Source organism: Chaetodon trifascialis, chromosome 12 (assembly GCF_039877785.1).
Source record: "Chaetodon trifascialis isolate fChaTrf1 chromosome 12, fChaTrf1.hap1, whole genome shotgun sequence".
NCBI classification, from domain to species: domain Eukaryota; kingdom Metazoa; phylum Chordata; class Actinopteri; order Chaetodontiformes; family Chaetodontidae; genus Chaetodon; species Chaetodon trifascialis.
Window position 1 is genome coordinate 20,358,223 of NC_092067.1, and position 576,716 is coordinate 20,934,938.

Below are 576,716 nucleotides of genomic sequence, written 5' to 3' on the forward strand. Positions count from 1 at the left end.
TAGAAAATCAACATGCAGTCAATCACTTTATCAATTCAGAATAAATTTAACTATGCCTCAGTTTCACAAACTTTTACACATGGGCCCCAAAGCTATGCTTTCTCCAAGCAACCTTCCTAATTGGTTTGATGTTGGCTGAAAGTAGGTAGCTGTAGGCTGTAAAACACTCGGGGATTTCATGTTGAGTGGAAAACACAGCGGCGTCACTATTTCTTCAACATTTGAAATACTGCAATATTCAGATGGCTTCAGTGGAATGACTGCAACTGCAAGTCAAAGGCATACACTACATGTCAAATCTTAAAGATATAGCATAAAATTGGATTAGGAAACAAATTGGTTTAACCAAAGAGAGCAAAGTAAATACTTTTTCTCATCACATACTTTCTACAGTTTATAAGATAAGATTTCATTGATCTCACACTGGGGAAATTACATCGTTACAGCCAAGTATTAAAAAAGCAAAAACAGTGGCACAGAAGGGTCAAGATAAATAGTATAAAGGATACAGAATAAAAAATCAACTATGTATATGAACATTATGTACAGATTACAAAAATACTAATTTTCATAAAAAAGTACTACTCTATATCTATAAAAATACCATAGCCATTATTCTCATGAGAAAAACTACCAGTGCCATATGTTGAAATTGTGCTTGAGAAATACTGTTGCATAGAAAGTGTAAGTATATGTAAAAAATACTGTTGCCAATATGGGTAATAAATACAGTGCTATTGCACAGTTGAAAAAAATAAAAATAAAAATTGCACAAGATGTAATGGCATTGCATCAGATTTAATGGATAATGTGAGCATGTATTAGCATAGATAACAGTATTCATTCACACACACACACACACACACACACACACACACACACACACACACACACACACACACACACACACACACACACACACACACACACACACACACACACACACACTCTGCCATCCAGCCTTGGTTATTGTGCTCACTGAAGTTCATTTCCAAAAGAATGAAATGCTGTTTCAGAAATATTGTCCCAGTCTCTCAAGAGATAATCTCAGGTGGAAATCTACCCTCCTGGGCTTTCAGAAGCTTGGTGCTGTGCTCACTCACAACTTCTTCAAAATTCTCCATCTGGTTCTTCTTTGTAATTCCATAAAACACAGGTCTGTTTAAATTGCAGGGCAGCAAATATTAATCTTGTATTATTATCTTGCGGAATATTCATTCATCAGCCTTAGTGCTATAAAGATCTTTGGGAAAGTATCTACATGGACCCCTGCTGCCCTACAGCCAAAGAGGACTCTTATCCAAGGCACTACAATCTGACTGCTTCCTTACTATTCAAGGAACCTCCTGCAATTATATTCTTTGTTCATAATCTATGTTTGTATTCATTTATATTTTAAGTCTTTTGTGCCTTTGGTCGTCAAGTCATTTAGAAATGAGCAGAGACTGTGGCAGCAGCATTTTGAATGTAATGTAGTTATTAGATGTTCTTTATGGAAGTTTAAATCTTGTATGGACATTTTTGCAATTTGTTTTTGTTGTTTTTTTTAGCCCATGATTGTTGCAGCACTGGAAAGTGCTGCTGAGTTTTATTTTGTTTCTGTCAAGTGTTTTTTAACTTCACAGTTAAACTCATCTTCGATTGGCAAAAGAAACTTTAATTCAGAAGGTGAAGTATTTCATTTTGCAAGTGTTTTAAGAACTGAAAAAAGGAATTATAGTACTTTAAATAACACTCATCCATTAATTTGCCTCTTATGTATTCTGGCACATCCACAATACTGAGGCCTTTTTACAAGCTATGGCCAACTGTTTCAGCAAAGCAACAGCAGCTAGTAACATCTGTAAGGTTTTTATAATGGATTTCTAACCCTCCAGTGACTAAATTGAGGTTACATTGACCCAAAGCCAAATCTTTTGGAAGGGCACCTTGAGAAATTGACTCAGAACAAGAAATTGTTACCATTTCCTCAAGAGCAGCCAAAATTTGAAAATATGCTATCCCCCGTAGAAACCTGCTCTACAAAATCCATTTTACTTTGAAAGCATGAGCAAAGTCACAAAACTCATTTCCATTGCAGTCCAAATTTGAAATGAATGGCAGTGGTAAGGAACAGTAAAACTGGTTATTATATGATATATTAAAAGATTTCCTGCCACAGAAAATGAAATACAGAAAGTTAGTTACTAAAATTAAAATATACATGTATAGAAGCAAGAAAGAAAGAAAGAAAGAAAGAAAGAAAGAAAGAAAGAAAGAAAGAAAGAAAGAAAGAAAGAAAGGATACTGGAAACTATTTCCACCTTATGTTATTCATATTTCAAAAGATTCTTGTTAATAGGAAAAAGCTCCAGTAGCCCCCTTTCACATGAGGGCTTTATCTATGAACGAGTTTGGAAGCTTTGTTATTTATACAGTGTGAGCTACTTTCCTCTACTGACGTGTAAATTGACATAATTTTTCTTTTTCTGCTGCCTAAATATTAACATGGTGGTCTACTGATTCAGAGGGTGATGGGGGGTTGAGATTGATCTATTTTATGAAGAGCTTAATTTTCAAAGTTATTGGCACATAACATTATGTTCCAGCTGGTTCACTCTACACCACTGCACTTCTGGTATAATCATCTCCTTCCTGCAAATTATTGCCATCCAAGCATACTGTACTTTTTCAGTGCTCTGCCCTTTGAGGTATTGAATGACCTTGACAATAGTTTTCTTTTCAGACAGAACTTAATACCAAAGGGCTATTAAGATGTAGTTTTATGACAAGGCTAGTAGATTCAGGAGTGGGCTGATGTGTGAAGACGAAATTAAGTATTCATACTCAAAGGAGAATATTCCCTTAATTTCTAAAGTAGCTCACTGTAACTGTTCCAAACAACATCTTCCAGTGTTAAAAGCACTGCGGAACTGTCAGAAATGTCAAATCCGCAGCTTCTCTAATGGCCACTATAAAGTGCATTTATATCCTTCTCTTTCTATGCACATTTTCAATTTGCATGTAGAAAAAAAAGAAAAAAAGAAAAAAAAAAAAAAAGGCGGGAAAGTGCAATAGAAACAGGCAGAGTGAATAAATCATGATGTACATGATGCATGTGACCGAACCCTCAGCTCCACTGGAGAATAAAAAAAGTGTGGCTGATGAAAACATCAGATCTGTGTGGAGTGATGAGATGACATTAAGCAAACATCTATGCTACGTTCCATTAGGTTTTCCACGTCATATTCATTTGCTTGAGGTCTGACTGGCGCTCTAATCACGTCATTTTGTTGCATCATCTTCTTCTGCAATGTTTCAAGGAACCCAACTGGAGAATTAGTGCCACCAACTGTTTATCTCCATGTGCCAACTCCTAATATTCACCATCAACGGTGCACTCATTCTCATTTCACTTAATATGTCTGAGGCTCAGTTCAGACCACATGATTTTTTTGTCTTGAACGATTGTCACAGTGTCACATTTCACGATCACAGTGCCAGAAACTCCGGCCGGACTACACATGTGACCCCAATCGATCACAGCACGCCTTATCTCACAACAGCACACGAGTTCAGATATCATCAGAGAAGCCCATGAAGCTGCTGTCCATCAAACTGACAGAAGCATTGTGTGTGATGCTGCTGTACCAAAAAAAAAAAAAAGAAAAGAAAAAGAACAGGGCTGTGGATGTACCATACTATTAAAAGCAAACACAAGAGGTGGTGTAAACTTCAGCCCATTCAGTCATTATTTAAACATCTATTGGGCAGCATCTGGATAACAATTACGACAGATACCACTACTACAAGCTCAGTCTATCTAAGCTTTACCCCTCTGCTCACATTTGGATTTTCTGGCTTGATTTCAGCTTTCTGAAAGGCCCTCCAGAATCCTACAGGTGTCAACAGATGCTGTGTCCACATCAATGAGAGCTTCATGATGCTCTTATACTATTAATGCTGCCATTGTTGGGTAGCACGGTGGAACAGGGGTAACACTGTCCCCTCACAGCTAGAAGGTCACGGGTTCGATTCCCACCTGGGGTGCTGTGGGCGTCCTCCACCATGCCTTCGGTGCCTGCTGCTCAAGAAAAAGGGCCTTTCTGTGTGGAGTTTGCATGTTCTCTCCATGTTCACCTGGGTTATCCTCCATAAAAAAAAAAAAACACTAAAAACAACGATAAAGGAACTGTTTGTGACTAATAAAGGATGTCTTTTTCCCTCTGTGACCAGCCAGGCCATCTTTTCCCCCTCTGCTGATGCTAAAGCGGAGTAGCCTAAACTGGATGTACCAGACTAACCGCAAACATAATGACCGCCAGAGACAAACTGACAGACAAAGTGCCAAACAAAATGTAGCAATGGATGTGGTATATGAACTGGTCCTGGTGTTTCCCAGAAGAAGAAAAGATGAATGTGCCATTTTTGATGCAGCAACCTTTTAAAGCACAAAGGTGCTAAAACTATTTAGCAAGAAATCATTTAAAACATGAATACATGACAGCAGTGATTGCAGGCCTAATGACACCTCAGGTGAAGTTATTCATTTGAATCAGCCGATTTTTATCCACTGAGCAAAAGAGGACAACTTTTCCTTTCTGTACTTTTCAATGTATGGTAAAAGACAACTTCTCCAAAGATTGAAGGTTGCATATTTCAATGCTATTCTACTGCTTTGAAATATTCACGTGATCCTTAGCTTGTATCCCAGATTCATGAATCACAAAAAAATGTCCTCATGTCAGTTAATTTGTTCTTTTCACTTGTGCTTTGTTCTTTTTTGATTCATTATAAATCTGCAAAGAGGAGATGGCACATTATTTCTTCTCTCCTTATTCAGGAGAGCTTTTGTTACATTAAGCTAGGATGAATGATCTGGCTTGCCCAATCGTTCCATTTCCTCCTCGCTTCTCTTGGTTTTACTTTTGTATATTCTGACATCCTCAGCCTTTCTTCCTAAGGGTAAGGCTTGAACAGTTTCATAAAAAGAAATAATGGCTAAGGCCACTGAGAGCAGAAACTGTGATTTCCCCTATGATGCTGCCAATTTGAGATGCTTTTAACAAAACAATCTAACAATTATCAGTGTAGACAGACTATTAACTCTTGGTACAATGGTTTAAACAGTCTTATATGGCTATTCCCCATAGAGTTGGCACTCACAAGACAATACTATTTTCACTTCACTGGTATGCACTGCCTGTGTAGTGACTATTTATGTGCCTCCTTGTTGTAATACTAAGATGCTAGTATTTAGGAGGTATAGCTTTGTTATGTTATTGGAGTGCCTCATAGAGATGAAGGGAAAACCTTCGGTAGAACTGCAGATCTGATAGCACGTGGCTGTGTGATTTTGCCTTCAAATGTGAACTAATTGAAGAAAAAAATTAAAGCTGGAAAGGGGGTAAAACTGTGCATTCTCCTACTCTGCATGAACAAAAGCCTGCTAAGACATCTGATTATGCTGCTGAGTGTGGAAGGTGGAATCAGCTGTTGACAACCTACAACACGAAATCAGTGAGCTGCAAAGCAATGATGAGTTCAAAGCAAGTTACAACAACCTCCCTCTGCTCGAGTTCTGTGAACTGTAAGTACTTCCTGAGGATGTTCCCACCATGAGGAGACATGCACTGACATTTGCATCCCTGTTTTGGACAACCTACTACTGTGAGCAGTTCTGTTCAAAACAGACTGCGAAGACTCAGCTCAAGACTGAATGAACTAACCAGGAAAACCAGCTGCAGGTAGCACCATCATCATCATCACCACACCTCACCAAAGACACCTCACCAAAGAGAAGCAGTCACTGCATTAGAGGTTAGTGTGATGTGTCTTCAATAATTCAGCATGGCCCTCAAAGGATGTTATAAAAAGTGAAATGACCCTTGATGGGAAAAAGGTTCCCCACCCCTGATCCACAGTGTGTCCTTCCAGTCTCGAGGTTGCATCTAACAAACAGAAGGCTACATTATTTATTTGCCCATCCAATGCAGTTTCACACACACACTTTGGATCAGATTTAAACAAACATAACAGTTCCCACTTTAATATATAGTTTGGGTATGGAGCCAAAGCAAAACCTTCCTTATGAATTCTCTGTATATTAGTTTTTGGCCCAGAGGAGGACCACCACGCTCTTTGGGAATGATTTGTTTGGTCTTGTGTTCATTCTCAAATAAAAAGCAAGAATGAGAGGTCTTGTGTCCAGGCCAGGATTTATAGAAAGCCAGTCATGCATTCATTTCCAGCAAGGTGGATTATTGTAACGGACTGTTGTCTGGTCTTCCCAAAAAAAACAGTTCATTGGCAACATTATTGCCAGAGGTCTAACAAGAACCAAAAGAACTAAGCACACTTCTCTTATTCTTAAATCTTTAAACTGGCTTCATTTATTTATAGAATAGATTTTAAAGTGCTGCAGCTAGTTTATAAGTCACTCAGCAAGCTCGTGTGGAAACACATTTCTGATCTACTTGAGGAATATAAACCCAGTAGGGCCCTTAGATCTTTAGGAAGCAGTCGGATGATACAGCCTAGAAAGTCAGAACCAAACGTTGATGCTGCTTTTTGCTACCAGGCTGCACAGAAACTTCCTCAGATGAGCCCCAGGTCTAGTCTCTTTCAAATCTAAATTAAAAGCTCTGCTGTTCTGCTGTCTTTGACTGACTGGTTTCTCCAGCACTTTATGCATTTTATTACATCTGATCTATATTTTTAATCTTGTTTTGTTCCACCTTTATTTTGGATAGGTTACTTGCCTTTTGTCTCTCGCTTCACTTTTACTCAACACAAAGTGAGTGTGTTATTGAGTTGGACCGCTCGTGATCACCATTTCAGGTTGCAGTGTTTCTATCAAAATTCTGTCATTCTGCGTCACAAAATATTCAACAAAAAGGCATACTGTGCTGTACACCCCAATACAGATACTGTGCACAATCCATAAAGTAGCTACAGTTTCTGTGTACAAATATATTTATGGTATTCGGTGATTAAAATCAAGCCCAATGCAGCAGAGCATTTTCCCGAGCTACAAATAGCCATTTACTCTTCACGTTGACTGAGGAAATGACCAGTGACAGCAACTTTTTTTTTAATTATTCAGGTCCCTTGCAGCTTTTCTTTATAATCATTCATATTTCAGTTCATATTCCAGCCCACTGGTTCAGATTCAACTCCAGATTCTTGATCCCACTGACTTGCGTTAGATGCAAGTAAAATTTAGTGCCAAGTCAAATAACTACACAGCTTAGAAACCTGACAGACCATCCATGTTTTTCTCTTCTGTTCCTTAAACATTTGAATAAGGAGGAGCCCATATGGTGCCTGCAGTGAGATAAAATATGCTATTTATCCAGATGATTGCCTGATGTCTCTTTGCTACCATATGCATCGGTCGTCATGGTTATTGAATTAATTGAATTGAATGCTTTCCCTCTGTGTGGCAGGGTGATGGTGGATGGTATTAGGTTTTAACATGGATAAATGTTTAGCTCTGAAAAATTAGTTTACTTATTTACCATGATAAATCAGGGTGTTAAAGGTTAAACTGTAATATAATCAAAGGTTAAAGTCTAATAGAAAAGAAGTTCCTTTGACCTTCTACAAATGTTTGTTTACTGGTTAAAAGACCCTCACTTAAATGACTATTCAATGATTTCCCACCAATCAAATTACCTTGTTTCTGCCATCACAGTAATTGATTAATCATGCAGAAAATTTCATCCATGAATTTACTGTAGACCATGTATGTGTCTTTAGTTTACCCTCAGTGCAGTTGTTCCCTAAACACACTCATAGACTTTGAATTGCCACACATGACTTGACATCAGCCACAAAGCACTGCAGATGGCCCAGCACATCATTGAGGATGAGGATGAGGGTTACAACATTCACATTACAACATTTATAGCAAGCAATGCCCAACGAAGACCCAAAGGATCAAATATTTCAGTCAATTGCATCTTTTCAAGATTGTGTGGCTGATAGAGGCTGTGGATGTGTCGTGTGACAGGTCATGAACAGCTGAATGCTGTATCACTTTGTTGCTGCCACAAGGAATTGTGGGACAGCATTATCCCGTTTCCTTTCACAAAGGATGGTCCAGTGTGTTCCATGCTAAAGTAGAAAATAACAGAAGCAGTGAAGCTCCTTTTCTTAGCATTTAGAGAATTCAAGAGGCTGCCACGTGGATACTTCTGGGTCATTTCACTCAGTTAGGAACCTTCTAAAGCAAAAAGACTATTCAACCACTGCCCAGTCACCCGGCTTCACACTCTTCCTTCAGGTTTCAGGTCACTCTCAGAGAGCTGGAGCTCCTCCTGAGGACACTTCCCATTATCTCCCTTAATGCAGTTTAGTGCTCATATTCACAACAGCAGCACAATTATCTCCTGCATGTGATTCACTTCTGATCTTTCATATTCCATTCTCTCACAGCTTTAGTTTATATCAGCATGGACTGGGATTTGCATCTTATTTAAAAGGCACAGTGGGAATATGTGCATATTTGTCCAGTATGTTTTCATCATTTGACATCTACTGTACACAGTCCACTGTCCAGTATCTTCTAATTGTACATGAATAGATTTCCTATTACTTATTTATCTCCATGGAACAGCAGGCACTTCTAAAGTATATGCAATCTATGTAGTGAAAAGTGTCTGATTCAATGCACCTGGTTATTTTCTTCTAAAGTGGACAGATGTCACCAGCTCAGTAGTACAAAACGAGCTCCTTGGTGCATCCATAGCTGTTTGAAACACCACAATATTTCACACATTACTGCTCCATTTGCTTTTCAACTGACACACTAGCCAGCAGGGAACAAACCTCAAAAGCTCTTGTTGTTGTGAACCGATGTTAGGAAATTTATGATGAAACTAAATGCTGGTAAATATAATCAAATTAAATGCAGCCAGTGCAGCTGTGCAGCAATTACACAGAATTTTTTTTTTTTTAGCTCTGCTTTGATGCAATGCAGATAACATACAGTGCATACACATAATACATATAAAAGCCATTTGATCTGACTTCTACATTAAACTGCTACTCAAATTGTTTCATTACCAACCTGCACACAGTCCTGGTACACAAAACATCACTGAACACATACCAACACATTTGTAATCATGTTAACAGTAATTAACATTATCAGAGCAGGAATTAAACCATGGACAAACAGACTGCGGATGCCCATGGGTGTGGCCCTAATGGCCCTCTACCACACAGCCAGTTTGGCCAACCCTGCTTTGAACTGACAATTGTGCCCTTAGAAGAAAGTTGGGGATTTCCTAATTTAAGTCTGCATGTGACACAGCAAATTAAAAAAACTGCTGGAAGACCATGCAAAATACCACCCGTCAACATCCAGATGAAGACTGCATATGTCTATTTAGTTATAGCCAAACTGCTTGTATGAATGCTCAATATACAACTCAGTGATTCTCCTCAAGACTAAGAGTCCTTATCCATCTTTTCAGTCAGGCCCGTGGTGCAATTTCGTCGACTCTTTGATTGTCAGTGCCACATTTAAAATATCAAACCATGCACACAAAGCCAAGATAACACGCTTCCAAGAACCCAGACAAAACAATATTGTCCCTGAGTAGTTCTTCAGTGAGGACGTCATCAGTGCACTAGGCAGGTAGACAAAAATAAAGCCATTATTCCTGAAAGTGCAGTTTGATCTTCATTCTGTCCAAACACAATGTGAACACTGCGAATTGTTTGTTGTTTGCTCTGTTTGTTTCCAGGGATACAAAATGTGTACACTTTTTTTTTTTTTGCTTTGGCAAACAAGGCAAACATGCACACATTCAAACACTGCAAATGAAAGACTAAGTAGACGACAACAAGTCTGGTGTGCGGCACACCACAGCAGCAAATCGAAATTCAAAAAATGTGCCACTGAAACGGTGCTATAACAATCAGGGAGCATGTAATTATCTTGAGCCAATTTAAAAGCACCACTGATATTACAAGGCCAAAAGGTTTTTGAGAAATGCACCAAATCTAAAGTATGTTTCTTTCTCTGGCATCTAAAAAATGTATTTGTCCAAGTCCGATTATTGCTACTATATTCAACTTACATGCAAAGACAGTTGCTATACACATATTGCTGCAAAATGTACTTTTCACAGAATTAATCAGACTTTCCATTTATTAACCAGTGGATGAAAACACTGCACAGATATCCTACACCAAGGCCATATTGTACAATGTTGTAGCTGTTATTTCATCATAAGTAAAAGATTGTGTTCGTTAAAAACAAAGTAAAAGTGTGAAGGTAGATCTGTTCCTCCCCTGCTCAGTCGCTATTTTTCTCAAATGCTTACTAAGGAAAAGTAAGCATCCTGGCAACAGTATGGTAGAGAAATAGTATGGGTTGAAAAGACCTCTTCCATAGTTATGCTGGGTAAGGTCAGAGATTTAATACTGTGAATACACAGTGCTTTGTGTGCATGATCAATATTTATGCGTATTGTGAAAATATCTATTCTCTTGTTTGCCTCTATTTGTATTATAACATTGTGCAGTGATTATTCATGTAAAATATTTACCAATGATATTACCAGTGCTTCAATACATTCATACTGCTATGATTAGGAAAGCATTATATGTAATTTGCAGGCTGATTTAAATGTTTGTTTTTTTTTTAACGTCTGATACAGCTTGTGCAGCGAGCAGAGCATAATTCCTTTATAATAATGCATCATGTTTCAGTGTCACGGAAGTAAAAACTTAGAGCACAGAGGGTTTCAATTATTCTCAGAAAGAAGCACGCAAATTTTTAAAGCACTAGCAACGGCACGGTACACAGTCAAGTACAAAATGTGTACATTTCTAACTTGAATTAAAGCAACACGCAGGTATAAAAATCTCCACCAGAGCCAGAAGCTACAAAGCTAATAATGAATGCTTTATTTACTTGAAATGGGAAATATTTCCTCCTTTGATTGAAGGTGCTCAGAGTTTCTCTCTCAAAACACACTGGTCTATCTGCAGGGTCGAAATATATATAATATATGATCACTACGGTACACACCACCCAGTCAAACACCTACACCTATCAGGAGCTTCCTGCACACAGCAGGCTGGGGTGACTCAAAGCCTGCGAATAGGCTTGGTTTCAAAACAGCTTCTCTGCTGCTGTTTGGCACAGCAAAAATAAAAAGCCACACCACAACCTGATGACCAAATGATCATATTACAAAAAAAAAAAAAAAAGAGGTTGGCCCTCTTTAGCATTTTAGGCTGTTTGGAACAATTACCAGACTCGAACACAGTTGCAGGCAGGTGACAGGAATTATGTTTCTTGGCTGAGGTATCTCAGCAATCACTCCAGGTTTTTTTTCCCCTCACCACACACAAAAACTCAAATCAAACCAGGTCTTAGCAGACAAAAGCTGGCATCAGCTGCTGTCTCTCAGGTAGGTTACAGTGCAGGAACAAAGGCCCGGGTCAGCTCCCGGTCCCTTTTTATTGTCTCTGCTCGTTCTCTGGGTCCTAGTGCTCGACCCATAATCTCTCCTCCCATTCACGTCCCTTTCTTTCTACCAAAAGTTATTAGATTGAGGGAGAATCTTTTCTAAGCTTATTGCCATGACAATAAAGGCAGCATACAGGAAACTACACAGTGTACAACCCAGAACAAGACAGACATCTAAACTCAGCGGGCTTTAAAATGAAAATGTTCACATTCGCATTGACAGATCCCAAAAGATCAGAAGAAAAATACTGAGTTTTATCTGTTCATTTAAGACCGCAGCTCCAGAGACAGATACGTGCATTGAGTTCTATGAATTTGAGGAGTCATGGGCAAGAATCTCAATTACCCAGCATCCATGATGCCAGGCCACAAAACTGTACTGAACTTCCTGTGACCATCACCCTTCATTCCTCTCACAGTGGAAAGGGTCAGGAGCTCTGGCACTTCCTACCATGCTGTGGGGCTCAAATAGCAGAGACTCCATAAAAAAAGAAAAAAAAATCATTTCCTCAACATCTGCTACCACAGCAGGTTTTTGCCTCCTGTAAGCTGGCAGGGCCTTGTGCGACTGACATGAAGTGGATTTAAACCAATAGTGCGATTATTGCTGCAGCCAGACAGACTTGCCAATTGTGATGTGGCACGGAGATGCGGGCTGCTCTTCCTGACCAGCCAGATGCTTTGAATTTGTTCTCCTGCTTTAGTCCACCTTACAAGGATTCAGGTGAGGCCACAGACAGGAATTACTAATTTGGCACTGAGGAATAGAGAAATAAAAGCAAGGCCTGAGCTGCTTTTGTACTGCTAACTTTTTTTTATTCCTGCTTGGATGACTATGTGTGCAGAGAGGAGTACATCACCCTATTCGCTTGGCACACTTATAGTCTGCCAGTACAGTATATATCCATCATGCGTAATGGTCCATGAAGGTGGTCAGTCTGTGGCTAACAGGTCAGGTATGTCTACCCTGTGTGCAATCACTCCAGCCATGCATATCTGGCTGCATCAGAATCCAGTCCACCTCTTTAATTTCCCACTCACAGACTATTGCTGAGGTAAGGAAGAACTGTGCTACATGCAGCCGTCTTGTTTCCACAACCTCTCTCTAATTTAGCACATCTGGGAGGCAATCTACAGGGAGGAAGAGAATAAATAGAGAGGCCGAGATTGTGGCTATTTTCAAATTCACACCGTGGCTAATAGCTGCGGTCAATGTCTTATTGGGGTTAAATTGGAAACACGAACCTTCCGTAAACTAATTATATGTACAACCCTCGCTCCAAAAAAGTTAGGATGCTGTGTGAAACATAAATAAAGCAGAATGAGATATGCTTCATACACTATATTCAATGTTTTACCTCGTCAATTTCAGGCGTAACATTTTCTATTTTGAGACAAATTCTCTATCAGTCAATAAATTGATACCAACGTGGAATGTAAAGTGTAGCCTGGGATCATTTACAGTGATCCTGTCCCCGGGTGAATGTGGTTTAATGTGGTTTATTTCCCTGTCATTGGCGTCGTCATGGTGATGTTAACTGCTGCAGCGAGTGCTGTGTGTTGCTGCCGCTGAGTTCACACATTAATGTTGCACCAGAAAACCTGCTATCATCTGCTAAATCACAGATCCAGAACGCATCTCGTTTTTTGTAGGACACCTATAACTAGTGCAAATGCAGATGTGAGAATCGGTCTGAGTCACAAATGAATGCAGACTATGGTCTGTGCCTCCTTCTTGTGCCCATCCAATCACAAGAGGTATGACTTTATTTCATTGCTTAAATGTTATTTTGTTATTTCCAGATGCTTCAAACCTCTGGCCTTGAATAACAATCAGATCCAGATATTACTACATGGGCTCAGGACACCGTATCCTCACCAGCGAAAAAGGCCGAACAGGTTGGCTGCAAGTTGGTTATTACAACCCAAATTCAAGTTTACTGTTTAGCAGTGACCTCTAGTGGCCATATTAATTATGGCGTGAGCAGGGGAGGAAGTCAGGTGACGTAGTATAAAGAGCAAGAATGTCCATATGAGGAAGAAGATGGGGTGGGTGGATTTAAACAAACACAGGACTTTCACCCAGGAGGCAAACAAAGTCAGCTTTGAGCCATTTTAAGTTACATACTCATAAATAACTGTATCTTTCTTAGTTTAATGCACGATCGTTTCTTTCAACCTTTCCATTATTCTTCATGCTTTTAGAACTTCTCAGATGAGAACTCAAGGTCCACCGACTCGATTTTTCTAAAGACCCCGTGTTTTAGTGCAGTAAAAAGCTCCAGCAAGATCAAGGATGAACTGTCAAGCTCGACCTGTGACATAAGACCTCTTGTGGTTGCGCGAATAATGACTTTATCAATGATCAAGATTTTAAAACAACACCTTTAGCATGTGTAATCCAAAACCTTTTCCTAGTCTTTTTATTCAGGCTCTTATCCAAAATAAATAAATAAATTGAATGGACCATTTATGCACAGGTACTTTTATTTGCAAGATTATTATTAATATGATAGTTTGCAGAGAGAGACTCTAATAATAGTTATCACCAATTTTACATGAAAAGTTCACTAATTCAAAGATTCAATCTAATCCCGGTGACTCTTACGCAGCTAATCAGAAACCAGCTGCCACCTAAATGCATTCAGTTTGAGAATCCATAGAGGAAGGGAATTAATTTGGGGCCAACATTTGTTATGAGATGCCTCCCCATCATATTGGCTTAGTAAACACTGTACATTAAGACACTTGACCATGCACACAATGCTAAAACACAGAATCCATCCAAGTGATGCTCAAAGTGTTAGAATTAAAATTACAAGTATGGTTTTATCCCAGAGTAAATAATGTAGGATGGGGATACAATAAGTTTAATAAGTTCTAGCAGCTTTACTGGCTCACTGTACAATAACAGGCGTTATTTGTTTTATCTTACATCTGTGTGTCTGTGCATGACTTTATGTGAGATTGTGGTATGCTTTGTATATCATAATTTTTCCATGTATGAATAACTTGGCGGGGGGGGGGGGTATGGCAATAGTTTGATAATCCTCATATTATGATTAATCTGTTTGTTTTTCTGTTTATTTTTTACAGTCACAGGGCTATAGGGCACAGAGATCGGCGGGTACTGACACTGGGTTTGTATTTGTGTTGAAATTGTATTTCAATTTTATGTTATTATGCTATTATTATTCACCTTACCAAGGACAGAAATATATGTACATGTTCATACTGTATGTATATGCATGTTTCTATCTATCAAGGTGTGTGTTATGCATTGTGCATTTCCTATATGAATCTTTTCGAATCACCTTTTGTTGTCACTTCACCCTCAAATGAAATACATTATGTCAAACATGTTTTGCCATTAATGCTTGTTGTGTACCTTGGAAAAATTCCTGTTTTATATTCCAGGTATGAGGACTTATGACGGTCATGGTTTACATATCTGAGGACTGAAAAGGCAATATTAAGTACTGGGCTTTTTCTTTCTTTTTTTTTTTGTGCATAACAATCCAAATAATAATGAGCCCATAGTATCAGCGAGTATCAGTCCATCCATAGTATCAGTCCATAGTATGTGAGCCTGGGATACAAGACATCGAAGACAGTCCACAGAATCAACTGTAACTACTTTTGTGCAAATAATATTTCATTGGTGCACTAACATTTATGTTTTGAACCAGGTTACTGGAGAAGATTTTTCTTGAATGTTGATGAATTGGTGAGTAAAAGTGGGTTAGGTTAGCATCTTGTTTAGCCTGTATAATCTTGCCTTGTTTTTTTCTACTTTGTCTTTTGTTCATTTTCTCTCGCTCTCTAAAAAGCACTTTGTAATCTCTTTTTTGAAGAGTGCACAGAAGTCAATACAGGTGTCACAGTGTCAGAATTAAGGGGATAAAATGTGCAGTACCCAATCAGCACGTGGTCTTTAGCCCTGCACACCGCTGTGATCAAGGACCAGGAGCAGAACTGTTGCAGAAAAACAAAAGCTGCCAAAGAAAAAGCGGACCCTCCCACAGATTTATTGGCCAAGCTTACTGAAAGTGCAGCTTTCACCGTGGGGGATTACAATTCAGCCCCATTTCCCCCTTAATCCAGTCATTAGTCAGGAGCGAGGACACAGAACATCCTCCACTTCAGGCCGTCTCTGCTGCATGTAAATACAACGACTTGTTGACTAACATTTTTAGAACAAAGTACCCTTTCTGCAGGAAAAAGCCTTTAGAAATGAGATAAATGGAAGTGGGTAGCAAAGCTTCAGTGTGCATTTTACAGGTCTATGTAGGACAGCGCACACCAGGTATTAAAACTGATTGATGAACCGTGTCTGTGTTGCCTGGGATTTCAAAATTATTTCTACAAGGTCAGCAGGTCTACCTCCCAGCCCCGACCTGCTGATATATGAGCTTAAATAAAACAATTGATTCTTACTGTTTGCACTGTTTGTTAATGTGAACAATTATGAAAAATGTAATGGCAACATTCATGAAGCTATAAACACTTTAGCTAAGTAGTAATGTTAGCATCCATGAATTGCTATTTAAGTAATACAACAATTAAAGTTAAAGGGCTGTTACTTAACATTACAGACATCTGCAATAAAGTCAAAAGAAACACTGAACATTTTCCTGTTTGTGATATTTTGTTCATGACTATTTTCAATTAATATTGATAGCTTCATTTTAGCCTAGCTTACACTAGCTAGTCAAATCTCTGTCTGGCTAGCACACTAAAGCTAAATGTGCCATGGTGCTAATTGAGTTTATTTGTTGTGTTCATTTAAATTCAGCATGAAAACCAGTTATGGTTAAATGAGATAACATTACTCCTTTGAGGCACAGCAGGCTAAAACATAATGTTTTTGCTTTATTGGGACTGTAGGGGTTCACCCGCGGGTCCTCGGAGAGTTAAGGCTAACGCCACTGACACAACGCGACGTTTAAGTTTGTCCTCATACCACACATGGATGGGAAGCTGCCAGTCTTGTAATTCCACTGATATGAATCATGATGAATCAAGAGGCAAACACGACAGCCAGCACAATCAACGCCAACAACAAGCAAACAAGCGGTTATGGAAATGAGGCAACTCACCTGTGAAGTCACTGATTGATATCACTCCCACGAACACGAGCTGGTCACACTGGCAACGGTCCAGACAATCCAAACCAGGAACATATTTAGTCCAAAACACCACAATAACCCACACAAAGTCATCCTAACATGCTTATCTTTTCGAGCAACCATGCACACGAAGGAGACACCTTGGTCTCAAAATGGCCTCCGCCCCGTGACCTTTGCACTCTTCTTCTTCTTCTTCTTCTTCTTCTTCTTCTTCTTCTTCTTCTTCTTCTTCTGTTGAGCTCTACAGCGACTGGCATCCATATCAGTTGCATTACCGCCACCTACTGGATTGTAGCAGCTTCACTATTTACAGTGCCAGTTTCGTCCTTCTGTGGTTCATTTTGCATTGGTGTGTGGTAGCAGATGACCAGCGAATGACAAACCCATTTCTGCTCTGATCTCATCCACTTTAACTTCCTTACTTCTTTCTGAACACTCCCTGTGCAATAATGCGTTCTTGTCCTTGTCCACATCTCCCACATCCTCAGACTGCTCTACAAACTGCTGCAACGTGTCCATATTCCTGACAAGAGAAACATCTGAGAGGAGCTCTCTGATAAGGCCTCACCATGCAGCACACACATACCTGTCCACACTGATATTTGGAGATGAGGGACATTTTCCTGACTCAGATGTGATGTATATCAGCAAATGCTAAACACAGATAGCACAGGAGTGCAAACAGTAGGTTTGTGGTTGTAGGTTTTTATTTCATCACAATATAACAGAAGTTGTGTGAGTGCAGCCTTTTAAAATGTGTGTTACAATACTTCTTCATCCAAAACACAGAGTCTGACTCATTTGGTGAGTTACACTAATGCACACAGTCCAGGTGTTCATGACAGGTGCTTAACATTGTGTACCAAGCAAATGATTCAAATTAAATCAACAAAATATTTATTCAATATTACATAGTTGGGTGAAAAGAGTGTATTTTCATTCATATTCATGAAACAGTTCCAGACCAATAACGCAAAAATTAGCAGGTTTAGTGACTGCGTGTTGCAACTGCAGATAATGATAATAAAAATCATTAATAATAACCCCACTCACTGCACTGGTAAGTGAGCATAAGTGCTCTTATCTTCTTCATCATAAATGTACGCTGGAACACAATGTAAGATAGCTGAGCTATTTGCAAGCTAACATCCCTCTACAGGTAACTGTGCTGCAGCCATGAAGTAGTAAATTATGCATACTGTGGCTTGCAGAAACATATTAAATCAGTGAATTTAGAATATAAACGTTGGCTGCATATAAAGAAATAAGGATGCATTTGCAAATTGACTTGTCAGCTGAATTAAATTGAATTTGGCCCACACTAAAGAAATAAACTGTGGGGTTCCACATGAACAGCAGCACTTAAACAACCTTCTATATATCAGTTACAACAACACATTTGCTGTTACCTGTTCTAAGAAACGTATATTAGTGAGCCAATCAGGACTTACTTGAGTTTATAGGCGGTGGTGGCGGCGGCAGCAGGAAGTTAAAAGACAAAATTGGAAATGGAACAAACTGCAGAGACTCTTTATCTATTATTCAGTCTTCGGTTCTTTTAGCAGATTATGTTGCTCTGTGGTGCATCAGTAACATGAGACACATTATTGGCCATGAGTCACTTAAATTCCCTTATAAATCATAAGAAAAAGAGTTAGCATCACCTGCTGATCCCTGTCCAACAGGGAAAAGCTAAAATGCCCATCGTGAGTGTTGAGATGTTGTCAGATAACTTAACTGGAGGTAAGTTTGTTCCCATCATCCCCTTCTTCTCTCTCAGTCTCTGCTCCTGTCTCAGTCTGTCTCATAGTCTTGCTGCACACGGAGCGATAAGCAGCTTTGCTTGGTGCAGGCTGCAGCATGAGTATGCAGGAGCTGATGTTTATAATGTGAATACGACTCCTGCCGTTATTGATTCTGTCCGAGAGATGAGCCCTCTGGGTTTTTCTGATGTTTATGCAGGAGAATGGTGATGCTTGCTAAGTGGAAAAGAGACAATAAATCAATAGGCAAGGTGAGGGGAGGGGCGCGCCAAGCGTCTCTTAGTTCAAGACCAGTTTTCAAATTTCAGTTTTTCTCTTCTTTTGAAGCACTTTGGGGGCCGACTGAGTGGTCCCGCGGTCCTTTCCTCACTTTTCCCAGTGCAGCTGAGTTCTTTCACTGCAAAGCTGGAGGTCTTCATTAGCTGAAGTGTTGTATGGAGAGAGCTCGGAGTGAATTTCAATGTACTGTGCACGTATGAGAGACAACAGTCTCTACATCGCACAACACTTCGCCTCATTTAATCTGCATGTTTAAAAAGTGTTTTTTTTTTTTTATTGATTTATCCATAAACACTTTAGACTACCAGCTTCTACAGTCAAAATAGAAAACAATGATAAAAGAAGAATCATCTGGAAATTTATTGATCCAAATTTAATGATCCCACTTTTTTTTAGTTTTTTTATTTTTTATTTTTTATTTTTTATCAACGCATGGCTGGTGGTTGACTTCAGTGACCTTTGTGACAAAGTCATCCCCACTCAAAACCCACCGACTGGCTTTTTCTGATTTTTTTTAGCATCATCCTGTGGCACTCTTCTGCAAACAGTCCCAATCTGGATAAACTGAGGAAGTGAAGTTGAGATTATTCAACCAAATCACTGGAATAAATGTTGGCATTGTATGTTTCCGCAAACCAAAAATATGTTGAAACTTTACAACTCTTCACGCCTCAATTTCCAGTTTTGTGTTGTGGCAACACAGTGGTTAAGGTTTGGTTTGGCTTAGGCACAAAAATCACTTGGTTAGGGTTTGAAAATGATCGTGTTTTAGCTTAAAATTCCTGTGTTTGCCACCATAAGCACATCTGGAGCAGTCGTCCACTGCTGCCACATCCATCTCCTCCTCCTCCTCCTCCTGATGAGAAACTCAGTTCATATACAAGCACAGGAAATCTGAACTATGGCACTTTGATACCTGCTGTAGAAATGTTGATTTGATACATATGAAATGTACAAATTCAACATTTCGTTGTTTTGCAGAAAAGTACAATACCAACGTTTTAATCTGGTGAATTTTGCAATGATGTGAAATGACCCTGCAAAAGTCATTTTGTGCTCAGGGAATTGAAAAGTTTTTTTGCACCTTACTGATCTGATTCAATATCAAAGTTACTTTTTTGGTTAATAGATAATAACAATTAACAGAAGTGAAGGTCCAGAAGGGTTTGAAAGGCTTTCAGGTTGGGATGTTTGGTATGTTTAAAGAACCACTGAGGAAACACTGACATCAAACTTCAGAGTTTGACGCTGAACATCCAGATTTCTTGTAACATTACAACCATATTTGAAGAGAATCCAAGTCTGTTTTCTTCCACATTTGATTCTAAATACTGTTTTGTCAATGTAATGCTTTCAAGCAGCTGGTACTCAAATCTTGGCTGTCAGGGCTCCACACGGGCACATAAAAGATCCTTTCAAATGAATGGCTTTGCCATGAATTTGTTAAAAACAAGTTCAGAAATAGAAAAAACGTACACATTGCAGGTGTGGTACGTTGAGTGTGTGGAGTAGGTTCAGAGATGTTACACATGAGCACTGAAACACTGGGACTCGAGGTCATAGGTTTACAAAAGTATCCTCACTTATTTACTTCTTACTGTCCTACTAAGCTGCTGAGCAACTAGAGACTCACTGAAGACATGTTCGAGCCCACTGATATTTTTATCACTGATGTAAAGTTACGATATCCTGAATAGGCACAGAAACACAGTATTCTATACGTTGATCTAATGTCAATCAGTTACAACTATTTCAACATTGTTTTTGAGAGCCCCTGCTTTGACTTCACCTGTTTGGTATGGCAGATGGCTCTAAATGCTATGCTATCAGCGGCTTGGAGAAGTTATAGAGTAAAAGACAGATGGACGTGTGAATCAGCGCTGCTTGAAACACAAGTTGCTAAATTCTTCTAAAACCGACCCAAAGTTGAGAAGTGAATGGAGTTAACCTGCATGATGTTTAGCGTCTGCTCACTGCAGTAACTCACACAGCAGAATCTTTCGCTCGCTGAACGGATGTCTCTCACAGAAAGGCTCTTGGGGAGTTTAAATTGATTTTTCTCCTTATGTTTTTCTGAACACAGGCTTGTACGTTTGGCTTTTTCTCAAAGAACCAGACGTTTTCCAAGAGAGCGTTTCATCTTTTGTGCCGAGTTTCATGTCTATCCAAGCTATGGAAATGCTCCAAATGCCAGTGGCCTAACATTGGCTGCACTATTAATTAATGACTTCCAGAACCCTGAACTCCATCTTCACAACTATATTGAGAAAACAGGACGTGGAGTAGCAGAGTCTGCTGGTTGTCCCTTTGTCCCTTGTGACAAACCACAGCAAGAAAAAAGACTCCCCTCTTGCCTCCGTGGACCACCATTAGAAAAGTTCTCTATCCTCATAGACAGTCAGAGCAGACAAATCCGACATTTAATACAACTGAAGCAGCTCACTGCATTTAATTTTTTGGGCTTAAAATAGAGCTTTACACAGCAGTGCAGCACTTCCTCTTCCTCTCAGCACACTCAGCTTGTCTCTATCCAAGAGAAACATGTCCCATTGCATCCACATTGAGTCCTCAGCACTTTCACTGATTCTACAAGGCAAACAGGAGATTTAAAAACCGGCCATCCACTTTACGTTTGCGCACTTTCTTTCAGTTTCCACAGTTGATGTTGAAGTTAACGACTACGTGGACTAAAGGAATATCTGTTCATCAATCAATCAAAAATTGATTATGTAATGTTATGAAGATGGTTGGAGTTTGGGATTGGTAGAAAACAGACTAATCCATAAAAACATATGTTATGGTGTCTGCATTGCTGCGAAGGTTTACTGTGGAGGACAATTAAGGAAGCTGAGGCATCTATCTTCAGCATCGTCAAAGCGCAGTGGGTTGGGCGTTCTGGCAGATCCAGCCGATAGCAGAGACAGAAGGAGAGAGGGCAGGAGTGCCGCTGCCTCCTCTGGTTGCCATGGTGAGGCAGGAGGTGAAGTGCATGGAGACAGCCATTGTAAGTAAAGCAAAAGGAGACTGAATTATCATTCAGCGGGTGGCACTGACGCTGTGTCCCGGCCTGCAGGTAATGAATGGTGTTGGCCTTCGTGCACACACAGGGAGAGCGATGATCCCCCATCAGCCGCCTCCCTTAGCGCAGCAGGTAAAAGGCGCTCACTGTTGATTGACTTGTCAGGTCAGTGGCCATGTGAACCAAAGAAATATAACATCGCCAGTTTGATCAGTGGTTGAATAGGCTGACAGGACTGCAGATATGCTATTCTTTTTATATATACAGTACTATTATACAGCTATACTAGAACTAGACTGCTGTGGCCCAAGAAAGGGACACAAAGTGGAAATAAGCCCCCTTTATTCAATATCGATTTACATTTTATATAAAAATTACTTACATTTAATACATTTCTTCAAAATACAAGCAGCCAAACAACATACAAATCAAATACAAAATTATAAAATTCTTATATTTATCATCTTCCTCTTCTGAAGTAACAGATGTGTTTTATAATAACTCTTCATACCCTTTTTGTAGGTGTGGTAAATCTCTTCCTTGTCTCCATTTTTAATCCATCTGTTGAGATATGAGACCTAGAAAAATATGGTATTCAGTATCTGTCTTGTCAGTGTACAGTACAGGATCTGGAAATCTGATCGTGGAACATTCAAGGTGGGCTTCAATCTCTTTCTCCAGAAGATAAGTTCATGTGTTATATTACTGTCGAAACAGGGTGGATGGACGTTGATATCCGTGGAAATGGAAAAGACAGAAGACCGATGGAGTTACACACAGCGTGAGAAAAAGATCACGTTCATATTATGGCCTTCACTGGGAATCCAGTCCGTAGATCCGTCAGGTACCGAGGAGGAAAAAAAAAAAAGACAAAACCTCAAAAATATTAAGCTTCACTGCTCAGTTGCGAAGCCATGTGGTCCGTACATCATATGACATGTTAAAAAAAAAAAAGAAAGAAAAAAAGCTTAGAAACAACCCACTTAACTCTCTACGATACACTTAAATTTGTTCAGAAAAATTGAGCCGACCTGCCTTCATCCCTTCACAAAGCAACACGGTGTCCATATTCCACTGTAACTAGAAACAGGTATGGGTACAAATTTCAGCACTGCATTTTAAGGTTTAAACTGTGCACAAGTGTGGCTTATGGTGTTAATAAAGTTTTTGCAAATCAGCAGCTTTACTTCAGTGTCATACAGTATACAGTGCAGCGCTGTATAACTTATGTTTGACAAACATTAGAAAGCAAACGGTAAATGGAAAATCAAACTCTTCAGCAACACCAACAAGGACGTTATGCTGATGCTAAACCGGTAAAACCTAAGAGCCTCGTTGGAAATAGAAAACTTCTTGTTTCCTCCTTCATATTATACATTGTACACTGTGGTAAAAAAAAGAAGTACAAAGTGTAAAGTTAGGCTATGCGGCGGTTTCATGAATTGTCCCCTCTAGTTTCTTTGGGAGTAGCTCTCTCCTCTCGTCAATACTGATGACCGGCTTCCGGCAGTTCTGCCCGTCGATATATATCTTTGCATACACTGGGTTGGAGTAGTTCATGGGCTGTGTAAGAAAGAAGGTGGGAGGAAAGACAATTATTCATAGAAATTAATTCAGAACAGTGGGATTCTTAAAGCTGCAATCACAGATTTTTGGCCACTTGGGGGCAGTAGAGCAAACCGAGAACACAACATCTGACAGATTGTATTACAAAGTTAGCAAACAGCACATCTGATGAGTCTAAGTCCAGTATTCGCTCTTCTTCCAGCTGTTTTGAGCTGCTATATGCTTCACCATGCTTACGTTGTCTGTCTGGGCAGGGCAGGGCAGAGCTTGTCTGATGGAGACAGCCACCTGCTGTTTCTGGAGACAAGGTCAGTAAGAGCTAAACTAAAGCACTCTGCAGCGCTGAAGGGAACTGCAGAGTTGGGGGATAATTCTCTGTGGGTTCATCACCACGAGCGACCTCCTGTGTCACACTGCAGAGAATCAACTGAGCTCATGTTAATAAGAAAATGCTGATTAGTGCAGCTTTAAGGAAAGTCCACTGTGATAATCAAGCTTTGACGAAGTGGGTAAAACATCTGAGTTTATCTGAAGCAGCACAAAGACAAGCACTAGACTCATGCACACTGTGTTTGCAACAGTAGAGTAACAGACAACAACATGCAGGTAAAAGCCAGTTTAAACATGAAGCCATGCAAGCACAGATTTCTGTCTACATCCTCAAGTATAGTCGTAGCGTTAGTGGCTTTTTTTCACATTAGGAGAATATTTCAGCACTCACAAAATGATGAAGGAAACAGCTACAGATGACTCGATGTTACTTTGACTTACTCTGATATACATTTAGCAGGCTACAAGAAATCACACCAGCTTGTTTAAAACACTTGCACAGAGCACACAGTGAAATGGGTGATTTTTTTCCCCTTTAGGGCAAACATGAAGTGAAGTTTAGAAAAAGTCACCTGTCCAGGGATTACCTCCTTGGGCACAGAATTGATGCCCAAGGTGCGAGGGTCACTGGACTGTACACACCAGCCCTGCAACAGAACAAGCAGCACCTCTGTTCACAGTGCAACACAGCTAACACCAAACAGTCTGACGCATGATGCACGGCCACCGACTGGTTATTCATGTACAAACTTAAGAATCTGTCCAGCTTTGGACTACATGACTGCTGCTTAACTTGAAGTAAAACTGCACTGGGTGAAGGAGGGAGGGGTTCAAGAGGGCGTAGTGGAACGCAGAAGCTGGTTTAGATTCAAGCCAGCGTGCCTCTGCTGAAAATCCAGTACAGCCACGTTGGACTGACAAAAGCACATGTCAAAGCTGGCAGGGCAAGAAGCGACAGCAGTAGGTTTGAAGCTTCAGCAGGTGAGCTAGATAACGACATCAGTGAAGGTGTTATGATTCATTTGATATGCTGAATGTTAGTGTGGGGCTGAAGGCAGAATAAATCAACAGAGGATGAAGAGTCCTCTTGGTTCACTCCTGCACACAACCGGCTTTCAGAACATCTCTGCTAAAGCTAATGTAGCTCGAAGCTAGAGATCACATTATCACAGTTACTGGAACAGAGACAAGAACACAACACAAAATTACTTTCATAAAGCTGGAAAATAGTTTGGAACTGCTGGTTGATGAAGTTACTAAAGGTCTCTAAAGTTTACTGTAGACACACTCTTTGCATCCTTGGGTGCAAATTTAATGAGTTGAAGCACAGGTGATTGTGCAGGTTCAGTTGGGTGTAATCAACAGGGTGTCACTCTCATGACGAGAGATGGTGGTGTGGCAGTGATGCTCCTGCACCGTGTTTCATAATTAGCAGGAGTAAATAAGGATTAGCATCAATGAAGGACAATCAAATTAGCTCTTCTCTCTCTTTTCAAGCGCTGCACTGTTTATCAAGGTCGTATTAGAGGACATGAAATATGCAGCTCAAATATGAGTTAGAAAGTTTCTCATACATCATTTAAATGCATGTGCTGCTAAATTAAGATCTAATAGAAATAGTGGAAATTTAATCACAATGATTTCCAAGCATGATGACAGATTCACACAATCACTACATTTAGATCAAATTCATGTTTCTCATTATCATAATATATCATTTTATTTCATTATATCATTAAATGTTCCTGTGTAGTGCTGAAGTGGTAAATAGATGCAGTCAATGCCTTGAGAGACACTGTAGCCTATAGCAATCATAATGTGATCGATCATCATATCACAAGATAAATTATCAATGATTAATGGACTCCAAAAACTGCACTTCCTCAAATGGCCACTTGAGGCAGACTGCAAAAGTGAGTCACTCTACATAGACCCCCCACATTAAAAACATTTTCACCCACCCACTGGACAGCAGCAATAATGAAAGCAACATGAAAAACATGTTGTTATAGCATGTTGAAAAGGAAGGATCGTGTTAAAACAAGAAACTTTTCTAGTGAAGATGAGAAACTGATTTTATTTGTCATGGTGGCAGCACTGTGCTGCTGTAACGTTGCACTGCATAAAACCACCAAAGACAAAAGCATTCAGTTTAATTTCACACAGCTGTGAATTTCAGTATGCTGTTAGCATTGTTAATTTAACATAATAATAATAAGCCAACCTTGTGAGGGTCCAGCGTGAAGTTGGGTCGCAGCAGGCTGCCTGCATCAGCATGGTTGTCATGGTCCACTTCATACATGTTGTACGACGGGTTCCCAATCTCCACGTTTATCCCTCCGTTTGTCATGGGCTGCCTCTGGACACGTTTCCCCCTGAGGCGTGCCGAGCCGGCCGTCATTAACATGATACGCGACATGACCGCACAGCTTCGCACGATTCCACACAACAGATCACATAACACCACTTGGCTTGCTTGGAGTACATAACTTTGCTGGGCAGACAAAAAGCTGAATTCTAATGAGGCTGAGTGCAGAGGTTAGAGGTGTCCTGCTGAACACGGTGAAACAAACAAACTTTTCATTTCTAAAGCAAAGACGTCCACTCATCTTCAAAACCGTGTGGCGTTGGATCTCTCATCATCTGTTGCTGCTTAGAGGCTCTTTCTTATGTCTATTTTATTATTTATTTGCTTACCTTTGCCTCCGTCGGCAGATGTAAACACCTGCTACCACCATCACAATCAAGATTACCAGCAGGACCAGAGGCACGATGATAGCTATGCTCCCTGAGAGGCAGACAGAGGAGAGGTGGTGTGGAGAGATGAGATGGGTTCAGACGGTGACACGCCGTATGTCGCCATGCCTGACTGTGGCTTCACAAAGGCAACTTTCAAAAACATTTTTCAAACACATTTTCCTTCCTTGGCTTCACAGAACAGCTGTCCAGTACATATGGGCTGTAATATTATTGAAAATGCATAGATTCATTATGAACATCTGCAAAAGTCTCAAAGGTAAGTTGCACACAGAGCTCAGAATCAGAATTAGAGCTTTTTTCTACACGAGATTTCAGCATATTACTTCAAATTAATGTGATGACAGAACAGTCAAGTTACTGAACTCCGAACGGTCGGCAACGGCAGCTCCTCTAATTCAAACGAGGTAAACCTGCTGAGTGTAGACTTTTCTGTTCAAATACTGCAAACTGGCTCGGTTGGATGGAGTTCAGTAATTCTTTAGCCAGGTGCCAATCAGGACCGAGTCCAGCTGTGCGGCATGAGGTGGAGTGAGGGTCAGCTTGCCTGTAGAAATGTGTGGATAAAGTAGTCATGATATATACATTTAATAGGCTGGTTTGATAACGAGGCACTCACCTCCACTAGTGTTGTCTGATCTGCTGCTTTTAGGGGCGGGTCTCTCGCACTGCGTTCCTGCCCAATTGGCTGAACATCTGACAGAGGTCAAAAGAGAGTAAAAATATACTACCGTCAGAAGACTTTCTCCAGCAAAAAGACTGCTGAGAAAACACCTTTACGAAATGAGCTACGTTATGATGTGACCGTGGCTTACATATACAACACATTATGATTCAGTCTTGCTATGAAGTGCTTTGATCCAAGACAAACAAAACACCACCTGCAGAGAGAGCACTATGTATACACATGTCGTGTCCATAAACAGCGTGTGTGAATTTACATGTTGAATATTCAGTGTAGGAAAAAAAGAAAATAAAAAAAAAAGGATGAAAGCGGCACAACAAGTCGTCATCTCATTTGTGTTCCAATGGTATCCGATGGGCATGATGTATGACCCTTGTTAGAGGAGGTGATATCTAATTTCACACGACTGACGCAGATGGCTCTGTAAAGCATGACTGATCTGGTGGGTGCGACTGGATGATGACAGAATGAAATTACTCTAAATTACATGCACTCTAAGAATCAGAACACCAGGTTATCAAAAAATAAGAATGCAGCCCCATACATACTGGAAATGAATCACGCCCTCGTAGAACGAAATGTCACAGCGACATGAATTTTAATGGGAAATTGGGGGCAACGGGGAGTTTGATCTCCTTTGGGAAGCATAAACCATGAAAAGCCTAATTCCTAAAGGAGTGAAGAAATTCTCTTAACCTCTGAAGGCATTAAAGATTTACAACAATACCAGATGAGATATTCAGCCCAGTAAATTATACCCAGACGTGATGACTGGTCATTAACGAACATATTCAACTTGCCATCATGCACAGGTTGCAAATGCACACACTGATGCCCACATCACATAGACAGTGTCAGTTTTAGCCCCCCCACCCCCCGACTCCTGTATGGTGGGTGATGACCGCATGACATTGGTGGATGGCTGGCAGTGAGGGGCAGCAACGGTACAGTCATGCAGCAACTGATAATGTAGTAAGTGCTGTGTCAGCTGATACCTGTTCAATATAGAATTTTAAAAAGTTGAACTCGAAGTGAAGGATGTTTAATGAGAATAAAAAATAAAAAGTCTTCATCTACTGAGCCTCTACCTGCTGCTGCTCCCACGATGCTAAAAATGTTAATAATAATTAAACTGATATAAAAGGTTGATAGTTTGATTTTTTTTTTTTAGGAATATTTGCTTTCATGCCAACAATTAGTGAAGAGGATTGATACCACTCTAATGTCTGTACTGTAAGTACGTAGCTGCAGTCAGGAACCAGTTAGCTTAGCTTAGCACAAAGACTGAAAACAGGGGTGAACAGCTAGCTTGTTGCTGCCCAAAGGGAACAAAATATGTGTTCCAGCACCTCTAAAGCTCGCTTATTAACATGTTTCTTTAATCCGTACAAAATGTCAATGTTATTACAACAGATAAAATGAGCGAGTGAGAAAACATTTTCTTACTAAACTTCCTAATTACAGTTAGTTAGCTAACCTGTCGTCCTTTGAGCACACACCAGTCACAACCAAATGGCTGAAAACAATTTAAATAAAGACACAGAGCTGTCCACAAAGAATGAAATGTGATCATAATCTAGGGGAAATAATAATCCCTGTTATCTGTCAGTTATTACTATTAAATAAGTCTTTATCCAGCACTTATTACATGATCAGTTGCTACAAGGTGGCACTGTGACGAACAGCCCATATACTGGACTGAGGCTGAAATGGAGCCAGATGGAGTTTGGGTGAGGGTGTAGACAAAAGGGGGTGAGTGGGCTCTGAATACAGCTGGAGAGGTGAGAAGGACCTACTTGCAGCGTGGTTTGTTAAGAGCTGTTAATGTGCACATCCCCTCATTCTGACAGAAGTAATCGCAGGGGTTGGCCAGCTCATCACAACGTTGGTTCTTGAACCCTGACGTGCAGCTGCAAAACATTGTGTTGGGAGTGATAAAAGGGCCCAGAGAATGTATATTGTTGAACTGTTGGCTGCTTGATGAATGGAGACTGACACACTCATCCCTTTCAGCAGCTTCAGTCATAAGATGGAGTAAGTCAATGTTGTGTCTGCATCGAGCAAATTAGCAGAATAAATAATATGAACACAAATCAATTTCACTGCTCACCAAGTGAGGGGAATATCTGCAAGAGAAGAGCCTCTTACAGCGGTCTCACCTCTGAGAGGAGTATTTTCTTGACAAATAAAGTTGTGATCATAATAAGGAGACTCAGAACAAAGGTTTGCCATCAACTGAATGAAACAACTCAGAAACAAAACATTATCTTCATTCTAAATAGCTGGAGATGGCAAAAATGTTCAATCAAAATGTATATGATGCTACAGTCTTCCATGCACATTGTAGAAGATATTATACTGTTAATATCACATCCTACCACAGAAGACAGAAAAACACAGAACACAATCATACAGTAATGTCAGCAGTCAGTCAACAGTCTTTGAATCGAGTAGCAGAAGCGAGTGGGACAGAAGATATCTCAAACACGATGTCATGACTATCATTTTGCAGTTTGACAAATAATATTGAAAAATTGTTGCATTTTGTTGAACTGGGTCAACCCTGTGGCATCAGTGCAGGACAAGTTTACAGTATTTGGAAGCGGGGGATTGTCGATAAATGCAGAAGAATTTTTGAAACTAAAACTTAGAGCTGTGTGTAACTGTGCAGAAAAGTAACCCACACAGTCAGGAAAATAGCAAAATCCTTTGCGGCTGGATAAGGCTAAATAAAGCAAAGTCCAGCCAAACTTTAAATATAAAACCATATCATTTCATTTAACTAGAGAGGAATACGAGCCTGTTCAAACCAGTGTGTACTGTTTGCAAAGATCATCCTTTAAGAGTATTATCACAGTTGGTCTGGAAAGAATCATATTCAAGAGCAGAAGAAGTCAAAGTGACACATAAACACTGTGCCACAGCAAGAACAACAAAATACAGAAAAAATACTGTTTTGTTTGACTACTGCGCTGATCTACCTGGCTGACACAGTAACAGCTTTTCTGCGCTGTGAAGAGCTACCGTGTAGTTTCAAAAAGAAAATTTCAATAATTCCCTGTGAATGATAGTGAGCTTGGAGTTGACCATATCTGTCTTTACTGCCGAGCCGATGCATTTTGAAAAACCTCTTTAACCTCTTTTAGTGTTTAATGCAAGAGTTCTCATTATGAATGAAGCAGCTCTGCCCTGCAAGGTTTTTGCTTTGCGAAGGCTTGATGAAATATACATTTAGTCAGAGTATTAAGGTCAAACATTATGATTTCTTGACACAGTCATATCCATCATCTCGCATAATCTCCGTTCTTTGCAGCAAATAATAAACCACGTTATCAGGATCTGTTAACCTCGTCGAGTAAGATGGGATCATTTGCATAGAAATTGATTCTATCCCCTGGAATTTGTGAGTGATGACCACAAATTTCAATTTAACTGTAGTGGACAATGGGCTGTTAAAAAAATTGAGAGTTGGCTTTTGAAATGGATTTCCAATTTCCTCCTTGGAGATAACACAGCCCTGCATGTGATTACAGCAGAGGTGGTATTAATCTGTGGGCAGTGCTTTGGGTAGTCTTTCACAATGATTTCCTCTTGTCTGCCAGTCAAGCTTTTGTCTGTTTCAAGTTTTTGCCGTCGAATTTCACTGTATGTTCCGCCATTGACATACCTCAGCTTCTTTTTTTCGAGAGCAAACTTCTAAAACCTACTACTGAAGAGTGTCAGAGAGTCCTGACATCAGCTCTTAACCGCAAGGAGGAACAGTGTGATATGTTCAGAATAGCAAGCTTTGAAGGGCCTTCGAAACCATTCTTTATCTGCCTAAAAACCTTAAGCCACAGTGAGGTGTCACACAGCATAAGATGGTGTACTGGAACTCAGCCTCCTGCTGTGCCATGGCCTCCACAGAGTGACATCAAAAATTCCTTCAACTTAAGGATTTTTTTTTCCAGAGGAAGACATCTATCTTGTACTGTTATCCAAGCAGGGAAATGGTATCCCTTGGTGATCTGAAGCCAGGCTTTCTGGGGCACAGAGCCAGGATTTGAATGCAAACAGCAGGAGTGTGAATAATAGTGGAGAACATTCAATTTTTTCTCCACTTTCCTTCACCCATTAAGTAGTGACTTACTGACAGAAAGGCAGGTTGGTGTCGGGGTCCAGGTGACAGGTGCCTCCATTGTAGCAATATCCGTCACACAGCTGACAGCTCGGTGCTATTCTGCCATTTGTGCAACTGGAGGGTGAAGAAATAATGGATACTAGCGGCAAGCAGAGAAGCATACTTGTACAAGAAGCAAAAATGACTCAGTGATGGTTTTGTCAAACATATGCATAATTCAAACGCAGAAGGCGAGTTCACCTGGCTTCTCATTCACTGACATTATCACAACCTAAATTGCTGTAGGGTGTGTGTGGCCCAATAAATTTTTCAGATTTAATCAAATCAATTCATTCAGCCAGCAGCCTGCGGATACAGCAACAGAGACCAGAGAATACACCGTAGAACTGAGGCTTTTCCATAAATAAAGAGCACTATGAAGCCATAACATTACAGCAAAAGGGCTGGGAGACGAGAACAGCGGGCAGATACCGAGCACTCACTTGCAAACCACATCTCCTGTCTCCTCGTTAATGAGGCACGGAGCTCCGTGGCATCGAAGACACTTGTCCACCTCGCACTTGTTTCCCTCAAACCTGGCAGGGCACACACATTCCACGTATCCACTACTGGATAGCGTGCAGGCCTTGGAGTTCACACAGTAGTGATGACAGATGTCTGTTCCACATTCAGAAAGATAAAGAGAGAGAGGGTAGTGCGTAATGAGAAACCGGGGACATAGCTTAAGCTGGTTTGATTGGAACTGTACAGGGCTTTAATGGGAGTTAATTATCCACATCAAATGACATCTTAGCCACAGACGAAAACATATCACCCCTTGGGCAAGCAGCGGCAGGAATGTACTAATGATGTGCAGTTGAAATTGTTTTCCCACAAACAATTATGACAAAGCAACGCAAAAGAAAATACATTATCACTTCAGCACAGATACACCCACAGGTTATTTGATTGTAGTAGTTTGATTTTGTTTATCTGCAAATAGAGGCAAATGTGGTGTTTGTAGAAAGAAAATACTTTAGGGGGTTGTTTTTGTTCCACACTCTCTGTATGAACTTTGAAATGCTTAGTTCTGTAGATTTTATGCAGCATAACTGAATTTAAATCAGTGCTTTGTTGCGATTGTTCTTGCGGCTAGACTTGAAAGGCGAATGTCAATCATGCGAGGGCCAAGCGCATGATAATAATCATTTGTTGTGTTTGCCGCCACAAAGTAGTGGGTGCATGACTCACGGTAAAGACAACGGTCCCCAGTATACTCTGCCATACAGCGGCACACTGGCTGGTTCCCCTGAGTGACATCACACGTTCCCCCATTTAAGCAGTAGTTGTCACAAATCCTCCTCTCGCAGAAAGGCCCTGAGAAACCAACAGGACAGCGGCATGTGGGCTTACCTGGACAAAGGAAGAAAAACATTGATTAAGAGAGCATGAAAAGACCAAAACCAACAATGCACTGATCCTACGCGCAAGTACTGTCAGCGCAGCGAAATCCTGACATAAGTTCCTCTGTGCCATAGACAACCATTTTCACTGTTCTCCAAAAACCTTTAACTCACCATTGTTCCCTGTACGCTACGGTTGGTTGGCCTGCCTTATCCATCTGTAGACTTAATCACGGACATCCTTATTTATGAGGCAAATCTTAACCTGCTTCCTTCATCCCAATGCACATACCGTAGGTAGAACCACCACTCCCTCATTCTGAAGCAACTTGAGGTCATTTAAACGCGTAACGTCATTAAGATGCTTCCTGAATGCCTCCCTGTTGGAGATAATCCAGACATGTCTGACAAGGACGAGGATTGTGGTCAAAGTCAGAACACACTGTTGAAATTATACGCTTATTGTGTCTGGCCTGGAAATTATTTTTGATCCCCCAGATGACCCCGGAGGACATAACAATGAAAAAAGACACTTAAGCTGCTCTCTTATTAAATACCACACTTAAGAGCAAACACCACTCTTTTACAAAGTACACACCCACAAATACACCACTGCTGCTTGTGGATCAGGTCCATACGGACCAGTAAAACCCCTCATGTGACTTTCAATATGTAAATGTTTGATGATACCCACAGGCCAGAAGGCGTTTTACAATTCAGATTTTAGTAGTGAATCCAGACACCCTGCAAAAACAACGTCCAAGGCCCGTTCCCCAGAGGGGTCTATCACCATTTTGCTGAACACAGCTGCAGCTGAAATTGAGGTTGATGAGAGCGGTGAGAGTGAACCAAAACAGTCAAAACCAAACTTTGAGCTGAAAGATGCTGAAGGTCTCCGAAGAGCTGAGGTGACCTTCAAAATCAGATGATCATTCTCTGTGTGTTCATCACTATGACCGACACTTGCACAAAGCCATTTGGTCCACTGTTGATATAAAAATATTGAGTGTAGCAGCTTTAATATCGCAGAGCTCAAGCCTGTAGGTGAGAGTTGGAGCATATAGAATAAAGTAGATCAGTACGTGCTGTGAATGAAGTTCAGCTTCAGGCTCATCTCCATATTCCCCACAATGCTGAAATTTTTATCTCCATTTCACGGGATAAACCACAGGCATATAAGTGTGTCCCACTTCTTTTTGGAGTTTTGGTGACAGTTATCACCAGCACTACAAAAAAATCTACTTCCACACAAGCTTTGAGCTGCACCCCAGTGCACCGTTGGAGTGAAATGAGTGTAATTTATTGATAGTAAAAGTAACACATTATCAGCAGCTGGAAACAATTTGGTTAAGAAGTGTTCGGAGAAGGCAACAATTGTCACTGGCCAGGCACGACGGCTTGCATAGTAGACGACAAACTTGCCATGGATACAGGTCTCGCTATGTAGGTCACACTACACTACTTGGTAATTTCACACTCCACAACTCTGTGGCTAGGATAATCTGGGTTTGCAATGTCCAAGAGACAATCATGCTGCCTCCAGTCACTTCTCTGTCAAATCAATAGCTGCAGGGGCTGTAAGCTCTCTAAACAGGCAGGCCGCCCAGCTCTGTGTTTTTACTGTAAAAGCTTTAAACTCCCAGGCAAGCTGAACTACCCGTTGTGTGCTTAGCACTTGCTCTCATTTCTGTAAAACTCAAGTGAACACCAGTGCACATCTTGAATTTGAAAGTTGGAGTAAGCTTCAGGTTGAGAAAAGAATCAATACTGATGTAAATTTTGATTGCTGGACAGGTAAGCAACCTATAGTGTATTTAGCATCACATAAGCTACTGTATACCAGCTGATGTTGCTGTGTTCAGTAACATTTCCTTAAAAAAAGCACAATTACATGCATTGTGTCTTGCCTTGCTTGTTGTTTGCCAGTTCGCAAAGGAAAGAATTACATAGGCAAACCCCTGAATATGAGGCATGCCAAGTTTAGCCTTTAGCTCAGCTGTTAGCATTTTTCTGTGGAGGTAGGGATTCAGCGGTGTCAGTTTAGTAACATTGTGGAAAAACTGTGATGAAATGCAGGCTCAAGCTTTCTTTTTAGCGTCCTCTGGGTCCCTGACAAGCAGTAGATTTCAAAAGATTCGTTTTATCTTTGTTGTAATTTGTGGATGGTTACACTAAAAAGAAAAAAAGACACAATAAAAAAACAGTTCAGGAAAGGATGGGGTATTTGACCCATACAGCACAACGCAGTGAGTCATAGCTTGGAGACTTACAGATCTGAATTGTAAAACATATCTCATAAAACCACAGCAAAATGAGAACAGTTGGAGTGTCACTGGTTTAAATATGTGTTTTGTTGCCAAAAGTTCCATTACAGTGTGGGTAAACCACTCATAGGGACAGAGCAGCAGGAATTCAATGACACCTTGTGTTTTTATAGATAAAACTGGAAATTATCCAGCCTCTAATTGATTGTGAGGTTGCCTTCACTCCCTTTTTATCACCAAAGCCGGGACTGGAGGAAATCCATTTGACTATGTTTGCTCCCTTGCTCATCTTTGGTCACTCGCTTAGACGGATATTCAATATCAACCACAACAATTGCCAAGCATGAATGAAACAAAAGGCACTGCGTCTGCAGCAGCATAACAAACATCGCAACACTTTCATTTTCCTCTCAGCTGTCTACCATAAACACGAATACAATTCATCACCCAGTGCAGCATGTTGGTGAATGAAGAAGAAAATAAAACTGATTGTCATGAGTAGGAGCCCTGCCTTCTCTTATTCAGTCCTGACGCCTTACTGCAGAGAGCCCACAGCACGCAACGTGATGCTTCTTATCTTGATAGATATTTTGTTTAATGAGCAGAAGTGATTATCCCAGCTTCTTTTTATGTCACATTGTGCAGATCTATAAATTTAACCAGAATTAAAGTATTTAATTTTCTGTTGAGCAGATATTTTCCTAAAAGCCCAAAGACAAAACAAACAGCATTTATTCTATTTTTTTTAAGAGTAGACTGAAAGGTTTGAAGGAAAAAACATCTAATCAAAACAATCACAAATCAAAAGCCACATTTTTAGCCCTCCAACTGTTCGTCGCAACTGCTATGACTCACTCAACCAAAATGCACTGGTTAGCTTCTAATTTTATTTACTGGATGTCACTCAATGAATACATCTTTAATCAATCCCAAGCACTTGAATAGGGCTCTGCAATTACAAAACATTTATGTGGGAACATAAGCCACACTTTTGTATCAGGGAAATTGCTGTGGTGGATTTTGTTTTCTACGGAATGGAAATGGAGATGTTGTGGATAATTGCTAAAATGGTAAGATGATGTAAAGACTTGCAAATTGGTGACAGCACTTTTAAAGCGGCTGTATATTCAAATCCACCACTGACATCTCAGCATATTCATAGTAGTCTTTAAATTGTGGGGTAGAGCTGGTTGTTCCAGAAACCACTAAAGAAGTTTGATATTTGAGGCTTGTTCGGCAGGAGCATCAATGACAAAACTGCTCAACTGGCACATGTTACAAATGATGTTGCACATTTAAACTGGAGTGAGAAAGGCGTGGAGGTTTAAAGGAAGACAAATGTGGCTGAACGCTGTCATGCACTGGGTCAGTATGCAGAACAAAATGGTCCAACAACTCTGTGGCAATTTTCCCAGCAAGTTTGGTCTTCCCGGAGCGTAATATAAAGGACTCCAACACACGCACCATCTATTAATACATGTTTAAGATCTGAAGCAGACTTACCCAGGGGCGAGCCCATGCAGGTGCCTCCATTTAGGCAGTAGTCTGTACAATGGTTGACCTCACAGCGCTCCCCTGAAAAGTCAGGCCAGCAGTAGCACCTCCAGTCTCCTTTCTCATTGGCTAAGCAGCGGCCTCCGTTCTCGCAGGGGGGGCGGCACAGCTCACCTTCACAACGGCAAAGTCCATATCACTTATTGCTGCAAGTGTATAGCAGTCCATCACGGTGCTACGCCACGACCGTCGGATCGTAACAAAGGTGGAGGAGTTTAGAGTAGATGAGCATGTACAAAAGCTGCACGCAGCTCAGACACCTGAGCACACACCACATGTTCAAATGTTTCCAAAGCTAACAGCAGTCTCTCTATGAGTCGCACTGCATCCACCATTATCGCTGCTGCTACATCATGCAACAACTTCCCATCTTAACTGTGGCATGAAGATGCATGAGTAGGCCTACCTGAGATGATGGCATCACTACAGGTGCCATTGACCAGCACTTTCCCCTCTGGACAGGTACATCTGGCACCCGTTGGGTTGAGCAGACACATGAAATCACAAGACATTCTCAGGCATGGATTTGATGCTGCGAAGAAAGTAAAACGAGCCAAGAAGATAATCTGTCAGTCTGGCCTGAGATGAGAAAGACCCATTTGTTTGTAAAAAGTGTGTTTGTTCTTTCTCAGAGTAAGCCATTTATTTCAAGTGTTTTAATTTCTGTTTTGAAGGGTGTTATTTTCTTGAAGCCCACAGAGGCACAAGGCTAAAGCATATGAATAACTTGACATCATTCAGACTGAATAATCAACGATTGTGGGACGTGCTAAGAATTCCCTGTTGTCTAATTGATTAGTGGCAGTTTGAAGTGCTCTTCTGGCTGCCGCCTACCGTGGGTAAACAAAATGATGTGAACATGTCATGAAGAAGTGCCCCAAATTAATCAAAATTACAAACACTTGCACAAAGGTGGGTTGTAATAGGCCTGATACTGAAAATCAGCATGTGTACGTTATGAAAGAGGTCTGGCAATCACTGCTTTAAAATGACTGTTTGAATTTAAAGACAAGAGGCAAAATCAACTGCGGCCAAACTGCAGGTGCATTACACAAAAACCTGCATTTAAAACTGGCACAATAAAACTGATTTGTAATTATATCATACAAATGTGATTTAGACAGATGTCTTGTTATGATTCTGGTACATACAGTATATATTAAAAATGGTCAGTGCTCAGATTTCTTACACAACACAGTTGGAAGGAAGCTCAGAACAAATCTAAATGGTTGTTCGGGTTTTGCTGAAGATATCAGGCCTTTGTGTCATAGCTTTTTGCAGGCTGTGCACAACTCCTGCCCACAGACTACACACTACAGGGCTGGTCTAATGAGTCTCTGGGGAAAGGAACAGCTGCCCTTTAAGTGAAAAACTGACCAAGACTGAGCTGTCTGAAGCTCTATAACCATTAACACCAGAGATGTAACAAATAGCTGAAGTTGGTCTACTGCACAAGGAAAGTGAGAAGCAGGAGTTGTATTGATTGACTGTCTGAGTGTTTGTTCTGGCCCAACTTGTCCCCCCTCACATTACGTCCTACCTGAAATCTTCAAACACACATCTGACCTCCTGTGACACATGTTGAAGGACCAGTGGGAAGCACTGCTGAATATTTTACCTTTTGTAGTACAGCCTATACTATATTTTCATTCTGTGATGCTTATAAATAACTTAAGGTCAAAAATCCTTTACAAAATGTATCTCATGTCTGTGCCAGCACCTGTGATCACTTTTTATCCAGAACATACTATGGCTTTATTTGGCTGATACTTAAAAAAGAGATCAGCTGTCACAGCAACTTACCATCTTGCTGTTTGTAACGGTGGGAGATCAAAACGTTGGTGGGCTTCTCCATCCCCAAATTGAGAAATTCTGCTGACTGTTTGCCATACTTATGAATCTTGAAGACTTCGTGTTTTAGTCCAGTTCCATAGATGTAGTCTTCAAATATATCAATTCTGTATGGTTGGGAAATTCCTGTAAAGCCAGCAAATACAAAAAAAAAAGCAGATAACATTAAATAACCCCATCAGAAGGCTTGCAGCCCTGGGATAATGGAAGTTCATATCCGGTGGTGGATCGAGCAGGAAGGTGCAGTGTGAGCAGATTGATCTAAACACAGATTGTTTAGCAACTTATCCCTCTGAGACACACAGGCAGTGATGCTGCTCCACAATAAAAAAGTTGAGGAAACCAAAGTGAAGCTTGAGTACTATGTGTTTAAAAGAAGAAGCTGTGCTTTTGGCTTTACCGTGTCTGTCACTGATTGTCACTAGGGGGTCCGAGCCATCCAATCTCATGCTCCCTATCTGTGAGAGCTCAGGATCTGCCCAGTATAATCGCTGGTTGAAGTAATCAATGGCCAGCCCTGCGGGAGGATGAGGAAAAAGATTTATTTACCTGACAAATTACACAGGGATCATCATGGAATCCATTAATGCAGGAGACCTTGAGGTTAGAATATTTATACGTATGTAGCAGATCAACAGGATGCAGAGACAGATTTCCTTTGTTCTTATCTCCCTCTGGCTGTTTACATTCAACATTCGTTTTGCTCATGTCAAAATAACGCAGTGGATCTGCCATCTTGTTGTTCTCTGCAGCTCTGATGGCAGAGTGTAGGCGTGCTTACATTACACTTTTAGACCTGACTCGCTTTTACTTTCTCCCAAAAGTCTGACTGGATAATTGAGCACCTTGCTAGGGCATTTAAATAGGTTTGCGTTTTTTCCGCAGATGATGAATTCCTCTTTCTGGTACCAAGACAGAGCGTGGGTCCCTCAAATTAAAGCAGGCCAAAGCAGCTCTTCAAAACTAGATCACCACTAAGTGTATCCCTAAAGACAAGCCAACAGATTCTGAGAGGCTGTAAGGTATTCCTTACTGAAAAACATCTTGCTGTTATCTTTACCCAGATTAGCATAGCATAGATTGATGCTTTGACTTTAAAGCTACATATATTAGCAGTGAACTGTGCTGCACTGGCTGTTCAATACATAATCTACAGCATTAATGTAGTACATACAAGCATATGTATATTCACCATGGTGCAGCAGTTCATAATGCAGTAATACATTAGTGTATGGGTCATACATACTCCATAACTCCAAAGCAGGCCACATCTTACATAATACAGTGCTTTGTATAGTCAGTGGCTTGAATGTATCATATACACTACAGAGACTCGCATGCAGTGCATCAGATGTGTCATGGAGGCTACTGTGGTTTTATTCTGTGAACTTCCTCTTTTGTGCTTGTGATGGGGTAACGTCCTTGTTGTGAATAGCAATGTAAGCTCTATCTTATTTCTATGGTATTGACAGAGAACGAGACACACACACACACACACACACACACACACACACACACACACACACACACACACACACACACACACACACACACACACACACACACACACACACACACACACACACACACACACACACACACACACACACACAGATGTGGTACTGTATATACTGCACATGCCATACAGAAGTTTCATCTTTTACACTGTGGCAGTGATACTGTAACCTGTAGATAGCCTGTGATGACACAGTGGAGTCGTACCATCACCCTGACTGACACTTGGCGGCAGTAACACGCAAAGAAACAATGCATTTACGAGCAATGGCAGAGAAGAAGGCTGCTGGTGAAAACACAAATGTAAACAAGGAACATCTTAAAATATCCCAACAACCGACTTCACAAATGAGAAAGGAAATACTTTCAACATGATTATCCGTCCTTAAGAACACACACAATGAGTGATGAAGTAAGAAATACGTACCGGTGGGTCTCCTAAGATTTTTCTCCAAGAGCACTCTGCGTAAGGAGCCATCCATGGCTGATTCCTCTATATGGGAGTGATCACCTATTACACTCCAGTACATCATCCTGCAACAGAAAAATATGTTACCTCCCGGGCAACATCTTCTTTTGAATTCTAGACAGTATGCATAGAAATAAACCTGTACCTTTACAGTCAAATAAATGAATGCATTTAACAAGCATGTAGCCTGATAATGTCCAGCTGCATCACAGTTAATGCAACTTATCTGATTACAGATTCTTAGACACTATTGTAATTTATAGATGTAATATCTAAAGGCCTCATATGAGTGCAATTCCAAAATTAATGCACACTGAGTACAAGTAATGCTCTTACATCTTTACTCGCCCACTAATGAAGGTGATGCAGCTGATGAGAACATTTGAAAAACCTCAACATACATTGTGAGAGAGATGTATTATAACCACATGAGGGTGTGGCGTCTTTGTTCTTGTTGGACGGCACCTTTGACAGAGCCGCTCTGACTAATGTTCAACAATGTAACAGGTAATGTTACTGATTAGGCTGCTTCCACTGCAGCTCAGGAATTAATAATGCTCGTACATGTTCAATGCTCATTAAGCAGTGGGTAACGGATTACATTTTCCAAGTAACACTGCTTTCCTAAAATACTGAAAACTGATCTGTTGACAAAAAGTGCAAAGAAAAAGGTCCATGTCTTAATGTTTTTGTCAGTTTTTGATTTAGCATCTCATAGCTGTCTTCATGGCCAAGGGTGCAGCCACTTTACATTCCAGTGCTTAGCCAGTAAAAGGCTTTTATTGTGCAGCAGCAGCAAGGCGTGTTACCCTCACTGTTGATAGGAGCTGGTGGTAGAGGAATTTCAGTGTTCTGGTGAAAAAACTGAATGTGCTATCAGAATATTTGCAGTATAGCACATCTGTCTATTTGTGTCTTCAGACATTATAGTACAAAAAGAGAATAACAGGGCACAACTTACCCCTTGGCTGGGTTGACAGCGATAGCATATGGCTCTCCCGCTATATCAGTAATCAAGCGGGTGCAATTTGGTCCCTTAAGTTGCCCCACATTTATGGAATATCGTAATTTAGTCCAGTGGGCTGTGTAATAGCTGAACCAGTGCATCCGAGAGTGATCAGTCCAATAAATGCTGCCTGTGATCCAGTCAGCAGAAATATCTCTGGGTCGACGGAAGTCTGAACACTGCAACCAATAATAGCCACAAAGTCAGGTTCTCTATTCAAGCTCTGCGCAAACATTCATGCAGGCTTGTGCCTCATAAAAGACACTGCGAGGAGACATTTAGTACAGTGCAGTCTCTTATTATCTATGAAACAACTTAACATGCAGGTTAATCAATTTTTTATCACCTTTCATTTTTTACCTGAATGCTTATAATATCTGTGATAAAATGTCAAAATTAAACATATTAGGCATTATATTAGGCATTATTTGATGCCTACAAATAGATGTTATAAACAAAACAATTCTTTCAAACCCTATTTTCTAAACCACTGAGATGAGAAAAATATGCAACATTCACTCATAATTTGCTATGATGTTTAAAAAAAAGAAGGTTGGATATACTTACAATGTTTCTGACATTTGTTTTAGTTTGACTTCTGTCTAGAGTGTCTTTGTAAAAAATTCCACCAGGGTTAAACTGGGTTGCCCAGATAAACTTTTGTTGGTGAAACAGAGCATCCATCCCAATAATGCGGGCATTGTCCTCAATGTGAGTGAGAAGTTTGTGTCCATAGCTCTGGTTAAATGGATACACAAAACTTCGGATTTCAGTATCATTAGCTATGTAGAGCACTCGATCTTCTGGTCCTGCCCGGTGAGTTATTAATATGCCAAAAAAGAAAACATAGAAAAGAAATTGGCTAAATTCCATTCTGGGTATTAGACAACAATTAAAGAACAGTACATACAAATACAGTTAAGCATTTTACTCATTTTATAATGAGGTCAACTTAGCATGTATGCACAGTACACCAAAAGAGGTTGGATAATAAACTTCAGGATCGTACCTTTTGCTATGCAGTTGCCATTGATCTCCTTGTAATTTCGGTCACATGTGCACTTAAAAGACCCTTTCGTGTTTGTGCAGTAATGAGGACATGTGTCAAACTGCAGACATTCGTTCATTTCTGAATAAAGAGAAAGAAAGATTCGCTTTGGAATGGGTTGCTTTAGAACAGTTGGAAAAACATGCATTTATATCTTTCATCATTGATGAAACACTTCATGATGCATGATGGTGGCTAATAAACGACAAATACATTCAAACACAGAACAGTGAGGTCAAGGCGAAGGCCAAAAGTAGCTACTGTGAGGACGTAATATGCATAAGCAATAATACAATATGAACCTTATTTCAGTTTTCTCCATGATAAGTGCTGCCCTAGAAACATTCGTAAAGAAGAAATTATATGCATGAGGTAAACGGTGCTTTCTCTTTGTATAGAGGCAGCAACTACCAGACAAAAAGCCAATCAACTGGGAAACAAGAACCAGGTCGAGGGGTTGAAGGAATAATCAAAACTCTCATCTCTTAAGGCTAAAATGCCTTCATCTGAAATTTATAAGTTCAGTGGAAGTCGACATAGCAAGAAAAATGCTTTAAGGAGAGGGCGTGGGTGGGAGAGGGGATCAAAACTGGAGCATTTGGAAAGCAAATATCTCTCTATATTCCAAAAGTATCTACTGGTGTTTCTCAGTTGCCAGTGCTTTATTTCATATGTCCAACCGTACCTTTACCTGCAACACAACTGCTCTGTTAGCTTATTAACAGTGGATGATATTTTCTGATATCGGCATAATACTATGGGGACTGTCAGTCTGTGAGTCCACTGATACAAACAAACTTGTCGGCTCTCAGCAGATGTATTGTACATCTTAATATCGGTTCTTGAAATCACAATGAGTTTTAACTTATAATAAAGCCTCAGCGAATATCTTCTCATACGTGACCCTGACAGTATTTGCAACAACAATCTAATTCATGCGATATCTTAACCTGGCAGATCTAAGGAAAAGAAATTATTAACCCCTGTAACAAAACAAAAACAAAAACAAAAACAAAAACAAAAACAAAAACAAACTATAGTAGTGATTGAACTAGCAATTGCTGTACTGTTCAAAACAAGAAAGAAATGATTGTGTGTTACCTTCACACTGGCCCGTCTTTTGGTTCCTCTTAAAGCCAGCTTTGCACTGGCATATAGCATTAACATTTGTCTGGTTGCAAATCGCATCTTCTCCACATGGATTTGTTTTCTTTCCACATACATCTCCACTGGAAACTACAAATAAAGACAGGACTTTGATTACGTTTCAGTCCACTGCATCTCACACACCTGCTGTGTTTTTCTTTTGATGTGCAAAAGCCAAGAGGGTGTTATTGTCTTTCACCGAGCACACAACACCACTCAAACATGGGCATACATATATTACCATACATAAGAAAACATCACATTTAAAATGAGGAGCTCTTGAGCATCCTGATAACATCATTGTGACATTTGCTACTTTTCATCTCCTCAGAATGATTCTTTGATGTGTTTGCTCAAGTCAACCGGCGCTGCACTTACAGGCCTTGCAGTCTTGCTCATCCGAGCCGCCATCGCCGCAGTCACTGAAAAGGTCACACTGCAGCTGGATTGGGATGCAGCGCTGGTTACTGCAGGTGAACTCTGTCTTCCCACAAGGCCGAGGTCTTCCAGCCACCATCTCTGCTTCAGTACACACAGTGTCAGTTGAAAAGACAAGAACTTGTAACTGAACTCATGCAAGTCCAAATATTAAAGTGCGAATATGTTGCTTTCAGTTTCAAAAGATATTAGAGAAGAAGACGGAAATATTGAAATGTGCAATAATGAGAAGTGAACTTACTGACAGTATTTATCTGTCTTATTACATTCACTTTTACTTCACTGCATTTTGAAAATGAAAAGGTCCAATGTCTCAGGTTACCTTGGTTAATGCTGCAAAATGGGTCATTTTGTAAACACCTTTTCTTTCTGAATGATTCAACTCTAACAATGGATATATAAAAGTCAGACAATTGTAGTCATTTTCAAAATAAAGGACGCAAACAGAGACAGCTGTTCCAAAAATATTAAATACAAGAAATAAATAAATAAAAATACAAAGTGCAGAGTTACTTTGCATATTTTTGTTTTGGGTCATCAATTTACTTGAATTAATTGGACAATTTTTATCTTTAAATAGAAAATAAACAGAAAAAGACTGGGCCTGTCCACCATAAGCACGACAGAGAGATGGAAGGGAAGGGACAATACTGAGAGAGAGAGGTGGATGGAGGGAAAGGTGGAATTAAGGTGAGACTGAAAGGATGGATGGAGGGACGAAGCATACAATGGTGAGGTAATGGAGTGCGGTAAGAGATGGATGGATGTATCAATGGAATCAGAGAGGAAGATGAATGGAGGACAGAGGGAATGAAAAGAGTGAAAGATGAGAAGAAGTGATTTGTCCCTTCCTTCCCTGGCTGCTCTGTGTGATCGTTCAAGAGGGCTGGCAGCAGTCATGCCTTAGGGCATATCAGATATAATAAAGGGCAATTTTCAACATAAAAATCACTAAAAAATAAAAAAATAATATAAATAAAATGTTTTAAGAGAAATCTGTATGTCTCATTTAAATCCAGTTTCCTACTTCACCTTCACTACTTCTTCCATTTGTAAACGTATTCAATGGTGACAATTTGCAGCGCATGTAGAAAAAACATATGATTTTCCATAATTCTCGAACTGCAGGATTGTATGATTGTACAACATACAGTCCATTAAATACAAGGCACAAGTCAGGTTAAGGCCAAGAATCCTTTCATCCATGAGGGTTTCTGCAGCTTTAACCTGGTCAATGTTTCATATTACACACCAAAGGATACCACATGGGCTTGAGAGGCCAAAAACGTATTATGTTATTAACGTCCAGCTAGTTCAGGACCCTGTAAGTGGCTCACACAGTCAATGTGAGTGCTCACAAGATGATGAACAGGTTAGAAAAGAATCATTTGAAAAAGCTTTTCTTTTTTCTGGACAGATTTAATCGTTTTTTCACATAAAAATGTGCTGAGTGCAGATCTAACATCAGATCTGTTTTGATGCGTCCTGTGCTCACCACACTCGTCTTCATCCGAGTTGTCGCCGCAGTCGTCCACTTTGTTGCACACTTGGTCTGTACGCAGGCACACGTGATCGTTTCGGCAACGGAACGGCCTTGTAGGAGGGCAGGGAAGTTTAGCTGGAGATGAGAAGACATGGAAAGCTAATGGATGTCTTTCAAAAAAACAAAACTGAACCAAAAAAAAACCCCAACAAACACTGGTTTATAAAATATGCATTACTTGTCCTCAAAGAAAGAGACTCGTGAGTGACAACTTCAACGCACCACACATGTCTGTGTCTTCGTCAGAGTTGTCTCCACAATCGTCCTTGCCGTCACACACCCACGCGTGGAGTTTGCATAGCGTGTTGTTGCAAATGAATTCATCAGCCCGGCAGAAGAAAGAACCTGCGATTACACATACAAGTTCCCAAGACTTCTGAATTACACGTGAATTAGGTAGAAAAGGCTCAAGGTTGTAGAAGATTTGACTCAAAATGTGCCTATGAAAAAATGTGACAGATCATTTTTCATAATGATACAGACAGCCCCGGATCATTTTCCCCCTCACAAGCAAAGTCTGAATCTATTTCTGTCTTTCATCCCACCTCAAACTTCTCCCTCTCATTGTATTTCTAATGTCTACCTGTCACGTATTATTCTGTTGTTCTGTCTCTCTTTAAATGTAATGCTTTGACATGGTTCACATGATTTATTTGTTTAGTGATAATATCTGCCTAAAGACTTGAGCTAATATATGAGAATGATTTCTGTTCCCTCAGGGATCAAAAACCCACATATCAGTCATCAAAAGCAGCACATTAACATGTGAGGTCACGCGCATGCCTACCCTGGCTGCAGCTCTCCTCATCACTGTGGTCCATACAGTCCAACACGTCATCGCAGCGCCAACGCCGGGGGATGCAGTGAGCACGGTTAAGACAAAGGAACTCATCTTCCCTGCACTCCTTCACACAGCCAATCTGTCAGTACAGAAACAACAAATCTGTCCCTTTTAGTGACGCTGTCAGCTGCAATCAGAGGAAACTAAAACAGTGAGTGACTTGTTTTAACCTGAGTTGATTCATGATTGGACAAGCAGCACAACATTGTACAGTGTGAAGCTGCACGACTTACAAGGAAAAACATTTCCGGATGTCTTTTTGGAATCATGTTGCACTGACCTCATCTGAGCCATCCAGGCAGTTGTCATGTCCATCACACCGCAGGCTGGCTGACACACAGCCTCCGCTGGCGCACACGTACTCGTTGACGGAACAAGAAGGGACTACTGGAGAAGGGCAAAGTATATCAGTCAACAAGCTGCCTTTCCTCAACAAGAAATCACTCGGGTGCGATATTTTCAGCTATGTGTTCTATAAACAATAGGGAAACTGAAGGTAATGCTGACTGAAAATGCAGCTGTTAGAGAGAAATTATTGTCACTGCTAAGGACAGTATGAAATTGTCCTGCAGATCAAAGTGCTCATACTGTGTACTGTCGCTCAACAAAGTGCTTTTCAGTACTTTGCAGTAATGAACAGCAGAACTCCACAAAGCAAAGCCACAGAACTGAGGTCATTTTTACTCCTCCACAAAACTACCTCCTATTTTATTACAGCTCGGCGAACACTGAGATAATTGGGGATGTTTCTGAAAATCACTGTGGCATTTTCATTGTCTTTCTTCATACTTTTCAGATACTGTACAGTGCCTTGTCCTGTCCTATGATATGATTTCTTTAACTAATTCCTACTGGGTTTATGTCAAAAACTTTGGATTTATGGCCGCACTACAGGGCATTATAGAAAGCATAGGGTACTACTTTGTTAAACTTTGATAAGGTTATGTTTTTATACTTCGCTGTCATGAGTGCAGCTTTGACACTTTGCAATGACCTTACACATACATAAGCATAGCAACACTGAGTTTTTCACAGAATCACATTCAGCATCTCACTCAGCTATTGTCAGAGACAAGAAAACCTTTTCTTTGAGCGGAATAATAAAAAATACTGAATTGTACAAACTCTGCGCCTACAAAAAAGAAAATGAAGTATTCCAGGAACTCAAGGCCCAGAAGAAAAAGTCAGTAGTACGTCCTAAAACAACTGTACAAACTAGACGACATTGGCTTCGCACCTGTTCCCTGGCAGTTTCTCTCATCCTCGCCCATCTTGCAGTCCTCTTGGCCATCACAGAGCCACTTCAGCGAGATGCAGAGGTTGTTGTGACACCGGAACTGGTCGTCCGCACAGCGTTCCTCGCAGCCTTTCTGTAAACGATCAGTCAAAATATGATTATCATGCGACACTGATTCCAAAAAGAAGTTGGGAAGCTGTTTAAAACATAAATAAAACAGAATGTGATCACTTGCTACTCCTTTTTGACAAACACTCGATTGAAAACAGCACAAAGAAAATATATTTAATATTTGACCTCATCAGCTTCATTGATTTTATTAAACATCTGCTTATACTGAATTTGATGCAGCAGCACATTTCACATAAGTTAGGACAGGAGCAACTAAAGACTGGGAAAGATGTGGAATGCTCCAAAAACACCTGTTTGGAATAGTCCACAGGTAAACAGGTTGACAGGTGACAGTGTCATGATTGGGTATGAAGAGGGGGGCATCCTGGAAAGGCTAAGTTGTCCACAAGCAAGGATGGATTGAGGTTCACCACTTTGTGAACACATGATTGGATAAAGAGAATGACTACATGGGCTCAGGAACACTTCATTAAACCATTGTTGTTAAACACATTTCATTTGCAAATGACTGCTTTCAGTTTTATTTACATTTTACACATTGCCCCAGCTATTTTGCAATCAGGGGTTGTAGTGCAGTGCATGCTAGCTTGCAGAAGAAAACACTTTAAATCTGTGAAAAATCCTGACTAAACTCTGGAACTCATTGTCTCAAACATTTTGAATTATGGCAATCTACCAAATGGTGGCCACGATGAATAACTAAATTTATTAATCATTGGGTATTCTAATGCTGATTGAAAGACTTTCTTTCCTGAAACTATTTGCCTGCACTGACCCAGAAAGCTGGCACAGGGGAGACACATAATAAAGGGTTAATTAGGGTTGAACTGCTTTGCATGGAGAGAGATTATACATACAATTTGCTGTGCAAATGTTGAACAGAGCAATAAATTAACAAGAATAATGAGTCGGAATAACAAGCCTCTGTCCTTGAATTTAGCATTGCACTGTGTCATTATCACTGATGGGGCATTCTTTGTACCAATCCTGCAAAAATCTCTTTACATGATCCAGTGCTAGATAAAAGCACATTTACATTCATTTCTTCACATATTACAAGAGTGTAAAATTACAATGGCAATTTGAAGATTTAGTAATTAAGATACAGCATTCAAGCATATTTCTAAACAAAACAAGCAGACTTTGGTTTGCTGAAAGGGATGGGGATTTGGATTTTCAGCAGCAAATAAATACAAGGTATTTCATGCACTAACGTACTTGAAGGTACAAAAACTCATCACGGTGATATTTTCTGTCCAGCTTTGCTTTGGAATGTAGCGACCATGACGAGGATATTTGGATCAGCGCCATGACTGCCTAAAATGGGACTGTTTTCTTTGCAAGTGTGCTTGAGCTGCAAACTCAGACACTGACACACATTTCAATTACAGTCTACACTACAGAATCCATATGTATATACAGTCAAGTAGTCTGTGTACACTGCAATTTCCAAGTTAGTCTTTATAATAGTCCATTTTGTGTTAACCTGTAATTTCTGTAACAGCCCGCATTGAAGAGATAATAGATTGGTAAGCATATGGCTGTTGAAGAAGAGTGCTAGAAATGATTTCTACTCACAACGACGAAGGGCAACATGCCAGAAAAGGCAAAATATCTGCGGTGTTGGTGTTTGCTTTGAAAGGCTTCTTCTTTTGGATCTTTTCTGAAGCGCGCACTACTTTATTCTTAATTTAGTGTCTTGCTAATATCTGTGCCTCATTAGCAGCACTCATGTGGGTTTACCTTCCTCTTTGATTTTTAAGAAAGTGGTACACATATCTCAAACACTGGCCTCATCTGAATTATCCAGGCAGTCATAGTCTCCATCACAGCGGAATCTGGAGGAGATGCAGTCCCCGTTAGCGCAGGCGAAGTCCTTGTGATTACAGGTGACTGGCTCTAAATTGAAAAAAATAAAAAAACAAAATCATGACAAACGGCATACACAGCAAACATACATCCCCTGATGCTGTTATCGGCCAAATGCTCTGTAATGCTTTGGCAAAACCATCGTTTCAGCTAATTAAGTCATTCTGTATTTGAAGTGCAGAAACTGGCAAAACTGATCAAGATGTAAATACATTCATTGCTGCTTTCAAAATGGTGGGGGCAACATACTCCCTGAAGTCAAAAATCTTGTAGCTGCCATTTAGTGCAAGTTTGTCCCTGAGGACAATATTAGGGCGCAGCTAACAGCTGCATCAGATCCAGTGTCTGGGCCCTCCCCTTGTTATCATGGACTGTTAGCTAGCGCAGGGTGTGTGTTATGAGTTGTGCTGCAACAGAGACTCCCAGCAGGCATTGCAGCAAAATCTGATTTGCAGCCTCTTTGCTGTCTGCTGGTCCACCTGCTTAATTCTCTGCCATCCAACACTTGACTGGTTTTTATTTGCATTTTAAGTGACATTAATAGGTATGGGGAATAAGCACCTGATAAATCACACAAATGATGCATACACAGCAAAAACACACAGAAGGCATGCACATACTCATATGATGTACTCAACAATTCCTCTCTCTCTCTCTCTCTCTCTCTCTCTCTCTCTCTCACACACACACACACACACACACACACACACACACACACACACACACATACACACACACGCACGCACAAAAGTTACAAGACCTAATGAGGTGGGTTATCAGTGTCATTTCATGAGTAAATAAAAGGGTTGTTGCTTATTAGCGTGCATATTAGTAGCATATTTGCTCTGTTATTCATTATAACGCACCTATTAATGCCTTATTCTGGGATTTAGGATTAGGGTTAACTTATCAGTATCATAATTCATGTACAACAAGGTCCTAACTTACTGTCAGTGAGCACTAATTAGGAGGTGAATGAGGGAAAACTCTGTTAAAGTCTTAGACTTTGAAGAATACAGTCACGCAGAACAAGGCATTAAAAAATGCTTCATAATGACCAATAAAGAGTTAATATGCTACTAATGGTGAATACCTTAATATAAAGTGTTACCAAATAAAAGTGATGATGAATATCTAAAAAAGGGGAACATGTGCCTGGTAAAATACAGAGATGATATCAAGAGTTCAGGAGTCTCACAAAAATTGCATAGATAATAAGAGTATGCTTTTAAAGAGAGAGTTGAGCCTGGCAGACTCGATAGTGGGAAACATTTCCCAGCGTGTACTGATAAAAAGTGTATGTGCAAGTGACTGAGAGAGAAAGACAAAATGAGGTGTTAGGGGGGTTGCGGTGGTAGGAGGGGCACTCAGGTGTCCAATTCTTCACTGCTTAAGTGTGTGTAGAACGTCAACAGTGTATATGAAGGAACAAACTGAGCTGACAGAAAGTGAAGTGAGTCAGATACTCACTGCAATTCTCCTCGTCTGAGTTGTCTCCACAGTCATTCTGGCTGTCACACCTCCAGTGGTCTGGGATGCAGTTGTTATTCTCGCAGTGGAATTCATGAGGTCCGCAGGTCTTTTCATCTTTTTCATCAGGAGCAAACAAACATGAAGATGAAAATGGCTTCAAAGAGCATGAATATTAATAGTGTGCGAGCTATCATATTTTCTACGTGTAATCATCATTTCCTCAGGGTTTCCCTTAGCAACTCTGACACTGAGTTCAAAACACAGTATGCACTCCGGAGGCAAACACACCGTAAGATGAAATACCTGACTGTGCTACCAATAATCCTCAGCAGAATTTGTGACAGGAAGTTGGCAAGATTGAACTTTCTTCAAAAAAGCATCCAAGAGAATTTCTGAACACAACAAATGCTGAAGAATTAGATAATGGCTTTGTTATAAACAGAACCCAAACTGTGTCTCTGCGTCCTGACAGTGATGTATTGATATTTTAAATGTCATCTCTTTCAGAAAGTGACAGCGCCTTCGTTGCTGTCCTGATATCAGCTCACCATTTCTTTGTCTTTAATATTATTCATTTGAATATAGCAACTATTATTTAAAATGCCAAACTTGATATTTAGGTGTCAGATGTCTCTCTGTTGTAAAAAGAAAGATCATTTTACAACAGAGAGACATCTGTTACTGAATATCATCATTCGCATTTTAAATAGAAAGAGCTTTTCTTAAAAAAAAGACCAGATGATTATTTTATAGCCATGTTTCTAGCTTTAAGAGGACACTGATCTCTACAGTTTAAAATGAAATATGTAGAGAAAAGTAACAATAATGAGCACTAATCATCTTGTGCACAAGGTGTGAAAACACTGCATACCTTTAACACATAAGCCAAAAGTAAATATGATGGCAAGACTTGGATCAAAACCAAGGTAATGCTTGCTACTCAAAATGTCAAGCCTGATAATCAGAGAGAAAAATTCAGAAAAACAGGTGATTGAGATTCACAGGTCTGGATCCGAGCTACAAAATGTCACCACAAAATGCAAAAAATGGCATTTGAGAGTCTTATTTTTTGTCTATTTTTTTGGTGTGTTTGCTCTCTGAACTGAATCTGCTTGCCTGCTTGTGTCAACAGTGGATTGCAGTTGTTGAAGGAGGACCTGAAGCATTTCAGTCTTAAAACCAAATTGGGCATGCTGGTGTTGAACATTAACGGCCACATTTGGTATTATCCACAATATCTGCATTTGTTTCAAAGGGAACAGATGCCTTGATATTTCCTCCAACACCTCTTCAGAATGGGTTTTCAAAGTCAAACTGAGAGCCTCCTTTTAAAAAGTCATTTCAGTGCAGACATCATCAGGGATAATGGCCAACGTAACGCTGTTATCAGTTAGAGAAGAGATGCGTCAAAAGAGGAGGGTGGCAGATTCTGCCTGATCTCTTTCCAACATGACAGCAGGAGGAGAGAATCAGGAGGGAAAGTGAAGTGCAGCCGCAGAACACACGAGGCAGCAATTCATTAGCAAGCAGCTCAGTCACTTACAGCATATAAAAGATGTGACACAGGAAAAAAAGCAATATTTCCCTGCCAAGTCAGAGCTCATTACGGTGCTAACGAGCAAAACTTCCTTTAACAGTCTGAGGTAATTCAAAGTGAAAATAAAATATCTGTAAGGCAGCGTTAGCGCTTTCGTGTGCACCAGAGTGGTGAGAAGTTTTTCGGCGATGAAGATGCTGACGAACACTGCAGATAATGCAGTTTGAGGGGCCAAAGCCAAACATCAGTAAACTACAAAGTGGGACAAACATTTACCCTATATTACATCAGGGTCTTCTCAAGTTAATTGACATTAAAGCAGCAGCAAATCATCCACATGAAGCCAATCTAAAATTACAGAGGAACCTACAGAGAGAAGGTGTGAAGCATCAAACGTTAAAGCTTGAATACTCTTTTAATAACAGTCAAATCGAGCATTGTGCAACTCGCATGTACTGCTGACAGCCAAACGTCTTATTCTAATGTAACACCTATCATATGAAGCAGCAACACCTGGCACAAACACACACACACACACACATACTCACGCTTGTGTAGGCACGCATATGTTTGTTTGGTAGGTGACACATATCACCTCCTATAGCCTCCTCCAAAAAAAAAAACACACGTACAAACATGCTGACACGTTTACAAAAGCATCCTATTGTGCGACTATTCTCACATTCAGCTCGTTTATGAAAAAAATATCAATCCAATGCTGGTACAAACTAAAAGCCTCTTCATGTATTTTAGGGCATTCAGTACACTATATGCTGTGGGCATGTGCTTCAGTGAATTACATTGTGACTACCAAGTTGAGGCTGGTGACAACAGAGCAGGGAGTTACAGGAGCAACAGTAGTGGAGCTGTGATCCCACACATGCAATAGAAAAGCAGCCTGGCTATGACTGATTTATGGATGGTCTCTGTTTTCACACCAGACATCATTTAAAGACAGACAGCTCATCAGGATGAATGACAAGTACTGGAGAGTTTGACCAACTTGAACCATGAGAGAGGAGGATGGGGCTGAAAGCAGATATACACTAGAAAAGCAGTGAAAGCTGACATGTTTGTACAGGATAAGCATTCAATTCAAGCATGCAGTAATACACTGGTGTCACATTATCACACAGACTTAGGGGCCAAAGTAGGCATATTTTTTGTACATTGTAACATTTATTATTACACATTACTGCCTGCAAATGACCAACAATGTGCCACTGATTTGTGTCCTTGGGTATGTGTGACTGCTTTTGCCTCTTATGTTCATCTATCTGTAGCATTCCACTTCCATACTCCTGCATGACTCAGATGGAGTCCATAAACAGCTGCTCTTTTTTGCTGGTGAAGAGCTGTATAGGTGCAAACAGACATTTGTTCTCAGTATTATTCATTTCAAGTCTCCAATACTGTCACATCAACAATAATTCCAAAAGTTTGGGGACGTTTTGGTATTAGTAGAAACCTCAACAGCAAATTAAAAGAATGATGAAAAGGGTAGATTCTTAAAAAATAATGGTAATCAGTCCTCCTGGGATGAGTGGTGGACTGGTGCTTTGGTTTAAGATATCTCAGAATTAGCATTTTTATTAAGTCTGAGCAAAGTATTTAGAGACAACAGGGGGTGTGATGCATAAATAAGATATCTTGTCCATATATGAACAATATAGGGAACAAACTAAGCTGACAGCTTGCATCATCTTCCACAACTCAAGATGTCTTTGATCTTTGAAAATTTCAGAAGGAATGGTGGTTTCATCTGTCTTATTGCTATTGGAACAGGACAGTGGAACAGGTCCAATGTCTTATCTCTATGTGATAAAATTTTATAGAGCTTTGCATTATTGTGGAGTTGTCTTGATCGAAGAATCCTGGCTCCTTACGGAGGCACATCAAGCAAATATAACCCTTTTTCTACTGCGGAAGAAAAAGTTTTCCAAGGTTGTGCCCAAGTAACAACAGTTTTGTGGCATTGAGAACAAACTCATTTTGATTAATTGTGTGTGTTTGTGTGTGTGAAGTCCGTATTCAAACATGACAGCTGCTAAGAATGCCTGGCAAACTGCGATCATAATGCTGAGCTCTTATTGACGAAAGGGACAGCTGTCCTTCATGGCATTCTCCCTCAGCACAATGAGACAGGCGGTGAGAACAAGCAGAAAGACTGAGTCAGACCAGAGTGAAGCCAAGCGTAAAATTAATTCAGATTAAATCAGATTCTTCCCACTTTAACTGAAAAATAAGTGAGGTGTGATTTATGGTTAAGTGGGTTTCCACAACTCACCGCAATTAGCCTCATCTGACCCGTCTGCGCAGTCAGGGTCCTCATCACAAACCCACAGTTTGGAGATGCAGTGCATGGAGGCCTTGCATTGGAACTGGTCTGGGGAGCAGGTGCTTTCAGCTGTAGGCAGAGAGACAGGTAGAGTCTATGTGTGTGAAAGAGGAAAGTAATCCATATCATTACCGTGGCAGAAATCTGGATTTGTAGAAATAATCTGTATAATCTGATCAATCATTTCCACTACATTGCTATAAGAACTGGTGAGGAAGGCATTCATTTCTCCAAAACACTTGGTGTATATATCTACCTCACGTACCTTTTCAGTGTTTGGGTATAACAAGGTTGCAGTTGTTGCTTGTTATAAAACCTGACATTGTTTCAGACAGCATTTTAATTCCAGTGGTGCAGTGCTCATTACAAAAGTGCATTCAAAACCACATCCAATCATTCTGGAAGTCTAAGAAGGGGTGAAGTAATTAATGTCACTTTAATTAAAACGTTTTTTTTAAATCTCTTTCTCCTCCTGAAGTTGTTGCCCCCCCCCCCCAATAGACACACACACACTCTCAGCCCTCTTGCAATCACATGCAAGACAAATGTAGCAGCCTGAAAGAGTTGAATGGGGTTTGATATTCTGATGAGTTGCATCATGGCAGAGAAAATCTGCTCTTATCCTTTGTGTGATTCAACATCTAATCCCTTTTCACGGGAACTGGCCATAACACAGGTTGCCTTTGGAATACGTAATGAAGACTATGGTCTCATATAGTCTGTCCGAATACACAAATAAACTAACCATGTCCAAAACTACTACTAAGGTGAATTAGCTTATCCACTAGATTATGTCTTTAAAATGAAAATATCAAAAACCTGACATAAGTGACTTTTATCTCAGTTTTTGCTGCAGTGTTGGGGCAGACTAATCAAACTGGAAGATACTCATAAACTACTCCATCTAAAAGCTCAGTGAAGTCATTTCTAAGACAATGAGTCTGAAAGTAGTAATGCAGGACAGCCTTACGGCAGTCCGTCTCGTCCTCTCCGTCACCACAGTCGTCCTGACCGTTGCAGCGCAGGTTGAGAGGGATGCATTTCTGTTTCCTGGTGCACTTGAACTGGCCTGACAGACAGATGTATGTCTCTGAAAGAGAAAACAGGTAGGAGCAGAGGGAGGTTACATCAATAAGAAGTGCTGGGAGTCCAAACAAAGCAAAGCATCAATAACACTGGCACTAATGCTTCCACCTACAATATAGCCAGTTTCTGAAAAGGTTTCCTGATAAAGGTTTCCTGATAATGAAGCATTTTACATGTGTGTTTTATTGCAAATGGCTGCAGGTAATTATTAGTCTGATTATTGGATACTCAGCTATTTTTTCAGTGAATTGATGGTTTAGACTATGCATTTTTAACATACACGGAAAATGTGTTTCTTTTTTTGCCTGACAAATAACCCACAGTCCAAAAATGTTCAATTCAAATCACAAATACTCATATTTGAGAAGCTGGAAGCAACAAATATTTGGCATTTTTACATGATGAATTATTCAAAGAATGAATTATCAAAACTGGTTCTGATTAACTTTCTGTTGATCAACCACTTAATTTATCCACAAAGTGTTTTACAGCTAAATAGTACCAACAAGAAAAAATCTAAAAAGATATGACAGCCCTGGACACACTGATTCTGTAAGTGAGACAGGTCTCTGGGAAAAAGAGGTAACGGTGCACAAAATTAAAAAAGAGCCTCTAAGATTTCCAACTTAAACAGTAATAGCTGTTCCATCTTTACCACAATTGGCTTCGTCTGAGTTGTCACCACAGTCATTTTCTCCATCACAGATGAACGGAGGAAGAGCACAAAGGCCAGTGCCACACTGAAAACGCCCAGGCTGACATTTGAATTCCGCTGTTGGAAAGGAAATCACAAGTATATCTCAGGGTGCACAATTTAACAGTTCACTCAGAGTACAGGAATAGCTGCAGAACATTGTGTACCAAGGCAGGAACAGGTGGTGAAATGCTAACCATGTCAACAACAACAACAACAAAAAAAGCAATTACACTGAAATTAAATAATCAGTGAAGACGGAAACTTAAGCCCCTTCAGTTCCAATTCAATTTCAATATCCCTCAAAGCTCACCGAGATAACATATGACTTCCTTTGGTGTAGCATTATTTTAAAGCCAACCTTGGAATAACATGACACTCACGGCAGTCAGCAGGTTCGTCTGATCCATCCCCACAGTCATCTACTGTGTCACACTTCCACCAGAAAGGGATGCACTCATCTGTCCCGCAGCGAAACTATTAGCGCCGAAAGAAAATGCAGAATTTGAAGTCAACATGAATACTTGACTCTCCCTTTTAGCTTCAACATTCTTCAAAGCCAAAGTCAAAATCAATACACAACCATTTCCTAGGACCTACAGTACATGTCAGAAGAGGAAAGCATACGAGAGTAAAGCAATTTGCCTTTAGGGGGAAAGTACTGATCAAGAAAGAAAAGCAACAACATGGTCAAACTAAACATAGAATTGGGAGGGAAGAGAAGAGTAGCTGACCTGACTGGAGGTGCAGTTGGAGAGGCAGGTTTTATTGTCAGCAGCCAAGTAAAAATTAATGGGACAAGCACATTTGTGCTCCCCACCAGGGGATAGAAGACACAGGTGGCTGCATCCTCCGTTTGCAATCTGACACTGGTGTTTGGGTACTGTACAGAAGGACAGAAGTACGTATCTGAGTTCATGCTGTATTACACAAACCATTTCCTTCTTAACACCATAAAGCAGGCCAATAACAACTGCTCGGCATGGGAGGATAGAATGGACACGAGTGCCAGATGGACTTCATACCTTCAGGCTGGCGCAGGGAGTGGTAGACCTTGATGGATTTGATGGCTTGCCAGGAGTTGAGGAGCTCCATCCCTTGAGCGCCGGTTGTCTTGTGAGCACGTCGTAATGATTTGGACTTCCCATCCGTCCAATAGACAAAGTCCTCAAACAAAGTCAGGGCCATTACCCCTTGGATGTGATCATAGGATACTGGAGAGGGACAAAAGGCCATGGCAAGCCCCAATTAAATTCTCTTTTATTCAGTTTAGCAAACTGGGTAATGCTAATTGTGTGGCACTTGTAGTACAAATTCCCTTAATAATTTACAGAAACAAGGGTTGAAACATCCATTCAGTCACATTCAGAACAGATGATTGCAAATATTTCCCCTTGAATTTCTATTACCCTGTGCATCATCTTTAAATATCCAGTAGACATTCATTCATCCTTACAGCCTAAGAGAAAGTAAGATTTGGAGCAGGGAGAGCTGTTTCTAGTCTTTTTGCTAAGCTACTTTAAGCTAAGCAGCTGCCGTCTGCAGCCTTATATTGAACAGACAGACACAGAATGGGATCAATCTTTTCAGCTAACTTTTAGTCTCACCTTTGCGTCTCTGGGTGCCATCCATGTTAGCAAGCAGGATGTGGTTGTCATCTGCCCAGTAGAGCCTCTTATTGGTATAATCAATAGTGAGAGCAGTGGGACTATAGATCTCTGTGTCAATGATAACCGTTTGCCCTCGGCCATCCATGCCAATACGTCCAATGTGAGGAGGTTCACAGCAGTCTACCCAGAACACGTACCTAGTCAGAAATACAGCAGTTTAAAGAGCGATGTTCAGCAGCCAAACATGGATAAAAAAAATAAAAAATCATTCCTCAAACAAGACAGTCAAACAGTTTCAAGGTTAAGCACTGGAAAAGAGCAACTCTATCCCTATTCTCCCTAAAGCTGTGAAATCGATGCTTATTAAGAAAACCACCATAACATACTTACCCTGCCTGAGGGTCCAGTGCTAGATCAGAGGGGTTCTTGAGGCCAGAACTGATCAGAATGGTCGGGTAGAGGCCATTGGCTTTTGACACCTCCAGTGTTTTCCTTTCTGCATCACACCAGTACAGATTTTTTCCTATCCAGTCCACTGCTAAGGCGCTGGGCACTGCTGTTCTGTGGACTATCTAGTGACGCACAGACAGAAAGATCAGTTTCAGTATGGAGGTTTGTCTATTGCACCTTAGAATTGATTTAAATTCTTCCATGGATGATGTAAAGAACTACTAAAAACAAATTTCACAGATGTAAAGCGTGTAAAGAACAAACCTTTTGTCACATTGGTTGAAATTGTCTTTACATCCCAAAAGCAATCAAATAAAATGCTCTGTTAAAAAAAAGCCCAGTGTCTGTGGCTGTCACAGACCTATAATGACTCAATCCAATCATTTTGTTTGGCCAGAATGAAATTATTAAATGGCTCAACTGCCTTTCCACCCACACGCTCTCTGCCGGCAGACTCATTGCACATGACAGGACTCTTCCACAAGGCTCAGCAATATATCTGCCGAAGCTTTAGTGAGCTAGTCACGCAAGAATGGCAGAGAAACGCGGCCAAAATTTCAAGTTCCACTTCTACCTGCAACAGCTTGCACAGTCAAACAAAGCAAGAAAGACAGAAGAAGAAAGGCTACAACCAAAAAGAGGTCAAACCAGAGTCAACATCAGTGTGGCTTTTCAAGGAGGGGTTGAAGGACCTGAAGAGACACCACGGTTGCTATATTTCTCTCAGACAGGCGATTATCTGGTTTGATTTTGTTTTTGGGGTGTCATGCCATGTTTGTTGCTTATGTTCATTATGATAATGTTAGGTGAATGATACATGGGACAGTTGGATAAACAGTGATACACCATGCTCTTCTCCCTGACACTCTCTCGTGGACCTATCCTCCAGCATTCAGGCAGCGTGCATTCATGTGTTTTGGGGGAGCGGTTGTGGCATGAAGGGAGGGGACACTTTCAAAGCTACAGCTAAAATGAACATTCTTTTGATGAGTGATGCAGATTTGTTTGAGATCTGGTCTACATGAGTTGCCAAAGCTGCAAAAGGGCACTACAGGATGATCACTGATGACCATAACTGCAGAGCAGAAGCTTTTTTTTTTTTTTTTCCAAATAAATGCGTCACATAAGGAACACTGTGTCAGATGAGATTAAAATGCTGCAGCCAAAACTGGCTTGGAAAGACAGATGATGTTTGTTTAAGTTGAGTACATTTCAAATGTCACTTATTATTGAGGTCTGCTGTGTGTGTTTCTTTTACTTAGTTTTCATGTTTAGTCATGTTTATGTGTGCACAGTATTGCCTATGGCTTTAGCAGTCTATTTGTTTTCCTTTCATATTTCATGATTTGATGGAGCTCAGGATTCTGGTGACACCTGCCTTAATGCAAATGATTTCACTCAGACTCTATGCGAAAGAGTTTACTGGTCTGGTGTGAAGAAAAGCACAGTAGTTTGTGCACTTATTGTGTCAGACCGAGGAGCTGTGTCTAAAGACTTTACTAATTAATTAAGGTACTAGTGTAGTTTGACCCATGCATAATTATGCATAGCACATTTCTCAAATTAGAGAGTGCAGATGGAGTGCACAAATCATTCCTGCTGCTATATGACTGCTACAGTTGCGGCTGGCATGAGTAAGAATATAATTAATCTAACTCAGTACTTGTAGTGACTCCTATTCACATTCAAATTGTATTTTTGAACATTTACAACTGAGCTCGCTGCTGGTTTGGATCACAGTGAAAAAGCCAATGTCCACAAGACACAAAAGCTACAGTCAATGTGCATGAAACATTTCTTTTCTGGCATTTTGAAGAGAGTGCCTCCACCAGCTAAAGCTCTGAATTCTGCTCTTTGCACTTGTGTGTGCAATATGAGGTGGTCTGACCCAGTGAAAACGCAGATGCAATTTCATGCAAATGTAATGAAAAAATAAAACTGCACTGTGCCTGATCTGTGCGAACACACACTAAGCTGCACCACTTCACCCACCTCAATTCAATAACCAAACAGTGCAGAATTCTGTATATTTCTTCAGAAAACATTAGCTAAAATACCCTTTTTATGAGTATTCATTACTTGTGGAAATGTAAATACTGTAATTAAAGCAGGATGGGTAGGGCGGAGGGCGGCAGAGAGACACTCCTTAATGATCTTGTTCTCATCTCATTCTGCTCATCTCAGTGAGACATTTGGTTAAAATATATGTGAAGTCATTTAACTGAAGTAAACAAAGTCTAGGAACTATCTAGGAACTCCATCAATATCCCCAAGATAGTCTTGCCTTTTTAGTTTGCAAAAGCAGTTGTTCAGAATAAACAACGATTGAGCCAGCTGGCAGATAAAGCCAATGCCTTTAATATACCCCTTTAACAAAAAGAAAAAAAAATCCCAGCACCCATGCAATCTGTGATCAAGGAACATGATGTGCTTTGAAGCCTTTTCTGTCATCATTTGTAAGAAAATATATCGTCTGGGCAAAAGACTAGGCTGTCCCCTCCATAGTAATTTGGGCCAAACTGAGCTTAAAACAGTCACTTAAATGTCACTTATTATGCAGAATTTTCCACCAAAACTGTCTCTTCAGGCAAAAAGGAGCTGATACTTCATATAAAGTCCCCCTGCTTCACTTTACCCATAGCACCTCACTGTATTGATTAAAAACCATAGTTTCATGTGGAACTGAAGGTTAACTTGGGAGGAATGTCAGTGTTTGAATATGGCTCATCAAAACATAAAGACCAGATGAATCCAGAGTATGTTTGATATATGCAGTCACCTTGGGCTGACACAAACTGTTATGCCTTCAGCCAATTGAATAAAAACATGTTTATACAAAACTGAAATTTTCTTCAGAAGGCTCATCAAAGGTATTGATGTTTTGTTTTCAAATTTATAAATGGCCATTTTTTTGCCACTATAGCAAAATGTAACAATGACTCTTTCAACAATGATGGCGTAGCACCGAGTGTGGACACAGATACATTTACTTTTGGATGTTGAAGGTCCAACTAAATCCACCTGCGGCTACACTTCACTGGGGTGAAACCAATCATTAATGCCATGGTGGCTGTTTTCTATCAGCTGTCAAACGCAAAATCAGTGACATCTGTGACACCAGTGTTTGCATTGCCAGAAGTGTTAACTGCAAAATGCATCAAATGTCAACCCAAAGAGTGCAGTGCAACAGCAGTTCACTCATAAAATCAGATGAAATAATGAAAATAAAAGACCACAATCTGAAACTAAACTACACTGTTTTAATTAAACATGATTCAATTAATCTCTGTCTTGGTGAGATAAAAATCCTATCAGGAAAATCCACAGAAATACTTTCTACTCCCAGTCTTTCCTTGCTCATATGGCGAGCCTTTACCAGTAGCACTGGATATCAGTTGCTCTTTTAATTAACCAAATGTGAGAAGCTCCCTGCTCTGTGTCTCAGACAGTTTGTCCTCTTGCTAAGCTGTGGCAGTGGCTCAAACAGAGACTGTGGAAGTAATTGAGCTGAATGAGCCTAATGCCCCCCACACACCAATGCTAATGAGATGTGGGATGGGGGCCCAGCAGGTGTTCTGCTGACGTCCCAGTGTCCCCCATGTCTGGGCTCCGATCCCATGACCCAGACAAACCTTGGTGATTACACCAGAGAGACCCATTGTATCATTAGGCTTGTTCCATTTATCTGAAAGCCACTGGTGATATTCCAATTATCACTAAAACGCATTCATTGTTGTAAAGCTAGCAGGCCCTTGGCTGCAGACAGAAAAAATCCATTACGTTGACTATATAAAAGGATAAAGGGCGCCCATCATCAGCCGTGCAGTGATAATGAGGCACTTAAGCAACATACTTGGCTTTCCAAACTTGAAGAGATGACTTCTCTTTACACTGGAAAAAAGTTGTTGATAATTCAAATGAATTACACAGAAAATAATACAGCTGTATAAAAAAGATGGTTGAACTGGGAGCACGCTGCGTAAAGGCAATGAATCTTGGATGAAGAGGCACAAGGCACCATATGGCATGCAGTTATAGCAACTAAATCCTGTGCTACCTTCAGGTCACTCCCATTGAGGCGCATTCTGTTGATCCTTCGACCGGTTGGCGTGGTTGAGTCCACCCAATAGATAAATTCCTTCTTGTAGTCAAAGTCTATGTGGATGATGTTGTTGAGGCCCTGAGAAGACAGAGGAGAGAGAGCACAACTATATAAAAATGTCACTTTTAGTTTCAATGAAAATGAAACCATAAGGGATCTTGAGTTCTCTGTGAGGGTGAGAAAATTATCAGAAGATACTTCCACTGGCAACAAACGTTAATTATCAAATTCCACATAATGTAATCAGTAAAGTTATGCTGATATACAGGTCTGTAAAATAAGGGGTTTGCAAATCCCTTGTTAATTCCTTCCCCACAGCATATCCAAACAGTGTAATGGCTCAAGGAGATTTTAATAGATTTAATGAGCAATTGTTGTTTATTGTGACATGCAGAACCCAAACACCATTAACAGATAGACTGACATTAACCCTAACAGCTCGTCTACACAGGAGGCATTTCAGATGCTTTTTTCAGTCATTCCATTTACACGTCTGACAGATATGCTCCTAGATTAATCAATACAGCTGTCTAAACAGGCAGTGTAACGGCTCAGCGCATAAAACATATTTCTGCGCTTCAAGTCTGTCTTCAAGTTTTCTTCCATTTTACGCACATAACTGCAGTGATTGTGAGCTCTGAGAGCTGCCAAAACACAGGTGACCTACACAAAATACTGTGCCCGAACGCATCCTGTGTAGACACTGACAGAGGACTGTTCTGACGTGTCACACTGAAAAAGATCAAACCAATCCAGTGAGGTTAAGTTTAATTTACGTCTACAGGAGGAAATACCAGCAGGATGGGAAATACATAAAAACAAGCTAAACTTCTACATTTTCTGTTGTGATATTTATTGCGGCGCCAATATTGATGTAAGTGGTTTTCCCATAGGTTCCAGTTCTTTCAGCGATACAGAGCACTTGAAGGACTGAAGTCTGAAATGCTCTGTGAAGTCGAAGTCCTATCAAAGCAGAAGACTGAGGTACTTCCCTTCTCTGTCACGCTCACAGGACCCCACTGTCAGTCAGACAGAGCCGCTCACCAAACAAGTGCCCCCACCCTGCTGTCTCGCACTGAAGGTGCCGAGAAAAGGTGTCAGATAATCTGACAGGCGAAATGAGACATCTTCATCAGATCATCAACACCCTCACAGACAGACGCCAATGTGTCCTGAGGGACCCCTTCTCCACTCCAAACATCAGCTATAGAGACGACACCAGTGTGCCCCTTTTATTAGTGCCTCTATCCAGATATGTTCCCCATTCATTTTCCCTGCAGACAGTACTGAAACCAACCAACTACAAGATGAATCACAAGCTTTTAATATTAGATTCTGAAAACGGATATGAAAATGTTAAAAAATAGCATACATAGCATTCATAAAAGTGCATGCATACGCAAGAACTCATACTGACAACACTATCAATGTACTATCGATTTCCTGTTCCACATTTTCAACCACTTTTCTTTCTAGAACAAGAAATTTTTGACAGTAAAACCTTGGGGTGCTGGATGCAGTCATCAAAGTTTGTTTGCCAACGGACTTAACTTCACTTTGGCTAGCAACGCAAGCTTTAAACAGAAATGATTCCCACTTTGCAGCTTTAAACTGAGGATCATTTCTATCTATCTTGGTGGCAACATGCTAAAAATTGATATTGCGCTTCATGTAGAACACTGCTATGGCATAAAGCAATTTCTCCACACTACACTTGTTATTTTATCTATGAATATTTTGTAACTTGAATTCAATGACAGCCTTCCGTGACAGCTCATGGAAAGCCTAGGAAAAGTGTTCCCTACTGGATAAGAGCCAGAACCTTATTTTCAGGTATAATAACCACAGAGAAATTTTTAAACTGGGAGGGAGAACATAAACAGAATGAATTTTAATAGTGTGTTGGAGGGACGAAGCGATATTGTCAGTCATTTTGTGGACAAATGTATGCTAACAGCTTAAGTAATACCGAAGGCAAATGACTAGATCGTTTGCAATTCACGTAATATCACGAGCATATAATCTGAACACGGTATGTAATGGTGTGGTAAAGTGATATGAGGTCAGTGAGGTATCCACCACCACTTAGCAAAGGCATATGCACATTTCCCTTCTCTGCCTCCATTAACACTAACATGCAGTGATTAAAGTGAGTTGTGGCAGAAGAGAACTCTACTCGATACAGATAGCAGAGTATGTGGAGTCAAGAGGTTAATCTGACTGTGAGGGGGGACTGCAGGATACCCATTGGTTCATTGGTTGATTTTCAGTAAACCACAGCCTACCATTTGTGATAATCAACAGGAGCAGCTGTGTTGACCTGGGCATAATTTAAATAGCTCAATTGTGTGATTTTGCTCTCTGCCACTCAGAATGACCAGTTTCCTCTGCCCATATCACAACCAGAATCGGCTTCATTGGACAAGTATGTGTGCACAGACAAGGCATTTGACTCACACACACTTAATGTATTTGCATTTGTATTTTTTTTAACAAGTAATGCTTACCTGAATAACCAAATAACCAAATAAACAAATAATCTCTGATTTACTTGTCCATTACAAAGCCTCAAGACCCCTCAGGTCATCTCGGACAGGTTCACTCAGTGTTGAATAAGCCTTCTGAACACCTGAGGTCTGCTAAAACTTTAAGCTCAATCACATCAAGGCTGAAAACACTGTTTGCTGCAGCTTTCAAATAAATTAAGATACATCACTTCTTTTTAATCTGGAACTATTTACTGGCTTGCTGTTGTTTTTATTGTCTTTTGAATGCAATTTAATTTCTTGCATCTTTATTTGCTTGGTTTCACTTTTTGTTTTTATTGTCTTTTACATGCAATTTTAATGTTTTCTTGATATTTTTTGTGTTTTTCTATGCCCCTGTAAAAGCACTTTGAATTGCCTTTTGACTGAATAGTGTTATATAAATAAACCTGCCTTGTCTTCAAGCAGACTTTTCAACACTAGTGTGTTTTTATGAAAGTTATCTTTATCCTCGGACATTATACACTAAAAATGACAAATTTTTTCTCCATATATAGCTCAATATATATAGCTTCTAGACTCTGATGCAGGTGGGATTCAAAATTAAATGCAAAAAAAACAAAAAAACATCCACCCTGTGAAAATGTCAATACAGGCACAAAGGTGGTGATGCAGATATCACTCACCTGTTTCAAGATGGTGTAATTTGAGCCATCCACACTCAGCTTCCGGATCTCATGGTGGTCCGCCATAATGAGAAAAGGCTCTTCAGCTGAAATGAGGAACATGCAGCATCAGAGGACTCGTAGGGCTCAAAGTTATGCACTGAAATTCTGCGGGTGGATCAAAAATCAGGCTGACTTGACAGAGCTTTGCAGGTGTCGGGGTTGCGCTCCAAGGCTTCGTAGCCATCCACACACAAGCACTTGTAGGAGCCATACGTGTTAATGCAGCGCTGGCTACAAGGAAGGGTAGTGGAGCATTCGTCAACATCCACACAAGTCTTCCCATCATCCTTCAGGTGGAAACCAGGCCAGCATTTACACTGATGTCATAAAAAACAATGAAAAAAACAAAAAGTGTTGGTGATTTGATCACATATGCAGGAAATGTGAGACAAGAGCCTCAATGCAACTACGTTGTAAAATCAGTGCATTTAAACAAGGTGTGCCCTAGTAATTCAGATCAATCTGGAATAACAGACAATATATTCTTCAATGCCTTTTTCACCAAGTCATGCAGTCAGCAATGAAGCATCCAGCGCATATGATAACATCAAAGCCATGATACAGACATACTGTGCCATTACTCAAAAATTCCATCACACTTCAGTGACCAAGGCCCCCCAAAATAACTCAGAGTGCTTGTATCAGCTGCTCTGAACCCACTGCAAATCCCTTTCTTATCCAAAGTTATAACCTTGAGGGCCTTTCTGCTGATCTCCCTGTACAGGCCACAAATGGATGAGCTAAGGGTCTGCATTGATGTGCTCTCTGTCCAGCACTGCCCCTGCCATGACAGTGAAGAGAGGTTTTCTGTGCTTTCAGCCACTTTTCTGATGTAGTGAGCACCATCTTACAGACAAGCAGGAGAGGAAAATCCAGGGACGAAGGCATAAACCACCGGCCTCTGACAACAGTGATGGCTGCCGGAACACTCCAGCAGACGTGGCCTTGACCTGGATCCAACCCTACCAATGCCAGGCACAGCACAACCGGCCAGCACAGTGAGGGAGCACTGACAGTAGTTGGCATATCATTAAACTCTCCTTACAATGTTCAAGGTTATTCGAAAAGTGAGAGACTAAATGTATGTATGTATGCTCCCACCCATCTTTATCTGTTTAATGATGTGCAAAGTTAGGCTTGATTCATTATCGGTCATTCATCATTCATGTCCACACTATCATTAATATAAGCTCCACAATGTACCTGCTTCTAATGATACTAGTGCTTAGAGCTGTAGATCAGAAAAAATGGAGTAAAATACCTGAACTTGAACAGTATGATGCAAGTCACACTGCCAGAAGTAGGACACACTATAGCTATATAATAATATATATCTTTTGCACCAAACTGCAGTGACTAGCTTACAGGTTATTTGAAGTATTTTTCCAATTGTTACATATCCTTCTGCAATTTTACTGCAGCCTGGTTTAAGCTGAATTAGGCTTCACGGACAGTAGCCAACAAATGATCCTGCGGTAGAATGTCCCTCCGAGGTACTGAACTGTGACTGTTCAATAGTCACTTACCTTGTATCCCACAGGAAGATCTTGGCAGTCCTGTGTGCACCCACTGACTCGGCGGTTTAAGCATTCGTTAACATTGCAGTTCCTCTCATCTGACCGGTCTCCACACTCATCTCTCCCATCGCAGAGATTCCTCTCAGAGATGCAGCGTCCGTTGGAGCACATGAAGAAGGAGCCATTGCACAAGCTTCCTGAAAAGAGCAAGACATGACTGTCACTGGCTAAACGCCCTGTAATTTCTCAGCAAAGTTGGGGAATGTTTTTAACCTGACAATGGATCTTGACAGATTAATTCCTATCAAGGAAGCTCTCTGCGAGCCTTTTGCTGCCGCCATATGTCCCTGCCAGTTTCCCAGGCGAGTGCTGCTGCTGGTGACACTGATGAAGAGATTCCAGCTGAGAGCCAAACAGCAGTCTTACCTGCGGCCAGACATTTGAGGTTCAGAGGCAGTTCGTCAGAGTGGTCTGGACAGTCTGCATAGCCGTCACACTCCCACTGAGAGCTGAGAAGACAGCGGCCATCCCTGCAGCGAAATTCCTCTGATCCACAGGAGCGATAGACTTAAGAGAGAGAGAAACATGCTTTTTCATCAAGTTACTCTTGGGCTTGGCAGTGTCACAGCTTCAGTTTTAGGGTGTAACTTTGGCGGAATTAAGTTAAAATAGCGAAAAATAAGGCAAGATTTCTATGGCGATGGTTCATATTGCAATGAAGCTTACAGAGTATGGAGAATCATTGCTAATAAACCAATTAATCAAGCCATCTGGAGGTATAATGGTGTTCACAGCTAAAGGGTTACCCATATTTCAAGTTTAGATAGACATTTTATAGAATTATCATAGAAAATGAAGGCTGTGAATTCCCTCTAGTTGAGATACAAAAAACTGTACACGCCCATGTGTCAGTATGCTTACGGGTACCATATTACCAAGTTAAACAGTTAAACATTTCACAGGTAAACTGGTACAGCGGTAACAGGTGATAGCATCATGATTGGGTATGAAAGGGGCATCCTGGAAAGGCTCAGTCGTTCACAAGCGAGGATGGAGCGAGGTTCACCACTTTATGAAACAAGTGTGGTCCCCTCTTGAGTTTGTTAAACCCTCGCACAATGCGTCCAAATTGTTTAATTATGGTCCTCCATGTAGGGTCTCTCCCAGATTGTGGACCCATGCATAAATTGGACTTTAATTCTGGGCTCCACTAGCACAGCAAATTTTACTTTTATGCACTCCAACTTTTCATTCCTTTGAATACCTCTCCACTATCACCGGGAATCCCTTTCCTCAAAGGTGAATTTTCAAATGTGCAGAATTCAAATGGTTTAAGTAAGAAAAGAGAACAAGTCCACCACTGCCATGTTAGGAAACTGCTTTTTCAAGTCGACGAGTGCAGCTTTCAGTGAGGTCACAGCCATGCACTGCTGGTGAATATCAAGAGCGAGACAGCGAGATAAATCTACTTGCCACATTCCACTGACTCATCAGACCCGTCTCCACAGTCATCATCGTGGTCACACACGAACCGCTGAGGGATGCATGCTTTATTGCTGCAGCGAAACGAGCTGTCATCACACGTGTTGTTGGGTGCTAATGCGTGAAAAGAAGTAGGTTCAAGGACTAATTAATTTCTAGACATTTTTTCTGAACAAGGCATGCAACATGTGTAAAATGTCAACATTAGTGCACCTTTTGCTACTGCACAAGTCTCTGTGGTTCAGTAACAATTTATGGAAGGCAATCCAGATTAATGAATGAATTAATGAAATAATTTTTGGGGATTACATTAAATTTCTTCCATAATTGTCAGGAGCTATTCGGTGTGTTGAACTAGAGTTTACCACAGCCAGCTGCAGAAAGTTCATCACTCCCATCAGGGCAGTCTCTTTCGCCATCACAGAGCCAGCGTTTGGGAACACAGGCATATGATCCAGGGCAGCTGAACAGTCCTGGAGCACACGTCACCAAACCTGGGAGGAAAACAGGACCACACGTTTGAGTTTCAAAAGCCAGAGAACGCAGTGGATCCAATGTACCACAGAGAAGACCAAGTACAAACGATACTGAACTGTATTTTGTTTTGCTAGGGTGCTACCTTCTGTTATGAGTGAACTTTCACCAGTAATTCCAAGAAATCACACTTTCTGCCCTCATAGAAGACACCAGATGGTTCTGGTTTTGAACTGACACCTATTTATGACCTAAGCAAATTTTCATTGGGCAAAAGTTCCCCCTACGCAAGCTAACAAAAAAGTGTGGTAAAAACTGTGCTACTGTGAGAAACAATTATTTACTTGAATTCTTTAAGTCAGCAATACTCTCCTTTATCTTGGGACTGCCCTTTAAGGCAAAAGAAAACAGAAGGAAAAAATGGCTGCGCTGAGAAGCAAAGGTAAATACAGTAGCTCAATTAGGCATGTAAAGCTAAAATGCATATCTTGCTTTTGACAAAAAGTGTGCCTGGGAAACCTTCGGGCCATTTTATTAATATTTCCTTGACACCCCATTACAATCCAATTATACAACCAATGTTCACAGCAATTCTTGTCTCTGTATTGTGGTTGGATTCTTTTTATTTTAGTGTAGAATTCATTACACACACACATCTCATTTGCCCATTGAAATAAGTGTGCCTCTTGGGCCTCAGTGATTAAAAAAATCTATTTGCCTCAGTGCCCACACGAATCATCAGAAATGCCTGCATTCCTGTTGTAGCCTCAGTGAGATTGTTTTGTTCCTGTTCATTCATTTCCAGCTCTTCAGGTTAACACATGGAGCTGTCATACGTAATATAGTGGATGTGACCTTTTACACCAACAGCAGATTCCCTGTGACATCTGAAAGGGCACTAACCACAGATCTGCACGCTCTCGTCAAGGCCGTCCTCACAGTCGTTCTCCCCATCACACAGCCATTGTTTGGCGATGCACTTGTTCTTTGAGCAGGCGAACTGGTTCCATAAGCATGACGAGTCTGCAGAAGGTAGTTTGAAAGGAATTTCACCGTCATAAATCAAACAAAGTGAGGAGGAAATAACAACAAAAGCAGCATACCCTATTGAATGGGCAGAGTGTTTTTAATCAAAACACAACAAGTGGGCTGGATTCTACCTGCCCCTTGGCTTTCTTGTTTTCTGTAGTTTTTCTCTTTAGCTGCACGCATGAGTGTCGCTGCCACACAAAGGACTGTAAGTATATATATATTTTTCTCTCACAAGAGAAGACATTTTGATGAATGCTCATGGTTGCTGTGCAGGAAAATAAAAGCATCAACTTAACACAAAACCAGCGTCTAGATGAAATATTTTATAAATATCAAAGCACTTAAGTATTAATTATCAAGATTTATTGTCTCTTTGATTTGAAAAGAAACTAAACTGCTAGGGGTGACAAGAAACACTTGGATGTCAAAGAAGAGAGCACTCTGCTGATCACTGTGTAAAAGCTATTATGTCAAATGAGGATATATTCATAATCTGTGCTGAGTTTGTGTCACTGAGCCACCCACTCTCCCTGGGGAGTCATTCTGCGGTCTCTTTCTCTCAGATGTCAGACCTGGCAAAGTCTGCCAGAGCTTTGATGAGATGTTAAGAGAAGGAAGGGGGGGAAGTGTGCTCTAGGTCAGACCACAGAACAAGGAATTATGGATCCTATTGAGGATGGGGGGTAGGGACAAGGGGGTCTCTCACACTTTGCTTCCTTTCTGTCAGACTTTGAACATCACATCAGCTTTATGTACCCTGATAGGATAATGTAAGATAAGGATGAGATGAACATTAAACGGCTGAATCTTGAAACCAGGATTGTCAAGACTTTCTGTACATGATACTAAATTTGCACTTCAATTGCAAACAGCTGCTTCAAGTGTTTAACAAAATAGCAGGTCTACAGCACATTAAAAGTATCAAAGAGTCTTTCATGTCTCATTTTCAATAGTGTTTCACGCTGTCTAAAAGTGCATTATGCACTGTGAAGTGACAAGTGACTATTTCATCTAAGCAGATGTGGAATTTGAAATTTCTGAAATCTAATGACATTTTCCATGAAACCACTGTGCCTTTACAGTCGGATTATCAGTGGCTAGAGCTTTTTTATATGGTAATTAAGTCAGAGGAATGAGAATATTGTCTATTTGTCCTGAAAAAGCTATTCAGAACTTCTCATAGAATTCTGGCATAATTCATATCAGTTCTGATATAAGCTCATTTGAAGAGTGGGATGTTATCATTTCACACAGGCACAAATTACATTTTTAGATAAAGGAATGGAAATAGTGTTCATGTGTTATGCATCTCTCTAACAACATTCATGGCCAATTTACAAAAATAAATCAGATAACTCGAAGAGCATTAACTATGAAACTGAATTGCGCTGAACTGCCTTCCTCTATCTGTTGCAACTGAAATATGAACAAAGGTGCTAGTTAATTATACAGGAAGCGCAAACCAGACAAGTGAGAGATCTGCAATATCTTACTCAAACACTCTCAAAGGCAAAGAGATCTCAGTTCTATAGTCACATTTTACTTGTGTTATTCTTCTTGAAATTTATCCCTGATGTCATCAGTGCCACACTACCAATGTCTAGCTGGTTTGAAGGCAAAATGAATCATACATAAACAAGACTAGAGTCTGCAGCCGCACTACTGGCTTTGTGAAATTGTACTGAGGCACAGTGGTGCTTTGAGCTAAATGCTAATGTCAGCATGCTAACATGCTCATAATGATATCATGCCTATCTTTAGCAAGTATAGTACAAATGCAGGCAGCAAGTCTTTCAACAGCGTGTGTGTGGATTTATCCATCACATCTAATTACCTTGTGCATGTGTGTGATGGCGATGAAGCTCAACAGCTATTCTGATCACCTACGCTGAAGACCCCAGTCAATTTTGCTCTGACGCCAAAAGCAATGCCATGTGAATGGGTATGTGTGCAAGCTGTTGGTTTTGAGGGGAAATTATATTAATCCATACCATGACTTAATTATGGTCTTCCTGTTTAATTGGAGAGATCTTGACTTTGTCACAGTAAGTGCTGCATACATTAGCATGGATCAAAGCATAAGTAAGAATGCTTGTGCTGCCTCTGGTAAGGGAAGCAGAGGAGTGGCATTGTAATGTGTAATCCTTTCATATTGTACCACTTTCGATTGAACCCACATTTCCCGTTTCAATATAAGCGTTTCAGTGACTGATGGCTCATTAATTAATTGTTAAACTGGAAGTGCTGTCTATTATAATTCAAAGAGAGAAGGGAAAAAAATGTGTGTCCTCGAAAGCTTCACTCTTAATTCAGGGCAGGAATAATACTTTCAAACAAGCTGCTACACCCACTTGTGAAATCTCAAACACACAATGGGGGGGAGCAAAACAAAGTGAAGAGACATTGCCTTAAGCTTGATAAACAACCATCTGTTGTCTTTCTGTCTCTTCCTTATATACTGTATGTAATATCTATTAAATCCCCAGATCTATTTAAATGACGAAATATTACAACAAATAGCTTCTTGTTAATGGAAAATAAATATCCTTCTAACTGCCAACAATGCTGTGGACAACAACTGAATACCTCATCTATTTCTACCTTGTAGAGAACAAAACATCATTTCAGTATATTGTGCAGAAGTGCTTTCATGAGAGGTAAGATTTGTTGCTTTACCACACTGGAATTCGTCAGCTCCATCTTCGCAGTCTTTTTGGCCGTCGCACAGCCACACGCTAGAGATGCAGTTCCCACTTGGACAAGCAAAGTGGCCTTCCTCGCACTTCTGCCCATGGGAAACTGGGACGGGCAACAAAACCAAATCAGCCCTCTGGGCATTAGCAATGATTGAGGTCATTATCTTTTCCTAAGCTCTCTATGAATCTCTTATTCCTCTATCATAATCATCTCTGTTAACGACATCTGTCTTAAGTCTCTTCTAATTGAAGCTGGCTTCCTTAATCTGTCTCTGAATGCACATGCAAAATGTGTGTCTTTGTGTGTGTTTGCTTTGGGTTCTCACCCTGGCAGTTGGTCTCGTCTGCATAGTCTCCACAGTCGTTTGCACCATCACAGATCCATGAGGGGTGTATGCACAGTGAGGTGGAGTTGCAGCTGATGAAACCCTTTTCTTTCACCCCCAGCTTGTAAAAGTGAGAGCAGTCGGTGTGGTCTGAATACAAAGCACAGCATCACAATAATTGTCTTGTAATGATGGAAGCAGGGGTGAAGGTAAAGGTGAGAGGGTCAGTATTCAATCTGATCTGAGGCAACAGCACAGATTTAAGTTACTGGATCCATCTGATCTGCTGCAGGTAGAACTGTGTGTTTACATTTTCATTTTGCCCTAACTGCAGTGCAAATGAGAGGCTACACGACTTACTGCAGCTTTTTTCATCTGAGGCATCAGCACAGTCAATGACCTGGTTACACCAGGCTGAGCTGGGTACACAGCTGCCATCCTTGCACGATGATTCTGATGAGCCACACGTGACATCTGGAGGAGATAATAAGCATTACAAAAAGATAACATGAGAGGAAACAGTACTCAGAGGCACTAACAGGTACAGCTCACAACAATACTTAGAACGTCTTTCTGGGGATGGTTAAAATTAGCTCCAGGTTGAAAGCTGCCAGACAGAGAAGGCTTTGTGATGAGCGGCAGTATCTGTGCAGTTGAACTGGCTGTGCTATAAAAATTGCCTGAATGCCATGACCTTCTTAGAGCTGTGAAAGAGCAAATGACACATAATATGCAAGAGAGGCAACTTAGTTTTGTCGCTCGTTTACCAACTACTGCACAATGGCTCTGGTCATTTCACATCTCTGCAGCACACAACTTACATAATACAATAATTAAATGTTCTGATGGTGAAAGAATAGTTACTGTTGATGTCCCATGAAAAAACACAAGGACACGCTATAGTGAGATAAAGTCATATCTGAAATCCCAAAGCGCTGAGTTGGAAGGTCCACATGAATTATGAGAAAACCTCTGTCTCCTTGTGGGGTCCATCAGCTTGGAACAGTATTAAGAGTCTTTAAACCTTGATATTTTCCCACTATAGTCCAATTACAACACAGAAATAAACACAGCTGAACATATTTATTTCACCATCAAGGTCAAGACAAAATCAGTGAGGTTGACAGGACACCAGGTATTGTCCGGCCTCTCACAAGCAGCTATAATAGTGGGGGTTGGGAGCCTCTTTGAATTTGTGCACTCTTTATGATCTTGGGTCTCATTAGACAGTCAAGGCTTAGCACAGCATGTGGCCTAGTATGCTGTATTAATACAAGCATTAGTGTGGCTGTATCCTGGCCTCAGAGGCAGGGCGGCTTGAACAGGAGATCAAATGGCTGTGACTCACTGCTACAGAAAGCTTCATCAGAGTTATCCCCACAGTCATCGATCCCGTCACAGAAACGACTGCTGGCCACACAGCGCTGGTTGTAGCAGGGTCTGAAACCCTTTCGACAGCTCCTGTTAACTGAACACAGTGAAATTCAGATATGTGTTAGAAATGACCAATTACTTTCCACTTTTTAGTGCCAGAAATGTCAATGACAGACAGGTCAACAGGTGCTTTTAGCTATTATTTCTACAAGACTTCTAAATGGAAACAACATATTTTTCTGATACACATTCTTCTTTGATTTTATTGAACATTTTTCCATTTTGAAACATACAACAAAAATAACAAGAACAGCAATAGCTGTAACACACACGATATAACGATATAATAATATTAATCATTATTATTCTCATTATTATAAAGGAAAAGAAAGGGATAAAGAGGGTCCCTCTATCCCCTCAGTAAGGTCTATTTAGGAAACATCGTCAGCCTCAGGGCTGATAGTCAGGTCGCTGATTTAGGCTACTAGGAGATTCCAAGTCTTGTGGAAGGCTTTCAGAGGTCCTGTCAGCAAGAATTTGAATTCCTCCAGGTACATGCTTTGGAAAACTTCATGCAGCCATCTGTCATGTGTTGGGGGAGAAGCATGCTTTCATTTGAGGAGGACAGAGCGCCTGACTAACAAGTTGGTAAAGGCAATGACACGTATTGCAGTGTGCATATTCTGAGTTGGGTTAGGGTTTATATTTGTGCCAGGAGATTGAAATACACAGGACCAAAAGTCATTCAGCCTCAGGTATGTCCAAAACACATGTAGGGAAATGGGGAAGCTACTTGTTAAAAAAAAGTGATTATTGAAAATTGGTGCGAAGATCAAGGCTCTGTGTAGATCATGCTGTTTCCTGAACTGGAGCCAGATCTTAATAGTACCCAGTACCTGGGTTGCCTGAAACTTTGTGGGCCACATCATCACAGAATGTTAAGAACAGAAAGAAGATGGTATCTCAGTGCGGACCAAGGATGGGCTGGAGTCAGGAAGACTGCCACTGACCCAGCACAGGAGGTTATTAATGTTATAAACCCAAAAGCAGTGGCGGATATTTGGAAATGTCAGACTTCCTTTCCACTTGCGAGCTGGAGGATTGATCTCTTTAACAGGCAGGCTTGTTATTCCACCTGAACACAGTTAGCTGCTGATCAAGACTTGTGAAAGAGGATATATTGATGCAAACTTTGGGCCAGATGACCAATTTTATGAGATTGATTAGGCCCACGAAGGATAGGGGAGGGAAAGCCCACCTAGACATCTCTGATTTACATTTATCCAGAGATGGTTAAAACATGGCTGCACGGTGGCGCAGCAGGTAGTGCGCGTGCCTCACAGCAAGAAGGTTGCCGGTTCGATCCCCGGGTCAGGCGGGGCCTTTCTGTGTGAAGTTTGCATGTTCTTCCCGTGCATGCGTGGGTTCTCTCCGGGTACTCCGGCTTCCTCCCACAGACCAAAAACATGCTCATTAGGTTAATTGATGACTCTAAATTGTCCGTAGGTGTGAGTGTGAGTGTGAATGCGTGTTTGTCATTACATGTGGCCCTGCAATTGGCTGGCGACCGGTTCAGGGTGTACCCCGCCTCTCGCCCATTGTAGCTGGGATAGGCTCCAGCCCCCCGCAACCCCGAAAGGGATAGGCGGTATAGATAATGGATGGTTAAAACATTTTGAGGAGCAAATCCTTAAAGGAGTCAGCTACTGCTAGTTGTTTTATGCTAAATAATTCACCTTCTGGAGACAGTATTGGGGAAGAGAAGATATAGGTTTGGAAGTCTATAGAAGAGGGATTGATTTCAGGATTGTTAGACTAGGGACAGCAAATAATGTTGAGTAACCATCTCGTGTTTCAAAAAAAGGTGTCTCCCTAAAATTAAGCCCGTTCGACAAAACTATAGATGGCAGTACATGCAGGAGATGGAGGGACAGGACTTTGCCTAATATCTTATAATCTACATTTAAAGGTGAAACTGTTGCTGCTGTAAGAAGTGGGGACTGGATGCCACAGACAAAGTTGCTGGCAATCTACCTTCATTAAAGGAATCAATATACATCCTAGCTAAAATTGGGACTACTACGGTAGAGTACGCCTTGTAAAATTCCAGATACACTACATTCCATTCTGTACATGCTTCAGACAGAGCTGTGAAGTGTTTCTTACCACAGTACTGCATCTTCTCATCTGACTTATCTTTGCAGTGGGCTATCCCATCGCAGGTTAGCTGGTAGTTTATGCATTCGCCATTCCCACACTCAAATTCAGTGTGGATGTTGCAGGAGGAATTTTCTGCTGCAGAAGAAAACAACAAGGGCGATGAGCTATGACTCAACTGTTTACAGTCAACAATCTTCAATGAACTCAAAGGCACAACTCACAACTGCATTCACCAGCATAATTACCGTTGTACATGAACCTTTGAAGGAAATCTGGCTGTGAAAGGCCTCGCATATGATGATATTCATTTGATCTAGTCCACTGACTTAACAGTAGGTGTCAACATTGTACTTTTTGTGATTTTACAGAGTCCTTTAAGGTGATGTGTTTTTATCTTCCGCACCCAAGCCATTATCTTGTGCAAACAAGCTATTATCTTGTGTGATTAAGTTATTATCGTGTGTGCACAAGATGATGACTTTGTTTCATCTCTCTCCTCACTTCCTGTCCTCTCTTTACATCATGAAAGTATCAAATATCTAAAAATACTCTTAAATACTGGTCATAGTATCTACTATTCTTACTAGAATTTATATATTTATGAGACAACGATATACTATAAAACTTACTGTTACTACAATCATTGGATAAGATATTAATTCATGATTTTGATAAATAAGTGATTATGGGATAACTGTAATAGTCAAATAACAACAAGGTGTTTTTAAAGTATTACATTTTTAGACATCTGATGTTTTCAGAATCTAAAAAGAAGATAGAAGATAGGAACTTTAGGCGCTCCATATGATTGCAGTCAGCTCCACACCTTCACAGACTTTGGCCAATCTCCCTCCCTGCTCTGCCACTTCAAACTTCCCAAGTTAAAAACACAAAACTTCTTCTTGCTTGAGTAATGAGTGGAATTTGGGTGTGGTAGAAAGCCTGTCATCCTCTACCTTGACACCCAGGCGACCATCCAGCTCTTCTGAGTCACTCGCCATTTTTAGTCAAGCCAAAAGTCTCTCGTTTGAACAGCTCCTCCTGGTCTATCCGCACATTGTATTTCAATTTCATCCAGGAAGGTGTCAAATTAGGAAGCAAGACACCATCAAATTGCTTTTTTTCTCGTGACGTTAAGCAGGTAGCTGTGGCACCCTGTGGTTCTAACTCTGCTGTCTACATAAAGTTTAAATGGCATAACGTTATAGCTGTATTTCCACAGCAGCAGCAACTATGATTTCTGGAGTCATTACAAACTCACTGCTTAGTCAGAGAGGAAGAGACAGCAGCTGTCCATGCTTTCCTGGTTATTTAGAAAGGAATCAATTCAAAGATATCAACGCTTTATAATAAGATCTTGGACAGGTTACACTATGCATACAAATGCAGACAATGACTGTTTTTTAAACATCTAATCCACACAGAGTGCAATTACAATCAATATTTAGTTGTGAGTGCTGCAATGGTAAGCATTTGTGGACTTACACACACATCTGTTGTCATCTAACAGGACACGTTCTCCACGGCAAGTGCAATTGACCCTCCCATACGCGGTCAGGAGACAAAGGTCACCGCAGCCTCCGTTCATGTGTCGGCATGGGGACTGCTCACCTTCAATAACAATCAAACAAAACTGATTAGGCGGTCAGAAGAAGTCAAAGGAAAAACCTCCTGGGGGCACGCTCTCTCTTCGAGATGTCACCAGTCTCAGATGTTCAATACGTTCATGGTTCTTCTGAGGAAGCACTGAGGCTTACATTTCTGCTGGGCACACTTAGCCTCAGCCTTCCTCGTCTACTGCATTACTACTAAGTGACAACAAAAATAATTTAGTAATTTGAATAATAAGAATTTGAATTCTCTGCTTATCACAGGAGGGATAGGATTGTTTTCTGAAATGGTGGGTAAATCTAGAAAGGAGCTCTTGGTTTTTTGAATCTGAGGGCCTGAGACCAAAACATCTTTACTTTTAATGAGTGAGATTGCTGATATAGATTTTCCCTGGTAAAATTAAATTACAATTGAGATGGAAAGGTCTTGATGTGACATGCTATGGCATGATATTGTCACTTACTGCAATTACAAACAGGAATATGAGAGACACCACTAAATTAAAAAAAAGGCTAAGTAATTCTTCAATAATAAAAAAATCTTTTGTAGATGTTTTTTATTGGCTGTGAAATGTTGAACTGACATTTTGGGGCAATTTAAAGAATCATAGTGTAGTCAACATGTGAATAAAAGGCCTGTCCTGACACTGACTTCTATCCACTCTGACAGGTAGCAAATGTATTCCAATGCTGCATACATCTCTCTCTGCCTGGGGTGCTTTGTGAAAAAGCTGCATGTGCTTCTGTGGGAATCATGTAACGCACTAAATTGCATGACCACACTGCAGGCTGAACCTGTGAAAGAAAATGCAAGTGCTAGTCTAGTCCTAGTCCTGAGAGAAAATGTAGAAAAGAAGCTTAGCAACAACAGATGTAGTATCAAGTGTAACTGTTCAGAAACATGGGTGTCCATTGGAGACCTTCTGTTATTACCTGCCCTCAAGCCATGTGTATTTTATTCATGAGAGACGAAACTGTTCTTCTGTTCTGCAGCTCAGGTATACCATTTGTATGATTATTTATGGTCAGGATATTCATGACAAGGCAAATGCAATAAGAGGTTAACAATTTAAAGCCCAAAAAGGATAAACTGATTACAATTTCCACCATTGTTGGTCACTGCACATTATGCTGCAGGCTTGCAGCTGTGCCCATGCAGGCCATGGGATGTGATTATTTCCCATGACGAGATAAACTAGGAACAGCAACCAGTGGGACACGCCTAGGCCCACTTCCCTTTGTCCTACTTGGAAATTAAACTTTACACAACACTTTAGAGACTCCCTTTACAACATAGGCTTCTTTTTTTTATTAATTACCTCTGAAACTTAGGTTGCTAGCATTCTAAATAAGACCATGTTCATTTATCATGAAATATTTTACTTTTATTTAAAGGAGCCTGTATGATATTACCATTGGCCTGATATCATCTGCCAACTTTTTTCTTTCTTTATCATTTGCCGACATTTTTCTCAATTCAGGTATAATATATTTTACTGTATGTGTGCATTTATTTTAAGATATTCATTATAATTTCATGAAGCTTCTGTCACACACAATTTAAACTGTTTAAAATGCACTTTTTTTATTTACCAGGACTGATCTTTTACAATAAAGCTATTTGGTCAACTGCATATAAAAAAATGTAAATACCCTGCCTCAAAGCATATCCCTGTCCCGAATGATGAAACACAACCTTTAAGAAAACTTTGGCAAACAAGTTTGTTTATAATCTGTGTCAAAAACAGAATCTCAGCTGATGTGTTAACAGATTTTTTTTTTTTTATTTCAATTTATTTTCATTGTACTGTTTCTTTAAAAGGGACACTGCACAATACATTTATTGCACCAGATAGGCAAAAAGCTAATTTCCATTTGTAATCCCTGAAAGGAGGCCATGCTGGCACAGGTTGATGAAGTGAAACATAAGCGTTGGTTGCTCTGAATCAAAACATTACGCCTTGAAAAATCCGCCTGGCTTTCTTACTTCCACTGTGTGGGAGAGTAAATTGTACGTAGACCTCAAAGAACATGCTAAAGCTGACAAGTGCAGTTTACTCTAATACTGTCATTTTACGACAGAAAAAAGTGCATACACAAACATATTTATTTTGGTCTTTTGTCCAATGAATATGCACATGTTTAAACCCCTGCCTATAAGCACACATGAACACAGAGGCACCCGCAAACACATAATACACAAATATTTGCAGACACAACACTGCGACCAGTAGTCATTAAACTAAGCTCATCCCCAGGTGTTTAAATACTCACAGTTGTTTGTGTCCCTGGCCACAGCTATAATTCCCATTGGCTGATGAGGTATATCTGCTCGAAGAACCTTGGTGTCGCTGCCTGTGAACTTGTTGGATCGCAGCACAGACCTGCGTGCCCAGTCTGACCAGTAGATGAAATCTGCATAGATAGCGAGCCCGTAGAAGTTTCCAGGTCCAGATTTAATTATGACCTGAAAATGTTAAAGCAAAGCACATGTTAGGATTGCTTTCCACTGTGCTTTTCAGATTTAAGGCTTGTGCTTCAAAATGCTACTCTGTTACTAGCACATTTACAGTGTATGTGAATGATTCTATATGCCAGAATAGATGATACACCGATGACAAGGGGAATTCATACATTTCATGCTGTCAATATTTGCACTTTTATCTGCAAACCGTTAACTGTTTTCAAAATTTGGCTGGATAAAGCATTAACTGAATTTTGAGTGCGACCCCCAGGAATAAATGTGGAGAATAATGTTTCGACTCATTAATCAACACATCACTCCCACCGCCCACATGACTGCTTAACCCAGATGTTGGGGGAGTAAATGACAGTGTCACTGGCAGGGAGGCAGGAATCCATCAGATGCCTCCTTGTGGGACTATGCAGCCTTGTGTGGGGGGATCAGGGCCTCCAGCAGCTCTGTAGTCTCAGCCATTAAGTGGGACAGGTTTGGAAGCAGCATCACATTAGCCCTGTGCCACGCTGGGATTAATAGAACAGGTGTTGATTAAAGGAGCCCATCGTGTGGAAGCAACAACTGGCAATCAAGCGAGTGAGGGACATAGACCAACAGAGGAAAAGAGGGAAAGATTGAACGCCAGATGAGGTAAGATGGAACATATTGATAGGAAATTAGATTTGGGACACATTAGGTTTACAGCTTGCCACCCATTACTTTTGTGCCGAACTCATGTTTTGGGTAAATGTGAACATATTTCAGGCATTCTTATCACTCTCTCACTATTCAACAATGTTAAAATAAGGCCATGTCTACAAGCTCCAAACTGATTACCTCGGTTTTACATGACAAACGCAAACATGCCCAGAGAGCAGACGGCTGACACTGAACCCAAACAACACTAACTCTTCCCAGACAGCTCTCATTTTATATTCCCTCTCTTCATGCCATCTTTTCCCCGCTAAACAGGCTCACATCTTACCTCATAAACCTAAACTCCGCTGCTCTTTGTGAGGCACTGCTTTCATTAACAACATGGGCTTCCACTCTCAAAATGACATGGGGGAGTGAGCTATGCCACAGTTCCTGTTCTTCTCTGTTGTCAACCACACTGTCAGCATGTAATGGCACTGCTGCAGTAAAGAGGGGTAGCAAGGCCCTCGAGAACACTCCACTCTCCATTAGTCTACTTTCTTCAGACTCAACAAAAATGGTGGTCTGTAATGTGAGTTACTGCATCTATGGTAGCACCCATTTTTTATTCCAAGATGAAATTTGCAGCCTTTTGCAATTTTAGCACATCAGACAAGTGTCGAAATGAATAAAACAATCAGAACACAATGAAGTGATCAGGAGCCTTCAGCTTCCATCTCCGCAGTAAGCTTCTTGTATATAATGGACGGACTGTCTTACACAACCCCAGTTTGGGTGAGTGCTCGAGTCGACAATTAGCCACCTCTGTTCAATTTACACATTTTAATTGGAATTGAGAATCTGCACCCACAGCGCTCTAACAGCAAAGCCTTCATTAGCAGGATTAGACTGCAGCAAGGGCTGGTGGGGACCCAAAGGTGAAGACTCTCTGAGCCTTGTGACCCAGCTCAGAAAACATATGGGTAACTAATTGAGATGGGCCAAGGTGCTGAGCTGCAGAGGTCATGCCAAGCAAAAACTGAAATCTGTAGCAAAAAGGGGCCACCTTATACTGTAGTCTTTTACACAGTGGATATACAGTATATCCAGTGATGGGATGTTATACATGATGCATGCATCTTGGACAAAATAAGAACTCTCTCCTGTGAGATTCCTTACTTTAACTGGGAATGACTTCTGTAATTAAAGAAACTATCTGTACCCTCAGAGAATGAATGGCAGAAAGAACATCAAGAGGTATTTCAGATCCTATCCGCTGTGTAGATAACCATATTCTGGGAGCTCAATAGGGATGGGAGATGAAATGAAAAATAGAAAAAACTGTTTCATTTCAGGATAAAAAGCTGGATCAATTTGACATCCTGTCCCTGAATATGTGCCATGGTTCTCAGATGTTTTGTAATGAAACATCCCCGTCATTGAGAGACAAATGCGTAAAATAGATTCTAACTAGTGAGTCACTGGGCCTTTTTCATAAAAACACTATTTGATTCATAGGAATTTTAAAGGGTACGATACAAAAATGTGGAACTGTAATCAAAACAGTGTCCTTACAACAGATAATGACAGAAATCAAAGTAGGACTATGAATAATAGAAAGAGAATATTTTTACAGACAGAAATAACCCCCTGCTTGAAACTGGGCGACCACAATTAATAATATTTACTTTCATACTCACATATCTGCTTGAACCATCGTAGTCACACCTCTCAATTCTGCCAAGGCTTCCATCTGAAAAATAGAGCTTCTCTGCTTTGTGGTCAATAGTCAGTCCATTGGGCGTCAGGATGTCAGAACTGATGATAATCTTCATGTTCTTGCCCGCCAAGGTGGATCTCATGATGCTCGGTCTCTGCTCATTCCAGTTGGTCCAAAACATCAGGCTAAAATGTGAGAGGACAACCAAACCAAACATGTAATTACTAGTGAGCAGACCAATCTTTTCTTTCCAAAAGAAGCATTATTCGTCTCAATACTTTTCCGAATTTGCAACACCTCAGCAAGAACTACAGGGCAAATATGTGTCATCTGAAATTAAATGAGGGAGCAGGAATAAGGCTTTTTATAAGAGCTGCTCTATCAACATGTCAACCAGGCAACTTGTACCATGCAGGAAAAACAAACACTAATGAACAGGAACATTTTGCTGCCCTGAATGAAATTGTTGGAAGGTTTATGCAGTCATGTTAGTCAGTTATGACCAAAATTCTATAATTGCCAAGACCTGAGATATAGGTATTAATTCAAATTCCCCTCTGTGAGGACTTCTAAGTACATGAAAAACACAAATAATAGTAAATAAATATAAGATTTACATTATATCTTGGTTTATAAGGGTTTGCAGATAGGATTGTGCACGTTTTAAATGCACAGCTCTGCAGATGCACCATATAAAAAAGAGGTAAATATGCTTCAAATTGTATGAGAAACTTTTTCAGCCCCTGAGGTCTCACTTCATTCAATGATGAAGTCATGGAAGTCCACTCTTGTGCAATAATAAGGATTCTGGTCAGAAGTCACAACCAGGGACTGCAAATTAGCTACTTGAGTCTGAATTCTAATTATCAGACAGTGTTTCAGGAGTGGAATGGACATGGTGCCAAATTACCAACCCAGGATATAGTCTGAGGTCAAGAAATTAATTTAGTTAGTACAACGGGTGAAGGAAGATACTCACTCTTTTCAGACTGCTCACAGTAACATTTTTATATTCATGAATATGCAAGCGTAAAGTCTGAGGTAGAAGTGACAGGAATACTGATGTGTTATTTTTTGAACAACAGAAAACATCTTTTCCCTGAGTTTTTTTTAAACTGGCACATGAATCAAACTGTTACATCGGATATTCAAAACGCCAGGGATGCAGCTCAAAAGTGATCAGACCACTTACACCTGAAGTGTGGAAATGATCACCAAAACATATTTTACACCAGGATATGTTAGCTCCAAACAGCATACTGCAACAACGCCTTGGCACTGAATGGATCCTAGCTAAAAAAAAGTCACCAAGATGATTGCTGAAAAGCACTAATTGTTGTTGTGGTGTGATAAATAAGGTCTTCAAATAGCTGTTAAAATGTTTCACGTATACCTGTACATACATACGAATTAAAGAATGTTGTAATTTGACATGTAGTTTACTGCATTTTCATTAGATCATTTATCAAAATGAGCAAAACATATTCATTAGAAAATGGTTAGTAAATAGCTGCTAGATAAGTATGAGAGAATGGTTAGAGGAGAGGCAAAAAAGCCGTCACAACATGCACTTAAAAGCCTAAATTGATGTTGTTGTCCTCAGATAGAGCGGGAGACATTTCCATTTGTCTGCACTGTCTGTATCTGCATTTGTGTGCAGTGAGCAGTAGACACTCGGTGGATTTGAGAGCTCTAGCTGGGACATATCTTGGCAGCATATCAACAATATAGTCCATGAATAGATTTATTGAGAGAAGTACAAGAATCTCAATTTTTTTCATAAAAATAATAGGAGGCCAGTGCATGCATTTTGAAAGGCACTACATTTTCTTTTTTCTACTTAAAACTCTGGAAGCAACCTTTTGATTTCCTGTAAGTAATTTATTAAAAGGCTGTCTGGGAAAACCTGGGAGCAATGTATTGCAATAGTCAACCCTACTTGTAACATACTCTTATCCTCTTCTAGACCATGAAACAGGAACTGTCTTTTTCCTATTCAGTTTGCTTTGATTCAATTAAACAGGGTTAAGATAAGGAAAATCAATAACAATATAGCGTGTGGCATCGTCAGCATATTCTGTAATACGATAAAACAGAGTGACTGAACATACATCATCAAAAAATTAAAAACGTGAATGACAGCATCAAAGGCTGAACTTAGCTCTGGACATTTCTGGCTTAAGAGACAATATAATAATTTGAAAAGAGAGAGTGAGCAAGAGAGTATTTGGAGACTTTGAAGGCCTACTGACTTTTGACACTCATCCAGGGCCAGGACATGTGGATGGTCTTCCTCTGAGAGAGTGACCACGGCCTGCCGGTCAAAGGCGCCGACTCGTTTCTGATCCAGAGTTTGCCTGGTGATGGTGGAGGTAGTGGAGCTGGTCCAGTACAAGGTGTCCCAGGCCCTGTGGTAGGCCAGGCCCTCCACTGAACCCACATCTAAATGAACAGACATAACACCTCTGCTCAAATCCCAACCAAGGAACCTAATTCAGACAATGCATCAAAGCACAGGTTAATGAAAACACTGGCCTTAATGCGTGAAACACATCTGTCTTATTGATCTACGTCACAAGTAACTGTTGCAACAAAGTGTATTGCATCTTCTGTGTGCAAAGCATACGTGAGAAATACCCTCAGTGCAGAATAACCGAAGGAAGCTTGATGGTAAATACAAAACATGCAACAAAATATTGTCACTCTAGAAATCTAGGTCTGGGGAGCACGTAGTGATATCATGTTGTGTGGCCTTTGGGTGGTGAAATCTACCCAAATTAAAAAAAGAAATTAAACTGCAAAGTTGCCTAGTGCAGATTTAGGTAAAAATATTGACTTTGCTTGAAACAGATAGCAGGCTCCAATTGTGTTAGAACTCTGTGGTGATTGACAGGGAAAGGACTTCCTGCCTCACTGCACTGGACAGACAGCTTTTTGTTGATGCAGCAGTCACTCAGTAACTGAATACTTTATGTTTTCATCATGAACCAATTTCCTAAACACGGAATATGAAAAGGCCTTTGCAGCCTCCCAGGTTGGTACAAGAATGTGACTGACAGAGAATTAACCTCCAGAGAGAAACAGTGACGGCAGAAAGAAAAAAAATGGCCATATTCACGCTTGATTATTTACTTTATTTTTTTGGCCTCATAGATGACCTACTGAATATGACCTCAACTGTTTCAATACTGCACAAGCTCAATCTGAAGAAGGTCGGAATAATAATAACACAGTGTTGTTGAGCTGTCATATACTCATGTACATGAATATGCCTACTGCTCCCCAAGGACCACTGCAGGGTATCTGTGGAAGCCTGTGACTGGGGGATTGTCTCCATTATGTTCTAGAAAAAGGAAAATGAAGAAAGTAGTGAAAAAAAAACAAAAACATACACACACATAGAACAACACATGCACACAAGCAGCAAAAAAATGTTGACACGCAATAGAAAATGACAATCCAGTACAAACCAATGAAAAATAAATTCCAAACATAAACGGTCCCTCTTATTGCAACAGATAACCTTAAAGATTGAATGGAAAAATCAAATGTAGCACATTTATTAAAATTCAATAGAGCTACGCCATACAAAGCTGGACCCGAAACTGTCAGATATCACAGTTTGTCAACCAGATAGGAAATCAGATTTGTTAGGGCTTTGGAAAGATTACCTGCATGAACCAGATTCTGTGTGTGTGTGTGTGAGTGTGCTTGTTCATGTGTTACTCTGTGGAAGTACATTTGTTCACTGTTTGACAAAACAAGAGATTATCTTTCATAAGAGAATCACATTTTGAAAGGACAAAGGAGTGCCGTCTACTCTTTTCTCAACTTAATGACAGCAACATTGATAACTGTATAACATCTGTGTCATTTAGCTAATATATTGGGCCTGACCTCATCTTTTTTTGTATCTCTTGTGTTTTCACACAGAATATCATGTGTCAATGCATCCCCTAATTTGTTTTAATGGCAAACATGTGACCGATGATAGAGAAGTTGGCTGTATCCCCTTATCTACAGAACTATAAACCATGGTCTAGAATACTTAAGACACTACCTGAGTCAGCCAATCACTAATTAATAGTTTGCAATAAAAGCCGTCTGGCAGCTTAGAATTTCTCACAAATTGTTGGCGGGGCGAAGGAGTAATTAATGGGGGACATGGAGTTTAATTAGGGAAATATGGATGATTAACATCTTCACCTTTCCTCAATGACGGGATGCAGGCAGAAACTTTTAGAGGAAAACAGAAGACACTCTTGCTTTGATATACAGTATAGGGTTAGGAGCTGCCTAAAGGAGGTGATTTCATCAAAAGGAGTATAGACCAGGCGGACTTGTTGCTTTCACTCAACATTGAATAAGCTAATTGGAAACAAGGAAGGCAGAGTATTCTACCACAGTTGTGTGCAATGCAGCTGAATACAAAAAATTGTGGCCCATGCCTTAAGAAAACACTACATGGGCATGCATTGTGGATTCAAAAATTCAAATTGCACTCAAATTAATTATTTGCACCGCTTTGATTTTGCATTTTGCAAGTGCCAAGGTGTGAAGGACACTTAGTAATTCTGACAGATGGTTCTTAATAATGCTTGTTCATTTCTAGAAGATAAATAAAAAGGCAGAAAGCTCCCTCAGCAGGGGTGTTGGAGATGGGTCGGGTTGGTTGGGTGGGAGTGGATCAGTAACACTCTGCAAGTCTCCTAGTGTGAGGAGGGGGTGGGAAGGTGCTGAGCTCTCACAGAATGGCAGAGGATGCTAGCCGAGCAGAACAGAGGCTTTTGCTGTTCATCTGACGCCAGTCATGCTTATCAAGACAGGACTGACTGAGATTTAGTGAGGGAATAGAGAGGGATTGGTCCCATCGTTCAATCTGTGACAGTCAGTAAGCAGAAAGCTTTCAAACGTGAGTATTATACCCTACTGACTTAGTATTAAATGGTCTTCTCAGAGGAGCAATGGCAGAAAAAAAGAAGTGGAGGAGGAAATGTTTATGTCGAGGTAAATGCCATTAATACTATTCTACCTACATACATGCTATTAATGCTATGTGGATATTGTGTTCTTAACAAGGTTGTCCCATATGATTAAAACTGAAATAAAAATCACATCTTATCTACACAATTCAGGATAATGAGAGCAGCATGTTACAAGAGCTAAAGCTATAGTCTTCTGTCAGTGTCTATGATCTATGAGCGTCTCTGTGCACCATAGAAGCATATTGGCAGTGCTCACATCCCAATGAAATGTGAGTTGTTATGTGGCTGTTTAGACAGCTGTATTGATTCAAATTGAAGCATACCTTTCCCATGACACATACAAGAGAGGGATGACTGACACGTCTGAAACACGCCAACTAATCCTGTAACACAATTGCTATACTATTCTAAAGCCCAAGCCCAACAGGGATACAATACTTCTGCAGTCAAACCTTGCCACAAGGGCACGCAGCAAATGTGAAGCTCTTGAAATTTGCATATGTGTGTAAATGCAAGTGTATGTGTGCAGTGGCTGGCTTTTTCAACTACACAACAGCATACAAATAATGTAAAAACACTGTGGGAATGTGAAATACACTTACTTTCTGCAATAATAGATCTTCCTGTCCAGTCATCGTTAATCATCTGGATGTTTCCAAAATGGACGTCGCTGAAAAAGACGCGGTTTGTCCCTGCTGCCTTCTGACTGTAGTCAAAGGCCAGGGCTATGACATTCTTGAAAAAAGCAGGGTTTTCAAAAGGCTGGACGGGTGAATTGAGGTCATTCTCATCTGAAAGGTGGATGCTTTTCAGTATGGTCCTCTCAGAGTACAGTAGATAACCTTCATAGCGCTCACAGGCGAAGCCATCCTCTGCCAAGCGGCCATGGGCGCAGGAGCAAGTCCGGCGACCACTCCCCAGGTGGAAGCACAGCTGCTGGCAGCCTCCATTACTCCTGACACAGGGGTTTGTGCCTTCAAAACCCAATACATGTTCAACAATTACTTGTTTGACTCAGTATCCGCCCCCTCGTGATCATGTTTAAACTATATATGATTATACATTACAGATGAAAATCAGTGTGGATTTTATAAAATTTTGTGAAAACTAAGAAAAGGCAAGGCCTTCACTAGTAAAAGTCAATGTGTGAATCAATTAGACTATAAAGACGAAACCTCCACCTTTTTCTCTGCCTCTGTTGAAGACTGTCACATCCTTCAAATTGACCCCCAGACCACTCCTCATGGTCACAGGCTCACTGGTGTCAGTTTTGAGGCCACGTCGGATTGAACCATTAGAGTGAGCCCTGAAGTACACCAGGATACACGGGGGACAAAATGAGTGGTTCATGGCAGATCATTTCATTTGACAATAGTAAAGTAAAATCAAAGACTGGAGTCATGCAGTCCTGACATACAATTCAAGATGTTTAACATTAACACACAATAAAGGTAACAGCTTCTTTGCATAGTTGTTCCCGTTGTTAAGGGGAGAGAATGATGATGACTGATCTTCAAGTCATGCAAGACAGATTAAAAACATGCAAAACTGACAAACACAAGAGACCTGCTTAACTATTTAAAGGTGCAGTGTGTGGGATGTAGAGGGATCTATTGGCAGAAATGGGATCTAATTATCATAATTAAGTTTTCACTATTGTATAATCATCAGAAAATAATAATCATTGTGTTTTAGTTACCTTAGATTGAGCTCTGTATATATTCAGAGGGAGCGGGTACTCTTTCACAGAATGTGCCATGAAATTCTACACACTGGTCCTTTAACAACTATTTCTGGTATATTTCTTATGTACAGTATCTTAATAGCTTAAAACCTGTCTGTCTGTCAAGCAAAACTGCAGGGGTATAAGAATGCATAAAGCTACCAACTTGAAAAGAAATGAGACTTCATTAAATTTAACTGTGTCTGACTTCACTGAAGGGTGAGGAAGGCCTTGCCCTTGCTGATGACACTGTATTCTGCCTAGAGTATTCTCAAAAATAGGCAGTGAGCCTCATTATGAGGAACTGCTGTTCTTCATATTTTCACATAAGACCTTTGAAAGGAAAGGTTATGGCCAGGTTAGTATAGCAGGCTTTGCAGGCCGTTTCATGTGTGTGCATTTAAGAAAATAATAAATTACCTGTCAGACCAGTAGATGTAAGGCCCAAACACAGCGACTGAGAACAGGTCTACGTTGGCCACTGACAGTACAATCTCCCGGCTCTCACCTGTCTCAAGGTTTATCCTCTCAATCTTATCTGTGCGAGCGTCACACCAGTATAATGTATTTTCCTGGAAAGCAATATTAAAATGCATATCACAAACCGAATTCCTATTTGAGCCACAAAGGAGATGAGGTCGGAAGTACAGTATGTGTGAGTGGGGAGGAGAGGTGTTGGTGACGGTGCTTGTGTGTCTGTTTACAACTGTACCTCGTAGTCTATGGAAATTCCATTGGGCCACATGATGCCTGAGTTGACCAAGGTAACCTGGTCTGAACCATCCAGACGGGAGCGGCCGATACAGGGGTTCTGGCCCCATTCAGTCCAGAAAAGATACCTGGCCAGCATGATTGCATCACACAAACACATTGATTTCTGCACTATAGTGTGTACAAGAAAAAACAGTAATACAGTTAAGAAATACCTGATTTAGTTGGCAAATATTGTTGCCAATGATTCCTCTAACCAACATTTATTGCAATATGTGCCCACATTTGATTGTTCAATGGTATGAGAAAAACTTCTACTGGGATTGTTGAACAATAAACTTTCCCATCTAGATAGCACTTCCATCAAGATGTCAGTAACTGCAAATGCTGTATATGATTACAGGAAATTTTGAGAACTGCAAATGTGTAAATTTGCAAATTATAAATAAAGACAATAAATATGAAGACAAATACAACAAAATATATCAGAATTAAGAAAGGTAAGGGCTAAAAATGACACAATAACACAGCCTACCCCTTCTGTGGATGTACAGCGATGGCCCTCGGCTGATCGAGTCCTTCAGATATGACCACCGAGCGGTATGCACCGTTCAGACGGGAGATTTCTATTAGATTGAAACCATGGTCTGTCCAATACAGGTTTCCTGTGTAGAAAAAAGCAATAACAACGTATGAAAATAGATTAGATGTGTAGTGATACTCGTGGGCAAAAGGTCTTGTCATGAATTTACCCGTATGCTGACATTAATCCTGCACACACATTTGCGCTGTGAATGATTTTATGTGGAGGATACTCAGTCGCTAAAGCTTCATGTGTTTTAGCAATTCAAATCAAATCAACCACATCTAAATAATGCCATAAGGGGAAGCAGTGTGCATAAAATAAGAACTGTCACCAATCAATACCAGCTTGACAGTGTACAGTACCAGACTTCGGAGCTCGAGGAGTTGAGAAATAGCCGATGTACTCTGACCTGTTAAACACTGCTCTTGTCAGTTTTAGATTCAACAGGTTTAAGACCTATTCTATGTGTTTGCATGTATGTTCTTAAATATGTTTTAAATATGCATTTATTTATTGTTGAGACATGCCAAAGGAAATTTTCTGTTACTTTATGACAGACACTTATGTTTTTTCTAGACTATTCTGTTCTATTCTGTACTAACCAGCGATCCAGTCAACAGCGATGCCCTCCACCCGACTGATGCCGGTAGTAACAATGTCCTCCCTCCAGGTCTGATCACGTTTGGCCCGGGATATTCTGTTCAGGCCCATGTCTGTCCAGTACACGGTGTCATTTCCTGCACAACAGACAGTTAATGATGAGAGATAATCAAGTGATGAATGCGGCTGCCACAAAAGCAGTTTTGCCCTCAAACAAAGCAGCTCATGAAAGCACGTTTTACTGCAGCACAGTCCATTTCACCAAATGTTGTGTGGGACTATAAAGTATGATGGCAAAAATACCCACACTGTTCATCCACAGCTCTTTGTTGACATACAGTGCCTGAGCAGGAAAGGCAATTGTGGGCCAAATTTTACAGGGCAGTATATTGCTTCATGCAAAACATGGTGTTGGTAAAACTGTTATGGACCCTTTCTGATTTTACTGGCATATTACACAAGCATATAAAATAGTACATAATTTATTTATGGTGCAGTCTTTAAGTGGATCTCTGTGTGTGCCTGGCAGCTTGGCCGTGTACAGGTTGGAAGGAGCATAGATGGCGTGATATGTTTGTAGCACTTCTTGTTCTCGCTGCCTACACTCTGTTAACACATAGGTCATATATTACAGCATACAGCTGCAGTGTTTTCATCTGTTCTGCTCTAGCAGCCTGACTTTTGTAATGACATGTCAATGATGTGCGTGAGCTATCAGCTGGATGGGCTTAGTTATGCATTTGCATGTTCACCTGCACAAAATAGGAGGGCAATTAGCAATCTTGTTCTGTGCTTCGGACATGTCTGATTTTGTCTTGGGCTTATTTCCAAAAAGTGGTGGTCAACCATGAAGATTGCTACTGACCTCTAATGACAGTCAGCTTTAGAATCAGACAGTAGACTGACTGACAATTACTTGTGTAATGAGCGACCCAGCATGTTCGGTAGCATGTGTTCAGTGAAGTGCAGGAACTATATGTGATTATATATGAAATAACAGTGGGCATGAACATTACCAGCACTTCTATAGAAGTAAGAAGTAAGGTCTAAAGAATATTACTGTAATTTTCCACCATTAATTAGCATCAATTATTTAAGAGTGTCCTTCCAGTTGTGTTAATTTGAATACCAGATTCTTGTACACTTACTAATTAGAAATAAAATGTACAGCTGAGTCTTGGCAGCTGTTTTCCATGACAGAAATAAGTAAAAATTTATTGGGCTAATTAACATTTTGACCCGATGATGGCACCATATGAGGGACAGTTAAGAGACAACTTAATTGATTATCTGCTCCTGAGGGAATGAACATGTGTACCAAATGTCATGGCAATCGATCCAATAGCTGCTGAGGCATTTCACTCAAAACCATAAATGTCCCTCAAATGGGGGCACAAAAGGAAAAGTCAGGGGATTGTCAAAGTCATTGTAATTCACCATCTGGAGATCATGAATATCAGCTCCACATTTTGTGACAATCTGTCTTGTAGTTGAGATATTTCTGAGCCAGAGTGGTGGACTCAGAAACTGACCATGGCTAAAAAGAAAACATTTTCCGACTTCTGACCCCCAAAAGCCATGCATAGTTTCGATTTTATGTTCAATGACCTAAGGATTTCAGGTTATTATACTTCTGCTGACACCCCAATAAGTGAATATACATAATAATTATGTATAATAATATGTAACTATGTGGTTTTCATTGCATTGAAAAACAATTCTTAAAAAAATTCCAAAACAATGTTCCGGTAACTCGACAACATTCACAGACACTGTTGTGGACATTATTCTGGCATTGTTTTCACCCTTCATTAGATAATAGTCCCATTTCAAGTGACAGGAGATGTCTGTTGATCTGTGCCTCTACCCCAGTCAGTTGGTTAGTAACATTAAATCAGTTTCAGCGACCTTATACATCATATATTGCATTTCCAACTCTCATTTCTCGCAAACCTACATAGGAAAGTCAAAGAGTACATATGCAATTATCTAAATGTTAATTGTATTATCTGGTGCTGTTTTTCTGAAAAGAAGTGGTGCAAAGCCTCAGTATATCAACCCATGTGTGTATGCAGTTTGTTTGTGTTTTCAGTTGTGTGCCTATGCAATTTCCTTTACACAGCTTTTGTTATCATGCTTTAGCAGCAACCTATTACACATATGGAATGCTACCAGCCTATAGTCTATTCATAGCATTTGTTGGTGTAATAAATGCATCATTCTTATCGTATATATTATGTGGAAAGAAGCAGGGATGTAACAAAAGACAGCAAAAGCTATTGGGTTCATGTTTTGCGACAGATGTTACGGCACCTTCATTTGACACAATATCTTGGGAATTGCTTTGTATTAGGATTGTTTCAGAGGCTTGTGGGGAAATAGTTTTATGTTATTCATGCTGAGGTTCCCCTGTAATGTGAACTTATTACTCTTTCATCTGTGCTGCACTCTACAAGCACACAGACCATTATTCAAAAGGTTAGAGCAGAGTATAACAAAGACCTTTCACTCCCCTTTCGCTGTTTAAGACTGGGAGGAAAAGATTTGTACTGCAGGAAATAAAGGAAGGGAAGAAAAGTATGCTGTGTAATATTATGTAAGAATGTGTGTACTGTTTGTGTGTGGGTATATAAAGTGAAACTAACAGCCACTTAAAAGCCTTCAAAACGACTTCACATTTTCACCTAAGCTAAGCAGGAACAATGTGCAATTTACCATATGTCTGACAAAACAACTCTTCAAGCTTCAGTGGATCTCTGCTGTCTTAAACTCAATATCAAACACTGATTCAACCACTAAAATCCCTTTGTGTGTTGCATGGTATCATACCGGCATGAAAGTCAACTCCCACAGCAAACAGTGTCCCTGTGATGGGCATGAGAGCCTCGCTGTTATCATTTGGATCGAGAGCGATTCCACGGATTCCCTCGTGGATGGAATACATCAGAAAAGAGTCAACACCTGAAGAACGACAAATTACCTCTTAATCCCTACACAAAGGTATTAAATTATTAGAATTTATGAATGCCCTGTGACCTGTACAAAGACTAAACACATGCACTGAACACTGAACACGCAGAAAGATTACAAACATGTAATCATAAGTAATAAAATGCTAATGGGAGCCTTTTAGCTGCTCTAGAGTAAATATTTTGGGAAACATACCTTCACAAGACATGCGGTCGCTGCGCAGGTTGTAGCCAACAGTGCAGGAGCAGCTACGGGTGTTCTCGGAGGTGGGGAAGCAGAGCTGTGAGCATCCTCCATTGTTTATCTGGCACGGGTTTCTTCCTGAATGTTAAGTGCAACCAGCAAAAGGCAAGCAAAAAGGTACAATCAGAGTATGTGGATAGCGCGTGTGTGTTTCTGTGTCTTTATCTGTGAATTGGTGTGACGACATCTGTGAGCCTTACCTTTCTGAGCCTCCCTGTCGTACACCTTCATATGAACCACCCCACTTGTCTTGTTTCTCAGGATCGCAAGGTTCCGTCCGTCTCTCTTGGTAACTGTTCCCAGCTGTGCCGATTCCTCATCTGCCCACCAGAGTTTTCCGCCTGTAACCATCAGCGTAATTTGCTTTAAAAGTATGACCACAGATGCAGCGTCAATACAACTGCAATGCAATGCCACTTCTTGCTTCAGGTAATAACTGCAGAATTTAGTCTTTTTCACTAAGAAAGTCATGCAAATCACTCTGTGATGCAAATAAGTCTTCAAAAATACTACAGCACAATCAAATACCCCCCAACATCACCAATTCCAAGTGCAAAATCAGCTTTCACTCTAATCCACCGAGGCTGGCACTCTTATGCCGTAAAGCCCCTTAATAATTGAAGCATTCTCTGAGCTGATTTGAGATTAAAGTGTGGCATGCCCTGTTTCCTGCTCTGCCCACTTGCTGACGATGATGCATGCATCTTGAAGCCTTGAAACATTGTTACTTTGATGTTTGGGAAAGGTTTTCACACCAAATATGGCTCTTTTATGAACCTTTTTGGGGAGATCCACATATAGTCTGCACATTGCGTGCATGCATCATTTTTAAACATTGTTAATTGACAGATTCACATTCATTGTGCATGGTCAGTGAACAGCACTAATAAATCTAATTAGGTAATTTTGGTTATACAACATAAAAGCATTTAGCAACTCTAAACCTCACCTTTGAATTTGTACTTTATAAGACCATGTTGCATGAGTTAAAATTCTCTTTTTTCAGCCAATCCTTGACTTCAGAAGCAAAACACTTGACGGCTGTATCGGTCATCTGTGCCAGGGGCTTATTAAGACCCATATTTATGTTTACTGTTAGGAGTTGACCTCTAGTGGCCATAGTAATTATGACAAATGAAGAAGTTGGGTGATGTAGTATAAAGAGCGAGAAAGTCTGCGTAGGGAGGGGGATGGGTGGAGGGGTCAAACACTGTTTGTTTCCCATGTGAAAGTCAGCATTGACTTATTTCAACTTCCTGTACGTAAGTTACCTCTCCCAATGTAAATAATTTACATAAATATGATTTTTTGGGAGTCATTCGAAAATGACTTATTCTGTGGTTTAGGCATGAGGACATGTTGGTATTTCACTCCCTGACAGACTGGCTGGGCTGCCTGCCTCAGTGTGACAGTGAACCTCCAGGCCTCAGTAGTGCTGCCATCATAAGCATAAGTAATGAGTGTGTCTTTGTTAAGAGGCATGTGCACAATAGGTACCTGACCCCGCCACCACCAGCCCCCCCCCACCACCACACTATCTTCCAACCCCCATCTCTGCCCTCAGCAGAAATCAGTGATGCACAGTCCAGGACCTTTGCCACAGACTACAAAGTCTACAGACGTGACAGGAACTCTCAATTTTAAAATCCTACTGACGTGCAAAGTGGAAAAGAGTCAAGAGGCTCCTCTTGCCTCAAAATAGACTCTCTTAATGGTGTGGAGATGGAGCTGATTTTAGCCCTATTTGAAAGGGCCAAAATTGTAAAAATGGACCATTATACTGATGAGGCATAATTTAAAATAGGCAACATTCATACCTATAGAGAAACATTAAACAGGCTATTGTAAAGGCCCATCTTCCCCAATGAGTGAAAAAAAGTGCCCTTTTGGTGACACTATTTTGTTATCTCAACCTTTTTGAATTATTTAGAATAAAACACACGCACGCACGCACGCACGCACGCACGCACACACACACACACACACACACACACACACACACACACACAAAAGCAATTTCCCCATGCGTTAATAGCTTCAGGCTCAATGTCTTCCTTACAGGGAAGGTAAAACTGGTTTCTACAAATCAGACAAATTCCCATGAGTGAGAATGACAGTTTACAAGCAGTTTACAAAACATTTGACCCTGGAGGGCATGCTAGCCGAGATAAGCTTTGCACCTTGTGTTAATTTGAAACCGCAGGGACCGCTGGTTAGCTGTGATCGCTCACTTGTGGCACATCATATTCAATTTCCACCTCAACCGCTAGTTTGATTCCAGGCTGATTGATCACCCATAACTTCTAAATAAAAGCCCTCACCTTTCCCTCAAGCCAATCCAATTATTACAGAACCCCAGCACCTGAGTGGATCGACCTTGTGTCACTAATAACGCCTTCATTAAAGCATATCTTTTCACAACCAGCTTGAGAAATTGCTGAGACTAATGCAGCCAAAATGAAAAAGCCACAAGGAAACACATGTAACCACCATAACATGTCTGCTTGAACACATTGCTGCATGCTCATCAAATTAATAGAGAGATAATTTTGCTCTCTGAAGCTGATGGTCACGGTTCATTTGTGTCAGTCAATCGTGAATGTATCATTACAAATGTTGTATAGGTAACAGGTAATATTTTATTTTGCAGGAATCAGAGACAAAATGACTCTATATTCCGATTCCTCTATAAGAACTGCACTCCACAGATACCACTGCCGTAGAATAACAATTACAAAACCTTTAGCTGCCTCCTCCTCCTGCTGTGAGGGAGCTATAGATCCTGATGGAACTCTAGCTTTCCTTGTTTACACATGATGCTGATTTGAAGTAACCTTAACCACTTCAAACACAACAAACTGATCAATCAAGCTATTCCAGACCAGAAAAGAGAGCAATAGTTAGATTAATTCCAATTTAAGAGCCTTTAATTACCCATACTCACTTAACGATACCTAACAAATCATTCCCCTCGCAAATAGACAGCACATGTATTTATCTGCATATTCATATTGTAATTCTAATTCTAGTTATCATTCCATATCATTATTATATAATGACAGTTTGCTGAACTAGTTAGACACAGAACAAGCAGAGAGGAGATCTACAGTTAAATACAGACAGGGTGAATGCTCAGCAAATCCACTTAATTGCATCTTCCCCCACAGAGACAAAACAAACATCTGCAGAAGGGACATTTCTCAGTAATGGGTATCACCAATAGTCCATTCACTTGCCAACAGCAAAAAGAGCTCAGGATTTGAAAATGACATGTCTGGCTGCAGTCTTGCTGTCTTCCCCCGCCCCCCCATTTTCAGCTGACCATATATTAATGCTCAGTGGTATCAACGTATATGCTCAATGGCCTACAGCAAAACAGGAAGGCGTCTGTCACATAACAAACAACCAGCGACCATAACAGCAAATGTAAGATATTACTCTCAGCCTAAGAGGAAATTCAAATGCTATTATATATGCTATTTGCTCGGCAACATTTTTTAAAATTAACATAAATGTTGACATGTATAATTTGATTGAAATACATGTAATCATCTTATGCCTAGATCATATGAAAAGCTGTGATATCTACAGCAATTAGAATAGGTCTTATGACTATTAAATACACTTTCATGCTTGGAAAAATACAACTAAATATGAAGAAATCCACTAGACTGCTATCCTCTATACATAGTAATTCATTACCATGCGACAAATGTCCTGTTGAACCACTGTGAAATTTCTCTATTTACCAAAGAACAATAACAATACAGCTGTTCATTCTACCATCCAAAACAATTTCCTCGACATAGCAAAATGTCATTAATTGTGATTGATGGAGACTTGCAGACATTATTTCACTGTTTTGCTGTACCTGCTAGTGTGCAGGAACCAAGCCATTACTCTATGTCACCTTGAGTTCTATCTCCCATTTGTGAGAGGCAATAATGAAGTCTCCATTGTCCATATATGAAAAAGCCGTCCATAGTCAGTGTCTTTATTGCACGAAACGCTGTTCAAAATGAACTAAAAAGATGTAGCTTGGAGTTTCAGAATGGTAACAGCTCACAAAACAGTGGGATTCCATTCTGCCATTGCTGTGCTATTCTGTAGCAGTGTAATTAATGCTCTCTGCACATACTGACAGATACCACCACATAGAAGACGAAAGCCTGCCATGATTAACAACATGCCTCACGAACAAAGTATCACCCTGACAACACTTTTGATTTTATTTTTTTTCTTAAAAATTACAAATTACACATCAGTCCAAACACAAACACACACATGCACATAACCAACAACTCTCTGTTCAGTATGTTTGCTCCTTTCTCATTACCAGTCTTGGCAAGGAAAATGCATTTGCATGGCACGCTGGGAAGCTTCCCAATATTGTCAAGAATGCAGCAGTGTGGAAGTGAGACAATTTAAAATTCTGATCTGCTGTGTTAAAAAAAAAAAAAGAAAAGAAAGAGAGAGATGAATGAAATTTTGTTTGTGTCTTATTTGAAGTACACGGGCACAGCCCAAATACCTGTTGGATTATTACACAAATAACTGAGGTTGATGATGTAATAGCAGACGTGGTACATGTTTCCATTAACATGTACATATGGTCCTTATTGGAAGCCTCTAGGCATATAAAAAAGAACAAAGGAAAAGATAAGCGCCACATGTTGTGAGCTAAAGGGTGTTGTAACACGAGACAGAGGTAAGAATTTATTCCACAACATGCTGACTTAAAAAATTTCAGGAGATTTCTAAATGAATCTGTGAGTTGATGGATGGCGTGACACATTGCGTTCAGCAGCGATACCACGAATCAACACATAATGAACATCCTCCTACCTTTTCATTACGAAAGGGGTGAGAAAATCAATCATCAATCACTGCTGCACTGTTTTAATTAACTAATGCCCCTGCTACTTCACACAAAGTGAAGCACAACTGTTGCAAATGCTGGCTCTATTCTACAGCCACTTAACTGGTTAAACACATAATCCCTCCATACTCTGGCTAATCCCCAATGGCAATCTGATGCACTCGTGACAAGCTCCACTCACCCATCACGGCCAGAGCTGTGCCTTTGACTAACTCCCTCTTTAAAGTCTCCAGCACTTCCAGCCCACTGCCATCCAGATTGCACCTGTTGATAGTGCCATTGGCCGAGCTTATCCAGTAGAGACTGTTGGCAGTGTAGTCAATTGAGAGACCTGAGAGGAAGACAAGTGAAGAGGAGACGCCAGGTTAGGTTAGCACTCACTGTGCTAGGATTTGTTGGGATACAGAACTTGACTTTAAAATATGGTAGAATTTTTAATAACACTTATCAGACACGTATGAAATAAGAAATAAATGGATAAAAAAATCATAAAATGTGAACAAAACTAGATTCAGATGTAGCATGTCTAATTACAGATTATAGAATTACAGCACACAGGACTGATAAAGAGCTCAGTCACATGGTGCAATGACCTGAAACTCAATATCAGCAAAACCAATGAGCTTGTGGTGGACTACAGTGCTTCAAATATGGATGTTGCTGCAAAGAAGCTACATAAACTTACAGACAGATGGACGGATGGACAACCCAAAAACATAATGCCTCTGGTCATGGCTGTTGCTGGAATGGAGGCATAAAAACAGCTGCCTCCCCATAATTTGTACTGTATTAACTTCCATCAGATGGATGATATTCAGTTGACTACATTGCATATGCAGCATAAGAAACAGAAGTTGCCTATACTTGACTTGACTATACTTTAACAGTACATTTCAGAACTGCATTACCATGGCATTTCCATACTGCAGTTTCAATGCATTGAGTTGAGTGAGGGCTAATAGAATTGTTCATGTGTCTGCTGGCTCTTCATAAGAGCTCCAGCTGCCATGAAAAATGAACAACAGTGAGATTGACTGCTTTTTCCTCCCTGGCTAACATGAACACTTTTCATAGAATACCAATGTATGTACTGAAAGCAGTTCCAATTGTGGACCTCTGAACAAGTCAGTCTCCCACCATGTGTTCAATTTATGTCTGGCAGACTCACAGTCACAATGCGTCATTAATTTATGCTTGTCCCCAGGACTACCCCATAATCATAAATGAAGGCAGTGAAATATGGTGCGCCATGCTATCTGACAAGCTGAGGAGAATGAAGAAATACAATGGAGTTGTTTGTGTGATGTGGAGTGGGGTGGGGGGGGTTTGACCTTGAGCTGTATGACAACAACTACAAGAGATGAAGACCAGCTTATTGCTTTTGCTTAAACAAGCTTCAAGTACTCACTTATGAATGCCTCATGTGGGGATAGTTTATACTAAAACAGTCTAATATAAAGTACAGCCTTAGCAATCTGAAGAAAATCAGGCATTAGTGACTAATCAGTGGTTTTGATGAATTATAGTGAACATGCTCTCTAGGAGCAATCGCTGTGCATGCTATGCAAGACTGCTATGTAGAAATGCACCTCTGATATCCACAAGACGCACCAAGATTCCAAAAAAGCCTCCAAGACTGCCAGTTAGACACCTATATGCTGATCCAACTCAATGTGACAATAACCACAATGGTGGATTTCTATGGGTTCAAACCTCTTCACATTTTTCACTTTACCCTTAACATTTATTACCAATATTCAAAACAAAATGATATAGCAAAAAGATTTGGCCACAAGCTTATCTTAATGATTTAGGCAGAATTACACACAATCTTTATTAGACAAATATCTAATCTAGAAAAACCTGGATTCTGCACAATCGCAGAATCCCTCAGAATCCCTCATCTTAAAGCACTACAGATCATGGGACCCTGGGAATATAGGACCCTGGGAACATCGGTCCTTGGGAACACAGGACCCTTGGAATATAGGACCCCCGGGAATGGGGGAACCTGGAAACATATGTCTTTGGGAACATAAAAAAACATAGGACTCTGGGAACATCGGCTCCTTGGAAAAAAGGACTGCAGGAATATGGGAGCCTGGGAACATATGACCTTAAGAACTACTTAGGTACATAGGACCTTAGAAACAACAACATAATAAAACAGGCTCATCAATCCCTCCTTGCCTTGTTTTTACCAGACACTTTGACACCTTAACCCAAAGAGTCTGATAACTTTCTTTTTTCTTTTCTTGACGTTGACTGTTGAGATGACATTACTGCTGAGGAGGTGGGTGTTCTTTGACTGACAGTGATACTTGTTGACATTGTCGAAATGACAACATGCACTGATACTGAATAAGTCAGACTGCGAAGCTGAGATTATTACAACTTTAACTTACTGGGTCATCTTTGTAAAATGAAGGTTTAAATAGGGGAACTGTTGGAATGAAGTGAACATAGATGCAACATGGTATCTGCAGTGGCACAGCTGTTGATGCTCTAAAATTTAAATTAAAAGAGTTAAATTACATGAATTGAATGCATAAACAAACAACAATGACAAATTCCCTCAATTTTCTATCGTTTTGTGGTACAAAGCTGTTTGCGGAGTGCTGCCACACATTCTTCGAGAAAAGAGGCCCAATAATCAAACAAATCAAGTGTTGGAGAAACTGACTTATGTAAAACCATGTAAATGCTTTAATCTGGTTATTTATATTCAGATCAAATCAGATTACAGCATGTATACATACTGAGTTTATGCAAACTGAATGAAGAGAACTTGAAAATAAATGTCATTTAACACGTATCTACCGCATTCTGAGGTACAGCTGAATAGGAGTTATAACTCTGTATACTGTGCACAGCTCTCATACTGACCGACAGGGTCCCTCTGATTCTGGTGGAGGACCTTGCTGTTACTCCCATCCATGTTGGCCATGTTAATGGTGTTGCCATCTGTCCAATAGATTTTTCTGTGTGAAGAGGTGTGAGGTAAATAGTGGTCCAATTAGGCACAAGGTATAATGAGGTTTACAACATGAATGTTAAGCTGTCATTAAATGAATTGAATGTAAGGCAATAGATTTTGTTCCACCTAACAACCTTGCAAAGATCTGCACAAACAATTCACAATTGTAAAACAACACGGCTGTGATCCCTCTTTAGTACAGGTGGGGTCTGTCATCAGGTTTTCTAATACTATGCATTGAAGGTGAGGCGCTGATGAAGTGCACAGACTGTTCTAATCTACTTACCCTTTGGCTGGGTGCACTACAAGGCACCTTGGCTTATCAATGCCGTGGATGATGGAGGTCTTCAGGGACCCATCAAAGCGAGCCACATTGATTTGTGACTCGTCATTTTCAGAGCTGAGCCAGTATAAGTTCCTGGAAAGCCAGTCTAAAGCCAGGCCGCGGCAGTTCACGATGTCTGTTAGGCAGAGCATTAAAAAACAGTCACGCCCATGTGCTACACAAAGAAAATAACGAAACTAATACTAAATGTAAATATACTTCATCTAACAACAAATGACGACACTTTTAAGGTATACTGTAACTCATATATTTGCTGCACCTTCCAGTCACGTCAAAAGAGAGGAAATAAGAGTAATAAATTAGCAGGATTAATCACATAAATTACTATAATTTAATTAATAATATGTATCACCCCATGACCAAGAGAAACAAAATCTCTGTGGGGAGAATGCCGTTCCATACAGCACTGCTTTCTACTCTTGCAACAAGTGCATGTGTGTTTGCACTAATCAATACTGGTTGGGACACAGTGTAACACACACCACACAGCTTTGACACTGCATTTTGTATGGATGTCTGGAATGCACCCACCTGCAGAAATGATGGTCTCTAGCTGGGTGCCATTGATGAAAGCCCGTTTGATGGTTTGAGTTTTGATGTCTGCCCAGTAGATCCTCTCCTCCTGGGCATCATAGTCCACCACCGTAACATCATCAATGTCTGGCACTGTTAGTGCTGTCATGACGTTCATGTAAGGGTTGTCGATGTCCACACCACGGATTTCAGACCGCCGCACATACAGGAGGAACCTTTTCAACACTGATGAGATAATTAAGAAATCAATCACTCAAGAAAATGCACCATTGTGTACTTTCTTTTGTCAGGTCCAGGTGGAGTGGGATAATAACAGGCAGATGTAAACGATGATGTCAATCAAAAGCGCAGAAAGTCCCATGGAAAGCAAAACATCTCTCCTGTTTTTACATAGTATCCTTTAATTTCACTCCGATAACATAAGGAGAAAGCATGAAAAATGAGGAAGGTGTTCTTACTCACCAAAGCAGGACTGTTTGTTGGGTGAAAGCTTCATCAGGTGTGGACAGGTGCAGGATGCAGTGCGGTTGTAATTGATGAGACACAGATGTGAACAGGGACCACGTCCATCATTCTCTTCACATGGGTTGGAGGCTGATGGGAAGGGAGGAAAGAGAGGCATTTCAGAGCACTCAGCAGAAGAATCTGAGATGACAAGCAAAGCGAAATAAAGGGATAAATACTGGATGTGAACCGGACTAAAAGTCTTTGCAACGTGACATGATAGGAGCTTGTGATTGTGTCTGATTGGAAGAAAATGCACAACTTGAAACTACAGGTGGACAGTAGACCAGTTTCATCACTGCGTAAAACCAGCGCCATGTTTTGCCATGACATGGATTTTGCAATAATGTCATTACTGTAATATTTAAAAAAACAAAAAAACAAAAACCCACCACATCAGGAAATTTAGCAAGAGGAGCAGGAAAACCAAAACAAGGAGCTTTATTTGAGACGTTCAGTTAAAAGATGATTGAAGAGCCGTCGAACTCAACATTTAACATGGGTTTTTTCCGGCTGATCTTTTGTTGAAATGGGTCTAAAGCGATTAAGACTGGTGGAAATAAATTAGAAAAGATATATTGTTTACTCTGTCACTTGTCAGGAATTAAGGGTGACATTATCTCAGTTACCCTGTTACTGTAGGGTAGCAGGATATCCAGTTTAAGACCATAAGCTGCTCACAGTTTCTCCTAGACAAGCACAACAAGCCGAATTTCAACAGCTTTAAAGTAAACAGTGATCTTAAAGGGGCAATGCATTTAAAGGAGTCAGTTTGCACAAATTTCTTACTCTATCCTCAGAATAAATCACCTCAGCAAACCTAAAGAAAGTCAGCCGTATTTCAGTTATTTTCCGTCATGCTAAAGTCGCATTTCATGCATCAAACACATCCATTTCTCCATCTACCCTGGATGATTCATGTCAAACAAGCTCATTCAAAGTTCATTTCCCGGGCTCCTTCTGAGAGCCCCACTGCATCACAAATGTGGCTTATTTAAGACAAAAAAATCCAGCTCTGTCTTTGTGAGCTGGAAACAGCACCCAGCTGACTCAGTATGCTAATAGGGAGACATCTGAACAGCGCTGCATTCACCCGAATCATGCTCTTGAGGGATGACAGGCAGCCACAACAGAACCAAGGTGTTTGTTTGCTCTAAACTGTCAGATGTATTTGCAACAAATAAATTAAAAAATGAGCCCACTGCTACGCCAAGGCAGTAGAAATGGTGGCACTCCCTAAAAATAAAGAAAAATGCTCATTTTCAATGCAAAAGTCATGCAGTGTGTTGACAAAACAATTTAGTATGCATGTGCTTCTTTCCACTGAGGCATGTATTTGCTGTACATATTTATTTCAAAGACTATCATATTTGTCATGATAATTACAGTTTGTCCACTTTGTGATGCTCTGTCTATAACCAACCTATTATCTGTTGAAGCTGCAAATTGTTGGGAATGCCAATATGCCTCTTAATCTGCAAACGCCTGTTACCTTTTCAAACTTTAAAACACAGCCTTGTCTTCCAAGTGGCATGCGATGCATTTACAGGCCATTTATATTCCCTGTGGAGGTCCACTGTGGCACCTGCGGAATAACTTCCAAGACCAGCTGCATAGTGGTTTTCACTTCTCTAGTCTTTATCCACCCTTTCTTTTTCTCTGGTCCAGATGTTCAGGGTCTAGTGAAGCAGCGCTAGGCCTTGGTTCTGGCTAGAGTGGATAATAGCCAGCTCCCCTCTGTTGAGCTTTTTTAAATAGGATTAGGCACGCTTACTGTCTTCTTTGGGAAAGCAGTCCCCTTTGCTCACACTTATCTGTGGTGAACAGTCATGAGAATGCAGAATGCAGAACGGAAACAAGCAAATTAACTTGTGAGACACTGGAGAAGCAGCGGAATCACCAAATACAGCAGATGCAAACCCGATTAAAACCGTAATAACGCCTATTTCAGGATGGTGCCTTACATATGCAGAAAGCTGGGGGTATGAAATCGAAACTTGGCACTGCTGAAAAAGGCAATTGTGACAGACACTGATCCATCAATTAGGTGGTCTTGGCAAACATGATCTAAATGTTCCATAATCAAGTGTTTTCTTGTGGAGGTTCTACTTTACAAATCAATCAAAAATCAATTTCAAACAACCTATTTACTGAGAAAAAAAATAAAGCCAACTGAAAACAGATTTCATGTCATTAATTTTAGCTTGGTAGTGTATCTTACAAGCTGATCTGCATATCAAATAAAGACTGGATTACATATGTAGGCCTTCTGTCAGACAGCAAACCAGCAGTGTATCTTTTGTGGTCACAGTCTTGGCTCACTTAGCGTTTCACAAAATTGATTACCTGTTCCACTGTGACAGATACAGATTGAGAGACATTGACTGAAAATATTAATGAGGTTTCAGAACTATTTCATATATTTCGTGCCACCACAACACATAATTCACATTATTAATTGATTTGATTGTTGGATATGCCACAATTACCCACTGGTTCATGTGGTTTCTCATTCTGCAGCTCCTTTTATTCACATTCAGTCCAAAAAGCTTTAATATAGTGCTATGAGCCAATTAGAATAATTTGGATGGTGAGAAAAACACATTCAGAGGTGCCATTAACTCAAGCTAGCTAATTCTCTGCATGAGTACCTTTGTCATTCAGACACATGCTCACTGATTGACAGGCCAAATGAAGGCAGAAGCAGAAGCTGAAATTAATTACATTATGCTGCTTTTTCCCCCTAACGGAATATGACAATGAATTCTGTTTTAAAAGATAATTTATACTTAGTCCGTATCTTTTGGTTAGCTACAGGGTGTCAGATGATTGGACGTGGTGAGTCTGCCCTTTAATCCCATTTTGTGCACAGGTCTAAATATACATACCAAAAAAGAAATGGTTACTTTTCAGTAATCATACTGGTCACCTTTGAATGGCAATTCTTTGGAGTTTGTGATTTTTAAGGTCAGAATTAGTGAACTAAATTTACAGAGGCACCAACATGGAGTTTTCAATACACCGCTGCTCAGAAATAAGCAAGCATGAGGCATTGTGCTTTTAAAAATGTATAATTACTATGTCAAATTAAATAAAGCACTGTCACTGCTGCAAATACCCCAGGAGACTGACAAAGCTGACAAATTATATATGGACCTGGTTCCAGCTAACAAAGTGAGTGCCAGAAAAATTGTCCCCACCTTGAGGCTGCCTGCTGGGGTGGAAGATCTGCAAGTCAAACGGCTGAGCACTCGTCTTCTGGATGACTGTCACATTTTGCCCGGTCCACTTATTGGCCCTCGCTAAAGTATTCGTCCTCCAGTCCGTCCAGTAGACATTGCCTCCAAAGAGAGACACGGCAAAGGGATGGGACAGGTATTCGTGGCCCCTGAGGATCTCGATGACCCCACTTCCATCATAGAGTGCAGAGAAAATGGCGTCGGAGCTGTTCAGAAGAGACCAACACAAAGGGCCGTATCAAAGTTTAAACTGCTCTTCAAATGCCTTGAAAAGGAACAGTAGAAGTAGGAAGATCAAAGTGTAACCCACCAGTCCACTGATGGAACTATTAAATTGTTCAAGACCCACTTAAACCAAATATGACCATTATACTAAGATCTCTAAATATTACATGTCTTCCATTATTTAATACCCACTGGGAGCATGGGGATTCAAGTTACATTTTTACTCAGGGAATGGTGAATCGCTTGGACTATCTAATGTAGTACATGCATGAAAAGTTTGAAAAGGTGTGAATGCTTCTGCACACAACATGAAAACTCTGGCGGTATACCGTGCATCTGTCCAAACAATCCTCTTCTCCAAATGATCCAGAGTCAGCCCATTAGGCCAGGCGCCAATTTCCATATCTTTGAACACAATGTGTCGGCCTCCTCCACTCATTGATGCAGCCTCAATTCGGGGGAAAGTAGCATCCCAGTCAGTCCAGAAGAGGATCCTTTGAGCACACACCCAAAGGCGACAGTTAGTATTGATGGTTGAGTGTTTGTTTTAATGAGGACAAGCAACCATATACACACAACACAATTTTAATGTTTTCCTAGATGCACTAAAACGGGCTGTTAGAAATCATAAACATCTGAGAGCAATTTCACAGCCATTTGTACTTGTCAGCTCTATTATGCTGCAAAACACAGTAATTACATACATACAATGCTGTATGCATCAACACAAACAGAGGCAGTGATGACTGTCCAAGAGCAGCACCAGCGATCCAGTGCAACCCTCAACATCTGCGACAGGCCTTGGAAATGGGAGGCCATCTGTTTTATTATAACCTTTCACTGCTCAATGAGGCCTAAAAACACCGCCATTGATGTGACCATCGACAGTCCTACTCAACCCCAGCAAACATCGCCTCTGTCCTGCCTTGGCCCACAAAGTTGGCTACAATGAAGGAGAAAATGGTTGCTCGACCTTAAATCACATACTGACGACAACGTAACACTGTTAGGAAGAAATATCCTTGTCCAGATCAATATTCTTATTCACTTGATAAGGCCTCCCTGATCAATGACCCACTCCTTTGAGTGGATTCAAGTAATTAGATTAGAATTATTGCCCTGGAATGGAAATGCGCCTTTAGGCACCAAAAGCACCCATTAATCCTACTCTGTACAGCCATGAAATGTAGTCATCCTCCCAAATGTGAAAGAGTACTATAGGAGAGAGTGCATGAGCAGATTATTCATGTCTTAAGAGTGTTAAATTGATTTTAGGAACGTCTGGGTTTTGCTTTAATCTGAAATACACTGGCCACAGTATACAACCACTGGCTAGTTCTCAGATGCATTTATCCAAAGTAAGTACCAAATGTGAAATACCAGTATCACACCAACAACAGAGAAAATTGATTCATTTTTTTCCCCCTCTATAATTTGTACTACAATATATCATCTAAATAATGCTAGATTCTTGGATAGGAAGAGACAACCATTTCCAGTGCTGCAGTACATAGTCAGAGAAAGTAAACAACTACTTCAAGTTGTACCTTTATATGTACAGAAATGAATCAAACCAGAAAGTACCTGGATGGACCAAAATTTATCCGTGGAGTGTTTCTGTTTTGTTTTTTTTAAAGCAGGCCAAACATGTTGATAATATCAATAAACAGTGTTAAGATAAGTCACACATGGGCTCATGCAACACACCTGGGAGACATTAGGAGAACAGCTGCTGAGATGTTGAGTTGTGCCAAGATGATCCAACCGACAGTCAACTGTTTTGGAGCTTTTTCTTTTTTCTCTTTTTTTAAACCATAAAATAACATTTTAACCGCCTACATTTAAAGAGGATCAGGGCAGCAAGAGGCAGCTACCATCACCACCTGTCTTGCATGAGAATGTCATATGTGTGGTACAGATTCCAAAACAGGAACATCGTGTGGGCATATTGCAGTTCTGCAATAGCCTAATGTCTGGGACATACATAGGAATAAGTCTCAATTATTGTCCTTACAAAGAGCGAAAATCTATCTGAATCTGAAAAGTAACTAGTAACTAAAGCTGTCAGACAAATGTAGTGGAGTAAAAAATACAAAATTTGCTTCCGAGATGCAATGGATTAGAAGTACAAAGCTGCATAAAACGGAAATACTCAAGTAACATACCAGCACCTCAAATTTGTAAGTGAAGTATCTGAAGCCTTTGCAGCTAAAAAAACAAAACAAAAAGCAGATGAAGTGAACGTGAACTAGTTGATTTTTTGGGACTATGAACTGAAAATTCAAACTTGTCAACTGAATGTGAACCAGTTCATTTTAATCTGTGTGAACTGAACTTTGAGCTCACTCTTATGGAGTGTGAGCTTACACAACACTGATTGTACCTCCAGGTGTATAAAGGATCATGCTGTTCCGCCCACTCTTCTCTACCCAGGTGCCTTGACCAACCAGTAGAGTCACAGTACAGTGACATGGACATGATCCTTCACCAGCTCTGTCACCTATTTGCCCTGAAAAACACTGTCAGTTGGAGCTATTGGGGCGTCCGGCCAAAACAGAGGCAGAGCTGCTGGGAGATGAAGCAGGGTCTCTGCAGTGGTGGGTGAGTGCTTTTTCTCTACTACACTCAGGTGCCCCTAAATTTTTAAAATCAGTATCTCTCCCAGCAGAACTCATGTCTCTGACTTACAGTAGCTGCTGCCCTGCAACAATTCTTATCTGCATGATATATTAAAACTATATTCAATAGACAACAAACGGGTTATACTGCTTTTCAGAAAGAATTCCAATATCACTGAACCTTTAAATTTTTCTTTCTTTTTATTATTAAGAAACCCTTTTAGAAAGTATGTGCACATAGTTGTATGTGATAGAACACAAAAAATAAAGTGCAGAGGTACACCTATTCCAAACTATTCAACCCTGGGAAAATGTATTATGATGAAAAAGCAAATGATAATGCAAGTAATGACACTCACTATTTCAATAGTTAACCTTGTATTAAAGAAGCACTGCATAGGATTTATTGGATTGTAGAGGTTGCTGTTGTCAACCTACTGAATACCCCCGTCCTCACCCCTCCCTTTTCAAGCATGCAGGAGAACCTACAGTTGCATGAAACTCCCACAAAATGCAACAGACACACAGACTGTATTACTGTGGCGGTGCCACATGGTGGACTATGTGGAAGAGGACCCACTCCCAGCTCATTCTAAGGTAATGAAAACACTATTATCAGGTGATTATACACTCATGAAAACATATGAATATTATAATCAATTTCCTCCATATTCTGCCCATAGATCCCCCTAAATCTTGCATACTGGTTCTTTAAATGTGGCAATGACTCATGCAAATTATTTTCAACTTGAATTATAATGGTCTCACAGAAACCATTAACACTGTGACAACAGCATGCACACTGGAGAGGACGTTGCCAGTCGTGCAAATTGCATTATTTGCGATCTAACTGCATTTGTATGTGGTAACTAATTGTGTAACAACAGTGGAAGAGTGGAAACAGCAAAAACACATTTGTTGTTCTACAACTGTATTTTTTTTTCAGTTAGACCAATAACAATGCCTATAATAAAGTACTAACCTTATGTTGACTCAGTGAGAACTGTATATGTTTGTCCTCCACCGCCAAATCAATTTAATATAAGTAAGAAATAACACCATGGTCAATTCTCAACGACCAGCTGGAAAGTCATAAAAAGGCTCCATGGATAAAAATCCCAGCCATGCACACTTGAATAAATATTCAGTGGATGGTCCTGCAAACACAAGCAAATATTTTGAACATACTTTTTTTGTTTTTACTTCTAAACTGACACCTGTGTGGGAATAATTACAGTAATTGACAATTGTTTTCTGTTTGCTCCACAAACCAGTATCGGCCAGTGCTTTTGTTGAACATTTGTTTTATCTGTGCTTTGCACGAGTGGATTGATGGCTGCTCTGTGGTCACATGTGGATATAATGATTTAGTTGAGACAAATTTATCTAAACCATGTGTGAGACAGTGCACTGATCCATGCCTGGCGCTGAGTTGTTCAAATAATTTTATTGAAGTAATTTCCATCACCCCCCAGGACCTGCACCCCCACTACGATCTGAACACTGGGTTAAAGGACTTTCAGCTCTGAACTAGGCTGATCGGCAGGTTAGGTTAACTGATGACTCTAAATTGCATGTAGCGTGAACGGTTGTCTGTCTCTATAAGTCAGCTCTGTGATTGACTGGCAACCTGTCCAGGGTCTAATCTGCCCAGCCCCCTGAGACCCTCTAAAGGATAAGCGGGTTAATGGATAATGGATGTTTATCTTCACTTAACTACAATGACAAAATGCTCAACGATTATGATGCATTGTCGAGTGCTTCCCGTGAGTCCCTTTAACACCATTGACTGTTCAGTAAATCTCATTAACAGATTAAAAAGTAAGAATAACCTAAAGACTAAACACACATGTATAGACACATACAGATTACTGAGCACCTCTGAAACACACACACACACACACACACACACACACACACACACACACACACACACACACACACACAAAAGGATTCCACATATACATGCAAACATGTAATGCTTCTAAAATGAAATATATTTCTTATTGTGAGATATCTCATCCAAACTCTTACACAGTCCAGTCCAGTCAAACCTGTTACCTCCAATGACATTGTCCAACAATCTAATTAAACAAATTAAAAATCTTATCATAACACTTGTCATGGGAAGAAAAAAATCGTGAGATCAATGTAACTGTAATAGATGCTGTGTTGTCTCCAAAGTCCTGCTTGTTGACTGGGGGCAGAGGAAAGGCTGCTATTTCAGCACCACAGATCAATCTGCAAACACTCTCTCTCCATGTCTCTCAGTGGGATAAACAACCAAGATTTTCAAAATTGGCCCCAAGGGGAATGAGGCACAAATAAACACAAACCATATTTTGGTTTTTGTTTGAAGGTCTTGCTTAAAATGTTTGAAAGAAAAACATTGCCAGGGACCAAGAGTGGCAGGGTAGTACAGCGTATAAAGCAGAAGCAATGGTCGGGGGGGTGGGGAGTATTAGCTACATCAGTTGTCATTACTGGAATGGAGCGCACAGCACTGTTATTGATGTACTCTATATCTGCTGCCTTAATGGGCCTTAACACAGCAGACATCTTCATACATCATGGCAGATGCGGAAGTGAGAAATACAAGGAGGTTGTAATTTTACTTTATTCCAATAATCGCAATGCCTGATGGATAGCACATGTACCAGCAAGCTCTGTAAAGTAAGTAAGTTAAGTAAAAATGTAGTTATATAGCACATTTTTAACACAGGCTACAAAGTGCTTTCTATCAACATCAGCACAGAAAAAGAAAAAAAAGAAAGAAAACATGCAAAATGCATGTATGTGTATGTGGGAGTAAGAGCATAACGTACCCCTGTCCGGGGTCGAGAGCGATGGCCCGTGGATGCTCCATGCCTCCGGCAATCAGTGTGGTGCGCATGTCTCCGTTAAGCTTGGCCACCTCAATCTGGTCCAGATTGCTGTCAATCCAGTACAATTTCCCTGTGATCCAGTCTACAGCCAGGCCCTCTGGGGTGGCCAGACCGTGCTGCACGACCACCTCAATCCCGGTCACCCCTAAAACAACAGTATCAACAACTAAATAGCATGACGATGCATTGTTAAGTTACACTGTGGTCAAAGGGCAGCATCTGTGCTTGGTGTCTTCTTACCCTGCCCAGGGAGACATTCTCAAAGCAGGAGAGGAAACTCTTGAGGAAGGCTCTTCCATATAAAGAAGATTGCTTTCTACAGGGTTCCATTAAGCACGGTAGAAAGGTTTTCCCACAATATCTACAATCTGGCTGTTTACAATTATTCTCCAATGCGGAGGCTTTTATGTTTGTCTCACAAAAGGGTGGAATAGGTACAGCTAAGAGGTGATTTCTTCAGCTCCACAGAGGGAAATAAAGGCAAGGGAACCCAGTGAGTGTACTGCCACCCACAAAAAAGGAGACGTTCTGATTCATCATTTTATGAGGGGGAGATACTGTACTACAAGACAGCTGGTCCTGCAGCATTTTTCAATTCTGGTCAACCTGAGATAAATTTTCATGGAGAGACAATATCAACTCACTGTGTCAGAGCTGAGTATGTGTCAAGACAGTGGAATAAAACAGAGCATTATCACCGGCTGTATCTCAGACTTCCATTATAGCTGCTCGAACACGGATGAGGAAGACATGGCTCTCTTTAGCCAATACATCAGTGCAGTCTGAAAATTACAGCCATGTCTGTGCACAAAGGTTATGTGTACTTATGTAGTCGCATACCGCCAGACTCGGAGAGTCTTCCCCTGTAGATCTTATCCTCCACCACGTCTGTCCAGTAAAGGAGGCTGCGATTAAAGTGAAAGTCTAGTGCAATGGTGTTCCTCAGCCCGGGCACCAGCAGGCTGTAGTCCCGTTTATGAAGGTCTATTCGTCTTATCTCGTGCCGGATTGAGAAAATGATGAAAGCCTCAAATGGATCTGGCCCAGGAGAGAGACAGAAAACAAGCACAATATTTGTTTTTAGGAGCCATCATGGGCTGAGCGTCATTTTGAGTAAATTGCTCATCGTTACCTGCTAACTTCTGAGGAAATGCTGTAGCTAAAAGCTGCAAAGTAACTCCCCAGACATCATACTTGCATAAGGTAGTCAAGCACAAGCTAATAAGACTGTTCCTCTTGTTTACTAACAGCATGGGTTGCTAGTTTTACAGAAAAAGAAGTGGACACATTTATTGGATTTGTTCACCATGCTTAACAAAGCCAACAGACATGGTGTACCTTATTGCACACCACTGAGACCATCAGGCCTTTGTTATGGAAGAAAGGTGTAAATAATAGATGATGGCTGAATTCCATTTAACTGCTTCTGTTTCAGGGTATGAGCATTGTGCATGCTTGCTTACTGTCACACACCCTGTGCTTTTCCTACCATGAAGTCAGAATTTCTGCTGGGAAAAAGGCATTTAGCGACTTTTGTATGTGACACTGTATTACTGCTGCTAGCTCTGTGCTGCAGCTGGTAGAATTGCAACACAAATGATGTTCCTACATGTATCACCTCAGCAGGGTTATACTGAATGACACCAGCATGCAATGCACAGTATGTGCTGCAAGTTATTATGAAGGAATTACATCAAAACGTGGTATAGTGGTTTGCTTATATACAAACTGCAGGGGGACTGAAACAATTGACCTTGATTTGTTTTCATATGTTCATTTCACTCAGCTCTCTCTCTGCTGATCCACTGTGTAGAGGACATGCTTTCAAATGTATCTCACTGGTTTATACCACCATGTAGTGTAAATTTATATGCATCAGTTGCTGCCAAACCAATTTGTTGTCAAACACTTTGGGAATCAACACATTACATTTTTCCATTTTCTGAAAAAGTAGATACATTTGTTAGTAGTCTCTTCTGCAAAATATATTTTGTAGAGTCTCTAAGAAGTCACTATATCTACTGACAAGTCCTAAAGCTGGCAGCGGTGCATGCTGCATACTGAACTTCCCTAGCCTCCGAAACAGGTTTCACTCAATCAGAAACATTATTTCTGCGTCTGGGAAATGTTTTTTTTTACAAGAAAAACGTGGAATTCGTCCCAGTTGCACACATTCAAGCTAATTCATTAACACACAGAACCCACATATGCACACACAAACTTTGAAAAATGGCCTTTTTACACGTCTTATTTTCACAGCACTCGAAACTAAATCATACTTTAAGGAGCAGAGCTGTTTGCACACATGCAGGTAAGATTGTGCCCTTGCTTCACTGACATATTTCAGTGTTGTAACCAAACTAGCTAAAATGGCACCGGAGAGATTTTATTACTGAGGTGTGTAAAGGAAAAGGAGGAGCGGATGTGTGCTCAGGACTTCACAAAGAATCCAATAACACCTCTCTCCAGATTAAATTGGAATGTTTGTGTTTGTATGCAAAATTTGATTTATGATGAAGCTGTAGAATTCTCATCGGCCTCTCAGAGAGAATTGTGTATTCTTTCCCTGCGTTAATGTAAGATTAGAACTGCAACTGCCATCAATCTTGGGAGTGAAATAGAGAAGCAAGTAATCAAAACGAGGTCCATAAATCTGAATGTGACAAGCCAACAGCATGTGTGTGTAACTACCGTATTTCAAGCAGTTACAGAGCGGCCTCGTCAAATAGATTATTCAATAAGAGAATAGCAGACAGTTTGAATTTATAATGTGATACTACATTGGCAAAACATTTGTGTTTGTATGGGATTATGCCTGAGGTGGACTTCTGCAGTAACAAGGCGCTGCTGGTTTGAAAAGGGAGAACACACTTCCTTCACTCAGCATCAGTACAGATAGAAACAGACAGGACTCATCGTCCAGATGCCTGTTCAGATTTGAAACTGATTGAATTTGACCTGACAGTACCCTAAATCACCATCTATTACTATTCTTCAGACCACCTCTCCACTTTGTCAGACACTACCACAAGAACCTCCCTGTGCTGCAGTTTGACTTTTGTTTTCCTTTCCAGTTCCTATATCTGTCTGTGAATCTTGCATTAACTAGTAATACTTCAAAATAATATTTTTCATTAAAAGGGACCAACACTGTGAATACTGTCTAAGAACAATGATTCTCACTCAGGATCAAAGAATTTAGAGTTACTAGTATGCCCTTGGATAAAATGTAATATTACTGCAGACACACACCCACAGCCACATGCCCTCAGGACAGCCAACAGCATCACTAAAACAAATATTAAAAAAGCTAGACTGTGTTACCTGTGCTGTGACAGCTGTCTCCGTCTGGGTCGAGCATCCATCCTGGATAACAGGAGCACTTCACTGTGGTCTTGTACTGCTCACACACCTGGCTGCACTTCAGGTGATGGCTGCAGTAGTCCACCACCTCACACGTCTTGTTGCTGGAGTCCAGGTGAAGCCCAGGGGGACAAAAACACACAACCCCTTTCCCAGGTGCCACTGTGCACTGGTGGCTGCAGCCCCCTCTGGCTACAAGACACATATCTGGGGTGAAGAAAGGCCAAAAAAAGTCAGAAACTGTACAGACACTGCAGGAGAGACGGAGGTTTAAAAGAGCATTTTAAAAATACAGCATATGCAGTGGCTCGGAAAGATACCAGTATCTTACAGACCCACCAACTGACAATAAGTACAAGAAATCTGGAAGGCTTTATGCTTGAAAATAAGGGAAAAGTATTTTCAGCTCAGAGCTAGAGATCATGCGTCAAGCCTAAAGAATGTGTTCACACTGTAATGAACATAAAGGTGTTGTATAATGAGAAAGCCTTTACACAGCAGACTCTCCCTAGTTTCACCTGGAGGTGACTGGCTGTTATTTCCATCACTGCTTCAAAAAACAAAAGAGAAAACAGAACACTTTGCACAGTTCCATTCAAAAGTGATATAAGGACAGACATGTCTTAACTTCAGGCTCTTTTATTCTGTTAGAAAGTTGTTTTTCTGATCTGGACGTCTGTCTCTTATTAGAAGCTACCAGGTCAAGATGGAAAGGTATAGTGGTGAAAATAAAGCTGGTCTGGGGTCTCTTTTCTTTTCCATCTTTTCAAGGTAGCCATAAAAACATAGCACTCTCTCAGCAGTGGGGAATTGAGAATGTGGTCACATTTGTTAATGGTGGGTGGGAGTCCTGCTGAGCTGGTGCAGATCAGACCCTTAAGGTGCCTCTGAACACATAATTGTCCACAAGCTATGATAACACAGACACTCAAAGGTCCTGAAGCCCCCCCCCCCGAGGCTTGGTTAGTGCTGCTCTAGAAAATGAACCTCCATGTTTACACTGCTCACTTTAAGAGATTAGATAGCTGGTGCTAATCACATGAGATCCTTTTCTTTCCTCTGAAGGCTGCTGGACAAACACTTCCGCTTTTGCCATCATCAGGAAGCCAGAGTATTACCTCATGTTCTGTCCCTTTGGTCTCTGAGACAACACATGCCAGCTCCTTGTCGGGCTCTAAGCTGCTGAATGTGAAGGAGAGGATGTAGCAGGACCCCACCGGGGGATATTCTTCAACAGGAATGAAAAATTAAAGTGGTGAGGTGATTGCAGAGGTGGTGCCATTTCTGTGAGGTGCCTCAACAGGTATCATGTCCTGGACTTCTAAGGTGAAAAGGTATAAGCAGGATGTGACTGTGCTTCAATTTTTCCAATTAATTTCATTGCAACTCTAGGCTGATAAAAAGTAAACTAATAATAATAAAGCACTATATTTAAATGAAGAGGTGCAGAGATGAATGTGCTCCAGCTTTCACTTCTCACTAACTCCAGTGTCTCTATCACTAACTTTATATATATATTCAACTTTATACCAAACTGCAGACCATCCACATACTTTTGTGTACTTTCAGTCAGGGGTTTGGCAGGCTCCACTGCAGAAACTCTAAACACTACAGCATACAGCGATATTTTTACCAATACAGAGTGTCTGAGTTTGTGAAAGGCTAAACAGGCCAAAACAGAGGAACTTCCTGCATGGGCTACCTTGCTTAGCCTGCAGCCACCATGACCCAGAGCTGGATTAGCAGATGAAAATGGATGGTTGATGGAACTCTCAAAGCCAAGTCCAAAAAGCCTTTTTTTTAAGGCTTAGTGGGGAAGAACTCGACTGGGCTGCACAGAGCCATAACCTGAACCCCATCAAACACCTTCAGGATGAACCGGATCCCCGACTGTGAGTCAGGCCAGCGCCTAACCTCCAAAGTCTTGTGGAAAGCCTTCCCAGAAGAGCGGCAAATAATCGAGCAGCATATTAATGTCTCTAGTGGTGAAATGAGATCTTCAGCAATCAGATGCCTGTAATACTCTGGTATTCACAGCCTTTTGGCTCTGTAGTATACTTGGGTAAAGTATCACTTTTAGCATCATGCAGGACGACAAAACAAAATGAACAAAAAAAGAGATGACATGCAACAACAAAACAAACATTACCACAGATGGGTCCTTCATCCGAGCGGTCTGCACAGTCCACTTTGCCGTTGCAGATTTTATCGGGGGTGAGGCAGGCAGAGGTGTCGTTGGCACAAGGGTACTTGGGTGGCTTACAGACAGCAGACTCACAGGATTCTTCATCTGAGCGGTCTTCACAGTCAATATCCCCGTCACACACCCAGCTTTTTGTGATGCACTTGCCTGCAGAGAACGAGATGTGAGGTAGACATGAACTTTTTTAAGTATTAACAGTTCCGACTTCAGACAAAATTCAGACTGTAGTACAGACAATTTAATCTCATTGCAGTTAGCATTCATATGCCTGGAATGATGGGGTTCACAAAAATGTCCCCTGCCTCAGTTGCTCAATCATATGATTTGAATAACCATGAGCTTTTCCAAAGGAGGCGTCGATCAACGACAAACTCTCAGTTCTGTGCTAAATGTGCAAGATGATGAAAACCAAGATCAATATTCCTTTTGCTGATATATACAGTAGAGTGAAATTTGTAATTTCCTCACTGTGTAGATTAGAAAAAGGTAGGTGAACCACTGAGGGGCGGTGAGGAAGAAAAAAATGTAGATATCAGTGTGTATCATTTTTTCCACTCTCCCAGGTTACGCTTTGATCGCAGCATACCAGTATTCCAATTTTTTCTCCACCACAAGATTTCAAAATCCCACTGGTGTAACTTTTAATCTAACCGTTCATTTTCTAAATATCTAGCATGATGCCAGTGCAGTTGTACATATGAAAATACCAACTTGTGCCTATGTGTCTATTGAAGAGCCCAAGCTTTCCCATGCACAAAATATGGATGACACCTGGGGCACAGAAATGCTCCCTTTCAAGAGACCTTGTAGTAATGCATGTGGCCAAGGAGGTTAATCATTTGCAGAAGTGAGTTAACCAGTCTTGATACTGGCAATTCCACCTTGAATGACACAGCAAGAAAACTGGACAATTTAAACCTGATGAGTTTTATGAGTGTATATATCTGCAGAAGGCAAAGAAGGGGACAGGATGTAGATGAAGAGGGACATGAAAACAGGATTTTATTCTGGGAGCGGGAGGCACAAAAGCACTTCTGAGCAGGCTTATTAAACATAACCATCGCTTATTATTTTGAGTAGGAAATACATTTTTCATATTCTTTCCAAATATAGAAAAGCTCCAACCTCTAAAAGTTTCATCTTTAATTCAACAAAAATGCAGCATATTCACAGATGGATTTCCTACAGAGCTGGCAACTTTTTTATTTATGTTGGTCCCTCCTCTACACATGGCTGAAGATCTATTTTTAAATAATGGATGTGTAAATTCATAGTTGTTGTGATTGTTTTGTTTTTTGCTTTGCTCATCATTAAAGTTGGTATTTCAATAAAGATCTTAATATTTATTGGCGTCCTCTACATGTTCTTGTTTTCTAACTCAGAAGATTTTATGCATTAACGCCTAATACAAGAGATGATCTTGTTGAAGCTTCTTCATTTTGAAAAATTTCTGCTGAATTTATTTGAATTTCATATTTAAGTATAATAAGTAATTGCTGCATTTAATGCACCTTTAGATGTTTCTCTAAAGCACCCATAAAATGAGACTCTGGAGCCTGTAACCTGCATGTGACTTTCATATGAATGAATGAAAAATCCAGATTCACTTCACAGTCAAAAGGTTATGCATTGTAACTGTAAGTACAGACAGAGCCTTCAAACAGGCTCCCCACTGCAGAAGAGTGCTCTGAAGTGTGCAGGGATGTGTATTGATAATCAGTACATGCATCCATCTAACAATAAAAGGATGAAGGTAACTACTAGGTCCTCAATATAAAAACACTTAACTCCATGGGAAACCTAATCTGCTACCATTCAGGAGAGATGCTGCCCTAGAATAGCCAGTAACTGCCAACACAATCAGGCACGGTTGACAAAAAGGCAGAGGTGAATTACTTTTGCTACTCGCACTGTTCACAGTAGAGAATTCCTCTCTAAACCATCACAGACATATTCAGAGCGTAATACAGGAATATGGGTAGAGGCAGAAGTGTACCTAGTTGCATGCCCAAGCCAGCCTGCTAGTGCTAGTGATGGGCAGGAGACAGACTAGTACAAAAAGCCCATCCAGTTTGCCTGAGGATGTGAACCTGGACTGAGGCTGTAAACACTGGAAGCTCTGTACCTCTGAGAAGGACATCCCCAGACTGATCAGTAAGCACACAATTCAGGGCCTGAAACAGGAGCTGCTTCTTCATACAACATTACAATCATCATATCAAAATGTTTTCTTTTACATTAGGACATTACCTGATGAAGTGTCATTAGGTAAACAGGTCAAAGCTCAATTATTCAGTTGCAAAATGTCAATTTTGTACTCTTTTTATTCAAAAATCCTTTACATAAAATTTATATTATTCTCAAAAAAATTAGTGGTCTTATGGAAATCTAATTCTTCATTTAACCATCTTGGGGTGCAAGTGCGCAATTTAGAAGCTCAAAATGCCTGCATTTACAGGAGTAACTTATATTTCATCCCTCTCTTATTAAGAGAGTACCTCAGTTCCATTACATTTAAGGGGAGAGATTGGATGGTCCATTTCTGTAACACTCATACTGTGTGCTCAGCTTTTCTTTGTTGGAGTTTTCTTGTTGTTTTCCTAACCCATCATTTTCAAATGGACACGTTAACAAATGAACCTGTGTGTGGGCGGCTAAACCAAGTACGTTTTGTTGCATCGTTGCACTGAGCACAAGCTCCACACTGAAAATTCCTATCTTTGTTTGAGTTTTAGCTTTCACATGTCAAAATGCATCCATCCCCAAAGGCGGAATGGTCAGGGAAAAGCATTCACATTCCCAGCATTCAAGTTGGGCATAGGTCTCACACTTTGTTTTATCTGAAGGAAAGAAATACAGTTCTTTCTCCCTTTATTCCATCAGAAATGCTAAGATGGCCCCTTTCAGAAACCCTTTTGAATATTGTTGGAGAGGGCACTCTGCTCTTCTGGGGAGGACAGAACAAACTGCACCAGTGCACAGAGGTGTGACGCTGCAGTATTAGACTGAATAATAATTGTGTGGTCTAACCAACCCTTCACCACGCAGCATTGCCTCCATTCGTGATAATGCTGTCAAGGGATGAACAGTAAGCTGTAGAGCTAAAGACAGAAAGCAAATGAATCTTTCTCCGACCTTCTGATTTTTGCTGCTGAAAGAGAGTGGATGCTGAGTTTGGGTACATGGGGAGTTTAAACATCCCATTTAAATGGTTTGTCCTAATTGGTCGAACAAGAACGTGCAAACTTCACTGCGCTGCTCCAAAGTGTTGAATGGTTAAGCCTCTAGAGCCTGTCAGAGAGTGAAGACTTTATGAAAGGCAAGAGAGCCATTTGGCAGTTTCATTTATAACTGATACACACACAAAAATGTTCATGAAACGACTCAGCTACTTTCCTCCTCTCTTGCACTGAGCAAAAGCGGAGAGAGAGAATGATCTTTTTTGAGTCTGCCGAGCTGATGTTTGTTACAGCTTTCAATGTGAAGTCAAGTCATGTGAAAGTCAAAGCAGATACAATGCAGTTTTTTGTATAAGGAACAGTTTTTGTTATCTGCTTGTGAAAGGGAAAGCTTTAGGCTATATTCGAAGTCAAGAGAATTTAGAGGTGAAAATCAGGACTGTTTTTGATGAGTGTTAATTTCCCATGATGTAACCCACGCACACAACAAAATGAGGAAATTCTGTTTTTGTTCCATGCATCTTCATATAAATTGTATAATAATAAATTGTATATATATATTAAGTCAGCTCGTATGGCTGCTAGCTGTTAGTTGTTGTGTGTTACTGTCCTTCATGCTCAAATTAGTTTGGTCAGGCTGCCACGGTGCTAAAACTAACATCTGTCTCAGGCAAATGATGCAAGATTTACTTACTGAATTCAAATGCATGCTGAATTTAGTTTTCATGCCTCAGGGCCTGATTTTATACCACAGACCAACCAAAATTGTCAGTGTCAGTTCAGTAATTAAATGTAAAAATCAACTCTATGGTGGAGTTTACCAATGACAGATTTTATCTAAAACTTCTGGAAGATATTTCAGAGTCAAGTAACATCTGTAAGATCAACTATTCATTCACCACTACACAACTAAAGTAAAAAGTACCTGTGTCTTTGCAGGTAAATTTGGCCTTGGGGTCGCACATCCTTTTGGTGCCCTCGCAGTCTTTCTCGTCGCTCCCATCCTCACAGTCCTTGTCTCCGTCACATCTCCAGCGTTCTGGAATGCAGGTCCCATCTGTGACACAGTGGAATTCCTCTCCACTGCACTCAATCACCGTTGGCAGCACTGAAACAAAAAGTCATTCCACAATTACTGATTCACACCTCTGCAGCACATAGACATAGGCAAAGCCACAGCAGCACTGAAGTATAATTTTACAAGACATCTTGTGCTGTGTACAAATATTTATCTGTGCAAGCAGGGCACTTGGCAGTCGTAACAGGTCAGCCAGTTCCAAAGACGGAAGTTATATCACTTCCAGCATTTAAGGTTTATGTTTCTCAGATGTTTCTGTCTTGTTTAATGACTCTGGTCACTATGTCGTTCTCCAGCGGGGGTTCAAAAAGAAGCTAGTGCCACTACATGATTATGTTGCATGTGTTGCACTGCAGGCCTTGGAGCCAATGGACATAAACTCTGATGGTAATGAATGAATAAATACATCACATGTTTCTCGTATTATTTAAGAGGCTTGAAATTGTATATCTTAATCATATAAAGAAGTTCTAAACCAAATGACACCAAGAGAACTAGAACAAGATCAAACAGGCTCCTCATCACTTATATTGTGATATGTTATGCATTCAGCATACAACATCAACGACATGCATTGACTTAATTAATGCTTTTAATTCAGTACAAATAATAGCCTGAATCCAATTAACCCTTTGTGTAAATCTTAAAAGTCAAACCCAAAAAACATTTCTTCAGCAGGTGAGACAAAGCTAAGACAGATTCAGTCCCCTGGGGTAAAAGCAGAAGCAGACACGGGGGAGTAGAGAAGCCTGCAGTTCCCATCAGCAAATGGTTTGATGAATAGTCTACACATTCTAGTGACAAGCAAGTGAGCTGTGAGTTTCTAGGAGCTTGCATGAGGTTTCTGTGGTAATTAGATTAAATGATTCAACTCCTGATGGTAAAATTCACCCAAACAGAGACGAGATAAGATTAGTCACACATGTGAGCGTGAAAACAAAGTTGTTGGACACAAGCTGATTAATCGGCTACAGCACAGAAATTTAAACAATGATTTGAATTGCAAATGAAATATTACAACACTAAAACAGATATAAGGGCATTAACACTCTTATAAAGGTGATACAAGACAACTCTGCTATGAGGCAGATCTTTCAAGTAATTAGAACAGAGTAAACCCCAGTGATGACTTAAGCCCTCTTTGCACAAGAGTAGTATTACCTGGGTACCTCTAGTAATTTGTAATAATTTAGGAAAAAGATCATGTCCGTAATTAGCACAAATTCCAGCGCAAATTACCGACCATATTTACCCAAACACAGAGGTCACGTGATGTTTTCTGTTGTCAGACAAGTATGAAATTTGATCGTGGCTCTATGATGTACAGCAGTCAACATCTGTGCCGTGAGATCGACATTTAGAATGAGTGATGACAGAAAAGGTCTGGTGCAACAAATGGCTGTCACGCAGCAGAAGCACATCTGTTATGTGATCTAAATGAGCTGCAAATGTGTATTTATATATGCTTAAAACACATGCAGAAAGTGGGCAAAACAACTGTAAACTTTATTACTAATGTGGCTGCTGAAGAACAAATGCTCCCCTTTGGAAATGTTAATGTTACACAGAGCCTTTAGATCATATCTGGGGATTATGTCAGTAAATTTGAGTAAAACACTGCGAATTTGCAGCACAAAACACAGATTTGGGGAGATAATTCTTAATCACCCAGTTATACGAGTCCTGTGCAAAAAGGACTTTAATATAGAGTAGGGTAATTATATGTACATTGACTTCATGCTACTAATATTTCAATGTGAAACATGAACAATAAGAGCCAGCTTATGCTGGAGGGGGGATGTCTGCCTACTTCTTATGTGAATTAACACTTGACAGAATTTTAAAAGGTAACACAGGCATTCTTACGTGCTGAACCACCTCTGCAAGTCGCGTTCTCATCACTGTAGTCTCCACAATCGTTGTCACCATCACAGGCCCAGTGGTCTGGGATACAGCGGCCACTGGTGCACTGGAACTGGTTGTTCGAGCAGGACCGGGCGCAGGCTACTTCATCGCTGCCATCTCCGCAGTCATCATCTGCACACATACACAAACACACATGAAAGGTGTGACCTCACAAACGCACAAAAATATCATGGCTGATAAATGTAGCGGTAGAATCAGCAATTCATTCGTGAACTAAATCTGATTTTGGTGATGAGTATCTTCAAAAGGTTCATGGCCTCACCTGAGTCACAATGCCACTGCACACTGATGCATCGACCATTGGAACAGCTGAACTGGGTGAGGGGCTCACAGGTGGGGAAGGCTGAAAAGGTTTGTTCACAGTTACACATCAAACACAGTTCCAGTCCAAGCTAAACACATCCTTGCACTGTGATTCTCAATTCCTACAACCTACACTACTGTGCCCTCCTATTCATTTTCATGTGAGATAGTTAAATACTGTGGAGAAAAGTTTATCTCTGCATTATTCAAGTTTTATCAGTGGCATTATATAACTTTAGTCATACAACTCTAGTATCATTGAAAATGATGGAAAATGTTGAAAATAATTCTGATTGAGAATCTTGAGATTGAAGGTCTCACTGAAAGAGCCATATGTAATTGTGCAGCCGTTTAATGAACAGAATAGAACATATAAAAATATCAAAAAGTTTTTTTAAGTAGGGGATGAAAAAGAGATGAGGCTTTTTTTTTTTTTAACCAGAACCAGGGAACCACAAATGTCTGCACCAAATTTTGTGGAAACTGACATGTTGGTGGCACAAAACAAAAACTAAAAGAAATCTTTTAAGTCATTAGGATTCATCCTCCTGGAACTATGAATATGTGCACCAAATTTCAAGGCAATGCCTTCAATAGTTTTCAAGACATTTTAATCTAAAAACAAAAATGCCAACTTCATGTTGGCACTAGATGAAAAGTAAGGAGTTCACCAACATTATTCAGATTCATCCTCTGGGGAGCATAAATGTCTGTACAAAATGCCATAGCAGTGCATCCAACAGGAACATTTCAGCCTGAACCAAAGTAGTAGACTGACCAACCAACCGACTGACATTGACATCCCTCTAACATATAATGTTGACAATACTGTGAAAGTTCCTATCTCCAGTCTGAAATGTAAAGAGCTAAGTCTTCTGCAATACTTCTCAGAGTTGAAATTAAGGATTGTCCTGGATGGGAGAGGGAAAAAAGAAAAGTCTGAAATTCCTCTTGTGATTAGCGTTTGGTACAAAATGGGGCTTTGCACAGGCATGTTTAGCTCATGCTATTGACTGTTTTCACAGATCTTCTCTTGATTAATGCTTTGAGCAGCAAAACTGTATATGTGAAAACATGTATAGTCCTGGAACAAACAAACAAACAAAAAATCATCCAACTCTGTTGGGTTGCACAAAGTGCTGCAAACTCAATAGTCACACCACAGTTGAGTCAACATGGTCTATGCATGCAGAGGATACACTTTGAAACTACTGTGAGCTGAGTCCACATTGGTTGTTCAAAGCTGGTGAAAGCAAACAAATTACCACCTCTGTAGTCGGTCAATAGCTGATTCAACATCCATCACTGCATCAGGGAGACTTCGTGAACCAAATTGGTCTACAGTACAGCAGCAATATTCTCTACCAGTGCTGTAGTAAATATGGGAATACAGAGTCGACTGCCTTTTGTGGACTGATGACATTGCCAGGATCAGCATTTGTATTCTCATCAGATATCATTCCTGTTTTCAATTTTGAGATAATGTACATACCGTACTTTTCAAATATCCATCCTGGATGCCCGAAGCTTTACTGACTTCAGTTTGAAATGCAAGTCTACATTTGAATTGATTTGTTGGCATATGCTGCTGCTGCTGCCTGGAATACCTTAGGCACTGTCGAGGAGACATACTGTGTCTTTATCAGACAAGTGTCTTCTGTATTTCCCACAAATGTGTTAGGTCTCACTGACAGCACATGACTGTTTGGAATTTAACATTCATTAAAAATGAAGCACAAACATCCATAAATAATGAGGGTTTCAAGTAAACAGTGAGCCTGGCAAAAAAATGGAACACTGGCATCCATAAATAATGACGGCTTCAAGTGAACAGAGAGCCCAATATGAGACACTGTGTGACAACTACTAAACTACTGACAAACAAAATCCAAATTAGCATCAATCTCTAAGGCGGCCACCACTGAGCTTCAGGTGTTCCAAAACCCACAGTAGCTCCACTGAAGCTAAGTGAGCTGCCAGAGCTGCACAGTAGAGTGCCTACAGAGAAGTAATGCCTGAGGAAGCTCAGACAACAGTATGGGAGAGAATATGTTTTGCAGCACAGCTTGATTATGATTGAATGAAGCCGAGCATGAACTTTAATTACTGCTTACACCCTGGTTGTTTGTGACTGAGTATTGAAGCAGCTTAGGACACACAAAGGAAGGCTGAGGCGATACAGCAGAGTGCAGCGTTTGGCAAACATCAATCACTGTAAAAGGCTGATTGAATACAAAGAGTGATTAAAGAGGAATCTTAAAACCTTTACCCCCATCTTTTAAATGTGTGCTGGTAATTCATCCAGTTCAACTTTGCTGCTAAAAACATATTTTACACTCGCTCTTTTCTCTTGCATTAGAAAGGTTAAATACCTCGTCAAAGAACTCCAAAAAGCTCAGGCCATCATAGCGTGGCATACATTTTCTCATCCATGTTTTCAAAGAATAATCCAGAACATAGACTGTTCTGGATTAACTTTTGCTAACTGTAGCTGACAGTTCGCATGTATAATACCACGGAAACACGACTTAAGAAAAGTGAACTGCTGTACAAAAGTTTACTCAGCACCACCCCTCTAAGCTGATGCCATCAGTGAGGACATGTCTAGTTTTCAGTCCAAAGAACACAACATCAATAATTGAACTCCTAAAACTCTCCCAATTGAATAAAGTGATGCATGCAAAAGAGACAAGCAAAATATTCAAGAAGTCACAAAAAAACAGAGTTTTCAGAAGTACTTCAGTGTTTCCTTTCTCAATACCTTGTTTTAACAGAGGAAAATAATTTGATTGGCTGGCAGGTATCTGTCACAATCATTAATCAGGACACATGACTACAACACACTCTGACTACAATGTACATTAAACTGTTGGTAAAAGCCATACTGCAGCTTTATGCTACATGATAGTACACATGTTAATGCAACAAACAGATGATTTGACTTATCACAACTTCCAATCTGTCTTTTCTGTTACTGGCCTTAGTACAAGCTCAATAATATACTCTGAGGAGTCTTGATACACAACAAGACAAAGAGTCAACCGCATGGTGGCACTAGGCAAAAATTAAGAGGATCACCAAAATTAGATTCAACCTGTCCAATAGTCTGGACCATCATCATCCACTGGCAACAACAATATCTGTACCAAATGTCATCGCAATCCATCCTATTCACTTCATTGTATGAAATGTGCGGTACAAATCAATTTGACTTGACTGTTGAGATATTTTGTCAGGACTAAAGCGGTGGTCTGACAGAGAGGCCGAGCAACCGACAGTCATTGCCATCCTTCTTGCTGGCTGAAAACAAAAGTATCTATTTTATATATCGTAACATAGTGTTAACATTTATGTAAAATGTCCACAGGTTGAGCTATTTCCATCTGCTTAGCCTTTCAATTATTTTCTTTTGTGATGTGCTTTTAAGAACATGATGTGGACAGAAAAGACATTTTCTTAGAATGCACTAATCAAATTATTTCAAATTATCCATGGTGAGTGCTGCGCAGCACACATTGTTCTGATCTGTCTATCCATTAGAGGTGAAACCTGAAGTTACCTCTATCAGTGAGAACTGCAAAGATGTTGACACGTTCCTGGCACAGTTATAAAATCACACTTTGACAGTTCAAAGTGCAGAAAGGAAAGTGAGTCCTGACATTTCATTGATGATGTAGCCAGTGAATCGTTAGTGTTAAGGCAGTAAGAAACAAGTAAGAAACATCGTATTTATTGCACCATTAAATTGGCCATAATATTATTAACTGTGAGGAATGAACATCAAGAGATTTCCCTAAATGCCCTGATTAGTATTCGATTCATTCACTGAGCTGGCCTATTTTACATCTTGACCAAACAGAGTAACACAAATAGCGTAGCAGTGAATGAATGAATACGAGGTAAACAGCCATGTGTGACTCACTGCATGACATTTCATCAGACGTATCCCCACAGTCATCCTCCCGGTCGCAGCTCCAAGCTTGAGGTATACATCGTCCGTTCTGGCAGGAGAACTGGTCAGCCTGACAGGGCTGGACTGAGAAAGAAGGGAGAAGCCACTTAATTCAATCACACGTGCATACTTGAGTCAATGCAGGACATGCAAAACAAGTCTAATGATTACTACATCACCAAGGATGTCAATGTCTGGCAAGTGCAAACTTTTTATCACTTGATCACACAGCACAGCACGGAAGGGGTGAAGCACATTAGAAATATGCAGTTGCTTGACTGACCGTCAGTTACATGTTGCAAAGCCGTGGTGAACATGAATGGGCAGCACACAAGTGATGTCTTACTGATGTGGGATATGGATGTCAATCTGACAATGCAGGAACATTCATCAGCTTCTTACTAATGCTCATTAATTGATCCTCTAAGGATAAAAGGCTCCTGAGAGATATCACTGAAGACATGGGAGGCAATGTGATCCAGTATACTTTAAGTGTTCCTGATATAAAGTTTCCTCTGATAGGTGCTACAGCCCTTTGATACTGGGGAGTGCTCTCGCACAATGAGATTGATTGCACTGTACTGAAACTACTCAAGAGCCACAAGGGATAATGGTGATGACTGCCGTGACAAGACTGGACATCCTTTTCATGCTCTGATGAGTGAAGAGCCTCTGAAGTGAGAGGATTTGAACAAAATACATTAGGGAAAAATGATTTATGTCTCACTGTATAGATGAGAGAGCTCGATTTTTAATTCTTACAGTCTTCATAAGCTTGATTGGAATGTGTTACTAATTCAAATACAAAAGGACAGAATCCTCTGAACAGCTGACCCTGAATACACAATGCATTGGTGTGTAAACAGATTGAAAATCAAGCAGTGTGTAAAGACAACCAATCATAACAGACGACAGATGTTGCCAAAATGCTGACACTGAAGAAAATCTTTTATACTCATCTGATAATACAGCAGAATTATCAAACTGCAGCCAATGCTACACTGAATCTAAGACCCCATGTACACCTGGTATCAAAATATGAACTGTATCCAGACATTTTATCCGTATAAGGAAAAAGGCCTGTTAATGCAGGGTTTAAATGTGTCATGATGGGAATGTGATCACATCTGCCTGCCTAAGTCTGGAGGTAGTCTGGTGTTTGGATCTTAGGTTGACAGAAATGCAATCCATACAACGTGCTGGCATCTGTACGCAACACCTAACAGTAACACAGGTATTTGCTTTTAGCTAGCATAAAATATAAATTGTTCAAATTTAGAGAGCAAGTAAGCAACAAGGCTGAAAGAGATAGGCCTCTAAATACAGATTAAACATCTAGTTTGTGTCATGAAATCACCAAAAGATTCAGAACTGCATGAAAAATGAAAGCAATACGGGTGGGAAATTAATGATGTACAACAAGAAATAACTGTGTGCAACAGTGTGGATTGCACTCAACTGTGCAGCTGATCTGTTGTTAACAAGGCATATAATTTATCGTGTCTGCAGTTGTGCACTGGGACAAACTGACATAATATTTTTTATGCAAAGAAATGACTTAAAGTTTTACATTTGCCAAATATACAAGGAAAAAATTAGGAATTTGCCGTAGACAGCGTTTCCCAAAGTTTATGAAGTTTCCCCTAACTCAAGAACTCACAAAACTTTCTCTGCAGGACAGAGATCCGATCTCAATGAGAATAACAAGAACACATTAAAAATACCACGTGTAAAGGCAAAGGCGAGAGATGATGATTTATTATCCTGATAACATATCTGGATACATAGATCCCATTTTAATACTAGGTAAAAACAGAGCGGAAGAAACACATGAATGTGGTACAGTACATACCTGAGCATGTAGTGTTGGCCTCATCCTCGTTGTTACCACAGTCATTTGTTCCATCACACAGCCATCGTTTGGGAATGCAGCGATTGTTGCTGCACTTGAACTGATCAGTGGGACAGGTGTGATTGTCTGCAAACAGTTCAAACAGTGGCAAAAAAAAAAGTCAACCAATGACCTTGCAGCTCGTACCTGAGAGCAATGAGTAGACCTTACCCAGGCCAATAGTCCTCTCTATGATATGCAAATCTGTAATCTGTATCTGTATCTAAATCTGTACATTTGGATGTAGAAGAACTGAATCGGTTCTTCCTTCGCCCACAGAGTTTCATGAAAATAGGACCAATAGTTTTTCCACAATCCTGACAGACAGACAGACAAACGAAGCAACCAACAAACAGACCAAACAGAAAGCATAACCCCTTTGATGGAGGCAATGAGAAAGCTAAAAAAATAAATAGTAATAATTAAAGAATATTTCATAAAGCCTTTACTGAAAGTATAAAAGGTCACAGATCTTTTTAGTTCCTATCCACAGCCACGGTAGTTGAAATGTTCTGCTTTCTTGATATTAAAGACTCCTCCAGCCCATCTGATTTTTGTCAAGTTAAAAAAAAAAAAAATCCATGTTAATATCACGTATATTCGAAGCCTCGCAGCGATTTCACTGAGCCCACAGCTCAACTAATCTAACAAACCATGTTAGGAGCCATAAAAGAGAGCGCTGTTTTAAAGGTGAATCTCACTCATATTTCTCCTTGGTGGTTTGTCCTTTAATAGAGAGTAATGGAGTCTCATAGCATTTTTATAGTGGTCTAAAGTATATTTGTTATGTGGCTTTAGTGCTTTGATTTTTGTTCTATAGAGTATAAGGCCACTTTCACATCCCTGGAACTACCAACCAAGTGCCTCAAAACACAACATTCGCTTGATACAGTGCAACTGGCATCCACATTCAAGTAAAGAATTTGGCCTCAGTAAATTCTCAGTAAGACTATACCGACCAAAACAAACCAAGTTAGTAGATTGTTGAAGCACTTAGATATCATATCTCTGGAGAGCAGATAAGTGATTTAGAAATTTTGATCATTCTGGCAGAGGATTGGATTATTTTGCTTTGCCTTCAAAAAAAGGCATCCAAGCATCCAACAATGTGTTTATCCAGCCGATTTATCAAAGAGCAAAACCACTTCAGCAGGAGCACAAGAGGAAATAGCATTGTGGAGTAGGAACACTTTTCACTGCAACTTACCCTGACCATGACTTTTATGAACACAGGAGATGACAGCGAGAGAGAATCAGCCTGAAAAACGTTGAGCTTTTCTTGCTTGGTGCATGGTCGTGCATGTAACTGTATCAACGTGCACGCTATATGTACGTACATTACAATGTATTTGTGTATTTGCATGCAGCGTGGTGACCAGCAGTGCAGACTTATTTTAAGATCCTCACAGCAGCTGTGGCTCTCCTCATCACTTCCATCAAGGCAGTCATCATCTCCATCACACTTCCACAAGGCCCGAATGCAGCGATGATTATGGCACTGGAACTCATCACTTTTACATCGCTGTGGCTCTAATGGACTGCCAGAGGCTTCTGGGAGAAACAGCAGTGAGACAAAATCAACGAGAGACTTCCCATGAAATATGTGTTTAGGGGAAATTATTGGCATAGCTATAATAGCACAAAAAACATGCTAATAATGTCTCATGACCTGATGTGTAACTACTGGGATTTGTGTTATATTTCTGGAAACCCACTGGGATGATTCCCCACTTGTATTTATTTGTTTCGTAGCTGATTTGCATGTGAATAGATAAGGTTATTATTTGATCTTTGTCCCATAAGATGATGCCAGGATTACAGTACAGTGGGACAGGATGATCTTAGGCCTCTTGGTCTGGCTGATTCATTATGTCCTCCTACCTGCACAGGTGACATTGTTCTTCTCCAGAAGCTGGTTGTCAGCACAGGCACACACTCTGCCTCCTGGGATGGCAAGGCAGAGAGTACCGCAGCCCCCATAATTCACACTGCATGCGTTGTCACCTAGAGAATAGATCCCGAATAAGGTGTCTTGCTCATTTAAAGATACATTTTCCAAAGCCCTCCTGAAGTGACATGTGTTTTCTGTTGTTTTGTCTGTTTTTGCTCTGTGCAGTGGACAGCAGAGGTTCAGGGGTCACTGCTAACCCTGCAAAAATAAATGATCTTATTGGTACAAAACTAATTTTCTGTCCTGGACAGACATGCCAGGTGTAAGTCATGTGATCTATAACCACATGTCAAGCGAATTATTGGGAATACTATGGGTGAAGGACATTTGACATTTTTATCCTTCTTGGGGGAATAATTTGTCTTTCCGGACAAAGTCGACATTATCCAAAGGAAAAAAATACTGTCACACAAAGTTAAGGCATAAGACACCTTTGTCACTTCCATTTAACACACAGCCCAAAGGCGGTGCCTGAACCAATGAGATAAAGCTTTTGGTTTTGTAGGAGCCAATCAGTAATACTCAGGACTGGACAGCCAATTAATCTATTCAGTGACATGAACAATGGAGAAATGTCCAGCAAAACTTCTCTGCATGGTGTGAACTAGGCCATGCCTGCAGTAGTCAGCCATTCATCTGCTTCACAGACGCAGCATGACACTTTTCAATTCAAAATCAATGGTTTTAAAGTTGCTGTATGAAAATAATAGTCTTGAGAATGAAGCAAACTCATGTCATGCGTCTAGATGACATCACTGGACTGTGTACAACTACACAGCTGCACATTTAGAGCAATAGTATCAGGCATCAACCTCCCCTGATTGTGCCGTGGGTGTCTGAGCACTGTTTTTTCATGCCTTTTGTGGGATAACAAAAACAAAATGCCTGCTGCAAGGGTCAGCCACATCCGACTCCTCTCCTATCTGTTCTTCTCAGCTTTCTAACAGCATGAATCCATCATCATTTGTTACAGAATTGAGCAAACCCGACCAAATCCTAGTCACCTTATTTAACTTCACAAAGTGGAGCCTCAAGTGACTTTAAAGTCACTGTCAGTGTTGATCAATGCACTGGTTCACACCATGAAATTTGACACCAATAGGCGTATAGGCAAAATCTCTGGTGTATATATTATATTAAGCTCTCTCCATTAAAGAAATGTGTTTAGGGGATTGAAATGCCTGGACACACAGCACAAAGAGGTTCTATTTTTCAGTCTAAAATAGCCACTTTGTCAGTTAGTGAAGCACATGAGGGAAAAGCAACCAACCTTGCTGACTCTGTGCATCGTAGACACGCAGGCCAAAGAGCGGGGGTCTCTCGCTCCGCAGCAGAGTGACATCACCCGTGGACAAGTCCAGCTGGAAGACCGAAGCGTTCATGTACTCGGTCCAAAAGATGAAATTACGATAATGAGAGATTCCGAACGGATGGTTCAGCTCTTTTCCGTTGTACACCACCTGCAACATGAAGCAAACACACAGTGTAATCAAAAGATTAGGAGAGCTAAGGAGAGACACCATCAGCAACAAAAAAAATCATTTCAAACACGGTTCGAGCTGTTTGAACATGGGCTTAGAAATTATTTGATCACAGTATATGATGAATGTGATTCAGTTTCTTTGCACAAATTTATTCACATGGTGCTGTCTGCGTATAATAATGTTTGCTAGAATCTTGGCATTGACTGAATAGCATTCGCAAATAATTCATTAGTTTAATATGCCAGTGCAACTACAGTCGGCAGGAGCAGTTGGGGATGAAGGACTGTCTTGTTGGCAGTTGTTGTAGGACGGGGAGCAGTTTTCAATCGCTGCATTGCAGATTAACATTGTTTCATTTTTGGATCTTGATATTAACATGTTATATTGATCTGAAACTGAAAAGTCAAACACTGATTTCATATCTAATGAACATGGTAACAATATGAAATAAATATATAGCAGGATTCTGCTGAATCTGATCTGACCTTAAAACATTTGCCATGAATTACTAATGCCTTGATTAACAAAGCCATACAAATTATACGTGCATATTTACTTTAATGATTTGACTAGTCAGCATATTTAAGGTGTAAAAATGATCACAGGTTGTGTTGACAATAGAACAAGACAATTAAAATAACACGTTTATTCAGTATTGATTATTATTGGGGCCTTTAAAATATTACACACACCCTCAAGTCTACTAGAATCACAGTAAAAATGATCCCTGCAGACACGTTTCTCTGCATGATCTGCACATTTAGAAAACTCACCATTCTTCCAGTCCCATTGAGATGAATCCTCTCGATGTGATCGTAGTAGGCGTCACACCAGTACATGGTACTGGTGCTGTGGTCCAGTGTTAGACCATTGGGCCACAGCATGTTGGAGGTGACAAAAATGCGGCGGTTGGATCCATCCATCCAGGCTTTTTCTATCCGCCCTATGCTGTCATTAACTTCGTCCTCTTCCCAGTCTGTCCAGTACATCCAGCTATCATACATACAGATACACACAATTATTGCACACATAATAAGGATTTGCTCGAGTTCAGGCAGCACCTGTAAGTCAAGTCCATAGATCACCACCAGATGCAAACACTGATCACATTCCGCATTCAAACTCAGGTAATTCATTTTGTTTGTCCTCATTCATATGTGCCCTTACTTCTGGACATTGTTGTTAGACAGTTACAATTGTTGGTTCCTTCATCAGTATCCTCACACTTTGACTTCTTACACAATTGACAGCATGTTTGCAGGCTTCTCTCGAAGTGATTTATTCCATGTCACAGGGAAATGTGTCTTGTGGGTTCCGTTCTGTACGTCCATGGGAAAGCATGACTGTGCTCCCCATTGAATATTTCAGATGCTGCTTTGATTCATAAAGCGAACATTATATTGAACACAACCCGTGCTGCCAAATACAACTCTATAACCATTAGTCCAGAAGACTGGGTTTAACATCATGACAAGACTTTCCCCGACTGAAATGGAAACACTCTGGAATCCATATTCCCCATATGTAAAACCAAATAATCAAACATCCATGGCAATCAAAAGAGAGTGCGTCATAGCCTCAGAAATTATTCAGGCTTATCAAGTTTAAGTGCTGCTTGACTGCACATCAAGGCAAAGTTTGAAGTCTCATATTCCCCACTAAAAAAAAAAAAAACTTTTCAGTGTGTCTTGGGTATTCTGAGACTGCAAGTCTCAGTGGGCTGTGGTATTTGAAATGTGATTGGGTCAACGATTTGACGTGATCTGTTCTCTGGTAACCATGCCCAGGGGATTTGCTCTGTTTGAGTGTTGCTGACTGAGCCATGTGGCCCCCTGTCTCTCATCAATGATAGAGGGCTGGCTACGGGAAGATGAAACAGAATGGGATATGGAGGTGAATGAAGACTCCCTCTGTCATATAGTCATCTTTATGAGCTCTTGAAATATTCAGCAATCCTCAGCACATGCATGCAGATGCACACTGACATACACAGTTTGTAGTATGGACTGATGGACACCATCAATTGCACTAGAAATAAATAAGAAAAATGTAAAAATGTCTTTCATTCTATTGTAGAGAACCAGTGTGTGATAATTACTCATCTTCCATATTATTCTTTCAGCTACAATCCTGATACAATCCTCGATTAATTGTTCAAATAATTTTTTCGCAAAATTGGGAAAAATTTTAAAGGTTGCAGCTTCTCAGGTGTGATATTTTCTGTTTTTCTTCCTCTGTTATGGTAATCTGAATATCTTTGGGTTTTGGAGAGTTGGCTGGATGAAAAGATGTTTGAGAGCATCACTTTGGACGCTGGGTACCTACCAAACCATTATCAAAGAATCAGCAAATTAATAGATAACAAAACTCATCTTTAGATCTTTAGATCTTTTCATTTAATGTGATCTGTTATTCTACCTTCAAAGGGTGTACACACTTACTGATTATGAAATGTATTTTATAAATAAACATAAAATTGTCAAATGGGAATGGTAAAGATAATCTCAAAGACAAACAACAAATTGCAAAAGCTGGTTAAAATCCCATGCATTAAAGTTGCTATACAGCTGTCGATGAAAATAAGTGACAACAGTGTTGTGACAATGAGTTGAGTATGTAAACTCTCTCTTACAACTGTATGAGATTCCCAGCAGTTAGGCTAAAATCCATTTGCACCTGGTATTAAAATGGGATCACTATCGTTATCCGGATAATAAACTATTTGATCTCGTCTTTGTATTTACACATAATATTGTTAATGCTTTCTTGTTAACCTCACTGAGATCTGATCTCTGTAATTAAAAGCCTTGAACAAACATGAAAATTTGTCAGTTGCTGAGGGAAAACTCTATAAACTTTGTGAAACACTGTCTACAAAAAATTCATAAATATTTGTCCCCTCTCATATATTCTGCAAATGAAATACATTAAGTTATTCGCTTCTTTGTATAAAACGACGTAAATTAATGTATAAAGACGACATAAATTATGTGCCTTCTTAACGGCACATCAGCAGCACAGGTGAATGCAATGCACACACGGTTATTTCTTATTCAAAATCATTCATTTCCCACCCACATTGCTTTCATTCCTCACACATTTCTGTTCAGTAACGCAACTTTCTACACTTCCATGACACAGAATAGACTTCTAATCAGTTATTAGAGGCGCGTCTCTTTCAGCCCTCTCGCTTGCTCACTCAACAACCTCTTTTTCATGTTGGCTAAAAACAAATATCTGTGTCAGTGTTTGGTTGCGTACGGATGCCAGCATGAACAGATTGCATTTACTCCTACCTAAGACCCGAACACAGTGCGAGCCAGACTACCTCCAAACATGGTCAGGTAAATCTGGTGGCGACACATTTACACCTTGCATTAATGTACTTTTCCTTATGCTCATAACATGTTCGGATTCACAACATATTTTAATACCAGGTGTAAATGGGGTCATAGAGAGGTAGGCTATGACACTGTTAAGTTGACACTAGTGGTCCTTATCATGTCAACACAGACTAGAAGTGGCAAACAGAGCAGAAAATAAGGTAGTGAGAACGCAGTCAAGAAATCAGTTGGAGAGGGGCATCCACTTTACGTGAAGAGACCCTTCCAGCAGAGCAGATAGAGATCAAAGGACTGTCGAGTTCAGGCTCACTGTTCGCTTAGAAGCCCAAAACTAGCTTTTCTAATCATTTGTGCTATCAGTGGGAGGGTTGAAGTGAGCGTTATTAATCCTTATACAAAAACATGACATGATATTCCCCACACCCAACACTGGTGCTACAGTATATCTGTCAGGGCTGAAATTGGAAAAAAGGCCTGCGTGTTATTTCCTCATTTGTCTCAAAAGTTCAAGGCTGCATTCGCACCACAGTCAATTCATTTTCTTTTTTCATTTAGGAGGAATGGGCATAGATTTGATATTTCAGCATGTTTTTAATCAGTGCGATCAGGGTCAATTTCCTCAAATCCAATGCAACATGTACAGCACGTGGCTGTAATTCAGGACCTATACAGTAAAGTATTGATAAATATAAAGACAAGGGGAAAGAAAATAAATGAAAACCAAGTAAGAGTAAGTTTGAAGGTTTGGTTTGGTGGAGCAGCGAAACAGCTGTGTTTGGCAAAATGTTTGGAACGACCCTCTTGAGGCTTGAAAACTAATCTCTGACTGTTACGGATTTGGTGTGTGCTAATACGATTTAAGCCTTAAAGTGTTAATCCTTAAGATCCTTAAGACACTCAATGAATTTGAGTTTTGTGGCATCTCCTCAAAATACCATCTCTGCTGGTGGGGTTCTCCATATATAAATTCATACAGGAATGTAAAGGAGATGCATGAGGACTGCAGAGAAAGGACTGCTAGCTGCAGTTTAGGTTCAAGCAACAAGATGAGGCACCATTTTATTCATCAAAAAAACTCCCACAACCCTGTTCTCATTAAAACAACAGCTGTTATCTCATTTTAAACATGCTGGTTTACTTGGGGGTGGCAGAACATGCCCCCCACATTTACACATTTTCGTCTGAAAGGCGCATGATGCGATCATCAGTCAGAGCAGATGTCTGCTGAAACAGATGATCTTCAGGATTAACATCTGAAGCAAAGTGATATATGATCTCCAAAAAGGAACAGTGGTCTTTGCTAACTAGAACCATATACCCCATACGTACTTTATGTATTTACAACAACAACAAGGCAAGCGGCGTCTGTCAGATGCTTTCAGGAATCTGGATACCATGAATCATCCCATGGCACACCACAGACATATTCTCCCTTCAAATAACTTCTCTCCTACTTCACGGTTCATAGACTACATTGGTTGTGCTTAAAAACTGACTGTCAAAAAACTGATTAAATCCCCGCATTGGTACCTGAGGCAAAAAGAGATGCAAAAACAAACTGCCATGGCATACATTTTACATCTTTTTAAGAATTTATGTTTAATCCTAATTTGTAAGGAAAAAATCTTTTTTAATAATACAGCTTCCAGTTCTATCAAGTCAGTTCTATCAAACCTATGCCAATTACGACACGTTACAAAAAAATCGGACAAACACAGACACATAAATGCATCTGTAGTGCTGCACTGGTCCAGTTCTGCAAAGCCCATACACTCACCACAACAACAGAGTTTAGTAGCAGAGCCCACACTTATCCAAAATGATCACTAAATCACTTTAAGAGAAGTAAATAGATACCCTGATTTAACACTTTAATTTAAGCAGGATTAAACTAGATGCTGGATCTGATGGTAATTGACCTTCTATGCAACAAACTGTGAGCTAAAGCGAGATCATATAAATTTTAGATTTGCTTAAACAGCTAGCGGCTCCTGATGGAGAATTTTAAGTGTCTCTTTCATACAACACAATCACATTATTTTTCTTCCAGACCTGTTAAGAGGGTCAACCACAATGGCCCGGGGGTGTGACATATTCCCTTCCAAAAGAGTCTTCCGGGTCTGGGAGGCGCTCTCCAGTCTGGCAACACTGATTGTCTTCCTGTAGCCATCGTTGGTCCAATATAAATTATTCCCAATCCAGTCCACAGAGATTCCTTCAACGTTGTCCAGTTCTACAACAGAATCAGCAGCACAGGATTCAACAGAATCACCAAATATATTATTAGAAAACATTCTCATTTTAACTTTTCTAAGATCTGTATAAAGTTCTATGAAAAGTACAATGACTTTGATTGGTTGTACAAACATCTGTTTATGTTGCCCATGGAGCCACAAAGGGAAATTACTATAAATGTTATCATCAAGGAATTAATATTAAGAAAAACCACATTCCAAATATTTTTTCCTTTGCTGTTCCTTTGTTTATTTAATCACTCAGGCAATGAAACATTGTTTGGTAAGACCTTTTGTTGTTGTCAGTCAGTGGTAATGAACTATTTTTTAACGATGAAATCTAGGGTTCTTTATTCCTGGTGAAATGTCTCTAATTATAAAGAACTGAGAACTGTCTACAGAGCATTCTTTTGGCAGACTAGAAAAACCTCTTTAAAAGAGATAAAGTGTATGTGAAATGGATTTTACCTTACATTAATGTCAGAAGAGGATTGCAAATATAAAATATTGCCTATAGTCAGCTTAATCTATTCTAGGGCAATGCTTCAGTTAGAAAAGGAAAAAGCATTTAGACCCACCATCTTTGAGTATTGTTTCTCGGCTGCTTCCATCTATTTTCTGCCGCCCAATCAGGAAACTGGTGGTGTCAGCAAAGTAAATGTGTCCCAGTTCTGCGTGGTAGTCGATGGCTCGAGGGTTGACCAGGTCCTCAATTGGTTCCATGTGCTCATCGCTGGACTTGACATTCATATCTAGGCCTCGGATGACACCGGGACGTCCCTTACCGTAGAACAGGAAGAGATCATTTTTGGGCTCTACAAAGCAAGAAAGGACGGACCCTTTTTTACTGTTATTGTCAATTAATTGGTCTAATTCATCAATGCTGATCCCAGCATTAAACCCTCTTACTGGCCACATTGTTCTTATGTGTGAGCCAGAGCCAGGGCCATCCATTCACTTAAATGGAGCCAGTAATCAGTGCCAATGACTATACTCTCCACTTTCAATCATTCTCCTGCTACAAAGCTGCCTTGACATTAGGAAAAGGAAAATGCTTGAGCAAACATACAATGGCAATACTTACCTTGGCTGTGAGCACTGCTTCTGATCTAAAATAACATGATGTCTGGGTAGAAAGACAAACAGTAGGCCTAGAAAGCTGAGGCAACTCCTCGGCGGCCCGCCAGCCGCTCAGGGGGTTGTATGTTCTCGAACCCTTTGGGATCCTCTCGAGATGCAAGCGGAGAAATGAAGGAGGGCTTCCAGTGAGAGAAGTAGACCTCTCCTCGCTCTAAGCCCCTACCCAAGAGACTGGGATGCTGGGGGTGAGGACCACACATGCCTCACTTCAATTTATCATTTTGTGAGGGAGAGACCAACTACCCAGGAGACAATTAAGCATTGCAAGAGACCCAGATATCAACCCCACAGTGACTGCTGTATGAAGAAGCACTACCATTTAGCGCCAAATCTCATTATGCTTAGGGAGAGGAAAGCGCGAGCAAGAGAAAGATAGCTGGTGTCATCAGAACATCTATGAGAGGGGAATAAATCAAATGTGTCACGCCAATCCTCCCAATGCTTCGTTACCCCGATCGAAAAGTGGTGGGCCCTCAGATTGTGTCATCAATTTGATCTTCTGCTTTTATTGTCAACTACACAATGTCCAGCAATTGATCAGACCAGCCAACAAATGCAGACAAACTTAAAACCTCATTATGGCAATAATCCATCAGGCTCGGGATAGGTCGATAGCAGAATGTCACTTTCAAATGGGTCTGTGTCTACCAGTGCTCATCTTTATCACTGTCACTCTATGGCTGAAGCATGTGTGGAACACCCTCGGCCCTAGTGTGACACATGACCTTTACAGGCGCATGTCAATATCAAAAGCAGCACTGATGCAAAACATCCTTTTCAGGTATAAGTCATAAGTCAGGATTCTTGTTCTCAGGAACAGGAAGCATCGCCAGTGACAATCCTTTCAATGAAAAGAACACACAGTAAAACACACACAACGTATTTACAACCAAGATTAAAAAAAAGAGCACTGACTTTTACAGGACTGTCCATCAGAACCCAGGCTGTAGCCCGTACGACAGCGGCAGGTTCTGGACTTGTAGCTGCCACTCAGAAGGCAGATATGGGAACATCCACCTGGCTTTCCATATGAAAGTGTTTCACATGCATGACTCCTGACTGTTGACAAAATCAGAAATGACAGGGAAATCATTAGAAGCCAATGAAGCATCCTCTTTTTGTACAAACACAGACTCCAATTTGTTAGTCACAAGATGGAGGGACATTCTGACACATACTTGCGTGTTAACCTGCATAGAAAATGTCCTTTACCTCTTGGTTGAGTGAGTTTGTGGTAAACACGGAGTCTTCGAGTGTTCCCCAGGCTGGCTAGTGTCCTGCTCTCCGCTGAGATGTTGAACCTGTGGATCTGCAGCAGTTCCACAGAGGAACTCCCTTTGGAAGGGTCAGAGTGGGTAGCATAGAGGTAGTCCTCAAACACAGCTAATGCATAAATGTACGACACCTGAAAAACAAGAGGATCCATGGTGTTATTTTATATCATCCCTGGAGCCAAAAATAAGTAAATCCACAAGAGGGATACAAAGAAAACAAAAACAAAAATAAATTAATGAGAGGATTTTTATCTTTAATCATACAGCAAGGATGAGGAGGGTGGAAGCAGGTGGTAGGCCTGTCTATACATTTGGCAGCCCACATGGGGTCGAAAGCTGGACTCCACAGGGACAGTGCTGGCCCTGACACCACAGCCTCCATGCTACATTTAGCAGGCTGACACACAAAGCGCCATGGCCAGATGAGCTGTGTTCACAGGAAGTACACCTAAGCTCACTGGGTCACACTTTAGCATCAAGGGCACCAAGAAACATGAATCGGAAAAAATAAATAAATTACAACCACTCAACCATCTCTCCCCGTGGAATGTGGCCCTGACAGAACAGAACATTCAAGCAACCTCACATATACTATATTAAGGGTGTGCACAGACTGCACTTGCTACTTCTTAACTTTACCGACAGCATACGTATTACGTGCTATTTGGTGTCGGCTGGATTGAATATGATGACAGGATCAAGCTCATAAGAGGAAAAACAGAAAAGCGGGGTTGTGGTACACAATTAACACATGAGAAGTTTAAATAAGCTGAAATGATTGAATTCTTGTTTTTCCACTACACTGTGTAGCCATAGCAAAGTGAAGGTCATCTTCACATTGCCTCAAATTATTCCTGAGCATCACTCAACAGTCACAAGGACTACAATATTACAGTCACATTACATAGGCTCAATCCAGCTCTCCAGCCAATCAGATTTTTTTTTTATCCTGACCACAATAGCAAATATACACAGAGGATATTTTGAGAGTTGAAATTTCACATTTATTTATTCATTTTCCTTTTTTTTCTTACTGTGAGGACATTGTGAAAAAACTGGGGGAAAAGACTGAAATATACAGATTGCAGATCAAGAAACTGTATTTGGAAAATGACATAGACAAATGAAGTGAAGATCCTGTTTGACTAGGCCAAAGACTAATGAAGGAGGCAATATTATGCAAAGAACACCTGCATACACAATAAGGTGCTTGAAATGTATGTTTTTTTCCCCCTCATAAATCTAGTCTAAGTTTCTTGAAAGGGTGTTTTCATGAATAGTCATAATCTGTGATGAAAGGCCTCAAAAGCGAACTACAGGACAGTGGATATTGATAGGCTCATTTGGAAGACAGCCACACGTGGTTAAATTCTGTCAATTTCATAAACCATCTATTCCCCATTCAAAAGACCTTTTATATGAAAATGAAGAGTGAATTACAACAAACAGTGAATATTCCACCTGTCTTGCAGTGATAAAGCATGGTGCCCTAAATGAGAAAATTAACCAAGAAAGCCCCTCTCATGTAATAAATTGGAGTCTCTCAAATGAAGAGGGAGAAAGTGCTTATGATGTGGAGGCCATGAAAGACAAAAAGCACCGCTTACAGTGAAATATGACACTCACTTGGTTCCCATGGATAATGTTGTGCCTGTTCCTGCCATGGTAATCCACCACATCAATGTAATCCAGGTAGGCGTCTGCCCAGTACACCAGCTTCTTGACCACGTCCAATGCCACAGCAGTAGGCTGCTCAATCTTATAATCCACCAGCCGAGTCCGGTTGGTGCCGTCCATGTTGCAGCGCTCCACCTTGGCCACATTCCCATAGTCAGTGAAGAAGAGCATTCTGCAGAGTGGGAGTGTTTAAATGATTAAATTCTGTAAAGCACAATGTCTGCTTTGTTGAGAGAGCAGTCTCATTCTCTGCTTTGTTCTTCTTAGACATATTTCTAAATTACAAGCACAACATGGACAGACATACTTACTGCCTACACATACTGGCAAACTGGTCAACATGCTGGCAACCAGTCCAGCCCATGTTGGGGTTTTTTTTGCTGGTGAATGCTGGTAGTGGTTTAAACTGCATTTGTGCTGGTCATGCTGGTAACCAGCCTATGTGGGTGGTTTTTGCTGGTGACCTGCTGGTTTAAACTGGTGTCTGTGTTGGTCATGCTAGTAACGAGCCTGTAGTGATATACTGTATATAGTTAGCTGGTGAAAGCTGGCATGTATTCAGTGACAAGGACGGATGGTCATAGTGAATTTCAGCCAGCTACCCACAGCACAAGATGAACAACTAACTATTAAAACAAATTACATGGAAGTGAAGAAAATCTGTTAAAGATGAAGTAATTTGAGTATAACCATCCATATGTTTTATTTAGTTAAACAATAACTACAATTCGCACATTATGTAACAATATAAACTGGAATGACAGTAACAATGAGCCATTTATGACAATAATAACAATTATTATATAATGATCTAAAAACAGAAACCATAGCAGTGCTTGAAGTTTAAAATAAATTCATATTCTTGACAAAACTTAAGACTCCCAACATAAACTCAATGTTTTTAATTTTTTTGACAATATCCTGATTTTTTTCATAATGTATCTGTATCTCAATGTCTCCCCATGACAACATTCTGCCCCTGCAGCCACCAATGGAAACAACCTGAAAGACAACAAAGAAAAATTAAATGTTTGATATTTCCACTTATAATAAGGCCTTACACAAAAGGCTGCTGATTCACAACAGCGCAGTAACACAATTTTGACATTCTGGTTGCTTTGGAGTGTATAACACTACCTGTAGACCACATTGACTTATGACTTAACATAACTTTGGAAGGTGCCCACTTGATTTGTTTAACCCAAACTGCTGAACCTTCATATTAGCTTAGGCTCGACTCTGGGATTTTCCTCAGAACAGTGAATGTGAAAGTCGTCCCTCATCTCTTACACTGAAATCCCTTTAGGAGCAGATTTTTAAATCTAAGGGAGCTGGGCAGTTATCCACAGTCAAGCGATGCTGTCAATTTCAGTTCAGATTTTCATTTACTCACCAAACAGGCACAGCTTCTGGAACTTTGTCAGGCAGAGGAAACAAGATGTTAGTTTTGTCTTATCTCTTTCCCTGTGTGTGTGTGTGTGTGTGTGTGTGTGTGTGTGTGTGTGTGTGTGTGTGTGTGTGTGTGTGTGTGTGTGTTAGACAGCTAGCAAATCTGCTCAATCTTAAACTGTAGCAGGTATCACATTTTTTACCTACAAGTGTCAAAGAATGAACATAAACCCTGTAAATATTTCTATTCTGCACAGTTGAATACACACACACACACACACACACACACACACACACACACACACACACACACACTGGAAGCAAATGTTCACACATAACCAACAATCTTGAAAGCACAGCTAACAAATGTCCACTACAGCCACCTGTGTAAGCTAGCTCATTAATTAAGTTTAGGGCAGAAAGACAGTTACATTAAATGTAACTACACATTTGTTGGCTGTAAAGTAAATTTTACGTTACCTGGCTTAATGCTGGCTAACAGGTAAAACTAGGGGAAAAATTAAGACACACACAAGCAACGGAGTTAGGATTTAGGCCCTAAAAACTTACTCTTACGTGGATATGAGGATTAGCTAGTATCTAGCCGATAGCTAAATGCTCTGCTTTACAGACACGTTTCGTATTTGCCGGAAAAAACTTTAAACTTGATTTTGTTGTCAGTTCAGCTAACATTCTAGGAATAGTAATGCAACATAGAGATTGTACTTTCTTGAATATATAATGCCAATTTTAATGTCAAATTTGACCATGATTAACAAGTGACATATTACCTACCTGAGGGTTCGACAGCAGAGCAACCGTTGGTTGGACAGTGCGCAGTTGAATTCGAGGTGCATTCACTGACACTCGGAAATTCATCGTTCATTATGGAGACTTAAAAAATGAGATTAAACGGGATTTTTTCTGAATATTTCAGGCATAAAGAAGAAGATTCTTTCACAGTCCATAAACCCATATCTTGTGTGAGTGTGTATGTGTGCCAGCTGGGGCACATATGTACCCACACAGGTGCTTCTCCTATTGTGTATTAGTGTTAAGTGTATTATAACAAAAAATTCAAGGTTTAAACAGCCATGATGATTCGTCACTCAAAATTCCTTCTACACGTGAATGTACAGTCACATCATGACCAACTGCTGTTAAATCCTGTTTCAGTTCGTTAAATAGATATTAAGATGAGAGGCACCACTCAAACTCCAGCTCATTACTTAAATTAATTACTTACCTAGTTAAATGTTGAGTAATATCAATTATGCATAAAAATGTGGAAAATTTTCCAGTTTGCTGATTATTGCTTATTTCAGTTTTGTCATTGCTTCATCATAAAGAAGTGAAATATCTGAGCATTTTTTTTGTAAAGTAGATCAAATTGACTGGCCTGTAATAGGGAATACCATATTGATCTCATGTTTTCTTTTTTCTCTCACTGACTGTACATACTTTGTATGTAAATACATACATATGAACTGATGGTTCCCATGTAGTATCTTTAGTCCTCAAAGAAACCACAATGTCCAAATATGGTTTTATTGAGAATCAGCAACATGAAGTACAGTCATATTTGGAAACATGACAGAGACACATTTCCATCAAATTCACCTAATTAGTTTTGCTTGCATGTGAAATCAGTTATCATGGAAAAAAAAAATGTTTTTTTTCTCCCCTAAGTAGGCTAATTGGCGACACATACAACACATACTTATGCCAAGTCTAAATTTGTGTTGTTTAGGATAAAAAAAAGTTCTTGGTTGTGTTAGCAAAACCACACTGTGCAACTTTAAATGTGTGTTGCCACATCACAAGAAAAGCTAAACCAAGGGAATTAACTTTTCTTCTGCATAAACCATGAAACTAAATCTGGGGAAATACCTGTTTATTTTTTATATGTTTCATTATTCTTCATGGGGTGAATTGATCACAGGCTCTGGGACTGTAAATCCTCTAAAAAACATTGGAATAATTCATTTTCTCAACCCGCTTTTTCCTCCTCATGGGAAACAGAGTCTATTACGAGTCTTGCTTGGCTTTTGCTGCAGTCCAGTCTGGACAATCTAACCGAGTGAATTCCAGACATCTTAACCAGCTTGACCATCTTATCAGCCGGGCTTTGCTGGTCAGTCCAGTCAGTCGGCTGTCCAACCATCTTGAGCAGCAGACACCAGCTTAGCATGACTGGGTGGCAGCCATACCATGCTGGCCAACCATACTGACAAACCAGCAAGTCCAGCTCTACCAGCTTACAGAGCATAGTAAACCAGCATAACACCAGCTAAGACCAGCAACCATTTTAGGCTGGTATATGCTGTTTTTGTTCAGCAGGTACACATTTATATTACTCTGCAACAATTCACTGCAACCCCTCCTACGGCCTGCATTACTCACTGGAGGGGTCGTGGTCATCACGACTCAACCCCAGAGAAATTTGTTTAAAACATTCTGCAGCTACATTAACAATTTTAAAGCATCTGTAGATGAAAAGTCAAGTCAATAATCATGATCAATGATGAATAAATATGGTTGATCAACACACTTGCCATCTTTGGACATCACAGCCAAAATCAGGAAACAAAACATAACCAGGGTATCTTTCCCAGAAAATCTTTCACTTCAGAGACCATTTTGCTGCATACTAGTGAATTTATGGCTACATTTTGTTGCTGAAATGTGGAGTCAGGAGGACAGGGGTGAACGGAGCTTTGAAAAATGTGACTCTTGGGAGAATCTGGAGGCAAGCAGTTTCATCTACAAACAGTAAAACTGTATGAAAAGTAAATGGAGCAAAACACAACGTGCAGAGACAGTGGATCCCGCAGAATATCCAAAAAACAAACGAATTAGACTTGATTAAACTGGAAAGCCTGTCCAGATATAGAAGAAAGGGAAACAGCTCTTAGTTGAAGTATTTTGTTTGTATTTATCATATTTCTTCTGACTGATTATGTCAGACATGCTTTCACACATATTTACTGATAAGACTACAAAGGCAATTCGTCTTCTGACACCTCGGCAGTTAAATTAAGCTATTAAGCAATGGTACTGTCTGATAAAGACGAGCTAGAATAAATACCAATGCAGAATGATGCATTCATTACACACTGGCCTGTCAAGCCTGTCTGCTGCCCGTTCAGATGTCAGCAGGGGATGTTCGAGGGTCAGTGGGTCCTAGCAATTAAATCTTTGAATGAGTCTAAGGTCACATGTCAATCAATAAATATTGCATTATAAATGAATGAATAAGCACTTATTATGAGAATTATCCATCAAATTATTATTATTATGATTATTATGATTATTATTATTATTATTATTATTATTATTATTATTATTATTATTTCAAACACATTCTTGCCTCCTTTAACACACACACCCCTTGGGCATTTTCTCAATGTAATACAGCCCACTACAACACAACTTCAGTACAATCCATGCTTTGGCAAAACGCAGATGACATTCAGTGGATGGAGGGGACTGAGAGAACAATTCATCTAACCTAACCTGTTTTAATCGAACATTTCAATTTGTCATAGATGTGAAATTGAAGAGCAAAGTGAGGTGAAACTACCCAGCCTACATGATGTTTTTCGATTTTGGAGCGGTATGTGTGTGCACCTCTGTCTCCTAAAGCCCAATGTTCAGACATTGTCCTGTGTGCAGAGAAAGCAGGAGTCATGAAGGAGCAGCTTTGAGGTCTCCTCTTATTTGGCATGAGATTAGTTCAGGCAGCATGACAGCGTGTTGGCAACCCTAACCGAAGGGAAATTTTCAGCACAAGGCAACCGCTAACTTGTTCCTACATTAAGTGACTATAGTTAAGTGGAATCAGATACCTGGTTGAAAGTGAAATGCTGTGAACATCCCTGAGTTATACAAATAAGTACACAAATGAAAACACAAAAGGGTATAGAAATTCAGCCAGTAGTTTGTTCATCTTGTCTTACGGCCAGGTGCCATTTGAGAGACTCCTTCTCAATTGATGTTACAGCTGACGTTCTACATACTGCCACCTGCTCTACTGGATGGAAATGCAGCAAACACATCAAATATGTCAAGCCTCCTGTCAACATTACAGCTGACCTCTTTAGAAGGGTTAATAATACGGGATTTACTGGATAACATTTAAATCGGAGGACAGCAGCTAAGAAGGGTAAAACTAGGGAGAATCCTGAGAAAAATGGAAGAGTTGACAGGTCTGTCATCTACTTGTTTATGAAATCAAGGACCCATTGTTTCAGAAATGACCAAGAATTGTGAGTGGTAAATGTGCATTGTTAACTGCATATGTTCTGTGTGAAACCAGAGACTGACTGGCATAGCAACAGTAGCTAAGGGAGACAGGGCTTAGAAAATGGTCTTTTTTATCAAAACGTAACTGATTCTGAACCTTTAGCATACATTGCTATGATGTCATCTACATTAAGGGAGCTGTACAATGATGCCATCGACCAGGGTCATGGACACTTTGGTGACCCTTGTTCTAATCAACATACATGAAGTGTTTTGCAACATCAAAAGTTCAGAGCAGCAAACTTTGATTTAAGGAAAGAAATAAAATTCCTGATCAATTATGATCACGTATTGATGTCTGCATTCCCCTCACTTGTTGCTGCACACCTGCTGTGAGCCCGCTACAAATGTCTCAGACAACCAGCAATCTTTTTATTTACAACCAAGGCCAGATGTGTAGAGCAAGTACGTGGTATAATTACATTATCTTTCAAATTACTCCAATGACCTGACATTGAAAAAGCAAAAAGAAAGAAAATTGTTGGAGCTGATATGTTGCTTTCAGCCCATTGAACTGTGTGCCGTACCTGCCAAGCACAAAATTACGGTAAATAAAATCATATAAGAAGTGAACAGTGCAGAAATTTGGGCATGTAGCCATTTAAAGGCCTGGATTTTGTTTTGCTCAGGGCCTGGTTATCCAAACCAGAGCCAAAAGAGAATATTTGTCTAACATTCATACAGTGGCACAAACTCTGTTTCTGCTTGAGGTGGACGGTTAGTGCTTACAGGCACTGACTGTAATGGTGATGGAGGAAGTATGCTTCGCCTAAGCATAAGGTGTGAATTTAAAATACTTATTAGTGGTCCAGGTAGTGCTGCGTCTCATTTGTTCAACATGTTAAAACTCAATCTGAAAAGTGTAGTTACTTGTCTGAGCTGCTATTATTGTTGCTATTATTTTAGTGTTGCTGTGGCAGTGTGAGACAAGACAGCTGTCAAATATTATCCCTGTAACCATGATCTCTTTGTACGACTCACAAGACTGTACATGTTCGACCAGCTTTGCCACAGTGTTAATAAATAATTGTATTTGTAGTTTCTAGTTACTGCTAAAAGCAGTGGAACTTTGTAATGCATTGCCCCCTAGTGATCATAATTTGCTTGATTTCAAGGTTTCACTAGTGTTAATTTCACTGAAGAGCACTAACTGTGATACCAAATACCAAATACCAAAATACAAGGTTCTTGATGAAAAACAGAATATTTTTATATTCGTTGCAAAAAACAGGAGATGAAATATTAAATACTTTTTTTTTTCAATGCAGCAGTTTCATTTCCTGTGCTATCAGGACAACACCTGCACAGCACAGTGAGGATTTGTGTCTGTGTGTGAGAAAGAGAAAGACCGTGCGTGTGTGTAAATGCAGGTGCTGTTATACGCCGGAGAAAGTGTGTGTGTGTGTAAGAGCGTGCCTGTCAAGTCGGTTGATGTCGTAGGTGTGGTTCATATGCTTTGCGAGGAGGTGCTGAGGAGTAGTGTAATGTGGTAAATGGTATGGGAAACACTGATGTTTCAGCTTCATTTAAAGTTCATTTAAAGCAGCAGCAGGAGCTTCAGCCTAGCAAGCGAATGAGCTAAAAGCTATACACCCTACAATCATAAACAGCAGCACCTGAGCAGCTAACTTGCTAACTGATGTATTTTGGCATGTATCTGGTGACATAAAAATGCTCTCTTTATTTGTCCGTCAGTTTACCATCATAGTGAATTTGTTTTGATCTGCCATTAAAATTAATCTGGATGTATTCCTAAAATATGGTATTTAAAAAATGACCAGAAAAGTGTTTTTTGCCGAACATTATGATGTCACAGTGAAGTTGAGCTTTGACCTTTTGGATATAAAATGTCATCACTTCATCATTTTAACCTATGACAGTTTTTGCCATAATTAACAAATAAATTCTTGAGTTAAGGCCAAAATTGTCCTTTGAGTGGCCACAGTGACCTTTGACCACCAAAATCTAATTGGTTCATCCTGTGAACGTTTGTGCCAGATGTAATGAAATTCCCTCCAGGTCTTCTCGAGATATTGCGTTCACAGAAATGGGACGTGTCGTTACAATGATGTTGACCTTTGACCATCCTGACAACCTAATCAGTTCAAATTTGAAGATATTCCTTCAAGCCGTTGCTGAGATATCACCTTCACAATAATGGGATGAACATCGCAGATATACACCTCAGATATTTATGTATTTAAATTAGCGTACATAAGTATGGACAACCCAAAAATACAATGCCATTGGCCACTGCTGTTGGCAGCACAAAGGCATAAAAACAGCTTCAGAATGTTTTTATATGCCTCCAAGTGAGGCTGCCTCTCTGATACATAGAAGCCCCATAACCTTGAGGCAAACACAATAAAAGCAGCATTTCCCATTTCCTTTGTGGTAATTTTGGGGACATTTAGAAGACATGCTGCACAGGACCTCGGGATATGTGAGCAGACATAAAATGATAGACAATGTGTGATGCACAGAGGAGCCAAACCATTTAGTAGCTCAAAAACCATGAGTGAGGCTTGAAAATCAATTCCAAAAGACACAGGAAGCCAGAGGAGTATAAGACTGATACTGAGAAAACAGGTGTTACATGTGGTCTAATTTGGTCCGTACAATAGGGACTGAATAACATCAGACAAATAACTGAAATGTCCTTTAACTGAAAGACCTTATGGACTGCTACTTTAAGTATTCAAAACTGCCCAGGTCTGCACACAGTAATTAACATGGAAGGCTTGCCATGCTGTCTTGCTGTGGCTCTGTGAGAATGGAGCTCCAACAGCGTCCAATGATAACGAGCCAGCCAGAGAGCGACGGGAAGCCGACTTAATCTTAAAAGTCAAGTCAGAGGAGAGATGGGCTGCCCTTTGAACCCGAGACCAGGCTGCGCTGAAAAACTGTCAGCGTCAGCGAGGAACCCAGTTCCCCAAACAGGTGCACCTCCACGTGGCATACAAATGATAGCTTTCTGGGATTAGGATGGTGCTGATGCTGTATTTGTGCACTCTGCAGCTACAACGAGATCCATGTTGGATTCTGGAAATGAGGACCCCTGATAAAACACACTGCATGGGACCAGGGAAACATGGTATGTGCCTTACAGTGAAACAAGACTGAACAGACACTAGAACTGACAATTAATGAAAGGCAAATTCTCCAGTTGTGTTCTTATTTTTCTTTTAGTTGTAACTTTCTGTTCATTTTAAACAGCAGAGGCAGGAAATAGTTAATTTCCTTCAGCTGCTTTTTTCAGATTTGCAGTTTTCAGACTGAGATGCACCTGCTTTACACATGTTTTTCCCAATACAGTACAATTTGACAAACTGTGAATGATTATTTCTTTTAGTGGCATGAAGGCTGTAAGGCGTTTGTAGTTAGATGCAGGAGGAAACATTTCACAGTAAAAATTCAACAAATATCTCTGCATTGTGTATCGTAAATGTTCTGCAACTGACACCACTTCTTGTCCTGACTAAAATATCTCAACAACTCCTGGATGGTTGGCATGAAATTGTGCCCAGCTGATGAATCAATCTGACTTTCCCATGATACCACAAATGAAGAGTATTTAGACTTAATACCAAGGGACAGGGTTGACTCAGAGGCTGATCAACAGTGAATCCAAGTACATCCATTCCTGTCAGCGATAAACACACTAAACTAAAAAAAAAAAACCTTACAAGTAGCTTAAATTTAGAAATGCTGATGAGAATTCTAATTGATGAACAAACCAAACTGTCAATCAAACAAAGCTTTTGAAAGAAAAAAGAAAAGGTTGTCCATCAAAAAGTTTTCCTATAGCGAAAATAAAAAGCCTTATTTGATAGTAAGAAAGGCAGGGAGACAGAGATAGAATCAAATAACAACAAAAATGGACTGCCAAACCAGAGTATTTTCTATAAACGCTGTTCCTCACACTGTGCTGCTATCTAACACCTCCCTGATTTTGTTTGTTTTCACTCCATTGCTCCAGGCTGACAGACCTCTCTCAGGCTCACTTCTTCAGAAAATGCTGTACCCATGTCTCACCAATTAGAAGCAGGGAGAAGCCTTGGAAAACTTCTGTCTTCAACAGTCAATCTAGCCAGCAGCCTGCGTGTCTAGCTCCCCTGTGGGCCAGCAGACTCTCTATCCATACTATCATCCCCCAATGCACACAGCAGAATGGGCACTTATATGTGTGTGAGTCATGTGCAATTACAACAGAATCACAGAAAAATCAGCCTTTGTGAGGTGATTCAGAGGCAGTCAAAAAGGTTTAAGTGCACTGTATAAGTTTACTGTTATTTACCATAAGCTATATTGCTTTCCAATGGCTGACCAGCTTTTAATGAGAACACAGAGATGCTGCAAACCAAATCAAAACTGTCCACGTCATTAAGAAACCAGCAGCTAATTATATTGATTCGACCCCGTGGCTTACAGTGGTAACCCAAGCTGCTGAATAAAGTACAATTTTTAAACTGGAAAGAAGAGACGCAGTTCCACTTTAATGATGAAATTAATTATTGTTAAGATTCAAACTTTACATCGTTTTGGCTGGTGGGGGTGAGTCATGATGCAGTCTAACACAACTGCTACACAGCAGCAGGGTGCTTCCATTGTTCTTGATGTTTGGAGGTCATTACTGCGCTATGAGCTACAGCACTAAAAAGAAAAGGTGTATCATTATTATTAGTGTATCATGGTTTCTAAGTCTCTCTAAGAAAATCTGTATCATTAAACATGTGCTCTGCCTCTAAGCTTGGTGCCTGTCCTCCTCTTGTTTACTGGAAATGAGAGGGCAGAAAAAGCTTTGAGCTACTGATAACTGGTTAACATTCAGGCACCGCTGCTACATGCAATTCATCTTTTTTTCTTTGTTTTTTTTTTAAGGAAACTACTAGAAAAACTACATAGCAAGTTCACCAACATAGAGATCCATGTAACTGTCAACCACATGCTGTAAATGTTTCAGTTTTCACTGTGGGGATATTTTTTACTCCACAGTTGCTCAGCTTTTTTGTGATCTCTACAGAGAAAAAAAATCCTGTAATGGAAAGTCCTGCAGGGGCATTTTCTACTGAGGGATGTGGGGTGAAATCAGTGAATACAAATGAATGTCTCGACAGTAGAAGCTGTCTGAAGCATCACTATCCACCAAATTACACAGCTCAAAGAGAAAAGAGTTGAAGGACGGGGAATCATTTAAATCCCTTCATTGTAACTCGCTCACATTCTACCAGACGAGTCAATTGTTATGCATAGTAATTTTTTTTTCTTTTTTTTAACAAAAGATGCATGATGATAAATGAGCTTTGCAGGGCTTTCAGAGATAGTAGATTATATAGGCTGCAGAACACTCACCCCATGAGAGGATCCAGAGCGATTCCTTTAGGATTCAGCAGGTCTAGCTGTAGGATAGTAACACATGTGTCGCCACTGTGGTCACAGACAAATATCTTGTCTGTGACTCGGTCAACAAAATAGAAGTTGCCTGTCAGCCAGTCAATGGCCAGGTGCTCCACATCTGCAATAACAAACAGGGGTTAGATTCTTATGTAGCAGAGCAGCAGAGGCTGTGAAACTCAATCTGTCAGTCCCTGGTCCAGCTCAATAGATGCTGTTAGATCCTCCCCGCCTGGTACGTGCCCACACCTTTAAAACTCCATGGCCTCAGGTTGTGAAGGTTTCAGTTAAAAATACTCCAAGCACAAGACGAGATGACCTTGATGACATTATCAGGATTTTTTTTTTCTTCTTATTTAAAAGCTCCACCGAGAGGCAGAGCAGAGCATTCAAAAATTCATCATGATGATCCTGAAAGGTAAAATTGGTAGGTGCCAATTTAAATTACATCATGGCCACTGAGGATTCTGATTCTGAGTGGCAGGTTTACATTATGTTTTTGTAAAGGACAGTTCAACCTGACAGCTCTGATGTAGGTGTTGTGTAATGCACCTGTATTGAACTATATCAAACCCTTTATAAATGACAAATTGCCAGTGAAAATCACACACATTTAATGTTAAAAAAATGTTTGATATTTGTGAGAATCTGAATCAGATCAAGTAAAAGGAGGAAAAGAGCACTTTTGAAGTAGCTAAGCTGGTGTTGCCTGCAGATTTGAAGCACGGCTGTAGGGGAAAGGTGAGTGGCCAAAACCGCTGAGTCTAACTTGCTTTCAATTGCACAGATAATGAAGGGACGGACAGAGAGCTCACAGGTTACAGTGTGAGAGAGAAAAAAGGAGAGGCAGAAAGAAGGGCAAGCATGTGTGTGTGAGAGAAGGCTGGGTGATGCGTGTCTCAGCTGAAAAGATCCACCGCCAGCCGTGCAGGTCAGAGTGTTCACCATCTGAGTGCAGATAATCACTCAAATTTATCAGGAACGGTAGGGAAGAGAAGGAAAACTACGAGGAGCTGAACACGTACGCTGCAAACTTTGTTGTGTTCTTATTTCCTGCTCCCGTGTGAATCCTCGCAGATTCCTTGTTTCAGCACAGCGGAGATGCCCAGAGGACTCTGCAGACAGAACCCAGCACACACTTTCCTGGTTGTGCTGGAAATCCAATGCCAGCGTTCCATTTACACTCAGGGACCTCAGGGGCTGGAGGCCTGTTCCATTTAGGTGGGTGATGACAATACGATCTGAACCACCAATGAGAAGCATTGGACGGCTGTCACCAGGATCTTGAGAGGAAGGGAAAATATGGATGCTGTCAGTTTCTTTATTTCAGGGCACAATTTGTTCAGTTGAAACATCAAGAGATCAACTGACCTCAATGAAAGACGAGATTACATTTAAAAGGAATAGAGGCTACATATTTTTCAAATATGGGGTTAAATGATGCCAAAAAAACACAGAAAAATAGAAAAAAACAGAAATGAAGTAAGAGAGCAAGCATGCCTTGGTAAGAAAGAACCTTCAGAGGTAGAAAACACAAATTGCACAAAAACTCATAAAAGAAAGAAAGAAAGAGTACAATCTAACTCCAACATTGGATGAAACAGCACCAAAACAATCAAACAGAAAATCATTTTCAAAGCTGACTGATTTGAACTAACACAACCCATTGAGAAGCACAAAAGTGCCAGACTTTTTCTGAGCCCTTCTCTCCAGCTGAGAGTCAAGGCAGGATAGTCCATGGCAGTAAAACTGAGATAAGCTGCTTTATGGGCTTAATTGACCGTGCAGATTCTCTGACATCAGGTTCACCCCCTAAAAAGGGCCCTTATTTATCCTGATCTCCCACACAAGTTCAAGTCAAGGGCTACTCTCCTAATATAGGTAATAAATCAGAATGTCTGGTCACATAACCGCTTCCTCTTATCCCTCTGAATCAACTTTTAGTAGTCAGACATTTTTCTCCCACTCTAGGGTGTAGATGGGGTTTTGACCAGGCTGCTGTCTGTCCCGACTCTTAATCAAGCATAGAAAATGTTAGCTCATGTAGCAATAATGGCAAAGTTTGCTGGAACAGACCATTAAACAGTACATTTCACAATACCATAAGTGTCTTTGCTTGTTGTTTTCTGCCTCACATGCTTAAAGTCCCACTGAAATTACATTATGTCATCCCTTTTTTGCAGTCACAAATAATGCTACCAACACTCCTTTCCTCTCCCCGGAGAAGCGTCTGCTTTTGACAGCAGCTGACAGGCTGAGCTCTGGCAGGGGAACGAGAGACAAAGTAAACAAACTTGCTCTGTAGCTCAAAAGCCATGAACAGACAATGTCTTTTAAGCAGTGGTATTGAAGAGTAAAGACCACAGCAGTGTCTACAATAAATGGACCGAAGTGATATTTGCAGGTAAGTTTATGCTGTTTAATGTGGCATAGCTGACGGGCTAATTAGCGGTGGTGCACTTCTCTCGGGTGAATGTTTGCGACGTAACTGTGGTATCCTGACAAATTAATACAAAGCTAAGGGGCGTCATCATGAAACCAAAACCAAAAAGGATGTGATTTAGAAAGCAGATACTGTGCGTATTCTGTAGCAGGAAAGGAACATGTCGTACAAATGGAATAAAAAACGCGACACCTCTCATGTTAGTCTGAGGCAAATGAGGAGCGATCAAAACAAGATTAAATCCTCCAAAAGAGCATTTGTGCTGCAAAGTTTCAACTTCAATCTAACACTCAACACCTTAATATGTTTTTCATTCCCTGCTGCTGCTCCTCATCTTCTGGTCTCAGAGAGCTCTATCTGAAATTTATATTCATGAGCTTTTACAACTAATGGTAACCCCATCGTTATCCTCGTACCACTATCGCTCTCTGCTAAATTAATATTAATGCATGTGAGCATTGGGTTCAGTTAAGTTTATGGGTAATCATATTCAGTTTATTCCTGGTAGGACACCAGTCATATTGATTAAAAGCTGCAACAGCGGTGTTCTCCCCAGCTAGGTGTGTTGGGCCTCCAGCTATTTAAAACCCATATATGCCATAGTGACAACGCCCTGAAAAAAATCTGCTTCACTTTATTGTTCAATGCATGACACAAATATATACCACACAAGGTTAAGCTTGTTTACTTGTGGACGGTGGACCACCAAAACACAATACGTTTTTTTTATTTCCAAGTAGGCTGTTTTACTCATCAGGACAGATTTGTTACCGGCATCCGGCATTAGCATAAATCAGGGTGACGCTGGGCATTGTCTCCGCACAAAATACTCCAGACTGCGCCCACTTAAAATCTCATGCTCATTAATTTTATCATTATCCTGGCCTGACCACATCTACCCATTCCCATGTGGGTGATAGATGTGGTCACTGCTAAACCACATTAATCTTGCCCTCCCAAAGCTAGTGAGCACCAAGGCAATGATGAGCTGGAATTCCACTCTGGCTGAACAAAACCGCCCTGTTTATTATTAGAATTGAAACACACATACTATGCAGATTATGTTGTTTCCCAACGCAAGTGTGCCGCTCACCTTGTTTGGCTTTGCAAGATATCCTGTCAGGCTGCAGGATGTATCCTTCTGTGCAGCTGCATCTGTATGACCCGTAGGTGTTCGTGCAGGTTTGGCTGCATGCACCATACATGGCACATTCATCATGATCTTATGGAAAAAGAAGGAGAGTCATTTGTAACAAATTAGGTGTGCTCAAACATGACCCAAATACATAAAGTATACTTAATGTGGCCTCACTCTGGCACCTCAGGCATAATTACTTTTACAACCAATGAGCCTTTTTTGGAGCTGCGGTACCCTACAAACCGCTCTTCCTCATGTCTTCCCCGAACAGGATCAAATTCAGGAAGCAGTACCACTTTGTTAAACCCCTTCCTCCAGCGTAATTATGCAATTTCACATCATGTCTTTGGTTTAAGGTGTGTGCAGAGTCCGACTGCAACGCTAGAGGCACCTTTGACAGGAAAATCCTGTCTTCCTCCTGGCTGTCAGAAACCAGGCCTGTGGCACATATGAAGAGCGGAAAGAGGGGGAGAAAGAGCCAAAGAGAAACTGTGATCTGTATGTACAGTCTGTGTGCATATGCACGTGTGTTGGGGGTGTAATGCACTCTACGTGAGGCCCAGCCTACAGACAGATGGTTCTCATATACCCAGTACCTCCTGCTTATTCATCTGAAGGAAGTCTGGGCGAGGGCAAAGGGAGACTTGGAGTAAGCGGGGGCTCCATGGCAGGAGGCCCCCACCAACGCAGCAGAATCCTACCTCTGCAGCTTGTCCCGTCCTCGCCGACCTCAAAGCCATCAGCGCAGAAACAGAAGGTGCCGTTTCTCGTCATGACGCAGCCGTAGCGGCACCTGAGCTCGTGGCAGGCTGACAGGAGCTCTGCAGGAGGAACGAGAAAGAGAAAAGGTGAGAATAAGAGAAAAAGGTTATGAAAGGGTAGGTGGAATGGGAAATGACTTTTTGATTTGGCAAATTATGCTTTTGATTTTCGTCGTCGTGACACTTTCAGTCAAAACTGCTCCCATGTCATTTGACCGTCACAAGTTTAGACAAGAGTTTCGATGAATCACCACATGGAAATGAAAATGTGCGATTGGAAACTATTAGAAGAAAGAAGTTTTTGTCTAACTGTTAGCTACAGGATCGCTGCAGGAGGGAATGTAAAAATAACTGAAAGAAATGCCACTAAGTCAACTGTTAAATATCACTGGATATAGACAGAATGCAAGTTACATAAATTCCATTTGAATTTGTACGATTAAAGCTTATTACCAGCCTTCCTTTTAAAAGTCATCATTTGACGCATTGATTGTTTGGATGCAGCCCCCAGGAAGTGCCGACACTGTCATTTCCCATGTAATTTCTGAATGTCGTGATTGGTGACGGTGCTCTGTATAGCACTAATCTTTATACAGAAAGGAACAAAGAACAGCTAATTGTGGCATGATGAATGCACCAGCAGAATAAGTGGAACAACTGAAAATATAACCCTCAAAACAAAGCTTTAATTGCGCTGAGATTGATATGCCACTGCTGCACATTAATTAATGTCAACTCACTGCCCAAAAGATAAAGTCCTTTGTGTTTCCTGTGCTAACCATTTCATGACATTATGAAATACTGCCGTTGCAGACCGAATCATTTCTTGACAGGGTGTATTTACATTCAACAGCATAGTGGGAACTGAATGACAATCAAAGCTTCAGTTATCATTACTTCCTGAATGAAAACACAGTCCTCGGTTTTGATTTTTAAGAGCTGGATTATGTGATGTCAGTGGATCAGACGCCTTTAAACACTTACTGATTTGTCAAAAGCCCATTTTTCATTACAGTATCTAACTTTCTCTCTAGCTCGCTGACACATTGAGATGAATGGTGCGGTTGGATTGTTTGGAGAGAGATATATAAATCTCAGTGAGAGCTTGCTGGAGACCAATGTGTCATCTGATAATCATAAAAAATAGTTTTTAAGTGAAGGGAAGAATAAAGCAATGACATGTGGGGAGTAACTGTTGACTAACAAGCCAGAGGCATGAAACACGTTGACTGCACTTCTTCACAGAAGTTAAATTGGATTTATTAAAATCCCAAAGTGCTTTTATTTGTTTTTTGCAATGAAATTACTCAAGGAATAGTCGGAAAATACAACTATGTAAGTCGAAAAGCCCCACTGGAGTGTGTGCAAAATAAAATATGCAGACTGTAAAACAATGGCCCTCTTACCTTTCACAGCTTGAGAGAGGGCTGAGATGGAAGTATAGGGTGAACTGTCTGTGTATTTGGTTTTCATATAGCCCTCAGAGGAGGTTTGACTGACAGGGGGTTGAATGGAAAATGACTGAATTTTCATTTTTGAGGTGATAAAGAACAAGCAAACACTGAAGGATTGAAATGGTAAATGCACCATAGCCTTTGGTCTTCAATGACCAGAGAGAGTCTGCTTTGATATTTATTAATACTCCACGCTGGCTCATAGTGGTGAAATGACTCTGGAAGAGCAAAGAGCTGCAGCTCAATAAACTTTAAAGGAAATGTGGAAACAAACTATTGGAGAGAGGCATGGTGCTGCTTTTCTGTGTTTAAAGGTTATGTTGTTGACATTAATCATTTTGTGGCAATTACATACCCACCCACAACAAGAGTATGACACCAAAAATGTGCAAGCATTCATCCAAAGTTGCCAAGTGAAGTTTAGAAACACTAGGTGACAGACAAAATAAGACTCTTCACCACATGAAAGCATTTGAGTGCTAGAACCAAAAAAAAAGTGTGCTTTCATCATACGGGGATACGTCTCGATTCAGAATATAACATTTTGCAAACACAGATAAAAATTTTGTTCATGCATGAACAAAATTCATGCACACGTTTTTTTCTTTTATTCATTGATCATAACTGAAAAGATAAGCCTGTCTGCTGTTTGTCCATGTATCAAAGGACATCTCATCTCTGAGTCATTTCAGATCCGTAAACACACGTGAGCTACTCCTGCTCGGTGTGAGGAAGAAAAAAAGAGCCAAGTGATGTAGCAGTATGAGGCTAAATTGTTCTCTGACTGCGGAAATCACCCCAGCTTCAAACTGCACAGAAAATGGAAGTTTCAAACCATGCAAGTGGCAGAGATTTTCACAAAACAGCTCATTTTATCCACACAAAGACAGACAGACCTTAAGCTATCTTTTTGGACGTGAGTTGACTTCTTTACAATACAGAGAGAGTTTTCAAACCACCAAACCAGACCAAAAGCCAGAGGTTAAGCAAGGTCCTAACGATTCCACAATGTCTGTATTAAAGCCTGCAAGAAACTGTTAAAGTTTGAAAGTTCCAGGTCCTGTTGGAGAGCTTACTGCACTCACATAACCATGGGAGATTCAACCCTGTCTCCTCAACATGTTCATATACAACTAATTTGCATCAATTAACTAACAGCAAGATTATGTCTTTACTGAGGTAAAGACAAAATGTTTATGTATCGGATGGATGGGAGGGCTTATCTCAGTGCACGACATCTGTTGAGTCTGAAAAGTTCAACACTAATACAAAGGTATTCTGTTAATAGTCTATAACTGAGCACCTGCATCTGTACTGCCTTAAAGCTCTCATTATGTTTGTCTGCACACCAGAAGGATGGAAGCTGAGTCTTTTACGCTGTATTTGAATTTAAGGAGAGTTGTTTTTTAATTTTTAAGAGCTGTGAAAAAGTAATAAAAAACCCCCAATGGTTTCACATATCTATATGACAAAAAATAAATATATTAGATGGTGAGAATAAAGCAGCATGTACAGAAACACACAAGATACTCTCACATCATGGCTGCCACAATTTCAAAGCATTTTCAGCTCCATTTCACAAGAGACCATTAAAGTTTTACCCTTTGAATATGAATGCAACTGTCTGTTGGTTAGCACTGTTAGCGCATTTCTAATGCGGCCAGCACCGATAATGTGGAGCAGATTATGACACAATATAAAACCACTGCATCTATCTTGCTTTGTTCAGCTCTGAATTACTCATGCTTAGTTATTGCCATGTAGGGGTAAATTAAATAAACATGCAGTGACATCAGAACACATGCTGCAGTTCAGCCTGAGCTTGCTCTTTCTATACAGCTGAACAGGATCTGAAATGTTTTTTTTCCCAGCCTTGGTCATGTTGTCCATGTGCCTGTTATCAGGAATCAGGAGGATATTTTTAAAGTTACAGATACAACCTTCAAACCTGAAGGCACTCTTGAGCTATTCTGCAGTGGCAGCTAGCGATGGCAGCTGCCTGCCACTCATGTCATGAAGGCCAAACTGACGACCAGAGCTGAAAAGTGGTCAAAGCACATCCTTTCACATAACTTTTGTTAACAGAGAAACTACATACTATAGGCTATTTCAAGTGTAAGCGAAATGTCACAAGGGTCACTCCATCTGAGGCTGCCATCAAAACACAATTTCTGTGAATATTAGCAACTAGCTGGAAAAGCAAATCATTCGTGTTCAGTGGATGAGGATGTGTTTAGGTTATTTTGATGGTTATATGGAGTGAGATGGTGCAGGACATATTGGGGTGGACTACAGAGCAGCACTCGTGGCAATGCTCTACAATTAAATGACAAAACATTGAATACAATCAGCCATCATGGTGGCAATGGCTTTGGAAAAGACCCAGGTTGAAAATAACCTGAATTAAACCCACCTACAAAGCACCACAGGCTGGTAAATTTGTCTGCATGGATGGACACATTAACACTGGCTGCTAACTTTCTGAGACATTAGCATTTGAATGGCTCAGTGTAAACAGACTTTCTCTGCCCCCCTTTGCACTTTCAATTGGTGTGTGTCAGTCAAATCAAAGAAAAACAATGGGTTTGTATGAAGCACGTTGCTGTGGACGCCACTTATGATGGCTCTGCAGGGCTGTAAAAGAAAGCTGCTTTTTGAAACTGTAGCTTCCCCGCTAATTAGAAAAAAATAAAATAAAAAATCTGCAGGCTATTTGAGTTTGAATTCTCATGCAAGCCAAAAGCTGCAGACAGGAAGTGGGCAAAAATAAACTAGAGGATGTTTAGTGGTTTACAGATTACATTCAGATCCAAGTAACGCATCTTTGTATGGTCACATCCCTTCTCTATATGAACTCCTGCACATATTTATATGAAAAAAGAAAATCATGAAACATGTGTGTTCAAATGCTGAGGTGGCGGATAGCCCTTGACAGGCGGGTCAAGAACTGCTTCCATGCGTCTCTGTTTACCCATTCTCAAGCTTGTGTGTGGACCCCATGTGACCTCAGCATTATTATTCATCGCGTGGTACGGTAACTAGCACGCTTCCCTGTTGTGAAGCAGTATGCAAAATGACTACATGCCGGGCTGACGATATTCAAAGCTAATCCTTTTATCTGCTCAAAGATGCCAGATGATCAGCTTTCCCTCTTGGCAAACACTGAGTGCTGCAGGGATTGTATATCTGCCGCTGAGCCTGCCTGATGCTTTTCACATATCTACAGCTATGCATTGCAACCTGTGAGAGCATGAATCACTAGCAATGTTGTGGCATTGATACTCTGGTCTGCACATACACTGGATGTGGAAGAAAGACACTTTATGTAGTGAGTTACAAAAGATTTTCATATTCTATGATCTATACCTTTTCTAACTTTTTATGAAATACTGGCTTGAAAATATACCTCTTCGATACCGTCTCCTGCAAAGGAGGGATGATACAGCTACGATGAAAGATGCACTGACCAAGAGTACACTCAAATTCTGAACTATAACCATAAAAACGACGTCAGAAACAGCATCCGTAATTTGTTCTATTACATCCTTAAAAGTATGACTGCATCCTAAAAGAAGCGACTGCTGCTGACGCTCCGAGTACATGCAGAAATATGAAACGGTGTGAGCCTAGTCACCTTATGTCCTTTCACCATGTAGAAAAATGTTGGAATGACTGAAATATGCAGTTAAACATTACTCAGTCTGAAACACAGAGGCTAATGCATTCACAACAGCAAGCCCGGTCTAATTTGCAGTCTACTGCAGTCTAATTTGCTCTAATCAGATGTATCAACAGAATGATTCCAGCAATTGCACAAAATTAATTCCATCTGTTTTCACATTTGCCTGGTAAAAAAAAATAAAAAATGTTGGGTTGAGATATGTGAAGGTTTTCAGAAAATTATGATTTGCTTAAACTCTATCAGTGATCTGGAAATTTGCAATGTCAATACATCTCCGGCAGGCTGCACTGATATAAACTGTGAGGTCCAGTCTTCACAATGGGGAGGGGGACCAGTCAGAGCACAGACACTGTTCAAATGCAGCAATGTGATGAATGGTAAATGTATTATTCCCAATAATATATGAAAAAAGGTTGAAAAAAATCAGCTGGGTCTTGTAATCAGATCAGCTTGAGCAGACATGATAATGTTGTGTTATGAGATGATAAAACTCTTAGTGTACATGGCCATTAAAATCAAACTGAAATTAAAATTTATTTTGACCTGTATGAAAATGCTAATTACTAAAAAGAAGAAATGTAAGTTTATTTGGTGAATATTTATTCTGCGGTGGCATTGCCATTAGTGGTGACTTACTGGTTTGATCTGATTTGATTGGTGCAGTATCTTTGCAGGCAGACACCCCCACGCTGCACAGGCAGCTAATCAGATGTGAGGCCGACGTTTTTAGCCATTGTTTAGTTCCATCTTTCATTAAAGCTCTTAGTATGCCTCTCTGTGACAACTGCATCGATGAAAGAGACACCATCAACACTAGCTAACATGACACATAGCTGTGCGGGAGCTTCCAGTGACTTAGCAGGTATTTATATAACATGACCAAAAAGGAGGGTGCATTAAGAACCAAGGTTAATGTGAGCAAGCTAGGCTTCCACTTTCTGAGTGGAAAACCAACTTCGCCCCAAAATGGGTCCTCCTGAAGGTTGAATATTATAACAGGACATAAACAATGCCTGTTGAAAAAAGGGAAAAACATCTAAAATTGTTTTACTCTTCTTAGAAAAATGGCAAAATATGCACAACAGTTGCAGTTTCATTATAGTTTATATTTCCATGCACAGAGCATTCAAATTTCATTTAAACTTTTTTTTTTAATAATTAGAAACCTACTGTAGCACTCAATGTCTACCTATTAGGGACATAATAGCATCAGTCAAACAAAAAGTCACACATTTATCTCACAGACCACTTGAGCTGAAGTTTCTCAGACTGTCCGCATTCAACCTCACAGATGGCAGAGTATGAATGGTGAGTGTGGCACTGTTCCTCTGCCAATACAAACAAGAAGCCACACCACAGGCGAGAAAAGGCTAACCCAAGGCTAACAGTCAGATTGCCCCATCTGGCCTAATTATGGCTTCCCTTTTGGGATGGCCATGGTCTTTGTCCGTGAATCGCTAGTCTTTTTCAAAACTGTTTGCAGTCAAGGCCCGTAATTAATGTGGGACCAAATTAGGATGCAAACCCAACACAGACGGTTCACCCACGCCTGGCTGAAGGACCTTTAATGAGTGGATTTCTCCCCCATAAATTAGAGACTTAACCCATTCTGTAGGTCTGTAGCTGTGGCTGGTTTCCTCTGGGTGGCAGGAATGACAAGATTGATTCCACAGTGATGAAACTGGGTCATGAATTCCCCGGGGTTCAAACATTCAAGAGTTTCCAGAAGTGTGAGCAGGGAAATATTATTTGTATAAGATGTGCAATGATTATAGTGACACCATTTATTGACAAGGCTTTAGAAAGTTATCTGAGAAGCTTAAGTGTGCCAGCTTTGATGTGACATGGAGCTGTCCGGACGGTCTAGAAGGTATAATTTTCCCAGGAAATTGAGAGATACATGCACGTATACATGTAGTTCAAAAAAAAAAAGGAAGAAAAACTGTAATCCTGTAGCTCAAACTAGGGCTCAAATGTGACAGTAAATGCTGTTAATCCCTCAAAGCACAATTCGCTCAGGGATTTGAGAACTGGTACACTGCCAGGCTTCTGACATGCCCTTAAATATTGGAAGAAACATTATGGGCGTGGGTGTCGAAATCTCCCAGCAAACAATGAAATTTTAATTCTAACCACTCCTGAGGAAGAAAATCCTCCATAATAGGATTTGATGACACCAGATTGTTTCCTCATATTAGGGAGAGTAATGATATGAGTGACAATATCTTGCCAGATTGTGCAACAACAAAGTAAGATGCATGAAATATTGATTGCCAGTGTCGTGTCGGCTGTTATTTATATAGTGTGTAGTGGGGCCTGACAGTCAATCCTAACCAGTGTAACCAGGATAACAAGGCATGGAACTTCAACTCATCAAAAAGCAAAGCAAAATCTGACACAGAATTTAAAATTAGATGACTTTAATGTCATGTAATACTTTCTCCTCGGAAATGACTTTTAAATCATCAGATGCATCTGTATCAAAAGCAGAAGCAGGAAAAAAAAAACCCTACTGAAAATTACAGCCTCATCCTCTCCGGTAAAGTGACTGCAGTGAGGTAGAATAACACAATAAAAAAGCACCGCACATTGCAGAGTACCACTGGAGAGAGGAGAGCGATCACTTTGACTACTTACTGTAAATGTTCCATCCATTAGAGGGGCAAAAATTTAATAAATATGCTAATACGTTACAGTCTACAAGGCTGCTTGGCAGCACATTTTCAACCTACTGAGAAACACTAAAAAAAATCATTGAGCTGTATTCATGGCTAGTCATTTTGGAACGAGAGCAACACTTATCACGGGCTCCCTCACCCTGGAGAAAAGTGTTTGTTTGTTTGAGTTGTCGTAATGAAAAGTTAATCAAGTGAGATAATTGAATGTTGTTCAGAGACAGAGGGTGGGAGGGAAGGTGCATGTTTGACACTGTTCATTTTTCAGAAGCTTTATCATAAGAAAACAAAGAAAAATGTATACTAATGCTTTCTATATTATTTTTAGTGTCAGAATGTCAGAGTCAGAGACCATTAGAGAAAAAAACGATTACGGTGTGAAGCAGGGAGACAACGCTTTCTCACCGCCACGACAGTAATGAGATTTTTTTCTGCTAGTTTTCAGCAAGTGCGCTCTGGAAGGCAGCTGTCATTTAAATCCCAAACACGCTGCCTTCGACAAGCTGTGCTATGACATGGAAATCGTCAATGCATAAGAGTCCAGATTACCCTTACGTGGCAGAAATAGATCCACATATTTTGGAATCAAACACACTGGAGAGCCTGTCAGTGCTGTGAGAGGCAGCCGCACTTCATCATGGCGGCATTCAGAGGATTATTTTTGCTGATGATCTTCTGTCGGAGTGAGTGAGACTGACACAGGTTGACAGTCAGAGTCCAATCAGATTTTTAATTGCGACCAACGATGGCTCTAGGAACCATTTGGTGACAGTGTTCACTCATCTGTCTTTCCTTTCTGGGTCATAAACCTTGTTATTAATTTTACAAGTCTTTTATTTTTTTTTGCAGATGAGAGCCAATATCCTGCACATAATACTCAATTCTCAGTGTGTATGAGTAAACACAGACATAATGGCTTAACTTTTAAGAGTTTCAGAGTCAAAATGGATTTTTGTGCCAGTTCATTTTTGCCTCTAGGATACGATCAAATATGGATACACTGAACATTTTCTTTTTCAGAATAAGCAGGGACATTTGAAAATGGAGAAAAGTTTGTACAAGTAATGTACAGCCCAGATTTCTGATAGATTACACAAAATAATCCAATGAATCAGTTAAATCTGAGACGTTCGTAGTGGTTTTGGAGCTGAGGAATGCTTACTGATAGAAACTGTATTTTCTTTGGACTGATATTGCAATTTTAGGATGAATTTATGATGATTATTCTCTATGAATTTAACAACAGGCCTATACTGGGTGTCTACATATTTAAATTAGGAACATCACCACCAACTTATCTTGCTTCGAAGCAAATTCGCCTGGTATTCCAGAAACATTTACCAATCTAACACACATTTATTTAGATATAATTTTTTAATTTTTGACATGACTCAAATTTAATAATGACTAAAAATTTTATTATTTTTATTGTGAACAGGTGCAAAGTTGGCCATCCATAACAAAGTCCTGCCAAATCACATCTGACAATATTTTGATATCAGACTGACAACACCTAATGATAGTGCTGACAGCTCTGCACTGGAGCTGCTTGAGCTAACGTTGATGTTAGCTTCACAGACTGACAGGACAATCTGTTTCACAACTGTGAACCCCTGTAGGTCTCAACTCTTTTAAGGTGATGTGCTTAAAATGACGATAAGATGCACTTCAAAGTTTAACTGGGAGATTTTGTTCACCGGCAGTCACAGTGCAACAAGTAGCAGCATGACTAGTTTAACAATGTTTGTCAGTAGCATGGTGGTCGTGTTGCTATTTTCTGAATGAAAGAGCTTTTCAGCAGCTCAGCTCTTTTATTGATCACATGGCGTGTGCACAAGATGCAATTTCCCAAACATTTCTGAAGCTCAAGCGCCCCAGAGCTTTCTGCTGCTGTCTGAAATGAAATGGATCAGGGTCAGAGAAGCACACCATCGCCATGTGTATGTGCAGCTCACAGGAGCGCTTCCGTATGGCGACATCACGCACCAATCCTTGGGCTCACAGTCTACTTTGTTACTATGTGAAAATGACTTTTGTAATTGTTGTTGTTAAATTGGTTTTGAAGCAGCGAGAGCAGAGAGCACATCTTATTGTGAAATAAACAACCAGACTTAAAGGTCCAGTGTGTAGGATTTAGCAGCATTTAGCGATAAGATCCAACTGAAGGCACCTCGCCTCACCCTCCCTGATGCTAGCTGCTAAATAATGTGAAGGGTGCTCTCCAGGGACAGTGTAGAAACATGGCGGTACAACATGGCAGACTCGTGGAAGAGGACTCGAGCTCTCTGTAGATACAAGAAGCTCTTTCTAAGGCAACTAACAATTCTTACTGTGATGTGATTATATACTAATGAAAACATACTCACAAATATTATATTCGCTTTCTGCCATATTCTGCCAACAGATCTGCCAGCTAAAACTCACACAGTTGACCTTTAGCATTTTGTGCCTGCCCATCTGTTTGAATGACAGTTGTATTGATCTCCACTTGAAGCTAGCAAAAAGTAGCAGAAGTAACTTCTGTAACGTAGCAAACGCTACAGCTAATTGGTAGCTTAGCTCACATCACTTTCCAAGTAGCTTGTCATTCATTCTGCTGTAAAATGCTCTCTGTCAGTGTTTTACTATCATATCTGATGTTTTGGGATTAATATACTGCTGCATTAATGTGTCTGTTGTATTTTACTGCTGTACATGTTTAAGGTTGCACTAATTGTAACTACTTTATATACCGCTGGGTAGTTCAATATACAGTAATGCATCATATTCTATAAGATCATCACATGTCCAGTGAGAACCATGCATCTCTAAAAAGTTAACTTTTCACAAGCTCAGAAAAACAGCCTGTTTCCAGCTTTGTGATATTTTCCAGCTCATCCACAAATGTTAACAAGCACATGGAGAAAATTAGTTCGTTTAACTCATGTGAACCAAATTTAGAGCAGATATTAGATAGTTGATACAAAACATTGATCCATTTACACTTGAAAGCTTAGCACAAAGAGAGAGAGGAGACAGATCAGGGAGCAGCAAGCTTCCCCACTGGGGGGAAAAAGCCTCAGAATCAGAGCCTACACAGGGATGAAATGGAATAGCGGGCGCCAGCAATAACTGTGGCAGCCATGGTTGTATTGTGAGCAGCGAAGCAGCTCTTTCATTGGCAATGAGAGAGCGAGCACATGCGTGACAGCTTAAACAGAGCACTACATTAGAGTGGGGCTGTGGATATGTGTGTACAGTATGTGAGTTGAGTCCCTGTCACACTGTGGTTCTTGCATTGTGACGCCAGCTGTCTGAAATAGCTTCACAGGCCTCACACTTTTAAGGCTGGAAGGTTAACAAAGCACGAATCATATCTATTGTGTGTGTGTATCGTTTTTGATATTCAAGTTGACCTGTTTTCCATAAAGCGGGATTTTTTTCTGCTCCACACTTCAGCATCAACAAATGATGATAACTGATTCTGCAGTAAATGTCAAGTAATCATGAGCTATTACTAAACGAGGTTATTAATGATGAATGTAATGGTTTGGGTCGAGCTTTGTCAGCGATAAAAATACCAGAGTGCTTATTAATGTGTTGCCTAAATGTCAGTAGAATTTAAAGACGTGTGCTGCATGTCGTTCTCATATTAGCAGACAGCTTTTAAACATATAACGGCTCAACCAATTCCGTGCTATGGATGAAAAATTCACTCCGAATTAGTAAGAACTACAGGACGAATGTGAGCGCATTTCTGTTTAGATAAAGAGAAGACACAGAGGACAATCAAGCAGTATTAACTGCCACACAAAACCAATAACTGAAATGCTTGTAGATTCAGGCTTTGTGCTATTTTGACAAAGAAAACTAAGGCAGCTAAATACTTTTTCCCATGATTGTATTTGATCTTTATTCCAGTCTAGCACTGACAAAAATGGGATGAAAAAGAAACAGAAGTGCAAACAAACAGTGTTTACAGAGAACAGTTTTACAAAGTGTTCTGAGTCCATGTAGTAACATCTTTTATCCAATCATGTGTTCACAAAGTGGTGAACCTCGCTCCAGCCTTTCCAGGATGCCCCTTTCATACCCAATGATGATACAGCTGTTACCAATGAACCTGTTTACCTGTGGGGTGTTCCACACAGGTGTTTTTGGAGCAGTCCACAACTTTCCCAGTCTTTAGTTGCTCCTGTCCCAACTGAAACATGTTAAAAACCAATGAAGCTGATGACGTCAAACATTAAATATATTGTCTTTGTATAACATGGACCTAACATAAACCTATAGGATCTGGGAGAATCTCATATTCCTATCTAAAGTAACACTGACAATACTGAAAAAAATGAAATGAGAGTAGCATTACTCAGATGTGCTCCCCACATAAGAGATCAACACTCAAATCTGTTTGATTCGGTTAACACAGGGTGTGAACTTCTTTTGTAAACGGGGTTGCAGCTCACTTCTTCAGAGTAAAAGAATTTTCTCACTGCTTTCTTATGCGTGTTTTTTCAGATTTGCCTCCTGCACAGATAATAGACAGACCCACTCCGGGCTCGCTTCACTGTGTTCTATGCTACTGAACTCATGATAAAGAGTGAAAGTTAAAAATATTATCTTTGTACAGTTTTCAATTGAGTATATGCCAAAAAGGATTAGCAAATTATCACACTGCAGTATGTTTTATTCATTCTAACATGTATTCTTAACGTGCATCTACATGTAATCACTGGTTGGAGAGTGTTTCCCTATAATTTCCATGCAACTCCCACTTCAATGCCTGTTCTCCAACCTTTGCATCATGTGCACTGAAGAGGGCATTAAAACTCTGCATGAATGGGCAAAGAACTGTATTGCAAGGTCAAGAAAACAAACTCACAGCCCTGTTTATGCCAATATTCACACTGCCATGAAAACTGAGCCCAGGCTCTGATGTTTTTTATCACCTGTATCTGACTCATAAAACCTAATGCTGGTGATCTATCTGGGTGCTCGCACGCAAACGGCTGAGTTCACTCCGCACAGAAAAATGACAGTTATGAGCTAGTGTCAGCATTCAAGTAATTAAAGCCAATATGTAGAATCTTTAATGTCAATCTAGCATATTAATGGCACATATACAGCATAGCTATAAAAATCATATATAGCATATTCTAATGGCATAACTGTTTGCAGACAAATTAGGTTGGCTGAGTTTAAAATGTTGCAGTCAATCTACCACAAGCATAATACTACTGGGGGAAGTCAGAAGAAGCAATATTAGGAGGATAAAATTCAGTAAATGGAGCTCAGATGTTTTAAGCAATAACCATAACCTGTTTAAATTTGAAAACAATTATCACACAATAAAAACGACTATGATCACGCTGCTGTGGAAACGAACAGTTTTTGTTATTATGTTATGTAATTTCATGCGCTATACATAGTCAAAGCTGCATCGCTGACATTCACTTTAAGAGAGCAGTGTCACAGCGTTGAGTTGGCATCAGTCTGCGATCTCTGATGACGCTGCTGTGAATGTGCCGTCATGATACAGATTCTTCCTCTGTTTCAAAGAAGCAGAGCGCAAACCCGAGAGCTTAGTGCTGACAAATGTTTCTATTCAATTATTCTGTCATGGTTTGTCCCCACAACAAAAGCTGCTGCGTTGTTGTGTCACTAATTTAATATGTTACACATTTTTGGAGAAAACATGTAGGAAACAAGTTGAACAGACATGGATTAAGCCTGGCATCAAAATTCAGCTTTAATTTTTAAATCGAGGAGACCTAATGCCAAGCCACTGACAAAGTCTTCAAATTCAGCTTCTAAGCTCCAGGCTGTTCTTTTTATTCACCATGTTCATTAGGAGGAAATTTGTTTATGCTCACTTTCTGGGACTTCCCTCAAGATAACATAAGAAGCCTGAAGTTGTTGAATTGTTTATTTAAGCCTTCCTCAATGCAAGCAGGAGAGACTTCAGAGATCCCACGGCACAGCCATGAGCATGAGATTAAGAATGAGCAAGTTTCCTGAAGGTGAACGAACAGAGTTTGGTGGTTTTCCATATGGGCACCTTCATATCAAGGCCTCTCGGGATGTTTGCCATGTATATTCATAAGAGGTGGGCAGGAAAGGGAGGGGAAAAAAAGTTTGTAAGAGACCCAGCTGGTTGCCTAAAACTTCTCTTTGGTGACCTCAATTTCTCCTGCTTCCCAATGAGTTTGGTCTGTCCATGCGGGACTAAACACACTGTACAGTGTCCCTGAGTGAACTTAAGCAGAAGGTCGCTGCCACTGAAGCTCAGCGTTATCTCTCATATGAAATCACAAAATGGGTAGCAAGAAAATAAACTCCCATTTTCTACCAGACTAATTTATTCCCTGCGAAAGAATCAATCTCTCTACTGCTTTAGGCAAGGAAGTCAAAGCAGCTGACTGCAGTGTCGCATTCAGAGGTGGATTGTTAGCATTCAGATCACACATTCGTACGCATCAGAAAGCGCCTTTTAAAGGAATTTAGAACACAGAGGTGCCATGTTCCCCAAACACTGAGGAGGGATGTGTGAAATGGCACATATTTGGCAAGAAGAATGTAAAATCTCTTCAGGGCTGTGCAAGGCCACAGAAAGGTTACGTAACAGGAGACAATAGTGGAAGGTGAAAAATGTTGTTGGAGTTATTGCAGACTTGGAACAATGGAGAGCATAGTTATTAACCCCAGTTTTTGGTCAAGCACAAGCAGAATTGCATTCATGTTCACAGCACTTAATGGAATAAAATATTAAGAATAAAAAACGGATTTTCTTAATTTACAATAAAATGTAGTGAAACAGAAAGTTGTCCTTCCTGTGAGAGAAAGTAAGTGACACAGAATGAAATATGCAGCAGATCCCCTGTTTGGTAGACTTGGGCTTTAAGATGACTGACTTTCTAACCCTGACGCCTTGAACGAAACATTTAAAATGCAAAGCGGCACATCCAAATTAAACTGATGCATAAAGAGAGCGTACGTGCTTCGGGATTTATTGATAATTCAAGTGTGGCTCTTGTTCATTTAACTCATTGCATGTTAATTTAGAAAGAGAGAGACGGGCTGTGAAACTACTTTAAGCTTAAGATTTGACTAATTATGAGCGATATGAATTCTATTTCTAACAGTGATATAATTCTAAGATAATTATCACTTTAAGATGTTGTTTTGAAAAGAGACAAGAGACAGAGCTTTTATTATTTTATCTTACTCATCTGTCTTAGAGATACTCAACTCAAGGTTGGCACGTAAAGTTTATTTAGTCAGATGAAGTTTTTATTTGTTGTTTCTTCCTTAAATTAAAAAGACGTTCGAAAGAACAGAATTCCATTATTTTAATTTGAATTTCTCTGAGAGACCGACTCATTACTACTCCCAGTAAGATACAGCAATGTGAGGCTCACTGCCATCATGTTTTAATTGCATGCCAGCAGTATATTGTATTACTTTCTAATCAGTTTTCTTATGGGGGATCTGTAACAGAGAGAGTCAGTATGACACGTTTCATCCCGATGGTTAGTAGTGCGCTACGTGTGAAGGATTCCTTCCCATCACCATAAAGCTGAATAAGGCAGCTGATATACGTAGCGGCTGATAATTCAGATTTTCATTACCTTGTCTTTCCAGCATCAGTGGATTAACTTCCATTTGTCTGTCTGTGTCGACACACTTTGGCAGTGTGAATGGGAGATATCCCGGCCTGCAAAAACTACCTGCTTGTTCTACCTGTGCTGACTCGAGTGTTTCTCCCAGGCTGTGTTTTGCGTTTTCATTAAACCTACATGACATGAACACAGTAATTGAATCAGCCTTACAGACCTCTTATCATGCGTTGCTGTTTAGTTACAGGAACAATCCTTAAGGTATTAACCCTGAAGATCACTTTGTAGCTCAGGCACAATTAGGAATACTGGAAAGTAGCATAAAATGTAAGCAGCTGCAGTTGCATTATAGGCGTCAATGCTCTAAGAAAGGCTGCACTGTATAAACACATCATTTGCGCTGGGAGCATTTTTAGGTGATCTATAAACTTAAACGGCAATTTTTAAACCAAAACAGACATGTTGCATATTGTCTTCCCACTTCAATCAATATTGATCTAATTATACTTTCTGGTCCCAGGCAATCTAGCAAGCAAATAGCCGACATCAATGCAAGCAAGAGTGTGAAGAGTGAAACACTGGAGCAGGAGTTTTCCGCTCTGTGCCAACAAACCGGCGCTTGGGCTCTTCACAGCTGTGAATCAGAGGCTACCATATCCTCGCACCTCGCATAGACAAAGCCCAGCATGACTTTAACTGTCTTACAGGTCAAAAAAGGTTGTGGCCTCTGCCAGAGAGAGGCTACCGTTGTGCCAAGACTGCAGCAATCACCATGCAAACGCTGACTTATCACAGGAGCCAGGTGTCCATAGCAGCTTGGTATGCTTGCTAAGAATGCGGGCAACAACAAAAACTTGTGTACAACACAACACCTGGTGCTGCCATCCCACTGTGTCTCTCGCCCGCTCTGACAGGAAGGATGATGAGAAGTAACCTTGGCAACCAGTTCAACCACGAAAGTTGGAAAGTGACAGCTCAAGCCAACATTTCATGAATTAGCATTTATATTATCAACCACCAAGCATTAAAGGTTGAATTTAAGCGATATGAAGAATAGATTAAGCGGCTTATCAAAGTGAATGTGAAAATGAGTCTTAAACTCCTGCAATCATCTAAACGCGCACTTTAGTTTAAATTTACTTGACTGAAGTTTGGTGTAATGAATATCTTATGCAAAGCCCATTAACAGGGAATGAAAATAAAGCATTTTCCACAGCTATATATTTTACAAATGTAATACAGATTTAATGTGTAAAACGAATTTCACAGTCTTAACAATCCAAATAAGATGAGCGCCATCCGATTAATTAACGCAATAATGAGAATACCTCTTAATTTATGCATTCTCAACCCAAAGCAAAGAGTCAGGATGTGAAAGCGGCATTAACGCTTACCTCGACAGTGAACCCCTTCATCGTAGCCGTCGTCACAGTCTCTGGCTCCATTGCAGAGTTTGTTGAAATGAATGCATTTTTTTGTCCCGATACACTGTATGTGATTGAGGGGACATCTGATTACCACCTCCTGTGCACCTAAAGAGGAGAACAACAAAGAGTCAAAAAACTGTATTTCCATTGATTTCAACATTCATAATTCATGTACTGTATGAGTTTACTGTAAAACCAAATGAGCTTTAATGTTCTTTTCAGCATATGGAGCGGCACATACAGTGACTGAGGACCATGTGTGAAACTAATTTGCATATCTCATTGTCATTAACATTAGAATTTTTTGCAGGTAAACAATTTCTTCCCACTATTTTTTGAGTAAAGTTGCTGATACCTCAAGACCTCTTTATAGGAGGCAGAACGTATGCATATGCAAATATATTTATACTTCACAGCATTGTTCGTTACGCAGAACAGATGTTCGCCACACTGCTTTGCAGCCACACTGGTGAAGCCCTATAACAAACTGCCCGACTCTCCCTGCCAGCCAGGCAAACGGCAGAGAGCAGCTGTTTAAGGATTCATGAGGCACATAGGTGACCCTCATTCATGTGGCAGCCACGGGAGCACATAAAACACAGCTGACCAGTGCAGCAGCACTGTAAATGTGTCGCATCTCCACCTTTACTACATTGATATCAATTACCAATGTGCCGCTGGAGCCACTTAATGGGAAGATTTATCGCTCAAGTGAGGGGATCTGAAACAAACCCCCAGAGTTCTCCCACCCCGAGGAACTCAAATCTAAGCGCACTTGGGCCATCATGATTGGGCGATTTCTTATTCACAACATCCATTTCTACTGTGTAAGGTAAGAGACACTGCAGTTAATGTGGCCATTACAATGAGAACTGCCATCTCCGGCTGATTTACAGAAGGGATCTGTGGACAAGTAGGTGTGCGTCTGTATTGACACAATAATGACTCATATTAGTTTCTCCTCCCAAGCATTTTTATTGCTTTCAAGGGGTAGCAGGAGATCTCCTGCTCTAATGAATACTTCTTGGCTATCTCTTCAAGCTCCAGTGATTCACACTATTTTTATGCCATATTTAGGTAAGTGACCTTGTCTCTGAGAGTTCATATTTCATACATGAGCAGACTGGCAGCCTCATCTGCTAGCCTCCAAAACGTGTTGAAAGCATCGCTCTTCTCATTTCCCTTCCAGCTCCTTTTGGAACGGACTTTTTCATACTTGTGTTTCTTTCAGCCTTCATGCACAAAAATCCATTTGTTAAATTAATTATACACACAGTAAATATTAAAAAGTACATATTACAATGGCTTAACTAACTTCTCATTACTCGCTACACACCAAGGATTCTAGCTCCAAAATATCGCCAGTGGTCTTGAAAAGTGTAAATGTGCATGCTGTATTTCCACACTTTCCTCTTTTATTTCTTTCGTTTATGAAAACGAAGTGTTAACATTCCTTAAATGTCACACATTTGGACTCAAACTCAAATCAGTGGTGGATCCTAGTGTGAAACCGTTATACACTACGCAGGAAACTTTCACTCGGAGCACAGTGTCACAGAACATTCAACCCAGTGCCGCACCATAGCACATGTCCATTTGGCAAATGTACTATTTAACACACAGCTGTAAGGGTCTCTGACAAAGTAACAGTGTTGTCAGCCTCTCCCCTTGCTTTCTCGCCACATGGGTTCTAATCTAATGTGATAAGGGGAGGGATGGCGCATGAATATTCAGTGGCTCTGATCTGTCATGCAGGGATACACAGATGGTCTCTCAACGGCTGAGGTGCTCAGAATTCCTCTGTCAATTCCCAAACTACTGTACTATGTTGGATGATTGCTCGGAGTCGTACATACAGGATGGTACACTGTGCCGTGTAACACATCCTCTGACAGCCACACTGGAGCCTCTCTCTCCTTAGCTTCCCGTTCCAAGGTGTTGAATGATAGCTGAATGATGCTTAAAGGCAGCAACCTGCATACTGTATGTTCAGTTCGCTTAAGGTCCTCAAAAGCAATCCACAGTGCACCAGTGTTACAGTCTGACCAAAGGTGGAATCTCTTGTACAAGGAATGAGTTCAGTTTTAGCTCTAGGCAAATAAAAAATACACAAGTGGTTACAACTCCCGAGAGACCATTAGTGATAAGCTGAGAGATGAGCATCTTCAGAAGTTAATGCATACAACAGCATGTTGCAAGGTCAGGTATTTCAAAGCTGCATTTCTAGATTTGCAGTGTTTAAACAAATGCAATGACAGCACATGTTAAATATATTTATTTTGCACTTATGGTTAGTTAAAACCACTGATTATCAAATTCTTATTATTTATAGAAGAGAAGAAGAAGAATACAAAGAAGAAGAAACGTACTTTAATAATCACATCACACAGTTACAGTGAATTAGTTGCACACTACACGCCATGCTTCTCGTGAAATTATTTATCCCATCCTCGGTCTGTCGATCCTCCGTGGCAGACCAGCTGCCAGCCGACGCTGACGCTGACGCCAACGCCGGCGCCTGGGGACCAGTATATCTTTGTCACCATTGGTGGTGATCTTCTTGCATGTTTTTTGTGGGGGTTATTAAGGAGGAAACAGGTGAACACCGGGAGAACATGCAAACTCCACACAGAAAGGCCCTTTTTCCTCGAGCAGCAGGCACCGAAGGCACAGCGGGATTTGAACCGGGGACCTTCTAGCTGTAAGGCGACAGTGTTACCACTTGTCTTAGAGAATCTCTGTGAGTGCAGTCTGCATGTTGCCTCTAGTCATCTCAATGGTTGGCTAGAGAGGGAGGAACAGATCAGCCTGCTCTACCTGTCTATCACAATGTCTTTTTTCTTATTACCACTGGGATGGCACTGGTCAGACCTCTTCAGATCCGACCTATAGTGGCTTTAATTACTAACTGTGTCTCTAGATGTACTGCAATCTATTTCAGTACTATAAAATGGGTATTTTTCACAGCAGATAGTTGGACTGGTCATAGCAGAGAAAGCACAGGTGCCACTTACAGCAGCAGTTATTCTCAAGTATCCCGGTAAGCCATGACAGTGTGAAGGTGAGTCCACATGCACAACACCAAGACCCTGAAACTCAAGTAACTAAATCAAATTCAGCCATCATAATTCATTTCCTACTGTGACATATCAAAATGTCCTTTATGAAAAGACGTGCGTAAGTTTCTTGAGTATTTTCTGCTTTAAAAACTTTTTTTTCCCCCTCTCTCTCTCATTCTGGCTGATTGGATTGCTCAGGCTGACATTTGCTTCAGCCATGCTGGAAACTATAAGAGATCACAGCACATCATGACCTATTAAGAATGAATGTCTTACAAGCTAACTCGGCATACAGTTTGTACACGCCCACGCTGTCCAGAGAGGAGGTCAAATTAGCCGGAATAAGTGAAACTATAGATATACAGCTTTTTATTATACTGCGGCAAGCTAAGCGTCATTATTAGAATTTAGAGGGAGCACAAATGCACACAAAGGTAATGGAAACACATGAACAGAAGCAAATAAACGCAGGGTTTAAAAGAACTTGAGGACACATTGGTTTCATACTTCCCCAAATATCCTGAGCTGCAAAGACTGTGCTTGAAATCAGGTCATGTTTTAGAAACTTTTACTCTCACACACGCTGGTGCAAGCTAGAACTGTGCTCGTTAATACAGCAAAGTTGGACATACAAATGGCTCATGACAGACAGATAAATACATAGATAGAAAAAAAGCTGGAAACAGATAAACTGTAGCAGGTCCCTGCTGTATAAGGCAATCCCTGACGTATAAACCTCCAATTATTTTAGATGAAAACTGCACAGTCTCAGTAATGGTTTGATAAATGTATAATGTCCAGAACTGAAATGGGCGAGCACACTTAAATACCGCTTTAATCATAACACCTTGAGTGGAAGGCAGACATTCCCTTGGTGAGCTCAAAAAACATGACACTGTGATATGCTTATTCAGGAAAAGCGTGAAAAATTTAAGTTCAGCATCAATATTTATTAATGTCTTATTTTACCGTAACACAACTATAAATTAGATAAAACATCCCCATCTAGTGTAAATACTGCACATGTATCACCGGCAGTGCTGCGAGCAAACCCATATTTGTGTCTGCATATTTGCACTGCAGATGAGCTTCAGACCTAAAACATAATCTGCAGCAAAGTCTTCTAAGAAATGACACGAGTGGTGCGGCAGGGTCAGCTTCAAGGGTGAACGCAGACTCATATTTCACATTCACACCTATCAACACCTCTGCATTGTGGCTTTAATGAACACTGTCGGGGCTGCTAGCAAGATTTTTAGATTTTAGGACATGTTAATTAAAAATCATGCTGGTATTTGCCTACTTTCAGGAGTGAATGAGGAGGAATCAGCTGGGCCAAACTAATACCTCTATTTAATGTAAAATGAGAGGCTTCTAGGGGAGAATTTCCGCAGCTATGTTCATTATGATAATCATGTTAATCTGAACCACTGCCAGTTTGTGCGGAATAATGAATTCATAAAAGAAACTAACCCAGGACCTATCAGCAGGGGAAACTCCTTGAACTTCTACTTATGGGGATTCATCAGATCGCTGAGAAATAATGATGTAATTTTCTTCATTTATAGCTAAAGTTGATCATCAAAATAGCGTCCCGATGCAATGTGGACTTCCCATAATGGCTTTCTAATGGTAACAGGCTCTTTTCTGGTGAATCCCACAATTACAATGACATTAGTTACTGCATGCGCTCAATTTTTCAACCCTAGCCTCATTATTATTACATAAATCACCGATCTAATCATGAGCATGATGGCAGTGCAAATCATTTATGTGAATCTGAACCTAAGCCAAAATATCAAAAACAGCACAGACAGGAATAGTTTTCACTGGTTGCACTGTGCTTCGGTGCAGCTACTTTGCCTGTAGGCAAGTGATGACTAACCTTTTAACATAATGTCTTACACTCTATCGCAAATTCACCAGGGCGGGAAGCAGGGAATATGTATTTTTTCACCTCTCACAACAGCGTAGAGAGAAATTCCCAATTTCAGATTTTTGTCTGTCAGTTGCACGATGAACACAAGCACTGATTATTACTGTACAGCTTGTGTGGTTAGGAAGGAGTTGCATGTGCGTGAAATGAAAGCTAATCAGCATTTTGAAATGTTCATGCACTTCTTGCTTTTGTTAATGGGTAATCAGCTAACTTTCACGAAATTCAAGGACGAGCAGCTCATGAAAGCAAACCATGACAGAGAAGATATTCCCAGACGTGCTGCAATGTTGTTAACATTAATCTCTGGGCTCATAAACTGTGTCACTGGTGTGGAAGAATAAATATAACGTTTAAAAGGCATGAATGTTGCAGTCATTCTGCTTGTGTGCCTCCTTGTGTATTTGTGTGTATGCTAGCTGCAGCATCAAGAGATCATGGAAAACAATGACCTCTTCACCTTTGCATGTTGTCTGGTGAAGTCATTATTGTTGTCATGCGTACAGCTTGAGGATGTTTGGATTATAAAATGTCTGGGCTCTCTGATGCTGTGGCTTAACTTGAATAACTGATGGAAAGGGATGATATATTTATAACTGTCATATAAGAGTACTGCTGGCGGGATATTTTCTCCATATCTCAGCTTGAATCCAGCTCATGGGCCGTTTGTACCCAAACAATCCTTGGACAAATTCTGGATGTGTGGCGGCACGCTGCTTATCTTGCTGCTTGTCGTGAAATGGTAAATAAATAAATGGCTGCATTTATATCACGCTTTTATCCAAAGCACTTTACAAGGTTTGTGTCAATTCAAGCACACCCCCACACACCGATGGCAGCAAGCTACAACGCAGGATGCTGCCCTGATTGTCGGGAGCAATTTGGGGTTCTGCATGTTGACACTTCAGCGTGTGGACAGGGGGGAGGTGGGGATAGCACCACCTGTAATCAGTGGATGAGCCACTCTACCTTCTGAGCCCCAGCTTCCCCTGAACAATGTGCTTCGCTTGAAATATATGGCTGACTTACAGATGTTCCAGTTCCATGGTAATAAAGTGAATTGCTGGAATGCACACATAATGAAGTGCAATGAGGTAAACAAAAGTGGAGTTTAGCAACAACACGGCTGCATTTGACCAATTGTGAACTACAGCTCATACCAGCATGTTCTGCTTTTGGAAGATGCAGTGGTCTTAACACAAAGGGCTCTTTAAAAAAAATTACTTTCCTGTGTGACCTTTACATCCTTGGCATTTGAAATGATTTACTCAGCCAAAAGGGCTTATTTCGCTGCATTTGTCTGACCCCAGACATATATTTTCCACAAGTCAGAAGCTCCAAGGACTGAGATTCTTCACAGAAATTGAAAGACACAAACTTACTGTGTGGCCATGGGGCTGAATGTTGTGATTTTCAATACGCTTAGAGGAGGATGTAGATGCAGGACAATGAGAAATCATTTGACTCCTAACTAATCACACGGAGCTAGTGAGAAACAGCCAATGGCACAGTATGAACTGGCTACCTGGTGGGAGAACGCGCATCCCTTTGCATGTTTTGTGGATATGCACGGCCCGCATTTAGTGAAGTTCTGCCAGGCCTGTCCTGCAGCCATCGTCAGTTCCTGCTCGTTTCGGCAGCTTTACACCTTCAGTCTGGACTTCAGCACACGAAACACATGCGGACGTGGACTGAGGCCAGACACACTTGGCCAATCAATGAGAGTGGCACGTTTAGCTCTAAAAATATCTTTGGTTGCCTTGTTTGTACATTAAGGCTCATTGTGTTTCTGTATTGTGCTGCATTGGCTACTTGTCTGACGCACTGTTGAGCACTGTTAACATACAGCCAATGAGAACACCAGCAATCAGCCTTAAAGGGTAAAAATTACTTTCATTTCAAATCCAACTTGCTAACAGTGTTGGGCAAGTTATTTGAAACATATATGTAACTGGCCAATTTTACTTATTCAGGCTTTTGGAAAGTCGACTGTATTATTTGACTAGTGATTGAAAGCAGTAGTTACTTTACAATACACAATTTCACATCAAAAAGTTCAAATATAATTCAAGCAGCCATTTTGATGACATTTACTGATCATCAAAAGTTATCTCGCCATGCAATATAGCCGTCTTCCCCATCTCAAGCTCCCAAGCGAACACATGTCAAACCAGTCTCTCCACGCACACAACACACAGACGAGATTCACCCTCTCATCTAACTTCTTGGAACGCAGCGCATAGCATTAATGGGATCAGTAAGTGTGATTAGTGAATTTCACATTTGAATCTTTACAATTAGGTTATTAATGAAGAAACAGCACACTCCACTACACTGTTATAATAAGAAATTCATTCCACATAACACTCCCACTGCAAACTGCATGCCTTACATGCAGATTCTGGTCTACATCTCACATCATGATTACTTGATTACTTGAATGTTTGATTCTTTTTTGATGATCAAACTCTAAACTATATGTTTTCAATAACAGGCAGCAAACAGGAAACAAGTACGGACACGAAACCAAATCCCGCTCACTGGTCCTGATTACTTCAAAGGCAAAGATGTGTCATGTATTATTTTGTGTGGATCCGCTTCAATAGGATAAAGTTCTACTAAAGCTCTCCTCCTAAATATATCAGTATATTATTGCATAGTATGCTCATAGCTGTGTGTGCATTCCATCTAAAAGGCAGCACTCACACATATATGTGCAGATAACTCAGCCGCATAAGCAAGGCAAATCAATATTATTTGCTAAATGTTATATGCACTGTGTGGATTCACTGAGAGCAAAGTCACAAAAGTAATATGCACGGAGCTCCTCCGACACCTCATTTCCTGTGTGCTGTAGCTTATTATTTGCTGTAAATGATGCTGAGTATTCAATCAGATCTATCTGAAAAAGAGGAAAAATGTTGCCACTGTGCTGAGGAATGAAGCTGCATGTTGGTATCTGTGAAATCCAGGCTTTACTGTATAATAAAGAATCAATACATCAGTCCACAGAGACGAATGAGCAGCCTCGGGACCATGTAGTAAAGCCGCACTTCAGAAACACCATCCAAAAAAAAAAAAAAACAGCAAAAAGGCCAATTTATCATTATTTGGAAAACAGCGACATAATTAGTCAATAGAGATATTTTTGTGACCAACCATTATGCAAATGTTCCAATCTAATTGTTCTGGGGCCAGCTTCAAATGAATAATACATTCAGTATATTGTAGTTAGAGAGGCTAAAACCAATATTCACAGAGAAGAATGATCTCATTAGGATATAATATACAGTTTAGTATTTAATGCTTATCAAAGAAATGAATACACAACTGTGATAATGTCATCTAAATTAATGTCACTGATGCAATGAGATTGTGATGTACATGTTGTTTACAGCCTGGTACAAAAAAATGATATTGCTCTAATGTGCTCATTCATGACAACTGCACAGGGGGTGAATTTCTATACAACTCGCTCATTTAAATTACATTAAGACTTAAAGTTATGCATTATTATTGACATGGCTGCTTTGAGTGACAGCTAGCTGCTCGGTTTCAGCAAACAGGCTTCATTTGTTTGTGATATTTGTTTGTGATAATGGATACAATAATATGATAATATGATTTTGAAATTTTAGACATTTAAAAGTAATACTGATGAGTGGTGCTGATGAAGTTACTTTGCCCCGTAAATAATTACTTTTATATGCAGTAGGATAGTTTTTTTTAGCCCAGACCATTTCAACCAAAGATAGCCTTTTACGTACTAGATATGCAGCGGCATGCAAAAGTTTGGGTAACATTTGTCAAACTTTATGAGTTCTTGCATGCACTGCTTTATCTATCCACCGATTTCTGATGATGTTCAGGTCAGGGAACTGTGAGGGCGACGGCAAAACCATCAGCTTGTGCCTCCTGAGGTAGTCAATCGTGGATTTTGAGGTGTGTTTAGAATCATCATGTTGTAGAAGCCATCGTCACCTTTTCTGCAGACGGTGTGATGTTTGCTTCCAGAACTTGCTGGTATTTAATTGAATCCATCCTCCTCTCTACAGTACCAGTGAAATGCTCCCCGTGCCACCGGCTGCAACACAAGCCCAGAGCATGATCGATCCACCCCCATGCTTGACAATTGGAGAGGTGTTCTTTTCATGAAATTCTGCACCCTTCTCCTGCGGACGTACCTTTTCTAATTGCGGCCAAAAAGTTCATTTTTAAATTCATCGGTCCATCAGATTTGTTTCCAAAATGCATCAGGCTTGTTCCTTTGCAAACCTCTGGTGCTGATGAGAACACAGGAAAGTATCCTTCTGATGACTCCTCCCCAAAGGTCATAACTGTGCAGGTGTCAATGCACAGTGGAACAGTGCACCACCACTCCAGAGTCCGCTCATTCTTCCTGAAGGTCTTTTGCAGTCAAACAGGGGCTTTGATTTGCCTTTCTAACAATCCTCTGAGCAGTTCTCTCTGAAAGTTTCCTTGGTGTTCCAGACCTCAACTTGATCACCGCTGTTCCTGTTAACTGCCATTTCTTAATTACACCTACATGAAAATGCTTTGTGGGCATCAATTATTTTAATTTTCAGAGCGCTAGGCAGCTGCTACAGTAGGAGGAGCCCACGGCTGCTGATTGTTGGGACAAGATTTGAGGAGTCACAGTACTTATAAAGCCATGAAATCTGCATCACTTGGCCTTTCCTAATGATCACCGTGAACAAGCCACAGCACTATCAAGCTAATTAAGGTCAGGACTTTGGTGAAAGTTATCTGAGAGCTCAAATCTCTTGGGGTGCCCAAACGTTTGCATGGTTTTATTTATTTAATTCAAAATTGTATATAAATAAATAATGCACTGATCTTGCTGAAAATGCTGAAGAGGATGTTTCATCTACGTATATGACTTTTGGAGATCAGGCCATCTTCATCTTCAAATAGCATTTCTCTTGTAATTTCCATGAAGGTAGAAATCTCCAAGCTCGCTTTGTTGCTTTTGTTGTCAAGACTTGGCCACATCTTTGATCAAGGCAGGAGCAAGCATGGTTTGAATTTTGTAAGTGGGTTATCCTGCAAATTAACCATGTCAAATAAAATGGAAGAGTCCTCACTTCACTTGGCCTTGGTTTCCTCCATTAAATTACAATAGTTCTGGTGAAAATCCTTGACCTTTGCCTTTATTTATATCTCACACTATTTAATTAGTTTCAGCGCCTAAACTGCTATGCATGCCTATAGTGTAAATCAATTGATCATAAGAAAGTAAATCCATCTTTTTTGGCTTGAAGGCATCTTTAACGAGGACCATGTTTATGGTTTAATACACACAGCGAGTGGGAGGACATGTATTTTTCTCTAAATATCCTCTGGCACTAACCCAGCTCCCTTGAAATAATCACTGAGCTATGAACATGTTTATAGGGTGGCTGTAAGAGAAGGCATTGGCTCATTCCTTCACTATCTATTACACGACCCATTATTTATGATTATTAAATAAATAAAGGCCAATGTCACTGAGTCAGGCTCATTAAGAGTCAAAGTCCTGGATGCTGCATAACTGTGAGTTGAACAGCACTTATCATGCCAAAGTTACAGGCTATTATTCTCACTGGGTATCATGGTTAAGTATGTGTCACTGTGTTTGCTCAGACTTAAAGCTCATATTGCTGTGATGCTTTGTTCGCTGCCGCAGCAGGGGGATAATGTAGACTTTAGTACTTAAATGTCACACTGGTTACGTGACATCAAGCATGTCGAGTTGCAAAATAAGACTTTTCTTTGGATCTTCAGGTGACAATCTGTTATGCTGTCCTTTAAAATACTTGTACTATGAGGGAATACGAAAGAAAATGTGTCAGCGTGGTGTAACTGTTGAGACTGGGGCTATGAGAGCAAACACAAAGCTGTAATGTAGTCTTATCAGTCCGTCACTTCTGATGCAGATGAGACATGGAGCAGGTGCAAGACTGCCACCAGGCGAGGAAAGCTATGGTTTTGCCTAAGACAAATGCTAAAACATCTGTTTATTTATGTATTTATATTTATGTTTGTTGTGAGGTGGTTGCAGTGTTTATGACGGGCGCAAAGCAGGAAATCAGCTGACGTAGTACAAAGAAGGACAAAGTCCACGCGCAGAGGTCTTTGACCCAGGAGACTGTTATTGGTGTCCCATACTGTATGAAACCAAAAGTCAACTTATTTTAACTTACATAATGTAAGTACATAACTTAGATCATGTGTGCAAAATAAGTTAACTTAAGTACGTAACAGAGCTTACGTAACAAAAATATTTATTTTAACCTAAACCATGATCTTTTTTACTAAACCTAACCAAGTACTTTTGATGTGTTGCCAAACAGTGACCATTCCACAAGGTTAACCACATCCTCTTCAATGGTTATATGTGATGTTTTGGGAATCTTTTCTGTTGTTTCAGTATGAGGACGTGTTGAAAACATACAGAAACAGGGGCAATGCAGCAAGCAAAGGACTGAATATGAGCTAATGATTTGTTAAGGGCAAAGGTTACTTTTCTTCACATTTTGACAAAAGTGACGGTCTTCATCACAGAGACTTCAGTGTATACACTGCCTTCACAGGAATGAATGTTTCCATGCACGCATGCACACAAAACATTTGTTGTGTCTGTTCCCCGCCCACTGAAACTATGGGTAAAGCAGATGGTACATGCCTGAGGAAGTGTACATAAGTTGCGTTCCAAATGCAAAGGAGGGAGAGGCAAAGAAACACTAAATTAAAAGTCTTGTTTCAAAGCCTTATGCCTCCAGCTCCAAAAGTCAGCTCATTACGATGCCTCCACACAAGATACATGGGTGGCAGGTTAAATATGTTGATAGCAAGGACAATGTGATGCATTTGATCTTAAATCAGATTCAGGCGTCAGACACAGGGCTGAGAAAGCAAACATGATATCCATTTAACTCTCCCTGCACTAACACTCAGTCACTCTATGTTGTGGAGATAGTGTGATGGCAACATAACCTGTGCATTTCTGATAAATTGGGTAGTTCATCTTAACAGAAGACAACAACATGAACGCAGACTGATGCAGATTTAATGGTCTCATAGACAATGAATAATTCTCACGATATGCAGGATACTTGAATTTAAACCTGCCGCATTTGTAACACTGGCATGTTTTAGGGGTTTTTTGATGAGTCAACTGAAGAGTTACATGTTGGTGGCGAGGGAGAGACGGAGAAGAAGAAAAATAAATGTTACATAATGCAAAAGGCCCTGTCCTTCAGCTCAATAACAAGGTGCTACGCTACATTACCCCCTAAACCTCCATCCTGCTGGCGCCAATTCTCATGGGAAGCACACACATTTGTGATACATTTATTTCAATATGGGACTTGCCAGATAAAATACCCTGCAGGATGTTGATAGGCAGCCCAAAATACACTGACTATAGTTACTGCAGCTTCATCCCAGACAGACAGATCAAATATTCTCTGCACTTCTAAGCAGTGTTTTCAGAGGGGCTTTGTCAGCGACTTGCAAATGTTTAAATGGCAATTTGAGTTTCACATGTAAGAAATGTACTTCACAATCAGAATTAAAACAAGTGCACTGGTTGAATATGGTTAGAGGGATGTAACTGTGATTGTCTGTCGCTTACTGTACAAATGGTACTTAAAGGCACAGCCAAAACAGCATACAGACAAACAAAGCTGTTGAAAAGCTGTTAGCCAGAACGTCGATATGGGACAGTTCTGCAAAACAAAAAAATCCAAAATGTGCGTTTTCTGTATTTCTGATCAGCTGACAAAATGACTTCATACAGGTAAATGGGTTCACCTTTTCTACAAACTACACCCATGACAATACTCCAAATATACCATCCCAAAAGGTCGGGATGCTGTGTGAAATAACAGAATGTGAAAATTTGCTAATCTTTTTTGACATATACTCAACTGTAAACAGTACAAAGACAATACATTTAATGTTTTGCCTCATCAATGTTTTTGTAAATATCTGCTGATTCTGAATTTGATGCAGCAACACATTTCAAACACGTTGGGACAGAAGCAACTAAAGACTGGGAAAGTTGATAGTGGTGATAGTGTCATGATTGGGTATGAAAGGAGCATGCTCGATAGGCTCCGACGTTCACAAGCGAGGATGGAGCGAGGTTCACCACTTTGTGAACACATGATCGTATATACAGTATTACAAGGGCTCGGGAACACAGCATGAAACTGTTGTCAGTGAACACAGCTTGTTTGCAAATGACTGCATTCTGTTTTTATGTACATTTCACACATTGTGTCAGCTTTTTGGAATCGGGGCTGATTCTTCAGAACGACATTACTGTTGTTAAATATGTAGCACGGGCTGCACAAGAAATCAGTGACTAAAATAAATTCAGTAGCATAACCATGAGATAAAGATGCTGCATCCCATGTTGGATCTTCACGCTGCTTGTTTTCAAGCTCTCTGTAGGGTGCTGATGAGTGCAGTATAGAGAATCTGAGGACTTTAGAGGATAGCATACGGAGACATGCCCTCCCCTGTCGTGGAAGGGGAATAAATGGAAGAACCCCAGAGAGAGCTGTCTTTGAACAGTTCTCCTCCCCTGTGCCTTGAGGACACTGAGATCAACATCGGTGTTGATTGGGTCGAGCCAAGCTACAGCTATGAAACACAGCTTCTGGGACCATGTTTTTGAAGTCAGCTACTGACCCCTTTTATTGTCTCTTCCTCTGGGAGTGACAATTCAATCAAAGGATTCGCTGGCCTCCACGTCCACCAGATTCACAAAGCTCCTCATGGCAGCACTACTGAGACGAGCCAAAAGTCCATGAAATCCTTTCCTGAAGGATTCATGAAGGATTTAAGTTCTAAGACAGTGTTTGCAAGCGTGTAGCATCAGTGCAGGGAGAGAGCTGCATGTTGACAGCCATTAGCAGCGACAGTTTTTATAAAATTATATTAGAAAAGATATTTACAGAAAGTGAATTATAGCTGTCCCACTTTATCTCAAATGCACAGCAAACAGCTGATCTGTATGTCCCCAGACAGCTCTGACATTTCAACGTCCTTGAAGTATGATGCACAAACTAGGAATGCGATTATCCTAGAGGTTTGACTCTTTATTGCACGGAAAGCGTTTGCTTGAACTGCACACAATTGGAGAATTGCCATTTTGCTAGGTTTTCTTTAGCCATTCCTGAAGGCAGGCTGTTGTCTCGGCTCCCTGAATAACTGTCGTCAGCTGTCCAGTCCCGTGAGGCCCGCGGCTGAGTGGATAAAGCGGTCCCTCCTTCTAGTCTCTAGGTATTGCAATCCAAGGCCACCTTCCCTTCCCTCCTCCCCACAGGCCCTGGAGATGCAGTGATTACATCTCCCTGACCGAGCCAGAGCAGGGAGGAGAGGGGCCATCAGTGGCACCAACATTTTTATATTTCTAGATGAGGAGAGTGTAATGCATTACCGTGCTGTTTTCAGAAGATAATAAATTCCTCTGTATAATGCCCCAAATATTCACAGTGAAATTTAAGCACTGATGGCTTTGCACCATGATTTTTTTGCACTTTTATTTTAATCCTCTATGGCTTCGCTCACTGCATATCAACCTATATAAAGGATCCTTTTTTCAAAGGTTACTGCAGCCCTTGCTATCATTTAAAAAGGCAGGACACCTTCCAATCCCGTCATCTGTTTGCAGGGCAAAGCTGATCTAATTCCCCTCTCTATCAATACATAATCCATGATAATGAGCAGTGCCAAATTCCTTAGATGAATATGCAAGGGCTTCTTTCTGCAGGCACTGTAAATAAAATGGAGCCAACATTAATTGAAGTGATAATTAATTGCCTACGACTTGGCCCACAGCAACCATGCAGAGGTTATATTATATCTATTATATTTAAAACATGCTTCACAAAGGTAGGGTGAAACAGAGGATGAAAGATCAGAGATGACAGAGAATCCAATCAGAGAGAATATCAGAAATCAGCTGCCAATGGGGCTCCAGTGTACCCAGATTTACATACAGTGAATCTATGACATTAATGGGATTTTAACTTTTAACTGAACTTCAATGTTTAGACCAGCCACCAAACCCATGTCACAGCTCTCCTTTGTCCTTCACATTGAAAGACTAATCCACGTTATTTACTGAAAATATGATCCTTTTTGCTAATGTTTTGCTCAGCCTACAGGGTGTTAGAGGAACCCTCCAGTGATTTAATGTTACATTTCCATGAAGTTAAGGGACTTTTGTGGAGACATATTAAAATAGGACGGTCCAAATTTATGCAGCAGAGACCGAGATATCACGAATTTTAGTCCCTAATGTGGGTCAAGCGCCAAAAACACTTGATCTTACATTTCATGTACGAGAACTGGATACTACTTTTCATTAGAAGCACCCTGCCTCCTAAATCCCCACGTCTGTCAAAGCCCATAACTCCAATTTGTAACTCGAGGTTTCTCTTAAAAAATGTAACTCTCAAGGCCAAGAAAAGAGCAACCTGATGACACCATTAGTTTTTTTTTTGACTTTGGAAAATCTTTCTCCAGAAATACAGGCGATATCATTCAACTGTTTTCACAGGCTGAATGGAACTCCCTGTGACCAACAAACCGAAGGCCATCAGTAAAATCTATGGAGTGGTCCTTTAAAAACAAATTATTTGCTCCTCTCAACACTCCTCGACAGTCCTTCAGGGGAAATAAATCTGACGTACATGAGGTGACACATGTGGAATAACTTGAGAAAAAAACTAGCCATTCAATAAAAGAAGCACGACATCTTAAAGGTGGACCGATACGTGCAACCGTGAAAAAAGCAGCTCACTTCATCAACATCAAAGCCTCAAAGGGAAAATATGCAGCAGTACCTGTGTCTGCGTTTGCCTGTCCATCCCTCCATCTCTTTTCTAAACCTCCTGCCTCTTATCTCGAGGCACAGCATTGTGTTATATTATCTCAGCATGCACCAACCTTTGGAGTAATTTTTTAAGGCAGTGGGTTCGCCTTTAGCATCATTTTTCAACATGCAGGGTAGTCCAATAGACTTCTACAGACAGCCCGTACTCACTCCCAATGCGTCAAATGATATTATATAAAGAGCGACAAAAGTCCACGTATAGAGGAGCTTTGGGTGGTTGCATTGGCCACTCACAGCACCTCCACCCAGTTTTATGTCATAAATACCAGAAGTAATACACTTATTTTAAGCCAGACCATGATCTTTACCAAAACCTAACCAAGTAGTTTTTTGGTGCTTAAAACTAACCAAAGTGTGACTGAAACACAATGCGTTTATTATTGGTCACTGCAAGCTTTATTTTGAAAGTCTACCTGGATGTTGCTCACCTGATGTTGCATATTTATTACTGGGAACTTAACTGTAGAGCCCTGCATTTTGAGAAATGATGTTAAAGTGGTACCTGGTGCCTTTAAATGTGACGCAGAGGCGTCCTGACCAAGCGTCCCATTGTGACGAGTTGGAAATGAGAATATGTTAATCAACAACAACGCTCAATAAGCCACCACTCTGTTGCATCCATACATCAGAGAGCATGCAGTCAACTGTGAACATGTCAGCAGCTGGTGACTTTAATTACATAGTTTTGACATAAGAAGTGAGCTTTCTCTGCAACAAACATTGCCACAAGTAGTCTACTGGATACACGACCTCATGCAAACTAGGACATTAATAATTATTGTGCACTGTGGTCAATTTACAGATGCCACTGCCAAAACTATAAAGCCCTAATTATAGCCAATAACTCACAGTGATGGCAAACCTGGAGTGAATGTTAATAATTTGGTTCTGCTGCCTTTTTTCGGCTGTGACTGTGCAGCAGCGGCAGTCTCATCGTGATACACAAAGGCTAATTCAGCTCATGATAATGTGAAATAGCTGCTCTGTTTACCCATTAAAGGAAATCTATGTCCCAGAAGAGTGTAAATAATACCCAGGAGCATGCATGCCACAACCTATTTGGATTTGAAGGACGAATGAAGGTTTACATGACTGCAGTCGGATATGCCAAGCAGATCCTTCACAGCATAATACAGCACTTCCACTTGTTCACCTAATGATACAGCACCCCCAACCAATACCTCATTTTCAACTAGACTAGAAGTCTTCTGTTTTCATTTGAAATGATTTGCTATTTTTTGTGCTGTCCTGTCCTTGGAAGTAAAGAGCACCTTAGCAATGTGTATGGAGGACCAACATTGAAAAAAAAATGGGATTTTGCAAGTAAATATTAGGACAAATCTTTATTGAGGAATAAACTGTGCCAGTTACAAACAATGTCACTTTTAGAATTATTCATTATGAGATGTTTTATAGACCTGGGTGTGATACTGCATGTTAATTGCAGTTTGACTATGTATACACGTGCGCTGCTTCTCGTCTCTCAAATGTCTCAAACAATTGTCTCCTAAGGGAGAAAATAAAGGTTAAACTAACCTAATCTAGAGATGCTGACACTACTTTATCCCAGAATATTAAAAAAACAACTAACTAGATTTCGTATCTGTATTACTGCGTGTACCTGTGGTTGGTAAATATTAAACACAATCAGTAAGAAGTTTGTTTTACTTTTTCCATAATCAGATATCATCTAAAGATTTTAAACAAGCATGTGATTAGAAGCACTTTCATCTATAGGTTGTATGTGACTGGTCTGTCACAGTCCATCTGACTTTGACAAATTTTTAATCACAGTTTGATGTTACATTGTAAATTTGATCGATTCAGTGTACCTCGATGATCAAGCACTCACTCCATCATGTAAAATGGATAAAACAGCCATTAAAATAAGCTGCTAAAATGCAATTCTGCAATTCATGCTGCTAGTCAATATCAGTGACTTGGTTAGCTTTAGGAAAAGATCGTGGTTTGGGTTAAAATGCTTACATTAAGTAATTTCTGTTACAGAAGTTAACTTCTGTATATGATGTACAGTAAGTTAACTTACATATGTAAATTAGAATGCAAAATGCATTTCAGCCCATGTGTCCTGTCTCCTTTGCTCTCCACACACACTGTTTACCTGCATACAGTCAAAGCCTGCTCAAACATGATTGGGCAATATTAGATTAGTACAAAACCAGAACATCTTTTGTCCCATGCCTACACATTCTGCATTTATATGCAGATATTTGTTTACAGAAATGATGCATCACCTGACGTCATGATGACTACGGCCACTAGAGTCGCTGCCTAACAAAATGCGTGAATCTAGGTCGTCATGAGCTGCATGAAAGGCCCTTTTTTGGGGTGGACAATCTGGTCTGATGCTAAAAAGGATATCTGTATGCATGTTAACATGGGTCCTTAATCTATAAAGGTGACCCTGACTGACGGATGATGTGCTGTGGCAGAATTCCATATGAAAGCTTTGCATTCATGAGTAATGGGTGGAATGAGTGACTTACAAATTTTGTCAGTTTCGTCTGAATCATCGGGGCAGTCGGGCTCGCCATCACAGAGCCAGGCCTCGGGGATGCAGGTTTCTTCATCAAGACAGTGAAACTCCCCTACGTCACACAAGATGGCTTCTCAGATGGCATGAAGAAAGGGTGAGAAGGAGACAGAAAAGATGCAGCATGAGGTGATGATAGTGAACAGGTGGATCACGCATTTCAGTGGAGAATGTGTGTTAGATGTACACGAGTGTGAGTAGAGAAGAAGTGGCATTGACATATTGTGAGACTCTCATTATTACATTATCATTGATGGCAGCGTGAAGCTGAATGAATGATTTTAGGCAATCAATAGAGTGCTGTACAGTATTTCTTTTGTCAGAAGCACATCTTTTGTCAACCACAATGCTTTGTCAGGACAGGAGGACATACATTTTCCTTCCATGAGATTAAAATGCTACCAAGAGAGGCAGACGACGCAGATGCTGCCCAGGCATTGTGATTTTGACAGCTCCTCTCCTCTAACAAAGACGTGATGTCCTTCGCGCCTTGGCAAACTATTACAAAGCAGTTTGGTAAGTTTGTTCTTATCTTTTTGCCTTCTTGGTGTTGTGCTTTCATTTGATGGTGGGACTGGGGGAGTTCAGTGAAAGCCCAGTCAACTAAAAAGTCATCATAGCCTTTCAATATAGCAAGCATCTGTCAAAGTGTTGACATATTTCCTGCCGGTAGCTGTCAGAGACTCAGCTCGATCATTCTGCGGAATGACAGAAGCTTTTGCTAAAGATTTGACACCACAATGTGACCTGCTGCTACTTCTCCTGAGTGGTGAGCAAAAACGGTAATTTGTTTCTCAGCTTAACCCACAGACAACCAGACCAGGGCCGCATGATAGCCGCGTAAAACTGACATTGCAATTTTTTCATTGAAAAATACAGGAATTTCTACCAGATGATATGAATGGTTCTGTTTAGAAATATTTGGTCATTCTAGAGCTTTTTGTAGCAGGTTCAACGCTTTAAAATGAAGAGGGGTACCAGTCCGAATCTCATCTGATAAACAGTAATTGTAAAATACAAATGAAATAGCTCCAATAACGAAAGAAACAATAGCAGCAAAAACAGCCCTAAGAAAGAAAAAACAGACCACAGCTTCATTCAGTTTTCAGTAGGTGTATTAAATCAAGCAAGCAAAGCAGTGCTGTGGGTGCGTGAAAGACTCATCCCGCATTCCCAGAGTTCAAAACACTTGGTCAACGGTCCGATTTGTTGTCCCCACAATCCCAGAGCGGTTCAGTTCCAATCCACCTGCAACCACAAAAAGAAAGACAACTCAAAAGTCCTCTCAGGGTTTTACTGCCGATCCCCACAAAACAGTTCCGCCAAGAACCGGCTCACCGAAAAAACTCCGCCTGGGAAATACACACATCCACCGGATTATTCCCCCTCCTAACATAGACTCCAGAGACAACTCATGTTTTATCACAAGTTGGCTACAGTGACGTGGACTTTACAACACGATCTGATGCTGAGGGGAAAGCTGGTGTATCTCTCCTCCATTGACCACGGCTCAGAGACATACTAACAGTTTGCTGCGCATGCCTGCACGTCGCACCTGCAACAAACTCCATGTATCCAAATGAGGCAGACTTCTCATGCGGATATGTGATGGTAGATCAAGTAGCAAAAAAGCTTCAGGATGATGGGTTTGAGGTCATTTGCCTTACTTGAATTCGCGCCTCTGCGATGGGACATGCGTACATCGCAATGCTGCGACAATATATTCTGCATCCCTCAATCAGACAGGCTCCAGCTCCCCCTCCCGCCCTATCTCACTATCTCCATCTTTTTCCCGGTGTGTTCCTAACCCATTAGCGGTGGGAGTGGAGCAAGTGGGAGATCAGGTCTGCAGCGTTTGAACAGTCTGAGTGATAATTCAACGCACCGCTGCTCCCTGTCCCGGCACCCTCCAGCAAATTCACTACCCAGGGACAAATCTGAAAAGGTCAAACATCTCATCCATTCTGCCTCTCCTATTCCCACTGATGCAATATATCTGAAATCTTACAATTTAAATCAAGGTCTCTTTTTAAATATTCAAAGCCTTCTTCTTCTTTTTTTTTTTAAGATTTTAAAGAGGAACATTCTCAAATTGCTCACCAAAGCCATCAAACCTTTCAAGAAAAAAATTTAAATGCATGCAGTCATGTTGATTGGGGAAAGGGGTATCTCAAGGTAGCCTGTTGCATAAGAAATGTGTTCATGTGGATTCAGTGGAACAGCACCAGCATCAAAATATTTCCCAAAGTGCTCTTAACTTCATAATAACACACTGCTTTTCAAATATGCTTCTTTTAACCATCATCAAGCAACACAATATTGTGATCTTCAGCAAAACATGCTGTCAACCTTGAAGCATATTGATTATCCTCAATAAATATTAACACAGAGCTGGCTTTCAATAATATGATGGACTCTGCACGATTTGACAGCTTACTGGTAATATATAATTAGGTTGATCAGTCCAGCCTAAACGCTAGCATGTTTTGAACACAGAACGTTTACAGCACATAACAAATATATTGCATATGACCTGAATATGCTGACTGCATTATTTACATTCCCTTTAAAAAAATAAAAAATGGTGAAACATCAATAAACACGCACTTGGCTTGATATTGGCCGAGGAATGCTCAGTCTGTAAAGAGAAATCTCATGCACCTTTAGAGCTGAATTGATTGGCATTGAAAAGCAGAGGGTTGGTGACAGAGGGGCCGTGTCCTCAGCTGGCGATGGAAGCCATGAAAGAAACTGCCCATGGACCTCGGAGCAGACCGGTTGCCTATTGATGTTTTAGCTCCCTTCACTTCACTTCACCTTGAAAGCTAACGGGTCAAATATAAGGCAACCAAATGACCTCTTATGTCAATCCATCTTCCCCTTCTTTTTCTAAGCAGCCTCTCCTGCTGCAGCTGTGGAACAAACACAAAACTGAGGCAAAGCAACTGCTCTGTTGTTCTTTTGTTCCTCTTCCATACACCGCTGTATCTGTACGAGATACATTAAGGTGCGGTATTACACAGCGTTATGTATTTTGCACGTAATTCTATGCAAACATCAAATGAGTGGCGACGGCAGAAATAGCAAACAGAAAGAAAGGCAGCAGCTGCCTTCAGTGAGTGGGAAAAAAACCCCAAACTCGTCCCATTACCATAACAGTGGGAAACGCATAGTGGCACTCAGCCGGGCACATTATCATGAGCTTCATTCCTGACACCCAACAGCCACCGCTGGCGCGACATTGTGGCTCATTAAAAGCCACTGAGCCTTTGAAATATGCCAGATTTTCAGAGGAACAAAGACTTATTTGGAGGCAGAGAGACAGGGAAGCTGGCCTGCTTAAGGAAGGCCATGCAGCTAGCACTCCATGCAGCATATATTTTTATCAAGTTTTTTTTTTTTTTTTTTTGCATTAGGTGAGGTAGAGTGTTGACCCAATTACCAAACACGTCCGGTATACTGCAACATGAGTGTTTAGACAGCACAACAAATCTCGTCATCCCGCATTTTGAAATATAGATCGACTCTCCTATTAAACTCTGAATTACACGAGAGCTTAGGTCTTCATTTACCTTTCTAAACAATATTATATTCCAATGAGGTAAGCTACAAACCACGAAGGCATTACAATCCCCTGAATTGCATCAGACACACAGTTCACAATGTGGTTCAGTGGATAAATCGTAAGCCACAGGCCTATTCAAACAAAACATGTGTTATCAAAGCAGCAGTGCAGTGCACAGCTCAGAGTGGTGAATTAAACGTCATCTATGTTGTACAGCTGAAAAAAGCAGATCTGAGAATATTCCTCAGTCAGGCCTATCTTACAGCTGCAGGTTGAGAAGGAGCTGCTCCTTGAAGAAGCTGCAGTATTTGCAGCTCATCCAACTCGCTCCGCTCTACATAGAAAGCCGTGTGTGCACTTGTCATGGCAGTGATAGTCCATTAGACCAGTGCTGCATTCAACAAAGGTCAAGGTCACCCAACAGCCAGTGTGGGAGAAAAGAGGAAAAAAGAGACTGAATATATCTGAAAAACAAATGAAAATATACAAACACAAATAAACATATATTCTCTCTCACACACACATACAGATAATTTAAGCCCTAAAAGGGGGGAAATTACCTAAAAACTAAACTGAAAAATTGCAGCTGGTGGTGTTATTTCAGCTGCGTTTGACACTTTTGCCATCATTTTATAGTTGCCAGTGTGGCAACAGACAGGAAATGAATGTCCCCAGTCAGAACTGAACCAAGGACATTACAGTTATGTGGTATGCATTAGGCTATTTCTGTTTGAGACAAAAAAGGAAATGTTTTGAGACAGAATGAATCACCATCATTGCAACCTTTAAATGAATAGTCCTACATTTGCTTCCTCGCTCCATTGGCAAGCGTTACAAGAGAGGACCGGTCGCATTCATGTCCATAACTTAAATATGAAGCTACTGCTAACAGATGGCTAGCTTAGCTTAGCACAAAGATTGGAAGCAAAGGGAAACAGCTAGCCTGGCTCTGTCCTGAAGGTAACGAAATCAAAAGCTCCCTAATTAACATGAATTTAATGATATAAGCAGTGACATTGTCAGGAAAACGCTCAGACAAGACATAAGAAAATGTATCTCAAATTTTAAGCAAATTTTGAGAAAATCTGCAAAAAGAAAATGCCAATGAATTCTTGTTTCCATCCACTCTGTTCAAGGAGTTCATTCATAAAGATAAACAGTAGGGGACAAATAAAACAAGACACCTCATGCTTTCAGTCCTTGTGCTAAGCTAAGCTAACCAGATGCTGGCTGTAGCTTTATATCTACTGCACAAACAAGGAAGTGATAATGAATGCAATACAACAGAACCACAATTTGAGTAAACATCACTTCATTTCCCATTTTTATTACAGCTGTCACTGTTGTTAGTAGCTAATAGCTTTCCACCTGCAGCACATGTAAAACAAAGAGTCACATGTAACAAGTTCACCCTCATACTCTCTGGGAATATTTTGGGAAATGTGTGAAATGACTCTCCGAAGCAAATGTAGACAGGATAGGTGGAGGGAAAGTGGGTGCTCCAAAAAAAGTAAATCAAAACACTTAACAAAATAACTCCTCGAAAGCACCGATGTCAGACTTGTGATTTACAGTCTATTCCAATACGTGGATTGTGTGACACAAATCAAAGGCAGACTACAGGTTAAACTACATCACATGTCGATGTTTCACAAGTTATTGAGGACAAACGTATTGGGGTGGAAAAAGTCTGCAAGTGTGCCCGTGCACACACACACGTGCACACACACACACACACACACACACACACACACACACACACACACACACACACACACACACACACACACACACACACACACACACACACACACACTAGAAAGCCACTTGTGTGCACATGCACACACATAGATTAGTGACTTTAAACTCCCTCACATTGTCAGAGCAGACTTAGCGTCCTGGCCAGCTGCAGGTCATATGCATTATGGATGAGCACAGGGCTATGAGCCAAACTAAGCAGGTTATTAAGTATAACAACAGTATAATGCAGTCTCTCCCTTAATCTTCATATCTTTAATCTGCCAAAAGATGCAACGTGGTGCGATGCATCTCAATGCTGCCTCACACCTGCATAATGAATCTTTATTACGAGCGTATCTCTAGAAGTGACATATGCCATGTGGTATTTAGACTTAAATGCCATCCACGTCAAGTCTGATCAGAATATGAAGACTAGAGAGAGCGTCGTGACTCTGCTCACTGATGAACGATTTCAGAATGTCACAGCACTTCTGGACACGTGCCCCCACTTATTTGTGCATGTCACTTTCGCAGCACTCCAGTATCTCGTCCTCCTTCCTCCCACAGTTGAAGAAATTGTTAGAAATCGCAAAGCCAACTCAGAGTAGCATGCTATATTAGACAAGAGAGAAAGTAATGATGGAAAAGAGAACTAATTGTGTTTACAGAATTTGAGGTATAACTGGATCTGGGAAACCAGCTCGTACCCGAGGCCATCCCCCATGGCAACGCTGAACAACTCTGCATTCCTGCCGTGAAGTGGGTAAAAAAAATCAATGCTATGAGACTTTGGGGCCTTCATTAGATGCTGTCTGACCTTTAGCACAGAGCAAGGTCACTTCTATTTTCTCTACAACAGCAGGGGCATGTCAACAAATTATTAAAAGGGAGCACCATATGAGAAGTTTCAGAAGACGTTAGTTGAACTGCTTCTTGGGATAAATCCCTGCGCCAGTAAACAATGAATGATTAATAGGACTAATCTTAAACTGTATGCTTTTTACTGCCCTTTAAAGCAGCATGCGAGGATTTGAAAAGTATTCTACTGTGCTCTTGAACCAAGCTTGTTCACACGTGATCTGATTAAGGTGTCGGGTTAATCTGTGCTCTTAATTGAATCAGATGTGTAAGAAACATATAGGACAAGTGGGTCCGGAGGACTGTGCTAATGAACAGCAGTATTGAGCAGATTAATTAAATAATAAACAGGTGAATTAGCATGTCCAAAAGACAATGGGCGGGTAATCATTTTAGGATCATTTTAGTTATTTTCACCGTGGCCCTTTTTTTTTTCTTAGCATTTGACTATGACCAAAATTTCAATACTTCCCTTACACACCTGCTCCAGTCTGAGTGCAGCTGCTCAATAAACACATACGGTACACAGGCAATTTCAAATTGAGATCAAATGATCACAGACACATTCACACCGCAGATACACGTTTAAATAGCAAAAATTTCATTTGGACTGTCCTTTTGATACTTCTTTCACATTGCTCAAAGCCACCGCATTTATCCTGCTGTTTGCTACCTGTGAGTGACAGCAGTTCACTTTGCTTGCACAGTACATCGCATAGATCTATACATTTAGAGTCAACCCTACGTCTCACTATTTGTATATATGTCTCACTTTGTATGAGTACAGTTCACCGTGCTGGCAGGAACCTAAAAATAGGACTGAATTTAAGTATCTCTGACTCCCAATATCAGAGAATTTTGTGGTATGTTGACTGCGTGTGTTGACACACTTCTGCAATTTGTGACGCCAGTCAAGATATCACAGACTAAAAATCCACATATGCATCTGTAAACACAACCAGTTGATTGACATGAACATTTATTTTCTAGCAGCTTCTTTATTTAGCACAGCCACCACGTTTGACATTACATCTGCATCAGGCATACTCCACATAGAACCGGGGAAGTTTTTTTTTTGCACAGGTGTGGGGGCTAAATAATTATTATTCAGCTCCGGGTGATCATTCTTATAAACAATGACATGTATTTGTAATTATTGTCAAGTATTTAGATAAGAAAACCGCATATATACATAAATACACACACACACACATATATAATTAAATTCAATTAAATGAAGAACAAATAGACTAAGGTTTAATCTTAACAAACAAATAAAAAACTGAAACCTTACAGAATATGTCTGATGTCAAAATTTTTATTAATCCCATGAATACACAGTAGGACTATATATCCAAAATATCTCCTCAGGGAGCAGCTGGTCCCATGCTGAATATATGTAATGCAGATGTGCTAAACCCTGTGCCAATTTAAAATTCAGGAACTTTAATTCAGTGTGTTGGTTACCAGGAAAATGTAGGACACCTGGTTCTTGTCGTCACAGTGTTCACACGACACCACAACTGAATTTGGGAATATAGGATAAACATATGGATCTCACTCTGTGCAAATAAAATGCATTATATTTGAGGCTGATTACACCACTGAGGTGAACTGACACTCCTGTAAAAAAATCATTCAACACATTTTTAAGGGCTCTGAGGTGGTAACTGGTTTGAATGTAGCCTATGTGTGTGAATTTCATTTGCATGAGAATGTGTCATTATACTGCCAATAATAGAAAAGTACATCCCCCCCAGCCTCCTCTCGCCTGGCCCCCTTTCCATGCTCCATCCAAGGTCACCTAATCACCGTGTCCCTTCAAAGACCTCTATCTTAACCAGCAGCAGTCGGAGGGATTTATGCCCCACTCCATGTCATGATTACCAATCAGGTGGAGTAATAGCTGCTTAAGCAGACAGGGTTTCTGTCATCACTGAGGGGTGAAGTGCCAGTCAAGGTTTCCACTGAGTTTGCCCAATGCGGGCTGATACTCTGTGGGGCATGTCAGTGCCTTGGGTGTAGCCTCCAGATTAAACTACATTATCGGAGTGAACTGAGAGCTGTTATGGTGAGGGATCACATCCTCCCTGGCTCCCACTGTACCACTGCAGACACCAAGCGAGCTGTCCATTATCTAACAGCTCCCCATCCACCTCGAAACCTAACAATAGATACCTCATTAAAACTGTACAAATAAGTTTAAGTGGAAAGTTGCACATATGGCACATTGACTGAAAATTAAAAAATACCAGGGGAATGTATTTCAATACTTTCTTTAATACTACACCACCAAGTCCACCATGTACTGTAAGTATATTAAATAAAAACTCAGATTAAAGCAGCACAATATAAAAGGCATTGTGTTAGGTTTATGTTATCCCTTAATCACCCACTGGAGTTGATTTTAATCAAGTATAAATACTGAATCATGCTGCAGGCCTACTCGTTTACATCTTCATGAAGCTCTTCACAAGGAGCAATCACAGAGCTGAAACAAAAGAGATAAATGGCTAAGTGAGACTGACAGAAGGATTTTCTTTGAGGCTGATTTGCCATCCGGTACATTTTGCTCTTTGTTACTAAGCCCACAGGAAAGAAACCTTTGGCCTTTTTCGTTTCTTATTGCAGAACTAAATATTACATTTTTAAATAAGAAAATGTATTCAGTGGAAATGAACAAGCCAAAATGCAGTGTTTATTAAAGAACTAAAATCAGCAAACAGCACCTAGGTTTAACTGTCTATATGGTGTAATAAACCATTCGCATTGCTAATGTGACATTTCTGTCTCATTGCCTGCCACCAGACCATAGAAGCATGTGATCAAGATGGACTTGCCCTTTATTTAAGTTTTTCCGCTTTACTCCTCAGTGAATTCTGCAAAGTTGCGCAGCTGGGAGTCAGCTTACACAGATCTGATTAGCTTCGTTCCATTAGAAACGGGGAAGCGTGTCTCCTCCAGTGTGTCTCATGACACAACCCAGCCTTATTAGCCATGATGGCGGTGTCTGCTTAAGCTCTGATATAAACAAAGAACTGGAGAAAATGCCAACCAGGGACATCAATTTGCTCTTTTCGTGTGTGAACTGGAATTAGCAAAATGAATATAGTGTATCTTGCTATATATGTGCTGTAACAGGCACTGAAAACTGGATAAAAAAGACTATAATGTGTCAACTAGGCTTGTGTCTCTTACTGTCTTTGCACTATGGGGTAAACACTTGTCAGTTATAGCTTCTGTACTATCTGCCGTCACACCTGGATGACTGTTGGACGTATATTCCACTGTTTTCATCAGAGGTCTTACAATGCAGTGATTACGATCATTGTCCTGCTCAGGAAGCTCTACAGTCGCTAATCCAGATAAAAGCAAGAGCCAGCTTTTACTGCAGGTGCATACATAACACCACTGCTGTACCTCTGCATCATCAGCACAAGGAATTGATTTGAAAAATGTCACCCAGCTCTCCTTTAAGGTTTAACGGGTGACAAAAGAGCTCCAGTGATAAGGCTTCTGAGAAAACGTGTTGTGGATCAGAGTATGTTAATTTAGTCTGACTGCATCACATTTACAGCGCGAGTACAGCACAGTAACGACGCTGCAAATAGGGAACATATTTCAGATTTCATGCACTTATTAAGCATCTTCTTTGAATGGAACAGAAATTCATGTCATGAGAAAAATACTGTCAACAAATCTAATACTGCATTTTATAGCAGTACATGTTTCTCTTGGAGTTGCAAAGTTCAAACTGTAGCGCCAAGAGGTAAAATATTCAAACGAATCCAAGTTGTGGTTTAGCACAGCATCTCATTCTCATGTACATGCAATGCTAAGCATGTGGCAGCAACAGGGCATTTGCAAATATAAAAAGGTTAACTTCCCATGTCACTTCGCTATACGCTGCAGCACTAAAATCAAGCATAAGCCTGATGAATTGAATCAATCTTCAAACATCTTAAAAAGTGTAAAAACTTCTTCCCTACAGTGAAGTCAAGGACCCAGCGGCGCTGGAGGAAATCAGGTCGGCTGAGTCACTGATCTCTTTCAAGTCCCCTCTTAACGATATCTTCATAGGAGAGCCGTTCCTGATTTTGCTTGAGTCTTTTATTTACTTTAAAACATTTTTTTCTTTCCCCATTCTCACATTTCCCTGCACTGAGTTGGTTTTTCATACATCTAAGTGCATTTTTATCTTTTTTCTTTTAAAACCTGATTATTTAATTGCTTGTCTGTTTTATTTTGCTGCCTTTGTGAAGCGTTTCACGATGAAAAGTGTGCTATAAATAAAGATTATTTTTGTCCTATTATTGAATTATTTCCCTTCATGCTGTCATCATCTTCTTCTTATATGTTGCTGACTGACAGATAGCTTGAAGAAAAATATGCAAAAGTGAAATCTTTTAGATTAGCTGCTGAAGCCCCTGCATGTCCCTGGATGTGATTTAATGAATATGGCAATAAGAAGTGGACTTACTTTCCTGTGGTAAAGGTGAAAGTGATTAAGACCAAGCTTGTATTGTCTTTTTAATTATTGGTATTTCAGTAAAGATTTAATTTTTGTTAAGACATGTTAATCCACTGACGGGACTTTTGTAAATGAGACATTCATCTCCAGTAAAGGATAACTACAGTTTAATAACCTTGACTTTTATTCTTATAGCTCTACTGTTGTTCTATTGATTGTGATCATTTTGCACTCAAAGTAATTGCTCTAAAATTTCAGAGATCTAAAAGATCGCTCTTAAATCACAACAAATGAAGCCAAAAGGGCAATAAGCATGCGCCATCAGGTATCTGAGTTGTAAATAAACCACAAAGTTTGAGAAAATGAACACAACTACAACCCAAACTGTCCTTTTAGACATCAATCGCAGCTTTGGTTCCACTTTGACCTCCTGTACTTGGGTGTGCACGCGCGGTTTTCATGCACAACGAGGGATTATAAACACTTTCCATTTAGATTTGAATAAGGTTGTAGCTAATCTACCAAAACTATCTGCGTATTTGCAACCACTATAATCGTCTGACCGCTTCTGTTTGTTGCCCTGCCTGCCCTTTTCTTTAGCAATGTTCAGATTACATCTCAGCAATTACATAGGCGAGTGCAATGTTATCTGAACTGCTGGGAGTGAAAGCAACGACGCAGAGAAAACAAAGCCCAAGTTGTGATAAATTGCAGATTTCCTTTAACAGTGACAAAAAAGATGTGGTCAGAACTATGGTGAGATGATCCATTAATGTGACAAATTAACATCTGAAGAGCCGCACCATGAAACAGATGTCATTACTGTGATGTCCTGCGTGTTAGAAATTGAAATAGTGGTGTTCTTCAGGCATTTCGGAGCCCCCTACATTTCAATTACTGTATGCATTAACATGCCGATGTGTGTCTGTGGGTGCGCTGTGTGCTGTGTGCTGTGTGCTGTGTGTTTAGTATCCGGCACAGGTCCCAAAGCTAATGAAAGCAAGGAAATGATAAGCAACACATATTACTTGTTAAACAAAGGTGAGAACAGAGTGCTTTCCACATCTCAGCCTGAAGCAAAGACTAATCTGGCTCCTAAAAGAAAACATATCTAAATTCCTCTCCAAAGGTGTAGGACAGGAAGAACAGCCATGTTGCCCTGCAGATATATATATAATGTGGTTTGTACTATAGGCTCATATGCAAGCCTGTGTAGAGTCTCCTGAATGAACCCAGAATGGAAAAGCAAATCTAGACGATCTGTACATAGTGGTAAATTTATACAGCTACATTTTAATCTGAATTTATTGCCATTAACTTTCGCAGTGCTCACTGCAGCAGCTGTATCACTACTGCCCGCAATTTTTCCACAATGCTCAGGATTTGCAAACATCTCTGAAAGGACTTGAAATCTTAACCTGCAGCAAAAAGTAAGATGGACAAAGTGGAATGAAATGATGGACCTGAAGGCTTCATCTGCCCTTTAACTTTGCATAAAGGTCATGTTGTAAAATGGAGATGATTTTTCAATCAGGGACTCTGAACATGGCAGCTCTGGGGATTGCGTGCCAGCCTACTGTGTGCCTTCAGAGCGTTTGATTCTAAACTCGGTGCTTTCTGTCAAATAACAGAGATGGAATGTAAGTCGTGCCATTATTTTCACTAATTTCCCCAAAAAACTCCAAGGCTTTCCTTAGGATCCTGTTCACTGTTTCACACTTATCTTTGTTCTGTTACAGGCAGAACTGTTTCTTAAGCACATCAGAAAAAAGAAAGCTATTTACAGTCTGAAAGCTGCAAATGGATAACTGACAGATCCAGTCAAATTCCACTGGAGTATTATATGACATGAAAGTTACACTTGTTCTGTCTGAGGTAATTGAGATTTCGTTTATGATATCACACCTCGCCCTCCTGTCGGAGAGCAGACAGCAGTTCTTATCAGTAACTAACTATTTCAAAATTAGTGCCCCTTAATTTCACTTGTAAAAGTCTCTAAAAATGTCTGTGAACACCAGCGCTTACAGTATTTTTAGTGCTCGCATCCCCTGAGCAGCCACTTATTTACAGGCAGCATCATAAAGAAGTGAAGATGAACAAGCGAATGCAGGCAGGCTGATTATTTCAGTGTCACTTTGCTGCGACTGTATATACATCCGAGCTCCTTTCAGAACGAGCCATCAGAAAAAGCTCACTCTCACATTATCAGACCTGCGCATCTTTTTCCTCTAGAGCTGCTCAGGCAGACGGGAATTAAAGGATCAAAGTATTTAATAAATAAAACTGTTGAAACCTCACCGCAAACACCAATACAGCATCAGTCTTCTCTTAATGCAGCTAAAATGAAAGAGATTGTCCGTATTGAACAGGGCTATAGGCAGTTATGAGCAAAATCCATCAGAAAAGTCGATCAGGTCGGCCTCTCTGGGGCATGAAAGTGAATCAACAGAGGGAGGATCAAATCTACTTTATTGCCTGATTAAAATCAATTTGGTGTGTCCAATGTTGAAGGTGGAGCGACGGAATGAGCAATGGGAGATTGTTAAGCATCTCCTGCTCTCTCGCGTCGCTTCTTTCTGTACTATCGAGTAAATACAGCATGAGGGGTCAAAGCTGGATGATTCATGACATGTGGCGTGGGAGAAAAAATGTAATAACATTTATGAATATAATAGAAAGGTCATTGGATGTGCCGTGTCATGCAAAACAGACAGATATGATTAAAAGATTATGGGATGACTATTTTGACATGGCAGGCTAATGATCGCTCCCATATGAAAACGAACAACCCCTCGTGTTGTGCGCTGCATGCAAGATCAAATTCACTTAATCCAATTACGCGTTTTTGCTCAATTTTCAACAGCACTATAATACTGTTACACGCAACGGGCTTTCCAGGCTGATCACCTTCTTAATGATTAATGATAAAATAATATGTGCTAAATTTGAGCCGAGCAGACACAGAAATATGGCAGCACTAATGAGCAATAAATGCTAAATAACGTCCACTGAAAGCTGTGATTTTTCATACACTATCCAGTCTAATTAAGTGTGAAAATAACAGTCCAGTGTTACCGCTCCAAATTACCAAGAACAATGTCTAGTTGTGGTGGAGCTCCCTTTATTACTCGGTATACGACCTTTATGCAGCTAATTAACAAGGCTGTCAACAACTTGTGGATTTATGTGCAGGATGTGCATAGCTGTATGTGCTCTCTTTAAATAAAGCACGGGGAAATCTGATTAGCAGAAAAGGTGGTAGAACAACTTATGTGACCTTTTAGGAGCCTTGTTAAACATGCAGCACAAACACAACCGTACTGTAGCAAAGCACAGCGCAGTGACGTGAGATGTAAGAATCTCATTGTGTTTTAGGAAACCCGGCAGCACGCGGAGCCGATGCAGCGCGAGCTCTTGCAAACAAAATAAATCCAGCCAATCATATCAGTGTATTGGGTTAATTTAGCAATTACAAGTAAACATCCCCCCAGAAGTAAATTATTTTGCTTTCAACATGTCTTCTCACAGCGCCTCAGGAAGAACTATGGGGTTTTTCACATAGGAGTAATAAGTTGTCATGGCAACATAGAGCACAGATTTGTGGGAGCAGCAGTCTGTAAAATCTGACGTGGTAAGACCAAAGGAGGGGGATAATCTATCAACGGCGGGACTTAAGATATCAGGCAGGGACGTGACCAGACACTCTGAGGGGCAGCGGATCAATTAAAAAAAAAAAACAAAAACGCACACACAGACGCACACATACACACTCGTGTCCTCTAATTATGCAAACTGATCTGAGGATAAGGTGCCAGTTACGGTACAGAACATCAGCACACAGATTAGCGATGACACTTAACGCTGTCACGAAACAACAGCTCCCAATTTACAAAACAGGCTGTAATGCTTTATAGACCATAAAACATGCTCGCTTCCAAATTTTCACAAAAGATTCCTCATCATTCAGCTTTTGGCTGGCTGCTGCTTTCAAACCAGTGCCACGCTCTCCCTCCAGCAGCTCCTTTTGCCTCCGTTGTCTCTCTATCAAGGACACTGTCACTCCTGATATGACGCTCCATTCATAAAGCTACGTTAACTTAAGCGATCCATAGCCGGTTACAGTGTTAACCAATCATGGGCTGCAAGACATCTGATGCAACAATACTTGTGAAAACATCACAAGAGGTCAAGGCTGAAAAGGTGAGGCTGATTAAAGGAAGCAAATAATGAGTTGAGGAGGCTCCCAGCGATTTAAGTGACATTTTCACCAAAACCATATCACAATTTAATATAACTTTATTTTAGAGCACTTAAAAGTTGACTAATGAGATGCATCCGACAGAGTTAACACCTACCCAGAATCTCAATATCTGTATATTTATGTCACATTTAATACTTAGATTTCAATTTCTTGTGCATAATAAACAATAAAAGTGTAAAGTAATTACATTATAATATTGACTTTGAAAATATCCCATAGTGTTTAATGACTTCATCTACTTCAAATACTTCTACCACTAACACTTTAACATATCCTGAGTGCAAGTAAATATCCCTGAATTCATCCAGCTTTTCAGCCTTTTCAGCAGACTTTTTTTGGCCATGACTTAACAATAACTTCATTGTCGTGCATTAGTCAACACAACCTCATCAGGGTTGCAGAATACCACAGCAGCGCTAATGAACAGCGCAAATGGAAGATTCTGTTATTGTTGGACTGAAAACTGCAGCCTTACATTTATAACACACCAAACGTTAAGCAAAAACAAATCTGCATAAAGAATGTCTGAAGCCATGTGCTATAAAAAAGTTTTATCTCAGCTCCTACAGTGTACAAATCAATAAATGCAAAATTAAGTGGCTGAGAGATGTAGATAGAGTAGAGACTTTTCAGCTTTCGTACTCCTCCTTTTCTTAGTGGGAGTACTTGATGTAATAATCATTTTTTGCAGACAAGGTGTTTCCAGAGGTGTTGATTCTCTCTGTGCCTTGTCCTGTTTACCCACTGCATTTTTAATGGAATCCAATTAAGAATGAAACAGTCGCACTGACGGTGTATGAGCTTAGTCTTAGTCCTCATCCTGTTTACACAGTCAAAGTGGGCTTGCCATGTAAGTAAATGTTAAAGCAATTATTACTGCTCATTGTCTGCTTCAAATAATGGCAGCTCCAGTCCATCTACTGTACCATAAGCAGCATCTTTCTTTCCTATAGTCTTCACTGACATTTCTCGCCATGCTGTCAAATACTTTGCAGCTTTGTCTTGATTGTTGCTCAATGAATTATAGCAATTCCTGCTCGGAGAAAGAAGCTGAAAGCTTTAAAGCTTTGCAAGACAAATGATAGCAATTCCTGCTCTTGAAAAGATGAGAAAGGCTTTCAAGCTTTCAAACATGACAGGTAAAAGAGCGGGTTTTGTACTTTGTATGAGTGCACAACTTATTGGATGGCAACCAGATAGATTCTATAATGATACTTTGATGAAAAGGTTGGAGGACAGCGGGATGGAAATGCTCTTTTTGATGGTTTTCTAATAAGTTTAAGCAGAGAGCCATTACAACAAACCTTGAATGGCATGGAAAAAACTTCACAGACTGTGGAAAAAATACAAAAAAACACCTTTTATTAGGGTGAATCTAAAGAATCACTGCAGAAATAATGTAAAACTTTAAAACCTTGCCTTAAATAATGCTTCATAAAATGTGAATGTAAACATAGTGTGTGTTCCCCTCTCGTCCTCTCCCTTCTCCGGATTGTTTAAAGCTTGGCTGCCAGCGATGTCAAAATAGAAGCTACGGCTTGTTTCACGGACGCTTTTCAGAGGTACAAGATAGCTGGTAGCTGTTTTGTGAGGCTTGAATGGGGGTTGGCATTTTGCTCTTCCTCGAAGACACTGTTGCGATGCCAACACGGTGCGAGCACAGTGGGGCGTTGGAAGGAGACATGAAATGGTCATTCAAAATTGAAAACTGAAGTGGTTCAAAGTGAATCAAGAAAGTGATGAAGCAACATGAGGAGTTTCAAAGGAATACAGTTCAACATTAAATGGCTCAGGCACAAAACATATTCTTTACTGAACTCCCAAGGCAACATTATGTCAACACCTGAATTTAAGCTTATACATATTTAATACAAGGCTGTGGGAATGTTGCTTTGATAAAGACCTCATTAGGCACAAGATGTAAAAACCATGTTACAGCTGGTATACGCTGAAGCTTAAATGATTCGGGCACAGAGACCTGTCTCACTTAAATCCTGCGGAAAAAAGCCCTACAGGTGACACACACTCCTGTCCAGTGTGCAGCACAGCCGTGACTCACTCTCACCAAACATCTGCTTTTCTTGTCTGCACAGGAAACAGGTGTGGTGTCACCAGACTCAACATATGACTTCACCGGATAACTTTCTACCACTGGACTTTCCGACCTGTAAGCCAATGTAGCTGTGAAGTGACTGCTTTTACAGCATGCCGCTGGGATCCTGCAGCAACTCTCTACCCACCACCAGACTGCATGTAAACATTAGGAAAGTGGAAATGATTACTGAACCGTTTCTCCTGGATTTGATCATGCAGTAGGCAGCCTTGCTTTAGTTAAGCCTCGATTGGTGTGTTTCTTTCAAAAACCGTCACATAGCATCCCTGACATTTTGAGTTAGCCACATTTGAACGAAGAAATTAAACAGTAATTATCAACAAAAGTGAAAACAAAAATGTGTGTCAGTCCTCCAGACAACCACTGAGGTTTGGCATGAAAACAAAATTTTACTGACTAAAAGAAACGACCCTAAGATGCAGGGCTTTGTGGGTAAAAGAAGATAGATGTTGACAGCCAGAAATTCATCATGCTTAGAAGCCAAAGAGCAAAAACATAAGAGCAACCACAGAGAGCAGCAATACGTCCACCATGCTGGGATCTGATGTGCTTTGACTTAAACTAGAGCCGTTTGAACCTAAATGCAAATCACTCTCCATATGCATTTTAATATGAAAATAGATCAGATATTAGCTGGCAGATTTTAATCAAACTCAGCATCAACATCTAGGGTTTCTCTTTGGTTCATTCGATTATGTGGTCAAAGCTGCAAGTGCAAGCAAATTCCAAGCAGCTACCGATAGTCGTGCTTTGCTTAGAATTTGAGCTTTTTGTGGTTTTGGCTTATTTTCTAAAGTACAGGTGATTAAAGGTTTTTCTCTAAAGCATGGAACTGTTATAAGCACAAGCAGCCTGTGTACCTCAGCACTGAGGGACTAAAGGGGTAGGGGGCCCCTCTGGTGGCCCCATGTTTAAACTGAGTGATCTTTCACAGATGTTACTGGTGTTTTTGGTACCTTTTATTTATTTTTTGGTGCATGTTCCTGACAATTTTGCTTTTGTTTCTATTATGGACTGACTGTTGATGGTTGTTCTATGTAAGATAAGATAAGATAAGATAAGATAAGATAAGATAAGATAAGATAAGATAAGATAAGATAAGATAAGATAAGATATTCCTTTATTAGTCGCACAGTGGGGAAATTTCTGGAATTACAGCAGCAAAGTGAATAAAAACAAGCAATATGACCAATATAAACAAGGAATATGTAAATATGTAGGAATATGTAGAGAGGTATTTCATATGTTTGAGGATCCTAGGAAGACTGGTGACCTCTTTGTGGACGCTACTGGGGAACCAATAAAGAAAAAAAAAAAGTGGCAAAAGTGCCCTGTTCGATGCCTGTGTGGTTTATAAAAAAATGCCAAAGCGCCCTCTATGGTGGCCAAATGTGCAAGAAAACATGATAAAGTGGCCTCTAGGGTGCCATTCCAGAGGATAAAACATGGTGCGGTGCCATATAGGCTGCCCTACATGCTAGGAAATTAGTTGGCTTCAATTTTCTTCAAAATGGTTAAATAATAAAGTTCCCTGTGTGTGTTTTATCTATTTATTACCACAGAGGTTAGACTTTAAATCTGACTCATCTTAAACATTTTAATCTGAACCAGGGTGTGGAACTGTCTCACCATAGATGCATTGTGACTTCCTGCAGGCTGGAGACCCACCCCATGCAGCTGGTGCCCTTTTTATTTTTGCCCCTCAGGCAGTCTGAGTCCACCACTGCACCTGTGACATCGGGTCAGATTGATCTACTGATTCATGCTGATTCATTCTGGCCTCGTCACCAGCATGAACAGAGGCTTTGTTTGACAAATATGATACAGTGAGAAGGGGACTGAACTCCTGTGGATGTGGAGGGGGATATTTAATAAAGTCGATGATGTGATGCATGAATAAACCGGATATGTAATTTTGTACATACAGCTAATGCCAAAGTTGTCATTATGGTTCAATATGATTTCAGATTTGAAATAAACCTCTGGAAGAAAACGCTTGTCAGTGGCTGAGGGATGTGCAAAATTAGCAAAACATTTCCATTCAGTTCAGTTCTGTTGAGATTTTAATTAATTAAAATTGGTTTGCACTTGATACAGTTAAACACAAGCAAATGAAATCAACTGTGCAAACCTTGCATAGAATCTAACAGTGAGTCATGTTAAGTAATTAGATGGATGATGGGTAAAGACTGTGTATTTAATTGACCTTAGGGAGATGGTACTCAACATCAGAGGAGCAAATTCATCATGAAGTGGATAGTCTGTCTTTGGCGGGGCCTGTCTATCACAGAGCTCTGACAGAGATGTCTGCCTTGCCACTATGATCTTCCTGGACTGGTAAATTATGCTGTTTAAGTATTTCTGCATTTAATATTTGCAGCCATCAAACAAATCATGGAAAACCTCACAGTTGAGAGAAAGATACACAATCAAAGTTTGGTCAGTTCTGAGGAAATTGAGCTTTCTTAGGAAATACACTCAGTGTTCCTTCTCTTTCGAGGAGTCAGTGTGTGCTTCAAATGACAATTTGTAGTCAGGGATGAGGCCAGAATATTCATCACCAGTGACAACATTTAGACCATTTATTATGGCTCTTGGCTTGTATCGGGCTTCCTGTGCTAAACTTTAGCACGATAAATAACTGATATGACATGATTGACGGTCGATACCAGCATCGTAAAACCATTTACAAAGTCATACTTTTTCTCATTTGGGAAAAAAAATCACAATTCCAGTTATGCTATATTTCACAAAATGTTCTGCTGCATCCATCTGCTCACAAATATGCAACACAAGGTAAATAACAAGCCTCTGATAAGTTGATGCATTCACAGAGAATTACAGTTTTATGAGGATACACAAACATCTGTTTTGCAAACCTGGTCTTGTCTTGCTATGCACTTATTGTGTGCAACACTTTAAAGTTTATGATGTTGCTCGGATGCACTTGTCACAGCTCCTTGTTAGTTAATAAAATGCCATGCTAATTATGCAGGCGCTCCACCTGACTTCAAGTGTCTACATCTTAAAATATACAGCAGAAAAGTCACGTTAATGCTTTGGAATCTATTCTGACATCACTGGCGACGGAAGAACTGTCACAAGAAATGTATTAATATATATAAATATACACCAAATTCTGACTGGGCTACAAGCTTTATATACTATAATATAAATATGCAATGATAATCAGCACTTTAGCTTGCCGGATAATAGCTGCTGTGGGAATGCTATTGATTTAATGGAGCCTTAGGTAAATAATGCAGTGTCAGTGCCATTAATTACATTTTACTTGGTTGGACTATGTTAGTCAGCTATCAAAATCCTGTCAATATGTGACCCCATTCCAACAGTGGGCCAAAGTTTTTATCATTAAGCTTTTAGTTTTGAAAAGATAGATATTTGAGCTCACAAACACTTTTTGGGTTCCTAACGTGGACATATGTGTAAATACCTTTCTTCATTACATGTATTCATGTTTATAAGTGAAGGACTTTAAGCAGAATTTATGAATTTAAGCTGTTTTACTTTTGAACTGTGGACAATCAGGTCACTGTACATAGTTGCCCTTTCACACATGAAGCACACAACCGGTTCTCATACTAGAAATCAAGTGTGCAGGAGGAATGATGACTGTTTTTGCATTGACACACTAGCATTATACTACTCACTGCGAATAGTTTGTAGCTGGAAACTGTCAGGGCAGCTCTGCAAGTGTGAAAGGGGCATTGAATCCATAATGTGTTCCAGGCCCTGCATGTTCTAATTCCAGTTAGAGTTTCTACAAGTACTGCAAATGTGCAAAGACAAAAAAGGACAAAGGGGAAAAAAAAGAAGACATGTCTAATACCTGATTGGATTTGTCACCCATGCACATGACTACAGGCAGAAACATGCTGTAGTAATTTCACACCAAAGCGTGGCTGATGTTATGGCACTTTGTCATTTTGGTGAAGGAAGGAGAAATTTCCAGTTGAACAAGACCCTGCATACTACGACCGAATCTGCCCTATTTTCTGTTGCCTGCTTGCACTGACCTCACACGATGAATGCTCTCCTCAAGAGAGACAGAAACAGGGCCTGTTGTTATTGATGTTCTCAATTAATAACCCTACGTACCACCAAGGATTCACACAGGCACCATTCAGCTCACTGCAGCATCTAAACAAACAGCTATCAGACATCGTGTGGGATCTTTCGTGAAACACTCATCATGAGGAACAGCGAATAGTTACTGGTCATTATTTATGTTAGCAATCTCAAATCAAGGCAAAAAGCTTTGCAGGCATTGCGGCGTATTTCAGCTGATGATCTGAACCAGGTCTCTTATTAAATGTTCAATTTTAATCCTGAATCTGTTTGTGTCATAATTCAAGACATCATCGGGAAAGAAATACTATTACCACACTGCTAAGGTATCAAAAGTCTCAAACTACTATCTGTAATTAAAAATCAGTTCAGTGAATGTCCTCACTGCAGAGCAGAAATATCCTGATAAGACTTCGGAGTTCATTAAAGACTGATGCCAAAAAAAGACGTCCCCGTTGGCAGCATGTTCGTGCCACCTGCTCTGTGCATGAGGCCGAGCCTGTGGGCACCGGCAGTCAAAGTGTCTCTCCACCAATGGGCAAATGGCCATCTGAAGGTGATAGACTCCAGTGGCCCTGGGCCAGCATGAGTCACTGACTCCATGTCCTCAGCACCAACACAGAGTTACTCTAGAAACTGCACAAGTCCCCCCCCCCCCCCCCTTCCCCCCAGGCAAGGTGACTCTCCTCCTGACTAAAATGTTTTCCCACCTGGCATCTTGAACCCTCACCACCCCCAGGAGCAGATGCCGAAACGCTACTTGTCACAGTTTCGTAGTGCCCACAGCACAGAGCCTGAATAATACCAGTGTTCAACCATTCAAACACACACAGTATTGACAAAAAATGCATTTTTGAGCTTACAGTCAAGCTTCAATTGCAGCAGGGATAAAGACAGTGAAATGCTATTGAATTCTCTGAGAGCAGGTAAGTGTCCCTTAATGCTTAGATTATTTTGATATCTACGCTTGCAATTTGGTTCAGCTGTTCCAAAAAGTATCCATCATGAAAGCAGAACTTAGTTAATATCGGCCTCTCTCCAGCTTTCCAACCATGAAAACTACCGGTTGTATTTAATGGAGCGCCCAGAGGTTTCTAGACAACTTCAGTGCTTTTACCAGCAGTGCTAGTTTTACTTAAACGCTGTCAGCTCCTAATTTCCCCACAAAAAAGCCATCTTCTCTTCTGTTGCTTCTCCGGGAAAATGACTAGAATTTTCATGACCCTCGAAGGAAAAAAGATAATCACAAATAGATCAGTGATGTCTCTGTATGTTTGTTGCTTGGTTAGTTTGTCCATTCACATGCCGTTAAATCACTGTTGCGTGGTGTTAATTGGTGATGGAAAGCAAGGATGTAATTTACGCTGAGGGCAGGGAGGGGCAGGTGCCCCGTGTCTTTCACATTTTAAATTTGATTTGCGCTGGAGAATCTCTCTAAAAAGTCCCCTCTTACTGCCTACTCATCTCCAGATGAGAAAAGCTCTGGGTTGATAAAAACAAAACGGTGCGCTCATCTAGTTTGCCTTCAGTCATTACCACACGCTCACAGCAGTAAGCTTTACAAGCAGCAGCGAGCGCCTTATGGACGTTATTTCCCCTGTGTTTTGGCTCTCAGGCTACAGACTCAAAAATTACTGTGACCTCTGCTGCATGTTTGACTTCCACAGAGTCAAAAGCGAGAACTGTTAATTTGTTTGTATTGTTCAATGCTTTTAATTAATCAATGTGTGCTTCAGTGCTTTTTTTTCCCACTTTACTGTCCTTGATCTGATTCAGCTGCAAATGACTGGAAGATGCACAGCGAACCTATTTCCATGTTTTAATCACATTTCAGTTTATAATTAAGTATGTGTAATTACAGTCCTCCTAAAGCAGTAAAGGACAGAGTTCTTTAAGCAAAGTATTTCAGATGTTTTTATTGTTTAAGAACAGTTCTGTCTCACATCTAAAATGTAAATGTATGGAGAGCAACAAAACGTGCATTTAACTAAAAAATTAGCACTACTTAAATACAACAGCAGCATTAACACAGTGTGCTGTATATGATAGCATATTAGTGGACTCACTGTGGATATCATATCATATGGCCTTTTTTATTAGAGCTAGCATTGTAGCTCAGTTGTTTCCCACAGATTTGGCTTCTCACAAATTTGGTCATAGTTCACAAGACCAACGATGTGTCTCCTCTGACAGGTTTACTTACTTCTGAATAATGCCTCTAACAAGCGAGGAGTGAAAGGTAACCGCCTAATTACTGGATGCACACTTCTCAGAGTAACCTTTGGAGAGACATTTGCTGCAACATTGAAGCATGTTGCTCAACCTGATGGCAGGTGTTAGGCAAACGTTGCAGCCACAGCGTATCCAATTTTCTCTCTATACAAAGCTCCATCGGCCTTTCGCTGCACATGCATCAGACGTACTCGAAAAGTGCAGCACAGGCGAGGCTGAGATGAAAGAAAAGCCCTCCAGTCTTAACAAGGAAAACGTAGCTTCAAGGGTAAATTAGCTACGAGCATCCTCAGAGGGATGGATGGAAATGGAATGATAGAGGTCTGGAATTAATATATTTTGCATGTTTTAGTTAATCTCTCACTGCGCTAGTCCTGCGAGAAAACTCAAAGTGCTGAAACTAAAGTGACAATGTGAGAGTAATTATTTTGGTGCATAACAAGAAATTGGTTTGAATGTTTTTCATGGGCTGAAGGGACTCAAATTCACTCCGAAATGACTTATTTGAACATGTTTGCACAGCATGAGCGATGGGGTTGGTATAGCAGGTCTGTCAAATGTGAAGATGAAATGAAGTGTTGAGACGAAACACATTGCCTGGTGTGGTAATCATTCCCCTCCACTCCACCTAGACTTGATGAATGTTTCTAATCAAGTGATGTCCCCCACTGAAATGGCTCCACACAGACTTCACCTAATAACAGTGACGGCAAACAACACCGAATGGAGAATTAATACGCTCAATGTTCCTCTCCGGTCTCCCTTGTTTACTTGACAGCCATTGGATGAGTGTTACTATTTGCAACTTGCGGTTATAGACCCAGATATGTTCACATATGCAAAAAGAACTGACGAAAATGGACCAGCTTGAATCAATTTATCTATTACCTTGTGACAGGGAACAGCAAACAGCGACAGTACATGGCAGTCTGTCTGATGGAGGAGACCACAGAGAACTTCAATGCCATTTTTATGAGCACGTGACCGTTTTTTTTTTGCCGTAGGAATGCGGATCACCTCCCACACAAGGAACAAGTTGGGCCATCTGTCACAAAACATCTGGAGCATCTCCAGCTCGTTCGCTGCTATTCCCTGACTTACCCAGGGTCCTTGAAGTTAATGGTTTAAAGTGGGAAAAAAGAGTTTCTTCCTCAAACAATAACATTCAAATCTGAACAAAAAGTATTCATAGTATTCAGTGAAGATTCTGCAGCTGTATGTTTCCTCTTCTGCTGAAAGAAGAGCTCCAAACACTGCTTTCATACATACCCCCTGCCCGTTCCCCTCCACTAGCATCCACCATCTGGTCATACCCTTCCAGCTGGACCACTTGCCTACTTGGCAAAAGTTGTCCTGTCCCCTTGTCCAATCCGTTGCTGGAGTTTTACTCTACATTAATGTTGTAATAAACATATTAGGATGAGAAGTATTACCTGCTTTCAGCTGTCGTACCATTGAAATGCTTGTTTCTTTTCAAATTAACTTTGAACTTGAATATTTAGAACTCATCAGACGTGTCAGCACACTCCATGCGGCACATTTATTTTTTACCAAAGAAGCTGCAAGGTTCACTGTCGGTGCTTCCGCTGTGCTCAGTCACAAAAGTTCATGAAAGAGTTTTGCTTTTGCTGTGAAAGTCACAAGGTAATGGCTTTTCAATGCTCTCCCCCACTGCCTGCTTCTATTCAACAACTCTGTATGACTCAAACATCAGAATGTAAGGACAGAGCGTTCAAAAGTGGACGTGCTGGACTCAAGCAGTGTTAGTACAGTACACTGGATGTGAACAATTCACCGACTACCGGCTTGGCCTGTCATAAATACCAGATTAGTGCACAAATGCATGTTAAATGTAGAAAACAAGTTTGTGTGTTTGGGGTAAACCATAAAACTGATGTGGTTAAAATCAACATGAGTAGATAACAAAAACAGGAGTCGCCTGGTTCCAGATGTTTTCATTTGTTTTATGAATTCTTGAATTGCTCTGCCACTCAAATAGGTCTGGTGATGTGCACATTGATGGCCTTTTCCACCAGATGGACAGTGTCGTTTGTGGGGTTAAGAATTAAAAGGCCATCGATGAAAAATGGCCACAAAAACGGTGACTAGTATGGATGACATAAATGCAGCTGTACAATTAATTATAGGTCCACCTACAGAATTGACAACTCTTATTTCAGCACATCAGTTGAGAAAACTACGAACTGCTCATAGCAGCAGCAGCTGCCACAGTGAAAATGACATAAGCAGGATGGACATGTGAAATGCCACTGACTGCGCATGTGTCAGGCTGAATGAACGGAGTGACATGAAATGGCAATTCAGGCAATACAAATGAATGATTATGTACTTTGTACTACAAAGTCTCATCACATAAAACAGACTATCTGCATGGCCCAGTTTGACCATCACTTTCAAGCCAAAGGGCTTCATGGCTTCTTCAAACTGTGACTCTATTTTCTGGGCACATTATTTTGTCTGAAAGATTAATGGAAAGCAACGTCCCTAAAGACAAGTTATAGTTAATTCTCTAAGCTTCCTTTCACATTGTGTGAATTAAGCACGGATATAACGTCATTTCCGGGCACCGTCTTTGTTTGGATTATAGGTAATTGGGGGAAATGGGTAAGAAATATTTTTATCATTCATGCAGCAGACAGAATATTTTAAGTTAGAAGAGCATTTGAGGATTCTGTAAAATTCAGAGCAGTTAAGTTGTTGTTGAGCAACCTTCTTTGATTTTTTAATGCTAAAGCATACTTATTTATTTCAGACAATTGGATGCTTAGCTCCGTGACTGGAATGTATGGTGTAATGATAATACACGAGGCACAAACTGGAGCTGGATGCCACTAAGGGGTAAGCAAGAAAATGTTTCTTCTGCAGTTGATGACACACTGCATAATGCCGTGCATGGGAGGAGGAGATATTTCCAGTTTGATCTGAATTATGATCAGTTTGTCTGAGTTCTGAAGTTTCTTGAAAGCCCTCTGTGGACACAAGCTTGACATACCCGTGTCTGTCTAGAAAATATCACCTTTGATAATTGACAGTGCCAAGAGTGTCCTCTCTAGTGCAACCAATAGTCCATACTTCAAACTCTAATTATTGTTATCTAACTCATTACAACTTTTCAATGTGTGTGATGATTAATGTTTATTTTGCAGTATGGGGAAAAAAACACATTGTTTACTCAGGTAGACCTGTAATTAGCTACAGATGATTAGAATCACCTGAAGGTCAGCAAAGCTTATGAGAACGCTAAAAGGAAATTGGGAATAATGAGGACAGCATTTGTAAACACACTGTTCCTTTTGTTTTCTGTGTACTAGGAAAACTGTGTTTTGTTCTCAAAGATTAGAGTTATATTTGACACGCTGCAGATCGGCTTCATTATAGGAGTTTGTTTTGATAAGTACTACTTCAGCGCTGTGAGGACGGCACCATCCAAGAAAATGCAACGTTATAATGCCTCTCAATGACAGTAAAAGCCTTTGTTGCTATTCAGGTGGTTTTGTTTTGTTCGGGCCATCGGCAGATCCAAGGACAGCCAACTGTGGTGCACGACAGGGCTCATCAAGCCACTGCAAAATAAAATGATGTCAAGCCATATTCGCCAGTTCCCTACCACGGGATCAGCCTACATGAAGGATAAACCCATTAGCTGTGGGAAGAATGCAGGTCAGGTCTCGGTGTGCTAGCTCAAACAGCAGGGCTTTACAACGTCCCCCCCCGGTGTGGGGAGCTAGGCAAGTTATGCTTCCCAGCGCACTGCTGGGCCTCGCCTGTAAAATCGTCCTCCTCAGAAATGTAGTGCACACAGTTTGTAGCAGCCTTTAATGAAACTCAATGTCACCTTTTGTGCTGATGTAATAGTACCTCATTAAAATAAGTTCTTAAAAGCCTTTTGTCACTTTCATTTCACTATGCTAAGATGATAATTGGTCACATGACACTGAAACAGCCTTTATCAGATAAATGAGCCTCTTTTGCCTGCAGTCAAGATTTCAAGTAATTATTTTTCATTTTTAGTTATTATTATGTGGAGTCCTAAATGTGAATCAAGACTTGGACCTGTTTGTCTTCATCTCTCTTTGAAAAATGTGTCTTTCACTACTGTCACACTAAAAACATAAAGCCAAAAAAGGCATTTTAAAAACCACCATTATGTTGTGTGCTGTCTGCATCCATCACGCACCATTTGCCATTTAGGGAGTCAGGCAATGAGCCATACCTAACGTTAAGAACTGCACCCAAAAGGCTAAAAAATGCATCTTTTTTTCTGCTACCACAGTAATGCGCCTGTAATTTAGTTTGTGGTAATTCTGCCTTTGGTCTCAGTTGACACATTAAAAATGCACCCCACGTCAAAAGGCATTTGCACAGCCCAGCGGGGTCCATAGGAATCAGCAGAGCAGCAATCAATCCCTGCCACAGGGTTCTGTTGTGGAGATGACAAAAAGAGTTAGACTGTGATGTTTTGGACCAAGACAATAAATGTGCTTTCAGACGAACAGTTTTACCGGTGAGCTATTTGAGATCCGGGCTCTTCCACACACGACATACAGAAAAATTTCAAAATTATTATGACAAAGGAGGAGGCTCAAGGGGGTTAATCTTTACCCATTTTGACTGCAGTTTTTCACAGTTTTTCTTCCAGAATCCCAAGATATTGAAAATAACCTGCAGTTCATGATCTCAATGGGTTCTGTATCAATATTGTAATGCAAGGGATAAGGTAGTTATGTTATAACACGTTTGCTAATGTGAAGTCTTACTGCACTAGATTTTGGCATATGGTGTGATTAATGTGCCGACAGGGGTAGTCATTGAAAAAGATATTTTTCCATTACTGGATTGGATCATTTCCTTTTATTGAAGACTAACGGTTGGACCCAAAGTCACAATGTAGCAGCATGTAAGAAGAATAAAGTTGTCACACCTCTTAGCGAGTCCCCAGGGTATACTGAAAGGCGTGCTCTGGTGCCTCGCGGGTGTGGCTGCAGGCTAGCTGGGTCTCGGAGGCTGCTTTGGGCATAAACGTTTCATCCTGGCCTCCCTCTGTGCATCAGCATTATGATATCACTTTGTCTCTGGAATTGCTACTGCACAATCTTATTTGCTGCATTAAGAATATTAATCTTTTTGATCTGAGATGATAGCAGCAAAAGAATGTTTCAGTTCAGCCATAGAAATTGCCAAATAACATTATCCTATGATGCATCGTAATACAAAAATATAAAGTATCTGACATAGTCGTTATCTCAATAAAAGGTGTGCAACAACTGAACTCCATCCAAATGTATTTAAAGTGCTTGCAGTTCTATAACAGGCAGCCAGAAGAGCTATTGATGCTATACTGCCATGTTTAGGAGAATGATGGACCAAAAGCATGAGCACTTGATATGACTGTGGAGAGACCAGGTACACTCTTGAAGAGCCACTCGTACTCACAGCATTAAATTGGTATTTCTCCATATAACTGACAAAGCAGAAGATGGTATTATTGCTTAAGGATAGCACTATTAATAGACAGAGTGTCTCAGAAATGTGTAGGATGTGCAAAAAGGAAGAGCATATTGCACTTATTTTGACAGATATTGTGATATGAGTCACAATTTTAGCGGGAATGGGAATTTTTCCATTTCACTTTCGCTGACAAAATAAAAATAAAAATCATTGTGTGATATTTGCTGGGGCTTGTACCAACCAGGCACGTTCCCTTATGTCTGTAGAACAGGATTTTTTTTTTTTTTCAGGAACATCTGCTGAGCCGCACAAAGCTTCATTCATAAGGGCATGTTGTGACAAATTTTGCCTTGATCAAAAATTTGCTGCTCCTGCTTTTTGGAAATTGCGGTTTTTCGGTAACATTTCGATACGTTGTTCAGTCGTAGTGCGCTGTGCCAAGACCATCAGATGGTCTTCCCATCATGCATTGCTTCAAAAGAGAGAGGGGAGCCTATGTCACTGGCAGGTGGGGAGGCAGCAACAGTTGCACCTTGGCACAACATCCTTCATCATGTCCACCGTTTATGCAGCAGTTGGCAAGGTGTGCTGGCCATGTGTTGGCTTTTAAGAGACTCATTAGTAAAGTGAGCATCAATAGAAATAAGGTTCAAAGACATTACTTCAAATCAACAGACAGTCAAACTAGCCTAAATCAGGTGCAGTGAAATGACATGAATGTCAGTTTTAGCTACAGGCTCGGATGAACACATAATCTGATTCAACACATTTTTTAAATATAGTCTTACAATTGTCATTCCAGAGATTGTGACTATGATTTAGTGATATTGATTAAAAAAGGGGCAACAAGATAAAGATAACAACTCATAATTACTCTTTCTGTTAGATGACGACATAAATCATATGTGTAGAATCCTCCTATACCGTACTGTGCAATGCAACCCTGTGTTTCAGCACCACGGACAGAGCTTCTATCAAACCAGCCAACATCAGACAAAAGGTTGATCTCTGTGCCGTCAGTACCTGCTCAGTTCTTTATGTCCAACAGAAGCAACACCTTGTTAACGAGAAAAACTGCATTCACATGCTTCTTGAATCTTCAAACAACATAAAATAACAGAAAAAAGCCACTATAGAAACAAAGCAAGTAGCCAAAAAGGAAACAGTAAATAAAAAATGAACAGACTGGACTTGTGTTAAAGAGTCTTGACTATCCATTTCAGACTTGACATTGGTCCAAATGCACACAGATAATCCAGTCATAATGTGAGTAAGATGAAGTCCATGAAAACGTCAAACTGATTATGTTAATGTAATTATACTCGTAGTTGGATTAAGCTTCAAGATACGTGTACTCCCATTATAGTCACATTACTGAAGGGCATTTTAACCATGCAAATAATTCAAGCATGACTCTTTATCCCAGTTTTCGCTGCATTTAGTGACACACTGCAATCCGGCTGCTTGAGGATGCATGACAAAGCTTTTCTTCAGAGACACTTCACTCTGTTTTGTTCTTTTTGTCCTTTTGAACACTCAGAAAAAAAAAAATTTCAATCAGGGTCCAAACTCTGAAACCACTATGAAAGTGCACACAGTGCTGCCGCAAGTATTACACAATCGACCAAAGGATGTAGCACCTCAGCATCATGACAGAGGGATTGGGTTCGGGGTTAAGTATTGGATGTTGCAATACAATACAGAGGAGGCATCTCTGTCCATTTATCTGACTGTTCTGCAGCAAAGAGACAGGAATATTAATGAACAAAGCTAACCATTATCTTTCTAATGGTTGTCCTGATGCAAATATATGCAGTGAGACTGTTTCACAAAAAAAGTTGGGGACTTGAGGATTAATTATTCCTGTAAAAGCACTTGGCCTTCAACAATATTATAGCATCAAGAGCCCAATTGAGACTATGGATGCTTGAGGCTCTGCTTGCACACACAGATGTTGCAACTTCTGTTCCTTAAGTATCTCAGTTCAAAGGCAGACCACACTTTCCTCTCAAAAATTTTACATGAAAGTTGGGAAAGACAATTTTAACAGATTTTAGCCAATTTTTCTGCCATTTTGCCTCTGTGCTCACATGCACTCATTATTATTGCATATATTGCTCCATGTCTGTGTGCAGCCTGCCTTACAATCAGTTGTGGGATATTCATTCATTAAAAGAAAGGGCCTGCCAGATCAGCGTATTTCAACAACTTTATTCATCCAGACTATTCTGGAGCTCGTTGAAATGACTTCTCAAGCAGTCCAAAAAGGATGGACAAAGAAAGAGGTCATTTTATTCCCATTGCATAAAGTAACCTTACACAAGGCAGGTTAGGTTTGTATTGGCAATTCGTGACAGCACCTTATATGGACCTTTATAAAATTGGTGCACATACAACTCTGTAAATGTTATCAAATTTGCAAACAGTAACTAATTATGTCTAGATCGGAAATTCTTTATTCATGCCTCCTCATCAATAAGTCGTGTTATCAGCCTCAATTACGCTTTCTGCACAACTTTGCTAATTTAGTTGAGCCTTATCTAAAGAAACCTCTCTTGTTTCCTCACAATTCAATTAGCTCTGATTTTGTGCAGCAGAATGGGCTTTAAGGATACACGCCCCACTGTGTTTCTCAAATATTGCCTCTCACTGCAGATGCAACATTTAATAAACATCTTTTCTGAACAGCACAGATTTACTTTGCTAATGAAAATGTAGCTGTCCATTTTCGACCTACTGTATACTCTGGGGTCTCTTTTCTGTTGCCATTTGGATGCATCATGATAGCTATTGCTGGACAACAATCACACTATGCATTAGAAAAGCTAATGGAGTCATTTACAAAGGTCTGTTAATTGCAATTTATTGGAGCTGATATTAGCACTTGTTTTTACACATTGAAGAGCTTTTTGAAATAGTTTGTAATGGCCCATTACAGTTTGACAAAAATATATATATATAAAAAAAAGTTCAGGGCATGTATATCATGTTTGGGGGGAGTTTATAAAGCTAGTCTTACAAAACTGCAGGTCTGCCTTCAGTCTAACAGGATCAGTGGGTGGATCAGAGGTGCACATTTGGGTACGTTTGCCACCTCCACATCTTCCGTGACATGATGGATCCTTGTGTATTTGTTCCGCCTACTTTTGAGCTCTCAAATCTCAACTCCCTCTTGACAGCAAGTCTTGCTGCAGCTCCCTGTTTTATGTGGAAATGCATGAGGAAAACGGGCTTTTAGAGGAAGTGACTGACAAATCCTTTACATTTGGATAAAAACTGCTCAAATCTCAAGTGTAAGGATTCAGTCACAAGTAGCTTGGCCTTTTCCATTAAAGTATTTGCAGGATAACCAATTAAGGTCAAACATACGTCCTTTCTCGAACACCTTCATTGTCAGAAGGACAACTATATTAAGATCTTTTATACGGAAAGAGAATCAGAGCTGCATGGACATGTGGTTAATGCCCCGCTTGTTGGCCTGAGGGTAAACTGGCTGCTGTCAAGAGGCAGTGCAGGTGAGGCGGGGCAGTGGAAGAGGTGTGGAGGGAACAGGCAGCACGGCAGGTATCCAGCTCCCTACTGTTCAGATATGTGACCTCTGGAAACCATCCAGCACTGCCTCTGCAAGACACAACATGACCTCACCTTTCACGTCACACATTCTCTGCAGAAATCCCACAACCACATTCCACCGGCCAATTAAAAAGTTATGCATAATTTAGCATGTCATTTGCTGGCACAATCAAATTGAATATGATTTGCAATTAATTCTTGGGAATTTTCCTTCGGCAAGCCAAGGACAGGGGAGGAAAAAATCTAAAATATGTCTCTAACCTGATTCTATCATTTATCTCTTTAACCCTAAATTGTATGCTCTGTTCGAAATATGGCTGGACTGGACTGCTTTTGCTGATATGATAGATGCAACCCCTCCAGAAATGTGATGGGCAATTTTTAAATACAGGACCGTTAATGACGAAGCTGAAATACCTCGCACACACATTGTGCAAGGCCAGCACAAAAGAAGCAACACGCCTGTGAAATGAAAGTAACCTCAATGGGAGAGCTATCCCTGACTATTAAAATTGTGGCCTGAGGGTGAAATCACATTACAGAAGCGGGGAGAGATTCTTATTCTATTCCGCTCTATTCTTAGCAAGCTGAAGGCAGGTAAAACACATCTCCTTCATCCTTGGTGTAGAATGACTCCTCCGTTCCTTCAATTAAAAGATAGCGGTAAAATACAGCAGACGCGGAGCTGCGATAGCGTAATTGCCCACTACAGTCGGCGGGTGCGAGGAAAGCTTGTCCGTTAAAGCCTGGAGGGGCACAGCAGACAGAGGCAGGGCTGACACTCACAGGGACATTAGCGGACATCTCTCATGATCCAAATCCTCTCTTATGCTTAACAGCTACAATTTAATTGTTACTAGTGCTGCCAATCATTCAGTACACGCACTCTCTTTTCCTTCCTGTCCTTGCTGTCGAGATAAATCTGTGGGACGAAAGCCAGACACTTCCATGCACCTGTGGCTATATGCTACTTATTATATTTCCTGCAGAGGAGCACACATAAACTCAGACAGCAGCGAATGTGTCACACCAATAAAATGTAAAATGATGAACGGCATTCCTGTTCGCCAATCTTCTTATGATTGAGGCTTTTTTTGCAGGCATTCAGACAGCGGATGGCATTAACTAAAAGGAATAGACAAATCTGGGGATAGAGTAGATTGTTAATGGCTAAGCAATACATCCTCCTTTTAATCTCTGCAAGGGCAGTCAGCAAATCATATCAGCTGACACAGCAGCAGCAGTTTCACTCAGTCAAAAGTCAATTTGAGCGAGTCCAGCTTGGTCGGGTAAAAACAGTGTTTTGTGGGTTGTTGAAGCAAATGCCAGGAGCCACCCGCTGCTTAATGATTAGCTAATCTCACAGGAAATCAGTTAGCGGTTGCTTGGCCCCTAAAACAACCTTTAAACTCCACCGCAATCCACAGCGGATGACATTTTGCTGCAGTTTTGTGCTATTTAACAAATGCGTTAAGGTGGATAGCACTAACAGAAGCTGGTGAAACAGGCAGAATATGCTTGATTGCCACTTTTGAAGTATCAAGCACAGTTGGAGTCCAAGCATTCTCACTACTTTATTGAATTATTCCAGCGTTGTAATCACAGCTAACACTCAATGCACTTTGTAGACATGATGCACTTGCTGTACAGTCTCTATCCCCTTGTAACATGTTAGCCAAGTCTCCTAATTTAAAATGCACTAAAGAAAAAGATTAAAGCGCCTCTCTCTCTCTCTCTCTCCAACCAGCCCATATGTTGGGAGCCCATGTAAGCTATGCCACGTTTAAAGCACTTTTCTCTACTTTAATGGAACATTGCCTTCTATTCTTTATGCCCTTGTAGGCATCCTCAGCTGAGCAGTCAGAAACGTTTGCTCCTTTAAAGTACGCACAATCACCACTTTTTTCTGTCTTCATTTTCAATTATAAACCCTGGATGAAAATTACAACTAAAAAGAAATTACATCTAAGTTCTAAATTCAATCGAGCACTTGTTCCATTGTCATACTGTGTCACGCTGCATTCATGCCATAATTGTTCCATGAGTAGGGGAGTAATTTAATTTGATCAGCCATAATTTAGTTCCTCCATGAATGAGTCCCAGCGAGGTCCACTGAGATTGGCAGCAGTCTTGTATCTCATCATATGTCATCTTATCACACTACTATCATTATGATGAAAAAGTAATTGGCATCGATGATGAATGGAATTTATGCTACATTTTCTTTCAGATTTGATGATTAATCCTGCAGTGGGCATTAAAAATACTACTTCAGACTTCATGTTCATTTTCAAAATGTCCACATTGAAATAAGAGCATTTCAGCGGCTTTCATACTGTCAGAGAATCACCTTTTGTATCTTTACTAATTAATTGTGCATGGGAGAGTAATGAGGAAGAGGCAGAGTTTTGTAGGAGGGATAATGAGCATGTGTTTTCCCCCCTTCACGGCTACAGTATATTGGGAGAGAGACCCAGCCAGACATTAATTGAGCAGGCCAATTGACCAGGGTTTTCACAGGCAGCAGACACACACACACACACACACACACTTCATTGCCTCCAGTCAAAGGAAAAAGATAGAGAAAAAGAAAGAAAGAAGGATACCATTAGCATATCCTGACTACAATATATCCTTTAGAAATGCTGTAAGTAGAGAAAGAGAATCAAGAGAGGCACCTTTGTCTAATCAAGGTCCTCAGCACAAAAATACATCACAAAATATGAAAAGAGCACACCATTAACATCGAACGCCAAAAGCAAGGTGAAAAGTTCCACTCCCGCTGGGTCCAACTGTAATAAAAAACATGAAAGTGCTCAGGATCTGCAAGGTGTGTTTGATGAACACATCCGCCTGCCTTCATATGGCATACTGTCAACGCTGTTTTTGAATGGTGGCAAAAAGCGAGTTTCATACAAGAGGCTACAAGGTCCAACAAACAACCGAAAACAGAAGCTGTTTTGAATGATATACAATTCTGAATGTATGAATGAACTTTTCATTTTTGGAATCTCCAAATTAGCAGGTATGAAAAGGTGATCACAAAACAGCCTAAAATGATTAAATTCCTACTTCAATGAAACTGAGAAAGAGCAACTCGCCCACATGTCCTCTGCTGTATGAATTTATGCATTGCTGTACCCAAGCCATTTATATGTCAGACACAAAGCAATCTACTTTCAGGTCCTTATATTGCTGTGTCCCATGATGAAATTCTTCACACACACTATTCCCCAGTGTAAAGGTACAGTCTCAAGCAGTTCTGCGGTTAGGATTATGTTCTGTTTGTGCCAGATATAATACAGACATAGCAGGTCCCCTTTCTTTGAAATACTACTGTACCATTATGGTGCCCTAAAGCGAGACGCTTATTGAATCTGCGACTGCTCCAGTGAAGCTGCTCGGTGCCCAAAAGCACAAGAGTGTGGTTTTATTGGACACTGTGTGAAAATGTCTGATGGGTTAAGTTTAACAGGAGAAGGAAGGGAGCTAAATCACCACGGCATGTCCACGGTTTTAAAGGTGCAGTGAATCATTCTGGAGAAAGATTGCAGATATTTGCCGAATTTGAAATTCAGTGAATATCTCTTCACAGTCTGCTTGCTGTTCATTCTGTGTGCGTGTGCCAAGAAAAGATCCTTTTTTTTGTGTGCAGCCGTTTCGGACCGAGCCACCCTCCTCCAGACAATCAGCAACAGGTGGCGTTCATGCTCGTGCACAGGAAGAGGAGGGGAGAAGGGAGAGCGAGAGGGACGCTAAATCTGGCAAGCGAACGTGTTTTCACAGTGTGAAGAGGGAGAGATGGCAATATCAACAATCTTTCTCCAGAATAACTCACTCCACCTTTAATCCAATCCAAATCTGCCACAACACAGACACATAACATGAGATATATTTGAAGCGGAGACCGTGTGCAGTACATGCTAAAGCCAGCAATACACCATTCTCCATATAAAATCAAAGGGGGATGAATGCACCCAAAAAGGACTGGGCTTCTGTCACGTCACTGTGCAGAGGCCTGCTGGATTGTGATGTGATCAGCTTCACTTTTTACATGGAGCCTTGTTTACCCATTGCGTCACATCTCCTTTTCCTCCTGTCACACTAAAATATATTATATATACACAAGATAACAAAAATCCCTCCAGAACTGCAGAAATTTTCTTTAACACTGTATAGCTTGATGTAATGTTGACAACACATGAAGTTTTAGTGGATTTAAAGCATCCAGTGTTTGAGATGCAGCAGGTTTTGTACATTTTTTAGACACTGAGTTGGTTCTTGATGATGCACCACGATCTATATTGGTCATAGGATACATTAAGTGTCAACCTTCCAGATGGTTTCTGCTGTTTTGGTGCCACTTAGTACATTTATGATGAATCAGTCTGATGCATTTGCAGTGAGGCCTCCTTTGTAAAAATAACTGTAGTTAATATATTGCCCAGATTCATCATGGCTGTACATTGACAGCAACAAGAACAACAACATACACACGTGCATCATACCTGTACTTATTGTGTAATTGTGTAATTAGCAGGTTGGATTGGAGAGAACTTAATTGCAATCAAATTCAAAACACTGGAAATTTGATTTATCATGTGCACTAGGTGTAATCAGAAAAAAATAGATGCAGTTTTGCATAAAGGCTAAATGTCTAGATCTGAAATTTGGATCATTCACCCTCAAAGGCTGCAGAAGTAGCTCCAATAGATATGTGTTGGTGAAAACAGAAATGGGTGCGAGATGCAGCACACACTGGTAAACGGAAAAAGGTTTATCTCTAAACTCCACTGCTCATCTCCTGGTAGAAAAGAACTGACTCTCCATCCAGCCTCCTCGTTTGGTTTCAATGGATGAACATTCATTCTACTCTCCTCTATCATCTTTTGTTGACAGCATAAAAACAATAAACCGGAGCCAGCTTTAGTCATAGTCACAATGTTGTTTGGAGTATACCAAGCTGCAAGTGAACACAGATTATATATTGAAAAAAAGGGGGGGATGTATAATAGCAGCACAAATTGAATATGGCATTTCCACCTGCTGGTTACATAAAAATGTCAGGAAAAACAATTTATAAGGTTAAAGGATGCTTTTGGTCATGCTGGAAACAAAAGGACTGAACTGAACGGAGTCAGGAATTGAACCTCAGTCATCTACAATGGAAGTAAACGTGAGCTCCACATCTTAAGATTTCACCATGTTGGTTCAGTGTCCAGCAACTTGTCTTTCTGGCAAATCACCTTCTTGAATGGAAATGATGATTGATATAAAAGCTGAATGATGAATTGTGTCAGTTTTTCATATATATGGTAGTATTGTTATTGACAGCATTACTGCTATTATTATTATTTCTGTTGTAGGAGTATCGCAGTTGTAATATTAGTAGTAGTATCATACTGTAATCCTTGGTATATTTATTAGTTGCACCACACCAGCATCACTTGATTTGACTCAACTTTTGGAATCATCCTGCATTCATTGTCTCGTGTGGTCCTCTTCTGTCTTTTGTCTTGCAATAAAGACTAAAAAAATGAAATGAAATAAAAAAGCATCAAACAGCAGTGATATATGGGGAGGATTATGCATAGAGGCTTATATTCGGTTCTAGAATATCCTTGTATTTGTCAAAGAGAGAGCCGCTGGTCTAGTGCAGCGAGAAATGCAAAATGCTGAGTGCATGTTTACTGAAACGGTTTCTCAGCGGCATGGATTGGTAACAATGAGACGGATGCAAAATTGGCTATGGGATGTTAATGTCAGGCCTACCTGATTTTCTTTCCAATCAGAGCCACAATCTATCACACCACCAGCCTCGCTAATGATCTCTGACAGATTGACAAGGCCTCTCTTCTGAGAATTCTCATAAAAACAGGCACGTGTATTGATCAGCAGGGCTCCGAATAGCATCCAGCTGATGCATATTTTATTAGTCTGCACAAAACAAAACAGACGCAGAACAATCTCATTTCCGAGTACTTACACACTGAAATTGAAATGCCTCTCAGCACACTGGCTACAAAGGCAATGTGACAGAAAAGTTAGACAGTAGAGAAGTTGTTTCCCTTTAAGCTTTAAAAAGGGGGATAAATGCAAAGAGGTCACTTGCTGTTGGACATGAGTTTAATTGTCCTGGAAAAAGCCCTTCACTCCCTCATTAGGAGCTCAAATCTGAGGTCTGGCACTATAAATTCCCCATCAGTGACAAACACATTTTCACATAGTAATGGGGTACAGAGTCCCAACTGTAGCAGTAAATATGTAGGATTTCCTTTTGTACGTGGTACCTCAATACCTGAGCAAAGTCACTTGAAGGTGGTACCTGGGAGAATAGGATCCTGAGACCTATTGACTTTGTTCATTATTAATTCAGTTTCAAGCTTACAGCAGCAGCAGCATCATTTCAGAAGCAGAGATGAGAAATTGGAACAGCTGGAGGTGTAATACTGTGGCTTTTCTCTCTGGCCCACCTGTCAATACCCACACCAAAAAAAAAAGATGGAGGTTGCAGCCCACATGTAGGGTCAAGACGGAGTGCCGCTGGAATCCAAATTTTTTTTTCCATGTCCATGAAAATAAAGCCACAAAAGTAGTTTTTGAAAGTTGTCCCTCAAGTAAACAGATCTTAGCATCCGACTTCGTGACGAAGTGTGCGTCACCTCTCTGCAAGACATATTATTATTGAACATTTCTCACACAGGGGCTGCACGGTGGCGCAGCAGGTAGTGTGCGTGTCTCACAGCAAGAAGGTCGCCGGTTCGATTCCCGGGTCGGGCCTTTCTGTGTGAAGTTTGCATGTTCTTCCCGTGCATGCGTGGCTTCTCTCCGGGTACTCCGGCTTCCTCCCACAGACCAAAAACATGCTCATTAGGTTAATTGGTGACTGTAAAATTGCCCCTAGGTGTGAGTGTGAGTGTGAACGGTTGTATGTCTCTATATGTTGGCCTGAGATCGGCTGGCGACCGGTCCAGGGTGTACCCCGCCTCTCGCCCGTTGACAGCTGGGATAAGCTCCAGCCCCCCCGCAAGCCCGGAAAGGGATAGTCGGGTACAGACAATGGATGGATGGATTTCTCACACAAGCAAACAATGCAATATGGCTCAAAGAGTCGACGACTGAGGGAGCCATTATCATTGTGCAATTAGACGTCTTCTGTTTTTGAGGGAGGAGGGACTTTTGTCTCCTGCCAGAATGTTTGGTGCCAAAGCTTCTATAAAATACTCCAGCAACAGCTGCCACCGGCAAAATATAAATATTCCATGCAAAGCTGAATTTTAAGTCTTCCACTGGCAGCACTGATTTCACTGATTGTCAAGAAACTGGCTTACAGCAACCTGTGGCCATGATGCCCACTGAGCAGGAAGCAGGCTTTGATGCACTCTCAGGTGATAAGAGGAGCAGTGCGTAACGACTGCCCTGGACAGTCTGCAACAGATCCATAAAATGTTACTACTGCTCAAGATAAAGCAAGGGGACAGATGTGCTGCTGTAAGTACATGTCGTCTTTGTTCCACCCCTGTTTTAGTGACAGGCCTAACCTTTCACTGCCAGTGAAACATGCCTGACAGCCTAAATCTGCCTACTTCGTCTGCTTATCCTGATGGTACTTTTCCCCTGCAAGAGATCGTAAATCACGAACAAACTCAGCCTGCAGGAGATTCTTGAGAAACCACTTCAAAACACTTTAAGTCCTCCTGCTTGGCATTTATGTGCAGTATATACACGTTTAATAAAGGCTTTGAAGATGTTGATTCATTTATTTTCATGACAATCTCTTCCCGTGAGCTTCCATTAAGTGGAGACATAATGAATGAATAAGTGTTTTTCATAAATATTGTGCATTGATAAGCAGTTAAAAGGCGTTTATCTTCCGACATACCTACACTCTAATGTCTAATAATCCATGTATTGAATGTTTATGTGCTGCTTACAGCTTAATAGGACTTTAAGTGTTACCATTAGGACTTCAAATGTGAGTTGCATGTGAATTTCTTAATACAGCTGTTGTGGTCAGTAGTCAGGAAAAGTAGCACAACTGTCAGGATAATTATTCGATGCTCCGTTAAGATGTTCTGCTGCAGAGGCATTCAGAAGTCGTCAGTGATGGGAAGATTACACTCCTTGGACAAGGATGACACTTCTGACAACTCCAAAGTGATGCGTTTGTCAAAACACATCTCATAAATATTCAATAAATAGCTAATCGCTTTTGAGAACGACTCCGCTGCGAGATAACAAGACCAACAAAGACGAAATCTTCCAAACAAATACATATGAAAGAGAGAAGCTGGTGTTTAAAGAGATAGCGTAATGTTTTTGATCATTTACTGGAAATGTAAACTATTTTTCCCAGTAAGCACAGCTTTTAAAAGAGCCAATTAGTAATACAAATCTCCAATAGACAATATGTATCTTGGCTTTCCTGTATCTCTTTCGCTGTTAATTTAGTTTAGAAATGAACTGCTATTGCTTATTGTGTGTGTTTATACTACATTCTGTCTCTTCCACACATAACACTGTGAAAATACTCCAAAACTATTTATTTTGACTAAAGCAAGACTAAAACTAACCATAATCACGTGACTAAAATGTGACAATAAATGAAAATGCAACGCCAAAATTAACAATGGCTCAGTCACCATTCAGTTTATCCCGTTAATATCCTGAAAAATGTCAAAACCTCAGCCGCAGCCTCCTCCTGCAGCTGACTGAATTAAAGCCAAATTTCATCCTACAGTAGCATCACCACCACATGGGTTGCACGACCTCTGTGCCATCTAGAAAATGGTGTGACATGAGCACAATGTAACCCCAGAGAGGTACTCCATCACTATACGTCTGCAGATTAATGGCTGAAAATGTCACAGGGAATAAGGTCACGCGCCAAGAGACATGGCTATGAAGAGACATCTGAGCACTTCCAAGTCTGAGTTGCAGTTCCATGGTCCACTGAGAAGCCAAATGTGCTGCTGTCAAGCCCTGCCTTGCAAACACACATAGGTACGCGCACACACACTTAACACCGGCATAGTGTGGCCTCTGTGATGAGGGAGGACAGACACAGGGTAGACTTTTACATGGAACATTAGACATGATTAGAAACCATTCCCTGAAATGCCTCTGCCACTCTGATGGCACAGCATTACAGCCAAGTCAGAGCGGACGGCCGGTTCATTCTTCGCTGCGACACGTGGCATGACGAGCTAAAAGCTTTGCTGATGATGTCACGAGGCAACAGCCGTGCTTCTTTCAACGGATTATTAGGCACATTTTGAAGTATCGCGTTAGAAAAGCTTGATGGAAAATGCTGAAAAAGTTGTGTAAAAACAAAAGGATGGAGACACATTCTGATGTAGCAACCATTTACCTCACTGATGGCTGAAGTAGAAGCAGATGAGGAAGACGAAGGAGTAACAGGCCCATGTGCGCCAATTCTTTGAGGTTTCTTGATGGTTAGCAAACAACTGCTTTGTTTTTGGTTGACGGCCTCTTCTTCTTCTTCTTCATCTCTATTACAGCCGTGAGTAACGTCGCCTACACCACCAACTTCTGATGAAACTATGCTTTGCCTAGTCTGATTTATTCGCTCCAAACTGCCAAAGTCACACATTCAAAAGTTTGTTTTTGATCTTAACAATTAGGTGAAAAAACAGCTTGTGTCAAAGTCCAGAAAACAAATGCACCTGCATGCAGTGAGGATGCACATGAAAAAGCTGCATCAGCCAAATTATAATATTTCATCCTTTTTTCATTGAAATATGTAAAATTTGTTCCGCTGAGTGCCAGAGCGCGAGTTGATGATCATCAATCAGCCAGAAATTCTAGAAAATATTTGGCTTAAGAGGCTTAACTTGCATTTTGTGACTGATGATCATATTATCGTGTCACATATGTGCCAGCCAGTGTAGTGGGTGAACACTGTCATCTTATCAAGCAAAGAAATAATTATTATTTCCACCTGTGATCAAGCCCCCTCACAACACTCACCATACAAAATGTCAAACACTGAATTCATAAGCTGCACTAAAAACACTCCTGAAGCTCTCTGTCATTGCACTTTCGACATTCTCCCACCGAAGTTGTTGCTGCAGTGCCATGAAGCAGCAGATTGACCAAACAAGTCCCTGCTCTTGTCAGATAATATTACAAATGTGGGTTTTTTTCTACAACGCAACAGCATTTGTGCAGCATAAACACACAGTGTGATACAGATTTGTAACTCTGCTGCAAGTATCATGAATAAGCTCCTTTATTAACAACGCTGTTTAAGGGAAAAAGTGAGGGTTACACCATGTTGCCTCCAACCATCCCCCACTTAAATTAGAGCCATTGCCTTTTTGTGCGTGCGTGTCCATGAGGCTTACAGCAAAGTCAAAGCAACACAAACTGCCAAGCTAATAAGGAAGTGTGTTTGCAGTGGAGCGAGAGCAGCAATATTCTGTTTTATTTGGCAAGAAACAGGGGCCAAGATATCAAGGCGAGGTTTGGGAAAGAAGGGAAGGATTTCAGTGCAGTGTAAAAGCATGAAAGTCGACCTGAAGTGGCCCACACTGAGTAATGCGCGCTGTCCTCTGAAACAGTGTCGAAGACTTCACGCCACCTGCTTCTGCCCTTATGGCACGTCACCTGAGACGTCTCACAACAGGCCTCAATGTCAGCTGCTACCGGTTTCCTTTAGAGACGCACAAGATACTGTAATGATGTACGGAGAGACAGATTATTTAAAGCTGGAGAATATTCAGTCAATATCAGTAGTTATTTGAGCAGCGAGAGGATTTGCCCAGTGTCACAGCCCTTCACTCTCAGCATATCACATTCATAATCAATTTCCTTTATAAATAACCCCCCAAAAAAGAAAACATTTATATTCATGTATCTTACTAATCTAATTATACACTGCAGAAAAGTCCATGGGGAAAAAAAGGGCTATCAAGCAAGGGCTGGGAGGAAAACCTCTTTTCCCATAGAAAAATACATGCTCCAAGGTATTTGATTTGTACTAATTATGCTGTTGTTCTATTTCACCAATATCTATTTGTCGAACATTTTTGAATAGCTGCTGAGGTGCAATTTTCTCAAAGCCAGAGCAATAGCTTTATCAATAGTTCCCCTTTGATTGAATTCCAGCTTCAACAACCTGCAACAAATCAGCATTTGCAGGCACCCACTAAGCAACACCATAATCATGTTTGGACTGAGAAAATCAAATTCTCAGTCAATTATCTTGGCCTCAATGGAACTGATAATGGTTGCTCTTAAGCAGTAAATTGGCACCATTTAAATGTAAACACAATGTTTCACACTGAATGTGTTGGCTCACTGTATCAGGTTTCCATTTTCTGGTCCAGGGCCACTTCTTCACTGGTGGGCACTGGTGGGGGTGGAAGGAAGGACGCTGGTGTACAGAGGGGTTCTTGGACTACATCAACATTATCAGTAAATCCCATCATAGTAACACAGTAGTAAACCCATGCTGTGGGCAAAGCCCCAGCTAGGCTCTCCGCTGGCATTCTGCGGAGCCAAAAATGATGTGATGATATCACAAAGGCTGCGTCACGGCACGACTGAAGACAGTATGTTGTCTTCCAGTCAGTCTGGATGACAATGGCGTATAGTTTGACACCTACACAGACTTAAAATACAGTGCCTCACTGTCAGGCGTAGCAACAAACATCATGCCATGTCAGAGTATTCTGAATGTGAAAAATCTGTGGCATTGTTGCGAATGAGGTAAATGCTGGTAAGTCATTCACGATGGCAGAGTAGTTGAATTAGGAGGCTGAGGCTCTACTTTTACAATACAGCTTCTTTGTTATTTAAGTTTAAATTTTAGTCCTCCATATACAACATACATCTTAATTAAGTCGCTGTATTTCTGCACTTTCAATTGAATGATCCCAAATACAAACCAAACGGGATTAATAGGACGAGTGGGACAACTAGCAGGAAATGTTCCTACCTTTTTATTTATAGGGCAGGTTCAATAAATCAGAATCCAAAACCAATTTTATAATGCAATTTTCAGTGATGCTAAAGTCAGAGATTGATTTGCTATTAAAAAACAAAATTAAAAAATGCAACATTAAGTTTATCATTGGATGCTGCAATTAAAGGTTTGTAAAAGTTCAACCTGCACTTCTTTGTCAAAACGTTCCTTCTCTTTGACCATTTGAGGAAACCTTGCTCTCGCTTTGTTGCAGTGGCATCATTTATAGATGAGACATTTTCTGGAAATAAAAAAACACTTTTGATTTCCCTTTCCAGAACCAGCAAATAGCCCAAAGCAACAAACCACCTCCTTTGACATTCTCACTGTCAGTTTTCCCTAGAAATAATGAGGCTTATGTCAGCCAGGAAGATGACCATTTGACTCATCTGTCAATACTAAAGCCTGAGGATCCCTCAGCTGTTTTTTCTTGCCATGCTGTATACGAAGCTCATTGATTCTCTCAAATGACCCACATCTTCAATGAATGACCTGAGCAAGTTCAATGTAAAAGTGATCTACACATGAAGGCAATAAAACATCCAGCAGTGGAAATGTACACACGAGGTGTTTCATATTTCAGAGACTGGGTTCGTGGTCCTCCTCTCAGCATGGGTCGGTGTTTTTGTGCCTTTGTAGAAATGTAGATAAATATTGCTCGTGTTGAAAGCGCAAAACACTATCTTTATTCAAAGAAATGTGAAAAGTTCAGACTGCCCATGCCAGCAGCAGGGTTTTGCACGATGGTATTTGTTGTTATCACTGCTGCACATATTGCACCCATCTATGACCATGCTGAATGTGGAAGTTGCAGCCTCCTGCTGCTCTTGGCTGATTGAAATGGTTCGCAATGTTTCAGTGTGCTGTCTTTGGAGAGATTTTTCACCCTCTAGTCCTCCATTTTACAGCTTGATTCCAGCTGTTCTAATGCTTCTCGCCTAGTCCTCCGAGTATCTGGTGAGATTAACAGTCGACTGCACATTCTATGGAAATTGTGGCATCGTACAGGGATGGAGACTGAGTTTCTAGTATGCACTCAAGTTTCACAAATAAACTCCACAAAAATACACAGCAACAACACAAAATACACACAAGTAAGCCCATACGCACTGGGCGCCATGTGCTGCAGTACACTTCAGTAAATAAAATCATCATCGTGCTAATGAGCAGCTGGTTACATGTCTAAACTTGACTCATGGTTTCTTTCTGAGCTGCTTTTAAGTTGCAATCCGGTAAACACTGTGCAAAGCACTACCTTCTTCAATTACTTGATATCAGTGTGTTGGTGTTGTTCCTACAACATAATTAATGTTGCTCCACTAAAAAGTGAAAGTAGTGAAAACTAAAACGATATTGTGAGCAGTGACGTGGTTGATATAATGTGCCGTGGTTGCCCTTTGTTGCCTTAAAGACTCACGACCCACAGGTATTTTCACTTCCACTGGAAGTAGATCAGCGCTGAAATATTGGCCCAGTCCCCACATACACAGGTATTTCAAAATCCAGGTTTTTCTATGCAGTTTGGCCTTTCGTCCAAACACAAATGCATTCTTTGGATACTGAAAACTGACCTTTTAGAAACCTCCTGTTCAGAAACTCTGTTTGCAGTGTTGACTTGAACACAGAGGCATCAGAGTTTTTGACAGAGTAACGGCCAAAATAGCGCTGGTGCTAAATTTGCTAACAGAACTTTTTATACATTTAAACAAACATACGGTTGCTTTTCCTCTTATTGAGGAACAGAGGATCACAATGTATTGCTACATAAATCAACACCTCCACAACACAAATCCCTTCCTTCTACTGTGAAGGAGTCATGCTGTCGCCATTGCAGGATTTGTAATTTAGTAATCGGACCTCCAGTTACACGTAACCTAACGGCAACAGCGTTTGTCAGGTTTCTGATTGGCCAACAAGGCTTTAGGGTGAGAGTAATATTGCCACCTGCTGGTTTGGCAATCTCGACAGCACTTCAATTATGCTTTTTGCTTGTACTCATGAACGTGTGGACTTGGCAATAGTTGGGTGCTGCTATGTGGAAATTACATGAGGTCACCGAAGTTAATGCACCAATAAGAATGATAAAGGTCCATGATGAAGGTGCAACAGGAGAGGGCCTGTACACACAAGTCCTGGGAGGATGTCCAAACAGTGAAATATGCGCATACATTGCAATGATAATGCTGACACAAAACATTATTGTTGTATTGTTTAGCTCTCCTAAATGCATGTTGGAAAATGTCTGGAAATTTACAAGCTTCAGGCGTTTTAAGTTAATTGGTTTAGTTGGCCAAAGTAGAACTCTGTTAAATCTTTTACTTGTTATTGTAAACTGCTACTTTGTGGATCTTCCACATATGTAGTAGTAGTAGTAGTAGTAGTAGTAGGAGTAGTAGTAATATGTACTAACAAATATAATTCCTGTTGTGTTTTCTCCGTAGAAAAGATAATAATAACTCAATCTTTACTAAATGTGGCACATATACTCCTTAAGGGCCACAGTTGACTTTTCCATGTACTCATGGGTAAAGAAAAGTGTAGGATGTCATTTTCCAGACTGTAAAACATGCCAAGTATGCTGCAGATATAAAATACACATAGATGGCCTAAAGCACGCTCCAAGACCATGGTGGCTGACATTAAATATTGAAATTGAAAGCTTTAATATTGCTTTATCCACACTGGGGGATTCACACAAAGTCAACGTAATGTAGCCATAACAAAACATTCTCTCAGTCTAACTCCATCTGTGCGCGTATGTGAACTAGCAGTGCGTGCCATTGTTTTGAAATCTGAATTCTTGTTTTCTTGAACTGCCGATGTACTGCATAAAAGACAAGCACAGTGCACAAGCTACACTAGACTGTAAAGAGAATAGAATGACAAAACCATAAGTCCACAAACGCTATCAAAAACTTCCAGAACTGGCTAAATTGTCAAAAGTTACTCTTATATTCTGCATGAATAACCATCCAATACGACCACAATCCACAATCCTTTAGCTCGATATTCTCCGTGCACGAGGGAAGGAGTGGAGTGAGCTGCAGACACCTTCTTTCTCTTCTGTTTTATTTGCATCATTGTTGTTACAGTCGGCCTGTGTATTAGGAAGTACATGCAGTAATGTACTGTGCAAATATCAGGGACAGGCTATTTACAATAGGAGAGACAGAGGTTGGTGCTATTGAGAGTGGGGAATACAAAAGATGTCGACAAGTTGCAAGACAAATATCAATAAGAATAAAATATGTGCAAAGTTATAAGACAGAAAAACATTCAAGTGATACATTAAGATTATTTACTTAATAAGATGTTTAATTTCAACATTCTCAACAAGCTTTGAAAGCCTCTGTGCCGCATCGCTCCTCTCAGCAATAACACTTCTCAGCCACAGTCACGCAGCAGGCTTCTCGTGGGTTATAGTGTTTCCCAATAACAAACAATATTTCAGAAAGAAGAAATACAGTACGAGCTATTGACTCTGATTTCCAATCTGATTTTCCTTTAATCTCGAAAGGTGATTCGAATAAAAATCACTTACATGTTGCTCGTCTGGGTGCGCACGCAAGCCTGTCCGAATGTGGAGAGTGAACTCAAAAACGAAAGAAAAACTGAAAACATCTCATTAAATTGATTGCTTGCTCTAAAATTAGACGTTTTGATTACAAGAAATACACAGAATGACAATTATATAGTGACCATATCCCTGTTTCTGATCACATCATTTCCTCAGATGACCTTGTGCAATCACTGGCCTACATAGCTTATAATGCAAATTTGTGCAGAATTACACCTAAAAATGTAATGCAGATGTGTCTCATCACAGAGTGACTCATTCGCCTGAGGACAGTGGTGGAAAGATGCATCCATGCGACCAACAATTAACTACCTTTATTGTGCAAAGCAACTGAAACTGGTGTGAGTGCTCCAAGTGCGGCATGTGCAAAAGGTGTTGGCTATCGACTCAAGCTCCTGACCACCTGCAGGACAATGAGCCATGAGGTATCCTGCACATATTTCATCAAATAATGTGTTGATTGAGTCTTAATGGCGTTGTTTGTGTATATAACAGCACTGCTAATAGTTGGTTTACTGGCTTTAATTAGCCACCAAGGTTTGTGGTCTTCAGTCTGCTCGCTAACAGCCATAGCAGAAGGCAGTAATCACGTGTCATGATAATGACGTGATTTAAGTTAAAGTAACAGACAGCAGGTAACAATCCAACTGCAGCACTATTTCTCTTTGTGTCCAGATGGGAGAATTGTGCAGAACTTCCCGAGCGTCACACACAGATGAAACAGATTACAGTATCAGACTAGTCGCTAACGTTTTGCAACCTTAGCAGCACGCCGTTATCAGCTGATAGCTACACACTCACTGCCCATAGGCTGCAGCCCAGAATCATCCTGAGCACAGCGAAATAAGAAAATGCAAGGAAAGGGCAGGTCTCTGCAGATAAATAGAGCACATGCTTCCAGTCAGCCATAGGTGATGATTGAGAAGGATTACTTTTTTAGAAGTCTATACAGTGTTCATATGGAAAATCCTGCATAATACACCTTTATAAGAAAATTCCAGTTGAAAGCAGCAAAACGATGCCACAGCAGAAGACAAATATTTTCAAAGACTGAAAAATAAGAATAAAAGATAACAATGTTGGCTCCTTGTTAAAGTCTTTCTGGTGTCTCATTACTTTTACGAGCCCTTGCTGAGAAGACACCCGTGTTGAATACTTTCACAAAGATAGATTGATGTCCTAAAAACACCTTCATAACAATAACAGTGTTCAGTGTGTAACCTGTCAGCTTCCACTTAAAATGAGACTTCCTGGAGAGTTTTGGTAGTCGAGTGGTTCCAGCAGGCATCTTCACTTGTTACTATCAAATAAAAGTAAAAAAGTGCACAAAAAATGTTTAACAGAAAGAAAAAAAAAATACTTCTGTACAACAATTAAATAAAGCAACAAGATGGTAAGAAAGAAACTAAAATTACACGTTGCCTCTTTCATGTAAACTGGTCTAGTTCAACTTTAGTTCGCTACTCTGTGTGTGAGAATACATCAATATTTAATGCCACAAAAGGGCAATTCCAATTTCTCATCCTACCAACTGTTATAAAAACAAGGATGCAGCGCTTTGGCTGCTGTTCCAGAAGAAGATAGAGAAAGAGCAAAACAGGGATGAGCTTTAAGCTGTGGCTCCGCTCTCCAGAAAGTCATTAGGTCATAGAAGTGTGGAGGATGGTCGGCGAGGGGCCTTTAATAATGAAGAGCTTGTGATCCACAGGGAAACACTGCCTGGAGCAGACATTCACACCGAGGCGGCTATGGAAATGAAAGATTTTGAGGTGCAGAAAGGTCCCACCACTCATCTAAAAGAAACAGGCTGGCTAACACTTCTTAAAGTGATAGTTGTTTGATGTGGCTGACGACGTTTTTAATCTCTGACAGCATCACACCCTAAATTGCATTTCCCTTTCCTCACTGAGAATCACGTATAATGGACACAATTGCTGTTTGCACGTGCATGGAGAGTTGTCAAAGTTATCAATAAAACCTGCTAACTATTGGGGAAAAAAAAATTATCTGTAGCAAAATAAGCAAGTTCAACATGCAGGAGAAGATACTTCCGGCCTTTGCAGAAAACAGATTGGGCACATCAAAATACTGGCCAGATACAAATCCCCCTCCTCGACTCTCCCAGGCTTTGAATAAACATCCAAATTTAGACCTTGGTAGCAATTTAGAGGAAAAGACCCGCAGCTCCATTGGCCGTTGCACATTCTATATTCTCAAACAGCTCTGCAGCAGCACTGTATTCATGTCACAGTGTGAGCAACGGGGCTTGACTATCAGATGCCACATTCATAAGCTCCTATCACACTCGAGCTGACCTGTGTAATACGTATGCTTGTCTTTTCTAAGCAATAACAAAGCAACATGACTCTTATTCCTCTGCGTTTCATATCTTTAACAATAAAACCAGTGACTTATAGTATAAAGACCTGCAAAGGGTACTGTTATATTAACATTACCGCTTTTGTCCAATCCCATTTCTTCTCTCCCAGTACGTCCTCTCAGGTTATCTTTATCTATTCCTTAGAAATCCGTATACCTCGCTGTGTGGACCTGATTGGGATCGTTCGCCTGCATGTGAGGTAACGAGAGGCTGTAAGTGCACATCACCTCCGAACGTTGCTACACCAATAAAAAAGTGAAGATACAGCAGCTCCTTTGGGAAATATGCTTATTCCTGCTGACAGTTAGATGAGAAGACTGACACCACTGTCATATCTGTCCACTGAAGCTACAGCCAGGAGCTTATAAAGACTGGCGGCAGCTTGTTTGATTTGTAAAATATGATGAAATATAATCAAAAAACAGCGTTGTTTCACAGGGATCTATACGTGTCAGACTACCTCTAGGTCAGGCGCAATAACTTTTTAGAGTGACGTCAAAACTCCAGGAAGTTACTGCACTGGGACAAGTGTGGCCCCTCGTAAAACCATAATGTGTTGTTTTTAGACTTTTGTAGCTGTACCTGCAAGGGCTCTAGACATATAGTGTTCGTGATGAGATTTAGAGGTGCTGCTAGGTGTGGTTTTCTTTTTTTTGACTCTGAATAGAGCCAAGCAAGCTGTTTACCTTTGCTCTCAGTGCGAAGCTAAGGTAACCATCTCATGGCTGAAGCTTTGTATTTAATGAACAGATACGAGAGTGCTATTGATCATCTCATCTAACTCTTGGCAAGACAGCGAATAAAACCATTTTCCATAATCTGAACCAATTTACTTAATGCGGATCATTCTCATTGATACAGATCGATTTAATGAGGTTAATAATGCTGCCAATATGGCTTCATTGTTTTTGAATGAGCGCATCCCCATTTGTCACCACAAGTAACCATTTCAGATCTCTATATTTAGCCACTGGTAAAATTCAGTTCTGGCAAAGACATCACCCTGAGACCTCCTCAGGGATACTGTACCCACACAGATAAGCGACATGTCCTGTGTGAGTGAGTGTGTCGGGCAGACAGATGCTGGAGCCTGACCTCCGATAACTGTGTCAGGGAGCTTGGCGTCATGGCAGAGAAATCGAAAAGCTGGTGCACTCAGAAAACACACGCTGCCTAGAAATATCTCCGCAGACTTAATTTCTGGATTGAAGCTACTGCATCAAAGGCTTCAGGGAGCTGATACAGTACTCCTTGCCTTGACCGGCTGTTGCGAATGATGAATCAGAGCACTGAGGTAAATTTGAGTCTGACATGAAAATGTTGGTTAGCTGAACAAGACTAAGGTCAAGAAGAGAGTATCTAAAAATGAGAACTGTCATGTCATGCTTGCCACAACTGATGATGACAGCCCTTGAAGACACTCTTCTTGCAAGATTTATTTTTAGAATTTCTTTTTTTTTTTTTTTTTTTGGGTATGTACTGTAGTCGCTTTTAAGGAGCTTCACACAAAAAGACTTGACACACCTGACAAGACGCCGTACTTGTCAACATAGTTAATAGGCTGCTTTGGTGAGCTGCATCTCAGGAGAGGTCGCTCAGTTACAGAAGCCACTTGTCAGGTAATTTCTACCTCTGCATAAGAGATTAGGCTAAGAGTCACACAGCCAATTACTGTCATCACCATGTCTCACCACATTAATGCACAGAAGACAGATCCATCTTGATTGTTGGACAATCTCAGAGGTTAATAACAGGGGGTGAAATGTAATTGCTGTACATCTGATTGAGCCAAACTCATGAGCCACGAGATGAAACGCTTTAAGAACAGTCACCACTAAATCAACACTCTGTCATATTAATCAAATTCACCGTTAGGCACAGCTTTTGGATTTATTGCTCTGAATAATAGGCAAAATGTAAATGTGGAAGGACATTTATTGAGTAGTTGTGATTTATATCTGCTGGTAACCTGACACATTGATCAGAAAGCGCTTTCGTTTATGCAGGCGAACATTGCGTCCCTTAATCAATTAGTCGATCGACAGGAAACTAATCTGCAACTATTTGATAGACAGATGACAGAATTCCAGTTTGCAGATTTGTCGCATTTGTTTTTATATCTTTGGGTTTTTGACTTTTGGTTGGACAAATAAAGCTCTTTGATGAAAGTATTTGGACTACAGGAAATTCTGATGGGCATTTTTCTCCATCTCCTGACATTTTATTACAGACAAAATGAGAAAAACACTGGAAAAATCAATAATCTGCAGTAAATTACACTGATAATAGTATGTACAGTTCTGTTTTAGTTGCACAAAATGTGTTGTAGAGGGTGCTCAGTGCACCATCAATGTGTGGTGCTTGGAAAAACTAAGCTTTGGTTTACATGTTATTTATGCATTTTATTCCTCTTCTGCTTTCATTATTAATTTATGTCTATGTACAGCAGCACATCAAAATGTATGAAGATGGCACCCTTCAACTTGAGCTTGAACTAGCTTGTGTTCAGTGTTGTGCGTGAACGCTCCACAATTCCTGCATTTCATTCATTCCTGCGAGAGTTAACGATGCTCACAGCTCAAAGCATGAGCCGCCTTACTCCACCTATGATTGGCTCACCCTGACATTCTCACCCTAACCCAGTGTTTCTCAATTCCGGTCCTCGGGCCCCACTGCCCTGCATGTTTTAGATGTTTCCCTCCTCCAACACACCTGATTCAAATGATCAAGCTCTGCAGTGGCCTGATAACGAGCCACTCATTTGAATCAGGTGTGTTGGAGCAGGAAACATCTAAAACATGCAGGGCAGGAGGGCCACACTGCCCTAACCCTAACCCATCTCACTCCTCATGCCCAAACCTAATCAAGGCAACCAATTAAGTCAACAAGTACTAGCCAATCAGAGGTAAAGTAGGGCAGGCGATGACTTTGCCATACTGGGGAAAAAAACTGCCATGCTGGCATGGTTAGCAGCCTTTGCAACTCATTAAAAAAAGAAAAGAAATGAACATGAACTACATCATTTTTCATGACTGTAAACTGTGAACTATGAATGAGAACTAGTTCTTTTTAAATTGTGTGAACTGATTTTTAAATTAGCTCTAGTTAAGCGTGACTTGCACAACACTGCTTGAGTTGTGCTGTCAGTGAATGTTTGCACAACCACCCTGCAGATGTTAGTTTTCTGTGGCTCCGACTGAAACACAGCTAGTTCAACCCAAGGTGTTTTTTCATTTTAATCCTCATATGCTCAGGTCTACAGTGAGCCACAGTCGAACATCTTAATTTGGTTATTTGTCATGCTGTTTTAAATAGGTTCCTTCTTTTTTTCTTTTTATCTGTCTCTGTTATTCCACTTTGTTCTGATTAAGTGCATTATACTATAATACATTTTCTTTAATATGACAATAAACAGAAACTACAGCAAACACAACTGGCATTTCCTGGTTAATGAGGATAAAGTGATTCTGTAATGATCAGAACAGATGTGATGTCTGCTGGGACAAACATGACACAGTCCTTGGCTTCAAGGGCTTCAACAATCAGAGTTGACAATGATTCATCAAGCATCAAACTCTGCACTAACTGCTGTTTGTACATCAATTTCAAACCGTTACTTCAAAAGCAAGCAAACAAACACAGAACAACACCGATTACAACAGCGATAACACCTATGTCGCAAAGCAACCCTCGTGCAATCTGTTGCTTCGTACGAGTGCGCATGTTGCACATCAACGTAAATGTCTCCCCAGCATGGAGAAATGGATCATGAAGGCGTAGTGATTAAACATTTCCGAGAGGATGCTGCACTTTTTCACCGCTTTCTTCTATCCTAAAATACCTTCACTTCGCTGTCTGTGCTGCCTTCTGTTCACCTGGCCCCATCAAACTGTAAAATTTTCTTTCCTGGAATTATGCCACTGATTTTTATCCACCAAAGGCTATTAATTCCTTGGACAGGGATGAAAAGAGGAGCAGGACATGAGAGAGCGAGCGTGTGAGAGAGGCAGACAGAGAGCATATTAAAACGATGAGACAATAGTGTCGTAAAATAGAGTATTAACCTCACACGAGCCCCGGCTAAACATAAACCAGCCTGCACTTATTGGATTACATAAAACAAGCCAAAGTTTAAATTATGTTTGGTCACTATATGTACAAATCTTGTCCAATGTTTGAAAATAGCACTCAGCATAATTGCAGACAGGACTGCAGCACACTGTGATTATGTAGTTAACTGCCATGCTAATACAGGCTAGCAAAAGTCAGAAAATGTTGTCAGGCACTGTGTGTTCCACAGTTATACAATCGCACAAATTATTCACTTTCTATGTCTTTGGATGCTAAATTGTGAGTGAAACAAGGCCAGGTGGAGGAAATCATTTCTCCTTAGTAAGTCTTTCTACTCCTTGGCAACTGTTTTCTTTGATAAAACTTCACACAACACACTTATGATGTGTGAGGCCAAATGAAAATACCAAACGACACCACTCAGGTGGGACATTCACGGAACAGGGGTCTCGTGCACCCAGCCAACAGCCTCCTCTCTATAACAAAGCAGGGTTTATCAAATCTTGTCATGACCTCCGGTATTAACTCCACGTTTTCAGCCCTCGTCTCATGATGACTGTGACTGTGAGTTAATGTGTTTCCAATAGCTGAACGCTGTCCTGGTGTGACCTTTACTTGATAATTGTGTACCACTGATTGGCCACCTCCTACTGCATGAAGTGCAATTTACACCTAATTACTATTGCATACCATACCTCCAGCAACAATTTCAAACACATATCTGCACGCACACGCATGCCTGCGTTACACACAAATACACACAGGCGTTTGTAGGCATTTCTGCAGACACATCTGTTTTGTATGTGTTTTGCAAGTCTTTGATTTATACATGCAGATTATTGATACATGCTAAAAAGCTCACTCTATGATATAATCAGTAAGCAACAGAGGCAGTTATGATGTTACTCTGTGGTTATAGAGTCAGTTTCCACTTATCACTTGATCTGAGTGCATACTCAGATCAGGTGATAAGGGCTGTAAAGTAAATATTTTCCATGTCAGCTTTTTGATTTGAGGTGGACATTTTTCAATCAAACTCAATCAAACTTAATTTGTACAGCACCTTTCATACATAAAAATGCAGCACAAGGTGCTTGACAAAAGATAAAAACATAAGATAGTGGTATAATTTTTGGAATGGTTCCCTCAAACCAGTTGATTCTTGATTGCAACTTGCAGCTACGCAAGCACCGAAAACATCTGAAAGCTTTTTTAGCATCTTGAAGCAATGCTAAATCACAAGTTGCTCCTCGTGAACTTAATTTCCCTTCCATAAATAAACACATATGAGGTACGTTCTAATGTTACTGCAGAAAACATACATACACAACATCTATTTGACAGTTTGCCCCCTTTTTCCCGAGAGGAAACTACCTCCTACTTGCAGCTGGCTCCTCATTCTTTGTGCTTTTGCCTGAATTAGGAGCCTGAGGAAAAAAGTTTTACATGGGAATGAAAGAGGTATGGCACGGCTGATCTAAAAGAATGGGCAGTCAACATTTATCAACAGTAAATAGTAAAAAATCCAGTTGTTCTTCTTCTTCAAAAGGTGAAATGTCGGTACTTCTCTTCAACTGTTGACATGTCTAACACCACAAAAGCAATCATCGGAATGTACTCTAAGAGAAACATATTAAATCTCTGTAAGTCCAGAGGGGGTTTTATTTCTCTGGGGTTTTCTTCTTGGTGAGAGCTGTTTCAGAAACAACTTGCCCTTATCAGGCATTGAGCAGTGAGAGATACCTGTGACAGCCGACATGTTTGAGGCCCAAGTGCTTAATCTCTGGTCTCTGGTGCGAAGCGGTGAGGCACATCACTGAAGCAAGAGGGGAGTGCCTGCATGTATTTCAAATCAGCCGACACAAGAAATGGAAAGGGAAAAAACTGCGTAGCATCAGAGTGAGAGCATGGCTTTAATCGTATCAAAGACTTCTGCAAACAAACATGGGCGAGCTGTGATTGATGGGAACACAGTTAATAGGACTCCCAATCCAACACTATGTGAGTAAGGAGGGTGGCGAGGATCAGAGATCAATAGCAGCTCGGAAGCATGTTAGGGACTCGTACTGAATCAGACTGATGACAGCTGGTGGTGATGTATTTGGCAATCTAATTTTAACACAAAGTAACTCAGTGATGGTGCTGCCACAAGCCTGAACTCAGTCCTCGTGGGCCAGCAGCATCACAGCTGTTGAATGAATTGTGTGCTTGCTGCAGGTGTAAGGAGGGGCAACAGTGCGGTTATATCTTTGATTTTCAATTCATGCACTATGCTACGAAAGTGCATTAAATTATTCATCTTTAGTGGCCATCTCACAAATATTTTAGGCCCAAAAACTTCTCTAATGCACTGTCAGGCTTGGACACAGACTTAGACTGACTCCTCCAAATTCATATTGAAACAATCAGTCTGGTGGACATTCTTAGTGCAGCCCAAAAAAATCATAGCAGTTAACAAAAAAAATGACTTTTATGTAGCCTTGCACACAGGCACGAAAACGATGCCAGTAATTTCCCTTTCTATCGTCCGTCGAACTGGACTACACGACAGAGAGCTCTGCCAGGGAAGACAGCCTCAACACAGACAGGGCACAGACATTCAATTTAGAGAAGCTTATTTTGTGATATGTGCATGTGTTTTTTCTGTCTGTTTGCATGTTTGTGTGCCTCTACAATACACACAGTTTGCGTGAGAGAAGGTTTTTACGCATCTCAGGCACCAAGAAAGCCTTAATGCTGCGTGCCTTGCGTAGAAACTGTACACCACACACTGCCCTGCATCTTTACTAAAGATGGTTTCATTCTGTGTGTTCATCTTCTGGTTAATGACTGAAATATACTGCAGCTCTTTAAAACCAATGACTTGTGAGAATGAAAAACAAATCAGGCAAAAAGAAAATATCTTCAGTTCTGTGGTCAGCTGGTCCCGAATGACCATTTTATGTTTAAATTCATGAAGGAAAAATTATGGATTATTGCAGAGTTGTATATTAAAATGAATCACCGCGATGGCTCAATATTTTTTAATTGCTTAAGTGCACTAGTTTCTCTTTAAAAAAAAGGACACAGCGCAGCATCACCAACTGGCCTTGGGTTTGTCTGCTGAATGAAGCTTGTTGGGGAACGGATGAATCCCTCCCCTGTTCTGGTTTTCTGGGCCAAGTCTGCATGATGGGGCCCTGAGCCCTCGGTCTGTGCCAGGTGGCAGCTGGGAGAGAGAGTCCCCAGCCAGGCTTCAGCAGCCCTCACTCTGGTCCTCTGGCCACTACCGTTGTCACTCGGGGCTCGACACCAGCACTTCTGACCTGCACATTGGTCATGGTCCGTCTGCAATAGCCAATTTGTCTTTTGCCCGCAATTTGGTGGGCCAATAATTTCAGGTGTGTCCCACCATTCAGAAAATCATCATTTTAAAACTATGCTAGCCAACATATATATAGATTTTGTCCACTAAAATTCAGAGTTGGCCACTTTAAATCACAAAGTTGTGCTGCAACATGGCAGAGCATCCATAAATTCAAATCACCTAAATTAAATCCTGCTGTGTCTGGTATGGAAACTCGCAGGAAACGTTCTCTGCCCACACAAAGTGATGAATCAAATCTTAAAGTATTAATCAGCAAGACGCTTGTTGTTGAGGCAGGGCTAGGCTCGGCGCGCACAGGCTCATACATTAACCAGGGGATGTCCATATTGCCAGTTTAGTATTTGGACGCGAGTGTGCCAAGAAGTATAACAGCTTCTTCAAACAACTACGAGCAAACTCTCTGTGCAGGGTGAATAGCTCCCTCAAAAGACGCCTGCCCCTCAACTCTTTTTAAATTAACAGCTCGCTTCATCATGTTAACTCTGACAGCTCATAACACTAATATAACGTTTTCGGTGTCATTTTGTCACTCTGCACACTCCAATGGAGTCCAGAACAATAGAAAAACACCTCCACCGAAATGATTTAGGTCAGCCAACTGCATGCCAACCAGTCAGCTAATCAATCAAAGGGGCTCTGTTCTTTTAGCAAGGATAGATTAAAGGGAAAAAAAAACAGACTTGACAATTAAGTGTGAAGTTAGACTATAAAATAGCGAAGTTAATGCTGCAGCTCCGTCTCTGTACTGTATATATTTAAACAGTGCTCTCCACCACCTATTCCCATGGTAACACAACCTCTGCAGAAGAGGTCCCTGCTACCTTAAGCCTGTATTTAGGCGAATGTTTGAGGCGTATGCTGCAGTGCATACATTAGCCAGTGGGTCAAAAGCTAAATAAACAAAAGGGAAGGCCACAGTTGCAGTTCTCTGGGCCAGACTGGACAGAATGCAGGAAGGTGAGAGCAACAGTGGCATCCACTGCTACTGCATTGGACGTCGACACGCTGAGCATGTAGCATTACGCAGGGGGGCATCTCCTCAGGGTGCTGCCTCCATCCGGCTAGCAGTCACTCTTTCAAACCGCAGATACTTTAAGCCTGAGACACTTTCCTCTCTTTGAGACAGAAAAACTCAACTCAGGCCTCATTGTTCACGTGCAGCTGCATACTAACTTTAATCTATGCTATCCAGGCAGGCCAAGATAATGCTCCCAACATCACTGTGCCACAGAAGACATTTAGCACAAGACTGCTTCATAGTTTGTTGAATTTGTGTTTCAGCAGATGGTCCTGCTTGTGCATGTGCATAGGTTTTTCTCTCTGTCTCAAAGCACATTACATCACCCTTACATTTCCTTTTATGATGCCTTCTATCTTATCCATCACCCACTAATGACCTCATACTCAACTCGACTAGCGAGAGAAGCGGTTTATCCCACCACTGCCCTTATGAGGCCCATTTTCATTAGCATATTTGGCAATAAAACAGTTATGCTTTCCTCCATTAATAATTTATCTACACTTCTTTATCAAGCAGCCATTTCAGTATATGTTGGAGCCCAGCTCTAAGATGCCACTGCAAGATGGGGCTTCTCTGAAAAAAAGACTTATCGATTCGTCATTCACATTTTAGACTGTATTAAATTTTGGAAAAGCTAATATGAAACTTCATGCCACCTGCATAATTCATTCTGAGCAGAACATCATGACAAACAAATCATGTGGGTCAAAAATGAAGCTCCTCCTGCCACTGGTAATCAATGCCGCAAGTCAATTTACAGCCAATGGCTTTCACAACCTGAGCCAATCCATTACTGATTCAATTGTCACCCATTAAGACTGTGAGAGGTGATATTAAAAGGTGACACTATCAAAATCCAATGGCTTCATTCAATAACTTTGTTCTGCAGGAGTCAGCCGAGCCCTACCATCATACTGTACTCCGTAATGAGACGCGTGGGGGCTGGTTCATTGCTGCCTTCTGTAGCTTGAGGCAATACTTCACCTCTGCCCTGAGAAAGATGTAAGAGCTCAATGACAGCAACACTTAGCTGACATCACCGGATAGACGTGTCAGCTGTTTTAATGTCTTTTCATACCTTGTAAAGACTGAGTGCAATCCCGCAAAAAGTGCTGTCTAAGCACCGAAAACCAGTAATGAGTGGGATGAAACACTTGAGGGGAAAAACAGTGAGGTTTGATTTAAGTGCTTCATCTGCTCATGTACAAACCGAAGCTGACCTTCTCAACATGTTACCAGCTGACAGGTTGATTCAACGACTCGTCTGGTTGTCCAGCCAAGGTAAACTTGTGAGGTAATAGTCAATAAAAAGCACCTGAAGGACAGAACGATGGACATGGCTGCCAATAACAACACCAGCCGGTGCCCACTCCACAAGTTTCCTTTTGCTGACTTCTACTTGCACAAGAAGAAACACAGTGCTGACTGGTGCATCGCCTCCTATTCAGACCACCCGTCCCTTCATCCCGTCCTCTGCCTTCTCTTTATTTACTGTTCCCACATCTGCTTTAACTGGAAACCACATGCGGTTTCTCCACTCTCTGGGTGAAGACATGGTAGCCGGGTGAGTGCGGGCCACTTTCCGTCCTGAGAATCACCTATTGCTGAGGTGGACACTTTTGCTGCCGTGTCAGAACAGGATGCGGAGAGAAAAACCGAGCTATAAAGGAGGCCTTGCAGCTGGCGGGCTCATTCTGTGTCAGTGCCTTCCAGAAAAAGACGCAAAACAGCTATGAAAACAGAACTCAGCCCAACCTTTGAAGGTCATCTGTTAGTCACTACCCTGCAGTTTTGTAAAAACAACATCCTGATCTTCATATAACACCAACTGAATGTCACAAAAAGGCCTCATGACCACTAAGAACAGTATGAATTCTTGGTTTAGTGTTGCTTAAGGTAAGTGATTTACATAATCTCCATTTGGATGCAATTTTTCATGTCTAACTGTAATTTAGTGACCAATTTCCTGCTTCCAAGGCATCTAACAAATGGGATAGGATACAATGGTGAGAATGAACGTTCATTTAACTGAGCATCACTAAAGAAGCAGAATTATAGATAGTCAGTGAGCACATGTCCGATTATGAATGCCCAAATCCATGAATTGTTGAATGGTACACTGTGCCAACAGCCTGGCTTTCATTAGACAGCGATTCAATGAAATTAGGACAATTTTAACTTCAAAAAGAGCATTAGTCAAACATTTTTGTGCCTAACAAATATTTATCAACCCGATGACGGTACTTACGATTGCTATTATTTGAAGTAGCTGTATTTGTAGTAATTACTTTTATTTCCATGTTGTGCCAAACATTTATTGTAGTCATCCCAGTATATAGGAAATTCATACATTCATAAGGCATCTTCTGGTAGCAAATATACAAACTAGAAAAACAACAGTTCTAACATTTAACACAACAACTATAACACATCTAACACTTGGAATTCTATATACTTCCAAAAAACATATTTATCTGTAAAATTACTCAAAATTGTACACCACTTAGCATAAGAAAATAAATGCTACAGCCTGAAGTTTATCCTGAGGCTTTCTGCCTCCTCTCCCAGGCATTCTTCCAAGTAACTGGCTGAGTTTAAGTGGTACTCCAGTAGTGTTGCACTTCCATAAAGTTAGAGGACTCACAAGAGACAGATTTTAAAAAGAATGGTCAAAATCGAAGCAGCATAGGCTGAAATATCTGAACTTCTACTCCCCAGTATGGCTCAAGTTCCAAAAGCACTGCATCCTACAATTGCCATGATGAAACTTGAGGCTATCAGAAAAAGGCTTCGGCCTGAGCAGAGAAAATAACATCATCAGGCTTTAGAAAGCTCTTCAGGTTGAATTATATTCCTTCTGACGAGCATACTGAACATGGAGTGCCCTGTCCTTTAAATTCAAATATGAAAATCCAGTCATTGTACATCATCCATGTTTAAAAAAAATCAATTTATGTTCGTTTTAATCTTATTAAACAAAAGACTGTGTGGTTTCCAGTAAGACAGAACAATAATGGGACAATAGAAAACAAAATAAAATGCATTTTTTTTTTATCATTAAGGTCACAGGCCAACAATGAACAAATCGATTCAATCAATCAAACAGTAAAGTATTTACTGAGTGGTAAAAATACCAGATTCCAACAGGGAAATTAAACCTGGAGTGGGTAATGTATATTTGAAGCATTTTTGTAATATTTGCTAAAATGTTTTTTCATGTCAACAAATAAAAAGCTATGCCAAAATTAAATAAATAAATAAATTATTCACTATCTGTGCTGTTACAGGCTTGTAATAAGCCCATCCAACCATTTCATTCCACAAGACAACACAGATATACTGCTAAAGCTTTAGCGAGCTAGTCACATAAGAATGGCGGAGAAAGCGCAGCCAAAATTTCTCAATCCTAACATGCTAGCTTAACAGCTGTGAGCGCTAACAATAGCCAGGTCTGTCGTTTATGTTCAGCAGCGCTTCAATATTTGCTCGGCTTTATGCTCAGGTTTGGCGCCACGTAGCACGCACTCCCTCGGCTGACAGACTCTGGTTCAGCAGCACAGAGCACACACCCTGGGCCGGGCAGCTGAGTCAGGCTGAAAGGTACGTTCATGACGGTTATTTCGCTGGTGTTTATATGACTGCCACATTTAACAGAGTTACTTATGCATTAAAGAACCGGTCCTCTCATCACTCCCAAATGCTTTCTCATGGACTCGTCCTTCAGCAGCATTCAGGCGTGTTTCCGGGAGTGGCTTTGGAAGGAGCGGATGGGGTTTTTGGTTGTAGACTTCCACCGTTTAACTTGCTGGTTTCTCTCACATTACCACCCCCATGCTTCTATATACAATTTAATTTTCTGTACTATATTCATATAGCATGTACATATTTAAATTAATTGTCCTGAACAGGTGGTGGCTCTCATTATAAATACAAAGGAAATTTAAGGGGTTTAAAATGAAGAAAACCTACAAACTCCTTTGTATGTGAATCTCTACTGGTCATCAAACTGCACACAGACACTCAATGACTTCATCTGGATTTTGTGGCTGCCCTTTGCACGCACGCACAAACGCACAGGCAATCACACACACTTCTGCGATACTATCTCACTTAATTAGCTCCTAAAGGCAGCCCTCCCTGCATTAGTGCATGGACCTATCTGTGTCTTCCACTATACCATCATCTATTAAACGCGGTATACATTTCAGACAACCTTGAGCTGTTTGTGCTACATGATGCTTATCTGGTGCTGAGGTCACTGACTGAGATCAAGGGTATTTTGATTTTAAAAAAAATTCTAATAAACATACCAGCGTGTCTGAACTTCTCGAGCCTGTGGTTTTGTCACATCAGCAGTGTGCTGCCACGCCGCCTCGGCCAGGTCAGCGTGCTCAATGTTAGACGGAAACAAGTGATAAGGAGTGGAACACAGTGGAGGCACTTCAAAGAGACAATGCGATTCTATGAATGAGCTCTGGAAATGCTTCAAGTTCATGCAGAGGAAGCCACGGGCTCACTGCTTGGCATTCAACGTCACGACGCCATTACCACAAAGTAAATTAATTTCTGACTAATTTGGCTAACAACCAGCTTTGGTGTAGGAAGAAATAAGAAATGCTATTATCATTAGTGGCCATTTAGACACAGCTTTCATTTCCCCTGGCTGTAATGCAGAGGAGCAGGACGGCACTGGTTTGCAGACAAAGATGCAGTTTCCAAGTATGTGTCCGATTACATCTCAGCGCAACTGTTCTCAGTTTAAATATTGTTGTAGCCCAAATGAGGCAATCCAGTCTGCGCAGAATTCTTCACTTTGATTCAAGCTGCACTAATAAAGCCCGGTGCTGCAATGCTGACAAATGCAAACTCCAAAGAGTCTTTTAAAATTTCAGGTGGGTGTGTTCTTTTCTTTCACCCCCTCTCACAGCAGGGGCATCCGCGGGGAGTTCAAGAGCCAAATTCATCTTTTCATCTCATGCACAGAGAGAGGTAAACAGTGTTTTTCTTGCCTACTGCGACTGCCAAGCAAACTAAGTCACTGTTTTCCATGCTGTGCTGGGGGGGCATTTAGTGACATTTGGGGCGGTCTCGCAACAAGCCAGGTCTTGATGATGAATGCTATGCTGAAGGATGAAGAAGCGAGGGAACGGTGACCTCTTGGCCAACAATCGATGGGTATACTAAGTTTTACAAAAGCATTCATTTTTGCTTTTTTTGTTTAAGAAAAATGCTTTGACTGCAATCTTTCTCACACTATACATAGCCTGCCCTGTGCTCATAATTCATTCAGCATGTCTCTAATGAAAAGGGAGCCTTGAAAAATTTAAAGGTTGGACAAAAAGAAGTTGAAGTATAGGCCTGAGCAAAAATATTTCAGCAAAAATTCAGATTTCCATTGGAATCACGTACCCTACTGGTTTTAACTGCTTTGAGGATCCATAAAACTACTTTCAATAAGTAATGCTCAATGACTGTAGCTGTTGAAGATACAGGCAACATAAACTGAACTCCAGTCTGCAAGTAAAACAGCCTCGTAGGTGAAGGAAGTTTGGTTGGCTTTACCCTCAATGATCCTCACATTCAATATGACACCAAAAGGAAAGAGCGCTGAATGTGAGAAGCCCCTGAAACAGCACTCAGCATGAATACAGATATGCTGCAATTTAGTAACAGACCTCAAATCCATCAGCCTGTCAAATCCAGACATGCAACAGTCAACGTGCCTCACAAGAATGAGCGCCACTGTGAGGTACTGCGCTGGAGGTCTGGAGTTGACCGTGCAGAACCGGTCTGGTTAATTGCGTCTCCATCAGATGTTGAGATGATCCTACGGTAGAAATGAAGTCTACAGCTCCGAGAGAGACAAAACACACTTTGGCACGGGTATATTTTCACCTGCTGCACTGTGGGACTGCGCTGCTACGCGCCTGCAAAAGCTCTGCTAAACGGGCAAGTTCGTTACAAAGGTGGCGCCGTTATTTGGCGTTTATCAGCTGGGACGCGTTGTAATGCAACATTTTTAACATCCCGAATGGCAATAACAGAAAAGAGACAGATTTCCAACGTGGCATCCCGCACTGGACGAGAAATAATGACGAGCAATTTTAGGTGATCAACTCTTTATCAGTCATGAATTGTGCCTTTTAAGGCAAACAGAGATCCAGCAACTGCACAACGTTTGGCGCCCGTAACAACACCAGACTGCACTGGCCTGTGGTGCCAAGTTTGATCGGACTGCGCATCCCCGACGGCCCGGGTTCATCCTTACCTTTATGCTCGTCCGACACTGTCGAGGGCTCGGCGCACGGAAATAATCCCGATAACAGGGCTAGAAAGGCGAGTAGAAAAAACTCGGACATGTTTTCGGAGAGCGGGCTATCAAGAGCCACGGTGCTTCTCCTGCTCCTGCTCCTGGTCCGGGTCCACTCTCCCCCTCCACCACCACCCGGCTGTCGAGCGCCGTTATTCAGTGAACCAGTGCGCAGAACAGTGCAGCGCTCCCCCCGCTCCGCGACACATGCACACCGCCGCTCCGTACAGCAAACAGACGCACCGGAGACTGCAGGAGAGATGAGAGTCAGAGGGACGGAGGGAAAGGCGGGGTGGGAGTGTAGGAGGATAAAGAATGAGTACGTTTCCTGGCTTTTCTCAATGATTAAATGCCGTCAAGGTGGCGCAGCTCGCCTGAAATTCATCACATTGGTTGGCTGTGCAGTCAGTGGAGTGCGAGTCAGAGGGGGGTCCTCCAAAAAGAATGAAAAGTAAGAGAATGGAGGATGAGGCATGAGTAAATTCAGCTTCTCCTGCACAGGGTCCAGTAGTGCTCCTACAAAACCCTGCGTCCTACAGAATGAGCCTGCAAAAACCTTAGAAACTAGCAAAGTGAGCATGTGACATTAGACGGTGGAGCTGCAGGACTTGTTAACAGTCAAGCCAAGGGCACCCCCAAACTGTCACCCATTGGCCCACTCAGAGAGCACTGCAGTCTGCTATTATTTAGCATAGATCCCAAAAGGCAGCAACATCTGACTACATGACAATAATTCAAAACAGCACTTCTAAACGCTAGACTGTGTGTCACATTTGATCTGTGTGAGGTGCTGTGGTCATGTTGGTGCTGTTGCTGCATTTTAACAGCTTTTTGGCGACCCAGCGGTCCATGAAGTGACTGCTGGACCATTTCTTCGCCTTGTGTTGCCATGAAAACTCAGCGGAGGTGAGTGTAAGAGCTGAGGTCAAGCTAACATTGTCTGAAGAGTAATTGGTAGGCTACAGGGTTTAATGTCATTCACTTATGTTGCTGCAGTTGCAAGCGTGATTATTTTTAGGGCAAACTGACTGAAGCACAGGAAGTAAAATTAACTGGAGAACTTTGAGTGGATGTGTACAGCTGAGACCTCCCTTGGTCAATCGATGCAGCCCACTTTGGGCCTTCTGCTGCTGTCTTTTGTCCTCTTGTTTTCAGTGAGAAATAAAAAAGAAACGAGCCAGATGAAAATCTTGCGGGAAGCATACACTGAGCAAAATGTTTCTTAACACTTCTGCAGCTCAAGAGGTTCAAAAAGCCATTTTAGTCTCAGGTGCTAAGATGAAAAATGATCATGTTTGAATTTAGACTTCCTGATACTGAAATATTAAGTCATTGAATCTGAAAAATGTATTTTAGGGCCTTGGGGTTAAGGTTAGTATGCTGTTCTCTAACTGTAGCCAGCCCCTGTATCTGTTTATACAATGAGTGGAAACAGTGAGGCGTTAAACCTTTAATCAAGACTGTCACTATAATACAGTACATTCTATCATTGTAATTCATAATTAGGATCTTGCAGACTTTTATAGCAGTCTTGATTATCAACAACAGTAAACAGTAATTATAAATAAGTTATTGCATGAAAACATAAAACTTTCTTTTCTTGAGCATTGTCTATAAGCTATTTTAAAAGACATGTTCATAACTAGAACACGGTTTTCTTGCAACATCTCGTCCCACAAATAGGCTCCCATAGGCAGCAGGTGAGGGTGAGGATGGGGAAGGCTAATATTTGACCAACTATCATATTTGCTTTAATGACTGTGGAAGAAAAGGTTGTATGCTCATAACACCAATTCTATGCACTGACTTAAAACAATAACGCACAGCTAATAATATATCACAGAAAAAGAAGGCTGACACATGCAAAGGCATCAGACAATGGGCTGGCTTTATATGGCTGTGGCGAGTGGGTAGAGTTTTGACAGTCCCACACACGCTTTAATACAAGCCTTGGTCACATTAACCAATAGCAATATGTTCACTGAAATAATGCTTTCAGTCTGGATTTGGATGTGATAGGCTCACTAGGCTTTAAAAACCCACAAATTAAAACCATATACCAAAGTCTTAATCACAAAATGTAACATATATAAGACCTTCTACATGCTTTATATGCTGGTGCTGCATTGCCACCAGGTCATCGTGATCTCATGAGATGGTCTTTTAAGAGCAGCAGAACCACAGATGTTTTGCTAATAATGCTTTTCAAATTGAGTTTCAGTGTTCATTCATGACCTTGGAAACAGCAGGTGACCAAACAAATTTACCTCAAAGTCCTTTTGGCATCAATTGTAGAGGTCAGGATCACATCACAGGACCTTCATCGGCAGATGGAGTTCAGGTTAGGAGCTGAGGAACAGCTAGAAAAGAAAGGTGAGGTTGCTTTATTAATTGTTTGTCAAGAATGAAACTCAACCTTTAAGGTATCATGGAGAAAAAATAACAAAATCTCATCTGCTCATGAAGATTATGTGATAGGGAAATCTCCAGAACAGCTACTACATGGATCTACTGATGTGATTGTTTTGCCACCTACGTTCACGTGTTTTACCCCTTTAACATGTTTGTTATATCTCAAGAACACATATGATGTGTCCTGAGGAGAGACGCTCATCATCCATGAAACCTGTACAATGGACTTTACTTTTCATCAAAAATAAACCTGTACGGTCCATCAGTCAGTGGTGTGTTCAACCTCAGTGCTTACACCAGAAATCAATGTGGCAAAGACAAGAAGAAAAAAAAAAGCTCTCTCCTGGACTGGTCAAGTACCTGAGAAGTCAAAAGGTAGGTAAAAAGGTAAGTGTGCAGGCGAGTGAAGACTACCCACACAGCAGACTGCCCACGGCTGGTCACGAGATGCTACAGTCCAGCTAAAATCCCTCTAAAAGCACTCTCTGAACCTTTGGAATGATTTGTTATCTTCATTAATTTACTACATGTTGCATGGTGCTTTTAGCAATGAGAACAGACCTTTGGCAAGTAATAGATCTAATACTAATAGCTGGAGACTGGTGCTAATGAAGTGACTAAGCATAGTCTCTGTTAATAACTATCCCTTGACCTAACGGCAGGGAGAAATCGAGAGCTACATCACTGTAGACTTAGTTCTATTCACACGGCCTCTTTAAATGTGCCTCCTAAATGCAGATGATTCGGGAACACATATTCATTATCCACCGATGAACCGAGCTGTTAGTGCTACTCAAATATAAGCAGCCATCTCCTGTCACACCGTTAGAAATTCATTAAGAGAAACATTGTTTAAGGTGACAAAGAAATGTATCTTGGATGAGATGGCAACAGGCTGAACTTTCATGCGGAACGATCTGTCATGTTTTATTATTGAGTTGTCACAAAGAATGAGGAAGTCCAAGTCTTTAAGGACGCATCACATTGACTTTCTGCTGTTTCTCGCTGCCAGGATTGCACTGTTTCCTGCTTCTGAAAACAAAACAAAAAAAACCCCAGATGAATAATTCCATGAGGCTTTCTTTTTTCTTTTTTTCCCCCTTGAATGCTGAGAGCAGACTGCATTTTTCCATCGCAATCACAGTGGTTACATTTTGATTGAACCGCCTCAGCTTTTTCTCACCGTTAAAAATCGCTTACCTGAATGATTCATATGCTCTGGAGCTATGTCACTGTTAGTATTGTGTACTTACCTGCCTCCTCTTTTCACCTTTGCTCTCAATTAGCAAAAGTCATCCACCTGTACACAATCGCATCAGCTTAAATTTAACACCTTTTTTAGTAAATCTGAGTGTTGCCCTGCACAAAGGGGGCATGCACCTGTCAATAAGGGGAATGCTCAGTGTGGCCCAGCGGGCTCGGCTTTAGTGCAGACGTGTCAGAGGGAATCAAGAGCCAGTGGCAGTTGTGCTACTGAATGGCGTAGGCTAGGGCAGCCTAATAGCCACTCATGCATTGTGTGTCACTCACTTGTGGCACAGGTTCTGACATATAGAACTGAATGGGGCCTGTCCGCCTGTCATGAATACACACTGACATGCAGCTACACAGTCACACAGCGCACACCCCACATGACCTCAGGGTTGTACATCTGTTTGAGGTGACGCTCTGTGGCTCGTTTTCTAGCATCGTGCCCTTGGAGCTCCTCTCGATGACCATGAGTGATGGCACCACGGCACGGCGTGCCAGCCCTCGTCCTGCGTTCAGCTGCACTTAGCTGCTCTTGCTTCAGATGGTGATGCCGCCCAAAATTAGCAGCAGCTATTGACCCTGCTTGGCCCCCATCATAGTTGTGGGCTCATTATCAGGCTAATAACTCCGACGCTATGATTTTTGCCTCAGTTTACAGCCTCAGCATTCTTCCCAGCTGGGTTGCCAGAAGATTCCCCTCAGAAGTCAAAAGCAATTTAAGAAAATGAGGAATGAGCAAAGATCAGCCTGCAAATCTGGTCTGACATGCGTTTTGTTTATTTTGACAGTTATTCGTCGGAAAAGCAGGAAATGCACTGATTGGGAGTTGGTTCTGTCTTGCTGTGGAGGGCGACCGCTGTCCTCTGCCAGGGCCATAAAGTGATGAGGAACCACGGGTGTTCCCCAGGGTCTCAGTGCTTGTTAATCAAGCAGTGGGATGACAAGCCATTTGCTGCATGAATCACTGCACGCTCATCATGTCTTAAATGATCTGCATTTTTTTGAAAAGGCGAATGTAAACTGCGCCTTTGATGTGCTCTCTCTGGGTAATGTGAGGGTTTCATGTGTGTCTGTATGCCACCAACAAACCGATTTAAGAGTCTTCGCTCTCATCAGTCGGCCATAACTAAAACAATGGCATCAAACATGTTTGGGCTAGATATTACTCGTCTTGAACAATCATGTCAACATAAACGAACATTTGCTATTGTATATGAGTTGACTGCGCCTCCATGCAGTTTCATGCACATCTCAGAGGAGATGGACATCATACATTTAATTCTCACAAAGAGTAACTGTGATGACACTTCCTGTGCTTGTACTAAGCTATTTGGAGAGCAATTTTAACAAGGCAATTTCAAGTCAACTGCCATTGTATGAAAACTGACAAAAAAAGCTCATACAATCCGTCTTTCTTCATGATTGAAGGAGAAACCCTGGTCCTGTAAGTGAGGAAAAGCATGGTATCGAGAGCATTTTGAAAATTCTGCTCCTTTTTTCTTTTATTATCCCTTGTTAAAATGTATTTTGGAAATTGGACCAAAAACACTTCAACCTCATAGGAAAGCAGACTGCAGACACACGCTCTCACACACATTCAAAGACAGACTCTTCTCTGTGGCAGGCAATGTACTGACTTACTACTGCCATCTAGGGATACATAAGAATTCTGGATAAGTGCTGCTTCATGTGTACGTTATAGTCACATCGAGGGCACTGCATACTCTATAATACAATGAAACCAGAAAATTACAGACCAAAATGGACGCACGAGAAGTACGCTCAGCGTGATATTGTGTTCAAACATAAAACTCCAGTGTTCACTATTAGGAGCTGAGAAGTAGAAAATGCTGTATGTCCATGTACGTGTGAGACAGTTAAAGTCTCCGTCCTTTGCAATATTTTGTGCTCATTCCCAATGGACGGCGGGGTTGGAGGAGCCACAACACTGAAAGAGCGGCTCGCCATCTCTCTCCTCTCACAGCTGGAGCACACTCCTACTGAATAATGAACTCAATCTCTGCTCTGCCTCGGGGGGGACCTTGGAGCCGCCCTCAGCTTAGTGTGAGGCTTTGTTGTCCGTATGCGCGTGCTTGGGTGCACAAGCACGCACGCACACATTCAAGCTCGCTGTCATTCTTTCTTGCCACAAGTAGTTCTGTGAGAAATGTGCCGCTGATTGGCAGTCGAGGAAGGAAAAAAAAAAAAAAAAAACAGGAGCAGAGCCGGGAGACATAGAAGGATCGTGATGGTTTCAGCGTGGAGGAGGAAGATATGTAGGCAGCAAGGGAGAGAGGCAGGGAGGTTGGTGTGTGTGTGTGAGCTGGAGGGGTTCAATAGCAGTTTCCCAGTAGTCCGACACCCTGTACCTTGGGGGGTCCGTGAAAAGTGTTTCTACTGAGGAAGGGGGGGGATCAGTGAAAGATGGGGCGCCAGTTGTGTGGCGGTAGGCACGTGAGGCATGAGATGAAAGAGACAGCCACTGGATACCAAGCTAATGAATGGCCACGCTTCCCATCTCTGATTGAGATTTAAGAGGTGTGGGTAGGTAGAGCTGAAGGGGGTAAGCAGCAGTGGTGAGTCAGCTGACCTTTCTGAAAGCCCTTCACCTCAGCAGCCTCCACGCAGAGCCCATTAACTGCAGAAATATGACAGCTTTCCATTAGATCTGCCGTAATTACCTAAGACACTAATGAAATTTGTGGGCTGCTGTGCGCCGAAACTCCAAAAAACAGCAACCACAACATTAATAAAAGAGAGTGTGAGAACATCAGAGTGAGAATCTGAGCATGAATATACTGTACGCAGCCTCTTTCTGTGGCTTTGATAGTTCAGTTTAGGTTCCTGGGCTTATTTTTTTTCTTCTCCTGGTGGGCAGCCATCCTGTGTCTCTTAACTCATAGTGACAGATCCACTTCATGGTGCTTCTTTTCACAAGCTGTGGCAGCAGGCCAACCCACGCGCACGGGATATACACACACACACACTCCTCAGCAACATCTAAATAGGTAATTATCTGACTTGTAAGAGAGGGAAGGTGGCAGCCAGTATGCTCCACGTGATCAGCCTAAGACTAAAGCCTCTACTCAGCAAAGGAATATTAATTGCCTTTCCCAAGTCGACAGGCGGTAAGGGAAAGAGTGAGAGAGTTGCCTATCAACAAGCAGTGGAGACCAACTTCCCAGCAAGGTTACTGAATAGCGTCATTGTTGTTGTCTCCTTGTTGGAGGGAACAGCACGCCAATAATGTTGGTGGTTATGTCTGCTTCAATATTGGTTTTGTGTCTGTCGTACCTGTAAAGACATGGGGGATTTGTTCATCTCTGAATGGCAGAGAGAAAGAGAGCCAAGGAAAGAGAGAGAGAGAGAGAGAGAGAGAGAGAGAGAGAGAGAGAACATCAGGGGGGAAAGAGAGGAGCTGGGGGATTCTGGAGGTGAATTGACAAGGAGAGGAAATAATGCATCATACTGCAGGTTTTTAATCACGCCTTTGTGAAGGGTCAGAAATCGGTTTCCTCTGATCAGTGGGGGAAATCAAATACAACAGTGATCTGTAAATTTCCCTCTACAGAGCTCCCAGGTAGTGACATCAAAATGGCCTTGCAATGGCAAATATTAGCAATGTGCTGCGGGAACAGATTTTTCCTCTTTTCCCCATTTCTTTGGCTGGGCTCATTGATATGCACCGTGGTTCTACGCTGATAATTGCCTGCTGAGCTCCAGATCAGTTCTGTAATTTGCTATCAAAACTCGATGTCATGTGTGTGCAGTCTTATCAGACTCAAATAAAAAGAAGAAAAAAGACAAGCTACAATAGGGAGGGAGAGGGAGAATGTGAAAAGCAAGGACCGGTTTTCATTGAGCATATTAAGTTATTGCCTGCATGTACAGTTTGGGTCACAATGGCTCTAGTGACAGAAATAATGCAGTGAAGTTTTTCCTCCCAAACACAGATTCCAACATAACATCAGGTTGCATTAGGTCATTTATAGTTTCATGCCTGGTTTGGAGTTTGGAGCTTGTTTTTGAATGTAATTAATTTACGCAGAGACAGAGATGGCCTTACATTATTCTGGTAAGCAAATAGTAATTAATGAAATAAGCAAGCAAGAAATTGCTTAAAGGAGACTTCTCAGCATCTTGGACACACAACATGCTCTTGAGCGTCTGCGTGAGATGAACCAAACTCTCATTTAATTCCAGTGTAAACCTATCAATGGCAATATTAGACGCTCAGAGCAAGGTGAGGCAGAGCGGAGCAGTCCATTTAGGGAGGAGATTGGGGTGGATGGATGAGTTAAACACAGGATTTCACTCATCATCATTCATTCATCATGGACTCATTTTGACTTATGTAACGTCCCTTACACACGCAATCATACTTATTTTAACCCAAACCATGATCTTTTAGCAGTAGTTTAGTAGTTTGCTGCGTGAACCTGACCAAACTGCGACTGTTTCACAACATTAACCTCGTGTTAGAAAGCTTTCTGGCAGTGAGGCTTCCAGGCAGGCGTCTCATAAAGACAGATAAAGGGTATCTTGTGTGTCTGTAGGAAATGCTGAAAGGCGTGACAAACGTCGGTATTTGACGAGCTTCTTCACTGGGAACGCTGACGCTTTGTGTGACCCATGAACATACCCGTCCTTACAGCAGCTCTATTTTGACTGAGATTTTAATAGCTTGGGAGTCCACAGAGTATTTATTGATACCTTTTAAACTTGATTGGCAGTACATGGAGTTATTATGGTGGACCAAGACATAAGCCATACACTCTCTATAAATAATGCACAGAATTGTTGATGATATCCAGTACTGGTGAGAGGGCAAAATTACACTGGTATGGTTTGGTGCCAGTCTAATTTCAGGCTTATTAACTACAGATAAACTCATGCTGACGATTTTGCAAGTTTAATGCTCATCATCGATGCCTGAATGGCAAAATGATTCCTTAAACTTTGCTGCTCTAGATTAGATTAGATTAGATTAAACTTTATTGTCGTCGTCAGAGTGCAACACAGAGACAAGAAATGCAGTGCCTATACAGAGCCAGTCCCCCCCATGTTTCAGTCTTAATGGCCTCTGCTTATTTACTTATTCGTTTGTTTGTTATAATTCAATTTGGCATGCCACTGAAGTTTGAAGGTCTTATCAGTTTACCCAGATACAAAAAGGACTATTTTGTTCGTATCCAACAACGAGAGCTCTGATGATTCCCGAAAGTCATGAAAGTTATCAAAACATCATCTGAGCTGTTGAATGCTGACAAAACAAGGTTACAGCCTAGGCAGGAAGAACACAGCAGTGCAGTGTGCAGCCCTCACACAATGCATCAAGATCTTAACTTTACAGTCAGTCAACATAACTAGACGTACAGATTTTGCCTCTCAAGCACGAGGACTTCTGCTGGATGTGAAATTGCCTGCAGCATTTTCAGCAGCACAGACACAACTGAATGATCAGGAATAATACAGGCGGCATCGTGTCTCTATGATCCTCTCCTCTTCCATGACTAGGTGTTTCTACTTGTCACTTTGATCATGAGGGTGACTCTTTTCTGTAGAGTATATAGGCTCCATTATAGTATAGAACTGAGCATTTATAGTATATCATTTAGAGAATATTATAGATCCAAGACAAAAACTGACAGAAGGACGGAACTGAGAGAAAAAGGTATAATTACAAAGCTGTCTGCTACTTCAGCACCACGGACAGCGCCATGGATTTATCAATACACATCACAGTTAGACTGATAATTCAGAGCTGTGGTTGGGGACACAAAGTCCAACTTGCACAAAGCTCAGTCAGATACAGCATCAATGAGTCAGGTAGATTAGACCAGGGTGGCCCAAACTGGGGGCTGTGGGCCAAAGCTGGCCTGCCATATGTTCCAATTTGGTCCACCAGATGTATTTACTGGGGGGGGGGTTAAATTTAATGAACAAAAAATAATTTAAAAAGCTGTTTCTGTGATTTTATTTTTTGTAGGGTAAAAATGCTCCTTCAGTATCATACTATATCCATCCATCCATCCATTGTCTGTACCCGACTATCCCTTTCCGGGGTTGCGGGGGGGCTGGAACTTATCCCAGCTGTCAACGGGCAAGAGGCGGAGTACACCCTGAACCGGTCGCCAGTCAATTGCAGGGCAACATATACAGACAAACCAACCAACCATTCACGCTCACACTCACACCTAAGGACAATTTTAGAGTCACCAATTAACCTAATGAGCATGTTTTTGTTCTGTGGGAGGAAGCCCGAGTGCCCGGAGAGAACGCACGCGTGCACGGGCAGAACATGCAAACACACAGAAAGGCCCTGCCCGACCCGGGGATTGAACCGGCGACCTTCTTGCTGTGAGGCACGCTACCTGCTGCTCCACCGTGCCACCCCTGTCAAACTATAATTTTTCACAATCTGAGCAATGGCAGCAATCTGAACAGTCAGTCAGTCAGTCAGTCAGTCAGTCAGTCAGTCAGTCAGTCAGTTAGGGAACTTGGAATTCATTTTGCATCTTAACAATGCGAGACAATACAGTACAACAGGTGTCTGGTTTTGTCCTATTAAGCTTCAGTATTGGTCATCCAAAGAGGGTATGGAGAGGGGAAATGGCAAGTGAACAAGGGGAGTACATTTTGGTTGTTTTACTACAAAGCAGGATGACATCCCTTCTCATATTGCCTGCTGCCTAAGAGTGAACGCTGTCCTCCTTTCACAGCAGACATTTCGACTTGCCACAAAAGAAAAGAGCACAGGTGTTACTGATAAACAGGTGTTACTTAACACTGGGGCTGTCATGATGATGGCTCTGTTCCATTTTAGTGTCCCTGTAAGCTATGACATGAGAGTCACAGTGAGCCAGCATGCGCAACACAAGGACTCTGAAACTGAAGTGGCTCGATGGAAATCAGCCACCATTCAATTTATCATTCACATCTATGCTTTTGCTGCTGTGACATGTTACAATGTCTTACCCACACATGCGTTATCACTTTCTCTGACTAATTAGACCTCTGCTCAGGTTGAAGAGTGCTGAGTGCTGAGTGGATCTATTCTGTTTGTTTCCAGGTTACCAAATTCCATTCAGCAAAATCTAATTGTGACTGAAACTGGATTGGACTTTTTTTTTTATCTGCATACCAAGAGTAAAATAAGCACTTGAGATAATACAGAAGGAGGCTAATTTTAGAGCTTTCTCTTGCTGCTAGCCATAGGGTGGTAAAATAGTAAGGTTATCCAAATTGCCTTACATTGAGATTTAAAAATCAGTAGTTCTTTGGCTCACTGAGTTTAACTCAAACAATGAGATTGTTTCTACCTTCACAGCAGTTTCTGCCTGCTGGAAATGTTTGTATAACTGAAACTACAATCTGTAGTTAGATTGCATGGTTCTTATCAGCCAGGATGCTTCTACAGACAGACGCCATCTGTTTCATGAAATCCAAGCCAAGTTTGAAAGCCAGTCAAAAAGACCCCTTGAGATAAAGAACATAACGTTCATGCTGCATCAGCAGTAGCATACACAGCTGATCGTTCTTAGACACTTTATCTCTAGATGACCATTTGCACTGTCACGTCCGGCTTGGCTGTCAAGACCCTCTCTTGCTGTCTACGCTGTCGTCTCCCTCTCAGCCCTTTCTGTTATTTATCTTGCATGAGTTGTGTTGATAGCATTTATGGAAGCTGACAGTTTGTTGCTGTGGCTTTCCGCCTTGTCTAATGGCCCACTACTGTACGATTGATGGAGAGTTGGAGAAAAAGTTGACCAAGTCTGTTCCCTCTCGCTGCGCTGTCTCTCTACATATTCACCCTTTATGCAGCATTAACTCTGCTCTGAACAAGGTTGAGAGATCAAAAACACTATTGGATGAATAATTCATTCTCTTTTTACGAACTGTACAGTTGAAAATTTTCAGGCATCAATGTTTCAGGAGGTGTTTTCACAGCACAGTGCGTTGTCATTATGCACAGATCACATGAGCTCTCATTGCGCTTGCTGCAAGTTCGCACTACGACCTGAGGAAGGGAATAGCTGACTTGTCTGACACAGACACCTTTCGCGTGTCTTTTCCTTTTTATTTCCTTTTTCACTCTTAAACTGGGGTCAGACAAATCAGTCTTGACAAGAGCCGTTGAGAATAAACAACTGCTCCTGAGAAAACGCTTTTCATGCTTTGGAGACGCGGCACATACAAGACAGCAAGTGAAAGACTCAGAGGAAGATTCAAGATCACTGAGCACCATTTGTCATTCTATAACAGTCACTCTTCTCTACAGACAGTTCACTACTACCATAACAACACAACCCCTCCCTCAAACAGTAATCTGTTTCAATATCATTGAATCCCAGAACAAATGAGAAGAAGCCACAAAGCTGGTCCTTCATGAAAAAACACACAGTAGCTGCGTAGGTTAACAATCCCTCCTCTGCAGACAGGACTACGTACGAACATCAATATAAACATGAGAGAGATCACCAAGTACACACACACAAGTACACGCACGGAGGCATTTCCATACTTGTGACAGCCCTCACTGACGCAATGCATTCCCCAGCACCTTACCTTAATAGCTAAATGCCTAAACCCAATTGTAACCTAACCCTTAAAACCAAGTCTTAATCTTCAAACAGCACTTTGACATGAGCACCGGCCAAAATGTCCCCACTTCGTTGGTATAACGTCCGGTTCCCGCTATGTAGCAACAAACACACATCTCTAAAATCACACACCTTTCCTGTATGTAGAGTTTAGCCTCTTTGACTTTACAGTTGTGCAGTCTATAATGCATTAGATAGATAAATCTTACCAATTATGTTCACATCATTGAATAATCAGTGCTGATGTTCTGTTGGTGGGATTATGACCTTTGATGTCATGAAATAGCTGCAGCCATCTCACAGCAGCAGGAATGATACCTGCTTGGCCAGCTTACCAACATGGTCATTATTGTAGCAGCAGTAGCAGCTGTGACACACAGCTCATGGAGGCAATTAAGCTTCTTTTCAGTGTCAGAGTTACTTCCAATTTTTGAGTATAATCACCATCTTAGATGTCCATGGCAAAGAGACATCCATGATTCTGCTTACAAAGCATAGCAAAAATAGCAGTTGTTAGTTCAGAGCTTGCCTGAGAATCATCACGTTTCAGTTTTCTCCAGCATTAAAGTCATCCGGTGATACATCCAAGGGCACATCGCAAACAAGAATAGTAAAAAGGTAATTTGGCATACATTGAATGCGACGTCCAGACAGCTTGTTCTAATTTAGATGTAATTATTTCGCAGGAACACATTGGTTGTTGCCAAATGGTAATTGGGAGGTGTAAAGAGAAGTTATCAAACTCCAATAAAGAAATCAGTTTTTGTTTGAAAGGAGTTTAACTTGAACTGTTGGGATTTTTTGTTGTTGTTGTTGTTGTTGTTGTTGTTGTTGTTGTTGTTGTTGTTGTTGCTGTTGTTCAATTTAAATATCATCTGAAAGTTACGTCTTAGCCATTATTGGGGTCAGATGCTTGAAAAACAATAGAATTACCAGTGAGTAGTTAATAAGCCTGAGCAGGTTGTGATAATTTCACTTTCAAAAATGTAACGCACATAACACCCACCATTAACAGACCCAAAGGTCCCCTCATCATCCTAATCTAAACCCAGTCCAGAGCATTTTAGGCTCTGTGTAGTCTTAGGGTGATATGTACTATTTTTCATACAATTTCTTAAAAATTTCATTTTCTAACTTTTAATTGTTCTTTATTTTAGGATATGACAGCATTGTCCTCTAAGCCTTTTTTTTTTTGTTAACCAGAAAAAGATGTAGGATGTTCGCTGACCCAGCTCACAGAAAAAGGCCCCGGCTGTCTCTGTGGCGTCTGAATCACAATAAGTGAGCCAACTGGGTCACCCAGCTACACCCTGTCACTCATGTAGTGTCCTTACAGAAGAGCTCGTTCTGGTGTCTTAACATGTGGATGTTAGGGGGATTAACTCACAGCTGATATGCAACAGTGACTCAAGAAAATATCAACATTTTGTATCATCTCCCCCATTTCCCAAGAAAACATTTTACTCAAGCTGTTCAGTAACTCCAGATGTTTCTATGATGTGTCTGAGAACCTGATCAAGAACTACAGAAGGTGACAGTCTGTCTTCAGTGATTAACTTTGAAAAAAAAAAAAACAAAAACACAAACTCATCATCTGTGGGATTTTTTCTGCTGTATGATATCATTTTCTGGGTGGTTTTACCTCCTGCAGGTCCTGCTGTGCTGCATCCTGAACACCAAGCGCTTCATGTACAAAAGACTGCGCAGCTTTTATACTGAAAGATTTGAAAAGTACATTAGCACAGAAATCCCTGCATGTAAAAAACTGTGCACTCGCCAAGTCCTGCACCTTTCCTTTATACATCCCAATTAACTGAAATTGAGAACATGTGCAAGAGCCATGCACCCCAACTTAACTCCACCCATAGATTTCCACCCAGATGGCTTCAAATCCTGCAGCAAACCACAGGAAAAATGAGATCAAGGTGCTGATTACTGAGGTGGAGACCAGTGAAAAAAAAAAAAGGAAAAAGGTTTGACCTCCGGAATCAGTAACAAACACATACTGACGGAGCGGCTGTGAGTCACAACAGCAGTCAATGCAGCCAGCTCAGAGAGCATGAGCTGACGCCACATGAAGAAAGGGTCGCTGCAATTGTCGGAGAAACCCTCCAATCTGGCACTCTGCCAGCCTGTGAGAGCAATTCAGATATGTGTTGTTACTCCTGGTTAGGACATGAAACACCATGACTCAAACCTTGCAGCTGAATTTACACACCAGCTACAACAAACCATACATCTGTCAGCGTCACAGTCCAGTTTACGCACAGTAAGCAGGCTGCACAGTGTAATGCCATTAATCACAGATTGTAATGTGGAAAATGGAGAGTCAGGCGCCAGGTACACGTCACCACGAGCCAACCCAAGCCAACAAAATCAGGAGGAGGAGAGGGGGGCCGTGAATGTGAGGCCAGTGTCTCCACAGCAACTCCACGCTGTGCCCCATGCCTCCACTGCTGGGAGGTGGCAATCTGGCCACAACCAGCAGCGCTGTGGTGGAGTCAGAGAGCCAAATAATGAATACAATGAAAGATACCTTAAGAAAAACAAAGGATGTTCTCAGTGACATACATGACATTAACAGAGCCGGTTAAAAACACACATCTCAGCTCATGACTTCGTGTTTCTCATTCTGTTAAATATCACATTTCATTACTTATCATGCATGAGTTATTCTGAGTACATTTGCCCAGCTGACACTGCATTTTCTTCCCAGGAGAGATGCATCTAAACGCCTCGCCTCCTGCATGTTACTGCAGCTAAACAGTCTCTGATGTGCATTAACGTCTTCATGCCACATGACATGAGAGAAAATGTCTACTAAAGTTATTGAGGGGTGGGTAAAATAGCATTTGCCTCCAGTGTTTGAGGGGGCCTATGAGTTGGAAATAAAGATGCCAGTTGGGGTTTGACACAATGTTAAACATTATCCACATAAACGAGCAAACGATGATGCATCAGTGGACATAATGATGTTTTCTGATAGATTTTGTATCGCACAGTAACTGGAGTGGAAACATTATTTTGAAACATTAGACGTGCACCAGTTCTTTGTGTTTTGGCATTGCAGCACAGCCCGTGCATCATTTCATTAATCGTTAATTTTTGTACATCCGGCGTGCACATGAAAAGCAGCGGATGCAACCTTTATGTACGTGTGCAGTTCTCATGCATGAAACCCCAGGTGGTCTTCCACAGGACAGCTGCTTCTGCATATGTTGTAGAGAGAGTGCTGTTACTTCGGTTTGGTCTCCAGGACCTGTCTGTGTTTTAGTTTATGAGAGTGTTTATGTGCATTTGGCTGCTGTACCTGAGCAGTTCAGCCTCGGGGCACTGAACTCCACGTCTCCTCCTGGCAGCTCACATCTCTGATGAAGTCCATCAATGTGAGCAGGCTCTGGAGGCTGGAGTTCATATAACAGATCTGGGCAGGTTTTGCAAACCTGACAGACACAACAGGCCACAGCACACATCACCATCAGACACTCAAACGGGAGCTAATTTTCTCTCATTAGTTTACAACAAGTGTCAAAAAACTTAACCCTCAAAGAAGCAAAAGCAACTAATTCTGAAAACTCATTTTTTAAAGATGATGCTACATTATGAAAAAGAACTGTTCTTTTTGCACTACAGAAAGAGAAACAGACACATGGTCAATAAACATGACAAACAGGAAGCTGTGAAAGCTCCCAGTATAGCTGACATTTGTAGAGAAAAGAAGAAATTTTTGCCATAGACCTCCACAGTGTTTGAAAAATAGGTAAGTTCAACTTCTTTGTGTTACTCTTGGCATTTATGGTTCAGTACTTGTATCACAACATGTGCAAGCAGGATAACGGGACAAACCCAGATGAAGACTTCTGAGGAAGAGCTGGTGTTGTTCAATGAATAAATAATAAAAGAAACACAAGGCTTACTGTATAGTGAGGCAGGTAAGGGTCATAACCAGAAGGCAGTGGTCCAACACGGGCCAATAAATCCAAAAGGCACAGACAAGAATCCAAAACAGGTAAAAACTCAGACATGGAGGTCAAGCAGGCAAAAACAGGTTCGGGTAAGAAGATAACACATAAACAGAGGAGAGTAAAGATATAAGGCACATGAATATTGACTTAACAATCTGGCAAAGAAAAAAGGAAGCGGACCGTGCATGTAGCAGGTCCAGACAACTGCTGAGCAGGCGAGGGAAGTGAGGACAGGTGTGCGGTTGGGTGTGGCAGTCAGGTGGTGGGGAAAGGAGGAAAAGTCAGGGGACATCTGGTGGATGAGTGGAGAGGAGCACTGAAGGGCCTGGGAAAACAGGCTCAAGTGTACAGAGGAACACATATCATATCCTTTCACAAAACAATATTTTTGCACAAAACTTTTTCTAAAGAAGCAAAACCTAGTGTAAAACTGAAAAAGACGATGTAAATCAGGACCTGCAATCAAAGAATAAACTAGAAGTGTGCAGATCTCGGCCAGCTGTGCCTCGGGGCAAGGGGGCTGAGAACACAGAGCGCAGGGCAGGCTGTGTGTCCAGAGTGTATGCATGAGAGAAGTGGAACGACGGGGCGAAATGCAAAATGAATTCCAAAGCCAAAGCAAAAAACTTCATCAAAAGAATCAAACAACACTAACATGACCACCAGGTAGGCTGACCGTAGCGTAAACAAGATTCCAAACTGAAGCTGTTGTCGATCACTTGTGGCCCCTAGCAGCCGGTTAAGAGGAGTGAGGGGTCAGCAGTGAACAGCAGTATAAAAGAGAGCAGTCAATAAAATAGGATTTTCAAAAAACTGCACTGCAACTATGAGAGTTGTGGTTTTGAATAAGAGTTTAAATGTGATTGTTTATGTGGACTGACCTGTCGGAGGACGAATCCTGGTTGGCCAGTGTCTGGCACACTGCCCGGATCACTAAGGAAGTAAGAATGGGCAGCTCGTCCGGCCTTTCCTCAGATGTCTTCTTCTCTGCTTCCTCCTCTTCTTGAGTGGGAGCTTTGAACTCCACCTCTTCATCGAACTCATCTGGAGTTCTACCTGAGGACTGAGAGAGAAACAGGCTGTAATTCTTTCGCTGATTGTATTTTTGGTATATTTTTTTTCCTTTTTCAACTGCGATGTAATGTTTGGAATGAATAAGAATTCATTAAAAGGGATTGTTTGAAGGGATTAATCACTCTCTGTAATGAAAACAGCATGTTAGTAGGGTTACATTTGTCGGCTATTTTTTTTCTTTTTCTCAGTCCTGTTTAAAATATCCCTGTTAGTTTTTATCATATTTAGTCAAGTAGGTTTGGTGCCTGAACCTGAGCAAACTACGACTGCTGTCACTACTCTGAACTTGGCAAGGTTTGGACCACGTTGGTTCAGGTTCAGTTGGGAGGGCATCTCACCTCTACAACCCTCGTCTTAGGTTTTAACCAATAATGAAACCAGTTATAGGATGGAGCATGTATGAAATAGAAACAGTAGTTACCTGGATGTAACTCCAGTTCTATGAGTACGTGCATAGCCCTCTAACCACTAGCCACTGTAACTTGACCATCATGGGCATATTTGAGACTCCTTTTGTAGGCTACTTCCTAATACGAGTCAGCTGAAAGCATTGAAAAAGTCAGCTGGGGACAGCGTTTTCATCCAACTTATGTTGCCAATGTTAGCTTAACGAGCTTGCTAGTTAAAGCTAAAGAAATCTGCCAGTGAAAGTTGTCATTTCATCTGATAAAATCCACAATTGGCGGGTGTGAATTACAAGCCTGCCCTCTGATCTTCCACTGTTCTTTTTGGAAACTGCATATGTGCTGTATAGGAATGGAAAGCTTACAAGCATTGCAACAGTTAAGTAAGGGGTGTGCTGCTGAGTGAATGGGCACTTGGTTATAAAGAGGGCTGAGGGCTGACATCTTCAATTTCAGCCTATGAAATATTCTGACTGATTGTCCGACTTTAGTACCCTGCCAGACCAGACACACCCTGAGATTTGAGAACATGCCGCTGGACTTTGAAGTGATGTAAAAATCATCTCATGTGACCTCTCTTTGATCAGTTCTTTTGTCCTGGCTCCCATCTCAGCCTCCTTTTCCCTGCTCCTTGCCCAGTTCTTGCTTTTCAGTCTCTAATATCAGTCAGTTAATTTAGAAAATGTTGACAAAATCCCCACATGCTGCCTGCCTATTAGACTCAAATGATCAACAAATGGTCATCCTGGCTGCTCTCTGCAGCCTGCCTGAAACAGCCCACAGTAGCTGGCTGCTGCTCCCATACAGACCAAGATAACACTTTAGATTACAGCCCACAATGTCCAGCATAATTCCTGCCAATAACAGTACAATTTTCCAGGAATTTAGAAGAAAGAATTCATACTGAAGGTATTTTGTAACTGTCCAGTATCTATTCTGCTACTATGGGGTAGGCCCATAACTGATCATTACTGAACAACAAAGCTAGTTTGGGGAAGGATGGGTCAATGAGCTCTATTATTATAACAAATTACTAATGGGGTACAGACATAACACACTGAGGATAGGCCAACTATATATGCTAGTTAATAAATGACCACAGGGTACATTTCTGTTTTTGCCTCAGAACAAACACAAGTCTTTCTGTCATTTTCCACTCGAGCATGTTTTGTCCACTTGCCATCTCAAGAAGCAGACTTGAAAGAATTTAATCTGTAACCATAGTAATTGGTTAGTCAGGAATCTACTGGAGCTGTAAATAGCTTTTCTCTCTTTTGTACAATTTGAACAGAAAAGCATTTCTCAAGGCAAAAACACCACTGCAAAAAGTGCAGAAAGTTACTGAAAGGATTTAATAGAATGATTTCCAGAGACATTACAGCATGTACTTGTGGGTTCCACAAGGATGTATCCTTAACTAAAACGGTGTAAGAAAGCTCTCAGTGGAGCAGATGTCTGCTGCTATTTAGTTGTTATTTATTGCTGGATTCATTCAGCTATATTAAGATGCTTTATCAGTACTGTTCATCTGATATTCGAGCCACAAAGCAAATGCAACTGAATTAATTCCTCAGGAGAATACATTAAATACTTCAAATCTTTGATACACCCATCTTTTTCCTTCACAGATGTTAAACAACTGCTATTGGATACTGCTAATATCTTGTTGACTATTATATATACTACTACAAAATAGTATTATGCTACCCTTTAAAGGTGTTGTTTCCAGCACTTGCAAGCAGTCTTTAATCATTAAATTGTTTTGCCCCGTAGCTTACATTTAATAGTCAAACCAAGACCACCGTCTCACTTGAGAGGTATTGTTAGTGCCCTAATCCTTTTCCTCAAACTTTGGAACCAAATGATCAAAATTAAGAACTTTATTAAGACACAAACATGTCAGGTTGTCCATTGTATCCATCCTGCATCTACCCTAGTCAAAAATGTAAAAGCTTTACTGTCTCTCATCTGTTTCGTGCTGCACAGCACACATTCCCAGTCCTTTGTGCAGGTGCGTTGTATTCACTATAGAACTGGACAAAAAATGTTGTCATGTGAACTGTCACACAGCAGCATTTGTCACTTAAATTGGCCTTAAGTATTTGTGCGTTTTAGCTATTCAGCTGTGGATACGACAAGTGAACCCTGCATACTTGTTCAATGTGAGGTGAGCGTGCAACAATGAGAGACATGCCAGAGAAGTGGGTCCCTGATGATTAAGAGTTGCCGCTCTCCCAAGGCGGCTTTGTCTCCGGAGACACATCATCTTCCATATAGTTTCTAGGCTGAGCCTCGGCCCAGCGGCAGATGACAGAGAGACGTCCCCTTCCTTTGTATGCCTTTGACAGTTGCATTTGTTTTATTTATGTCACATATAGTATGTGTGACTTCATCTGTGGGTGTCGATATTTGATTTTATACGTTTTCATTATGTCCAAGTTATATTTAAACTCTCTACTGTTGTCACAGAAGCAAATGTGTTTCAACAGCCCTCCAAGAGGGCTAATTAGCTGTACTGATTGCTGGGGAGTCCCAGCATTTACACATTTGCAGGTCATTCATACCATATTGTTAAGCTAAGTGAAACCACTTGAAACATGCAAACCCGGTTGATGTTGTTGATGAAATGTCACAGAGCAGGAGTTCAGTGGGGTTAAACTAAAACATTGTCATATTATTAGTCTTTTTAAAGATACAAGCCTTTAACCTTCCTCATTTATGTCAATTAAGTGGACACAGTTGCTGGCTCTGTTAGCTTTAATTAAAAGAAATATTGCAAAAAATATAGCCTTCCTCTGCCACCTGGGAACAGGGTTTTACATTTGGAAACAAACATTAAATCACTCACTCCCACATATTGCTCAATTGTTTTTTTCTTTTTTCTTTTTTAAATCATAATTACATTACTTTAATTACCCAAAACAAGTAAGTACAGACATTACGTGTTACGTTACCGGAACTGCGGTCAGTTTCATCAAAAGAGCCTTTGAACATCTTCAAAGCTGTCATACCCACACGTCACATTTTCACATGTAGAAATAGAAGAGTAGAAAATGAAACACGACGAATTAACAAGCACCCAGTTTACAGTTTGGAGACATTCACTGACCACCAACACCTGGATTATCCCAGGTGAGGACATGCATCACTGCTCCTCACACTGACGCTCACACACCCTTCAGCTCTCAACAGGACCAGGTGAATCCTGCCGACTTAACTGAAACAAAATGAACAAAATTGATGTCAGCTCCATATAACATCCAGGTCCTGGTGTCAAAGTAACGAAGGTTGCATATGCATTTGGGAAAGAGGAGCTAATGTGGCAATAAACTTCTCCAGAGGGCAAAAAAAACAACTGCAGAAATTATGCATCAAGCGAGTACATGTAGCCACCAATGTCCTACGTGTTAAAGAACAACAACAATTAGTGTAATCAACAGAGAAATTTTGTTAAAGGTGTACAAATTGCACATCACCCCAAAATGAGAGAGGTGAATAATTTTCCCTGATTGCTTTCCTGAGCCAAGGGCTCCACACAGATGGAGAAACTGGAAAGAGTAAGTGGGGACCATTGCGAGATGACCACAGGTGAAGATGAAGTGAGAGTCTTACCCCGCTGGACACGGACATCCTAGCCACAGCATTCAGATTTGCCTTTGTAAGAATTAATCACTGCCAACAGCAATAAACAACACCTCTGCCACCACAGTGAAAGGATTTCAAAAGGCGGTGCTTTCCAGCATAACCCACTCCAACCAGGTGATCAGTCCTTCCAAAGCAGGAGAAGAGGGCCTCAGTAGGACCTGAATATTGTCAGCCTGCCAGTGGACAAGTGGAGGATGAGCAGCAGGGTTGAGGACAGATGCCCACCACAGTATGCTCCCCTCAACTCAGCACTGAAGCAGGATCCACCGAAAGAGCAGAGTTATTTTCAAGTTAGTTAAGGTTAGTTTGAACGTAAACACTAGACACTTTCCTATTAACCCACGCAAATGCACTTCGAGCCATAAGTGCTCTTTTATGTCAGCATCACATGCAGAAAGTACAAATCTTTTTCTTTTCAATTCAAAGTTGTCCCATTAATTATCCCACTCCAGAGTTTAAAGCTCAGGTGTGAAAAATTCTGCAGGTTTAATGGATGCAGAAACCCCAAGTTAAAGTACAGCATTGAATTAATTTTATCTGTGACACTAAACATATCTTGCTGCGGTGTTACGATTGCTCTCCGATGAGTCATCTGTGCATTGTTTCATAATCAATGGAAATTAGTCTGCATTGTGTTTTCAGTTCACTCATAAAATGTTGATGAGCCCCAGAACACCCTTCTTCAGTTGATGTGCACCTGACAGCACTGTCAGCAGAAGAGACCACCGCATCAGTACAGGAAGTACCAGTATTCTCATGTTGTGGCTCCAGATTCACCAAAGTAAGTGCTGCAGTGAGATGCTTCAAGTCCAACACCAGGACTGGAGGGATGTCGAGGGTTACGCTGATTTCTATACATTTTTCATCACTCCTCTTCCTGTTTCATTACAGTTAAGTTGACAGGTTTGCTGTGGGGATAACAAAGCCACTCAAGTGCAAAATAAGTTTTAAATTCCATCGCTTGCGAGATCGGAGAACGCTCCTCTTCAATGGTGTCATGATTTTCCAACTCGCAGCTGCTCTCCCGCGGCGCTGACACCGTGATAAGTAAAAAAGAGCAGGCCTGATCTATCTAGAATGGTCACTTCATGAGTGAGTAGTCTCAATATGGAGTTTTTCCACGTGGCTGACATGGTGGGGAATGCAAGAGGCCACCACCGTAGTGAATATTTAAACCCAACAGTGCTGCCGGTTGAATGTGTGAAAAGAACTTCAAAACCTCCCTTCACACTCCTGGAAAAGAAATCATACAAGCTATGTTCATATTTTTATACTTTCACTGCCATTATCTCCTCAGGTATAGTCCACAAAAGCACCAGAATTCAGTTATAATAAAATATAATTGTCATTTTAGAGTCACAAGCCCTAATTGGTGACTACTTGGAAAGCCATGCTGCTTTAACGTCTGTGCTTCAAATTACTCTCCTTCCAGGAGCTGAGCCCTGGTCTTTTCAATGCCCCATTAAAAGCTTCCTGTACATTATGCATTGAGCTATGTGCACCTCTCTGACACATGATAAAGAGCCTTCCCCTTGCTGCTGTGTACACGTGAAAGGAAGAAGCAAGGTTTAAACATTTCCTGCTCTCAGATGAATCACCTGTGCATTGTTTCATAATTAATTAGCCCATAAAGAGACAGAACAAAAGAAAAGGAATATGCAGCATCTTGTGAATCCACTAAGGTAATTAACATGCCTCCCTCAACCTGTAACATTGCATCTCCCTCCAAATAATTGCCTCTCGCACCCACGGGGGGCCTAGTGGTCCTGTGTTTGCCTGTTTACACACTGAAAGGTAAGACTGTGTGAGTTATATTTAGATGGGGATTTGATTTCAAAGACTCGGCTCTATTCGAGCACTACTGTGAAAAAAATAGTATACGTTGTGTAAATCATCCTCCTGTGCGTCTCTTTCTGTAATATGGACTAAATTATCGTCAAAATGAAAGAACTGGATGTCCTTATCATACATCCACTTTATTGTAAAAAGGAAGTACCATGGATAAAATATCACAGGGGCTTTCTTGTCCAAAATGTTCATGTACGCAACTATCCAGCCTCTGAAACTTGTATTTGTCAGCAGCCCGGGGAGAGTTGTCAGAATGAAATGGTTTAATGCAAAATAGATGCATCCCGCATGGTTTGTTTAAAATAGCAGCAACCATTACCACGTAGGATTCAGCTGTAAAGCCAAGCCAAGCAAAGATCAAGGGAGTTAGCAAGTTATCATCCTTGCACCGCATTCTCCATTTGAATACACACGGGGCACCACCCACTGAAATATGGCATAACAAATTCGATCTAAAAATATGAGCTCCAACGGCAAATTTGATGTGGACACATTAAATATTGATGTGTCATTGAAAAAACTGGGCTTTCATATTTCTAAGTTTAATGTCTCAGGGTGTGATTTCTGTACGAATGATGGGACACAAAAAAGGATTAATAATGTATTTATTTATTTTTTGATGGGGAGCTTCATGAATATGAAGGGATTCAAAAAACCCAAGTGTGATTCAGCTTTGACAGCTTTGGAGGCACTCATATTTAAGAAAAGAGATAACACTTTGCTATCAGACACAGGCAGGCGATTGAACCAGGCCTAAAAGGAATAGTTAGATATTTGGGAAAAATGTTCATTCATTTTACTGGAAAGAGATAGACGTCATGTCTGTAGGTAATTATGAAGCTGCAGCCAGCAGCTGGTTAGCGAAGCTTAGCTTAACGCAAAGACTGGAAACTGGGAAAACACCTAGCCTGACCCTGTCAAATGGTGACAAAAATCTGCCTGGCAGCACCTATAGCACTCACTAATTAACACATTACATCTCAAGTGTTTAATTCTTACAAACCAGAGTGTAAATACAGCATTTTATGGGCTTATGTGTGAGACTTGGCTAAGCTAAGGTGGTACCTTCAGGCTACTGTAAAGACCTGGCAGCAGTATCTTATCTATATCTCAGTAAACAAAACGAAGAAAGCATGATTCCCAAAATGTCGAGCTATTCCTTTAATAGTGCAGAAAAATACCAAAAATCTACAGGTTAATTATAAAACTGAGCATATCAAGCCGGCTTCATGTGCATCGGGGCTGCTGCACAGTCAGACCTTACCCAACATTTACCTCGTATCTTGATCAGACTTTTAATGGGTATTCGTGTTTCTTGCCTCAGTCCCCTGCCACTCCATGCCATGCACAAGTGAGCATGAACAGTCAAGGTCAACAGCTGATAACACTCTTAACCTGAGAGTGACCCCATGGTGCCTTGTTTCACTTGAGGGACCTCGCGGCGGTGGAGGCAATTTGTCATGTTCGAAATGTAACCGGCAATTACCCTGCATCCTTATAGGCATCATGTATCATTGACTCTCAGCAACTATCTGTGGACTTCACAAATCCCAGCTGATCCAAACAGGCCAAACATAGCCAGCACATTAGAATTTGACCTCAAATATGGAGGCTTTCTTTCCTTTGAATGGAAAAATTAAGAACCAGACTGGAGAGAGTGGATTCAGCAGCATACCCTGCCCTAACAGTGATTGTCAGAGATTTTTCGAAAGTCTAATATTGAGTCTTTGTTATTTGGACCCACAGGGCTCAGTATTATTGTCAATAATTCACTGCTCTTAGTCATTACATCTTTAATATTTTATCACCTTCATTAAACCACATCTCTCCGTCTTTCTTGATGTGCTTATAATCCCAAGAAGTACAACCATCCGTTTATTGAGCTGTTGTTGATTAAGAAAGAAAGAAGATGATGTGCACAACATGATAATTATTCACCGGCAATAAACTTTTTTGTTTTTTAATTAAGTGTCGGAGAAAAATCTACAGATCCCGACAGTTTTCTTCTCTTTCACGCCTTCGCCACAGTGCCTCATTCATTCCTCCTCGCCAACATCCACCATACATCACCTTCACATATGGTCCAAAGTGGGTCAGCCCATGCTTCCCTTGCTCAGTGGAAAAGAGCATCCACATTCATCATTGTGGTGTAAGCTCTTTGTTTCTAGACACAATTATCTCTAAGCAATGGCACTTGCGCAAGATTTCTTTTTTCCCCCTTTGGCTATGGAGCGTTTACAGATTGCAGGATATATTAATGCCTCGCTCAGAGTGAACTACTTGTGACTTTTGCACAGACGCAGGTATAAAAGTCCATTGGAAAGTTTTTCTTCATTTAGTCCTGGGCATGCACGCATCCTGTAATATAATGCAATCTGTAATAACTTATTCAAATATCACCAAAGCGTTGAATTGAAACCTTAAAAACTCAAAAAGTGAATATCTGAATCTTCCTAAAGGCAGTGTTTTGTATCAGTTTGCACCTGCCTGTATATCATGTCCACCAAACCAGAGAGATGCTGTAGGTTATCACTTTCTTTCGACATGTAGTGAATGATGCCTTTTCTAAGTCACTGGTTGGATTTTGAGGAACCACGCCAAAATTATGCCTCTCACGATTGTGTCCAAAGCAGCACTGCAGTTGCAGGTTTAAGCAAGGAAACATAAAAGAGAAATATAATGCACAGCACGGCTCGATTAGCGAACGCCTCGTCTATATATCAACAAAATAAAGCACCATGTTTGCTGAGCGGGGCACCTTTCACTGCGATACAACCAGCCAGGCTGACATACATAGACGATTATACCAGACAAACGGAGCATTTAAAATCCTCCCCTGACCCTGGCTCTGTCTGCGTCTCGTGGACACATTTCCAGCCAAATCCAGAGATATGTGTAATGAAAGGAAATACACTTGTCTCCTCAGTTTCATCAGCGCTGAGCCAGCAGGCTGCCTCTCTGAGTCGCTCCGGGGGGGTCGTGTCTTCTCCATGCTGTCGTCATGCCTGGCTGTGAGGGAACATTTCCTCCCAGACAGATTCAATCTGAACCGCAGGGGGAGAGTCACCCCAAGGCTACAACACCACAGACAAGACACAAAATGGAGAATGTGCATCCACAGCGCAGAGACGTTCTTCTCTCTTTCTTGAGAAACAAATGATACAAGTATCCTACGACCAGCAGACTTTGCTCTGTTTCCTGCTCTCACTGTGGCCTCCCTGGTGTCGCATGGTTTTTTTTTTTTTTTTCTTTAATTTCCTCTGCAGCCTCTGAGTAGCTCCTGCCTGGAACAAAGGGCTGAGGAGTATTTTCAATTAAATGTCTGACACATACGCCGAGAGCGTTTTGAACAAAAAAGTGTGAAAACAAGATATTCTGACAGCTTCCATTTGTGACCTTCATGCGGCCCTTCTAATTAATGGCATTCGGCCGACATTAACCTTTCTGAATAAAGACATGACATACAGTAATTCTCAGTATCAAACTCAATTATTCTGTTCAAATGAGAGGTCAGGGCTTCTCTAGGCTTGCCAGCAAATATTTCCTACTCGTGAACTTGCGTTCGTTTTTAGCTTACATGTGCCTTTGAGTGTTTTTGGGACATCTGTTGAAGCAATACAATCATGATTTTATTCCAATATTTAAAGTTAAAACACACTTTGAATGTGAACTTTAGATTTGTACATATATTTTATCTCTCTTGATTTATGCTGTGTACAAGTGTATTGTTCTTCTGTATTGCCATAAATGATATGTCAAGTTTTTGGAGATGAATGGAAAATGATTTTGAACTGAACTTATTTCTGTTTGGTTTCTCAGAGACTCCAGCTGTAACACATGGCTAAATACAATGGATTTTTGATACGTTCTGTATATGTGATTGGTGTTGACAGCACTTCTTATAAAGCACTAACCCTCCCAAATGCCAAACAAGTCTATTTGGATTTTGTTGTGGAGTTTTACAGCAGCTTTTTATACGAGGTCTAACCACAAGTTAGGCCTCTCTGGGGTCTGAACAGTAGTAGTTTGACTGTGCAGTACTACAAACTGCACATATCTTTGTCAGAAGAAGAACAAAAGGAATATAAATTTATTAATGTATAATTCATATGTATATAATATATAAAACATTACACACGTTTCCTTTTTTTTAGAGTGAAGATAATGTTTTATGGCCATTTCCATATTTTGTAAAGTTTATCAAATGTGCAAGTCATGTTTGTGGCAAATCGAAGGGTTAGCGCTTCAGTACATTTCTGCACACTGAGTTTTAATATGGACAAGAAAAACATATTTCACAAAGAAAATGTTGATTATTATTTTCACACTGACAACAGTGAGGTCTGCGGGGCCCCGAACAACGAGGCCAATGTCAGCAAAACAAAAGTGTTAAATCAATGTTCCACTTTGGTGCACTGTTTGTAATTGGAGGAAGACGTGTGGGATCATGAAGACTGCACCACTGGCATTATCCTGTCAATCGCTGTAAATTATACAGGATGTTCTGTCTTTTGCACAGAAGCATCAAAACTACAGAAGTACGAATACAAAGATAAACTGAGCTGTGCTGATCAAAACAATCTGTTTTTTCTGGACGTCTAAGCTGAGGACTGACTCTTCCTGTGGTGAAAAGATGAATAATTATTAAAAAGAAAACAAAGCCAGACCGTAACAATGTCTGACAGCCTCATATTAGACTGCATTTCAATTAAGGAAACAATAGAAAAAAAAAACATAAAAACCTTAAATCACCTTAAGGGATTCTCATGCAAACTGGGTCTATAATAATGAGGCCTGACAGTTATTTAAAGTAACTGACTCATTCAGAACCAGAAAAAGTTAAGGAGAAAACCATCTCCAAGGAGCCTTCTAATAATTCTCCATCATATTTGCACAATGTTGCATCAGACCTTGAGTGACACCTTAGACTTCAAAAACAGTCTCACGCACTGCGTTTATTCCAAGAAGTCATCCGTCTCGAAAAGACAATGCAGCCTGGGAAATATCTTTCAAAAGTATATTCAGATAGACGACGAAGACTTGCAGGGACTGCTTAGTTGGCCTGTGTGGTGTGTAAAGAATCAAAACTGTGTTCAGGAGAAAAAGCTGAAAATAAGTAACAATAGAGTTACACTTTATTGTGAATGATTACAGTTCCAAACAGCCCTGTACACCCAGAGTGAAATTTATTCAAACAGTCTCATTCAGCGCACATCAATTTGATGCAACACTGCAGCAATCATCCCTCATTGACATTCAGACAGTTTCACGTTTCCATCTCTAACATCATTGGCTCTGACAGTTCAAACCTATTTCTGTGACAGATAACATCATACGATACAGATGACTTAACTCCCCAACTAGGGAAGTTCAGCAAGCTGCTGAACTAATATGCTAACTCATTCAAACCTGCAATACTGCCTCATTTCTGTCCATTTACTCCAACACGTCTGTAAGTGAAATTCTGTCCTGGCGGGACTTTATGGCATGTCAGTCTGAGCCTGACGCAGCCACAGAGACTCATGGGGCCTAAATGTGTTAATGCAGATTACTGAAGTTGTCATCAGTCCTGGCCATGGCAGACAGAGATGTTTTGAAAATAATGAATTATTATAATTACAGGGTTACTGACAGGCTGCTACCCAGCTCTGACCATTTCACTACCTTCACAATGGAAGATAAACAACAATTTACTTGCCATTTATGAACATTCAGCATCATTGTTCCAAATGATTTCCACACTAAATCCAGTTTTAGACTTAATATGGCTGATTGACGTTTCATCTCCTGCTGCGCTAAAAGCATCTGTTGGTGATACATTTGTAATATTCTGACAAACCCCTTTGTGTTCCCAGCTCGTCAAATACCGACGTTTTGTCACACCTGACGAGCGCCTGTACGAGACTGCCTGAAAGCCTTTTTAACACGTGGTGAACGCTGTGAAGCAGTCGCAGTCTGGGTAGATTTAAGCACGGAAACTACTTGGTTAGGATTGGGTTAAAATAATAAGCTAATGTTGACTTTTGGTTCCACACAGGACACAAACAGCAGTGTCCTATATATTATTATAGGCTAGATGGTCATGTGATGATTTCCCACTGCATTATACTTTTAATTGACAGCCGTGTTTGAGATGTTTGTGTAATAAAAGGCCGCAGAAACGACACAATCTTGATTTTCTCTTGATGGTATTTCTGTGGGCAAACCTACTTTCTGAGAGAAAAGAACAGTTGTTTGGCGGCTTGGATGAATGATTCTGAATTCATTTGTCTCGCCTCAGTTCAAAGCACATGCATTGTTTGTAGCTGAAGATAAAATGCTTATTAATTTGTTTTGACAAATGATGAAAATCTTTCAGGAGAAAGTGACATAAGCTGTGAAAAAAAAAAAAAAAAAAATCACGCTTCAGTATGTAGACCACAACAGACAATATGCGGCTCAGCCTGTTATGTGTGCATAGTAGAGGAAATATTCTCAAAGTCACAATCTGGCACATGCCTCAGGAATGTGGTTCAGTCTATTTCAGGTATAGAGCAGGGACGCAAAGTGGCACACAGGGCGTGACGTATTAAGTGGTTGATTGTAGCTTTTTATTAAAGATCAGACACACGTCCATCTCTCATATGATGGGTATGATGCAATACATATTTACTGCATGTGTTGAGTGCTACAGTGGGAAAAGCCCTCAGTCTGATCTAACTCTGGTTCAACACTGGATGGAACACAAGCGCGAGCAAGAAAGAAGACAAATATCATTTAAGTCATTTGTGTCTCCACCCTGTAGTGACAAAATACAAAATCTGATTAAAAGCACAGGCGTGAGTTGGGTGCAGATCAAACAGGGGAAGAGCTTGTCAGGAGGCTTTCGCTATTCTCACAACAGACATCTAAGAACATCAGGGACTTTAATCTTTATTCTCATCCCCCCTCAGGTCGACTCTTTGGGTTATCTGGAAAACCTACACGGCTTCTTTGCACATGTCATTATTCAAGAAGAACAGAGATATTTAGGAACTTGGTCGTTTCCCAAATGCATGTCTTTCCAGGATGCTGCTTTCATACCCAATCATGATACTCTCACCTGTTACCAATCAACCAGTTTACCTGTGGAATGATCCAACAGGTGTTTTTGGAGCATTCCACATCTTTCCCAGTCTTTCTTCCAGAGTAAGCAGATATTTACAAAAAACAATGAAGCTCATGAGGTCAAACATTAAATATATTGTCTTTGTATTGTATACATTTGAGTATATGTCAAAAAGGAGAAGCAATTTATCCCAACTTCTTTGGAATGAGGGTTCTACATTGTATATAAAGATGAGAAAACTGCAAATATTGATGGAATTGAGGCGTACACTGCCCCGCATGTCATGTGCAGTAAATTGTTAACACTGTGAGAAGCAGGGAACGTAGACAGCATGTTACTGAGAAAAAAAAAATAGTTTTTACTTTCAAGACATTAAACCTCTGGTCCACTTGGTTTCTTCAATGTGTTTTGTAATCAATGATTTACTCATCTTGTGACCTCTGCATTTAAAAATGATGCTTTCTGCCCACTAGAGTGGCTCAAAATTGAAAAGAAAGGAGCTCTAAGATACTTCTAATGAAAGAGATTGTATGCATAGAGAACATACTGTATGTAAATAATGTATGTAGATTCTATTGGGTTGTCTGGTGAAGGTGCTAATGAACATGTACACTGTGTTCACTACTTCATTCATTATGTCCTTCAAAGACCAAGGTCTACAAAGTGGATTTCTGCACTCCACCTGGGTCTTAACTGAGACCAGGTCCATATCACATTCAGTCTAATGGCGTCCAGGTAGGGAGCCGTCAAGTGCATTAGAGCAGATGTTTTCATATGCAGGAATGAAATGTACGTACAGTTGTGTTGCCCCTCTTTTTCGACTGGGACGGGTTATTAATTATGGCTCATCATGTGTCGGGTCAACCACTCTTGGAGCATTCTGATCTTATTTATTTAAAATTTACTTAAACCACCTTGGACAAATATGCATGAAAATTGAGTTTAGGAATTGTGACGCTTCATTTCTGCAAAGTCTACGTTTCACTCATTTTTGCATATATGTCTCACTCATTCAGAGACCTGGTGCAGACATGCAGGACCAGCTGCTGGTCTTTATTTACTTAGATTTTCTTATGCTTATATCTCATATTCATATTTCACTTATGCTTCATTCTCACTACCTTGGTTGTTTCTGTACTCTGCTCTTACCAGTACCTCTCTGGTGTTTTGCTGTCATTGATGTTGCTGCTATGACACCTGAATTTCCCCTGGGATTAATAAAAATGTATCTTATCTTCTCCTATCTTACCTTATCTAATCTTATTAGTGAGAAGGCTCACTCTCTATCTCTCTATAGATATCTATATCTATAGATGGATAGACCATAAACAGATAGACAGATAGATAAACAGATAGACAGATATGAGGGACTAGGTGAACTAAGTCACTTTTGAAAAAAATCAATTATGATTTTGTAAATGATGCTTTGGCACAAAGTCAGTTATCCCACAGTACTGAAAGGTCATGTTAGCTCCTGCTTGAAATGGCTCTTGATCCTTGCAGAATTTCATTTGTTTAGGTAAATTAAATCACCCTCCATACACACAAAATTACCCAAACTTAACACACAACACACCCAAGGACACCTTTAATATTCAATTATTGCTTTTGCCTATCACACAGCCCTTGTACTCTGTAATTTCCTGCTGAAAACAAGGCTGCATATTTGTGTCTGTCCTTCTGTCTGTCTAATCTAACCTCCATCTACAGAATCTATTGCTCACACACAGAGACAGTCAACATCCTTGAGCAGTTCTGAAATGGTAAAAAGGGAGGCATAACAGTATCAAGCAGCCTGACTGGCTCTAGACTCACAGAGCAATCTCCCTTCACCAAATCCCTGCAGCACAATTCAATTCCATATCACTGCAGGCCAGGGCACCCCGGGCGTAATCTGACAGCCATGAAAGGTTGGCAGAGCGGCAAGCATGAGGATACTCTTTCAAGTCCATGAAATAAAGGCTGCCCTTTGCATGTAGATCGATAGTTCGTCATAAAATAATAACGATAATAATAGTTTGTGGTAAATGTAGTGACAGACATCAACAAGAACATTAAACTGCCATGAGAAATGATTTTACAGATGTAGCTGGTCAGATCTCCACAGGCAGGGCTCTTCTAGATGCTCTGACTGCAGCAGCGCAGTCACCTCTGGGCTTTCCTCTGGACTGGCCTCGCCAGGAGCCAGCCTGAGGACGTGAGTCTGTGTGATGTCCAGTGTGGTGTAACTGGGAGCCACAACATGCGCTGGCTTTCAAACCTATCGTGTCATTAAAGATGTATAAGTTCACCTATCCTGGAACATGAGAAGTCTGAGCTGGTTTGCTGCATGTCATCACTGTCATTCCACTTCATTCATTCAGAATAAAGTTACATAGAAGCACTTTTGTAACAGTGAACAAGGGCTTTGTTTGAGACTGGAGGAGAGGGAGTCACTTTAACAAGAGGAGGTGAAGGCATTGATTGCTATAAGAAGGTTGAGCTTTAATGTCTTTAACAAGAGCTCAAGGCCTTTTTCTCTTCTGAGCAGTGACAGGCATTGACTTGAAAAGTTGCTATAAGTTGCTAGAAATAAAGAAAAAATTCACAAAAACAGGAATGTGTGATTTTTATGTGGAGTTCAGATCTGATCTATTAAAACTGAACTTGGCTGTACAAACATTCCTGTACAACATATTGATAATAAATAGAGTTTTAAGGTAAACGTTAAATAATGTAACAGAAAACAGCCACTGATAAGCACGAATCCAGTAAGTGGGTAAACTGTAAAATTGAGTTATTTGCATTTCATCCCTGGTGTCACAGAATAAATAAATATTAATGGTACCCAAACTTGTACATGCGGAGAGTAATACATATATTACACACACACACACACACACACACACACACACACACACACACACACACACACACACACACACACACACACACACACACACACACACACACACACACACACACACACAGGACACCTCTATATGAGTCCAAACCAACTAATAACTGCATGTATTAAAAATGTGATGTCCCTAAAGGAAACTGCTTTCTTTAAGTCTGCAAGCACACAGCTGCATCTGCCATCTGCAGCAGCTCAAATGTGTTGGTGTGTTTTAATGGGACTTGAGGAGAAAAAAAATGCGAATATTTCAGCCATTAATGTGTCTCTGGTACTCTTGCCCTTCCCCTGAGAGGCTTCCCCTGTGAAAGGTACCCAAAGCCTAATAAGATATGGAGCAAGTCTGAGATTAAAGAATGAATATTTAACATCTAAAGCGCCTTCTAACTTTAAGTTCCTTTAAATTCCTGTCCGACCCCACATTTTAGATGATGTCATGATGTCATTGGTTACCACAAGGAAAGTCCTGAACTATTTCTCTTTCTCTGTCTTTCCTCTTTTTAATTTTGTTTTGGAGCCTTCAGCAATATTTGCAATGTGAATTGTACCACACAGCCTCAAAGTAATTTAGTTTCTATGGGTGTAACAAAGAAATCAAAAAACATGTTCCTTGTTGTCCAAGAAGAAATGAACCTTGTCAATCAAACAGTCCCCAAAATGACTCATATGAGGGTTTTCTAATCTGATGTTAAGGCTTGTTAAGCTTGAGATAAGGAGATGATCGTAGTCATGGTTGAAGTTAGGAAAGCTTCGCCACCATGCTTACACAAGACAGCGCCAGCAGCCATACAAGTGGCTCTGTGAGGCTGTGCTGTGCAAAACACTAACATCAGCATGCTCACACACTTACAGTGAAAATGCTATCATGCTGATGTTTAGCAAGCATGCAATTTTCTACATCTTAGTTTAGTGTGTTAGCATGCTAATTAGCTCTAAACACAAAGTGCAGCTGTTGCTGATGCAATACAATTCATACTGAGGGGGGCTTGGATACCAAGTGCCTATTAAATGCAATTCTTTTGAGACACTTCACTCATACAGAAATGTCAAAAGAGAGGGGATCAAGTCATTTGCATACATCATCCCAGGACGATAAATGTGCGGAAAAACAATAGTGATTACTTTCACAACCATATGACTTTAATTGTTGGGAAAGCATAAACATAGTTTGTGAATAAAAACCAATTCTACAAAAACACTAAACAAACAACTAACACTGCTGTTTTTCTGGTGAGGAATATGGTTTCTGTTTAATGGTGGTAAAATCAAAGAGAGACTGGGATTGCAAATACTGTAATGGCATCGCATCCATAATGTGGCGATATTTCAGAATACTTGAGTTGCCTTGTCCGGATAATGTTGGACTAATTCCTGAAGAAATATTGGGTTTGGCTGAATCATCCAGCATCAGCATTCATCAGTGTGCTGTTAAAAACTATTCCCTGATGATGTTAAAGCCCATAATCGCACTCTCACATCATTTTCTCCCAGCACATTGTTGATCATCTGGAATTCAACACTGTTCACAAATTTTGGTCAGTGGGGCTGTTATAAGAAATATCTGTGAGTGTATCTTACTGTCCATTTTCATGAAATATAGTTTAAATTGGACAGAACTGCATACCGGCAGCACTGTTCAAGGCCTCTTAACAAGCAGCAGCCCAGTAGTGGGTCAGTCAGGACTCATGCTGCAGCCAAATATTGTTCAAACTCACAGAACTTTTTATTCTGAAGATCCAAAACTTTCCAAATATACCATGCCAAGTCGAATTTTGGTGAAATCGGTGTAAAATGATGCCTAACAACAGAGCAAATTTCCACTGCATATTTACACACACAGAGACAAACCAATGATTGTAACTAACATATTTACACCGTTAGAAAGCTCAGACACGTGAATCGATTGATGCAAACCATTTCAAGATACAAGCACAACTGGAGTCACAATAAACACCAACAGCAGACAAACAACCGTTTTTAAAACTGATGCAACATTGAGGCAACTCACCGATTATGTCCCTCAGTGATCCACAGATTGATAATACTCCAACAAAAACGGACAGGTGGCATCAGCGAAGGTTCACATGAACCACTGCCGTGAAACTATTTGGTCAAAAACAAGATAATAATCCACAGAAAGATGTCTTGATGAGCTTGTTGCTTGTTTTCTGTGTTTTCCTTGTCACAACTTCCAGAAACTCATACAGAGGGTCGCCAGATTTCAAATGACTTGACTTGACCAATCACGATCTGCCATATGAAGCCCGGCAACCAGAGAAGCCAATAACAGTCTGAGTTGAACAGAAGGGCCCACTCTCTTTCGTCTATGTGACAATTGAGCCAATCACAACCAAGTTTGCAAATGACTGACGCTGTGAATAGCCAATGAAATTCTGAACACTCCAATATAGCAGTTCAGTTATTCCAGCTCCACACACAAATGGCCATGTTACACACAATTTGAAGAGATAAACATAGTGAATGGCCTCAAAATATATATATAGATATAACCAAAATCACAGATTGCAAAAATTTTGATTAATTTTGATCTGAATACAGATATTTATGTAGGAAAATTTATGGTGAATTGCCTTTTTTGGAGGACACCTGGATATACCATTAGAGAAAAAATGAGAATATGAATTTTCTGTGGTAATGCTATCAGCTTTTATTGAACTTGGGCCAGAGTAAGGATTTATAAATCAGGCAAAAAAAAAAAACAAAAAAAAAACCTCTACTTCAGTGTGTTGAAACTTTTATTACTTGATGCCAGCAGCACTTTAAGTGATTCTCACTACTGGGGAAGTTAAGAGTGTTACTAAGCTATGCATGCACTCCTTGGGTATGTCTTGGATAGGCATTTTAGGACATTTTTATTGGACTGGTATTAATTAAAATTATTACTGCATATAAGACTCAAAGCAGCTGCCACTAGGGGAGGCTGCAGTCCATGCAGCCTGTGGCAGATGGGAAATCCAGAGTTTTAAATTGTATGTTCTGCCTGTTTTGGGGTTTTTCAAAAGTATTTTAAATGGTGATTCTGCACTGCGCTTCTCAGAGATTATCTGTCAATCAAACAATGTTCTAAGTAATGGTTTTTAACACCGCAGTAGTGGTAATAATGCCAATTCCAACTATCAAGATCAGCTTTGGTTTATTTCAATAAACCATAGCATAATTTCTTCGATTTTTTACTGCTTGACTTTTAGCACAGCAAATTAAAACTTTTCATCAATGATTCATAGGTTTATAAAGAGAATATATATTATTAGCATGATAATGCAGTCAGTATTTATGAATCGTGTAATCATGTAGGAATAGTACATATTATTATTATTTATACTTACAGTGATTTACATTTTTACAGGGTCAGGGTTTGCAGAGAGAGATTCTGTTCATATTTGTTCAACTGGAGGACTGCTGATACAAGCAGGATCCCAAACTGTCAAAAGTTTCTTCTTGAACAGAAAGCTGGTCTATTTCAACTCAGCACATTCCAATTTCTATTTTTCCCTCACATTGTGTCCTGTCCTACCCTGCTGTCACTCTGCTGTCCGTCTTCCAGTGCTTCCGAGCTGCTCATCCCTATCGTAATGACCTCCTCGGGGACCTGGAGGCACTCTCTGCAATGCCCCGGCTGTTTGGTGAATGATTTCGCCACTTCATGTGAAACAATAAAGAGCGGTGACAGAGCGTGGTGACGACTGTCCTCTTGTTAAAAGCTCTGGTAGCGGAGTGCACACAAAACCTTCACACCGAGATGAAAAGGACAGTAACTTGCAGGGTGAAGCCCTCTCTCTTGGTGCGATGATGGGGTGGGATGGGGAGCAGAAAGTCTCTTTGATCGTAACTCTCTTTGACAGCCACTCACGTTGGCCTGTAAAAAGTATTTCCTCTGAGCAGAAATGGGAAATGGGCGTAAGCTGAGATACACGCCTTAGTATTCAAAGTGTCAATACGGGTGTTTTGAATGCAGTTTACGGCTCTATTGTTGATTTTATTTCTGCAAAGACAGAAGAGCGATCTCTTTCCCAAGGTTGACAGGCATGTGCAGAATGGTGCTTTAGATGATGGAAAAGGAAGAGAAGGAATGATGCTTTCAGGTACGTCTAGCTGTACATCAAGCTAGAAATTTCATATCATAGCCGATGCTTTAAAAAGACACCAAGCTGGAGGATATAAAGACAATGCAATCCATTTAAAGCAGACTGTGGGTATCTATTGTATGTGACAGTATTAAGTTCTTCACTCTAGCACTGTTTCATTCCAAAACTAATGTTTCAGCGCTGCAGGCCTTACACTCTGTGGGGACCACTAAAACATTGCATGCCTGCACCGAAGAAGAGTTTATGCAAGAGTGGTGTGTTGACATTTCCTCAGTTTATGATATGTAACCTCGACTCTGGTGCACTTACAACCACTTTGGATGTGCAAATATTTCCCCAAGTCTGAGTCTTTGTCCCACAGCAGCGCCTTGGCTCTCGAAAGTAGTAACTCAAGCAAGAAAACACACATTTGTTTCCTCCTCTCGCTGCACTTCTGTGACGATTAAAATCCAACAGAATCATTGAAAACAATTAGAATCACGTCCAGGCTGTCATCTGCTGACATGTGGCAGCCCCCTCCGGCTTCAGCTCCAGATCGACTGGTCTCTCTTATGGTAATAAAAATGTCTATTTTGGGATAAGGTTGTGACAGCTGCTCCTCAAGCGACTCTGCCATCAGTCTGCTAGTTTGCCATTCTTTGGTATGGAAAACAACAGTAGTTGTTCAGGTGTCTTTTGTACAGTATTGCTGATGATAGCTACCCCTGTGGATGCGCTTATTTCTATTTGTATTTGATGTATTTCAGGGTGATGATGAAACATGGGATGACTTATTAGAATAGTTGAGATTCTCTTCGTATTTTACACAAAGTCTAAATAGTGGTGAAAGACATAAAAGTAGCATTTCAACAATGTAAAAATACTCCATTAGAAGTGAAAGTCTTGGATTCAAAATTACATTCAAGTAAAAGTACTGGTATTAGATTTATATGCACTATGCACAACATATTTTTTTTTGTTGTCTTTGTATTGTGTATTTTGGTCAGAGATGCTGAGCTTAATCAGCATCCTTCCTCTATGTAGGCGACTGGTTTCTACAACCAAACTCTCAGAGCTGTGATCCGGACCTTCCTTTTTTGGCCCTTCGAACAAAACAGGAATCATGAATATGCAGAAGGAGGAGGAGGAGGAGAGAAGCCCCTCCAGGCCTCATAAAAAGCAGCATTAAGCATCCCTAATTAAACTGAACTCTCCCCTTCCGAACAGCGAGCATGACTTTGGGGACATAATAGAGCCTCCTCAGGTCTTCTCTCAGCCTGATATCGGTCTCCTGCACCAGCTTCTCTGCTGAAACACTGCAGGCTGCAACAATCAATAAAGAGCAACTTCATGAATAGAGAATATCTTCTCCGTTATAAACAGTTGCTATTATGAACAGACTGGCCATGGTAGAATGGCTTGATTTAAATGTGCTGAATGACACCACACCTCACAGCTGGTGAAGGTAATCTGTAATCCTCTGTAATGGCCTGAAGAAAAGAGCAAGAATACACTGATCAAATAAGGACCATTATTCAACTCTGGCAATGTGGCATTAATGTTTACTGTGTTCTCCAGACTGCTGCTTGTTTTCCATTCACATTGCAGGCTGCTGTGCTGCTGTGAGGAAGAAATCAAGCCAAATGAAAGAGAACAAAAACAAAACTCTGAGCAACAAGGTTGTATTTTAGACTCCACAGTCGCTTCTGAGATTCATTTTTGCACCTTTCTTGACAGCTGTGTAATGATACTGTTTCATCTCTGCCCCAGTGGAATTCATATGTAGCTGTGGATCCTCTTGTATGCTGCAGGTTAAGGCCACAGATGACAAAGACTCACAAGTGAGTCCTTAATTTACATTCATATACAGCTCATTTGCATTCACAATTACGGTGCACTGGCAAATTTAATTGCCGCGTGGATTATGTTCATGAGTCGACGTTTGTTTGAGTGAATGAAACCCCACATTTATGTTCCGCGCTGGAGCCGCAGAGAGGAGGTCGGGGCGCAGGGCAGGTGTGCAGAGTGTGACACCAGAATCCAGAGTTCACATCCAGACAGTGGTTTGATTTAGGCAAACAAAAGCTCTTTGGTTAAGGTTAGTGAACGATCAGGGCTGCTGCTGATGTTTTGTCTCATTAAGGCATGTTACTAACGTGGCTTCTTTACTTCGTGGTTGCACATACTGCTGTGGCAGCTACTGCGACTATAATTATTATTAGTCATGTTCCTATTATTATGATATGCGCATTATTGTTATGTACATATATAGATCAATATACACAGTACACATCACACACATACATTCATATATTTATTTTTATAGCTGTTGCTATGATTATTCATATCCAGTATTCTCTCTTTTTTTGTCATATGCTCAGTATCAACGTTTTGGCGACTTGTCAGATACCTTAATTAAAAACATTTCCTCATTATGTCAATACAAAACGTAATTTGGTCTTCATTACGTTTCCTTCAAAATGAATTGCTGTTGTTAATTTGTCGTGTATAAAAATAATTTCAAGGCAACAGGGCTTGGATCTGAATTTGACAGACAGACTTTCCTCGCATTACACAATTTCTCTGCTTGGGAAATAATCACTCCACTGATAATGGTGCATTATTATTATTATTATTATTATTATTATTATTATTATTATTATTATTATTATTATTATTATTATTATTATTATTATTGCTGTTGCTGTTGTTACTGTTTAATATTATCAGTCCTTGTTCTTATACACTGAATAAAAGTACCATGAAGTCAACTTTTTCCAAATAACTGTCTCATCTTTTCAAGGAGTGCATCAAGTTTTGTGAGTTTTGGGTCCTAAAGCCTTTATCAGTGCAGAACTTGCCAGTGGTCTTCACGTACCACTCACATGGATTAGTTCTTATCAGCTGATCAAAGGGCAAATTTAACAATCACAGACACAAGAGGTATTGCAGAAAAATGCGTTTTTAATCAAATATGCAAGAAAAGCTCAGATAGCACAGACTTCATTACAAGTAAAATCTAAAAATCTGTCAAATCTGAACAGCCCCACACATTTAAGAAATCACTTATGGTAAAATGTAAGCACTAAGATAACAATACCGAGCGCCACAGCCAGGCTGAAATGTGGTCAGCAAAGACAAACAGTGGATGACAGAAAGCTCAAGTGAGTGTGTTCACTGGATGACTGTAATTTTGAGCCAAAGAAACTGTGCCTGTCCATCCTGTCCATCTCCATTTGCCAGAGGCCACTGCTTGAAAATCAGTCTCTGTGATGTCGGGTGAGTGTTTTTTCTCTTAAAGCAAAAAAAGAAAAAACATCTTCCAACCACACAGCAATCATGCCTGCATTCACTAACCCTGCAGCACAAGTGTACAATAAAATGGAAAATCCCCAAAATAGACAGCATTTTGCTGGCTGACTTCACGTTGTTTTACTAGTGATCAATAACGTAGCATTCACTTAGATTTAATTGCATTCAGGTGTGACTGTAATGCTGCAGTGCTGCGCTAAACTAAAAACTGAAATGAATGATTTCATGGTTCTACTGCTGTTGCATCTCCAACTCTCTCCTCTCTTTCTAATCATCATCAAGCATCATTATTTTATTATTATTATTATTTTACCATTTAGATTCAGTTAGGTTTTCAGGAGGTAACAAAATACAAATTAGCAGAACTCTCCCAAAGTCGTGATTATCCAAATCTTGGTAAAAAATAATTGTGTGCTCCTTCTTAACTGTACCACAGAGCCACCAAAGTGCTTTTAACATGGGGGGCATTGCTGCATGTACAATCCCAACATTTATTAACACAAAGACAGAAACACGGAGGAGGAAAACCAATGACTGTCTCCAGCGGGTGCTCACATCACGATGGAGAGAGCTTCTTTCTGGTCCTTTCTACTGTGGAGTCCAGCTGGAACCAGCTTCAAACCTCAGCTGGTCATTAGCTGGTCTTGCTGGACTTTGCACCTGGTGGACCAGCTTGGCTAGTGTAACTGGTGATGCGCCAGTTTTCTGCTGCTTGTTGAGAGATGGGCAGCCAGATTGGTAGCATTGGTGTTACTGGTCAGATGGTTGCAGACCAGCATGGTCACCAGCATTGCCCATACTCTTCCGCATAAAGCAGTTAGCTGACGCCTGTTTACAACCAGATGGACTGACAGACATAAGCACATGTTAATGAGTTTGGTTGGATGGCACCATGATGGATGGAAATGAGTGAGAACAACGCAGCATTCCAGGCTGCATGTCTGACTGTTTTAGAGGTGTAAGAGTGCTGAAAGGCGACCACTGGGAATTGTAGATGTGGCTCTTCCTGGTAGGAGATTTGTACAAAATGTAAAGCCACTTACCTGCTGCACTCACTCAGCCTAAATTTAACCTGGAGAGTAATAAGAAATCCGACCTCGTTAAAATGATGATGGAAGGTGTCTCTGAACACAGCATCACTAGGCAACGTCTGATGTACAAAAACAGTGCTGGCGTGTAAGAGAGGTTACAGATATTATTCAACATCAGGTCATGCATGAAGCTGCTTCCTCTCACTGCCTCAGCTTCAACTATTTGACATATTAAAATTTTCCGTTCTGCCCTTGTGCCGCAAAGGAATAAAAAATTAATGATATTCAATATTTAATTTAGGGCAGACAGGCATTGACTACATCTGTCTCAAATAAAAACAGGAAATTACATCAAAACTCCCCAACGCCATTATTATTATTGGCATTAGCTCATCAAACCAAGGACCTCTCTTCTTTGGCCTGGTTTCTCCACCTGCAGCTCAGTACCTGCTGTGATTATTTGTGCTGCCTGAATGCCTGAATCCTGAACAGACTTTAGATTTAATAAAACCCAAAAGGATGATTTTCAGCTTTTGAGGGGCTGCATGAATTAAGCCTGATTATGTAATTTGGTGTTTGGTAAACCATCTGAGGAACCGTGAGACCCAGACCAACAATCTGAGAAATTAAAAAAATGCACAGGCAGCAGAGGCTCCACTGGCAGCTTTGGTGATTGGTTTTTAAACACATTTTTAATCAGTGAGGTTTCTTTGGGCTGTTTCTTTGTGTGGTTAGAGGGTCTACGTTTAAGGGCTGATCTTGAACATGAACTGAATATGTCTTTAAATAACAGAAAACCAAACCGGCTGTGGCATCAGTTTCAGCTTAATGTTTTTATGGAGCTTTTAATGCTGAAATGTCTTGGTTTTCTACTTATTCTCATACCTGCAGTCAGGGAGCATTCACTACATGAAACAGAGGCTCAGTGGGTCAAAGCATGAACTATGTGCAGGCTGCAATTCAATGGCACATTGAGGTAAGAACCAAATTTATCACCAGCGCAAGTCTTCTGGGTGTGCTTATCTTACCCTGCTGCCCTGTATGCTTGTACGAGCTGCCAACATCAATTCAATGTGAAAAGGGGATTTCAAACTATTCCCACTGCTAATTATGTTACTGGATGTTTATCTGGCAAAATTGACTTCTTTAAGAAGCGTGATGCATAACATCAAGTTATTAATTCTCACCTAGAATTGTTTCTATGTGTGGATCCAGGTTCTCACCTAATTAGGGCAGAATAATTACTTTGAAAAGTTATTTAAGTGTTGACGCTTGATCTATCTACTCTGCTCAGGCTTCATTAAGAGTTTTGTCTCTCTGTATGAGCAATGATAGCGCACCGTAATCAAAACAAACCAAGTCTGTCAACAGTCAAACTTTCTAACACTTTAAAAAGTTTTGGCATTGTTAAGTTCAAAGACAGTCTATTCTAGATGGTGCGGTTTAATTGCCCTGTCAAGACTGTTAGCCGTGCTCTTTGCCATTGAAATACTCTGCAGAATGCAGCATTTCATTTTAACTGCATCCCCTGGATTTCTGCCCCATCTAACCACAGCTGTACAGTACATCACAGCTGCTTTACATGGCAACTGTGAACCTGCACACATTCAAGCACCAACAGAACTTGCAGGTCAGTTCTTACCAGCCTCATCATATACTTAAAGCTGCAATAATTAATATTTTATAGTAACAGTGACGGGCAGCATGGTGGCACAGCAGGTAGTGCGCGTGCCTCACAGCAAGAAGGTCGCCGGTTCGATCCCCGGGTCGGGCAGGGCCTTTCTGTGTGAAGTTTGCATGTTCTTCCCGTGCATGCGTGGGTTCTCTCCGGGCACTCCGGCTTCCTCCCACAGACCAAAAACATGCTCATTAGGTTAATTGGTGTGAGTGTGAGCTTGAATGGTTGTGTCTGTATATGTTGCCCTGCAATCGACTGGCGACCGGTTCAGGGTGTACCCCGCCTCTCGCCCGTTGACAGCTGGGATAGGGTCCAGCCCCCCCGCAACCCTGAAAAGGTATAGTTGGGTATAGACAATGGATGAATAGTAACAGTGAATCAAATGCATACGTGTGATGGGAAAGCTGCCGCTTGCTGTGATGAATCCACACATTAACACTCAGCATATTCAGCATATTGTTTTGGTTTCCTGGCCTGTAACTAGCCTTTTTTTTGTTGTTTTTCAGGCAGTTGTTTTTCCTGATACATCTACTGCATGCTACCTGTCCAGCACCAGAGGGCAAACAGACGAAGTTGGTGACATATTGGAGCATCCTGCAGGCTCAAGAGCTGGATATTTTTCTCTAAAGCGTTGGTGGAAACAAACAGAGCTAAACTGAGAATCAATCATGGACTTGCATTATCAGTGGCCGGACACACGACATCAAATAAATGCTAAAATTGTTCTGCTGGATGCATAAACGGTTTGTGAACACATTTACAATAGCAACTTCATTAAGTCATAATTTGACTTACAGCTTATTGCACTGCCAATAATGACATGAAAAATAGCACAGTCCATCTCATCAGTACATATGATCTGATATCACATTCAACACAATAATTACACGCAGGCAAATGTTGCAAACAATACAATAAATGCAATTACACACATAAATCAAAGTGGCAACAAGTACAGCATGCCGGCTGATTAATGGTGAGAATATAAAGCCTCACAGATCACATACAGGATATACACCAATCAAACAGAGCACAGCAGTTTTTTGTTCATCACTTCATGAACTGCCGACGTTGTGTCATGAATCCAGGTTGTTAATTTAATATTTAATTCAATTCAATTCAATTTTATTTGTATAGCGCCAAATCACAACAGAAGTTGTCTCAGGACACTTTCCATATAGAGCTGGTACAGACCAAGCTCTTTTATCTACAAAGAAACCAACAATTCTTTGTAGATAATACTCATTTAGCAATGAGTATTGGTGAAAATATTACCACAAATAAAATGAATAGTTAATCAATTACAACTTGTTGTGTGTCCTCTTGTGGGGAAGATGAGGCCCCTTGGCTCCTCTGTGACTCAAACATTAGGTTTAATGAAGCGAAAAAACACTCAAACTCACTGTCATCCTCAAAAGAAAGCAAACTGGTCTCAACAGCACATTTACCTTGAGGGAGGATTCAGTCCAGTCACGCCACAAAGTGAGCTCTGTCTTCAGTTTTTAATATTTAGTGCTTAAACTTTTCCTCACAAGTATTTTCTTATCTTTTATCATCTCTGAAGGGCAGGATGTGCAGTGTGAATAAGGCTACCACTGCATACATCACTTTTTCATAAATACACCCCCCCAAAAAAAAGCAGCTATGTGCAGCAATGTGATCACATCAACAAACCTTTAACCTTGCAGTCTTGAATTTCAAGACTTTATCTGTAAGTGAAATTCATTCATTCATACCATCCAATAAAATATCCTTAATTATCATTTAATTGACCATCTTTTTAATGGTTTTAATTCATGTCTTATTATTTTTCCTAGTTGGTCAGTCAGTTAGTTATTTCATTTTTTAATTTCCTGCTTTCTTAATGTTTTTTGTTTCCTTTTTTAACCTACATGTATTATTTGTGTCTGTTTTAATTGTGTTTCCAATTGTTTAGTGTTTATTATTACACTATGTATATATGGCTGCTGGCTGCCGCGGTAGCTCACACTCTTTGCTGCAAAAAATGCAAGGGGCACCAGTGGTCTCACTGAAATGAATGAGGGCGCAGCATTTTTTTATGCAGTGCTCACGATGGCCATAGACAAGCACTTACTCCTCTGCCAACACTTCTTTGGTACATACATTCTTTTGTGTATTACAGGCCGGAGATGAACATAATGGAATATATTTTAATGCAGAATGAACCACAGCAAATGCTTGAATTTTGTGTCTATCTCCAAGGATACCAATTTTTGTTCTTACAGACACAGTGTGCAAAGAAAAACAGGGGCTGGGTAAATCATCAGTATTCACCATGAAGCATTTCAGCAATAGAACATGAAACATCACTTTTACTAGTAAAAACTGGATAGGAGGCCGTGTCGCACAGGGCTGAAGAGCCCCGCAAATCCGTCACATCCCTCATAAATTGGCAGAAGTCTGATGTGCGCGATGTGTGGTATTATTTTGCAGCCACCTGGTGTTATTTCCTATCGATTTAATCAAGGTAAACACAGTGGACAGCCTTGTGTAATGGCCGTGCAGCAATTCTCAAACTGGAGGCTGGAGGTCTGGCAATCAAAAGTACCTGTCGTGTTACAGCAGGGACTGAAGAGGAAGGTTTTTCTCCACATACATAAATCAAATGTTGATAATCATCCATTTATCCATTAGTTCAATGACTTACCGACATGCCTACAGTCCCGTTTTTAATCCCAGCTTGTCAAATGCTTTGTTACGTCTCATATAGATGCACAAAGTTCTGAACTGTGTGAGACGCACCAGACTTTCAACTAACTCCTCTGTAAACATCTGCGGCAATATTAGACACTCAGATCAGGGTGACATAGTATAAAGAGCAAGAAAGTCTGCAAATAGAATAAAGTGGGGTGGATGGATGGATGGATGGATGGATGGATGGATGGATGGATGGATGGATGGATGGATGGATGGATGGATGGATGGATCAAACAAACACATGACTTTCACTCAGGAGACCAATGATCACATCCTATGACAGACTAAAAGTGGGTCTGTAACCCTAACCCTAACCCTAACCCTAACCCTAACCAAACTGTGACCATCTCACAACATTAACCACGTGCTAGAAAAGCTTTCTGGCAGGAAGGTTTTCTGCTTTGCTGTGATGTGATTGTGTTGGACAGACGGAGCAGCTGCTCTGGGAGTCCAATATTGCTGCGAGTGGGTTTACATTGGACTTAGCTGAAAGCCCCGTGTGTCGCACACAGACGCTAAAAGGTATCTTGTGCATCTGTATGAGATGCCGAGGGGTGTGACAAAGCATCGGTATTTGACGTTCTGGGAACACATTGTTCCTACTGTATCGCAGTACATTTTCATTTTCAGTGTTTTGAAGCATTTTCTCCGGTACCTGCATTGCACACTGGTCGTGTCCCATCACACACATAAAGAGATGCAACATGGACTCCTATAATTCAAAATATCAACCATGTAATTTTCAGAAAATAGCAGTTTCATATGAGATATTTTGAGCAACATAAAACATAATTTCAAACATACCGTCTCCCAGTAAGCCATGACACCGAACCAGCATGCACCAGTTTTCTGAAAGAGAAACACTTAAGTGGAGTGCAGTCAATGGATTTCTTGTAAAATTGTCTCTCTTGCTCTGAACAGGTTATTTCGTCAACCCCTACTTCAGCCCATTTCTCACAAATCTTTACCTTACCTCATTGATATTTCTTCAAAACATCCCATAGCTATTTTGATTGATTTTTTTTTTCTTTTCACAGACAGCAACAGGTTGTTTTTATCTCTGCTCTGATATAGATATTTTCATTGGTTCATGCAAGAGAGAGAAAACTTGTTGCACATCCAGAGCATTTCCAAGACTGAGAGAAAGTTGCATTGATACGCTGTCCACGAATCCTTCAGATGCAGAGAATGAACTTCAGGAAAGGATAACTTCACCTAACTCTGAGAAGATTGGACATTTCTAATGTTAAAACACAGTTGTTGAGTGATTTTTGTTTGCTGAGGTATAAAGAGAGTTTTAGGGGTTTCGAGTCCTGTCATTAAAAACATAGATATAAGTATTATAAATACAATATATGTAGACCAGTTCAGGGGCTGGAACACCACAATGGCTGCAGTGGTAGAGCTGAACTGAAAGCATTTACACTGACAGTGATGGCAGAGATGTCTGACAGATGAAGCTACTCAGTCTAGAAACACTAGTCTGAAACTGCTTACGATATGGAATTTGGGAATAAATAAGATTTCTGTACAGCTCCTGTCCGACCTGAAGTGTGGATGTGAAAGTGAATTAAAGAAATATTCATGTCATCAAACTCAAACACTGCTTGTTTAGTAAGCAGAAGAAATACAAGAGAGCATTTCAGCCAGGAAGCATAGTACCAGACACGCAGGGTGGCAGCTCCCCGTCAGCTCTGAGTAACCAGATCACTCGGTCTTTAGCGGTACCTCGACGGTCCTTTGTCAGCAAGCCGCTCTTTATACGAACGAAACATTAATTATTAATGGAATTTTAAGTAAGTAAAATTGATTTCATGGAGCACAGGCCTGTGACTTTTACTTTCCGTTTATTGCTGAGGCAGCTGATAACTGCACAGCCAAGGTGGAGGAAGTTTGTAGATTAAAACCTGTATTTAAATGGCGTATAATAACTACACTTTCAAACATAACTATTTCTCCAGGATCTGTGGAAAGATTTTTTTTGGCTTCTTGCTTAAAAAGTGAAATCCTTTGCATACTTTACAGTATTATTTAAGTTTTAAGTTTCCTAGTGAGGCCCCACCACTGTATGGTGGATACCATTCTCAAGTGTTTGTATGGAGTGCTCACATGTTTTAGAACAAGCAAAGCATTTTTATTAGACTTTCTGAATATATTACAGATAACCAGAAGAAATTTGCACCCATATCGAAAGGCCACTGCAGAGGTTCCCTACTGCCTTCGCTGCCATTAACTTGCCGCTCTAGTAAAGACTTGTACATGACCTATGATCAGCAATCTTGTCTTGTCATGTATGTGAACTCAGTGTTTTCCCTTCCAATTATTTTGCTCACATTCCTCACTATGGCAACTGCATTATCTTCTTACAGCCGACAAGAAAATAAGATTTTTTACCCACAAACTTCGGTACTGTATATCTTTCTCTCCACTGTTGTACTTTTAAAAAAGGTACCTACATACTGAGTTTACATGTTCTATTTATTTGACTAGGTTACTGTCTTGCATCCCACCAGTTCACATGGTGGTCTCAGTGTCTTTTGTCTTGCCTTTGGCATCTACCTGTGCCGTGTCCAAAAGCTTTCTGCTGGTGAAACTCCAAACTCCAGAGCCACCACCCTCCAAAGCGTGACATCAGCATTACCGACAGGTATCATACCTACTTTTATAAGACATTCACCCAAAAATAAACTGCTAAAACATTTCCACAACACTAACACACTGAAAAACCTCTTGCTGACTGCACTAATATCCATGACCTCTAAAAAAAAGAGCTTTCATTTCCTGACCGTCTTTCTCATAATCAATCAAAACATTCTCGCTCCCAACGCATCGCACACAGTATGAGCCACTTTAGCATAGTTTTCAATGTGCTCAATGGTCAAATCAGCAATAATAAATACAATCCAGTTAACATCTTATTACACTTTCAAAGTAAAGCTCGCTGAGAACAACAATTCATGGGCACATGAACCTCAGTCTCCTCTGTCAGGATCCTGCCTCTGTCCCATCCAACCCTCCTCCAGACATGGACTTTTCTCACTCTTGATATAATATCATTTGATGCATTGTGAGTGAATACAGGGCTAAAGACGTCTGTTAGGCTTCTCTGTACATTGAAAGCTGATGCTAAAGGGATTCCCAGTGCCTTAAAAAGTGACGCCAAGGGATCACGACAGAGCATTTGTATCGGACAAGTTGGGAGTGAGAACAGATTGAATGAATGTGTCCACAAAAAAAAGAGCAGTGATTTAAATCAGTAGCCATTGAGGCAAGAATTATAGCCAGAAATAAAGTCATTTACATCTTAATTCTTTTTATATTTAATATCTTAATCATAATACCAGTACTTGGAAATGTGCTCCATGCTTTCAACTCATCTGCAGCTGAAATGGACTTTATTCAGGCTCCAGCCAGAATTTATCCATCATGTTCCTGCCTCATCTCAGACACGAGATTTCATCCGTTCTGACCTCTTTACTATGTGCCCGTGAGGTTTAGAAATAATTGTAGTTTTACAGATAACTTTTCAGGCTGTTCAGGGTCAGGTTTCTCTGTTAGATATTTCAGTTCCCTGGATAACACAGTGCATCTTATGCTTAAAAACAAGATTCAGGACACAATCATGCAAGCTTTATGTTGATAATGATTGTCATATATTGTATTATTATATATAATATGCTGCATGTACTTTATGTCATATGATGATCAGATAACTATTGGTTTAATGAGGTTGATGAGCATCAGCTGATGAATGCAATACCCCCTCCACAAACACACTTTCCCAGAAGTGATCATCACTTAAATATTTCTCATGCCCTGCGAACTGATGGTGAGAGCAATGCATTAAAATGTCCCTGCAGTCACCGCTTTCTCAGTTCTACATAAAAATGGGAAAATTGCTCCGGTGCCTGCAGAAGCACCTCCATAGCGTAATAAGAAATGGAATGCTCTTTCAGTATAGCGTCAATGTTCATGTAAAATTTAAACTGTAATGGTACATAAATGTGAGATGAATTCTGCTCTTTAAAGATGGATGGATGTGCTCTCTGAGATCCCACATAATTTAAATTTCCCCCTACTGAATTATGTACAGACTGACCAGCAGGAAACTTCAATTTGTGGCACAATGGTGCAGTAACTTTAACACCTGAAATGATAAATCATTATAGCATCACTGCCTGCAACCTATTTACAGTCTCTGAACTGCAGTGTGTCTCCACCCTGCTGTATTGCATGGTTTTATCTGTGCTAAAATGCACAAAACCTCTTTTCCCCTGTGATCATCACGTTGGGATCTTTGTGTCGAGTTAAAATGTAAAGCTCCAAGAAACTCTTTTATATGTGCAGAAATGTCATCCCGTGGTAGCTGTTACACTTTGAATTCAGGACACTTATGTTTTGTAGTGAAAAATAAATGCCACATCTACTCCCTAAAGACCAGCCTTTAATGTGGAAGTATAACTCTAAAGCCTGCTGCTAATCCAACCTAATTCCACATTATAATCAATACTTTGCAACCGGTTGTTTCCATGCAAATTCTCTCCCATTGTACGATAATCTTTTAATACAGTTTTAGTAACTCACCAGCGTACCTCCTTTCGTCCCTCCTGTGTTATCGAAGTGAGTCATAAACTTTTAAATTTGCACATTAGTATTTGTAGCCTACACTGCATTTTCTGATAACCATTTGAAGAATAAGGAATAGTCTGGAGCGTATTACAATCACATCCTGTAAACAGGATGCCTTAATCTGCCTGCAGTTGTCAAATTTAAAACCTCACAGGTGTTCGCAGGAAATACACTTTGAAGAAGGTACCGTGAATTCAGAGGACAAATTGTGATGAATAAGCTAAAACTGAGTCAAGTCGTTCTCTGAGGACACGACTCCCTGGTTGGCCCTAAACAGAGTAGACAAGATGCACACGGCTCCATGTAAAGTGACGCAGCACTACAGTACAGAATCTGCACAGCAAATTCCCTCAGCTCAGGAAACAAAGAGAATGAAGTTATGAGACTGAATTAGCAGCAAGCAGGTGAGCTTGTTTTCTTGCTTCTATTCCAATAATGTTGCACAGACCTTTCTGATTCTTTGAACATCAAGAAGTTAAAGGAATAGACTTGACTTACATAGAACCGTATTTGAGAGGCCCTGTGCACCGGTGAGTCCCAAGATTGAGTGTGCTTGCTTGTAACAGCAATGCTTGATTGTGAGGATTCAGGGTCCAGTGACCTCATTCTCACCAGCCAGGATGACTGAAAAAACCTGTGGGTGTGCAGAGTCTTTAAAATATGTTTGGACTGTCATGATGACAAGCCTTATCAAGAAAAACTAAACTGTAAAACATTTTCATTTTTTACTGCATTAGGCATGCAGTCAAGTTGGAATCAGTGCATTTACATTACACAAACCATTGTCGCATTAATAGTCAGGCAATAATTGGCCTTTGTCTGTTATTCTGTGAGCAGCCGTGATCTGATTGTATGCTGCACATGACATGAGTCTGCAGACAGCAGGGGACAGTGAGACTGAAAAGGGTGAAGCTGTGCTGAGAGGCTGGAGGTGTGTAGCTGGTTGCCTGCAGCTCTTCATCTAACAGCTCACTGTGGCTTCTCTTTCTTGTTCCATTACCCCCTGCAATGTTTCAAACCACGGCTGTCAGAAAATGCTGAAAATGACCATTGTTTTGTAGATGCATTTTTTATGAGCGATAGCAGAAAGTGCAAAGCTCACTGACAAACACATTGCGTTCCCCTGACTGCGTCATAATGAAAGTCAACTTATGTTTCACCACTTAAATGCTTGTGCTCAGTTTGCATTAGCTTCCAGTATGTTTCTTTGTGCTGTAAAGCTGGGCATTTTAATGTTGCTGTCTCTAGAGAGTAACTTGCTTTTGGAGGCAGCCTCGAGTGGCCATTCGGGGAACTGCAGTTTTTGGCACTTTTGGCTTGGTTTTTCAGCCCCACAGGTAGCCACTTGGCAGTGACTGAATACAGCATTTCTTCCAGGAACGTTGAGTCCGACACCCAGATTGTAATAGTGCAATAAACGAATATTGCAATACTTAGGCTTAGTCACCATTCTTTTACCTCATTTGGCAATAGACAGTGACATAACAGACATTTGTTCAGATGAAAATCGATGAAATTAGAACTTTAACAAATGACAGCATGTAATAAGACAGAGGTCATTCTGCAGTTCCCCTCAGCTTGATGGAGTCTTTCAGCATCTTTCAGCTCATTGTTACGGCCGAACAACTTCATGGTTTTGGGTCAGTCTCATCAGTGCCATTTCCAGACGCAGCAGGCTGTTTTCAGTAAACGGTATGCTGTTTGCTGCAATGGACCCTCACTGTATGCTACCACACAGCACCAGACGACAGATAAAGTCAGCAACTAGTTGGTCTGCACCAAAATAGAGCTACAAGGAAACTGAATAATGGATGTACATTCATCAGTCACTGATATCATGTTATATCCTGGATGTGTCAATAGGTCATGCAGGTTTAACTATACATTGTTTTTTTTCTTTTTAATGCACTAAAAATGGTTATTTATAAGTAGAAAGACTTTTGCAGGACTATTCTATTGTTGCAGAACATAAGAGAAACAACTGAAGCAAGAACAGCTGTACGTTTTAAAATTGAGTTTACCACAGACACACATAAAGACATTCTCCACACACACACACACACACACACACACACACTCACGAATGAGGTCACTGAACGTTGTTAGCTATCTACAGCAAAACACAGCACTGACATTTATCTTAAAGCTGTGTGTGGTCAAAACATGACAGGACTGGGAAAAAAAGAAGTAGTGGTCAGACTTGGACAAATAAAGTGAGATAAAAACCCAATCTGCATTCAGCCTGAACGCATGAAGCAATCCTGATACATGCCCCTACACTTTGACAGGTATGGGCATGGAATTTTAACACTTTAACAGACAAATGTGCAAATCTTAAAAACAAAACAAAAAAACATAGAGGCTCATGCAATGTCAAATTTATATTTGCACACAGGTCAGGGTTTCTTTTAAACTGAGGATCTCAAACAGCCAAAGCATCACAGCATTACAGAAACTTGGACAGGAGGAGTTAAGTTAAGCACCATGCAGAGTGTGTGTGTACTGTAGATCTGACGTCGGCGCTGGGGCGTAGAGTGCAGCTGCTGACAAATGTTTTACATGTGCGTGGTGGGGCCCCTATGGCAAAAGTTAGCTGAGGGCCCCAGATATTCTCCACTGGCCTCCACAGAGAACAGATACGCAGTTAACATCAGTCATTCCGTCCACCTACTGCCTTATTTCCTCTGCCTAAATTATGCACTTGTCTACATCCTTTTATGGACTGAAATCGTTTTATTAGAAAACAAGGGTTATATAATAGCGCAGTCCAGGAGTGAGCAGCATGCTAAAGAAGTGACTACAGACTACAGTTACTCCACGTTTCAGGTAGCTTGTTCTGTTCTGCACACATCCTGTTCATTTGCATTCACAGCGGAGCGCTTTCCTTGCCAAGCAGCTCACACAGCGAGTCCAAGGTCAGGTGTTGTCTTGCTCACACACATCAGACTTCCCAGGTCCAACCCCTCACACCTGACTGCCCCCAAAGCTAAATGTCTTTGAACACAGCTGGTGCATCGGCCATGACAGATCAACAAGTCTCGGGTGGGAGTCACAAACCTTATCAGAGCAAGAGGAAAGCGAGTTGAGTGTGCCCAAGATGAGTGAAAACATAAATTTCAGTCTCATTTGCTGCAGCCTGCCTGCGACACAACCTCAATACCAGCAAATTACAGAAGCGAATGTCTGAAAGTGGAAAAGAACCACATAAATAACTACAAATCCAGACATTGTTCTGGCAACATAAAATAAGTAGCTTTGAAAATGAAGCCATCAGTTGGCGGTGTATCGCAATCAGACTCCATCATGTCCTTACGAGGAGCTGATCAAATATTAAAATGGTTTTTGCCAAAAATGACACTGCACCATGCTGAGGACTGTTTCTTCTGATGTCTGCTGTCAACACTTTAACAAAGTAATATCCCTAAAAGTTTCTAATGGTGTCGGAGAAACTTCCAAATGACCTTTGCACAAAGCTGTACAAGACATATATTGTCAGGTAAGCTTCCCACGGCATACAAATGGCACATTTAGAGTGAATTAACGTCTTGAGCTGTTTTTAATGTCACACTTGCTTCGCTGTGACCTTGCATGAAACATTTCCTTCTCATCTCACTTTGATGATAGACTGCTGCATTTTGGTTTATGAGGATTTCATGCTCATCTCCTCCCTCGTATGTTATACCAGGTGGCAATCTGACAACTCAACGATTTTATCCCCATTTCTCTGACACGCCATCACGACAGCTTTCAGCGAATACTTGCCAACATCTTTTCCCTTCCTCTATAAAACTGCAATTGTTTTACTTTCCATTTCTCAGGCCTTCACCAATAATTTTGACTGCTGTATGCAGGCAGAGATTCTGATGCAGGAGAATGCATGAATGTATCAATGTATGAACATGTTGCAGTGGTATTTTCCATATAACGACTTTTGTGCCAGCATATGCCACCCATTTAAATTAAATGAGCAAGTGATCCAGATGACTTACAAAGAAAAACGGGAACAGAGGGATTGTCAGAGGCTGGTATGCATATAATTCTGAATGCAATATGCCTCTCACTCGCCCGTTATGCCATCTGGAATTGTTTGGGGAAATGCTGCAAGGCACATATTTTCTAAGCAGTGAGTGAATATGAAAATTTAGTGTGTTTTCTCCTGATCTTTTGCACTTGTGTGTAGCTCATGGTCATTTCTGTTCCTGCAAAGGTGCTGCGTTGCAGAAATGAATTTTATATGTACTGGACGTCACATGTTTTATTAAAAATGTAATTTCCATTTGAATCATGACAAACATAATAAATGCTAATGGGTTTAGGGTAGCTCAGACCAGCAAAATAAAACTGAATAATATACATCTACTTTACATCTGAACCTGACACACGTGCCAGTCAGTAAAATATTGAGATTGTGCCATCATTATTCAACACAACACGCGTTACAAAGCGCGAGATCATGCATGAAGCTCTCTGCATACTAATTGTACTGTAACAGCTTGCAATGCAATTCAATTATTACAAAAAGTATGTGGACAGCCTTGTCTATATCTTTCTGTGTGTTTGTCTGGGAATGTTCCTATGGTTTGGGTTAGTTTTAAGTAAGAACACGATATACAGTGTGCTTCTCACTTTATGGAGACAGTTTGGGGAAAGTCCTCTCCTTTTTCAACTTGAAAAACGCCCAGCACAACCCGTTCTCATTCCCAGGTCATTAAATACTGACGTTTCAGTCACGCCCCTCTGCATCTCACCCAGACACACAAGGTACACTTTAGCCTTTCAACCAGAAAGCCTTTCTTACATGTGGTTCAGGTGAAACGATCGCAGTTTGTTTAGGGTTAGGCACCAAAACTACTTGATTAGGTTGAGGACAAGATCATGGTTTGGGTTAATATTCTAATATTGCCACAGATGGGATTATTTGAGTTTGCTGAAAGTCTGGTGCATGTCTTACAGATGCAAAAGAGATTAACTGGGGGACAAACCTTATCACACAACATCAGTGAGTGACTTCACTTATGTTCTTATGCCTGCATGGGATCAAATTCAGGGTCCAAATTTTACAGAGGCAGACTAAGGCCCTTGGTTTGTGCAGTTGTCCATTTATTTTTGGGCAGTTAAAACAGGGTGTCATTTAAACATTTATAGCATATCCATGAATTATGCTTCTTCCCGACTGGCCGGATGCTTCCCAAAAAACACACTGGGAATCCTCAAACATAGCTCTGGTCAACAGTTGAACCATAAATCAATTAAAGTGCAGGTAACCATAGCAACAATCAACTTTTGAGTATGTATATTCATTCTTGACCTTGGGTTTACTGCACATGTCTGCAGTAATATATTCTGAACTCAAGGTTGACTCGCTAGCTAGAACAAGTGGCATACAGTCAATCACAGTGATGAGTGAAGCAGATCATATGAGTTAAACTGAAAGCACACAGAGAAAAGGTGACGACTCAAACAAAGCCTGATTTTTAGTCTGAGTAGTATTGAACAATCATGTTTGAGTGGGCTTTTTGGCTTATGCCTTCAGAGGCTTAATCTTTGTCCGACGATAGCTAATGGGTTACTAGATTGATGCAAACTTCAACTTCACATTGTGGTGCTCCTTGCCTCCATCTTGCTTGTTATTTAGAAAATCAGGACATGTATTCCACATGTATTGCTTACCCTTGTACAGATACATTTGCTGTTATACTGCCTGATATACAGCACTACTGGCGATATTGATGAACATCTAATGTATGAAATTCAAATCACCTGCAAGACCTTTAAAATACTTGGGAACAATCACTCTAAGCAGTGACTGCCCCACATATTAATAACGTGACTCTAAAATTAAACTGCATTCTTCAACCTCTGGGTTAAAATGTAATGTACTTTTGATTTACTCATCCCAGATTTGCAAGCTCGAATTGCTTTCAATTTATGACAGTCATAACACGCTTTGAATCATGGTTGCACAGTTGGAAAGGACTTTTGTTTTATAATGACGTGCCTTACGGATTTTTCACTCCACGCTATCATGCATTCACAATCACATTCGTACCTCAGTAATCTGCTTGGCTACATTTTTGCTGCATTATTCAGTTATGTCCTTGGTCTGCAGCCTTTGGAGCAGCAGGGAGTCACATTGTGGGGAGAATAGTGCATTCAGGGTCACCATTGAGAAGTAGATGACACATGCCGTGTACAGTAGCAGAGAGATATAAATATGCTTTGTCACTGGGCTTCCAAACTTCTAACCTCATGGCAGTTTAACACAAAACATGTGGCGAGTTAACAACTTCATTAAAAAGGCAAATTCCTCACAAACACAGAGCGCTGACACTGAGTTGAAATAGTTGACATGCTTGAACATGAACGACAGATTTGCGCTCACAAACCACAAAGCAGATCCATCACAAAGTGACTTTCTTCTGAAGGTCATTTGTCAAGGCTACGGACATAATTATGCATAGTAACATGGATACAAGTGACAGGAGGAATCAACGGAAAGTTATTACTCTGTAAAAAGTCTCGACCTTTCATTCAGGGTGCGTGAAACAATAGTCCCCGTCTTGAATCAAGTCATGTTCAAATTATGGACTTGCTGTAATTTGAGGGTATCAACCTACATGTGCAACCAACAACATTTGCAGCCAGAGGGACTGAACGATGTAATGTGCAGTTTGTTTTAATGAAGAGACGGTCTGAAATGCTCTGCTGTTAGAGCACAAGAAAATGACTGCACGACAAAAGGTCAGCATGTTTGAGGCTTCTACAGTTTGTTTGCATGTAGCTTGAGGCCTTCATGAAAATTAGCAGCACGCATCCTCTGTGAGGCTCGCTGCCATCACCGGCTTGCACAAGCCAGTCTTGGTAGCAGTGCTCTCGCCCAATTGAGAAATGAACAGACAGATGTCAAGACTTACAGAATCCATGTTTGGCTTTGCAGACTGAGACATTATGACACTGGACAGGATGAGGTGTCCAAACATGGCTGCTCATTCATGCAGATGAAGGCTGCTCACCCCTGGGCACTCAGCAGGAAAGCCCATTCACTTCAGCTCAATAATCATTCTGGATCCTTTTAATTCTGAGAACTGAATTTCACTTTTTTGTGAGGCTCAGGAAATTTTCTTTACAGTATTACCACCATTTATTCAGAAGAAATCAAATAAAGTAAATCAAATCAAAGAAAAATATATGAAAACAGCCCTGATGTCAACGTTCATTTCTGCTTATTAAAATGTTCTTATTCCGATTGTTGTAGCTAATATATGAAACAGTGCAACATGCTGTCTAATGTATATTCAAACACCAACATGAAATGAAAGAAGTTACTGGAAATTGAAATGTGAGTACGCAGTCAAACTCTCAGAGCAGAACTGTGCCTTTTTAAGATGCTGTCAGCACTGCAGATGTCAGAGGAGCTCCACTTTCATCTCCATAAATGAAACTGAACAATGATAACAACGATCCCAGCAGATCAAAAACCGAGCTGAGCTCTGGCTTCCTGCATATTTCCCCGCAGTACCTCACCTTTGCTGTAGCTGTCTCGCACTGCAGCCAGAAGGGAAAGTCGCCGCTAATTAACATGTCAGAGCTGGCTGCTGGCATATGAGCTCCAAGACAGTGATTGACTCATGGCTTCAGGCCTCTGGCATGAACTATTCAAAATGCACTCCAACATGTCTTCAGGCAGAGACAACAATGCCACAAGGGCTTATGTACTATTTATGCTACTTAAGATATCTCCGTGTGCCATGGATGACTCTTTTTGTTGTGGTGCAGGATCGGCCACAGCAGTTGTTGAAAGGATCAGATGAGGAGACGTGCATTAGTGCCAGGTGATCCCACTGGAAATATGGCTCGTGTGTATCCAATCCTTCACCTGCAGATTTGCTTGCACTGCTCATCTCCAGGTCATTTCCATTTAAATGGGCAGAGTTTGTGGTGGTGAACTTTCTGAGACAGGAGACATGAGTGGATTAGCTCCACACATGGTTTCTTTGCTCTCACTGAAGTATGGTAACATGAAGGACACACACAATGAGTCTCATCAATCTGCAACCCCCATCACATCACATCATCTGTGCATGCTGAACACAGCCCTGATTAACCCCCCGCCCCCCACATTACAATCTGACACCACTGCTGCTTGTGTATGCAACGCCACAGTTGCGTGAACGAAGTCCTCTCACCTCCCCGAGAGCTAGCCAAATTAACGACGAGCATAAGTTCAGCTGTTTGATTTGATTACAAGAAAAAGAGCAGTAAAGGCATCACAGACACCCAATGACAAAGATTCTAACACTGAATATAAATTATGAACAAACATGCCACAAGAGAAGGCAAACAATGTGCAGCAGTGTGAGGTACAATATGGGGTCCACTGTAGCTGCTGGAAAAGTGCTTCATTTCAGCTCACACCCCCAAAATAATCTGTCTATTCATGGTCTGTACAGAAGCCTGCAGGGTTTTAATTATATTTTTAAACTGTGCACATGAATTACTCGAATTTGAATTACAAATTTGAGCCCTTAAAGTTATAATTTTTCTATAATTCTCACATTTTATGCAGCTATTGGCACCTTGCTACTCCAATTCAAGTCCTGACTTACTTTACTTAGCCCCATGTGTTTTCCATGTATCGAGTATCATAAGGAAAAATGTGAGAGCAAGATAATTAGAATACACAATCAACTTTACCTTTTTTGCAGTGAGCTGATAAGAAAAAAAACAAAGCAGCACAATCATCAACAATGGTGAAAAATATGGCCATGACTACTTCTGCAAGCAAATATTTAAGTATTCATATTGCATTACTTTCAGCAACATTAAACATATTTTATATACCAAATGACCTACAAATCTAGCTCATCTGCTACATGAAAGTAATTTGCAATCAATACCAAGCATATGAATACACATAAATCCAGCTGCATTATAGAGAAAACTTAGCAAGCAGCAGCACTAGACATTACAGTATGCCGACAGCAATAAAACCCCGACAATTCATGCTGTAATAAATTGAATCTCATGTGGGGCCAGCAACAAGCACAGCATAAAAAAAGCTAAAACTGAGCAAATAGCCAGCAGCAACAGCAGCCTTAGCTTACTGACATTCAACAAGCTAAATCAAAGACACCACTGACAATGCATGAAAGCACAAACAGCATAATGTTAATACTGTATAATCCAGCAACTGTTCACAGACAAGACTATCACTGTAAATGGGTCAATATTTTTCTGTGCATTGTTGTTATTCTCAGCTAGATGTATGTGATCTGATCCTAAAATTGTAGCACGCTTTTGTGTATTTTTCTACATTTCATCGACTATTATGCTAATTGTCAAATCAGAAAAAGTTAGGTTACTGTATTGCACATTTTATTGTTTTGTCATCATGTTTTACACAGCACATTGTCCAGGTTAGATATGTGGTCTGCATAAATCATGGCCTGGCTGTATGTACAGAATATTGATATCAGAGCAACTCATAAATATATGATAGATACAGGTAACTAAGACGGACCCACAGCTGCACATTTTGATATATGTTACTCGAAAATAATAATAGGGCTAAATCAGAAGAAAGTGCTCAGGAACTGATTCAGCTGCAAGCAAAGAAAAAAAAAACTCTTATAGGGTTTGTTAATATATTAAAATCCATTCATTTAATTATGACAATATATTTTAAATATAAGGGTTATTTTATCTAGGTCATTTTATAGCTAACCAGCCAAGGGCAATTTTCAATTTTTGATATAGTTCCTTGTTTTTCATCTGCAGGGAGGCTTGTTCTGGTAGTCAGTAAATACTGTGATTGACTGAATAATCGACAAGGGTCATTACAAAAAACACAAGTCGGGCAAAGGCTGAGAAGTCCAATACTATGATTTAACTAAATAAAATAACTTTGCTTACTTTTTTTTTCAGTTACAGTGTTACACTTTAATGTCTGGACCCCATCATGCTAAAGGACTAATTACATTATGCCCGTTATCAAAGAATGTTTTTTTGTTCCAGTTTTTCACATGTCAATGTTCAATCTGATATAACTGGAACAGAAACAGCAGCGATTGTGAAGGTCATCGGGAGCTGCTGTATACATATTAATGAGCTGCAGTCGTTGCTAATGGAGCAACAGTAATAAATATTGACACTACTGAATCATTACAATGAGTCCAGGGGCCTCATGGTGGCTACGTACTTGGTCAAGTTCATTTTTCCTCATCTGTTACTTTTCCTCTCCTCCACTTTCACACTCCATTACTACATGTCTGTGTCTGGCACACAGGCAGCTGCAGATCAATGTGGATACTGTGTCTGCACCTCCTCACCGCTATTCCTCATCCTTCACACCCCTGCAATCAATCAACCATGGATGCATGTTAGCCACCCATAAATATAACATAATTTCAAAGTTCAGAAGGCACTTACAGGGAAACAATGTGAAGAACAATAGCTTTTATTGCAGTATTGAATTAATATATGCATGACAGCCAATTTCAACACCCTTTTGGGTACATCACTTCAATAAAGATTTCCCAATAAAATGTGCTACTGTCCTATTAGGCCCAATGCTTACAAAATGCTACCTACTTCATCAAGATTAATCTTTACTTAAATACAACCTAATTACTTACCCTGCTTGTTGAAATGTTTACATTCAGAGGATGTGCACTCTGCAATAAAATAATAAAACGGTGTGTCATCAATTAATTGACAAATGGTCTTTTTCAACAGCAGTCCCCATGTGGCTGACCCATACTCTTGTAACATTTATAGCTCGTAACATCAGTGAGGGGACTTCTTTGATTAAGCCTGGGTAATGGACAAGACAGAAATGCATTGTAAAGCATCGTGCTGGCTCCTAATTACCTGATGACTTTAATTAAACTTCAGGCTCTTATTCTTGACTAATCACACAGCCTCACTGTTCCCAACCCTCCTATAAATGGTACTCGAATGACTTTTTGCTGATGTCAGCATTCCGTTAATAGGCCGTTGGTTCAAAAAGTGCCACTTAACAGGTCCCATGCATCTGTACACAGATGAAGCATGAGCATAGTCAAGTAAGACAATTTTTTACTACTACCATTACAATTTGTCTCCAAGCAGTTACCATGAAGTGTAAATCAATACGCTCTCAAACAGCCACCGATTGCATTTCATTTCTCACGTTAAGAATCAATTTATCCCGCATTACTGTCACTCCATAATATCTCCTTAGCATATGCAGAAGCAATAAAAAGCCTTCCATGCTGTGTAACTCAAATAATGTGGCCCCAATTGGGCTGTTTTTCTCTTCTTATTAAGAGTATGTATAGATGCTCCATGTTTTGTTTTAATGATTCAGAAAAAAAAACCCAGTATCACTCTCAAGAGGTTGGACTTTCAAAATATATTATACATACATACTGTATACTATCAATCATACTGGAAGCTACAGGCCCATGAGATCCTAGCTGATGAAGACCCTGGAGAGGCTGGTCCTTGTCCATCAACGGACCCACTACAGTTTGACTATCATTGGAGTGGATGATGCTGTCATCTACCTCCTCCATAGATCTCTCTCTCACCTGGAAAAGGCTGGGAGCGCTGCAGGAATCGTGTTGTTTGATTTCTCCAGTGCCTTCAGTATCATACAGTCCAAGCCTCTGAGGGACAAGTTGCAGCACACAGGGGTGGACCACCACTTCACAGCATGAATCACGGACTACCTCACAAACTGACCACAGTATGTGAGTATACAGGACTGTGAGTCACGCACAAATCAGCTAAGTGCCACCTGCAAACATTCTATGATGACTCTGCAATCATCACAAATGGAAATGACCCGGAGTACAGAGGACTGATCCAGGGGTTTGTGGATTGGTGCCAGAGGAACCACATCTAGATCAGTGCAGGGAAAACCAAAGGCTTGGACTTGGACTTCCACAGGTGCAAACACTCCTCTTACACCAGTGAACATCCATGGAACAGACTTTGAGATGGTGGAACCCTACAAGCAAAACTAAAAACTGGACTGAATACTAACTACATAAGAAAGGCCAGAGCAGGCTGTATGTGCTGAGGAGTGCAGAGTCTAGGATTCTTTATATAATATGTACAAAACTATACTATGTATATACTACTACTATACTATTATTATTTAGAATCATATTTCTCTAATTATCATAGCTGTTATTGTTATTATTGTTGCTGCTGTGCATCTCTCTCTATCTCGCTCTCTCTCAACCCAACCGGTCGAGGCAGATGGCCGTCCACCTAGAGCCAGGTTCTGTTCGAAAGGACGTTTTTCTGTCCCCAAGTGCTTGTTCATCGGGGAATTGTTGTGTCTTTTTACATTACAGAGCATAATCCAGAGCTGCTCTATTTGAAAAGTGTTGTGGGATAATTGTAGTGATTTGATGGGTGACGGTCACAGTTTGATTAGGTTTAGACACCAAAACCACTTTGTTAGAAAAGGAAAGGGATCTTTGGGAAAAGATCATGGTTTAGCTTAAATTAACTACATCTGTCACAGTATGTTCATTCTCCGACCTGCTGCCGTTTTCTTTCATCTGTTCACCTGCTCAGCCAGGACTTTTCCACTCTCACTCCACTGTCAGCCACCTGATCACTCACCTGAGATTCATTCCCAGTCAGTCCAGTATTGAAGCCGCTCTCTCACACTCCAGCATTCTTTGTCAGACTGGCCACTTCTGTGCACTGGTGGTACTGCAACTGGGTCCTGAACCAACCTGTTACAAAGTGCTTTGTACTACGTTCATCCATTGCCCAGTCATTATTGCCATGTCCTGGTACTGTACCTTTAAACAGGAATTTACTATTCATGCCTAGACGAAGCAAAAGGTGACGCTGTCACGCCATCCTCTAGTGCATCGGCAGGTCTATTGCACGTTTTGGCATGATGCTGGGCTGAAAACTGCTTCCTGCTGTAGCACAAAAGGCACTCTGAGAAGAAGCTTTTATTTCTAGGGGTCCAGAAGTTAATGCCTTACTTATATATTTTCTAACCTTTAAAATGATGCCAGATTTGTCACAATTCTGCACACAAATGCATCTGCGCTGCCTGTAACCTTTAGAAAATTGCAGACTATGGGCTGAAATAATTCAAATTACCCATCAAGTATAGTGTGGATATTGTAATAACTTTAGCACTGGAAAAAAATACAAATGGTGCATGAGGTGCCTGAGATTATATTACAATAGTATGCAGACAATCAACTGTGCATTCATTTGTTTTTTCAATTTCATCTATTTTTGCCTAATGTAGGTCTGCATGTTGTACCCTCTGGATATAGTAATATGCAGAACATGGATCAAATTGAAATAAATGGTACTCAGAAGCTATTTTGACTTCTGTCTATAATGACACAGGGGAAAATGTATTTATTTACCAGGAAAATCTATTCAAATACACCAGCAGTCTCAGACTTTGAAAACAGAAGTATACTAAATTATATAGTAGATAGTCTGCTCACCACTGAACATCCATACATTCACATTTTGGAAAGATTCTTAAAGTCAGTGGACAGTTAGTAAAGTTACATGTATATAAATTAGTGAAACAACCAATACGGATTGTAGGATGATCAGAAGTAACGATATGGACTGTATGATCCACAGTGACGCTTACCCCAGATTTCACAGGGTGAACACAGGATACAATCAAGCATGATGTTTACTGATCACTGAATTTCAATTTGCTCAGAAGCTAGTAAATATTGCTTTTTATTTGTAATTTCATTAGCAAGCCAAGTCTCGAAAGGCTCCAGCGTGCATTTATGTGAACCTAAGTGCGTTGGCACAATTATGTGGTGGTAAACTTTGAGACCAGTTACTGTGTTTAATTTAGAGAGATCAAGCTGAGATGAATAGCAATATTTACTGAGGATTTAAAAGACAGAAACAGATGCCTCCTCACAGCACAGGCTTTTTCTGTGAGCACAGGATCTAGATGCTGATGTAGGTGGAGAGAGATTTGGAAGAATAAGGGTCTCCCAGCTGGCAATATACAGTGTATTTGGTTCATTTAACCCAGGAGGCTAAATGAACTTTTACATAGTGATGATGGTTTTGTGCTTTGACAGCGTGGGAAACTGGAAATTCCAAATTTGTGAATGAAAACTGACACTGGGGAGACCTGGAGAGACATAGTAGAAACTCACCAACGGATGAGGGGTGAAATACGAGAGGAATTATCTTCTTTATTGAATTTTTTGGTAAAGCTACAAAGCAAACTCAAATAATCTCTCCAGAAAAAGCGTGGGATATCAAGAGAAAAGATCAGAGGTCTGTGAGTCCAGATGTTTTAGATAGTGAGCACAGGGAATCGCAGTGCCCTATCTCTGCTGTCGTGGACTCCAACATTGAAAATTAATTGGAAGATTTATTACGATGCAGGACTGGCTGCTTTGTCTCAACACTGTGTGCCATAGCAGAAGCCGTGGCTGATATTCCACTTTAACTGCATGAATCGGTGAAACTACTGAGAAGTTTGGACACGAGTAACAAGAAACAGGAAAAGACGGCGATCTTTTGTTAAGAGGGTCACGAAAAAACTGTAAATGATTGGCCCAGTTAGTGTTGTGCTTCCTGTTTTGTGTTTTCGGTTTCGTTCTGTTTTCTGATTTGCAAATGTGTCCTGTGGAACATCATTGTACTTCTGGATATGTGGTGCTTTCCGATTCGGTACCATGTTTTCCTAAAATATTAAGCTGTCCGTCTTGTCTATGTGTTCGAGCTCTCTATTTAGTTAACGTGTTTTGTCCACCGTTGCCCTCAGGGTCACACAGTAAACAACAGAAACACATTCTCACTGAACATTTTCTTCTGACACAATTTTTCCGATGATTCATTAAAAACCTGTTCTTTTCTATGCTGACAACAACCGTGATTAAGGTGGCATGAAAAATCTCTTTAAAAACATATTTGCTGTATGTAAACATCATTTCTAGGAGAAGTTTTTGAAAATATATGTACGGCCCTGGTTTAGAGCCTCTTTCACTATTACAGAGCTTAGAGGATTATCTTTTGTTGGCCATAATATCTCTCCTTGATAGACCATGTTGTGTACTGTTATTGCACATTCTCCTTTGAACATTTTCTTTCCCTGAGCATCAGGTAATGTGTTACAGTGGTGCAGAAAAGCCAGTTCCATCTCCGGCACTGCTGTACCATTTTCCCTTTCTATTTCAGTGCGAGCTCAGAAAAAAAGATTCATATCACAACTCTCTGGATTACTCTCAAGGTACTGCAGTCAAGAAATATAATTAATGAACTGCTGCCGTGTTTCTCTCCTTATATTGTATGGCCGACAGTGGGAAGGTTGAAAGTCGGGTTCGAAATGATGTAAAGTAAAACCTTTCAGCTCAGCTCCACAGAAGGCTCTGTGATTCCTTCTAGCTGTTGGCCTGCTGGAGGCACACAGCAGCGCATCAGTGTGGAAGGTAGAAATGAGCATTCTCCAAAGCTGGGTGATTATTCTGAGCTAGCCAGTCATTACTAGAAAGCCTAAGAAGAACAAAGCACTTTTGTGCCTTTGCACAGCTCCGAACACCTTCAGGCAAGATATCACACACAGGATATATACATCACGGCTTGCACTGAACGCTGTGGCAGACTGGACACACATTCAGTATGTTAAATCATCGATCATGGTGAATCTGACAGGTTCAGGGTATTGATTTTACGAGGGAGGCTTGGTGGGAGATATCTACGGGTGCCATCAGAGACCATAGAGCTCCTACTGGTTAACATTTATAGGTTCACTAACTCTCTAAAACTTGCTGTGGTTCTTTTCCTTGTTAGCGTATTGTTTGAAAAATCAATGAAAGACTCCGGGGAGGATTGTAAAACTTCCATCATGACTGGAAAGTTTTGAACTTGTGAACTTAATGAGCAGTTTGACAATTCATGGTGCTGAGTGTGTTATTTGGACTATTTTAATATTTAAAAAAATCCAATATTGCTGTACATCCTCAGCAGCAAAGACAAAGGTCATTAAACTGTTTAAACATAATCATCCAAAGTTCCAGACATAGTTAAATGTTATCATTAATAGCCCTGTTTTACCACACAAAAGCTTTCATTTCTATTATTTAATACATGTATTCTCAAAAAGAGCCACACCATTATCATTGTCACCGACAGATGCACAGCTATATTCTTTGTAATTCATGTGTGTGAGATTCTTACCTCAGGCTCCTTCAGTCCATCTAAATCAACACTATAAATAAGTGTATGACCATGACTCTGCTGTCATGCTTCATAACATTTATATGTGGTCTATTTTCCTTCAACTTCCAGAGGGAATTTGCAGGTGAGAACCTCATTCCAGGGTGCCTCTGAGCTATATGGGCATGCATACTGGACATAGTGTATCAGCGCTTCTTTATATTGTCCTCTCTCGTGTCTTTAAATCTTCCTTGCCAGACAATATTTTATGATTGCACAAAGTTATTACTACACAGCTTAAAGCCTGCTGAAGTAATTCAACTCATTTAAGGTCAACATGTGTATCAGATCATTTTGTTCTTCCTTTGGTAAGCCAGTGCCTGCAGTAAGTCAGTCAAAACAAGCTGGTTTACTGTATCCATATGTCCATTAGAGATGCTTTTAATTCTGAAGGGAACTGGACATCCACTGGTCTTCAGACCAAAATTCAGAAATAGTCAGAAATATCAATCATTTATGTATTTCAGAGTGGTATGAAAATGATGAAACCAGAACCTGACAACTAAGGGCTGGCTCAAAATGTTTAATGAGCCTGTGCTCTCAGTGATAGCTGTTGTTGCCATGGGTATGCATAGATAAATAGACCCCCCCCCCCCCCCCCCCCCCCCCACACACACACACACACCACAAGACCATTACAAGTAATTATTTGACAAGGCAGACGTTTCTTATCTGTTGTCTGACAAACAATGAGCTATGGCACAGCAGGTCCCTGAGGCCCGCTATTAAGACAGAGGGACTGCAGTGGACTTCTGTCTTGTCAACACGTACATGGATATTAATTTGGAAACTCATATTTTCCTCTGCATTTCGGTCCGCATGTAACAGCTTTTTGAAAAGGTGCAGATATTTCAAAACTGCAGTTTCTGTGTATCCGTGCGCACATGTAAAGCAGAGCGTTTGGGAAACTATGACGTACTCGCCTCAAATCATGCCCATAGTTGCACTGCGTAATGAGCATGCATGTAGCATTGTTGTACACTTCATCGGCATGCTAGAATTATCCTTGTACGAATGTGTAGACCTTCCTCTTATTCTTATTGTATTGTTATTATTAGTATTATCATTAGCAGTAGTAGTAGTAGTAGCTGTAGTGGTAGTGATAGTGGTGGTGATGGTAGTAATGTTGTTGTTCCTGCTGCTGTTTCACAACCTTGAAATCCTATGAATGACACTATAATTAAGTCGACCAGACTTTCAAAATGAACTCAGTTATCTGTCATTGCACTTGAGGTCTTTAAAGTGTAAAGGTGCAGATTTAACACCGGAATTAAAACGCTGTGGTCATCCATGAAAATTCCAGATGAATGACTTTCACAAGTTTCATCTACAGTGCAGTGGCATTTTCATCACATCTATTTTTATGCTTTAATTCTTCTTATTTTACTGCCACCCTCATAGAAAAACATTGGCTAACACGATGGTGGTCAGCTTGTGGGCTTGATGTCACTGGCTGCTGTTATAAACAATCAAATGTTTGGCTGCACGGTGCACTGAGGCTTCTTGGCTGGAGTGCCAGAGTGTGTTCAGAAAGCAGTGACAGAGTAATAGTCGGAAAACATAAACAGGACTTGTGACAGTCACCTAAATTTATAAGCCAGAGCTTTTAGCAGCATGATGCTGGGAGATACCCTGCTGCTCACACCAATTGGGAACTTTGCACTAAGAGGTTTGCAAATATAATAAAATGAAACCATAATGCTGTCAGCTGCAGAGATATGGGCAAAATAATATAAACATTAAATGACAAAGAAATTTCAATGGGAATAAATCACCGCTGCAAACAATGCATACTCATTAGCAATATTTGTTAATCCCGCTGATGTACTGGTCTCAATGTGTGACCAACTTTTTTTAACTTTAAAAGTAGCCTCATGTTGCACATATACATGTGTTAATAATCCCAGTTAAACCCCATATTTTAGCATTTGCATCTTTTAGCCATATTTTAGCATTTGCATCTTTCATACTTTAAGAAATACTTAACATTTTTCAGGATTTTTTCTCCATTTCAAGTGAATCTTCAGAGACTGAATGGGTAACACAGAAAGGGGTCAAGCAGTCAAACTCTATTAAATTTGGCTTCAGTTCCCTCGTACTCCCACAGCTTTCATTCTTCATGATTTTTCATCAAAACATTTTCAAATAGCGTAGCTATCTAAGCAAACAAACTCACACATTGTCTCTATGAGCCTTGAAGTGACAGGAGTGCCAACCAACCTCCCTACTGACTCCAGTGTTGAGTAAGCAGGAATTTCCAAAATAAAAGCCCTCCATACGGATTTTCAAAATGAAAGTCCCCAAAGGTAATGAGAGATTCCAACAGGCTGCATGGGGAGTTTCAAAATTAAAATCTCAACTATTTTTACTCATTACATATACACAACTCAGCTTCTTCTAGTGAATGGCAGCACTTAAAGGGTTCAGATATCAGCTGACGGCTTACTCTTATTCCAACTAAAGTCTCTTTAACACATGCACTGCAACGTTCAAATCAGCTGGACCAGACATTAAATGGACTTTACCCTGCCAGCCTGCTGGTGCAAAGTCTGAGTAAAGTCCAGTTGAACCCATGTGTAAATGGAGAAGGACGTTGTATTGTGGAGAATTCATAGTGAGCGTGTTGAAGACATTTCTATCATGCGACTCGTGCAAAACAAAGATTACAAACATCTGAGAGTGAGGAACACAAAGACTCAATTGAAAATATCTGCTAACTGGAGAGACAATGACGTTCAGGAACTTCTGTTGGTAAGGATCAACTACAACATCGTTGACAAATTCGATCCTAACCCTTTTGGCAATGTACTTTGGTGCCTCCTGCTCATTCTTCCAAAGCGCAACCTCACCTTATTCTTTTTTCCTGTAGGTGAGAGCACCTCTGACAGCAACAGTCTCCTGTTGCATGGTCCATGTGTGAAAGGGCAAGTCTGGACAATGTCTCGACCTGATTTTCCGGTCATTGCCCTGAGTACAGCTTAACACTTGAAAATCACCTCAACTCCTTTTCTGTCTATTTAAGCTCAAGTCCTGATTCTATAGCTCTCTGGGTCGGCTTTTCAGCTGCCAGCAATCCCACATCAATTTCTTCTGAATTTCTCCTCTAGTTTGACTTTTCATTGCAGGAAAAGCACAGGTGTTAATAATAACAGTTCTGTTCTATTGTCCCAGTCATGGCAGACTGTGTGTTGTGGCCGTGGTTGGTGATCTGCTCTGATTTTGTTCTGTGTGTTTTTTCAGGGCTGGAACAAGGCAGGGGCAGGGCTGATCTTTGCTGGGGTTGAGCAGCTCCTGACACACCTGTCACCTATCTCCCCTAATCAGGACTCTCCTTCTTAAGCATGCTTCTCCCACACTCTGATGCCAGATGGTCACTTTGCTCATGCTAGTGTTTCTCGCCTCAGCATTTATCTCCAGGTTCCTGCCTTGTGTTCTCCAGCTGTTCTTGCCTTCGTGCACGCTGTGATTTTGTGAGTTTTTGTTTTCCTGCCTGTGTGCTAACCCTTTACGGAGTTTTTTGTTCTAGTGTCTGCCGAGTGGTTCTCCAGCACTTGTGCTTCTTTTGTTTTGCCTGTGTGCTTTTTTCCCCCAGCGGAGCTTTTGTTTCCTTACCAGTGACTGTCGAGCTTTCTCCAGCACCTGAGTTTCATCCTGCCTTGTGAGTTTTTCCCCGAGTGGAGATTTCTGTTTTTTGTGTGGTGGCTGTCGAGTTTTCTCCAGCGTTTATTTTTCGGACTTTTGCCTGAGTGCTTTCCCTCAACGGAGTTTTGTGTTTTTCATTTGAAGCTGTCGAGTGTCCTCCAGCAGAGACTGACTTCTCCGTTCCCGTTATATCGGCTTCCTGAGTTGTTACTTCTTTTGTTGTTACTTTTTCGAAATAAACTGTGATTACCGTCTCTGCATCTGAGTCCTACTTCCAGAGTCCGTAACACTGTGTGTGTGGGTGAGCCAACATGACCAGTACCAGGACCCTGAAAACCAAGCCTACAACTTTCCACTGCTGTCATCAGGGTTGTTTCCAGGTAGTTTCAGTAAAAAAACAAAAGTCCTTGAATACCTGCAGTCCAGCCAAGCAGCTTAGCCTGATCTATCCCCTCAGGAATTGGTGGAGACCAAATTCTGGCTGGAAAAGTTCAACCTTTTGGTATTTCTTTATTTCAGAGAGCTGGTGTCAGGATGTGGTTACCTTAAAATAAAGACTTGCTTAAATGAAAAATGCCCACCAGCAATTTGAAAGCCAACTAATACACATGATGTTAGGGGGATCTATACATGATGTACTTATTTCTTGGCTTCCCAGAGTCTTGGCAAAATAGAGAGTTCACCCTGTCTGATCCCATGATGACTGTATCCATTGTGACTTGCACCAGAGACAAAACCAGCACTCACTGACCAAATCTGGTGCCCCATGGTATTATGCTGGGGAGACTGTACAGAAGTACTGCCGGGTAGAAAGCCTGGTCGCGTTCTAAGGTCATCAAATACCAACGGTTGGTCACTGCCCTCTGTGTCCCACACAGATGCACAGGGTACCATTCAGAGCTTTCAATTAACTCCACTGTAAAGCCATCCACAGCAACATTAGGTGCTCAGAGGAAGGTGGCGTGGGATAGTATAGTAAAGATAGATAGATAGTAAAGAGCATGAAAGTTTAGCTCTTGTTCTAACCACTAACATACTGTGTTAGTATGAGAGACCAGGTGACAAAGCGTCATATTTGATTCTCTGGGAATGAGAATGGGTTTGGGGCAGATGGATAAACTGTTGTCCATCATGGAAGTTAGAATACCTGTTTGTGAACTTTCGACACCTGGACTAGCTGCTTCCAGTCTCTAAGCTAACCTGAGATAATCACATCCTGACTCTAGCATACTTAACGTACAGACTTGTAAGTGACTGCAATATGGCCTATTTATCCAGGCTCACTCTTGGAATTATGTTTTATTATATAGACCAATCAATGTATGGCACTGGCCCGAAGAGCTGTCTGTGCTCTTAGAATTACTCAATTTAAAATCTAGTATTTCTTTCAGCTGGAGGTTTGCTTGAGGAACTTGAAGCACAGAAACTGACAGTAGCTAAAGGTCAAGAGCCAAAGATCATTCTTTGAACTGAAGACTCTAATTCCACATTAAACAATTTACACCTAAAGCTACACAACAAGGTCAGCCTGTGCATTCACTCAAACACCCTTCTCTATATAATCACAGTATGACTGCCAACCGTGGCTTTCGAGTCCATGTATTAATTTGTATCATCAATAGGAGAAATATATTTCCTCTCTCCGACCTAACTGAGATTAGACTCCCACAGCAGAGTGCTGGGTCTACACAGAACTTGGCCAAGGCTGATGTTTTTATTGATGCTGGGCTATGGTTTAGTTTTACCTTTACAGACATGGAGGCTGGCTGATGAGGACGTGCAGCGCATCTTTTATATCTCCAGCTCACTCTCTTTGTCATGATATTTCTTCTTCTATTCATACTGTCCAGCCATCATGCTCTCAAGAAGAACACTACCTTTCTTTAGCACCAGTGTCATTATTACCCAGACCTCCATATTGTGTGCTTTCATAATGGTCTCGCAATTTGTTTGCTCTGCTTTCCTTGGAAATAGCACTGAATATAGAACAGTTTACTTTTCTATTCATTACATCTTCAAATTTGCCATTGTCCCCAGAGTAACATATATAGGTGTTTTAAAGGGTATTTCTATCTTAGCTGCCAACATTATGTTCAAAAAACCTTTGATTGAGGTTCATCTATTGTCATTTTAAATCGAGTTGGACAATGGAATATATGAAAGTTAGAATAGAATAAATAAATGCAGTTACTTCTATAAATGGTATACAACTACATTTTACATTTTTATTATCCTCAGAACTTAAAGCAAAGACCTTGAATTTATGAGAGCATTTTTATAACATTTCCATTTCCTGTAGCACTATAGTCTTCACAGAGCATGACTCAACTGAACATGACAAATTCACAACAGTCGAGCTCCAGTGTTATTCTTTGGGAAGAGCATAAATCGGACAAACGTGTGCTTTATGGCAAACTTTTCATGATAAAATGCCCACTGTTAGGCTGATTCTGTAAATGAATGTGTTTGCTGTTGAGCGTGTTGGTGCATGTGTGCCTGTGTCATTGTGTGTTACAGCTCCACTGCTTTTTGTTTTTGTGTGTGTGTGTCTGTGGTTTATGGAGTTATAATGCGGCTGCTTTAATACACACCGTCTGGATGACTTAGTCCCACTGTCTCCTATCAGCCAGCAGAGATAAATCAGGGCTTGTTGCGTGCTCGCTGAGGCACTCACCACGCTGCTTATTCTGATTCTCAATACATTTACCCAGCTTACAAGCTGCAACAGTTATTCTAATTCAAGTCCCTCATCCTGCGGATGAAGAGACACACTGGATTTTTAGACATCTTTGTTCAGCTGAGTCAGGCCTCTGTGGTTCAGCTGATATGGAAAAATAAAATACTCATGAATGAAGGAAGATTTTGAGAAAAAAAAAATCATACTTCCATGCTCCACGTGCTCAAAGAAGTGACACCGAAAATGGCTTCAAATTCACAGCTACTATTTTTTTTATTTTTCATACATTCATGCTATCAGTGCACCTTGTGTGCTACAGTCAGAAATAGTTTACTGCCTAAGTGTACGCAAGAATGACAATACATCAGCAGTGGCTGTCACCTCAGTGGCTGCACTTCAGTCACAAACCCAAAGGATTTCAGACCTTGGCAAGCTTATTTTGTGAATGTTTGCTTCTTACTGTTTTTTTTTTTTTTAATCACAGAGTTCAAAAACAGTGAATAAAGCTGAAGGCTAACTATTAACTTTCCTTCTACTGAGCGATTATCACATTCACTGCACATGACCTCATGCTTGAAACTAAAATTTCCAGAATGTTGTAGCTGTTTGATCGACAGCGACGGGAACAAATCTGCTTCCCTGAAGGCGAAGCAGATTTCTTTGTATCCACACAAATGTTGCAGTTTCTTTCACACTAGACACATTTACTTGTTTTAAAGTGTTGGTGAGTGAAATTTTTATTTTGTTGGCAGGTAATTTGCTTGTTTTAAATAAAATTCCCCGTTTGCTGAGATTTTGCAGTTTCGCAACTGTGTAACTACCTCAACCATCACGCATTAACTCGTACTGTGAAAAACATCAGGTAACAGACTGGTGTACTTTATGGTGTATTTCCAGTGCAGTAATTTTACAACACTGGTATAAAGAGGCTCTGGATGGCAAATGGCAGCAGTGCAGAAGTGTGAGTCAGACTCACGACCTCTTTCATCGGGCTGCCTTCACTGATTTCATCTCTTTCCACTTTTTATTCTGTTCATGGGTTTTTCCATTGTTTTATTTCTTATGTGTTCTGTTTAGTAATTTTATGGCTGCTTTTATGTGTTTCTATGTCGGGTTTTATGTTCTCTTTCCTTGCTATATGAAGCACTTTAGAGCCATGTTTTGATAAGTGCTTTTTTAACCACAGACATTATCATTATTATTAAAAGGTTGGTGATATTTTTGCCAATTTACTTTTATGTCACATTAGTGAGCTAAAACACATCCACAAGTCCAATCCTCTTAATCAGTCCACAGTGAAAGAAATGGTCAGGGCTACAGAGAAGTAACCTGCTAACATGATTAGTGTTTATGCAGCGATTCAGCAGATCTTAGCTGTTACTGCAGACCTCTACACCAGCATTGCAGAAAAACAAGATGGACTCACAGAATGGTAAATTCACCCCGAACCTCAAGAAGCATAATATAAAGAATATGACTGAGTGCAAATCTGTTTCTTTTTTAACATAACTCCAGCTGCTGGGCCAGCTTGCAGATCAGGTCTTGTCTTGTAAAAATGCATATTTGTGGTGTAGTTAGGAGCCAGTGGGTGGTAAGGGCTGGAGCTGGAGGTTAAGATGGAGCTGGGGGCAGTTTTTGAGGCATTCAATATGGAAAAGATTGTATCCCTGTAACCTGTGTGGTTTAGGCTCCTATTGATTTCCTTGGTCAGTATTTTAGATTTGTATATCAGATTCGTAATGTGGTCTACTCTCTGTGTACAACAACAACAATCAAGCATGTTCCCTTCAGGTTTTATAGTAATCTAAGATGCTAATATGTTGGGCTAAGTCAATAGCTGACTGCTGGCTTTTGTTTCTAGGTACTTTTCTCTACTTTTTCCACTGCAGCATTACTCCCTCAGCGTACCACCCCCTTCATACGTGAGCTTTGCTTTGGTCGTGAGCAGCTGCAGCCTTCATTCACTGACGAACTCGAACGTACACAGTACACTCACTGCTAAACTGACAACTTCATCACAAACCTTTCCTCTGCTCCGCTCGCATTCACCATCACTCTCTGCCACTCTCTCTGTCTCCTGATCAGCCATAGCAGAAGATGTCAAAGGGATGGTGAACGTCAACTTTTAGTATCAGCTCAGGTTGCTTTTTCATCCAAAAATGTCCCTCTGATTGGCTAGTGTTTGTGGTTTGGTCAGAGTTGGGGTTAAACGGATGAAAAATGTCAGGGTCAGAGCCAGTCAGAGGCAGGGGCAGGTCTTTGTGGAATATGAGTAAGGCATCATTAACCGATGGCTGCATCTTGAAATTTGTGGCATATTTTGCTCTAAGAGCTTTTCAGTAACTCTCACACCTGCAGCCTCCACCACTCAGACATGATTCGACCTTGCCGTCATGAAAATTTCAAAGGTGCCTTCCACAAGAGCCCAGCTCTAAAAGATACAAAATATTAAAATATAAAGATGAAACGTTTAATCAAATCAAGTATATAAAGTTCACAGTTCATAAAAGAGACACGAAGAGACAGCAGGTACAAACTAAAGCTGAATGGTCCATGATCATGCATGATCATTGATTCAATTATTCTAATTATGAATAAAGTCCTGGCTGTGATTATGAATGCATTATATTACCTGTGCAAATTTACTTTGACTTTGATAACCCTGAGATAAGCAAATATCAAAGCCAGGATGCACGATTAGGTCAAGACCCACAGGTTGAAACCTGTTTCTTCTTCACTGGTTGCTCTGTGAAGTTGGAAGCAGCAGTAAAAGAAAGCATTGTTCTGTGTTACAGTATGTTTTACTGCTGTATTCCACATGATTAATTACTTCTTGGCCATAAAAACACATCTACTCCAACATACTAGATGTCAGCATGATGCTTGTTTAATTGGGATGCCTTTGACTTATTGCCCAGTGTGTGCACTGGTGCATGGATAAGATATAGTTCATTTCATGTGTACTGCAGGAGCAGCCTGTGCAAACATGCTACAATCACATAATGTATTATTATTATTATTTTTTTAATTGAGTAATGGACCAAAACACTTCAGAGTTCAGTGTGAAGCCACTGAAGAGTAGGTTATAGCTGGGAAGAGTGCATATTTTTATTCACTAAATTATATATTGAATCTTTGAACCCTATATATAAAATAATCTCCCCTCTGAACAGGAGCAAAATGTTCCTGCAATTTCAGTACAATCACGTGTTTCACTGCGCGTTGCTTCTTTTCCTGTTGTTTTTGACCTCAGCTTGAATAAACATGGTGGATCAAATGAGTAATTTTGCTTCCTTCACAGCTTCATCGCAATCATTTGTCCAGAAAAATGTGGAACCTGCTACTCATTCAGCACAGTCCAGGGGTAATCTTGCAAAAATGTTGATTCTGAATGTATTGGTTATATCCTCGGACATTTTTTACATTTACTTGTTTTCCTCCTGCTCGTAGTGACCGCAGCATTCCTGGGGAAAGATTGTGGTCTGGCTGAATACAGAACAAGTCCTCAGTGAATTAAGACACAGCTAGTTTATTAGCATTTAAGGAAACCATGATCTTTTTTAACCTCAAACAATGAGCTTTTGACAACTAAACTCAACCACAGACAGGAGCCTGGATGCAAACCCTGGTGTCAAAGTGCTGCACCTTGCACACACACCACGTACCAACCACTGGACTCCGGTGTGGTGGATAAATGTGACAGCAATTACATTTGTCAGCACAACGTAATTGAGAGATTTAGCACTATATGAATGTCATTTCTCCTAGACAGGATGACCAAATGTACTGGTTCACTGCTAAAGTCAGATATTTTTTTTAACTAGATGGTAGCAAATCAGGGTACCAAATGTAGTACCACCGCATTTCAGCACGACCATTTACGTTGTCTGTGTAGGTTTTCATTATGGGAAAAGTTCAACATTTTCAAAAACGTTTTTGTTTACGTTCTTGCAGAGTTAGATGGAAAGATTGAGATCGTCATATCTTTACAGTAAACATGAAGCTATTGTCAACAGATGGTTAGCTTATCTTAGCATAATGGGGAAGCAGGTGGAAACAGCAAGCTTGTCTCAGTCCAAACATTATAAAATCTGCCTACCAGCGCGGCTTAAGCTCGCTAATTAATACGTTATATCCTGTTTGTTTAATCTGCTCTACAACCATAATGTTAAGACAACATGCTGTGGTCTTATGGGAGGTTATGTGTGAGACAACTACCAACAATGAAGCTTTTTGAGGGCTATGCATGTATTCATAAGTGCAGTACATTTCTATTGCGTGGACTTGTCACAAGCAGAGGTGGAGCCAGCTGTTGTTGGGTATGCTACCCAGGAGAGATTTCTTTCCCCATTTACGATTCATATATGAACAATTGCTCAAGCCATTTGAGATAGCAAAATGCCTCACAATCTGTTCATCTTCTGTTTCTATTCATGAAATCTAAATCCCAGCCCAAGAAGCACGCTCCATTGTGACTCAAATTTTCTTGATAGTGAATATATTTGATTTGAACTGATGCTTGTACTGAGAGTGATAGCATAATTTAGAGATGGCTTGTATTGACAGCTGGATGTGTGCCCTGTCTAGAGGTCAGGGTTTTTGTGTATGGAACCACTGAAGAGAGGTTACCTTTCTGAAGATTGTTTTCCTTCCTGGTTTCCTGGACTATTATAAACACATATTTGGCCCCCACTTGAACACTTAAAAGACTGATCTTGAGGTTACTGAAGGTCTGTCCTGTGCGCACTTCGTCATTCTAGTTTGTGGCCAATGTCTCAAATGATGTTATTTGCGGTGTTTCATTGTAGCCGCTCATTCGGCCTTACAGTGCTCTTGTGTTGAAGCCTTGTAACTGATTTTCAAACCCTCCTGTCCTTGTAGTTCTTCTCAGGCCGGTCCACATTCACATCCCCATCGATATGCCTTTATTGTAAATGATTACAAAAGCATGAATTGATGTTGTCCCTTACATTGATGTCCTTGGCCAGTTTGTTGTATAATTTGTTGACGTACACTGTAACTTCTGTGTCCCGTGCTGTAATCAGGGTGTCCTTGTAAAAAAAAAAAAAAAAAAAAGCCTGCTGTCAATGGCCCACCCTGTATAAATAAAGGTAATACAGCATAATAAAAAAAAGAAAAACATATTTACAGCTACATTTTTCCCATTAAATGCGATGCATGCAAAGAAATTTTAAAAATGCTGGGAAATATTCACATACAACGTGCTGACTGTTTTAACATGATGAAGACTGAAATGGCCTTCACTCTGGTGTGCCACAGGAGATTATGGGATGGCTGCAGCTCAAAAAGCCAAAGCCAGAATTTCAACAGGGACTAATAAAACAGTCTGTAAAGTGCTGAATGCCAATGTCAACACGGCATGTGTTGGAAAATGCTTAAAACTATGGGCACTCTAGGCTTGTCAGCTTAGGGCACTGCTATTCTTGCTGTGTCAATTGGAAATCTGGTGAAGTTGCCTTAAGTGTTTACGCTCCTTGTCGCAGGAATAGCCTTCATGAGGGCTTGAGATGTGGCGTTCACTTTGTTTTTATATTTCCTTTCAGGAACAAGTGCTTTATTGAATATATATGCGTGGTTTTCTGTCTGCTTGTTGTGGCAAAATGGCTGTGAATGCATCTTTTTTTAGGTGTTTCTTTCCTTTTGAAATTCACGTAAAGCGCAGCATATGTCCCTTTATATAAACTATAACTACATACTACTGCTATGTAAAATTGTTTTCCCATTGCCAGCCAATGCAACTTGAAAAATGAATCATTTTTTAGTTGTAGAATATGAAGAATATGAATATGAATGGTGTTTAACCTAAAATCCAACTTGAAAACTAAACTGCACATGTGCTATTTGTACTTACACCATATATATGTGTTTGGAATTTATATGTTGATTAAATCAATTTGAGAGATGTGTGAAGAAATGTATTACAGTCAGGCTGCGACAACCTCTTCTCAGTAGACAGGTAAGACTGTGACTTCACCTTTTTTTAAAGCCTTGTTATAGCATCTTTGCCCCAGAACTTCACAACAATTCATACTGTTACATAACTCAAACAACACTTTAACATGGGTGTGACTCACAGAGGTTTAAATGCTGGATGCTTCCTCCTTTCAGTGGAACTGATCAAGCCTCCTGGATGCTCTACAGAAAATTGTTGTTTAGCGTTCATTTATTAAGTGATCTGTGATTAGGGTTAGGGTTAGATAAGGGCGCATGGGAAGGGTTAGGGTTAGGGTTAAGGTTAGGGGGTTAGGGGATCTCCAGAGGGACCTGGTCCTCTTCCACGGCATCTGCCATGTTTCTACTGTAGCCCACGACGGACAAACCAAACACTACCTCTTCACAGGTCCTGCCATGTTTTTCATGACCATCATAGGTTCTTCTTCAAACTTGGGAAGCGAGGGGTGAGATGAGGAGAATTCAGTTGGCTGCAACCACATTTCTTTGGATGCCTCTAAGTACTCCAGACTGGACCTTTAAGCTACCCCTATGAATATTTTAGCATATATTATATAGTGTGTAGTATATCTTATAGTAAACACAGCAAAACAGAGGTACAGTTAAGCCAGCCTCAAAACTTTAAACCCTTAACTCTCAACTTCACTGTTTCTTTTACTGTCAGAATAAATCTAAATCACACAAATGAGGGATCTGAGTGTGGTAGTCTGTTTGTGGATCCTGACGACTGGTCTTCCAAACAACAAAAAAAATTAATGTTTTCTGTTCAGTGAAACACATCTGTTTCATGTTCGTGTGTCATTAGCCTGCTTGATGATTGAAATGATCATATTGACGAAATGAGTAATCTTTTTTTTACATTAGTTCAACCAGATTGAAATCCTTATAAGGTCTCAGCTGTTCTCTTAACATAATCCATTTACTACCTTCATCCTCACATTGTTAATGTGAGACACAAAACTACTCAGTTAGGTTTAGGAAAAGATCATGGGTTAGCATAAGTAGGCTATGTTACTGTTACATGCATGATGCAAACTATGTTATGCAACTTAAAAATGGGTAAAAGCTTTTGTGTTTGTGTGTTGTTTCCTGTTTGAGCCATCCACCCACCCCACCTTCTTCCAAATGTGGACTTTCTTGCTCTTCATACATTACCTGACTTCCTTTTGCTCCCATATTACTATGGCCTCTAGAGGTCACTGCCTAACAGTGAATATGTTTGGATCTATAGGATGGTTTTACTGACGGGTTCGTCATTTTATATATATGCTAGAGACTCCGTGAAAATGCTCTTATGAAAAGCTTTCTCCTTTTGCCTTCTAAATCTGTCCCTGGCAAGGTTTTGCTCATTACATTTTTGAAAATGCCGGAGTTCTTTACGTTTGGGTGGGTTGTATTGAATATTTTCTGTGTAACTGGGAAAAAAAAGTAGTTATTTAATATTAAGTGGATTCCTCCACCCTGCTCTGCCATTCCTTACAAAAACAAACAGTTTTGTAGAGGCTTTTTCATGTCTTTTCACAGCCTGTCTGAGTCCCTGGAGCCCCTGGCGCATAAATGGGCAAAAGAAAGCTGAGAGCTGCCTGCAGACTGAACACTCTTCCTCTCTCTCCATTCCAGAGTTCCACAGTCATTATGCCACACTCCAGGGAGACTCGTTAAAAACATTCTGGAGATGCAAACTTTCATTCCATTTGCAAGTTATCAGTGCGGTTTGTCACAGCCAAAGTGTTGTGATGTAGCTTTGTTGTTCCCAAGAGGGCTCTGTCAAAGTGCCCACCCCTTCCCTTTCACTTCCTGTACAGCCCCAACTGCATGCTGCTACTGTACCTCCAGCAGTGGCCTGTTAAAGCCCTGATGACAATAATAAGGTGCATTAACTATTAGTGGAAACTCTTGAACAAGCAACATGAGGTACAGCAGGCGAGGTGGTAGCGTCAACTCTTCAGGACGCCTGAAGAGCTTTTTTTTCTGTGGATATGGAGCCAGAGACGAGCACATACCCAGTAAGTAACAGCCCTTGAGTTGATCATTCTTTATCAAACTAGGCCATCCATCCCTTTGCTCCCAGTCGTTTGTACACAGCTATCAGACCTGGGCCACCGAAGAGGGAAAAGGACAAGCCAAGAGAAAGTAATGATGTTTGTGATGAGCCTCAGTGTTGACTCAAGTCTAGCTGCTAAATCCCTGGACTCTCACAGCCGGGCCATTACACACACTCAGTGCGGTCCCCATAAGCTGGCAGAGGGGCTTTTAAGGCGCAAAGATGCTCTTATTTGAGGCTGTGGTAACCACCAGATCACTGAACCCTGTCTGCACAATTTTCACGTTTCACCCATTCAATTTTAACTCCATTCAGCCAGCTTTACTTATGATTCTGCTGTTTGCTTTGCCGTCTTGTTTGATATTTTAAAATGATAGCAAAACCAATTTCTTGCTGCATCTCTGGCTTTATCCCTAAATTGTGGACAACATATGGCAAAGCTACTGGAGAAGCACAACACTCTTCACTCACTGTTTAGATTGCTGTTTATTTCCTGCAAATGGTCTATTAAAAGAAACATTGTGCGATCTCACCTTTTCTTTCTCTGACATTACCGGGACCAGCCGACCATTTTTCACACAAAAAAAGTGAAATGCAAATAGATAAGCTGTGGTAAAGTCGAGGCTATCTCAGTGGAGGTACTGTAGCCTTTGCAGTGTATTACGACCCACTCCGCCCTGCAGTCTCCTCTCTGGCCCTCTGCCTTCTTAAACTACAATAAGTCTGTTGTCAAAATGTTGCCGTCTTGCCTGGCTGCGTCCAGTTTGACAGAAAGGATTTGATTCTAACTCACACACTCCGGAAAGGATTGATTAGAATTTATCCTGCTGCCACTGTCTGCCAAATCAACAGATGTGAAAACTACATGGGTCTAAAAAACTAAACATTAATTATCTGCAGGCCCAACACACAAATCGTAACAAATTAGCATCATAGTGTCCCATTCATCACTATAATGCCTGTACATTAGTTACTTGAGCATTATTATCATTATTGTTATTGTTAATCCCTTAATGTTACAAGGTTTTCTACAAATTACGACCATAACACATTGTGTCCAAGGCCAATAAGAAAGACAGATTAAGGTACACAGAGACCAGGCCCAAAGGCTGCACATTACTTTCTGTCAGGCAGCCGTCATGGTCTAAAAGGTTCACACCTATAGATGTCATCTTTAATTAAGGTGCCTCTGAAATAGTATTATACACGATGAACAACCTTGAGAATAATGGTTCCAGGCACAGACATTAAAAAAAGGCAGCTATGTGCCGTCTGCCTCCAGGACACAAAGCTGGTGAGGATTGCAGTGTTACCTCCAGGGACAGAGACCAGCCTGAGCCGAGCGGGGACAGCTGACAGACAACAGCGGCTGTCAGCCTATAACCCAAAAACTCTTCAGCCCTCTTGGTTTTAAGAGCTTAGCGGCTATTTCCTGTCACAGAGGTGCTCAGTTGTCCATAATATGACTACATTGAGGTTGGGAGGCTGCACTGCTTTAGGATGTTTGGCAAGAGTTGATCCGAGGACAAATTGGCAGCATTTAGTGAGTCAACACGTTGATCCTCATTTCCATATTTCACCTGGGTACTAAGCCCAGCATTAGAGTGGTCTTCCACACATACAAACCCAGCAGAGCGTGTCAAACTGACCTGGGACACAGTGCTGCTTGAAATGCAAAGCAAACAGAGATCACTTACAATTTGCCCAAATCAAAAACAGTGCATCTTCTGTGCTCAGCAAATCATGACACGGCCAGAAAGGAGGCGGGGGTACTATTTTTTTTGTTGGAAACCAAAATTATCTAAAGCCTCTCTCTCCCCTCATTCTTCTGTCTCCCTCTGTTTCTGACATTATTCAGATGAGTTCTGCATTGCAGTCTGAGTCATGTTTACTGACCAAAGCCGCAGTGTGAAATCCAGAATAATTGCTCTCCTCAACTCCCCTGGCATTCCCTGGCACATTGTGCTGGTCTGCTGACTTCAAGCAGGAAGTCTAACTGAGACAGAATTTTCTAAAAATAAATTAAGTCAATGCTGTGCTCTTCTTCACAGTTTTTCCTCTTCTTGCCATTGAAAAACAAAAAGATTCTGAAATTCCAAATGGAAAAACCCACATCACTTTTCCTTGCGAACGCTGCAGCATGATGAGATGAAACCATGAATACAAAGGCACTCAAGGAATGCAGACACCTCTGGCCTCCCCGTCACTGAGCCGTGAGATTTAAGTCTGTTTTGTACAGTGTGTTCAGCACCACCAATTGAACCACCCTGACATGCCTTGAGATACACTTGTGAAAAAGAAAAAGGCAAACCTTGGGATACCTGCTGTATATCCAGCAGCATGCGAGATTGCTGAAAGATGGCAAATGAGCAAAACAAACAGATGTGTCAGGGCACAGTGTGCACAGCTCATTATACCAGAACCTTCTTCAATACACGGCTATGCTCAGCGCCTCTATAAAATGACGTGCAGGGAGGAGCTCTGTGTGTGTGGTGTGAAGTGAGGCAGCGCTGGTAACAAGCAGATAACAGTCCAACCAAGATGGTATTGCTCAGTGCTTTGCACAGGAAGGGGGTGGGCTCGGGCGGCATCATTGCCATTCAGCGCTGCACACACGCAAACGTGCACTTTCCCTCACACACAAATCTCAAAAGCGGCCGTGTTTCCCCCTGCCGGCATGTCACTCTCCCAAATTGTTTCATGTTCTTTAGAGCGACTAAATAAAACCAAAAGGCAAACAAATCCTCCCGAGACAGAGAGGCAGAGAAATACTCGTCGGATACTTTGTAGTTCTGCCTGTGTCTAATACTTTCTAGTCTGGTTTCTTCAAAATGGCATTTTCTATTTGAGCTTGAGTCTTGGAAATTGTGGAGGGCTTTCATGGGGGAGGAAGCATCTCTTAAAGCCTTACTGCCATCTGTTGGTACTGAGTGAAACTGATTATCAATCGATAATGCTCTTTGTGCTCTGCTGTACAGTATGGTATACTCCTTTGTAATATGCATACTTACCTGGGACAATATTACCCATTCTACGCAAGGTCAGCGTACAAAGACACTTGAAAAAGTCAAACAACAGTGTAACTTCGGTCATTCAGCTTCCTCTTTACTTGCGCATTGTACTTCTAACCATACCCACTCCAGTACATTCAAGGCCTGGGTGACTGCACAATAGAAGGGGATGAAGTGAAACATTTTCCTCTGTAAAGATGTGCAAAAATACTCAAGCGTACATGAATGGATCCTTTCCAGAGGAACAGATAATGGTCATGCATCCACACTCTGAAGCCCTGGTTGTTTGGGGAAATCAAGTCAGTTTCCTAACACATCATCACTGGCCAGCATGAGGTTAAATATGCACTCAAAATTCAGAATTTGTTTTGCATAGCATGTAAACGAGCAGCCCCCTTTTTCAGACTTTGTAAAATGACTGTCGTAATGAATGTGCATGGACCTCCGTTTTCATAACATCTTGAATCACCATCTCGCTCTCATTTTTGCATGCTTGACTGAGCCATAATTACCATTTAAAGTGGGATAGAAGTGAGGTGAATGAGATGGTTGTTTGCACCTCAGGTCACGCATTCTAAGCTGCCTTTCCTGATTACTTGATTAGGTGAGGCTAGAGATCAACCAATGGAAAATTTTGAGGGAACGCAGGCTGATCTGTGACAGAACAGATGGATTTCCCTGAATCTCTACAAGAACCTTTCAATGTGATTGGCTGTGCATATATATGACTGCTAATTTCTTCTAATTGCTCAGAATTTTTCTCCTTTGCACATTCACGCTCTAATAGTACTTGATGTGACCACGAGTAGCAGTAAACACAGCAGTAATGAAAACCATTAATTTCCATTTATTTTAAAAAGTCAAACTGTATGGTAAGGGAAAAAAACTACAAAGCTAGCACAGTTTTGTTACATAAGATGTATAGAACAATTAAAATCAATTCCATGGGGCATTGCAGCCATCAGCATTGCTGTTTGAAATGGCACATCTCCATCGTCAATAATGGAGACACAATCTAAAAACTGGCAAAAAAAAATTCATAAGTTGTCACATAATTGGCAGAAATGTGAAATGAGGTTACAGAAACAGTTTGCCTTTCAGGGGACCGTGATATCATGGCTGCACAGATGGACCTCTGGCAAAGCAGAGTTCCATGACTAAACACAATATCTGTGAAATGTGCCTCCAAACTGGCTAATTTTAAAGGGAACCATCTATCCAAAAAAAAGTCCCCCTTTGTTACACGAAAGGGGTTTTCAGTCTATTTAGTCCAATGTGGCACTAAGACCAGCTCCTGAAGGAGTATAAAGAAGAGTACGAGTCCTAATTCAGACAGAAAACATGTCGAAAATAAAACAATATTAAAGCCCTTACATTACAGTTGAACTAGATATGAGGAGGTAGGGAATAGAAAAGGAAGAAACAAAGACAGACTTCTGTAGACAGATTTCTGTAACAAATCCTTCTACTGCATCTGGTGCTATGTTTATGTAAAAATACAAATCAACATGGTAGTTACAGCTAGAAGTCCTCAGTCTGCCTCCTCTTCCTCAGACTCGGACTCTGGAAAAAAAGAAAATATCATTCGGCGCTATGTTCAAACATCGGTGCACAGTATGCATCGCTGCCAGTGTCACCTAAACTCACAAGCGGGACAGAAAAGACGTGGTGAACACAGTTGCTCAACACAAATGAGATGCTGCACAGACTCATGCCATGTTTTTTTTGGAAACCTGTGGCTGTGGGAGATACAGAGTGACAAAGACAGAACGAAGGGAGAGGGTGAGGCGCTTACCTTCCTCTGCGTTCTTGAGCCATTCAACAAACTTCTTCATCTGCTCAAGGAAAACGCTCTTTCCTTTGGCGAGATGGGCTTCGTTGTACCACTTCAGAATTGCCTCCTCACTCAAGACATCCGCTTTAAAAATAATAACAAGGAAACAAAAACTTTTTAATTCTATTCAACACAACGCCAATGGCACAAATGCATCAACAGGTGCTTGGCAAATGTCATCTGGCAGGTTGCAAGCATCAATCAAGACAAACTTTTGGCTATAATCTCAAGCCATTGGGCATCATGCACATGTAGCTTCACACTATAAATCAAACTCTAATGTGAAGATGGAAAGGGGAGCTACACGTGAGAAAGGGAACACATGGAACTTACCTTTGTAGAGCAGAACGACAATTTTCTGGAAAGCCTTCATGAAGTGGATGTTATCATAACAGTACTCCTGGATCTTCAGCAGGAGAGTCAGTTCAGAGAGGCCCTGGGAGGTAAAAGCCTTCAACAGTGGGCTGTATTGCTGAGAACGTAAAAATTGAGAAGCTTAAAAGTTACGAATTTGTACAGAAATCGTAAAGATTCACACAAGGGGTGGATGGGAGGTTTCTGGAGCTCGCAGAGGACAGAAAAACATTCAGGATATTTTTCTGATTTCTGACATTACTTCCACTTTCAATGGCTTTGGGTTAGTAAATCAATTATCTTCTCTGCTGAGTTCAAAGCCTACAGCAGCCTGGATTTTGAAACATCTTGAAGGCACAATTTAAGAGTGACATCCGTAAGTTTCTTTAGATCTCTCATTTCCGAGTTCTCATGACTGCCAGAGTCACGGAACAGCAGAGCCATAGCAACACGTATCACCTTTAAAAGTTTGATGGCTTGTTCTGTGACCAGCTCCTCCTTCTTGTTCCACTCCACGGAGCTCATTACACTGGACCAAATTAGTCCAATCATCGTCTGCTCGGAGATGTTGTTCTTCTTGATTTCCTCCCGGATGTAGGCGATGATCTGTAAGAGCCGAGCCAAGAGATGGAACACACGTTATTGGAAAAGCAGGCAAGCCACGGGCAGCATATGCTGAGGCTTATTGCTTATCAAATCCTGCCCAAGTCTGGGGTATAAGAACCCTGGCAGGACACAGAGGCGTGCAGGAGCAGAGAATATGTTCAGGTTGAGTGGATTTCAGCAACTTGTCACTGATTCACTGCAACCTTTTCAGCACTCCTCAAGACAAAAGGGGGCACAAGTTAAGAAGAAAGCAAGCTTGAGTGCTACCCTCAGTGGTGTGATGCACAAAAAGGGAACTGGTTAATATAAAAAGAGCTGAAAAAGTAGCAATGCTTACATCTTTGAGGGGGTCCCCACGTGACATCTGCTCCTGAAGCTCTTTCTGCAGCTCCTTGCGAGCACCTATGGACTGCTGGTTTCTCGCAAAGTCCGAAATCTCCTTGAGCCCGGCATCTGTGAAGTACTTTGAGAAGTGCTCACAACTGCGCTTGTTGGCAGGGAACAGCTCCTGAAAAAGCACACAGTCAACTGTTGAGGCGGGCCATGTTCAGCCAGACAAGCTTTAAACATCCATTAAGAAGCCTTTGCTCATTAAGAGCCTGGGCACTGGATGCCACAATAGCTTAGACTGAAATCTGTGCAGATTAGTCTTCTTTCCATCAAACTATCGCCTTTAAAGTGCACAGATAGACTGCTGACCCTTACTGCCCCCTAGCCTCGAAAAGATTTTGTGTTTAAGTTGTCATTCTCACCATGAGCCTGTTGTCCATGCCAACCTTTCGGAGGCTGGCAGCAACAGAGCCGATGTCCTTTTCAGAAAGCCAAGATTTGAAGAGTTTTACCGCAAAGCACGCCGAAACACCTGAACAAATGCATGAAGATGTGTCAGCTGTTGCTAACAGACCTGCCAGGATAAAGTCAGGCCTGAGTAATACATTGGTAAACAACTCCACAGGATGCGATTAGGCAGGTTTTAACTGGAACAATGCCTAAAAAACCAATGATGCAGTCAACAAAATTAGACTGCACGGCAGGTGTGAGTCTATACCTTAGTAAAATACAATATGAATTCAGAGAACATCATTGAAGTAACGCAGTTCACAAATGTGCAATAAATCAAAGCTGCTTCCATCTGTTGTTAGGGTTTCAGAGGCTTGATTCATTGGCCGTTGGGCTGAAGCCGTCCATCAGCAAGTTTCTTTTTTATTTGACAAGCAAAGCCGACATGATCGATTTACACTGCAAGCATGTAATGAAAACACATTAACACAAATGATACACTACATATTCTGTTTCCATAACGCCACGTCTCAGTGGGTTTTTTGGGGGGGGGATTTGGAATGCAGACTATCAACAAATTATTTACTCTTGTTCGGGTGTGAAATATGTGGATCTCAGCTGAAGCCTTTGCAGAAGGTTAAAAATGCAACTTTTGCCTATAAGTGATTTTGGACAAAGCATGTACTATAAGCTCAGTGCAGACTCAGTATGCTGGCATCAGTGCATGTTGGCCAAAGCTGCAGTAGAGAAAAGCTGAAGATAGGGAAGATGCTCGAGACGTGTGTCAAAGATTTCAGGAAAGAGGATCTAAACATGAGACTATACCCACAGCTTACCATAAAGTGAACAGCCTCACTAGAGAACACTTACTGGTCCAAAAACAGAAGCAACAACAATGCTCAGGTCAAGTGTTCTGTGTGACACAACACATCAGTGAGGCAAATAGAATTTAAAAACATCATTAATGAAACTGGGCAATACTGAAAAGTTCTCTTGGAGATGCTCTTCCAGATGCCACTACCATCAGCTTCAGAAGAGCCCTGACCCTTAACTATAAACCTGTGAAGAGTTACCTTCTTCCCATAAAACTTTGAAGCATCACAGCGGGTAACCACAACAAGTGTGGGATTTGCAATAATTGTGGTAATAAATGTACCTATTTTACACCACCTATTTTAGAGACATAACAGGTTATAGGTATAACATAAAGTTGTTTAGAAATTGCAATACCTCATTTGTGGTTTACACACTTGAGAGTCCGTGTGGTTGTTTTTATATTCAGAGAACAAAGTGTGAACTGTCGGCAAGACTGGCCGAAAATAGACATGCTGTAAGAACTGCCAACCCCAAATACCTCATGGCTCGACATTATGAAGAGGCTGACGATGGCAGTTCAGATACAGTCAAGGTATCGGGCAGAGACTATATAGAAAACTCAATAAGGGGTGGAAACAGACAGAAAATGCTCTTACAAAGAGAACTGTTTTGGACATATATATATAAAATGTTTTAAGATGCTGCATATGTATTTGCTTATTGCTTTTGATTTCCTCTGCTGAACATGGTCCATCATGTGACTTTAACTGTCTATACTACTCATGTGGCTCCTTGCCTGTCCATACTGATCATCTGACTAATTACAAAGCTGCATATGAATATATAAATATCTACACATATATGAGTATGTTTTTTCTGTTGAATAGTCATGAGATATTAAAGCATTTTTTCATTTACTCCTTCTAATCAATCGAGTATTGGTTGGACTATAGTTTGATCAGTTGCTTTTTGTTGCCACTAGTTCTTTGAGGGTAGCTTGGTGTGTCCATGCCAGCTGACATTAGCTTCAATGGTTTGTGGAGATTTTCTCAATGTTTTATTTGTGCAGTCAATAATTTGAAATAATCTCACCACTGGAGCTGCAAAGGGTCACACTTGCTATGATTAAGATGTTAATCGCCTCATACAATGCAGGATCAATGTGATGTCTTTAACTGAAATACTGGAAAATTCAGACATCATCATTTTATATACTTGATGCATCTTAGATGCCACCCATATCGGACATGACTGTAGACATCTACTGAGTTTCTAATACATGCATAAAACTGAAAAACATGAATGATGTTGAATGGTTTGTTGTCATTGCTCTATTATGTGCACAGTCTGCACTAGATTTGGGTTGGGAAATTGTGGGCTGTCCAGTTCCCAGCTTTTCAAACAACAGAGTAAATAAGGACTTTGCTAATTTTGGGATTAATTGTTAGGACAATTCTTAGGAAATCAGTGAGAAGACAATTAGCTCCACATTTTAAAAAGACAGAGGCTGGGAAGGAAGCAAGAGAGAATATTGATTTTAACAATTAAAAAACAATTACTGGTACTAAAAGGGTAAAAAAATGGTTTAAGTTGTTTTTCAAGATTAATTGGAAAGTACAATGTGAGTCTTCCCCCTCCTCCGGAACTTCTAATTTTGTCTGAGTCGAAACACTTGTACTCGGCAGGCCCATGAGGCAGAAAGGAAGGTACCTTCTTTGACTAGGTTCTCATTGAAGAGGCTGCTAAGAATGGATGCAGAGAGATTGCCGTTGGCCAGCAGAATCCCTGTTAGCATGGCCAGCTTGTTGCGCTCAGACTCTGTGAAGCCCTTGAGAAACAGCAGCAGCTGTCAAAGAGCAAACATATACAGTAAACACAAGCCTGTAGGGTAAATGGAGTCAGACAACATTTTCAGATTTTTTGGACTAAAATGGGCATGATTTCAGAAGCTTGACCTGGACAGGTACTATGTGTTCCTGTCATACGTTGAGAAGAGACATACCTTTTTAATTTCCTCCTCAAAACCTTTCTCCAAGTATTTATAGCGCCTGATTAGCTTGTTAAAGACCTAAAAGGAAGCACAAAACATGTTTCATTATTTGTACCAAATGGAAAAATGTGATTCTTAACTTCGCTGTGATAACAGTAAAAACTGAGCAGGGGTTTAATGGTGTTCACCTGCGCATATGCCTGCATGGTCTCCATGTCCTCTTGTGCTTTGAAGAGACAGAACTCAGTGCAGGTCACGTCATCTGACAGGGTACCTCCTGGGGCTGAAAGGAAACACATTTTCGCACTTTTGTGAGTCTTAGGCTTCACGCCTCAAATGACCTGCTTGTGATTTTGTGTCTAGAGCTGCATTAAGCTTAATGAACAATAGAAACATCTTCCAGGAGACGATTAGTCTAATGACTCATAATGCTCAGCTGTACAATGGACTGACTTTATCACCATCAAACTGGCAATTACATGAAAAAAAGTCTTCTTAGATATAATTGCTCCTTTTAAATTTATTTTTTTTCTCCATAAAGGCAAAACAAATATGAAAGAGTCCCGTCTCATACCCAGCATCCCACCAGCCACCAGGATGTCGAACAGAGTCTCAGCATAGCGGCGGTAGTCAAGCTTGGCACCAGAGGCATCAAGAAACTTTGCGACAGCTTCCAAATCAGTGCCAGTTTGGTTCAGACCTTGTATGATGCTTTCCTGAAACTGGGAAGGGTCAAACCTCTCCTTTTCATCTGTTGAAAAGACAGATATTTACCAGAGATTATCCCTGCCACTTACTTACAACGTTCTAAAAGACATATCCAAACCCACACTCAGGTCACGAACATGCGCAGAACCACATATTCTCTTCCTTGTCCTATAGGACAACTCATTTATCTTTAGTTACTGTATGTGCCAACTCTTCAGTAACACCTAAAACTGAATTTATTTGCCACGGAACAGTTTTGGTCTGGAAACCTTTATTTAGTATGCAAAGAGGAAATTAAAATGTGTTGTATATCTTGTCAGTGAACAAACAGGCATGGTCTTCAGCGATCAAACCTTACAATCATATTCCTGCTTGTGATTGGAAACAGTAAGGTGCTGGATAGAAAACTCAATACTATGAAAAGCAGGAGGTGTTCTTTATGGAACCCGATGGAAACCCAACCAACAAAGACAGATGCCTTCAAGTTTCTCACCTCTTTTTCGGGTTTTGAAACGCTGGCCTGTTAGCGTAGGCTTCTGCTGCCTTTGATTACTCATAAAAGACACTCTGGAAGACAAAAAGGGAAGGAAATAAGATCAGGATTAGGACATACAAATAAAAATAGTTTTCTCTGCCTATGTATCAATGATACAGTGAAAAGACAATGCAAATGGATAAAAACAACTATTCTGGTCACCACCTAATAGAAGTTTATGTGACAACTGCTAACTAATTTAGGACTGTAACCGTTTAATCTGTCATTTTCTCAATTAAGTAATTAATGGTAAGGTAATTAAGGTGTTTGTCCTATGAAATGTCGGAAAATGGCGAAAAACGTTGATCAGTGTTTTCCAAAGCCCAAGATGATAGTCAGTTTACTGTCATAGAGGAGTAAAGAAAGCAGAAAATATTCACATTTAAGCGGCTGGAATCAGAGAATTTGGCATTTTTCTTTAAAACATGTACTCATACTCGATTAATCAATTCTAAAAAATAGTTGACGTTCAATTCAATAGTTGATAACTAACTGTTTAATTGTTGCAGCTCTGAACGAACTACTTACTAACTAACTCACATTAAGGTGAGGGCCGCAGTAAAATAGGCACGGGAGCAACACTGAAGCTAACAGTGAATGTATCGCTATGTACACTATTTCACACATGCAGTGAAACGTAAAACAAGCCAGACATCACTTCATATTAACACTAATGTTAGAGGTAAGATAACCATATAAATAGACACTGTACTTCTACTCAAATCAACAGTAGTGGACGTTTGTCGATTGGCGTTTACACTTATGATGCGAATCTATCAAAAGAAAATATGTTTGTGAAATCTAACTATACATATATATTTTTTTTTTATATTGGCAAAGCAAAATCTGAGTGAATGACATAAACGGTGACAATATAGATAATTTTTTTAAAAAGCCAGACAGAGCCAACCTGAATGTCTGACTTCACCGGCTAACGTTTCAGTGTTAGCTAACTACTCAGCTTTAGCCTCCGTTATTTTCCAGACGCAGAGCCTCAATACGCTTAAATATATCACCAGAGCTCAATTGTATTAACCGAAAACAGACAGCAACTCACCTAAATCCTCTTTATGAGCAAAAACAGTCCGTGAAATAAAAGTAATACCACTGGATATCAATACAATCAGTCCCAGGGAAGAGGAAACTGACAACGCGCATGCGCAATAACACGGGATCTATGTGGGTCAGTACATTAGTGTGGGGAGAGTACAGTTCACAAAGTGTGACAAAATGAAGAAAAAAATGTCGGACTGGGATACGCATGCCAAATTTACCGTTGAATATAGTAATTAGTGTTATATGGTTGCATTTCTTACTAATATACTATGCATGATGGAGTAATATAACGACAATTCTTGGAAATAACCCCCCGTACAGTTCGAAGTCATTTTTTTCAGTTAATGGGTAAACGAATAGAGGAAATGTTTTACCCCTCAAAAACTGTACCAGGATCAGTTTCTTGACCGTATCTATTAACGTACACCAAACTGACCCAGAGTCAGATTAATGAAACAATGGGTCAACAAGTCGTTGCTATCTAGTATTAAGACACAGGAGGGGGATGTTGTGCTGTCGGGTGGATGCTGTATCTGTCGAAGGGATGAAGGGAAAACTTTAATGTTGCGTTACCATTTACCTCGTAAATCATAGCTCTGATTCCAGGAACTTCGTTAGACATGATTAAACACATTTTGATTGAAATATAGGACTCAGAAACCCTAATACTGACAAATATTAAAATGATATTTTGAATGCATTACTTTACCAAAAGTTATCAATCCATATTCATCATTTATTCGTTTATTTTACAGAAAGTCTATCTCCTTTAGGTCCTGTGAGAAAAATCCACCCTCTGGCCTACAGAAAGTTGGATTTAGGCATAAAACTTTAGTTATGCTGTTTGGATGTGTGGTTTAATATCGGTAATAGCTGGTGTTCGGTAAACATTTGGCGTGGTTAGTGTGTGGGAAGGTTTGCATTTCCATATATCACAGTAGGGATTCATGAAGGGTGCTCCATGTGGGCAGAAAAGAAATTTGCCAATTTTCCCGACAACATGTGAAAGCATCACAGCCCAACCTCCCCCCCGCGCTGGAGGTGATTAGAGGACGCTGGACTAGCCCAGCGACGCCGCTCCAGCCACTCCCTACGCCCGGCGGACCCTGCACTCTCAAGTCCATCCAGAGCTCCATTCAAAGTGCTGAGATCCGGATGAGAGCCACGTCCAGCCTCATCCAGCCCAGCAGACGAGTTCAACTTAAAGACAGCCGGGGAAGGGGCTTTCAGGAGCCACTCCGCACTCTGAGAATCACCTCTGGGATCCTACTTTTGTCCGTAGAGTGGATTTAGGACGAGAGGGAGCGACTCTTGCAGAAATTAAGAGGCAAGTTTGACATCTTGTAACTTGGCGAGCTGTTGAAAATGTAACTACTTGCGAGTCCTTTGTTTGGGTCAAATGTGTGAACACTGTTGCACTCAACTTTGCTCCAAAGTTAACTTTGCATAGACTTTAGTCCGTTTGCCTCCAAACTCATTCATTCCTACTCTGCCTGCAGAGGGGGTTGGGATTTTCATTTTTTCCCCTAAAATCTGTCTTTTTCTTTGTGCACGAATTGTGACGGCTGGAGGAGACAACTCCTTGGACCGAGTGTGTCCGAGTTTAGTCTCGCCGCTCGTCTCCGTCCTCAATCCTGAACCGAGGCTCATTCAGCAATGTTCTGAAAACTGTGGTCACTAATTGCCTACATCTGCTGGTTTGAGTTCCGTCTTTGTCACTGAAGAGCCAAACCACCGCAGAGGACAGGGGGACAGATGTCTCAACTGTGAAAACTCCCTCTGAGTTTGCTCTTTGAGATGATCACAGCTACTTAGCGCTGCAGTTCAGTAACAGCAAATGTTCATATCATCACACAGCAATGTGTGAACGCAAAGCCTCCTGTGAAATGGGCGTTTTTGTCAGTCATGCAGGGGGTAAATGTAGTCTGCAAACTCCGTCCTCCTCTTTAGGATCATCCAAAGTATCCTGTTTCATTAAGAATATATCCTTACATTATGTAAACTGTAATCCGGGGATCTGAGGAATACAGAAGAAGATCAGTGTCAGCTTTAAAGGTGGATGAGCTGACTGAAGGTGGGTTTACCCTCCAGCACGCTCCAGGTTTTCTCTTAATGCTGCTGACTGGAATACATTACTGCTCAGCACGGGCGGCATGAATACAACTATTCACCTCTTTGAGAAACATCCCAAAGTTCCTCCTCGTCAGAGCTGACCTGCTTTCTCTCTGCAGGGATCCCCTGAGGGATGAAACCACTGCTGCTGCTTGGTACATTTACAGTATAGAAATACACATTCTTTCAAAGCACTGGGCCATGACTGATTTAAAACGTGAATTTAGCTGAAATGTTACATGGAAAGCTCAGCCCGATGCTTTAAATGTCCAGGTTTGGTGCCACTCTTTCTGTGCTTGGCTCTGCTTTTGAAACCTGCACTTTTTCAATTTTGTCAACTTGGAAACTTGGAAGTCCCAAGAGGATCAGATAAGACCCTTTTCTTTTTCCCCTTTTTGTTAATGGATTATGTCTCTCTCTTTGTGGTTTTCCACAAATATGTCCCGCCTCTCTTGGCTGGAGTCTCAGTTGGGAAACCAGATGGGAACTTTATTACCCGCACTGATCAAACAAACAGTGATGTAAGATGACTGGGAAAGGTAGTGTGTGGTAAGCCGTCAGCGTTGCTCGATAGACTCCTGGAAAAAGTAACAAGCGTTGAGCTCAGACTTGGAAACGACAGTGTGTCGGACTGTTGGCCCCTCCAGTAGCTCTTTTCACTGAGTTTGTTGGCCGGCCTGCTTTCAGTTGCATCAGTGCTTTTTTTTTAAACTTGCCAAAATCCTCTTCATGAACACAGTTGCTTGAGATGTGGCGGTCTAATGTGGTGTGTGTAGAGGACCAAAGTCCCCCCGGCCAGTGCCATGGTGATGAATAGTGTTTGCACCCGTGCGGCTTAGTGTAGTGAGGCGTGCGTCCTGTGTCAGCCCCGCATCAACAGCGATGGACGGGGGCAGCGCCACTGACCGGACCATGAACAGCCTTCAGCAGCAGAGAGGCTGCTTTTTGCAGGAAGGTCACCTGCAGCCAGGAAGCATCAATAGAAAATGTGGTTGCATTTCTAATGCAGTACCTATACAACTTTGCGATTAATCAGATCTCATTTCTGGAAATTTTGCTGCTCTGTTACACTACTTTGGAATTGAAAGGGTAAAAATCAGTGTGAAGTTCACTTCCAACAAAGACCCGTTCTCCTGTGCTCTTTGACTCAGAATACTTTCCACTCATTGAACTTCCCTGCTTCAACTCTACGCCCTTTGTCTCCCTATGGACCTCGAGCAATAACGCTGTACATTAAGATTCAGCTTACTGTTGATTTGTTAAGTCCAGTACAGCTGCTTTCTCCATTCACTTCACGGGGAACCAAGCCAGACCGAGTGTTTGACTGCCTGTAGTGCAGACGACGCTGAAACTGCTAATGCACAGCAGTTTGGGGAACATTTCACGTTGGACTGCTTTCATTTACTATAAAACAGTGAAAAATTGGAACCTTGCAGGGTTCTCCTGTGTGTATTTAGTTCATAGCTGATTCAAAAGAGGAGTGTTGACCATATTATTCGTACAAAATAGAAAGCCTGCCCGGTAGCCAGTGTTTTTATGTAAAACTCAATAAGAACGCTTTGTGCTCTGTTGCTAATGGCATTTTACAGGATTCAAACAGTTGCCTTTGGAGCTACAAGTGTGAAAATGTTCGAGTACAAAGCGAACTGCCACCTGTTTCATGATGGGAATCAGTGGTAAAGGCTGGTAGCTTTCATGTGGTCTGTCCACGGTGGGCAAATCTCTGTTGGTTTTTTGGAAGGGAGAAATGCTGAACATTAGTCTCCATTTGTGAAAATAAATGCTTTTAACAGTCCTGTGTGTGTGTGTGTGTGTGTGTGTGTGTGTGTGTGTGTGTGTGTGGTTCGATCGGATTTGATTGACAGCGGCCTGGAAACGTAAACAAACAACCCCTTTTTCGTGGCGGACATTTTGACATGTCGCAGTGTGACCGCACAGGCTGGCAGTGCTAAAGCAAACCTGCGCAAGTGTTTCACAATAAGTTCATCTGGGAGGAACTTTGACCTGCACCGCTGACCAATAGTGAGCCATCTCGGGATTGTGTCATGAGGAAACAGAGAGCCAGAGAGTCCTGAAAGGAGGAGGCTGCCGCAGCTCGGCTTTTGTTTAACCTCCTACACCAAAGAGCGATGTTTTGATCAAGTCAACATGTGCACTCTGAAGAAGGCCTTCGATCACCACCTCTTCTTTTCAAATGCTGCTAAAACCTGATTGGTGCATCACCATTTTCCAACTGCACACATCAAATCAGTAAGAAGCACAAAACAAATCCAGAAATCTTTCATGTGACATGACCAGAACCGTCCCAACGTTGGCAGACTATGTTGTGATCATGCACAAACCCGACTCCAGAAAAGCTGGGATGCTGTTGCTGCTTGTGGTCGACTGAGCCTTTCCAGGAAGCCCCCTTCATAACCAATCACGATGCGCTCACCTGTTACCAATGAACCTGTTTACCTGTGGAATGTTCCAAACATGTGATTCTGGAACATTCCACAACTTTGTCAGTCTAGTTGCTCCTGTCCTATCAAATTCAGAATAAGCAGATATTTACAAAAATCTATGAAGCTGATGAGGTCAAACATTAAATATATCGTATGCATGTTTTCAAATGGGTGTAAGTCAAAAAGGACAAGCAAGTGATCACTTTCTGTTTTGGTTTTGTTTTGTTTAGTTAGTGTCTCAACTTTTTTGGAATCAAGGTTGTAGGATCACATTGCTCATGGAAGAGAAAATATGTTTTTAAAACTAACATATAAAACAGTTATTAAATGTCTGTTCTCAGGGGTTCAATGAAGGTTTTGCATGCTGAGTGGATTCATTATGGTACGGTTGTTGGTCCTTTGTCATTTTGATTGCCCGCTGTAGGCTCATGTTTTGTAAATCTACCCGTCCTGATGTCTCCCCGCTGTTTGAGCTGTATTGTAAATAAAGCCCAGTGTTTGTTTGGGTTACAGGTTTATGTTTAACCAGGCCGGATGGTTGTGTGTCATGAAAACTCCGTTCGCCTCGCCAATGTGTGCGCTTTTGACAGAAGGCAGAAATCATTCAATAGCCGTCACAAAGCGCAAGTTGTTGAGAAACGTGGTCGGCGTGTTTAGTCTTTTGCGGCTGCCTGTGAGTGGAGTCGCTGCCAGTTTGGTTGTGCGTCCACCTTTGCTCACACACCTGGAGCAGCGTTGAGGACTCTGGACCTCCGGGTCACTTTCTCAGGCAGCCGCTCGGCCCGCTCTGTGGCACAGCCCTGCCAGGGAGGAGCTCCAATCGCCACCATTGCCAGCAGCCTGTCATGTTGTGACTCTCCCGCCCCGTGACAAGGCCGGCGTGATCTGCGGGGAATTTACAGACTCTTACGCTGCATAATAGATTTTTTATTATCTTTTGTTTGCACACAGCCACGCCACTGTGTTCTCAAACAACTGCTACCAAGGTAGAATGACGCCAATCATCTCTCAGTGTAGCTCACACAATGCCCATTTACCTGCACACAGAGCACGTCATTGGAGACTGCGAGCTTGCTTGTTGATTGTGATGAAAATATTGACCGTTTCCGAACCGATCGCCACTCTGAGCAGCTTTATTTTTAATCAGGGACACACATCCTAACAAGTAACAGCTGGTTTATTGGCTCCAATTTTGTATTTTCGCTACTAGGCCACTACTAGTGCCTGCACGGCTGTTGACTTTTGGTCTGGTGACTTGTCTCCTTGCTAAAGAACAGAAAAGAACACGTGGCTTTAGCCCTCAGGCCTGTAAATAATATATGTACATTTAATGGTGTTTTTGCATGTTTTCCTCTGAGCTTGACCTTGCAGGGGAAATGTAGGTCAGAGGCAGCAGGCAAAGCGTGTCTCATCACATTGTCACTTACATGCATTGAAATCCCGGGTCCGGGCCACCCATCGCTGTCAGACTTCCAACGATAAAATCTTTCTGTCAAGCAACTTTGCTCTGCTAAATACAGCTCTTTAATCTGTGGGAATTATAGGTCAAACTCCAATTTCAATTTGAATTCAGCAACTTGTTCTGTATGTCCTATGTAGGATAAAAACTGTGACTAAGTAATGCCCTTCTCCTGACATTCAAGGTGTGCTCTGGTTGATCTTGCCAGCCTGCTGCATATTGCATGACAGCAACGGGAGGGGGGCTTAGCGCCAGCAGCAAGTATTACCTTGAATTTATATCACTGATAGCTGATGATGAACAGTGCCAGATACTTGCACCAGAAAGTCTGAACTAAAAGTAATTGTCATTGAAACAGTCTTCTGTTTCATGTACTGCATCCTTCTTGTAGGTGTTGCAAACAGTTCAATAAAGTCTCCATTCAGATCCAGCCATTTGAAATATGCTTTAATAAATAGAATCTAGGGTTTCTGATCCTTTTGGTATATCAGGTCAGCTTTTAATACGCCAAACTTGAGCATGTAAACCACCCCTGTGCGTCGCAGGCAGGCACTGTGCCAGTCCGGTTTTGGAGAGCGCGCTCTGTTCAGGTGACACGCGTCCAGGCGAGGGTATTTGACCAGAAGTTTCTCTGCGTCTCTGATTCATGAGATTTAGATTTGAGATTAATAACCGCTAAACCGTGTGGGCACATGTGATGCTTACCTACTAAACATGCATCAAAGAGATTTTATCAATCTCTCTGATGCAAAATGCATCAGAGAGATTGATAAAGCGGGACACTTCTAATCCAGTTCCTAAGAGTAATTTGCTGAGGGGTTCACATCGGGGTTGTTTTGATTTAGACAGATAAAATGAGTGTATTAAAAAAAAACCTAAAATAACAGTGGGAGTATTTTTTGTCCTTCATGTGTACATTGAGACAAACCGCAAGAAAAAAATCTGTTTTTACCAACACAGACTGGTGATATTCCTCATCTCTCCAGCACTCAGCAGTGAAGATAATCCCCTGGGTATTAATCAAGGCTGTCAGGTTTTCTCTCATTCTCCCTCTTTGGATCCAGTTCAACAGTTAGCAGCAGGAAGCAACTCTTATTAATGGGATTGTGTGACTGGCTGCCTAGAAGCCAGCTCCAAATCTGGGGTAGTGGGTTATCAGCAAAGGAGCTGAGGGCATCCAGGCTGCAGACAGACGCAATATGTCATCGGTCCGAATGGCACAGGCACCCAGGCGACATGGAGACGGAGTGTTCTCCCCCAGGTCACCGACAGGCTTCAGCGTCTGTTTTCACTGAGGAGGGATATGTCCCTTAACTCACTGTCGCATGTCTATGTGCTTCCAGTCAGGCAGTAAGTTTGCAGTAGCTGGGGAGTACTTTGTTGTAATTGGTTTGGCCAGGATTGATTGTGCCAGGCTAATGCACACATTATCTGATGCTCTACGTGGTCAATATTCAGCGAGGGTCATTAATTGGTTGTGAATTTGCATTCATTTACATGTATGACATATGAATGTTAGACTAAATTTGTTACGGCGTGAATCAATCTCTTTAAACTGAAAAATGAAAGCCCTACGGAAAAGAAAACATATGGTGTGAGATCACAGGGCAGGTGATTGGCATTCCGTCCCTCCGGAGACTCAGCTGCTATGTTAAAAGGAAATAACTTGATTTAAAACTGCAATGCAGACAACAAAAGCAGCTGGTAGACATGAGCCATCGCTGGGAATGTTTTGGCGCAGTGCCATCACATTGCACTAGCTGGGGGGCACAAGGTAACAGATCTCATTGGACCGTGGGGCGACATGCAAGCAAATACTTCTCCACCTGTTTCGTATGTCCCTCTGAGTCGAGATGGAGCTATTGGTGTCTTTGCAGCCCTGCAGCCCTTTGAAGGTGTTTTAATTGCACAAGAACGTCAGTCATTTTTCAACATTGTTCCCCGTCTGTCTTGGCCCACCTTTTAAAGATTTGCTCTCATGCTGAGTGTGAGAGTGAGTGGTTTTGGAACTTGAGTCTTGCCTCCTACCAAGAGCTGGGCAACTTCTTTATGGGCCAATAACACTGTGCCCTGCAGGGGAACAGAAGCCAGGGAAAAGGTAAAGTGGAAAGCTGCACGGGAGATCCATCTTTTTCAGGAATGTCATGCTGCTCTGAAGTTGCTTCTAAAAGTTCACTTGATGGCTGATAGAGGCGTTTGCACTGAAACGCTGGAGCTTCGAGTCGTCCGCCAGTCGTTTCAGATCACATGCTGTATTAGCCTCTGATCCAGTTGTTTAATCCCCAAACATGAACTTGCCACAGAATTCTGTGCCTGCGGCAGATATTTGTGTGATAATAATCTGTGCATAAAATTGTATTTTCCCCAGGGCAGAGTGTCAGATGTTGGCTATTTTCAGGCCCTTTTCTAATTTCCACTAACACTGCTGCCTTTTTATTAAAAAGCATAAAGTATTGGAAACATCACAGCTTTGTCGTGTTTTCACTCTGCTCCAGCCAGTGTTTGTTTCTGGTTATGCAAATAAAAAGACGTCTGTACTAAGAAGCAATGAACAATAGATGACTGCATGGCCTCATCTGTCTGTCACAACAGCAGACATTGGGTTTTTAGTACAGCAAAGCCCTGTATCAAGGCCCTGAATGTACCCTAGGCCCCTCTTTTATCTCCAGCCGTATAGCGTTGGGATTACTGTCCCAAAGGAGATGGGAGGCAACACTGGACTGAAAACTGCAACTCCCAGCAGAGCCTTTGTCATGGTGCGCTCCAGCCCAGATCCTTTACCAGCCACAAATATTATATTGCTGCAGCAAGCAGGCAGGGTGAAAAAAAGAAAAGATATGAAGCAGTTTGCTTTTGGGGGGGTGATTTCTTTGATTTATAAGAAGCTCCGAAACAGGAGCATATTCCAGCTGTGCAGACACCCAGAGGTCAAGGGCAAAGTTCCTTAGTTATGTAATTGCCCATGGGACGTTCTCACATGCCACAGGAGAACAAGACTGAACAGCCAATCAAAAGGCCCCACTCCTCCCCTGGAGTCAAACCACTGCTGTACAAACATGTCCACCGCAGAGTTTATTTGATTTGGCTAAATTTAGGACTGTTTATTTTCTGATTAAGGAATGCTTCTCATAAAACGTTGCTGGAGACCTCACAGATAATGGGCAACAAACATGAAGTAGTAGCCTATTAATTGTAAAAAATAGCGATACAGTTGTAGAACAAGCGCTCCTCACCGAAACACATCTGCGTTTGCTTGCTGGCAGTTTTCTTCTCTACAGACTTTGCTGGCTTGTTATGTTTGTTGGAGCATTACTGCCACCAACTGTCAATCTGCTCAATAGTGTAAAAACGGCAACAGGGTGTGAATCGTGCCGCTCAAGTGCTTGCACATGTGCAGGTGCAGGACGCAAACAAAACATGGCCCCATTCATCGAAACATTGCTCCATAGCGCTGCTGCTTCTCCAAAAATCAACAGATACCTTTTCAGTGTACAGCACGGGTGATTTATCTTCTGTCTTCTGTGCTTCTGTCCAGGGGGCAACACCTGCAGCCAAAATGGAGGTGAAGACGTCACTTCTAGACAACATGATTGGGGTTGGCGACATGGTCCTCCTAGAACCCCTGTCTGAAGAGTCTTTCCTCGAGAACCTGAAGAACCGCTTTGACCACAATGAGATCTACGTAAGTTCACCGTTTTACATTGAAATAAACATTACATTAATCTAACCGAAGCTCATTCTTGTAGCATTGTAACAATGTTGCGTGAGACTGCTTGTCCCTGCCTCCGAGGACTGATATAGACTGCTTCCCTAAGGACACATGCAGATACTTTTCATAACTCCATTGTTCCTCCACTCATTTTAGCCTTGACTACAGAGGTGGCACAGATACAGAGACCACAGCAACCAGCCAATCAATAAATCACATCACCGAGGAATGTAGATGATGCCTTTAAATGAGCCATGAAATCCAGAGCTCAGGGACAAGAAGGGACTGGCTGGCTGTATATCTGGAGAAGAAGGGGGTTGTTGAACTATCACGCCTGCATCAGACAATTGGTTCCGGGCTTTTGTGCCGTGGCACTCCAGGATTTTCTCCTCGGCAGGTTGTGCTGCTCGAGACTCCAGCCCTCAAACCTTTTTATCTCCTGTGTGGTGCTGCCCTTAATGTTGTGGAGCTAGTTAAACACGGGGCGTTGCACCTTTTTTCAAATTATTCATGTGATATATGCTCCTTCAAGAGGTGTTTTCATTGCACTGGCGCAACATCTTATTATTTCTAGTTTTTCCTTTTTAGTTTAGCAGTGACTATGAAGTGAAAGCACAAGTTGCATCTTCATGGAAAGGTAAATCACATGATATGAAGTCCGTAATGGAAGCTTTTTTTTGTGCCTTAAGCTGCACCCCAAGAGTGATGACCAGGAAAAGCGCTGAAGCCTGTACTTATCCAATAAATCTGCGGCGCACAATCCTTGCATGTGAATGTATTTTCCCTCATGTGGCATCATTCCTTACAAATGGCCCCCACCCCCACCCCAAACTATCATATGACGGCTCTCAGCAGAAGAAACATGGCTTTGTTTTCCAGAGGGACAGTGCATCATGTATCCAATAACTCTGGAAAATCAAGGAGAGTGAAAATTGTCCCCGTAACTGCTGCCCTGCTTCTTATGCCTCACTCTTTTTTTTTTTTTTCTCTGTGCAAGAAGAATCAATGAGCGTTTCTCACTAGTTTAACTCCTGAAGCCCTCTTCCTTTAACCATTAGCTCTGCATTGTCAGTTAAGATTAAGTGGAACGCCTTCTTTTCCTTCACACCAAAACTGGAACAGGATGATCAGTCCCAATATTTATCTGAAATAAATTCACTTAGAAATGTAACTAGCATCTATGTAAGTCTTTTTTAATGGCTTCTCATGACAGACGACGAGATCAAGATGTCTTCATGTGTTTTGTACAGAACCGCTGAACTTTCAGACCCACCCATTTTAAATTAATCACAGCCCCGGACCTGAGCACCTGCCAGTTTTCAAGAACAGAATTCATATCTACGCTGTCTTGTATGCAGACTGCCAAACTGCCATGTCGAAGGGTTAAAAAGCTGAGCGGCTGAAGAAAAAAGTAGTTTACTTTGTGTTGTTTTTGGGGCATGTGAGGTATCATCCAAGCTGTTAGAATTTAGCATGTGAACAGATGGAGTTTTAAAACAAGCCAGACAGCAGACTTCCTATGCATTTCTGTACCTGTGGGGAAATGCAAAAGAAAACATGCAGCAGAAAATGTCTTTGTCTGTCTTGCAGTGAAAAGGTCAAGAGATGTTGAGAAACCTCCACGATAAGAGAGCTGCATGATATTAGTAGTGGGCAGGCAGCAGGGATGGAAAGACGAATGGGAATACTTAAAAACCCCTTGTGAGCACAAGAGCACGCTGTCATATTTGGTATAAAGTTTCACTTTTTTCTGTTTTGAATCTGAAGTGCACCACACTGGAGACATGCATGAAAGCCCCTTTTTTTTCTAGTTATTTGTTTATTAACTATCTGTTTTGGATGTGGCGTGAAAAAGCCTAAAAGCCCTCAGTTCAGAGCTGTTTCAGGGCTCCTATAAATGAGCCTTTTTGACACCCGTTTTATGTTTTGATCTGTCAGAGGATTCATGAAACAACCGTGAAGTCTCTTGCAAAAGGCTGAAAAATGAGTTTTGTGCTTTCTGCTTTTGGTCAAGAAAGCCCCTCATTAACACGTGATGTTCTGTTTACGCTGCACACGCTTTCCCTTTGTGCCCGTCCTCTGCACTTGAAAGGGCCTCAGTTTGCCTCCGGTGGGCTATTGAAGGAGAGGCCGTGGGAGGTTGTGGTGTTGCCACAGGGAAGGCCATGCACCACTCTTGTCAGAGTGGGTTATGCAACAGCCATTACCGTGGAAAGCAAAGAAAATGTTTCAGGTGGATGTTTGAAAGTGCTATCTGGGCTTTGTTTTGAGCGTGGGAGGATGATGAAGATGATGGCTGGTTACATTCGCTCTCAGAAATATCTGTCAAGTGTTATCTGTTGAACAGGACCTGTGTGAATATTACATAAATGCATTCTTTTATCTGAAAAAGAGAAAACTTAATCTGCTTGCGGGTTTTTGATTAAAATCCAACTGCTGACTGCTGACTGCTGATTTTTATTTTGCTTACATTTACATAGAATATATTGATGCGGTAATGTTTTTTTATGGGAAGCAAGTTTGCCTTCAGTGATTCTGAAAACTTTTAATTTTTTTTTAGAATTTTAGGTCTTTCTGTTAACAGCAGTTACAGATATCTAGGCCTGTCGGGCATCGGTACAGCAGCATGAATACTCCTACACACAGACACACACTCACTAAAACCCTCCATCAGCACCTTGACCTCTTTGCAGTCTGTGTTTACTGCCCAGCCCACAGATTCCATAAACTTTTCCTTGTTTTTACGTGTCTCCAGCTCCACTTCAGGCATTGCATGCCTCAACAATGCATTAAGAATACCCAGCTGAGAAAAGCTGATGGAGACAGAATTCCTCCCACCTCGACTTAACAATTGACACCCAGATTGGGTGAAAGGTGTTGAAACCAGTGCTCCTGTGAGTCAATGTGAATCCACACAGCATTTTCAGTATTTTACACAAACTGTTTATTCTTCTCCCTCCAGACATACATTGGCAGTGTGGTGATCTCCATGAACCCCTACCGGTCCCTGCCCATCTACACGCCAGACAAAGTGGAGGAGTATCGCAACAGGAACTTCTATGAGCTTAGTCCACACATGTGAGTCCACCTCCCACATCCTCTCCAAAACCACCTAGTATTTATGTAAATTTTATGTCTTGCTTAAGGCTCAGGCACTTGAAGTTTGACAGTGAGGTTTTAAATTTGGTTGGCACTTCACAAAGTGTTTCTCAAGGCTTTGTTAGTCTGAATTTTTCGAGCAGGAACCGTCATCTGTCTGGTTGAAGATACTGTGTGTTGCAAACCTCTGTAAGGATTAACAATTTGGACCCAGCCACTAATGAGGAGGGGTAAGTGGGGGACTGAGATCAGAGGGACACTAGCTCTTATATGGAGAGTCAGTCTGGTGCTTCTGCTGGCCATTCAGCATTGTGGCATGCCATCTGTCCATTGGCAACATTAAGTCAGCATTGCTGTGAGGCTGCCAAGATAAAACAAAGCCCAGCACTCGTCAATTAGCCTGCTGTGTCTCTAGGCTGCAGCAAAACCCCTCAGAGAGACAGGCTGAAAGAGCGAGAGTGCCCTTGTCCCAGAACAGACATACTCCCTGTGGACAAAAGCAAGTTCCTCGGCTTTGCTTTACAGCCAGCAAGGGAGCTGACATGACACAGTTTCAGGCTGTTTTGCCCCTTTTTGTTTTTCAGTGCCTGTTTCTCCCCTCATTTCTTTTGTGTACCAGTGGGGACTACTGGCGTATACAAGGAGGTTCTCTCATGGTCAGAGGCTCAGTGCATTGTTTGAAAGGAATGCATCATGTTTTTAGGAGGTGTCCAGACTTACCTGTTGAGTGATGATAACGTTAATTGCCCACAACAAATCCAAACAAACCAAAATCTGTCTTTGCTTTGTGCTTTTGTTGGCTTAGAGCTGGGACAGAGTATTGACCAGGGACATGCACTGGCTGTGCTCTGCTCTCATAGGACAGACCAGCATGCTGATGAAAAGCTGAAACAGAGATGTTAGACAATCCGTTACCAGAAGGATAAGGATGGTTAATATTAGGACTTTTAGAAAAGGTTATTGGCAGTGGACAAGCATTTTCAAAAATAGCAGTCTCTGCTCTTAAGTGCAATACCACAAGATCATTTGGATAGTTACCGAGGCTAAAGGCTAAGGAGCTAACCATTTGTCCAAGTCTTTGCAAGATCAGTTTCGTACCATGCTGACACAAACTGAAACCCGAGTCTGTCTTAAAAAGGCAGTGATGTAAAGTATGAAAGATTTCTATGAACATGCAAAAACACAGGTATGATCCTTTTTAAAGCTGCTAACTTTCTTTAAGCTCTTGAATAAGGAATCGCACATATAAAGGCTGGCTGTTTCAGAAAAACTGGTTTTCCTTGTTTGCACCAGACTCAATTACTTCTCTGCTGTCCGTCTGAGCTGGTCCAGCTGATCTGCCTGAAACTTTAAAAACTAAGACAAATGTCCGGGCCATCTGTGAAGCCACAAGACGTCACGCTACACCAGAGTAGCTGAGATACTTGACCCTTGACCAGAGACCAGAAAATGTATGTCTAAAGTAGAAGCATTGACAAATAGATTAAAAAACAGAACCCCAAGAATGAAAACTGCTACGTCCCTCACCGCTGCATCTCTAGTGATGGATGGCTTGGTCACACAAGCAAAGAGAAACTCTGCATATTGACCTCTAAACATGTTAAATCATCTTACCATTAGTCTTTTAAGTAAAGAAGATTAAGGCCCGTTTAATAGGACAGGCACTTGTACAAGACATAAAATGCCAGTCAAAGGCAGATTGTTTCAACATGCTACATAAATTGATCTTAATCCTCCGGTCGGGCCATCTGGACCAAGCTTTGTGGCTTTGCATTGATCGACCTCAAGCAAAGTTAAACCCCCAGTCCTGTCAAATGCATCATTGCAGTTATTCTCGACTCCAAGTCATTTTTAACAAACAAAATGGCTCCACTATTAGCACAGTTCAGGCTACTTCCCCTGTACCTAAGCTTTGGTCAGTTTAATTTCATTCATTTAGGCTAATTTATTAGCAACCCTAGCTTATTTAAGTGATGCGTAACACAAACGTCAATACTTAAAAAAAAAAAAAAAAAAAAGTAATACAAAATAAATAATAAAGAATATAATAAGTTTAATTAAAAAAACAACACCAATATTTGGGTAAATTCTACATGTAATTTTTAGCTGTGTCATTAAAAAATGAAAAGAGTGATAGCAATTTCTTGTCTATGTGTTTTAGCATATAGCCCCATGACTTAGCGTTGGTTAGCACAAAAGCTAGCAAGGTGGCACAGCTAGCCTGTCAAAGGGAAAACTTATTCTTCAGCCCCAAACAGTTCTGGTTATGTCTTCTATCTAGTTAGCTCGCAAATTAGCCACACTTAGACAAGACCTCCATGGTAGAATGTGCATAAGCTAACTCTTCCTTACAATGTGTGTTTAATATAAGTTAAATACACACATACCTCTCAATAAGACATTACTGGAGAGATGAGAAATCACACAAAAAAGCTAGGTTAGTTGCGTCCACCTGCTTCCACAGTTTGTCATAACGCTAGGCTAATAATGCTAATGCCGTATTGATCTTAGAGAGAGGAAATTGAAATTCATCTCATCTAACGTCTGTAAAGACACAAATAAGTTCACTTTCCAAAATGTAAGCGTTTATCCCCTGAACAATATACTTTCCACATCCTGTGTACTTTTCATCAAGAGTGTACAGAAAACATGAGTGTATACAGTACATTATTGTGTGGCTTTCTTCATTAGAAATAGAACTTTTAATGTTAACCATACAGTGTTTCTGCTTAGAACATTTCCCATATTGACTCCGGACAGTTGTGGTTTTGGAAACACATTTGGATGCATGTTGTAATTTGAATTGATTTGACTTGACTGGTATTCAAATCAGAGCAGCGAGTATGCATCACTACAGGAGATTTAAATGCATGGCTCCGTGTTTGTCGTGACGTGCACAAAGCAAATCGTTTTTTCACTTCTCTCTGCGAGAGCTGTCACTCATTTTCACATTAATTAGCAAATAGATTTACTAGACAATATGGGAGATTTGATTCGGGCTAGATGTTTAGCTGTAGCCTTACAAGTAAATTAATTTGGACACAAATGGACAAAGAAGGCATGATTGGAATCCAGTCGAATCATAATAAAAAAAAAAATGCTTCCATTTTTGTCGTGCAGCTTCCAAACCAGAAAAGTTTCTGTTTTTCATGACCCATTTTCTTGCATGGATGAGCTTCAACTGCCTGAAGGGCATTATCACCACAGTGACTAAAGGGGATCAGTGTTAGGCTTTAATTAAGGTAACAACAGGGGGTCTCTAGGAATCTTCCTCTTCCTGTCTTTGATCCTCATTAGACACTTGAACAGTATAAAATCAGCAGCTCAGCACAGGTTCCTTCAGTCACGGCCGAAGTAGTTACAGGGGTTTTTGGATATGTCATGGCTACCTGTACACCTTCACTTCTGTTTAAGTGGTGGGTGACTCAAAGCATCAACAAATTCTGATGCAGGGCTCGGCAAAAAATCAATATCATAACCATTTCACATATTTTACAATAAATTGATGATAGTTAAAAGTGACATTAATTTATGTAATTTTCAAAAAGGAACAGAAACAAATTTCTGTCACATCATTGTTTGCAGAGGTAATCTGCCAGCCTAATGGGACGAATTTCAAGAGCAAAATAAATCCTTTTACTCCTAATCTCAGTATTGGTACATTTTTAGCCTTTTCTTAGCATGAAGAGACTGCCTTCATTGAATTTCTCACCTTACTGTCACTGCAAAGATACTTTACGGAACAATTAACAAGCAACAGATAACTGCTCAACCCCTAAACCCCCTTCAAAAACAGCATAAACCCACACACACAGTGTAAATAACACCACCGTGTTAGTCAGCAACACCCACCTACAGTCTAAGGTTTCAGGTTTTTATATCCCCCGGTCACGGACAACACCAGAATGTCACAAATCTGTTGTCTCGGATTTCCTGGCAGCACAATGTGCTTATACAGTCGGCCCCACTGTAAAATGTACCATACAAAGCATCAGCTGATGTGTCAAACACATCCCTAAAACAATCACTGGTCCTCTCTGTCCTCAGGGCGCATAGCACAGTCTGTATGAATGTTCATTCATTGTTTAACATGATGTTGTTGTGGGAATTGCCCAAGCATCCTGGATGGTCTGTTTGGATGAGGTGGAAGATTAATGTAGCTTAAGCTTATTGATTAAAGCCAGGAAAAGGTGCAGGATGAGTTTTGCTAAACGCGTTGCTTTTCATTAATGCTGTCGCATCATCATCAGCTCATCCTGTGTGCGTCTGCGTCTCAGAGGATGTCTGAAATGCCTCGTGTATGCATGGCAGTGCTTTTGTGTTTTGCATGAGCACAAGTAAGGACCAGTGTGTGTGTGTGTGTGTGTGTGTGTGTGTGTGTGTGTGTGTGTGTGTGTGTGTGCGTGCAGGTGCTCATGTGTTTCACACCTGCTCGTGTACCCCCCAGACAATAGGTGTGTGTGTGCGTGTACACATCAGCTGCAGGGAGAAGTGCAGCTGGTCCCCTATCTCTAAAGTTGTTTGTAGACTAATTGCCTGTTAAGTTCCATCTTAATTAGAGTTATTGTAGATAAACAGTGGCTCTTGCCCAGGCCGAGAGACGGCTCAGTGCATATGGATCACTTAAGAAAAAGTCAGACGGCAGATGTTTCCTTACAGAAGTGAGGTTTGCACTTTAAAAATGTCACAAAATGGAAAATGAAATTCAGGTTATGTTTTCATCAACTGAATTAAAAACAAGTGAGTCACCGAATAGGATACAACAGCTAAACAACCCACTTTAATGAGAATGCATGATCACACGCCCATGACAGCAAGCTTGGCAATCACAGACAGCAATAATCTAATTTCCCCAAAATATGAAAACAATATCCAGAGCTGTGTTTAAAATTGTATCCAGAAATTGTACCATTCAGTCCAACTGCTTTGTGAAAATTTGCAAGACATGTGATTGGTTTCCATTTTAAATATCTTGATTCTCAAATACTTAAATGTAAACCCATCTGAGAACCACTCATTTGTCCATCATTTCCTCAGCCAGCCAATTTAGCAAACTGCTTTCTGTCCAGATGAGGCGCCTCATAATTAACTAGCAGGTGTTTTCCTCCCCTCTACTTACAGTCGAAGCATTAGAGATGAACTAATCAGAGGCCTTTCTCCATGCAGAGCAGCATTACAGATGGCCTGGAGTCGTCTTTTGTGTGTCCCTTGCCACCCAGGCCAGACACAGATTGAGAGAAGTGTGTGTGTGCGTGCGTGGACAGGTCATAAGCTCCACGTCTCTAGGGTAGGATTGAATTTCCCCAGTGTTTAATGAGGTATTGAGACCCCCGATGCTCTTAGCGCTCAATACCATGTGCCACTGGAGCATTGGCTACAGGGGGCATCACGACTGCCTAATGGAGCAAAGAGGCCGGTGCAAGGCGTACGTCAGGGTTTTCAGCTGTCGTGCACATGGTTACGACAGCTTGACTGTGAAATCTGCTTTATTGTAGAGTTTTGACATCTAGGTTTATTAAAGTCATTGTGGTTCAATCATTTTTGTGTGTGTGTGTGTCCATACAATGCCTCAGCCTTCCTTATGATAGCCAGGTCACGTGGAATTTGTTTGGTTTGGTGGAGTTAACCATTGCTCTTGTACAACCGTAGTATTACTGTAAACAAGTCCATTGAATCTCTGGAGTGTCTGCAGAAGCTGCAGTGTTTACGCGTCCCCAGCTGAGAACGCAAAGCATCGATTGCATTAAATCATTCATTTCTATAACTGCAGTGCCCTCCATGTCAAAAGCACTGAAGAAGATCAGAGATCACGTGTGGGAGTAAGCCAGTTGTGCTGAGTGCCAGTCTGATCAGCCTCCCACCAGCAGCGTTCGCTCTACGCAGCCTCGTCCTACGTAATGTGTATGTACATCGTAAAAATGTGGTGCTTCTCAACAGGTTGACAGATTTCTCTCAAGCCTTTCCATAGAACTGCGCATGTGGATTTTGCAGTAGTTCAGGATTTACCTAAATTTCCCAGCACAAGTACAGCCATGTGTGAATAAGCAGTCTTGCGTAGCGTTAGTCACTCCGGCGTGTTTGTCAAATTGGCATCGCTGCAGGGTTCTGTCTATCAAACCACTGCCAAGTTTATGAGAAAATTAATGATGCTACGCTGTGCAACACAAAACCCCCAACTACCCATTTAGTGGGGTTAGGATTAATTTCAAACCTGATTAATTGGCCTAAAACTGGATGTTGTTTTACATGCAGGATGTTGGCTTAAGATAAAAACACTCATGGTATCGTTCCACTCTATCTGTGGGTAGGCTCGACTTTGGAGCCTTTTACTGCATCATGGCATCATACCTGACCTGTGTTTGCCTTTCCAGTCTGGAGCACAGGCAATAACTAGAAGTTGTAAATCTCCCATATAATATATGAATTTTTTTCATCAGATCACCCAAATGCATTTGCACCTTACCTGATCTGGTCTTACCTTCAGAATTCTGCATTAAAATACTGTGTAAACTGCCAAAATATTGCATTCACCCTGTTGGGGATAAATTAGCTTATCTTAAAGTCTCAGACTGCACAGCAGGCACTTAATAAGACATATAGATGTTAGGTGTAAGAAAGTCTTGCTTGACATTCCTCTTTCTTACTCTTGAATAAAATGAATGATGGGCAGACACATCTCTATAAAACAGGACACATCATTTCGAATCTTTTTTTTTTATCCAGCACAGCTACAGTTATTTGGCAACAAGCTTATGCCACGTGTATTATTATATAAAATGGACTGTTTTCGAGGAGGCATGCATAAGCTTCAGCACAGAACCTGTACGTAGGTAGATATAAGTGGGCACTTGTTGAAGTGGCATTTTGACTCAGGTGGGTAGAATGAGTCCTCTCCAGCATGTGTGTTGGCGTGATGGTGAGCTCGGTGAACCTAGAGAGAGATGATTGGGAAAGTGTGTGTGTGTGTGTGTGTTCCTTTTTCCACCCACCTCTTCAACCCAAGAATAAAATGCAAATGTATTCAATTGGATAATGCAGCCATTTATAATCAGCTGCTACATTTGTGCATACAGGCAGCACTGTCACACCGACTTGGTCCTTTAGATACAGACAGCGTTAACATGCACACTATCTAGGGCTAGAGCGAGGTGCTACTAATACTGACAGTTTACACCTAACTGTGTTTCTTGCAGTATGTTGGTGACAGCACATGCAATAACCACAATGTCTCCAGTTCAAGTTTGGCCTGGGACTTTTGCATGTCACCCCCTTTCTCCCCATCGCCTGTCACTACACTTTCAAGCTGTGAAAAGAGGCAAAATTCCAGAAAGACTACATATTGTAATATAGGCTTGTACTTGTCATAGGGCCCTGCTAGTAAACAAAATAATTAGCATTGTCATGGTCATTTTATCCCTACTTTAGGGGTTGTGCCATTTTGCAGATTGAATTTCACATACTGTGTGAACCAGGGTCTGTTTGGTAGCACCTAGTATCTAAGCCTCGTGGCAATCATTAATAGAGAAAGGTTATGAATTGTGTTTCAAAGACAGTGCATCTACCTGCCGATTATTGAACACAACGTTAGTTAAACATTGCCCGTTCTGTCATGTATTGCCTCTGTGACCGTAAGATTTTATTTCATAGATTTTCCTTTGTCCGTGACTGTCCAAAATCCATTGTAAGCTGTCCCTATTCATTGCCAGAACAATTGGTATCTAGCGTTTTATCTGTGTACACAGCTTGTATAACAATGGGAGAGGCATACCAGAGTGGAGGCAAATAGATAAGACTCACATCAGCCGTGAAGAATAGTGTTCCATCATGGAACCTTACATCATTGACAATAATAAGATATATCTTCTTTCATTTGTTTTAGTAGCAATCATCAAGAGGCACGCATACTTCCATTTATTCATTGCAGGTGCTAGGTTACTATTAGCTGCACAAAAAAAGTTTTATTGTTATGTTGGCTTCAAGTGTATTTCGATTTCCGAGTAAGGCGTCTATGCACATTTTCCCGTATTTGGCCACATGCAGCAGCGCTGCAGTTGAAGTGATACAATGTGGAATCTGATGTAGAACTGCATATCCTGCTGTTATACTGCTGAAGTGCTGCTTTCACTGCGCGGCTGGCCTGCAGTCATGGTGGGGCAGCATGCGATTGGTCACACATGAAATCAAACAAGCTGTCAGGCAGATTTGGAAGCGATTTGTGTGGATTGAGGATTCAGCTGGCTGTGGAAGTTTGGCCAAGATCTCCTGAAGGGTCAGGCTGTCATTATACAGAAAAACTGTAAATGCTAATGGAAATTTAATTTGCCAGACATCGCAGCGGGGTTAAGCTTGTGTTGGCTGATCTCCGCTGTCAAGTTAGCTTTTTTGCATGGAAATTCGGACCCGGACAGTCTGTATCGGAGCGAAATGATTGACAATTAGGATTTTTTAAATTATTTTCTCAAAAAAATGGAGGGGAGTAAAGGAAAGCTAGGTTTGTATATAATGTTGGTGCATAAACTTCAAATATTCATTCCTGTTGAAACTGTTTTCTCCGATCTATCTTTAGAGCTGAATGAAGAATTTGCACATTCTGGTGCCCAACTCATGTGATGCAGACACGGAAATGAGCCGTTTGCTCCAGTTGAAATTAACTTAGGGGTTATCTGTTGTGCCCTGATGTTGCGACATGCTGCTTTGATGAATTAATGCAAAGCGAATTAAAAAAGTGATCAGTCCTGTTCTTTCTTCACTAAAGCTTGGTGTTTCATTATGATGAGGGTGTTTTCATTCCTTGTTGGAGGTGGTCTTTATTTTAGCTGCTGCAGTCCGTGTCTGTTGTCAGTGCTTTGATTTGCTGTTGCGTGAACCCTTTTGCTAAAAGTCTCCTTCCATCTGAGTTGCATGCACCGTACTCACAAGTGTGAATGACCGTTGAATCAGGGCCATTTCTCTCTTACCTTTCAACTGTAATATTTAATTTTAAAATGTTTATTTTTGCTCTGGAAAAAGAGCCCGTTAACAACTTCACTCCCTCCCACCAAAGGCCCTCAGTCTGTGGCCTCCTCGTTTCCTGGTGTGGAGCAGGAGAAGATGTCACCCACCACTGTGGTGCAGATGTGGGCCCAACATTACACTGTTGGTCAGACCCACAATGACTCCGTCTGTTGTATGAATGGGCTCAGTAGGTCACATGGTCAGCCCGAGGCCTCTGCTCCTTTGAAAGACATGCCAAGTGATCTTGTACTAAATTAGGCATAACAGTTTATTTCTATGCAGCCTTTGTGTGTGCGAGAGTATGTGTGCAGGGGATGTTGCAGGGCTCAAATATTAAACTTTTCAGAAGCCATGAAAAAGACATCAAAACATCTTCTTTTGGTGTCAGTGAGGTCATCTTTCTACACTCATTTTTGCACCAGTTGTGAGCACTCACTCAAGGAGATCTTGTCATACAAGGCTAGTACAAACTGTTTAACTAAAGGTCCGTTGGTGTATGTATGCCAGCAGGACTATACTTCAGTGTCGGGCTGTATTTTACATTGCAAGGCCTCTGAGAGCCTGAAGTGAGCAGAAACGCTGCCACAGTGGAAGGCTGAGACACGGAGAGCAGAATGGAGAGAGGAAGTCCTCAGACCTGACAGGATTGGTGCTTTCTGGGCTATAAAAAGACGTCTTGCTCCTCTGTTTCCATCATCCTGTCTGTGGCTGCACACATGTGGCTATGTATTTTTTTTCCTTAAATGTGTTTCTCTGTATCTCGGAGCCAAAAGCACAACGCCTTCGTCATTTATCCCTGTGTGAAATCTCATGACTCATGACAATTCTGTCACCTATTTTTGCACTTTTAACGCCTGATAATTGGGACTCATTTGAATATTCAGTTGTTTTTTTTTTAAATATGCTGCTTGCTGATTCACCCAAATCTGCTGAAAGAGGCTCAGAAGAGGCTTTGTTTGAGTATTGCTTTGAGGATGTTTTGCTACCTTACTCAGCGTGCTTATTTCCTGCTTTTCCAAGGATCAGACAAACAGCTCGGGCCTGTGTTTTCCCCTGCTGTGGAACACTAAATTGCTGTGCAGCAAAGTAAATTAAAGCCCTGGACCCCCTCGAAGTTTGATGTATGGGTGGGGGAGTATCAATGAGTAATTTAGCAGAGGTCTCAGACAACCTCTAGTGAGTGTTGAATAAATTAGAGATCTGTGGCGGCAGTACTTCACTCTGAGTTTATAATTTAGAGACTGAGAGGTATTCTTTGTTGCACCTTGTAAGTTGCACATTCAGAGTGATCTTTTGATATAATCATGATCCTGTGTCAGATATCTGCCCTGTGTGCTGATCTTCTGTTTCACAGCAACATGTTTGTCGTGACCGATCCACAGATGTGCCACATCTGTCTGGACCAAGAGCTTTTGTCTGCGTGTGTGTGTGTATGCTCCCTAACCACACCAGCAGATTCGCCTACGAGCTGTGTGTGTGCGTGCGCGTTTCTTACAACAGCCACCCACTCTTCCACCTGGTCGAAAGGCATCAGGAAAGAGTTGCTTCCTCGGCTGCTCCATCATAGCCAAGCGGATTTCCTGTGGCCTCTGGAGGAGCCAGATCACACTGAGATCACAGGCTACTGTAATGCCACCCCCACCCCACCACCCCCCAATGCATACAAATACAAACACGTAACAGAAACATAGCTGGATTTAGCATCAAAGTACGGAACAGACTCGATCCATTTTAAGGCTGGAAAGCGAACAAAGTTGTCCTTTTAAAGTAAAAACTGAACTGAACTGAACTGAACGGTTTGTAAATGTGCTGCATGTCTGAATGAGGACGTGGCTAACAGCCTCTGAGGAAGATTATTATTATTTGCAGAAGACCTGTCATCTCGCAGTAGCTGGGTGGGCTGTGCTCCAGCCCATACATTACAGCTTCATTAGCATCTACAAATCACAACTTTAAAGGGTGCTGAATCTGCCCTCGGAGTACCCCACCCTTTTTGAGATTCAGGTCACGCTCTGCAGGCCCATCATCTCCTCCTGTGCCCCACTTACCAGAGGCTGGTAGTAAAAAGAACTGACTAGACTATTTTCTACTGCTTACCTCATGCCAGTGTGGCTTTGTGTTCACCGCTGCCACGTGCAAACCCAAATTACAGCCTGCAGGCAGATGTGAAGGGGAGGTGCCAAGCAGCGCTTATGGTCCAAGGCCTTATCCCAGCCTAACCCCGCACACACAGCTCAACACGCTGATCAGGGAGGCCTTTGGGATTTTGGTGCCTCGCTCACTGCTTCGTCTGCCTTTGATGGTGACCTTGGTACTTCATCATCATTTTGATTCCCACATTTGTGAAGTGGTACAGCCAGTTACCGTTCGTACTGCTTTCTTGGTCCTAATGATAGCACAGTGCTCTGCCCACAGGGGTGCACATTAATTGCAGTTCTGCTGTTTTTCTTGTACGTAGGAATAAAAATATAGATTAGTTTCTTCTGAGAGGTGGGTTGTGGCTTTTTTCTTTTTAAACATTTAAAACATGTAAATCATCTGCACTTGCACAGTTTTGGGTGTGGCCCCTCGCTTCTGCGGACTTCTATTCAGATTGTGATTATGCGATGGACATTTATATTCATATGACCAGCTCTGTGTGGGTGGGTGGGTGGGCGTCTGGCAAGGGACCTCCCACTCCTATTCTCCACCCCTCACCTTCTGGTGGTTCACCAGCCCCCCACCACTGGCCTCCTCTGGGGGCGCGATAATTGTGTGATGGTTTGGTCATTGTCAGGATCAGGTCAGGCAACACGAGTGTTTTCACAAAGCAGACATCTGCTGTGCTGTGCTGCCCTTTTCAACAGTGACGTAATGTCCACTGGCAAGCCTCATCCATACAAACGTGGTGTACAGGAAAGGGTTGGGGTTGGGCTGTGTGGGGGTGGGGATTTCAGAGCGAGAGGCTGGTGCTTTCACGGACAGAAAAAGATGATTTGCTGCAACTGAGGGCACCAAAACTGCAACATTGAAAGATCCTTGTAAAGTTTCCTTCTTTTTAACTAAGAGATTCATTTTTAAAATATTTTGAAACCTCCATTATTGACATTCATGTTGACATTGTTAGCTGTCTTCGGTCTCACTCTTTGCTCAGTTTCCTGGCTAATGTGGATCAGTGGAACGTGTACGAAACCAGGAGACATTGTATGATTTGCATCCCTGCCCTCTACAGTAGGCAGGGACGTCTTTTGCTTCACCTGTGTGCTCACCTGTGTGCACAGCGGACCTTTTAAGAGAGCTGGATCCAGCGTGGTCAGCCAGCTCCAGTTAAGGGCCAACTGTGGTACTCAAAGAAACTACAAAGCAGTCAGTCTGTTCACATGCATCCTTCTGTTATGCTACTAGATTGCAACAAGGCCAACTAAACAGGGGCCAGCCCCCATAGAAGTAGTACCTTTTAAAGTAAGTTCACAGGATAATTAACAAACCACATCAACTTGACCCAAAGGAATTTTTATGATAAGAAATTCAGCTTTAGTGTACCCCCCTTTTCCTGAGGGTTTGTTGGTGGAGGGCCCAAACTCACGGCTGATGAGGGAGAGGACTGGTTGCGGGGCTCCGTGGGCTCCGGTCCAAAACCATGTGTGATGGTGCAGAACCCTAAGCTCCATTAGCCAGCCTGAGCTTTAACTCTGTCTTGTGGCCTGGAATGCATTCATCTGGCTGTCCATCTCTGGCCCCCTCTCAGTCATGGCTTCTTTCTAGCAATCAGCTTCTTTTCAAATTGGAGGTCAGTGTTAGTTCAGTGTGTGATTATATGCTCCAAGTTCGTCTCCTCACCGCACTGCCTCCACTAATACATTCATCGCTGTACCCCAAATTAGACCGAGGCATTAGCTAGTTTTTCCACGTCTTGGTGTATTTGTGGAAGTTGGACTAGATAATAATCAAATTGCAGAATGTTGCAGCATAACCGCACAGCATACTTTAAATGCAGTCTGAACATCTCCCTGAGCAATCACTTTGAACCCTGTCTAACCAGTGCTTCAGCCTGCTGGTTGGCGCCACGCAACATTTTGATGTACAGTGTGCTTAAATTTGACAGCGTTGCCCCTACAAGTCGAGTAACGTCAGCAACTGCGCTCAGAGTTCGATATCCCATTTCAGACTCGGCTACGGAGCCCGTCAGTAGTGCCGTATGAAAACCACCGTCAGCATCTGTGAATGTCAGACATTCCTTCCTGCATTCATGTCTACCACATTTAGTGCATATAAATGCTTGATTAATGATATTACTCAGACCTGGGAGACTTGGAGTGCCCCCACCCTCCAGGCAAAGACCAAATTAGACACTGGGGAGAGACTATTTTGATGCATTCCTGCAAAATTACCTCAAGCTAGATTTACCCTGTGCTCAATGTGAAAGGTACAACTTAAAGACGTCGATCTTAGCTAGATGTTTAAAAAGCTGAGATTAAGCCCTTGATGGTTTTTAAGCTGGCAGTGTTGAGTTATATTTAAGACCCAGTCCACCTGTAGGGCTGGTAGGGATGCATTGTTGTGCTCAAGGGCACATCAGCAGGACGTTCTCCCCAGCTGCGTTACACTTTAGCCTCAGTTTCCCTCCTGTGATGGTCCTCCAGTACAGACGGTCTCTAAAAGACTCATTGTAACTTGCAGGACTCACCAGGGATGGAGGTCTTTACCTTGTCTCCAGCTAACTCAGCAGCAAAGACATTTTGGATGTGTCACAAGGTGCAATCACAGCTATTCCCAGACAGGGCTTTGGAAAAAATTCCTGAGTAATGAATGCTGAAGTACGGGGGGGGACGGGAGACGAAAGCTAATTTGTAGTCTCGTGTCCCGCTTACAGGAGAAAGTTTCAACATGGTTCTTGCAGCACTGTTCTGTGACTGTTTGCTCGCCAAATGGAAGCTGTAAAAAGCAATAGCTGCGGCCTCACCCTTTAGTGTTGCTTCTTTGTGGGTGTATCACACGAAATTACAGACCACTACGCCGCACAACATAAAAAGTTGTCATTGTGATATGGCCCTCACACCATCCACACCCTCCTCTCAAACCATCATAAGGGATTGTCTGCCTAAGGAGAACAAATAATATATTGTTCTGGAATCCAGTGGTGGTGGTGGGGGGGGGGGGGGCTGCAATCATCAGTCCCACTTTGCCATTGTATCACTGTCCTGGAATGTATGACAATAGGCTTCATGTTATAAAAGGCGCTCGTCTTTTTTCATTCACCAGTCCACTGAGGGTTATTTCACTTTCTCATTCACTAATTACATTATCCAAACACCTGCCAGCGTATGATTTGAGAAGATAAGATCATGTTTGTATAGAAACTGGAAAAAAAGCTAGTTTACATGAGGGGAAAAAATGCCTTTAAATGTTCCTTTTTTGTGTTTGAGTGCAGAAGCTTCAGCAGTGTTGATGCAGGAGCTAAGTTTAGGAAAAGAAGTAGGAAATCGTCTGTATTCCGCCCATCCAAGCCAAATCCCAACTGTGACCCGGCCAGTGTAGCTAAATAAAGCTGCTGTGGCTGTCCTACAGATGCGACCTAATTTCCAATAAAGCCACATGCTATTGATTAGGGCGGATGCCATGTGGTTTGGCACAGTAGCGTGCCGTTTCTCTGAACCACTGTCTCTACATCAGCCCCAGAATATCCCAGGAACTACTTGAAAATAAGGATATTATGTAACTTCTGACTCTAACTAACCCTGTGCTTTTTGTCTTGCAGCTATGCTTTGGCAGATGAGGCCTACCGTTCACTGAGGGACCAGGACAAGGACCAGTGCATCCTCATCACAGGGGAGAGCGGGGCTGGGAAAACTGGTAAGTGGCCAAATGCTAACTTTTTTTTTAGCTCAGCGTCTGTTTGTTCCAGGGGAAATGTGTCTCATGATGATCACCCTGTGTCACATACACAGTTACCAGTTATCCCTGGCACTAACACACACCTTAAGGCTACAGGTATCAGTAATGCATCAGTTCCCAACATGAACTTGGAAAGTTCATAATATATCAGAAGCCAAGGAAATTTAAAAAAACACTTAAAAATCATCAAGAAGAGTAAACATGTTACTCAGTACTCAGCCAGGAGATCCCTGCAGGGTTGAAATCTATCATCTTATTGTCTTGTGTGTTCAGCTCTTCTTGTTTGAGGCGCTGAACAAAAGTTTGTGTGACTCGTAGTCAAAACTTCTTCTACAGGCCGCTGTGAGATAAAGGTTGTTGTGTATAAGGCCTCAGTGCAGATTCAGATCAGGTGTGCCTGTATGAAAGGCAGCTTGATGACACATGAAAGTCATGTTGCCACATGAAAGGTGACAGTAACTCCTGGTTTGCTGACGCTCCTTTTGCAGTCGACATCCACACTTCCCAGCGAAGAAACTTAAAAGCTAATACCAGACTGTGCGTTGGACTAAAAATATTAAATATAGCTTGCTGGTGCTAGAGGCATCTGTGTCCCCCGGCCCTTTATTTCTGTTCAGTTTTTATGATGGTGAGGCCATGTTCTGGTGCAGTTTCACATACCTTACAGAAACTCAAGAGGAATGGAATTTCCTGGTCTCTGTTGGCAGCACAGTGTCGCAGGTAAAAGCCATGTTGAACTGGCAGAGCAAGTGTGGGAAAGCAGTTTGAATCTACCCATAAAATACCTTGCCGTACAGTAAAGACACAGACATACATTCATATGTAGAACTGTAAATCTTGGCCCTCAAACTGTTTTTTCATGAGTCCTCTCCAAAAGCATTTATAGCACCGGACTTGATGTTGGTGAGGATCTCACTGTCGGCTTCGAACCCAGAAAATTGTCATCTACCACACTTGACTTGCATGTGTTCAACAGGCTTTAAGTGTGGGAGTGATGTGTAATTACAGTGTCCATTTGGTTCCAATTAAAACTGGCCATGTGGCTTTAATCAAGGCGTGGGCGATGCTGAAAAAAATATTATATTAACGTTAGCTATCACAGCGTTATCTCTGTGTGGAATATTTAATAAAGCCCTGTGTATCATACAACAATAAATCGTGCTTTGTCCCATTATCTGTCTCTATGCATGTATGGCTGTCCCCTCCTTTATTTTTAACCTCTCACCCAACCCCCCCTTTATCTCATAACTAGTAACACACATGCATTTATATACTACAGCACTGACACCATATCATTTGCCTGTTTGCTGTTTTCATGCTGTGGATGGTTTAGAACTGTTTGCTACATTGATCTCAGATTCCACAACATGACTTTCCCCAAAGCGCTTTGGTGGCAAACATCAAGAGCCACACAACTATTTTAACAAAAGCAGCTGTCAACACAGTGCGAAACAATGAAAAGCACAGTTTGGCAGATCATGTCTTGCATGATGCACTCGCCTCTGCTCGGGCCCTCTCATGTATATTAAAAACCCCACTCCCAAGAAGCTGCTCAGCCAAGTCGAGGAGATAAATTTGGATTTCGCTAATCTCATCGGCCCCCGAAGCTTCGCAGTGGAATGAGGCCGTCAAAAATGCGCCTACCCCATCGATATGGGTCATTGGCATTCACGTCTGGCTGGGGGTCTTCCTGTGCTCTGTCTTGCTGCGTCAGTCGCTGTGGAGCTGTGACGAGCATTATCATCAGATGCCAGCATAGCGCACAGGAGACATAACATAGTCCTGCTTTTGGCGAGAGATGACTAAGGAAGTTTATTTTGCCACCGTTGGAGATAAAAATGAAAAAGATCATCCGGTGCATACCTTGTTACTCAGCTAAGCAGCCACTCTTGATCTCTGCTTTATTTATTTATTTTTTTTTTTTTGCACACCTTCCTATACCATGACTAACTGCATGAGCGTGTCTGGAGCTGTTTGCACATCAGGCTCATCAGCAGTCTGCACCAGCAGCTACTGTCGAGCTCTGTTCTATCCCTTCTTGGCACATCACACACATCATCAGTTCTGGGTCACTGTCATCTCGCCGGACGCCAGAGATGATCCATGCCAGCAGTCATCCTACGAGGCATGTCACTTGTTTAAGACGGCTCAAGATGCCGTTTGAGCCCGTGTCCCGTTGCTCATCCAGAAAATTATTTTTGGGAACATGCTTCACTCACAACACTCTCCGAGTCTGTCAGATCAGCTCGGGTTCTAACATGAGAAGTGGATGAACGGGGATCATCTCTGTCACTCATGTTCCTTCAGTACATCCTCTTGGTTCCCACTGAAATCAGTCATTTGAATGATGATAACATGATGCAATAATGGTCACCGTCGGCTAAGCAAAGCGGGTCTCATTACGAAGCCTCCTCCTCTGCTCTGTGCCCCAGACTATGCATGATCCACACCCTGTCCTGATGGGTGTCAGGGGGGGATGAGGTAAGGGGATTTTTATGGGGAATGGTGGGCTGGCTGGGCACGTTGCACTTGTTCCTCAGTCATGTCTAGCATGGGCTTCAACCTAATATTTATCTGTGTGTGTGTTCCAGAGGCCAGTAAGCTGGTGATGTCATATGTGGCAGCGGTGTGTGGGAAGGGCCAGGAGGTGAATAAGGTCAAGGAGCAGCTGCTGCAGTCCAATCCTGTCCTGGAGGGTGAGTGAGCGCCATTCACACTCGAGCTGCGTCCCATTTCAGGGGCTGGGTCGTCTGAAGTTCACGTTCGAAGACTGAATCTGCACACAGGTTGACAGCGCTGTTCAAAATGCAGCCGACAGAAGCAGCCTTCTTTTGGAAGACGTGAATGATTTATAGTAGCAGCCCTCAGCTACCTGTCATGGTGCATTAGATAGTTGTTAAACTGAGTTTTATGATAATCTTTGATGTTTTTACTTTAGTTTTGGAATGCATAATGACCAGAAAAATACATGTAATCACTGCAGACGTCCTGATAGTTAGCTATCCAACCCACTAAGTCACACAGCAGCTACAAAACACAACTTTTAGGTGCAGCACGTATACACTGACGAACGCATAAACATGGAAATTGTTCTGTCACAGACAAGTAAACTGATCAGCGCACTAACTTCAGGGGTCCTATAAATACTGTTTAACACCCTCATTTTATTTCCTCAACTTCTCCTCAGTACACCACACGCCCACACACACACACACACACACACACACACACACACACACACACACACTCACTGACTGTCTCATTCCCACCGCTCACTGCTGGCACAGGAACAGCTGTATTTTAATTGGGGGCAGTGAACAGGAAATGCCCGTGAATGATGAAGCTGTATGCCCGAGTTGAGTCGCTGCAGAAAGACTGCACATCTGCAAGAGTTTAGCTCCTGCCGGTCTAATTGCTAAAATGCTTGAAAAAAGGGAGGCTGGTAAAGGGGGAGCACAGTTACGCTGCTCACATTTGTCAGAGTGATGCTTGCTCTCCTGATTCCTTCAGTCTTTATTGGCTTCTTCACCACCCTCTGGTTTTTGCTGTGATTCCTCTCCCCTTCTCAACGGTAGACTCAGACACACTTTAATCCGCTTTTATCAGCAATCAAGCACTTATGCTAATAGCGCCGCGTTGCATGACACATTGATAGCATTTTAATGGAGAAATGTGGTTCGAGGTGAATTGCGAGGGGCTCAGGATTGGGAAGTATTGTTCTGAAAGGATAACACATTAAACGAGGCCGGCGTACGCACACGTGCTTGTGATGCATTTAACGTGCTCGCACACCAAAAATCACACTTGACAACATTGTGTTTGAACATCATGTTTGTTATTGTTTGTTCATAAGCAGTGGCACATATTGAAGCACTTTGACCCAAATGCGGTGCCACAGCAAGGTTCAGTCCTCGCTAAGGCCGGGAAGCCCTGGTGCTTTGCTTAATCCACGCAGTATTACGAGGCTTCATCAGTAATGGCTTTGACGTCCAGCCCCGATATGATTGACAGCTAGCTGGAAAGAGACACAATGCTAAGGATCATTAATAACGTTTGGAATTTCTGTGAGCAATCTTTGATTAGCTTTAAAATGTTAGCTATAACTTTCTAATGGATGTCATTAATGATGCATTGATTGCACTGGTTTCATCATGTCTCATTATGATTTTCCTCCCTTTCAGCCTTTGGAAACGCCAAAACAGTGAGGAATGACAACTCTTCTAGATTTGTAAGTATCCTCTTCAGAAGCGATAAAGAACCAGTGTCGCTTAATTAGATGATTGCACCTCTAACGAGGCCTCATTTGTGAAATGTTATGCATAGCTTGGATGTTTTCGTTCAGACTTCATTCAGGCTGGTGGATAATCCAGCACTTTGATCTGTGTTTTTCCTTCACCCCAGGGTGTTTCTCAATTCCCTACTTTTGTGTCCTTCTCTGTATTTCTTTTAATTCCTGTATGGATTGAATTTCTCATTCACAGACTTGCGTCAGTCTGGCTCTTGAACTTCTTGAATTAAATTAAACTTGGAGTAGGCTCGACAGTGTTATCGTAGCTTATTTTCCTCACCTCTCATGACAGTGATTCTGCTGAACCAGAATGTCTGCTGCTGCATTTAACATAGTTTAGTCAAAGGTGCAGATATATTACTACTGTTATAATGTGGTTTGAAGCTCACGAGATGTCAAGGCATATGTCTCCTATAGACACATGTCCTCGGGAAGCGATGCTTGCTGCCACAAGTTTCACAACAATATCGTGAGACAAACTCAAAGGAAGACATTTCAGCCGCGTGTGTTCTGCTATCTTTGCTATATCTATACCTTCCATGCAATGCCTCAGTTACAGCAGGCGTTGCACGCTTGATGTATTGCACTCGCTCATGTGAGATGGCCTGTAAACGCTCTTTCAGTACAGCATACAGGACAAGGCCTTTGACCTACACTGCTGTTCATCAGCTGCAGAGTGCAGCCAAACGCCAGGACAGACCAAGCACACTGACCTGTGAGCGTTCACTCGCCCAGAGAGCATCGTCTTTTTTCTGTAAATTCTCTGCTCATCTGTCAGTTGAACAAAATAGCACTAGCCTGTGCGACCTACTGCGGTTTGAGAATGAGGAAGCGTAGGAAATCCCTATGGAAGATATCATCACCAGAATGATTCAGCGTCCGCGTCGCTCTTTGAACTGATGGACCCAAATCCAGAAAACATGTTATTTCCAGGTAGTGGCATTATGATAAGGACACGGTGTGTTTTGTTTTCCCAACATGGCATCCTCACACTTTCTGTATTTTGTGAGATGATTCAGCCGCAGCGCCCTGCTTCATGACATCACATTGAACCCCTTGCTTTCATGCTAATTTGTTCATTTAGCAGTAAATTCTGCAAACAGTGAGTGAGATTATCTGAAGAACTTCCAGCACATCCAAAAGTGTAATTGCAACGTACTGTCCTGGTGCCATACGATTGAAGGGTTTATTTGATGGAAACTGGTTATACTGGCCAGCAGCAGCTAGCAGGCTAACTGCCAGTGTACTTTCCTAACCCCGGTTTTAGATTTCCTTTTCCCACTGTATTCAATCATCTACCTACACTGGTGAATACGCACACATGCCAGCGCCTGGACTTGGAGTTGTAGCAGGCGGTATTATAAAGGATTATGCCCATGATCTGTTTATATTTAGGTAACCTTGGCATAAACCTCTAGACAAAGACCTCAGGCCTCCCCACAAGATACCAGTTCATCAGAGCTCCATCAGTTTATCAGAGAAGCATGAATCAAACTGTCACTTTCTTTTTGCTGAGTGCAGCGGGCTTATTGAGCTTGGCTGGAGCCCACTCACCAGTAGAGTCTGGCCTGTTCTGAGGACATGATGCTATTAATACATCAGAGGAAAGAGGGGGGGAATCAAACACACAGGACTCTTATGTTCTAACTCCAAGTTTCAGACAGAAGGAGAGAGGGGGGCCTGAAATGGTTTGTTTTAGTCGTCCAATAGAAAGAACTTGGCCGGGGGGGGGGGGACTTTCCTTCCACAGAGGCCGTCTGTTTCATTCTAGTTTATTCTTTGTAGCTGGTGCTGTATTGTAACTAGAATGGGTGTGTGAAGGCATCTTCACTGCAGAAATTACTGAAGTCATGAGCTGCGTCTTGCATCCAGCTCACAGTGTGTATTAACATGACATGAGTTCAGTTCTAACCGCTGCGCTCTGATCCACAGGGAAAGTACATGGACATTGAGTTTGACTTCAAAGGAGATCCTCTGGGTGGAGTCATCAGCAACTGTGAGTGGTACCGAGATGAAAATGCCCTTAAAATGTAAAATATTTCTACATCTTTATGCAGAATTGCACACGACGTGTTTCCTTGGTATTTATCATATTAGTCCAAATTTGTCTTCTTGTCCTTATCAACCTGACACTGTTTGCACATTATCGAGTTAGAGGCTTCAGTCAAACACATTTGTTCTTCTTCAAGCGCAGTTTAAGAGGCAATTCAAATTGTACATTTATGGTACAGTTGGACATTCTTTAAAAGCCTTAAAACTGATGAACGCTTAATTGAAACCAATCTCGCTCCCGGCATGAACAAAACGCTGACTCTGACTGACACAGCTCTTTCCCCTGTTTTGGCTTTATCTTGCCTCTATTCACATTGTTTTGTCTGCGCTGACTTCTGCGCCGGAGGTCACAGAAACAAAGAGAGGAGCTGATGGCCAAACGCACAAATGAACCTCTGTCTGCTGGCCTGGGTTAGTCCGACACAAGGCTGTGTCTGTGAAGACAGAGCCACTGACATGTGACTGCTTCAGACGGAGCTGGCTGGCTGGCTGGCCGGCCGGCTAGACAGATGGTTGAGGATGTTCTTGCGGGGCAAGCCTGAATGGATTTCTCTTCACCTCTCAGCTCATTATTTTTGCCTTAATTGTACATCCTTCAAGCCCTCAGCGCTTCCTCCAACTGAGATGAGATAGCTGTAATTTTTGAAAAGCCAATTCTCAGTAGCTTTGGTAATGACAGAGTGGTAAGAAGTTTTTGGCAGCCAAACACCCGAAGCCGTTAGTCAAAACATAACAGGATATTGTTCCCACTTTAATGTGCGTTTGCTTATCTCTGGGAGAGGGAACATGTTGTGAACAGAGCATGCAATAAATGCCCTTCAGGATGCTTCACTGTGCAAAATGTAGAGCTTTAAAAAGCAATAACGAGATGACTGAACGGTTTGCCTGGACACAACATGAAAGGTCACTTCAGTCCCCCGAGGATGAGAATAATGACAGACTCTACACAAAAGTAGAAAGGAAAAATGGGGCCAAATATATTAAAAACATTAAATATGTCTGCATCTTTGATCACAGCTCTGTAGTGCTGCTTCCAGCCCCTCAGTCATGGGTGCTGTATTATTGATGCGCTGGCTCTTATTGAGGCACTTATATGATTTGAGGCCAGCGGTTGCTGCAGATTCGCAGTCAGCCTGATCCTCCGCTGACTCTGACAACCTCAGGCCTCTCTGTAGGGCTCTCCAGTTAGGTGCTTGCACTGTATCTACAGATGCAGTGCAAAGTGGCACTTCTGTCCTCTCAGCACCCACAGACCGGTGAGTCAGTGTTTTGAAGTCGAAAGGCTGACGAAGCCAGGAGCAGCTCTCTTCCACAGCGCTCACTTCAGTGCAACATAAACTCTCAAGTCGCCTAAAATAAGATGTTTTCTAACCACGCAAATTGAACGCTGTTATCCAGTCGGACTGACGAGTGAAGAGGATGTCAAGCAGCCTCAGATGCTGAACTCTGCAGGCGGTCTTAAATTAAATCATACTCAGTCTAATGCGGTGAGCCGATGATGGGCCCCCTTTTAATCAGGTACTGCTGCACTTGGTCGGTAGCCCAGAAGAAAGGGCTGACATTTGATATTCTTATTTGGTGTCTTCCTCACACACTTCCTGTGGTGTGTGTGTATACTCACAAATAATTACCAGCACTGGCTTGGTCACTTTGGTAACTTAAATATAGACAGTAGTTTGAACCAGGAACCCCTCCGAGCTCCACAGAGATGTCAGGCTTCCTTAATGCTTCATGTCAGCCCCATATTTACTACTCAAGGACACCTCAGTGAGTCACCGCAGCAGCACGGCCTGTGAAGAATATTGTCAGGAAATGACTTTTTGTCATCATATGTCATTGTTTCCTTTTGCCGTCCTTTGCTCTTTTAGATCTGCTGGAGAAGTCACGCGTGGTGAAACAGCCAAGAGGGGAGAGGAACTTCCACATCTTTTATCAGCTCTTGTCTGGAGCCTCTGATGACACACTCAGTAAGTGTTTAAAAAAAATGGGTGCTGCTTAGAAGCATCAGTGTAGTTTTTTTTAAATGTGTGCAGATAGGGACAGACTTAACTTGAAGATTAAAGGGCTCCTGGATCTGAGAGAAACCATAATTTTGAAATACTGTAAAATTGAAATCCACCCTTCTTATCAGCCCAAACCGCAAACTGGGGCTGAAATATATTTAGCCTGTTTGCCTGGAATAATTTCTGGTCTCAGAATATACACATCCCTACACACAGGAAGTAATAAATCAGACATCACAGTAGCGAGTGAGCGGTCTTGACCAGAGGAAACGAGACTCGCCATTGTTGTTGTTTTGATTTAGGTGCTGTACACCAGACTGGTGCGGTTAACATGAGCATGGAGTTTGTGGTCCTTTATTTTAGGGTTTTGGATTTCATGTTTTCATTGACTTCTTCTTAACTGTCTTCTGGAAGCAGCAGCACGCCGTTCCTCGCGCCGAAGCCTCGCATAAATATTTTGCAGCCGGATTGCAGCTGCGCGAACACATGGCTGATGCATTAATGACCCAATCTTCCTGCCTAACAAACAGCACTGAGAACAAAGACTAGCCGTGAAACCTGTTCCCTCTATTTGCTTTTCTGTGGACACAGGGCATTGTTTTATGTCCTGAACACAGGAGAACAATATAATGGTCATTGACTCTGGAGCACACACATCAGAGGGCCCTGATTCAGCTGTAGCTAATGCATCCACTAATGAAATCCGACACATGCGCCCACGAGAGGAATAGATTTCTTTGCTACCAGATATGGGGGCTTTTAAGGGAGCCATTTGATCTTCCAGAATAATGTCGGCAGCAGCGAGAGCCTTCACTGTGCAGAAATATTGGTTGGATTGCCTGAAGGTTGGACAATTTGTGTGTCTCCCGTTTGACCCTTTGCACCTCAGAGTGCTTTTTTTCTTTGTCTCGGTCGTTGAAGAATGCGGCTTAAAATCATCCTCACGAGATTGTGTGTGAGGCTTTTTTTAATCGGGCACCTCCCAGCTTTGAATGTGTAACTTGCATTTTCTGTTAATAAGCCTTAAATTCCCTTTAGAGAACTTGCTGTAAGCAAATGTGGTTTAAATAGCAACCACATGTTTTGTGTGCCACAGAGAAGCTGAAGCTGGATCGGGACTTCAGCAAGTACAACTACCTGAGCCTGGACTCTGCTGTGGTCAACGGGCTGGATGATGCGGCCAGCTTCAGGACAGTCAGAGTGAGTAGACATAATTCCAGCTGATATTTTAAGTAACCCCAAATAACGCCACGTCCTGATTGGTTTTCGACACCGCGAATGGACTCACAAAAACCAGACAAGCAAGAACTCATCGCAAGCAGCGGCACGCCCCAGTGGCGGTCAGCTCCAGCTTTCCTTTGTTGCATCATGCTCAGTTAATCTAAATCCCGTACAAAGGGTAGAGCCAATCTCTCAATCTTCCTCCTTATCTCCAGGACATAACAAAGTGCCTCAGTGCAGATTATAAAAGTCACTCGTCCTGATCGTGAAAAAAAACCAAGATTCCCTCCCACCTGTTGCAAAACCAGGTGAACTTTGAACTGAACTTGAAAGTGAGGAACAACCTCAACTGTTAAAATCTGGGAAATTCCATGTGCAGCGTTCGACAAAATGTAACAACAGTGCTTCCACTTATGATAGCACATTTCTTTGAGGAAAACCAGATGCTTCCTTTTATTTAACGAATTTGTGCACAGACATGCAAGATCTTGTCTGCATGTGCAGTGCCTCCTCTGTTCATCCTGCGCATGATGTTGTGTCTACAGTGTAAGAGACTGTTTCTACAGCGCTCTATTGTTCTCAGCCCAGCTCCAGCATGCTCCGCTCGGCTACTGTATAAGCCTCTGCAGCCCGCTATGTCACATCCTACTTTACTTGTTCCCTTGCATTCACATCCTGCTTCTCATCACCTCTCACATTGAGTTTTCACAGTATTCCCCATACAGCTGCATTTCACCACCGGAAACACAAGAGGACATTCCCTCTAAACAATGAGTCCCCCCTCATGGCCTTGTCTGTTACACAACCAAAGATGGCCACACGTTCGTCCCTTATACAGTCAGTTCAATGTCAAGTTTAACGTTTAGAATTGTGTCTTAATTATTGTAAGTTTAATTTCAACAAATATGAAAGCAAAGAGCATAAAGCTGTGGGTTTTAACACAGTGATCTCACGCACTTCATTAATTATCTGTTCTGTCAGCTTTGTGAATCAGGTTTCTAGTATGATTGACTAAGACTGAGTTCAAGATATTTAAACATCCAGTTGGGTAATATCCAGTTTTTTATGGGTACATTGAGCTGATATGTTTTATGAGTTCTTGCTTGTCTCATCTTTTCTTGGCACCCTTATCTATTATGTAAATCAAATGCACTCTGAGTTTATCTTGGAGTCCCTACAATAGAAACTTCAGTCTGAAGAGAGAGTTCTCTTGAGTGAAACGTTAAAAAGACGCTGATCTGGTCAGCTTTTTGACTGGTGCAGCTCTGCCTTGTTCACTCTGTTTTCTTATTTAACCTCTAACCTAACCTCTTTCCTATTCCAGTCTGCATAAATACAGCTTAACAATTAACAAATTGTGCGTTGAACTTGCGTAGCCGTTTTTGTCAAATTCATCATCATGACAACACCAGTTAGCTGCAACAAAAATGTCTCCGTCTTGCTGAAGCGGTGTGTCACATTACAAAGCATTTATAGCTCAGTTCCCTTTTCCAGCCCAGCGTCCATGTTTCTTAGTAAGATTCAGCAGCATCAGCCGATCTGTGACTCATCCCTGTTTGCCCTCCCAGAATGCCATGCAGATCGTGGGCTTCATGGAGGACGAGATGCAGTCGGTGCTGCAGTTGGTGGCGGCCGTGCTGAAGCTTGGCAACATCGAGTTCAAGCCGGAGTCGCGCAATAACAGCACAGACGAGAGCCGCATTAAAGACAAAAACGGTGAGGTTGACAGACGACGGAAAAGATGCAGAGTCCCCTTCATGAAAATGATCCTGTCTGATCCTTTCATAATACACTTCCACCTCAGTTTGAATGATTTGGCAGGATGATGCAGGTGACACCTGGCTGCCATCTGGCTGTTCAGTCGTGATTAGATAAATATCAGACAAGCTGAATAATTGAATTAATTCATTTTTTGTGTTTTGATTCTGAAAATTTCTTGAGAATAGTTTAAACTTTTACACATCAGCCTGATGTCAATCCACTGCCCCCTGTTGGCTGCTATGATCTCCTCTGCAGGAGTCCCCACCAAATGCATATTTGTATTTTCCAATTTGCATAACAAGAGCTGTCTGTGTTGTCACTCCCACAGCTGTTCTCTTTAGGCAAATATTGCATTTGCATATTTCTCTCCATGACAGTGTCATGATCCACCTTAGTGCCACTTTTATAAACAAAATGCTCATGTTATTATTTGGGATGCATCACTGGCTTGTTGCGATCATATTGCCTCTTATGCTCCCATTTTTCAAGGTAACTTTTTAGCAGTCTTCCATGTCTACCAGTGAGATGTCACCAAGGCCATATGTAATTAGTCCATAGATATTGACACATAAGGTTAATGTTTTCTCCTGTACTTCACTAAATTAAAATTCATTGAGATGAAATTGAGATTGATATTTATCTAGTATATAATCACAAGAGGTTTAAAATTGCAATTAAGTCACTCTAAAGTATGACAGTGACCGCAATCTAAAATTTTCCGTTAGGATTGAGGATCATTTTAGTGAAATATAGAGGTAGTGATTAAATCTTGAAAGTCTTTTATCATTGTTACTACGTGATCTGCCAGCTTCATGTTTATTTGCAACATTAAGTATAGAAGAAGAATAACGATCAGGTCAGAATTTTGTCCTTTTCCTTTGATTCCTGCTGAAGTGGTTTGTTTATTGTCGCTGTTTTTGGTATGTGTTTGCAGATCTGAAAGAGATGTGTGAGCTGCTGGGGATCGAACAGTCAGTGCTGGAACGAGCGTTCAGCTACCGCACAGTGGAAGCAAAGCTGGAGAAAGTGTCCACAACCCTGAACGTGGCCCAGGTCAGAGGGAATGTTACTGTCGTAATCCGTCTTGCACCAGTTATACCATTGCATAGCTGCCCTGCTTGTATTGACATTAACACACACGCACACACTCATGGTGCATAAAAAGATAAAGGGCCATTTCTTCCCCCTGACTTGCTCCTCTAGCTGCCGACTCTCATCCATCTCAATGCTACATGAAAACCTCTCCATTATAGATAAGCTCTGTTCCTCCTGGAAATTCAAATGTAGGTCATATTTGAGGGGTTAGCGAGTTCACTCAGACTGTTCATGTAACATGGATGCTGCAAACATGATTCCTGTGTGTCCAAAAGCCGAAGAGGAAAAGGCTCCGAGAGTTCACCGCAGAATAGTTGGCGTTTCTTTGAAACGTGAATGCACTCTATGTTTGTGGAGGTCGTTCTTCTTTTCCCACGTATTTAGAAACTCAAGTATTTTCAAGGACTCTAACGTGTTGTGTGTGCTGAGATGTAGTGAAAATGAATTGATGCACCACTAACGTGTGTTTATTTACAGGCCTACTACGCCCGAGACGCCCTTGCCAAAAATCTATACAGTCGTCTGTTTAGCTGGCTAGTCACAAGGATCAACGAAAGCATCAAAGTAAGTAATGTCCACAGTCTTATTTTCTTTCATTTCAGTTGATTTAATCAATCATTCTGTTTTCAGACTAGCAGCACTCCACCGGCATGATACAGTATATTGCTAATATTGATAATATTGTCTCCCTGCAGGCACAAACAAAAGCTCGCCACAAGGTCATGGGTGTGCTCGACATCTACGGGTTTGAGATATTTGAGGTAAGACAAACGGCTGATCGAACCTGCTGTCCCTCCTCTGATAAGCCACAAGGACAGAGTCTGACCATTCAAACGTTTTATTGCATTTAAAAGGATTTTGCCCAGGGCTGTTTACATGCGTGGTTTGGTACCTGTGAGGAGCTTATCAACAGTAACTAAGGGCTGATAAAACCACATTGAGATCAGATTAGTTCAGCTTTATTGCTCCACGGAGGGAAATTATTTTTGGTGCCAGTGTGCTGGTTTCTGTTGGTTTCTTTGTAGATAAAAGAGCTTGGTCTGTACCAGCTCTATATGGAAAGTGTCCTGAGACAACTTCTGTTGTGATTTGGCGCTATACAAATAAAACTGAATTGAATTGAATTGCTTCCAACACTAAAATCAGCATTTCACAGTAGATAAGTGGCCACAACATTAAGGAAGTGCTCAATACAAAGCAAAAAACACATATTCTGAACACATCATATACATGTCACGGCTATAGTGTCAGATATGACACAGTAAACAGGATGTCTTTAGTACTACATTACACCATTACATTGTCCAGCATAGATACAGATATTATTTTTCCATCATGTCAGTTCCATAGAAACCAGCCATTTGGTCGTCAAGGTGCATATAAATGATAATGTGTATGCAAAGTGCACTGTATAGACTAAGTGGAGATTGAGTATGTCCTTGCCTTGTTGCTTGATGCCTTCAGTCCCCCCCACCCCCATATGTTCATGTCTTTTTCATATCCCTGCTTGTTCACCCCACTCACTCTCAAGTCCTTCCTCTCCTCTGACTGTTGTGTTGTGTCTGGGTCACCAGGATGGAGTAAGTAACACCTGCACCAGCCTGTTTGCTGTGCCAGCGTGCATGCTGTGATCTAAACCCCTTTTGACTTAATTCTGCTGCTCATTAAAGACGATTCAAGGTTCCCGGTGTGCAGCGCCGCCGCGCGGCTGAAAAGATGCAAAAGAAGCCTTTGCATCGTTTGAATCATCACATAACCTCCAGCTGCCAGTTTATTAGGCACACCTAGCTAAAACTGATGCAGTGGAATACAGCAGCCCTGCAATAAAACCTGCATTCAGGATGGTTACTGTAAAATATTCAGCTTTTAGACAAGTGTTGATTCAAGTTTTACTCTCATTTTGGAGGCTGTACACTGAGAGGTGTTCCTGATATTTTGTCTGCCCAATTTGTATCCACGAGGCTAAACTAAAGACTGTTTTAGAGGGGCTGATTCATCACAAGGCTACTGTGTGAAACTGCATTAGCTTTAGCTAGGTATGCCTAATAAACTGGCAGCTGAGTCTGTTGCTGCTGCGTAGAATGTCTGTAGTTTCTGGTTTTGAACAGATATTAGTTGAAAGGAATAGTTGCCTATTTTGGGACGTACACTGATTCCTTTTCTTTTTAAAAAGCCAGATGATGTCACCCTGTCCGTACAGTAAATATGGAGCTCCAGCCAGCTGCTAGTTAGCTTAACTTAGTAGAAAGACTAGAACGGGGGGAAAAGATAGCCTTGTTCTGTCCCAAGATGTCAAACTTGACTATTTCTTGTTGGAAACAGTAAATTTCAGGAGTTTCGTCATCATCGTGAGGTTGCAAGGGAGTCAGTCGAGACCCCAGGAAGTTACTGCACCCAGCCAAGAAATAGTCGGGCCCATAACTCCCCTTTAAACATGGATTTACCAACCTGGATTGATGTGCAGACTGAACAAAGGAGTTATAACTTGTTAATTAGAGAGCTTTAGAGGCACTCTGAAGCAATGTTTTACCTTTGAACAGAGCCAGGCTGCCTGTTTCTTCTTGCTTCCAGTTTTTATGCTAAGCTAACAGTCTCCTATTTTACTGTATAGACATCTGAAATGCTCTAATCCTCTGGAACAAAGCAAATTAGTGTCTCAGCCAAAATGTTGAACTGTTCCTTTCACAGATGCATACGAGGCCGATTCTTTAGGATGTTTTGATAGTTTAGTGATAATTTAACAAACTAATTTTATTGAGAACAGAGGTGTCCATTTGACAAGATGGGTGTATGGAACTTTCATCTTGAATTTCTCGCATAATTTACAGAAAATATTTTGCAAAAAATAGTAGAAACGCCCAAAAAAGAATGAAAGAAAGACAACACTTTGGTCTCTGCATTTCCTTTCGGCACAATGTCAACATCTACAACCCCAATTCCAGGGGTTCCAGGAAGTATTCTGAGCCCATGTAGTAATATCCTTTATCCAGTCATTTATGTTTTACACAGCGTCCCAACTTTTTCGAAATCAGGGTCGTAATGTATAATACAAAACAAACAGCCTTTCCCGTACCTTGGGCAAAGTTAATCAACACCATTGAGTGAACTAAAGTGAGACCATTAACTTTAAAAGTAGCTCTAAGATGGTTACCTCCTCAAGCTGCTTCAAACGCAGCTGCAGCTGAAATACTTTAGGTCACAAGTCTGTCATAATTCAGTCTGGTGTCTGCTGCCACTTGGGGTATAGACATTGGTGTGTGTGTGTGTGTGTGTGTGTGTGTGTGTGTGTGTGTGTGTGTGTGTGTGTGTGTGTGTGTGTGTGTGTGTGTGTGTGTGTGTGTGTGTGTGTGTGTGTGTGTGTGTGTGTGTGTGTGTGTGTGTGTGTGTGTGTGTGTGTGTGTGTGTGTGTGTGTGAAGGGTGAAGCTGACCTGTTGGTTTCTCAGTAAAAGGAAACAGAGTCTTAACATTAATAACTGACTCCTTGCGTCTGTGTGTTCTGTTTCCTGGTCACTGGGAAGCCTCGCCGCGTCCTTCACTCTGAGCTCTTGAACTAAACACGCTGCTCTAACCATTGTTGTGTTCTTAGCAAATGAATGTTAACCTAACCCAGCAAACAATGAGGCCATCTGCCAAGAAGCATGACTCACCACCCGGTGGTCATAATTGACAGGAATAATTGAGAATTGTGAGGAGTAAAACTGCTTGAGGCTCGAAACATGTTTAATGTTTAATGAAGGTTGTGACAATGTACAGGAACTTGTTCTGATAAGGGTTCATAAGGTACACCAGCAAGAGTTATTGGTATCAGTTGTTCACTCTCCTGATTAAATGTTTGTTCAGTCCTGGTTGTTAAAGGGAAGAGGGAGGGCGGAAGGAGTGAGCTGCAGGGTAGAGTTTGTTCAACATGATTATTACCGTATTATATCAAAAGTACAAATAAAAATGTCAGCGTTTGCAGGCAGAGGACTGATGCATGGCCAGTTTGAATGGTCAAAACTGAGTTTGCAGGTTTTGAAAATGTTTACTGATGGCATCATTTCTCAGGCCAGGTCTCATTCCTGCTCCAGATCTGATGCTAAATCTAAATTCTAGAAACCTTCATGGTCAAGCAAAATGTGTCTAAACAATACTGCAAGCTCCCCTCATCGTCAGTGCGCATCGATGCGACCGTCCTCTTTGACAAAACCCTGCAGGAAATTAATGGGAAAGCAAAAGTTAGGAATGTTTGCAGAAAAGAAAGAGCGCAGTCAGAGCTTTGAGGGATAAGAAAATGAAGCAGGAAGCGTCTGTGTGAGGGAGCGACGCTGATGAAGCATTTCCTAAATATAGAGTTACGAATAACAGCAGAAAGTTCTGAAATTTAACAGATACATTTCACTGACGGTAACGCAGAAGGGCGATGAGTTTACAGACACCTTCATGACTCGACGTGTTGCCACTCTCTGGAGCTAATTGTTGCTGCTCCCACAGGACAACAGCTTTGAGCAGTTCATCATCAACTACTGCAACGAGAAGCTGCAGCAGATCTTCATCGAGCTGACGCTGCGCGAGGAGCAGGAGGAGTACATCAGAGAGGTACAGCTCACACACAATCACACAAACACTAGACTGGCAGTGGACGCGTGGATAAATTACCCATCGAGCCCGGCCTGTAGCCCTGGATACACTCTCTCACCTGCAACTGTACATCTACATCACTCAACTTGTCTGCACTCAATTTGTTGTGCTGGCACGTCATCATCGCGGGGCCCCTGCAGCGTTTTCCCAACCTGGTCGTGTCACTCATCTGTTTAACCTCTCGTGCCGTTTCAACCTGCATTCTTGCTCTCGACCCGAATGCATTTCTACTTCATTTATGCCTTCTCTCCGGTCTGTGTCGTCCATCACACTCTGAGTTTGTTCTCCCTCTGTGCAGTCTCGGGGACGGAAGTGATCCCTCACTCCAGCAAGTAAACACTCCCCGTCGCGGGCCTTGAAGCTCTGTTTGTTTTCCGAGCTCTGTGTGTGTGAGTGCTACAGTGGTGACCCCCACACCCCTTCCCTACTAACACCACCAATGATATTCCACTCCTGGCCTCTGTCCAGTATGCTGCATGGGAAAATACCACAGCGCTGGGGGAAGGAGGGAGGACCACCAATCAGGAATGTGGCCAGTCACCCGTCTGTTCAAGCCACACCTTATTTGCGCCCTCTCCTTCAAAATATCTGTCACATCGCTTACATCAGCTGAGGCTATGATCCCAGCCCATTAGCAGCTGTGAATTAGATGTCGGCAGAGTGGGTTTTTCAAGGGATGGTGGCCTTTTTTAGAGGGTAAGATGGAGATGTTTTTCTCCAGAAAGGCTTTGTGCTCTATTGTCACTCAGATGATGGGAAGACTGAGGTGAAGACACAGCAGGAGCGAAGGCCTGAGGAACCTTACTTCAACATCACCCCGTTTAGTAACGCGCTCTTCTCCCTCATCTTGGCTTGGTTGGATGCCTCCTGCTCTGTATTTACAACTTGATTCTACTCTTCCCACCCTCACCTCTTCCCAACCCTAATTTTAATCATTTCTGACAACTGCACTCAAGTTCTCAAGTTCATGATTAAGGCTTAAGAAATAAGAACTGCGTTTGTTCTCATTAGGCTCAACTTCTCTATCTAAGTATTAAGTGCTAGAGATATTAAAGCGTCTGGATGTAGTACAGCTGTTTATTACACTGTAAAACTTCAGGTGAGAGTTAGAAACACGATGCCTCACATTCAGTCATTCAGCCCAGAATTAACATCACCGTTACTGCAGAATCTAGCTTTTTAATGCAATTCAAATAACCTTTTCCTTTGTCAAGTATCCTTGGGTTTAAATGACAAATTTCCTGAACGGTGAACAGAAAAAGGAGAATGTAACATGAATGAAACACCAGAATTTGATTTTTAAAGCCTGGGGAGGATACTGTTGGAAGGCAGGCACGCTGTGTCTTGTCACTGTGGCTTTTTCTTTTTTTTGCTTGGCATCCAGCATTGTCACTTCTGTCTAATAAACTCCAGCAAAGTCAACAGTACCTGTCGAGGGCCACTGTGAGAGCAGCACTGATTAGGTGACTGTCTTTTCTTGAGGTACTTGACCAGGTGTTCAGTGACGTCTTGAGACACAGGCACGTTCAAGAGTGTTATTTCACCAACCACTCAATTCCGCTGTGGACAAAAGGTCTCGTTGGCTCTGGTGAAACGTAGAAAAGCTCTTGTCCTTTTGACCTTAATTTCTTCTGTTCCAGGGCATCGAGTGGACCAACATTGAATATTTTAACAACGCCATTATCTGCGACCTCATCGAGAATGTGAGTCCCAGTTCGCCGCCACAAGCCAGTTCAGTGTGAATCCACATTGAAGTCTGAGTAGTTTTGTGGCACTTTTGAAAAGGGTTTTGCAGCTCACAAAGACACACAACGAATAATAATTAATATATTTTTAATACTGAACACTTTGTTTGATAGTGTATCCCATTTTTTAATGTCTTGCTGTGTCCAGAACCAAAATGGCATCTTGGCCATGCTGGACGAGGAGTGCCTGAGGCCGGGGACGGTCACCGACGAGACCTTCCTGGACAAGCTGAACACCATCTGTGCTGAACACCAGCACTTTGAGAGCCGCCTCAGCAAGAATTCCAAGTTCCTCAATGACCACAGCCTGCCGCACAATTGCTTCCGCATCCAGCACTATGCCGGCAAGGTACTGCACATTAGTCCGTGTGCAGAACAGCTAGGAATCTGCAGATAACATGCAAGATGTTTGTTGAATGGTACAGCACTGTCAAGGGAAGGTAGAAAACACACATGATCACTTTATGCATCTGGACAGACAAATTCATGATGTGCACTAGGCAGGGCAATGTAATAAGATCTGAAACAAAGTACAAACACGAGAGAAAACTTTGCTCAGCTGTTCTTTTTGCAGGATGAAAAGAAAATCCATTTCTTTAATTCCTGTTTTTCCTCTTCATAACAAGGTGCTGTACCGTTCCGAGGGCTTTGTAGACAAGAACAACGACCTGTTATACCGGGATCTGTCACAGGCCATGTACAAGGCCACCCACAGCCTCATCAAAGAGTTGTTCCCCGAGGGCAACCCAGCCAAAGTCAACCTGAAGAGACCACCAACTGCTGGATCCCAGTTCAAAGCCTCAGTGGGCACGCTGATGAGGAACCTGCAGACCAAGAACCCAAACTACATCCGGTAAAGTCCTGTCTTTCATACTGAGAGTGTATCACTTATTACTCTCTTGTCAGGATGTTGTGAGTAGGTTTGGGTGTTAAATTTGAGGTTTCTGATATTATATCCAGTGTTACTTTTATTCTCGCACTTTCATGTTTATTGAGATTTAGATCTGTGTTCTCATGGTCACTAAAAAAAATATAAAAAATCAATCATCTCTTAATCGTCTTAATATTGGTGTGGATGGCAGTTATGGTATAATTACGACACTGTGAATTAATAAAAGTCTTGAAACTGCTGCTAATGATAATGATTAATTGAGGAATACTCCTAGAATAAAATCAACAATATCTCCAGAATCCATTTAGGTAAAAATATGCTGACGGCCTAACTGATTTATGTTTCTCATCTCAAAGCTGGACAGCAACAGCTGGCCCATGTCTGGTTTTTAATAAAACGGTGATATCAGCTGCATACATCAGCCTGACCTCGGTGTGAACAACCTCTCCTCTTGCTTCCCAGGTGCATCAAGCCCAATGACAAGAAGGCCTCCCACGTCTTCACCGAGTCTCTGGTTTGCCATCAGGTGCGCTACCTGGGCCTGATGGAGAACGTCCGTGTGAGGAGAGCAGGCTACGCCTTCCGTCAGCCTTATGAGCCCTGTCTGGAGCGCTACAAAATGCTCTGCAAGCGGACTTGGCCCCATTGGAGAGGACCTGCCAGGTAATCCTTGTGTTTATTCTGAAGTGGTGGTTAATTGCAGGGCAGGCAGGAGGAGTAGAGAAGGGGTTTCTTCGCTGGAAGGTTGCCAAAACAAATCCCTCTGAGGTTTCAGTGAGAAAATGAGAGTGTGGAAACTGAGAAATGCTCTCTGGTGTCTTTAAGGCACTGAACCACACACTTGTCCCAGCGGAGTGACTGTGACCAGCATTAATAGACTGTAGTCGCAGTGGTCAGCTCCCAGGTGTGGCTGTGTGCAGCTGTGTGAATGTGAAGCAGGTTATTGCTGCAAAAGGGCTGCAAGAGTGACTTTCCCTGGATAAACAAAGGTTCAAAGGGGGGGAATAAGCAGCTGAACTTGACAACAGTTTACCCAACACTTTGACGGATACTGTATCTTTACAAATATAAAGCATGGTCCAGGATAAAGGTGAACACAGAACTTTTAGGGAAAGGCTGTTTTGTTTTCTTTTTATAGAAAAATGCAGCTGAAGTATTGGTGGTTGCTTGCCCTGTGACTTACATCCAAACTATTTAATACATACAGCGCACACATACACAGGTTGAGCTACTCACACACTCTAAATGAAACCGAACGTCCTCTCAGGAACTAGCAGCAGTCTGGTCACATAGCGGCCGTTCAGCCCTCAGCAGAAATGAACCATTCCCTGTCTGAACCGCAGCATGTTGAGACATTTCATCCTTATCAGTCTCCTCTGGTCCGTATCAGCCAGGCTTGCCCGTTTCATCCTCTGTGCTGGTAAAAGCACTGATTTCTATCTGCTCTAGCACACATTGGTATCTTGTTGTTCAGCCATCCCTCAGTGCTTTGTGTGCTTTTTCCTTATTTCCTCCCTCCACATGTTTCTCTAGATTTATTTCTTTTAATCTTTCTTTCTTTCTGTTTTTCAAACAGCTTCTCTCTGGTGTCCAAACTCTTCGCACTAGTTCTGCACAGTCGCTCTTATGTTGTTTATGACCGCTTGAGGTGTCGGGTAAGCTTCAGCTGACCCATGTGACCCTTCTGGCTTCCCACAGGGAAGGAGTGGAGACGCTGATGGTCGACCTCCCCATCCCAACAGACGAGATCTCTTATGGCCGCTCCAAGATCTTCATCAGGAACCCAAGAACGGTAGAAAACACAGATAAAGCAGCCCTGCATCCCCAAAATATGTTTTGCTGCCAGTTTTGACATCTGCTGTGTACTCTGCTAGATCAAGCTGCCTTTGAATGTCTGAAGGATGAATCCAGTGTGCTCAGCAGCCCTGTTTTCTCACAGTAAGATGTTTGTGAAGCAGGGTGGGCTGCACTTGGAGCCCCCACTTCAGCAATTAGCATGCAACCACCGCTCTGAAAACACATGGTTTCACTTAGCCATCCCATCTAACATGGGAAATGAGCTTCTTTCCTCGGCGCTCGTAGGCTCGTCAACTGCCGAAGCCTGCAGCGTTTGAATGGACTTTCTCCCCACCCTGCGAAAGACCAAACAAAGCTTGGAATAACATGATCTCACACTGTAATTGCTTCTTCTGTCTCATCAGTTTATCTCCTTTACATATCTGCAGCTGTGAAATCACTACATAGAATGCACGTTTCCAGACAGTATTTCTTTTGGCTGTTAATCAAATGCAGCCACGCCTCTAGTTTTAATTGTCATTACTATTATTCATTTTGTAAAGCTCTTCAAGCACCATATCTAATCCTACCTTACATTAAGTGTGAGATAAGATTACGTAAAAATATGTCCTGAAGAAATTCTGTATGCCAAGCTGTGATACCAAAAGAACTGCAGCGTTGGTTTACAGCGGCATAATGATAAAATGCTGTAGTCACGTCTCTGATGAAGATAAGTTGATGCACATAGGTTGTTTTTTACTGTCTTGCTCTAAGCCCAAGCAGGAAAGGGTTATTTCTCCTGGACTTTGTACTTGACATTGCTGAATCAGTATTTGCTCAGATAAAAATATGTTTCTGTTGATCTCTGAGGGAGTTTTCTTTATGCTTTGTCTTCCTTTTATAACTTTGCCTTCCCTGTGATCTTATTGCAGAGGTTCAAAGGACACTGTGGTTACCTGAAGAAAATTTGATGTTGATCCAACATTTAACAACCGACATCACTGCGCATTCAATAAGGGTGTTTCCTGTTCTATGTGGTTAATTCTCTCCTCTTCCCTGCAGCTCTTCTTCTTGGAGGAGAGGAGGAGGCAGTGCCTGGAAGACCTGGCCATGCTCATTCAGAAGATCTACCGTGGCTGGAAGTGCCGCACCCATTTCCTGCTGCTGAAGAAGAGTCAGATAGTGGTGGCAGCGTGGTACCGCCGATTTGCGGTGAGACGATTTGAGGAAATGCAGCCAAAAATCACACAGGAAGCAAAATAAAGATATGAAGTGTCAAGTGCCTGCCTTTTTCTTTTCCATCTCACAGCAACAAAAGAAGTACCAGAAGATCAAGAGCGCCACCACTGTGGTGCAGTCCTACGCCAGAGGATGGCAGGTCTGCACCTTCCTGTGAATTCACTCCATTTAGAATAAATGTAGCAGGAAGCCATGCAGGAAAACAGGAACAGGGAAAAAATACATTAAAACATGTTCTTGTTCTATTTCCGCCAGGCCCGCAAACTCCTGAGAGAGCTGAAATATCAGAAGAGATGTAAGGAGGCAGTGACCACCATTGCAGCCTACTGGCACGGCACCCAGGTACTGATGCATTCAAGTGCAGAGGGATATCAGAGATGAGGTGTTTGCCTCAGTGGAGCATCAGCCCGCGTTTGATACAGCCTATATTCATGTCGCCTCAAACACTTGATTTATTAACGGCCCAACAGTATCACAACAATTCTGTTCTTTAGCAAAGCTATCCTTGATGTCACTGCTGCTGTTTCTCTTTAATCCCGCTTCTTTCGCTAATCACACAACTGCCACCTCTCTCTCCCCCTCCTCTCCACACTCCTCTTTCACTTTCCTTTCTTAATTCTTCTCCTTCTCACGTCTTACCCAACGCCCACTGCATCCCGACAGGCTCGGATGGAGCTGAGACGTCTAAAACAAGAAGCGCGGAATAAACATGCCGTGACAGTAATTTGGGCATACTGGCAGGGAACCAAGGTATTTCAACCCCAGCCATAGTGTGTCTCTGTCCCAGCTGTCTTGTCATCTCTGTTCACCATGTCCCGTCCCATCCCATTCCCACTATGAAACAGCTTAATAGAGTAGCAGCCCCTCCGAATAAACCTCTGTTATCCGCTGGCCCGATTCATGTGCCTTATCCTTGTCCGCCCTGCTGTCTGTTGTGTAGCTGTCACCTGTAGGATTGTCTTGATGTGTTTTGCTTGTTGGTGAATACTTTGTAGACATACACATATATGCTCAGGGCTCTTAATGAGGCTCATGTGTTTTAAATGTGTTAGTCTTTGGTTTGGTTTCCATCCAATGTGGTGTTTTAAATTTGCTCCCTCCTTTTTATAATCCAATTAGTTCAAGCATACGGTGCCCACCGCACAGATGATTTTCACTGTGCTATCTACTCTAGCTCGTGCTGAGAGGCCTCTCTTTAATATACTGATACGCTGACAGCAAAACTCCAGGAAGCTCTTATAAGTAAGCATGGAATTATGTTAATGTGGTGGCACATATGTTGCTACTTTATAAAACCACAGTAGCTCTGACTGTACACAGCCACTCTGTAGTCTGCATGTACTACATACCATTTGTCTTATCAGCATTTACTGTGCTATCATGCAAGATATCCTTGGTTGTTAACCATCAATATTTTATTTCAAGGTCTAACAGCTGTTACGGATGCTGTTAAAGACGATTCCCTGTGCAGACTTTGTCCTTAGCGAGCATAAAGGTTTCTCATTGGTCAGCGTCTTTATGAAGCTCCAGATAATGTAGCCATAATCCAGACTCTCCCACTGTTGTCACGTTTTATTTCATTCCACCAAAGCACGATCAACAGTCAAACAACGTGAGCCCACCTGCTGAGAGCTGCTCACATGTCCACGTTAACCACCCGTTGTCCCGTCGCTTGACATCTTTTGTTGTCCTTCGTCAACGTCTCCTCGTAATGCTACCTACTCAGTACCTCTCATGGGACAATTAAGTTTTGAGTGTCACTGAAATTAACCTCCTCCGCAACTGCCACCGCTTTTCATCAGGCCCGGAGAGAGCTGCGTCAGCTGAAGGAGGAGGCGAGGAATAAACATGCCGTAGCGGTCATTTGGGCCGGCTGGCAGGGCACCAAGGTATTTGGGAAGCCTGTTGACTTGACTTGCCGTGGCTATGTGATTTGCCGCCTCCATCGACCCCCTCCCCCCTCATACTCCCCTCCACCCCCCCAACCCCCCCAAAAAAAACCCTCAGCATATCCATCACTCTGCTCAACCCATTATAAGCATTTCAGTTATGATGTAAGGCAGTTTAGCATACATCCTCTCACATATACACCCGTCCACTGGATGCCGAATTGAAAGGAGGATTCTTGCTAATACACTAAACAGTCATTTTCGCCAAAGCCTGTCTTTACAGCTCCATCTGCCAGGTGAAGTGCTAGTTAGTGACTCAGGGATACGTGAGCCATCATTCCCAGGAAGACAATCACACACACACGCACATCAGGGACAGATCAGATCATGTTTGGCTGTGTTTTTAGATCCATGCCTCACTGGTGCATGCTGCCTGCCGTGTGCATGACCTCTGTCTTCTTGTGTAGTTAATGCATGTTTACTCTTTGCATCGCAGCACTGTTTGTTTCTTTAGATGGAACTCCGTCGAGGCGACCTCTGCCGCTGTCTGTTTTGTGTCTCCTGTTCCGCTAAAAAGCCTCAAGTCTGTTTCCGTTACAGAAGTCCTCCTGATAAATGTTCACATGACCCACAGTGCCGTGTTTGTTTCTGGAGTCTGGAGCAGTAGAGCTGCGCTTTCGCAGTCTCTCCATGGTCACAGATGGCTGGTGTGCAGTGTGTGTTTGAGTGTGTGTGTGTGTGTGTGTTTGCTGACCTCCGGCAAAACGATGTGTCCCTCTTCTTCCTCTCATCTTCTCTCGCTTCATTTGTTCCTGCTCTCTGTGTCTCTTCCCGCCCACCCGCTGAACAGGCTCGCAGGGAGCTGAGGAGACTGAAGGAAGAGGCCAGGCGTAAGCATGCTGTCGCTGTGATTTGGGCCTACTGGCAGGGACTCAAGGTACCTACCAGCCCCCCACGGCGAAGCCATCACCAAGTCTGCCACCTACTCATCACGTCTGACCCTTTTCATCCTCCACAACCACCTGCTTTTTTCACACTTCTACAGGAAGCCAGTCTCTGCCTAGTGCTGTCCTCACACTCTATCAGTGATAGCTTTGTAGTAACCTGTGTGCAGCTTTCAGTGCAAAGATCCCAGAGGTTAAACACATTAGGACATGAGTGATTACACATGTTTATTGCCTTGACATATTACATTAACTTTAATGCAGTTCGCACCATCCAAAACATTTGGGTTTTATGCACAATCAGCAGACGGTTGACAGAAGATTAAGTGAGCACAAACTGTTTGGAATAATTACATCGGCGTCACTATTTTCCCGTTTCCCAGTCCAGTCCCCTTTGCAGTGCAGTCCCTGTGGGACCTGGTGTCACCCCTTCATCACCTGTGTGGCCCACAGAAATTTATTTAATGCAGTAACTGTGATGTCATCTTAAAGGGGAAGTTTGTCTGAATAAAAGACAACATCTTCCCAGTTTAGCCCAGCGGTTTCTACCAATGCATGTTTTATTTGCAGGGGTTCTGCCTCCACTCCAGTGCAGTGGAGGTGAATGAAATTTAATTTTAGGTGTTTGAAGCAATGAAACCAGGCCCTGGTTACCTGGTTAAAGGCCCTCACAGCCGACAGCTTTCATCAGAACTAGGAAGGAATATGCAAAGATATGTCAAACAAAAAAAAATTTAAGGTTAAAGCTGCGGTAGGGAAGATGGAGAAGAGAGCAGACTTAGCCTGAAAATTTGAACCAACACAAGTTCCACGTCACTCCCCCTCCCTCTCCGCTGCACTCATGCCCTGCCTCCAAGCCCCTCCTCCCTGCGGCGTCTGCGCAGCTGCCGTGACAACCAGTAACATTAGCCTTAGCATCAGAAACAAGCTAACTCTGCCCAGCCGCTACATCTCAGTCGCTAACACACCGTACACACTGCGGAGCGTTACTGTTACAATCACCATATTAGCTTTATGGTTATTTGTTGTCTTAGCCGTATGTGCTGTTGTTGGCAGCGGCGGTATGGGCAGTTTCTCCTTTGCGGGTGGCTGTTGCTCCGCCATAGCTTTCACTAGCCTGCCGACGCCGCTCACAGAGCTGTTTGACTGAGCAGCAGCCGGTGGAGGGAGGGGGCGGCTCGCAGCGTGTGTGAATGGTGATTGACAGATGTTAGACACTCCCTCAGACGCTCCTCTGGCTCTGATTGGTTGTTTTGTGTCAGGCGCGGTGGATTCTTGCAAATTGCAGTAGGAGCAGTAGGTAGGATCAGTGGAGCCGTTTTTTTTGCTTTTCATTACATGTTTTATGTACTGCTGTCTGGGCATAGGGACAGTTTCAGCAAGTATGACAAAAAATTACTTTTATACAAGTTACCTACTGCAGCTTTAAACTTACTTTTGTAATTCCTCAGTTTAAGATACAGATTTTAATTTTAGATCATTCTTTAGACAGTTGACAGTTTAGACATTTTGTTCTTTTAATGCTAAAGATTTAAATGTGACTGACACGGCAGAGACTGACCCGTTCTTTTCTCAACACTCTCCTCTGTCTGCTTCCTCTGCATCTGTGCAACTAACCCCAGATAATGCAGCACTGTTTTGTGTATCCAACAGCATTTGTTCATTTCTTTGTCTTTAGGTGTGTAAAGTGTGTGTGCGTGCGTTTGTGTCCTCGTTTCTGGTGATTACATGTTGTGTGTCTGTCTGGTTTTTGAAGAATAACTCATCACACTGGTCATTTGCAGCCGTGTTAATCTCTTCATCGTGTTAATTGACCCATCCTGCACCGCACAATGCACAGCGCACCTGTTCACCACTCAATTTGTGCAATTGATGTCAGTGTGAAGGTCATTTGTCATAACCATCATTGACTTTTTCAGTAATTAATTCGATAATCTTTGTCATTTTAATCAAGTCCAGCAGCTTGGAGGTTACTTTGTCTGTTGCAGGTGTTCACTGTTTGTGACTAACCAAACGTCTGTTACTCCAGTTTGTGTATGCTGTCACTCTCCTGTCAGTGTGTTCATTTTCTTCCCTGCTTCACATTGAACTAATGGGCAGCCATAGATGATTGAAAGTTTATTTATCACCGCTTATTTTTTAATTATTTTGCTGTAAAGGTCCGCAGAGAGTACAGAAAATTCTTCAGAGCAAATGCCGGCAAGAAGATCTATGACTTCACCATCCAGAGAATTGTAAGTCAGACTGGAATATTTACTTGAATTCTTTGTATGAGCAAATGCATGAAGGGTATTTTTTTGTTGTTTTTCATCAAATATTTGCTTGAATGCCATTCAGGCTGCATTCTCTTGCCATACAGCTCTCATTTATGTCCGTTTGTCCAGATACAAAAATACTTCCTGGACCTGAAGCGCAACATGCCCCCCATGTCTCCTATTGACAAGAGCTGGCCTGCCAGGCCTTACCGCTTTCTGGATGGAGTCCACAAAGAGCTGCAGAGAATCTTCCATCTCTGGAGGGTGGGTCACAAATATCCCATTCATCCATATTTAATTCTTCTCTCACTTCATGATTTCTGCTCTCAAAGTGAATGTTGTCTAATGCACACGTGGCAGGAACTACATACTGTGCATTCAAGTCGAACATCTAACTACATTTAACAAAATCTTCATATTCGAGCCACAGTCTGTGACAACCAGTCAAAACAGTCAGAAACACCCAAGGCAGTGATCCTGTGGATTATTCATCAAATATATAGAGAGAATGAGATGAGCAATGCCTCGCAAAAAGATGCTTAAGACCTGAAAATAGAAAGTACATGATGAGCAGTGTGTAATATTGAACATTTAGCGACACAAACCTTTATTTAAACTGTTGCTGTTCTGTGTGTTTGTATGTTCAGTGCAAGAAATACAGGAGCCAATTCACAGAGGAGAAGAAGGCTGTTTATGAGGAGAAGCTGGAGGCTAGTAAACTCTTCAAGGATAAAAAGGCTCTCTACCCGAGCAGGTACCTGAAATTAACTGGAGCAGGCTGCTCTTTATTTCATGGTGTGGGTATATGAAAGTAATATCTAGTGACCCGCTGTTGCATAAATGAGTAGATTAGTGAATCTCTTAATTTCATGGGAAACCCAAAGCATCAGACCTCTTATGCGGCATGTATTATGAATGTTTCTGTCTCAGCGTGAGCAAGCCCTTCAAAGGAGACTACCTGGAGATCAGAAAGAACCCCAAATATCAGAAACTGAACAGCGCTGTGGAGGAGAAGGTGCTGCTGGCCGACGTGGTCAACAAGATCAACAGGGCCAACGGCAAGGTAAGAAAGATCACTCACACTCCAGTATTTACAACCCAGTCAGCTTGTAAGAGCTGAAAAGTCCAAAATGTTGCAGAGTGACCTGCTTTTCGGAGTGTTGCTCCACTTTTCCACACTGGCCTAGTGGAGCACAATACTATTAAATTGTTTTGATGTTGTTGTTTGGTGTTTGAACCAGCTGTGCGGCAGTCTGATGCTTTTTGACACCTTAACAGCCGGCATTATTTTTGTTCCAGCGGACACGTATGGACAGGTGTATTATGTTCTTCTCTTAACCCTGTCCCAGTTTCAAAGACCAGGGAGACGTGATAAAAGAACGCACTTAAAAACCTCATCTTGGTCTGTCTGTTCACTTTTGGCACAATGTTGACATCTACAACCCCAATTCCAAAAGAATTGAAACACTGGGTAAAACGTAAATAAGCCTAGAACGCAGTCATCTGCAAACAAACTGTGTTTACCGACAGTTTCACAAAGTGTTCTGAGCCCATGTGGTAATGTCCTTTATGCGATCATGTGGTCACAAAGTGGTGAACCTCGCTGCTTACTTGTGAACAACTAAGCCTTTCACAGACGCCCCTGTCATACCCAATCATGATACTATCACCTGTTACACCTGTCAAACAAGTCTAGAACTTTCCCAGTCTTTCACTGCTCCTGTCCCGACTTGTTTGAAACGTGTTGAAAATGATCACATTCTGTTTTATTTATGTTTTATGCCGCGTCCCAGCTTTTTTGGATTTGGGGTTGTTGCACAGTATTAAACAGACTGTTCTGGTTTGGTTTGCAGGGCACAGCTCGAATCTTCCTGCTGACTAAGAAGAACGTGGTCCTGGCCGACCAGAAGACGGGCCAGGTGAAGGCCAGCGTTCCCCTGCTCGACCTCGCCAGCGTGTCCGTCAGCACGAAGAACGACGGCTTCTTTGCTCTCAAGCTCAAAGAGGTGAGGGACGCCCGGGCTTGTGAGAAGAGCATTGTTGTGTAGTTTTAATGCCATTATGATTCAGTTCCAGTCTGGTTGGTTTGATCCACATTTATTGCAGACATAGGAGTGGTATTGATCTTCTCATCTAATTCTCAGCAAGGGAGCCAAGATGTCGAACTATTCCTTTTAAGGCCTGCTGAGACACTAAAGTTGTTAAATGGTGCTAAATTGTGCACTTGCATTTAAGTATGTATGGATGATGAACTGAAACGAGATGATGTTTTTCTATTGAATATCAGTCAGAAACACAACTAATTAACAGTTTACAAGACTTATTCAAACACAAAATGACAAACCAAGAAGGAGGTACATGAGCAAATGAATGAAAAATTATGAAAGTAATTGTTCAGTCAACATCAATGTGATTTCATTGGACCGACCTTGAGTTTTTACATGCAAATTTCCATCGTGTTGTTTTGCTTTAGGGGTCGGCCTCAGCCATCAAAGGAGACTTCTTACTCAGCAGCGATCACCTCATTGAGATCATCACCAAACTCCACCGCAGCGGGCCAACGGCTGCAGACAGGGAGCAGATAAACGTCGACATCTCAGACGAGTAAGAGAGAATGATCAGTCAGATCTGAAAGGATGCGACCCGTCGTCCGCCTGGATGAAGTTTAATGAGGCTTCTGTGTGTGTGTGTGTGTGTGTGTGTGTGTGTGTGTGTGTGTGTGTGTGTGTGTGTGTGTGTGACAGGTTTCTGGTGCAGTTCAAGCACGACAAAGTGTGCGTGAAATTCATCCAGGTAGCCCCCAAGAATGGCAACAGCGTGTCCTGCAAGCGCAAGAACAACCGGCTGCTGGAGGTGTCGGTGCCCACAACGGCATAGAGCAGCTCCCTCGCCACTTCTCCAGCGCTGCTCCCGAAGGCTCACATTGGGGGCGATTGAAGCACCGAACCACCACCCACTCCGTAACCTCTCGTCTCAAGAACCATCACCCCAGAGCCCACCCTGAGCCCAAAAAATGAGAGTGCAGTTATTTGGCTTGTCGTGTTGTTGTTTTTTCCTTCAGTCTCTTCTTATCAGATTTACTCTGGCACCACCATAGCTGTAATCACATGCCACTTTTTTCGGCAAAGAAAGCCCTCATCTGGGTTGCATGCCACAGAAATTTGGTGAAATGTTTCACTGGTGTTTTGTAAAACTGGGGTAAAGAGTTGGATGAAAAAACAAGTTGGTGAGGCACGAGACTTCTGTTATACCAGCGGTGACGTTGATGATGATTGTTCTGCCTGTGTGTTGAATTAGTCTTCAGAGAAAATGTCATTATGAGAACTTTGTGACAAGCGTTAGCCTCAACTGGCCTTGACTCATCCATTTTTTAAGCAGCTCCGGCTTAAAGCTTGAGATGACCCGGGAACTTTTGGGCTTGGCCTGTCAGATTTAGCTTCTCTGAAGAACTGCACTTGTTTTCACCTCCGTGTAACCAAAAGAGGATGACCTAAAAGTGAATTTGATTGTATGTTGTATCATTTTCTATATAAATATATATATATTTTCTCCGAGAAGAAGAGTGGGCAGTTTGAGAAGTCAAACGTAATTTGCTAGATAATTGTAAAAGCATTTTTGTATCTGTAATTCCTACGTGCCATTGAACAGGTCCCATGACTTGTCACATGTCAGTGTACAAATACATAGAAAAACCATGTAGGTGATTGACCCTGATCGATTGCTGTTATTGACAATATCATTGCCAAACATCTTTGAATAAGGGACAACCTGTGGTGGCGATTTTGTGTAATTCTCGACTGTACATGTGATCAACTTCCATTTCTTCTCCAAGCACAGTACAATTTGTGATCTTTCCCGAACTTTTTATTTAATCTGCAAAGAGTTCTTGTAAACCGAATTCATATCCTTAACTCAAAGAATGTCACGTATGAATCAGAAGAGGACCCTCCTGCTTTGGGAGGGACTTGAGTTAAAGACACCAACAAAGGCAGAACAGGCATTCCAGTGGAAGGAGGAGGAACCAGCCAGGAGAAGCGAAGCTACTCGCACCTTCCACGAGGTCTTCACCAGATTATGCGAAAACCCTCGATCTTGATCTTTTTTTGTGTGTGTGCAATAAATGAAATGCTTTGTCTCAGTTGTTCTCCTTGCAACAAAACCGTGATGAGAACCCATAGCAGTCGCCCTCACTGTACCATAAGCTGTACGTAGGCTCTGTAAGCTTTCGCCCTGGCATGATAAAGGGCGTCTTTACTATCTGAATTTTAATTGCTGTGTTTGTGAAATAGCTGTTTCTTGCCACTGCAGCTTGAGTTATTGTAGTGCTTGACCCACTCTGACCTAATGTGTACTTTTCCAGGGGAAAGACCAAATATTAAGCACACATGACCATAGATTCTTGAGGCATTTGCAGAAATGGGCCAGTTACAGCCTTTACAACGTTCGAGTTCACTCATTTAGACATTTGGTACACATATTTAGACAAAAGCCAAATTTGATTTTTAAGGAAGCAGCAGAGTGTTATATTTTCAGGTATGTTGACGATAATAATAACCTTTGGATGTACTGGTAGTGGGTTTTGTACTATGATTTCTAAGTTCACCAGATGTTTCTCTGGTGACTGTGAGGGAATAACACAGCCAAAGTTGGTTTAGTCGTGTTTTGCAGTCCAGGGTACCTTGGTTTGTAAGTCGTTTTTGTATTTTTAATGTCACACATGACACAGGGACTTGAGGAATCAGTCGTTGCTGTCCCTCGCACCAGATTCGATCGAGCTGAACGCCACTTTTGATGTATTCTCTCCTTCGGCAGTGCACAGTTTCAGTGCAGATTTGCCACGGAGACTTGTTCCTCCCCCCTCTCTCTCTTGTCTGTTTTGTATTTGAACAATGGCTAAAACTGCAAAATGATGTCTGCATTCTTGTGTGCCTAATGTTAACCTGTGCTGAGAGACAGACGGTGGAAATGTTTCAGTAGAACTCAGTGTAACATTTACAAGTAATCTTTTTTAAATTAAATAAAAATCAGTAATGTTGTTCTGGAGTTCTGTGATGATTTTTTTTGTTTGTTTTTTTTGTTCTTGTGTTAATTTATTCCAGTGAAGCTACTTTTTCTGGGAGTCATCCACACCTATCCATGAATTACACCTCTGACCCTAAATCACTACTGAAAGAAGGATGCACAGTGTTTTTTCTGAGCTCCTTTTGAACACTTTTCATGTAACCCTCAGTATGAAGGCAACACTCGAAATGAACCATCTGATTATTAAAAGTTACATTCTTCTGAGGAAATTGGCAGTATCACAGGGCTGAAAAGTCTCGTAGCACTGAGGATGGACAACCAGGCCTCATAGTCAAGCAGCTGGCCAGATGTTTTCCATCACCTCTGGGGAGAGCTGTCCTAGGGTTAAATTCCGCGGCTTGGGGAGAGCTGTCGGCAACAGGTCTCCAGGGAGCAGCCCTCAGATTGAGCACAGAGTGGTAAAAATAGCATACCATTTTGGGCTGCCCAGTACCCAGTTCCCACCACTCTGCAGGCTGGGAAAGGAAGGAGGGGCCCCAGCCCTCCCAGTGGATACCCAACACTCAGTGGGAGTGCAAAGGAATTGTACAGCACACAATCCCATCTCCTGAAAAGCCTGTGATATTCAAACAGTGATGCAGATGTGCATCAACAAAGCAGTTTGTGGAGATACGAGGTCCTTGTACCAAAAGATCCTCAGCAAAGTAAAAAGGTTTATTTGTCTAATATTATCCCCAATTACAAGGGACATTGATCAAATGTGATTTATTCAGCTCTGATTTGAGATATAGTGACATTAACATGTTGTACTGAAAGGTGAACATGTGCCATCTCTCACAGTGGACGCGAACGGGAGGCAAGATCAGAGTTTGCTTTGAGATTGGGTAGTGTTTGGCGACATCCCGTGGATTTTAGATGACATTACATTTAAAAAAAGACAACGCAGGAGCAAGATATAAATAGAAAACTTGTCCCTGGCCATGGCTTTTTACTTACATATGAAATGTAATAAATTCATGATCAAGCATTTAAAAAACATTACGTGCAACTATAACCTTGTAAGTGTTCCTTAGTAGAAGATGACTTAGAAGATTTTCTTTCTGTGCTTATGACTTTAAACTTTATAAACTACAGAAGTGTTACAGGTTTTCCATTTTGCAATTCCTGTGGACAAAAGTTTTGCATTAGAGAAAGGACACAATACCGACTTAGCTAAATTTATTGTGATATACAGTATATCTTGTCAAACATATTGTCTTTCCTTAAGCATAGTTGTCCTTAAATTTAAGACTACATATTAACCATCTGTAAACTGCATTGAGCTGGTATAGAGTAAATTCTGATTAGAATCTTATTTTTGTATCGCCATACATCCATAACTTTGTTCAAATGTTTTGCTGAATAAAGGAACATTGTTTAAAGTCAGTATCATTTTCTAAACCCATGCCTCAGTTGCCATGCAGAGCCCCTCGCATGTTTCACAGTGACCAGACAGATGGAGAGCCTGCAAACAACTGCAGTGTGAGAACTCTCCTCAGGGGAATTCAGTTCCTGTCTAAAATCTTATCAGCTGCAGTGGGCCAGCAGTGCTGCTGGCAATAAAGGCAATAAAGAAAAAAAATGTAAGCTCACTGCAGGTATGAAATTCACTTTCAAAAAATATGCTGGCTCCTGCTGAGTTGACTACAGTCTACCCAGAAATTATCATCAATGTTCAATGATCTGATGATATAATTAAAGAAAATTGGGTCACTCAGTGGGCGTAATGGGATTTTGGTACCACAGGAAATCTAAGCTCATTTTTGGAAAAGTTGTATAGCTCTCAGTATCCTTTTGATACCAAAACCACTGCAATTAACCACCATCTACAGTGATTTTATTTACAGGTTCACCTTGCCTTATCACAGTTTTGGTCAATTATTTTTTAAAGATGCTGTGGTGTGTCAAAAGAAAGGAAGGAAAACATTAAATGACTCCAGTACTCGTAGCTGAACACTATACTGCATACACAGAATACACACCATACTACCACTGATGAGCAGAGTGCAGTACTAAATGACAAAAAAAACACAATCAAAAAGCAGCGAAATGCCAAAAAACATGAGCAAAATAAATGAAAGCGGTCATGAATGAACAGAAAATAAACCGCTGTGGCTGCTCGTCCCTGGCTGATGATAAGTCGCTGCCTGGGGATAAAAGCTGTCTTTGAAAAGCCCCTTGATGCTGCGACAGTGCTCACCTGATGGCGCAGTCAAGATAAACGGTGACCTGGACGATGATGTGCTGTTTTCCTGCAACTCTGGGCCATAGATTTCTTCAAGGTTTAGCTGATTGGGCTGATTGTTGTCATGGTCTCTTTGATGCCGCCTTAACAGCTGGCTGAAGTCAGCTCAGTTGATGCTCACACACAGAGGTTACCAAAGCTCTGTGATGAACACTTTATGCTCTGCACACAGTTTGTACTCTCAATAATACAGACAGCAAAAATTATACTTTTTACTTAAAGTCAAACTTCCTTAATCACAGTTTACATTGTCTGGTATGGATATTTTGCATTATTTTAAATAGTCAGAATCAATATTTCAATCCTTAGTGATATAATTGTAAACAGTCTCTTATATGCTGAGATGTTTCCTTCATTGAATATTCAAGGTCAGGTCTTGTGACTTTGTCCTTTTAACACTTTTTGCTCCCATATTCAAATAAGCCTGACATAGCTGGCACTGCCACTGGACACTAGGGGTCAGTCAAACTCAGCTTGTGGAGCCACAGCTTCCCTTTAGAAGCACTGATTGTCAGAGGTGGTCTGAAAGAGGTAATTCCAGACCCAGAGGTCCTTTAAGTCAAGACACTAACAAAACTGTTAAGATCTTGATTTGATGTTGACTTGAGATCTTCTCAAAAGGTTCATGAATAAACAATGCATATATTAGATGAAGTCAGTCACATGTCCCACTCCTTTGATTTTCTTCCAAAAACATGGACTACTGCTTAAAGAAGGCCTCTCCAGCTGGCTGGGCATAATTGTCACCTCCATAATGCAAACGTGTAAACGCACAGCTGGAATTAAGTTAATCCTGACTGACAGTCTGCACTGTGGAGGAGACCCAAAATAGACCAAATAATATTAAAGGCAGGAAGCTGCAGTTTTTATGCCCCTGGATGATTACCATGGGTTTTTCCCAGTCCTGAATTTACTGCGGTCTAGAGTCAATAAGATCAAAGTTCAGTGTGAACTAATGAATCTCTAAATTCAACACAGAAACCCTCCCTCCCACCTTTCTCCTTCTCCCAACCTTTCTTTTTTATTTCTGCCATTAATTTAATGTGCCATATTATCAGAGATGAAATCTTCATAAGTAACCTCCTTTCTACATAAAATATTGGACCATGAGGTATTGCCACATTGTGGCTCTTCTGTCGTAATTTAATTAGCATATTGTCTGCCTCCAGGGGCATGCAGCATTTCTGTGACTGGGCTCTCGAACCATCTACTCGGTGATACGTTACAAACACGTCCTGCAGGTCGTGTGCTGGAAGTTAGTTAACCGCATTGACTGTATTGAGCTGTCACGGCGTCAAGGCTGATTTCATTATTGAGTGAAGGAGTTTAGGATATAGATGTCAACAATTTTGCCACCAGCCTGCTGATTTACTTTGGCATAAATCTATGCTGTGATTTAAATGAAACCACCCCTTGAGACCGGAACCAGACTATCTGTCATTTGGGGCAAATTCATTTTGTGCACCTTCTGTGCAGGAGCCTAGTTTTGGAGGTCATGTCTGTGTTCTTCTCCGTTACTGGCTTTATTTACTTTGCACCATGTTAATGAAACCAAGTGGAACAGAAAGTGAGCGTAACATCTTGCAGGTCATCTCTCCAAATGGTTGATTAGCAATGTTATTAGATTTTTGTCTTCTAAGAACAAAAATACATTGTCAAGCTATTTGAGTTTTCTGGGAGCATCATTTTTCAATTACACTCTCTTTATAATGACTCTGCACTGTGGTGACTGATGTTCACATATAGACACAGAAATGAGGTAGAATTAAAGTCAGACAGGGATGGACCCCAGCAGAAGGGGACAGACACGCTGAGTGTTACATTACTGCTGCTGGCAGTGTGTCAGGCAGTCTGGAGGGAGGGACGAGGGCTGGAAGAGGTCTGATTAATGAGTGTCACTGGGTGGTGGAGAGTTTGTGTCCCCGCTCACCTCATGTCACCGGCACACTCAATGGCTTCATCAGTTTGTAGCCATTATCACGTCAATAGGCAAGAATGGAGGGAGGAGGGGAGATAAGGGTGAAGGGGAAAAGGGCTTCTGCTGCACCATCTGTGGATAGCTGAACATGGTGAAGCAAGGAGTGATCATATTCTCTCTCTTTATATATATATTCAAGCTGACTGTGGCCAAAGGTTTACTACTAACAAAGATGTTAGAATGATGATTGTTCTATCAAATTGAAATGTTTCAAAATGTTTGTTGCACATTTTCGTTGTTTACCAAAATAAAAGAAAGCTGATAAATAATGGCAACTTTACCTATGATTAATCAACTTTTAAGCCACTCACATAGTTTCAGAGCAGCTCACACTGAAGGAAAGTTGAATGTACCATTAAAAATTTGAGACAAACGCTGTTTATTTAGATGCATTTGAAGAGTACCCGCTTTAGTTTAGTTTGGTATAATGGTGTTTCTTTGTGCTAATGGCTATCACAGCATGATAAAATGCTAACAAAGACAAGGAACCCAATGACAAGGTAAACATTATACATAGTAGGTATAATGTTTACCTTGGTCACCATCTTAATTTAGCATGTTAGCATGCTGACATTTGGTAATTAGTACTAAACACAAAGTACAGCTGAGGCTAGTGGATAAGCAGCCCAGCTGTCAGAATTAAATGTTTGAAATGAGCATTTCTGCAAACCAAGGGTATGTTATATTTGTTTCATATGTATCATATCAATGCCTCTACAATAGATATTAAAGTGACATAGTTCAAATCACTGGTACATGTTCATGAGCTGAGTTTTTCTTATCAGGAGGTGGAGGTGACGCTGGTGGTGTGACAGCTAACAAGAAGACTGCCAAAAGCGTGTGTTTTTAACAAAAGGTCGGGACATTTTCCAGTTGTGTTTATAGTGACTATACTGGGTATTTCAACACAAATCAGAATCTTTTCCAAACCTATTCGGGCATAAGCTAAAGTACAGGAAAAAGTCAAATTTTCACCTTATGGTCGCTCTTAAGAAAATGTTGGGATGGAATGGGATTACCCAAGTAATTATAGTCATTTCAAGACTGTTGGAGTGTTTTGTCCCCACACTGAAATATGTTTGAGAGACAACTGAGCTCTGGAGGCCACATCAACCAACAGAAACCTTGGAGTACATTCATCCCGTCTTGTAAAGCATTACACTTTTCTACTTTTTAAAAGAAGAAACACAGGTAAATAAATTGGTCGTTTTTGCTGCGGGGACACTTACATCACTCAGTTTGAACAAATAAAATAATAAACTACCACTAAGTCTATGCTCGTTCATAATTGCACCAGCAAAAGTGATTGGCTCTGCGTGTGTTTGAGTGTGTGTGCGCATGTACGTGTGAACAGAAGCAGCTGTGGAACTGATATGGATAAGCAAATAGCTGCACACACATCATTAGGTGCTCATTTACAGACAGGAGCAGGATACTTCAGGTTCACTTCAGCAGCCTGTGCTCTGAGCGTGCATGTGTGTGAGTTGGTATCTCTTCCCAGCATGCCAGCTCTCCACTCCCCGCTTCTCGCCATCATTACATCTCGTTGTGGCAGGAACAAGCTGAGAAAAAGAGCCCAAACTTGTCGTGTTTTGCTCAATCAGGTTTTTTAAGGCTGCTTATCACCTTTTCATGTTTGTCTAGAGATTCCAATTTGAAAGGTATGATAAGTCAAACTGGGCTAAAAGTCCTGGCACTTATCTCAGGAATGGAACAGCTGTTTTTTTTTTGGAGGGGGGGGGGGGGGGGGTTTGGTCCAGAGGCTGCTCTAAACGAACCAGTGGGAATAATGATTCTTCATCATGAAGTTCGTATGTCCTCTAATGATGCTAATTGCTTCAGTCTTTCAAAACGTATCACTATAGACTTCCATTACCTGGACAACACCTGGGTAGGGGGCAGAAACAGAGGAGATATGTGCAGAAGAAGCAGAGCAAAATAAGAACAGGCATAAAGCAAGGGCTGAGTGTGTGTGTGTGTGTGTGTGTGTGTGGGGGGGGGATCAATTAGGGAAATGAAATCTCATCTTCAGTGTTGGACAACATACATCAAGCAGTGACAGCCCCTCCTCTAAGCCTGTCAGTCCTGCCTGTCAAAACAGCCAATTAAAGCAAAGCTAATCCCCCAGTTAACCCCCGGATAGCCTCTCTAACACAGCCCCCTCCTATATACAAGAACTCGGTCGATCAAACGCAAGTTGTGCACAAGCACATGGACGCATTTGTCACACAGTGCAAAGTATTGTGGCAGTGAACTGGCTTTGCTTTTCATATTCACTCCATTAGGTGAAAATAATGTTATTATGGAAAAATGCAAATGTTTCCCTTTTCACCTTTGTGAACTTTAAATCACAGTTGAAAGCCTGTGTTGTTGCTTTTGGCGCATTCTTTCTCTTTCTCTCCCTGCAGATGTAACTTTCTCATCTGCATTTTGGGAGACAGAATTGCCTTCATTGTTGCTAACGTGTCCAGAAATTGGTTCTGGGATTTCAGCTATTCTATATTTTATATCCATGCTTCAGATAAACAGAAACAGCATGGACAGTTTTTCAGCTAACATCACGGCTGAACGAGACAAAAGCAGCCTGCATGTCGAATATCTTTCAAATCCAATCCAGGAGTGAAGATGTCATTGTGGAGGTCACCAATATTGCTTATCGCCTCTTTTATCCAAATTGCTTTGAAGCCATAAATCACCTTGCAGGTCATTTCAATGCTCTCTTACATGCAGACTGTAGCAACATCCCCACAGACTACAATACAATGACTTCTAGGAACATGTAATTTAAACTCATTCCCAAAGTTGCAAGCTTCTCCCTCCAGTCTTTTTATTTCATCATCCTGTCTTGACCAATATAGATGTTTTCCATCTGAATCCTGCAGCTCTGGAGCAACGAGAGTAGAAGAGGATGAATAGAAAGCAGGAGAGGAGAGGTGATATGGTGGTGTCAGGTGTGATAGTGATAAAGAATTATGGGTTTCCCTTCATCACCTCACCCTTACCCTCACACACACACACACGTACAGTGCACGCAAACACATGCACACAACCGATCTGATTAAACCCCACAAACATGGATTGGTGGGAGTGTCCGTGAACCACGAGGCTAATTGAACTGTCTTCACTCTGACAGGATGGAGGGGTGTGGACAGAATGATGAGGACTAGATTAAAGAAAGAAAGAAAAAAAGAAAGGATGCAGCTGATGGAGATAAGAGATGTTATCGTTCAGTCAGACATTTATAGTCATGTCTGAACTCTCATGAAAAAATATGAGAGGAAAAATATGTGTTTAGGCTTTTCCTGTATGTTTTTGTGTCCGCTTCCACCATCGCTACATCTGTCATCCGTCTGTTGCTAGATTTAATTTTCCAGTAGATAAAGATGGCAGTGTTGGTCATTTGGTTGCAGATGTTCAAGGTCCCCAGAGGCTGAACCTCCTGACTTCTAGCCTCAACATGATGTTCATTTTTGTATCTCAGAGTGACATGTCGACACAGCTGTGGGGTGGATTGCCCTGAAATGTGGTGCATTTGTGCATTCAGATTCCCCACAGGCCACGCACAGGATGGATTAATAACTTTAGTGATCTCCTGAATTTTTCTCTATAGCGCCAACATAGGGCCAAAATTAATAGTTGTAATGCAGCATGCCAACAAGGTTCTGCTTGTTATGCCTGGAGTCGTGTAAGGTGTCCTTGAGTACGTTGAAAGGAGGTCATGAATAAAAAGTATTCTTCTTCTTCTTCTTCTTCTTGGGCTTTCTTTAATGGACTAACATCACCTGATTCACTTGCCCCAACAACCACACTATGCCCACTGACTGCTGAGTCCAGTGCTGTGCAGATACAGTCTAAGTCTTGCTTGATTTTATCATTATGTACCATCAGGCATTTCTAATATATAGACATTTGATTGATACTAGTCTCTCCCCTTTGGAAAGAACATCTAGTATATTGATTTCTATGAACAGCTTACAAGATGAATTGTTTCTACACACACAGAAGTGATTGAGATCGCCTGGCCACTTTAAACATCAGGTGTAGTGGCTATCTTTAGTCTACATTTTTCTAACTTGTTAATAACCACATCTAAGGACGACATGAGACGTTTTACGCGTCAAGTCAGCTCGGTGGCAACGCCAACAGTAAAACAACCGTCTTGCTTCGCCGTCAATCGTTTATTCATGAAACAGAACTTTTCACAATAAAATTCCACTTCCTCTTACTTTCTTGTTAGTCCACGGACACTGCACAGAATGACAAAATAAAGCTCAGAGGGCAAAACAGACAGAAATAAAGTCACACAAAATGCTTACAAAATGATAAATGGCGCTTACATCAGGGTTGTGAGTATTATTCATTTATACTTATAAGATTTACTCCTTTAATAATGATGGCATTGGGTCTTTCATACTTTCAATAAAATTATACTTTCTAATAGTACTTTTTCATGGCAGTATGATTTATATGGCATTTACATTTTTTTTTAATAATCTATACATATACATAGTTGTTTTTCTATTCTGTATCCTGAACACTTTTTTTTATTTCGACCTCTTTATGCCACTGTGCTTGCTCTTTATAATACTTACAGGCTGTTATGACTAAATTTCCCCAGTGAGGGATCAATAAAGTCTTGTCTTATTTTATCTTACGTGTTTCTAAGGACTGAGCACTCCATCAGCGGTCTGCTGAAGAAATCTCTGTATGACTGAGCAGCGGCAGGTGTTTGAAATGTGCGTTTTCTGGGTGAACCCTCAGAAGAAATGTGGTTTCCACTCACTCCAAGACACGTTTTGGAGAAGGGTTTAAACTAGTTTACAACCATCGTGTTTTTGTGTTAAAGGCAGAACATATTTGGGTCCTGAGTATTTTGGGAAGCTGACCCTGCAGAGCAGTCTGGCAGTCCCACAGAGCAACAGATGTTTAACTACTTTGTGCAGCCACTCTCTCTGCCGCCCCTGTCTTTGTGTGTTAACCAGCTCTACGTGTGTCTGTCTCCTCCTCTCATTCACACACCTCTGTTCACAGCTAATTAGCTATGTGCCTCCTCTCCTTCCACCCCGAAGCCTCATTTCATTGTACTGTCATCTCACTGTTTACTGTGCTAAGTAATAATCATCCAATCTCAGCTCTCCTCCTCCCACCTCCCTCCTTTCCCTCCTCTTCCCCTCCTTCGCTCCTCCTCCTTGTCCTCCTCATTATGGCCCGTTTTCAGTTGTGACGGCCGTCATTAATCAACTCATTTCCAACGACGTTGAACCTTGCAACCCTGAACACCCACCCCTGCTCAACCAGGAAGTGTTCTATTCCCCCGCGGCCCATTAGGCCAATCAGAGCAAAACTGGGACGTGACAATAGATATAACAATAGAAACCAAAAGCAGATTTTAGACTTGAAACCACAATAGGATGCAGACAGCAGGAGAACAAGAGGCTTTATTATGCTCTATCTGTTGGGGATTTTGGGGGATTTTCTTCAAGCCTTAATGTCTCCTGGGATACGTACTCATATTTAACTTTTCTAACACACTCACCCTGTTAATCTGAGACACTTAGATCTGCCAAGGAGGGTCACTAATGTTTCTACAGTGGTTTATATTCGCTTGGACACATCTTCTGCACTTGTTGATCAAAGGAATGAAATATAATAATATGAAATTATGGAGTCAGCAGAAAAGTGCAAACAAAACAAAATATTTTTTATATTTTAGATTCTTCAAAGTAGAAACCTTTCGCATTCATGACGGCTTTGCACACTAATGGTGTTCTCGCAATCAGCGACACCTGGAAGGCTTTTCCAGCAGGTTTAGGTCGAGTGATTGTTGATTGTGGAGGCCAGGTCATCTGACGCAGCACTCCATTGCGTTCCTTCCCAGTCAAATAGCCCTCACATAGCCTGGCGGTGTGATTTGGGTCAGTGTCCTGTTGGAAAACAGATGATGATCTTACAAACCCGATAGCACGTTGCTGCAGAGTGCTGTGGCAGCCATGCTGTTTCATTCTGATCTCATCTGACTGATTCTGGAGCCAAATTTGTGAGGAAATTAATGAAATGATACAACTGACTGATCTCATTTTTGAGAAGTTGCCACTGTTGTTATGCTATTGATGTTGTGCTGTTTTGCATGAAAAAAAAAAAAACAGAAAAATGTTCTGGAAATACGAATGCAGTGTTTTGTTACTGCAATTAATATAATTCATACAAGCAAAAACAATTTGTGATCAGATCAGCTTTGATTTAGCCTCTGCCTCCACTTCTCCCTTATTCCTGTGCACCATGCATAAACAACATAACCTTTTTGCCTCTCAACTATAGAGGCCTGACAGCATCGCCTACCGGGTCAACCTCTTTAACATTTGTGTATGAATAGAGGCAACATGAATGGTTCTTTTACAGCTAAGGGTAGAGAGGAGCTATGGCCTGAGTAGTCGTTCTGTGTCTCCCAGACTTTGACTCTTTGTGGTCTGCATTGTTGCTCTTGTCTACGTGTTTGCGCGTGAGTGCCTGTGCATGCAAATATGTGTGCGTCTGCTTTCCTGTCTGTGTGTAAAGTGGCGATTAGAAAACACTCCCAGCTTATCTATATGACAAATGTGCCAAATGCCAAATGTTGATTACTGTAGAGGTGTGTCTTCCTGGACTACAGCTCCACAAAAAAGTATAGTATAGTGTAGTATATATTGTGCAGCCTGAAATTAGAGAGTATTACTAGTTTGGCTATTACTAGAGTAATACTAGTTTGGCTGACATGTAAAACTGTTTTCATTCACATTTAGTGGGATACACCACAGCTAAATAATCAGTGTTATCTATCTAAATGTAGATAAGAACATTATGCAGATGCTTGTTGACCTTATATTGGGGCTTGAGCTGCAGTAACTGCGCTCTAGCATGATAATCTACATTCTTATTTCTGCCACAGACACCCAACAAGATAATTGAAGAAACACTGAAAGCTATCTGTTCAGATAACCACAGCCAGCCTTAGCTCAGGGTTTCTCACACATCTCACCCGTTAAGCAATAAGCAATTTTACTGCATTTTCTCCTTGACTTCCATGAAGATAAATCAAAGGCAGAGTGTAGTATCTGCATTTTTTTGCTATTATGTTGGTTATTTGGAAATGTGTATTTGTCTGAGCACCCTGGAAGCTTTAAACCCTTTTCTCCTCCTCACTGCTTCTGTAGTTGCTGCTCTCGGTCTTTGTGAGGCAGTACAACTTCCTGATTTTCACCTATGAGGCTTCAAAACCTTTTCTGACACTGAAAGAAACGTGAGTGAAATAGACTTGCAGTTCAGCTTGGGCCTTGACAACGGAGTTTCAATAAATGCGGCTGCAGATGAAGGAATGCCATTAATTAACAATTAACCATGTTTCCATTTTAATCAGACAACACATAGATATAGCGGGTTGACCTCATATGCCTGATGGTTCCATCCTCTAGTATATTACTGTGCAAAGTATCAAGTTATGACTTCTATCTGTTTATGAATAGATAAAAGCTATGTGCGTGGGCTCTATAAAGACAGAGACTTTTTTGTTAAGGGTTCTTAACACGGCAATCAAATGACCATAAATCACAATTGCATTATATTACCAAGCATGCTATCTCACAGTGGTGTGAAACTTCAAATGCTGTGCCCGTTTCTACAGCACCTTATCTCAAACGACGTAATATTTGTGCTCGGATATCACTGTCAAGTTATGTTGTACAAACGTTATTAAATGGTGAGATAGACCCTCTCTTTCTCCTTTATCTAATGTAGAACAGATCACAGAGAATTAATCATTTTACAGCTGGCTTTTACAACCTGCAGTCCTACCCTGGTGCTTCACACGTTACTCTGACCTGTGAGACTATCAAAGGCAGTGGAAAAAAAATTACCTAATTACTCACAAGCAAGGCGTTTATTTTTTCATAGATAACCTTTAATTTGCAGTTTAATCACTTCCTCTTTAGTGAAAAGTTGCAAGTGATACAAAAAGTGCATGCTTCAGGGGGGTGTAAGCTGTTTTAGCCACATAATGAAAGAAAAAAGCTGATTTCTTTGTTGAAATGTTTTCACACAAGTTTAGTCTGCAATGCATTGAATCAATTTCTAAATTTCACTTGTGCATTCAACAATCGCTTACTGTATGTCAGTATCAGCTTGATAATATTACCAGAAAAACATGCATTTGCAAAGCATCCAAGCTGACTCCTTTCCACAACCATTTCTTCCATACAGCTCTGCTTTTGACCCCCCCTGTGGTCTATGTGAAAATGCCAGAGGCTCTATGTGGTTCTGAGTAATGACTGATGATGCAACTTGTAAATTAGTAGCCCAAGTCCCCTGTGAGATGACTTGAAACGTAAAACTACAAAGCCTCTTCGTGCATGTGTGTCTGTGTGATTCATATGAGGACAGACTTGATCAGTACTTGAGTTCATTAAAGTCTTTATTACCACTAATGTTCATGTCATCACGGTAATAAATAAAGACTAATCTGTTCTCATTTCTTAAGAATCTTAATGTCTGACAACCACCATATAATAATACTCAGCCAGTGTTGATGGTCTTAAACAGTACTCACATGCCTGCACAACACACACATGCATCCATAGATCGTTTTAGTTTATATGTTGGGTAGTTCAGCAGGTGTTGATGTGTTTGTCTCCAAAGTGAGAGCAGTTTGTTTTCCCAGGCCTCTGACTGTCTCTTATCAGTCCTGTATGAACCGGGTGTAGGAAATCACCACTGGTTAAACTGGCAGAAGTCTAAATAGAAACTGAAGTATCTTTCCAGGGCAGGGAGGAATCAGCTTAGGTTGACGGGAAGATATCCTCTGCAAAGCTGGGTACAGATTCATGCTTTGCTTGCAGCAATACATAAAATATTCTGTTGTAACCAATATATGGAGATTCATCAGGTTATGTGATATTGTATGCTCATATCTGACAACCAGTTGTAGCAGACAGCTACTAGGATTTTGTGTCAGCTGTCCATACTTTGTCTGTGTGCAGCTCTGTTCTGCAAGAAGAGAAAGTAAGTTTGCTCTCTGACACTTTACTGCCCCCTTATCTGCTCCTTGGTGTGGTGATGACCAATAATCATAGCAGCAAGCGCTGATAAGAACGGTCGGGTTTCTGTCAACCTTAGCAGGCAATAAAATGTAATGAAGAGTTAGTTGTAAAATGATGAATTTCGCCATCTCTCTAAAGTGACATTACAGTAATTAACGCAATATACTTTTCAAGTCTCCGCATGTGTGTGTGTGTGTGTGTGTGTGTGTGTGTGTGTGTGTGTGTGTGTGTGTGTTTTACGTGCTTGTGAATGTGTAATACAATGTGTGCGTGCAGGACAGTGTGTGAGAAAGCTACACCTCAAACACACCTGAGACACTCAGACAGGGATGAAATCTAAGGTCCAACTGCCAGACGGATAAGAGACACGCTGAAAGAAAGAAAGACAGAAAGACAGGAAATCATACATTATTTTTCTGGACAGTGCGCAGAGGATTGTGAATTCTCAAAAAGGAGTGAAAATATTAACTAGATTTTGAACCTCCTTTTACTTCAGTAAAAAATTGCCACAAAACTCAAAGAAAGACTTAGAACTTTCCCGTATTTGTCTAGAATTCAACATCCAGGCCTACAGCTGGTGGAGAGGCTGCATCCATGCCTGAAGTAAACCATTTAGAACACCCGGCCCTGTGGTGCAGGGCTCTGGCCAATCACAAAGGAGCAAACTTTATGTTGGAGTGAGTGAAGCTGTCATTACGCACAGACCTCAAGTGGAGTGCGTGAGAGAGAAGACGTCTCTGTCAGGAAAGAGGAGTGATAGTACAGACTAGTTGAGAAATTAGGCCAATTTAAAGTTTATTAAGGGGGGTTACTTTATGAGTTTAATTCTGAGTACAAGATATTTACTCGACAAGGAGTTGTGTTTCAAACGAATTAACATCAGCTGCTAATTGGAGACGTCGTGGGGCAGAATGACCACCACCGTGGAGAAATCTAAAAACTTTCGCATCGATGCGCTACTGGCGCAAGACGCGGAGCGGAGGACGGAAAGCGATGGTGCGTCCCCGGGGTTGTGCTACAGCAGGAGCCCTGGAGGCAGTCCGGTGTCCAACCGCGGCTCTGAGACGCCCTCCCCTCATCCAAACTCAAGAAACTCCTCTCCAGCCCAGCCGGGAGTCCTGTCCAAATCCCAGCTCTGCAACTTGTCCCAGTCAGGATTCCCAGCTCTGCAGCAAGGGGGTTTCCTCGGAATGCACCCGAGCTCCATGTATCCCCTGGCGGCCCTCGGAGGCCAGCACCACCCCTTCATGTACCCCGGCTTCACGCAGCTTGTCCAACCGTACCCGGAGCACCTAAAGGGGGCCGCCATGGCCGCGACGCTCCCGCTGGAGCAATGGTTTAGAGCTGGGATGATGATACCCAGAGTGGGAGAATATGGAGGTGAGCTGGTCTCCGTGTCTCCTCCAGTCACAAACTTTATCATTCTTACATCCTGCATTTAAAATGATGAAATAACCAAAATGCATGATGCTCCACCGCAGAATTTGGGGATCAGACATTAAACTGTCTCATTTAAATGACGGATGTTTAAAGGTCATAGTTTGCTGAGCTAAAGAATAATAATAAAAATAAAAATAACAATACTAACATTATTTTGTTTAACATTACATGATTGTATTAAATATATAGCTAAACGAATTACTGCAAATAATATCATGCAAAATATGTTATTTATATTGCCTAATTGTAAAACTTATAAACATATATGGATTTTGATTGAAGCCATTTTAGTGTTTATTATTTCATCTAATGTATTTAGAAAAAAAATGTTAATGTGCATGTATATAGGATAATTTAGGCACAAATATACTCCATCTTATACCCCATTAGAATACAATGGATCATACATTTTTTCCCCCTTTATTTTACTTTATTTTATTTTATTTGGCAGTAGGCCAACGATCAATTAAAATTTTTAGTGCCTCCTCACCTTTGTGTGTTGGTATTAGTCTTAGGGACACTGACATTGAGATGCTGTCACTTAAGGACAATTCCTCTCATAAAAACAACATGCAACATTTACGGCAAAGGTAACACCTGAAACAGACCTACTACTTAATCAATTGATAACATTTACAGTGTTTTCATTAAGGTAATGGTCCTCTGTGATGGTTTATTACCCCTCCAAAGCAATATCCTCCCACCACGTCCTCACATCAGGGCAATAAATGTTAAGGGATAGAGAAAAGAGATATACTGGCAGGAAGACAGGTGGGCAGGTAGGCCTGTGCAACCCAAACAATGGCATGGAAACTGAAAGGGAAGATTTTAGAATGATTTCTTTAAAGATGTATTTTCTTGTTTAATTAATCTTTCTTTCTTTCTTTCTTTCTTTCTTTCTTTCTTTCTTTCTTTCTTTCTTTCTTTCTGCCTACCTTGGCTACTGTAGGCCTCTTTCACATATGGGCCCATGATTCCTAAAAATAGCATGCAGAAAAAGATTACAATGTTTGATGTAAATGATGAAAAATGCACAGAATAACCCTCCTCTCTGTCCCTTTTTGCGTCTGTCTGTTTCCCCTTGCAGCCCCAGCCCAGACAGCTTTGTTGGGGAAGTGCCGGAGGCCCAGGACAGCTTTCACCAGCCAGCAGCTGCTGGAGTTAGAAAACCAGTTCAAGCTCAACAAGTACCTGTCCAGGCCCAAGCGCTTTGAGGTGGCCACTTCGCTCATGTTGACTGAGACTCAGGTGAGAGAGCCAGAGGCTGTAGGATGTGTTGTTTTGAATTACTGCATCACAAGGTCCATTATGTTAGTATGTGAGTGTGTTCCCTTTATCTCCATCTGATCGAGTCTGTCCATTTGGCTCTTCTTTCCAGCTAAGACCTGATTTGTTGGCACCTAAATGAAGGCTTGTTGTGTCTCCTCTGACATTAATATTGAAGAAAAAATCTTAAATACAGAGATTTGCAAGCTAATTTACAGCAGCTAAACCATGCTGCTCCAGAAACAATGATGGCAAATAAGTGGAAGTAAGGTGGAAACATGAAACTATTTGACAGCTGATAGTTCAACATTGATTATAATAAATAGCTCCCCACCCACCTCCCTAAACAGGCAGTTGAAAGAGCATCAAATACGTATTTGATGCGATGTGGCCTCTTGCGCTCTGTGATTTTATGGTAAGTGATTGACATAAAACAGTACAGCCTTTGTCAGCATAAGTATTTTATACTGGAAAGCTGTTCTCAATCATCACTATATGATGCTATGATGTGACTTTTTGCATGGTCACAAGGGTAAAGCAGTAAAATATTGTACGTGTTTTATACGTATTTGGTGAAACAGCTGTTTAATAGACCCAAAGTAATTATGAAATCCTTGCTCATTTTACTTAGAGTTCCCTTACAGGGTGCGTTTCTTCTCCTCCTCTGCAATAAAACGAAGAGAGAAGGCGAACACATTTTTTCCTTGAACCCAAACTAAATAAATTTATATGGTTTATCTGTCATGGTTCCTGTTGTTTTCCATCAGGTTAAGATCTGGTTCCAGAACAGACGTATGAAGTGGAAAAGAAGTCGTAAGGCCAAGGAGCAAGCAGCCCCATCTTCACTGACAGACACAGACACAACAGGGATGGATATGCACAGCGCCAAGCCTCAGAGCGATTCACACAGCTCGAGCCTAGAGGATGAAGAGGACATAGAAGGGGAGGATGAGGATGACAAAGAGGAGACAGAGGTGTTGCGGGCAGGTTCTTTAGGCTCTGTGGGCTTCATGAGGCACACTGGTGGAAGGACAGGGAACTATAGCTCTTACTTAGAGGAGGAGCTGCAGGAGGGAGGGCCGAGAACAAGAAGCGAGGTTTTCCCGTTATAATGATCGGCATGCTTTTATTGCACGTCTTTTGATGTTTATTACTTTTGAGAAGACAATACACAATGAAATCAGGTGTGCAAACATGGTGGCATGAAAAGCATCATTCATTTTTCACAGCCCAACCCACAATGCCATATCTGTATCTGGAGCTCCCAAATGAGCAAATGGGTATATCAGCAGCTGCACATTGGACATTTAATGGTTTAAAGGTCAGTAATCTGTCAGAGTTATGACTTCTGAATCAACAAATAATTCTGACTGGGAATTTTTGTGCATGATTTACTTGTGATTGAAACAGTACAAACTAATTGAAAGCTTATGCTCCTGCCTTGCCATCTCCAATAAACTCATTTATTTATGAATGTGCATGTACTTAAACTGCATGAATGGGGGGGTAATAGCACTTTCATGGACGGTAGAGGACAAAGAGACAGAAAAATTAACTTGAAGACTCATGTTGTAAAGAGTGTCAGTGTTACATTATCAGTGCATCCCGGTCTGTTACAAATGCTGGAGAGATATTCCACTAATATTCAAAACTTTTCAGACTTCACAAAACATTGGATTCATATTCACACAGTAAAATGTTGTCATCGTACTTTTTTGACTCTATGATCATGAAATTGTGTTGTACAGTGCTCACTTCTGTTTTGTATTATCTTCTTGACACACACACACACACACACACACACACACACACACACACACACACACACACACACACACACACACACACACAAAGGGATGGCTGCATGCCCTGAAATGATATTTAAAATTTCATGTTAATTTGTTCCCTGTATTTTGTAAACTGTTCTCATGTTAATTGTGTTATGTTGTCAATATAATTTAACATTATAGAATTTAATATATTTCACTTTGAAAGCAACACTTGTGGTTCTGTGGAGTTTGACAAATAAAGTTGAATTCATGTGTGTTGAGTCCAGTGAAGTTATAAAGGGTTGTCACACTGGTTAATGGAAATTTTACCGTTCGCGAATTGCAAAGGTCCCTCGTCGGTTGCCGTAATTACTATGGCGACACAAACAGTTGTTTGTCGCCAGGTAACGCCGTGCCAAACTTTTCAACACCCGGTGACTTCTATTAGCGGTGTTTCCATAGTTTAAACAGAATTAACGGCATTATCTTTCAAGCTTTATTCTTTGACGTTTGAAAGAAGGTAAGAATGTGTTAGTATGTGAAACCAGCCATGTTTACATTAGCAATAACGTTAGTTTGTTTTTGCTGACGGCTTTCTGCGCACTGTTAGCCGGCTAGCTACGGACTTATTCTAAATCACTCAACGTGGTGTTAGATGGAAGTAGCTAACGAGTAAGACCGTAAAACTGCGTCAGCTATGAACAAAACAAAGTCCTCGAAATCATTGTAAATGTCTGGCAGCCACCAGAAACTTCCCTCTGTATTTTATATTTAGTGGCTAAATGTCTGACTGCCTTCTCTCTTTCCCCAGTCATGTTGGCTGAAGCTCGGGGGCCTGATCCCTTGGGGTCAGCATCACCATGGAGCCCCCCCACCGCTGGGAAGGATATCAAAGTAACTGAAGTCTGAATAGAAACAGCTTGGCATCAGTGATAACTTATGGCTCACTTTCCCCTTGTGACAGATATTTCACCGAACCTGTGTTTCAGATTTGATCAGTTTATATCCCAGAATAAGCACAAAGGTCCATGAGCTGCTGCAGTCTGTGCCAATGTCTATCATTTATTGTAAAGCTGCCCTTGCTGTTGAATGAATAAGAATCAAACATGTCACAGTTAACATAAGTCTGTTTTGTATGTCCTGAAACAGTTACACATACTTACACATTAGCTGGCATCTAGTGGTGAACACTGCACTGAAATAAAATTGGCCTCATCCCGTCAGACATAATGGCACATGTGCAAAAAACATTGATTTATGACTGGTCACATTCTGTCTTACTGGCTTATCCTACAATATAATATTAATGCAAAACCTTAGAATCTGAATTAGTACTGATATGGCTATCAGTATGTCTGTTTAAGCTCTGCAGTAAATAAGAAAAAGTTATCATGACTTTAGGGGCATCGTCTGGAGTTTCTTGAAAAGTAATTTGTGTGTGTGTGTGTGTTTTTCCAAAACTCATCTTCCAGGGGCAACAGGGTGGAATGCACCAGCGACGAGCATCCAGCCAAAGAAGCTGCTTCTTAGGGGTGGAAATGAAGCCAGAGCTGGTCTGGGAGGACTGGGACTTGCAGAGAGAGTTCACCAAAACATTGGTGTTGAAGAATATTCATAGCAAGCTGCAGAAGCTACACGTCAGGTCTTACAAACACACAAGACACACACATACATACATACATGCATGTAAACTCACCTATTCACACACAGACACGCACACAAACACAAGTTATAGGTCATTGTTTATAATAAAATCCACAGGGTATCATATTTTATCTTTGCTCCCACACAGGCCTCCAGCATCCAAGTTTTTCACCACCTTGATTCCCCAGATGATTGTTCTCAGCCCAGGGACCTCTTTCTCGATGCCAGTCACCTTTAGGCCACTCCAGAGGGTAACCCATCACAGACTTATACAGAATTGCATCTGTTTATACATCTTATAAGTATTTTGAAAGTATTATGCCGTGTGGCTTTCAAACGTGGGCTAAATTACCTTTTACAAATACATTTTACAAATTTCAAATACTGTAAGTCTAAGTAATGAGGGTGGATGGGTGAGGTAGACGGGACCATTTCAAAAAGAGGAAAATTCTCTCCCACTATTTTTCATGCATCTTTGTTGAACAGAGAGAGTTGTGTTAACAGCGCCACACAAGGTATATATGGCTTTAAAAAGATGAAAGCATGTCATTCATATAATAGTTAAAGAGGTGTAACTTGATATACCTTTCCTGTTTCATGTCCTCTGTCTGTGTTTGTGTGTCTGTCTGACTGCTTGGGACAGTGCGAGTATAAAGACAGCATTGAGTTTCAAAGTAAAGATGGCAGCTTCCATGTAAGCCTCCGTGCCATCATCCCCTGTCCTGCCCTGGAGGTGCCTGATTCTGTGCTGCTGCCGCTCTGTGCTGTTCAACACTGCTCACAAACTACTTTCCTGCTCAGAAATGTGAGGTACATATGAGTGTGTTTTAGACTAATGCAGAAGGGATATAGGGATGACCAACCTGTGAGTGAATGTGGAAACGGACGCATGAATGTATTTTAAGTTTTTCTGTGTTGATGTTCTTATGTGTGTTCTGTGTGAAAAACAGATTATATCAGACTGTTTACTCTTTCCCCTTTCACTTCACTATTGTTAATCAATCCCATCTTTCCTCTCCTCCTTTTCTTTGTCCTCCCTGTTTTTCTGCATACTCATCCTCCAACAGTAAACTCCAGACATGCTTCCAGTGGGAGTGCTCAGCACCCTTCCAGCTCAGCCCTGAGCAAGGCGCGTTGAAGCCTGGCCAGGAGTATCACATCACGGTGGTCTTCCGGCCACAAGAGGCACTGGTGCACCAGCAACAGGCCTACTGCAGGTTTGGAGAAGAAGAGGACAAGGCGCAGAACTGCTGCACTGTGCTCCTGCAGGGACTAGGTACTGTAACTTGTTTTAACTGTTATGTTTGTCAACATGCCTTAAATCTATATGGCCAAAAAATTACTGATAGGACCTTCAAGCAAACCACATAAGCCACTGATTTTCCCCAGCTGATCTCCACTTTGCAAGTTGGAGCAAACATGCATGTTTCATATTTGTTTTAATCACAACTTTATTTTTGATATACTGACAGTATGTCTCTGTATTATGGATTGAACCTTATGGCAATGGGGTACGTAGTATTTTCATAAATCTGTGTGAAAGGAGATGAGGGGTAACTATGAATCAATGCCCTCTCACTTGCCTCTTATCTTGCCTCTGCTGTCCTTTCCAGCCAAGTACCCATGCCTTCAGCTGAGAAATCCAGGTACCAGGGATGAAAAAGAACAGCATGGTCCAGTGCTGCACTTCGGTTCTGTGGCAGTCGGCCAAAGTTTGCAGAAACACTTTGACATTTTCAATCCCTCTCCTGTGAGTATTAGACAAAGATACAAACATGCAAATGTGCACTCTGAATGGCCTTCTCTCTCAGCTCTCTATTTGCCTCCCTCTTCCAGGTAACGGCGTCTTTCTCTCTTTCACTACTGTCCAGTGGATTGCATTTGTTGGGGTCAGAGTTCAGCTGTAATGTGATCAGGGGTGAGGTGGTGGCTGGTGGATCACTACGGGCTACAGTCACCTATACTCCTGCTGTAGTGGATACTGTCTCTGTCGAGTACCTAACTCTAAAATGTAGAGGGGCACTCAGCGAAACTCTGCTCAAACTCACTGGAAATTGTGTTGGTAAGGGACACAGAATGGCACACACACGTACAGAATCGTGAATCTTGAATTAGGTATATCGATACAGAATATTTCTTTTTTTTAACTAGGTCCCAAAGTTATGTTGTCCTCCTCTGTGGTGGACTTTGGCTGCGTTGAGGAAGGCAGTGCAGTCGTGCAGACAGTGGAGCTGGTTAATTCTTCGCCCGCTGTGGCTATCTACCAATGGGACCTGGACTGTAGTGGGCACAGCGTATTCAGCATCCAGCCAGCAAGTGGCGCTGTAGGCCCACATAGCCATACCACTCTGAAGGCAGTCTATAGACCCACACAGCCTATTGCACATCACAGGAGAGTGGCATGTCTCATATTGCACAGGGTAGGAGCCAGTATGCAGATGCACACACGCTCACAACACACGCACTAATATCAAGACTATTCATTCTGTCCACCTACCTCATCTCACCTGTAGGACCCCATGTTCCTTGAGCTGATTGGCACCTGTCACTCAGGGCTCCGGCAGCCAGCCGTACTGAAACCTGAACACTTGGTTCTGTACAAGCTGAACTGGTACCGCAGACAGGACCCACAAGACCCTCTCAGTCCCATTCAGCAAGATCATCATGCACACTTGGACCAACAGGGAATGCACTGCCCCCTGGAGGAGGTTAAGTGTCAAATAGAGATGTGCAGATTTATCTGATCAAATATAACCGACAGTCTAGGTTTATTATCATCTGTCTAAGTCTTTCTCTGTGTCATTTTCTAACAGTCACACCAGAAGTCAGACAGTGCTGGTGTTGTGTCGAGGGCTCCTATGGAGGAATATTACCAATCCTGCTTGGGGTGCATGGATCCTCTCTCCTCCAGTTCTTCTCCATGTTCTTCACATGTATCTGTGGTGCCCAGTAAACTACTGTTCAATCACAAAGCATCCCCCTCTTTGTCTACCTCTTCTCAGTCTGTCACCATCACCAACCACACCAGGGGGAAACTCAGGTACCCCTGCGTGCCATGGACTGTGGCTCCTCATTGCGACATTACCATATATCATATGGCATTTTTTCTGTATGAAACTTGACCAAGATATCTGTGTTTTTCTGACTCAGCTTGGTTTCTGTTGCATGTGATTCTACTCCAGCCTGGTGTGGACTGCTGCCCAGCACTCCCCTTTCTCTGTGTCTCCCTCATTATGTGACCTGGCTCCACTGAAGTCCACCTCATTCAGAGTGACCTACGACCCCAAGCAGCTCAGTACTCTGCACGCAGCACAACTTGAGTGCTTTGCATACTATAAGGTGACATTTCTAATCGACAGTTAAAATTCCATCACGTCTTCTCTGGATAAATGTCTCAAAAATATGCCCTCTTTAAAATTGTGTGGAGGAATATCCTCATTTCTGTTGAGAAGCAAAACAATTTCATACAACACATTTTGCTGCCACTCTGTCCTCTTATTCCCTGCAGGACAATCACCACATACAAGATCGACTGCTGTGTCCACCCTGGTGTGTGACTGTCAGAGTCGTAGGCCACTCATTTCAGCCAGGCAAAGAGCATTTCATCCCCTGCTGCTCCCTCAAGCCCCCTCGAGTGGTGAGACCCAAGCATGACAAAGAGCACAAATGTCACAGTATATCTTTCTCTCTTTCTAGTCTGTCCTTCATCTATAGTATTATCATTCAATCACTCAATAAATGGCAAAAAACAATGGTATTTAAGCGTAGAAAAGAGTTGAAGGCCTTGTCAAATTAAGGCCTTTCCTTTGAAACCACTATAAAGGACATTGTTAGCACTGCTATACACTAAGAGAGGATACTCTGTTCACTGTAGTGTTTTGTTCTTTTGTAGGTGTTTCCAGCCCTTAGTGTTCTTTCCTATCGGACAGCGCTCCTCCAGAATTGTGGAGACCTGCCCCTCACTTTCTGTCTGGACCACAGCTCAAACCCCGCGTTGGCAGAATCTGTGTCTGTAGTGCCGAGCTGTGGTTTGATCCAGCCTGGGAATCACCAAATCCTCACCCTGAGAACAATTCCCACGGAGGACAGTCCCAAGCAGGGGTTCAGCGTGCACCTTCAGCTCAATGCAACTAAACACACCACGGTACTATATATACAACTCAGGAACACAGAGGACAAAAGCATTAGCTCTTGCAGGTTTTTCAATCTGTGCATCTGTGTGCTTTAGGAACTGACAGTAGTCAGCGTGGTGGAAAAGCTATGTGTGTCTCTGGAAGGAGACGGCAGCCTGTATTTCCACCCAACAGCGGTGGGCTCACGGACGCAGCGCTCCCACCACATCAGGAACCTCAGTCGTCTACCTCTACAGTTGGTTGTCATTTCAGTGCTGTATTTCTGACATTTTTCAGTGTATTGTTTGTAATCTGGATTCATCCCACCATCATCAATCTAGTCTACAGCTGGCTTTCTGCGATTGTCCGTTATGATAGATTCCAGTGGGACATTCCAGAGCCAGACCAGGAGCTTATCTCTGTCGAACCAGATGCTGGTGAACTGCACCCCAATGAGAGCTCAGTGAGAGACTTCAAGAATCATACATACATTTTAAGAGACTGTGCAACAAATTCATTAAAACAAATTAAAACTGTATTTACCTTTTTTTCTGTTTTGATGTTACAGGTCCAGATCTGGTCCTTCAGCCCGCTGGCAGAAAAAACATACACACTCAAACCTACTCTCACCTTCTGGCCAATCCAGACACCTGGATGTAACAAATCACAACTTACCCTTGAGGTGGTGGGGGTGGGATCTAAAGGCTTCATAGAGGTGGGGCTGCTGTTGTGTTTGTGTGATTTTATGTGCATGTATGTATTGTATGGAACTACATGTCAGCTTGAATTACTGAACCAAGCAGTGTGGGCGTATTTTTCCTCTCCAGGCAGAGAAAGCAGTTCTAGATGTTGGGGACATTCTGGTTGGAAGCAATCGGTCCATTGAGGTTCCTCTTGTGAACAACAGCCCCTGTCCTGTCTCCTTTTGTCTGTCTGTACAGCAAATACTTCTGGATGAGGAATCTCTTCATAACCCAGAGACTGTGCCAAGTGGTATAATCTGCTGTGGCTTTATTTGTGGTCGTTTTATATGTGTGCATGCTGGCCATGACTGAAACACATATACAGCAATTGAACTGTGTTGTAGACTAAATACGTCTTGTTTGATGCTTTTAGCCCTGCAGCTGGACTGCGAGAGTGGAACCATCGCCTCACAATCCACAATGCTTCTGCGATCCACTGTAAGACCCCGCAGACGAGCCCAATACCTGTGGACCATCAGCTACCAGACACTGAATGCCAGCGGTAGACAGAAAACACACACACGCACGCACACACACACTACAAATATTAATGTTTTCTGCCGTTTTTTGACGACCTGATGATCACTGCTCTCCATATTTGTCTGTCTCTCCCCCAGGGTTTGTGTCATCCCCTCCCAAAGCAGTGTGTGAGGTGCGAGCTAAGGGCGTGTTTCCCACCCTGCAGGTGATCGATGTGTGCGGTCGTGGCAGTGTTGGCACACTTAGCAAGGTGCATCTGTGGAAACTCCTCTCATTGGACAGCCTCAATGAGCACCTGCTCTCCAGCCCCTCCCCTGCAGAACTCATCTATAGAACCCCCACCAGGCACAGGTTTGGGGCACAACTAAGTACTAAATCATTACACTCAATTAAACAACTGCTGCCATGAGAAATTATTTTGTGACTGTCTCAAACTACATCCAGTTTTTGATTCAATTTTTACAATCATAATTCAATTCTTTAGTTACTACAAAAGAGAACTGAATAATGCTTACGTGATACACGTCTTTTGAATGAATATCTTGTATTTACATTGTCAAGTGGTGATGTATGAGTATGACCTTGTCTTCTCCTCCTGTTTCTAGTCTGCACTCTTGTCCGTCCATCTTCACTAAAGCCGTGTTGGATTTCAACTTCAGTGCCGCACCGCTGAACTCAGACCCCTCAACGTTTGTGTTGATGTTTCACAACCCTGGCTCCATCCCTGTAGACTGGTGAGTGAAAAGCAGACTGTAGAGAATACAGTCAATCCAAATCAAAGATAACTGCATCAGCATTCTTTTCAGATGTGCCAAAAATTACTCAGTTTATGTAGAGTATGCAGTGGTGTATAACAAACCAGTCTGCCACACAGTGAACATACAGGTTACACCCCTATGGACTGTGAAGTAGAGCCTGATGGAGAAAAATTAAATAGACTTTTTGTTTGGAAATCTTTGATCTACTGATTTTTGGTCTTATCTTCAATATTAGGGCATTCTTGTTTCCAGAGGACCAACAGATAGAGTTGGAGTACTGGGCAGAGACAGGAGAGTTTAGCAGTACGGAGCTGTACCAGATGAAGGTCAGACGCTAAAAATGTGAAATAATTTTTAATATAACTGTGTGATTAAAATTTACCCACATTCAGATATTTTAAAATCCAGCCTTTTGCAGAACTATCTTTATCTCACTGACAGGTTCAGGACAACCATCTGTTCAGCATTTCTCCTCGATCTGGAACTTTACTGCCAGGCCAGCAGAGGGCAGTACACCTCAGCTACAGGTCAGAGGTCATTGCACAGGATGCAGCATCGAGTGATGCGTCCGAGCATGCAGATGACACTTATAACATGACCCAAAAGGAATCTAAACTTTGTCCTTCACAGCCATGAATTTGCTGGGACGGATCGGTTTCCTGTCGTGTTCAAGCTTTCGTATGGCAGAGAGATCTTGGTGAGGCACAACTCTATGAAAATGACACAAGGCTCTAAGTTTGCTTGAGTATACTGGTAGAATCGTCTTTCCTTTGCCATTAATCAAAGCTCTTTCACTTCAGTAGGGCTATTTCTTTATTGTCAGTATTTGATGTTTGCCTGGAGAAATGCAGTCACTTCATATCACTAAATATGATGAACTCTTTATGTCTGGTGGATGTTTTATGTTAACTTTCTGTGCTTGTGTTGTGGTCCTGTGTGCAGCTGCATTTTCAGGGGGTGACAGTGGAGAGAGATACATCGTATCTCCATTTTCCCTCCAGGCGACATGTCTTCACTTCTGTTGCGATTGGGGACTGTTCTCCTCCGAGGCAGGTGTGTGTTTAATTTCTCTGGAATATCTTCCTTTCTATTAAAAATATGACAATCACTGCAACCTTAGTTTCTCTAAACGGCTAATCTGTGTGACTTTTTATGTATTTACTTGTCCTGCAGGTGTATGAACTACACAATGGCGGTGCAGTGCCGGTCCATTATGAGGTGGACTCTGCTGCATTGTCAAAGCTACGGTTTGACAACTTTAACCATCCACTGCTGTGCTGCCTCAATCCAGCGGGAGAGGTCCTGCCTGGGAAGACGGCCATGCTGGAATGGATCTTCTCTCCACTGGAGGCTAAGATGTACCACGTAAGGGTCAAACCAAACTCTGCCTTCTGGTACAACTGGTCTGGGCAACTTTTATTGTAGGCACCATATATGTCTCCATTGTGCTTTCTCTGAAGCTTTAGAATCAAACACAGCAATTTAGAAATCAAGCTGGAACAGACAGTAAACATCACCAGATGTAAACAATTTCATGAATCTCTATTCATTCATTTATTCAGAATAATGACCATAACATTTGTACCATCAGCTAGTGATTTAGAGTCTTGTCTCTTTTTGTGTCTCACCAGATGGAAATTCCAATCCACGTCCAGGATGGGGACTCTACGCTGGTGAGCTTTGAGGGATGTGGCTTAAATTCTCCTGTACTGCGTTCCAAAAACCCTTTTAACCACAGCCATACAAACCCTGAACCCTGTGTCCAGAGGCTGCCCTTCCCAGGACAAGTGAGAGCATTTCTTATCTTATGATTCATGTTTTGATTTCAGTTTATTCTGCTGAATACCAGCAGTCTGCTCCTCATAAACCTTCTTGTCCTTGTGTCTGTGACCATTTCAGGCTGTGTGCATTCATCTCAAAGTGTGTGTGTGTGTGTGTGTGTGTGTTTTCTTGTAGGCGGTGTTCCTGTCTGAGGACAGTGTCTCTGTAGGTGACATCCCTGTGGGCTCACGATATTCAAGAATCCTGTTTTTGACCAATGCGTCCCACACAGAGACTGTCCAATATACATGGGACCAGCAGAACAATCAGCAGGTACAGGAAGGTGTACATGTAGCCTGTGAGTGACGTCGTAAGTATGTGTGTAAATTTCACCTGAGGAGGAAGAAACAAGCATGTCTTCCCTCTTTGTGTTGGAGCGTCTGTCATAGACAGCAGAAATATACCCATGTTGTATTTCAGTGATTCTCCCATATTTCTCTCCTTTGGTTATTTTGTAAAGATTGACATGAAGATTCTGTGTTCAGGTGGTGCAGATCCATCCAGAGCGAGGTCGTCTGTGTCCAGGGGAGAGTGCCATGTGTGTCCTTACCTTCACTTCCACTGACTACCCCACTTGTTATCAGCTAGATGTCATCTGTCAGGTACTACAGCAGTAATCTTGGAGCCCATCAGCTGATGTCTGACAATGATTTAGCCTCTGGGGGCAACAGCCGATGTTTGGCCAAGACTTTGTATTCCATCTGTCAGTCATTGTTTAAAGTCCGATTAGACTTGAGAGGCAAAGATGCCATTTTGGCTAATCTCTTTGAACAGACGTCTGCATGCGAATCACATACATTTAAAAAAACTAATAAAAAGCTACATCACTGGCAGACAGTGGCTGATGGGTTCTGAGATTTCATTTCGGCCAATTGCCTGTAGTTGTTTCTGCATTCATATGCAGGTTTCTGTTTACAGAGATTACCACAGCAGTACTGGTGTATATTTAAAGATGCTATAAGTAGCAAGAGACTGGTGAATTTTAGTCCAATATTCAAAGAATTATTATTTCTGTTTTTGCAGATTATTGTTAAACTGTTTTGCTAATTATGGATGATAAATGTCCTCTCCTGTGCTCTCCTGCCCCCTCCAGGTTATTAAGGAAGCTGCACTGACTCAGTATAATGATGCTTTGAAGCGCTGGGAGGAAGAGAAAGAGAGACAGAAAGAAGAATTCACCATCACGGACAAACATCTTACAGAAAGCCCAAGAGTTCTGATAGAGAAGGTATTTTCTCAAATTCAAAGTCATACTTTTGATAATGATGTCTTCTTCAGGGCTGCATGGTGGAACAGCAGGTAGTGCGCGTGCCTCACAGCAAGAAGGTTGCGGTTCGATCCCCGGGTCAGGCGGGGCCTTTCTGTGTGAAGTTTGCATGTTCTTCCCATGCATGCGTGGGTTCTCTCCGGGTACTCCGGCTTCCTCCCACAGACCAAAAACATGCTCATTAGGTTATTTGATGACTCTAAATTGTCCGTAGGTGTGAGTGTGAGTGTGAATGTTTGTTTGTCCTTGTATGTGGCCCTGCAATCGGCTGGCAACCGGCTCAGGGTGTACCCCGCCTCTCGCCCATTGTAGCTGGGATAGGCTCCAGCCCCCCGCAACCCCGAAAGGGATAGGCGGTATAGATAATGGATGGATGGATGTCTTCTTCAGTGTATTCAGCCTTTTTTCTTGCTACAGGAACTTGTAGCAGCTCCAGTGAGAAAAGGACCACCACTCAGGAAATACAAGGTGGCTCATGAGCTTTAAATATGAGGCCTCTCTTGCGTAATCAAATTCATTTCTAAAGCAGAGCTCCATTTTGATGGTAAATCGCCTCATTTGCATCCCTCTGCAGACTCTTCCTCCAATCTGTGCCAGTGGTAGCCGTGAAACAGTGGGCGCTATATGTACCAAGCTAACAAGAGCTGAGCGGCGGGCACAGCGAGAAAGAGCAAAAGTATGGAGGCACCCTGAACGTCCCCAACCCGCTCTGCTGCACCTGGGGGTTACAGCGCACTCCCATGGCCTTCTGGAGCACCTCACACACTTCCCTGACCAGTTCAATAAGCACTACAGGTAAAATATTCATTTACAGCTCACAGAAACAAAGACAGACTGAACTCTGATGCACACATTTAATATGAGGAGGTCTGTTATGCATGTCACAGCATCCAGAAGAGCCTGATCTCTTTTCTGCACATAGCAGCAGAAACATTTTGCATCTGTGCTGTCTTCCTAAGATGCCTCCAGTCAGTCAAACCCGAGCAACCTGAACCCCCGTCTTCAAGCTCGTCCCTCCCTGCTGGGCTGCCTTCACTGACAAATGGCCCCGAGAGAGACATCACCACGCACATACTCACCTCTCTGCTCAGGTGACACTTACACAGACACTCAGATAACTGCAGTAAACACTTACATTCAGACATCCACGCTGACATATGCGCTGGAGCGAATTTACTTGAATTTACTTGTTGTTACTTGTTCTTGTAGCAAGAACATAGTGTACATGTAGGGGTATTTATGAGTCTCTCTCTCTTTCCAGGGGCATACTTGATGATCCAGCTTTTACCCAGTCTGTGATTACTTCAGCATCCTGGCCTCTCACCTACCAGCTTGGAGAAACTAGTCCGTCTCACAGCTCTTCATTTCCATCTTCCCTCCCTCCTCCTCGCTGTCCCACATCACCCCAGCCTGCACCCCAGCCTCAGGCTCTGTTTAGTGGGACAACGGCTGGGCAAAGGAAACAGCACAGCTCAGTGGACAGTGAGGGAACTGCAGGATGTTCTGGAAACAGGCCCCACACAGAGCACGCACTCCTCACTGAGCATGTGCCTGCTGACATGAGTGAGGATGTTTTGCTGAACACCCTCCAGAACCTGATGATGGAAGCTGTCAGAGGGGAGCTTCTCCTTACAGCGCACCCCCGCACTGTTATCTTACCACCTGTTTCCACCAGGTAAAGACAGACACACATTGTACACACACACTCACCTCTTTCCTCAGAAATGAAATATTGCACCAGAACATTGACATATTGTGTATTCCATTAGAACCAGGAGGACGACCAGAGTCACGGCTGAGGAGGAGAGAGACATTTGAAAAACAGAAAGGAACCAGCAGGGACTTAAGCGTCGCCATCCACAAAACGTCCTAAAGGTCTGTCGTCCTCTGCTGTTTCCATTAAAATCCAACTTATCTCTCCTGTGCTCACCTTGCCCTGACAGCTCTCCTGTACTCCACTCAGTGTCGTCCGTCGTCTTCTCTCCTCCGTCCCAGCTGCTTTACTCGTGTGCCTCCTTTCTATTCTTTGCAGCCTCCTTCCTCGCAGGCTCCCCCATAAATATTTCATAAATAATGTCCCAGTTGTATGATGACATTAGCAAAGGTTTCTGGCATTAATAAAAGAAATCCCAGCTTATTCGAGTCCTACATGTTGACACTTGTCACTTACACTTGTCACTTATCAGCATCCAAAAACTTTTTCAGCTGATTGCTTTGAATGGATCGTTAATGAGAGACATCCAATCACAATGTGCCCACAGCTTAATTGACCATGATGTGTTGAATACTAGAATTTCTTTCATACTGCATTGTGACATTTTGCAAGACTGTTAGATGACCTCTGAGGCAGCATTACACTACTTGTTAAACTTACACGATTAAGCACTTTGTATATTTAAATTTTGACTTTGACTTCATTCTTCAACCTTTGACACTGATCACATTTTCTCACATCGTTACTACAATATATGTGTCAGTCTGATCAAAGTAACAGTAATAGCAGTCAAACAGTATGGATAATGGTGCAGTATAACATCTTTATAGCTGATATTTCACTGACTGTTCAGTGTAATCCATTCCACAACAGATCTCTGAAATTAATTAGATCCTGCTCATTTTTGGAAATATGTTCTATCAACAGTTTTGAAGAATCAACCACCAGTCCAAAGGATAATGTCAGGGCATTTATGGCATATATTCAAACATCAAATAAAAGTATGTTACACACATTTTCCAGTCACATTTGTGCATTTAATTTTGAATTTGAACATCCTGTAGAATGAATGACGTCTTTCTTTTGCCCCACCTCAAAGAAAGTCTGATAGAAACACAACAGGCCAAAGGAAAAAGGCAGAAGCCACAACACTGCGTCACTCAATTTTTATGTATTTCATATTGAAGTCAATCGCATGTATGATCATTATCATGTCGACTGAACATAATAAATTAACAGCAGAATACAACAACAGGCAGTGTTATTATTTTTTTTTAATATACTTCCCATTAGTCCCTGAACTCTATTAAAATAGTGCTGCATTCAGGTCATAATTGCAAATATATGTACTCACACAAATGGCAGAGAAGCAGTGGTTCAGCTGTTAAGACCACCCTTCTTTCTTCAGCAACTGCCTTTTTCAAAAGAATGTGATTTTATTCAACTTCATTTATATTTAAAATCTTCTCACAGAAACATGGCGGCATCCAATCTTTCCATTCCATTAATACGCAGGTTTGATATTGATGTTACACGATTATCTTTGTGAATTTTTCTTACTTTGAAGACAAGGCACGTTCAATCACTAAATGGTGAAAAACAAAGGGAAGATGGGAGCAAACCAAAATGCCAGAATACATTTATTTTACAGTAACTTCAGTTAAATTTAATTGTAAGTTAGCAGCGCTTAAATGCTGGAGCAATGTTTTATTCTGCCTCGTGTCCAGACAGTAAGATTAGCATCCTCCCATTGGATATGCATGTGCTGCGGCTGAATATCGCAGTCCATTTTCTGCCATGCTTTGCATCTTCTTCATATTGCACCTTTCAAGTGTGCATCACTGGAAGGCTGGTTGACTTAAAGTCACTGAGGAATCTTCGGTTGAACTTGTACTCAACTTGCTGGGCGACTACGATCTGTGACTGAACTTGAAGATGGTGGGAAAGATCTTGCTGTGCAGATACTGGACCTGTTCCTCCTGCGTTCGCAGCTTCTCAAATTCAAAGTAAGGGATCTGGAGAAAGAGATGGAGAAATGAGAGCAGAGAAATGGAGCAGAGATCTTCTACTTTTCCTTGGCTGCGAGTAAAACTCTGATGTTTCTTATAGTGGGGCTCACAAATATGAATTCATGTTAGATGAAACATGTTGGATATCCTCCTGAGACCCAGCCTATTCATTTGTGTCCTCTGTAGTGGACATTCGGTTTTGGTCTATATCTTCTGACTTGTTTGAGCTACTCAACTAAGTCCTGGTGTGCTCAGTAGAGGACATCCAGGCCTTTCCAATGATATCCCATGTGTTTGGGTGGGATGAGGTGAACTTTGTGGAGACTGCAGCAAAACACAAATGCCAGGAAACGGGAAAAGATAAGTCAAATATTGTTAAGATATTGCTTTTTTTAACTATGGTAATCATATTTTCTTGTTTATGAACATGTCAGGAATCATAAAATTGAAGTCAGAGTTCAGTTAAACTTTTTGTTTAGGAATAATAATAGCAATGTTATGAATGTTTAATAATGTCAATTTAGTTCAGTAGTTCAACAAAAGATACAGGCCAAATGTTCAGTTTCATTTCAAAAATGGACTGACATTTTGTTTTCTTGTCAGCCTGTTATGAGTTCACTGTGTTATGGTAAAATCGTTCTGTTAGTCCACTACAGTGGACATGCTGTAAAATCTAAACTGAAAATATTTTTTACAAAATAGTTGTTGTTTTAGCTCCAAAGAGGCAGGAAACCTCGGTTCTCAGGAGGATATCTGGTAAACTGCAGTTTGCAAAGACGAAGCTGCGGTTTCTAAATGCAATGATCTACTAGAACACTGAAGAAGTTCACAACCTTTGACGGTGTCTTTGCGGAAATTATTATTTAGTCTGACAGCTTTCCTCAAGCGTACCTGAACCACCTCGTAGCCCATCCTGCGGAGGTGTCTCCTTTTAGTGGCTTCCTTCCCCAGCAGGTGTTGTGTGTTCCTGCAGAAACGCTTTTGGCCGTCCAAACACAGCACCACCCTGCACGCGGAGGAGACATGAAGGGGAACGTTTCGATCGGTCAAAGAATAGGTGCTAAATGTCACGCAGCTCACTCGCAACACATGTGAGTCCTTACCTTCTGTGAGTGTGCTCCCACTGAGACAGAGGCAGAACATACCCGTTCTCATCCAGGCATATTTCCACATCTGGAAGAACAACACGGCATGATACCGACGAGTGCAGCAGGAGCACCGAGGTGTGATAAAACAAGGAGTTTAGGTTAGAAACGGACTAAATGAGCCACACTGATGATTCTCTTAAAGGTGATACTGATGTGGACTTCAACCTTTGGTGCATTAAACTGATATTTCCCTGTTTTAATCACATATTCCTGTATACTGGTTTGCTTTTTACTGACCTATAGTGTATCCACTGTGAGTGCGGATCCTGGTGGAGTAAAACTTTCCCCCCAGCAGCTCCATCAGTGGATCTTTAACGCATTTGTACAAGAGACTCTCCATTGGTGTCTCGAAGGCCTCGTCCACAGACGAAAACGTCTTCACATGGAGGAAGTGGGGCAGCCTGGGACCCTGATAACAGAGACATTAAGGAGAATGAAAGGACATCGTCATATGCTTAATTTAACTGCGTACCTACTCTGTGACTTCAAAACCTGTGAAGACGTGATGCTCACCCGGTAGTAACTGCACTCTAATGAACTGGAGAGATGGAGCTGTGTCAGTTGTCCCAGTGCATTCCTGTCCAACGGCTCCCCCTGCGCTGCAGGACACACAAGGACAGCTTACATCACGGACACTGCATGCATATTACATTCACTGACATCCAACATACAACAGCTTCTGTACGACAGCTTTTTTTCTGTAACAAAAACTACTTCAAATCATAGGAAATCTTTTATTTACAGCTTGATATGCCTCTATATGAAGTCTACTTTTATGATTCCAATAATGCTACTAGTAGTATTATGCTGTGCCTCTTTATTTAAGCAACAAGCAGCAAAAGACACGAATGACTCCAGCACTCCTCTGCAGACCTATGCCTGCGTCCTCTCTGAGGCAGGAAGTAAAGGAGCACCTGACAAACGGACAGCGTGTCAGACTTTCTCTCTCAGCCTCCTGCATACCTTGCAAGTTCTGTAGGAAGTACGGGCTGAAGACTTTGGACATGTAGTTGAGAGGGAAGCGCTCCAGGTGGATGCAGGCGTGCAACACCTCAATCAGGGAGCGAGGCTGGAACTGGGAAAACCTTGCCGACAAGATACTCTCCAGCTTCTTAAACATCTGGCTGGAACACTGAGGAGAAAAGGAGAGATTGATTAGGACAGTTTATTTTCACAACATGCTATTTTTAAGTGAGCACACTGTGTTGTTGGACTGTCCAGTCCAATAATTATTTCAGATATTCCATTATTCTCCACTTGGCTTGCAAATGCATCCATAGCTCTGGATGCATGTCCTCCAATAACCAAATGTGCTTTACACACTGCTCGTTCTGTTTTTAGTGTTTGATTTCTGTGCACTTTCACATCATAGACGGAGCTAACCTGCGGCAGGTAGTTGAGTCTCCCCATGGCGACAATCTGTTTGGCGATCTGAAGGGTGGTGTGCGTCTCAGCGTGGCACACAAAGTTCTCAGCCACAGCCTCAAAGATCGGCTCTGAGCGGCACCTCATTTGCAGACAGTACTCCATGACGGTGCTGATCAGCTCCGGATCGCAATTTCCCAGCCTCCCTGAGACACGCAGAACAGAACTTGAGCAATTTATGTTACATTTTTAAGTTCATTTCTGCTACCACATAGCACAAATATCATTGTGACTAAAAATGGCAATGCATGCAGAATTAAATCTATTTGGACTTAAATGGCAAGTTTGCCTGAGCCCAGGTGAGGAACATAAACCACACCTGGTAGGTGTTTCTCCATGGCAGCCAGGAGCGCTCCATCATGGTTTCCCAGGATCATCAGTGCAGAGAGCACCTTAATGACTTCATCGTCACTGAAAGCCTCAAAGACCCGTGATGCTCTGTGACTCAGCCTGAGCACCAGAGGAACAGCCTGAGAAACAAATATCAGTTAATAACCTCTGATAATACTTCACATAAAGACAGAATCATACCATTTCCTCTGTTTGATCTAAATTCGTCAGTGTAAACAATAACATGCACAGCGTCCCTTAAGACACCGACAGCGCAGAGCCTTAAACATTTAGGGGTGAGGAGCTGGGAAGTGGCTGCTCTCCTTACCGGCCTCTGCTGTAACTTCACCAGGATCTGCAGGATATCGCTGACCTGACCAGCTTTCAGCCGGTGGACCAGCCTCTGAGTGTGCCTGTGCAAAGTGGACAGCATGAGTGTCTGCTGCTGGCTGGCAGGATTGTAACACAGAGCCAGCAGGGAGTAGACTCTGGTTGTCTCGCTGGGGGTGACTGCATCCTCTTCTACAGCAACACTTATAGAGTTCAGGACCTCCATCACCGTGGCCGACTGGCGGCCTTCCAGGGCGTACGCCACCTCACCCAGGTGGCAGAGCTGTGTCACCCCAGTGTCCCTGTTGGAGAGCAGCTGCAGGCACTCATTTATCAGCCTGCAGACGAGAGGGCTGCGGGGGTCCAAGCCAAATTCAACACATGCTCCGAGTAAAATGGCCAGTCCTTCTGCTCTGTCACTGCTGGGTAAGTCTGCCAGCCTGGAGCACAGCTCGCGGACCCCCTCCCCTTCAAACACAGGCTGGATATTTAGTTGAGCAGCTGTGTTACTCGGTGGTTTGGCGCAGGAGCGGTATGGAGAGAGATGCGCGGCTGGTCTGGCAGCTGCTTTGGGTGGCACACGTCTGCCTAACTGATACGCGGTAAGTTCATCCTCTCTTTCCCCTGGAATGAGCACCGGGCTGGGCAGAGGGGTCGCGCTCACCTGCTGGACCACCGCCGTGTTTACGTGCGTGCCATGAAAGGTACGCGCGCTCGTTGCGCACGGTTGCGCGACAACAGTTCTGCTGGCAAACTCCACATTGGAGCATCTGCTCACAGGACTGCACAGAGCCAGACGATTTAGAGGAAAACAAGCTGAGGTGTGCTGACACGCCGCTCTGACAGACGAGGAGATGCAGACGATGGACTTCATCGTTGTCTCAATGATGGAACAGCTGTGTCCTGTCCCACAACAGAGCATGGACAAGAAAAGTCACCGTCAGTGCATTTAAATACTTTTAAACACAGTGTGTTAAGTCAACAGGCGAGAGAAGTAAAGCGAGAGACGGCAGACTTTAACTCTCTGGAAAGATAACTATCAAGTTAGAAAGAGCAGATTTATAAATAGTTTTACGCTTTGTTACAAACGAACTTTAGAGAAATCTCTGCGTTTAACAACCCTGAAGATTCAGCACTGAAGTCCACTTACCTTCAGCCACACAGGAGTATCATGAAGGGGCTGCGACATGTTACGGAACTCTCCTCCAGCGTTTGGTAATAGGTTGTGTAAGACTCCATGTGTTTACACGTGCTGCCACCCTGTGGTCAAACAGTATACTGCAGGCGGGCTGTGCGTTACATACTCACGTGCTTTACGATTGGCCGGTCCGCGCTGCATCTGATTGGTTTAAATCAAGCGGTGGGAAGGTGTGGAGGTGGGCTGCAAGAGCACTAAATCGTTAAAATCCTAATTTAATTACTCCGAAAGGTGAAATAATGTCGTGTATTAAAGTCTATAAAATGCTTGGATGAACTGGACTTCAGGGATGTAAATCTGTCGGGGAAATACAGAAAACATGAATTATTTGACCTAAACGTAATCTGTGTGAGACTAATGGAATCAGCCTTTAAAATATCCGTCATGTGTTCGGTGATTTCCTTTCTTTCTGTTGATGTTTAACAAATTATACAAATACTTTATAGTTCAGTTATTATAAAAAACAAAACAAAAAAACAAACAAAAAAAAAACACTAAAAAGCACATTTTGTGTTTCCAGGTGGTGAAAAACCCTCTGATTACCCTTTCTATTTGGTAATAATGATACACTCAGGTTGGTAATCTATGAATATGTGCTCGTGGGTTTCACAGTTTCAAATAAACCACTAGTTTTTCCAAAAAGGAAGCCATCTATCAGAGGGTCTTCTCATGCATGAAGGAGGAATTTTCCACAATCTGGCAAACCAAGCGTTGTTCTTAATGATAGCTTGGAACTGAACTATGAAGCATTAGAAAATGAAAAACAAAACACAGGAAAAAGAAAAGTTCACAAGTTTGATTTAAATAAAATGTTCAGTTTGGTAATTAAATTTTCATTGACATTTTTATTTTTATATTCAAGGCTTACATATTGTTTGCATGTGCAGTCACTTGGATTGGTCTTATTTCCCTTAAAGTGTGAATCATAATTAACTTAACAGGCATTATTGACTCATCCTCCTCCTGGTTTTGTGGGCAGAGTCTAGCAACAGTTTTTAACAATTACCACAAGATGGTGCTATATGCAAACAAACTGACCTGCCTCATAGGTCACACTGATCCAAGTCACAGCTGAGCACTATGTTATCCACATTCAGTTTGTTTTTGTCCAATAAATGACGGAAATGTTAATCAGCGATTATACACAGCTTTTGCTCTGATATGCACCGTGTCTGTAATCAGATCACACGCACAGTTTGTTTTTATTAATCAACGCTTGCATAACTCATGCTTTGCTTGAAAAACGTTGCATGTTTTTTCTTGCGTTAATTGCTGAGGAGGTGCATGTGTCGATATGTCTGCATTCGGGATCACATTCGTGTATGAAAGAAACGAAGCCCTCCTTCAAACGGAGATTCCTGAAACATTAAAAGGATGGATCTTTGTGATGAGTATAGAATCTGATATTGGAATTTAAGAAGGTCAATACTGGAATGTGCTCCTGTCAGAAAAGCTGTATGTGTGTGTTGAGTGCTCTGCGTCTGTGTGTGCCTGTGTGTGGCTGGTGAGACACAGCGTAGTGAATGGAGGCTGATCCAAAAGTCATCTGCACCACATATCTCCAAGACAATCTGTGTGTGAGTCTGTGTGTGAGTCTGTGTGTGTGTGTGTGTGTGTGTGTGTGTGTGTTAACCATCTGGTTGGTTCTCTCTCTATCTCTCTCTTTGCAACACCACAAGCCCTCTGGACACGAGTTGGCCACAGAAGAAAGAGTACAAAGACCCGCAGCTTTCAAATGGAGAGCATGGCGGACTAGATAAGATCTGTTATAATAAAGTTACTGTTCTGCCGGTAATGCGGATGAATCACACTGAATAGTCACTCTGGCTGTGTGTCTCTGTATGTTGTGTGAGGGATGTGGAAGAGTGAGCAAAAATTATATAAATGTTCATTTCTTGAGAAAATACATTTGTGTTGCTTTAATAAATCTCACTACACCTATTGTGTGACTCAGCGTGTTGTGACAGATGTGCATGCTTGAATTCAGATTAAAAAACTGGACATGCACAAAAAAAAATGATAAAAACAAAAACAATTTTGATGTGTGAGTCCGGCAAAAGTGTTGGAAACTTATAATATGCTATTAACATGGTGGAAAAACATGCTGGTACGCACATCTGTCTATGTACACACAAACACTCAGTGTATGGGAATAACATCACACCACGCTTTAGCCAAATCTAATCTAATAATCAAAAGTTCAGCTGTGATGTTATCATTACTCACAAATGGATGTGACGCATTTGGAGAACATGTCTACTCTGCCCCTGTCTTGCCTGAGTTATTGCTGCTATTGGATTAAAAATAACACAGTCCAAATGGTTAACTTCACTGGGAAATTAGGAAAGTCTGCTGGTTCATTCCATCGATGCTCAAGCGTATTGAAACAGGACAGAAGACGTTAAATTGGTTCCTTTGTGCCGTGACACCGGCGGATCATGTTGAGCTTTGGTTCAAATCTTAAAAAGATGAAAACGTGTGATCAGTAAAAGGGTTGTTAGGTTTTTCACACAGTCAGCATTTCTCAAGCTCCCAACAGCTCTGACTCTCTTCAGTAAGGCTTATTAGCTGCTGAAGGGTTGATGTCACAACCTGTAAAAACACTGAATGTGTAACTTGCCTTGTGCCATCTTGCAGCTGTTCTTATTATTTTGTCCACCCATACAAATTAAGCACATTATTTAGATGTTGTGTAAGAAGTTTCAGATCCCGTGCTTAAGTAAAAGTAGCAATACCACAATTCAAAAATACTCCATTATAAGTAAAAATCCAGCGCTCAAAACTTTACTCATGTAAAAGTATTATCAGCAGAATGCACTTAAATCCCTACACACTTATTCTCAGGAAGTCCTTGGAACACCTCCTGGGCTTTTCGACCTCTGGCCGATCTAGAGTCTTCCACCTTTGGACTGTGGAAGGAAACTGGACCAGGAAAGACCACAGAAAGACGTCAGCTGGTTTGAACCCACATTATATGTTGTATCATCTGATTATCATTATTGAAACCTGTGACTCATCAATAGGGATCAAATCACTACTTTTTAACACTCTCTGGTGGTTCAATCTGTAACAATTTAGTATATTTCATTAACTGATAATGGGCTTTGAATGTACGCCTTAAGGTTTTTCCTTGAAAACAGAATCTCCACATTCAGTCTTGTGTCAGTGTAGAACGTTTATTTGCAACCTGCGTTGTTTGCATCAGTGTTTGCTAGACTGCAGTTCTTCTTACCTGTCTTTACTGGCACATGACTGCATTTCTTGGTGCGTAGCTGCCACCTGCAGTGGAACAGCATGAATTCGCTGGTACAGTGTATAACGCATCACCCATGCCATCGTGCACGTGCATCCTTGTTTACCTGCCTAACAAAACAGTGGCCCAGTCTTGAAAACACTGCAGGGCACCTTTAATCTACAGAGAACCAGTAATTATAGCTATTACACAAATAGAGGAGTGAAAAGTGACATTTTCAGTTGATTTTCTGTATATTTGAGTTATATTTTAACATAGAAGTACTCAGGAAAGTACCTCAAAGTTGCACTTACATTGCACCACTGCTGCTGAGTACAATTAACTATTAAGTCTATCCCAGCTATGAAATGCAAAAAAGGCTCAAGCACTTTACTGTAGCTTGAATTTATCTTGTAAATTTATAATGTCAACTAAGAATGTAAAAGTGTTTCCAGTCTTGTGTTTTGAATTTGGCTTTTTCGTTTTAGTTCCGCCTTTAAAGCAATGCAATAATCTTCTAAAGGGAGCTTACAAGAAATGCATTTATAAAAGCATAAACTGCACAAGACCTTGCCAGACTTGAGGGCAAAAACCTGACGGCTGAGCGCAGACATCGTGCAGTCGTGTGATCTCTCCTCAAACTCTCTGCCTGTGTACAAATGTGGCACTGGAGGAGATTCTGTCAGCGATCGCTTCAACAATTCAAATTCCTCTGGCAATTCAAGTGATGTAAGTAAGACGTGGCTGAGAACACATCTGTACCTGCTTCATCAGAACCTTCGAGCTAAACTCATCGCCTCTCTGCAGAATTACACTTTATTCTTCCATATAACTGGTCAGCTGCTCGATTCCAAGCGTCTGCAGATTGTTATGATCCAAATAATGTGTGTCCAACTATAATAGGGTCACTGAGATGACTCTGGGCCAACCCTATGAGAGACATAAAGCAGGATATATCTGAGTCACACCAAATTATGTAGCTTTTGTTGACAGATTGCAGCCATTGTCAGTGAGAGGCAGTTGCCTGGAACAGGGTTTACTTTCATTACTTGCTGTAACAAGACCATCATTTTGCATAACCTCAGTTCCTTCCTCTCCGAAAACAAACTTTCTGCTTGTGGACATGTAAAATCATGTGGCAGCGGGAGGTATCAATATTTTTATACTACAGCCTCTCACACTTTCAGTGTGTGTGTGTGTGTGTGTGTGTGTGTGTGTGTGTGTGTGTGTGTGTGTGTGTGTGTGTGTGTGTGTGTGTGTGCCAGTTATGAAGGAATTTCATGAACATGCCTTTCTCTCCTGGGGATTCCTGGGATGACTGTGGTTTGTTTTAAAAAGGTTAGGGCCGTCATGTGTTTCTGATTTAGATCTAATTCAAGTTGTCATATAAAATATTAGCTCCGATGGGAATTCTACTCATTTTCGATCATATCCACCCGGGAATGTGTTTCGTGGACTTTACGGAGTGGGAGGCGTTTTTCTGTGGAAACAAAAGGGCACACGTGTGGCACAGAGAAAGAGAGAAAGGAGAGGAGTAGGAGGGTGAAAGAGAATCACATCCAGAGATAGGTGGTGCATTCTGGCAGACAGTAGGAATCCATTTCACGCCCAGATGAAAGCAGTGTGAGAGGGGGAATGTGTGTGTGTAGCCTGTGTATGATAGGTGTGGCAGGACAGGGGTTAGGCCTGTTAGCTTTTCCTGGGTGGAGGAGGGAGGGAGGGAACACTTCATAACCCCGACCAATGCTCTTTCAGTTCAATCAGTGACAGACCCGAGGGGAAACCACAAGTTAATGCAACCGATTGTTTATTCAGTAGTTTTTCTGTGCAGATATGCCTCAGATCCAGATTCATTGTGATTTGCAAGAGTCCATGCTAGCAGCTCAGCGAGGCTGTACTCAATGGTACTTCGAGCTAAGGCTAGCAAGACAACATGCTCATAAAGACACTGCTTAGCATTGCATTGCTTACATAGTCCATCTTAGTTTTGCACATTAGCATGCTAACATCAGCTAATTAGCACTGAATGCAAAGTAGAGCTGAGACTGTAATGCAATGGTATTGATTTTCTAGTGGTAAATTAAAGTAATGGATAAATAGAAATTTTGGCCTGATGATGGCACAAGAGGACAATTCAGAGGAAGTCATCCTGAGGTAGTGCTGTCAAAAATATTGCATTATTAACGCGTTAACACAAATCAATTTTAACAGCGACATTTTTTTTTTATCGCAAGATTAACGCTCTTTGTGACCAAGTGAACTTGTAGTTTTTTTTATAAGCTGTGGTCACTGCTAGTAACGTAAGAAAAACTAGAGGATCCGGTTGTAAACTGGAAACAAAACAATAGGTACGCCCTACGCACGTGTTTGGTCTTGCCTGCTTGCTAGCTGTGAAAGAGTAGGCTAATGGTTTGCGTGGATGTCAAGCTCGAAACACTGAAATGGATGTGAACAAGACTCTGAATGGAAAGTTTAGTTTCAAAAAGTTGCCGGATGGGTCGACTGACAAGACCAAAGTTATCTGTGTGTGTTGTCGGTGTGAACTGAATTATCACCGTAGCACATCCAGTCTGAAATACCACTTGATGGCTAAACACGCAGCTAATGCGAATTCTCCGCCGCCTCCTTGTCAAAACCAGGCGACAATGGATGGCTTTCGACAGAGGCATATGGATGCCGTTATGTTCAAAGGAAACTTAAGAAAGGAAAGTTTAAGCCATGGTTCAACTGCACTATAGCCTGAGTCCTAGTTTATCGATAATAGCGATAATGTGCACTTTGTAACTTTATCTTGTATCACCCTGTTTTTGATCCCTTAGAAAGGGTTGTTGAGGGGGCTTTTTTGTAACCAAGTATTTATTTTTTTGTCATCTGTTTATTGACAGTTTTAAATTGTGTGAGATTTGATTCATTCAGTGTGAAATATAACGCTACATGTTGTTTTCAATTAAAAAACATTTGCACAAAGCAAGCCTATCCACTTTTCATGTTGATAAGAGATTAAAATGATAATTCAAGGGACATTTAGAATAGATAAAAATGTGCGATTAATTTGCGATTAATCGCGTTAACTATGACATTCATGAGGTTAATTGCGATTAAATACTTTAATTGATTGACAGCACTATCCTGAGGGCATGAATGTCTGCACCAAACTTCATGGCAATCCATCCAAAAATTTTCAAGAAAATTTAATCAAAAGCAAGCATTATGGAGGCGCTGGAGGTAAAGTCAGGAGATCACCAAAGCTGTCACTGGTTTTTGCCTTTATCGAACAAAAATTGATAAGCTTCACAGGAGATGGAAACACCTAATGCAAACATTTAACTCATGTGACTGATCAGCTTTTTCTGCTCAAAGAAGAAGAAGAAGAAGAAGATGAAAAAGAACTGTTTCCACAGATTAAATCTCTTTGCCTTTAACCTTCCTCACATTAATTCATGAAACAATCAGAAATGTCATATTTCCATCATGCTTTCTTTTCTTTTTTTTTCACCATTAGAGGTTCGACATGTCATCATGGTACAGTGTTCGGACTGGAGAATTAGCGCCACCTACTGCTTATAATTACCATCTCCTAAAATCACATGATGATAGTGGATTCAAACAAGCATTCATTTGCATGGTCTTTCGCAAACTTTGCAGTACATTTGGATGGAAACTCAACTACTGGGATCATGGATCCATCCAACATTCGTTAAAATATTTCACTCTGGACTACGCTGTGCTGTGAGATCAAGTCTTTTACTTTTGACGTGCCACAAGTAAATCCCTTGCACCCCTGACATTCTTCTGTTATGCTCTAATGCACAGTATCATACAGTATATTTCATCCCTGTCATTCTGCAAAATATCTTACAAAACAAAAACAATGTTATAAGTTCAATGTAATGACTGAAAAATGCACTGTTGGCAGCTCCTCGTGAAGCTCCTGTATCTATCAGGGCGTTCTCCTTTACAACGCTGAACTAAGTCCCTACAGATGTATTATACATGCTGGAAGGACAAGTCACATGTCTCCACTCTGAGCTGTGTGATGACGGTGAAACAGTCGGGGAATAAACAACTAAGGCGACTGTAGTTGACCACAGAGCTGTTTAAGGTCAACATGGCGTCATGGGAAGGGAGGGAACGAGGGGAGAGAGATTACCCTTAAACCAGAGAAGTCTGGTTCCAGCTCCTGTGTTGGCTTGCATCTGTCTCGCTCAAGTGTCTTTGAGGAGAACGCCGACTGGCTTGCTCTGAGAGCTGTTGCTAACAGACAGAGAGGAGCGCGAGAAGCACTTAAACGACCACAGTGAGGGTTTTAGCCCATTAACCACAAATCGATTACACTTTTCTGCAAAGCATACCGTGCGTTTTTGGACTGATTTATTTTACTGAGCAGGCAGTTAACTGGTTTCCAGTTAATTTCTATGAAACCTTGAATTAAAACTGGCATGGAATTGGTAATTTACTGCAATGAGTTTATTCTATGTCTAACTTACTTTGTAATTGTGTGCAAACTAGACTACTTTGAAATATCCATCATTTGGTGCATTGAAGGAAACTCCGACATTTGAGAATCAGCTGCAGAATGTCAAAGCTTTTGATGCAAAATCTATATGTACATTATTTTTCTTTAATTTACTGACCACATAGCTCCTACAGCAGGTGAAATGCTTTTAATGTTAGTCTGCTAAAGGGGTTCTTTACTTCTTTTATTGAGTCAGTTTTAACATTTGCTCCAAAAACGCCTGTTTGGATCATTCCACAGGCAAACAGGTTCATTGGTAACAGGTGATAGTACCATGATTGGGTATGAAAGGGGCATCCTGGAAAGGCTCAGTCGATCACAAGCGAAGATGGAGTGAGGCTCACCACTTTGTGAACACGTGATTGGATAAAGGATATGACTACATGGGCTTGGGAACACTTTAAACCATTGTTTTGGAACCAGGGTTGTTCCTCCCTAGAGGTGCAACAAACAGACACATATGGTCTTTTATTCCATCAGCTACTGGCTTTTAAAATAAATGTGATTTAGTCTGTGATGATGGTGATATGATGTCCTTTTCATTTACTCTTCATTAAAGCTTTGTTCTTCTTGCTTTCAGTGCTACAATGCATACAGTGTTGAGAATTAAGAGTCATTTTGAGAAGTTCAGCACAGCCCAGTGACTCTGTCCAAGGCTTTGGTGTTGCAGTATGGAGCTGCAAAGAGACGTACACATAATGTACAATATGAATCTACTGTATGTGGGCTGATGGCCATCTGGTTAGGGGCTGTGCAGTGTCTCCTCCCAGCAGGCAACTAAAGCTGTGAGCCAAGACCCCAGGCCCAACACCCTGCCGGACTTTGAAATCAGATCTTTATTGTCCATAAAGCCTCAGCCAAGTATGAAGAATCAGCCCTCCCTAACAAAACACACTCATCCAGCAGAGAGAGACGAGATGAGAGAGAAATTGGGGGTGAGTGAGACACAAACAGAGAAATGGAGAAAGACATTGGGGCAGAAAGAGAGGGTAAGGTGGCTGAGAGATTGATGTGGAGAGAGAACAGCCAGTACAAAGCGTAGTACAATGGCCACGCTCATGCTCACGGTTATTTATAGGTCATTCAGAGATAACTCAATTTTCATAACTTTCTAATTTTGTTGCGGTTGGTCCCAGTTCACATATCAATACAGCAGTTAAGCTATCTCTGCTAGAAGATCACGGTATGTTCTGTTTCAGCCACTGCATGGCAAATATTCAACTTGTCTGGACTGCATGTAAAGTGAGGCATGCAAAGACGAGAGAGGCGATGAAGAGAGAGGATGTAAAGAAGGTTAACATAATAATGTAGGTTTGAAATAAAGTAAACAAATAAACTATATGTGTACATAGATTTGCTTTTAGGAATATTATTACTCATTTTTGAATGCTACACTAAAATACATTCAACTCTTCATTGTTTCTGCAAAGCAATAGAGAACTAAAGGAGCACACCTGGAGTAGGAGCAGATGCTGCATACATCACTTCTGAGGAAAGTAGACAACAATAAGGTGGATTCAGAAAGGCCTGATCACAAGATAACCAGAGGCTGATTTTCCAGCGGGCCCGAGCTGTCATAAATGAATTACGAGAGAAGAAAGAAAAAGTCTATTCATGTTAGACCAAAGCTGCAGAGACAAATCAATGAGCTACTGGTGACAAGCTGCAAAAAGTATCACTTATGAATTCGGTGAAGACTGGCTCTGAGCTGTTAGTGGAGCTGAGGTTTACACAGATTGAAGCATGTACGAAAAGGCTGAAAAAGATAAGCTGTAAAAAATATGTCAAATCAAATAATTACCGTCTCATGAATGCATAGAATCCCGCTAATCCAATATTGCAATTTGGGGGTTCTGCTCAGTGATTTATAGCACTGCCTGCAAAAGCCTTGCTAAAAAAGGCAATACAAAATCTGTACAAACCTCTACTGAGTCATGATATAAACTCATATTTCAAAACTTTTTCAAAATTCTGCTGCAAGTATGTGAATTCTGGATATTAAAATCAGGAAAATCTTCACCTCAGGAGAATCTACACTACAAATTTCACACCACCTTCTCAAAATACCTTTTTTAGCAGCCGTTTTTGGCCCCTTGGGGCAGCACTCCACAGAAAGCTATTACTAAAACTACTACATTATGACCTTATGAAGATGCTTTGGCTCACGTGATGGCAAACCATTGTCCAGCTATCATAAATGGATAAGCATTCATTTGGTGTCATGTTCCCGCACACATGACAAACATGTCCATGGTTGTATTTAATATCCTGGCTCTGTTTGGGTCTTTAGCTCACTACATGTGTCATGTTCACCAGGTAGTTGCAAACGTTGTCTGTCCACTGTTTGGCAGGTCGTGTACAGCGCGTTTATCAGAGCTTTTTGGGGAGAAAACAGCTTCCTGCCGTGACTGGTTGATGGTTGATGAGAGCGGCGAGAGGGAACCAAAAAAGTAAATTTGTGACAAAGCAAAGAGCTGAATCCTGCTAAAACTCCACGTCGTATTAAAGGGAAACAAAGTTATGTGATAGTGGCTGTGGGTTCTCTCACATTACGCATTTGAGCCATTGCTAATATAAAAATAATTTGCAATCTGTGAATCTTTCTACTTCTGAATTTTTCTGAAACACAACGTATCTGATTTGCCTGGAAATGGTACTGACGTGTCTGGAAAGCAACTTCATATCAGTCAAAGTCCATCGCTCAAAGTAACTGAACCCAAATGTCAGAGCTAACATGGCCAGCTCTGCCTATCAAACAGCAGGAAGCAATCACCATCCTGAAGCGAACACTTGCAAGTTATAACCGTCTCCCCAGTCACTACCTCCCATCTGACATGACGTGAATGCTACATTAATCTTTTTGGAATGAAATACAACTAAAGTTAAGAGTGGGAAAGTCTTTCTACTGAGCAAACCCCAAGGAAAACTCAAAGTGAAATACATCAGGACCACAGGCAGCTGGTCCAGGTGTGCTCGACAGGGCTCACACAGACTAAATAATCCCATCAGAATGGCCAAACTGCTGCTGAAGATGGTGTCATTTGTCTTTCTTTCTTATTCCTTGGCACTGCACAAATGACTGATTCGGTTCTGTTCTTAAAACTTTGCAGATGATCATCAGAAACATACAGAAAACAAATTATTTCCTTTTGCTGATGAGCGAACGGCCTCATCCAGTTTGAGTTTGTTGAAGGACTCAGTTGCATGTAAATAAATGCATGAAAGGTTTTTGTTTATGCCTGCATTAAAAGCCAACCAGCCACACTGAAATATCAAATTTTATCCATACAATACAAAACAGTTCAGCGCCAGTTATTCCACTTGATCTTCCGAGTAAAGCACCAGTCTTTCAGCTCTGCCTCCCTCAGCGATCATGTTTTGAAGAGATTTTCTTATTTACATCCTGCAGCTTCTGTTGCCACACAAACACATGAGTTTGAAATAAAGACTGCGAGTCATAAATGCTACCTGCCAACCGAGGATTGTGTTGATGTCTGGACTCCTGCATTACAGTAAGACCCTTAATCATTGTCATTAAACAGAGAGAGACAAATACAGTGTGTCAATGACAACACCTGTGTTGTGCTATCAGTAAGCCTTCAATCAAATGATCACAGAGGAAGCTGCAGTTGTGAGAAAGTTGACTTGATAACGCTGTTGCTGAGCAGACGCACTTTAGCCATGTTTGTAAAAGCTTGACAAGCTGTCAATCATACACCAGCAGTTTTGAAAGATTTCAGGTTTGGGGGATGTGTGTGAAAATGAGGCCTAGACGGAGGCTAAAAGTACATTTTCAAATGCATCCGCAGAGGTGTTAAAGAGCGTCTGCTGACTTCAGACGTGCTCCAGTGGATTCCAGGGGATTCAAAGCTCTGACATCTGAGACTGCCGAATAGCTTCTCAAGCTAGATTGTTAAAAGGAAAAAAAAGGAGACTAACAATATGAAAATATGGATTTCATGAGAAGGTGTAATTATGCTCACTTCTTTCATTAACTCTATGAAAATGAGTCTACATGTGGAAACAAAGGTGCTTTTGACGGCCCATGAGTGCACCTTTCCAGCTGAGTTTTCGTGTCACCACTCTAAAATACTTCAACCAGTAGAAGAGAGGACATTTAATGTGACGGTTTGTACAGTTTTACTATCATGCTGTGGGGAAATGAAAGGAAACCACGTCTGACCGAAAATTCGCATCGTATGTTCTAAAAAGCTTTGTTGTGCTTTGGTCAGCAGCAGTAAAGTACATGTGATTTAAATAGAGCAACTCAAGCAAAAACCCTATTGTGTTTCCAGTGGATTTGATTCAAGCTGTTCCAACCTTTGCTTGTGGTATTGACACACAACAATTCAATTTTCAACAGGCTGTGGGCAAAGATTCCTCTTTAGATGTTCCAATAATGATATATAATATGATTTTATTCTATTTATTACATTTGAAACGCTTGTGTCGACATTCAGAAGTGAAGGCTTTTCATTGCCAACCTTGAGTTAGGGCTTACATTGAGCATTGGCTTGAATGGAGGCGTGCTACTGCAGCCTTGGATATGGTTTGTGCACAAGTGAATGGAACTGAGGCCCTCATGAAAGACGGTGGTACTCAACTGGTGAGTTTGCCTTGTGTTACACTCGTGATTGATTGCATCACTGCAGTGGAACGAAGTCGGGTGTCAGGGCTTTTATGGGCGACTACAGTACAGAGGTGTTGAATTTCAATGGATATGCCCTTGGCCAGATAGGCGATAATACTACCCAGTGCCTTCACACATGCAGACAGTCACACACACACACACACAAACGCAGACACGCAAACTAACTTATTTAGGTCACTTTCAGGGAAATTACATTTGTTTCCTGGCGACTTACCCAAACTCTAAGCCTAACCACTACTCCCTTAACCCTAACCTTGACCATTAACATTAACCACTGACCCAAAAATCAGCTGTTTTCCCAATTAGGGACACAGATTTTGTCTAGAGTTCATCCAGCCGTCCCCAGTTAACTGGTTTTTAGCCTGAAATGTGTCCCTGTAGGCCATACTTGCACACACACACACACACACACACACACACACACACACACACACACACACACACACACACACACACACAGACACAGACACAGACACTCAGTATTACAGAACATACAAAATAATACCTCTTCAGGACAATAATAATGGAAGACACGACATGATACCCACCCAGACTCACAACGTACCAGTCTGTTGGCACAAATATCAGAAAGGTACCACCACACCTGTGCTGACATCACCTCATTCCATAGGCTCTGATTTCGGGTCCACCCCAACCTCTCTGTGTGTCAGGTCTGTGAGTGTTTGTGTGTGCGCGCGCACGCGTGTGTTTACCCCCTTTCTGTTCTCAGCCGGGTCCTCCTAAAACTAATTGCAGTTTCTTTCTCTCTCCCTCTCTGAGTGACAGCGAGGATTTCGCTTCGCCTGGAGCGACGTCACACCAAGGTGGAGGAAGACGGGCGCATTTTTTCCTCCCTTTATCATCCAAGGAAAACACTCCGACAGGCTGTGGCACACAGACGTCTCTACCTGCTGCCGGCGCGCACCGAAAATCACTTCACCAAGTTCATCAGTGCGTCACTGCACAGCGCGTAGAGAGCGACCGACAACCAGCGGCACCAAAAATACACCAAGATTTATTTTTATTTGTTAGAGGCAGCAGCGCTCTTCTCCTTCTCCTGTAATATCACTGTTTTATATATCCTCAAAGAGCGGCGAGACCCCGCGCGTCTTCGCAGCCGCAGCCGTTTCGTGCGCTGTTCCGCAGTCAGAGGACTTCGCTGCTTGGTGCTACTTCTCGTTCCTCCTCATGAAAGCGTGTAACGCGCTGCGACAGATGGAGCAGAGCGACAATGAAGAGGTTAACCACACCTTTGAAAGCGGACATCTCTTCAGTAGCTTCTTGACCAACTTTCTTGCGCACTAAGATGCGCCCGACAGAAGAGGAGCTGGAGGATGAACTTTTTGCGCTCTTGTTGACAGACAGTTTGCAGTGAGCTTTTGCTGAGCGTGCCGTCGGAAAAAGGGACCTCCTATGTATGTAAGAAATAATCCAACTCGGTGTTGGCTGAGCTTGTCAGTACTTTAAACGTTGCTGGGGAATCTCGTGGAGGATTTGCTGCGTTCACCATGACGGTTCGTCTATCACGGATCCAACTGGCCCTGTTCTTTATCTTGCTCTGTCCGGTCAATATCATCGGACTCTGGTGGTAAGTGCTCTGTATTTACCACGTGTTTTGTGTTTCTCTGTCTCGCCTCAAACTGGGATTTAAATCATCTCACTTAGTTTTATTTGATTTCTGCGCACAAACGTGAGGCATATTCGTGTTTTCTATATTTATCCACCACATCAGCGCTCAGTATTAGCTTACCGGCTTTTCACCTAAATACTCAGGATAGTCGTGTGCGTCTCGTTTGGATTCTGGTCCATGAAGACAAATATGATCATCATAATCTAGGCTGCAATATGAAGAATAAAAAAGAGCTTATACGTTAAAGAGAATCCACAATAATGGATCAAATAAGCAGGCAAGTCAGTCATGATAAAAAAAAATGGTTGTTACCATGATTTTAGAAATACATATGTTTAATTAAATTTAATTTTTATACTACAGCCTCTCACACTTTCAGTGTGTGTGTGTGTGTGTGTGTGTGTGTGTGTGTGTGTGTGTGTGTGTGTGTGTGTGTGTTTTAAACCGTGTAATTATAAATTAAACAAAGCTAAAACTGTGATATGCCCAAATAGTCTAGAGATAATAAAAGTAAATCACAGATTCAAAATACAGTCAATGTGGGTCCTCTGGCTGAAGGAGAGAGAGAAGCAGGGTGTGAGAGAGCTGTCTGCTGTTCATTGCCTGCAGTGATACATGGAGGAGAGAGGAGAGGGAGATTGTTGGAGGTGTGTGTGTGTGTGTGTGTGTGTGTGTGTGTGTGTGTGTGTGTGTGTGTGTGTGTGTGTGTGTGTGTGTGTGTAGTGGGGGTTCAGAGTCAGGAATGTCAGGTGGCCCTCTGGGCACAGTGGATATGTCATCATAAAACAATCCATATAGGCTCAGCTCTGCGAGGATGTGACAGTCGGTCAGACAGACGGCCCCTGCAGATCTGCTGATAACATATTTTCTATCCATGTGGGTCTCTGTCTGTCTGTCTGTCTGTCTGTCTGTCTGTCTGTCTGTCTGTGTAGTAGGCCTACGATCTTCTTCTTGGGTTCCCATTTTTCTAGCTTTCTTTCCCTCTCTCTTACACACACACACACACGCGCACACACACACACTTCTGCAAAGCGGCAGTGTTTGAATGTGAAGCTTTGTGATTTTTTTTTCTTTTTTTTTGCAGCGAATCCTCCCACTGTTCATTCACAGCCCAGTCAAGGTCAATGTGGGCTGTAGTGTCAGAGAGGCTGTGTAAGTCTACTGAATGTCCTTGTATGACAGAAGGACCTGCAGGTCTAGAGGACATGTCCCCCCTTCAACCAACTTTTACACTATTCTTCCACTTCACATTATCACTTAAAGATGCGAGGTTACACAGGTAACCTATGAGGATTTATTACATTTACTCGCAGTGAGCATTGTTATGGAAAATGAATAGTTTCCATCAGTATCTACAGAATTTATTGGACACAGTGTAAGAAAAGACCTGCTCTCCATTGCCTTAGGTAAATTACTGATTTAATGGTCCTGCTCTAAATGCAGGGTTAATGTGCAGTGCTACAGGGTGGCACAGTGAGCATATGTAGAAACCAAACGATGGAGGCGTCATTGAACAAGAGGCAAATGGCTAAATCTGAAAATGTCATTTACATGCATCCACACTCATGCTTTCAGGGTGTTTTCATAAAGATCTACACGCACACTGGGTGGGTAAACCTTATCCTCCTCATGCTCTCTGTCGTCATTGTTAGTGTGTCTTCATGAAGCCAAACTCATTACTTGTTCCCTTTTCTTATTCAGTTTATGCTTTCAGTCAGCTGACCAAGCATGAAACAGTAATCGAACAAACTCTTCGACAGTCACTGAGAAGGTTTTTGTGGGCATTTTCCAAAAGCTCGATTTTCCTTGTCCATGCTAAAACACCGGACTGAGATTTTTCAGAATGACTGGAGACTCTTTTTCTTTTTCTTTCTCACTTTGAAAAAAGCAAATTGGGTGGAGAGAGAAAGATGTGTTTGAAATGTGAAATTTAGCTTGTTTAGTTGCAACAAAGACAAGTCACCTTTAGCTGGAGGGGTGCTGGTCTGTAGCTGAGCTATGCTGTGACCCGGCTGCAGAGGGAAGGAAGGAAAAACAGGGGTCAGAAATTTACATTACCTTCAAACCCAAAAAGTGAACCTACAAATCATACAACACAATGAAGCGAAATAGCTGCAGACATGAGAATATAAATGAAAATACTGTGAGCATCATTTGTTTGAAGGGTCACATGAGCACCATTCCTAATCTGTGGCATGTGCCATGAAAGCGCGGAAAGAACACGATTCATCGTTCATCATATTTTATTTGATTTAGTAGCTCCTTGTGACAGAATGTATTCCATTTCTGTGATGTTCATGTCGCTGTCCAGCTGGCAGCGCGTTCTGCAGGACTCCGGGCATCTATTTTAAATAAAGCTGTAGTGGATTAAGGGAATCAGCACGAAGAAATCAGCTACTTCCTTTTTATCCCCACTGACATACGTTGTCATCTTCTTTCACTCACTCACTTGTTCGCCGGCTCTTCACACAGACACACATTGGCACACACACACTCGTGCACACACACAGTGGCCGACTGTGGTGCGGCTCGGGTGAAGCCACACCTGTGGGTTGTTCCTGAGCTTGCCAGGACAATGATGCTCTCTGTTGAAAGCTGCTGGACATACCACCGCACATCTCCCGTTCTCTGTCTCACGCTCGCTCCTCTCCAGCGTCTCTATCTCTGTGCGTCTATGGCCGTACTTGCCTTTTGAAGGAAAATACCAGTCACACAGATAGGTTGTCGCTGAAGGAAAAGAGAGGGAGAGCTGCAGTGATAGACAGAGGGTGAGAGAGATGAAATGCGGGGAGATAGCCGTCCTTTCAGGGCCTCTGCTGATTAGAGCGCTCTAATCATTTGGCCTGAGAGCAGAGACTCAGAGGGGTGAGGAATGCCTTTGCTCTCTTATACTGGTTTTGACTGCAGTGCTTAGCGGGGCCAACTTTGCTCTGTGTGTGTGTGTGTGAAACATGTGTGTGTGTGAGTGTCACAGCCTCAGTTTGGCGGGCAGCATGCCCGAAGTGTGCCACAGGCCTACAGGCCTACAGGTGCACACACACTGCATTTGTGTGTGTGTGTGTGTGTGTGTGTGTTTCAGCTGTCTGCATTTTGTGTTTACGTGTGTGTCAGTCCAAATCCGTCTCTGACCAGTGATCCTGGTTAATCTGTTTAACATGTGCTCTGAGATGTACAAATGCACCCATTCAGTCTTACAGTTATGGGAACGTGTATGCACATACACACATATGTTCACCCACACACACACTCTATAGTCAAAACCACCATCATCACCAGAGGAGAGTTTCATTGTAACAGATCTTATCTTGTCTACTGCACTCCTGGTCTGAAAAGCTGGACGTCTAATCAGGACCAGGGCGATGGGTACAGATAAAGATTAAATGACGATGTGGGTTTGGCATCAGGTAGAGAACCGAATTAAAGGTGTTTATGTGTGTGCGTGTGGGCACGTGGGTGCATGTGTGTGCTTTTGTGCATTTTTGTGGGCATTCATACATAAAGTATGATCCAGTGCCAGAAATATATAAGGCAGAGGGGAATGGTCCAAGAAATGTCAATATGAGTCTATAATTCAACAAAGAGGGGCAAAGCTGGTTCTCACTATTTGGGAAGTTGGCAGAAACCGACTTGAAAGATACGCTAACGTCGCCTTAACGTTAGCTTGCAGTGTTAGCTTTGATGGCTTTTGGATTTTGGGGTAAAGTAGGAGTTGCTGTTGTGTGGAGTTTCTCACTGTTCATGTTAGTATTATTTATGATCTGCTCTCATTTGTCATTCTGCCTTTAAACAATACGCAGTTCAATGCACACGACTCCTCTCGGTCACACGTGCCTCTTTAGATGTGGAACCCCCCAAACATCCATGCACATTTCCAGTCCCTTCTTATCATCTGAATTCATCCATTCGTGGACAATTTTTGCATTTTGCCTGTCAGTGCCGTTGGGTGTGCCACTCCACCAAGTTGTTTCAACTGAACAAACTTTCGGAGGTTTTTCTTATGTGAGGTTGGTTTGGTGGTGTTGGTTTCCTCTTGGTCACACTTTATTGCTCCTATTTAAGTTGGGTGCATTACAAATTAAGAGTGTTGAAAGTTTTTATTGAGATAAATTTCTCGACTTTGTTTTACATCAGCAAGAATAACATGAAGAAGCATGTTTGAAAGTGATCGCCGTGTCCCAGACTGCAGGGTCAGGAAAACAGGAAAGCAGTTGTGGAGGGCACACAGACCCTCTCACACTGTAAACACAGTCACGCTGGCAAAGTGCTGAATTTGTTCCTATCCATCTTCCATCTCCTTTATTTGGATGGCAGACAAATTTTATATGTGCTTTGACTCTCATCGCTTCATCGTTGCTTTATCTCTTTGTTTCTCATTCGTCTCCTCCTTATCTTTCGCTGCAGCCCTCGCCATCTTTTTCTCCCTCTCTTTAGCCGTCTCTCTTTGACCCTCTTTTCTTTTCCTCTCTCACTCTGGCGTCTCAGACTAGCGCTTGTCGTGACTGTCTTCATCTCCAGCATACTTGAGGGATTAAGGAGGGATGAAATTCACTCATTCGTGGGTGGAGTGAAAAAAAGAAGGGCCCTGTACAGTACAGCACTTTATCTATGGTGCCGTGAGATCCTTAATGAAACCTGAGGTCGCTCCGAGCACCAATGTTTAATCTCTTTCTGAGCCTCCTCTGGGCCCAGAAAACACTGAATAAGGCATCTATTTCTAAAATCTGCATTTGAAACTTCAGTTTTTTTCCCCCAATTTGCAGCCACATTATGAAAAACAGTCAATCCAAGCCTTTTTTTTTAAACAGATAATCACTGATATGAGTGTATTTAGATTTTTTAAGCAATGCATTAAACCACAAGGTTCTGGATCAGCTGTTCACTTGTCGCAGGCGTAAGCAGCTTTGATAGTCCCACTATCAGTGCTTTGATTTGGGTTTTTTGTTACATGTCTTATTTTATCTCTCACTATATGACCCCCTCTCTCTGTTTTGGGATTTTATCATCATGAAGAACTGTTCATGCGACAAGTGTTTTCCTTAAAACCGCTGATAATATCAATGACTGCACGTCCTAGTTGGAGTTATCTGCTCAGGAGCTGTATCTTAAATGACAGACAGAGGAACAGTGGCACTTTGCATGAAGAGGACCTGATTACTGTCTGACTTTGTAGTTCCTTCTCTGAGTGTGCATGTGTTTTTATCTCTGTGCACGCCTGCCTGAACTATAGCGAATGCGCCAGCTTGGATAAATGTGCGTGAGTGCGCTGTGTTTGCAGGATTTTGTGTGCAAACGGCGTTTGTGTGTGTGTGCGTCTGCACCCATTTGAAGCATCCCATTACGAGTATTTGAGCTTTAAGAGAGTCACTTTGATCTTTTTATGTTGCAGTGGAGTCAGTGGTTCACTCATTTAAGCATTTTTGTCTTCATTGAGGCTGCAGAAGGAGCTGGAGACAAATCAAGGGTTCATTCACAATAACAGATATCTCAGTTTTCACTTATTTTCCTAAATTATGGGTTTTTTTTATGCACTCCGGGGAATATCAGTCAAACTGGAGCTGGTGTGACGTGCACAAACACTGTGCACTGTTTAAACACTTTAACCTCCTTAAGCAACTGTGGTCAATTTAGTAAAAACAATTCTGCTTGTCTTTGCACCTGCCACACACACCTTTTGGAGTCTACGATGCAGAGTTCTCATATTCTATTCACCCTTGCAGGGATGCACACTTTTATGTACCGATCTCCAAACAAGGGCAAGAATGCTGCCGCTTACAGTCATCCTATTATCCAATTAATGCACCCCCATTTTTGGGTATATCGCCAGCAATGTGCTTTTCCACCTCAGTTCACTCCACTTTCCGATTCGGACTACATTCTCATTCTCCTCCCATCACGCCCTGTTTCTAAACTTATATTTGAGACAGTCCAATGGGGATTATCAAAAGAGCCTTCATCCAAAATGAAGGGATGATTTCATGCTACTCTCTCAAAAGGCTTTCACACTTTTATTTTGATGTGCCTACTTTAATCCACACTAAACTTTGATGTCTGTCTTAATTGTATATAACCCTAATCCTTAACTTAAACAAAGCTAATTAGCCAACAACCAGATGTAAAGTCTGCTGTTGCTCATTTCTCTCCTCTGACAAGTGTCTTTCTCCATTATTTCTACTATCACCTTGTGACCGTTGTGCAGCTGCTCAGGCTTAATTAATTTAAGTGTATGATATGGCATTGAAAAAGCGCATGATAGCACGTGAATTTATTGTTTCTTTGTTGTGGCCTGTTGAGATAAGTTGCAGTCGGAGAGAAAAGAGAGAAGTTACTGCTTTCACTGCTTTTTCAAAGAGTAAGCAAAAAGCTAAATTAATGTTCCTTTACTATGCAATCAGTCCGTTTTTGACTCAACACTAAATTGGATGCAGATTGTCAATATAAAGTCCACAAAAAGAAGCAACTTCTTTCACCAGTCCACTTGCAGTATTAGCTTTTGTGCAAAAAAGAGATCAGAAGGAAACGTTTCTGTCATTGTGAAAGCCTCCGAACTGTCTCTGTCTTTTGCTTCCAGGACTCCATCCAAACTTCATCCAGTACATTCACTAGTTTTACAACTCTACACCTCCCATTGTAAAAACCAGGCTGGCTATTGTGAGCTGCTGACAGAGCTGGCTTCCCAGCGCTGCCCCTGGCACATGCACACGCACAAGCTCGCACACACACATGCAGACACCGGCACAAGCAAGCAAAATGCAAATTAAAACTCTACATAAAACTCCACTTATACTGTATAGAGATATACTTGCATATACACACATCAGTTTCTTTTTCCTTCTCACACGCACACACACACACACACACACACACACACACACACACACACACACAATAAACACACACAGCCCGATAGCAGAGGGTAGATAATAAGTGGTTGTTGAGAGGGAGTGTGTGTTGCTAAGTATCATACCTGTACCTGCTAATTAACACATACAGACTGTCTGTATGATTTAATTATCTGTGTGACTACTGCACATACACACTTGAGGAAACACACACACACACACACACACACACACACACACACACACACACACACACACACACACACACACACACACACACACAGAGTGTACACTCATGCACACACTGTACACACAGAACACCTGTATTGAAAATAGAGTATTGTTTCCATAGTGATGTTGTCAATACACTCGCAAATCATAGAAGGAATGCAACTGTGGGTGTCCTGGAGTGTGCGTAGATGTGTGTGTGTGTGTGTGTCTGTATAGACAGTGCATGCATGCTAACACGTCCTCATACCTCAACGGCCGATTGCCAATGACTCCTAAAACAACTTGTGCGACTGTTTGATGCTACAAACATTGTGAAACGGTTGCAGTTTGCGTAGGTTTCAGCACCAAAACTGCTTGGTTAGGTTTAGGAAAAGATCATGGGTTAAACTAGGTTCATTACTGTGGCGTACGGGATGTAACTTGAGTTCGTTACGTAAGTTGAATTAAGATTTTTTCGGGTTTCGGGACACAAACAGCTGTCTCCCGCGAGAAAATCCTGTGTTTGTTTGATCCATCCCTCCATACGAAGACTTTCTTGCTTTTTATACTTGACTCTCTCCTTTCCTCCGTCATAATTAGTACACCACTAGGGGTCACCGCCCAACAATAAACTTAAATGTGTCGTAATAACCTACTGGCACAGATGACCTATACGGCCGTTTGTCTGTTGAGGGCGGTCTGGCTGTGATACAAACAACTGTGTGTAAATACTTTTCACATCGTACACCAGATATCATGACTCATGCTGTAGGATTAGGGACATTTACTCCTCTAATATTCACAAGTTGAATTATTAGAAGGGATTACAGGGTAACCACAACTGTTATCCACGCTGTCTGTCATTAGCGCATGTCATATCACAGGTTGTGTTGGATAACAGTGTTTGGGCAGTTTGCCTCTGGGTCATCCTGTCCATGATGTTATTGGTTAAGAGGCTGACACAAGACTCCTTATGAAATATGTTTTCACTCAATCACGTGTTAGTCTGTCTTATAAATAGCTCTGTTAAAATAGAAATAGTTTTTCAAAAACGTGAAAAACACTGGACTGAGTGTGCAAGGATGAATGTGCATGCATGCGTGTGTGTGTGTGTGTGTGTGTGTGTGTGTGTGTGTGTGTGTGTGTGTGTGTGTGTGTGTGTGTGTGTGTGTGTGTGTGCAAATGTCTTGCTTGGTATCAGACCGCCAGGAGAGGGGATTGGCAAGAGTGTTTGTTCTGCTTCTTAAAACAAACTCTCGAAGCAGATGAATGATATCAGGCGGTGCGATTAGCAGGGACAAGGCTGAATGAAAACCTATGAGGTAGTCTTTTTCTCGCTCTCGCTCTTTTTCCTCTCCTCTCCGCCATGCACACCCCTTCTTACTCCTATTTCATGGTAAAACTCGAAGTTATGGATCACATCTGCTGGGTTTCAGTGAGGAAAAGTCAACTGTGGTGAAGAGCCGAAGGAGAGATGGAGTAAATGAAAGGGAATTGAAAGTGCATGATGTTAAGAGCATAGAGGGGATGAGTGGGGGGCAGCTGAGGCAGGGAGAGGGGGAGAAGAGTGGAAATAAAGTCATCTCATAAAGCCACTTTGCTGTTATGCCACTGGAGTGGCGACAGACTCTGGCAGTGCTTCTAAGTGGCAGAGCCAAACCCCTCTTTCCCATTAAGAGTTAGAATAAACTATTTATCTTTATTATATACACTCATCTGTCATAGCTATTGAGGAGGTCCATGGTCTGTATTCATCAAATACAAGATGTATGTATATATTTTAATGTTTTGAATATTTGAACTACATGAGGCATGCTTGATTTATTTTGCCAGACATTTAAACATTCATTTTTTGCCCTTTTTAGTAATATAATATGCACATTTTCAATTCTGGGAATCTTTTTTTTTTTTTAGCCGTGCTGATTCGAGGGACATGTGCGGTTAAAGCGGTGAAGTTCTTAACTGTTCCAAAATCTCCAGAGAAGCTGTATCATCAGGAAATCTAGAAAGTCTGCCTTCTGGTTTACCAAAATCAACTTAGCATTAAGATCAACTGTAAACAGCCTGTCTGTTAGGAGACTTCCAACTGTTTCACTTCCAACTTTGTGAGGACCACACAGTCCTCCCGAGTGCCGTCCAACAGCAGAATCCAGACCCGTGCAGCTGACGTCAGAGCTGAGATGCCTCTGGGAAACTCGGCGCTCTGTTGTCTCCCACGTGCCTTTTCAAGAAGCACATTGTCGCCACAGCTGAGAAGTGGTGGGTAGAGTTGGCAGGATTAGCAGCCGCAGAGAAAACTTGCATTTGGTTTGTGGCTGCTGATGAGTGCAGCCACATTGTTTACTGTGTGATTAAGTTAACAGGTGTTGCTCACCAAAAACAAAAGTGGGAACTTGCTGTTGTTATCATGTTACTTAGAGATTTGTTTTACTCTCTTCTCTGACATTGTTTAAACTTTCCTAGGGCGGTGGGAAGTCCTCTGGTGATGGACCCCAACAGCATTTGCAGGAAGGCGAAGCGTCTGGCGGGGAAGCAGGCTGAGCTGTGCCAGACTCAGCCTGAGATTGTCAGTGAGGTGGCCAAAGGGGCCAGGCTGGGCGTCAGGGAGTGCCAGTACCAGTTCAGGTACCGCCGGTGGAACTGCACGAGCCACAACAAGTACTTTGGCAAAATACTGCAGCAAGGTGAGTGAGGGAGGGCTGGTTGTGTTTTGCTTGCCGATAACTATCTAACATTAATGTTAGTAACATTAATGCTAGGACCCGAAGCTCCCAGCAGACCACTGCTATGTTATGAGACGATCAGTGTTATTCACCTGATCGGTGCAGCTTTGCATGGCACAGTCGCTCTCTGGGGTCACTGCGACATATACGAGATATTATGTGTCAAATACAAAGCTTTAGATGCACTTGTAGGCAGATTTTGTTTCCCATGGAGGGAGCCAGCTGCTAAGCTAAGCTAACTGTCCCCTGGCTCTGTAGCCTCATATTAAAGGGACATACATGTATGAGAGTGGTATCAATCTTCTCATCTGGCTCTTAGCAAGAAGGCAAAAAAGCATTTTTCCAAAAATATTAAACTAGTACTTTAGCAGAAGCATAAACTTTAACAGTATTTTTTTGGCCACATATAAACTGACTAATTGCGTTAAACATTCAGTCATTTGGATTTGGCACTTGTTGTTGTCAGATATTTTTCGATTTAGTCCTAATCTCAATCATGTGTCAAATGTCTTTTAGTTTTATCGTATTCAGTCAACCTCGTCCTCTTTTTAGTTGACTGAAAGTCTGGGCGTTTTAGTCTTGTCTTAGTCAAAGAGCTTTAATCCATGAAAACTGTTGACATTTTAGTCTTTTTTAGTCAACAGATTACATTGATACCATATCGTCAAAGATTTGATCTGATCATTATCTGATGAGGCTGAGTGATGAAGAATGCAGCTTTGCAGAAAGTGTCTTGTCAAGTGGTCTGATGGCATCAATTTAAGGAATAAGTCCAGATTCCTTTTGATGGTAAAGTGGAGGACAAATAAGAGCTTTTTTTATCTCACCAGATACATCTGTTTGTACGTTAGCTGCTCAGGTGCTGTTGTTTATGATTATAAGATGCATGGTTTTAGGCTGAAGCTCCTCCTGCTGCTTGAAATAAACTAACAATCAATGTTTTCCATACAGTTTTCCCCACTTTGCATCAGCAGCCCGGAAACAAATCATATTATGTCTCGTCTTTTTTCGTTTAAAGAAATATTTTTGTCAAGTTTCTTATGATCAGTCTTGTCATTTTTCCTCAACGATATTTTCTGTCGATACAGTCACAGTTAATGTTTAATGACATGGTCTTGTCTTTGTCTTGTCTTAGTCATGGAAAAAAGGTGCTGATGAATACATTTCGTCATAGCTTTCATGAACAAGAGTAACACATCTATGGATTTTTTAGCCTGGACCAAGACGTATGTAGCTGATGAAAGAGATATGAATTCCCACAATCATCTTTCCTCTCTCCATCAGTCCCTCGTGTGGCTTTTTTAAAAAACCCACACACATTAAAAATGCTGTCACGTCCCATTTCTCAGCCGTGGGTACCTTAGGATCTGAACCCACGACCTCATGACCGCAGCTGACGGCCTGACATCAACTCGGGGTCAGATCCCAGTCTGATGGCACTCCGACAGACAAGGGCAGCTGTTGTATTTCAGAGCAGACGTATTCACACTTGACTGACTCCCCTCCTCATCAGACTGGGCACGCTCGAAATGTTCAGCTAAAATTGCTCTTTTCTCTTAACATCTCTCTTAAGATCTCTTAACATCTTCCTCCAGCTCTTTGAAGTCTGTAATATAACTGATGTTGGGTCACCGCTGGGTCTTCTCCAATTACTGTGTTGGTTTTTCTCTTGTATGATTAGATTCATAGAGAGCTGCCTGTCTCTTCTTTGACTGCTACTACAGAGAGCCTTTATCTCTGTGTTTAGCCAGCAAACAGGGAATAATCGATACTAATATACAATAAAAAAATGTGTCAAGCATGTTATTTAACTTATTCTGGGTCTCACTGCTAGAAGACGTGCATACTGAAGCTTTGTGCTCACCTGTCATTAATGTCACAGGGAGGCAGCACATGACATTTTAATCATATTCATTTTCCATGCTGTAATCTAACAGTCCATAGTGATTTGTTATTTTCGATCTCCAGGACTTTTTTTTTTTTTTTACATCAAAGCTGCATAATATTTTGGAGAACTTGTGATTACTTTGTGGCCTAAGCTTGCATCGAAAATCCAAGTTCCTGTCGTGAAGTATCAAACCTGAAAAATGCTGTTTGACTGTGACGTCGGCAGTGTATGTCCTTGCACGTATGACCTGCAGTACAGTTGTAGTGTATCACAAATGTGCTGGAAAAATACTTAAAAAGAAGTGAAATTAAACTAGATTAAGCATGCTAATAATGTATTACAAAGGACTTAAAAATAAGTGTACTTTTCATAAAAACACGTTATTACTATGAAAAGTATTTGTCATTTAGTAAACTTTTAAAAGTATACTTAAGAACAATTTATAATACGCTTACAATAAAGTACACTTTTTTAAGTACTTTGAAATGGCACTTTAAGTATTACAGAATGAGTATATTCACTTTTAATACATCTATTTAGAAGTACACTTCTTTAAAGTATATGTCAAACATGCTTTACGTTAAGCACAAATCATAAAAGTGTACTTCTAATGACTTTTCTCTACATAAATTGTGTTTCAAACACGCTAAAGTATACAACTTTTTAAGCTTGGTGAGCCAGACCTTTGTACTGCTGCAGTCAGTCTGCAACTTGTCATTTATAAAGACTAAATTTTATAAAAGGACTACAGTGTGTGTGTGTGTGTGTGGCAGTCAGGAAGTCGATATCTGCCTGCATTAATACAGTTTTTATGCTCAAAAAGCGAAGGTGGATGGTGACGTTTTCGTTCTGTGCAGTCTTCCTGGAACGCATCATCTCTCTCAACCACAGACAGTACATTTTCACTACATCCTGGCCAGTTCATTTGGCTGTGGTCATTCGAACGTATGATATTAGCAGCGTTACCAGTGTCTCTGACAGAGAAAGAAAGAAGAGAAAGAGAAAAAAAAGAGTGACACAAAGATAGATGGAGATAGAGAGGAAGAGAGAGGGAAACAGGGGCAAGCATCTACCAGTAAAAGACAGACTAGCAATTAATCATAAATTCCTCCCTGTCATTAGGGGAGGCCAAAGTGCTCCTCTGTTTTGGAGCCTTTGTCCTCAATTACCTGGATGTGCTCTTAATGGCTGTTTATCATGAACTAGTACCAGTAAAAGTCAAAATAAAAGTGCCTTTGTATTTATTGCTCACTCTCCCTAAGTGGTTTACTTAACCTCATTGACCTCTATTTAGACTTCTATGCGATAATAGACTCTAATGACAAAAGTTTTTCTTATAGGGAAATGAGCCAATCTGGATGAAAACTGGTGCAGTCTGTGCAGCTTTCAGCGCATTTACGAATCTCTGTGTCTGCGGGGATGTTGGACATGAGCGTCCACTGTGTGCTTTTTCTTTTTGCCTCGTTTTTTTAGAAGGCTTAAATTAGATTAGGTTTTCAGCTGCTGCACACAGCGGACATGAAGATGGAGCTTGGCCTCAGAGTTGTCTCCGTGCAAAAAATGCAGTAAAATGATCAGAAACATGTGGTGGACTATTAGTGCATTGCACGCCTAAATTAGCAGTCAAAAATGTGTCACTGAGCCACTGCTTGCACTGCAGGGGGTTCCAGCTGAAGCGTTCGTCTCACATTTTTCCTTTTTATGTGCCGGTATGACAGAGCTTTTTGAATAAGCAGGGAAGCTGCTTTGTCACAGCGAACTGTGACTGAAACGAGCCTGATGTGGACGCATCGGGCCGTAATGTGACTTCAGTGTGCGTATACATTTTTCCTTCATCTGGTGCCAGAAAGCAAATCCTCTCTGTGTTGAGATGCGTGTTTGGAAAAATGTCTTCGTAAATACTTTGTAGTTGTAAATCTGATTACCCTCTAGTCTAAATGCGGGTCTAAATATACAGCAATGATGACTCTATTTTGTAGATTTTGTAAATTGGATTTCTGGACAAAGAGTATTTAATTGTGTGGTTGTGTTAGAACTGTACAGTGAAAACAAAGCCACGGGGTGTTTGTTTCTGGAGCACAACCAAGCCATCGTTCTCTGCCTCCCTTAACAAAAACATCTCCGGGCTATCTTCACCCACTCTTCAAACTAGACCTTGCAGCGCTGCTTTGCTTTGCTTTGCGACATGTTAAAGGGTGGCACAGCTGCTGTCTGTCAACATGTGTGTCTCAGTAAGAGGCAGTAAGAACTCTAAATCTTCTCAGCGGAGTAGTAAGATTTGTTGCATGCATGCAGGTGTGTGTGTGTGTGTGTGTGTGTGTGTGTGTGTGTGTGTGTGTGTGTGTGTGTGTGTGTGTATTTCATTCATTATAATATTTTAGATGATGATACTCATCACCATGAGATTACACACACATTCACGTGGCATGGTACGAGTCTACTTCTTGACTTGAACACTTTTGCATGAAGCCACTAGAAGAGAAAGGTGTGTGTGTGTTCATATAACAGGGGCTTTAGTTGATTTCACAACATTACTGAAACACTGCCATTTCACACCTTTATTGCAAGAAGTGTGAATGAATGAACATGTCGACACAAGAATGACAACTCATTTTGCACCTGAATTATGTTCTTTCCTCTGGAATCGAACCTTTCTCATACAGTCAGCTTCAAAACAAGGTCGAATTTCTGGTTTCTCCTCATGAATCGGTAGTCATTATCCTCTTTTGCTTGATCTCCGCTGTGTTTAAATAACATACAGACCCTGGAGCGGTCATGACTGGCAGAGCGAGCCAGCCAGCATAGAGTGATGCTAGCAATCACATCGGCGATGTGGCGGCTCTGCTTTGAAACTCATGATAGATTATGCACAGTGTATGTGTGTGTGGAGTGCTGCGCTGCTGTAGAATAAACAAGGACTCTCGCTCTGGGCTGTACAGCGGTTGAAAAAGTAATTAAACCAGTTGTCAATTGTGTCAATTATTTTATCACTAATGATTCTCACAAGCAGATAGAGGTGCAGAGACGGGTATACACATGTTTGCACGCTTGCTTCCTTGTGTTTAACTGGTATTCAAGGTATGTGAGCAGATCTACTGTGTTTGATAGAGAATATGCTGCAATGATTCCCCCGGACCTGATAGTGAAAACATTCTGAGAGATAGCATCTTTAAGGTATAATTTATGTGATATTGTGACAAAAACGCTGCAAATACAAAGCGTGTCTTACATAAAATGCTGATTGGGTCTAGATGTATAAAGTAATAAATGTCAGGGTGTTGTATTTTCCAGCTAAATGTTTTGACAGTTGATTAAAAAAAATGCAGAAATTCAGTAAACAAATATAACAAATGTGGGACCTCAGGACAGTTAGGCCCAATGCAAATAGACCTGGAGGTAATGAGACCCAATCCAAAGTATGGCCCACCTGAACTGACCCTGACAGAGCGAGACACCAATGCTAGCAGCAGCTCAATGCACTTCACAGTTCACACTCAACGTCTTTCCTCCGGATGATTGTGACTCACGTCCTGATCAGAGCTGATAGTGAGTTACGTTCTTATCACAGAACACACAGAACAGAGACCCGGGACAATGCAATGGGACTAAAATACGTTGTTTGTCCTTCCACTCCAGAATAAAAGTGCTTTCTGATCTGATCGCTAAGGTTGGCGGGAGCTTCAGGTACATAGTTAGAAAAATAAGCACGTGGTTAATGCTAGGGAGCAATAATTGTTGAACTTAAAACAACAACACTGTTGGTTGGAAACAGGAAACAAACAATCTCTCCCATGTTCAAGTCTAACGTGTTGTTGATTTTCTCTGCATGGACTTAATCTCTTTACAATAACCTCCAAAGACTTCCTCCCTTGCTTTTGTCAAACACGTCATTTTGGGGCACTTCCTCAAAAGACTGATGCTTTTCCTGGGAGGAAAGTCTCAAAATGGACAGACAGATGATGAGACATCTCTGCCAGCGTTGCGGTCTTTTGGTTCCCAGATCACTGTTACGTCCATGTTATTTCAGTGGGTCCACACCTGCTCTCACTACAGTTTGAATTTGTTGGTAAGGTTAGACAAGTATTATTTCTTCTTCCTTTTGTGCCTTATGTTGTTTTAACTCTTGCCAATCAATACTTAGCTCACAGTTCCTTCACATTTACTGATGGCCTAATACCAGCACATACCCAATTTGATGGTGCTTGCAGCCACAGCGGATAACTTCTTCCAGGGACTCTGTGGCAGACCAGATGCTGCAGGATGCAGTCTCCCGCAGTCCTCACTGCATGGCCGATCTTTGCATTGCATTTGGAAAAAAAGCACCTGATGATGTCACTGGTGGCTGTAGGTGTCGCCGAATCCACAGGAGGAGACGATCCTCCTTAACATCAAACCTGATAAGAAAACAGATCTATCTTTATGAAGCGGTGCGTATCTGGACTGTGAGATAATTTTACATTGAACTGCTTTCAGCTGCAGCATGCTGGACCTGCGTGTATCATGGCTCAAAAGTCAGAGTATTAAAAGAATATGCACTAATTCCTGCAGAAGGGCCTTCTGGAATTAGAAGCAGACGTAGACAGGCCCAGACACCCACCGTGGCAGAGAATTTGTTTGGAATTTATGTCTCCAAGGAAAATATGAAACAGGGTGCCTCGAATCATCAGATTTTTGATAGCCCCTTTCACGCACAACAATACTCCTCTCTCTGAGTGTTTGCTCTTACTCTCTGTAGCTTAGCTTTCTCTCCCTGTTTGTCCACTTCTCACTGGGTGAAGCTTTGCTCCAAGTCACCGACTGGTGGACAGTTTCAGTGACAATGAACTCAAGTAATAGATTTCTGTACAAAATGCAGTGTTTCATCAGTGCATCCAAGGACATCTGGACAGGCTTCCAGCTTGTTTGGACACAGCCTGTGCTGCTATCACCATATTGTACTAATAATGAGTTGTGTGCTGATGTTTCACACACGTGTCTTTAAATGGATCCAGGGATGTTTTGGAGATGACACGTCTTGATTTGAGTATGTCGCTGCTCCTGAAAATCTCAGCCCTATTCTGCTGCACAGCAGCAACAGCGAGGTGTGGTCTTACTGTAACTGAGCTGCAAGGAGGGTATACACATACACACACACACACACACACACACACACACACACACACACACACACACACACACACACACACAGTTGCAGAAATGCTCTACATGTACCACCATGCACATGTAAAGTCAAACATTTAAGAGATTTATTTAATTTGGCATCAACACAGCCAATCCCAAACAAACATAGACCACGAGATAAAAAAAAATCCACATTTAACTAGTTTCAAAATAAGATACGGAACATTAGACGAGCTGACGATTCGTTCAATGTCATAAATGCTTTAAATCTACATAAAACAATACTTTTCACACACATATGCATTGACAGACAAGCTTACTGGCATTGCAGACATCTCTGGGTGTTGGGGTGTACAGCTGGTATTGATATCACAGAGTGCTGGGGTGTGCAGGTCTCATCGCACGCCACCCATTCTGTGTGTGTGTGTGTGTTACCACTCCTAATGAATCCCATTCACTGAATCATGCGATATGGAGTTGGCAGAGTTGACGGTGGTGACTGCACGCTCGCTGCCTTCCAGTTCTTCGGAATAAAAGTCCTTCGCTTAGCCTCCGCACACACATACAATGGCTCGCTAAGTGGCTTTTATTTTCCTCTGCTCTGTCCCCGGTGTCTCATCTATCTAGGCAGAGGTCCGCCATTGAAATTATCAGTGTCCCCAACAATTCCCACTGCTTCCTTGTTTCTAGGCAAAATTTACACACTCTTATTGTCAACAAATCCTGCGCAAAGAACAAAAATCCAGTTCGTTCATTAGTCTGTCTGTCAGTACCGTGGCACTCAGCCCCAAGCCCATGCGCACACACACACACACACACACACGCACACACACACACACACACACACACACACACACACACAGACAGTATGAAAAAGCTCAGTTATTTTGTAAAAAAGCTAGCCACTGTAACTTTTTAGCAAATGTTACTCAAAGAGGAGTAAATTTTGCAGAGGGACTAGTTTCATTGGCGGATTACTACACAGTTGGGGCTCTAGTGTGTAGGTATGGCGGCAGGACTTTTGTATGAGTGATTGTGAGTCGAAATAAACTACAGTGCCCACGTTCATTGTAAAGCTGGATCATATCACCCAGTGCTGAGGAGTGTTTCATCACTGTGTTTTTAACTGGTTTAGAAAAGAAGAAACAAGATACTGCAAATGTGGTTTTGAATACACAGATGATACTTGTTAGTTTATTAATCAGTTTTCTGCTGGTTTTGGTCTTTTTCATGGGATGAGCTCACAATACTAAAAAAAAACCAGAATGGTGCCAGATTTTTTCTTTTTATTACCATTTTGTTCTTGTGTTAATGTAATCCCAGTAACTAAACACTGGAAGGGATTTGGATTTTGGAAACCAGCGTTTGAAAAATCAAAACAGGAAAATAGACTAATGTAAAATCACTGTCAGTAGTACACACATAAAACTATTTCAGCCTTGTAGGTCTCTTGAAATTCTTTCATAGCTGCTCTTCTGTTGTTGAGTGAATGACAATAGCTGCAATAACTGAGGATAAAGATGTGTTGAGCCGAGGGTGGGAATGATGCTGAAGCCATCGGCGAGGACAGACGATCAATTTGTAGTTGTGGTTGGACGTGCCTATAGTCCAGAGTGTTAAGCTCCGCACCAGAAATAAAGCAGCAGCTGTGGTGTGCATGACTGTATGAGCATGTGTATGAGTGCGCATGTGAGGGGGAGAAATAGCCAACCTATCAGCACCACAAATCCAGTGACGCTGGAGATCGTAGTAATGGACCAGGGTTGAGCGAAAGATGCTTTTATCCTGTTCCATGTCGCTGCAATATTGACTAACTGGATGGAAGGAAAGATGCCTGGATGAATGGATTACTGGATGAATGGATGAATGGAAACCAGCATCTTTCACTCATAGCACTCATTCTGTCTCCCAGTTGTTGTCCTGCGATTGATAGTGGAGGACATGGAGACGATCAAACTGAACCTAGTGACAGATTATGTCAATAAAAAGATCAATACACATGGCTTCCTGTCAGTATTTATCCCCTGAATGGAGCATCACTGTGCCATAATGAAAATGTTCAAAGTATAGAAATGGACAAAAGTCTGAGTGCATTTGCATATTTGAATTGCTCAATTTTCCAGAACCTGTCTTTTTCCAAATGAATGACCCTGTTTTCGAAGCACAAACAGCTATTTTGGCTCTGTAATGGAGGTGGTGGAAGACAGATTTCCCACCTGTTTTCAGCCTTAATGCTAAGCTAGGATAACCTGCTGATGGCTATAGCTTTGTATTTAGCATACAGACACGAAAGTGGTATCAGTCTTCTCATCTGACACTTGACAAAAAAGCAAATAAGCGTATTTCCAAAACTGTTGAACTGTTACCTCAGTATGGGGGTGAAAACAAGTTTCTATCCTCTGTTTTGAGTTTTCATGTTGTGCCGATGTTCCTATCCTAAACCTATGCACCAAATAATAAACTACAACCCCTCTTTTGCGTGTCCCTTGTACCGTAGATATCCGGGAGACTGCATTTGTTTACGCCATCACGGCAGCCGGCGTGACCCACGCTGTGACCCAGGCCTGCAGCATGGGAGACCTCCTTCAGTGCGGCTGCGAGGCAACCAGGAACAGAGCGCCGCCACGGCCGCCTTCCTCCTCCTCCTCTGGGGATGGGGTCAAGTGGGAATGGGGAGGCTGCGGAGACGATGTGGAGTTTGGTTATGAAAAGTCGAAACAGTTTATGGATGCCAAGAGGAGACGAGGCAAGAGCGACATCAGGACGCTCGTTGACCTGCACAACAACGAGGCAGGGCGGCTGGTAAGAAACTGTGGGAACGATTGCCTCGGTGTACCTGTGCGGTTTCTGTCTACATTTTGAGCGAGCGGAGTTAGAAATAGATTGAACACAACTGCAGTACACATTTAGAATAAAATGCAACTGTGCTGCACTAAACACCCCCTGATATTTCACTATACCCTCAAAGGCTTTAGCAGCAAAGGTGTTGCTTGTCCTGTGGAATGTTCCATCATTCCACGAACATGCATCAGAGAAAGACATCGCCCCCAGCCACATTTGTGTAGCGGCGTAAGCTGATATTCTTACAAGAATCAGGTTTCTGAAACACAAAAACAAGAGCGTGCCACACATTTTGTTTTCAAGCCTCCAAGGCAGGTAGCTTCTAACATTTCTCCAGCCCTTGTAGAAGTTTAAAGTTCCTCTTTGTCGCTCGCATGAAGGATGGCCTCGACAACATGCTACCGAAAGATTGGAGACGAAGCAGCCGACCTCTGAGAGGAGTTAATTATGTGAATTTGTAATATACCTCTGTAAATCTTCCAGTTTTGTTGATCTCAGTTTGTTCCACCCACTTGTTGACACATGCACAAGAAAAACACAGAGTCACAAAGTTCACTTCAGCTGGGGTCACCGGCAGGTAGAGAGGAGAGGAGGATCTTGGGATATCATCCAATTGTAGCATTAGCGAACAAACCATTTGAACAAAAGACGAGACTTGCACACAAATGCCCAGAGGTTGAGAAATAAACGTGCTGCGATGCGTGCAAACGTCTGTGCATACATGCGTGTGTACGCATTTTGCAAGTATGTGTGTGCATGCGTGCATGTGTGTGTGTTTCTGAACGGGCAGGTGTGTGTGTGTGTGTGTGTGTGTGTGTGTGTGTGATGGGTTAATTATGTGCAGTATAAGTGAATGATCTGTTGTCAAGGCTTGTTAGATGTAGGAAGGCCAGAGGCAAAGTGGAGGGAGAGGGGGGTTGTGGAGTTGAATTCCTTCTGAATAGCGTCGGCTTTTATCTTACCTATCTATCAGTGTGTGTATTTGTGTGTGTGTGTGATCCAGTGGCTTTGTCTGCGATATATCATGAAAACACAATAATAAATTACTTCTTTAGAGTATTTGTCGTTTGTCAAAAGCAGTTCAGCTTCACATCAGAGTCTAAGTTTAAAAGTTCCTTCTTTGTGTTTGATCAACCTTCTCTCTTTCTCCACCTTTACCACCTGTTTGCCCTCCTTCACCTCTCCTTTCCACTGCCACCCAAAACCCTAAACCCTCCCACCCCTCCACACTTTCCCCTTCCAGGCGGTGAAGCTCTACATGCGGACAGAGTGCAAGTGCCACGGACTGTCGGGCTCGTGCACCTTGCGCACATGCTGGAAAAAGATGCCTCATTTCCGCGAGGTGGGCGACCGCCTGCTGGAGCGCTTCAACGGTGCTTCCAAGGTCATGGGCGGCAATGACGGCAAGACCCTGATCCCCGTAGGCCAGAACATAAAGCCACCAGATAAGCAGGATCTGATCTACTCTGACGAGTCGCCCGATTTCTGCCTCGCAAATCGGAAAACCGGTTCACTGGGGACACGGGGGCGCATATGCAACAGCACAGCCATGGACATCAGCGGCTGTGACCTGCTGTGCTGCGAGCGCGGCTACCGGGAGGAAACAGTGGTGTTTGAGGAGAACTGCCTGTGTCGTTTCCACTGGTGTTGTGTGGTCCAGTGCAAGAAATGCTTGGTCCGAAAAGAGCTTAGTCTCTGTCACTGATGAACTGATGAACTGAGGTCGAGAGCTGTCAGTATGACTTGGTTAATTATAATTACTTCTGTTACTTTTTGAGGTTTTTGCTTTAGTTTGGCTAGTGCGAGAGAAGGATAGCGTTTGGACTTTCATGGTGATCCTTTTGTCAGATAATTCCCCCAAAATATTAATTTCAAATAGTATTCGATCCGTGTTTGTGCAGTTTGGTTCCCAGGAATTTTGACAGAATTAACCAGGGCTGGCCAAAGATACAAGGTACGAAAAGTAGATGCAACCATGTAGGAACAATGGCAGGGGGGACTACAAGAAGTAAAATAGAGAAATGTTCCTTTCTGAACTACCTATTTTTGTTTTTCTTGAACATGAAAAAGGACCAAAGAATGTGAAAATGTTCCATCTCAATGACAGAGGAGGACCTAAGCACCGAGGACCTACATGTGGCACAGTTATTCAGTGTCACTTCCACTGAACAGCAGAGCGGCCTCACGTTGACTGCTATCTAAAACCAAAGAGTTTCAGGCTTCAGCTTGTGCTGATGCTCCTGATTTGATTATGACATTTCCTTAATTGACCGTTCGCCAAGCCCCATCCCACAGTCACCTTTCTCAGTGAAGGGGTTCTTGATTTCAGACAGATTCAGACGTCTCCGGCTGACTTGTTTTAAACATGGGAACAGTTTTGGCCTTGGAAGTAACTCTGCATTAGGTTACTACTGTATTTTGCCGGGCATGCTAACATTTGCAGCCTTCATTAGAGCAGGTCACCACAGTTTAAACACGTTCTGTAGACTTTAAAAACACCATCATGCACGCTCTTTATATATTCAGTTTTACACTTACTGCAGCCCCATGCACACTGCTTCAACATGTGCAGAAACCCAAAGATGGAGCTTACAGTCCTGCCATGCCTTGTTACGGTTGCTAAACTGGGAGGCGTTTAGCGAATGGTCAATTGTCACCACGGTCCCAATTTCAGTACTTCTGCTTTACTTTACGTGTGTTCATAAAATGACAAGGCAACAATATTCCTGATAAAGCATCAAGAATAATTAGAGAGCATTTACATTCTACCAACCCCCCAAATCTTTAAAAATCTTGACATCAATTTGTCTCTCAGTCACAATTAATTGAACAAGCACACCAAATAGAAAAAGATGCCAGTCCGGACTTTTCTTTTCTGCTACTGCATCAAAAATACACACAAAAAAAGGGAAATTATATCTCATTATCATATTTGAAGAATGCTGTCAACACCATGTTTTGCAGGAGTGGACTTGGCCTGCCAGCAAAGACTGTTATTTATATAAAGATACGATGACAAGACTACTCACTTCCAGCTCTCTCAGAAGCACTTTGGATACGATGGCTGCCGTGGATTTCCTCAGTAGCTTGGCAAGAGAAAACTTTTGGGGTTGTCTGTTTCTATTAAACCAAAAGAGAAACCTTTATTTACATGACATTGTTTGGTTATCAAGAAAATGTATATAATGTGTTTTGTTTATCTGTTACGATACACAGGGCTAATGTAATAATGCACTTTGGATGTTAGCTTTTGTTTGATACCGTATGTGCGTGTGTGTGAGAGAGAACGTGTTGAGTGTGTGTGTGTGTGTGTGTGTGTGTGTGTGTGTGTGTGTGTGCAGGTTGGCCAGTTATCACCGTATCCTTCAGCTGACAGTACCTTTTCTATATCTTTAAGTTGCTGTCTGACGTTAAACTGCATTACGTTGGTTATTAAAAGCACACTGCTCTTCGACGCTCTGTCTCCGCGTGAGGCAGACAAGGTATTTTATTCGTTGTTCGCAGAGGAAGCATCTTTCCCATAAACCATAAATCATGTCATCTCTTTTACAGTTAAGTTTTATTACCAGACAATGTACAGTAAGTATACTGAACTATAATAAGACATTGCCTCCACTTGTTCTGTCATGGCTGTTTGTCTTTGAGGGAGCGTTCAGGTCGGAATCATCTCGTCTTGACCATACAGGTGGCTGTGTTCGTGTTTCAGGAAGACAGCATGAGACTGTTCCTGAAGTCGCATGTTGTATTGCAGCTTTTTGCAGGGCCAAAATCAAATGACCGCCTTGATTAGTGAATTTTCGGATGGCTGTTATGTGGCTGATCTGCAGCCCTTCATAACACTTATAAGTAAAACCTGTGTGTGTGCAGCTTTAGGAACTTTCCAACTAGCTGAGCATATCAGTCATTCAAAAAAACACTGGTGTACATATGAAGTATTATATAAAGCATTTTGGAGATAAATCACTAAACTATTTAAAGACAAAACCTAAATCTGTTTGGAAGAACAAGGCCCCAAACCTACTGAAGCTGCAGTTGCATCATTGCAGCAACATACTGTGTCATTATTAACATGATCACTATTGAAGCAACTGAAAGTTTTTCTATGAACATTTATTTAATTTCATGATGAGATCAACAGTCCGGTTCCATATGTTATCATTGGTGATGTTGGCGCGACAAACCACTGATTAACTGTAACTGTGGTTGTGTTAATGTAAGGCCTCGTGATGGTGGTAATTATCAGAAATAATGGAACTGCAGAGTCACGTGATGTGTTTGCATCATGTTTTGGCCCGAGGCCGTAGCTTTAACGTCTGTAACTCTACAACAATGACTCAAGACGAGGTCACATTAACAGTGCTGTGTGATTTTGTGTATTTTTTTTTTATCTAATCTGTCAAGAGAGGTGAACCAAAGACCGTTTAAATGTCTGCTTATGTCAGATCAGCGGTTCTCAAACCTGTTCTGTCATGTCCCTCTTTCAGAGGCTGAAAAACGCTCATGCCCTCCACCTCACAATTTTTAATCAGTCATTGAGAAAGAAGCTAACAAAAAAGGATCCAAGTTAAATTGTAGTGAAATAAAGGTCAGCACGAAAGCATCAGCCATCATCATCATCATCACAAATCATTTTCCCTCAACTTAGTTTCACTCCATAAAATTCTGCCCCCCAGTTTGAGAACCACTGTGTTAAATTAAGCACATTCCACATACTTCAAATTTTCAGACATTATTCTAACCATGTTTGGTGGAAAACAACAGAATGTAGCAATAAGAGAGTCAGATTTTTACCAGCGAAGAAATAATGTAATAATTATGGTTAAAAATGCTTCGGTGACAGCTACGTAATGTAACCCATCTATGGCCGAGTCGGTTGTGTTGGTGTTACAGAGTTCGGAGATTTATTTAAAAATATTTTGTCACGCTTGCTTCACATTTCGTTATGCTCTTCATTTTTGTATTCTTCAGAAATCATTTCATATCTGGATGTTATGTTGCATTTTCATTTAGCATAAAACTACTGTTTGTGACTCACGTTCAAAACACTATTCAAATAAAAAGTAAAACATCTGCGTTGTTATTTAATGCGTCGTATTTGACTTAAGGGACACATTCAGTGCTGATACCCTCCTTTTGGTTATTTAATAATGATGCATTTTGCAGCATATTAGCACAAATTCATGATTTGAACCATATTGGCATATTCAGGTGCACTGTAGGTGTCAGAATGAACTTTACATGTGGCTTTGAGCCCATTTCTGATAGAGATATTCCACAGCATGCCTTTTACACTCGAAGAAGACAAAGCAGAGATTTCAACCTGCCGAAATTAATGAACATTAAGCAAGAGATTAATAACCTTTTTTATCTTATCTTTAAACTTGTCGGGTTCTTCCAGATATTATGTGAGTGTTAAATGCTTTTTAATCTTTTTTCTACAGGTGCAGGGTCGAGTTAAGTTTTTACCCCGCTGATGATTTTCACCACACTAGATCCTTTCCGCACCTCTGCCTCCATTAGATTCTTTTTGCCACTCAGCAAAAAGAGGTGTTGTTTTGAGGTATTTATGCTGTAGACATGAAAAGACGAGGGGGGAGAAAAGCGGGCCTGTATTAGTTTGAGCTGTACAAGTTGACACAAGTTCATATTTTCCAGGAATTTGTTGCACGGTGGTGTGCAGCAGAGTCGGGCCAGCAGTTGTGTTTAAGACATGGAGAGGTAGGCCAAAGAGGGGGAAATGCCATGGGGCACTTGTCTCCTTCTATCTTCCCTACTGTAGCTCCTTTGCCCTCTCCTCTCCTCTCCTTCTGCCTTGAAGCTGTGCAGGCATTCAGTGCTGCATGGGCAAAGCCAGAGAAAATAGACAAGTGAGCAGATAGATTTATTGGAGCATTGGTATAAATATAGTTGCCTGTCGACATCTGCGTGCATGTGGCTGCATGTGTCTGTCTTTGTCAGTCAGTGTGTGTGTGTGTGTGTGTGTGTGTGTGTGTGTGTGTCCGTTGGAGTGCACGGCCAGGTTAGAATGGGTGTATTTTTCCATGTGTCCCTCTGAGAGAGAAATAGTGCTGAGGAATGCAACATTGTCCTTACTAGAGATGAGTTTTGTCTCCACCTACAATGACTGTTAAGTGCACACACACAGTCAGCCTCACACAAAGCATTAATGAAGGGTTGCCACTGTAAATGGATCCATAGCGTGAAGCTGCAGACAGTCATTTCCGTAGATCAGTCAGATAAATAGCCTCGCTTTTCTTTATTTCCTACAGTGGAGTGTTGGTGGTCTGCTGCTTTTATTTACCATGCATTTCCTGTGCATGTATGTGTGTGCAGAAAAAAACATGGATTGGAGGGATGAGATTATATAAAGATGAGAACTGAGTGGGCCAGTGTAGAGAAATGAACGACAAGGGAGGGAAAATTATTAATGAATAGAGGAAAAAGGAAAGGACTGAGGGAAAGATAACGAGAACTTAGTGGTAACCCGACACTATAATGCTCTTCCATTTGTGTGAACTCTCCTCCGATCCTCTATCAATCTAGCAGTGAGATGTTGCTTACACAAAAGGCACATCTAGAGATCAACTCTGTGTGGGGTTTCATCTGATACCAATGACTGTAATTACAGGAGTGGGAGAGACACAAAGAATCATGCTTAATGCAAACCGTGAAATGAAGCAATCTTACTTCTCTTGCACATGAAATATGCACTAAAAGTGTAATTTATCGTGCTTTCAAGACGAACGCATGCACATTCTCACATTCGCACATGAACACACGCACACATGACCTCTGTGTGTTTGCAAGAGACAGTGATCTTTATGAGTTAATGCAGGCCCTGGAGGTGATGGCTCAGCTGCTGCCTAAGTTCCACAGCCCACCCAACTAGGCTGCTGGTGCTAAGAGATTTAATAGTCCATTTTGTGCACAACATTGCTTCTCTTCTAGGCAGAGCTTGTCTCGGGACCCTCGAATGAATGGCATTTACTGTAGGACAAACACACGAGGAGTCTTAGACTTGACTTATCATGCGCAGGGTTGTTCCTGAACTTGAGGTGAGTGCTGAGACAGATAAAGTGCCGTGGAGATAAAGCTCAGCTACAGCACTTTCATTTTAAAATGCATTTTGGCTCCTCCTTGAGAAATATACTGCATGAGAATTTTTTTTTCAAGGGACCTGTCATCATTGCAACATCCTGAAACAACACTTGCTGCCTGGAAACACATCATTGTTGTGGGTGGATAAACACTCAGATGACCTTGCAATGTTTCTTTTACTCATCTGTTTCACCCCCTCACTCCCCTAAATCTCCCTGCATCTGTCCACATCTCTGTCTCTGTCCTCCTGCATCACATCTTACTCGCGATCTTGTCATTTATCAAACTCCGTAACTGTCTGCCGCACCTCCTCCTCTGGTTCTCTCTGTTATCTTGGATTGTGAAAACATGGCCACCAGAGGTTGGTGGGAGACAGAGGGGGCCTGCTGTCTGTTGTGGCTGCTTTGGCTCAGCGTCTGTTCCTGTGTGAAGACAGGGCAGGTCTCTTTCTCTTTGGGACAGAGACAATAAACATGGTTGTTTGTACAACAACAGTCATGGAAATCCTTGATGGGAAGCAGACAGCCAGTGTGTGCACATGTGCGTGGGCAACTTTCGGATCAGCGGACACTTATCCTTTCGGTTTGTGCATTGCTAAGGGGAAATAGAGTGAATAATAAATATACACACAGACATGGAGGCATCCTTTGATAAAACCCTCAACCTCAGCAACATCTGAGCTGCTAAAGTGATGTTAAGTTAAGAGTCCCATCACTGCAACATGCTGTAGTCACTATGTACTCATTATGACACTAATGCAGTAACTATTTTACTGCCTTTGCTTTGTAGGATAATACACTGGTGAGCAGAGATGCTCGAGTCACTTTGTTTTTTGAACACAAGATGGCGCCATTGGAGCAGAAAGTTGAGCTGGTGTCACACTACACCTCTATCTAACAGGGATTAGACTGCACCGAGAAGGCTGATGGTAATGATATTCATGATATATATATAAAAAAAGAAAACTAACTAAAACTAGCTAAAGGAAAATAATTTCAATTAAATTAAATACATTTGATAAAATAACGACCAGAAAGGATTAAAAGCAAATCCAGCCAAAATGAGGTGCACTTGCAGAAGATCAGATGTCCTTCATTTGGCTTTCAATCAGCTCAACTTTTCAGTCAGTGTAACATTTATGTTCAGATTATTTGTGCATGTGTGTGCATTTAGTTTATGTATGTGCCAAAAAGAGACATTTTTATGGCCATTTTTATCTTAGCAAACCATATTATCACCTAACTGCTCTTCATCTGAAACAGCAATAAGACTTTGTAAACACAATCTTATAATTTACACAAAAACACATATTCCAGAGGCATGCACTAACACACACACACACCCACACACACAAAAAAAAAACAAAACAAAAACAACATTTTGAGACAACAATAGCGTGCAAACATGTTGTAATCATCCCCAATTAGGAAGACCCAGGGGCAAGTGAGGCGGGAAGAGGGGAGACGAGGCATTTCTGATCTCTCTTAACAAAAAGACTGTGTGTGTGTGTGTGTGTGTGTGTGTGTGTGTGTGTGTGTGTCTGTCTGTCTGTGTGTGTGTGTGTGTGTGTGTGTGTGTGTGTGTGTGTGTGTATACACAAATCCATACATGTATTTGCATTTTGAACAGCCCGTCTCATCCATGCCCGTCTTTGCCAACGCAGACACAGAGACAGCCTCTTCAAATTCTCAGATTCAGAATAAAACGAAACACATGTGTGGGTCCTTTGGTCTGGTGCTCTGCCGGCTGTGTGAGATAGCTTGTTGAGTTGAAGCAATGTTTTTCAGCTCAGAAGTTGGTGGTTTGAAGTCTGTGCGAGTCTCCTCTTTGGCCTTTCTTAAATAGTGTGTGAGTAGTGAAGAAAGAGAGAGTTTAGGAGGGATGAGGCTCTGAAAAGGTCCTGGACTAGGTTCAAATCCCGGACATAAAACACTCACCTTAGGACACCTCATAAAAGCGTTACCGAGTAAGATACTGAACTTCAACCTGCTTCCAGGAACCAAAAATGGTGATTAGTGAAAAATGAGTGAGATAAATACTGGAATGCATGAGTGGCTACATGGAAGGACATAATTCATAATTCAGGAATTGAATTCTTTTTAAAGCAAATTTTGATAAAACCAATTCTAAACAATTCATTGTGGCCCTTAAGGATTACTGAAACACATTTACATAAACTGAGACTAAAATATGATTCTTTCACTTTCTGGCTTTTCTGAAAAACGCAACTCGAGAAACATTTTCTTTTCCGTTCACTTTGGTGCCTGTTGTGTTAAAGGATCCTCAGCGAAGTTTTAGCTCCCCTCAGGCGTGTGTTCTCTGTACATTCTGTGAATCGTCAGGATCATCCAAAATAAAGTCAGTTCTCACAACCCCGGGATATTTTCATTCCCCACAATGACGGGTTAATTGATTAGAACCACACTGAGGTCTCGGCATGGGGATTGCAACACAGACACAACACATTACAGTAAGAAACAACTTTGTGACTGTTCTAATAGCATGCATGTGTTCCTGGCACTGGAAGGCACAACAAACATTAGATCTACAGCAAAGCATGTGTAGGTGTGTGTTTTGCAGATAATTAAGATGAACTGAGATAAAGTGAAACAGTCAATAAGGCATGTCAGTCATAGAGAAGAAATTTCGAGGCCTGCTGATTTACCTTTAAAATGCTTTGTGTTTGGGGCTAAAGGAGTGCAGTGTGCGCAGGAAAAGGAGAGCAAACATTCTTCATACGAGCACTTTTTGTTTTCAACTTTCTCTCTTGAAAACTTCAATCACAGCCATCGATCTCCAGGACTGACGGTTTAACTAGCAGCCCTGTCATTTGTCCCAGCTCCCTATAGTGTAATTGCACAGCTGTCCATTCCTTTGCACTGTTTGTCCTGCCCGGCCTGCACTCCATATTTCACACAGAATCACTCACAAAACATATGTCCCTGCATGCAAAAACATACAAACACACATGCTTATTGACAGCCTCGTGCACCCACTCTCTTTGCTCCTCTGTCTCTGTCTCCCACACTCACACAAACACACACACACCCGGCCAAGAATTTGCTTGTTAGAAGTTTGTTACTAGAGTAGAGCCTTGTAATTGACTAACCTCTGCTCTGCCGCGCTCTCCTCTGCTTTGCTCATTTTCGTCAGCTCGCTCCAAAACTCTCCAAGAAACATGAACTTCGCTTGAACTCTCTTCTCAGAGAGACACAGAGAGCGAGGGTGTGACAAGCATAACTTCTGTCAGTTAATATACTGCATAGCGTACTGTCACTTATTGGTCCATGTGCTGAGACGGAGGTAAAGAGAGCCAGAAGACAAGCCAGAGACGCAGAGAGAGAAGATGAGGGATTTTACATAATAGCCGCAAGCTATCTTTAAATTACTATATGTTGTAATTATTTCTGACCTTCTGATCATAAATCCTATCATAGTTAACTACCTTCTACTTAATTTGGGATGTATGAGATCCCAGGTTGGCAGTAACAGTGGTTTGGGTTCATGATAGTGCATTAAATGGTGAAAGTAACCATGACACCCACTCTGCTATTTCTGGAACAATGAAGTCAATCTTCCAAAGTTCACGGCCGTAAAGGGGGAGACACTCCAAACTAATGAAAGCTCATCACTGTCCTGTGTCAAATGCACCAAAGTTAAGACACAGTGGGAGCCCTTCATAGCGTAAAAGGTACTACATCACCTTAATATATCACCTTTGAGTTTACAAGTGTTGCAGAGGTAATCAGACGAGAGCACCATGGTTTCCAACCAAGCATGACAGCAGCAGTGCAGCTGCAGGAAGGAAATGATCCCCCTGCTGTACATCACCAAGAGGAGATTAAAAGCACAATTGATCCAGTTTAAAGGAATACTTTCATGCCAGATACCTCTCTCATGTCTGTATGCTAAGTGTGAAGCCACCAGCCAATTAGCTTAGCTTAGAACAAAGACTGGAAACAGGAGGAAAAGCTAGCCTGGCTCTGAAAACAAAATCTGCTAACCTGCGCATCTACAGCTCACTGATTGAGACATTTTAACAAGCTTGTTTAATCTGTATAAGAAGTGCAAAACTAAAGTGCCATCTCTGTGAGTACATTGTTATTAATTCAAGATGTGCGCCTCAAAAAAAATCAAGTGTTTGAGGGAAAAAATCAGTATTTGATGTTCATGCAAATTCACTAGTATGACACTGCTTAGTAAGCAAAGCACAATGATTTTGTCAAGTGAGGGTTTGCTTTGTTTTCCTTATTTAAAATGCATAACCACTTGCTTTAACCTTGATCCATCTAACACTGTCACTTGTATGGAAAAGAGGTGTGGTGGAAGTGGCATTGCAAAGCATATATTATATATTTCAGGAGAAGCTTACTGGAAAGAATTGACCACTCTCTGGGTGTGAGGCCTTAAACCCAACATGAAGTTAAAAGAAAAGAAGAAAACCTAAAAAAAAATCTTAAAGATAAAATGTTATATTTCCATGTTTTACATTTTGGTAGTAAATCACTGCTGTTCCATGACACTGACACACGAAAAGTCTGATTACACAAGACCAGAAACTATATATGCATAAATTCTGTATGACCTCATCTGTTTACATGACACTCGCCACTAGACTGTGAAAACTTAGCTCAGCCGTGTCTCTCCCTGCAGGACAATAAAGTTTCAATTGAACCAGACACCGCAGCTCGACAAAAATACCGGCGCTGTTGGGAAAACCCAGTGTTTTAGTTTATTATTGAATTAAATGTTCAGCAGGTTCGTATTTCATGTAACAGAGTGAGTGAGAGTGAGCAGTGCAAGATAAGAATAATAAATGTTTTCAGGGGGCGACAGAAAAATCACGTTAAAACAAAATAGGGAACTATGAAATGAACCTGGCGCAAGCGTTTGACAAAAATAAAGTCTGTACGTCTCTGGACACAGGAGTCAAGTTGAACGGAGACTAGCACTGAAATGTTTCCCACATCATTTTTAATGGCTGTAATTGAACAGAAACATGCTCTCCAGTGAAGAATTGGAAGGTGTGTGTGTGTGTGTGTGTGTGTGTGTGTGTGTGTGTGTGTGTGTGTGTGTGTGTGTGTGTGAGAGAGAGAGAGAGAGAGAGAGAGAGAGAGAGAGAGAGAGAGAGAGAGAGAGAGAGAGAGAGAGAGAGAGAGAGAGAGAGAGAGAGAGAGATGAGAAACACACAAAAAGAGGCAGGGAGAGAGTACGACGGCGGACCCAACTCCTTGGCAGAGGACTCCAGTCCAGATGTGGAAGCTGTGTGTATTATGTGTCTGCATGTGTGTGAGACTGTGTGCACAATATCCTTTTCATTATGAATAACGTGTAATAGATCCATAGCGTGAATATGTAACGTGTGTGTGTAAAAAAAAAAAAAAAGTGCTGTTGCCTGCTGGGACCTACACTTGTCATTCAAATGTAAAAAATTAGGCCCCAGAGTCATCATCCGTGACAGCATGACTGCTTAAATAAAAACAGCTGGGCCCTACAGTTTGCTAATGATATCACATCACATTGGCACAATAGGTTAATAGTTTGACGTCAGTGACAATCTGAGTACAAGCTTGACATTTCTGACTTTGACTTGTGGATCACATCAAAGTCGTGTCCCTGTGGAAGCCTTTTTTCACTCGCTATGTTACATAGTTTGACTTTTCTGACGGTCTCCAAATTTTTGCTTCCCAGGTGAGAATTTTGAGAATTTCTTATGATAAAAACATAAATACAAACACTCACAGCCAAATTTTGACTTTGTATCTCCTAATTTTTCCTTACTGTCTCACAGTTTGTAATCATTCATGACTTTATTACAGTTCTCTACTTTTCTCCTGTTATATTATCTTTCAATTGCCACTTGTTGCAACAGTGTAAGCAAAACTCAATGTCCATAGACCTGCTTTGAACAACACATGACACTTTAAGAGAGCCTAAAAGTGAAAATTTGGGATGAAAGAGTCGTAAAGTCAACAAACTGGCTCAGCAATGTCAGTTTGTAAACTCTAACAATTAGCATTAGCTGACGTTAGCTGTGTTAAACCACTGGTCAAACCAGGACCAGTAGGGCTGCAGCAGCAAAACCACTGAGAACACTGACTTGAGCGAAGCCGCGTTTTAATGCTTATAGATTCAACTTTCCATTTGTAAGAGGAGCAATTTGTTATTTCCCTTTTAAAAAGTTATATAGGCTTTAAGTCAAATATCTGACTTAATATGTTTTGCCTTATTTCATCTCATAATTTGGAGCCACCATTTATCACGACTACATTTTTCATGTTAATTTGTCTTTTTGGCGGTAGTGGGCTTCCATACCTTTCTGTCTGTTTTACAAGGAAAACATGTTTTTAACACCTCTTCATGATTTGGTTAAAAGAACTGCTCACTGGGTCACAATAGCGTGACAATAGATGTCTTCTCTGCTGCTGGTTTTGATTCTCCAAGTGGAGACAGGGGAGTGATACATGAGTCATGTTTATAAGGAACTGTGATTCAGAAAGTAAATTTATCATCAGTCATGATGAGAGCAAGAGAGACAGTAAGATTGGGATGAAAGCACTCAACACATCCTGCTGCAGAACTGAACTCAAGCTCACAAAAACCACTAAGTCTACTAACAAGCCTGCTTTCTTTACATGCCTTGAAGTAATTAAGCACAAAGTTGCCGTCGCTGCCAAATCTCCCAGATCAGGGTGATGTGATAAATCTCTGTGGGAGAAAATTTGATGTGGGATTGTTTCCCTGATCTTCTAAATTTGTGTATGGCAACTTAATTGCGTCTGAATGCTAAGCTCGTGTAGTGTTTTACTACTCTGGTGACTCCATGCTGGCAGAATGCTTGCTTCCCTCCACTGGTGGGGGAAAACCTTTTTATTTGTGGTCTCTGAATCTTTATTCTAGGCTACTCATAAAGCACTGAGATGAGTGATATCATGTGGTCTTCATCAACAAGGGAGCTTTTTGTCATACTTTATAGTCATTTAAATGGAAAGATTAAAGGCTGTGACACACAGGCAAGGTTAAAGAGCAATGGGAACTTCAGCCGACAATTTTAACAAGCCCTCTTTTTTTCACGATACTTTTTTTACTCAGAGAACACAAGAAGGTCTTCACACTGCCAGAATTTAAATTTCACAAATCCACCTCCAACACACATATAATTGCTATTAAATCGATTGAACTTGTCATTGTCAGCACTACACAGCCTATCAAAACAGTTATACAATGTCAACTGCGGATGATGTAAACAGGGGTTACCAAGTGTAATGAAAAGATGCTGTTGCATTACAGGAAGCACAAAATCCAGCGGTTTTTGGAGCTTGACCCATATAGGGACCGAAAGTTGGGATATTTTAGCTTCTGCTGCTCAATATAATAACACGTCTCTTCAGAATCCTCCAACTTTGTGGAAGTGAAAAATAAAATCAAGCGCTCCTTTAATTCAATTCATGTTAAAGAGAAAATGAGCCTCGCTGTAGGTTGAAGATGACTGACCTGCCGAAGAAGAAGATCTACGCTGAGTAGATCAAAGTGAAGAATTTGTGTTGTTGGTTCTTTTGTGTCATGGGAGGATAGGAGAAGTGTATCCGCGCGCACACACACACACACACACACACACACACACACACACACACACACACACACACACACACACACACACACACACACACACACACACACACACACACACAGAGTATTTGAAAATCATGGTGTGACTTGAGCATAAACAGCTGTCTAATAGTCTTCATCAACTAATCATCATTAATCTACTGTTTTTAGAATAATGACAATAACAGCTGTCCTCTCTTCACTGTAGGCTTCCTCTTACAATTCATCATCATCATCATGTTTTTAACCAAATCTCAGACCAACACAAACGTCTTGTCCACTGTTGCAACACACTCTCCACAGTGCACATCATCATCCTCATCCTCATCCTCAGCATCGCTCCTCCAGTGGATATAAATGTTCTCCCTCACAGGGGGCGCAGGCTAAGTGTTTCTGCTTTCCTTATCTGAAAGGATCTCTATCCTGCTTTAACGAGGCACTTGACCTCCCTCGGCGCTCTCCTACTCCCTGGCTGACGCAAAAAAGTGGGCTGGCGGAGCGCTAAGTGCAGCAGTTTAGAGGACTATCGGTGCGCACCGAAACATCACTAGTCAAGCTGACTTCATTTAGAGCGCCTATCGGGCTTCAGCCGTCTCTCTCGGATGTTACACAAATGCAAATACCTTGGCGGGGATAACCGGGATGTGTACGGATGTGTGTGAGAAAGACAACACTTAGCGTTTCCTCAAAGTTGTAGCAGCCTCCTCCATTCAGTAAGTTGAGAGGTGGATGAAACTTTTCTTTTTGAATGAGAATCCCGCCGCTGGCTGGCACATCTGGACTCGGGGTCGTCGGAGCTGTCAAGTCCAGCGCCAACGTTTAGCCGGACCTGACCTGACCTCCTTCTCCCTTTTTTGCCCTCGCTTAACTTTAAGGCGGAATATGGGACTTTAAATTCTTGTCTCTTTATTTTTAAAACTTTTTTCTTTCTTTCTTTTTTTTTCATAATTACAAGGCACAAAATGGAACACTCGGTCCTCAGAATAACATGCGTCTTGGTGGTTATCTGTCTCTTGGATAAAAGGTGAGTTGAGTTTAATGAGTAATGTTTGAATTCAGGCTAAGAAACGTTCATGTCTGTGTTGGTTTGACAGAGTTTAAGAGCATCTCTGCTTCGTCATTATGTAAAACTGTGCTTTAAATCTATTTACACCATAGCCTGAATTATTAGTTATCAAGGGGATACTGTGAATTGAATAATTATTTACTTTAACAACATAAAACTCAGCTTTCTGTCATGCAATCAGAAGTTGAATAACCCTGAATATGTGCTTAAACATACAAAAACATAAAATAAAGACACTAAAGAATGAAACATTAGCCCATGTTTTTACAACATTACTAAGCTCTATTGCCTGCTATCTGCTTCCCATGCATTCCCAAACAATGTTGCCAATCAATAAAAAGTTGCCCTTTGGAGAGAGAGTTGTTGAAACAGGTCTACTCTCAAAGCAGGAAACACAACAGGTAGCAACAGAAGCCTTACAGTTCAACATGCAATGCCACCGGGGCACCCCATGCAGGAGAACAACATTTGGCAAGTAGCATTTTTGGTTTGAAGTGCAAAGCTGCCGGTCGCTTTTTCACAAAAAGCCTTTGATGAAGAGGTTTGCAGAAGAGGAACGTGCTGAAGTTACACACAGCTAATGAAAGACATTGTATGCAAAGTTTCTGCAGCGGCATGAGAGTGTGTGTGTTACTGTGCACTCCTCCCTACACCTGGTATTTGTGTGTGCTTGTCGGGGTGTGCTTGAGCATGTGTGTAAACTGATGTGCGTGTGTGTGTGTGTGGGTTCCCACAGCCATACATGCTCCTGACTTGTGTGTCTCATTCATACAAACACAGAGACACACAGCCTGTGTTTTACTTGTAATGATAATGAAAAGAAAAAGCTGGGGCACCTTTCAGCGCTCAAGCCATCATCAGCGCAGCCTGTGTTTTCCTTGTTATTGCTCTTACCGTTTCTCTGTGAAGTAGAAAAGAGCTTTGACCGCTGTCAGCTGAATTACTGCTGTTCACATGATTGATCTGCTACACAAGCAGCAGACAGTCGAGTACAGAGACACACCTAACAGCTAACAAGTCGCTGAATTTACCTGCCAACTGATTTCCTGAGGTGGTTTGATAGTATGGGGGCGGGAAGTTGCTTTTCTCTTGCTGTATATCTAAAACTGTTACTAGAACTGTGGGATTCATGCCAAAAAAGTAGGTACTGCTCCCTTTTCCCCCAATTCAAGTCACCTGTTCCACTGTTTAAACTATCACCTTGCACAGTTAAGTCAACATCAAAGGAAGATCAAGAGGAAAAACTTGAATTAAGCTTAAAATAATTTAAATGCATGCACAGTTTGTTACAGGATTTGGTGCGTGCATTAAAATCAGTATGTACCCACATACCTCTAGAATCACCCACTGGACCCTTTCTTTTCATTCTGTCAGTAGCCACTACCTAAACATATCAGCAGTCTTAGCTCTCTTTTTATATTGCTGACAACTTTGCTTGATCATATAATGAAAAACAAATATGTGTGAGAATGCATTTCCCTATTAAACAGCTAGCACGTGGAGATGGTTTTGCAGGAATGGGATCCATCAAGTCATGGCGTCTGTTTGGTACTGTGGAAACTGGGTGTTGGTGAGACACCCAACAAATGCTGACAGAAATATTACATGTGACAAAAGTGAAACGAATGGAGACAAAAGGTTTATGACCTGTATGTCTGTCTTGTCAATAACCTGGCCTGTGTGCTCCATGCAGGGTAGACTCCAATGAAATTTTGGGCCTGAAGCTCCCCAACATCGACCCAATCCTGAATGCCAACACGGTGTGTCTGACTCTGCCTGGTTTGACGCGGCGCCAGCTGGAGGTGTGCATGCGTAACCCAGATGTGACGGCTTCAGCAATCCAGGGAATCCAGATTGCCATCCATGAGTGCCAGCACCAGTTCAGAGGGCACCGCTGGAACTGCTCCAGCCTGGAGACTAGGAACAAAATACCCTACGACAGCATAGTCTTTAAAAGAGGTCAGTTTTTATGGTCACAATACTCTACACTGCAGAAATGGGCCTACGGTAAAATTTCAATTGAATTCACATATGCCTTTGTTAACCATTTTGCATTTATTGCATTAAGAAATTGAGGTACAGTACTGGGGAAGCACATTTTTATAGATTTCAAATTTCAAATGCAACAAGCAAAAAGCCAATTACAAAAAACTTACAAGGCACCTTTAGGGCAATGAGGTGAAGGCTACAGAGGTAAGATGTCACCACAGGCTACTTGCTGAAGAAAACAATGGAGTACAGGCATGCAGTTCAAAAGTTTGGCCTTCAAACAAGCTGTGGTTTCATCCTCAAACACACTTTGATAGAATACCTTGAAAGGTTGGGCTTAGAAAGATTAGTTGCCACAAAGATATACGTCCTAAACAAGCAATATTGTTCTCCATACAGAGTCAAAAGACTATGAAAAGGGGTCATTTTCCCCCTCGATACAATTCTTGAGCGTTATCTTGCAGGAATGGAGCCCTCTAAATGGTTTGGCGATGTCTATTGTGACTAGCAGACTGGTATCTACTTTCTAACCACCTTCCTGTATCTTCTCAAAAGCCGGTACAAAAGAGCAGGTAACTTCAAAAGCAGTTAGTCACCTCAAGATTACCAAACCTCATGCAGATCAGCTTTCTCTGACGCTTTGTAGTGCTTGGAGCTTTGCGAGTCAGCCACAAAGGATGAAAGAGGATCTTTCGAGTTGGGAAGCCTTCAGATGGACTCATCCCAGGTTATTGACTGGAAAAGGCATCAATTTCTTAGTAGCCAGGGTTCCTGGGTGGATGAACAGCAGAGTGTGGTCGGTAGTTTGAGTCTTGAGTTGCTTACAATTGTTGCATCCAAATCTTTAGAAATGGCTGACAATCAAGGCTCTGAAATGCTGCTAGCTGAATGCACCCTGGCATAAAGTGCATCACACTGCTTGAATGGCGCCTCTTGCATTTCAAATTAAGTTTTGTAATGCATTGGCTTTGCTACAACAACATCTATCTGTTAATTTGAAGATCCCAAAGATCCCTAACTAATGCTATGTTTCTGATCTGGTTTTTCCTCAAAAGACTTTCTTTTATCTTGTTAATATCCATAAAATTACATCTACTCTGTTATTACGCAAATATCTCTAATTTCAAACATTTAACGAGTTCACAGGAGATGTCTCCTTTGCTGACAAGTCTGTTCTCAGTGTGTTTGTGCATGGGAGGCTTCAAGTTTCCACATCGCACCTTAAGATGAATGTTGGACCACGATTGGCTTCCAAACTGAAGCCAAACGAAAGTGAAAACAGCCTTCTCGCGTCAAACTCTGCACAGTGAAGCTCAAACATTCAATCGTAGGAGCAAGTTTTGAGTGGAGGGGGGTCTTTAACTTTCGAGTTTTTAGTGTATTGAAAAGTATGTTTTTAAAGAATCCTTTTAGACAGTGGCTCTGAATTGTTGATGGAATTCCCCATCATAAAAAAAATGAACTGATTAAATGCGACAGATCTTTCCTGGAGGGGTGTTGCCATAATTTATGTTCTCCTTAATCTGTGTGCAATACAATCATGAAAGTTCTCTAACTCTCATTGAGGACTTTATATCCAGTCGCTTCTGTGGTGACTTGAAAAAAAAAAAACTGTTAACTACACTATATGCTTACACATCTCTGGTCTTACTTTCACTCCTCACTGACTCATTGAAAGGCTGTTTGTCATTATTAGTAGAGGCAGTTGCTGGTTGTCTGGCATCCCTGGTTTGCCTCGGGTGCAGAAACTCCAAACCACCGACATAAACAACCTCTTTAAATCGGATGATTCATCTGTTACATGTTGATACGTTCCGCTCCGCAGAAGCTAAAAAATTGATACAAGTTAACGTGCTGTGGCCATTATTGCGTGCAGCTACTGCAAAAGGGCAGTGCTTTCATTGACAGAGATTTGCACACATGGATTAGATGGAATTGTGGAGATTAACGCAAGTTTACAATGTAACTGCCCATAGAAAAATAAACGACCTAGTCTCACACAAGGCTTATCGTGCACCAAACTGGTATTTTTTCTGTGTAATAAATATACTTTGACAAGTTTATCTATGTTTTTAAAAGCCTGAAAGCAGCACTCACGCTGAGACACGAGACCTTTCTAGTGAAAGTGATAGAAATGAAACACTTTCTGGGCATTGGAACTTCACCTGCTCAAATATTCTTGCAGAGCTCTCTCAAATGTTTTGAGTTGTGTAATAGGGGCTCTGCATCTCAGTGTTTGCTTTGGTGTCTAATTTTACTACATCGGATGCTGCTCGGATCCTCTCTGGCTCTGCCACGTATCTCTCTGCTGATGGATTCTGATAACTTTTATGGGCCCATGTTCATTCCCGTTTAGCTTGCATTAAAAAGTAGGCTAAAGAGGACGTCAGGCAAGACATGGATAGACAGAAATAGGAGAATCTCCCCTCTCTTTCTGACTTTCCTTCTCCCCCTCTCTCACTCTCTGTCACTGTGTCTGCGTCCTCCCTCGCTGGGCTGCTCCTAATGCTTTTACTTCCCTTGCCAGTGCAAGTGCTTGTGAATTTGCTCTCAGCACTTTCCCAACTCTCGGCGGCAAAAGCATAAACCTGTTTAGTCGGTTTCTGTAACACAAAGTGACAGTTTCCTTTGAATCTTTAATTCATTTTGTCACTTCCTCTGCCATCAGTTCAGCCGGGCGTGCCGCAGCCGGTGAATTATTTGTTAGATTGATTTGTTCCCAGTCTTCCGGGGGCCTGCGCCGCAGAGCCCGGCTCAGAGCAGGCCAAGAGCTAAAACAGGATTTCTACCTAGAAAGATGTGCCTAAGTGCCATCCCTCTTACTTCCCACCACCTTGTGTGGTCAAGGTGGGAGGATGAAGGGGGGGTGGGGAGACTGTGAGTCAGTGAGTCAAATTATATAGATTCAGACTATATCAGCACCAGTTGTGCGTTGTATGTTGTTATGTTACAGGGGTTGCTCATAGTGACGAACCCACAGAGAATTATCACCCGAAACTGCAGTTCCCCTCACTTTATTGGGCGCTTTAGAGTCTTTATGCTCATTGTTTGGATTTACGGCCGAACAGCTTTACTGTTCTGGTTCAGTCTCACTGATGTCGTGTTTCCAGATGAAGCTGTTTTCAGCAAATAAAGCTCTGAAAACCCACTGTGTGCTTCGTTTTGGTGGAGCATGAAGCTGTTAAAGAGCCACATATTTCCCTCAGGAGTTGGTGGAGACCAAAATGGAGCTAAATAGAGAATACTGGACTTGCTCAGGTGGATGCAAAGACAACTCTTTGCTAACAAGTCCATCATATCAACTTAAAAAGTGACAACATCCATTTCTTCACAGTTAGTTTCCAAACAGTTTGTTGATTGTGGCCAAAAAAGTCAGTTAATGCAGCTTTAAGGCAGACTGTGTGCAGATCGAGTGATGTTGCACTGGATAATATAATCGGCTTGTTGAACTGAGATCAGACTTTTTAAGTGAAAATCAACCAGCATCTGGTCGGCTCGCTGTTTCTTCTAAAGTCCAAGTTACAAGATGTTAAGCAGGGATTCAGCCCGAAAACAGGCCTTTGTTAAATAGCCCTGCTTTAAAACAACGCAGGGGGCTGCTTTGGAGGAGGCGGTTGTTGTTTAAGGTTAATCTGGTGCCTTGTGTTGCAGCAAAAGTTAAGCCTGGTTCAACTTCTTGCTGGATGATCCTGCATTGTTTTGCGTCCAGTGTCACATATACAAAAGCAGTGAAGTCCAGCATGTGTCGAACTTTACATCATACCTCACAAAAATAAAATAATATCAAGTTTACTTGAATATATAAATAAAGGAAGTAACATCAAACGGTGGTAAAAGGGGCAGTTCCAGTTAATAGCTTTTTATTTGACTCCAACAAGCAGCCTGAATCATTTCCCCTTCAAGCAGTGTGCTATAAACTCCTAAGTGGTTTCTTTTCATGTTTTCTTTACAAGTTTCCATTATAATCTTCACTGTTTTCTACACCAGTAAGAGACTGCCAGTGGGGCTGCGTTTATGGAACCTGAGGGCACCATGCTCACAGGCAATAAGCTGAGATCTAACAACAAACACTGTCGAGGCTACGAGTGCAAGTGCTGCTGTCGCACTTCATCCTTCAATATTCACGGATTCCACGATTGGATGTGAATTTTATTTTATTTTTTTTGCACAGAAATACATCAACACGGACAGAGCGAATGTGTATGTGTGTTTATATTGCCGGTGCGTGTGTGTAAGAGAAGAGCACTGTAACATTAGTCCCCTGAATTACAGATCAGTTGCGGTAGAGTTGTGCTCATTACATGTGCCGCATGCAAGTCAGACTTGCTGTCGAGGAGGAAGGGATGTGTTTAGCTGTAAAGGCAAAAGCAGTCACACGTCGTATAGAGAGATTACATGCGCAGTCATTTAACCACCTCCTCTACATGCAGTAGTCCGTCTGAGCCAATTTAAAGTGATTACAAGGCAAAAGCTGCGGTATGGCATAATCAGCCTCTCTAACCTAAAAACATCCACTTACTGTAACACACAGTTTGGTCCTAAACTTTCATTGCAAGATATGATATGAAAGAAACAGATAAAAGGATCAAACGCAAGCATTTGATGCCACTCAGCCAGCCAAAGAAGTAAGTCAGTGGTCAAATGCCAATCACCCCAGAATAGCAAAAGCAATGGCTACAGGCTGGATGGAAGAGCTCTTGAAAGGGTACAGTTGGAAGAATGTTTTAGCACAGTGCTGCAGCACAAATGCAGGATGTAGCACCGTGCACAGCCACACACACAACACGTGTTTATCAGCGGTAGGACAGACAGAAGGAGACACACATTGTTTAGCGTGTGAGTCCTGTGTGAGTCCTCTGATGGGAGTGGTGGGGGTCTGTTCGTGTTCAGCTGGCCCACAGAGACGAAGTACGCAAGTGTTTGGAACACTTAATTGCTTTTGTCCCAGATGTTTTCCCTGTTTATATGAGTCTTGGCACATGTGCATTTATAAGTGTGAATAACTCCTTATGCGTGTCTTTATCAAAACGCCGTACAGGAAGCTGTTTTATTACAACGTTACTGATCATGTGTGAAACAAAGCATGCAAACTAAGCATTATGTCGCTAACAGAGAGGTTAAAAGATTTCTTTGTCTGCTCATTTAGCTGTTATTAAACTGGTTTTTAAGGCATGGAAAATCACGACATCTTAAAGTTGTATCCAGCAGTTTTACAACGGCACTTTAATGAGGGGAATTAAATCATTTTGTTGCTATTTCTGATGCTATTTCAGTTAAAAATAGAAAATGCACCACAGCTGAAAAACACTTGAAAACAACACCTCAGTCATAGTAATCTGACTTTGGATTGTTATCTCGTAAGTGTCATCCTCCATCTACCTGGCAATCCTTTCATTTCACCTGACAGGTTAATGACACATGCACAACCGCAGCTTCTTCAAGGAAACACGGCGCATTGCCGAACATTGACACCATCCTCATGTCAGCTTTCATGTCATTTGATTGTCACACTTCTTACAACCTTCTTCTTCAACATTAGCTCATATAACAGCACCGCTATCCTGCCCTTTCGCCCTACAGGTTTCAGAGAGAGTGCCTTTGCGTATGCCATCGCAGCTGCAGGGGTGGTGCATGCAGTGGCTAACGCCTGCTCCATGGGCAAACTGAAGGCTTGCAGCTGTGATGAGAAGCGGCGCGGGGACGAGGAGGCCTTTCGCATCAAACTGCACCGTTTGCAATTGGAGGCCATCCACCGGGGGAAGGGTATGGTACACGGCGTCATGGAGCACTTCCCTGCCGATCTGCCGGGACCCCAGGACTCTTGGGAGTGGGGTGGCTGCAGCCCCGATGTGGAATTCGGCGAGAAGTTCTCAAGGGACTTCTTGGATGCCCGCGAAACCTACAAGGACATCCATGCTCGTATGAGGCTGCATAATAATAGAGTTGGGAGACAGGTGAGTCGTGGAGGGGATTGGAAGCGATATCAATGTTTGTATTTGTAATATTTTAGTCTTGCAACAGAAAGCATTGCAGCATCTGCTCTGAAATTTAACCAAAATGTATATATATCAAATATATTCAAAGGCCCAAATCCTACATTTTAATGCTTTTCTCTGTGATTTTTAGAGCTTCAGTTCACGATGCATTCAATTACTTTGGCAATTTGTGTCTTTTTCTTCAAAATTAATGGGCACACGCCCAATTTTACACATCAAGTTCAGTTTCACAAACACAGTTGTGTGATGTCCTCTCTGGCTCTAGGGTAGCTTTCAAAAATTTGGAAAAATAACCCTGATGATGTCATTAGGGCTGTTTCAGCTCTGGATTAGAGTTTACAATTTGTGTTGCAGAAAGCCAAGGAAAGGTGGGTCTACCCAACTGCATTATGGGAAATGCAGTATCAAGTGTTCGCCTATCTTGACCCATACATGGGACTAGGTCAGGCCTCTGCTGCTTCAGTTGTGACCATTCTTGTTAAAATCTGACTCTCATAACTTTTTGAAAGTGCAATAATAAGTCACTGAAATGTTCCTTTAAATTGAAAATCATTTAGTGTGAGAAGGTATCTTGAGCAAAAACAGTATCCTGTTATTACGACTTTATTTGTACATGTAAGTGCAGTTTAGCAGGTTAAATTAAGTTGACTCTGACCCTGCTGTGCTCTATGCATCAAGAAAGAAAAGCACTGTTCGACATCTTATCTCCATCTGCTATTAATGTAAATATTACACTATCTTGAACATAATTTATACAAGAAAACATATTACACAATGAAACAGGTGGAGAATGGGTGGGTCAAGTGCTACTGGGCCAACGATAACGCTAACACAGTCTGATTTTATTGGCTAGGTCAGCAGTGGCCCGTCATTGTTACACTGCTGTTCAATTCTGCTGGCAGAGACTGTGTGTGTGTGTGTGTGTGTGTGTGTGTGTGTGTGTGTGTGTGTGTGAGTGTGAGTGTGAGTGTGTGTGTGTGTGTGTGTGTGTGTGTGTGTGTGTGTGTGTGTGCTTAAAAGGGGTTTGCCTAAGCTGCACTCACAGTAATGGTTACTCCGCAGTTCATGTCTTGCGAAATAATAGTTTATTTTGTTTCGTTTATTACATTTATTTGTACAAAATATTAATCTCATACAAGGAGATGAGATGTACCGTACCAGATTTCTATCTGCTGTCCCTCGGCAGGTACACACAAACACAGGAAATCTGTTTTTTTAAAGCAATTTGAATCAAAATGGGGCTTTTCTTATGAAACCATGTATTTATTGCAACAATTCTGATGAAATGAGCCACAAATGGCATAAAGATATCTCATCACAGCCACAGCTGCATGCTGTCCAAACACACAGTAACTACGGCAGAGGTTCCATCTCAAACACTTTTTGTGGCAGAAGTTGTTTTTTCCTAAACAGGAATTATTTGAAAAACAACATTATTAATGGAGTAGATACAACGTGTGAGGCTGCTACACTGGTCGACACTGATGGTGTATTTTACCGTTGGTTAGCATTTTTGCAGAGCTCGGCTCTGTCGGCATCACTGGTCAGCTGCATTTTTTGTTTCCCCAGGACTTATAACATTTACAGATCAGTCAGTCTCTGTTTGACAGATTGGGGAAGTTGCCAGTTTGGACTAACTTTGGTCTGTTATGATGGCGGTCATCATGATGGTCTTAATACCAGGAAGCTTTATCTATAGTTTAACTTCTGAGCTTTCAAGCTCAGAAGCAGAATGTTCTTGTTTCTCATGTAGGCACACTGATATTTGATATCAAAATACCCATGATATAATAAACAACCATCATCAGCGTCATTGTTGTGGGTTAGGGTCAGCTATTCTTTTAAATCTAAATCTTACACTAATCTATTAATTGACCATTTGAAAAGATATATTAAATTAAAATCTCAGCATGATTCCTTTTTGGCTTTCTCACAGAGGTTTCTGCCCTGGGCAAAGATGTAAATGACAGTGATAAGCCTTGACGATATCCAGCACTGTGGGGGAACAGAGACAAGAAGCGACCGTAAATTGCTCATTGTTCCCTGTTTCCTCCTAAGTAATTTGGGCCTGTATCTTTCCATCAGTTTACTTCTGGTTTCCTTGATTATGCAGACAAAACACAAATGTGGAGCACGTCAGCCGACCTCAACAACAGCTGGCCTCCCTGCAGTAGCTGTAATGGTAGAAACAGTCACAGATGTAGAACTGGTGACATAAATTCCAATCAGTGCTGTGGACTTATAAACTTTGGGTGGGGGCTGATATGACATAAGTAGTAATGAGTTCATGAGTCAAGGAACAGGAATATTTTTTTCTTGTTGCTTGGCTGGAGTAACGTTGTGAAACTTGGTAACAGGCAGCTTCACACTGTCATACCTCTGGAGGCCTCGTGCTCTCCAATAATTGGAGTCTCGGATGGCAGCGGAGTGACTTGTACTCTGTCACACATCCAAAACACCCCAGGTTTGATCCGGTTTTGTCTTCCATTGTTAGTTTGCCCTTTTGCAGCTGTGCATCCTGTCAAAATGCCCGTGAGCAAGACACTGAAACGGTTCTTCTTATGAATAGGAGTGGAGGCTCTAATATGTAAAAAAAATGCAAAATAATGGTTTATACAAAGTAGCAACAGGAAGTGAAAAGTGCAAACATGTTAGGTTTAAAGGTGCTATATGTAAGAACTGGCCACCTGTCGAATTCATACTCTAAACAAATGGGGGCAGCGTATCGCCAGAAAATTGGGGTATCCACCCTTATTGTAAGAAACAAAGAAATACACAGTCCCTCCCATATCTCCCATAACCAGCTAGCTTTGTAAACTAGCGCTAAACAGCCAAAGTTAGCATTAACAGCGGGTTACTGACCAAGTTAGAAGAAACGTTGCTATCCCTTTACTCGCCGAGAGCTGTCTCCACCAGTGGTGGAAAGCAGTGTCAATGTTATCTCTTGTTTTGCTGCTATTTCTATCACTTATTTTCTTTGCTGCCAAATGTGGTTTCTTGCCGGGAGCAGATGGTTGGAATACGCCCTTGGGGCAGCGCTACTTCTTCATCCTCTCATGTTAAACTGAGTGCAGATTGGGTGCTACAGTGACTCACTATCGCCTCTTGAGCTACAAAGTGGTGTTGCGGCGCGGGACGGGCCGGGGCTAGCGGGTTAGCATGCTAACTTCAGTAGATATCTCTGGAACACAATACATAGACGTCTGACATCACATCAAACCTTTATTTCTTCACATTCTATTGCCAAGTTTAGTGGATTTTTAAATGTTTTAAACTAAAAATCTTAGATGTATCTGCTTTAATCAAGCAAAAATTACTGTTGAAATAATCACCAACTTTGACCAGCTGCTAATTCTACCCTAAGAAAATACAAACAACCTTTTCAATGGCATGCAGAGATGGTTATGTATCATTGTCACTGACTGCTGATTACACAATACACTTTTACTGAGATATGATGACTCATCCACCAATGAGCCTATTAGCTTTTTTAACTGCCACCCCTATTATGACATATCATAACCTCAATTACGTGTGACACATGATTATTACAGAGATCAGATTAGCAACAGTCTGTCAAAGAAAGACACCACTGCTCATGTTTTGAAATCAAGAATCAAGCCAGTGCTTCTGTTCTGGTTTTGACTCTGTCGCAGTATAATGGCTAAAAGTGTGCAATAAAAAATACCCGGTGGGACATGTTATGAATTTGATGGGCAAGAAAAGATTTAAGATAAAAACTGACAGAACAAGTTCATGGAAGTCTGCTATATGTGAGGCAAAATTTCAAAGGCACAGTGTCAGCTAAAGGCAAAGTTTAAAAAGTAAATGATGTTAACAAATGATACAGAAACAACCTTTAAACTTTGAGAAGAGCAACAGCAGCTCGAAGAAAACTTAACTCAGCTTTATTTTAATTCACAGTTTGATCTTTCCAGTAGGATATTCAGAAGGGCTAAATATTGGCTCTCAGATTCCTCACAATAAATTTTGTTTCCAGTTTGCCAGGCTGCACATTTCCAGCCAAGCACACTGAAGCATCAATCAAACAAGAGAAACTTTGACTCAAAGTCGTCAACATCAAAGAGATTATACCTCGTTTTTGGGAAAGCATCCATTTGCGACCAACGATGACTAAATGACACCCAGTGCTCTTGGCATTCACCTCTCGCATTTTCACACAAGCTTGATGACCCCTGGTGACCTTGGTAGGGTTCAAAGCTACTCACTTATCTGATATATCTGGCTATGCATCATTGTTGAAAAAATGAAAAGCAGGTATAAAATTAGGGTGAGCTTTCAATGCGAGACCAAACCATTGTTTACATAGAGATGCTTGGAGGTGTCTGGCTGACTTGTTCGAGCTCACCACAGGCTGGAGATCAGCGCTTGAACTGAGTGTAATGCACTGAGGCAGGAGAGGAAGAGGGGAGAGCGAGAGAAAGAGAGGGAGGAAGCACTGAACTTAGCATGAGTCACTGCGGAGCTGTTGTAGTCTGGAGCACCACGCACCTTGATGACTTCAAATGGCACAGAAAGCCGCAACAAAACCCCTTTAAGACCTTGAAATACACACACACACACAAGGCCCCTAGAATCAAACAGAAAACACTGACAGGTGGGGCCTCAAAAATAATGCCGACCCCTCCCGTATCTCTTTCCTCCCACCTACCACCACCTCACCTCCCTCCGCCCCGCTCCTCCCCCTGCCCCACTCCCCCCTTTCAGAGAAGTAGTCTTTAAGCAGAGGAATGTGGTGGTTTTTTAGCGGGGTGTGCATGTCGCCTCATGCCCACCCCAGGGTTCTCACGACGTCCCGTCTTGTTTTTAGCCCTAATTAGTGGCTGCTGGCAGTTTGGAAACAGATGTTTAAAACCCTGCAAAAGATTTTAGACTTCAAACACCGGGGCGGAAAGTAGAAAGAGATTCGCCCTTCCTTCCCTCCCCTCTTACCCCTCTCCTGCTGCCTCCTCCAGCGTCTCTCCAGCAGGCCTGATTACAGAAATAATACTGTATACAAGGAGGCGCAAGACATTAATGCAGGAGGGGAGGTTTATTTACATATGATGTCAGCATATCACTAACATCACATGTACGGAAAGTTCAAGCTTTACCTGCAGCTTATTTGCACTTGAAAAAAAAATTAGAGTAAATAAAACATTGAAAAATAGATTTAATACATTTTACATGGTTGGATATAAGCAAATTTTAAAACATGCACAAACACACTGCAGAGCATCTAACCTAATACATTTGGCTCTATTTCATGTGAAAGTTTCTGTACAAAAAGTTTTTATTTAACTGATTTAGAATTCTTAAATTTTTCTAAGAATTAAAACAGGTTGTTGGACTAGTGCATTAATTTTACTGTGAAGACGCACAAGTCAGCCCTTCATGGTGTTGTTGCAGTCAACCAACACACACTACTGTTCAGTAGTCAATAAGAGTGGTTTTAAAAGCCAGACTACATGTTTAAAGTGGCTGCTTATGACATGGAAACACTTCACCGGGGCAGTAAATTTCTTAGCCAAGTTTTTTCTTTTCTTTTTTTTTTTTCCCTGAGCGTTCTTCTCAATCGTTTACAGAGCACACCTCAAAACAAATGCTTGGCACGCTTGCCTGCGTTCATGTTGCAGAGCTTACAGCCATGCAGAGGTTCTGTTGAATCCTGTCTGTTCATTAGGCAGGTGGTGACAGTGCTGGCTATGCAACAGTTCTCCATGTTACTGGCAAGCGTCTTCTAGTAATTACAACGTACCATCAGGGCATGACTTAAGGGGAGTAAGGAGAGACAGTAGACCCCTTTTTCAGAAAGGAAAATATGCATTTCAATCTCCTGTTCAATACTGGGAACTGATTTTGAACATTTGAGACATTTGCCCTGAGTCTCTCCTCATCATTTTCAAGGCTTGTGTTCATGATGGCACTTGTGTCTTTGGTATTTTGTTGAGTCTTTGTGGTCTTCACAGTGCACAAAGGAGGTGCAGCAGGAAGTGCGCCAGTAATGATCCAACTGTTCAACACAGTGTGGTTTTAAAGCCAAAAGTAAGGACATCTTTATTATTTGTAATGTGATATGTTTCTGAGTGGATTGGGCCATGTGGGCAGAGTTACATGTTAGTGAAGATGCTGCAGCTGTGGAGATACAGAGCTTTTGGCCTCGATCCACACCTCTCTCACCTGTGTTGTTAGATCAGGAAAATGGAGAAAAATATATAAATTACAGCACAATAACGTTCTTTTAGAAATATAAACATATTTTTCGGCTGTTATCCAAACACACACGTCCTCCTACGATGTTGTTCTGCTAACAGTCCTGTCTGTCAGACCATGTCAGGTGCATTCAATGCAGCTGTGTTCCGTGCAATCTTTGCAGCTGAAGCAATTTTGCTCATGCACAATTTTACTTTGACATATTTGTTGATAATCAACAAATGACTAAAATAGCAGCAATAGAAATGTGAGTATATGCTGTGATGTAGAGTCTAAGGCTAAATCCTCTATGGCCAGTGACTCTCTGATATGATGGACTGGCTTATGAGTGCCCAGCCGCCATAGCCAAACATCAAGGGAAAGTGAAGCTTTGTGAGGCTCTTTACCAAATTACTGACTGCTTTCACACAAAGACCAAAGATACCACTCACGTCTAATGCCAGCCCCCACTGCACCAAGTGATAATGTATTGCAATGTCCTGAGTGATTCAGAGTTGAGTGATTCAGAAGTGAAATAACCTCACCTGAACTGAGCTGACATGTCACAAACTGGAAAACTGTACATGCTTGCAGGGATGATGTTTTCAGGCAATAGAAGGCCTATTTTGTGTGTGCGTGTTAAGGCACAACATTGCTTCACCAGAGCACCGAACCTACTGTAAAAGTGATTTAAACCATAATGAGTTTAGAGCAGCAGCCCCCCTCTAGCTTGATCCAAACCACCAATAGTGGGACTCCTAGGATCCTTTTATGGCTAATTTAACCCTTGAGCGATGATAAACAGCTCTGGAGAGCCCATTCACGTTAATTCATTGACTCAGAACCCACACGAAAAGCAAAGTGTGTTTGATCAAAAATAGCAGCATTAGTGCAGGGTTAGTCCTGCGCTCCTCAGAGGCCATTTCATATCATCAGTGGTGTGCAGAGCGTTCCACAGTCCTGACAGTGCAGATGCAGAGCATTTGATCTGACCCACCGCATACTGTACGCGCACCAGCACATGCACACACACATGCATGTGCGCCTGCACGCACGTAGACTCAAAGCCACACGGTCCTCTTTCTCTCACACGTACACGTACATATACGCAGAGGCGAATGTTTTGTAGTAAAAGCTCAGCAGGTGGAAGTACTTATGCTGGTAATAACATTTTACTGGAGTCTCGAAATGAGAGCTGTGGACATTGTGTGCAATTAACAGTGAGTAAACACACACACAAACAGACACTGGTCTAATGTAGCTCGCACTGCATAGTGAAGTTATGCATTTGCTCAGTAATCGCGCGTCAATGTGTTTGCATGCGTGCGCGTACTGTGCGCGTAATGTATTTGTCTGCGTACGCTTAACTGTTCTTTTGAAGCAAGGCGTTTGATTTGTTTAAAGTGATGTCTGGGCTTAATGTGCTGCTGTGGGATTTGTTTGTGTGCTTTGATATCGCCTTGGCTTTCTGCTTGGCTTTAAAGGTCCTTTAGTAGATTTTCTTTGAACTGACAAAGTCAAGGCAGCATGCAGACTAGTCTGCTGTTGATCATCAAGAAGGGTCGCCTGTGGGACACATAGACATTAGATCAGGATTTTCCCAAAAGCGGTTAGTGGTGATGACACAGGGATTGGCCAATGATTCAATTCAATGCGCCCCAAAAAACATGGGGTAATAAATTATACATGTACTGGTACAACGTACCTCCACACAGTGAACATTTTCACTGTATTACACACTATAAATCTCGTACTACAAAAGACGCCGATTGTTAATCTGGATTACCACTGACACCACAATGAAAGCATTTTACACTAAATACATTATTACAGACTTCTCATCCTGCTTGTGTGCATCTACAGAATATAAGATTATACAAGAGTGAGACCGCACGTTTGAGCAGCATGAGGAGCACAATGTTCTGCATACTATTGCTACTGTGGGAATCCTCGTTAATGTAATTACAAGCACAGACAGCTATTGGCTTGTGTTATTCATGTTACCTGTTATTCACCGGCTGTTGCTTCCCTCCATCAGAGATTGATAGCGCAGGACTTTCCCTCCACAAAAAAGCTCTGCTGTACTGTAAGTCATCACCAAATCCGTTATTACCACTGTGACTCAGTATTGACTCAGTCGAATCTTCTAGTTCTAGTCAGCGTGAAAAAATCAGGTGTAACATCAGGCTAAAAGAAGAGTGGCAACACTTCACCTTTGGCATACTGCGGTCATTGATCACAGTTTTCATTACGATGACAGGGCTGCAACAAGCACTTGCATGCTGTGAATCAAAAACTCATTAAGTTTATGTGTTCGAGACAATCATCATTATGATCAGTGACTACTGCGCGAAGGAATGTGTTAAACACGTGTGCGCAAAATTAGATTGATGCATACTTTTTCATTCGTAGACAAAAAAAAGGGAAAAAGTATTGAAAGACTAAAGTAACTACCTGCTCTGCCTGCTGTTTGCTCTCTGGTGAAGGCAAAATTCTCTTTAATGACCCACTTTCAGCATGACATTATGGTAACAGGGCCAGACTCTGTTAGCTCTGATCTTTAGTTTACTCCGTCCACTTCATTGCACAGTAGTCTGCTCTGCTGCACTCCAGCATGCTGTACTTTTCCTCAGTCTACTGTATTATGTAGCCTGCAGTCCTAATCTGCCACCAACATGTTGTATTTGATCTCTGTCTGGGGTTGTTTTATAGACGCCTCTGTCTTACGCTCTGCACCAATTAAAACTCGCCAGATGTTTGTTTCTAACTGCGGTCCACCATTGACTTTGAAGCAATTACATCTCTCAAGTGTATGTGCAATGGAAGCACTTGAATAGCATATAGAGTATTAGCAAGTTTCCATCTTTTTATCCAGTTTCACACATAGCGTTCAGATCACTAACCTAAACTGGATCACTGTTTCATCTAGAAAGCAGCAGCTCTTCTCCTCGTTTAACCTACTTTACTCTTCTCAAAGTCAGACTTCAAGCCACAGCCGAGTCTCTGGACACATTATCATGCACCACCGAAGCTGACAGTCAGTGTGTTATGCAAAGTGTTCTTTTCAAGCAAGCTTTTTATAGCTTGCATGAAGTGCCTCGACTTGTGTGAGACGTACAGTATTTGTATATTTCCCTGCTCACATTGCCAAGACAATCACAGCTGATGCAGGTTAGATAGGGCTGCTGATTCGGATCTAATCTGCATGGCTAATAGCAGCAGGACATGATGAATGAGCCTAGATAGAGTTTCGGCGGGATGGACGGGAGGCTTGTGCTAACACCCACACACACCATCACGGACACACAAACAGCCTTTGTGTATCAAGCAGTGTCGGGACAGCAAAGAGATAATCCAAAGATCATCTCTGCCTCATGTCACCCTCTTTTCCTCCCTGCTTTCCTCTCCCCTCCCCTCCCCTCCGCATATACTGTACCCACCCCTGCAGCTCCACCACCCCAGCCCCTCCTCCGTCGGGCCCCGCATGTCCTCAGGGCTAATTCTCAAGATCTACAATAAGGCAGCAATAAATCACCACACCAGTTTTCTGCATTTCTTTCCTCAGTAGTCACGTTAGATATCGTAAACACAGAGAAAGAGACGGGCAGGCAACATTTTTCGGTGTTGTCTTTCTCTCTCCTGTCTTTGTTACATGCAGCCGTAGCCGCAGGTACAGATGAGAAGGAACAGGAAGAAACCAGAAAATCCCAACCTTTCATCTGATCGTCAACTAATCAGTCTGGATCTTACTGGAAAAGTCAAAAAGTCAAAAAGAGTAATTGGAAGTCCATTATGTTAGATCAGAGAAGACAAAAGGAGTATTTTTTCACTTAAGATTTTCACTTTAAAAACATATAATCTAATCTAAATTTTAAAATGTTTCCACAAAATTAAGTTAAACCAGGCGCCCATTTATGAATGTTTTTCTTTTTCTCCTCTTGTACAAAATGTCCTCAGGAGTGTTTCCCCCAGCTCTTTTGTCACATGGATCAGCTCTTCAACATGTCATAGACCTTCTGACAGACCACTTCTAAGAGCAGACAGATCCTCTATTTCCTATCGCCCATTAAGGGTTTGGATTTTCTCTGTTTGCCTTTCAACTACACGTCAAAAAAATATTTGACATTTCCCTCACACACAAAGTACTCCTCACCCGGAGTGATGCTCTTTTGTTGAGGTTTTAGGAACCTGTAAATGCCTTTCAAGCTCTGCCCAGTCAGAGCGAAGGGTGTGCAGCATGCCTCGTGTGTTTAGTAGATAAATCCACCCTGACACTGAGCTCACAGATGGTATTCCTCTGGTGATGAATAGGCACATATGTTAATTTTCAAACGATGTGGTATTGCTCTTTAAATCTAAGAAGCTGTTGCAGGCATTGCCATTGGTTAACAAGATGGACATTAACTGGGTAGCTACAAGTTGTAAACCTAACTGGCTGTGTCAGACAGAATAAATCAAACCTCCAGGATGCAGCATTATACGTTCATAGTGGCACATTACTGTTGCTACGCTCGTCAAATTTTCTAGCACACCACCCATACAGTTTACAATTATTATGGTGGACAATTTACCACTTAAACTCTTTGAAACAATGGGTCCCTGTTTCAGGTAAAAATACACAAAAGCTCACTTCTCAGTTTTAGTGAGCGACTATCAGTTTTGCTAGCTGAAATGCTTTAGCTAACTTTAGCTGTCTCGCTAATTAAGTTAATGTTAGGTCTATGAGTTGACTGAATGGGACAACGTGGAGACTGTGAGATGGGCTGGATTTCATTTTAACATGAAGCTGTTTAGCTTACATGGCTGTTTGTATAACAGTACTGTATGTTCGACTTTTAAGAGAAAAGTCTTTGGCGTCTAACTGAAGTCCTGCACTTTCTACGGCCGCCATCCATCGCCACCACCTCCAAGAGACTCCAACATGATACACAACTGCAGTTCACTCAAATGCCATATGGGCAGCGATTACGTTTGTACATTTGTCAACACAATGTAATTATGAATGCAAATTAGTCATACGTAAACAATTTCAGGGTTGATTATACAGTAGATATGCTAATTGTGAAAAGCGTTTTTGTAACTTAGACTGTTACTTTATTGATCTCAATTTGGGAAATTATATGTCGCCCCAAAAAATGTGTTGAATGATGTGCTCCTTGGCCTTGGAAGTAACAAAACATACGTAAGTAAGATAGTGAGCCGGACACGCTAACAGTTGAATTGGATGTTACAGCGGATAAACAAGCGGCTGAATCCATTCCTAACGCTTTCACTTGTGTTTTGGGTTTCGGAAAGGCTTAACACAAAATCATCTTCTGAACTCTTAAAATGCAGATTCGCTCTTACTACAGTCCTGTGCACACTGCCTCTGCGTTTGTGGAAAAATCCAAAGCTTAACAGTTATGGTTGCTCAGCTCTGATTGGACAATCGCTGCTCGGGGGAGGAGTTTTCTGCGGTCAATTGCATTTTGCTGCATTCTGAACATTAGGTATGGAAGCCAGACATGCTGCACTAGTGGAAAGCGATGGTTTTGTAGGCATGACAGTTTTGGTGAGATCATCTCCATATGCTGTCCCTGCCTCAGGAAAATCTTATGTAAACTTCTCTGATACATAAAAAAAGCTTGAGACTTGCTGCTGTGGTTCATAATCTCCCCGAAAAAGATTGGCTTTTTATTTTTTCCCTGTATAAATATGACTAAATGTCATTAGAAATAACACATTTCAACTGCGTTTGCAGTTGTTTTACTGTCCTTTGAAGCCCCTTTCCTGCTGTGAATGTACCCTCAAACAGTAGCAATGTGGATGCAATTATGACTCCTAGGGCCAGTTTGTCTCTTTAAGGTTTAAGTGGGTTGGAGAGTTTTATGATTACAGACTTTGCTGTGTGTTTAAGGCCAGCACGTTTGTGATTCTGGGGTTGCCTCTGCCTCTATGTAAAAACTGAACCAAACACTGCAATCTGAACTCAGTGCAAGTGCTGTTTGAGCTATTATAATGTTGTTTACTATAAAGTCTTACAGCCTCTAACGTCTCCTCACCGCTGATCACAGCTTCTTTCAACTTTGTTTTCAACTCTCTCAACAACAGTGGAACCATGTTTATCCAAAATGCATACTTCTCAGTCACTTTCTGTTATCCTGACACACATTATGAGCAAAACATGCAATGACGCAAGGGCTGGAAGTAATTTGCATTATTTTACATGATTGTCAGAATACAGAAGATTAACTTAAAGCTGCAGCATCATTGCTCTGAACATTACATAAGTTCTTAATTAGTGGCAGATTTTAATAAACATATTTTACTATCACATAAGAATATTAATGGTAAAGATGGAATTGTCTGAATAAGTAAGAAACTAATATTTACATAATCTAACCCGAACTTACATCACCTTTTCATATGACCAAAACAGTATTATTCACTGCTGTGTTATAACCGTCTCTCCTCCGCAGGTTTTGCAACAGTCACGTGACGTTTATGTTTGATTTTGTTGCTTTTTTTAGACTGTGACTGATCACTATTAACTTTGGCTCGGTGGTGTTTTCTTTTGCTGCTCTTTTTCTCTTCTTCATTCCAAACAGATGAGTCAAGTAGCTCCATTTGTCACTATTCCTCATGCACCTCTCTGCTCATTCATGCTCCAGAACAAGGAAACATTTTTTTTTCCCTTCTTTACTCACTTCAAGGTTTGCTCACTGGGGAAATCCACTGTGCTGCATGAAATGGAGACTCAGAGCATGCAAACCAAATCATTTGCTGTAGTCAATCACTGGTTCTTTCTCCTTTGAGAAATGTGTGATCAAAACAGGAAGTCAAGTATCTGATTTCTGGCATCGGTTCAAATTGACCTTGACTTTGGAGAAGTGGATAACTCGATTGTTTCAGTCAATAGTTATGCAATAGATCTTTCCCATCTCTATTTTGCCTCTCACATCTGTTCCTGCTCTTTGAAAAAATGGAGGGGGTCTGAATGAATCTATGTAATTTAATAAAATAAAATAATCCATGAAGTTTGATGTCATTAAGCAAAGCAGGAAGAGGTTTACAGGATCAAACACACACACAACCATAGGCACATATAGGCATTAAACACAAGCATGAACATATAGTGGACACGCATACACACACAAACAAACACACATACCGTGTTTCAAATAAATCCTGCACTCATCTCTTCAAGTTTGGCAAACCTGTAGTTTGCCATTTCGGCCTCATTCTGCGAGGATGACACAGTGAGTGAGTGACAGACATGGCGTGGCATGGTGTGTGGCTGTTCTACGGAGATTAGCATTATTGCTAGCACATGTGTGGAATGTGTTTAATTGTGCAAGTGTCCAGCATGTGTGTGTACGTGTGTGCGTGTTGATAGGGGCGGCAACAGCAACAGCATCTGTCAGTACTCTGGGTGGCCTGGTCTTCCTTTTGGTAATTGGATCTTAAAGTTTAGCACAGGTGATGATTGATAAACACATGCACACGCACAAGCGTAAATACATGCACACATGCAGACGTGTAGGAAATATGACTGGGATGAACAGGGTTTATGCCATGTGGAGTGTACCTGTGTGTGTGTGTGTGTGTGTGTGTGTGTGTGTGTGTGTGTGTGTGTGTGTGTGTGTGTGTGTGTGTGTGTGTGTGTGTGTGTGTGTGTGTGTGTGTGAAGCACGAGAAGCAAGACCTGAGAAGGTCTTGCAGTGCTGATGACCTTAAAGACCCTTTATAAGATTTAAATTGCAGTACTTTGCTATGTCAGGGCCTGCAGTGAGATAGCACTGACTGCTGATACCCAAGTGGTTCCTTTGGCCGGCATTAAACCATTAAAGTGAAAATATGTAAATATTGCAATGCTCCGATTCTTAATGTGCCGCTACATGTGCGTCATGCTTGGAGTCATAACCTGATACCAGAAGATGAATAATGACACTGCTGTTTGGGTAATGCCTGCATCCATCTGTGTTATTTGATATCAGTGTGTTTGACAACAGGCTCAGACCACCTGGCTTTTTAAATGCGGGACCGATATTTCTTCAGGGCACTATGTGTCATTCGCTGCAGTGGAATGATGCCTTGCTTAGAAGAACAAATAAATACGAGTAAAGCCAGTATGAAATATGACATACAGGCTGCAACCTTCTGTAACTGTATATATTAGACTTCAAATGTACCCAGTGATCAAGAGAGTCATTAATCTTTCTCATTTTCTGCCCCTTCCCCTCCTCTCACTTCCTCACTCCATCCCACTCTCTCTTTTTGTCTGTCTACGTCTGTGTTTTTTGCAGGTGGTGCTCGACCACATGAGAAGGAAATGCAAGTGCCACGGGACGTCGGGGAGCTGCCAGCTGAAGACCTGCTGGCAGGTCACCCCGGAGTTCCGGGTGGTGGGCTCAATCCTCAAAGAGCGCTTCCACATCGCCACGCTTATCAAGGCTCACAACCGAAACACCGGACAGCTCGACCACTCCCACCACAACAACCACCACAACCACCACAACCACCATAACCACCACAACCACCACCACCACCACCATCATCAGAACAACCATCACCACCACCACACGCATCGGCGGCGGCCAAGCATCAACGAACTGGTGTACTTTGAAAAGTCGCCAGATTTCTGCGAGCGGGACCTGGGGTCGGACTCAGCGGGCACGCAGGGCCGGATCTGCAACAAGACCAGCCCTGGCATGGACAACTGTGAGAGTCTGTGCTGCGGGAGAGGCCACAACATCCTGCAGCAGACGCGGAGCGAACGCTGCAACTGCAAGTTTCACTGGTGCTGCTATGTGGTGTGCGAAGAGTGCAGGATAACAGAGTGGGTCAGTGTCTGCAAATGAAGAAACACACACTAAAAGACTGTACGCAATAAAGAAAACAAAGAAAAAGAGACTTTTTAAAATCAAGACTATTCATTTGAAAGGGGAATATGACTGTAATATACGTGCCCCATACCTTTTTGCGGTGGACTGCTGTTTTCCAGAAGAGCGAGGACAGTGTGAAGCAGTTGAGCAAGCAGAAAGACAGATGTGCATGTTGGTAAAGAGTGTGCACATGCAGCAGATGTCTAAAGCTGCCACAACTCAGAGATGTTTGCTGCTTTCCTCATGAGACAAAGAGGAAGTTGAGAATAAGCAGTAGATTGCATGCAGAAAGAAAATAATATTGCATTCATAGCACCAGCAATATATAAGGTGGAAAGGCTGTTGTCTGCGTCCCATGAGACTTAAGAAAATGGGGGGAAGACATCTGATATGTTTTTCAAACAGGCCGTGCATTATACAGTAGTAGCTCCGTCACGTATACAATGACTTACAGCATAACCACAGTCATGTTACACAGTATTTGCCATGTCTCAGATCTACTACATACAGGAACAAATATAGATCTTTTCACACATCAGGATTCACAATTCACAGGGTTTGACACGGCACAGCACACCTGGAGCACTTAAGGATTTAGTGCCTTGTTCAAGGGCAGTTCAGAAGTTTCAGTGTTTATAGCAACTATCATGTTACACCTAAAAATACATCAGAGGATTGTCTGGCTGAGCTGGAGATGTAGCAGTCAATAAGCAACATGTCTGACCCTGATAACAGTGGTACACCCCTCAATAAATACGTTCACACATTTTGGTTAAAAAATAAAGGCCGAGAGGGGCCCAAAATCCCAAGACAGACTGGACTAAAGGGGTTGGCTTTTATATTAAATGATGTCCACCGCAAAGGAGGGTGTTACAGCAGTGATGACTCAGAGAGGCTGAAGTCGATCAAAAGACCGATCTGAAAGTCTGATTGTTGCTGTGGCTTCCTGAGATTGCAAGTGAAACGGTTTCCTTCCCTCTAAAAGATGGTGTTGAAATAAAATCCACACAAATCAGCTTCCAATAGAGTAAGAACGAGCACATGCCCCACACTGTAAGGTTAATTTTAGTGAATCCGTATGAAAATTACTCTTTGAATACTATTCTGACAAGAGCTTGTACAGCTGAATATTACGGCTTTCCTTAAACACAGCACAGATACATCGTCCAGCGTTGCGTCGTCCAGAATGTTCCATGTTGTGTCTGCGTTGTGTGTGGTATGTAATGCAAGAGGACTGTCAGTGCAGTGCACAGTAGACCTTAACTTAAGTACAACTTTCATCTTCGACATGACCTGAACAGCATTGTAAATAAAGCTGAACGACGCTGCACAAATACCATCAATAAATTTCAAGTGCCTCAGGAAACTGAGTGCACATGAACAGGCTCCAGTTCCTCACACTATAAACATCCCAAGCTGTCATCAATCCTCCTGTTTTGTGGTGCAATGTACTGTGTGCGACACTGTGAGCTTCTCGTGATTTATCCACACTCACCTTCACACTTCTTCAATGTGTGCGGATAGGGATTATCTGATGTCAGCTTCAAAGGATAAAAATAACAAAGCTGATATAGGTTTTTGCCTGTGTGCATACGGAAGATCATATTTGGTCTCAAGAAACTTGTATGAGTGAGGCTCCTTATCAGACAGTGTAATTTATTTCAAGCAAATGTTTCTATGTTGAAAGCAGAGGGGAGAAAAAATCTGGAATTTTGCTTCCAGTTCAACAGATTATTTTGATTCTGATAAGTAGTTTGCACATACAGAACTGTGTCCAGGAAAACTCTGGGAGATATCAGCAATATGCATTTTTTTTTTTTTTTCATGTCATAAATGTAATGTATGTATGTATTTTTATGTTTTAATATGGTTATTATCTAAGTTATTTTATTTTTGTGGATAACTTAATATTTGTAAAACAATAAAGAAAGACCATAATATGGCCATAAAGTAGGGGCTTTAATGTGATGAATAATAAAATACATGAAAGCAGTGTATTTGGTAAAAGAACAGTTTTATGTTTATTTTGTCAGCTGCTGTCATCGTGCTAATGATGATAATGCTCGCTTATTTATGGTACAGTTACTTCAGAGGTCATTAGTTTCCATCCTGTAGGAACACACATTTCAGTTGTTATTATTATTATTATTTCTTCATTTTGCAAGAGTTATTTTGCATAGGTGGAAGAATAACAGCTTCCTCGCAGTTTTTCCATTATAGATGACACAATTACGAGTTGATATTTTAGTCGTAAAGGAAACATCAAATCTCCAGCATGCTGCATTAGGTACAGGTACAGTATGCACTGGATCATCTTTGAGAAGTGACTTCCCACTCCAGACAGTCAAATCTGCAGAAGAAGAGTTAGAGACACCCTGACTTTCAGTCTCAAGTGTAGAAAGCAAACTCATGACGTCACATCCAGACTAGGCTCTTTTCCACGAGCTCCTGTGACTCAGTGCTATCTCTCATTCAGCATTTCTTTCATTGGTGAAAACTGAAGCATCTTCCTGGGGTTTTCTTTCCATAACATGGGACGAATCCACTTCCACTGCAGCAGTTTAGATTAGAAAATTAAACCTTATGTGATTTGAACTAAGTCAAACAATAATTACAAGTGTGGCAGTGCGCATACATGCATCATCGCAACACTTTCCTCTAAATTTTTTCAGCTTTCTAGTTATAATCTCTGCTGTCTAAACTTCTACGGCGATCGCTTCTCTCTAACTCACTCATGGACGCTCCTCTTCTGTTGAGCCATGAAGCTTAGTCTGCGATCGTCATATGGGAAAAGGTATTCTTTAAAAACATAAATACTGACAAAACAAAGTCATTAGATCGTTTTTCAAAAATCTATTTCCAATATCTAAACACAGAAAATGAGCCACAGGACATGATGTTGAGAGAGGATCTGTTCCAAGGCTGTTTTTTTAAAATCACTAGTTATTAGTAGATACAAATGTCAGTGTGATTTAGAATGAGGTTTGCTCACTTGTGGTTTCTCACAGGACATGAACCCCAGTTTCCTGGGTGAGTAGTGTGCATGATCCAGCACTCTAGCACCTCCACCCCTCGAACACTTTTCCGCTCTTTATACGACATCACCTTGCTCTGAGCGTCTAATATTGCTGCAGTTGGGTTTACATTGGAGTTATTGGAAAGCCTTACAGACGCTAAGGGGTACCTGCGTGACAAAACGTCGGCATTTGACGCCCGGGGAATGAGACCAGGCTCGGCTCCCTTTGGCTTAAGCCCCAAAGACGCTGGATCCTACGGTTCCCTGAATGCAACTCATCAGTGACGTTAGATCTTCTCTGCCTAAAAAGTGCTCATATTTCTCAAACTCCACGCCTCCAGGTTTTAATGTTATGAATTTTGATGTTATGAATAGCCTCCAAGTCCAAACCGAAATGACCTTTAAGACATTACACACCTCTTTTCTCAGGCTGAATAAGACTCTGTGTGGCAGGTAAACTGGCCTTGATGTGAAAATCAGTGGATTGTACCTTAAAGCCATACTGTATACACTACGCATTACTGTTTATGTATGGGTATGCTATTTTTCTGTTAAGTAAGTGTTTTTTTTCCTCTCAATATAGTCATTAAAACCTAGCTCTTTTAATTTTCTCCCTTTTATTTTCCAGATTTCTATATGTTGGGGAGGATAAACTGTACATAGCGTGTGTTGAATGTTTCTCATGCTTTAAATAAGGTTATGACAAAAAGCTCAGCTAATAAATGACAAATCTGTTGCGGAGAAAGTGTGCAGAAGCTTTTATTCTATCCACACTGACTGAAAAACAAAAACAAAACAGACCCATCATTGGAATAGTTGGCCTCCATATTGTAATTACAGTTATTACAGTGATTACATTTGACTGGACATAGCCTGAATGTTTTGTTAGGAAGATATACCCAGACCAGATAAGACCACAAGTCTGTGGTCAAGTGTAGACCCTCCCTTACCAGTTGCTGCTTGCGTGCAGAGAGAAATCCTGTTGAGCGTCCTGACTCACTTATATATTCTGTGCCCCGAGGGAAGCGATGAAGTCACCAAGTCAAGTGTAAGAATGCAAGAGATACACTTTCAAAGTAAACAGATGTGCAGTAAAAAGGTGCTATTTCAGAGTCATGCGGTTCTATTCTTATCCAAACATACTGCTCACATTTGGGGGGAAAAAAGAAAGCTTCCTTTGCTGCTCCCGCCTCTCTCTCCCCTCTCTGGTGCACCATCTGTATGTTGACTTTAGCAAGCATAGTGAATCTTTTAGTGCACTGATTTAAGTGAACACGCTCTTCAGCTCCCTCTCCGCATGTATAAATAGTTTATGTGTGGATGTGTTCTTGTGGCGACAACACAGTGTGTGAATTGCATGTGCGTGTTTGTTTGGGCAAGCGTGTGTGTTTCTTTTTGCGGGGCACATGTGTTGAAGTGGCAGGGTGTGTGTATGCATGCTATGTGTTGACAGTGACCTGATGCAAACACCGAGGAGCCTGCTGAGATCCCCGCTGGCTTCTCCTTCCAGTAGGCTTCAGTGGCAGCCAAATCAAAGTTCAGCTGATCCTCTCTATTGTTAATAAGAAGTAATGGTACAGAAAGTAATCAAAACACTCGCTTGTCTTTTTTCTGCTATAACGATTTCATCTTGCATGGAAAGAAACAAATGTCAAACGATCACATGACTATTCAGAACCTGAACAGATGTTATAATCCCCGATAAATACTTGTTTAATATCAGATTACTTGAAAGAAAAAAACAAACATTAATCTTCATGAGAATAGCTCCTGCCTGTGAAGAAACACCAGGCCTGGACTTGTGTGTTGAGTTTATTTGAACAGTGGCTGTTATTTTGATAGAGAGCAGGTCTCGAAGTGACTGCAGATTTGAGCTGAAACAACATTATGCTGCTGAATGAAATTTATTATGTTATGATCCCTTGGCACGAACTAGCAGGTCTGCATCACTTATTAAACACTCTCTAATGTTTTCAAGGACGGGGTCCGGTTGTTTTGAAATGACGCCTAAATGGACACTCGCTATGCATGTAAATGCGGTGATGTGTGTCTTCACTGTGCAGAGCCAAATGGCTTGTAAAAAAAATGCATCTTTGAGTTGAAATTTCGACATTTAGATCGTGTCATTCTTTACCTAATTTCGTTAGTTGGGAAAATGATCAGTTTCTTTCAGCCGCTCTAAAATCTAAAGGTTTCCTCAGGACACCGACATGTTTGGTGCTTTGGCACTGCATACCAAACTGTCAACAAGGATATTTAATCTTAACCTTAATGGCTTAATTGATATTGTTGTTCTCTGAGATGACTGTTAAAAACGTTTTAATAACTCAATTATCCTCACGGTAAACAAACTAATTAAAGGCACACATTTTGCATATTCCTACAAGTAACAAGACCACAGCCTGCAAACTGTAATCAGTGTTTTTGCAACTGCTGAGCACGTGTGTGTAAAGTGTGTGTGCAAGAGATAGCAGGAGAGAGCATACCTCTCTCTTACTAGCATAATGTGTGTGTTTGTGCATGAGCATCTGCGCATGCAAGTGTTTACACATCATTCATAGGCATGTGTGCATTTGTTTGAATGTGTGTGTATGAATAATATTTTCAGATCTGGTGTCTGACTCCGTCCTTCTTGAAGTTTAAACCTTGAGACCAGATATCTAAGCACAGGTTAGGCTGTTGGTTCAACCAGAAATGTACGATAAGACTAAATAGATGCATTGCTGCATGGAAGTAAAGCAAAGCTCTCAAAAGCAATAAGGTGCAGAGGCAGAGAGATGGTCAGGCAGAGTTACAGTCAGTCAAGAGCAAGCAAACAATATGACAAACAGAGAAGTACGAAGGTGGAAAGAAAGCTGAAGATAAGGGGACAAGCAGCTAGCTACTACAAGCTTGATGCAGGACAAATGTTCTCTTTGCCTTTTCCCTTAAGGGTGGATTGAAAAGAAGAAAAGTGAGGGACCAGTCCCTACAAGTAGGAGAGAGAACATTGAAAACTGCATTATAACAGTAATCCGCACATGCTGTGGGTGCAGGCCGCATGCAGCAAACAGCCAGTCATGCAAAAACCAGCAGTGCGAGCTGCAGTATCAGATGCTAGACGACGTCGGAGTGTGACTGATAATGCTAAGTGTCTGCTGACCACTGATGCCATGAATGACTTCAGTGTTCTGCCTCAGGAGATGCCACAATGGTGGTTAATGAAGCTCTGTGCTAAACAAGGATGTGCAACTTTTTTTTAAGCTTTGAGCTGCAAGTATCTGACTGATTTTGTTTAGATCGCAAGAATGATTCTGTAGGCTTGGTAGTTTGTCCATAAAGTCCCTCAAGAAAGACTCTGAAGAAAACTAGCTGACCAGAGAACATGTCGAACTAAGGCGACATGTAGCAAAGTAATATTAGCTGGTGCTTTTTCTGTTGCTCTTAATAGATTGCTCACTCCAAATTCAGCCGGGACAGCTTAAAATGCACGTTACAGTAAAGTTTGGAAGCACTGCAGTCCCTGTCATTTTAGGCATTCCACGTCAACATCGATGGCTTCTTTGAGGCTAGATCACAGAGGACCACACAAGTGGACAGTTTAATCCAATTAGCCGAAGCTGACCAACCCTGTGAGGTTAAATCAGTTCGAAGTTATCTGCTATCGAGTGATCTCTCCACTGACTTAATCTACATTCTTGAGCATGATGACTGCACTTCATGAAAACAGCTTTTTAAAACTCTTTTCAAGACATTTCCGTCTAAAGATAGGTCTTGGGTTTTGATAACTAATTCATCATTCTCATACTTTGTAGAATTGCTCCATTCCAAATTAAAATTAGATGTGACAGGAACAGAGAACAGGCAAGGCACATTCGTATTATCTCATAGGACCTCTCTTGTAGTCCTTTCAGCTTCTTTACAAATACTTGATCTGCGCTAACACTGCAGTTTGATCTGTGTTACTAATTCATGCCCTCTACCACCAGGGAAGGATCGAAGAGGAAACAGGGATCATTTTTTGTGGGCTTTCTCGCATTAATTATTGAGAACGGAGGCCAACGAGTACATGCTTTTAACACCATTTGCAACATGTTCCGCTCGACCTAAGCTGACACTTGCTCCACTGGATTTGAGTTCCACTTTCTCGAAGCCTGACAGGGGCTGAGATGGTGGAGAGAAATGCTATGGCCCTGCTGACGGATTCACTTTAACTCAAGCCTCATACACGCACACACATACTGCAATTACGTCCTTGTCAGCTTGGGAGATGGGGAGTGACACAAGGAGCAATTTCCTAAAATATTGATCAGCGAGGGTCAAACATTTCCTCACAAGAAGGGCTATATATGGAAGAGGGCTAACCTCTCTGGTCCAGCGGTTTTCCCCAGGAGGAACCTTTAGCTCCACTGATTCACGTAGGACTGGTTGAAATATTGCACTTTGAGCTCCGCAAAGTAGACAGAAGACAAGAAAATATGGCCATATTTGGTGGAGATCGGGACAGTACTTGGGCAATGACTGATGACGCTTCATTTGTATTTGAGAGCACAAGAATGCAGACTGAGAAAGGCCTATTAAGATACATATTGCACAGCTCAGTAATTACTGATCCAGCCAGAGATTTCCAGTGTAAAGCTTCCCACCGTTTATTACATTTTTAGACTTTGTTTGTTGAATAGATTGAATAAAAAAGATACAATATTTCAGTTCAGTTTCAGTGAGCTGTTTCCAGTCTTTACACTAAGGGGAGCTAACTGGCTGCTGGCTGTAGCGTCATATTGAAAGTGGTATCAGAAGACAGGCCTCAGCTGAATGAAAAAGAAAAAACACATCTAAGGATGGCTGATATCTTGATTGTTGCCCTCAAACAAAGGAACGTGCTTAATGTTTGGTCTTTTATCTCTGCATTCCTTCCTCATCTGTCATGCACTCTCTTGAATTGCTGGAAACCCTTTCCAGCCATCGTGAAAGTCCTCATCTGCATCCATTTTTTTTAATGTATCTGCAGTGTTTGTTTTTTTTTCACATTATGCAAGATAGGGCTGAACTGACCTGCATTAATCTCATACTATTCATGCTTTTCCCATCAAAAATATTAGATGTTTTAGAAAATTGTGACTCAGCAGGCAAAGGCTCTCTCTCTCCACCCACACGTCTTAGGTAATGCCAATCTGTCTGATCGTACTCATACAGTACAAATAGATGAGGGGGCAAAACTTCGGCAGTTAAAAGCAAACTCAAATATTTTTCAACTTAGGTCTTAATCCCACAAGTGTGACCATTCTGACAATAATTCATGCTAACTTTTCACTTGCCACTTCTTTGGGGCAGGCAGCAAGCCTCCCGAAGCTTTCCAAATAAACGTCTGCTTCACCGATATCATTTCAAACGTGTGTGCCTCTGCGTGTGGCGCTTCTGCGGTCATTGCTCTCCAAAGCTGACTGAGGAGGAAAACTTTGCTGCAAAGAATGGGACCGGTTGATGCCAGACTTGGAAAATCTAGACATGATCCCAGCTGCTGCAACAAATGAATTTACTGCTCTGATCGAGTCTACTATGGTGGATACTGTGCCTCACCTCCTCAAAGCCAAAGTAAAAGACAGAGGCTGCCTGCACTATGACCTGCACAATGCTGTTAAAGCCTGTCAAGTTGCACCGGAGGTAGATTCCCATGCAGTCAACTACAGAAGCTACTCAAATCTAACATCCATGATTTCTTGCGTACGGATCTGATGAAATAGTAGAGCACTTCCAGGTTCAAGAACAAGCAAAGAGAAGAAGATGGAGTTTTTACGTACTGAGGTGTATGGCTGCCTTGGAGTTGTGGATGGACTCCAAAAATGCAGAGCAAAATATTCTGGGGGTCTTGAAAGATCAGTGAATACAATCAAAAATGCTGGCAGTTACTCTCTACTCTGCTGGAGAAAGTGTTGTCTCAGGTAACTTTTAAAAAAGCTTTTCTTACTGTATATAACAATTAATTGCTGGCTTCACATTAATGAGACAGTCAGATCTTCTAAACTCTACTGAAATTTCAAGTTTTACTCTGCTTTAACTTTCCCATACATGTCATAGGTTTCCAGTATCTTTCCTCTTCTTCTTTCATCTCCCTCTCTCCCTTTCTCTGCTTCTGGAGCTCAGCCTTCCCCTTCACGAACTCAGGCTGCTGTCCTGCTTTGATCACTTATCTGCCCCAAACAAGTTAAATTGCTGCGTCAACCAAGCCTTAAAAACATCTGAGACAGTATAATTAGTAATTTCGGCATTAATAACGCAGCGAGGGACAAGCAGTGGCACCCTTTAATCTAAAGCTTTTCAGAGGGCTGTTTTATGTCCCTTCTCCTTTCCACCTCCTACCTTCTTCTTTACTTCTACTGACCCATGATAGACTGCAACCCACGGTCTTCCACCAGACCAGACCAGACTTTAAGCCTCAGAGAAAGGGTGTGTATGGTTCTGTAGACAGATCTGAAAACTAGTGGTTAGCCAAATGACTGCATTTGTGGGTAATTTCTCATTTGTAGTCTTGTAATTCCTTAGATATTCTCTTGTGAGCTGTAGTGCATCAAAGGATTATAATAAACTCTGAGGATCAACGGAGGAGTTAAAGTAACCCTGTGGAACTGTGTCTGCAGAGTAGGTGGTCCCGCCTGATTGGCTGATGCAGCATAAATTGCATATTTTGTACGGTGTAGCTTGTTTTTGTGAGTTGCCTGTGCTCATAGATCTAGAGTTACACTGTGTAACCATCATTATGGTGTCATAAACAACAGACATTATTAGTACATATAGGTGTTTTTGCTTATGTTTTGGTCATTGTAGCACATTGAGAGCCTCAATTTTTGCTCATTTAGGACACTGCCATATAGACATTATGGTGTAGTTTTGCAGGGATTCAACACACCAGAGGAATTTCAGTTATCTGTTGCAAAGAAGGTCAAAATCTTTATCGTCAACTTCATGGCTTTTCCCTCAATCATGGTCATTACCAAAACTGTTCTCAGCTGTATTCATAGCCTTGATGAGGACTTAAAAGAAACTGCCGAGTTTTCCTCCTTGTCTTCATAGTTGGTAAATATCAGGTGCTACTTTAACAAAAATTCTAATGGGCATGTCAGCCTTAATGTTAAATCTCTGGTCTCCTTCAATCCCCCAAGCTTTTAAGCACTAAAAGCGGCTTCAGTCTGTGAGATGTTAGAGGTATCCCAGAGGATTCCTTTGCCGCTAAGACCTAATCACAATCAGTTGGCTATTGCCAGTAATGCTCTCAGTCGGGTCATTGTTTTGGAAAAATACAAAGATGCTTAACAGTATCAGCTCCACCATGCGGGCGTTTTGATGGTAGTGGAGCAATGTGCCCACTTCACAAACAAATCAAAACAATTCAGAGAAACTGAAGCCCGAGGTTCATAGCTTTCCACTACTTGCATGCTAAAAATGTTTGTTTTGCAGTGCTGATAGCATGAAACATCCATCTGCCAGTAAGATTTTTCATCAGATCATGAATGCACTTATCAGATGGTTGAATATTTGACAGTTTATAAAGTCAATATGTCCTCATGCCTAAATGGCTGAATAGGTTGCCAATTACATCCAAAAGGGCATATATGACTAGAGTACCAGTAAATAGACGTACCACACTTTGTTCTGACAAGGTTGATGTTGTGAAATGGTTGCTGTTTGTTTTGATTTGGGTCAAACCAGACCTCAGTCATACCAGACCTTTATCATCACATGGGTAACATTGTAAAATGGTTGCGGTTTCCTTTTGGTTTAGGCACCAAAACTATTTGTTCAACCTGTTCTCACTGCCAGCTTTATAAGGATGCTTGGTCAGGACCCTTTGACATCACTGAACGCACTGGGTACCCCTTTAGCCCCACTTTCCAATGTGTAGGGTAGTTTGATAGACTTCTATAGACAGCCCTTTCATCATTTCCAACACATCACTTAGAGTAAGGCATGAGAAAAATCCACATTTGGAGGAAGGAATTTCAGCCTGGAGACTATGGTTTGCGGTCCATGTGAAACCAAAACTAGACATTATTATTTTTCAACACATTTCTTCTACAACATTATGAATTGGTCTTTGGCAATTAATCAAGTGCTTTTGAGACAGGCAAATGCATTACTTGTCTTAATTTTTGACAGTTAACATCCAGACAGCTACGGATGGAGACAGTGTCAAAGACTGGGTGGAGGAGTTGATTAGATGTAGGTTAAGCAGCAGTGAGTTCTTTGTGCAGAGGCAGAGGCAAAGATGTGTCCTTGGGCCATTTCTAGTACCTTACATTGAGTTCACTGCGCATGCTGTCTCTGCACAGACCTGCCGGGCTGAGCTCACCCTTCATTCCTCACATTCTTCCTCCTCCGTTCCCTCCTGTCCATCCCTCCTTCTTCTCTCCCATGATCCCGCAGGGCAACCCTGTCTGCAGACTGTGGTACAACGTGGGCAGATATGCCGGGAACAAGCTGGATCACCTGGCCTTATTTTACTTACTATGTGCTTAAACTCTTTACTTCTGTCAGTCTCTCTCTCTCACACACACAAACTTGTTCTCTACTTATACAGAACTGTATGTTTATACTGTATAGTGCACTTTCTTGCTTTTCAACATTGATGTCTGAGCACACATCCCTTTATCTCACAATGGTTTTCCAATTTTCCAATTAAAACAAACTCAGTTTTTCTCTCACTTCTGCTTTTCCCAACAGAAACAGACACAATGTACATGTCTGCACCCCTAATTACTACCTCTCAAACACACACACACACACACACACACACACACACACACACACACACACACAGTTTCTCACTTTTGCATCCGTACAGTACAGCATACAGTACACTCTGTGTTTTAACTAAAGGGCACATTGTAAGGAATGTAGCTTCAAACTTTCACCTTCTGTTTCAGACAGGTGTGACTGGAGCTCACAACTCCTGTTTCACATCCCCAGCACACCAACACCCCCTCCACCACCACTTAAACTCGCGGATGCTTTTCCCTGCTCTTCCAGTTGAATTCAAAGGTCTATTGACCGCTAGTATTAAATAATAGAAGGACACACAGAACGACTCTCCTCCCTTCTTTTTTTGATGTGACAGACAGAGGTGATCAAGTGCAGATTAAGTGGAGAATCGGTGATGAGGACAGATTTGAACATGTCAGATGGGGAGTGCCAAGGCTTCACTGCTACCACAGTGTTCAAACCTGCCCCATGCTGAAGGCGGGTGTGTGAGCGCACATACTGTATATGTGCATGTACACACATATACAATCTTTTCAAGAATGTATTTGTGCAGACCAGGGACCACCCAGTGGATGAGACCAAGGCCACAAGCAAGCAGAGGCGTCTGAACGCAAAGTCTTCGTCTGGATCAGGGTGGTCATTAATGGTCATTAATATCCACACAAAAGGGTCTTAATATGAAAATGCTTTTTTTTTTTTTTTTATTCTTTTGGCCTTCCATACACACTAAACAGACTCCATTCCTAACCTAACATGATGATTTTCACAAATCATTTTTGAAATCTGAAAATTATGTTTGTTTGTCTGCACAGGAAAAATGAAGCTTTTTGAAAATGACAAAATAACATTCAGCATAAATATTAAGAAACAAACTTTGAATGGCCTACAGTTGTGACTGCTCATTTTAAATTATAGCTACAAGGGCTATTGTATATCAGGTTGTATTTACATTATACTTCATACAGAGGCTGTTTGAGCTTATGTCAACATGCTAACATGCTCATATCGACAATGCTTGGCAGATATAGTGTGTAACGTGTTCAATATCATAGTGTCATGGTAGTGAGCACCGCTAAGGCTGATGGGAATGTCATTAGTTTTGCAAATAGCCATAAACCAAAGTATTGGATTTTGACCTGTTGGTCATTCAATATTGGGGGATTCAGTACTTCAGTGTTTGCTGAAGTCATTCAAATGCATCATGAATGTCTGTGCAAAATTTGGTTTCAGTCCTTTAAATAGACAGAGATATTTCACAGGATTGGCAGAAACTTTGACCTGCTAGTGGTGCAACATTAAAAGTCGGGGTAATCACCAACACCATTACGCTTTATCTTCTGGTGACCACAAATGTCTGTATGAAATTTAAGAGCAATCCATCCAGTGCTTGTTGAGATATTTCAGTATGGACCAAAGTGGTGAACTGACAGACAAACTGACAAACTCTACCTTACTGTAGAGTATTAGACAGGACCCCCGTGGACCCCCTCACCTTCATAAACCATAAAAAAGATAAAATAGCAGTAAGGTATGAGTGCCCAGTAGTACTAGTAAATAGAGAAACAGCTCAGATGCATTAAACAGTAACAAAACTAGCACAGGGTGGTATGTAGATATAGAGCCTTCATAAAAACAATGTAATAAATGTATTAATCCCTGAAAACTGAGGTATGATTTACAGCAACTGCGCTGTAGATGCAGATATTGAACAAAGTATCCAGACAGTAACACAGAATGAAGAGTGGACCACTGTGTAACTGTACAGCTGATTTGGTGGCATAGTGCTGAATGTGTGTGCATGTGAAGTCACTTGTCGCACACAGTTAAGGATACTTGGTGGACTGATTCAGAGCAGTTATGGCTCGGGGGAAGAAGCTATTTCTCAGTCTGGAGGTGCGGGTGTAGTAGGCTTTATAACGTCTGCCAGATGGAAGGAGTTCAAACAGATGATGGCATGGGTGTGTGGAATCCTTACAGATGCTGGCAGCTTTCCTGAGGCAGTGTGAACTGTAGATGTCTTCCAGGGCTGGGAGATGAATGCCAATGGTCTTCCTCGTGCTGGAGATGACCTGCTGAAAAACTTATCCTATGTTAGAAAGCTCTGGTGGCAGAGGGGCAGACGGTCACCAGACCAGCTTTCTTCAGGGTTCTGGGACCATTGCTGCCCTTTCTTTACCAGTAGAGCGGTGTTCGTGAGGTCTTCTGAGATGTGAATGCTCAGAAACCTGAAGCTGGTTGCTCTCCTCACTCTCCCTTCTGAAGTTGATGATTAGCTCCTTCGTCTTTGCGGTACTGAGGGACAGGCTGTTCTCTGAGCCTCAGCTCACGAGCTTCAGCTCCTCCACTCTGTAGCCTGATTTATCGCTGTTGGAGCTCAGCCCGATCACAGCTGTGTCATCTGTCATCAAACTTAACAGTGGTGTCAGTGGCAAAGGCAGGAACACAATGGTGTGTGAAGAGGGAGTAGAGGATGGGGCTCAGTACACATCCTTGTGCCAGGGCTCAGAGTTCAGTGTGGGCCCGGTGTCACTGCCTGAGGACACTCTGACAAGACGCTGCCTTTACAAGTTACAAGCTTATCTTCCTGGCAACAACACACTACTGTTGAGCCACTAATTGTTGCCAGTGACATGCAAAGTTATCTGGACATGAATATAATTCAAACAAGACATGGTTAACAAATGTTGATAAGATAAGACACAGTAAAAAAAATGGATTATTGCAGAAGATATTTGCTCAAATGTAATGATATTAGCAAATGTTAGCACAGCGCTACATTAATGATACTGGACTTAAACAGTCTGACAGCTGTTGGAACAAAGGACATGTGTTAGCGTTCCTTCGTGGATGCAGAAGTCTGCTGCAGAAGGAGCTGCTTAAGGTCTGCATGTTCATAGGAATCATGTATTTATATTAATTATACTGATCACCAGCATTCGTATCAGTAATATAATGATAGCCTGTAGCTGTATTTGAACAGCTTACCACAATCTGACATGTCTGAAATTAATTTGTTCTGTCATTACATTTTCTTGAGGCATTTTTTGTCTGTATTGCTGAAACTTGTCATGTAGTGACGACGATACAGAATTGAAAGTGTGTGCTTGTATATCAAAGAGAATGAGACAATTTGTGCCATTGTGTATTGAGAGCGAAGCATGAGGTGTGCGAAACATCCCCCGTTTTCATCACCAGCACCTGAACACGATGACATAATGTTTGACCACGTTACATCCCTACCTGCACCAGATGTCTAATGAGCAGCATTCCTTTTTGTATGAGGCAACCACTGCTGGTATCTCACCACCCTGCACAACTGACGAGATCACACCTTCTGGCTGGATGTGTGTGTGCGTGTGTGAATAGAGAATTGTGTCTGATGTAGGGAATGGGCATTCATCTTACGCGATCAGCCCAATGCAATGATACACACACCAGACATCTGGAGGGCCACGCTTTTATTGGGGTTATGACATAAAGAGTATACTCTTACAGGGATCAACAAACAGCGTGTGGGTTCATGAGTGTGTGTCTTTGCGGGTGTGTGTGTGTGTGCGCTTGCAGGTACTTGCATTTATTCACTGGTGTTTCATGTATGCGCGTGCCAGTGTGTGGGGAACAAAGAGATCAGACACAGAGAGGGAGCATTTAAGAGTTCGCCTACCTCCCAGTGTCACAGCAATAGCCTTCATCTCACCCAGAGAAACCACAACAGAGGATCAAGGGGGATACCTCACTGGCACATGACTGATTGCTCCCGCCTAAAGGGGAATTCCACCCTAAAACTGATTTTATGTACAGGTGGTGGGATATACGACACACACCTACGCTTCATAGCAGTCCTTGTGCAGCTGGAAACCCAACTCAGTTTGAATACATGGCGTCGTCATTGCAGAGGAGCAGCTGATGGTGGCAGCGTCCAGTTCATCTCAGCTAGTCTAAATAATTGTAATGCAATTAAAGCTTTAACTGCTGGGTGGAAAGAATAAGCTTTTTAGAGATAAACAATAACAGTAAGGCAAAGGCGCAGCTTTTAATCACAGGTATTTCGCCTGTTAAAGTTTACATAAGACTCTGCCGTGCTGTGTCATCAAAGCAAAACAAGTGACAAAGGGTCTTTGTGGATGGTTATGTCCTGTTTATAGTATTGCTTTTACTTCATTGAACCATATTATCTTAATATCTAGCCCGAAACCAAAATAAGATTACATTTGTGTAGAAAAGCTCAAACCTCAAATGAGCCGTTAAGACTGTTTCTTATTCACTGCCAGTGTCATAATTTGTTTGCATTTATGGTATTTTACGAACAAAGGCAGATTAGACCCTGGACTCAATGAAACTTTTGTTGAGATTTTCAAATAGGCAGCGCTGTCTGACATTCATGATAAATAATTATGGGTGATTAAGGGGTAATTGAGGGTGGATTTTCATTTACACCTAAACTAATTTTTGACCTGGGGCGAAGGGTCTGAAGAGGTATGATGTAATTATACTGACACGTGTAAAATAAGTCTTTTATTGAACATCTGTGCAATGGTTCACTCATTTTGCAGTAAAGAAATTACACCTTATTAAGGTGTTTTTTGAGGAATAGAATGGGTCTTTGTGTGAAACTGAAGGGTTTTTTTGCTACTGTCAGATGAAAAGAACAATTAAGAATTTATCTCTAGTGAAATCTACCCATTTGTCATATATTGTACTTAGAGCCACTTCCATTTTCAACTTTTAGAAAACAGACTTGGTGCAATAAGTGAGACACTAAACTTCAGGAAGGGCATTTATAGGGGAATAAACAGAAGAGAACTGTAACAAGCGATTATTTAGGCTGAAATATTCAACCAGTTACCTCCAAGGGTGAGAGGTGAGCATAGGCCCATGTTCAGCCCCATTGTCAGAGTTTAAGGTAACATTAGCGACTTGGTCCTGCTTTTTATTGGGTTTGAGGAAGTTTAGAGCAATAAAACTAGAGCAGACTAGTTTTACCCTTCAAAACAAAGCAGTGCTGGTCAGTTATTTCCACCATTTGTGTGTGTCTGTGTGTTTTTTATGCATCATCAAAAATGAATGAGCTTGCACAATATCATGTATAAACCCACTGAATGCACATTTCAGACAAAATGTTGGCTGGAGATTTGACCCAACTGATTGAATTAATGTTTAAATATCTAGTTAGCTACAACTGATACAATCTTCACAAACAGTTGTCATTTCAGCCTCCAGATTTAACCAGTTGAGATATCTGCTGTTGTTTCTTCTGCCAGAAATCAAGAACCCTGAATTTTATGATGGATTTTAAATGGTAAATTTCCCACCACTATCACTGCATATGTCCTGTGCTAGAATACAAAGCTTGGCAGGTGTCTTTCTGAACAGTTAGTTCCCATCCTCTCACCACCATCCATCCATCCATCCATCCATCCATCCATCCATCCATCCATCCATCCATCCATCCATCCATCCATCCATCCATCCATTTATTCATCTATCCATCTAACCACTCACTAAGGGCATCCAGTGCAGTGCAAGCCTCTAATCTGTGGGCCTGAGCAGCTGCTGCCTTGTGGCTGACAGGCAGCAGGGCTCTTATTATTGTACACACATGCATGCACTCACACACACATGCACGTACACACATACATGCACCAAAGTCTTCTAATGTGGTAGGCCAGCTGCCAGTGGCGTGCCTTCCCCTCACCAGTGTGACCCAAACACTGCTGCTGCTGCTCCTGGTGCCACTGCTAAACTCGGGGGACTTTCCAGTAGAACAGCGAGAGAGAGCGGTGGGATCAAGAGATGTGGGGAGATAAAGGGACGTAAAAGCAGTGGGGAGAGAGTGCAAGGTGGCTTCAAGACGAATAATAAAAGAAAGAACAAAAAAAGCAGTCAAGGCGGGAAAGGACTGCAGATGAGAGGATGGGATTGACAGAAAAGTGGAGATGGAGAGATATTTGGAAAACAAAGAAAAAATACATATTTCTAATGTTTGGGAGACAGAGGCGACGTGGAAGATGACTTTAATTGCATTCATTTATCTTTGAGATAGAAAAATGACCAAATAAAGAGGAAGAAACTCATTATATATAAATATTTTCAGTGTTACCTTTTCCTACAGATTGACTTATTGCTAATTCTAGCTACAGTACAATATATGAATATATATATATATATGTGTGTGTGTGTGTGTGTGTGTGTGGTTGAGATTACCAAACTGACAGGCGAAAGTAGGCAGTAGGCAACGATCACCAGCCATTAGTCACTACAAAATATTCGGCCAATTAGAAGCTTGTTACTGAGGTAGGTAGAGTTTTAACTCAATGATATGCACCCATCAGTTATTAAAACAGTTGCTAAGTCCTGAAGAGTTCAATCCAGATCAGATAATATCGTCATGGCGGAAGCAACTGAAAGATTTGATCATTTTCAGGTGTAAAGATATCAGTACGCCAGCAAGGGACACAGTCTTTATGAACGCTGGGCCATTGGGGGCCATGTGTTATGACTGTAGTACCTCTCAAGAGAAGCTGATCTGAGCTGTTGTCATAACTCATCTTTGTGTAGGCTTTAGTGATGGTGTAGCCCATACTGTAAATCAGCCTTACATCCTCCAGCACAGAGCAAGCACACATTGATCTTGGCCCGTGGTTTCAATCATAAACAGTTGACATGCAGAAATATGCAGTACAGAGCAAAGGACTTTGACACTCCCCTGACTGTTGGTGCCTCATTCCAGATGTTCAGATCTGGAGATTCAGCCATTCCTATTGTCTTTCTTTCTCTCCATTGTGTGCATGTTGTCCTTGTCTCTCTCTCCCTCTGCGTTTGTTTTCTTTCTCCTTTCCGTGTGAATGGTGTGCTTCAGTTTCCTCATCTGAATTGAGGGTCGAAGAGTGAAGAACCACTGGAAGCGACCAAATCCTGCAGCATCACCGTCGCCACTTCTGGTTTGGTTGCTGCCTGCGAGCTCGAGTAGCCGGCTCGTTAGCAAACATTGTGTAAATAAGGGATCTGCGCTTTTGCTCACAGTTTCCTACACATGTAGCAAGCAGCACTTTGCTTTTTGTTCTTGAACATGCGTGTATTTTTAGGGAGATAGTGTTGGCTGAACAAACCAGTGGCTCCTTGTGTTTGAAACTATTTACCAACCAGCTGACTTTACTGTTCAGACTAAATTAGAGTGACTGACACCAGGATATATTAAAGTCATCCCTGACTGGGCCAACCTACTAGACCTGACTGTGAAAAGAGGCCCACCTTAGTGGGTTACACATTCCACATTCAAAAAGCACTGCCCCATTTGGCTTCCCCTTCCATCTCTCAATAAAGTTAGCATTGCCTATGCTCATTTTTCCAGCTCATTAACCTCAGCTATTTGTGCGTCAGACCCAGCCTGTACATCAGCTTTCCTAAACAACTCCAACAAAGAAAACATTCACTTCCCTCGGCACCAGAGTACGAGCTGACCGCTCAGTTATACACATGTAAGCTAAACGACCATTAAATCATAAGTGTTCTAGCAAGATGACCATTCAATTATAAGCACGCTGGCTAAATGGCCATTGAAGAACTTGGATGGGAACATCCATGTAAATTCATCAGTCCAAGTCTTCCCTGCCCAACCCTGGCCAGCCCAGCCCAGCTAGCAGGCTCCACATCTGCTGGTGAGGTCAGCAATCTCTTCCCATCGCAGTAACATGAGGATGATGGATGCTTTGGCCACAGAGGTTTTCTCTGTGGTTTCCTCCTCTATAGAGCTCAGATCCAGATTCACTTTGTCCGTCTCACTCCCCTTCTCTGATCTCTCCTTCAGTTATCTTCCCGCTTGCTGTCTTTAGCGACTATGTCATTCTCAGGAACATTTTGTTTATTGGTTGCTCTATCTCCTAATGCATTTCTGTGTGTGTGTGTGTGTCTCCTTCTTTTTTGCTTGTCAGGTTTGCGGCCATGAGGAAAGCATTGGGCAGGGCTAGGCAGGGTTAGGTCTATATAAAGAAAGCGGGGTAATATCTGTCATATGTTGTGCATCGCCTCGGGCTGGCAGTGGTAGCAAAAGATTTTTAATAGAGGCCAAAAATTCTCATTATGGCTTAACTGTGAGAACTGCTTACTGGTTTGTAGCATTGTGGACTGTGATAGCTACAGCATAGCATACAGTTATTAATGAAGGAGTGGCATTAGTGAGAAGCTGTGAGGAAAACCTTTGTCTGACTGAGAGGCGATTTTGCTATAGTGGCCACACTCGGTATTGCAGCTTCCTCCAGCATTATGGCAAACTGGCCAAACTAATTATCTTGAGACAACCAAACTCATTTTCTTAGGATAACAGGTTCATTTATGTTTTTCATTTATCAAGCCACATGATTAAATTACAGTATCCCATTCAAGTGTGTGGTTACCCAACAGGAAGTCAGCCGGCTCGGCCACAGGAAGTCTTAAGGAAGCTTTCTGTATGGGCCCAAGAGCACGGTAACCACTTCTGCTCAATACATCCATGGTTGTAAGTAAAATGCTAAAATTCTTGTTGCAGATTATTTGCCTCACAGGTCGACCCAGATTTGCACACAGCCTGGACAAACCATGATGGATGAAATCCGTCTTGTGATCCGGCTAATGTAAACGCATTTAGGTGAAACAAAAGTGTATTAAATAGCATGTTTAATGGAGCTGACTTCTTCCGCAAAAGAGGCTTCAAGGCTAAATTCATTAACTGGATTGGGTCTGAATAAACATGTTGTCTCGTATATGTTCTTGATAACGCATGAAATCAAGACTTTTGAACCACATGTAGAGTCTTACAGCCCTGTGAGCAGCAGTGTGTCTGCGCTGCTCTGTGTGTTCCACATTCCAGCAGCATAAAGCTGTATTGAGGACAGTATTTACAATGCAACAGAGACCTTCGTATCTGGTTACAGTAAGATCAGTGGCAGAACAATGCAAAGCTGGAGTAAAACGCAAGCAGACCATACAGAACTATGAAAACACCTGATAAGACTAACAAAAGTGCCCACTGGTCATAGGCAAATGAAGTGGAGTAACGTTTGTGCTTTTTATTGTCGTACCTCTGGTCGTGATTCTTGATGCAAAGGGGTGCAAATTAAGAACGAGATGCTTGAAACATTCTTTGTTTTCAGCCTTTTGTGGTTTATGAAATGAATGGAGAGAAGGATCAATGCCCCACGTTTGTTACCTGACCTCAGTTTCACCGTTGCAGCGCTTGAAAACACGTCATTCTAAAGGATCAATGGGATGAGCGTCCCCGACTCTTTGCCAGAAAAAACTTGTCACACATGTTCACGCCGTGTATTAGACTTCCATTCACATTTCATTTAAGTGTACGCACGCACGCACACACCCACAGACACACACACACCATGGCCAGCTGTGTCTGTTCATAGGAGGTGATGGTGAGATCAAAGCGGTCATATTGTCATCCCACACCAGAACTGATCACACACACACACAGATGTGTTTCCATCACTTATGGGGACATTACACGGACTTAATTTCTTGGACACTCACCATAACCATAACCACTACTTGCCTAACCCAAACCCTTCCCCTAACCTTAACTTAAACATAACCTTACCCCAACCTTAACCCCAGTCCTCACCCTAAAATTTAATGATTTACATTATGGGGAATTGCGTTTTGTCCCCATAAGGAAGGCGAGTCCCCACAATGTGACTGTGTAAACAGATTTATGTCCCCACAACGTGAGTAATACACATCCACACACCCAAACACACACACACACACAGGCATCAGGATGTAGTTAATCAGGAGCAGCAGGAGCTACTGCGGAGGAAAAGAAAGGAGAACTAAGGAAGAAAACCTGTTTTTTATGTGACGTTCACATGGCTGCTGTATAAAGACTGCAGGTGTCAGTCATTTCTTTTTACCCTGCGTGCACACATTGTGCTCTTGAATAAATAGGCCTGATGCATAAAGCTACATACATCTCAATCACACAAGGAAAACAGTGCAAGGAACATGTGCAGAGATTTCATTAAATCCACAAATGAAATGCTCTTTAAATACTGTTGATATAAAGCAACAACAAAGAATATCCAGCTACCCCACTGGATGCTTAGCCATTACCCGGGATCCAAAATGAGTCACAGGCTTGTGTCTGGTGGGTCACCACATGAACTGTATGATTCAATGAGCCCGGGTCCCAGGATGAGACTGTGTTTCCTAAAAATAGGCGCCAGATTGAAAAACTTAGGAAAACCTTGTGAAAAACAAATCCTCTGCACACTGCTCATCGGCTTCATTCACGAAGCTGATTGGCTGACCAACGATTGCTTTTTTTTTTTTTTTTTTCAATAAAATCAACTGTATTTATAATGTGTCGCCAGTATAAATCTTCCTGCCCGTTAAGATGTCTAAAATGCCCATAAATTGCTCTACATGTGGGATGAAGTCTTTGATTCTTGGGGCAGACTAAGTAATGACTTGGGAGTCATTAGATGAAGAAGTTAGTGCTGACCCGCTTTGAGGGGGAAGGCTATTTGCTGAAGCTAAATAATAGGGTGAGGTCGACTCCCAGATCAGGTGGAATGAGTGGTTGTCACTACTGAGGATCATAGAAAATTATTTGTTAAATGACCCACACTTAGACACACGCACACTCACACACATACACGTGTGCCTACATGATCACACGCATTTGCGTGAAATGAACACTTTGAGCACACAGTCATAACATGCTGCAGGAAAATGAGAAAATCTCTATAGTTATGTGGATTGAGTCATTTTCTCTGCTAAGATTACCAATCTGGTAAGAATAGATGGCACCCTCTCTCTTTTCACTCCAGGGAAAATTACAGGCATTCTGGCACAAAGACGCTGGTTTATAAACTATTTTCAAAAAGCTGCACTCTAGGAATTATTATGCTGCACTCAAGTCATAAAGTGTTCTTGATGTATAGATATTTGAAACCAGGTGATTTTACACAAACCAGCTTTTTCATTAGTGCTTCCAGTAAAACTCCCGCAGCTGCTCTCTGACATCCAGCACTTCTAGCAGCTCCAAATAAGCCATCTTGCTTTTTTGAAAATGTTACGGGAACAAGAGCCTTGACTTACCGTAAGTGTTTGTGTGTGTCTGTGTTGAGTCACCGTTCTTGAGCCAGTCACAAAGTGAGGTCAAAGGTCAAATGGGGTCCCATTTGCCTTAACGGGTGCAGCCTCATTTCTTGTACTCACAAGCTTCTTGTGTGGCTCCTGAGATTGGATGCAGAGGACGGGGAGAGCGAGTGGAGCGGGGAATGCATTGAGAAGACGATCATTTTGAAGCCTTATCATCAGGGTATTTAACAGCCACTCACTCGCAGACAAGAGTCGGCTCTAATGACACAATTGTCTCCAGATGATTGGGGATGGGGGGGGGGGATCTCTTTAAAGTCTTTTCTCACATGAACTTTTTGACTCGTGTTTACAAATCCTCACATAGAGCTGGCACATTGGCTTGGAGCTTCTGATTGAGATAAGCATTATGATTAGACTTTCATCATCTAATGACTAAACACAATGAATCCATGCTGCTACAGCAGGGTGTCCACAGATGGCAGCCTCAAAGGCGGCGGTGGAGGAAGTATTCAGATCCTTCCCTCAAGTGAAAATACCACAGTGTGAACATACTCCACTACGAGTAAAAGTCCTGCATTCAAAACCTTACTTCAAGTGTAGTGGTGAAAAAGTAAAATGTAGTAGCAAAAATGCTTTCTGTCAGTGTTTTATTATTATATCTGATGTTTTTGGATTAATATTGCTGCTGCATTAATTTGTATGCTGCATTTCGCTGCTGTAGATGGTTAAGGTTGAGCTCATTTGAACTATTTTATATACTGTTGGGCAGTTTAATCTACAGCAACGCATCATATTCTGTAAGATCAGGATATGTTCATATAGTGCTGCTGTCCTGTGAGAACCACGTAGCTCCACAATGTCATGAGCCTGTTTTCAGGCTGTTTGTCATCATGTATTTTCAACTGATCTTAAGTATTTGGAGAATTTCCTCAACTCATCCTGCAGTTTATCAAACACATTCGAATTCAAAACGTGCAGATCTGGAGACACATGGTTTTCACTGCAAAGGAAGAGAATGAAAATCTTAGTCTGAAAAGTAAGTAGTGACTAAAAACCTACTTTTACTCCATTTGATAAACGAATGGAGTAAAAGTACAATAGTGCACTCTGAGATGGAGTGAAGAAGAAGAAGTTCAAACTAACATAAGATGGGAATAAAGTAAATCAGAGGTGCCTCAAATCTCAACACTTGAGTAAATGTACTTTTCCAGCAGCAAACTGTCTTATTTATATTCCATATAAAGAAAGCACAATGTCTTAAAATGCAAATAGTGTGCTCAATGCACAAAAAAGAGAAACTTATGTTATAAAAGAAAAATGTGGACACTTGACCAAAACTTGTCGTAAGTAGAAAGTAAGGCTGTAAAAGCACAATCTGCCTTTAACTTCAAGTCAAGCTGCTGTTTTCTGGTGACGTCAACCCTAATCTTGACCAAATTGCCTAAGTGGTCTAAGGTTCCTAATCGTAATCATATTTTTAAACAATTTACACATAATGAAGAGTATAAAATGACCTGTCCAGAAGCATAATCCCTTCATCGAAGAGGAACATAGTCATTCTATTTTCTGTTTCTGACTCGATGCTCATTTCACAACTTATTATGACACTGGGACTGAACGAATCATGACTTCTCATTTAGGCCTTCTATTGAAAAAGAAATTTTGCACTAACTTGGAGTAAAACATACCAGCCGTGAGCCAGCCATCGAGAGCAATTTCCATCTTTTCTCATTTTCTCGTGTAATTTTGAACTTTAAATCACTGCACTGGAAGGAAGAACAAAGCTGACTGTCTCTGAAATATACAGTCACTGGTTATCATGATGTTTTTTCGGTCTTGGATCTCTGTGAGGGTTGGTTACGGTTGAAATCAGGGCCATTCATAGCCATAGCAACTGTACAAGACAGAGACGCTGATGAAAATGTGATCATGGCTGTCTGTGTGTGTGTGTGTGTGTGTGTGTGTGCGTACGTGTGGTATCATGGGAAGGTTTTATCGAGCGGACTAGAGGTCCAGACTGAGGGGTGAGACGTTGACAACTTGGTCAATATTTCCATTAAGTCAAACGGTTACTTCACTCCACACTGACATTCAGCTACCGTCAGTCTGGCTTTGTTCCTGGAGTGCTGCTAGCTAACAGAGACACACCGAAACATATTTAGGAACATGTAATTATTAATAATTACAACTATATGCAACAACCAACATGCATGTTAATTACAAAACCTGTACGTCTCCACTCCATGCAAAGAGGTTGAAAATAATACAGTTTTAAAACAAGAACGTCTGCTTTATGCATCTGTGTTAGGAATTCAAACGTCAACAGATATTTTGTCCATATTTTAATAATTCGCCATCAAACAATTGTCAAATTGGTCAAATAGTCAACAAATACAAATAATAAAACAAATGATAATAATGATTATTCTCTAAACAGCTTAATTAACCAAAGGGAAATCTGAATATTCATTCATATGGAGTATTTTAAGTCCATGTAGCCAGGATGCTTATAACAAATAGATCAATAAATAATTAGATACTTTTCAAAATAAATGTCATAATGTGTGTGAAAACCATTGTCCATAAGACATCTCCACCTGCCCAAAGGCAGTACCTGAATGTTACTGGGCCCATAAAGTCACCATTAACACCCCGCCACCATCAGCAAGTAATTTATTGCTTTAATTACAGGCAGAAAGAATACCAGAAAGATTTTATAACCACTCTAATAGGTATGACCCCTGCAGGTCTTCCACGGGGTCAATGAGGGTCACATCACTCCTCACAAAATGAGTTCAGGGCCTGGGAGCCTGAAGTGGATGCAGAGCTTCAGAGCTCTGAGATCGAGATACGTGAAGTGTCCGCAGAAGCTAAATGGGATACTGAATAATTGTGCTAGTCTACATCTAAATGATAAATGAGTGTAAATTATTACTGGGACAAAAAGGAAGATGAAGAAGGGAGAGGAAGTGAAAATTTTAGCTTGTTTGACAGAAGCGTTGGTCTCAGGTATCAGTGAAATCAGATGTAGCTCATAAACAAATGCATGGAAATTAATATAAAAGGTGCAATTCAAGCTTATATTTGTTGAAGACAGTTATTAGTAGCATTTGACAGAGGGTCAGGAGACCCTGGGAGGTCTATGGACATCCATACGAAAGTCAAAAAATGGAAAATCACATGAGGGCCTTGAGGGAGATTAAAAAGTAAGAAAGATCTGGAGTCTTGCATTACAGAGCTCTTGTCACTGAGTGAAGAAATAGAACTTTGACACAGTAGCACAAGCAGCTGCAGAATACACAAAACAACATTCATTAAAATTTTGAAAAATGGTATTTAAGGCTTTTCTTTGATGACGATTCAAATTCGAGCTGCATTCCTTTCCCACGGCATTTTTTTTAGATTTCCTTAAATTTCTAAAAACCAACCAAAACCACAGGAACATCAACCAGATTCAACCAGCAAAAAATTCTTAGTTGAAAAAACATTATTGGTTTGAACCCCTGCATGGTTCCATATGTCTGGTAAGCCTGAGCGTGCATCTGTTTGTGTGTCTGTTTATGTGGTTTGTGAGTGGATTTGCATATTTACAGTTAAAAGTGCTGTCTGGGTGAGTCGCACTTGCATATTAGTGTTCATTCGTGTTGCATTTGTGTTACAAAAGGCTCATAGGAGTGTGTGTGTGTGTGTGTGTGTGTGTGTGTGTGTGTGTGTGTGTGTGTGTGTGTGTGTGTGTGTGTTTGCTGGATGCTGTGGGTGAGCAGGGTGGGGCGAAAAGACCCTGATGTGGTCGCCTCTGCGTTACTTCAACACATGGCGACGGGGGCATGAGGCTCCACGCATCACCAGGAATGTCTGTGAACCTTCTGTGTGTGTGTGTGTGTGTGTGTGTGTGTGTGTGTGTGTGTGTGTGTGTGTGTGTGTGTGTGTGTGTGCGCGTGAGTGTATGCTTGCTTGTGTGTGTGTGTGTGTGTGTGTGTGTGTGTGTGTGTGTGTGCGCGTGAGTGTATGCTTGCTTGTGTGTGTGTGTGTGTGTGTGTGTGTGTGCGCGTGAGTGTATGCTTGCTTGTGTGTGTGTGTGTGTGTGTGTGTGTGTGTACAGTATGATTTTTGATGGCCCAATGTGGCCATACTGATCATTATGTATTTGTGTGTCATGACGATGGCCTGGGAATATTTGCTCCAAATACTAGGAACAGCTGCCCCGCTAACCCCCGATGGTACACCGCCATCACTATCAATCTTCCTGGGAATGTATCTCTCTTTCACTGTATGCATATGGATTTCTCCAAGCATGTGTTTCTCAGATGTTTTTTTTTTTTTACTATAATTCAATTCTGCATGTGCTACAGCACATTACGCTGCTTCTGTACTGCAGGCCTACAGACAGCAGAAAGTGTTAGGAATGTTTCGAAAGATATTAAATACAACACGCTAAGTAAATGCAAGACGTTCACGTATGTGATGGAAATGTTTCACTGACAGGACAAACGCATGCTCCCTTTCTTTTTAATTCTCCTCGTACCTCTTTTTCTTTCTCTGTCTTTCAGGTCATACACGTCACGAAACTTCATCTGGGTCCTGTAATCCTAATGTCTTCCAACATTACTGATTTGATTTTAGCTGGTAATATTTTTAATTCATTCCATTGTTTTGCCTTTTGTTTAGTTGTGTTGTGTTTAACCATGTAGCAACAGCATGACTCAAGTACAGCTTGTGTTCATTGTGGCAGAGGTGGGTATGACATCCCATGTTGTAATCACCGGATGACTGCTTTCGTCCCTTAAACCCAACACATTGTATCATTAGCCTGACTTGTTTGCATTTTCTTTGAAGCTTGGGATACTTTGACTTGCGCAGGCAGACACTCAGACACGTTCACCTTGGTGTGCCTTTTGTAGCACAAATGTATCACAAATGATCAAGAATGAACAAGCACAACACACACATATAGCACTTGTAACTACACAAATACACAAATACACGAAGCACATTAATGGAGAAGAAACAGATAAATGACTAATGGAGATTAACTGCCTTTGGACAAACATTTACATAACAGCCGTCGTCTCTGTATTGTCAAAATACGCTATGCATTACCACAGACCAGTGAGACTGACTAATACTGAGGAGCATTAGTCATCTATAGTTGATGGGAGTGAGTTGCTGCCCCAAGCAAAAGAATTCAAGTTAGAGGCTTTCATGGGTCAACCTGAACCCGAGGCCCATACAGGTTTGGATCCAGGTTTTATTCGGTCAGATCCCGCTCTATTACCATTGGTCTGTTTAACATTATGTGTAATACCGGAGTACCGTGTGTGTATGAAGTAACTTGCTACAGGACAGACTCATCTTGGAGAACACAGATGATAGCAGTTTAGCAGTGCTAATGTTAGCGACTGTGGCGATGAATGAGCAATCGTTATAGCTCAGAAGGACAAACACTCAAAGTTGTCTTTATTATGTTAGATGCAACATAAACGCAAAGCTAATTCTAAATGAGTTGTGTTTGTCATCCGTCACTGTGACAACAAGTCGATTAGCCATGTTTCGATCAGCAAGAGACAAATAACAGAAAACCTGGTATTTTACCAACGTTCTTGGCAAGGACGATGGATTATGCATCACAGCCAGGCGCAGGGAGAAGGCTACCAATGCTACGTTAAGTAAGACCTGACATTAACTTGTTTCAGCTGTGAATTCAGTGCACATTGGGCCTAAGTCTTCTGGTTCGAGTCTGGCGTTCCTCAGACCACTTTCAAATAATAGACTGGTCTGGTTCAGTTCCAGGAAATATATTTCCAGGTTTTTTAGGGGGTTCAAGCACGAATTTTTGGACCGATAAAGAACTCTATTTCAAGTATCATGGGGTCTTGCTTACGAGTGAGGGCAAAAAGGAGCGTGAGACCGGCGGGTGGATTGGTACAGCATCAGCAGTGAGGCGGGCATTGTACCAGACCATTGCGGTGAAGAGAAGGCTGAGCCGGAAGGCAGAGCTTCCGATTTACCATCAGCCTATGCTCCAACCCTCACCTATGGGCACAGGCTTTGGGTCATGACTGAGAGAATGTGATCGCGGATACAAGCGGCCAAAATGAGCTTCCTCCCAATGGTGGCCGGGCTCACCCTGCACATTACAGTGTTGTGGACTAGCTCAGAGCAGTCCCAAGCATGTCTGGGTATACATGTTTCTGTTTGGTAAGACCTTAAAGCATGACGGTGTGATGTGCAGAAAATAAATTGAAGTTACTGCAACTGCATGTGAATGAAAGCAGGCAGCATGCTTTAATGAGAAACTCCACATTGCTGCAGCCAAGCTCGTAGTTGGTAGGACTTATATACCATTTCCAAAATAACTTTGTTAAGTGTCGTGGTATCATATATCTGTTTCACAACACACAACTCTGTAAATTGTGGCTATGACACATGTCGAGGTTCTCCACGCGGTTCCGTGGCGGTTCCCCGAGTGGTTCCCTGAGCGGTTCTCGTGGTGTTCGCTCTCCAAGCAGCTGCACAGAATCGGGGCCAATCCGCTGCTGACTTGACTGTTCTGCTTCCAGAAGTCAACCAACCCAGGCAAATGGAGTTCAGCTTTTCCAGGGATCTCGGGCTCCTGGGATCAAACATCGTTGCTAACAGGCGGCCCCGGCAGGCAGGCAGCGGTCACCACAGCACCGGCCCCTGGGCCAGAGGGAAACACCCTCCCTGTGGCTTCCCTCTCCTGACAAATATTAAAGACCTGGCCTTCCCTTTTGGCCATTTTTGTTATCCTTTATTTGTGTGCCATTTTGTGGCGGTGTAAATAAAAGAAAAAAAAAAATCAATTTAATCTCACTCTCCATTATTTGCATTTAATATCGAAGAGTCAATTGAGATCCAAAGATACAACAAAAGCAGAAGCACACCGAAGCATCGACATCTGCTGAAACACTCTCAGCGGCTCACTTTTATTGATTTTTTCCTGTTATGTCTCCCAGCTGTTAAAATATGAGAAAGCATTTTTCTGAAAGGGCTTCACAGAAATCATCGCTGCAGAGTTTTCCATCATCGGCTGCAAGCGAGCGCTCTCTTGTCCCTTGTCTTGGTCTCTCTCCCCTTCTCTCTGCCTCTCTGGCTGTCCTTCTCCCTCTTCCCTCCCTCTCTTTCCCTGACAGGGTTACGGGATTAGTAGCTGTGTCTTCAAAGGCAGGACCATATGCAAGCAGATTTACTACAAACACACAGGGGATAATTGCACCGAGGGCAAAGGATTTACACTCCAGCAACGTAGAATCACAGGACACTTCACTGGCTGCTGGTAAAATTTCACTATTACCTTTCGCCGGCTTGACAGAAACCCACATGTCGCACTTTATCCATTGTTCAAGTTAAGACTAATTTTCCCTCTGAATCATTATGTGACTCATAAAACATTTGCGTGTGGCAACTCCCTCCTCTTCATCCCCAAAGAAAAATATACTAATTACACAATTCAGCCATGGTGCACTTAGGTGCTGAAGTGTATAAAGGGGGCATTAAAAACAAATACCTCATCACTGTTGGTTTAAGGGGCTATACTGAGCGTGGAGAGGGCATATGGGAAGGAGAGGCGCGACGGAGTGATGTGAAGAGGTTCCCTTGTGTCTGTTGCATTCTGACACCAGGTGATTTCAGTTTCAGTTCCTTTACTTCACCTTCGCTCCCAGCTGCCTGGGTATAATAAAGACTTGTGTAAACAGTCGTGGCATGGAGAGACAGAAAGTGAGAGGTGAGAAGAGAGAGGTGAGGAGAGTTCACGAAGAAGGTTGCCTTTGTGAGAGCTTTCTTTTTTTTAAGGATAGTAAGAGAGAGAGAGGCTGAGTGAAAAAAGTACCACAAAGTTTGAAAGTCGAGCTCATTTTCTCCTCTTGCGGAAGAACACATGTGGAGAGCAGGTGTTAGAGCCAGCTGTGGTAGAGAGAGGAGACGGTGCTAGAGCATAGGGAACTGCTCCCTCTACAGGCCATTCTGAAGTATCACAGCTCGGTATTGAGGACAAGGGATGGGTCAAGACATACCCAGGCAAGAGACCATTCAAGCCAGGGACTGATAGCCCCTCACAGTGTAACTTGAGTCAGGTGTCTTGCAGACCTCAATCTAAACATGAACGAAGATCAAAGATCAGGACGATCTGCAGAAATCAAGCATAATATCTTGGCAGCCTGGTTTTCATTATGAGGAGTGTCACATCAGTGTGGCAGCAGCGAAACCGAGCAAAATCCGCAGGTTTAAGCGTGAGATGCTATTGATGCCAAAACTCACTGTCTCTGTAAGTGATGTAATGTCAGTGTTAGACATCCCACCGCAGGGAAAAGGGACATAAAGCGGAGTGCAGCGTTGTAAAACACAATGGAGCGTTTTTACAGCTTCATGAAAAATAGCCGAATGTTACGGGACATGTGGTCTTTCTGCCTCACTTCAGAAATTAGCTGATGTACTCTTAATGCCGCTGGAAAACTTAATGAACCTCGTTGGGTGTTTTCTCCCCTTCCCCTTCTCCTAATTCTGTTCCCTTTATCACTCCACGTCTAGTTGCCTTGACAGCAAGGCTGAGACACAAGCAATTCACATTAAAGTCATGGTGAAAAACTGTCCCAGCATGACACGGCATGTCCAAAGTAAAAATACCTAAGGCTGGGGATTTATTCAATCTTGTAAAGATTTCCCATTCTTGTATGTGTGAGTGTGTCACTGCTCTCCTATGTAACTCCAGTGTATAGTGCACTGTATACACCCCGCAGTGTGAGAAAAAAGCCAACAACATCCAGAAAATACAGCAGTACATGTTACATAATTAAAAACAGTGTTACAGCGCCAGTGAATCATCAGTGACCCCTCAAAACTGAAGGATATTTAAGACGTTTTGATGCAGAGTATCATAAAGAATAAAGATCTTCTTCCATATTAATATATAATCCCTGTTTTATATTTGCATTTTAAAACATGCATTGCATTAAAAGCTTCTTTTGTCCTCATAAACGAGGTTTCCAACTCTCAATGCCATGAGAAGAAGAAATACAGAAAAGATGGATGGGACTGAGCGACACCCTTCTCTGCACCAAAGCCGGCAAACTAGAAAGCTTCATAGAGGAAGCTTCATTCTTGATGTGGGCAATACCTTTTGGTCATCCATCGGTGATTTTCAAGATCAAACATTTGCTGAATAAAAAATATTGTATGAAACTGTCACATCCATAAAAAACAAACGTGGCGACATGGGTTCCGTTCAGCCGGGTGCCGCGGTGTGTTTCACATAACTGACAACAAGGACGTGATGGAAGGACTTTCATGAAGATGTCAGAAAGTCAAAATCTCATCTCCTTTTATTTGGATGCTACACATAATGTATTGCATATCCAAATAAACAGCTTTGACCTTTTACAAATCGATTTTCCCGTTACCACAGAAACACAGAGGAAGCAAACCTGGCGGACACTTTAGCTATAGGTTAGCGAGCTAACATTTTGCTAACATTGGCTAACTTAAGATCTGACTATATGCAGTGTATTGTGTCCATGAAGACTGTGACTTCATATTGTGATGTTAGTTTTGATCAGACGTATGTGTCCATGGTGATGGTGTTGATGCATAACAGGAAAGAGGAAGTTGGCTGAGATTCTGCTGCGAACGGAGCTTGCTCAACTACTATTGGAGCACAGAGCAAAAAGAGGCAGGACTGGGGAGGGGCTAATTACTCCGTTAAAGAAGCGATTTGTGATGGTGGTTTCAGTCGAGATGCACCAGCCAAACATTTAGCCGCTTGTTTTCTTAAAGTCTGGATGTGGATATTGTGCATTGAACAATTTCGTGGAAGACGGAGAATATCGTGTTTTCTATGGTTGCTGGCCACAGTATTCAGTAAGCCGTTGAAGGAAATCCTCATCTTACAAAGAAAAGACTTGAATATAAAGATTACAAAGATTTGGGCCTGTAGCAGTCAGAGGGGTCCTCACATACAGAACAAAAACAAGGCCACGTGATTATCCCTCCTGTGTTATGATCAGTAATCTATGAGCCCCCTGTCCTAATAAAGGTTGAAGCCTGATTTTTTTCACTGTACATCACAGAGATAATCTCCAGATGAAGATGTCTTATCAGTAATTAAGCTTAATCTCCTCCTCAGTATGTGGGGTTAATAACCCTGAAAGCTTTTTCTTCTCCTGAAAATTTGACAGTCAAGATGTTATGACAGTTAAAGGATAGTGTGTGTTCATCTGTACGTGTGTATACCACAAGCTCAAACAGAAACACTGTAGGGTATATATTCTACATTTTGCAGATCTTTGCAGCATGTTTACGTACGTGCATGTGCCTCTGTACGTGTTTATGTACGTGGGTTAGCGTGTTTGCGCATTCCAGGCCCTCCAAAACCATGAATAATAAGCTTTACTTTGACGTGCCCCGAAGATGAACTTGAGAATCAGCATCGTTTGACTTCTTAGCTTTTGACATGGCTGCCAGTCAGCATCAGTGGTTGGATGAAACCAGAGCTGCTGCCCTCAGAGGATCTTCTCTCACCCTTTCTCTCTCTCTCCCTTCTGTACTGATCTGTCTTGTTCTTTCTGTTCCTCGCTCGGCAGTTCTCCACTCCCTGCTCTGGCCAGGTAAATCTGTTTCATATGACTTTGCAAAAGGGGCCCTCTGCGAAGGTTAACACCAAAGTTGGAACCTAAAAAAAATCATCGATGCTGTTCCTTCTGCAAATTATTACTCGTATCTGATCTGCGTAACCAAAAACAGAAAATTTATTTATAGATGTCGGGCGGTATTCGATCTTACTACCTCTGCATTTGACTTAATAATCCAAGCTAAGTTTGGCATTCCTCGTGCTAACAAGGACCACTATCATGTCTGTATGACAAATCTGAAGCGACAGCCTGCTCCTGTTAGCTTAGCTAAGCCAAAAAGACTGAAAACAGCCAGCCTGCCCCTGCAGAAAGGCAACAACATTAACACAGCTGAAGTGTAAAAACATTTGCTGTATTAAATAAGATATAACGTGTTCATTCGTGAGCTTTTGAGGTGCTGGTAGGTGTATTTTCTTATCTTTGGACGGAGCCAGTCCAGCGGTTTCCTTCAGTCTCCAGGCATTGTTCTAAGGTGAGCTAACCATCTGCAGGCTGTAGCTTCCCATTGTAACGTTCAGACACAAGACTGGTATCAATCTTATAGCTCTCTTAACTAAAAACTGGGGCAATTTCTTTCTTTTTTCTTTTTGGAACATGCACATGAAGGCTTACGTTTGCAGGAGTGGATACACATGCGGGTCTGTCACTGAATCCATGCATGCAGTAGTTTATGGTTATAGTATATTTTAATTATACCCAAAATGTATACATTGAAAAGTTGGAGCAAACTAATCCAAACCCATAGCAGATTAGTTTGGATTCCCTGTTTTCAAAGCTTTGATTTTTTTTTTTTTCCCAGCCGCAAATTGGCAAGTGGGAGATGATAGCTGGCTGTTGCCAAGTTACAAAAGGTGAAAGGTTAAGGAATGCCTCTCCCTGTGATGGTGTTTTCAGAGAAGGCCAGTGAAAGTACCGCTCACTCCTGGATACTTAGAACATGCTTGTCTTAGCAAGGAATCAAACGATGATGACTTGGCTCCGGCTCTATTTGACTCTTCCGTCTCACTCTGGAGGCTTTATCTCTAAATTGTCTCCGTTTCTTCATCTCTGGTTTGTCTCTGCCTACATCTGGTTTTATCTCTGTGTCTCTCTCTTCACCTCTGTCAGCCTCTCTGTCCTCTTCACCTCCTCACATGTCACTGGTTCAGTTGCTGCTGCGTGCTCTGACAGATTGTCTAAAATAGTCTGCTGCCACTCTGTGCGAGAGCCAACAAAACACCGCTTATCCAAGAACACGCGTGCACAGACGCACACAGCAAGGTCAGTCAGACTCGCTAATTCAAACATGATCAGATAAGTAAAGGAGATCTGACCAGGTCTGATGTTCTCACAGATATTTTCTGTCAACTGTCAACCGAACCAATAACATCCAAGGTCCAAGGTCCATGAACCGAGAATTATATTTGGCGGCTTTTCTCCGACTTGAAAATGACATTCGGTCCCTGCTTGGTGTCAGATATCATCCACATTTCACCGATCGGTTAAAGTTATCCCGATCTCATCTCGGTCTCACACGTACAACCTCTCTCCGCTTCTGTCCGTCTCTCTGTGCATCTGTCTTACCCGCACACACGCTCACGGAGATCCAAGGTCATCACGGAGAGCCAAAGACGATCAGAGAACGCAGGGCAGCTCAACCCAAAAAACCCAAAGAGCATGATAAGTAGCATTTTACATGGTCTGATATTATCATATTCATGCCTCATTCATAACAGACAAACTGATCAAAAAACACGAGCTGTTCCAAAAGGTCATCTTTGGGTTCACTGTAGGTCAAGCTAACCCCATGAAAGCCGAGGGTCATGGGAAGCTGCAGCTCTTGGCTCGACCGGATAGGAACTTCACTGACAGGTTCTCTTGGAGGATGTTTGTAAAATGGCCGACCACTGATACCACAGTAAAGAGCAGCACTCGATGACTGTGCGCTGTACATCCTGGGCCAAGGACATGGCGAGCACATCATGACCAATGATCTGAACCAGGGAGGAGGCACTGAGAAAGGAGTGGAAGAGTGTGGCCTTTACTCTGGGTTTGGGAGTAGGAGAGGGTGTGTGTGTGTGTGTGTGTGTGTGTGTGTGTGTGTGTGTGTGTGTGTGTGTGTGTAATAGGGAGAGCAGAGAGAGAGTATGTGCCTGTGTTTTAGTGGGTTGAATTGGTTTGATTACATTTGGAGATAGCAATCAGCTCCATTCCACTCGCTGCTTTATTGTGTTTGATGTCCGATGAGCATCCAGATGGAGCAACTCAACGCGCATAGCCGGCTAATGTACACACAGACACGCACGCACACACATGGTGGAGAGGAATCTCAGACAGGGCACCGGCGAGCTGCTCTGAGCGAGGCCTCGTGTTTTCTCTGCTGCGCCGACGCTTCGCATGCGACGGCAGCAGCACAGGTGAAAAGAAAAGGCCAGCCCGACACCATCGGCCAGCATCCTCTGACGCCACGTTATCTCCGTCCTCGCTTTATATCCTCCCTGTTTGTTTGTCTGCATCTGTATCAGTCTTAATAGCTCTTATTTCTGGTGGCAAGTGGTTTTCTTTGTAAGTAAACACATTTGGAAATGCTCTGTCACTGTTTAGGGTGGGAAAGAAGTGTGCGTGTGTGTGTCTGTGAGTGATTGTGGCAGGGAGGTACAGCTCTCACACACACACACACACATGCAAATGTTTGACTCGATGCCGTGGAAACGGGCGATGTTTGGTCCTGATAGTTTCTCTCTCTCTTTAATTGTGGGGAAATGGGTTTCAGATGTTACTGCGCGACTGATCACTTCGGGCCCCGCTCAGCCCCGTCATGTCCTCCCAAACCACATCAAGGAGCCCGGGGCTGATGTGGGACGATAGCAGCCCGGCGAGGGAGGCCCACTGTGGGGCTGAAATGCTCCTCTGGGTGCCCTTGCAATAACAGGATCCACATTAGCAGTAGCCGTGTGATATGTCTGCTAAGCTAAGCTGTGTTCGCTGCCTACTGTGTGATGTGTGACGCTGCCACACAAAAACAACAAATCACACATGATTGGAGCAAATGATTTTTGGCTTGTAGCTTCTTTCTGGAGCTTGTTCGTGTTTTTCTGATATCTTTAATGTCTGATATTAATAGTTGATATTATTAATAATGGTGTTGGGCTCCTCTGTTTGCTCTCCTGCTGGACGCGGGGTCAGAGGTCAGGGTCATCCACAGAGCGGTATATCAGGAGCTGGCAGGCATCTAGTGTGTGGGAAAAGGACATTTAAGCCGAATTCTTGACCACACAGGAGCTTTAAGACCTGAGATTCTCATGTAAAGTGTTTCACGTCTCTCTTATGCTTTTGGTGACAGCCAATTAAAAAAAAAAGAAAAAAGCATGGGGCTACATTAAAAACTTTATGAGTGTAATCAAATGAATGAAAAGTGTCCTCCACATATTTTCAGCACCTGTTGGAGAGATGGTAGATCACTGTGGGTGTAACAAACCCACATTCCAGTAATAGAGACTTTTGGTTGCTTCGGTTTGTTTTCCTTGGATGACTCCTTACCCCTGGGTGAGGACTCTGGTAATTCACATGGGAGAATGTAGGGGTTGATGTCATGTGTTCCAGCATTAAGGTGGGGGGGGGGGGGGGGGCACAAAGGCAGAGGATGAAATGTGGGATGCAATGCTGCCCTCTGCTGCTGTTTTAGACGAGGATAACGTCTCACTTCAGAGAAAAATGATGCCTCTCATGCACAAAACCCATATTAAAACTAACACAATGCTGAAACCTCCACTTGATTGTGGTGGAAAGAAACAAAGTACATTTACTCAAGCTCTATATTTACCTACGCTCAATGTTAAGGTACTTGTGTTAATTTTGGGCTACATTTCAGAGGAACGTACACCACTTTTTACTCCACGACATTTAACTGGCAGCTGTAGTTACTAGTTATTTTTCAGATTAAGATTTACATTAAAAAGCATCGGTATGTTATAAACTACAATACATTTCTAAAGATTAAACCAGTGGTTCCCAGCCTGACTGTCTACTCGAGACGTTAGCTGTTAGCAGTCCCACGAAAGACTTGGTTTGATGATTTTCCATCCATGCTTTCATTCAAGTAATTTCGTGATGCCCAAAGAAGTAAAATCATCCAACATTTCATAGTTACCTCTAACTGACCCACCTTAGTTATCTGCCTGATGACAGCTGATGGATCTGTCTTTGATTTGTCAGATCAGACAGATGAGAAAATGTAAAAAATTTGGATTTTCTTTTTGGATTGCTCCTTTTATAATCTAAAGTTCTGTATGTCTTATCAGTGTGTTTGAGCAGAGAGTTATGCTCAGTGTTTCCTGGGTAATTTCCAAAGGGATTTTCTATTATACCAATCCATCTACACTATTTCACTGCATTATTTTTAATTTTCTTATTTTGCTCATGTGTCACATTGGCAACAGGATGAGTTGAACGCACAGAAGTCCTTTTTTCCCCTCTCTATCTTCCTTTAACTCTTTCTGGAACATCTCATATTCCCTGAGCACCTGGGAAATGTAGTCCCTCTGGAATGTTCTGGATTCTGCGTCTGTCCTGGGGTCTCCTCCTTCCATGGATCATGGAGCTAAGGGCCCTCCAGGGACAATTTTGGCTCCTGACCCATATTTTACCTAATGTTATCTCTTTCTCTCCCAAGAGTTGTTCTCACAGATTGTCATGAGTTCATCTGCAATTCATCTCTCTCTCTCTCTCTAATCAAAACAAATGTAATCTCTAGAAATAACACTGAAACATAAGATTTTCATTCAATAATCAGAATTTATATTCGCCGGTGCGTGCTTCCCACTGAAAACCAGCCATTGTTTTAATCTCACTCATTTGTATGTCTATAGGAAGGCTGAGCCCCCTTGAGATGAAGCATCTCGCTTTCAAGGGGGTCCTTAATGCAAAAGATACAGCAAACAACACAAACACGCTCACACATGCACACACAAAAGCTCTGCAGGCTGAGCCACTCGCTCTGATTGGCCTAAAAGCGCCAAATTATGTGCAGGAAATGTGCACATACAAAGCCATATACCTACAGGTACATTACATTTACATGCACCCACAAGTGGAGATAAATTATTTTGCGAGTATAACTGGAAGCATAAGTAGAAGCAAGTCCAGGTTGTTTGACGATAAGAAAAGAGATGCCTTAAAGAAAGAAAGGAGTGAACTGGGCACGGTGTGAAAAATCAGACGGAAATTATACGTCGTCCAAATTTCAATAGAAATTCTAAGGATGAGCAAAAAAGCAAACTCAGTTCGCCTTAGAAAATATGATGACTAATACGGAATTAAAACAGTTTTAATGTCTTCTGGATTGATGACAGCTTGCACACAACAACAGAGGAGGGCAGCTTGAAGTTTACGCCCCTAAAGTGAGCGTATCCCCTCAGCCCCGAGGTGCTTCCTATACAGCTCACACAGCATCGGCCTACGTGTGTGCGAACGTGTGTGCTTTTGTGTTGATGAGACGGTGGGATGGAGAGGAAAACAGGGGGGAGAGGAGGATGTGGGAGGGAGGGGAAGTCAGATAGCCACCAGTTGATAGAAATGTATCAGCCAGCTGGCCTGCAGCCGCAGAACTGTGGAGCTCTGCCTGATGTCTGGCTCAGAGAAAATACAACAGCCAGAGGCTACAGGGGGCTGAAAGGGGACTGTTTGCATTGAAGCTCATGGGGCAGTTGTGTATTGTTGCAGTTAAAATGGATATTATCTTAAGAGTATTTGTCTTTGAGTTTCCTTTGACAGTTTACAAATGGAGGTGCTAATGGTTTTCTAGATTGTCAGTTGGACTCACACCTGCAACTTTACAAAGTGTAACCTGGTGTGGTGAGCCTTTAATGACCGACAGTAAAATCCAGAGCTGATCCTAAGTCAGTGAGGTTTGCTTAAATAAATATTCTGTACAGTTTCTGTGTTTTATTTTAAAGTTAAAGAGGAATCCACAGAAACCAGGACAGATCACAGTGCCTCTGCCCTGTGGGCACGATAAGCCCACAGACAAAAACATAAAACATCTGTTACCCATATTTTGTGAACCTTCCAAGCGGAGCAATCTGAGGTTACTCCAAGAAGGTCATCATCACTTCAATCTCTGTCTCTCTCCGACCCATCGCTCTCTCTCTCTCTGTCGTCCTCCTGCTCTCTTTCAGTAGCTCCTATTGAGCATCAAAGCCTCAACGCTCTGGTCCTATGGAGCAGGAATCTCCCTACTGTGTAAACAGCACCACAGTCCTTCCCGACTGTGAAACAGATTGGATTTGAACCTGCATGTGAACCACAACATCTACACTGCACCATTCAGCAGAGGGAAATTAGGGTGCGGGCTGAGAGAGGGTTATCTTGCATTGGATCTAATTTAACTAAAGCACAAAGGAAACACGGATGGTGGCATGTCACCAGTTTTCAAGACAAGATGTGCGGTGCCCATCTCAAAATGTTAACATAATGTCATGGCTGCAGGACAGGCAGGCACAGTTCATCATACAGAGGTGTATTTTGGATGGAAAATACCAGAAAATTTGTATTAATTATCATTATTTAAAGATTATTGCCTCTAGAATTTATCCTGATTTCTGTATGTTTCTGATTACTGCATAATTGCTTTGAACATGTGCATGAACTAAAGCTTCACAGTGAAAAGACATCACCACTTGTCGCTGCTGTTATTTTGGTGTAATTCTCGTGTCTGAAAGACTGTGTGTCACATGGCCTTCCAGCCACAGAGGAGAGGAAGAGCGGGTTTATTTTGGAAGGACTGAGAGGGGTTGGTAGGACTAAACAGCATGCCATCAAAGGCAGGGGTTGATGACACACACACATGCACAGACACACACACACACAGACACACACTTCACAGCCAGACAAGGGCGCAGCCTGGTGGTAATAAAGGGTAGTGTCACCTTAATCTGTATCACAACATCTGCACTTCATGAACTCAAGGGCCAAAAAGAATCTGCACAATTTATAATTGTTTTATAATATAATATAAGTTTTTTTTTACCTTTTCTGACAGTATTTGCCATCTATAGTGTGTCACCTTAAGCCCTTCGAGGTGAAGGTAAACTATGCTGTACAACAATTCCCAATAATTCACCTTGATTCGTGCCTAGAATTTAAAGTGCTGTGCGTTTGCACAATGTTTGACCACAACATGTTCAGATGGACCCACCAGAGGATCCATCAGAGTTCATTGAGTCTCTGTGGCGCAATCGGTTAGCGCGTTCGGCTGTTAACCGAAAGGTTGGTGGTTCGAGCCCACCCAGGGACGGTTTGTGTTTTTGGTGGCAAGGTGGAAACACTGTCGCCTCACAGCTAGAAGGTCCTGGTTTGACTCCCGCTGGGGGCGTCTCCTCCGCCATGCCTTCGGTGCCTGCTGCTCGAGGAAAGGGGCCTTTCTGTGTGGAGTTTGTGGGGTATCCTCCATAAAAATACCCCCACTAACAACATGCAAGAAGATCACCACCTGACCAACGGTGACAGAAAGGAACTGGAACGGCATTCCAGGATGGGTCAAATGCAGAGAAATAATTTCACAAAGCATGGCGTGTGCATGTAGTGCGTGTGATAATAAAAGTACGTCTCTTCTTATTCAATATGTGAAAATATAACTCTCACAAAGCAATTCTCACACATGCATTTTGTTCAAGGCATCAGGACAGGTTTGAGAAAGCCTAAGGATCAATTCTGTGACTTTTTGGGAAACTGGAAAACACTAAACATAACTCAAGAACTGGGCAAGTACTGTACACTAACGGGAACGTCTAGAAAAAAGCATACAATGCATTATGTGATGATAATGTGACGTACATAAAGATTAGTGTTCAATGTGTTGCTTCCTCATCCTTATGTCATGATAATACGAGTGTTCTTTGTACCACAGTGTTTGTTTGCGTGTGTGCATGAATGACAAATGGAGGCTATATGTGTGTGCGTGTCCTTCCGCCTCTCGGCTGCTGCAGATAAGAGCATCAGCACATTTGAATGCTTATCATCTCTTGTTCTAATTATAGCAGCGAGCCACAAACAGCACTGGATAGAACTGCAGGCTGGATTGATGTGAGAGGAAGGACCTGCATCCACCCGTAACTCTGTGTGTGTGTGAGAGAGAGATCAGCCTTTGATCACCTGGCTGTGTGTGATTGAATTGGTACAATGCTCAAACCTTGTTTACATATCGCTGCCTTTGTCTTTTGTTACATAATTCAATAGGAAGCAGCAGGTGGGGCTGTTAAACACCAGATGCTGCTTTTGTGCTGTTACATGTTACATATGCCTGAGCAGGGAGGCCACATCAGCTTTCTCAGGTCCCGTTTAAAAGCTGGTATCCATAGCTTTTGTAATGGGCAGCTGAGTATTATCAGAAAAGCATACGATTCTGAAGATTTAGTGCAGATTTACACACTTTTTATCATCAGAAAGTAGCAGAAAATAGGAGTTCTCTGGTACAGGTCCTTAAGCACAGTGCATGACAAAATGTATTTTGCATTTCTGTGATGTTTTGATGACATGGAGGTGCAGATTTGATGAATCACAGCCATATAACTCAGCATCAGAGGAGCTGTGCAGACTAGTTGAATATTACTCAATGAGAGGATGACTCTTTCTGACATATGAGCCGTCCCATTCAGTGGTGTTAACAATCCTGCTTTGTTATGGATGGGAAAGTATGTGAATATCTGCTAAGTGTGTGTGTGTGTGTGTGTGTGTGTGTGTGTGTGTGTGTGTGTGTGTGTGTGTGTGTGTGTGTGTGTGTGTGTACCATTATCAGCAACTCCATGGCCATGCAGCTGCAGGCGAGAGGAGGAGGAGGAGAGGCAGCTCCTTTACAAGTCTGTGACATTCACAGTGACCCACCTGTGTGTGTGTGTGTGTGTGTGTGTGTGTGTGTGTGTGTGTGTGTGTGTGTGTGTGTGTGTGTGTGTGTGTGTGTGTGTGTGTGTGCGTGTGCGTGTGTGTGTGAGATCCCACCTGCCTCTCTCTCACTCTGCCCTCTCTAGATTGTATTTTGTGTCCACCTGCCTGTGTCAGCCATGCTAATCCCTCCCACCAGCTTTGACAGGCACGTCTGCGATAAGGCAGGACACCCAATCCCTTTCCGACTGTTTGATCTGAGCGCGCACACGCACACACACAGACTCACACACACACACACACACACAGAAAGAGAGACAGGCATATTCCCTTCTGAATGCTATGGGAAAATATTCCGATCTTATTCTTCATCCCTGTTTAATTTACTCGACTTTCATCAATATTTGTCCAAGATTGCTGATTACTGATGTGATCTTTCCAAACAGACCTGTTGATTCGAGTCATGTTCCATAAAACGATGATGGTGGGCGTGTGCTGCAAAAACATTCTTCAGAAAGTCAAGTTTTTCCTCATCATTTCCCATTTCTTTGTATACAGTTGACGCTGTATGCACTGATTTACGTTTTTTCTACTAGGCTGTGAACATCCACATGGGAGTCAGTATAATAATTATATGTCTAATTTAACTTAATTTAATGCTAAAGCTGCACCATGGATGAATCAACACTTATGCCTCTTATGGAACAGGAGGAGATACTTGTCTTTACAATACTAAGTACATACAAACAAATACAAAGAGGTGTCCACATGATAAGTCAGACCTCTGCTGGTAACTCTCACACTGTGCTGCCTTTAGCTTCTTGTCAGTTACAGTGAGTTTATCTGGCTTATGTTGACACCATGTTTGAGTTGTTTTCTTGACACACTCGGAATTTTTTATACTTGTGAATGTTTATTAGTAATTAGTGAAGCATTTTTCATTATTTCTTTATCTTTTAGACTCTTCCGACATCACAGCCATGTGCACAATGATTAAACTCAAAGGATTTAAAGCACGGCCGTATCTTTTCCCCTCCCTGCTCACTCCCACTGTCCTGTTGGCAGACCTGCAGTTAGTTGACGGGGGAATTCTGTCACTAAAGCTAATATTAGTCAGAGGTCTCAGAAACCTTCACTCCTCCTCTCTTCAGTCATTCGGCCTGATATGTCATCCCACAGTTTCACTAGAGCTAATTAAATGTTAGGATGAGGTGGCGAAGACGCATGCTGACAGCAAATGTCACCAGCGAGCCCTTCATGACGAATGTTTCCACCAGTCAGCTGCAGTCAGCTGGATGCGACTGCCCTCCAGCGGACGACTTCCAACTTGTCAAACCATAATTTTACAGATTGAGTGTGTTTGTTTTAACTTGTTTGCCGTTTGAAAAGATATAGTCCTGCTCCCAGCACTGATAGATCATGACAAGACGAAACAGATTGTGAAACAGACTAATACATGGTCTAATTAAAAGTAAAAGACTAAACTAAATGTATGGTATGTCCTCAAAATGAAGGACCACCCTTAAAAATCTCAAGGTCAGTTTTCTCAAACACAGTGCATGTCTGCTGGACAGAAACAAGTAGAGAAAGGATATAGACTTTTTTTTTTTTCCTGAAATTAAAATGCATGAATAAATATGTTCGAATTGCATTTTTTCTAACTCTGCTCCAGGATTTAAAAATATGACAGAAAATGTGAAAGATTCCCTCCAGACATGTTCTAAGATGAACATAAAACAAAAAAAGATCTATCTTAAAAATCCTTAAAATTGCATCTACCCCTTCTCTCTCATTTGAAATTTAACTGTTGGACACAAGATGTCTCCAACTTCACTGAAAAGTCAGTTCTCAGTCAGTGTTTGAGCTGTGGAGGCTTCACATTTCCACATCACACTTGTGTAAGATGAAAACTGGACCAGGACTGGCTTCCAAACTACATGCGATGTGACAAATCCAGCTCGTAGGCCCAACTCTTGAAATCTGATTGTCAATGAGAGCAGACAAACTTTTAATTTTCTGCAGATTAATGTGAAAACAGTCTTCTGGTGTGCTCATACATCTCAAACATTAAGAAGAAGAAGAAAAACACATTTAAATAAACTGTATCTACTAACTCCTTTTGAAACAAGTCACAAAGGTTTTAACAACACTTGACAACAACACACATGATCTACTCCTAAAATGTTTGCACCTCCTGCAGTTGCACCAAAACACCACCAGGTGGCAAACTTAGCACAGGAAACAGAGAGAAACTTGCACACAGCAGCTGAAATTTTTCATGATGTTTTGGTTTTTTTCCTTTCACCTCAGTCAGCTCAGCAGCAGAATTTGAGAACCAGGACAATACAGAGTAGATATGGAGCCTGATATTGATGTAATGCAATGCATATACATGGTTGAAAAGTATAGGTGTGGTGCATGTTAGACAAGATGAGAATGATACAAGCACCAAATGTCCTGAGATTTAATGTACATTAAGTGAATGGATTTTTAAAGGTTGTTTATGTTCCTTTTAATATTGGGGTGAGGTCAGACTAGAACACAAATGACTAAGCTCGTAGTTTTTTAGATGTGTTGACAGCACTCGATGTTCTCTCTGTGTGGTTAATTTACACATCAGATGTTCCCTTCATCCTGAAATGAATAATCAGAGGGAACATCTCGAACAGAAAGCAACTCCCCCTTAGTGCGTTCCTGTTTTCTCCATCTTTTGTTTTCTGTGTCTCTGCAGACAGTGTTTATGTCGGCATGCTGACACATTATATCTATGCATTGTTTTTATTGCAGCTGATTGAAGTATTACTTAAACTTAAAGGTTCATTTTATTTCTTACCCACTTCTTTGAGCATCGTTATGTCACTTGTGGTATGCTGCTAGAACATCACACCCAACATCAGATTAATAAAGTAACATCTATCAATCAGTCTGTATGTTAGTGTAGAATTCCACCTCCGTCTTCCCCCCTTCATCTCTTGAAATTCCTAAATTATAACGTCAACAATGTGGCTGTCTTCACACCAGATTAACATAGATGAATTTCTCACAATCTTCATGTTTTTCTCTGAGAATTTGCCCCAGATTTGCAGTTGCGATCTATCTCCAAACCCTTGATCCTGTTTTTGTTGGACCATTCTGCTCTGTGATTCAAAGCTGATACTGCTGTAACGCCCAACAGCTCCCCTAAATCTCAAAACGTCTGCAGAAACTGGGAGAAATCTGGAAGGGTATTTGGGGATTTAGACTTGTTATTGGGTGTCATAGCATAATCAGGAAAGTCAATAATTAAAATAAGCAGCATTCTCAGTAACCCTGCACTGAAATCTCATTATTTTCATAGAGATTGTCTTTATTTAGCTTAATTAATCTTCTAGCAACAAGCTGCAGTATGTGAACACACACTGTGTATTGTCTGACATTTATGACTTTTATGAAGGTTTAAAGAAAGAAAATACTATACCTGCATTTTTTTTTTTTTAATGTTAATTTAAAGCGACACTTATCAAAATTTCTACACAAACTAAGGATGAGACGTCTATGCAGGGCTTCTTTTGTCTAATTTGGTTTGCTCGCTCACTCATTTCCTGACACATTAGGTGGAGCAAAAAGCTCAGATATACACACCGGAGACCAAAAATCCAGCTTAACACTAGTTGCTAATGTTGCTCAGTGTGGTTAAAGGTGATAACGCTGGTGCAGCTTTGGACTTTGTTTGTAACATGTATTCATTTTATATCATATTATATTAACTCATTTGCAAAATGTGTGTCCAGAAACCCAAATAAAGAATAGTTTTAAAAAGAAAGAAAACCATTCAACCTCCCATGCCCCCCCGGGCTCATGATTCAGACTTTTATCCCTTTGGTTTCTACATATTGGTACAGTATGTACCAGAGCCAGAAAAGCGTGATGCTTCATGTCTAATACATTGAGATTATTCCTCTGCCACATCCTGTTGCGTTTTGTTTGATTTGTGATGAAAGAGTTTCTTTTGATCACCATCTGATTTCTGATGTGTTGAATCAAAGGTTGGCACGATCAAAAGAGTTTGTGTGAGATGGGCAGCACTTTGCAGATTTGGGATATTATTGTGTTTCATCTTAATTTGCCAAGTTTGGTTTCAATTATCTTCCCACCTCACGTCTTTTATCTTGTCATGGTTGTTTTGGTTGACAGTTTTAACAGGTGTAGCGGACGTGACTGTCAGTCCTGTCTTCGTTATGATGGCGGCGATGATGATTACATGATGTTGAGGGTGTCTGGTACGATGATACAATAATTGGTGGATGAAAAGTGGAGGAACATGCAAGTTATTTGATTTGTTTCTACTGCTAAAATAGAACAAAAAATAAAAATTCCCAACAGATGTGACAAACGCTTTCTACCTCGTGTGCGTTGCAATAGACCAGTAAAGGACAACACACGATTGAGCTCAACCTATATTTGTCCTGTTAACCTACAGTATGTACAGCACCTCATAATATTGTAGCTTTGGCCAGTTCACTGGACCCTTTGTTCCCTTTTAACAAGACTTTGTAGATTAACTGCTGCAGGATTTTATTTCACGTTGCCTATATGTTAGCTGGATCATGCTGAACTCAATACATTCACACTGTGACTGACGGCGCTGCATCCCTGAGTATCATTGTTCCTCACTGTCCACTATCCAACTTGACAAGAAATCAAGTGTAAGAGGAAGATGCCAAGAACTTAGTCAAACTTCACAAATACTCCTGGGATTGTAAAAAATTAAAAAACAGATGAAGAAAAGCTATAAAAAAGCTACTGGATACCTCTCTTATGTCTGTCTATATACATACCTTAAAAAAATACATCCTGTGCAAAACACATGGGGGAATTTATTGAATAAATTGACCATTACAGCCATGGAATTTCTCAAAATAAGGAGAAAATACATACTGCATATGGAAAATATAGTTTCCGATGAGACAAGTAAGAAGGACACCATCAGAACAGATATACAATTACTTCCTGATTAATCCTTTAGAATTCAGCTGAATGGCAAAGTCCATTCTCAGGACTCCACAGACTTTCAATGCTATTTGTATCTCTTTCCATTCCAAGCACCAGTCATGTAACGTAGAGGAGGGTTGCCAGTTCTGCTGTGGGTAATTGGATCTCTCATTGAGTTTCCTGAGACACGCATTCAAAGGTGTCGTAGCTGGATGTAGGATTAAAACCGTGGCCTGCTACACGGAATTGCATAAAGCCAGTAGGGAGTCCATGGTAGATGATGTGCTGGCCAAAAGGGATATTTAGGTGTTCAAGCAATCAGGCAAGAAACAACTTGACAGAGCTGATCTAACATCTCACTGTCTCTTCAAAATGTGAAGTTTTTGAAGCTATGTCACGAGGGTCCAGAGAAGTTACAGCCTGAGAAACAAGTGAACGTATTTCAAGCAAAACAAGTGCAGGCGATGTCTCCTTGTGCCTGGCATCAAGCATACTGTGCATAGTTCAAATTTTAAGTTTAGCTCGCCCAGAGCTGGCAAAAACACTTTTTACAGATTTCTTTCCAACAACTCCACAAACTTTTGCAGGAAGAGCATGTATGTGGTTTCAAATACATAGAAACAAAGTCAGAAATACAGTGGAGTAAGCCCGGTTTGGCACAGTCCCTGAATTTGCTTACAGAGTGATAGCATGACATGGTTAAGGATATTTTGTCAGAGTACAATTAGATGCTTGTGCATCAACAAAACCAGTGCTGGCACAATTTTGCATAATTAAGGGATGCCATGTTGGTTAGCATTACCTGAATGAACCTGAATAATATATAAAGCTCTAAATATATTCAATCTCTGCAGCAGTTACCGGCTATTGATGCTTGTGCCTGATTTAAATGTGTGAAAATATGTGAAATGTATTAAACATTCATTGATGCATTAGAGATGCTAATTTAAAGGTGACAATGGTGCAAATGTCAGTGAATAGAGCTACAAATCACACCATTCACTGCTGTCAGTCAGTGTGCGGACCGATTTTGCAGACTGTTGACAAAATTAAAAGAAAAATAGTGATTTATAGATAGCACGGATTTTCTAAACTGGGCAGTTGGAGGCAGAATAGTGCTTATTACCTGTATATACGGGCTATCAATAGCAGCCTAGAACTAAAAACAACACCCCTAGTGATTGGATCATTGATTGCTTCTCTCATTGGCCGGCTCGGCTGTCAGTCACGGGCTGCACTTGCTGGTTCGTTTATACCCTTGACTTAACGCAGGGCGACTAATCTAGGTTTGCGCTGCAGCCGTAGGATTGTGCCGCAGCGTCTCCCCGCCGAGCATCTGTTGGAATACAAGTTCGCTCTGAAAAACGTGCTCCGTCCTCGTCCCCCGCCGCCCAGGAGCGAGCACACGGAGTAACTGAGCGTGTAAATGGAGTTTCAATCGCTGTCGTGACTGTTCGTCCGCCGCCTCTCATCCCTGCACAAGACTGCGTTGAAGTTGCAGCAGCATCCACACCACCGCGGCTCTCTCCTTTGCAGCCATGGGAACCGTCCTCTCCATATCTCCGGCCACTAAAAAGGCATCTATCATGGACGCCGAGGTCGCCGGGGATGGAGGCAAAAACGACAAGAGCCTCAAGCGGCACTCGATGTTCGTCTCTCTCTCCTGGAAGAAGCTGGTGGCCAGCTCGGCCAAGAAGAGTGCCAAGAAAGTGACCCCGAACCCGCTGCCCGCCCCGTCCAGCCAGGTGGCTCAGCTCAACAGCGAGAACATCCGGAAGACGCACCAAACCGAGGAGAAGAAGCCCAAAGTGCCCATCCCGGTCCCGGTGCCCACGGTCCCCACGAAAAACAGCGAGGCTGCAGCCCAGAACGGGAGGATTTCCACGGTCCAGAAGCAGTCCAGCAGCCTGTCTCTGGTGTCACCGAGGCGGATAGTTATCCAGGCTTCAACCGGGGAGCTGCTCCGCTGTTTGGGGGACTTCATGTGCCGCAGGTGTTTTAAACTGAAAGAACTGAACAGCGGAGAGGTGATCCTCTGGTTCCGAAACATCGACCGGACTCTTTTGCTCCAGGGCTGGCAGGACCAGGGCTTCATCACGCCGGCTAACGTGGTGTTCGTGTACCTGTTGTGCGAAGACACGGTGGCGGACAGCATCGACAGCGCGGCCGAGCTGCAGGGCACCTTTCAGACTTGCCTCTACCTCGCCTACTCCTACATGGGCAACGAGATCTCCTACCCACTCAAGCCGTTCATGATCGAGTCCAACAAGGACGTTTTCTGGGAGACGTCGCTCCGGATCATCAACAGGATGAGTGCCAAAATGCTGCAGCTGAACGCGGACCCGCACTTTTTCACCGAGGTCTTCCAGGACCTCAAAAACCAACGAGACAGCAACGAGTCCAACCTGGACCGCTGAGACAAACAAGACACATGTGTTTCGTTTCTTTTATTTTTATTTTTTTTAATGATTTGCAAAACCACACAGCGGTGGTTTTGAATGTAAAAGCCTGCGTCGAAGGCATCTCACGTCTGGGCTGAATATCTCTCTAATGATGTTACACAACCGGTGTTTAGGCTACAGTGTAGGAGACTTCATCAAATGCATGCCAGTGGTATATTGTCCTCTCGTGTCTAGTAGGATGGACCTCGCGGTGCAAGTCGCATTCAAAGTGACCCTCCAATTCCCCCGTTTCATTCGTGGTCGGCCTACTCGCTGGGTGAGTGAGCGGATGTCGCAGTGAGGTGAGCTTCCAGGCAGGACCGCAAATAGATCACAGTGTTTTGGCGAAGGAGGCGAGAGGCGGAGCTGTCCGAGGTGCTGACCCGTGCGGCCATTTCTCCACCGCGCCAGAGCCAAGCGTTGCTTAAGATGACCAGTCAGGTCAATACACCTTCAGCACATAGGCCTAAGCCGTGTGAGTAGAGGTACTATGTTGTGATTTAAAAAAAAAATCCTCTACCAGCTCATAGCTAAGCTGTTAAATGTGTTTCTCTCAGAGGATATAAGACTGGAGATACTCCTCTAAGGGTAACAGGTGAAAAGCTGCACAAAAGCATCAGGCTGTGTCTGGCCGTCTTCACGGCCGGTTGGTAATGTTTTCAGCTCCTTCTGTGCGGTTAGAAAGCACAGATTTCCTCATGTAAACCACCTCACTTTCAATTAAAATACCTTGTTTTCTTGTAATCGGTGTGACGCTGTAGCGATGTACCTGTAAGTGGGCGGTTGGTTCAAGCTGAAGATGAGGGTAAGGGGCAGAGATGTGAAAGCAGAGAGGGGAGTATCATCCCTTTGAGGAATGTATATGATAAACTGCACTAAATGGGCCCATCGACGGCCACAAAGCAAGATTATCAACCCAGGGCCTCTGGTGTGTATTGCTTTCCAATACGCTGCAGAAGCCAACATAACTGGACTGAAGGGAATGTACAGTTTTTCCAAGAGATTTTTGTTTTTCATATGTGCCAACTATTAAATACTATTGGCCTGAAACGATATGGTTTACATGTACATATCCCACGTTTTCAATCTGCTCTTTATTTGTCTCTGCCTGTTTTGAAGGCGGCTGTATAGGATGTAGTTCAAGCACAACAACAACAACAACAAAAAGCAAATAGAGCGTAATGGTCAAGTGGTCCGCTCTGTAAATGGTACTGTTCATTTTTAGTGCAGTCAGTTCAGGAAGGACGCTTCCTCATCATGTACATACTGAATGTGAAGGTCTCATTACTAAGCGACTGAAGATTTATCATTTGCACATATCATTGCAGTTTCTATAAGCTAAACGTGATTTGGGCATACCTGATGGTTATTATTCAGTATTATGCTCCTTCTAAGTGATAATTGTGATGTTGTGTTGTGAATCCATTGCTTGGAAAGTTGAATATAATGCTGCTATTTTGCACAGCTGAGAACAAATCCTTGATGTTTTGCACAGTGGTATGACATAACAGTCTTGTACCAGTGTTTCCTTTCAGTCACTGGAGTGTTTGCCATTTAGGTTCGCAGTTAATGTCACAGAGTCTCGCTCTAGGATGTGAATTCGATCTTTTGTACAGTTCATTTTTCCTATATGTCAGCAATGAAAGCGATATTTAGACGTGTGTGTTGTCTGTGGTGTTGCACCGCAGTTGCATTCACTCTCTCTACGTGTTAAAAAAAGGTCAGTGCATTAATTGTTTATGGTGACCATGATGAAATAAATCCAAACTTCTGTAGGATCTCTCATCTCTCTCGCATTGTTTTGTTCATTTAACACTTTGTGTTCATGTTTAAGTGTGTGGCCACTGCTGTAGAAATATCTGAATGTGTGAGCGTACTCATGTTTGCACAAACCTTGCAGTCTGCTGAAGAGGTAATTAACCTGGACAGCCTCTTATCTTCTCACACCAGCCACTAATCCTTTGATTTGCAGGGAATCCTTGGGACATGGTTATGCAATGGAAATAAGCCCATGACCGATATGCTTACTGGCGATGATACCATAAGTTGCCATGAGACTGAAGCTCATGTGATTTCATTGGGAGCCATGAAACTCATCAGATAGAGCATTCTTATATGGCAAATGGCAGACAGATACCCGTACAGCTACATTACAACTAGAATATGTTGTAATTGATGTCACTGAACACAGAGAAGTAAGCTGACACATATAGAGGATATTTTTGGCATCCTTCTGCGTGTCCTGGGTTTTCTAATCGGGGCCACATGCTGAAATGGGAACACAGGAACCAAACAGTGAGAAAGTAAATTAGAAAGACACATAAAAAAGGGGAGGAGGAATCTGCATCTATCAATCTGCTAAACTGGCCTCACGCTCTGCATTATAAATAGTGATTTTCAGAAATATGCAAAATTGAGCGAGGGTTTAAAATATGCCTCCCTGGAGTTGCACTTTGCATTAAAATTCCCTCAACTTAGAGCATGGCTACATTAATGATAGGCTGTATGAGAGACTGGAGCTGAATTGATAAGGGTTTCCACGTTTTTTTTTTTTATGAATAAGCCACGTGGGCTGGAGGGTTGCTTCATGTGATTGGTTAGAATCTGCTGCAGTCTCAGAACTGTCTGTGACTCTCTCTCTCTGTGTTATAGGGACATACAGTGCCTATTTACAGAGCAGAGATGAAGAAAGGCAGACAGAAAATGAAAAAAGAAAAAAAACTAGAACAAGAATGAAACAGTTTGGGAGTTGGGCAGAGGTAGAGGGAGTGGAAAGACAGTGGAGCAGGGAAATAAATGTAAAAAACAAAAAAGGGGTAAATGAGAACAGGGAGAGGGAGGGAGACAAACAAGCTTCATTCATTCACTGCAAGGTAAAGTCAGTCAGTAAAGAGGAGGGTCAAAGCCCTATGAACCAAAAATGACCACTGCAGAGGGGCATTAAAATCTACTTTGACTGCAAATTGTCGTGTTGATGGATTTACATTGTCATCTAGTTTGACATCGGAGCATGTTTTGTACTGGTATGTTAACTTATTAATAAGAGCATGGCTTATTTTTACAAGCCTAACTCATACCACATATCATCACTTGATTCTGCTTTAAGCACAATGATACAAAATCCTCTTTACGTGTTAAAACCTTTATTGGTTTTCTTAGCTTTAATCACTGCAGTACGTTTTTTTAACATTCATTCTGAATGACATCCAGACAGCTTCAACTTGTAAACTAAAGAACTGCACATTCAGGCAGATGATCTGCGAGGTCAAACAATGAAAGAAATCAAAGGAAAATGGCACGTCATGATGGTCAAAATAGCTCTGCTGGAACAGCTTCTGTTTTTTCCTTTTCTGCACGCTGCTACAGGTTGACTTCATGGTAGAATCCTGCAGCAGTGTTATGTAACAGCCTCCCAGTGCAGTGTTGTGAGTCTTCTCTTTATTATTAAGATTCAGCCCAGGTCTCCAGCATATCTGTCTTCCAGCCCGCTTTCAGCATTCTTCTCTGCTGTGTCTCTATAGTAACGGGTAGGTAAGTGAATGAGAGCTGGACAAAGTGAGCTGTGTGGGGCTGAGCGTGGGCTGGACCGCTGCACAACACATACGCACACGCTGCTGCGAGCAACAGAAGGCACTCACACAGTGTTTGCGAGCGTCTGCCGGCGCAGGCGTGAGTCCTCCGCGTCCAGCCGCGCTCTGTCTTTTCTGAGTTACCTCTGCCGCCGTACTGCTGTGCTTCCCATTCTGCTGGATTCCTCTTCCTCATGTCATCATGAGTGATGAAAGAGAAGAGCAACAGTACGTTTTACCACCGAAGCCAGACTTTCAGATTTGCTTCAGCATATAGATCATCATCATATTGTCTATCATGGTATTTGTATTTTACTGACCAACTACTGTGTAACTCTAACTTATGGTACGGACAAACGGTGATGAGAAAGCTGGATAAAGTGTCTAGGTAATAAGGGAATATTCCATCAAATTAAGATTTATCAAGGTTCCTGAATCCGACAAATGATGTTTACAAGCACAGACATGTAACACGATATTAACCAGGACACTAGTGTGCATGTATACAAACTGAAGAACTG

General features: G+C 41.5%; 9 protein-coding genes and 1 non-coding gene across 14 annotated transcripts; 7 read left to right on the forward strand and 3 right to left on the reverse strand.

Moving 5' to 3' along the window:
• Positions 1-21,985: 21,985 nt before the first annotated feature.
• Positions 21,986-260,550, reverse strand: lrp1bb (low density lipoprotein receptor-related protein 1Bb). 5 transcript variants are annotated; one of them, XM_070975440.1, is made up of 91 exons: positions 260,195-260,550; positions 176,657-176,794; positions 159,797-159,916; positions 159,051-159,179; positions 156,540-156,797; positions 155,473-155,635; positions 144,376-144,598; positions 142,688-142,880; positions 142,391-142,534; positions 140,914-141,150; positions 140,154-140,334; positions 135,531-135,750; positions 134,544-134,733; positions 133,204-133,326; positions 132,730-132,873; positions 131,284-131,409; positions 129,402-129,515; positions 125,439-125,519; positions 125,117-125,287; positions 123,098-123,280; positions 118,940-119,140; positions 116,752-116,997; positions 114,268-114,465; positions 113,368-113,572; positions 108,254-108,418; positions 107,661-107,905; positions 104,419-104,550; positions 103,954-104,181; positions 103,363-103,537; positions 102,986-103,080; positions 100,281-100,430; positions 95,421-95,561; positions 95,173-95,298; positions 94,837-94,968; positions 92,010-92,144; positions 91,357-91,486; positions 90,823-90,949; positions 90,531-90,682; positions 89,569-89,693; positions 88,990-89,361; positions 85,655-85,844; positions 83,383-83,587; positions 80,863-81,055; positions 78,464-78,589; positions 76,985-77,113; positions 74,793-74,912; positions 73,805-73,918; positions 73,445-73,594; positions 73,099-73,221; positions 70,294-70,413; positions 69,282-69,410; positions 68,908-69,030; positions 67,861-68,001; positions 67,444-67,631; positions 66,051-66,234; positions 65,876-65,961; positions 62,659-62,781; positions 58,542-58,723; positions 58,149-58,348; positions 57,567-57,755; positions 57,276-57,424; positions 56,925-57,018; positions 56,503-56,619; positions 55,732-55,851; positions 54,711-54,830; positions 50,884-51,000; positions 49,337-49,443; positions 47,413-47,545; positions 46,456-46,562; positions 46,122-46,254; positions 45,557-45,679; positions 45,287-45,409; positions 43,732-43,875; positions 43,309-43,443; positions 42,169-42,288; positions 41,727-41,968; positions 41,115-41,338; positions 40,112-40,218; positions 38,570-38,686; positions 38,122-38,295; positions 36,725-36,850; positions 36,268-36,432; positions 32,349-32,510; positions 31,601-31,775; positions 31,128-31,232; positions 28,795-28,908; positions 26,933-27,009; positions 26,254-26,344; positions 25,781-25,931; positions 24,129-24,203; positions 21,986-23,223 (listed from the first exon to the last, which is right to left on the reverse strand). In XM_070975440.1, the coding sequence occupies exons 1-91, from the start codon at positions 260,283-260,285 to the stop codon at positions 23,083-23,085; spliced, it is 13,812 nt and encodes a 4,603-aa protein (XP_070831541.1). In that variant the 5' UTR covers positions 260,286-260,550; the 3' UTR covers positions 21,986-23,082. The 5 variants fall into 5 exon arrangements, with proteins under 5 accessions (XP_070831541.1, XP_070831540.1, XP_070831544.1 ...); XM_070975439.1 differs by having other exon boundaries at positions 47,413-47,541; positions 49,333-49,443; XM_070975443.1 differs by lacking the exon at positions 28,795-28,908 and having other exon boundaries at positions 47,413-47,541; positions 49,333-49,443.
• Positions 260,551-345,281: 84,731 nt separating this feature from the next.
• LOC139340543 (eIF5-mimic protein 2-A-like) lies at positions 345,282-353,235 on the reverse strand. Its single transcript, XM_070976427.1, has 12 exons — positions 353,135-353,235; positions 352,036-352,109; positions 351,409-351,585; positions 351,023-351,117; positions 350,847-350,912; positions 350,555-350,690; positions 348,001-348,110; positions 347,586-347,756; positions 347,102-347,248; positions 346,622-346,760; positions 346,250-346,372; positions 345,282-346,017 (listed from the first exon to the last, which is right to left on the reverse strand). The coding sequence occupies exons 2-12, from the start codon at positions 352,097-352,099 to the stop codon at positions 345,986-345,988; spliced, it is 1,260 nt and encodes a 419-aa protein (XP_070832528.1). The 5' UTR covers positions 352,100-352,109; positions 353,135-353,235; the 3' UTR covers positions 345,282-345,985.
• A 1,013-nt stretch (positions 353,236-354,248) lies between these two features.
• Positions 354,249-413,634, forward strand: myo1b (myosin IB). The gene is made up of 32 exons (XM_070975314.1): positions 354,249-354,460; positions 362,684-362,830; positions 365,820-365,935; positions 380,688-380,782; positions 383,416-383,520; positions 385,006-385,052; positions 387,045-387,108; positions 389,033-389,131; positions 390,264-390,367; positions 391,957-392,104; positions 393,084-393,202; positions 393,722-393,808; positions 393,940-394,005; positions 397,716-397,820; positions 399,503-399,565; positions 399,756-399,956; positions 400,234-400,460; positions 400,962-401,162; positions 402,198-402,291; positions 403,338-403,487; positions 403,585-403,653; positions 403,770-403,856; positions 404,178-404,264; positions 405,317-405,403; positions 406,254-406,340; positions 408,507-408,581; positions 408,732-408,866; positions 409,250-409,356; positions 409,533-409,665; positions 410,456-410,608; positions 411,076-411,206; positions 411,347-413,634. The coding sequence occupies exons 2-32, from the start codon at positions 362,705-362,707 to the stop codon at positions 411,477-411,479; spliced, it is 3,501 nt and encodes a 1,166-aa protein (XP_070831415.1). The 5' UTR covers positions 354,249-354,460; positions 362,684-362,704; the 3' UTR covers positions 411,480-413,634.
• A 14,231-nt stretch (positions 413,635-427,865) lies between these two features.
• On the forward strand, positions 427,866-430,772 carry LOC139340662 (motor neuron and pancreas homeobox protein 1-like). Its single transcript, XM_070976572.1, has 3 exons — positions 427,866-428,334; positions 429,482-429,642; positions 430,428-430,772. Exons 1-3 carry the CDS (start codon positions 427,866-427,868, stop codon positions 430,770-430,772), a joined length of 975 nt encoding a protein of 324 aa, XP_070832673.1.
• Positions 430,773-431,843: 1,071 nt separating this feature from the next.
• cfap65 (cilia and flagella associated protein 65) lies at positions 431,844-444,101 on the forward strand. Its single transcript, XM_070976574.1, is given in 36 exon segments — positions 431,844-431,949; positions 432,241-432,323; positions 432,902-433,071; positions 433,222-433,324; positions 433,717-433,883; positions 434,141-434,349; positions 434,687-434,823; positions 434,910-435,135; positions 435,225-435,493; positions 435,587-435,781; positions 435,887-436,113; positions 436,256-436,412; positions 436,582-436,710; positions 436,966-437,217; positions 437,302-437,441; positions 437,564-437,648; positions 437,754-437,900; positions 438,013-438,178; positions 438,302-438,430; positions 438,546-438,759; positions 439,014-439,142; positions 439,402-439,492; positions 439,608-439,693; positions 439,797-439,863; positions 440,109-440,219; positions 440,340-440,531; positions 440,798-440,953; positions 441,123-441,260; positions 441,473-441,589; positions 442,081-442,215; positions 442,672-442,722; positions 442,829-443,049; positions 443,214-443,345; positions 443,516-443,929; positions 444,024-444,063; positions 444,066-444,101. Coding segments are annotated over 35 exon segments (5,319 nt in total). The 5' UTR covers positions 431,844-431,949; positions 432,241-432,242.
• An 825-nt stretch (positions 444,102-444,926) lies between these two features.
• On the reverse strand, positions 444,927-450,439 carry LOC139340581 (FAST kinase domain-containing protein 3, mitochondrial-like). Its single transcript, XM_070976491.1, has 10 exons — positions 450,361-450,439; positions 449,209-450,113; positions 448,870-449,020; positions 448,509-448,696; positions 448,089-448,257; positions 447,639-447,724; positions 447,363-447,534; positions 447,081-447,150; positions 446,869-446,983; positions 444,927-445,983 (listed from the first exon to the last, which is right to left on the reverse strand). The coding sequence occupies exons 2-10, from the start codon at positions 450,082-450,084 to the stop codon at positions 445,879-445,881; spliced, it is 1,932 nt and encodes a 643-aa protein (XP_070832592.1). The 5' UTR covers positions 450,085-450,113; positions 450,361-450,439; the 3' UTR covers positions 444,927-445,878.
• A 13,847-nt stretch (positions 450,440-464,286) lies between these two features.
• Positions 464,287-485,813, forward strand: wnt6b (wingless-type MMTV integration site family, member 6b). Its single transcript, XM_070975827.1, has 4 exons — positions 464,287-464,395; positions 473,950-474,170; positions 483,716-484,020; positions 485,303-485,813. The coding sequence occupies exons 1-4, from the start codon at positions 464,316-464,318 to the stop codon at positions 485,762-485,764; spliced, it is 1,068 nt and encodes a 355-aa protein (XP_070831928.1). The 5' UTR covers positions 464,287-464,315; the 3' UTR covers positions 485,765-485,813.
• Positions 485,814-499,727: 13,914 nt separating this feature from the next.
• On the forward strand, positions 499,728-524,613 carry wnt10a (wingless-type MMTV integration site family, member 10a). Its single transcript, XM_070975537.1, has 4 exons — positions 499,728-499,789; positions 501,525-501,790; positions 507,401-507,774; positions 522,294-524,613. Exons 1-4 carry the CDS (start codon positions 499,728-499,730, stop codon positions 522,846-522,848), a joined length of 1,257 nt encoding a protein of 418 aa, XP_070831638.1. The 3' UTR covers positions 522,849-524,613.
• Positions 524,614-563,557: 38,944 nt separating this feature from the next.
• Positions 563,558-563,631, forward strand: trnan-guu (transfer RNA asparagine (anticodon GUU)). The gene has a single exon. It is a non-coding gene; the product is annotated as a tRNA-Asn (tRNA).
• A 7,656-nt stretch (positions 563,632-571,287) lies between these two features.
• LOC139340382 (cyclin-dependent kinase 5 activator 1-like) lies at positions 571,288-574,406 on the forward strand. Its single transcript, XM_070976173.1, has one exon. It carries the CDS (start codon positions 571,724-571,726, stop codon positions 572,600-572,602), a length of 879 nt encoding a protein of 292 aa, XP_070832274.1. The 5' UTR covers positions 571,288-571,723; the 3' UTR covers positions 572,603-574,406.
• Positions 574,407-576,716: the final 2,310 nt, after the last annotated feature.

Coding starts and splice junctions, on each gene's coding strand:
- lrp1bb (XM_070975440.1), bottom strand. CDS start 260,285: ATGTCCGAGTTTTTTCTACTCGCCTTTCTAGCCCTGTTATCGGGATTA. Junction 74,913..76,984: donor TGAGAAGATGCAGTACTGTG/GTAAGAAACACT, acceptor CACTGTGTTCAG/TTAACAGGAGCTGTCGAAAG. Junction 24,204..25,780: donor TCACGCTGGACCCTCACAAG/GTTGGCTTATTA, acceptor GTTCTGTTGCAG/GGCTGGTGTGTACAGTCCAG.
- LOC139340543 (XM_070976427.1), bottom strand. CDS start 352,099: ATGAGTAATCAAAGGCAGCAGAAGCCTACGCTAACAGGCCAGCGTTTC. Junction 348,111..350,554: donor TGAGAACCTAGTCAAAGAAG/GTACCTTCCTTT, acceptor GCATTTGTTCAG/GTGTTTCGGCGTGCTTTGCG. Junction 347,757..348,000: donor GCATGGACAACAGGCTCATG/GTGAGAATGACA, acceptor GTGCTTTTTCAG/GAGCTGTTCCCTGCCAACAA.
- myo1b (XM_070975314.1), top strand. CDS start 362,705: ATGGAGGTGAAGACGTCACTTCTAGACAACATGATTGGGGTTGGCGAC. Junction 393,809..393,939: donor GGATCAACGAAAGCATCAAA/GTAAGTAATGTC, acceptor GTCTCCCTGCAG/GCACAAACAAAAGCTCGCCA. Junction 402,292..403,337: donor TCATCAGGAACCCAAGAACG/GTAGAAAACACA, acceptor TCTTCCCTGCAG/CTCTTCTTCTTGGAGGAGAG.
- LOC139340662 (XM_070976572.1), top strand. CDS start 427,866: ATGACCACCACCGTGGAGAAATCTAAAAACTTTCGCATCGATGCGCTA. Junction 428,335..429,481: donor CAGAGTGGGAGAATATGGAG/GTGAGCTGGTCT, acceptor TTCCCCTTGCAG/CCCCAGCCCAGACAGCTTTG. Junction 429,643..430,427: donor TCATGTTGACTGAGACTCAG/GTGAGAGAGCCA, acceptor GTTTTCCATCAG/GTTAAGATCTGGTTCCAGAA.
- LOC139340581 (XM_070976491.1), bottom strand. CDS start 450,084: ATGAAGTCCATCGTCTGCATCTCCTCGTCTGTCAGAGCGGCGTGTCAG. Junction 447,151..447,362: donor TCACAGTGGATACACTATAG/GTCAGTAAAAAG, acceptor TTGTTCTTCCAG/ATGTGGAAATATGCCTGGAT. Junction 446,984..447,080: donor TGGGAGCACACTCACAGAAG/GTAAGGACTCAC, acceptor CTCCGCGTGCAG/GGTGGTGCTGTGTTTGGACG.
- wnt6b (XM_070975827.1), top strand. CDS start 464,316: ATGACGGTTCGTCTATCACGGATCCAACTGGCCCTGTTCTTTATCTTG. Junction 464,396..473,949: donor AATATCATCGGACTCTGGTG/GTAAGTGCTCTG, acceptor AAACTTTCCTAG/GGCGGTGGGAAGTCCTCTGG. Junction 484,021..485,302: donor ACAACGAGGCAGGGCGGCTG/GTAAGAAACTGT, acceptor TTCCCCTTCCAG/GCGGTGAAGCTCTACATGCG.
- wnt10a (XM_070975537.1), top strand. CDS start 499,728: ATGGAACACTCGGTCCTCAGAATAACATGCGTCTTGGTGGTTATCTGT. Junction 499,790..501,524: donor ATCTGTCTCTTGGATAAAAG/GTGAGTTGAGTT, acceptor TGCTCCATGCAG/GGTAGACTCCAATGAAATTT. Junction 501,791..507,400: donor CAGCATAGTCTTTAAAAGAG/GTCAGTTTTTAT, acceptor TTCGCCCTACAG/GTTTCAGAGAGAGTGCCTTT.
- LOC139340382 (XM_070976173.1), top strand. CDS start 571,724: ATGGGAACCGTCCTCTCCATATCTCCGGCCACTAAAAAGGCATCTATC.